Here is a 434,954-nt window from a genome sequence, read left to right on the forward strand (position 1 = left end):
TGCAATATTTACCTGATATCCACCCACATGACAGCACTTTTAATAAGCAATGACAGTCCAGGAATTTAACTACTAAAACGCATATCAATAGAAGACCATTCTATTGACTACTTTTTTGTTTTGGCTCCCACCTGATTGGTGCAAACAAAAGGGCCGTGGGCCGCAGGCAGCCCCTGGGCTGCGTGTTGAGTAGCCCTGCTTTAGGGATAATTCACTGTTAAAAACATTCCTATTAAAAACTAACCTTGAGGGGAAATATTCAAAGCAAAAGTTGAAAAAAGATAAACTTTCTAATAAAGACATGGCAAGTATAGAGTTTCTTCACAGATCAAAAATAACTGTTAATTGGTAAAACGGAAAGCCTCATTTTTTATTGTTTCTATGTTAAAATGTTTAAACTTGTCAAAGTAGGTCAAGACTCTGCAGGACACCAACCCATAATAAGTTTCCAGTAAAGTGCAGTCTTTTCCATCACTTATCTCCCTCCATTCTTTAAGTATCTCATCATCTTCCATTCCGGAAGAAGTGAAAATGAATTTGTAGCAACATCGATTGTATCTAATGTGCTTTTTCCCAGAAAATCTAGAACTCTGAATGGGTATGATGCCAGCATTCTTAGCACAGATTCCAACAAAGACATCAGGAGGAACCAAAAGTATTGTTTCCTTGGCAACAACATATATCTTCCGAACAACATCCTGGGAAATTACAAAAGCTGTTCCACTACAGTAATCGGGGTAATATTGTTCTTGATATTGACTGAGAGAAACAAAGCCTTTGCTTTGAGGGTCTCTGTCAGGCACCTCTTGATGAATGACCCTTCCAATGTAAATATCCTCAAGATGTGTTTTTAAATTAAGCAAGTAGTCAGCCAAACTTGCAATGTTGACAAATATTTCTTCATCGGTTTTGAGAAGAAATTTTGCATTGGAACAGAACGCTAGAGTCCACTCCATGCTCATCACAATCTTCAGTGTCTGATTCTCAGAAGAATCAAGGAAGTTTCCTTCAATGATGTCTCCATGGTTTTGAGACTCTTCACTGATATCTAACTGCATGGCTTCTGAAACTGGCTTTCCTAAAGCAAACAAAATAAGCACAGCATACCCCCTGATGCCTGTCACATTCCCCCATGTTTGTCTGATCAGGTTACGCCTTGTCCTGTTTGCTGGGCTGCTGGACACAATAGTAAGTAGAAATACCTCTTGATGTGAGCACACCTCTGAGCTGCTGATGATAAAAGACTTGGAGATATTGGTCTTTAGTGGATCCATGTCTAATTTTCTGGCCTTCTCCCTGATTTGGAGAATTTTCATGTCCGTGTAGGTAACAGGTAGTGAACGTAGAAAGTATTTCTCCAGTAAATCTCCTCCAAACAGCAGAGAATGGAAAAGCATGATGTTGAATATAATAAAACACCATTGGTGTGTCCGAAGCCTGCAGAACATCACCTGGCGAAGAGACAGACATTCAGTTCTATCTCTAACTGATGATAAAGGTAATCATTTCAAAAGATACTGGACTAGTGTGGAGTCAAGGCAGCCTGCTTCTGTTTCTCTGCTATTCTGGTCAAATTCCTTTTCCTCTTTGGTTTTTATTTTTGTGAAACCAGGCATGATGCCCACATTTTGTAAAGGGCTAATAATCCACATATGAAAAGTGATATAAGCAGCCTTTTAGTCAGGCCCATTCTATTCAACATATGGTAATGGTAGTAACATACATATATATATATATATATATATATATATATATATATATATATATATATATATATATATATATATATGCGCGTGCATGTTAATGTAATTCTAATTTATTGGTGTCCATTTTCCTAATTTCCCAAGAGATTACACAACATGCTCGGCATGTGTTTGATCATTTTAAAAGCTTTTAGCAGCGTCTGTGACATTTAAATGACCTGTAACTTGAAGAATTATTGTGAAATAAAGAGAAAAGGCTCTGCAACTTTTTAATTAGAGAGTCTTGTTTTCATTTAGAGTGCCAGGAATTGGAGTTGAAAGAAATTGATCATTTCATCAAGACTATCTCTCTACTAATTAGCACTGTGTCCTACTGTATATCTGTTAATGTTTCCCTTGGTCTCCTTTTCAATATCCCAAGTGATGGGGCTTTGGCCATTTACCTTGGGATAATCATTTATCATTTTAGAGTTGAATCTCTTAGTTTAACACAATCGTACAAGCGGTAGTTAGTAATACAGGCTTGCCTTTTGTAGTCATGGTTTCCAGCATGAATAATTACAATTAACCGACTCCTTGATTACTTTACTTTTGGCACATTCATTAGGACGGAGTCAGCGCATTCCATTTGCACAATTGTAGCTGACGACCCAGTGCAATGTTTGCAAGTCTAAGCTGTCTCCCTTCAGACTGTACTGTAGCTGAATGATAGAAAGCACTTACCTGCATGTTACCAGTGAATTCAGTGTGCTGTCAGGATCACAGGAGCCTTTTCAGATGTGATTCTATTTTACATTTATAAGCAATATTTCCACGTCTAAAACTGAAGAGGCAGTGTTGTACGTAGCTCTATCAGGCTAAGGTTACCTGCCTGTAACCAGATCCATCGTGCCTTTTACTTCTCCAGACTGTGAAATGAAATACAATCCAGAACAATCGGCATGTTGCAGCTGCATAAAACCCAAATTAATTAAATTCTAGCCATTCTCTTTATTAATTTTTTTGTTGGGGGGGGGGGGGAACCTGAATAGAAATATATTTACCCTCTAAAAGGTACCCCCTTCCTAAAAATAAAGCAACATTGGCATTTAATATTGTAAAGCAGATCAAGCTACACTGGCACTAACACAATAAAGTTGTGTTTATATTTGCCCAACTTGAGTGGCTTTTATGTTTAGAGGAAATCATTTGTACGTGATTACTCTGCTGCGGTGATCGATACTGGGTCTGTGGAGGATGAGTGGATGAAAGGCACATCGTGCTGTTGTGGAAATGCATTGTGAACATTCGGTCATATTGGTGCTTGCTTCTATAAACAAGCTGATGTGGTTGGTAAGATTTGCCCAGCTGGTTTGTAAGCTTTGTGTGGTTGTTGCTTTTCGTAGTGAAAAAAGCTCTCCATCTTCGTTATTACTGGACCTTGGAGCCCTTGACATAAATGTCCAAGTGTGGGAACAGCTTCTGTTCTTGTTTTATCACTGGGTTTTGTGAGCTTGGCTTCTCACACTGGGCGGGATCAGTGCTTGGAGAGTACCTCGAACACAAAGTGGAGCTGGTGACTAAGATGATGGTGAGTAACACCGAGCCAGAGTCCCGGAGTGGCGTTCAGGGGCCTCTGCTGCTGCTGTTTCTGTAAGACACAAATAAAATGTCAGCAGTAGGGATGTAAAATCCTGTTTAGCTGGTTAACCAATTAAAGAGGGGAGGCTGGGTGCGTCACAGGCGAGACTGCTCAGGTGGTCCACAGAAGTCACTGCTTCTGATGCGCCCGGTCCTGCCTGGGGGGCTGTAGCTGCCCCCCTGCCCATGGCAGCTGGGGAGTTGCTCCAGCCCCACCGGTTAATCCGAGCCAGTAAACATCACCCATTAACCCTTCACATCCCTACTCAGCAATTTGTGTTCGTGGCATGATGCTTCTCATAAGGGTAACAATAGCCAGCCTTCTGTCAGCCGTAGCCAACATAGGGTGTTGTCATGTCCTCTGCAAAGACTTGTTTTCTCACTCAGCTCTACGTATTGGGGATGTGCAACATGGCTATAACCTTTAGGTAGTTGGCATTGGCTGGGGCAGGCTTCCTACACCCTATAAAAGCCAGCAGTATCTGGGATGTAAAATCCCATTTAATTGTCTAACTGGCTAACCGGGGGCAGGAGAGTTGAGCTGGCCTCACTGCTGAATTGGAGTGGCCCTCAGCCTGGCTGGAGCAGCCTCTATCTGTGGCATGCCTCCTGTGGGGCTGGAGCAGTCCCCTGCCCATGGCAAGTGGGGAGCTGCTCCAGCCCCCACTGGTTAACCTTAACCAGTAAGCCTCACTTATTAACTCTGAGCCAAATTCTGTGCTCTGAGGCATGGAAGCAGTTCCTAGTGAAGACAATAGGAGATGCATCTGTGGGAGGAATTTGACTTTGAAATAATTAACTCTCCAACAATTTGGTACCATTTCTCATTAATACCATCTGAACAAAGCGAATGCTGATTTTTCCAGCTCAGGCTGCTCTTGAGAGAGCAGAAACCCAAAAGAACAAAAGTAAGCCATCCTATGTATTAACATCTTGACAGCTCTTAACTCTCCAACTCTCTTAAGTTGCTTCAAACCTTCCAGAAACTCGAATCCTTCCAGTGGCATTAAAGTTCCTTAAAGCATGAACTAGGTACCATGACCCTGTCTGGCCTGGTTCACTCCTATGTGTTAAGTCCCCAAAACTACTACTTTGAGCAGGGCTGACTTATCCATTAGGCACAGTAGGCACCGTGCTTGGGGCCCACAAAAATGTTTTAATTTCCTTTAAAATCGGAAGGGAAAAAATGAACTTTTAGGGTCGAAGAAAATGTGTTACTTGTTTTCTCACATCAGAAAAAAATGAAACTTTTAGGGCCTGTGAAAATCTATTAAATTTTGCCTAAAACGGAAAAAAATGGAAGTATTTAAAGTTATATCAAAAATAATTTTTAATATTGATATTATTATGGAGGAAGGCAAAAGTGTGTAGGGCCCATGAAAGTCATAATGCGGCTCTGACTTTGAGTACTGTTTGATGAAAGGCTTCTTTTGGTCAGGCTCTTCTGTGTGTTTCTCTAGCTCCATATGGCATGCCTACACACACGGAAAATGACTATGACATTTGGGGATGGATTGACTTGATTTTTTGGTAGAGGGCGAATTGAAGACTTCCTGGAACATTACTTGCATAGAAAATAGCATCTCTCGCTCATGAGCTCCACTTTCTGCAATCTAAATTAATTGCCTTCGTGAGCACCACCACTGTACATGACTTACTGCTCTCCTTGCAATTCACACTAATACCAACCCTGGTACCTTCCCTTGCAACAAACCCCGTTGCCAACTTTGTCCACATATTCATTCTGCTGATACCATTATTGGACCTAACCAAGTGAGTTATAAGATCAAGAACACATATTCCTGCGCATCCAGAAATATAATCTATGCTATCATGTGCCGAAAGTGTCCGTCTGCTATGTACATTGGACAAACATCTCAGACACTTCGCCAAAGGATTAATGCCCACAAAACAGATATCAGACAAGATCACAAAGAGAAAACAGTTTCTTGCCACTTTAACCAGAAAGGACACTGTCTAAATGACTTAGCCACCTGCATTCTGCTACAAAGACCTTTTACATCTGCACTTGAAAGGGAATCCTCTGAACTGTCATTCATGTTAAAATTCGACACTTGCCAACAAGGACTTAACAAGAATTTGAACTTTCTCACCCATTACCAAGACAGTTTCCCCAATTATCACCTGTAATACCATTAACTCACAAACATCCCACTCTCCCTACCTTTAATATCAGCAATTCACAGACACTTACCTTCCTTCCTCCCCCTTCCCACCCCCCCGCATCCCCCTTCTCTTCTGCAATGTGATTTGTCCTTTTCATATTTGTTCATTTTTTTTAATTGTATCCTTTGGTATATATGGTTGACTACTTTCTTCCACTATTTTATCTGAGGAAGTGGGTCTGGCCCACGAAAGCTCATCTAATAAACCATCTTGTTAGTCTTTAAACTGCTACATTGTCCTGCATTTTGCTTCAACTACCCCAGACTAACACGGCTACATTTCTATCACTTGCAATTCAGGCACCCAGGCGTCGGTAACTCAGAATACACCCTGGCCGTCTGCGTCTTGCTGAAAGGGCAGAAAAAGAATGGGCGTGTGATTTGAGACATGACCTGCAGAGGGCAGCACTTCATAATGAAAAGCAGAAAGGCTGTCAATGGAAAGCAAAGGTAAGACCCCAGAGATGTATGAGAGCAGATAGGGGGCTGGAGATAAAAGGAAAGCAAAGTGGTGCTTTGTTACGCTGGCCAGAGAATGGGAGAGCGCGTCAGGGTTTGGCTCATGTGACGATGAGGCTCTAAGGAGCCAAGTCCAGGAAGGATGGTTGGGATTGTTGCATAAGCAGCTGTAAAATACCTTAAAGCTATGTCTGTGCTGCAATTAAAAGCTTGCAACTGGTCCCTGTCAGCTCACTCAGGCTTGCAGGGCTCTGGCTAAGGGGCTGTTTATTTGCAGGGTAGATGTTCCGGCTGGGCCCGGAGTCCCGGCTGGAGGATGCTGTGAGTGAGGATCATTAAATCATCTAATCTGACCCCTGCTCTATAACACAGGCCATGACATTTCACCTGCTTACCCCAGTATTGAGCCCAGTAACTTGTGTTTGCCCAAAGCAAGCTTGTATGCGTTCCAAGTGAGTGTGCTCAAGCTGACCCTAGGGACAAAGCATCTTTTAGTGTGTAAAATCAAAGATTTAGGGAAAAGAAGAACCTGAAGGATTGAGAGTAGGAGGCAAAGTTGGGAATTTTTCCTTAATTAAATGAAAATCCTTCCAGACTGAAGTGTCCCCTTATAAAATTAAGGCTTCTCTTAGCAAGTGTACATGCTGCTTTGCTGTTGGTTTGTTTGAGCTCTGGGGCGTGTGCCCTGCTTTTTTATTGGAGGGTTGTTTGTGAGCATCTGGCTTCACAAATTGGCCAAAAACTGAACAAACCCAAAGACTTCATACGGCCGTTTGTCAGGTGGCCGGAAGCACGTAGTTACCCTAGTGCAGGAAGAAGGGTGTTCGCCCACCTAGGAATTTGGTGCCAATCAGAAGGCCTCTAGACCTTGTACGCCCACCTCCCTACCGTTCTGTCTTGTGCTTGCTTCTTTAATCCTCATGAGTCTTGTTTCTGTGCAGAACTTTTTGCCCCAGGCTTGGAAAAAGGATCACTGGGTTACGCAAACTCTTGTCGGAGGGTATATGAGAAAAAGTCCTGTAAAGGTGGATGACGCATCATGTTCTCCTTTTCAAGACCTTCCCTCCCACCCTGTCCCATTTTCATAGGCATTTGATGACCCTATTTCAGATGGGAGGGGCATGGGAGAAACACAGCCTAAGACGTTTGAAAACTGTTGCCCTAGGACATTCCCCATGCTGATATGACTATTGGTACTGCAATGGGGCATCACCCTGGCTGTTACGGTTCGTAGTGCTTTGCAAATGTTTACCTGCCCTAAAGTCCCCTGCAAAGTAGGCCAAAGAAGCATCTCTTGTGGTATAGATGGGGAAACTCAGCCTGTGACTGCACGGTAAATTGGTGTCAGAGCCGAGATTAGCCGTCGGTAATTCCTGGAGTCTAAGCCCTTGTTCAGTCCCACTAGATCACGACTCTGTAAATCCGGAGTGGCAAACTCCAGTGCAGTGGTAGGCTGCCTCCCTGCTCAGTCATCTCTGAGTCACGGTCAGGTTCCCCCCCCCCCCCGCCCGCTTTTGTGGGGTTTTGCGACAGTGTCCGAGAGGGGGAAGGGAAAACTGACTCCGGAAAAAGCTGGGATGCTTTGGCCAATGATCCCTCTCATTTTTTCCTTCCAGGTGCAGCATAAATGGGATGTGCACCCCCCCCCCAGTGGAAACGCGCGCTGCTGACTGTGGGCGCGTTGCCAATCCGCTGGTGGGCATTTACTACTCTCCTGCGTGGCTGCCCCGCTTACAGGCACCGCCGGCTCCGGCCTGTTTCTCTTCCTGCTGGTGCCCTGGTTTGCCATGGGCCATTAGACATGAGAGAGAATTGATGGGGTTCTCTCCCCCTTCTTAACCACCTCTTTTCCCCCCACCCCATTGGCTTTGATTTGACTGTAAAGTTCACCTGGGCTTCACTTGGCCCTCTTCAGTGCGTCTGTGCATAGACTTAATGTTTGGCCTATTAGCCAGATTCAACAGTAGCCCCTGGAAAGCCTGCAAGGAAGGACTGGCAAGATCTTAACTTCCTTTATGCTAATGCGGGGGCGAGGTGTGGATATCTAGTTGCTCAGGGCAACAAAGGTTAACTTTGCCCTCCATTCCCCCTGTTGCTAGCTGAGCCACCTGATGGCTCTCACCATCCCTCCCGATTGTTCCCATGCTCCTAGACATCCAGGAGAACGTCTGGGCCGGTGGAATTCCGAAGAGCTTTTCCCACAGGTGTATTTTTGGGGGGAGGGAGGAGGCAGTGTGGTCAGAAGCCTTGATGATTTGCACTTTCCAACAGCTGCCTGGTGTCCTGAGTCACTGACCACGGTACCCCTGCGTAAGGTTATGAGGCGCACAGGCGAACGGCGGTGGGGCAGGAACAACAAGCCCTGTGTTCAGAGTCTCAAAATACCGGTGTGTTGTGAAATGTGTTTTCACGTTGTAACAAGCTGCGCTGATGGATCTCCCCAAAAGTGCTGTAGCGAATGATTCCTTCATCATCACCCCCCCCCCCCCCCCCGGTGAATTGCTGTTTAATTAGGCCTATTATGTATTCTATCTCGGAGCAGAATGAGGCACGGTTTGCAGAGGAGGAGGGGAGTGGAAAATGGAAAGCATTTTAAATTAGGGGATGTCTTTCTGGTGCTTGTACGTGCAAGAAAGTAAACGGGAGGAAGGGACCATGGGAAAGGCTAAAGCTGTGTGCTTCCGAGTATTTTTGAGCACTTCCAGTCTTCAAAGCACTGTCCAACTATTAACTACTTAATCCCCAAAAAGCCTCTATCAGATGGATGCATCCCCTTTTGCTGTCCCCGTTTATAGGGAAACTGAGGCACAGAGGTCTAGTTATACTCCGAGTGAGTGTACCCAGGCCCCTTCTTACTCCTCAGATCTGTTTTCTGGGCACAGTCAGTCAGACCTGCTGATTTCAGCAAGTAAAAAAGTAAGGCAGTGAAGGGGGAAGGGGAGGTTATACCTGTTGATCCTGCCGGGCCACAAAGTATCAGGTGAGGGAGCTGGATTCTGTTCTGGCTCGTGCACCCTCAAGCGAGTGGTTACGCCAGTTGCCGCTGTAGAGCCCGAGTCTGCCTTCCGTTACCTGTGCTAACCTGTCGATGCCGGTGGGCTTTTCAGAAGAGGCGCTGATGGCAGGCCCTGTGTTACTTCTTCATACAGTCTCACCAGTAAGAACCCCCCAGCTTGACTTTCAGATCCCAGGGCTGGGTTACTGACAGCCATCGGTCAAAAGTGTAAACCCTGGATATGATGGAAACCACTTCCTAGCGCCAGGAGCGGGAACACCCATGTCCTTTTACTTTCAAAATGAGCAAAGGTCTCTGCTTCCACTGACGCACACAAAGGGGAGCCCATCTTCACTCTATTAGAGAGTTATTTTCCAATGGAGACGGCACTCTAAGGGTACGTCTAGACTACAGGGTTCTGTCGACAGAAACTGTTGACAAAGCTTCTGTCGACAAAGTGTCTAGACGACATCCAGTTCTGTTGACAAAGCAAGCTGCTTTGTCGACATAACAGTGTGGACGCAAAGGACAGTGTAGATGCAATAATGCCTTCTATCGACAGAACTCTGTCGACAAAAGGCGTTATTCCTCGTAGAACGAGGTTTACATATGTCAACAAAGCTGCTGAGTTTTGTCGACGTTACGTCGACAGAACACAGCAGCAGTGTGGACGCAGGTATAGTTTTGTCGAGACAAATCCACCTTTGTCGACAAAACCCTGTAGTCTAGACACACCCTAAGTCACTTGTCTGAGTCAGTGTCACAAGTGGGTTTGGCGCTCCGGGGGTGCCGGCTTCTAGCCCGAAGGTAACTATACTTTTGTGTCTGTCTCAAGATCTACGCATGCAAAGCACAGCATAAGGGTTAATAGCCTTATTTAATACTAAGACGACATTCTATAGCATGCCCAACTCTGTCTAGAGAATTCAAATGGCAATTAGGAAAAATAGTCATTATTTGGCTGTATAAGGCAGGCTCTTGACTTGCCCTCCTTGCAGATTATAGGGGTGGGTACTGCCATGCCCTGGCTCTTTGGGAGTCTCTTACTTTGCTGCGTGAATTTGGACTAAATTTGCCCCAGAACTGCGCCTGCTTGCACCAGGGACGAACCTCACCCAGCATGGGAGAAACACAATCTAATGAAAGGATTTCTCAAGGATCAGGGTAAGTTTAGGATTTCATGCCCCTCCGTATGGTTCTAGATTCCCTGCCGCAATTTTTTTTTCAGACTGGTGATGGTTTCTGGCATTCTGTCTCTGATCCTTTCAGTACGTTTTGACTGTCGCTGGCGGGGAGTTCAAGAACAGCAATAATACTCCCGTCGGCTCTTGCCAATCAGCTGCAGGAATGTGTCAGACAACCCAAGAATTAGTAAGGCCGGTGGTTAAAGATGGTGGTTTTCCTCCCAGTGAGACTTGAGTGCCTGCTTGACAAGGTCTGTAATGTGTCTTTGACAGATGCTTTTATTTCAGAGCGGAAGCACCTCGAGAGAGAGAGGTTTCTTTCGTCAGATTTGAATAAAGGGCATCAAGGATTATGGCCCATTCAGGTCACCTTCTGGCACTGAGAGTGGCCTAATGGATTCGGATTCTATTGCTGGTCCTTGTTCTTGGATAATCCCGTGGGAACGGTAGGGCAGCTGCCTCTGATGCGTGAGCTGGTGCTACGCCAAGAAGGAGGCAAGTGCCTTTGTAGGAAACGGATGATTAAACAATCTTTTCACAGGGAAAGGGACAAATCTCCCCTTTCTGCTTTCCACTGCGTGAGTTCTGAGTTGGCCAGGCCTGGATTTCTGCAGGTTCAACGATAGGGGTAAGACCTAGGGGTCGGGTGGCTTGGTGGATTCACCTTTGGCCTCTGCATAGCTGCTTTTGGATCTGGTGAGGGTTACAAGCCCTGGTGAGTTTTGTGGCTCACTGTCAATTGAACGTGTGAACCCCTTCGGAGGCAGGAGCCCCCCAGCAGCCTCCCCCAGTCACAGAGATAGGTGCCTTGTGCACTTGTTCAACATGCTCAGACTGGAGGAGACATTAAGAGCCAGCCAGGCAGCTTAGTCTGGGGCTGGCAAGTCAGGGAGCAGGACGAGCCCCGGGAGCTCCCAGGGCAGACGGGAGCAGAGCCAGTATAGGGTGAACAAAGGGACCCAGCACTTCACGGAGCAGACGGACCAGAAGCCGGAAGGTGATGTTCCCCAGGGCCGGGCAGTGGATCATGTGGGTAGCGGACTGGAGTAGGAAGTGACCAAGGAAGCTGAATACCACATGAAAACAGGTGAGCAGCCAAGACAACCTCATGGGGCCCTGAGTCGAAACCTGGTGGAGTAGAGAAGACTCACTCCAACCTGGTTCCCCTGCTCCTGCCAGGCAGCAACCACTAGGCAGGACTGCCACTATGTGGAACAGCCTCTATAGCGAACCATGATCATTAGACAGGAACCCCTTGCAACACCCCCCCCCCTCAACATAAGTGCCTTGTGGATCTGGGTCCATAGCACCAAACTGCCGTAGAACTAGATAAGAAAGGCCACTGTGAGCCTCCCAGTCCTGCCTGTGCTGCACTGGTATCCCTGCAAGCGGCGTTCCGTACTGCCAGTCCCTCACGGCAGCGCACTCACGCCCGCCCACGTTTCTTCCCCTCTTGACTCCTAGTGGGTGGTTTAATTACAATTTAAAGAATTCTTCAGAGAACAGTTTCTGACCCGGAGAGGGGCACTGCCTCCTAAAATGGCTCTGATCCAGGGCGTCAAGCTCCTAAAACTCTCCCAGCAAAGTTCTCTCTCCCTGACAGCAGAGGCGGTGGGGAGGGCGCATCGGTGCCATTCACACACAGCCTGGCACAGAGGAAGTGGCGGGAGAGACTCAAGTATCAGAGCTAAACCAGATGAGCCGTGCTACCCACCGAGCAGCTGCCAGGGACAAGCCCTGCATAGGAATGCGCTAACACGCCTGCCTGGCATGATTGTGTCCGCTTTAAGGTGTGTCTGTAGGATGCTGCCTCTTAATATGCAGATGCCCTGGGAGCAGCTGGGGTTAATGCAGCGCCACCAAGACAATTTCCTGCCTGAAGTGGTAAAGCTCTTCCAGCCCTATGGCTGTGTCTAGACTGGCCAGTTTTTCCGGAAAATCAGCCGCTTGTCCGGAAAAACTTGCCAGCTGTCTACACTGGCAGCTCAAATTTCCGCAGGCAAAAGTCCTTTTGCGCAGTGACAGTGACAGTGGGGACCATTAGCACGGGGTCCTCTTCTCTCAGCCTAGTGTGACATCACTTTAATACAATTTAGATGGGATGTGACTCCAGGCTTTACAGTTAATGGCTGCAGCTCTCCACTCTGGCTACAGACGAAGGCTTTGGTTTAGGCCTTCCAATCTGGCTACAGGCCTTCCAACATGGTTACAGAAAAACCATGTTGTGCTTTAAGGCTGTATCAGGACGGATGATGCAGCAGCAATTTTTAAGGTCTCCCAATGCTGTTTTAGCACTTCTGTTGCATGTTCTGTCCCAGCACTACAGTTTCCCTGTGCGGGCTGCTGATCTGTCCTGGGATAATGACTGGGTAATTTGCATTGCTTCAGGGAGCAGCTTGAATGGCAAAGGAAACTAGTCATCCAGGACACTCCAGCTATGTGGTGGGACAATGGTCACTCTGGCAATCAATCCTCTGGGGTTTGATTTAGCAGGTCTAGTAAAGACCCTCTAATCGAATGCTGAGGGTGTCTCAGTTTCTGCTGGTACTCCTCGCTGTCGTGAAGAATAAGGGAAGTCAATGGGAGTATATCTCTCGTTGACCTCCTGCCATGGGGCTGTCCCAGAAAATCAGTGTAAGCTACGTTGACTCCAGCTAAGCAATTGGCATAGCTGGAGGTGCATCTCTTGCATTGATTTTTTTCCTCCAGTGTGCACCTGGCCTCAATCTGGAGCTTACAAAACAAGCTGGCAAGTTGAGTTCATTTTTGCTGGTAAGCAGAAGTTTGTCCTGACTCTCTGTTGAGTTTGTCTGAGCTGTGTTGGATTGGCCACGGTATTCTGGGAAAGCATTAAACTGCAAGGCATCATTTGCATGCACTTAATGTGTCATTAGTTGGTTTGTCGGTGAGTTAGCTTATCTAGAAACTTTAGGAGTGGCCTTGTGATATTGCCTCCATTTGCCAGAACTGTTGGATTGTTCTTGATTCATGTAACCAATAAACCCCCAATAGGTGGGTAAATGCCCAGATCTGTGCACAGAGAGGAACTGTAACATTGCTAACAGCCCTTGGGGAGATATTTCAATCCTGAATGAAGGACTGTCATGAACAGGGTTTCAGGAAGATAATCTCTCCCCATCCAGCTAATTCTTCTGCTCTAAAGATTTGTCTGTTCCAAGTCCTAGAATTGGAGAGATGGCTCATAGAAGAAAAGAGTGTGAAAAGTTTATTAATGTAACATTTCCCCTTGGTTTTCTGGGAAAGGGGTAAAGCGTATGCAGCAACCTTATTGTTTTAATGAAAGTGAAGGTTTCCTAGTTTTAAATACTGTTTGGCTACGTCTACACTGGCATGATTTTCCGGAAATGCTTTTAATGGAAAAGTTTTCCGTTAAAAGCATTTTCGGTAAAGCGCGTCTAGATTGGCAGTACGCTTTTCCGCAAAAGCACTTTTTGTGGAAAAGCATCCGTGGCCAATCTAGATGCGCTTTTCCGCAAAAAAGCCCCGATCGCCATTTTCGCCATCGGGGCTTTTTTGCAGAAAACAAATCTCTGCTGTCTACACTGGCCCTTTTGCGTAAAAGCTTTTCGGAAAAAGACTTTTGCCCAACGGGAGCAGCATAGTATTTCTGCAAAAGCACTGACAATTTTACATGAGATCGTCAGTGCTTTTGCAGAAATTCAAGCGGCCAGTGTAGACAGCTGGCAAGTTTTTCCGCTAAAGCAGATGATTTTGCGGAAAAACTTGTCAGTCTAGACACAGCCTTTACGTTTGAATTGGCCTGGCTGCACCTAATAGCTCAGTCTTCAAAAAAAGAGAAATTCTACTTTGTATCTTGGCGAGCTGGTAGTCAGCACGAAAAGCAGTCATTGAATTCTGTCTCTGCAAATAAGCAGCTAATAAGAAAATCTTTTTTCCATTAAACCCCTCCCCCCATAATATATTTTGAAAACCTCTATTCCTCCTTCAAGTTCCAATGCCCTATAAACTATTTATCGAGCAAATGAATGCTAGCATTCGAAGCCATTTCCATGAAAACAGTATTGGCACTCTCATTTATGTATTTATAAAACATTAATAATCAAACCCATGACTGCACCATCGCAGTTGCAATTGGTTCCAATTATGCTCAATGTGGGGTTTGCAGTACTCGGGAGTGAAGTCATTTCTTTTACATTGTCTTATGATTGTCATAATCATTCCAAACAGGCACGGCAATTGTAATTGAATAGCCCAAGCGAAGATGCTTGTTTCAGGCCTGTCAATAAACAGCTGTTGATGGCCTCTCGGGAAATGCTGTAGATGTAAAAAGTCAATAAACTGATCGTGCTTCCTACCTGTCTTTAAGTGTCGCTGGCAGGAGAGATGAGAGCTGGCATAACACAATCAGCAAAACCCACCTCAAAGTGCTGGGTCAAAAGCAGTATTGTTCCCTCTCTGCTTTTACCCAGCAGTGGCATCCGTAATTGGTTTCATTGGGGAATGAGAATTTTAATGGTGTGGAGTTTTTATGTGAGGGTTTATTTCCCTGCCTGGTGATACCCTCATCGCCATGACAGCAAAGAACAATGGCGGCACATTTGGAAGCCAGAAAGGCCTCATGATGACTCCAGGTTTGAAAGCTGGGCATTTGGTGCCTAGCTCCCACGGGCTGGGTATGTTCTTCTGGGCAGCCCGTGACCACTTCAGAAATTTGTGAAGTGGCTCCCCTTCAAAAATGATTGCCCACCCCTGTCTTAGAGTGCTCAGCTGAGATTGGGGGCCCACATGTGCGAATTGCACACCTAGCAATAGACACTCCAAATGAACTGACCGTCAAAATAGACAAAGGGTAGAGGAACAGGGTTATTGCCGTTTATAGAGGAGGAGCTTTGCCACAGAGAAACTAAGCAACTATCCAAATTCGTACCGGGAGTCTAGATTAGTAAAAATCAATCCATCTTCCCCTGCTGTACTTGCAGCCCAGATGTTGTGGCCTGTTGGTAGCGGACAAGACCCAGTACGTGGAATGGAGGCGGAAGTGACACATCTGAAGCGAATTGCTTCTTTTAAAACAGTGGCGATAAGTCAACTGGACAGTGAAAAATGATTTTTCTTGTAAATTCCATGCTTAAAACAGCAACGCTTTCTCTCTCCACAGTTCTGAACACAGAGTGCTTTGGTGGGGTTAGGCATTGGAGGCAGGAGATGGCTTAATACAGTGTTTCTCAACCAGTGGTACGAGTACCCTAGGGGTACTGGAGAGACGTCTTGGGGGTAAGTCAACACAACTGAAATTTGGAGAGAACTGAAATTTTGTTTTAAGTTTTACAGTGTTTGATAATTTTTGTATTTTTTACACCCAAACATTTCATCACCCGCCTGGCTACGATTAAGTTGTTTAAACAAATGTATTGTAATGGTAGAAAAAATATTGTGTGTGTCTGAAAACTGGAAGTACTTACAATTTTTTTTTAAAGGGGTACTTTATTTAAAAAAAGGTTGCGAAACTCTGGCTTAATACGCTGAATTTCTTCCTCTTAATGCCTTTAGAATGATTTTTAATGCAAATGGAACACTTTTCAAAAAATATTTAATACAAAGCGCTGCCACGTGAAAGACAAGTAAATGTGACATTTGTACCATGCAAAGGAGACGTTTCTTCTGTTTAGTGCGTGGTTAGGGCTCAGCTAAAACCGTGTTTTTATAATCTCTATAGTAGGGATGTCAGTAGGGATGTCAGCATGTGGACGACCACATGATTAACCGATAAGCCTGGGCTTACAAGCATCCCCCTGCCTTGCTTAAAAGCTGTCTCCCCACGAGCACTGGATCCGCCTGCCTACATCCCACCCACGTGTTGCTGCCACCGGTCCGTGGGTTAGCATGGGGTTCCCGCCCCTACGGACTATCGAATAGTCGTGCAACCACTAAGATTCCATGCGGTTACACAGCTATTCAATTACACGACATCTTAACACCCCTACTCTATAGCATGCACTTTGCATACAGGGTTCATGAGACTAGAGAATCTCTCCTGTATCTTTGGTAGTGGTTGTGACTCCTTGGCTACGTCTACACTGGCATGATTTTCCGTAAATGCTTTTAACGGAAAAGTTTTCCGTTAAAAGTATTTTTGGAAAAACACGTCTAGATTGGCAGGATGCTTTTCCACAAAAGCACTTTTTGCGGAAAAGCATCCGTGGCCAATCTAGACGCGGTTTTCTGCAAAAAAGTCCTGATTGCAATTTTCGCGATCGGGGCTTTTTTGCGGAAAACAGTACTATGCTGTCTACGCAGGCCCTTTTGTGCAAAAGTCTTTCGGAAAAAGACTTTTGCCCGAACGGGAACAGCATAATATTTCCAGAAAAGCATTGATGATTTTACATGAGATTGTCAGTGTTTTTCCGGAAATTCAAGCGGCCAGTGTAGACAGCTGGCAAGTTTTTCCGCAAAAGCAGATGATTTTGTGGAAAAACTTGCAAGTCTACACACAGCCCTTGAGTTGAATGACAGCTTTGACAAGTAGTTACTGCTTGACAAAGGCTATTTCAGCCCTCTGCTCATTCAGCTTCGGAAATACATCGCTGAATATAATTTACACTGAAAGAGTGCTAGCACGGGAGAAATGTGCTGTCTTTCCAAGGCTGCCAAACTCTTAAGATGAGTTTTCCCTGATGGTCTGTCTCCTTTCCGAGAGATCCGTGTGCCAAAAAAGCAGCCCATCTAGCGATATGCAATGAGAGTTTTCTACTTCTTGTGTCAATTTCCACAATGTACCAAACATCCCCTTTGCATCCTCATTTCCCCCTCATTGCCATCCCATATGCTATGAAATCCATCTTCCTTATTTCAATACAGGATCATTTCTTTTATTAAGTTAAAAATATTAATTTAACTGAGTTTTGTTGATTAAAATAATACCACCTCGCTCTTTTATAAAGGGCGTTCCATCAACAGATCTCAAAGAACGTTACAGAGGAAACTGAGGCATGAAAAAGTTTAAGTAAAATGCCCATGGTCACAAACAGAGATGGTGTGAGACATTATACTTATCTAAATACTTGTCTGGATCTGACCACTAGGGCACACTGCCTGCATTATAGATGCACTAGTAATAGTGATGGTGATATACCCAGCATATGTTAAACTGAACATTACATTTCCTTTGGAAAACTTCAGAAGATTGTGTAGGGGAATTGTTGCAAGAGAAGAATGGTCTTGTTAGAATCATATGATCATAGAACACTAGAACTGGAAGGGACCTTGAGAAGGTATCGAGTCCAGTCCCCTGCCCTCACGGCAGGGCCAAGCATCGTCTAGATCAGTAGTTCCCAAACTTTTTTGGCATCGCACCACTTTTTTGATATTTGAGAAACCCTCGTGCCCCCACCCCTCCCCCCAAAAAAGTAGCAGTAAAACTACTGTAGTCTAGACGTACCCTGGTAGTTCGGAAGCACCACTATCAGAGGAGCATAACTTCTGGGGAGTTGCAGAGCTATACGAAGTCTGCCATTAGATTATTTCAAAAGAATCTGAAAAGTGAAGGATTGGATGGGAAGAGGTTCCTTAAATCAAGGGTCTTTACTGTGTGCTCGGAAGATAGGCTGGGCAGGTATTTGGTGATACTGTTTGGTGGTTTCTCATCAGCTTCTGCAGAGTGTAAGCATCCCTTTTCAAAACCAAGGGTTCCTACATACCTGTCTGCTTTCTAGAGTCTGCAAAAAGATATGGGAATGCCAAGAGACAAATGAAGTGCCCTACTCGGCTAATGGAGTTAATGGTGATGCCGAATACCAGTAGTTCTAAGGTTAACTCTTCCACTATTGATCATCTTAATAGAGATGTCAGACTACATCAACACTGGGAGCGGGTCTTGGTTTTTTCCTTCATCCCAGTCCCTGTCCCATCACTTCTGCCATGAGCTCTGTGGTTTGGGATGTTAAAGATTGTTCACTCCTAGCAAATGTCACACCCGTTCTGTTTTCCTTTTCAAATTGCCAAGCTTGCTTTTAGGAGACTTCTTTCTGGACAGAAAGGCCTGAAGATTCCAACAGAGCCGTCGTGCGTTGCTTCGCTGATCCTGGACCCAACACTGACCCATGGTAATGCAGAAGATCAACAGCTGTAAGACCCTTTAAGGATGGAAACGGCGTGGTTTTCAGGGTCTCAGCCCCTCCCTTACATTTATTTTTGCCCACAGTATGAAAATAGTCGAGAGTTCTTCAGCCCCATGAGACCACATTTAGTTTTAAGCCCTTCCTGCCTTGTTCCTTCATCCTTAGTTCTGAAACCTGGGAATGTGTGTGTAGGTGACAGCTGCTGCAGCCAATGGGTATCCACTGGGGGGTGGTTGTGGTGGAGGGAGGAGTTTCTATGGTGTCACACATGATCACTGTGGAAGCATTTGACCTGGATGCCAACAAGCGGAGGTAAATCGATGCCCCATTGATTATTTAAATGCGCAATTAACTTGCACACCATTCAATTGCATTTACTGCATTACTCTGAAAAGCTCTTGGGTTAATGGCCTGCTAACCCACAGATTAACTACAGCCTGAAGATGACCTAACATTAGCTCCAAACCAACCACTGGGAGCGGGACTGGATCCACAGATGATTTCAGAACAGAATCCTAGAACTGGAAGGGACCTCAAGAGCTCCAGTCTGGACCCCCAGCCCTCCTAGCAGAACCAAGCAACATCTAGACCATCCCTTACAGGTGTCTGTCCAACCTGCTCTTAAATCTCCAATGATGAAGATTCCACAACCTCCCTAGGCAATTTATTCCAGTGCTTAACCACCCTGACAGGAAGTTTTTCCTAATGTCCAAGCTAAACCTCCCTTACTGTAATTTAAACCCATTACTACTTGTCCTATCATTAGACGTTAAGGAGAACAATTTTTCTCCCTCTTTTTTGTACCACTTTTTAGGAACTTGAGAACTGTTATGTTCCCTCTGTCATATCTTTTCTAGACTAAAGAAACCCAATTTGTTCAATTTTCCCTCATTAGTCAATTTTGTTGCTCTTCTTTGGACCGTCTCCAATTTCACTACTTCTTTCCTGAAATGTGGCGCCCAGAACTGGATACAATACTCCAGATGAGGCATAATCAGCATGGAATAGTGTGGAAGAATGACTTCTTGTTTCTTTCTTACAGTACTTTTGCTAATGCATCGTGAAATGATGTTTGGTTTTTTTGCAACAGTGTTACACTGCTGGTTCATATTTAGCTTGTCCACTATGACCTTCAGATCTTTCTGCGGTGCTTCTTCCTAGGCAGTCACTTCCCATTCTGCATGTGTGCATCTGATCTGCCCTTTCTAAGTGGAGAACTTTGCATTTGTCCTTATTGAAGATCATCCTCAGACCATTTCTCCAGTTTGTCCAGATCATTTTGAATTTTCATCCTACCCTCTAAAGCACTTACAACCTGTCCCAGCTTAGTATCATCCACAGACTTTGTAAATGTACTTTTTATGCCATTATCTAAATCATTGATGGAAATAGCGCACTGAATCTGACCCAGAAACTGATTTTTGTGGAACTCTGCTCGTGCCCTTTCAGCATGACTGTGAACTACTGATAACTACCCTCTGGCAATGGTTATCCAACCAGTTACACGCCCACCTTTATAGTGGCTCCATCGTAGGTTGCATTTCTCTAGTTTGTTAATAAGAGGGTCACATGAGACTATATCAAAAGCCTTACTAAAGTCTAGACATATCATATCTACCACTTCCCTCCATATCCACAAGGCTTGCTACCTTGCCAAAGAAAACTCTTGGGTTGGTTTGAGAACATTAGTTCTTGACCAATCCATGTGGATTATTACTTGTCACCTTTATTATCTTCTAAATCAGTGTTTCTCAATCAGTGGTACAAGTACCCTTAGGGGTACATGAGAGAAATCTGGGGGATTACATCAACAGAACTGAAATTTTGGAGAAAACTGAATTTTTGTGTTACGTTTTACAGTGCTTTATTATTTTTGTACGTTTTACACGCAAAAATGTTATTGCCCACCCGGCTGTGATTGTTGTTTAAACCATTGTTGTTGCAATGGTAGAAAACAATTTTGTGTGTCTGAAAATGGTGGGTACTGGCAGTATATATACATTATTTTTGAAAAGGGGGTACTTTATTAAAAATAAGATTTAGAAACACTGTTCTAGATGTTTTCAAAAGGATTCCTTAATTATTTGCTCCATTATATTTCTTGGTGCCGATGTTAAGATGACTGGTTTATAATTCCCTGGATTGTCCTTATTTCCAGGGGATTATAAAAGAGCACTATATTTGCTCTTTTTCCAGTCTTCTGGAATCTCTCCCATCTTCCCCGGATTTTTCAAACATAATAGCTAATGGCTCAGAATTCTCTTCAGTCAGTTCCTTTGAGTATTCTAGGAAGCATTTAATCATGCCCTGGTAGCTTGAAGACATCTAACTTGTCTAAGTAAGTTTTAATTTTTTTCTTTCCCTATTTTGGCTTCTGATCTTACCCCATTTTCATTGGCAGTCACTGCTAGGCATCCAATCACCACCAACCTTCATGGTGAAAATGAAACCAACGAAGGCATTTAACACCTCTCCCTTTTCCATATTTTCTGTTATTGTTTTTCCCTCTTCATTGAATATCCGTCCTATCCAGTCCTTTGTCATCCTCTTGCTTCTAATGTTTAGAATATTTTCTTGTTTCTCTGTATGTCGCTAGCTAGTTTGATTTCATTTTGTGCCTTAGGCTTTCTAATTTTGTCCCTATATACTTGTATTATTTGTTTTATAGTCTTTCTTTGTAATGTGACCTAGTTTCCACTTTTTGTAGGACTCCTTTTTCATTTTTAGATTGTTTAATATTTTCTGGTTAAGCCAAGGTGGTCTCTTGCTGCATTTTGTATGTTTCCTCTGTAGTGTTTGTTCTTGTGCTCTTAAAGCCTCTGAAAAACTGCCAACTGTCTTCAATTACTTTTCCTCTCAGATTTTCTTCCCCTGGGATCTTATTTACTCAGTTCCCTGAGATTGCTAAAGTCTGCCTACTTGAAATCTATTGCCTTTATTTTGCTGTGCTCCTCTCTACCATTCCTTTGAATCGTGAATTCTACCATTTCAGGACCACTTTCACCCTAGCTGCCTTTCACTTTGAAAGTCTCAATCAATCCCTCCCTGTCAAAATCAAATCTTGTACAGTCTCTTCCCTAGTAGCTTTCTCCACCTCTTGAAATTAAAATCGTTTCCAGTATGTTCCAAGAACTTGGTGGATCATCTATGCCCCTGCTGTGTTGTTTTTCCCAACGGATGTCTGGATAGCTGAAATCCCTCATCACCACCAAGTCCTGTGCTTTGGATGATTTTGGGAGTTGTTTTTTAAAAAAAGCATCATCCACCTCTTCTCCCTGGTTTGGTGGTCTGTAGTAGCCACTTACCTTGCAGGGAAGGGATGGTTTGGAAATTCACGTTGTAAAGCATGGGCTTAGGGAAGCAGAAGAGAACTTGTTAGTGAGCTGAGACCCAAAGCGCCATTGTGCCCAGCTAAGGGACGTTCCACTGGTCTTTCCCTCCAGCAAAGCCTCAGAGATCATGCAACGCTTTGTACGGTCATTAGAGCCAAGCGCTCACGTGCCCTCCACCACTTTGCAAGATGGTGGTGTTGGAACAGACACCGTGTATGAAGCAAGCAGAAGGGTTTATTAACACACAGCGCTGGTGGAGTGTCACTTCGCTTGTTAGGCTTGGTGAACACTGCCAGACAATAGGTTACAATGGATTATAGAAGATGCTGATGGGCAGATGAAGTGATGGGGGGGGGGGGGGGGGGAAGATCCCAGACCCCTTGGATAGGTGCAAACAATGAGGCAAAATAAAAGCAATAATCAGGTTGCGTAGTGTTTTCCGCTTATAGCTTTCAGCAGGGGTCTCCAGCCTTTTTAAGCACAAGATCACTTTTTGAATTTGAGTGCAATCCAGGCGCTACCTCAGATCAAATGCCCTCGGCCCGCCTCCTTTGTGACCCTTTTCTGAGGCCCCGCCCCTGCTCACTCCTGTCCTCCCTCCCTCCCTTCCCCCATCCTCCCTCCCTTTCACCAGGCAGGGGCTCTGGTCTTGGGCTAAGGGACATGGGATGTATGAGAGGCTCTAAGTGGAGCCTGGGGCAGGGGGTTGGGATGCGGGGGGGGCGGTTCATGACTGGGGCAGGGGGTTGGCATGCGGGGGGGGGGTTCATGACTGGGGCGGGGGGTTAGGATGCGGGGGGGGGGTTCATGACTGGGGCGGGGGGTTGGCATGCGGGGGGGGGTTCATGACTGGGGCGGGGGGTTGGCATGCGGGGGGGGGTTCATGACTGGGGCGGGGGGTTGGCATGCGGGGGGGGGTTCATGACTGGGGCGGGGGGTTGGCATGCGGGGGGGGGTTCATGACTGGGGCGGGGGGTTGGCATGCGGGGGGGGGGTTCATGACTGGGGCGGGGGGTTGGCATGCGGGGGGGGGGGTTCATGACTGGGGCGGGGGGTTGGGATGCGGGGGGGGGGGGTTCATGACTGGGGCTGGGGTTCAGAGCTGGCTCCAGCTGGGCGCTGCTGACCTCAGGTAGCTCCTGGGGGGTGGTGCAGTGGGGGCTAAGCAGGCTCGCTCCTGCCCTGACGCTGCACCATTCCCAAAAGCAGCCAGCAAACTCCCTCCATCCCAAACCCTGTTGTGCCCCCCTCCATTCTGTGGAGACAGAATACAGGATGGGAGAGGGGCACCCTGACCTCAGTGCCCCCTCCTCTCCCTTCCCTGTTCTGCACGGCAAGCGGGAGGCTCTTGGGGGGACGCTCCAAGGCAAAGGGCAGGAGCTGCGCAGCAATGGAGGGGAGGGGCAGTTAAAGTGCTGGCACTTGACAGCCTCTTGGCCAAACCAGTCCGGATCCCCTGTCAGGGGCTCCAAGATCCACCAGTCAATCCCGATCTACTGGCTGGTGACCACTGGCTTCCAGGATACCATAGATCTAGTTAAATAAGTACGTAAACAAAGCAGACATCAGTTGTCAGTTGTGTTAAGTGGCGACGTGTCTGTTAGCTTCAGGAGGGATGTGATCCATTGGTGTTGCACCTGGAGATTAAAGCAGAGACAGTAAGCACCACTGAATGTGTTAAGTCCTGTCTCTCACCCATTATCTGGATCGTTAGCTCTATGATGACCTTCTTCCAATGGGCTGAGAGGGGGGGAGGTAACCTTCATGTACTGTGTCTTTGCCATAGACATAGATGTGTCTGTTCCAGACTTGAAATTTAGAATAGGGGTTCTTAACCGAATAGCATACCTTGTCTCCGAAATTCTTACCCTACAGTGGCATGTCCATCTCCTGTCAAACATGATGATCAAGCACCAGCTTTTCTCCTTCCACCGGCTCCTTCCTTGGGAGAGGAGAAAGGGCGAGAGGATATCTGGGTAAGCTTCGCCATAAACCCACATAGGAATTAATTACACCACAATTAGCGAGGTGACCGAAACCCGCCCTGTACAAATAGTTATTCAGTTCCGAAGAACCGAGGCAGGCTCGGAATTCATTAGCTCCCCAGAAAATTACTTTCACTCCTTTCTCACTGCCGCTGACTCAGCCTCGCCTTTGCCTCCCCCAGGTTTATTTATTTCTCTCTCCATCCAGAGCGATTAAAAAACCCCACCTCCCTGCCTGGCTGCCTGAGGTATCATCTAATTGGACAGCCAGGCTGAGAGAACTGACTTGTTTGTTTTGAACTTGAGGGAAGCAGTTGCTTTATTAACACAACAATGCTCTTCGCCTTCAAAGCCTTTTTACAAAACTAACTAAACCTTTCACCCGTCTCAGAAAGCTGCCGGCAAGCACCGCACAATTTGTTTCACAACCCTTCCACGCACAAGCAACGCCTCACGCTCCCCTTGAGACCTGGTGCACCTTCATATTTCAAATGTAAATAGAGCCGGGAAACTCATCTCTACGTCTTCCTGCTAAATCAGGGGCACCAGAGCTGTATTATGACTTTCGTGGGCCCTACGCACTTTTGCATTCGTGGGCCTCTTCCTCCATAAAAAAAATTAAAAATTCTTTTTATATAACTTTAAATACTTCAACATTTTATGTTTTTTCTGTTAGGCAAAATTTAATAAATTTGCGTGGGCCCTAAAGGGGTGATGGGGGGAGAGGGAAGGAGGCCTCAGTAGACAGTAAGACTACATTTAGACTACAAGTCTCTTTCGAAAGAGAGCGTCTAGACTGCAACCACTTCTTTCGAAAAAGCGAGCCAGGCAGGCTCAATGCTCTCTTTCAAAGAAGCCTTGTTTGCGTTCAAGAACACCTTTTTTTCAAAAGACCACTTAAAAAAAAGGTGTTCTTCCTCGTAAAACGAGGTTTACCGTGATCCAAAAAACTGCCGCGTTCTTTTGATTTACGTTCAAAAGAACGTGGCTACAGTCTAGATGCAGGTGCCATTTTTTTTGAAAAATCGCTACGTTTTCCAAGAGCAAGTATCATCTTCATGCCGCGACTCTAGTTGCTGTTTAGTTTTCCGTCTGGAAAATCCCACCAATCTATGCAGACTCAGGAGACTTTCTCTTGATTTCTCATCCGGACGAGTTGTGTGTCTCAGTTTGTACAGCTCTTAAGAACCATGCTGCTTTTGTTTTAGGCGAAGTGAAAATGTGTGGCTGTGCATTGTACTGTGGCTGCTCCCTGCTGATTGTTATGTAGCCACCATCGGGCGGATTTGAACCTGGGCCCTTTGGAGCTTAGTGTAGGAGGTCCCTTGGGGCTTCTGGAGCTGAGTGTAGGAGCCTCTATTGCTTGAGTGAAAAGCCAGCTGCCTCTCAGCGTAGGTTGTAGAGCTTCCTTGTTCATATCGCTCGCTGAAACTGGTCTGTGCCACTACATGGGTCAGTGAAGCACACTAGGGGTATGGGTTACATTAGGCTGCATCACAAGGGTCTGTATTCATAACTTGCATGTCATAAGGCTGTTAAATAGTGAGTAAATGACTAATCGTGTACTTGATACAACTGGACCGCTGCACCTCTGCCTCCTCTGTCCCCCCCCCCCCCCACCACAGTGGAGATGGTCCTGGGGGGGGAACCGGCTTTTAAACCGGCTCCTCCCACCATTGGCTCCTGCTCCCTCACCCCTGCCTCTGATACAGTTTAAGCAGCAACGGGGGTGGGGGAGGAAGGAGGAAGGGAATGCAAATAGTTGATTCAACCACCCGATAAGCATAGGCTTACGGGTAATTGACTAATGGACTACTCTTCTACATCCCAAACATGTCAGAGTGCTTTCCTTAGTGACGTGCACTGTTTCGAAAGGTAGTGAAAGTGTTAGACACCTGAAAGTGAATCAAAGTGAAACCGAAATACTTTAAATTGGCCATTCCGAATGGGATTGCCGATTCGTTTTACTATTTGAAGCCAGAAATGTGGCTTCAAATCCCATACACGTCCAGTATGATTGAGCAAAGTGGCTTTCTGCTAGTCCCTCGTGCAAGCCCACTAATCAATTTGGCAGAAGTTCTGTCTTAATGCGGTAGACACCTAGGACTAAAAATGATAGGTGCTTTTCAGAGCAACGTAGGTAACATCCTATCTATCTCTGGCTCTAGCTACTCCTGGGGCACTAACCTTATACAGTAATTATGCTTTATGTATAATTATAGTAAAAAGATTCTACTTGCTTCAGTTCTGATTGTAACAAAGGGCAGTGGCTTAATATTTAGTAGTACAAACAAGTGGATTTATTGCAAGGCTGTCAGTGTGAGGAAAGAGAAATTGCCATCCTTTTAATTAAAGAAAGAAAACTGCTGGTAATGTCATGACCTGCTCCAAAACAGCCTGCCACTTCCTGTTAAATGCATATTAGTTCTACCCAAGGACATCTGGTAGGGTGAACAAAATGTAGTTGTTAGAGCGGGAAAGATGTGACTTTGCTACTGCGCTCCAGCGATACTAACCTGTCTCACTATAAAGTTCTCTGAGTTTCATTGACAGATTCTCTGCACAGGGAGAGTATTGGTAAAACTGGCATGTAAGTATCACTTTGGGATGGAAGCAGAATGTGAGTTTAGCGAGGTCTGTTCCTAAGTAGCAAGAGAGCAGAAAAACTAAACTAATATACAGAAGGAGAAACCAGAAAGATCCTGCCTTGAAAATTTAACTGATCTAGGTCTGGAAACAGCTGATGTAGAGAACTTGTATCCGAAGCTTGCTCATTGACAACAGCCATTCATCTAACTGGGTCATTCTCTTTTAGCACTAAGACGATCCTTACCCAAGGCTAAAAATAAAACTATAGAGCCAGTTGGTTATTACATTAATAATGAGGAGCTGAAGGAGAGGGAAATGAGGTGAGTACAACAAATTATATTTAAAATAATTTTAAGAAACACTATCAAGTGACATCTGCGTCAAATTCATTTAGTTGAAGGTTCTTAAAAAGAAAAACTACATATTTCATTTGATATTTATACATCAGTTATACTGCTCTGGGCTTACTGTCTCCAGCAACCAAAAATAAATAGTGTCAATGTATCCAAAGCTTGCAACTTGGTAGAAGAAGCTGTTCTAGTTTCTTGAATGGCTCAACCAACAGTGTGCAGTTTAATCATAGAATACTAGGACTGGAAGGGACCTCGAGCGGTCATCAAGTCCAGTCCCCTGCCTTCATGGGAGGACCAAATACTGTCTAGAGTAGACCATCGCTGATAGACATTTATCTAACCTACTCTTAAATATCTCCAGAGATGGGGATTCCACAACTTCCCTGGGCAATTTATTCCAGTGTTTGACTACCCTCACAGTTAGGAACTTTTTCCTAATGTCCAACCTAAACCTCCCTTGCTGCAGTTTACCTACAAAGGGTCAGATGCTGTTAAGTCAAAGGATGAATTTGAAAAGCAGTGTGCAATTTGTGGGAAACAGGTGCAAAGCTTTCGAGACTAAGGCCCAATCTATACTAAAAAGAATGTCAAATCAAGATGCATAGCTCCAGCTATGTTAATTATGCAGCTAAGTTGACATACCTTGTTTTGAGAAGCAGGAGTTCTTGCACAAGCAGGAGTATTGGATACTGATGGGGGTACTCTCTGGGTTTGATTTAGTGAGTCTTAGCTAGACTCACTAAATCAAACTCCGGAAGATTGATATGATCAATCTTGCATTTAGTGAAGACGTGGCCTGAGGGGAACATATTGCACAACTGTGCGCTTACAGGGGCCTGTGTGAATAAGCCATAGGTTACAACTTTGTTGCATCTGGGTCATGTTAAAACAATGTTTGATCCTAACTGAGCAGATGGCACTAGCGGTGTCATCACCATGGTAACAACAATGTTCCTACTGTCTTTTCTACATTTGGACTAAGGCGTGGACAGGGGCCACCAAATGAAATTAATGGGCAGCAGGTTTAAAACAAATAAAAGGAAGTTCTTCTTCACACAGCACACAGTCGACTTGTGGAACTCCTTGCCTGAGGAGGTTGTGAAGGCTAGGACTATAACAGGGTTTAAAAGAGAACTAGATATGTTCATGGAGGTTAAGTCCATTAATGGCTATTAGCCAGGGTGGGTAAGGAATGGGGTCCCTGGCCTCTGTTTGTGTCAGAGGGTGGAGATGGATGGCAGAAGAGAGATGGCTTGATCATTACCTGCTCGATTCACTCCCCCTGGGGACCTGGCATTGGCCACTGTCCACAGACAGGACTCTGGGCTGGATGGACCTTTGGTCTGACCCAGACTGGCCGTTCTTATGTTCAACATTTCCAAGGTGGTGAAGAAATCAGATTTTGAAAAGTAACTGCACAAACCTCTCTCCACAGGGACTGTAAGGGTTTTGAAGGCTTCTGATACCAAGTCCTGCCCATGCATGGATAATCTACTCTTCATAGAAGTTACCAGGGTATGGTTTCTCCTCGACTTTTTCCTGGACGATAGCAATTGGCAGCAGGTAGGTACTATTTCAGACCAATTTTACCTGGGCTTCCCTCTGAGAATATTCCGTATGCTTTAAGGGCTTGGACTGCATCCTCCTGGATTCCCAAGCTCTGGAATTACAAGAGCTCACGTCACTCTTCAATCTACTTTGCAAAATTAAATAGCTCCAAAAGTGTGTCCAAAATTGTTATAATATTAGCTTGCCAAACTAAGTGCAATTTACCGTACCCTATAGATTTTTTATTGTACTTCCCAGCAATGTGGTTTGTAAGAAATTCATACCTGTTGCAACAAAATACAGGACTATGTAGCTCTTTAAAGACTAACAAGATGGTTTATTAGGGGATGAGCTTTCGTGGGCCAGACCCACTTCCTCCGATCAATTTGTGGAAGAGAATTGGCACGACCATATATACCAAAGTGATACAATCAAAAAAAGTGAACACACAAAATTGACAAATCAAATTTTAGAACAGAGTGCGGGTGAGGGGGGAAGATTAGTGTCTCTGAGGTAGTGACATTAGGGGTAATAATTGGGGAAGCTATCTTTGTAATGGGCGAGATATTTGGCATCTTTGTTGAGACCCATACTTTTTTGGATTGTATCACTTTGGTATATATGGTTGTGCCAATTTTCTTCCATAAATTGATCTGAGGAAGTGGGTCTGGTCCACGAAAGCTCATCACCTAATAAACCATCTTGTTAGTCTTTAAAGTGCTACATAGTCCTGTCTTTTGTTTTAGCTAGACCAGACTAACACGGCTGCATCTCTATCACTATACCTGTTACAGTATAGAAAAGTTGTACTCCTTATATATTTGTCTGGGTTTTCTTCCCTCGTCCTCTGGAACGGGTTCCCCAAGATTGTCTGCCAGCAGCGTCCTTTGCGATGTAGGACACATCTTGTCAGAGGGAGCTAAAATCTGTCATTTTAAAAATTCACAGCTCATAAAAGCGAGACCAAGGTGCTAACTCGGCGGTGGAGAACAGCAGTCCTTAGTGCTCACATTAGCAGGTGTCCCTGAAGCACTGTAAAAACGTTAATTGTACAAAGGTGTCCAAGTCCGAAGATTTCCCTTGCCCTAAGTAGAAGGTCGTCGTGCCTACTAGATAGTTTGTTGTCCACTGGTTTTCTGTGGCTGGGTGACTCCCTGTCCTGCTCCAGAGCCTAGAAGAGCCTTTGTGCACGCAGGCAGGCAGTTGTGTTACAGGCATGCGGAGCACCGAGTCCAAAGAGCGGAGGAAGCATTATAGCCGTTTGCTTCTGTAAGGGTTACCAACAAGCCACCTAGGTCTTGTCTGCTTTGGAAAAGTGGGACTAGAATTGCCTGGGAAATGGCTGTAGCGAAGTTGTAGGAGAGGGAACCAGCATGCACACGTGGGGTAACGGGGGGGGGAGAGGAGGAGTGGTGCGGTGTTGTTGCTAGAAAAGCTCTTGCTTTCACACCCACTGTTGAACATTGCTCTGTTGGGAAGGGCTTGGGAAGCAGCTGTAGGTATTTCATGGTCATCTCCAGTGCGGAGCCAGGTTGTTCTTTCATCCCTCAAACGGGAAGATATTTGCAGTGGTGTTCGCAGCCGGTAGCGATTCCTTTCCTAATGCAGACCAAGGGCAGGATGTACCCTAATTAGAGCACTGTGCGGATACCACATGTGTACCCACCTCCACGTTGGTGTCTGCAAAAACGAACGGCAGCGATCCGCATTGACATCTGCGGATGCGGATACCCGCGGCTGGAAAGCAGAAATCCACAAATGTGCAGGGTTCTAGAACCATCGTTTGTATCCGCATCCATATCTGCAAAAACTGAGCTGCAGATATTTGCGTCCACATCCATGGATATCAAGCAGATTGCCACGGATTTTCAGGGCTCTGCCTAAAATTACCGACCCTGATCCATGCTTCATGTACCATGGATTCCGGCCAGGAAAGTGTTACTTGGGGGTTTACAGCCTGCTCCTCAATCATCAAGCGATAACATGTTTATCCCTACTATACAGCATTTCATAACCTTAGCTGCATGGCTGCTAATTGTCATCCATGTCCAGCTAGGCTGGCTGTTTTTATGGCCTAGTGCAACAACCGGCCCTTCCTGAGGGCATTTTTCAAAGTCAGCAAAATAGCAGGACAAACCATTGTCAACAAGATAATGACTCCTGGCCCGCCGCCAGTAGGGCCAATGTGCTGTTAATCGCTTTGTTTTTTAATTAAAGACTTTGTATGTTTGTCAGAGGTGTGTTATTTTCAGAGAGAGACTCTGCTGGAGAGAATCTTTCCTGGGTGGTGCTGAGGTTATGACAGGGGCACTTTTCCTCAATACAGCACTGGCCGGACAGAGAAGCTGGCTCTTGACTAAACCCCTCGGGGGTACAGAGTCCCTCTCTCCTGCCCCCCCACCCTCACCAGTGAGCAGGTCTGAGTGGTGGGTGCGGGGGAGGGAAGAAAGTCTTGCCTCCTGTCAGGGCCATTCCTAACCAATTGGCGACCCCGGGCGACCGCCTGGATTGCCCGTAGGGTTGCCAGCTGGTTCAAAAATTTGTCAACCCCCCCCCCCCCAAAAGGGGTCAGGGAGTAACCAGGGAAACTGGGGGGGAGGATTCGGGAGGTCAGGCCGAAATGCAATCACAACCTGCCCCTAAGACCGGCTCTGTCGGCGGCCCCTTAAAAATGACGGCCCCCTGCGACCGCCCGCCTCGCCCGCCCCTAAGACCAGCTCTGCCTCCTGTATCTGTCCTTGACCTCACTTTGCTTGCTGCTTTGGTTTTGGCTCGCATCCAGGGATGCTTCCTTCTGAAACTGGTTTGGCAGAGAAAACAGGAGACCAGCTGCCAAGCAGCGGGTGGGGACATAACTGGGAGACATGCAAAGCAGAAGCTGAGGGGTGTTTCTCTGTCAGGATGGTAGGCAAACTGGAAAATACTTTTCTACTTCAGTCACTTTTCTGACATGACTCCCCCAATAAAATCCTGCAATAACCAAATCCCTGTCGGTTACATTAGGGTTACGATAGGGTTGTTTACTACTGGTGGAGCAGGTAGTGATGCCTATGGCTACAGTAACCTAACCACTTCTGTTCTCCCACACTTGAGTGGCTTATAATGTTGACAGGCTATAGCTGCTTGGGCTATAGTCTTCCCTAGGACAGGCCTGCCTCAGAATGAATGTTAAGTTTCAGCAAAAACCAATTCGGCCATTTCCGAAAACAAGAGTAGGAAAAATTACAAGGGTTTGCCCATGTTCAAATAGTGCTTGCAACTTGTGCAGACACTCTAGCTCAGGGGGAAAACCTGCTGCCCATTGGGGTTCTACGTGTGGCCCAGGAGGCGTGTTGTTTCCTGTTGCCCATGTGCAGGGTTGCTAGATTTTGCTGGTTTCCATCTGCGTAGCCTTGTTTCCCTGCTGGGATTACTGAAGTGACGTGTGCGTAAAGCCAGGGCGCACGAAGTGAGGTGCAGGCTGATTGGGCACAGCATGGCTTGTAAGAGCCAGGTGCTTCCTCGACATCCAATCCCAGCGCGGCTACGGTTCCATTGGTCCCTCCCCCCGGTGAATTCTAGGCATGCAAGCGTGGTGAGCAAACTACCCTCTTCCGGGGGAAGATTTTGGTCCCCACAATCTAGCGGCCAGAGGAGATGGAGGGCCACTCCCATGGCCCACTCACTAGCCTGACTTGCCCATCGCTGGTCTCGCTCCGTTCATCGGCGCAAGGACAGCGGACGGGAGGGATGTGCCCTGGGGTCAGGGATGTGCCCTATGAAAAGCCACCCAAAGGAGTCAAGCTAAAAGCCACGGCCTCATCTGTCTATCACCGGGCTGCGCTACCTTCAAACACATCCTGGGTAGAGTGACGTCTCCTGTGGATTTCCATGTTTTTAGGACACGCAGGTTTGCCCCGACCTTGCATCCTCATCGTCCTTTCTCGCTGCGTATTTGCGAAAATGCTTTTGATCTTTGCAAAAAGCCAGGTCGGTTGTGAGCAGCAACAAAGGATGAATTCCTGCCCCACAGCCGGGGAGGCAAAATGTACTTGGGAGGCAGCAAAGCAACCAGGCCTCGTGCTCCATCTTTCAAGGCGGGAGGGAGCAAATCTTTTCTGATGGAAAAGAAATGCACAGATATGGATATGGCAACACCTTGGAAAGAGGAGGCCCAGCGTGGAGTGGGCAAAGTAAATACGAGTGACCTAATTTTTTTGTTTTATTAAGGAGATGCCTATTGCTCAAAAATAAGGAGCCGTCCCATCATTAATGTTTCAAAGAGCTTTTCTAACGAGGCAGCTGAGTGCAGCCAATGTTATGCCTCAGCTGGAACAGTTTTTGTAAAGATTTTGAGCAGTGCTTTCACTACACGCATTTTGCCTGCTTGTCGAGGCTCTCTGAGTTTCCTAATTTAATAAAATGACTGAGCGTAAGACTTGGAATCTACAGGTGTAGGGATCATTACAGCCAGAGATGAAATGCATCCATAAGCCCAGAGGATCTTACATTATTTAAACAGGGTAATGATGGTAATGTGCACATGTAATAGTCACTTTCATCTTTTGCTTTCAGAGTGCTTTGCAAGTGTTAATTAAGTCTACTTGGGAAGTTGGGACATAAGAACATAAGAACGGCCATACTGGGTCAGACCAAAGGTCCTTCTAGCCCAGTATCCTGTCTACCAGCAGTGGCCAGCGCCACGTGCCCCGGAGAGGATGGACCGAAGACAATGATCAAGCGATTTGTCTCCTGCCATCTCTCTCCAGCCTCTGAAAAACAGAGGCCAAGGACACCATTTTATCCCCTGGCTAATAGCCTTTTATGGACCTAACCTCCATGAAATTATCTAGCTTCTCTTTAAACTCTATTATAGTCCTAGCCTTCACAGCCTCCTCTGGCAAGGAGTTCCACAGGTTGACTACATGCTGTGCGAAGAAGAACTTTCTTTTATTAGTTTTAAACCTGCTACCCATTAAATATTGTAATATGTAACAGGTAGTGGGAATGTAACCCACACACCTAGGCTATATCTACACTGGTGCGATCTTGCACCAGAGATATGCAAATGAGGCTAAGCATGGAATATCACCAAGCCTCATTTGCATATCTAATGAGCCGCCATTTTTGAAGAAGAGGCTCTTGTGCTAGAAGGAGCTGTCTACACTGCCCCTTCTTGCGCAAGAAAATCCCTCTTGCGCAATGCCGCTACACTGATTATTTTCAGGAAGAACGGCATTGCGCAAGAGGGTTTTTCTTGCACAAGAAGGGGCAGTGTAGACGCTCCTTCTAGCACAAGAGCCTCTTCTGCAAAATGGCGGCTCATTAGATATGCAAATGAGGCTTGGTGATATTCCATGCTTAGCCTCATTTGCATATATCTGGTGCAAAATTGCGCCAGTGTAGACATAGCCCTAGTGTGGGTCACTGTCCCATTTTGTGGCACTTAGACCACTTACAGCAAGAGAGGGAGCTCTACAGCCTAAGCTGAGAGCCAGCTGGCTTTATAGCTTAAGCTGTCGAAGCTCCTACGTTAAGCTCCGGAGGTCCCAGGTTCAAATCTGCCTGGTGGTGGTTACATGACCTGCTTTCCAGTCCATTAGTGATTTAGGAGGTGTTTAAAAAAAATCTTGTAGGGTTAAACTTTTTTTAAAATTGGCAGGCCCCGATAACTGGCATCTAAGAGTCATCAAAGAGCTGGCTCCGGAGACATCCACTCATATTAATTTTGAACAAATCTTGGAATACAAGGGAAATTCCAGAAGACTGGAGGAGTGATACCATTGTACCAATACTCAGAAAGAGCAGCGGTATGACCGGAATAATTCTCTGCCAGTTAGCCTTGGACAAAATAAATGGTAAAAATGATGCAGGAGTCAGCTGACAAAGAATGAACACATAGGCATGTAATTAATGCTGATTAGAAAAAGAGTACCATGTGATATCAGTAAAGCACATGTCAACTGGATTAAGAACTGGCTGACTAACAGGACTCAAAACGCAGTTTTTAGTGTGGAATCATTCAGTACTGTGGTTCCACAGGACCGGATGCTAGTCAGCCTTTTCATCAATGATCTGGATGCAATGAAAAGTCAACGATTGTTGATAAATAATCTGTACAAATGACACCAGGCTGGGTGGAATGGTAAATGATTGTGAAGACAGGGAAATCAGACTGAGTGGTCAGAGATTGCTTGGAAAGCTAGACCCTTGCAAACAAAATGTGTTTTAATGCAGCCAAATGCAAAATTCTGTATCTAACCACATGAAGTACAGACGGGGCCTGAAGACTGGAGGGATTGAATCCTGGAAAGCAGAGACTCTGAAAAGGATTTAGGGGGGATATAGTATGGCATGCGACTCACTTGAACTCCCAATGTGATGGTGCAGCAAAGAGGGCTGATGTGATCCTTGGACATCTCATGGGGGAAGTAGTGACAAGAAGCTGAGAGGTGATTATACCTCCGTGTACTGCATTGGTGAGACGAATATTCGAATATTCTTTCCAATGCAGTGTCCATGGCTTAAAAAAGGATGTTGAAAATTGAAGGGGTGCAGAAAAGAGCCACAAAAAAATTCGAGGTCTGACGAAAATGCTATGGAGTGAGTGATTAAATAACTCAATCCGTTTATCGAAAAAGATGAAATGACGGGATTGGTGGGCTTAAATACCTCCCGAGCAGGAAAAAGCCACATCCCGAAGCGTTCTTTAATCTAGTGGAGAAAGGCATGACGGGTACCAATGGCTGGAAGCCCAAGACGGACACATTCAAACGAGGAATGAGGCGAAACGGTGAAGGTAATTCACCACTGTAACCACTATTGAATGAATAGTTGGGTTTCCCAGCCCTTGATGTCTTGAGTTCAAGCTGGGTCGCCTTTCCGTAAGTGACGCTTTAGCCAAACACAAGTTATTGAACAGCCTGTGGCATACAAGAGCTCAGACCCAGTGATAAAAATGTCCCTCCTGACCTTAATTCTAGATTCATAGAGTTCATCTCCATTTGACAGAGAGGCAAACTGAGGCACAGAGAATTTTTATCTTGCCCCAAATCTGGAGTCAGTCCTGATTTCCAGTCCCTTTCCCAAATAACCACACTTCCCCATTAAACAAACCTCTGACGGATTGATTTCAGTCCATAATTTTATTTTAAAATAAAATCAAACTCCTGTGTATAGCCCCCTGCAGAAATAACAAGTGTCGGTAGGGGTATTAACTGAGGATACAACAGTAGTGGGCCAAACAATTAAACAGAGGTCCCCAGCCCCACTGCAGAGCAATGATAGGACCACTCACCAGTTGAAATCAGTTGGTTTGGGTGCAGGGGAGATCTGCCTGTGCAGAGCAGGTTGCAGGACCGGGGCTGTCCCTTGTGCTATATAGTGGGCCCGGGGCTTACAGAACAAATGGAAAGGTAGAGGATTGCCCAGAGGGGTCCGTAATCCTCTCACGTGGGTGCCTCGTTGGTGTGTCGTCCTGACTGCCGCATTTGAAGCTGGGAAGAAGTTTCCCTCCGGGTCAGGTTGGCAGGCGCAGGGTGTTTCTCACCCGGCTCCTCTGCTGGGATCGTCTGGGTGTCTTTCAGATACGCCGGTCCCCGCCCCTGTGGCACCCAATAATAATAAAGGGGTGTCTCCTGGTGTCTGCCTGTGGGCACGGAACAGTTTGGGTCGGACTCACTTTGGTCTCATTCGAGGGATTTGGCTCCGCGTAGGAGGGCCTGCGGTTGGGGGTGGCCAATGGGAACTCGGATTGGCACATCGGTGGGTCTCTATGGATACATCCCCACTTCCCAGAGGACTGATGCTCTGCCTCCCCTGTTGTTCCCTCATTGTGCCTGTGTTTGCAGACACTAACCGTCTCCCAATACGGGAGGGATTTGCAGCCTCCCCTCCCCAGTGCTCTGACCCCCAAGCCCTGCCGCTGGCTGGTTGGGGCATGTGGGGGTCGAAGGGGGGGATGGGGATTCCCCACCCCCAGGATGGGAAGGACCCACGGGACCTGCCATGGTGAGGGGAGCCAAGGCATCTCTGAAGCAGCCCTTCTGAAGTGCTGGGCTCATGCTGCAAAACAGGGGCTGGGATTTTGGAAGGGGTTTGGCTTTGGGGCCCTCTCGTGAGGCACTTCCAGCCCTGCATCTCTTGGGGCAAGAAAGGAGGGGTCCGAGGTGCCTCTCTGCCCGACCGACGCCCGACTCCCTCGCTGCCCTGGCAGAGCTAAAGCGGTTCCTGGACTGGAGCCGGGCTCTTTCGCCTCCTTGAGAGATGGGGACCGTTTTCATTGCTGTTTCCATTGCTTGAAATGCCACCTCCCGCCCATTGCCTCCGCTTCTTCCACCTTCGCGGGCGCCGGCCCGACTCTACCTTCATAGAATCCCAGAGCTGGAAGAGACCTCAGGAGTCAAGTCCAGCCCCCTGCCCAAGGCAGGACCAAGCCCAACTCAATCAACCCAGCCAGGGCTTTGTCAAGCCAGGACTTAAACACCTCTTGGGATGGAGATTCCACCCCCTCCCTAGGGAACCCATCCCAGTGCTTCCCCGCCCGCCTAGGGAAATAGTTTTTCCTAATCTCCAACCTAGACCTCTTCCACTGCAACTTGTGCCCGTTGCTCCTCATTCTGCCACCACTGAGAACAGCCTCTCTCCATCCTCTTTGGAACCCCCTTCACGGAGTTGAAGGCTGCTCTCAAATCCCCCCTCACTCCTCTCTTCTGCAGACTGAACAAACCCAACTCCCTCAGCCTCTCCTCGTAGGTCATGTGCTCCAGCCCCCGAATCATTTTGGTTGCCCTCTGCTGGACCCTCTCCAATGCGTCCACATCCTTTCTAAAGTGGGGGGCCCAGACCTGGACACAATACTCCAGGCATAGCCTCACCAGAGCCGAATAAAGGGGAATAATCACTTCCCTAGATCTGCTGGCAATGCTCCTTCTAATGCACCCTAACATGCCATTAGCCTTCTTGGCTACCAGGGCACACTGCTGACTCATATCCAGCTTCTCATCCACTGTAACCCCCAGGTCCTTTTCTGCAGAACTGCTGCTTAGCCCGTCGGTCTCCAGCCTGTAACAATGCCTGGGATTCTTCCATCCCAAGTGCAGGACTCTGCACTTGTCCTTGCTGAACCTCGTCCCTCTCCATCCTTTGCATCACAGACGTGCAGTTCCCTCCACACAGGCTGGACTGCTGAAACCTGGCACCGGGGCTCTTTAAGAACGTGGTACAGGGGCTGGTGCAGTCTGAGTCTGGTGGCCGAGTGACAGCCCTGCCCACAGGGAGGGTACACCCACGCACTACCAACACTCTGCTGCTGGCATTCAGAGCATTGCTAGCGCGGACTGCCTACACTGCCACCTCATTAGCCCTTCCCGTTGTCTAATCATCTTCTGTAGGTCACCGGGTGATTTCCCTTTGGATTCCTAATTAAATTCTGATAGAAATGTAGCCGTGTTAGTCTGGGGCAGCTGAAGCAAAATACAGGACAATGTAGCACTTTAAAGACTAACAAGATGGTTTATTAGGGGATGAGCTTTCATGGGCCAGACGAAAGTGGGAGTGGAAGTGGGTCTGGCCCACGAAAGCTCATCATCTAATAAACCATCTTGTTAGTCTTTAAAGTGCTACATTGTCCTGCATTTTGCTTTAATTAAATTCTGTCTCTTGAGGGCTGGGTGGCAGCCAGTTCTTCCTGCGAGATGAGACGTGAATGGAAAGACGTTGTGCCTAGCAACGGGGCATTACGTGGGAATTCGGGAAGGTGGGAGTGCAGTGGAGTCTGGGGGTGACCTTGTGACACACAACAAGAAGATGCCAGAAAACAAAAAGCTGGAAGGACGTTTGCTCTTTCCCCACAAAACGCCAGAGCCTACTCAGCTGGCGTGTCTGTCTCACAAGCCCTAACACTCTTTACGGACTGAAAGAAGAGCAGGGTGGGAGAGGTTAATGAAATGACAACAACAGATCCTTAGCGGGAGAACACAGCCTAGATTTGTATAGTGCTTGTTTCTCCATATTAAAGCATTTTACCAAGATCAGCATCTTTATCCCCATTTTACAGATGGGCAAATTGAGGCACAGAGCAGGGACTTGACTTGTCCAGCGATGTTTCCTCTCATTTTTTCCCCATCCCTGTGCTGAATAAATTTTATGTGCACTAGGGCATGTGCGGATGTGCACCACCTGCAGAAACACATGTTGCCGACTGTGGACGCTGTGCTAATCAGCTGGGTGGCATTTGACTCTCTCCTGGGTGGCTGCCTACGCACTCAGCTTACAGGGAACCGTGAGTCTTAGCAACTCAGTGGCAGAACTGGGCAGAGAGCCCGGAGTCGTCAGCTGGTGTCCTGTCCGCTGGATCAAGATTCCTCTCTGTGTAACGTGAGAGGAAAAAATTATCCTGGAGATAAACCACAGCACCCGGGTCGCCTAGTCTGTCTCCTGCAGCATAGACCTCTCACCTCCTACACACATGACCCAATCCAACTCCTGACGAAACCGCTGGGAGCTTTTGCATTGACATCAGCAGGAGTTGGATCGGATGCTAAATGCTTTAGTGGAACTCTCTCTAAATCCACGTAGAGCAGCTGGCCCCAGGATCTGTGTAAGGTTTCTCTGTAATACCTGCCACGGGAGGTCGCTTCACGGTGTAACTGACCAGATGACTTGAGAGTCAACATCAGAGGGCAAGAGTTTTCTGGCATTTCCTTGGTTTTTCCTTCCTAGTTTCCAGCCATTCTTGTTCACCTACCTGTCACTATTTGAAACAATTCCGCCTCCGCTTCTGTGTTATCAACCTGGCATGTTAATAAGCCGTTCTGTTACTCACCTCGTCTTGCAGATCCGCGTCGCCAGTTGGCCCTTGAGAGCGTGAGGCAGTTAGTGAATGAAGAACATTGGCGCTGTGAGCAAAGCACCAGGCAAGACGTGTAAAAGCCTGATGGGGCAGGAAGTGTCACGTGGGAGGACTGGCCATGGGGTATTAATCGCATCTCTCACTCTCTCCTTAGTCCTAAGCCAGGGAGCCGACACGGCGGGGGAGGAGGAAGAGGAGACACGGAGACGCCCTTTCCGTTCTGCCCCGGAGAGAGACCGTGTAAGCCTCAGAGACCCAAAGTGGGCGTTTTCCCCTGGACGGATGCATGCTGGGGACACGAGGAGGCAGCCTTACTACAAAACTAAGGACTGAAGATGGTGATTTATCTCCTGCTAGGAAGCAGGGCAGGATGGCTGTGAGTCCGGCATCCCAGAGCAGTGCCGGGAAGGCAATGCAGGTAGGTTGAGTGGGGGTGGCGGTTGCCTTAGACATCCTGTTGCCTTAGCTGGCTGTCTCCTGAAGCCGTGCGTCCTTGGTACCTGCCCAAATCGACAAGCAATGACGGGCCCTGTGTGCTTCGGGATCTCCCCAGGGCCTTTCCTGCGGGACAGTGGGTTGGCCGGCAGAGCGTCCGGCTTAGTGGGAGAGGCCTGGCCTGCAGGGCATGTGCCACGGCAGACCCACCGCGCCTGAGATCGCTGGCCTGCCTGTTCTGGGCAGAGCCTGGGGGGAGGCCTCAATCGGTCTCGGCCGCCTTCTCTTTGGGTGTAGCCATGTCGAGAGGCTGTTAGTTAAGCTGCTGTGGTAGGTTAGGGGGTGTCGGGCCACAAGACCATTGTGTGGCCTTTTTTTTTTTTTCTTCTAAACTAGCAGATGTACCCAGCATTACTTGGGTCCTTCACTCAATTCAGTGTGGGTTGTTTGGGGAAAAATAAAGTGGTGGGGCGGGGGAGGAGGGGTTCAGCTGCCCCTGGTGGGGGGAGAGCACTACTCCAGCCCCCTCTCGCCGCAGCAGCTCCGGGCCAGGTGAGAAGCACCTTTCCGTGGCCGCTGCAGCTCCAGCGGGTGCAGCCAGGAGACGAGCACACGTCCAGGGTCGTCTGCCCCCCCCATGCCTCCCAGCCAGAGTGAGCAGTGCAACCAATGGTGCACATTCCCGTGTGAGAATCGCCAGCAACGTTCCCGTGCAAGCGGGGGAAGGCGCGTCAGCCCCGCTGCCCTGCCTGGATGGGGAGAGGCTCTGGGCTGGGGTAGTTGGAGGGGGGACGCCCCCAGCCAGCCCCTTTCACCGGCGTGGTGATTCTGCACCACCCTCCTTCTAGCGCTGCATCTGAGATGGGCTTGCTCAGCCAGTTCTGCGTCTCCCTTCACGTGTCCCACCTCTCCCTTCGCTGGCTGCTTGTGTCTCTCCAGCTTCCCCCAACCCGGCTTTGGGACAGCAGCCATTCCCTGCAGCCGTCTGCCTCTGTGCACGGCCGTGTCCTTCCCTGAGGTCTGCCCGTGTCATTCCAAACGGCTCCCCACTCTTCGCTCTAACGCACCAGGGCCACGTCCTGGAGCAAGCAGCGGGCCGTGTTGAGAAGGGCCCCTGGCTTGCAGCTGTGGGAGGTTCGGAGCTCTGGATGGAAGGGGTGAGTCTCTGACGGCAGGCTCTCGGGGGCGAGGACCGGCTTCTTGACGTGTGCTTGTCCCAGGCCTCGCTCACAGGGCACTGATCTGCCACGGGGGCCCTTCAGTGCTACCTTAACACAAATCCTCTTTGTCCCACAGCTGGTCCTGCAGTTGGATCCCTTTTCACAAGGATGGAGCCGGCGTGATCCCATGTAACCTGCTGCGATTCCCGCGCTCAGGTCGATGTTCTTCAGATCCCAGGGCCAATGCCTGGCCCTCAGCTGCCACTGTGCCCTGCCGCTGCCCGCAGCTGCCGTGCCGCTTTCAGGACAGCCCCCCAGCCTGCATCTCCACTCCCATCAGGCGTGCCAGGACGTTAGATGGAGCTTTGCCACACGGTTCACGTTGGCCCGAATGTCGACTGGCAGAAAGGAACCCTTCCGCTGAAGCCTTTAACGCTCTCCCGGTAGGACGTAGCTGAGTTTCCAGGGTTTCGCTTTTCTTTTACGCCACGGAGACTGGGGGCTCACACAAGGCCCCGGATCCAAAAAAGGAATCCTCCGTCCATCGCCAGCAAGGCAGAGACATTCGGCAGGAATCTAGCCGCTTTTTGGAGGGGAGAAAAATCAAAATGCGAGGCGAGGGGCTCGATAAAAACATGCTTCTCCCAGGACCATGCAGGAGCATGGAGATGACATTGCTAGACGTCAATGCATGCTCTTCCCTAGGGAGAACCATTCTTCAGAGCCCAGGGACAGCTGCGCCATGCTCTCCAGAAAGGAGGAAAAAATGGAGCGGGTCCTTTTCCTTCCCTGTCCCTCAGCAACCTTCCCCCGAGAGGCAGGGGCCAGGGCTGCAACCGGACACTCTCCACCCTTTTAGGGAAGGCAGCAAGTAGGGTTGCCAGGTGTCCAGTTTTGAACCGGACAGTCCAGTATTGGAGCTTTCTGTTGGGGAAACAAATAGAGAAAATATGAGAAAATAGAACAGTCGGGTATTTTCTCAATCCGATGCAACGTAGATTGTGATGGAATGTCAAGCGCGTCCGGTATTTTTGTTGAAACATCTGGCAGCCCTAGCAAGTAAAACCCACCGGGGCGGGGGGATGGGTTCTCCGAAACATCTGGGCATCTGTTACAAAAGGATCCAGGTCCTGGCTGAGCTGGGGAAGGCCCAGGAACCGCACAGGGAGGCGGGCGGTGGGCCGGGCGATCCCCACAGTGGCCCGCAGATGGCGCCATTGCGCAAGCCAGCCCTGCCTTGGAGAACACTGTGAACACAGGAGGGGAGGGAGGAAAAAAAAATCAGCTGTTAAAAAAACCCACCAATGTTTTAGGGGGAAAGCAGCAAACTGGCATCTCCCGCCTCCTGTGCTGCTTTGTCTGGCGCGAGCTGCTGCGTGCGATGGACTTTCTCTCCTCGCAGCTCTGCCCAGGACTGCCGGGGGAAGAGGAGAGCGGGATCTCTTGCGTTTGAGGCAATGCAACCGACCTGATCCCTGCGGTGGGTTTTTCTTGTTGGGTCCATTTTTAAAACATTTCAATGAGGCTCAACTTTCTGCGACTTGTTGCTTCGCCAGGGGGAACCCAGGCAGGGCCCAGCCTGGGACAGTAACAGCTGCGGCCCTGGGCGCTGCCTGCACCATGACATCTCTCAGGCCAGAGGGCCCGGGGTGTGAGTGACCGGTGGCCATGGCTCTCCGGCAGCCGGACTCTCCTGGTGAACAGTAGCCCTGGGTGGCACTCCCATGCTTGGCTCTACGTTGCCTGGCCGGGCACGCTCGCCACTCTGCAGATGCCTTTCTCGGCTGAAGAGAGGAGCCTTCAGGGGGTCTACAAGCCGACCTCTCCGCAGCAGGATGGCAGAGCCCTGGCGGCCAGCGGGGGACCCGTGTGCGCTGAGTGCTACACTAACCAGACCTTCGTCTTCGATGACGGCAGCTCCCACAGGTAGCCTCTGGCACACATCCTGCACCATGGTGGGGGGGTCAGACTACATGTCCCCTGCGGCCCCTTCCAAGCCCATAGTTCTATGTGGGGGTCCCCCCTCTTCCCGCCTTCCTCCCACCCCATTTCCCTCCTGCTTTGGACCCTCGGGAGATGGGCAAGCAGTGAACCCGGGAAGCCACATCAGGACTCAGAGAGATCCTGCCAGCCCTAGAGCGAGCTCTCTGCTTCCCAGCCTCTTTGATACCAGGCACCGGCTTGCTGCCTGGCTACACGGCGGCGGGGAAATCCCTGGAGCGGTTGGGGAGTAACGCTGCCCGTAGCTCTCCGGCAGCACGGGGGACCGTCTTGGAGTGAGCCCCTCTCCAGCATAAGGGGTTGGAGCCGTGTTGTGTTTGTTTGGCTCGTTGTCTTTGAATCGGGGAGTTTTCTGAGCTAGACTCCTGCCTGTGGTCTTGCAAGAGGAGGCAGAAAAACCCTCTCCCCCAACCAGTAAGCATGTTGTGTGCAGCAACCTGCCCTAAGACATACGTGTCCAGGGGGATATGCTGGAAGCAGTAAGGGGTGTGTCTGTGTGTGTGTGTCTGTCTGTCTAACTGCTGCTTGGTTTCCAACCATTGCCCTGGGCTGTAAAAGTTGCCCCTATCCTCTTCCTCCTTTCTGCCTTAAGTGTTAATGTTGTGGAGGCATTGGTCACTGCCCCATGACTAGGGCTAGGTTGTTTTCCGCTTGTAACAGAGATTTGCCATTTTATGTTTATATATTAGACAAAAAGATGTGTGATTATATGTATCTAGCTGTCAGGTTCCGCTGCAGAAGTGATCCTTCCCAGAGAACAGTCCAGAAAACACTTAAGGGTGAAAGGAGCGAGAGGAATGGAAAGCTGCCGTTAGCGATGAAAACGAGCAGTCCTGTGGCACCTTAGAGACTCACAAAAACATAGAATCATGAGCTTTCGTGGGCAAACCCACTTCCTCCGTTGAGTCGGAGTGTTGGCTTTGGGCATCCCCGTACTCACACTGAGAATCAGGGTGAAAGATCGAGATGTCGCCCTTGGTTTATTCCTCCGAGCCTCAGAATCAGTTGATTTTTAGTTGGGATTTGGGGTCTGGTAGCCCTTCGAATGAACTGAGCACTGTCCACGCGCACACAAACCAAGGGAGGCTAGAAGTACAGGTGAACCTCTGTAGTCCGGCACACTCGGGTCTGGCAACATCTGTGGTCTGGCATGATTTGAGTTAGCTGGATGTGCACTTTGCATGGATGTGGCCAAGTTTCCTGCGGTCCCATAAAGTTTGTTTACAGCCCCCAGTCCTGGTGCTCAATGATCTGTGCTGTTCTTTAGCTCCAGTGTAACCCCAAATGCCCTCTAAGAGCCCAGCAAACAGTGGAAGTGTTGCTAGACAATATCAGCCTCCCGTAGTTTGGCAAATTCTCTGGTTCAGATCCCGAGGGTGCCAAATCCTGCCCTCCATTATGTTCATGAACCCTTTTTGAAATGGGGCGGGGGGAGGGGCAGAAAGCAGCAGCAGAGGCCTTTTGTGGGTTCAGCTGAGAGCAGGAATCGGTCCAGTGCTACGAAGGTCACAGATGATGTTACCAAAGGAATTGCCGCTGGTTACGTGGTGATCTCACCCTGTTCTAAGCCCTCGTGAAGAAGACCCCCACGAGCTGTAGATTTTGTGGGACACTGAGGCTGTGTCTAGACTACATGCCTCTGTCGGCAGAGGAATGTAGATTAGACAGATCAGCAAAGGCAAATGAAGCCGCGATGTAAATGATCGCGGCTTCATTTACATTTACATGGCTGCCGCGCTGAGCCGACAAACAGCTGATCAGCTGTTTGTCGGCTGGCCGCTAGTCTGGATGTTCCCCCTGTCAACATCAAAGCCCTTTGTCGGCAGCCCCGTTATTCCTCGTGGAATGAGGTTTACCGGGGCTGCCGACAAAGGGCTTTGATGTCGACAGGGGGAACGTCCAGACTAGCGGCGAGCCAACAAACAGCTGATCAGCTGTTTGTCGGCTCAGCGCGGCAGCCATGTAAATGTAAATGAAGCCGCGATCATTTACATCGCGGCTTCATTTACCTTTGCTGAACAAACAAATCTACATGCCTCTGCCGACAGAGGCATGTAGTGTAGACGTACCCATATTGTTTGTAGGGGGGTAGTGCGTAAGAGCACCACTCACAGATCAGCGGTACATACTCTGGGACAAATACGATCCTTCATTACACCTGTCACCGTCTTGCCTGCAGTTATCCCGCTGACCTCCAGGGGGCCGTGTACGTGTAAGCGGGGGCAGATTCGGGGCCAGTGCTACCAGTTAGCAACAGAGTTTCCGTCTTCGCTGTCAGCTCCGTGGCTTTTGTTGCCCTCAGAATGGGGGCATTGTTGGCCTCTGAATTCGATCTGGAAAGCAAACAAGAAAGGAAGGAGGGAGCTAGAACCCTCCGTAACACACACATTGCAACCTGCTTCTATTGACGGAAAGAGGGGTTATTTTTTAAGGCCAGAATCGAGTTCACTGAAGTTAGTGAGGTGACGCTTTTTAACCCCACCCACCTCAGGATTTTAGCCATCCTGCGAACAGGGCCGCATTATGACTTCCGTGGGCCCTAGGCACTTTTGCCTTCGTGGGTCCCTTCCTCCATAAAAAAAAAATATTAAAAATTGTTTTTGATATAACTTTAAATATTTCAACATTTTATTTGTTTTCTGTGTTAGGCAAAATGTAATAGATTTGCGTGGGCCCTGAAAGTTTCATTTTTTTCTGATGTGAGAAAACAAGTAACACATTTTCTTCGACCCTAAAAGTTCATTTTTTTTTCCTTCTGATTTTAAAAGAAATTAAAACATTTTCGTGGGCCCCTAAAAGTATCGTGGGCCCTAGGCACTGTGCCTACTGTGCCTAAGGGATAAGTCAGCCCTGCCTGCCAATGCCATGTAGGCAATTTGCATAACAAAGCATAGGAAACTCTTTTAGCTCCTTCCCGCAACATGCGCAGTGCGGTTTTATTCTTCTGGAGGTTCTTAGCTTAGATTCTAAGACTCTATGAACAGCCACCCAGTGCTGAGCCAAGCTATTCTGGCAGCTGGCTACGTACAGATGAAGGTGGAAAGAATATCTAGGGATCCTTTCATGCTAACTCTGACCTTGGAGTCGTTACGGAGAACGTTGCTATTACCCGTGTGTGTCAGTCAATAGTGAAAGCTTTGGTCCATATTTTGAGTTAATGGCCTGGAGTACTTTAAACAACGGAACTGTTTGAGCTATAATAGAGGAAGAACACAAGACCCACCGAGAAGCCGAAGGAACTTCCCTTTTGGGTTCATTCCCACAACTTAAGAGACAGGGCTGCCCTTAGGCTATATGGGGCCTTACGCCCCATGGCAGTAGGGTTGCCTGGTTTTGAACCGGACAGTCCAGTATTTGAGCATTTTGTTCGGGAAACAAATTGAGAAAATAGAACTGTCGGGTATTTTCTAACTCAGTTGTAATGTAGATTGTGATGTAATGTCAAGTGTGTCCGGTATTTTTGTTGAAACCATCCAGCAACCCTACATGGCAGACCAATGGGAGGGAAATGACAATTTTCTGGAGATGTGGGGGTATTTTTTAATAATCTTCAGCCACACACTCACAGGGCCGGCCCGAGCCATTCTTGTTCCCTGGGCAGCGGGAGCGTGGCGCCGCGTCCCCAGGTGCACAGCGCATGCGTGGCCGCACCCCGGGTGGCAACCTTTGGGGACATCATGTGTCCCTTACTACTTCAATCAGGCGCCCCCCATAGGTTGGTGCCCCCGGCAGCTGCCCGGCTAGTCCCCCCCTTAATCCGGCCCTGCACACTCATGACATTTTTACAGGAAATTTGGAATGAATGTCCTGTCGAATCACACAGGAAGTTCAGAAACAGACGGTGTAGACATAAGGCTGGCAAACACCTGCGAAATGGCTTCGTTACCCCTGGAACGGCCCTTTCCCAGGGTCAGGGTTTTGCTCATGGCTCTTGCGGGCTTTTTCAGGTTTAAGTTTCCCAGATCTTGTCTGGAGGAAGAAGAAGGGGGACAGGAAGAGGCGGCCATGCAGACCAGCTGGTGTCCCATATGCTGGGCGCCTTACGCAGCTGCAGTGTCTGCGTACGGGTAAGAGAACAGCAGCTGTTAAAATCCATGGAGGGAGGAAGAGGCAGCTTTTTTGCCAAAGATTTCACGTGCCAGGTTTCGGTGTGACGCAGTTTCTCTGTCAAGGTGTAAGGTGGTGGAAGGCGGGGGTGGAAGGAAAGGTAAATCCCATTTGACGTTGGCACCGTTAGAAGGGGTGACTCTGCGTGCGTAGTCGTAAATATGTTCGCTGGAATGGAGGCGTGTTCTAGGCGCATTTTACCGTTTCCTCTTAGATCCATTCTGGGCTCGTTGATACAGGTGGGACCTCCCTGGTCCAGCAGGGACCTGACTGGTCCTGAAACAAGGGAGTTTGCTGGACCAGGGGAGGTAAATTCCGTCCCCACCCCCCACCTTCCCGGCTCTGCTCCTGGCCCAGCTACCATCGCCCCCCTGGCTGCCACCCCCTGGACTAGCCACTGCTGCCTGCCCTGGACAGGATCCTGTCCCTGGTGCCCACCTGGCCAGGATCCCGGTCCCGGCAGGCCTTCCAGCTGCCGGTCTTCCAGCCAGCAGGGATCTATGGCCCTGGTACACTCATGGTCTGGCAGGACCACAGATATTGCTGGAGTCGAGTCCCAGTTTTTAGAGATTCAACCTGTACAAGTGTTTTCTAGCATTGCTATTCAAACTGTCACGTGCTCATCGGGTGACAGGTTAATTAGGCAGATTAAGCATGCATATAAAGCCATTCTAATTGGACAAGAAGTCTGGAGGTGGTGCGCCTCCCGGTTTATCAGAGAGTTCTTTATATCCACATCTGCTTCTAACAAAAGCCAGGAAGATTTTCTTTCATTCCGAAAAGGTTACATTGAGGAAGAAGAAGCAGAAAACATTTAAAATAAGAAGTGAATTCACTTGCCCATCTTCACCAAAAGCCGTGTTGATTCTTCCCCCATGTATTCTGTTCATCTAGGTATCGGATCATTTTAGTCTTTCCTGCAATTCCACCAGTTTGCCTGTTGCTAAAGTTAGGTGAACCAGCTGGTAATTGCCTCTGGAGAGTTTTTTAAAAAGAGCCTTATGTTAGCTGTCCTCCAGCCCCCTGGTATAGAGGAGGCTGACTCAGGCAATAGGTTACACACCACAGTTAATAGTTTGGCATTTTCATATTTCAATGCTTTCAGAACTCTTGGGTGAACGCCATCTGGTTCCGGAGACTTATGACTGCTTAATTCAGTGGTTTTCGGTCAGGGGCATGTGTACCCTTGGGGGTACTCGCTGATCTTTCAGGGGGGACATCAACTCCTCTAGGTAACCGTCTAGTTTTATAACCGATGACGTAAAAACCGCCCGCGAAGTCAGTGCCAACTAAAATTCCACACTGATTTGTTTATGCTGCTCGACATGCTACACACTGAGACGTCAGTCCAATGTTTATATTCCGAATGATTGATTTTATATGATGAAAATGAGAGCGCCAGCCATTTGTCAGGAATGGGGTTGCTGGGACACTTTGATTTTGCAAGTTTGTAAGTGCAGTGGCACTCAGGGATACGCAAGACAAACCAGCCTCTTGAAATCGGAGACCCCAGTCTGGGGAGTTTGAGAGTCACTGGTTTCACTGATCAGTTTGTTCCCAAACCGCCTCCCTGACACCCATTCCTCAGATGTGTCATCTGAAAAGAACGGTTCAGCTGAGAGACCCTCCTCCCCCATCCTGGGCAGTGAAGACGGATGCAGAAAAATGCATTTGCATCTCTGCAGCCGCCTTGCGTTCCTGGAGTGCTTGTTTTGCCCTGCTGTCGTCCTGGGGTCCCACAGATCGTTTGGCTGGCTTCCTGCTTCTGATGCATTTACGAAAACTAACAGCAGGGTTTTTCTTTCGGTTTGTTTTTTATTTTTGTTTATTGCTTCTTGCCCTTTAAATTCCTTTTTGCCGGCCTCGTTATACTTCAGCTCTCGGCATGCCTGCTTTTATGTTCCTTTGTTTTCCTTGCTAGGATTTCATTGCCAATGCCTGAAGAATGCCTTTTTGCCTCCGATTGCCTCTTTTAGCCTGCTATTTAGCCATGGTGGTGTTTATTTGGGGGGTTTATAGGGGGACTCCTTGTGTTTTCCCCTTGGGATACATATTGGCTGTGTCGAAACTGGCAAGTTTTTCCGCAAAAGCAGCTGCTTTTGCGGAAAAACTTGCCAGTTGTCTACACTGGCCGCTTGAATTTCCGCATGATTGATTTTGACGATCTCATGTAAGAAATCAAAAGACAGGACTATGTAGCACTTTAAAGACTAACAAGATGGTTTATTAGATGATGAGCTTTCGTGGGCCAGACCCAATTCCTCAGATCAAATAGTGGAAGAAAATAGTCACAACCATATATACCAAAGGATACAATTAAAAAAAATGAACACATATGAAAAGCACAAATCAAATTTCAGAACAGAAGGGGGATGGGCGGGGGGGGGGGGGGAGGTAAATGTCTGCCTAATAAACCATCTTGTTAGTCTTTAAAGTGCTACATAGTCCTGTTTTTTGTTCAGCTACACCAGACTAACACGGCTCCATCTCTATCACTATGTAAGAAATCAGTGCTTCTTGCGGAAATACGATGCTGCTCCCGTTTGGGCAAAAGTCCTTTTGGGCAAAAGCTTCTGCGCAAAAGGGCCAGTGTAGACGGCTCAGATTTGTTTTCCGCAAAAAATCCTTGATTGCGAAAATGGCGATCGGGGCTTTTTTGCGCAAAAGCGCGTCTAGATTGGCACGGACGCTTTTCCGCAAATGCTTTTAATGGACAACTTTTCCGTTAACAGCATTTGCGGAAAATCCTGCCAGTCTAGACGCAGCCATTGAGTTTGAGCCTCTATTCTGGCATTTTAAAATAGGCGCCATGCAGCTTATAGGAGCCCCTGTCATGGGCTAGGGCCACCTGGTGTTAGGTGCTGCGCAAACACACCATCCAAAGAGGGCCCTGCCTCCAGGGCTTACCTGGCTGCCTTTCAGAGGGCCTTTGGGTGCGCTGTCCCTGTCTCGCAATGAGCTTGTCTGCCGTGGTGGCCGGACTGCATACAGGGGAAGGGAAGACAGAAGATGTTTTAGGAGCAGACGGAAGCCCCCTGGCCTAGCATACCAGGGTTGTGGGTATCTCTTAAGTTCCCCTGTGTAAACACTCCTGGGTATTTGTGTACAGAGGTCAAACGCTAGCAGGGCTCTTCTCCCCCCCGCCTCCTTATTTACACCGGTGCCGGCACTAGGGATGTGGGGGTGCTGGCTGCTGCCCCTCACACTGGGGGCTCTGCTGCCTTCCTCATGCGTCAGGGCCCAGCTGCTGTCTCCGCGCCGGCTGGCTTTGCTGCTGCTTCTGTGCGCCAGGGGATTCAGCTGCTAGCCCTGCCCTGGGGTCCCGGTTGCCAGCTCTGTGTGCTGGGCTTTGCTCAGTCTCAGCTGGGGGGCAGGCCTGGATTTCAGCCCCCCCTCTTAAAAATGCCCCCTTCCCTGCTTATTTGCGGAACAGCAAGGAGATGCTGCTTTGTGCTCCCCTGGGCTCTCTAAATGACCTAGCTGCATGGCAGAGGGAGACCAGGAATGCTGTGTCTTCTCCCGCCCTTATCTAGCTAAGCCAGGTCATCCTGGGTCCACCGACATGGACTTTGGTTTTGCCAGCCCCATTGAGCTCCACAGCCGGTCTCAGCCCAAACTCTTCCCTGCTGCCTTGAAACGTGGGGGGAGGGGGGGGGGGACACGAGTGAGGGGATCAGTCAATCTTTCCCCCCACCCTGCCTGTCTCAGCTGCGGTCTTGCATGCCGCCTTGTGTGTCCTTCCCGCTGGTTTGGTTCCTGTTTGCGCCCCGGTAATGGGAGGAGACGCCCGTGGTGCTGCAATGCTTCCCAGGGGATTCCTTCGGTGAGAAACCGAGGCGTTCATCGTGAGCGTGCTTGTACATTGTCAATGCTGTCCTGCCCGTGAAACCCGGCTCCGCAGTTCTGGGCCCCCTGGGGGATACATAACCTACTTTTCGCCTTCCTGCCTCGTGGGAAACGTTTATACAGAGAGGCAGCCAGCCAGCCCTGCGCTCCTCGAGGCTGGAAACGCTCCTCTCTTTCTTGCCCATGTAAGGCACTCGGGGAAGCCGTGCCAAGGAGCGAGCTGCCCTAAGGAAGGGTTCGCCCAAAAATAACCTGCACCATTAGAGACCCAGGGAGCGTGGCCGACTCTCACCGCCGGAGAGCTGGCTTTCCTCTGTTCCATCTCCCGGTGCACAGGGGTTATTTCGGAAGCAAGAGGTGGAACAAGACGCTGCCGGTGACGGGTGGTGATGCCAAGGCGGTTTCAGCAGGAGGAGCTGTTGAGGAAAGTCGTCTCTTTGCATTAGACGTATGTGGGTTTTTTTCATGTCTCCTCCCATTTTTGTAGCCTCCCGTGCTGAAGATGCGTCCCGAAGAGTTGGCTGGGAACACTGGCTGTTCCTACTTACGCGTCGTGTAGAACGGCGCGTACAGGGCCGGCCTTACCAGGAGGCGAACTGAGGCGGCCACTTCAGGTGCCAGACTGTGCGGGGCAGGGGCACCACTAGGACCCAGAGTGCAGAAAATTGTGTCTGCTGCTGGTGCCTGTGTATTCTCTCTGCTCTAGGTGCACAGAGCTGGGGAGGAAGGAGGGCACAAGAGACATCACAGGCAGGCAGGAGAAAAGGGGACATGGGGGCGTCATTTGAGCTCCCCGCCTCAGGTGCCAAAATGTGGTGGGCTCTATACACCGGCCCTGGGTGTGTAGCCAAGCAGGATAGAACTGGGCTGGGTTAGAGACTGACAGTAGCTCGGAGAGCAGGAATTGCTGGCGGCCGTGCGGATTGAGTCCCAGCGGAGAGTTCGGTCCCAGAGCAGGCAGGAGAGAGGTGTCCCTGTCGGAATCCCTGCAGCGGGACCTCTGGGAACGGTGCGACCGGTGGCCACCGGCTTTGCTCCCCCAGAGGCACCGCCGAAGACGAGAGCCCCCAGGACTGCCGGCTGGAGGCGCCAGGGTGGCGATTCTGCCCCTGACAGTGCTGTGTCAAAGCCCTGAGCGTTAAGTGGGACGCGGCAGCGTTCGTGCAGGTTCATGCATGCGTGTAAGTGAAGGAGAGTTTTCAGTGTCCCTTGTCCCTCTGCAGTGGTGTCTGGGCTGTTCAGGGAGGTATAGGTATCCCTAGGAAGCCAGCCTGCTTCTGTGGAGGGGCTGCTGCTGGCGGTGGTGCTGCCTTCCGGGCTGGGCAGTGCCACCAGCCACTAGAGTGGGGTGGCTGCTGGTAGGGAGCCCAGCTCGGAAGGCAGATCCACCGCCAGCAGCAGCATGTCACAGCCTGGGAAATCCGGTCTTCGTTGTGCTTTTCCCCTAGAGGGGATCGTGTCTAGGGGGGAAACCAGCGTTTCTCAGAGCGGGTCCTGACCCAAAAGGGAGCTGTGCTGGCGTCGCGAGGTTATTGGGGGGGGGGGGGGCTTGGTGTTGTCACCCTTATCTCTGTGCTGCTTTCGGAGCTGGGCAGCTGGAGGCCAAACACCCAGCTCGGAAGGCAGCTCCCTGCCAGTACCATACCCTGCCACCCTTACATCTGCGTTGCTGCCTTCCGGGCTGGGTGGCAGGAGAGGGGCAGCAGCGGACTGAGGCCCAGCTCTGCCAGCAGCAGCACAGAAGTCAAGTCACACGTCCGGGGATGCGCTGCAGCTGGTCTTGCACGGACACCTGCGAATGGCGTATGGATAGTTTGGATCGAGGCCTGCTCAGTGGGGTTTGTGTTCCATGTTCAGGGTGGGACAAAGTTCTTTTGGCAGCACTTGCACTGAAGTAAACCCCGTTACGACGTAGTAACGACAGGTTGCACCTCTATAAACCGGAACACTCTTGTCCAGCTTCCAGACCTCAGATGTTCCAGGATCAGAGAATCCCAGTGCACTGCAGCAGGCGGGGGGCTATGAGCCTGCCATGCTGTGGGGTGTATAGGGGCAATATGTAGCCCAACTGGGCTATGGGGGGAGGAAGGGTGCCAGTGCTTGGCTCAGCTGGGGGGGAGCCAGGAAGCCTAGGGGGGCAGAAATTACCTCCCCGGCTCTGGCAAAATCCCTCATCTGGGACCAATCATGCCCCAAGGGTGCCAAAATTGGGAGGTCCATCCGGTAGCTATTCCAGGATGAACTACCTCCTTGCACCTTTAGTTAAAAAACAAAGGGCGATTTGTCAGCGTCTCTTCTCTCGGCTGGCAGTCCGGAGCTCAGTTCTTGGGATGAGATCTTGGCCTTTTCTTGCTTCAGAAATGGTTGCAACAGAGGGGATTATCAGTCAAGCACGCCATAAAATCCGAAGGCCAGCCATTGCCGAAGTGTGTTTGTAAAGCCGCGATAAAGAGGATTTGAGGGGCTTTCTGCCCGAGCTGGTTTTCAGCCAGGCCGGAGACCACTTGAGCTGTCTGAGGTTGATGTTGCCGTGAGCTCTCCAGGAGGTGGAGATGTTCAGGCTGAAAACAGAATCCATCCTAACCCCGTGGGTACCTCCCTGGAATGGAACTTCTGGGGGGATGTGAACCGCATGGGTTCCCTTTGACATCTTGGCTAGAACACGGGGCTCCGGTTTGCTCTTGCAGCCGCTTCAGCAGAAGAACAGCAAAGTAGGATGCTGCCCCTTCTAGCCATCACCACTCGGAGGGTCCTATCAAATTCCTGGTGTGAAAAAAGTATCCCGTGAAATCTGGTCTTTTCTGTGTTTTTACCCTCTACTGTACAGATTCCACAGGGGAGACCGGCGTTTCTCAACTTGGGGGGCCTGACCCAAAAGGAGGTTGCTGGGGGTCACAAGGTTATTGGGGGGGGGGATATGGTATTGCCACCTGTGCTGCCTTCAGAGCTGGGCAGCTGGACAGCAGCGACTACTGGCCAGACACCCAGCTCAGAAGGCAGCGCCCTGCCAGCAGCAGCGCAGGAGTAAGGGTAGCAATACTGCAACCTCCCTACAGGAACCTTGCTACCCTCAAGTCCTTTTCGGGACAGGACCCGACCGTTACAATGCAGTTTCAGATGTAAATTGCCAAAACAATGAAATTTACAATTGTCGATATCGTATGCCATGAAATTAATCAAAGTGGACTGTGACTTGGACAGTTATACCCATAATATTTTGCACTCTTCCAATTCGCCATGTCAGTGGCCTCTTCTGGCCTTTAAGGGTTACCTCTGGATTCTTCTTGGAGCCCAGCCGTGCTGCTTTTAAATCGGCTGCTGGAGCTCCGACTGACCCATTCGGGCTTCCCCTGCAACTCCCCGGCCTTGTGTGTAGGGTAGAAGCCAGCCTCCCGCCTCTTCCCAGCTTTGTTCCTTGCGGTAAATCTCGCACACACACCTGATCCGGGAAAACACAATTCCCCCGCCCGTTTCCCTCTATTGTTCAGCTGACTCTGTGAACTTTGCTTCCCAGAACAGATGTCGCTCTGGCTCTAAAACGGAGGCATTAACTTGGTTCTCCTTGTGCCCGCCCATCCGTACATGGTGATGGAGAGAGGAGAGTTTCGTCACAGGAACGGACACTTTATGGCTATGTCCGAGTAATCCTGTGCATTGGCAGGTAGAACGGGAACCAGGTACCCCACTTGGGAAAGCAAGGGGGGGGGGATGTCAAACGTACGCTTAGTCCCAATGGGAAAAAATGACCCAAGAGACCAGGGAACTGCTTTTGGAGACGTTAGTAAACACCAGGGCCGGTCAGAACGTGTGTAAAACGGAAGGGCCAGGGGAGCCCGGCGTGGTGAGAAACGGCTCCATCGCGAGCAGGATCTGCAGCCCCCCGATCCTCTTGTGCTGGGAGGGGCAGGATAAAGGCTGACGATTGAGCCAAGCCTCCATCCGCCGCGTCTGACGTGCAAATCGCTGTTGTCTTAGGCGACCCATCTCTTCGGGGGCCGTAAATTCACGCGCGCGTGATGGGCACGGAATGTAATCTGGTGAGAGCCGTGCCCCCTCTAACAAAAGGCCTGGCAGCATTTCAGTTCCGCGCCCTGGTGAGTTTCCAAAAGAGCCGGCCAGACATAAACCGCTTCTCCGGGGTTAAAGCGGCTCTGGAGAAGAGGCGAGTGGGCGAGGCAGGTGGCAAACAGCGGCCGGTCTCGGGTGCAGGATTGTGACTCTTTTAGCATTTGCCTGCCCGAGTTTCCTCGAGGACCTGCTCTTTCTTTGTAAAACGAGCCGGGGGAAGCCTGTTGGCTGCGGTACAAACCCGACGCCGTGCTGAGAACATGCAGGCGGGCTCCACGCACCCTCCGGATCTCAAGCAGCTGGGAGCGGCCGGGCCGAGAGCCCCAGCCCTGTGCCTGGGTCAGCCTGCATTTCAGCGACTAGGCTTTCGGCTCACACACAGCAGGTTTATTTTAACACTGCGGAGGCACTGGGAGCGCCTGTGTCAGGCATTTCCTACCTGAGTTAACAACCCTGCAGCTGTGCTCTGGGATCTGAATTCCTCCAGGTAGCTGTGAACTGCCCCAAACTGCCCCATTATGCTCTATTACCTGCCTGTCGTTCTGATCCACTGTATTAGGCGCTTGCTTTGCTCTGTCATTAGCTTTCCGGGGAGGCTGGGGGGTGGAGGGTTGGCTGGTAATGTAACCGTACACTCAGGAGGGCCGGGAGTCCAGGGGCTGCATCGGGCTGGGAGGCAGGAGGCCTGGGGTCTGTTCCTAGGGTTGCCGAATGATTTCAAAAAAATACCGGACACACTTGATCTCAGATGGTGGTGGGGACCGGCCGGGAGGGGAACGGGGCTGGCTGGGAGGAGGTCGGGGGGAGCGGGGCTGGCCAGGGGAGATGGGGGCGGGGGAATGGCTGGTGGGAAACAGGGCTGGCCAGGAGGGGCTTGGGGGGAGTGGGGCCGGCCAGGGGAGATGGGGGCGGGGGAATGGCTGGTGGGAAACAGGGCTGGCCAGGAGGGGTTTGGGGGGAGTGGGACTGGCCGGGGGAGAACTGGCGGGTGGGGAGTGGGGCTGGCTAGGAGGGGATGGGGGGGGGGAGTGGGGCTGGCTGGGGGGGGAACCAGTCAGTGGGGAGCAGGGCTGGCCGGGAGGGGGTCAGGAGGAGTGGGGCTGGCCAGGGGAGAGCGGGTTGGCCAGGAGGGAATCGGGGGAGTGGGGCTGACTGGGAGGAGGTCGGGGGGAGCGGGGCTGGCCAGGGGAGATGGGGGCGGGGGAATGGCTGGCGGGAAACAGGGCTGGCTGGGGGGGAACCAGTCGGTGCGGAACGGGGCTGGCCGGGAGGGGGTCAGGAGGAGTGGGGCTGGCTGGGGGAGATCGGGGGAAGGAACCGGCCAGCGGGAAGCAGGGCTGGCCAGGAGGGGGTCGGGGAGCGGTAGGGGGAACCGGCCCGTGGGAAGTGGGGCTGGCCCAGGTGCATGGTCCTGGCGGGGCGCACAGATGAGTCCAGCCCCAGGGATTCCATCCCGCCCCCGCCCCCCTCCTCTCTCCCGCATGGCTGTGTACTGCCTGGCTCACGCAGTGTGAGCGCGTCGACCAGCCAGGCAGGATGCAACTAGTACTGATACTCCTGATAATAATAAAACGTAATTAGAAAATACCCGACAATTCTATGTCCGGTATTTTCTCAATTTGTTTCCTGGACAGGAAGCTCAAATAGCGAACTGCCCAGTTCAAAACCGGACACCTGGCAACTGGAGCTATGTCCCGGGGGACTGCTCGTCCATTGGTTCCAGGATCTCGGGGAGGGGCGTGCTTTGTGCAGCGCTCGGCATGATGGGAGATCAGTCCTGATTGGTCCCTTTAGGCAAGTACAATCCGTATAACACCTGCTGGGTGGGAAAGTTCAGCTCCACATGGCTCAGGCATTTGGCGCCGTCTCGCTAATGGAGGAAACTCAGCACCGCTCCTGCCGCCCCGCCCCCGCTGTGTTCACATAACACCACGGGCCTGGACCACAAAAGCAAAGAGGCTGAGAAGGAAAAGCTGCCACCCCGCACAACCAGGACCCCGGAACCCCAGCGGCTGGTCCCCTGCGTTAACCATTAGGCCGCTCGGACCGAGAAATGCTTCCGGGCGCGGGATGAAACAGTCGTTTACTGTGCGGGAGGCTTTTCGTAATTGCGCGTCTCCTGTTGGCTAATTGCCAGGCCCTTGGGGAGAGCCCCTTGCGTGGCAGCAGGACGGCACCCGCAGCGCCCAGTGGGGAACCGGCGCTCGGCGTGTGCTCTCGAGTTTGGATTTTCCCCTCCCAGCTCCCGTAATAGCTGCTCCCGGGCCACCTAATGCACCAGCGCTCATGTCTTTTCCCCCAAAGCATCAGTCTGGGCCCGGGAAGGGGTTTGCGGTGGTTTCTCGGGGGTGGGGGGGCATGGGCGCGCCGCAGACCCTTTGCAGAGAGGGGTGGTGCGGGCGGTGCCAAGATCTGACCTGCAAACACCCGGGAACCCGGCCAGCCCAGCACCGTGGCAAGCGCGCCTTGGAGCGAGGCGCTGCCGGGCTGTCGACCTGCAGATCTCCCGTGGTGGCATTCCCGTGCTGGAGCACCCCTGGGGAGAAACTAGAGAGCGCAGACAACCCGCCGGCAGCCGGGATCCCCCCACACCTCCCCTCCCCCTCTAGGATCCCCCCCTCTCCTCCCCTCCTCCTACAGGATCCCTCCTCCCCTCCCCCTCCAGGATCCCCCTCCAGGATCCCCCCTCCCCTCCTCCTCCAGGGTCCCCCCTCACCTCTCCTCCCCCTCCATGATTGCCCCCTCACCTCCCTTTCCCCTCCAGGATCCCCCTTCAGGATCCCCTTCTCTTCCCTTCCCCTCCCCCTTCAGGATCCCCTTCTCTTCCCCTCCCCTCCCCCTTCAGGATCCCCCCTCACCTCTCCTCCCCCTCCAGGATCTCCCCCCTTTAGGATCCCCCCTCACCTCCCCTCACCCTCCAGGATCCCCACTCACCTCCCCTCCCCCTCCAGGAGCCCCCCCTCCATGATCCCCCCCCTCCCCTCCTCCTCCAGGGTCCCCCCTCACCTCTCCTCCCCCTCCATGATTGCCCCCTCACCTCCCTTTCCCCTCCAGGAACCCCCTTCAGGATCCCCTTCTCTTCCCCTCCCCTCCCCCTTCAGGATCCCCTTCTCTTCCCCTCCCCTCCCCCTTCAGAATCCCCCCTTTAGGATCCCCCCTCACCTCCCCTCCCCCTTCAGAATCCCCCCTCACCTCCCCTCCCCCTCCAGGATCCCCCCTTTAGGATCCCCCCTCACCTCCCCTCCTCCTCCAGGATCCCCGCACACCTCCCCTTCCCTCCCCCACCCACACCTCTTGCCTGCTGACCAACTCCTCCCCTGCCCTCCCAGAGCTTCCAGAACACTGCTAACAGCTGATTGGTGGCATTTGGGCAGCTGCAGCGGGGAGGGGATGAAGCGCACTCAGGGGAGCAGGCAGAGAAGAGGCGGGGAAGGGGATGGGGCGGAGCAGGGGTTGAGGAAAGGGTGGAGTGGAGGCGGGGTTTGAGGTGGGGGGGGTGTCGAGCACCCCTTGGCTAGAGGGGACATGGGCGTCTACACCTGACACTCTCCTTTCACTGGCTGGGAGACTTGATTCCTGTCTTTCTGAAGGGCTTTGAGCTCCGGCTCTCGTGCTGCTGCGGCACGGCTGCGTGCACCCCTAGATGAAAGGGGCTGTGGGAGGCCGTTTTGTCACCAGGCGTGATGGAGCGGTCAGTGGGGAGGAAGGAGGCTTTGGGGTTCACGCACTGGGCTGGGATCTAGGCGATTCCTAGCTTCAGCAAAGATTTCTTTGGACTTGTCTGGCGAAACCCCATCAGTGCAATGGCAGTGGTGTTTAAGTACTTAGCGTGACAGGGTCAGGCCAGAGGGGTACAAGAGCATGATGGAAGAGACTGAGCTCTATTAGCCTTAATGATGGAAGAGAGGTATATTAGATTAAGCCTAGTAAGTCTGAGTAAATATCTGTTCCCAGGGTAAACTGGCAGAGGCCAGTCCAGAACCAGTGCGACCTTGTCGGAGTCCATCAGAGCAATTAAGCTCCTGGAGCTAATTAAGTGGGCTTCCAGAGTCAAGTGAGCCAAGGGTAGTTGGAACACCTGGGGCAAGTAAAGAACCAGTTGAGACTGGTTGCAAAGAGCTTCTCTGCAGTTAGCGCGGGTGGGGAGCTGCCGAGACACAAGGATTGAAATGAAATGAATGGGCAGCAGGTTTAAAACAAATAAAAGGAAGTTCTTCTTCACACAGCGCATAGTCAACCTGTGGAACTCCTTGCCAGAGGAGGTTGTGAAGGCCAGGACTGTAACAGGGTTTAAAGGAGAACTAGATAAATTAATGGAGGTTAGCCAGGATGGGTAAGGAATGGTGTCCCTAGCCTCTGTTTGTCAGAGGGTGGAGATGGATGGGAGGAGAGAGATCGCTTGATCATTACGGGTGTGTCTAGACTACAGGGGTTTGTCGACAAAAGTGGACGTTTGTCGACAAAACTATCCCTGCGTCTACGCTGCCGCTGAGTTCTGTCGAAATAATGTCGACAGAACTCAACAGTTTTGTCGACGGCGGTAAACCTCATTCTGCGAGGAATAACGCCTTTTGTCGATGGAGTTCTGTCGACAGGAGGCGTTATTGCATCTACACTGTCCTTTGCGTCTACACTGTCATGCTGACAAAGCGGCTTGCTTTGTCGCCAGAACTGGATGTCGTCTAGACGCTCTTTGTCGACTGAACTGGATGTCGTCTAGATGTATCCTACCTGTTCAGTTCTCTCCCTCCAGGGCACCTGGCATATTGGCTACTGTGGGCAGACAGGGTACTGGGTTGGATGGACCTTTGGTCTGACCCAGTCTGGCTGTTCTTATGTTCTAAGGAGCTAGAGAGGAGGCAGGAGGAGCTAGTACAAGTGGGTACTAGGAGGAAGAGCCTGTGAGAAGGAAGGTGCCTGTAACTCTGGGGTTGTGTAGCCGTCTTGCAGTTGGGGTGGGAGATATTTACTGACAGCTGCTTTGACAGGGCCCTGGGCTAAAACAGGGCCCAAGTTCCCCCCAACACCCACTTCTCTATTTCCACTCAGGAAAAAGTCTGGCTAGGCAAAGAAAGGGGTTACCCAGACCTGTCTCGTTCGGGGGTCCACCAAGGCGGTGGAGTTTGGTTTCCCTCTGTACCTCATGCTGGCCAATGATGAGGAGCTCAACAAACAGCAAGCTAATGCCCTAGGCATGGTGCCTAAATCGAGGGCTGCTATGAGCCTCTGAGGCAACCAGTCTGCCCGAAAGCACAGACCCCACCAAGTTCCAGTAGGAGCTGTGTCACGCAAGGCATCTCCTAACGGCTGCAGCAGCGCAGTAAATTACTTGATCACTCAGCCAGCTGGCCTCCATGACAGAGGCCTGCATTACTTATCCTGAGGTGAGTAATGTGCTAGGCTCAGTAGCTTTTAATATTCCATCCTAATTATGGTTCCTTAAATATTTCAAGATCTCCTCTAACAGAGAGCTGGTGGCAGCGGTAGGATCAAGGCATTGGTGGATTTCTCCGCAGCAATAGTCGTCAGGCACCCCCCCTTTCAGTCAGTGCCTTTCCATTTTTCACCCTTTTTCGTAAAAGCAAGGTTTACTAATTGGGCCGGAGGCAGGAAAGCCGCAGTTGTTTTAATTGCCCGGTGGGCAAGAAAATGTTGCCTGAGCGGGTGTTGGAATTATTTTCCCCTGCCAGCATGTAATATGTCCACGTGGCTTGCAAAGCCCTGTGCTAGGTAGTTTCTTAGTACGATAACCTAGTCAAGATACAGGACAGAACCAGGCAGCAGACTTTTTCTTCCCTGTTAAGTCTTATTTTGATGGCCACCGGTATTGGCTGCTGATGGATTGCTGGAGTGGGCGTCTTAAGTTCTGCCGAGCTGGGCCGGCGGCTCTGGCCACGCTGCCTTCATCCGAGCAGCCCTTCCAAAGACACTCCGGCATCTGCGTGGGAGGCAGCCGGCCACGGTGTGGCTCCTGGAGCTGAGCCATGTGGATTTGAAGCTTTGCACCGGGCAAATGAATTCCATATGGCCGCTGGCAGCCGGGAGCGTTCCACACAGCCGTCCGGGCACCGGCTGCAGCAGCCAGCGCTGGGTTTGACTTCGCTGTGCACTCCAGATCTGAGAGCGGTCTGAGCCCAGGCTGTCTTGGATGCTGACACTTCTGCTCCAGCCTCTGTGTTCCCTTTTCGTCTGCGCTGCGTGTCATCGCGCGCTTGCTGGGTGAGGGGAGAAGAGGTGAACTCTGGATCTCCACGGGGAAACTGGCAGGGACGAATCAATTTCTTCCTCTCCCCCCCCCAAACAGCTGCACCTGTCGTGTAAGAAAGCCCTGCCTGGCACAGGAACCAGGCAGCGGTGCAAAGAGTATGGAATGAGTCCCAGTGCTCCGGTGTGTTGTGGGACCGCTCTAGGGGGCCAGTGTTGGGGGCCAGCTCCCAGAGAAACTCGGAGCCTCCCGCCGGCTTGCAGACAGTGACAGGAGTTGCTCAGCATGCATGGAGACTGGCGTTTGCATTCTGAGCCGTGAAAGGTGAGGTGGAAGGACATGTCCCGCCAAGACCAGGACGGAGGAGGCCTCTTTGCGCCCAAAAGGACAGTCCAGAATTGCCCGTTGCATCATGATCCCTGTGGAAACAGCAACCCCAGAAAGCTGCCAAGGTCAGTGTCTTTCTAGATAATGTGCAAGAGCAGCTAAGCGATAGCTGCCCAAAGGGCACGTCCAGCTTTTACACATGGCTCTTCCATTCATGAGTTTGGGGTGTGTGTGTGTGTGTGTGGGGGGGTGTTTCCTGAGCTTCTCTGCCCCCCCCACCCCTTTCTTGTTTGGGCTGCAGCCCCCCCCGCCCCCGTCTTCTGGCATGCCTGCCCATGGCTTCATTCAGTGCCCAGAGCCTGCATGGCTGGTTTTCGAAAATGTGCATCACTGGCACAGGAGGAGAGCACTGTCTCGTTCCCAGCCTCAATGGCGAAGGAGCGTGTTTCACCCTACGCACTTGGCCCCCGAGAGACCCCCCCCCCACAGGGCCGTCACGCAAAAGGAAGGGGGAAAGCAACTGTAACCAAGTAACCATACGAGCTGTGGGAGGAGAAGCCGGGAAGGATGCTGACTTATACGTATTGTTTCAGACCTATAGAACATGAAGGGGGGGGGGGTGGAATTTCCTGAGTAGTTCGTCGTTCAACAGAGAGGCCAGGGCCAATCACGACTTTTTGAGAGCCCAGCCCCTGGAGAGCGAGGGCTCGGTGGAAAGCGAGGGATGCTGCGGAGAAGAGAGACCGAGAAGGAAGCCGCTCCAGTAAGTCCCAGACTGGCCTGGCTTTAGTGCACCAAGGCGCGTCTCTAGTGACGTGAAGAGGCGCCGGCGTTGCTCGGATTCTTTGAAAAACCAGGCCACGCGTGTGAGGATTGGCGAGTCGGTGTGACTCTGGGAGGAGGCGCTCGCAGGTTGCTGGTCCCTTGGCTGCAACACAGGTGCGCCCCACAAACACCGCATAGGATAGAGCAGGAGCATGTTGGAGATGGGGGGGGGGATTGCGATCCAGGGAGAGAATTGATTTCCACCGCGCTCGCACTGGAGTCTGACCGCGAATCACTTGAGCTCAGGCCTGTGCATTGACCGCAAGACCCAGCCTTTCCGAACGAAAGAGGTTGGGAACAAAGACCAGGCGGGGAAAGGGGATGGAGAATCCATCAGAGCGGCCTGCGTGATCGCTGGTCCCGCTGGCTTGGCCGCTGTCGGCCGGAAAAGAAAAACCTGAGGGGCCGTTTGTCGAGGGAAGACGTTGGCTGAAACGGGGGCCAAGAGCAAACCACCAGGAGAAGTCCGAGTGTGGGGAGGGCCACCACAGCGGGGGGCAGTCGGAGAAGCCATCTGGAAAGGCCTTGGCTGTGAGGGGCGATGTGAGGCCAGCAACAGGGCATCCGAGCCTTGAAAGGAGGCCCTGCCTCAGAGGTCAGCCCAGCATTTCCTTCTGAGAAGACGAAGGTGGAAGATGGGCATCGGCACTGCAAATTCAACTTTCCATGGCCCATTGAGTGAAAATGGTGTGTGTGTGTGTGTGTGTGTGTGTGAAAGTGGGGTGTGTGTGTATGAAAACGGTGTGCGTGTGTGTCTGTGTGTGAAAGCGGTGTGAGTGTGTGTGCGTGTGCACGAAAACACGGTGTGTGCGTGTGTGAAAGCACTGTGTCTGTGTGAAAGCGGTGTGTGTGTGTGTGTGTGTGTGCGTGTGAAAGCGGTGTGTGTGTGTGTGTGTGCGTGTGAAAGCGGTGTGTGCGTGTGTGTGCGTGTGAAAGCGGTGCGTGCGTGTGTGAAAGCGGTGTGTGTGTGTGTGCGTGTGTGTGAAAGCGGTGCGTGCGTGTGTGAAAGCGGTGTGTGTGTGTGTGTGCGTGCGTGTGAAAGCGGTGCGTGCGTGTGTGAAAGCGGTGTGTGTGTGTGCGTGCGTGTGAAAGCGGTGCGTGCGTGTGTGAAAGCGGTGTGTGCGTGTGCATGCGGTGCTCCTAAGAGAAGTCGGTGTGTTCTAAAGCCCGGTTTGGCCACTTTGAGAGAGCCCCCCGGGATGGTGCCTCTCCCGTGAAGGCGATGCTCTGCGTGGGGCAAGGAGAGGGCCAGGTGCCGCTGAACCCCCGAGGGGGCTGCTCCGTGCTCTCAGTAGGGCTGAGGCCTGCGCAGGCCGCTTGCCACACGTGCCGGGCAGTCTGGAGAACATGCTCCTGCCGTCGGAGGGAATTTGGACACCTGGCCCTGGAGTTTCAGCAGCTCCTGGGACCTGGGACGCCACCGGAAGGGCACTTAGTGACTGGGAAGCGACCCCCTCACACCCTACCCCACGGGGCCGTCGTCTGAGGAAGGCGCCTGTTGTGCCGAGCAGGTAAGCGCCTCGCCTGGCCGCCCGGCAAATCCAACCACAGCCGCGCTGTGTGCCGCAGACACAGACACGCGTCTGCCGTCAGCAGGGAGAGAGGCCAAGCCGTCTGGCTCCAAGCACGGACACCTCAGCTGCTCTGCCATCACTCACGCTGACTCGCCCTGTCTCTGCAGGCTACAGCCGGACATTACAGGGTGACAACAGACCCCCTCCCCCGCGCCCCAGCTTGCTCTGGCTTTCTAGCCCGCAGGGTGGAAGGAAGCCAAAGGCAGCGGTGCTGCTTTGGCCAAGGAGGGCTGGGCTGGAGGATTGAGAGAGCGTTTGAGGGGGGGCTCCCTTTCTGTGGGATGCACCCAGACTTCTTGGATGGCAGCAGGGGGAGGGGAGACGGAGCAGAACCTCTCGCCCGTGGTACCTGCTGCCCCAGGGAGATCAGGCCGGTTCAGCCCCAGTGCTGGGCGCAACATGGGCACGGTTCCTCGACGTTCCCAATCTGAATAGGATCAGTGCAGCGGGTTAGCTAGGCAGCTGCCTTGGGGTGAAGCCCAGGGCGTTATTAGAAGGAGGCGACATCCTCTGCTCCATTTGCCCCCGGTTCTTGGGGAGAGGGCCAGTCCTATGAGGCGCTTTCTGCTCCACTCGGTGTCTTGCCGGGTGGAGCCCAGAAGTGAGCAGGGTAGCCGGCGAAACGATTCACTGATCAGCAGGTGCTTCTTGATTAATGCTGCTGGCTATGCGCAACCTTCTCCCTCTGCTCCCCAATGGTTCTGCCCGGTAAATTTGTTAGTGGGCTGGCCGGCAGACCTGGCTCTGTCCCAGCTTGCACCAGGTCCCGGGAATTACCGCCCGCTGCGACTCTGCAATAACATGCATGGAGCTCCCCGATTGAGCCAGGCTGCCTGCCTGCTGGCTCCTAAATTACTTGGCATGCAGAGCCGCAGCAGGGTCGCCCGGCGCGACCTGGGGCTGAGTGCTTGCAGCGCTATCCCTTATCGACGAATCGGGTGGGTGGCCAGTGCTTTGTCGACCCCCCGCAGAGCGAATCGTACGCTTCTTACCGTCCCTAGCGGAACCCCGTGGAATCTGGCAACCCTGCATGCGGGGCAGTAGAAAACAAAATGTCTTGTGAGCCAAACGCAGCACCCGCATGGGCTGCATGTGACCCCCAGGCTGCTGGTCACCCAGCCCTGACCTAGATCAAAAATCTCCCCTGTGCCGCCCTTCTCCCCCCACCGCCAAAGAATCAGTGGCTTTTAAAATGTATTTAAAACAGCTGTCTGAGCACAGACGGGTCCTGACAGGCTCTGTGCTGCTTTGACAATAGCACCCAGCTGCATCGGACCCATTCTGATAGTGTCAAATGTGCACGGGAATTGTTCCGCAGTATCACATGGCAGCCTGGTTTTGACATTTTTTTGCTTAAGAATGGCAGCTTTCAAGTCTGTAACTGTGTGTCCAGGGAGGTGGAAGTACAAACACGGGTGGGAGAGCATGTTTCCACCCTTGAGCTACGTCTAGACTACATCCCTTTTTTTCGTAAAAGGGATGTAAATTAGACCTATCGCAATTGCTAATGAAGCAGGGATTTAAATCTCCCCCTGCTTCATTAGCATAAAAATGGCTGCCGCTTTTTGTCCGCGTGGAGCTTTGTCAGAAAAAAGCGCCAGTCTAGACGTTGATCTTGCGGAAAATAAAGCCTTTTCCGAAAGATCCCTTATTTCATAGAGGGATAAGGGATCTTTCGGAGAAGGCTTTATTTTCCGCAAGATCAGCGTCTAGACTGGCAAAGCTCCGTGTGGGGAAAAAAAGCGGCAGCCATTTTTATGCTAATGAAGCGGGGGAGATTTAAATCCCCGCTTCATTAGCAATTGCAATAGGTCTAATTTACATCCCTTTCACGAAAAAGGGATGTAGTCTAGACATAGCCTTGATGTCTGATTTGTGCCCATTTATTCTTTTGCGTAGAGACAGTCGGGTTTGTCTGATGTCCATGGCAGAGGAGCATTGCTGGCACATGATGGCATATCACATTAAGAACATAAGAATGGCCATTTTGGGTCAGACCAAAGGTCCATCTAACCCAGTCTGCCTTCAGCAGCCAATACCAGATGCTCCAGAGGGAGGGATCACAACAGGTAATCCCCACGTGATCCCTCCCCTGTCACCCATTTCCAGAGAAACAGAGGCTAGGGACACCATTCCTACCCATCCTGGTTATTAGATTCATGGAGGTTAGGTCCATCAATGGCTATCTAGCTCTTTTTTGAATCCTGTTAAAATTCTAGCCTTTACCACATCCTCTGGCAAGGAGTTCCACAGGTCGACTGTGCACTGAGTGAAAACAACCTTCCTTTTCTTGGTTTTAAACCTGCTGCCTATTAATTTCATTTGGTGACTTCTAGTTCGTATATTGTGGGAATAACTAAATCACTTTTCCTTATTCACTTTTTCCACACCAGTCGTGATTTTATAGACCTCTCTCATCTCCCCCGTTAGCAGACGTGTGGGTGACCGCGCTTTTGTACGTCGGTCCCTGAGGATGGTGTAGTCAGCAGCCTCGCTGCTGTGTGTGTCCCAGTATTCACATGCAATAAGAGAAGAGCAGGATTCTGCCAGCCCACACATGAGACATTTTATTGAAGAAACCCAAGGCCAACGCAGTAGTCAGCTTCCTCGTAAATCAGACTCCAAAAGATCATCCTTGTTTACGAATACAAGAGCATGACTGACCGTGTCTAGCTCCAGCTCTCCAATAAAACAAATTAATTTCTCTCTGATCACATTAGCTTCAATCCAGCCATCTCCCTGCTCCCAAGACTTCAAGCTGCACGGTTTCCCCGCGTCTGTTCTGAGCACCGCGCTGCTGGGGAGTAAACAGACAGTGTAAGTTCAGAGCACAATTACAGTGTCTCATTAAGAGATGTTGTTATAGCTGGTTCCACTGCATGCCGCATGAATTCTAACTTGCACATGGCTCTGGAAGCAAGGATTGAAACTAAATAGCAATAAATCGTGTTAGGTTGTTTTCCACTGCTGTTTGTCTAGTAGGCTACACAATGTTCTTGTCTGTGGTACTTTGGGTTTACAATTCCTGTCACTGGGAATGTCGTCTGACTATTTCTGACATCCCAACTTCTTGAAATTGCTAACTTTGTGCTGCAACTGGCACTATACATTCCCTATTCTGATGAATGTTATGGAATGGGCTGTGACAGGGTTAATCTTGGGTCTAGAAAGCTCTTATGTTGTGTTACTAGCATGGTTTCCACGAGTGAGATGCACAAAGCTTGAAAGTCGCAACGTAGCGAGATTTTTCTCAATGCAGTGTGTGCAAGAGAGACACACAGAGAGCACCTTTTCCTGGCCTTCAAGTAAAACTAGAACAAATATGTAAGTCACGTGTAGGGGAAATATTAATCTTCCTTGTATTTTCACATGCAAGGATTGAAACGAAGGCATTCAAAATGTAGCTCCTCAGGTAGATTCTCTCTCTCTCACACGCACACGCACACACACACACACACACACACACACATCTGAGTTTCCGGAGGTATTTATACACCTGCATTGTCATTGCATTGGCTTACAGCTTTCCATGTAGGTCAGTGGTAAATATTTGCTTTGTTTTACAGTGTTGACGTAGGAAACCCCAGGCCAAGAGTGATTACAGGGGACAAAGGGAAGGTTTAAAAGAACTGATTTAAAAAAAGAAGTCAGCTTTTAAAGTAAAAGGTCTGTGTCTACACACTGCAGGTTTTGTACTTGTCAGTCAGCTCAAAACCATTTCGGCCAGCTCAGTGCTCCGTAGCCCTCTGTGTATCTGATCTCATGTGAGTTTAGGTCAGAGACAGAGTCTGCGTGCGACTGACCGGCAAAGCTGCTTCGGATCTCCAGAGATTTGAGGGTCATCCTGTAGTTGTGCACCCGCTGCTTTTCAGTGCAGGCGTTACAATTCTGCACCGGCTCAGAGTGGCAAACACACGCACGCCCCCCTGTGAGTAACCCCCTCGACCATATATCCCAGTTGAACTCCAGGGGAATGCTCAAGCGTGTGAAATATTGCAGGACTGGGGTTTGGGTCAGCCCACTGGAAATTCACTAGTGGAAAGCTCCCATTTGGCATGGCACTGTGTGTGTGTGTGTGTGTGTGTGTGTGTGTGTGTGTGTGGTCTTGGAGCCTTAACAATTTGCATGCCCTCTAGGGCAGGGGTGGAAACCTTTTTCGGGTTAGGGACCGCTGATGCACCAAAAAACCAGTCGGGGGATGCACAAGTGAGAACCCCCCCAAAAAACCCTGAGGCACCTCCCGATGGAGAAAGAGAAAGACATTCTCCACATTCCCCTTGCACACCCGAGTCTTGGGGGCGCCAGGCTAGTAGATTTTGTGTGCTCCAGCTCCATGGGGGGATGGCAGGAGGGCTGGAGCATCAGCATGGGCTTCCTAATACTGGGAGGAACCCCGAGCCTTGGGGAATGGATCCAGGCAAGCTGGGGGCCACATGTGGTCCCCGGGCCTTAGGTTCCTCACCCCTGCTCTAGGGAATGGAATGGAGCCGCCTTTTAAACAGGAACTTGTTCAATGGAATTCGAGGCAGGAAATTCTCTGCTGCTACGTTTAGACTGGCAAGATTTAGCGCAAATACTCTAAGGCGGTGTCTAGACTGGCCAGTTTTTCCGGAAAATCAGCCGCTTTTCTGGAAAAACTTGCCAACTGTCTACACTGGCCACTTGAATTTCTGCAAAAGCACTGACTTCCTACTGTAAGAAATCAGTGCTTCTTGCGGAAATACTATTCTGCTCCCGTTCAGGCAAAAGTCCCTTTTGCGCAAAAGGGCCAGTGTAGACAGCTGAGATTTGTTTTCCGCAAAAAAGCCCCGATCGTGAAAATGGAGATTGGGGCTTTTTTGCGGAAAAGCGTGTCTAGATTGGCACGGACGTTGTTTTTAAAGGACTCACTGTGGTTACTGCAGTGAGTAAGGTGCTGATCTAAAGTGCTGAGTCACGAGTTCAATTAACTTTTTGGGGGCTGCTTTCAGCCGAAATATATGCCTTCACAGCCTTAAGAACTGTAGCATAAAGTTCAACAACCGAGCAAACTGGCAAGTTATTGTAGAGGATTCTGAGTTACTACAGGTGTAAAACGAACCTGTGAGAGGGCATGAAGGGCTTTGGGGGCATTTCTGCAGCCTGGTAGCCATCCCTGCAGGAAATCAGCTGTCTTGTCGTAGATGCTAATTTGCAATCATGCTCTTGAGGTTCTGTCATTGCATTCCTACATGTTGTGGATGAAGGACCTGACCCAAAGCTGGTGGAGCAGCTTCTGTACATACTGGCTCAGGCCCTTATAAATCGAAGTAACAGGGCTTGTGTCATTTGGCCCTTGGTCCTTTTGAGCCACAAAACTGCATGTTGGATGAGAGGGAGAGGAATAAACTTCCTGCCGGGCTATTGCACTTCTTCCCTCCATAAAGCTCCAAAGATCTGCTGGTCCTCCAGGCCACCCTTCTGAGGCCAAACAAAGAATCCGAATGTCAAAAACAGACTGCAAGGAGAAACTGCTGAGCTGGAATTCATATGCACAATTGACACCCTGAAACAAGCATTACATAGAGGCATGGAATGGTTCTTGGATTACAATAGATCATTTCCCATGCAGGCAATCTCGCCTTCTCATCACTGTGGGAGATGAGCTCCGTCCACTCTCATTAAATTAGCACTGAATTAGCTCCCATCTCTGTATCCCCCCTTTTTCCCTTTCTTTTCTCTTCCGCATCTGAGAGAGTGAGTTGTAGCTCATGAAAACTTCTGCCCTAATATGCTAACAAATGTGCTAATCTTTAAATTGCCACCGGAGTCCTTGCTGTTTTTGCTGAAACAGACTAACCTGGCTACCCCTCTGAAACATGAAGCTTACAGAATCATAGAATACCAGGACTGGGAGGGACCTTAAGAGATCACTAAGTCCAGTCCCCTGTCCTCACATCAGGATCAAGCACTGTCGTCTATCATCCCTGACAGGTGTCTGTCTAACCTGCTCTTAAATATCTCCAGTGATGGAGATTCCATAAACTCCCTAGGCAATTTATTCCAATGTTCAACCAACCCGACTGTTAGGAAGTTTTTCCTAATATCCAAATTTCTTTTGCTGCAGTTTAAGCCCATTGCTGCTTGTCCTATCACCAGAGGCCAAGGAGAACAATTTTTCTTCCTCCTCCTTGTGACACCCTTTTAGATACATGAAAGCTACTGTTATGTCCCCTCTCGGTCTGCTCTTTTCTAAACTAAACAAGCCCAGTTCTTTCAGTCTTCCGTCATAGGTCATGTTCTCTAGACCTTTACTCCTTCTTGTTGCTCTTGTCTGGACCCTCTCCAATTTCTCCATCTTTTTTTGAAATGTGGTGCCCAGAACTGGACACAATACTCCAGTTAAGGCCTAACCAGCGCCGAGTAGAGTGAAAGAATGACTTCTTGTGTCTTCCTCACAACACTCCTGTGAATACCTCCCAGAATCATGTTTGCTTTTTTTGCAACAGTGTCACACTGTTGACTTATATTTAGCTTGTGGTCCACTCTGACCCCTAGATCCCTTTCTGCAGGACTCCTTCCCAGACAGTCACTTCCCATTTGGTATGTGCGACATGGATTGTTCCTTCCTACCTAAGCAGAGCACTTTGCATTTCTCCTTAAACTCCACCTCAGACCATTTCTCCAGTTTGTTCCTCTTGAGCAAGGAGTGATTCTCATGGCCGGCCTTACCATGAGGTGAACTGAGGTGGCTGCCTCAGGTGCCAGACTGGAGGGGGGGTATCACTAGGACCCCGAGTGTAGAAAATTGTGTCTGCTGCTGGTTCATGTGTGTTCTCTCTGCTCTAGATGCACAGAGATGGTGGAGTGCTGTGCTGGAGGATGCAGACTTTTCCAAGTTTTGGCCCACGCGAGCAGGCATGGGGGCATCATTTGAGCTCCCCTCTGCGGGTACCAAAGGGCCGGCCTTGATTCTGCTGAATGGAGTGACATTTGCAGGAGCTCTGTTTTATAGGGATGGTGTCCTGTAGCTTGGCCTCAGTGTAGACTGAGAGAGTCCAGATCCTAGAGATGATTTTAAGAAACCAACCAACCAACCAGGAACAGTTTTTGCTTGACTTAAACATTGTAGTGCCTGGGCCTGCTGGGTGTAGGTAAAAGCCATGTGAGGCGAGGAGTGGCTGGCAGCTGGGAGAGCGGTTGAATTCCCCTCAAATCATCCCTAAGGCTGTTTTAACAAAAATCGTGGTTGATTTTTTTCCCCTTTCACCTTGTGGAGGGCGAGGGGAAGAGCGGCTGCTCCGCACTGGCTAACCCCCGTGCCTGGAGTGCTGCACCTGCAACAGAACTCGGGCTGACCCCCCTAGCTTCCCCCCAGGGTCAGGCATGGCAGCGTCCTCCGCCCCCCCCCCCCTTCGCCTCCTTTCCTGGCGGGCCCGGGAGGGACCCAGCCGACCGGTTCCTGCGTGAGCCTTTCCCGCTGGAGCGATGGCAGGGCAGGCGGTGCCCGGTGGCCCCGCGCACCTGTGTGTGTCCGCGCCCCCCTCCCCCCGTCCCCACCTCCTGTCCCTCCCGGCGGCGCGCTGCCTGGATCTGCCGCCGATCGGTGCCGGGCTTGTCCTTCCGCGGCCCTGCTCCCGGTGCCGGCGGGCGAGGGGCGGGCTCGGCCCCCCAGACTTGAGCAGCGGGGAGCCGGTTCCCGGCTGGGGAGCCCCGCGCCCGCCCCCCCCCCCCCCCAGTCCAGTCCTACCCGCGGCTGCCCCGGGGAGGCGCGTGGCGCGGTCCCGGGCTGGAGCGACGGGGGGCGGCTCCAGCCCGGCTCCATCCCTCCCCTTCTCGCCCGCAGGCTCGCGTCGCCCGGCGGCTGCGGGGGCTGCGGCGGCGGCCGGAGCGGGGTCATCCTGGACATCGCCGCGCTGAAGATGAACGAGCTGGAGTCCGAGGTGCTGCCCCTGCCGCCCCGCTACCGGTTCCGGGACCTGCTGCTGGGGGACCAGGCCTTCCAGAACGACGACAGGTAGGGCCCGGGTCGGGGGGTGTCAGTCCCAGGGTCGGGGGGCAGGAGGTGTCAGCCCCGGGCTGTGGGGGGCGGAGGGTCAGTCCGAGGGCAGGAGGTGTCAGTCCCAGGGCATGCGGGAGCGGGGGGGGGGGTCATCCCCGGGGCCGGAGGAGAGGGGGTGAAAAGGTGTCAGCCCCCAGGGCCGGATGCAATAGGGGGGGTGTTAGCTCCAGGGCCCAGGAGTGGCACAAAGGGCACGGGGAGCCGGTCATGTTAGCCCCCGGGTGGGGGAGGAGGGTGAAGGGGGTGTTAGCCCCAGACCGGGGGTGTGTGAAGGGGGTGTTAGCTCCGGGAACGGGGAGGGGGTAAAGGGGGTGTTAGCCTCGGGGTCGGGAGGGTAAAGGGGGTGTTAGCCCCAGGCGTGGGGGGAGCTGTGAGCCCCGGGGTCGGGGAGGTAAAGGGGGTGTTAGCCCCAGGCGTGGGGGGGGGGGCTGTGAGCCCCGGGGTCGGGGAGGTAAAGGGGGTGTTAGCCCCAGGCGGGGGGAATGGGACTGGATGCTCCCGAGGGGGAGGAGGGGCGGGTGCTGCCGGCCCCTGGGGGGCAGAGGGAGCATGGACAAAGGTCAATGGGCTGGGGGTGCGGGGGGGTGTCTGTGTGTGCGGGAGGCCCTTAGGCGCTCTCCGAGGTGCTGCAGGCGAGCCGCTGAGCCCAGGGCGCTCTCCAGGGTGCTGACGGCCGCTCCTCTCATAGGGACTCTGGCGGGGCAGCCCCGCAGAGCGGCTGGCTGCGGCGGGGGGAGGCTCCTCTTTGCAGTGGCTTGCTGGGAGTGGGGTTCGGGGTGGGGGGGGGTCCACAGGGAGCAGCGCGAGGTTCCTGGAGCGAGCTCCCTCGGCCGCTCCCTGTCGGGGTGAGGATCCGGAGGCCACATGGTTCTTGACAAGCGGGAGGACGAGTTGCAATCCATGTAAGGTTACAGCGCTGGCCGAGGCTCTGGCCGCAGCCAGGATGCTCCCTGGAACCGAGCCGGGCAGAGAGCTGCTGGGGATGTTGCAGTCGTGTTTGTTTCTTGGCTTGGGCTGTGGCCTGTTGGGTTGGCTTTGAAAGCGCCTTTTCCCTCCCCTTTTGCCCTGATGTATTATCGGGTCTGCACAGCTAAATCAACACGAAGAAAAGCCACGAAGTGGCCGGGATCTGCTGCAGGAGACCACTTAAAATACATGAATGAGGAGTTGCCCTCCAGTGCAACGTGGACATGGGACAAGAATCAAGAAGCTATCATGCTGGGGGGAGGGGCTGATTGCTACCCACAAGTCAGTTGAAAATCTAAGCAGCTATTCCTGCCATGCTGAAGCAAATTTTACATTGTTGGGTGGTTAACTCTTGAATAATTATGTAGAACTGGGTGTAGCTAGAATTAAAATCTCTTTCTAACACTCTTTAAGCTTTCTTTCAAACCTGCAAATTATATATATAACACTATTGTTTGGTCACAAAGGAAATAGATATAATAGATATAATTCACAAATGGTATTTTAAATAACCAATTTGAACAATTTCCATCAGATAATGGCTGCATAAGAAGAACTGGCAATTCTCAAAATTGAATACTGCTTGATTTGCAGTGTTTTGAAACTCAAATCCCTTAAAAGTCACTACTTAAAACTGATACTGGTGTATCATATCCATTGAGTTGGCTTTATTCAGGAAAACAGGAACTGGATTGTAAATAGACTGTCACACACTAAAATAGTTGTATTTCAAAAGTATGACAGGGATTTTGTCATAAGGATGAGTATTGCAGTTCTCCTGTTTTTCCTCTGTAAATAATTGCAATGGATTTGAAATTCTTTCGTTTCTGAGTCACTGCAGATTTTGTGGTTATTCTTTTCTCTTGTCTGTCCCTGCTTTAGTATGGATTCAGAAGTGAGTTTGTGAGTAAGGTTTCTGTATTAACTTTGTTTCTCAAGACGTCTCTAATTCCTTGGCTTTTGGTTCTGTCTGGTTGTTTGGCTTCCCACCTCAACTGGGAAATACTGATCCATGCTGTATTTCAAAATGTGTAACTTCTCTGATAGCGCGCCATCCGGCCATCCTTACTCATGTGAACAATCCATGTTCACCAGGGGTCAAATCAATGCTCTCCTTGGCATCTGTGGCAGAATGCTTTTGAAAATTTTACTCTGCGGCACCAAATTCATTTCAAGGCACTGATGATCATAATATGTTGGAGATGAATCAAGCTCTCTAGGGTAACTTTGACTAGTAAATTAGCCAAACGAGGTTAATGTTTAGCTGAGTTAGAATAGCAGAGCAAAGTGGGAAAACATTTTTGGCATTTCTACACTTAGTCATAAATACCAAGCAGTGCAAATGTTTGCCTTGCAGTGCTTTGATATAATTGTGACAGGAATGTGGTGTTTTATAGCTGATGAAAAGTCCCTATGAGAACAGCACTTGGTACTGTGAACAATTTAAATAATGATGTATGGGGCCACATTCCCGGTCTTCGAGTTGGTGTGTGAATAGCAAACACTCGGTGAAAAAAATACCTAATTTATTTAAAAGAGCAAAGTAAAAGGATTAGCGTCGGAAGTATCTGCCGTTTTTGCAAGCTCCCCTAGAGTGTTAAGTTTTTTTTTTTTATTAAAAGACTTTTGCCTGTGAAGCAGCATCAACTTGAAAGGATTATGGATACTTTACCATAGAAAGGAAGCCAGTAATTATTTTTCTGCATTACTAGAAGCATTTCTTTTGGGTGGCGGCTTATTAAACCATCTTCACCACCAACTATGTTGGGGAGACCAGTGGATTAAGGTAAGAAAGAGGAGATGGAGGCACCAGAAGAGAAAGTGTCGGAGCAAATAATTAAGTAGCTCAATTAAAGAGCAGTAGGAGGAGAGATTTAATCTAACAATTTTGCAGGAACTTTCAAGTGAAATAACTAAGTTGATAACAAATATATGCAAATTCTCATTGAAATCAACTACCAGATGGGAAGGTAGCAAACGTTGCACCTATTTTTAAAATGAGTTTTTTTGGGGACAGGGAGTGAAGTTACAAACTCGACAATAAGCCTTCAAACAGGAATACTGGAACATTAATAGACTAGAATAGAGTTGTAATATGCCTTGATAGCAGAAGGGGATAAATCAAGCAGGAGACAAATAAGAAGAGACATTATGGAAGCAGAGAAAATAATGATCAGTACAGAGTTGGGTGCTCCTATGTATCCTTTCTTGTCCTGCATGAGCCAAGGGAATACTTAACCAAAAGCAACAGATTTAAAATGGAACAAAGGAAATACTTGTTCACATGACTCACAGTCAATTTGTGGAACTCATTGCCACAAGGTATTGCACTGGCATGATGTTAGTTAGCTGGATGTCCACTTATCATGGGTGTGGCCAAATTTCCCGCAGTCCCATAAAGTTTGTTTACAGCCACCAGTCCTGGCTCTCAGTGTCCTGTTGTTGTTGTTTAGCTCTAATCGACCTCAAAATGTCATCTAAGAGCCCAGTAAGCAGTGGAAGTGTTGGTAATTCTGCTAGATAATATTGACCTCCGTAGTTTGGCAAATTCTCTGTTTCAGTGCTGGTCAGGCCCTGAGGGTGCTGGACTGTAGAGGTTTAACCTGTGTATATATATTTATGTATGTATAAAATGCTACCTGGCTAAGGAAATCCACAATTACATAAAACAGGATTAAATTTCATTTAGAAAGGATACAATCTCCCTGCTTCTGGGTGTAAACTAACCACTAACAGGAACAGGGAAGAAATGTCCTTTTTGGGTTAGTTGCTGTATGAAGGCCCTTCCATTGACCTTATCAGGTTTTGGGTCAGTCCCCAACTCTGATCGGGTGGAGCCCTCTGTTTTAGGACACTGTGTTTGAGACTGTGTTGCCATGCAGGTGTTCAAAGCAATCAAAATATAATAACGCGGTGCAATAAAACACGTCAGTGAGTTTTGTTTGTATTTGAGCCGAACGATGTTGAAGTGAAATCGGGAGGGGGCTGTTCGTTGCTCAAGTTTTGCCACCTTCTAACTAACTTGGCACCGGGCTTCTGACTTCTCTGTACTGGGAATCCTGTGCTAGATGCTATTGCAAGACTGTGTGTGCAGGAGACGGCCGGTTGAGGTGTTGGAGGAGAGGAGCAGAGACTGAGCATAACAACCCTTTGTTGATGTAAGATGGGAATTTACAACGAAAGTTGCTGGTTCGAAAGTGAAGTTGATACTTACCGATGAAAGGTAGCTGAGAAAGCACATCTGCAGAATTGGTAAATACAGGCATCTGCTACAAGAGCTGCTTTGAGTATCTTTGTGCATTTGCCTCTCTCCGTGTTTGCCTGGTGACACTCCATGCTTTGTCGGTTTTATCCTGGGCAGCGCTGACAGCTGGGGGAGTGGGAAAAACCAAACATATCCGAATGGTGTCTAGAAAGCAGGTCCAGAAGGATCCCAATCTTTGCCCAAGTTAAACAGTCTGCAGATATTTTCAGAAAATCAATGCCGGGAGCCACACGGCCCGTTTTACTGTAACAAGAAGTAATGGATGTCACTTTGATTAAGTGTAGTTTCTTTCTGAATCTAATTATCAACCAAGAATCCTTTTGGTATGCAAGGGTTTTTGGAACAGCTCATATGTGGAAGGTATGCAATGTCATCTATATAAAACTTCAGCAGCTTCTGTTTTGAGTCTGAGATTCTCCTAACACTGTATAACCAAGAATTAGCTGTACTCAGAGAAACTGAACAACAAACAAACGCTTCTTATTCGTCCTTCCATGTTAATGGGCTAGTGATGCATTTTCCTCCTCCTTTCTTGGGATTATCCACGTTCCATCTTCTACATTTGTCACTGAGGGCACATCTACACTACATGAAAGATCGATGCTGTGATCGATCTTTCGGGGTTTGATTTAGCAGGTCTTTTGAAGAGGTGCTAAATCAAACTCAGAGGGTGCCCCTGTCAGCACCAATACTGCTGCTCCCCACAAGGAACAAGGGAAGCTAATGGGAGCATTTGCTCCTGTCGACCCCCTGATGTGTGGATGGCCATTTAAGGTATTTTGACTGCAGCAACGTAATTGACGTAGCTGGAATTGCGTATCTTAGGATGACCTTCCGCTCCAGTGTAGACCAGGTCTAAGTGTTAAACCGTGACATGCTCCAGGCAGCACTGAGGGCTGGTGGGGGTTGTAGCACTGAGGCCTGGCTGCCCCCCAGCCTGCTCCTTTTACCTGAGGCCCACCCCTTCTGGGAGAATGGAGCCAGGGCCCCTCCTACCTTATCTGTTGGCTCCCCTGGAATTAACAGTAAGATCATATTTTCTTGAACTTCAGCGTTAGGTCAAATCACACTGTGCCGCCTACCTCTTATGGAAAAATACTGTTGTAGAGTGGAGAGGTCGCGCAGGGTGAGATTAAAATGACTCTACTCCCTCTAAGCCAAAACTGGTCTGTTCTTTAGTAACTGGTCCCATGCTTTCAACTGCTGTCATGCAATGAAACATAAAGATGTTGAGAGCATTGCTTGTAACTATCCCTGCACTTAAGACTGAAGTTGACTTTCCAGCTGTTTCTGAGCACTGCATTTTATCAGCAATAACAGGCTGCACATATTAGAAGTTGGAACTGTAGGAGGTCACCTGGCAGAGAGGAAAATTAGAGGAAAGAAGGATGAGTGAGCGGGCATTGAGACACCGTTGCTTTTAATAATGTCAAGGGTAGCATTTCACAGGGAAACCCAGGGGGTTGGAAAAAAGCTAACAGTCGCAGTTTAAAGCCCTGGAAAGGAAAACTTGGAACATTTCTTAATGGGATTATATTTTCCTCAATCTTTACATTTTTGAGAAGGCCCTTAGGCTGACAGTAATCCAGCAAGGGACTAATACTGAAAAGAATTAAGCAAGTTTGATGAGCAGTAATAAACCGCCTGATATTTCCAGCTTAAGTGAAGTGGGAAGTGGCTCATATTTCTTAATGTTTTCAAAGTCTTCTGAACAAGCTTCCGAGAAATCCGGTAGTACAATGAAAACCACAAAGCAGTTAGGTATGTCTACACTACAGCGTTATTTTGAAATCTCTTATTTCGAAATAATGCGTATACACACAAAATGCATTTCGAAATAGCTTTTTGCTATTTCGAAATAGCACGTCTGCACTGATTGGATGCTGAATCACATTTAAGGCCAACCGGGACTGGTTCCAGCAGGGCATCAGGTCAGAAGTTACCTTGTGGCCAGGGCAGCCAGCAGGGCACCCTGGGAAGGGCTGGAGGCCCCCTATTTCAAAATAGGCACTTATTTTGTCTACACAGTGCGTATTTTGAAATAGCAATTTCAAAATTGGTGCTATTCCTTGTGGAATGAGGTTTACCAATTTCAAAATAAGCCCTCCGCTATTTCAAATTAATTTTGAAATAGCAGTTGGCTTGTGTAGACTCTAGGAAAGTTATTTCGAAATAACTTTGCTGTGTAGACATACTCTTAGAATTAGTCCAGCTGTAACTTTAGGTTTAATATCCTTTCAAAGATGCAAAGGGAATTTCTGATGGGATGGGATGAAGCCTTTACCGGATGAGCTTTGAATGGCAGCATTATGTTCTCTTCATGGGCCCTGCGGGATATCCGAGTGCAGGTGTGTTGTAACCGAATTCCTCGGCGGGGCTGTCACTGTAATGGTGACAGCAGCCACGTGGTCAGGGACCTTCTAAAATTTACCCATTGCCTGTTTCGGTGTAAGTAACACTAAGGGCACCCAAGGAGGAGTCAAAGTAACCGCGCTATTGTGGGTGCAGGGAGAAGGTGATGCCAGCAGCTGAATTGGTTTGGCACAGGGTGGCTCCGAGACACAATTTAAGACCCATTTTTAGAAAAATCTGTCTGTGGCTGGCATAGCAGAGTCTCCTCTGAGTTAGGGCCTGCAGATGCTACAATAACTGAGGCCATGTCTACACGAGGAAACTATTTCAAAATTACTAAATTTGACTTAACTCCCGATTTAACAAATTCAAACTAGCGTGTGCTCACTACAGGGAAGCATCGAAATTAGTCTGTGACAGGCTCCATTAATGTGGACACGCTATCTTGGACTTAGAGCCCTAGGAAGCACCAGAGAGTAATTAGTTTGAGTTATTCTGGGGAGTCGTTATTTTAAAATAGCAGCACCGGCGTGTCCACACCACCGCTATGTCAAAATAACTATTTCAGAATTAGCGTTATTCCTGAGGAAAGCAGGAGTACAGATTTCGAATTAAGCGGCCTGTTATTTCGAAATAACGGGCTTGGTCATGTGGATGCTCCATTTATAAAGTCGACCTGAGGGGGGTTATTTTGAAATAACGTCCTAGTGTAGACCAGGTTGAGACTTTAGGATACGGCAGGCAATGTTGCCGTGGGATCAGATAGATGCCCTGCCATGTTTCTGTGTGTCTCGGTTCTAGGTTCATATGGTAAACATTTTCCCATTGAGCCTTCTTCTACCCTCCTCTGTGTGCATATCAGAGATGCACATTTCATTGGATCAGGCATTGTTTTTCCTTTATTAAAGGATCTGTGTTCCCATCTGGGCGTGCCTCAGTTTCAGTCTTCAAAGGCTACTTTTTCCTGGTGGGGCTTAGTTTCCCAGAATTCCTAACTCTCTCATCGACACCCTGCTCCTATGTGTGATGGCTTGTGTTGCTCCTTATCCTGTTGCCACTGAGTTAACGCTTGAAGCTGAGATCTGAGCTTCCTGTTGGAAGGTGGGTATTATTATCCGTCTTTTGATAGTGTAGCGCCCACCTTTTGCCAGCTGCTTTGCAAACTCCGGCAATGTCGTTCTAAACGGGGCCTCGTTTCACATGCTGATCCTACACCCCTCACCGTTAAGTGCTTGGTAGTGACATGGGATAATTGTGCTGTTTCCCTGAACGAGTAGGAAGCTGTTAGTACATTTAATATGGGCGATGGGCTGTTCTTTCCAATGGCGTCATGAGTCATTTCAAGATCTCATACTGGGCACAGAATTGATGACGGCCACTGAAGTCAATAGGTTGTGTACACCCACCTGCTAAATGAGGCTGAAATTGCTCCATAAATCATTGTGATTCTCATCGGAGCAGGTGTGTAACGGTTTGGGACAGCTTCATAAAAAAGGGTATTTTTTGTTTGGCTTGTAGAACTTTAATGAATAAATGGCATTCTTAATTGCTAATTTACTTTGTAAATTGTTGGGAAAGGTTCAGGTGGCAATTACTGACTTGGCTTAATTGAAAATGCCATTTCAAAACCACATTAATTGATATTTTCTACAGACATACTGAATATGCCAGATTTCCCTTAGATTAGGAATCCAGTTGTTAGCGGTAGGACTATTAGTAAGATATATTAAGAGAAAGGGCAAAGAATAAAAGTGCCATTTCCTCGTAACAGTTTCAAAAACAAAATACCATAATTCTTTCACGAATATTGTTGGCATGTTTGTTACTAGCAGGGGCCAGTTGCTGAGAATAAGTGCAACACAGAGTCCAGTGGAGCGAGTGGAAATTGTCCTTTGCGTAATTCCATATATACAGCAAACATCATGAGAAAAAAGAAGATGGTTTTTATTTGCTTAGCATGACCTAATCCTCTTGGCTCAAATTTTCATCTTTCCTTGGTGTATGTTCCTTGTACATCTAGCTTTATTTTAGATGTAATAATTTATAATACATTTGTTTTTCCCAATGAAAATCTGATGTTACGTATCACTGAGAACTGTCTCAAATGGGCTAGATGTAGAAGACTGGAAGATAGAACGCTAGACCCCCAGCTGGGGCACATTGGCATCACTCTGTTGAACTTGTATCAGGCCATATCTTCCCCCCATGGAAGATTGATGCTGCTGAGATTGATCTCCTGGAGTTTGATTTTGAAGGTCTAGTTAAGACCCACTAAATCAAACTCGGAGCCTCCATCGGTGACCGGTACTCATACGAGGAGTAAGGGAAGCTGACGGGAGCATTTGCTTCTGTCAGCCTCCTGCTGTGAGAACAGCTGGGAAACTGAGGCAGTCAGGGAAACGCCCTCTCTCTCGTTTCCCTGAGCCTGCCCAGCTCTGCTTTCTCTAAGGTTCTTGCCTGAGAACCTCCCTGGTCAGGCCCCAACTGCCCACTGTTCTGCAGAGCAGCTTCTTATAACTAGAGCTGCCCTAGTGAGCCACCTTCTCATTGGCTCCTTCTAAGCCCCTTTCTGATTGGCCAGGGCTTTGTGCAGGCACCCTCCAGCCTGCATTAACCCCTTCTTGGCCAAATCAAAATGTGTCTTTTTTGTTCTGATTCAGAAGTGAAAACAAAATTTAAAGTTGCAGAATTTCCTACCCATTGGAAATTCCTTAATTCCCACACAGCTTTTAAGTTGCTTGCATGAAAGTGAGTGATCTTTGTTTTTCTTTTCATCGCCTTTTCTAGAAGTGGTTACTGGTCAAGCTGCTCACAGACATTGAGAACTAGTATCGTGAGAGCACCTACTGTTTCTAAGAATGGAGATGTATAGAACTGGAAGGGACCTTGCGAGGACATCAAGTCCAGTCCCCTGCCCTCACAGCAGGACCCAGCACCATCTAGACCATCCCGGACAGGTGTCTGTCCAACCTGCTCTTAAATATCTCCAGTGATGGAGATTCCACAACCTCCCTAGGCAATTTATTCCAGTGTTTAACCACCCTGACAGGCAGGAAGTTTTTCCTAATGTCCAACCTCAACTTCCTTTGCTCCAATTTAAGCCCGTTGCTTCATCAGAGGTCCAGGAGAACGAAGAGAATCTATTTCATTTACGGACCAGAGCATGATCAGGATTGTGGTATTTTCTCAAACAAATCCTTCAGGCTTGATATTCATGCTTGATTTTGCAGGTTTCCCAAAGTGTTTGGCTTCAATGTATGTATCAAAGTATTAGGAGCTATGATTTCCTCCTGTACAACACTATCATCCTTGCAGTCAGAGAGGGTTCGTTGTATCTATGTTATCGCACACACGTTTGGATGTGTGTGTTTCATACCAGAATTGTCCCGCTCTTATCAGCTAATCCCCTCTTGTGATTGGGAGGGATGGATGCTGGTCTCCCCCAGGTTCATGTGCCAAGTATATTTTCTGGGGATGTGGGTTCGTCTGCTTTTGTAGCTCCCCGTGGTCTTCTGAGGGTGCCACGTCTGGGGTGCACAGTGTCATGCCCGGCAGGCCTACAGTCCAGTTGGGTGCTTGTGCCAGGCCTGGCCTTACCATGATGTGAACTGAGGCAGCCACCTCAGGTGCCAGACTGTGGGAGGGTGCCACTAGGACCCAGAGAATTGAGACCTTTCAAAGTTTTGGCCCAAGCAAAGGGGCGTCATTTGAGCTCCCTGCCTCAGGTGCTAAAATGTTGTGGGCCGGCCCTGACTTGTGCCCTTTGGGGTGGGGAGCAAATAGCTCAACCTGCCTTCGGACCCCTCAGATGTTAATGACTTCACCAGAGAAAGCAGGTGGGTAATGAGACTGGGCGGGATAAGGAGCCAATTAGCCCACGGCTGATAAAGAGGCAGGAAGGAAGCGCCAAGGGATGAGAGAGAGGACCAGGGCTGGTAGAGCCGAGTTATGTGTAGGCCTCAGCGGAGGGAGATCAAAAGTTGGTTCCGTCACTGGGTTGCTGTGGAAATGGGGGAGGAAACGTAAAATTCAAAGATTCCGTGAAGCAGAGCTACTGCTCAGGGGGAGGGGCAAAGGGGGGAGGGGCAAAGGGGGAAGTTGCCCCAGGGGCTGGTGATTTAAAAGGGCTGTGGCTTTGGGCCACCATGGCAACTACCCCAGGCCCTTTAATTTTGCCGGAGTCCCACGTAACACTGAGGGCTGGCTGCCTCTAGCCCCGCCCCTTCTGCCTGAGACCCCGCCTCTTCCTGGGGCTTGGCACGGAGCTCCCCCCGATTACTCAGGGCCCAGCAAAATCTGTCGCCAGCCTTGCGGTGAAGGCGCCATGGCTGGGGAGTGTGCCCTTTGTGTGGGAAAGAAAGCAGGAAAGGAGCCACATCCCATTACACTACCTTCGCCGTCCTGCCGTGCAGGGTGGAAGGATCCCTCCCTCAGGGAGGTTCGCCTCGACTCTGAGACCTGCCACGCACGTGCAACAACACGCAGAGGCGGGGAAGGATGAGGGGTACAGGAATAAGCCCGGTTGGCCCCGTGGCGGTGCTGTGTGGAGGGCCTGCGGGTTCAGTTACGCAGTATAAATTCGGGCCTCCGCGGCCAGCCCCAGGGAGCCAATCTGCGGGTGAAATAAGGGCGGCGGCAGGAGAGCAGTCTTCGGAGGCCAAGGAGCAAAGAGCTACCTGGAGGGCAGATGCTGAGTCCGCAAGGTGGAACAGCTGTTACGGGTGTGTATGTTGTAATGAAGGTGATGGCAGGGCTCTGGCAGGTATGTGCTGGACTCCCGCTTTCTGATGGTCTGAGCCAAGAACAGTTTTGCCTGTTTGGTTTGAGACGTTGGTCTACGGGTTACAAATAGACCCAGACAAATTCTTGCACTTCCTTTCTGTAGAGCAGGGGTGGGTGATCATGTTGGGCGGGGGCCCACACCAAGATTTTGGAAAGTGGTCAAGGGCCGCACTTTGCTGTGGAGGGGGTGCAGGGTCTAGGGTGGAGGTTGGGTGCCGAAGGGCACATGGAGTAAGGGACTGGGGTGCAGGAGACAGTGTGGGGTCTGGGAGGGAGTATGGGTGAAGGAGGGGGTTATGACCGGGGTCAGCGGATTGGGGTGCAGGGTCAGGGAGGGTGTTTGGGTGCAGGAGAGGATTCTGGCCTGGGGGAGGAATATACGAGAGGATACAGGGTCTGGGGCAGGAGGATGCAGAGGGTTTGGATGGTGACTTGAGGAAAGGAGTTTAGGTGCAGGAAGGGCAGAGGTACCAGAGGCAGGCCCTGGCTGGGAGGTGCTTACCTAAGCATCTCCCAGCCAGCAGCCCTGCAGCACCCTCAAGGCAGGTTAGGATCCCTTCCAACTGTGGCCCCAGATGCTTAAAACTGCAGGCTGCTCCCTCCATGTGGCCCTCCGTTCTGGAAGGGGGAAGAAGCTTGCATGGGCTCCATCCCCCAGGCCAGTCTCTTAGCTCCTATTGGCTGATTGTTTCCGGCCAATAGGCGCTGAGAGATTGACTGGGGTCAGTTCCTATTGGCCATTTTTTTTGGCCAGTAGGAGCTGAGGCTTGAGCTTGGGGTGGGGAGATTACCCAAAGCCACCCCCTCCCTCCAGAGCAGAGAAGCACATGGAGCTGTGTACCTAGGGGTCCTGGCAGGGGGTCCGTGGGCTGGATCCGGTGGCTTGGAAGGCCGGATCCAGCCTGCGAGAGGTATCTTGCTCACCCCTGCTATATAGTAAGGATACCATTTAGAAAAAAAAATCTTTGCTGTTTTGTGTCCCGTGTCCTGGGTGAGGATATGGAAGGACTCCATGTTTCCAGAATGGAACTGACACTGTAGGAGAACTATTTGCACAGATGCTGGCATGGCAGCTCACTTTCCAGCCACGTGCACACAGACTAACGTCCTGATGCCTCCTCCAAACTCTTTGCCTTTTCCGTGTGGGCTCATCCCTTCACGTTCCATGCAGCTTCCTACATTGGTGGGGGGCACGGGGAAAAGCCTCTATTGTCATGTTGGGTGATTTTTTTTGGCAAAGTGTGCTCTCATTCCAGCTTCCCTACAAGCACTGCTCTTTCCCTAATGATTCTCTAGCTTACGACAATTTTTTTAAAACCTTGAAGAGACAGTGTGGTCTAGTGGAGAGAGTACTGGGAGTTAGATCACCTATGTTCTATGCATGGCTGCCAGTCTATGTGACCAAGAGCAAATCACTTCCTTTTCCTTTTACTCTCCTTTTTCTTATTTACTTAGTGTGCAATCGTTTTGGGGGCAGGGCACTCTCTCTTTTGTGAGTGTGCAGTGGCTAGCACAATGGGCATTGATCTCAGCTGCAACCTCTCTCTTCTCCTGTCACCTAAATGACAAACTTCTGGTACTCCAAAAGTTGCTGCTGATTCTTTTTCAGATGTTAAGGGTAAGCACTTCTGAAATCCAGGGCTCACTTCCCTGCAGTATTACTCCAACATGACAGAGGCCTGGTCTACACTGAAAGAAAGATCGCCACTGCTGTGATCAATCTTTCGGCGTTCGATTTAGCAAGTCTAGTGAAGACTCGCTAAATCGAACTCAGAGGGCCACCCCTGCTGGTGGCCATTGGTACTTTTTCTTCCCGTTGTGGGAACACCGTGAAGCTCGGCTTGAGGGAAGCTGACTCCAGGTACGTATTCTGCATGGCTGGAGTTGGATACGTTGAGCCAAGCTGCTGGATATAATGTAGACCTGGCCTACCACCCTTCACTGAAATGAAGTTCCACAAGGGTGAAACTGGGAACTCCCTTAAGATAAGTGGAGCTGCACCAATTTAACACTGGAGCAAAGCAGTGGTGAGTCAGCTCCACTGTCTTTCTATTGAGCTGCTACAGGGAGCCGTCAACGTCCTGTTGCGAGCAGCCAATATGCTTCCGAACGCCATTTATTTGTGAACAGGGCTGGCGCATGGCTTTTCCCCGCCCGCCGTCTGGTGTTCTCCCCGTCGTGCCTCATGCTCCTTCTATTACGACTCTTCGCCCCCTTGACGAGCTCCCAGAATAGGCTCCATTGTTCTGACACGCTCGGAGTAACCACAAGTGTCATTGTTTGCTGCGTCTGGAAGCAAATGCTTTTCTCTAGCAAGGCCACAGCTGTGAGCTGACTCAGGGTGTGGGCAGCTTACCTACCCTCCTCCGGTTCACACTGGTTCTGTGCCTCCTGCTTCCCGGGATAAATATTTACTCACTTGCCCTTGCACCTAGCATGGTGGATTGATTCTTTTTTTCATCTTCCAATTTTTCATCTTCCAATTTAGCCCTCATTGCCACTCAGTAGCTAAGCTACCGCTTGGCATTTTAGGACTCCTGATATTATATCCAGCCTCACCTGCTAGGCACTGCTGCTCTGGTCCAATGTAATTCCTCTATCTTAATAAGGTCATTTTACTTACCCATTTCATGTCTGCTACCGCAATCGTTGTTAGCGAGTCGTTCTCACTCGGGTCTTTCTTATGCTGGCAGAGCCCTCTTGAGGTTGGTGCGAACATGACAAGTCTGTCCAATTACACTCCCAAAGTTTGTAGTAAGATTGTGATTTTTCTTGTAGCATCCCTGCCTCACTGCTGTCTGGAACCATCTTTCTGTTGTTGACTGTAGCTTTCCATAACTGCGGTTGGAAGTGCACGCATTTAAACGTTAGGCCCTGGGAGATTGACAGTACCTCAGCTTCTCTCCTGCTACAGCAGACAGCTTTCTTCTATGTATTCCCTCAGGACTAAAACAGGTAGAATCTCTCTAATCCGGCACTCGCTGGTCCAGCAACATCTGTGGTGTGTCTTTGTTTTTGTCCACTTCTCATGGGTGTGGCCAAGTTTCCTGCCATCCTATAAAGTTTATTTACAGCCCCCAGTCCTGGCTCTCAGTGTTCTGGGCTGGTATTTAGCTCTACGTGACCCCTACGTGTCTTCTAAGAGCCTGTTGCTAGACGATACTGATCTCCTGTGGTTCGGCAAATTCTCTGGTTCGGTGCTGGTCAGGATGGAAGTGGCTCATTCACAGCAGTTGATGATATTGAATCTTAACTGGTTAACGCATTACAGAGGCAATTTCCCCTCTTGAGAGCCGCATTTCCACATCAACTGCTGGGAATGAGTCATTTCCACTGTGACAAAGTCCCTTGTTAGCTCCCTATGGGTTCTGCGCTTCTTGTCGGTTTCTTGTGTGCCTCAGAGACTCACAGTGACCCCTTTGTTGCCTTGGGACTTCCCCAGTGGGAAGGGTCCCTGCTTACCGAGTCATTCTCAAGTCCTGGGTGGGGAGGAAGACAAACCCCCTTTTCCTGGCCTTTGGTTTGTTCCCGTCTCCCCAGCGGGGTAATCCCCCAAGAGAAGGGGGGTGGGAGTCCAGGCCCACCCACTCCACTGGACTCCGTCCCACGGGCCCTACAGGAGGACCGGCTGGCAGGGCACCCTACTACAGCTACCTCTCTCCGGGACACTTCACCCATCGCTTCCTTCTATTATCTTCCGCCTTTTACCTTGGGGTTTGGCATCGCACCGCACCACATCCCTCAAACTCTCTCCCCCTGCTGCCTGGGAGGAAACCTTTTATAGGGACCCGGAGGCCTTAACTAGCAACAAGTGCTTAATTAACCCCTGTTGCAGGTTGACTCCTAATTAAGCCTCCATTGTCTACGCTGATTTCCAGGCTGTGTTCAGGTGAGACTAACTGGGAAACAGGAAGGCATTAACCCACCTCCCAATATAGCTGCCTTCTATAAGATATTTGCAGTTCACAGGCTGTGGTCTGCCACACCACTCTGACTTGATTAGCTTCATTTACAGAAGGACCTTCTTTCTTTTGTTGTCCATATAGATATACACACACACAAACACCCATGCCTCTGTAAACTCCACTCCAATTCATCTGATGAAGTGGGTTTTATCCATGAAAGTGTATGCCCTAATAAATCTCTCAGCCCTTGTCTACACTAGGACCTGAGTCCGAAATAAGCACCGCCCCCACTTCGAATTAGTAAGCGGCGCATCTAAACTACCAAGTCTGTTATTTCGGAATAACAGGCCGCGGAATTCGAACTGTGTGCTCCTGCTTTTCATGTGGAATAACTCTAATTCTGAACGTGTAAGTTCGAAATAAGGTTAGTGCGGATGCTCCGGTGCCACTAATTTGAACTAATTAGCCTCTGGGAAGCCTCCCGCAGCTCCCCAGTGCTTCCTGGGGCTCTTAGTCCGAGAGAGTGCATCCATATTACTTATTTCCTGGAGGGATAAGGGATCTTTCGGAAAAGGCTTTATTTTCCGCAAGATCAGCGTCTAGACTGGCGCTTTTTTCCGACAAAGCGGCAGCCATTTTTATGCTAATGATACGGGGGAGATTTGAATCCCCGCTTCATTAGCAATTGCGAGACGTCTAATTTACATCCCTTTAACGAAAAAGGAATGTACTACCTGTGTGTCTGTGTGCAGTGCCCAGCAGGGGATGGTCCCTGAGGGGAGGCACGTATGCATGGTCCTGACACCTGGACTAGGTGGAGAAATCTGAACAAAGCAAGGGGTGTTCAAGGGGCTGAGGGACCAGTTGCTGGGGGCTGGGGCAGTCTTAGCAGGGGGTAGCATGAAGAAAGGGGACTAAGTCCAGACGGGGTGTTCAAGGGCCTGTGAGCCCCTTTCCCCCAAGAGGACTAGGCTTTGCCCTGGCTTCTATGTCAACGTCGAGCCTATGCTGCGCTGTATCTCTGAGAAGCAAATAAACCTTCTATTCTGCGGCCTGACTGAGAGGCACATCTGGCTGAAGACGGGGGCGCAGGGCCGGGGGCTCCCTGACGCACCATCACAGCCTGTCGTAAACTTTTGTATCTGTAAAAGTTACCTGTGACGTTACGCGTGAGGGATCCTCTGCAAACTCCGAGGCTGGCTTCGCGAGTTTCCCCCAAGAAGTAAAATCAAGGGAATGACGGCCGCCTTTGGGACGGGAGAAGTCCAGAGGAAGAACTGCTGTTTGAGTCAATTGCACAGGTGGAAGCAAAGCAGGCTTCAGAGGGTATGACTTACAGAGACAGCCTGCGCCGGCGGGGTGTCCCCCCTTTTTTATCCAAAACCTGACATGCGATGGGTCTGACGGATGGGTCTGACGAAATGGAGCCTGCCAGGGTCCCCACGGGGAAGCTGCATGGCTAGCACTCACCAAAGCTATTGATTGGGCAGCGAGATGTTTCCTCCCAGTGCTTTTTTTGTTAAAAAAAAAAAAAAGTGCCGGTCCTCTAGGGGAAAAGTTGTTGAACTCTGACTGGAGGTGCCGGTACTGCGTATGGAGGCACCAGTACCGCGTACCGGGCAGTACCATCACAAAAAAAGGACTGGTTTCCTACCTGGTGCTTCTGCCCTGGAACAAATGTGCCGTTCTCTTCGAAAACCGGTTGGTCGTGGGTAAAAAGTGCTGTAAAAGCTCAATATCGTCATACAGTTTGGTTGTTTTTCACCCCACGGGTGTGGCTTAGCACTGCCTGGGCTCTGGTGTGGGGGTAGCTCTCCGGAGCTATTGTGCCAAAATTGAGAGGCCAGCGAATTTTGGCCTCATGCAGGAGATAGTTCTCTGTCAACGAGTGCTAGCGCAGGGGACGATGCTGCAAAAAGGACTCCCCTGACTAGCGATTTGGATTTGTAGATGTCCCCAGACAAGGGCCTGCTGATCCTGAGGCCCTTTGCCCGGGGGTTCCCAACCACATGCATGGAAAAAAATGGAGCAGGAAAACCAAACTGAATATAATTTTTAAAAAAGCACAGTGAACGCAGAGGGAGCGCTCGGGAAGGAATTCCAGATGGCGGGGCTGCTCGCCAGCCGGTTTCAATTTGGCTCGTGGAATTCACAGGAAAACCGGCGCTCAGAGCCAAATGGTGTTCCCGAAAGTGACGTGCGGCGCTGCATCTGCGCGAGATGCATTGCGTGTGCCTGTGCGTGGATGCAGAACATGGCCGCAAGGAAAGAAGGCATCTGGGTAGAGTTCTCAGTGTCCGGCACCTGTGTATTTCTTCCCGTTCCTCTCCTGCGAAACAGCTCTTGGCTGGCAGTCAGAAGTGCGCCTGACCTTTTCCCTGCTGGGGATGGCGTCTTACATCAATGACAGCCGGCCTGAAGGAGTGTGTGGAGGTAGCACATGGGCAGGACCTCCGGCAGACGCCGTGACGGTGACGCATGTCCTCCAAGCTGCCCGAGTCAGAACTGCCTTTTGTGCAAATGGCATTCGGCTCTGTTGAAAGGCAGAAAGCCATGGGAACAGATGGGCGAGGTGGGCTGTCTGCCAGCTGACCACACGTGGGCAGCAGGCGTTTGGTTTGCGGACAGGGACACTTCACGCGGGGCCTGTTCCAATGGCCCACGGCGGCTGAATCTGAAATGAAGAATTTTGTGAACCTTCGCGTCGGCGAATCGGCATTCGTGAACTGGGAAGAGCTCTCTGCTGAAAGTCCAAGCCTAGAGGGGATTTGGGTGGACTTCTTGGATGTGTTCTGGGCAAAACCTGCGGGGAAAAGAGGATTCGGGTAAAATGGCTGGATCGGTTAATCACGTGACTTCCAAGGCAGCTTTCTCGAGGACCAAACCATGGAGCGCTTCTGCTGCCAGATAACACCCGGGCATAGAAACCAGTTGTCAAATTTGTTTTGTCAAGTGCCGCTTCTCTCCTAGGGCTCTCGGAAAGACAAAATTCTTCCGAGTGCCTGCCAGCGTGGGGGTAGGGAGGGCAGCAAGCCTTTGAACTCACTGGCTGTGTCTAGACTGGCCAGTTTTTCCAGAAAATCAACTGCTTTTCCGGAAAAACTTGCCAGCTGTCTACACTGGCCACTTGAATTTCCGCAAAAGCACTGACTTCCTACTGTAAGAAATCAGTGCTTTTTGCGGAAATACTACGCTGCTCCCGTTCGGGCAAAAGTCCCTTTTGCGCAAAACTTTTGCGCAAAAGGGCCAGTGTAGACAGCACAGATTTGTTTTCTGCAAAAAAGCCCCGATCGCGAAAATGGCAATCGGGGCTTTTTTGCGGAAAAGCGCGTCTAGATTGGCCACGGATGCTTTTACGCAAAAAGTGTTTTTGCGGAAAAGTGTCCGAACCCATCTAGACACTCTTTTCCGCAAATGCTTTTAACGGAAAAGCATTTCCGGAACATCATACCAGTCTAGATGTAGCCACTGGGTGACATTTGATTCAAGGTGTAACGGCTACAATGCTACGCATTGGGCTTACTGAATCACATGGAAAGCTGCACTCGCCATGGATATATCTACAGTTTGGATGCAGGGGTGTGCTCACTCTGCAGCTAGAGGGATTTTATTTCATGAATATAAACAAAACAATCCATTGAAATCTTTCCAGGGAGAGTCCATTTTTCCGGGGGATGAATTGTAGGGCTTACGGGAAAAGCAAGCTCAGAACAGGTTCAGCTGGGTCCCAAACCCCCTTACCTTCGTGGGTGCAAGCCCTCATACATTTTCAGCATGTGTAAACCTGAATTTCTTTTTAAACTACTGTCACATTTCACGACGTGTGCACCACAGGTGGCCACATTTGGCTGCACGAGGGCATGAGCGTGTAAAAGCGAGAGCTTAGCCCAGCCTTAGCGACCCCTGGTTTTTTAAAAAACAAGCTTGTCAAGAAGTGGGGGCCAACTTTTCTATAGTTTTCTTCCACGTGCGCCCTCTTTTCCCACAGCCAGAGGTGGGGAGGAGACGAAGGGAGCGCAAAGAAATTTTGACGCGTCAGTAGAGCTCAGGTCTTGATCCTGTAAACAACTCTGCGCTCCCCGATCCTCGTGCCTCCATGGTGCCTCGTTAACGGTCCTACCCCACCTACACAACCTGATTGCAGGGTCAGAGCCTTGACAAATGTCTTTTATTACGACGTCTGCCCCCAAATGCTTCTCACTGTTTAGTATAATGGAAGGAAAGGGAGAGAGGGAGAGGTTAGTGGTGTTTGCAGCTGACGACGGTTTTGAAGTGAGCTGTTTTTTATTGGCGTTGGGATGTCTGAAAGCAGCCTGTAAAGGTTAAAAGTCTTCAAGAGCCGACAAAAGACGTGTGTGTGTCTAACAGTTGATGGATGGGTTTAACGGGCCCCTTGAAACTCACACTTTTTAACAGCAGTACATAAAGTTTTAAAGAGACCTAATGCTTATAAAAGTCCTCTGTGACTACCTATGTATTACAATGAAGGTCCATTATAGGTACATATATGTTGATGATTTGTGTGACTACAATAGTATAAAAAAATCCAGCAGTGTTTTTTGCCCTTTGATTCCTCTGGCTCCAGAGATTTTTTTTGCGAGGCATCCAGCAAATTACAGGCATTAAGCGACTTCGCGTTTCACAACCGGTAGCTGAAAATTGGGCCATCTCGTGCTGCTGATTTTCATGCTGAATTCCTCCAGCGAGGAAAAAAGGTGAGTTTGGCTTCAAAATCAGTCACACCGTATTGTGTGGCCCTGTCTTGGAAATCGGATTAACTGGTCAGTGTCCACACGTGCTAATAAAACCGTTGCAAACTTGCCAGGTTTCAGGGCCACATTGGCGGAATGCTGCCTTTTTTCTTTTGTGAGGGTTTGCTGTGTTTAGGGTTGCCAGGTGTCCGGTATTGACCCCGACAGTCCGGTATTTTCACCTCCTGTCCGGTGAAAATATTCAGAAAATACCGGACTCCTAAAATGTCCAGTATTTTCTGGGGTTTTTCCCCTGCCAAGAGGTGAAAATACTGGATACCTGGCAACTCTATGACACTCAGCAACCGGGCCCAGCCCCCAGACCTCCCCCGATCCCTCCGCCAGGCCCCCCGGACTTCCCTCCCCCCCACGCCCCTGCTTACCTGGTTCCACAGGGGCTTGCCTTGTGGCTGGAACAAAACCAAAATGGCTTCCGGCAAAAAAACCTCTTCTTAAAGGGGCCATGCTGATTTTTAATTTTTTAATTTCTTAATTTTTTTTTGCTTAATTTCTGTTGGGTCCTCTTTGTTTCTCAACAACTTTGGGCCCCCTTCCTCCCTTTTTTTCCCCTCAATGGAATTTTTTTCCCGGTGTTTTTTTTTTTGTGGGGGAGGGGAGGTGTTCAGTATTTTTGGTTAAACCATCTGGCAACCCTGAGTTCTGTGTCTTATATACTGTAATTTAAAAAGAAAGTTCTACAGAAATGGGGGGAAAAATTGCAGTTGGCAACTAGAACACTACCAGAGACTCTAGACTGTGAGAGCTGGGGGTGGGGGATGGGAAAGAAAGCTCAAGAGTCTGTGATCCACCGCACTTGTCTAACTCCCATTGCTAGGGCTGATTTACATTGTAATACAAAAAAGGGTTTTTCTTTGAAGCAGGGGTAGGGAACCTAAGGCCCTGGGGCTGGATTTGGCCCCTGGCTTGCCTGGATCCGGCCCCCAAGCCCCTGTTGGTGCTCCAGACTCTTTGCCATCCCACTAGAGCACACACACTCTACTAGCCTGGGTCTCTCTAGGCTCAGGGGAAGGTGGCGAGTGTCTTTTTCCTTCTGTCGGGGACCACGTCATTGAAGGGTTTTTTTGGTTTTGTTTTTTGCTTCTCACTTGTGTGCGGTCCCTGATGGATTTTTCTGTGGGTCATTGGCCTCCGACCCAAAAAAGATTCCCCGCCCCTGCTTTAAAGAGTGGCCTTGTTTCAAAAAAGCAACTTTTAAGCAAAGTTTTCAAGGTAAATTTTCCATTTCTTGCTATTCTTCCTCCCCTCTTCCCCCCCCTCGGCAAAAAACATTTACAAGTGTTTTCCTCAAAATCATAACTGAAAATCGGATTCTTAGTTGAATGTACAGCAAGCCCTCCAAAAAAACCTATTTTGATTAGTTATTTTTTTAAAAAGGGGGGTAACATGTTTGGTAAAAATCCCCGTAGAAGATTTAATTAAACAATGAAAAATGGGTCCTCTTCAAACTCTAAGCCCCTTGATCTTTTCAAATGCCTTGTGAAATTATTCTTTCCCATCCGCTCTGCTCTTTCACTTCAATGGGCTGGTGAGGGTCAGTCTGCCTGTGTCAATTGCCTACTTTTTGCACCTGATAATAAATCATCCCCCACTCCCACGGACTGATTAGCTTCCATTCATGTCCTGCTAAGCAGTCTCGGAGCTGGCGTCCTGGAAAGTGGAAAGCATTGGAAGGGTTAGTGAGAGAGGCTCTGTGCGAAGGCTTAATGCCTCAGTCCAATGTGCTAGAATAGCGACAGCACTTGGGGTACGTCTTGACTACAGGCTTTTGTCGACAGAAGTTTTGTTGACGGATACTGTCGACAAAGCTTCTGTTGACAAAGAGCGTCTAGACGACATCCAGTTCTGGCGACAAAGCAAGCCGCTTTGTCAACATGAGAGTGTAGACGCAAAGGACAGTGTAGATGCAATAACGCCTTCTGTCGACAGAACTCTGTCTACAAAAGGTGTTATTCCTCGTAGAATGAGGTTTACAGCCGTCGACAATACTGCTGAGTTCTGTCACCGTTATGTCGACAGAACTCGGTGGCAGTGTAGACGCAGGTATAGTTTTGTCGACAAAAGTCCACTTTTGTCAACAAAATCCTTTAATCTAGACACACCTTTCGAGACTAGCCAAAGTATAGAGAATCATGAGCTTTCGTGGATAAAACCCACTTCCTCAGATGAATTGGAGTGGAAATAACAGAACACGATATATATATCACAACAGAAGTAGTATCTGTCAATGGTAGGACTTGTGTTAATGACGCTAATTAAATGGGCTGAAAGTGGGTCCTACAATTGTTGACAGGTACTTCTTCTGCTGATATATACATACATAATTTGTTTTCTGTTATTTCTACTCCAATTCATCTGAGGAAGTAGATTTTACCCACAAAAGCTCATGATAATATATGAATATTTGTTACTCTCTAAGGCTATGTCTACACTGCAGTGCTCTGGTATCCCAAAATAGCTATTCTGCATCTTTTGAGCACAGCCGTTATTTCAAAATATAACAGGCTCGCTATTCCGACCCCCCTGTAAATATTCCATGAGGAGCAAGGGACATTTCAGAATAGCAATTTATTTTGAAATACTTGCTGTGCAGACAGCGACAAATTTTGAAATAAGCTGTTTCCAGATTGACTCGAAATAAGCTACGCGATTTGCCTTGCTCAAATTGAGTAGCTTATTTTGAGCTACGGGTGCAGCGTAGATGCACCTGAAGGTACCACAGGACTCCTTGTTGTTTTCACAGGGTATTTGTCATTCCCACCGGCGGCCCGTGAGCCTAGGCGAGCTAGGCAGCTGCCTAGGGCACTTCTAGTCCGGATGCCCGATGATGACATCACAGGGCGCTGGGGCGCCCCATGATGACGTCACGGCCATGCAGGCAGGGGCTCCGATTGCACCGCTCCTCCTAGGGCGCCAGCTGCTGCAACCGGTCTTGGGCCGCTCGTGGTCATTCCAAGTGATTATCGCGGGTCACGCATAGGGGTGATGTGAATATCACCACTTTCCCCAGAGCTGCCACTTAGGGTTGCCAGATGGTTTAACAAAAAATACCGAACACCCCCCCCCAAAAAAAACTCCACTATTTTCTGAAAGGACATGGGAGGTGCAGATGGCCTGGGGGGGATATGACTGCACACGCTCTGTATTGTATCCATGGTGCCTATGTTATTTCTGCAGAACTGTAGGTGCCATACACTGGAACCTCTGGGAGGATCAATATGCAAAGCTGGAGGAGTTTTCTCTTACATTACAGGAATCCCTTAGCAGCTGTAAAAATGAGAGGAGTCCTGTGGCAACATAAAGACTAACACATTTATTTGGGCATCAGCTTTCATGAGCTGGACCCCCTCGGTCCAGTCTGGTGAAGTTGGTTCCCTTCCAGGAAATATGCTAAGGAGGGACTCATTAGCATAAATTGCAATATCATTTGCATATTTTCTGCTGTTTCCCTCCCGGAGAGGGCTAAGGGATCTTGCGCAAAAAGATCTTATGACCACACTGCTTGTTTTTGCCCCAAAACGGCTCAAATTATGCAAACGAAGCACAAAAAATGCTAATCAGTGCTTCATTTGCATACTCTTGCCAGCAAAAGCCGGCAGTGTAGACAAAGCCTAAGGGTGCATCTACACTGCACCCATAGCTCGAAATATTTGGGGTCGGGAAGGTTCCCCGCCCCTCTTCCAACAGCTCTCTCTGTGGCCTAACATTCTGTCCACGCAATGCTTCATAGGGTGTGCAAAAGGGGGAGGAGTCTGCCTGCGTGAGAAGTTCCCACATGCCTTGGTGCACATAACAAATTATTCCACACATGGGTGGAAAAAAATCCATGCGTGGATGGAAAAGAGTAGAGGGGACATTGGTTATGCGATCTTAGTTCTACCACCGACTCTAAGTGGGATCTCTGGGGAAGTCACTTCTCCTCCCTGTGACTTTTTCCCTTCCAAACCTGTCTGTCTTATCTTTTAGGATCACAAACTCCTCCCGGCACAGACTGCCTGTTGTTTGTGTGTGGCCTCAAGGTGCTGCTCTAATACAGATAATAATAATAATTAATAATAATAATCAAAGTCCAATTTTAAATCTCTTATTCTCTGACTGATCCAATTGCTCGGTCCCATATATTTTTTTTTAAATCATTTTTAAAGGCCGCTTTTGAAGCTACAGAGGGGACTGGATGAGTGGAATATAATGGCATGCATTAAGGCGATTGTCATGGGAATTCATTTTGGAAGATTTCGTAGCGTCTCATGCTGCGGTGGTCGGAACCGCTTGAGCTAGTCCTGCAATGGTTTGTATTCACCCCGTAAGGCACCGAGCACAAATGAAGATTTATTGCACAGCTATGTTGGTTGCACTTGGAACCATTCTGACCGACTCCGTTTACATGTAAAGTTGCATTGACTGTCGGGTCTGGACGCTTCGGCAGGTTGGGTGGCGACTTTTACCTCAGAGGATCCAACCTGTTCCTCGGAAATGTGCCATCTGCCGTGAACTGACAAATTGCTTTCCGTTGTCTTGAGATGTAACGTGGGCTCCAGGGACGAGGGATACAAGCATGCAGATGTGGGCGGGGGAGGACCACACCCCTGGAAAAATGCATCTAAATTCCCTCAGAGGGAACTGAAAAACGGAGCCCGGTCACGGAGGGCGGGCACGTCACGCGTGGACCCAACAAAGCCGCTGTTCCCAGAGAACGGCAGACTCCTCCCCCTTTTGCGCGTCCCCATGGAGCACGGCGCTGACAGAATGTTTAGCCACAGAGAGAGCTGTCGGAGCAGAGGTGAGGAACCTTTTAAATCAGTCAGGGGGCCGCACACAAGTAAGAAGCAACCCCCCAACACACACATTCCCCTCACACATCCAAGCCTAGAGGGGCCCAGGCTTGTCGATTTTGTGAGGCCCCTGCATGCTGAGGTGGGGCCAAAAACGAGATGTTCAACCTCAATTCTGGGGGGGAGGCCCTGAGCCTGGGGGGCCAGATCCAGGCAAGCTAGGGGCCAGATCTGGCCCTCGGGCCATAGGTTCCCCACCCCTGTGTTAGATGATTCTCCGTCCATAGCCAGAGAGCGTCACAAGTCATTCAGAAGCCCTGAGAGCTAGCAGGCAGCGTTGTTCTTTGGGGGTGTATTCGCAACCAGCACAGAGGGCTTGTCCCCCACCTACGTCCCATGAAGCCCTGCGTAGGGGGCTACATTGCTACTTTGCTTTGGGGCATTTTGTCCTACAGATTTGTGACTCCTCCCCTTCCCCCATCTGCTGGGGTGGCTTTGTGCACATTCGGCGAGGAGGAGCCCCTGTGAAGGACCCTGCAGTCTGTTCCTGGCACCGTCACTGAGGGGAGGGCCTAGGGTTGCCAGGTGTCCGGTATTGACCCGGACAGTCTGGTATTTTTGCCGCCTGTCTGCTAAAACAAAAATCAGAAAATCCCGAATACCTAAAATGTGCCGTATTTTCTGATTTTTTTTTCCCGGCCAGGAGGTGAAAATACCGGACACCTGGCAACCCTACACACACTCAGCAACCAGCCCGCCCTTTCCCTTGCTTACCTGGTTCTGCAGGGGAGCCGTCTGGTCCAGAGCAGGGAGAGAAGATGGCTGTTGGCAGCCTGTTAGGAGAGGCAGAGCCCAGTCCCTGTTCTTAAAGGGGCCATGCTGGTTTTTTTTTTTTTTTGCTTAACTCTCGGAGTCCTCCTCCCTTTTTGTTGCTCAACAACTTTGGTCCCCCCCCCCCCTTTTTTTCCAACAGAATTTTTTCCCTGGTGTTTTTTTTGGGGGGGAGGGGTGTTCGGTATTTTCGGTTAAACCATCCACCAACCCTAGGAGGGCCAGTTGTTCAGGGATCTTCCACTGGAGGGAGGTGCCATCGCTGGCTCCGTTGGCTTCAACTCCTCAGCCAAATGTGGGCTTCCGTGGCATGATGGCAGTTTACGCCACATGAGCCCTCCCCCCGCCGCCCCGTGGCTCACCCTTCTCTCACTCTCGAGGCCAGAGGCCGGCAGGAGGGAGAAGTGCTGAGCAGAAGGCTGGTTGCCTATTCATTATTCATGCTTACAAAGTGCTCCGACAATGTAAAATCGAGAGTCGTGCACAGTCTCCCGATGATGGTCCTGTGGCCTGAGGCGAGGAAGGGGCTCGGGGAGAGAAATGGGAAGGCACCTTGGCGTGCATGTAGCTGGCTGCACGCCGTCTTCTGTATGGGCTAGGCCGGTGGTTTTCACAGGGTTGGGCCGTGGAATGTCGGGGGCTGAGTCTCGTTGCTGCAGGGGATCAGATGAGCAGTGGGGAGGCTCAGGCAGCTCCCTGCCTGTCCTGGCACCGCAGACTGCGCTGTGCCCCAAAAGCAGATGGCAGTAGGACAGCTCCTAGGTCGCGGGAGGGAGGGGCTCTGTGCACTGCCCCTGCCCCGAGCTCTAGCTCTGAGCTCTCGTTGGCTGGGGACCTGCTGCCGGCTGCTTCTGGGGCACAGCAGGGTCTGAGGGGCTAGGAGAGGCAGGAAGCTACCTTAGCTCCCCCGCTGCACCGCTGACCTCTTGAGGTCAGCCCCTCCTGCTCCAACCCTGCCCCCCCCCCCCGAAATGGAAGCTCCCTTCCTCAGCCCCACCCCAGAGCCCACACTATGTTGGGTCCCTGGCATCAACAGTTTTCGCCAACTGGGCCATGGGGAAAAAAGTTTGACTCCCCCCTCCCCCCGCGCCCCGCTCGAAAGCCAGATCCTAGACTGGAAGAGCTCCTTGGAGTTCAGGGCATCTTCAATGATTTACCCACCTGGAAAATCCAGTCTTAGGTGTTGACATATTTACAGCCCCTTCCATGAAACACGGTTAGTCCTTATAAAGGTGCTTTGGTTTTTTTTATCCTGCTTCTCACGCCTGAGGGCCAGTGCCTTTCTCCCCTAAGTTAATGCCGGTTCCACCCGTCAGTTCCAGGGCATCATTGAGACCGGAGGCGCTGTGCATACCCGCTCTACATAGCTGCCTGCAAAGATTCACCTCTCCTGCTTGATGGAGTCCGCCTCGCCACCTCATTAAATCCTTCTCATTTGTTCAGGAGACTTTTATTTACTCGCCTGTCACTGTGCTGACCCGGCAGTGTGTGACTGCTTTGCATTACGTGCGTGATGGCACCGAGAATATATATATATTTTGTATTTCCCTTGCAGATGTATATTCGTCTTAACCCAGCAGCTTTTTGGTTTCCCTTTGCAGTCAGATGTCTGGTCTGACTGTCGCCTAGATGTCCTTCCTTTTATTTATTCCCCCCCTCCCCAGCAACTTTAATCTGTCAGCAGCTTTGTTAAAAAAAAAAAAGTTGGAAGATCTTTGCTGACTCACTGCCCAGCTCTGAGATCCTAGTACTTTCCGAGGAATTATGTCACATGCATTAAAAAAGTAGGAAGCTGTCGGTTGGGTCACTGTGAGCTTGTCACGGATATTTGTCTAGCGCCTAAGCTGGGTCTTCTCTAAATCCCCTGCCCCCCATGATATTTTTTAAACCAGGGGAAGTCCTGTTGGTTTATTTCACAGAAGGCTCAAATGTGTTTTGTAACGGGTGGGATGACAGGTTTGTGTTCAGAATTCATTCAGGGCACTCACGACTCGGCAATATTACGGCGTCTCTAACTTTCCTGCTAGACGGGGAGCTGCTTTAGAGAGTGGAGCATGTACCCCACGCACTCTCTAAAGCAGCTCCCCATCTGCAGTGAGAGATAAAAAGACATCTTTTAAAATGTGGAAGTCAAATCCTAGTGAGGTAAATAGAAAGGAGCTTAAACACTGCCAAATTAAGTGTAAAAATGTAATAAGAAAAGCCAAAAAAGAGTTTGAAGAACAGCAAGCCAAAAACTCAAAAGGTAATAAAATGTTTTTTAAGTACATCTGAAGCAGGAAGCCTGCTAAACAGCCAGTAGGGCCCCTGGATAATTGAGATACAAAAGGAGCACTTAAAGACGATAAAGTAATTGCGGAGAAACTAAATGAATTCTTTGCTTCAGTCTTCACGGCTGAGGATGTTAAGAAAATTCCCAAACCTGACCCGCCTTTGTAGGTGACAAATCTGTGGCCTTGTCACAGATTGAAGTGTCATTAGAGGAGGTTTTGGAATTAATTGATAAACATAACAGTAACAAGTCACCGGGACCAGATGGCATTCACCCAAGAGCTCTGAAAGAACTCAAATGTGAAATTGCGGAACTATTAACTATGTTTTGTAACCTATCCTTTAAATCAGCTTCTGTACCCAGTGACTGGAAGATCGCTAATGTAACGCCAATATTTAAAAAGGGCTCTAGAGGCAATCGTGCAATTACAGACCGGTAAGTCTAACATCAGTACTGGGCAAATTGGTTGAAACAATAGTAAAAATAAAATTGTCAGACACATAGAAGAACATAATTTGTTGGGCAAAAGTCAACATGGTTTCTGTAAAGGGAAATCATGTCTTACTAATCTATTAGGGTGTGTCTAGACTACAGAGTTTTGTCGACAAAAGTGGACTTTTGTCGACAAAACTATACCTGCGTCCACACTACCGCTGAGTTCTGTCGACATAACGTCGACAGAACTCAGCAGTTTTGTCGACGTATGTAAACCTCATTTTACGAGGAATAACACCTTCTGTCGACAGAGTTTCTGTCGACAGAAGGTGTTATTGAATGGAAACTGTCCTTTGCGTCCAGACTACCATGTCGACAAAAGCAGCTTGCTTTGTCGACAGAACTCAATGTAGTCTGGACGCGCTTTGTCGACAGAAGCCTGTAGTCTAGACGTACCCTTAAGAGTTCTTTGAAGGGGTCAGCAAACATGTGGACAAGGGGGATCCAGTAGATATAGTATACTTAGATTTCCAGAAAGCCTTTGACAAGGTCTCTCACAAAAGGCTCTTACGTAAATTAAGTTGTCATGGGATAAGAGGGAAGATCCTTTCATAGACTGACAACTGGTTAAAAGACAGGAAACAAAGGGTAGGAATAAATGGTAAATTTTCAGGATGGAGGGGGGTAACTAGTGGTGTTCCCCAAGGGTCAGTCCTAGGACCAATCCTATTCAACTTATTCATAAATGATCTGGAGAAAGGGGTTAACAGGGAGGTGGCAAAGTTTGCAGACAATACTAAACTGCTCAAGATAGTTAAGACCAAAGCAGACTGTGAAGAGCTTCAAAAAGATCTCACCAAACTAAGTGACTGGGCAACAAAATGGCAAATGAAATTTAATGTGGATAAATGTAAAGTAATGCACATTGGAAAAAATAATCCCAACTATACATATAATATGATGGAGCCTAATTTAGCTACAACTAATCAGGAAAGAGATTTTGGAGTCATTGTGGATAGTTCTCTGAAGACGTCCACGCAGTGTGCAGCGGCAGTCAAAAAACCAAACAGGATGTTAGGAATCATTAAAAAAGGGATAGAGAATAAGACGGAGAATATCGTATTGCCCTTCTATAAATCCATGGTTCGCCCACATCTGGAATACTGTGTACAGATGTGGTCTCCTCATCTCAAAAAAGATGTATTGGCATTAGAAAAGGTTCAGAGAACGATGAGGGGTTTGGAATAGTTCCCATATGAGGAGAGATGAAAGAGACTGGGACTTTTCAGCTTAGAAAAGAGGAGACTAAGGGGGGATATGATCGAGGTCTATAAAATCATGAGTGGTGTGGAGAAAGTGAATAAGGAAAAGTTATTTCCTTGTTCCCATAATATAAGAACTAGCGGCCACCAAATGAAACTAATGGGTAGCAGGTTTAAAACTAATAAAAGGAAGTTCTTCTTCACACAGCGCATAGTCAATCTGTGGAACTCCTTGCCAGAGGAGGTTGTGAAGGCCAGGACTATAACAGAGTTTAAAAGAGAACTAGATACATTCTATGGAGGTTAAGTCCATAAATGGTGATTAGCCAGGATGGGTAAGGAAAGGTGTCCCTAGCCTCTGTTTGTCAGAGGCTGGACATTCACTCCCTCTGGGACACCTGGCATTGGCCACTGTCAGCAGACAGAGTACTGGGATGAATGGACCATTGGGCTGACCCAGTGTGGCCACTCTTATGTTCTCAATAGCTAAATTCATCCGTCTCTTAGCTGCTGCAGCACCAGGGCCTTTCAAGAGGTCCAGTCCTGGAATCCTAGAATTCTGCGCTGAGTTATCCCTAGGAAGAGTGGTGTGAATACATGTGGGGAGCCTCTCAGAACACCCTGCAGCGAGGACTGTCTGAGTTGTGAGCGAGCAGAGCTCAACCTGGATCCATCTGATGACCGTACACGGAGCCATGAGAATAAAAGTGACCCATCCATCCCCCGTCACCCATTCCCAGCTTCTGACAGACAGAGGCTGGGGGCACCATCCCTGCCCATCCTGGCTACTAGCCCTTGATGGATCTTACCTCAATGAATCCATCTAGGTCTTTTTTGAACCCTGTTAGTCTTGGAATTTACAACATCCTCTGGCAAGGAGTTCCACAGGTTGACTGTGTGTTGTGGGGAGAAATACTTCCTTTGGTTTGTTTTAAACCTGCTTCCCACTAACCACCTGCAATGGGCTTAGACTGCAGCAAGGGAGGTTTAGGTTGGACGTTAGGAAAAAACTTCCTGTCAGGGTGGTTAAACACTGGAATAAATTGTGTAGGGAGGTTGTAGGATCTCCATCACTGGAGATATTGAAGAGCAGGTTAGTCAGACATCTATCAGGGATGATCAAGAGTAGACGGTGCTTGGTCCTGCCGTGAGGGCAGAGGACAGGACTCGATGACCTCTCGAGGTCCCTTCCAGTCCTAGTGCTCTGTGATTCTATGATTCTATGCCTATTAATTTCATTTGGTGGCCCCTAGTTTTTACGTTATGGGAACAAGTAAATAACTCTTCCTTATCCACTTTCTCCACACCACTCATGATTTCATAGACCTCTTTCATATCCCCCCTTAGTCTCCTCTTTCCTAAAATGAAAAGTCCAAATCTTTTTAATCGCTCTTCATATGGCAGCTGTCCCAAACCTCGAATTATTTTGGTTGCCCTTTTCTGAACTTTTTTCAATGCTAAGATTTATTTTTTTTAGAAGACGCAATCACATCTGTACGCAGTATTCAAGATGCGGGCGCACCATGGATTTATATGGAGGCAATAAGATATTCTCTTATTCGCGATCCCTTTGTTATTGATTCCTCACATGTGGTTTGCTTTTGGACAGCGGCTGTTTTCAGAGAACTATCCACAATGACTCTCTTGAGCGGTGATAGCTAATTTAGTCCCCAGGTGTCAGGGAGATGCACGTGCCGACTTGCAGGGATGAGCCCTTGAGATTATTGTGATGAGCATTGCACCAGTGCTGGGAAGTTCTGGTCATGGTCCCTGTGTTAGGTGCTGTATAAAACTACCCCGGACTTCATCAGCACACTACTGTCCACCCGCTGAGACAGGAGAATTTGCAAGTTTACCCCAGTGTCCTACGTGTTTGGCCGGAAGCAGAATTCTTCGCTTATGCACACCTCACTGGAGCCGAGAAACTTGGAGAGCAACCCAAAGAGGTCGGGCAGAGGAAGTTGTTTTCCCTAATGCTTTTCAAGCGACATTTATTCAAAAGCATTCGGGGTGTGTGTGTGTGTGTGTGTGAAGGGACAGATTCTATTCACTGCAATAGCTATTTGATCTTGTATTGACATAATGCCTTTCTCAAGTTAATGCTGATGAAAAATATATAAGCTCTTGCCAGCTGGGTTCTGAACAGAGATTGCCTTTGGATCCCGGTCAGTTTGATTCCTCTTGCCTTGAAACCACCAGTTTTGACAGCTAGGCTGCTATTCTACTCGCAGCGGGAGCATCCTGGCCCCTCCTCCACAATTCATGTTCTGCACGGTCCGATCTTCCCCGAACAGTCCAGGGCTCCTGTTTCTAATCCTGGGGAGGAGAGCGGAAAAGATCCTGGGTGAAGCTGGTATGAGGAAGTTACTCCCCTTGTGCCGTGACGATGGTTCTTCGAGATGGGGGCTCCGCTGTAGGGGATTCCAAGCTGTACTCACCACTGGAGGCCGGGACTTTGGAGTGGAGTCTGCTACTCCAGAGAGTACTCTGGAGTCGAAGATGGCATAGGGACCGAATCTGAAGTATTAACATCAATGGGCGTCTGCCCCTCTGTAGCACTTCATGTACATCATTGAATTTACTGCTCCCAACACCCTTGGGAGGTTGATAAGTGTGGAGCCTGGGTTGAGTGGAACTGAAGCCTGGAAAGGCAAAGTGACTTGACAAAGGCCATCCACTGAGCTAGGAGCAGAGCTGGAAATAAAGGCTGGGGATTCCTGAACCCTGGAATCAAGCCCAGTTTGCTCTACTCTGCCTGGGGGGAGATCCAGCGAGGCTCATAAGGTCAGTCCTGTGTAAGCCTCACCCAGCCATTTTGGCTCTGATGTATCATTTTTGCCCCCTCTCTGCCACTGGTGCTTTGATTCACTCCCTCTATCATTCAGCAGCTGGAGGGACAGGCAAAGCTCTGAGCATACATACCCGTGGGTGGCTCGTTGGGCGTGAGGCTCCCAGCTTGGCTGCTCTACCTCCCAACGGCAAGAGGCCACCTGGGCAGCCGATGCGATGATTTTTTTGTAAGGGCCTGGTTGTTCATTCTCCTGCCGTTTCTGGCCATTACTTTTCAGTTGCGGCCAGCCCTTTGGCCGGGAGGTCGCCCTCTCAAATAACAGCGCTGCGGTATTCCTGTCGGTAATGTAAACCGTTATCCGCTGGCACATCGCTGACAGCTGTAACTGAACAGCCACTGAACGATGTTAATGAAAGCCGATGGAGTGCTGGAGCCACGGTGCTTGAGAGCCGGTGTCAGCGGGCAGCGCCCCATTACAATCAGTGCATGCCAGGGGCGCTCTGTTCATGCTGCTCTCGGAGGGCTTTGCAATTGTACTGCCACAATAAGTGGCAGGAAAGTACTCCAGGCAAGAACAACGGGCCGCTAGCCGTGAAGTTCCTGCTTGCGGCTAAATCTGTCCCGAATGCCTTACTGCCCATGTGGGGCTGTTCATCCAAAGACTTCCCAGTGCTTCAAGATGCTGGGAAGTGCTTATTAGCATCCAACATTACAGAGGCTGTTCCATGCAGTACCTTATCCCCCGCTCGTCTCCGACTGTGTTTCTAGACTAGCGGCTCCCCACCATTGCCCATGCGGCTGTGTTCCCTCCGCAAGGAGAATCGCCATGCCGACAGTAGAGCCAAATGGCTAGAGCGGATGGTTCTTCCCAGGGCACCTACCCACAGACCCTGGCTTTTACATGGGTGGTAAACAGAGCCATTGTCGGCAGCTAAGTGGAAAACTAGGTCTTGAATATGATTCATATTTTTAGTACCAGCCATTCAGGTTAATCGCTGCCTCCTAGGGTACTGTGCTTTCTCCTGAAATGTTTTTAATGGCAGCGGAATACTAATACTGCACACTTTGTACAGCATTTTCCACCCAGGGCTCTTGAAGTGCTCCACAGCGGTGGATGGGAACAATTATCCCCCATATTCACTGATGAGGAAACTGTAGGATATTATTTGAGAACATAATTATAACAGGTAAAAATCAATCAACCGTTGGTGGGGGCGGTGGGGATTTTTAGATGGCACGTGTAAGGGAAAAGGCCCAGCCCCAAAGGGCAAATCTCACTGGGCCAGGACCCCCCCGACTAGTGAATTTTTGGTGGCCTGCTGTGCAAAAGAAATGTACAGAGCCTCGGCAGCTTGTTGGGGGCAGGGAACCCCTTTATGGACACGTGCAACAGACAGCATCACCCTCGTTCTCCTGGGTCCAGAATGTTGAGCTGCAAAGCAGGGGGTGGGAGGCAGTGGTACCTTCAGCCATTAAAGTAAGTGTGTGTGTGTGTGTGTGTGTGTGTGTGTGTGTGTGTGTGTGTGTGTGTGTATTTGTGTACACAGAGATACACACAAGAAGATTCACCCGGTGTGGCTTAGGTCCTTAACTCAAACACGTTTTGTTTTTCTTCATTTAAAGCGTTGTTCTGGGGCAGGGCTGGGATGAGGGGACCGGTGTGCAGGCTGCCCTGGGGAGAGAGGACGAGCCCAGCTGTGTCTCACTGCTGCAGCTTGGGACCAGGTGAGATGCGCCTCTCCACGGCTGCTGCAGCTCCTGCAGGCACAGCCAGGAGAGGGGTGCATGCCCCCCAGCTGGAGGACAGACATACAAACAGACAAACTCTCCGATATACGTGTAGATTACTATCCCTTTCTCTACCCCTGCCCTCTGCTGTCCCTGTCTCTAGCCTCTTGCTGCCCCCTTGTGGTCATTCTGCAGTATGACTCCCTCCTACCAGACCCCTTCCTTTCCCTTTTTATGAGAAACAATCTCATTCCAGGCACATCCCATTGTGCTGGCACAACCAACCCCTGAAGCTGCTTTAAGTTATGACAAGAGGAAGCTGCAGTCCAAATGTGGACGCGCGTTCTTGTGCAAGTTAATTTACAGTATAGCGTTGAAAAACAGGGCTTCTTCCGGAAGAGTTATTTCTCTCCCCATGAGGAATAAGCCCTCTTCTGCAAGAGCTCTTCCACTAGAGGGCAGTGTAGACAGGCAACACGAATTTCTTGCGCAAGAAGCCCCTATGGTTAAAATGGCCATCAGAGCTTTCTTGCGCAAGAGAGCATCTACACTGCCATGGATGCTCTTGCATAAAAGCACATTTCTTGCACAAAAGCACATGGCAGTGTGGATGTGCTCTTGTGGAAGATTTTTTGCACAAGAACTCTGCCGCAAAACAGTTCTTCCGCAAGAAGCCGCCAGTGTAGCCGTAGCCCTGGTCTTCACAATATCAGAGATTTTAGTTTGGCCAGGAGGTGATAATTCTGGAATAGAGACCTAGATCTGTGATCATGATGTAGCTTGTGCTACCTGGCTGCAATTTCTTGATGCTCCCTTTGGAGGTGGAAAATTGCATGAAGGCTACGTCCAGTAGGATAACATATTTTTATTTCAAGTAGCAGAAAACTTCCTAGCGATCTTTCCTGCTACTACATGAGAGTACACCCTGAGGTGTGTACTTTGAAACACAAAACACCCTCATCTCCCCCAAATTGTCACACCTGAATGACAGATCTCGACACGAGAATGCTAACTCATTTCTGTCCCTCGCTGAGCTTCGCAATTTATAGATACCAACAAGAACTTGGCCACTGCTTCGGATGGTCTCTCCAAATGCAAACCACAATGTCCTTAAAGACCCTGCTTGGTATAATTTTGCGCGTGTATATTTTAAAGTACATGCTACAACACGTTGAACCTTTCTAATCCGGCATCCTTAGGACCTGACTGCAGACCCAGAGAATTTGCAGAACGACGGGAGGTCAATATTGTCTTGGAGCATCACCAACACTTCCTCGTCTTGCTGGGCTCTTCAAAGACATTTAGGGGCCAATTGGAGCTAAATAACAGCACAGAACACTGAACACCAGGACTGGTGACTTTAAACACACTTTATGGGGTGATGGGAAACCCTGCCAGATGCAGGAGAAGTGGGCACCAGCTAACTAAAATCATACCGGACTATGGATGTTGCCAGACCAGAAAGTGCCGCACTAGAGAGGTTTGACCTGTAGTAACAATAATATCCACTCAAATGGCACACCATGGACACTCAGTGTGAAGAAAGAGAGCACTGTAACAAAGAGGGGTGAAGTATCTTCCTATGCTGGACATTGCAGGGGCTGCTGTTTTTCCCGCTAAAAACACCATGGAGAGAAAATGATATTTCCACAGAAATCAAAGTTGCTCACTGGCGTGCTTTCTTCCCTTTATGAATGATATCCAGTGGAGGACAGATCCCTACCACGGTTTAAAAAAATAATTGCATGGATCCAGGCTTCTTACGCCAAATGGGTCAGATTCTGAGGAGACTTTGTGGGTCCTTAGCACATTTGATGACATTGTTTTTGAAACTACACTCTTCAGTGTGAGGTGAATACAAGGGCTCCACTTTATATGTTGCAGTAAGAGAGCTCTGCAGCTCTGTAAATTGTGCTTTTACCAGGTCAATCTTTTACAATGTGCTGCTGCTGAGTTGCATATTTCTGAGTACATTGTGCATGGATTTTTCCCCCTGTCAGTCACTTGGTGCTTCCTTTGTTGTAATCCTGAGGAAGAATGCCGTTACACTGAAGAATAATGCATGTGTAGTTATTTGATCATATGGATGATAAGCACCTAGAGTTCATGGGCTAGAGCGTAGGTGGTATTCAGAGGGGTAGCCGTGTTAGCCCGTAACTTTAAAAACAAGTGGTCGTATGGCACCTTAGAGACTAACAAAAATATATAGAATCATGAGCTTTTGTAGGACTTACCAATGAAACCTCATGAGCCTTTATATTTTTGTTAGTCTCTAAGGTACCAGAGGACTACTTGGTGTTTTTGTGGTACTTTAAGGCTTTGTCTTCACTTGCTGGAGGATAGATGCTCCAGCAATCAATTTTCCGGGGTTTGATTTAGCAGGTCTAGTAAAGACCTGCTAAATCGACTGTTGCGGTTGTTGCCATCGTCCGTGGTACTCCTCGTGACAGGAAGTTGGCAGGAAAGTTTCTCCCATCGACCTCCCACTGTGGGGCCACCCCAGAAAATCCATGCAAGGTATGTCAACTCCAGCTACGCAAGTCACGTAGCTGGAGTTGTGGATCTTGCATTGATTTTTCTCCACTAGCAAAGACCTGGCCTAAGTCGTCATTAGCCTGGGTGTGGAAAGCCAGAGAATGGTTGTGTTACTACTGTGATAGGCCTTGAGTTCTGTGGTCAGGATCTTGGAAAGAGCAAACAGCGACTGACAGGCTCCATCGTCCGGGTGTTGTTTTTCCAAGTAGTTCTGCCTAAAGTTGGGCTCTTCGTGTTCCACAGCTCCCGATGCCAGAGAACTTTCTTCCCTCACTATTAGAAACGTCTGGTTTTGGTAGTGGTTTTAGATAACCCCAGAGATGAGTGGGATGATGCCAGCTCTAGAGCTTAGTAAACTTTTCCCCCGTCTCCCCTCCCAAGCTTCACTCTGACTTTGGGGACAGGCCTTTGGCATAAGCACATTCGACAGAATGCTGGGATGCACCAGTTCAGAGCCTGGCCACTCGATTTGGAATTCGGGACGTAAATACCCATTTAAAAAGTTAACGAGGGAAATAATAAGGTTAACGGTGGAGGGCTGGGATCCCACGGTGGAGGATTCTCTTGGCAGAGGCCTCCACAGCTGGGGTCCTGCCAGCCAAGCCACCATAGGCAGGTGGTTCCTCCAACATGGTCCTCTGTGGGTGAAGCTGCTCCGGCCATGGGCAGAGGCTACTCTAGTCAGGCTGGGCTTGCCACACCATGCTGTGCCATGGGCGGGGAGCTGCTTGGGCCGGGCTGTGCTGCAGACAGGGGTGGCGGCTCTGGGCAGGCCGGGCCTGCTGGACCTTTGGCAGGGCAGGTTGGGGGGATGCTTTTGTTTGAAAGGAGTTTTTCCTGATGGGTGTGTTCATTGTTTCCTTTCCCACTCGCTCGCCTTGATAGCTGGGTCCTATACAGGTAGCTCCCAGGGCCTCCTCTCCTTTTCTTCACAAAAGGGGAAGAAATAGGTTCACCTGCTGAGATGTCCTTCCTTTCAGAACCTGAGCGTCAGCAAAATGGGGACTTTGGTAACCCAGGTGATGCATAGTAAAGGTGACCCACCTAACCTTAACTCTGCCCTTTCCCCAGCACGGCACACATGCTTTTACTTTGCTAGCACCACATGCACTCTTCACCTCTGGTTCTATTTTGTGGCCAATGCCTCCAAACCAGAGGTGTCACCCAGACTGGCCTCTGTCAGAGCCCATTTCTAGTTAGCCAGACACACGCCTCTGAGCAAAGCCGAAGGAGGGTTTGAGTGTCACAGTGTCCCTCAGGTGAAGGAAAGAATCCAATGCGCTGGCTGTTCAGTGGAGTTTGTTACAGCAGGTGTGAGGCCAGTTTTCAGTTTCAGGGGAGTTCTTGTAATGAGTCATAATTGCAGTATCTCTTTAAGTATTTGTAGCATCTATCTACTTTAGAGAAAGGACCCAACCAGCCTCCACGGAGAGGCTTTATAAAGATCCACCAGTTAAATACTAATGAATTCAGTAGCATAGAATCACAGAACACTAGAACTGGAAGGGACCTCGAGAGGTCGTCAAGTCCGGTCCCTTTCCCTCACAGCAGGACCAAGCACCATCTAGACCATCCCTAATAGAGGCCTATATAACCTGCTCTGAAATATCTCCAGTAATGGAGATTTCACAACCTCCTCAGGCAATTTATTCCCGTGTTTAACCACCCTGACAGGTAGGAAGTTTTTCCTAATGTCCAACCTAAACCTCCCTTGCTGCAATTTAAGCCCATTGCTTCCTGTCCTGTCATCAGAGGTCAAGGAGAACAATTTTTCTGCTTCCTCTTTGTAACACCCTTTCAGGTACTTGAAAAACGCTTTCATGTCCCCTCTCAGTCTTCTCTTTTCCAAACTAAACAAACCCAGTTCTTTCAGTCTTCCCTAATAGGTCATTCTAGACTTTTAATCATTTTCATTGCTGCCACTGTGGTTCTGGAGTGGGTTAGGCATAAAAGTTTTCTAGCAAAATGCACTGCTGGTAAATAAAGAAATGGTCTTTGTTATTGCTTCAAGGTTTGCTGTGCGATATATAGCTTACTGAGAGCTCCATATTTTTAAACGATGTAATTTGCAGTTGCTGTATTTGCTGATTTTCAGAGAAATTCTCCGCTCTCGGAGCTTTTGCCGATATCTCAAAATACCAAATGCTCTTGTCAAAGTAATTTTAAAGCCGCCTTGTTTCATTGAATAGCTCTACCGTGCATGATCACATCTATTATTAATGTGTTAGATGGCTACACAAAAGAAGTTTTGACAGCCAATATTGGAAACGACTCCAACGAAAGGAAAATATGAAATGATGCATTTGCCATGGAGCCTGTTGAATCAAATGAGAAATCTTTTCTTTTCAGCAACTGTTGTAGCCACTGGGACTTTTTCTGAACAATTTCACCCCCTTTATAAGAACATAAGAAGGGCCGTACTGGGTCAGACCAAAGGTCCATCCAACCAGTATCCTGTCTGCCGACAGTGGCCAGTGCCAGATGCCCCGGAGGGAATGAACAGAACAGGGAATCATCAAGGGATCCCTCCCCTGTCACCCTTTCTCCAGCCGGCAGCTCAGCAGTGGTCTCAGGCTAATGCAAATGTTGAAATGAGAAATCAGCAGTTCCTAGCAGGCTTGCAAAGTGCAATTAACCATTAGATCCCCGGTTTGCAGTAAATGTTCTGGGTCTCATTTAACAGTGGTACAAAGCGATTTTTCTTCAGGCTATGAAGTCACGCAGGTTTGGCTTCAGCCCACGTATCTCATTGGAGAAAGCTTTGTGTGATTTTTGGCAAATACGTTCTAGGGATTGAGAGTGGGCCCAATTGTCCATCCTTTACTCATGCTGGGCCCAGCATTTCCTCATGGACACGGTCCCCTGGGAGTCAGAACGCACCACATTGCTGAACTTCTTCCTGGTTATAGGCAAGTTGACGTATTTTGATTGTCTCTGTGATTAACTTCTGGCGGTGGATACAAAAAACCGCAGGCTGATGGGATATATAAATCGGTTGGGGAAGCGGAGAGGCGAACCCCTGACCTTCCACTCCATAAACACAGGCCTCCACATCTTGGGCTACATGGGACAGCTCTTGTTGCACTTCCTGCGCGATATCCCATTGTCACCAATATGCCCCGGTGTTTTTGCCAGATAGGACTTTGGTCTCTCCCTTATGTCTGAAAATGTCACTTGCCCTTCCCGCAGGTCCTCCTGCAGCCAGGTAGCGGAGAGGGTTCAGTTTACCTTTAGTCAGCGAGCTCTCTGTGGCTGGACTCCTCCTCCTATTACTACTGCTGATGAGGCACAGAAAGGGCAAGCGCCGTGTAGCTTGGGCCAGGTGCGTTCCTGGGGCAAGTTGGCCCACCGGCCGTCCCTTGCAGGCGGGGACTAGAACTTGACCGTGGTGTTTTAGAGAGACCTTTCCCCTGCAAGCCTGCAGCGCAGAAAGCAGCCAGCCCATCCAAAACCCCGGGGAGCCGTTTTCCCGGCATTTCAAGCAGTATCGTTTCACCTGAGGGAGTTGCCTCGACACTGGCTGACCTCTTTTCTCACCTGGAGTAGTTACTGCTATTCAGAGGAGCACAAAGATGGCCTGCGGGTAACTCAGGGTTTCCCTGGCTCCGCCTTGTGAGTGTTTACTGCTCTGCTGAAGCTTAGCAGTTCAAGAACATGCAGCGTGGCCTGAGAACCTGAAATCCTGCTCCCACTGGGCTCTATGGAATGCCACGTCTGGACCAATTGGGGCCGGGCCGTTGCATGCTTTCATGTATGAACATTTTGCAACACTCCCCATGCGCTCCGTCAGCTCAGCAAACCACCTCCCAAAAGGACACCGTGTCTTCCCGCCAAACCCTCCAGCTCGCCACAGAACCAAGAGAAGAAAGTCCTGGAAGGAAGAGAACTCCTCCTACTTTTAACCGAACGAAGCCAAGATCATTGTAGAGAGGCTGAGGTTAAAGAGAGAGATGAACTTTGGGCACATTCTTGGGGCCAGATCCTTAGCTCGTGCAAATCTTTGCTTTTCCATTGGCTGAAGTGGTCCTTTGCTGATTTACACCAACTGATATGGCCCAAGACTTGCTAATTCTGTTAGCAGTGTATCTGACCTGTCCTGTTCTCTTTGTGGGAGATGACTCGGGGATGAAAAGAAGAAACCCTGCTATGGCCACCGTGAGGGGGGAAAGAATTGGATGGGCAAGTATAATCATATAGGGTATGTCTACACTACCCCCCTAGTTCGAACTAGGAGGGTAATGTAGGCATACCGAACTTGCTAATGAAGCCCGGGATTTGAATTTCCCGGGCTTCATTAGCATAAAGCCGGCGCCGCCATTTTTAAAAGCCGGCTAGTGCGAACCCCGTGCCGCGCAGCTACACGCGGCACGGGGTTCGCACTAGCCGGCTTTTAAAAATGGCGGCGCCGGCTTTATGCTAATGAAGCCTGGGAAATTCAAATCCCGGGCTTCATTAGCAAGTTCGGTATGCATACATTACCCCCCTAGTTCGAACTAGGGGGGTAGTGTAGACATACCCATATATAGTAGCCCAGTGTCTGAGAGTCTGTAACGCTGAAATGCTGGCTGTTCCCACTGGGTGGCGCTGTTGCTGAAATGCTGGCTGTTCCCTCTGGGCGGTGCTGTTGCTGAAATGCTGGCGTTCCCTCTGGGCGGCGCTGTTGCTGAAATGCTGGCTGTTCCCTCTGGGCGGTGCTGTTGCTGAAATGCTGGCTGTTACCCATCTTGGCTAATAAGCATCGATGGATCTAACCTCCATGAATTTATTTAGTTCTTTTTTGAACCCTGTTCAAGTCCTGGCTTTCACAACATCCTCTGGCAAGGAGTTCCACAGGTTGACACTGTGCTGTGTGAAAAAAATACTTCCTTTTGCTTGTTTTAAACCTGCTATCTATTCATTTCATTTGGTGAGCTCCCTAGTGCTTATGGAATGGGAACAGGTAAATAATTCTTCCCTATTCACTTTCTCCATACCTGTCATGATTGTATAGATCTATACGAGGGTCCGCCCTTAGTCTCCCCTGGAGCTGGCTGGAAAATGTTGTACCCATACATTTTTGACTTTCCATTGGAAAACGGCAATCCAAATGTTCAGTCAAAACACCATAGCTCAGCTTGCGTCTAGACTGGCAAGATTCTGTGCAAAAGCAACTGCTTTTGCGCAAAATCTTGCCGCCTGTCTACACTGGCCACGAGTATTTGCGCAAGAACACTGACTTTGTACTGTACAAAATCAGTGCTTCTTGCGCAAATACTCTGATGCTCCGGCTAAGGGATAAGCCCTCTTGTGCAAGTATTCTTGTGCAAGAGGGCCAGTGTAGACAGCCACGTTAATTTCTTGCATAAGAAAGCCCAATGGCTAAAATGGCCATCGGAGCTTTCTTGTGCAAGAGAGCGTCCACACTGGCACGGATGCTTTTACACAAAAGATGTCTTTTGCGCAAAAGCATCCGTGCCAATGTAGACGCTCTCTTGTGCAAATACTTTTAACGGAAAAACTTTTCCATTCAAAGTATTTGCGCAAAATTTTGCCAGTCTAGACGCAGCCTCAGTGTTTGGGAGAGTTTAGATATCAGTTTTACTATGGAGTTTTCCCATGGAAAGCGGAGAGATTTTGTGAAAACTCTGGGATTAGCAGAGAGCCCGACTTTCTTTTGAACCGTTTCAACCAGCCCTGGAAATCCCCTGCAGTGACAAAAGAAATAGAATCCCCCACAGAGCTCTTCACTGCGGCTCTCCAGTCCGGCCCCTTCCTCCCGCCATTACGGGAGAGGGAGGAAAGATGGCTGCTGAATTCGGGTCCTCTCTCAAGCGCTCTCCTCATCTCCTCAGCTATGACCGGACTTGTTCTTGATGCTCCTGTGAAGGAGCCGTAATTTTGACTGCCGATGCAACCGGTCTGCCTTTTGGGTAGATCTCAATGGCTTCGGAACAAGGAGTTTCAAATAACTTGGTATAACATTAAAATGGCAAAAGGGATATCAGGTGGCCACAGTGGAATTGGATTGGGAGTTTGGCCAGGAGAGTGGATGAATGAAAAATTAAGTGGAATCTCTGATGACCACAAGTCGGTTTTATGTCGTCTCCACAAAAGCACCTCCGGTTGCACAATGTGCCCTGGCCTGGTGTCCCCGAGGGTGGGGGAGCCACCGGGCCCTGCACCCCCCTCCGCAGCTAGATAGGACCCTCAGCCGGCAGGTAGAACAAAGGGTTTCTTAGTTCCCAGGGACACAGCGTAGAACAGACTTGTTAGCAAAAGAACCAGGAGCAGCCATCTTGAGGAGAGGGAGGCCCAGAGCCAGCACCTTGGGCCCCCTCCTTCTATCCTAAGCCAGCCAGGACTCCCCCATACACTCATCCACCAGTTCCAACCCTGTAGGCAGCCCCACCTCTTCCTTTGTCCAGCTTCCCTGGCAAAGGGGTCACCTGATTGCACCCCTCTCCAGGCTCCTGTTCCAAAACGGCTGGGCCATTGTGTATGTGTTGGGACTGGAGCAGCCTACCTCAGTAAGAGTCACATGTGAAATTTCCATCCCCATCTAGATATTGATGCAGTGCCCAGGGAAACTGAGGCACAAACATGGGGTTACCACAGGACAGGAGAAACCACATGCCACAGAACCGGGCAAATACAGTCTCCACTTTGCCCCATGTGGTTATGTCGCCACGGCATAGCACCGCCTCAGAAGGTAAGCCAGCATCGTCTCTCGCGAGGACATGGCATGCGGCAACAGAGTCTTCCTCAGAGGTCTCCCATGCAGGTACTTAGCTCGCACTCGCCTGGCTCAGCGTATGGCAGCTTGATAGTGTCTCAGCACCACACAGGATACGCCTCGGCCTCGGTTTCCTTTTCACATCTCAGCCGGAATATTTGTTCCAAGCAAACAGCAAGTATGGGTGCGCTCAGCGCTGTCCTTGGTGCTGAAACCTTCCCACCCCCTTGGCTGGCCTAAATTCTGCAAGTATCGGGCCAGAGTTCTTTTAACCCAATCCTGGAGGGGAGGCCCTTGTGCCTCAGTTTGATGGATTATTTTAAAAGTCGCTGGTTTGAATCCAGCCTAAACCCGTAATCTCTGGAAGCTGTTAGCAACTGAGGGTCACTCCCGGGACAAGGCGCAGTGGGGGGGAGTGTGTGAAAATCCATGTTCCGTGGGGATACTGCCCACCTCACCAAAACCACCAGGATCGGTAGCCATCTCTGTAGTTCGCTCAAGGACTTAATGGCCCACATTGAGTGGCCTTACCCCTTCGCCCACAGGAGTGCTTCTTCCGAGTCTCAGAATCCTAGAACGGGAAGGGATCTCGAGAGGTCATCGAGTCCCGTCCCCTGCCCTCACGGCAGGACCAAGCACCATCTTCTAGATCATCCCTGTTAGATGTCTATCCAATCTGCTCTTAAATATCTCCGGTGATGGAGATTCCACAACCCCCCTAGGCAATTTGTTCTGGGATTGGGGTGTGGGGAAGCCCCTATCGATGCTTCCTGTGCAGTGTGAGGATTCAGCCTCTGAGATTCTCTTTTACCAGCATCAAATTCACACTCAGACGTCTTTACAGACAGAAATGAGGTGGGGGAGGGGGAACCGCATCTCTCGCCTGCAGGGGTGGAGGAGAATTTTGGTGATCCCTTGTCCCGCTGCTGTCTTGGGGGCAGCAATAAAATCAACCCAGTCATTTTAATAAGCAGCCAGCCAAGGCAAAGGCAATCCTGCTTTACCCCGATCAGTTTCTCATGTATGGAGTGAGGCCATTATGCCGGTGTCTGCATTATGAATCTCCTGTCGTCTCCGCTGCGTTGCTGCACAACGCTTGATTCATAACAGCAGCCCAACCACGGGCTTTTCCCTCGCTCCCAAGATACATCGACAGGGCAGGATTGTTCCACTGAGCCGCTGCAAGCAGGGAGAGCGACGAGAGGAGGGAGGTGGTACATGCCGGCAGCTCTGAACGGCAGGCAGTCTGGGGATTGCTATGCAGGAGAGAGTTCAGGGGGAAAAGAGGAGGAAGTAGGAGGCAGCCCAGGCTCTCAGAATGGCAAGAGCCAAGCTGAAGAAATCCCCCTCCGAGATCAATTCACGTGTAAAAACTGTCCCACCAGCAACGACAGAGGATGTCCATGGGGTCAGCCCCTTGTTACCAGCTCGGAGGATGGGCTCCTGGGGGAGTGATGTCGGACAAAGGTATTGCAGGACTGCAGTGGTGCATGAGGTTTAGGGGGTGGAGGCGGTGGCCTGTGGGTTTTTTTAAATATAAGGGCCAGATGAGTGTAATTAGTGGCTCTCGGGTGGTGACGTGCATTGCTGTTGGGAGACGTGGGAAGCGACCCCCCCCCCCAAGCCTTAATGTTCCCTGGTGCATTGGGCAGCAGGTGAAAGCCAGTTGCTTTTTTTTGACAATTGCACAGGCGCTCCGGTGGCTTTGAATAGCACAAAGCAGATGGGAAGAGGCAGCGCCGAGACCTCTGAGAGCTGCCCTGCATGGTGTCTGTGTGCTACCGAAAGGAAGCGTGTGTTACGGTGCTCACACGCTCCGGCGCACGGTGCCTATGCACCATAGTCTGAGCTAGAATCAGCGATGCACGATTCCCCCCGCCGAGGAATAATGCGTGTCTGCTCCCACTTGGAAATAATCAAAACACTTGCGTGCACAAATGCAGCAGCTTCTTGCTGTTAGCACCTAGCAGCTGTGTGCATGGCATGACGAGCCATTGTTTAGATATGCCAGCGTATTGTTCTATCTTGCCCTTGCATTAGTCAGTGTACAAAGAAAGAAACCAGGGAGGTTCCCAGTGATTGTAAAGCTGCTGGTATTGTCCCTCGCTTCTGCTTCTGTGTGTTCTGTTTTGCATCTCGTTTGTTTCCCCTTCATTTTCAACCTTTCACCCCACCAGCCCTCTCTTCCTTCTCGGGACAAATGGCTTGTCTCACCTATGATCATGTACTGTATTTCTCCCCCCGTGCAATGGGTGTTCTTTCTAGTTCATGCTTCCAACGCGAACAAATCACCGTGAGATAGCATCTGCCCGGGTCAGTTTTCCTGGCTTGGCATTTGCTGGGGCAGAATTAGCTATTTCAGAAGGAGCATCTCCCCACCTGTCCTTGGGCCAGGGGAAAAGTAGCAGAGGTGGTCGCAGCTGGAAGACAGGGAAACAGGCGCGTATCCTAGAAGCAAGGCGTTGGGATGGGGGTGCTCCTCCGGCCGGTGGCATGAGCGGGTGGTGGGTGCCAGAGGGTGCCTGGGTTCATGTCCTCCCAAGAGTGGGATTGAGCTAGAATCAGCACAGAATCTGTCTGTCTGACTCGCGAGCAAGACAGGGGAACAGGCACCTTCCAGCAGGTGATCTGGTGGGTCTTTGCCAAGTGACTTCACGTGCCCAGGAAGTTGCAGAGAGGCAGCATGCAGGTGGATTAGAGCCAACGCAGACCGACCCATGTGTCCTCGGCGCCTTGAACCAATCTGGCTCCACTGGGCTGTCCACCTGTTCCGGGGTATGATGAGGATCGTTTCCTCCCCCTCCACCAGCGTGCTCGCCTTATGGCCCCCGTGTGAATGGTGCTTTGAATGATGCCCAGGCCTGTGGGAAGCAGGGAGGTGCAGAAGCGTGTCGTGTCATTCCTTAGTCGTGCGGTCGACAAAGTTGCGGGTAACCAGTAGCGTTAACGGAGAAGCCTCTGCATATCGGTTAATCATTTCATCGACTACACTTTTCCATCCCTTGTGGGAAGTACACAGGGGCGTCTGGTGGAGGCAGGTTTGGGGGAGGCAAGCCCCCAGCCCCACCTCCAGCCCCGCCCCTTTTTCTGAGGCCCCGCCCCCACAGGGAAGCGGGACAGTGTGTAGTGAGCGCTCTCCCCCTCCCAACCGCTGGGAAAGGAGAGGAGCAGGCGGGCGCGAAGGAGGAGGTCAGAGGGTGGACGCTGTGTGGCAGGTCCCCAGCCTCTGTAGTCCCAGAGGGCATGCCGTGTGGCCTGGCCCAGCCCTGCCTCTCCAGGCCCAGAGCGTGGGGAGGGCGGGAGGCTGAGGGTAGCGGCACTCTGCCCCCAACGCCTACTGCAGGCATTCCAGGGGCGGAGTCTGGGCGGGGCTATGCCTGGTGGTTTGGGAAGGCAGCGCCTCCCCCTGCCTTACATACCGGACACCCATGGAGGTGCAGCTACACGCCTGGAAGGGCAGCTGCGCTCTCATTGTGTGGGCAGACCTGCCAACGTGGCTGGCTTCGCTCGCTGTGGCTGGTCTTGTGCTGCCAGCTCGTTCTTCCCAGCAGTGGGGGGACTCTCGGGCTCCCGCTGTCCTGTGGCCTTAAGCAGCCTCACACTGCCCGAGCCCATCTGCTGCCAAGCAGCCAGAAAGGTACCAACTGAGAGGTACAAGGGGCATCCTCCCTCTGCCAAGCCTTGGAGCTCAGTGCCCCTGCCCAGCACTCCTGGCCTGGGACTGGGAGCCAAGACCCACTAGCCAACCCTTCCTTCCTTGTATGACCCTTACACCAGACCCTCTCCGGGGCAAACCGATCCCGAAGAAGGAATTTTGGGAGGGAGTGTCCCACTGGGAGGGGTGGGGGCAGAACCACTGTGGAATTAATGACACGGCAGGGGCTTGAGAGGAGGCTGTGACACGTGCCAACGTCCCAGGGGGTCTCCACGAGGAGGGGGCTGCGTCTGGGTTAGCGGGGACAGTGACAGCAGCACAATAGGTCGGACTCAGTTTCTTTTATAGGGCTTTTAGCTGGGGAATAGCTGCAGGCCGCGAGTGTGGACATGGGGTTCTGCACTGCTGTGCGTCCCGGTGGCTGTAATCCCACCGCAAGCAAACGGCGCGGTGCAATGCCATGGATGTGCACTAAGAGGTGAATTTGACAGTCTATCGGTTAGATGCGGAGAGCAAAGCTGGAAACAAGAACAGCCGTGCTAGCTTAGACCAAAGGTCTATCCAGCTCAGTGTCCTGTCTGCTGACAGTGGCCAATGCCAGATGCCCCAAAGGGAGTGAACAGAACAGGGGATACTCACGTGATCCCTGCTCTGTCACCCATTTCCACCTTCTGACAAACAGAGGCTAGGGACACCATTCCGGATAATCAAGTATTGATGGACCTAACCTCCATGAATTTATTTAGTTCTTTTTTGAACCCTGTTAAAGTCCTGGTCTTCACAACATCCTCTGGCGAGGAGTTCCACAGGTTGACTGGGTGTTGTATGAAGAAAAATTCCTTTTGTTTGTTTTAAACCTGCTATCCACTATTAATTTTAACGAATTAACAGTTCATAGCCTGGGGAAAGAATGATACCAACCTCTTGAGGCCTGGTCTAGCTCTCAGCGCCAGTACTCACCGCGGCTCGCGCTCTCTTCCTGTGTTCTGTGACTGGTCTGTTTCCTTCCCGTGTGTGCCACTTCTGGTACCTGAGTTGTCGGTTTGAACCAAGGGTTTTGCCCGTCATGGTGGCTGCTTAGGGGTAAGCAAAGAGGGAAGCTTGCTTTGAAGCGGGGAATAGCTTATTTAAGATGTTCTAACTCCTCCAAAGCCAGACACTGCACAGTTCTTGGCAGCCCCACTACCTCGAGCTGCGAGAATTGTTCCTGGGAGTTCTGGCTGAAATAATAAAGTGGCGGCAGAAGTATAAAATAAATATATCACAGACTGTTCCCAGGGATGCAGATTAATTTGCTGGGAGACTACAGCCAGTAGCTTAGACTTGTAGTTTTATTTGGCTCTCAATATTTCACGTTTCAGTGATTTCTGCCGTAAGAATGTGGTGGGTCGAGGTCTGGTGCAGAAAAATGGAAGTGGGCTAGTTTCAAAATAATACATTCTACAGGGGCTTGAGCCTCTAAAAACGACTTGAAGTTCCTCCGGTGTGCAGAACAAAAAGCACTTTTCTTTGGGACATAGAAGCTTCTGAAGGATTCATTCTAGGCACACAGGAGCCGTTCCTCCTGGAATCTTTGGTGTTATTTCTATGCCTCAAAGGGCTGGTCAGGGCTGATTGTATTCCAACCTCCCTGAGCGCCGCAGAGGGGAACGCCGCACAGAATTTGCCTCTGCCTAGGACACGCATTTATAGAACGGGTCGTAGAAACAGGGCTTCCTCTGTGGTTTTGGGGAGCTTGGTTAGTGAATGTTCCAATATGGGGGGAACTTTAAACCGATTCTGCCGCAGCCTTTCATTCCTGAGTGGAGTTAATGGTGCAGGGAGGACTTCACAGGAGGGAACACATAATAAACAAATCCCACAGCGGGTGTGTCTAGACTACCTAGTTTTGTCGACAAAAGTGGACTTTTGTCGACAAAACAATACCAGCGTCTTGTTAACTTAACAGCTCAACTCCATCCCGTTAAAATAGTTTTAATTTCCCATTGTTAAATTAAGCTCTTGTGCAGGAGTTACTTCCTAACGGTGTCAGACTTTCACGGATCTGGTTCCTGTCAGGTTCCTTCCCTACCTCTTCCCTTGTGGGAAGCGGGAAATCTGGGCTCTTTTCCTGGCTCTGAAATGGAGTCATCATGTGGAGTAGGGCCAAGCTGCTATTCCGCTCTGCCGCTCAGTGTCTACCTCTGCAAAGTATTTCTCCACCTGCAGCGGTCCTTGCAAAGTTATGGTGGTCATCTGGGGTTTGGGATTTTCAAAATCAGGTTCCAGTTCTGCCCCAGACTTCCTACGAGACTTGAGCAAGCTGGGGAGTGGCTCTGTGCCTCAGTTTCCCATCTGTAAAAGGACTCTCAATGTCGTGAGGCTGAATATTGAGGCAATCGGACACCTAAGTGTTGCAAATGTGTATAACGCATTTAGCATCTGCTGCTGCAAAGGATTAAGTGCCGTTCTAGCGTTCACATGCATCCTTCTGTTTCCAGGATGATGTGAGTGCTCCCCTTACAGCTTTTCCGACAGTAAGCGGGGCTGCTCTTATACAATTCTGTTTGATTCTATTCCACTGGGAAAAGTGAAGCGAGCAGAATTTATTTTACTTGAGTCACCCTTAATGAATTCGCTGGCACATGCTTGCCCCCTAGAATCTTCGCCACGCAATGTCATTCCTGCCGGGGGGAGGCAGTTCGAATATGGGTGTGACCTCAGCAGACTGTGGCAATACCTGGAGCCCATCAGAACACATCTGTGACCAGGTAGAGCAGCCATCCAGGCGTGTGTGGGGAAAAGAGGCAGCCAAGTTCCAGGCTTTGTCAAGCTCCCAGGAGCTGGTGTTTCACAGCTTCTCCATGACTTGAGAATTCGGGGCAGATTAACCCGGGTGTCTGGGTGAGGAGCAGTCAGCCAGGTGTCTGGGAAGCGCAGTGTGGTGGGTTCGAGTCCCCTCTCCTCCTTTGCCCACAGAGGCAGCTGGTGGCGGGGCGGCCACTACCAGTTGCCCTAGAGATGGACTTAGTGGGGGTGTTGTCTACTTTAGTTCATGTGCTTAGTAAATAAGAGGAAGGATTTTGTCACCTCCTCGCGTTGACAAGCACATACAATGGCTTATGATCGCTATTAAATTATTGTTGGGTCTGGGCTTGGATTTTCCCTAACCGCCACCTCATCGCTGTGTAGTAATGGGCTCTATCTAGGGTTGCCAGGAGTCCGGTATTCACCCGGACAGTCCGGTATTTTCTGAATTTTTCCCTGGCCAGGAGGAGAAAATGCCGGGTACCTGGTAACCCTACAAACACTCAGTGCCCGGCTTCCCCCCCTCTGCCCCCGAGCTCCCCCTTGGCGCCCAACACCCCCAGACTCCTGACCTCAGCCCCCATGCTTACCTGGTTCTGGCACAAAATGGCTGCCGGCCAAAAGACCCAGGGAAGCCATGCTTTCCCCTGGGTCTTAGTGCTCAACCTCTCCCCTGTTCCTATCCCTGCACTCACTCTTAAAGGGGACATGCTGTTTTTTTGCTCAACAACTTTGGTCTCCCCCCCCCCCTTTTTTCCCCTTCAACAGAATTTTTCCCTGTTTTTTTGCTGGGGGGAGTTCGGTATTTTTGTTTCAACCATCTGGCAACCTTAGCTCTTTCCCGTGTAGCAGAGCCTGTACATCCTCTCCTTAGGTACTTCATTTGTTCTGCTCCAGACAGGACTCTCCCTGCTTGTGGGTCTCAGGCCCTGGCCTCCCACCTCCGCCCGAACAGCTGCACTTGCAATATAGCCCCATAGCCCAAGCTCTGGGAACCTGAGTCAACTGAGCTGGGCCAGCCGCAGCCGTGCTGGGAGTCTTTTATCACAGTGTAGACATGCCCATAGCCACAGAGAGAGGAGAGAATTACCTCAGCACTATGATAGTACAAGGCTTCCATATCCTGAGACACGGCTGTGCAGAGTGGGCGGAGGTGCAATCGCCTTTTCCTCATCCGTAAGTGAGGTTTTATTGTTCCCTTTGGTTCTAATAATCACCCTGCCCGTGTCTTTCCCCTTACCGCAAATCCCAGGCCTTGCGCACGGCTGCCATTTCGAGTGGCCGACAGCCATGGGTGGTGGGTGAAGGCCCAGCTGGGGAAGGCAAGGCCCAGCTCCGCCCCTTCTGCTCAGAGCCACACCCCTTTAGCAGCCTTACCCTCCCCGCCCAGAACCAAGCTCCGCCCTCCCCCAGCTCAACCCTTCCTGGCCACCTGGAGGGGCTGCCGTGTCATGGCCCAGCCTTCCTGTGCCACCAGGGAGCCAGGCTGCCATGCCGTAGCTCCAGCCCTCCCCAGTAGCTGGGCTGCCATGTTGTGGCCCCTGCCTTCCTAGGTGGCCAGGGAACTGAGTTGACGTACTTCGGTTCCAGCCTTCCCTTGTGGCTGGGAAGCCAGGCTGCCATGCTGCAGCCCTGGCCTTCCCCGGTGAACAAGGAGTGCCTACGTTACCCGCCGCTCATGCTGACAGCACGCTCTCTTTGCCAACGGCGTCCTCTCTCTGCGGGCGCCGCCCTAGTGGCCACATCTAGTAAATGGTTCTGGTGGCAGCCAGTGGCTCCAAATTAATCGTTTAATGTTTGTCAGCCCTGGCTTCCGACGTGATGAGGCCTGCTCCTTATTCCAGATGGCAGTGAGTTATCAGGCCTTCGGGTCCTTCCATTGTGTCCCGACGGGCAGGTATTGGTCTTGTGCATTCCAGTCAGATGTAGAGGCCTGAGCCTGGCCGACAGGGTGTCACCAATGGATCGGCGCTTCCAATTTGGCTTCCTCCCTGTGCTGAAAGGCTGACGTTATGGAAGGGGGGAGGTGGGTTGCACAGAAATTCAAACCGCACTCATGTTCTCCCACGATATCCTGGCAATTTGAGTGGTGCGGAGCTGGTGGTTTCATCCAGCAGCGCTAACTGATTTTGAAGTCTGGGGAGGAAAAATACCTAGTGTTACCTCCCCAAAGGTGGGGGGCGTCGGATGTAGAATGAACAGCTATTCGATATTCTAACAGGAGCCACAGTGGGGGAGGTAATATATTTTATTGGACCAACTTCGGTTGGTGGGAGAGACAAGCTGTTGAGTTTCTCAGAGCTCAGGTCTAATAAAAAATCATAGAATCATAGAATACTAGGACTGGAAGGGACCTCGAGAGGTCATCGAGTCCAGCCCCCTGCCCTCATGGTAGGACCCAGTGCTGTCTAGACCATCCCTGATAGACATTTATCTAACCTACTCTTAAATATCTCCAGAGATGGAGATTCCACAACCTCCCTGGGCAATTTATTCCAGTGTTTGACCACCCTCCTCACCCACCTCCTCTCTCTAATTTGGGGCCAACATGGCTACAACAACACGGCAAACAATACTTGACTTTGGGCCACTCAGGAACTGACAGACTTTGGGGGCCCTGGGCAGGGGGGAGAGGCTCCACTCCATGCTCCCAGAAGGGGCAGGGCCTCAGGTGGAAGGGGTGGGGTTGGGGCAGCCAGGCCTGCAAGTGCCCTCATCCCCTCCCCTCCCCCCCCGCTTCCAGTGCCACTTGGACTGTGCCACACCTCCCCCAGGCAACCTTCAGTGCTGCCTTGAGCGCACCATGTAAGGCTCCGGGGGTGATTTAAAAGGCCCGAGGCTCCAACTGCCACTGCCCTGGGCCCTTTTGAATCACCTGGCCCCAGAGCAGTTTCTCGCTTGGCCCCCCCCGGCCGTGGGCCTGGAGCCACTATGTGGAACGTGGCAGCTGTGGCAACAGCAAATAGCTTCATGAGGTTCCCTCGCCAACGCTAGAGAATGCTTCTTGCCTGAAATCCTTTGACAGAGCAGATGCATTCAAGCCAAAGGAAAGATCCTCTTTGGTTTCCCAGTAGCTTTCTCTGGTGATTCCAAGGCGGAACTTAATTTGCTCCACGGCGGGATTGTTTTCTGATTATTTTTGTGAGGCTTGCTATTGCGAATTCCAGCCTTGAATTCTACCGCTCGGGGCGTTTATCTGGAGGGCTTGTCTGGGCTTGGTCTGGATGCGGCTGATGATAGTTATGGGATCCCATGAACTAGAGAGGGAGAAGACCTCTTGGATCATCTTGCTGAATGACTTGAGCAAGTCTCTTGTGTCCTCCGTTTCCTCACCTGCAAAACAAGAATGATAACGTCATGCTTTCCTTTGCCGGGTGGCTGTGAGGATCAGTTGCAATTCCTTTCTGGGACAGCTGCAAGGGAGGAAAAGAGCCTTCCCGTTAGTCCAAACTGGAAAACTTCAGCTGAAAAATGGAAAAAAGAAGTAGCCACTTTTATATCCACATTTTATTTAGCTGAAAACTTAGGGTACGTCTAGACTACAGGCTTTTGTTGACAGAGGCTTTGTCGATAGATACTGTCGACAAAGCTTCTGTTGACTAAGAGCGTCTAGACTACATCCAGTTCTGTCAACAAAGCAAGCCGCTTTGTCGACATGAGAGTGTAGACGCAAAGGACAGTGTAGATGCAATAATGCCTTTTGTCGACAGAACTCTGTTGGCAGAAGGCGTTATTCCTCGTAGAATGAAGTTTACCGCCGTTGACAAAACTGCCGAGTTCTGTTGACGTTATGTTGACAGAACTCAAAGGTAGTGTAGACGCGGGTATAGTTTTGTCGCCAAAAGTCCACTTTTGTCAACAAAACCCTGTAGTCTAGACACACCCTTAATGTTCAGAGTGCGGGGCAAGTTTTGATGGAATTTTTTCAACCAACCGTAACATGTTTCCAGTATTTTTTTCCAGTTTGTTACATGTTTTTAAATGGAGAGGAGGGTCTTCCGTCTGTATTTTTCAACCTTCCTGTGGTCTCAAAATTTGCTCTAAGAGAAGTGACTAAAGCAATCCCAGAGTGAGAGGGGTTTTTTTTTCTGTCCCTTACATTGAGTCCCTGTTCTGAGGTACCATTTTGTAAACAAGACATTCCTTCGTTTTGTGGGCCCGTTCCAGTTGGCATTCTGTGAAGCTCACAGAAATGGGCCCCCACCCCAGGCCGTCACATACACGAAGCTGGAAGTAAAATTACCGATCTATAATGGATCACGTTTGCCTCTGCCTCCCCCGGGCACATGCCTCGGTGGCGCATGAGGGGACAACACAATTCAGCCTTCGCTTTCTGAGGTGAAGTGTCAGTTTTTCCTTGCAGTGCGTATAATGATTTCACTCCTGCTAGACTTTTTCTACTTGTTTAATTTTCATTCCTCTCCAGTAGGGATGGTAAAATCCTTTAAGTAAGTCATTGTGTAACCTTCAGCAGTTACATGCAAGACGGTGTACCCAGGGAGCTGGCTTTTAAACTCTCCATGTGTACTGGCTCCTGCCTGCCTCTCCCCCCCGCCCATGCTACTGCCTCTGATACAGAGGCAATGGGGAGAAGTTGGGGAGGTGGCTAGCACGTGTGGGAGAGCCAGCTTTTAAGCCAGCTTCCCATGTGTACCAGGAGCCTGTGTGTAACCATGTACACAATTACAGTTTCACATCCCTAATCTCTAGTTGTCTGGGATCTGGACAGCACCGGTCAGTAGCTTGTAATGCCGAGAAGAGGGGAGTAGTGCAAACAAGATGAATATTGGAAATAAAGCTGCATAGCAGCTAGATGAATGTGTGTTTGTGTCAAATCTAGTCATCTTGGCAGCTGTCGTGACTTATCCTGAAATTCTGTTGGATCTGCCTCAGGGTTGGGCATATGGGTTCTCAAGTTTTTTTTTATTATCTTTGCTTTATTACGAGCATTTTTCTTTCCTTGCGAAGCTGGGGCTGATTTAAGCATCTGGTTTTATAGCCTTCTTGCATATTAATCACCCAGGAATATATTTAGAAAAAAACAGATCATCTGCTGTTTTGTCCCCAGAAATGTGTCCCTGTCGCGTTTAGAAAAGTCAGTGGAAAAAGCAACACAAACGGGGGCCCAGGACTAGGCCTTGCTGCTAATGTCTATAATCGAATTTGCAAGAGGGTGGCTGAGCTAGTTGGACCATTTCATACATATTTATTTGTCTCTGTTTGCAGCTGGGGAAAATTCTATGGTGCTTGTCATTAACAAATTATGGTTCTCCTTTGAGTGCTCTAGTGAACCCCTACACACAGGTTTATTATCTCTGTGAGTAGTAGTGTGAAAGGCCAATTCTTGATCTGAACCAAAATACTTAGCGCATCACAAAAGCAAGGCGAGTGTTTCAGCTGCGTTGAGCAGAAACATGGTCCTGTTGGTCTTAGGGATGTGACTGTGTAACTGTGCACTTGGTTAATTGATGAGCCTGGGTTAACATTCATGGTTGCATGCAGGCTCCTGGTTTGACAGCTCCTTTTAAGCCAGCTTCCGTCTTGCAGGGAGCCGCCTGCCACCCTGCATATAACCACTGAAATTTTCAGTGGCTACACGATTACTTCATTACACTCTTTTTAACATCCCTACTCGATGTGACTGTATTTGCCAAAGACGCTGAATTGACAGGCCCGAGGACTGATGATCTATGAGCAAAAAGCAGCTCAGGTTTTCTTCGTCTGTCTTCACTGATGCGCCTCAGCCCTGTTTCACGGGAACTACCTCTAGAAACAACAGAGCAATCTGGGTTCCTTCCCTGTCCTCTTGTTCTGAGTATGGGGTAATTGGATGCTCTGTCTTTTGCCTTGTTTTTCTTGTCCATTGAAATCCATCAGAGGAAAGCTAGTAAAATCTCATTAATGGATCCATACTGCTCTCCTTGGTGAAGAATGTTTTACCTCTTCATTGCTTAGTTTTGTTACTGAGGCTAATGAAATGTCAGTCCCACGGTTGCTTTAAAGCATCTGCCCTGACACACTTACTAGCTGGAGTTCTCCATCAGTGCTAGCCGTAGTGGAGACAGAGTTTAAGCATTTACACAGTGCCCGGACCTTCCACCTACAGCTTCCACCATAGTTACTGATCACCAGTGGAGAAGTAAAACTAGTCTTTGGTCGTGTAGATACAGCCTTGAAGTTGGGAACTATGCACAGCAGGAAGGTAGGAGCTCTGGGGTTGATGAAGGAAGCTTTGTTTATCCGGGGGAAGAAAGGGCGGGGAAAGACATTGCCAGGTCTGTGCAAAGAGGTTCCAGTGGAAGTGAATCAGAGCATCCCATGAGCTTTGTCACATCAAAGAATAATGGGCCCAGTCTGCTTATTTCAGGGGAGAAGTGCGAGGAGGTGAAATTTCTGATCTGATGGATTCTACATCCTACAAAGACTCAAACCTTCCCACAACAAGCCAAGCAGTTCCCAGAAGAGATCCCCAAAAGTGCCAGTCCCCTGAACTCTCATTGACTTCAGCCGTCAGTACTTACTTCTAAAACAAAATGCAGGACTATGTAGCACTTTAAAGACTAACAAGATGGTTTATTAGGTGATGAGCTTTCGTGGGCCAGACCCACTTCCTCAGATCAAATAGTGGAAGAAAATTGTCACAACCATATATACCAAAGGATACAATCAAAAAAATGAACACATATGAAAAGGACAAATCACATTTCAGAACAGAGGGCGGATGGGGGGAGGGAGGTAAATGTCTGAGAGCTAAAGATATTAGAGGTGATAATTGGGGAAGCTATCTTTGTAATGGCTAAGGTAATTAGATTCCTTATTCAGACTCAGGCGTAAAGTGTCGAATTTAAGCATGAATGACAGTTCAGAGGATTCTCTTTCAAGTGCAGTCTTAAAAGGCTTTTGAAGCAGGATGCAGGTAATTAAGTCGTTGAGACAGTGTCCTTTCTGGTTGAAATGGCAAGAAACTGTTTTTTCTTTGTGATCCTGTCTGATATCTGTTTTGTGGCATTGATCCTTTGGAGAAGTGTCTGAGACGTTTGTCCAATGTACATAGCAGACGGACACTTACTTCTAAGGATTGGACCTGTAGTTTTTAGCTCAAGGCACGTGTGCTAATTGGTCTGACCGGGGAACCCTGTTCCACAGACACTGTTCCGTCAGGCTGGCTTCCTGATGGGCAGGATTCCAGCTGTGTCCCCAAATGCCCTTTCCTCAAGGACTCTGGTGCTCTTCTGTCTTTGCCAGGTTTTGCGGTCTGGAGTTCCCTGTTTATGAATTAACTTGTGCGTGTTTTAGTTTGACAGCGCCTTGTCTTCCTTGATAGATCGTTGGAAATGTGCACCCTGGGAGTCGTTTTGATTAGCATGGGGCCGACGTGTGTATGGGGCGTAATGATGAATGACTTTGCCAAGGCAGTAAATAGCACATTGAGGGAGGGGCCCATTGCACAGCCATTCAAATGCAGATTTGGGGTGGCTACTGCAATGGGGTGCAGATGATTTACGGAATGAGAAGTTAGAGCATCGTCCCCGTGCACCGGGAAGGAACAGCAGGCCTGGGAGGGGGTCTCGTTTTCCTCCTTGGCTAACAATTGCTGCAGCAGTTTTTTAGGAGGAAGCGTTTGCTGGACGGTTGTTGAGCTCCAACCTGGCCGTAGTTCGGAGGCAGCATGAGAAGCGTTGGGCCGCTCTATGGGATTTTGGTGCACTGTCCCAGAAAGGACAGAGCCTCTTGTAACACAGCCCTCAGCAGGAGCCCTGTGGCTTCATTTAAGTACAGATTGAACCTCTCTAGTTTGGCACCCTTGGGATCTGACTGGGGCCGAACCGGAGAATTTACCGAAACGCGGAAGGTCAATATTGTCTAGCAACGTTCCAGCACTTCCACTGCTTGCTGGGTTCTTTGAAGACCTATAGGGGTCAATTAGAACTAAATAACAACACAGAAAACAGAGCCAGGACTGGTGGCTGTAACCAAACTTTATGGGACTCTGGGAAACTTAGCAACACCCATGATAAGTTGAACAGCCGGCTAACTACAGTCGTGCTGGACCACGGATGTTGCTGGCCCAGAGAGTGCCAGATTAGAGAGGTTCAACATGTAGTCGTGTCATCTGTAAAGGGGCAGAAGTAATGACCCTCCGGTGAATAATAGTGCTCCCTTTTCTACCCCCTTTCCGCCCGCGCAAAGGGTGCAACTGTTTCAGTGAACTGTTTTCAGTAGCTTTTGATTATCTGAAATCAGCCCTGTAGATGCTACAGAGACCTAGCCACAGCAAATGCCTTTATGACGGGCACTTCTAGGTGCTGCTGCAGCACAAATAATAAAAGACAAGCACAATGTTAATTGCACTGAGACTAGACCAGGCAGAAAAGCACAAACGCCCCAGCTTGATGCCCCCCAACTTTCCAAAAACCAAGAATCAAATTAGCTTCGGCTAGAATTCCCTGCGATTTGTTCCCTGCGAAGAGCCCAGGAGGTGCTGAGAACTTGCAACCTTTAGCATTAAAATACAAATCACTTGTGAAAAGTGTGAGTGCATGAGTGAACATAAAAACAAGAATGGCCATCCTGGGTCAGACCAGAGGTCTGTCTCACCCAGTGTCTTGTCTTCTGTCAGTGGCCAATGCCAGATGCCCCAGAGAGAATGAATGGAAGATGCAAGTCTCAAGTGATCCATCCCATCGCCCATTCTCAGCTTCTGACAAACAGATAGAATCATAGGACTGGAAGGGACCTCGAGAGGTCATCGAGTCCAGCCCCTCGCCCTCAAGGCAGGACCAAGCTCCGTCTACACCATCCCTGACAGATGTCTATCTAACCTGTTCTTAAATATCTCCAGAGAGGGAGATTCCACCACCTCCCTTGGCAATTTATTCCAATATTTGACCACCCTGACAGTTAGGAATTTTTTCCTAATGTCCAATCTAAACCTCCCCTGCTGCACTTTAAGCCCATTACTCCTTGTCCTGTCCTCAGAAACCAAGAGGAACAAATTTCCTCCTTCCTCCTTGTGACACCCTTTTAGATATTTGAAAACCGCTATCATGTCCCCCCTTAATCTTCTTTTTTCCAAACTAAACAAGCCCAGTTCATGAAGCCTGGCTTCATAGGTCATGTTCTCTAGACCTTTAATCATTCTTGTCGCTCTTCTCTGTACCCTTTCCAATTTCTCCACATCTTTCTTGAAATGTGGCGCCCAGAACTGGACACAGTACTCCAGCTGAGGCCTAACTAGTGCAGAGTAGAGTGGCAGAACGACTTCACGAGTTTTGCTTACAACACACCTGTTGATACAACCTAGAATCATATTTGCTTTTTTTGCAACAGCATCACACTGTTGACTCATATTCAACTTGTGGTCCACTATGACCCCTAGATGCTAGGGGACACCATTCCTACCCATCTTAGCTAATAGCCATTGATGGACCTGTCCTCCATGAATTTATCTAGCTCTTTTTTGAACCCTGTTATAGTCTTGAACTTCACCACATCATCTGGCAAGGAGTTCCACAGGTTAACTGTTAATTTCATTTGGTGACCCTTAGTTCTTGTGTTCTGGGAAGGAGTAAATAACTCTTCTTTATTCCCTTTTTCCACACTAGTCATGATTTTATAGACCTCTATTATTTCCCTCCTTAGCCATCTCTTTTCCAGACTGAAATGTCTCAATCTTATTAATCTCTCCACATAGGCCAGCTAGTCCATCATTTCTGTTGCCCTTTGCTGAACTTTTTCCAATGCCAAGATAGCTTTTTTGCGATGAAGCAACAGCCTCTGCACACTAGGAAGAGAAATGCAATGGAGGTGTACATATTTACCATTGAGTTAGCTCTCTGATCTCCATCGCCTCTGCGCATTTTTCAGTTCTAGTCATGGCTCACGCTGCTACCCAGCTGTGAAACACGGAGCTGGGGCCTTGCATTCCTTTGTCATGTCAAGAAATGAATGGCTGTTGCCAGCGATTCTGGAAATAGGGGAATACGAGGCTGATGAATCATTCGCCTTGATGGCAGAGGGGTTCCAATCCGGCTGCCCATCACAGGCCTGAGAGTCTACGGACCACTGCCTGCTGTTATCCTGATAGGCCATCACGGCTTTTTCATGTTCTGCAAAGCATTGAAGCATGAGCTTGATTTCTGGTAAAGGCACTAGGGCTTATGCGCATATTTAAAGCCGGGCCCGAGCGTAAGCGCTTTTGTTATTCCCCAGCAAAGCGCGGACGTAGCGGCGCTCTGAGCCTGCAGAGCCGTTACCAATGGACATCGCACGGAACCCAAGCAGCTGAAAGGTCAGCTCAGCTCCACAAAGGTTTCAGTTCGGTGTCCATTCTTATTCCTGTCCCTGGTGGGAGAATAGGGGACCCGGCTTTCAGCAAGGTAAACAGCTTCCCTTTAGGGATGTGACTAGGTAACCAATTGCCCAGTGCCTGAGAACAGCCCCCCACTTGTGGCCTGCTGCACGTGGGGGGCTGTTCCAGCCCATGGCCATTCTGTGTGCAGGGGGCTGGGAGGGGGAGCTAGCAGCCCCGTGGGATCCTGCTTAACCAGTTAACTGATGAAGCCTAGGGCAGGAGGTAGGACTTGAACCCGCAACCCCAGGCTCTGGAGGTTGATATCTTATCAGGCCACTGGGACTCAGCCCCACCCCTTTTCCCCCAACTTCACTGATAGGGTTGCCAGATGGTCTCCCAAAAAATACCAGACACACTGTATTTTTTGGTCGAGAAAAAAAAAAGGAACACGGGATAATAAGCCCCTCCCCCCTTCTGTCGACAGAAGGCATTATTGCATCTACACTGTCCTTTGCGTCTACACTGTCATGTCGACAAAGCAGCTTGCTTTGTCGACAGAACTGGCTGTCGTCTAGACGCTCTTTGTCAACGGAAGCTTTGTCGACAGTATCTGTTGACAAAGCCTCTGTCGACAAAGCCCTGTAGTCTAGACGTACCCTTGCACAGTTAATGGGGCGTTGCGGTGATCAGAAAGCAGAACGGTGCAAGTTGACAGGACGTAGACTATAGACAGGAGAAGGAAAAATAAACCATCTGTTAAGGGAGGGGGGATGAAAAAATCCATCAGACCGTGACTGGCTGGCTGCTCTTTCCCAGATCTCTAAAGTATACAGAACTGGGGATCTGTACAGAGCTCCTTGGGTTCTTTATTCCTAAGAAGATCCCTTCGTGGAGGAAAAATCCTTTTCCCTCCTAACTAATGTAGCCTCCCAACGTATGACAGAGCAGCTGGGAAACAGAGTTAGAGCTGGCAAAATTTCATCTCTTCCCATACACGTCATACGACATGAACCCACATCTCTGGGGGCTTATGTTAATGCTGCATCTATAGGAACGGTATAACGACATTAAAAGAATTCCTTCAGAGAGATTCCAGGTTTGTATAGAGACATTATTGCCCTTAGCTCTGGAAATATCCCCTTGGGGATTAATTTAACCTGAATAAAGGCATGTCTATGCTAGGAAGCTATTTCGAAATAACTAAATTGGACCTGATAACTCCCGAAATAACAAAATTGAAATAGCTTGTCCACACTATGGGGAAGCCTCAAAATTAGTCTGGGCTCTGTTAATATGGACACGCTACCTTGACTTAGACCCCCAGGGAGCACTGGGAGTCATTACATCGAATGACTCTGGGGAGTCGTTTTTTCGAAATAGCCGCACCAGAGGAATATGTCGAAATAACTTTGGGTATGTCTACACTACCCCGCTAGTTCGAACTAGCGGGGTAATGTAGGCATACCGCACTTGCAAATGAAGCCCGGGATTTGAATTTCCCGGGCTTCATTTGCATAAGCGGGGAGCCGCCATTTTTAAATCCCTGCTGGTTCGAACCCCGTGCAGCGCGGCTACATGGGGCTCGAACTAGGTAGTTCGGACTAGGTTCCTATTCCGAACTACCGTTACTCCTCGTGAAATGAGGTGTACCGGTAGTTCGGAATAGGCACCCTAGTCCGAACTACCTAGTTCGAGCCCCGTGTAGCCGCGCTGCACAGGGTTCGAACCAGCGGGGATTTAAAAATGGCGGCTCCCCACTTATGCAAATGAAGCCCGGGAAATTCAAATCCCGGGCTTCATTTGCAAGTGCGGTATGCCTACATTACCCCGCTAGTTCGAACTAGCGGGGTAGTGTAGACATACCCTCTCAGAAGTAGCATTATTCCTCGAGGAAAGCAGGCATTCTGATTTTGAAATCAGCGGCCTGTTATTTCGAAATTACAGGCTCGGTCGTGTGGATGCTCCGCTTCTTAATTCAGCCTCATGGGGATTATTTTGAAATATAGCCCTGGTGTACATGAAGGTTCAGGGAGTTGCCATGATAAATAGGCCACTTGCGGAGTCTGGCAGCGGTCATCAGAGATGCTGGTCTTACTGAGTTGTATTCGGGACGTGTGCAGAAGGTATAGGTCTGTCTCTGAAGTTAGCCCGCCAGACTGAGGTGTGTCTGTCTCGTTGGTGTGTTTTACCTGGGAAATGTCCAGTGGTTTGGGTGTGCTTTGCTGGACGAAGCATCGGTACTATTAGGTGTGCATCTCTCCAATTCCTTTTCATGCAGTGCTGGTACGGGGCACATGCATCGTTTTGTATCCTCATTTAGGGGACGCAGGCTCTCGGCTTCATTCTCTTGTAAATGACTCTGACCCCTAATAATTGCATGCAGCAGGTGACTTCATCTGGTAGCTGTCTCGTGGTTGCGCTTGAAGGTAGCCTGTTGGATGCGGCATCTGCCTTTGAATGAGGTCTGAAAAATGAGTCCTTTCTGCCTGCCTCTGATTACCACCTGGAGGAGCTAGCCCCGGACTCCTGCTGAACCCTGAATCGGGAAGGCTTTTCTAGGAGGGAGGGGGAGCTACAGGAGGGGCACCGGCTTGGTCCCTTGCACACAGAGAGTCAGTAGCCAGGGGCCAGTCCTGCAGCTTGCTGGTCTTGCTGTGAGCCTTCATCTTTTCGTGGCGCTTTGGAAGGCCGGGGCAGTTGATGTTGGAGCCTTTTCACTTGCCTGCCCCCAGGACTCCAGATCACTGGTTTTCAAACTTTTTTTCTCATAACCGAGTTGAAGAAAATTGTTGGCGCCGCGACCCAACATCATTTGACTTGAGTGTGGGCTCTGGGACAGGGCGAAGGAGAGCTTTGGGGTGTAGGAGGAGCTCCGGCTTTGTGGGGGGAGGGTCAGGACTTGGGTAGGGGGGGTTGACCTCAAGCGGCTCTCAGTCAGCGGTGCAGAAGGGGGCTAAGGCAGCTTCCTGCCTCTCCTGGCCCTGCAGACCATGCTGGCCCCAGAAGCAGCCAGCAACAGGTTCCCAGCCAATGGGTGTGTGGGGCTTGCCTCAAGCCGGGGAAGTGCACTGAACCGTGTGCACTCCCCCCCCCTCCCCCACAAACACACAGGAGCTGGGGCTGCTGCCGGCTGCTTCTGGGGAGCAACACAGTCTGCGGTGCCAGGACAGGCAGGGAGCTGCCTTAGCGCCCTCACTGCTCACCTGATCCCCCAGCAACAACAAGACCCAGCCCCTGACATTCTGCACCCCAGCACTGGGTCATGACCCGCCGTGTGAAAACCCCTGATCTAGTGAGTTGCAGTCACATTGGGCTCAGTGGAACAGGAGCTGTTTGGGCATAAGATAAAAGGCTCCCGGTGGTCGAGTGAGCCTGTGATGCTGGAGGGAAGTGATGTAGAAGGTTTTCAGAAGCGGAGCAGAGGCCATAAATCACAGACGCCTAGAACACTAGAACTGGAAGGGATCATCAAGTCCAGTCCCCTGCCCTCACAGCAGGACCAAGCACCATCTAGAGCATCCCTGATCGATGTCCGTCCAAGCTGCTCTGAAATATCTCCCGTGACGGAGATTCCACAACCCCCCTGAACAATTGATTCCAGTGTTTAACCGTCCTGACAGGTAGGCAGTTTTTCCTAATGTCCAACCTCAGCCTCCCTCGCTGCAATTTAAGCCCACTGCTTCTTGTCCTGTCCTCAGAGGCCAAAGAGCCATTTTTCTCCCTCTTCCTTGTAACACCCTTTTAGATACTTGAAAGTCGCTATCCTGTCCCCTCTCTGTCTTCACTTTTTTAAACTAAACAAGCCCAGTTCTTTGTCTTCCCTCATAGCTCATGTTTCTTAGAGCTCTAGATGATAAATGGTTTATAATCTTCTTAGCTGGAATTGTAATCAGCGTCCTGTGTTACTGGGGGGAAGCGACAAGGTTAAGTTGGCAAGAATGGAAGAATGCAAAGATCAGAGACTAGGCTATGCAAATATCTTTTACTAGGCATCATCCTTGCATGTTCTTTGCACGGGTGACTTTCTCTTTGGCCTTTCGGAGCCAGTTTCTTGACCCGCCACGCTGAGTCCAATGGACTGTCCGTTCTTTTGCTGGCACAGCACACACACGAGGCTATCTGTAAAGTAACTTGAGTCCTTGCGAGACCTCATTTCTAACAGATGTGGCAGCTTGTGCACGGGCAGGAGAAATGCTGGCCCTTGCCGGCGACCGCACGTAAGTTATAAATAGTTCTCCTCTGTGGCGTTTTGCACGGCACTCGTCTTACAAAGCGGCAGGGTGCCAACCCACAAGCAGCTATTTCAAGCCCTCCACGAGAGTTGAGGTGAGGGAGGTTATCTCTTGAATTGGACCCATTTCTGTTGGCGAGAGAGAGACACTTTCCAGAGTTCCTCTCCGGGCTGGGACCAGGCTAGAGACCATGTCCAGCGCTTTGTATACGTGGTCACCTCAGAGCTGGTTGCCAGATCCAGCTGTCTGTTGTTTTGTGCCATTTTGCTCGTGTAAGCCTACAGGAAAAACCAGTTTCCATGCAAGGCAGCTGAGGGCTCGTGCGGTGTATCCTAAGGAAGGAACGAATCGACCAACAGATGGATCGTTCGACCAACAATGGCGTCTCTGCCTAAGAGAGGACTTGTCAGTGCGTACAGCTTTGCCGTGCTTAGTGACGACTCTACCTGCACTGATGGGAGAGCTTCTCCCATGGGTGTAGTTTATCTGCCTCCCCGCAGGGTGGCGGCTGTGTCTGTGAGAGAAGGCCTCCTGTCAGCATAGTTCTGTCTCCACTGGGGGTCAGGTGGGTTGAACTACAGCGCCAACCCACGCCCCTTAGCAACGCCGCTCTACCGACATGTGTCGGTAGGGTAGCCGAAGCCAGAGGCCCAGTGGCTTCTGGGAACATGCAGGCTCTGAGGTGCTGACTCCTTCATCCACAAACAATCCTCGTGTGATTTGAGTATCGATCCATGTGGGGTTTGGGCATTTGGCACGCGGACTCGCAGTCTCCTGAGGGGCGCTGGTCCATTTAAGACACAGGCTGGAGCTGAACAGAGCGATGCCGGTGCTCAAAGCGCCGTGTGCTACGTACCCCAATGTGACTGCGTCCACGACTCACACGGCGCTTCAGTGCAGTGTCTGGGTGTCGTGGGACGCTCCGGGCCCCTGTTGCATGACAGGAAGAGCTCGTTCTCACGGTGTGTTTGGAAATTTTATCCTGAGAAACGGTCATGAAAACAAACTGGCAGGTTTTTTGCCAGCATGCAGGGCAGCGGAAATACTTTGAAACTTCAGCAGAAATGTTGGTGTTTTTCTAGCCAGCTCCTGTGACTGGACTGGTAGCGCCAACCCAGTCGGGTCTGTAACCTCTGACAACAATCCCAGAGGTCTCAGCTCTGCTTACTCAAGACTTTCTTCATTCTCTCCCCCCGAGACTCATCCAGCCCCCCATTCGCGTGCGGAGCACCTCACAACCCTGAATGGATTGCTGTTCTCAGCTCCCCGGGGAGGGGTTGTTGTGTCCATTTCACAGATGGGGAACCGGAGCACAGAGAGGTGAAGGACTTGTCTCTAACAATGTGGGGCAAACTGAGGAGGTGTAAACCTACCTCACGCCAGCCTGCCAAACATTCATTCTTGGGGAGGTTCTGCTGCTTCTCACACACAGTCTCATAGGGCACTTAGAAATGGAGACCCTCCTGGTGCACTAGGGATCTGTGTGTGTGTGGCGGGCTGGCGTGAGGTAGACTTATACTCCAGCTGGCCCCACACTAACTGTTCATCCAGACACACCTAGCCCAGTCTCTAGCCTCTGTTTGTCTGCAAACGGGTGACGGAAGGGAGCACTGTGAGGGTTCCCTGTTCTATTCCTTCCCTCTGGGGCACCTGGCGTTGGCCCCTGTCGGCAGACCTTTGGTCTGACCCAGTCTGGCCATTCTTACGTTCACACCGAAAGTGACGGCTCTTGGAATTTGGACTCCCCTCCTGGAGGGAGTTTGCGTCGGTAGCAGGGATGTAATAGTGTAGTCAATGAACTGATTTACCGATACGCAAAAGCTTCTAAGTTAATGCTCTACACGCAGTAGCGTGTGTTCGGCGGGACCGTGGCCCACGGCTTCCGGGGAGCGGAATCTGGCCGGGGTTGTGTGGAAAACTAACGTCAGCCCCAGCTGCAGCAAGCGTGGTCTCTGCGACGCGGGGGAAAGGCTCCGCACCGTCGGACTGCGCGTCGGGGCTAAACGTCCTCAGCTTTTCCTGGGGGCTATTCATTAAACAAAGGCAGAGCGATGTTTAGGTCCTCGTGGGAACTGCTGGGTGTGACGTAGTGGGGGTACCTGGCTGGTTTCTATGCTGCTGGCTCTGGGGTAACCCCCACTGGCTGCCGTGGGTACCACGACCCAGCAAAACAGGATGAGTCACTATGCAAACCAGTGGCCAGACACCCCCCATGGAGAGGAACAAAGGAAGGTGGAATGCTGCCCTGGCTGGGGGGCAGGGCTGGAAGAGGGTTAGTGAGTTTCGGTCTGGAGCATGGAGGAGACAGCCTAGGGAAAGGGGCTGGAGTTTAGGGGCCCAGTCTCCCCCCACCTCAAGGGGGCCTGAGGCATCCTAGCCCAGCTCTGTGACCAGACTACATCTGTGCTGTGCTGTATCCTGGAGAGGCAATAAACTTCCTCTATTCCACCGGCTGCTGCAGTCTGTTTGTGCCATTTCGGGGTGCAGGAGACGGGAGACCCCCCATGCGCCGTCACACTGGGCCACAGCGTTTTGCTTCCCAAATGCTTTGGGAGGCTGGTCCGGTCTCACCCTTCCTGCCACAGGCGTGGGAAGGAGGCATGTGGAGAGGGGCAGGTTTTGCAGTCAGCGGCCCACCTGCCAGCCCTGTGCCCCTGCCACCGGAGATCCCTGCTGCTGGCCCCATGCCCCTACCGTGGGCTCCACTTCTGCCTGGAGCTTCCCTGCTTGGCCTGGGGGACCTCACTCTCGGCCCCAGGATCCCACCCAGCTGTTGGCTCCGTATGCGGCGTCCCACCCGGACACCATGCCGGGTCCTTGCTGCTGTCCGTAGGTCTAGGGAGCAGTGAGGGGAGTGGACAGGCGTAAGGAGGGGTGCAGCTTGGCACCCCCACTCCGAAAACTGTTCCAGCACCTCTTCCTGATCGTCCCAAGCAGAATCTTGATTAATGGCCAAGGGAGGGCAGCTCCGACAGCGTGGAGACAGCACTCTGGGCGGTGGGTCAGGCAGGCAAGGGAAGGCATTGCCTTCCCAAAATTGCCTCCACTGCCCAGCTGTCAAGGAGGGGGAACGTGGCAAGGGGCATGTTCTCAGGGGAGGGATGTGGCTTTGGGCAGAAGGGGCGGGGCTTCAGCCGTCTTCCCCAGCTGGCCTTCACCTGCCGCACAATGACCTGAATGCCAGCTGAGGTCAGATCCAGCTTGACTCTGGGTGTTGTGCAGGAACTGGGCTGGTGTGGCCGTAAAGGCGTCGGGGATGGCAGGGTCTGCAGGCCAGGGGAGTCTGCGGTATTGTAGCCTAAGTCATCTCACGAGTGGGCTGCTGGCTTTCCCGCTGAACACCAGGGATTGGCCTGGTATTTGCAGCCTCTGTCCGGTAAAAAGAACAGAAAATACCAGCCGTGAACGTGGGGATTTAAAGGCACAGTGTCTCTTTCTTTTGTGCCATTTTTTTTCTTCTTTTCCTCAACAACTTTGGTCCCGTTTGTTTTGCTCAACCAATTTTTCCCCGCCATGTTCGGTATTTTTTTTTTAAAGTACAGGCAGTCCCCGACTTAAGACAGGTTACACTCCGAACACCTGATCGTAACTCGATTTGGTCGCAAGTCGGAAATACCCTAAAACGTGCTACCCTCACTGTTCGAAAAACTTGGCGTACATGGTTCTCAACTCGAAAATATTATAATGGGGTTAATGGGAGGTTGGTCGTAAGTACGGATGGTCGTAAGTCGGTGTGTTCGTAAGTCGGGGAGTGGCTGTACCAGGCAACTGAAGAGGCAGTTGTGTGGATCTGATTACACCTTAAAAATAGTGTGAGCGTAGCAGAGTCTTCTGGTCTGTGACTCTGGTCCAGAGAAGAGCAACAAGAATGAAGAAAGGTCTAGAGATCATGACCTATGAGGGAAGGCTGAAGGAATTGGGTTTGTTTAGTTTAGAAAAGAGAAGAGTGAGGGGGGACATGATAGCCGTTTACAGGTATCTAAAAGGGTGTCATAAGGAGGAGGGAGAAAACTTGTTCATCTTGGCCTCTGAGGATAGGACAAGAAGCAATGGGCTTAAACTGCAGCAAGGGAGGTTTAGGTTGGACATTAGGAAAAAGTTCCTAACTGTCAGGGTAGTCAAACACTGGAATAAATTGCCCAGGGAGGTTGTGGAATCCCCATCTCTGGAGATATTTAAGAGCAGGTTAGATAAATGTCTATCAGGGATGGTCTAGACAGTATTTGGTCCTGCCATGAGGGCAGGGGACTGGACTCGATGACCTCTCGAAGTCCCTTCCAGTCCTAGTGCTCTATGATTCTATGATAGAGTCCTGCCGTGCTGAGGAAGAGGAGTTTGTGATGGAGCTGGCTTCGGAGCAGAATCAAGCCACTTAACAAACTAGGGGAAGACAGAGGGGTACCTGTCAGAGGTGTGATTTGCTAATACAGTACATGAGCATTCCAGGAGGGCTGTTTGGAACACAATGTTTCCTTTGCCTCCCACTCTCTCTTTTGTGCTCCTTGTGTTCTTACTCCATCGCCTCTTCCCATCATTAGTGCCATTAATGCCGCCCTCGGTGTGCTGCTTTGTTCGGCTTCTTATCTGTCTCCCTTTTGTCTAATGCACAGCAAGTGTCAAACAACAGCAGACGCGTTCAGGATAAACCCAGTGCGGAACCCAGGAGCAATGCCAAAAAGGGCAAAGTGATTTCCAACGGATAGGCCGTGGCGTTAAAATAGGGCAGCAATACACTTTGCAAAAAAACAAAACTTCTATTTTTTTTCATCTGTAGAGAAACAATATAGCGGAGCCTTAAAAAAAAATTAATCCCCCCGCCAAAATCTGTTACCTAATATTGTGCGGTGCCTAACATCCAGTCCACACTAGCTAGTATGTTAAAGAGCATAGCAACAGGCTCGTACCCAACTTCTGTCCCAGATAATTGCATGCAGTTCCGTTGATCCTGATGGCGCAGCATTGAATTTGGTTCATTGTAATGACTGGTTTTCTTTGTGTTATGTTAGTTTCCTTGAACAGGTCTGTCGCTCTCCGCCTGTCCTTTCCTGCCGCTAACTCTTACGGTGTAGTTGATGTTTGTCTCAGTGTTATGATGCTTTTGCTCTGTGTCTGTAGGCCCCCTGCAGAAGATTTCAGTGTGGATTCCTCACTTTCACAGTAAGTTTACAGCTGCACAAATTGCATGAATTTCTTGGCCATGCAGGAGTTGCGTTTAAGAAACCCAGGGGCTTTTCATATGTGTCCTTATGCCTATTTATATTACTAGGAATTTGACATGAATGTTGACAGGACACTAAATAAAATCCAAAATAAAACTTGTCTTAGTCCTCCGTTGCCAGTGCTTTTTGGTCCCACACAACTGAACCTGGGCCATTTCAGATCAAGAAAACGTACAAAGAGAAAAGAAACGGATGGTGTGGTTTTCCTTGTGACTCCTGGCTGCATATTCTTTGCTCAATCAAGTGCTTATGGTAATCAAGTGCAAGGCACAATGGTCAGTTTTAATTTTAACAGCTTGCAATGAATTATTCTGCTTTTAATTGAGTTGAAAGACTTAATTTATTCCTGATAATTACTCGGCAATAAAGAAATTGAAGTCAAAGTACTTCCCACGATGGTGGGTGGTGAGTCTTTGGGCCCAAGGATATTTTGAGTGTCGTCTTAGGGGCAAAAAAGTAGCATCTTTGGAACAAATTGGTGATTATCTGTAAGGGAATGGAGCAGCACTCAGACTTTAATTACACAATCTGGATTCATTTGCACTAGCAATTATAAGAGCAAGCTCCTAAGTGCCAATCTTTAATGTTTCAAAACAAATAATCAAAAAACCCCACAACATATTCTCCACTCATTTCTCTTCTTCCTGCTTTTTTATTGCAAATAAATTATTCAACTCCCGAGCAGTAAGTAAAATAAAATCAATATTGTGAATCACACTTACTGCTGCTTGCTCATAGGCATTGGAATTATTATTAATAATCATCATAGGACTGAAAGGGACCTCAAGATGTCATCCAATCCAATCCCTTGCCCTCATGGCAGGACTTTTTTTAGTCTAGACCATCTCTGGCAAATGTGTGTCTAACCTGTCTTAAAAAACTCCAGTGATGGAGATTCCACAAACTTTCTATGCAATTTTATTCCAGTCGTTAACCATGCTGACAGTTAGGATAGATTAATAAAATAATAATAAATAATAATGCAAGATACCACCATAGTACAAGTTTAACTGCAGGTTCCTTTTTTTGTTCAATCCAAAGGCGGGTATATATACAGCTGCTTCGACCCTGACATAAGCACCTAGGACATGTCTGTACTTACCAGATCGACACTCCAGAGGTTGATCTTATGGCATTCGATTTAGCAGGTCTAATATAGACCTGCTAAATCGAATGCTGAGGGCAGCCCCCGTTGGGGGCTGGTACTCCTCTTTTTGTGACGAGTAAGGGAAGCTGATGGTGTTTGCTCTGTCAGCCTCTGTCTGTGAAGATGGTGCCGAGTTCAGCATAAAGTAAGCCGACTTCAGCTATGAATTTTACATAGCTGGAGTTGCGTATGTTAAGCCAACCTTCCTGGTCTAGTTTAGACCAGGCTCTAAAGAATGATCATACCCATATAATACTATGCAACTGAGTATTTGCGCTTTACACACACTGCAAAACAGATTTGCTTTGTAGCCACGCTACTTTAACCCTTTATTGATTGTCATCCAATCCCACTTGGGTTTTTTTTGGTAAAAGTTGAAACTCTTACTTCAAAACTGATCCTGTGAAGTAACCACAGTTGGCCTTATCTTGGGTTTTATTGCTGTTTTGTAGTATATGAAGACTTTTTTTTCTCCATCTATAGACTAGTTTATTGTGCAGGACTACACAGGATGTATTCTGCAGGCACATCTTCACTCATCACGCTGGAGAACAACGTTTTGGCGTTCCATTTAGCGAGTCTAGTAAAGACCCACTAAATCGAATGCTGAGGGCAGCTCTGGCCAGCCGTGAGGAGGAAGGGAAGCTGATGGGAGCGTTTGCTCCCATGGGCCTCCCGCAGCGAGGGTGACACCAAGACTAAGATAAGTCAACTCCAGCTGCGTATTTGACGTCACCGGAGTTGTGTACCTTAAACCAACCTGCCAGGCCTACTGTAGACCTGGACTGAGTGGCAGCCATGATGCTATAATGTCAGTTCACGCACCCTAAGCACTGTCTGGCCAGATCAGTATTTTCAAGGGAGATCGGCCAGGGAAGAAATGCCCCGGTTGCCTCTTAAAATAAGGAATAAGGGATCTTTCGGAAAAGGCTTTATTTTCTGAAAGATCCGCGTCTAGACTGGCGCTTGTTTTGGCAAAGCTCCGAGCCGGAAAAAAGCGGCAGCCATGTTTATGCAAATGAAGCGGGGGGGGGATTTAAATCCCCGCTTCATTTGCAATTGCATTGTGTCTAATTTGCATCCTTTTTACGGAAAAGGGATGCAGTCTAGACACAGCCTTCCTGTCTGGAACTACTGTTATGTGTTGTAAAGTAGCTGGCCCAGGGAAGTGCTTCAAGAGAAATAGCACAATATTGGTGACCTGATATTAATGTACCGCTAAGGAAACGAATGTTCTGGCATAGAGGTGATTTTGATAAGAAATCGAGTCACTCTTTTTTCATGGAAGCTGCCTGTGAAATGCTTTGAAGGATGCAGAAATGTGATTGCATGATGTCCGGCTGATTTTTTTTTTTAAAGGGACTATAGCAGATAGTAAAACATGGCTGGAGCCGGTTAGTACAGTTGTCTAAATGTCTTCAATATTTAAATAGGTGGCAGTATTTTTTTAAGATCGGTGTGAGCTGTTTGGGAACAGAGGGCCTTGTGTTAATGGAACCATTTTGCCATTCTCATCAGAAGGAAAATTCATCTCCACTAACAGAAAATATCAAACACTCCAAATGTCATTTACCTTCCTTAAAAGCTGTTTCCTTTGTGAGCTGCTGCGCTCCCCCGAGTGAATCTGTTCAAGTATTTCAAGTGAGCTTAAAGAGACATTGTATGTAATAGAATCCTAGAATCCCAGGGCTGACTGAGACCTCAGGAGTCACCAAATCCAGCCCCCTGCCCAAAGCAGGATCAACCCCAACTCAATCAACACGAGGGGCCAGATCCTGCTTAGTGCTGAAACTTACCCATGGGCAAAAAGTCAACACACGATTGTAGTTTGGCTCAAGTCCTTTGCTGAGGATCCACAACTCGCAATGAAGTCAACGTCAGGTCACAAGAATTCTGTCTGGCTTCTGTGCCTTTTTACTGGGCAAAGGTGGGATTGCTGATGACTGTGGCTCTTTTGTTGAAACTCTGGTAAGGCGATCCAGGGACCATCAGACACACCTGTCTCCAAGTTCACTTCTAGGCTGCATTATTTATGGACCACCCCACACGATAAAATCCCGACTCTCTGCATTCCACACGTACCGATTCCACAGTGCCATTTGCATTTGGAGTGACATGGATTCCTTTACTATTAATTGTTGATATTGCAGGAATACCTAGGATCCAGCATCCTATTGTGCTAGGCACTGCACAAATTGGACAAAAAGATGGTCCCTAGACCCCAAAAGCTTACAATCTAAGCCTTTATCTTCATTATGCATCGGGTGTACTTTCAGAGTAACAAGTTCTATCCTCCACAAAGCCTAAATCCAAATCGATAGCTTTTCCTTTGCTCTAGGAAACAGGAAATGAATAGACAGTTGGTTATCACCGTCTATAGTGGGCGTTAACTGTGTAGGATTTCTCATTGTCAAACTTCCTCTCTGGATTTCATTAAATCGCTCTGGCCCATATGTTGTAATTTGTGCAGAAGATGCTCAGATTTCATGGTGGTAAGTGTCTTTATAAAAACGTAGATAGATGGGTTGTCGTGTGAGGGTCCAGTGAGACCTTGAAGTAAAGTCCCTTTTGCCTTTCTAGGTGGAAACAACACATCCCACCCCTTTGTGAGCGCCCCTCTGTGCCCGAGGGGGATCGGGTAAGCTCTTTGCCTGGCCGTCTGGTACTTCCTTGCTCCCTGGGTCACTTCCCCCAGATTCTGCCCTCTCTGGGGCCACAAGGTTCTGAGGCTAGGACAGGGCTGGGCAATAATTTTTGGCCGGGGGCCACTTCAAAAATGTTTGAAGTGGCCCCAAGCCACCCAAGAAGGGGTGGGGCCTAAACCAGAAGGGGCGGGGCCAGGATGCTTCTGGGCTACCCCACCCCCAGACCACTTTGCCCCCCCTTCCCACTAGGCACCCATTCCCCTGGCAGGGTGGGAAGAGGCTTTACACATTCCCCCACCTCCAGGCCAATCAAGGCCTGGGGGTGGGGGAGCACACAAAGCCTCCTCCCACCCAGCAAGGAGCTCGTGGCACTTTGAAGTGCCGTGCTCCTTGCAGGGCTGGGGCAGGGTGAAGGAAGCTTCATGCAGCTCCCCCACCCCCAGACTCTAATTGGCGGGGGGGGGGGCGGGGGGAGTGCACAAGCCTCCTCCCACCCTACGCCCGCCCTGCTTACACTCGGAGCTGTCTGCAGTGCTGCTGTTCTCCTGGGTCAAGCTCCTGTGAGGAAGTGCCAGGCCCGAGCCCAGCAGCTCCTTTTATACTGGTCTGCTGGGCCCTGATTGGCCACCGCAGAGACAGCCACTCTATCCTGCGTGGAGGACCTCTCTTCTGCTCCTCTCGCTGGGATGGAGTGGGGCAAGGCCTCTGCCTCTTATAGGGGGCACCGGGGCTTAATCCACTCCATCACACCCTCCTACGGGTTTTTTTTTTCTTCAAGAAAAGTAACCCTGAATGATGGCAAACGTTCTTTTCCCGTACTAAACCGTATGCAATAGCCAAAGTAATGTGTAATGCATTTGTGAATGTATTCGAATGTACGTATTCATGGCCCTCAGCCAGTGCGCATCCTATAAATGCCTTGCTACTTTGTAAACGCTTTGGGATACTGAGCACAGGTGCGTAAAAATCTTTTGCTTAGTACCCTGGTTTACATGTATTTGATTTGTGTAAGTAGCCTTTGATCTCTTGGTTCGCAGAGATTTGCTCTTTCCTCTGAAGTTCTACAGAACTCCCGGGCGTTTTCCAGAACCTAATTATGCCTCGTGCTGGATGGCTGGAGCTAGCGTTAGATCCCACCCCACCCCCCAAATCCAAAGGGAGTTAGCTGGGGAAATGAAAGGAACACTGCTTTCAAACTCTTCAAACAGAGCTGGACCAAAGCTGTCAGTTAGGAGGCTCAGGCAGTGTGAGACGGGTAGTGTTGTTTCTTTAAATGAACTGGATTTAATATTTGAAATCTTTTCGCTTGCGCAGAAGCAGAGCAAGTACCAATTGCAACTGATTAGTAAAGGGCGGCACTTTTGCCAACTATTAGCCTATGGGTGAAATCCTATTGAGGCCCATGGGCATTTTGATAGGTTTTCACCCTATAAAACTTAGGGATGGATTTATTATGTTTATTCATTTGTTTTGCACTAATACGTACGTCTAGACTATAAGCTTTTGTCGACAGCGTCTTTGTCGACAGATACTGTCAACAAAGCTTCTGTCGACAAAGAGCATCTAGACTGCATCAAGTTCTGTCGACAAAGCAAGCCGCTGTGTTGACATGAGAGTGTAGACGCAAAGGCGAGCGTAGATGCAATAATGCCTTCTGTCGACAGAACTCTGTCGACAAAAGGCATTATTCCTCGAAGAATGAGGTTCACTGCCGTCGACAAAACTGCCGAGTTCTGTTGACGTTATGTCGACAGAACTCGGCAGTAGTGTAGACGTAGGAATAGTTTTATCGACAAAAGTCCACTTTTGTCAACAAAACCCTGTAATCTAGACGTACCCTAGGAGCCGCCGTCGTAGACCAAAACTTCACTATGCTAAGTGCTGTACAAACACAAAATAAAAAAGAATGTCCCAACTCCATAAGAACTTACAATACAAATAACACTAGTGAGGGAAGAAAGCTGAGAATTAAGACCTGGCTGCAGATTGCAGACTCACAGCCCAGTTAGGGACTTTGGCTTAAGCCCGGTTTGGAACGGCAACGTTTGCCTCTATATTTGAACTTCTTGAGAAGTCAAGCTGTTGGGATTGTTTCTTTGATCTAGCCTGACTCCCGTGGCAAACTAAGCACTCCCCATGCTAATTTCTCCTTTGCTATGTGATGCCTGGGAGGTAGCTATAGGACTTCAATGGTTATTGGAGTGTCTGAGCGTCTCACCACCTTTAGTGTATTTCTCCTCACAAAGCCCTGTGGGGCAGGGAAGTGCTGTTAGCCCTCTTGTACGGAGAGGGAGAGGAGGCCCAGAGGGATTATGGGTAATGTTTTCAAAAGCACCTGAATGATTTATGAACCTCAGCCCTATTTCCACAAGGCACGGAGGGATTCAAGAGCCAAATGCCCATTGATTTCCAGTCAGACTTGGGCTCCTAAATGCCCGATGTCGCTTTTTAAAATGCGACTTAGGCTCATGGGTGTTTCTTAAGCTCAGTGACTTGCCTCAGGTCATAGATGGGGCAGGGAACGGAACCCACAGCCTAGAACAGGGGTGGGGCAATCATTTTTGAAGGGGGGTCACTTCACAAATTTCAGAAGTGGTCACGGGCTGCCCCAGAAGGGGTGAGGCCTCGGGTGGAAGAGGTGGGGCTAGGATGCTTCCCTGCCCACAGACCCTGATTGGCCTAGGGGCGCGAGAGTGGCAGGGAGGCCGCGGGTCAGATCAGCAAGCTTGGTGGGCTGGATCCGACCCGCAGAGGCTGTCTTGCCCACCCTGGGGTGAGTGTCTCGGGTGCAGGAGGCCCTGTGAGGTCTGGGAGGGAGTTTGGGTGAAGGAGGCGGTTGCGACCTGGGGCATGGGATTGGGGTGTAGGGGTTTGGGTTGTGACCTGGGGCAGGGTCTGGGTCTGGGAGGGGGCAGAGGGTTTTGTTTATGTGGGGTAGAGGGCAGGAGTGGGGGGAGGGGTGGCAATGGCTGGGGGGAGGGGGGACTGGTTGCCAGCGGCAGGCTCTGGCCAGGAGACTTACCAGTGAGACGTCCGGCCAGCAGCCCTGCAGGGTTCTCCACCAAGAGCCCGCCCCACCCCCCCACAAGCTGCAGGGCCATGTGCTCTGTGAATAAAAGCCAGAGGGGAGGGGGGACTGGTACTTTGCATGCTGCCTGGTTTTCAAACTGGCAGCTCCTGGCCAATGGGATTGTGCTGGGGGCGGGAGCAGCCATGAAGCACCACCCCCCTTTCCCCTGCTCACAATTTTGAAACACAACTGGCCTGGCTGCCGGTGTGTGGGGGCGGGGCAAGCAAAGGAGTCTTCCAGCGGCTCCTTGCTGCGTCCGCGGGCTGGATCCAGTGGCTTGCCGGGCCCGATCCAGCTCCCGAAGGGTGTTTTGCCCAGGCCTGGCCTAGAGCCCCAGGGGAACCACCACTGGGCTGCCAGCTTCTTAACACGGCAGACTTCCCCCCTCCCCCTCTAATTCTTTTCAATTCCACCCTCTTGTGTCTCTCACGTCCCTTTTGTTTCTTTATGCGAGGGGCATTTCCAGGCTGTTTTAAGGGATCCCCCGCGGCACTTGGCTATTTTCCACCCGAAGGTCTATAACCCTTCGTTGCTTCGCAGAGAGCTAGGTAGCAGCCACACAGAAGGACACGAGGGGTGGGGACTTCATGTGAGCAATGAACAATAGGCAGTGATTGCCGATAAACGATTACAAAACACGATCCAGCCTGTCTTTCATATAAAGAACAAGAGGCGTAATTGCAGCATTTTTTTCGACTAATATAGATTTTTAAAAAACAACCCTGAATTTAAATGGAACGGTTCTCTTATTCCTACCATCGCTAGCTTGTGCTAGTAATTTTGCCCAGTCCTTTCAGTATGAGAATCAGAGAATCATAGGACTGGAAAGAACACAGAGAGATCATCTACTCCAGGACAGGACACGCATGGCAGGACTAAGCATTAGTAGTAAGTATTGTAGCTTTGGAGCTGCCTAGCACCTGGAGACTCCACCCATGCCCTTCAGAAATTGCAGGGTGTCATGTGTGGCAAAAAGGGGAACCCCTTGAAAGTCTTTGAGTGGTATCACCAAAGCTGCCTCCGCTTGATCTTGAAGATCCAATGGGAAGCCAGGCGCCCTCACAACAATGTTCTGGAAGAGGCAAAGACCACCGGTATTGAGGCAAGGAGCACCCGTCAGCAACTTTGCTGGTCTGGTTACATTGTTCGGAGGCCAGACCATCGCCTCCGTCAGCAGGTCCTGTTTTCTCAGCTGGAAGAAGGACACCGTCCCATGGGAAGACAGCGGAGGCGTTCGAAGGACTTGCTGAAGGATCACTTGAAGTGCAACATGGATGCTAAGTATCAGAGGGGTAGCCTTGTTAGTCTGCATCTGCATAAACAACGAGAAGTCCTGTGGCACCTTATAGTCTAAGGGTACGTCTACACTAGCCCCCTAGATCGATCTAGGGATGCTAATGAGGGCGGCCGGAATTGCAAATCAAGCCCAGGATTTAAATATCCCACGCTTGATTTGCATGTTCCCGGCCGGTCGCCATTTTAGAAATTGACTAGCCCGAAGTAACTGCCCGCGTCTACATGCAGCAGTGAAACGGGCTTCCGATTTAAAGCCCTAACTCGAATTAGGTGGTATTCCTCCTGCAATGAGGTTTACCACCTAATTCGAATTAGGGGCTTTAAATCGGAATCCCGTTTCACTGCTGCATGTAGACGCGGGCAGTTACTTCGGGCTAGTCAATTTCTAAAATGGCGACCGGCCGGGAACATGCAAATCAAGCGTGGGATATTTAAATCCCGGGCTTGATTTGCAATTCCGGTCACCCTCATTAGCCTCTCTAGATCGATCTAGGGGGCTAGAGTAGATGTACCCAATCAGATTTATTGGAGCATACGCTTTCGTGGGCAAAGACCCACTTCGTCAGATGCATCTGGTAGGGATGTGAACAGATGCATCTGATGAAGTGGGTCTTTGCCCACGAAAGCGTATGCTCCAATAAATCATAGTCTATAAGGTGCCACAGAACTTCCCATTGTTTTAACATGGATGCTGACACTTGAGAGACGCTCACCAGGACGGCTTAAAATGGAGACAAGTCTTATGCGGCGGCTCCCTGCATTTTGAATAGACCCACCAACAAGCGGGGGAGGAGAAGAGGCAGGGGAGACTGGCTTCGAGTCATGGCCAGCAGCCTCTTGTTGAATCTGGAAACATCTGTCCTCACTGTGATAGAACTTGTGGTTCAAGGATCGGCCTTACCAGCCACCAGAGGGTCCACAGCCCCCACGGAAGATGATCCGACTCAGCAACGAGGGATCGCCCATCAGCATGCGAGAGTTCGGATGCTTTGAATTACTGCAAAGTGGCTGACAGTGGAACTCTTTCCTTAGATACAGAGAGATATTCCTGAGATATTCCTAGATAGATATTCGGTAAATTAGTGAACGATGGAAGGGGGTTATTGGTAGGAATGTGAACAGTTAACCGGTTCACCGGTGAGCATCACCTTTAATGGGTGATGCTTCCTGGCTCTGTTTAACTGGTAATTGGTGGGGGCTGGGAGCTAGGAGCCAGCAGCCACCTCTGGACCCATTTGGGGGCTGGGAGCCAGCAGCCAGCCCCAGTACAGGGCTAGGAGCAGGACTGGGGGCAGCTCCAGCAAGCTGGAGTGGTTACCCATCCGAGATCCCACATAATCGGTTAACCAGTTAAATGTTGGGTGTCAGTAGTCGTGGGGAGGTGCGATCTGTGGGCTGAGCAAGCTGGTTCCGGCTTGGATACTCGTATCAGCTTCAAAGTTGGGCTTGAATTCCAACAAGGGAGGTTGAGGTTGGACAGTAGGAAAAACTTCCTACCTGTCCGGGGGGGCTAAACACTGGAATAAGTTGCCTAAGGAGGTTGTGGAATCTCCATCACTGGAGATATGTACGAGCAGGTTGGACAGACTCCTGTCAGGATGATCTAGATGGTGTTTGGTCCTGCCGTGAGGGCAGGGAACTGGACTTGGTGACTTCGCAAGGTCCCTTCCAGTTCCAGTGTTCTGGTCTGTGATTCAAGTCTCCGTTCAGTTTGCACCGTGTGGGTCTGCTTCGGTGCACCCCAAAGATTCAATGGGGAGGCTGCTGCCGTGAGTAATGTTACAGCCTCTTCCTGGCAAGCATCTAGGTGTCACGACTTTCAGAGCTGACGCGAAGGGCTTTCGTCTTGGAAACGTCCATCAGTCCATTTGCTGGGTAAAATGGTTCCTTGAGAGACAGGAAACAGCTGGAGGTTCAGAGATCATCTCCAGACTATCTATCCTTGCCCTGGTGAGCAGAGAAATCCCGTGCACCCCAGCTGCTTTTCAGTATGATTCATTGATGCTCAGTATTAAGGGCTAGAAGATTTACCCGGCGTGGCTCGGGTCCTTAACGCGATTCATTTTTGGTTTTTTGGAAAATTACATGCGAATGGAGAGGCTTCATTGAAATCGTGGCTCTGGGAGGCGGGGTTCCGTCTGCAGGCTGGCCTGGGGAGCAAGGGCAACTCCAGCCCTCTGTCACTGAAGCAGCTTGGGGCCAGGTGAGACGTGTCTGTCCATGGCCGCTGCAGTTCCAGTGAGCACAGCTGGGGGAGGGGGTGCTTGTCCCTTAACTAGGGCAGGTCCAGGTTCGTCTACCCCCTGCATCCGCAGCCAGGTGGGAATGCAGCAAACGGGGCACTTTCCCCTGGCTCCCTGGTGAAGGGGAACAGCCAGCAGTGTCCCTGTACGAATGGGGTGGAGGGGAGGGGAAGCGCCTGGGAGGTGGAAGGCTCAGGGCTGGGGCAGTCCCGGAGGAGGGCACCTCCAGCCAGTCCCTTTCTCCTGCCTGGTGATTGTGTCTCTTTTCTGTGTGGCTTGATGGGAACCAGTCCCATTCCAGGCGCATCCCATTGTCCTGGCACAACCCAACCCTGGCCTTGCACCAAGGGACTGATCTAGCAGAGCAGCCGGCTCTGCCATACCTGAACCACCGCCGGTCCTGCGCTCCCTAGCTCTGCACTCTGCTGCCTTTGCTGAGGGGCTGCGTGCGGGTCCTGGCTAGAGGGCTGCAGCGTTTGGGAGACGTGGAGTAATTGCGAGCTCTTCCCGCATGCCCCCAAGCCCCACTGAATCTGTGGTCGCACAACTGGCCTTTCTGACTGCACCTGGGTGGGCCATTGGCAATGGCAATAGGCCTGATCTGCAAACCCTTCCTGGAAGTAAGCCCAGGGATTTCATTGCAGTGATGTCAGTGGGGCTGTTTGGGGGCTGGAGCAAGGGCTGCTCATGGGAATTAGTGTACAGGGCAGACCCCTGCATTTCTCCATGTTGGCTCCTATGACCTTCAAGGCAGGTAAGACAGCATTCTGGTGTCTCCGGACACCAAGGCTGAATGTATTCCTGGCATGGGCGAGGGGGAGAAGGCAGCTGTGTGGGGTGCAGGGCTGGGCTCAGAGATGGGTTCTATTCCCCACTTTGCCAGTGAGGTAACCCCTGCATGACAGCAAGGCCCCTTCTACACTTACTGGCATATCGACACGGTGGAGATCAATCTCCCAGGGGTTGATTTATCAGGTCTAGTCGAGACACACTAAATGGACTGCTGATTGCATTCCCATCCACTCCGGTACTCCTCCAGGTCAGGAGGAGTAAGGGGAGTCAACAGGAGAGTTACTGGGCATGCCCCAGTAAGTTGAAAGAAGGTACATCAACTCCAGCTGTGCTAGTTGTGTAGCTGGAGTTGCATACCTTAGTTTGACTTTGCTCCTTAGTGTAGACCTAAGCAAGTCGCTTCACCTCACTGGGAACCATTCCTCTCCCAACCCTTGGGTATTTAAACTGTAAACTTGTTGGGTTCAGAGGCTGTCTCTGATTACAGAACTGTACAGCTCCAAGCACAGAGGGACCCATAGGTCCGCTCGGTGCTTCTGTGAGACATCTAATAGAAACATCCCCTCCGTCCCTCGGCTGCTGTCAGTTTGTCCTTTTAAATATTTTTTTCTCACTGCCTCTCTCTCTCTAACGCTGTGCCAGAGCGAGCTGCTGTCATTTCATTGAAGCACATGGCCTCCTTTATTTGCATAATTGTTCAATTACTGCTTATTTAAAGTGTGGGCAGCCCGCAACAGGGTTTCAAGTTTTGACACGCTCCCAGCTTCGAAGGCGTTTTTTTTCTTCCTTTTAAGTTTTAACATGTGGATTTGGAAAGGGTTGCTTAACAAAAGACCCTGAAGGAGGGTTTGTGTGGGCTTGTGCGTCTGTCTGTCTGTCTTCCCCCTTTCGCTCCATTCCCTCTGTGTGAATGTCTCTTGTGCTCCATTTCTCAGCTTGTCCTCCTCCCACCGTAAATCTTGGCTTACAATTTGGCTTAGTTGGCTATGTCCCTGGTAGCCCCCTTGTGCAGGGCTGGGCAAGATGCGGCCCAGGGGCCAGAGCCGGCCCTCCTAACATTTTGATCCGGCCTGCAGACGGCATCTGGCTGCTTCCTATTTATATCCGGCTGCCCATGCGACCGAATTTCCAGGCGATGGCTCAGGCAGCAGGATCCTATTTAAATGGCTCCCGGTTCCTGGTTGCGGTGCTACCTGGCAGGCGCAGGAGCTGCAAGCCCTTTAAATAGCCACAGCAACTCTAGCCAGCTGCCAGGCAATGCAGTAGCGGCTGGGAGCTGGGAGCCCTTTGCTGTGTTTTAAATTCAAAGTCGATGCTGGAGGGAGGCTAGTTCCCAGCTCCGCCCCTTCCTTCTCTAGCCCCGCCCCTTCAGGGGGTAGAGCTAGCCTGTGCCCATGTTCTAAAATTCATTAAGGGCCCCCTGTGACAATTATTGCCCACCCCTGCCCTTGTGGGTTCTGAATGTTTCAGCTTGCGTCTGGTGTCTCACCTCCTGCTTTTTCTCCTTTCTCTCTCTCTCTATTTTTTTTCTCCCTTCACTCTCTGCTGCCCAGTCTGATCCGGCATGGTCTGGTGAGACTGCGTACGGTGGCAAATAGCTGCTTTGTGACGTAGCAGCAAATATCTCCAGTGGCTGGTGGTAGAGCGCTAGATGGGGAAGGCTCTGGTAGATGACAGAGGATTCCTTCCCAGGTGTTTGGCTGGTCGATCTTGACCACGTGCTCAGGGTTCAACTCAGCACCATGTGTAGGATCAGGAGGGATTTTCTCCCTGGGTCAGATTAGCAGAGAATCTGGGGGAAGGGTCCTGGGAGGACCAGGGTCATTTTCACATTTAAACTGTGTAAAAGATGGATTCTCCGTAACTTGACGTCTTTACGTCATCTGAACTTTACGTCCTTTACAAGCTCAATGCTAACAACTTAGGCTTGAATAAAGACCGTAACTGGTTAACGCACTACAAAGGCAATTTCCCTGCATTTGTTAGTCACATTTCCACATCAAACACTATGAATGGGACACATCCAGACTAAATGAATTAGCTTAATTAACACTGGTCCTACAATTGACAGGTACTTCTGCTGCTGTTGTATATACCCTGGATTCTGTAATTTCTACTCTAACTCATCTGATGAAATGAGCTTTACCCATGAAATCTCATGACCTAAAACACTTGTTGGTCTCTAAGGGTACATCGACACTGCGGAGCTATATCGGGATTCCTCTGGTGTCCCGAAATAGCTATTCTGTGTCTTTAAATGAGCCCGTTATTTCAAAATACGTTTTGAAATAACGGGCGTGCTATTCCGGCATCCCTGTAATCCTCATTCCACAAGGCTTAAGGGATTTGTCAGAATAGCGCGTCAGTTCGAAATTTGGTGTTGTGTGAACAGGGCCAAATTTTGAAATAAGCTATCTTGAAATAACCTTGAAATAAGCGATGCACGTGGCATAGCACAAACTGCGTAGCGTATTGCGAGCTAAGGGTGCAGTGCAGACACACCCCAAAGCACCACAGGGCTTCTTTACTCGGCCAGAGGTTGGGGGTCTGTGACAGGCGCGGGTCGGCGAGGCAGCTGTGTCCTGCTGCATGCAGAAGGGCAGACTGGATGATCACAGTGGTCACTTCTGGCCTTGGCCTCCACGAATCTATGCAGTCACCAAGTCGAAGCAATGGGGGTCCTGCATGGCTCGGGGGGGCCTTACCGGCCTTCCTGGAGTGTCTTCCTGGAATTAAAGATGAACCTTTCATTAATGATGATGTCATGTGATGAAACCTTGTGGCAGCCACCCGACCAAAATTAGCAACCCTTCTCCGGGAGAATGTATTTGTCTAGGGGCTGTATCATGAGGATAACTGTCTCCAGGGGTCTGGTTCGGGGTTTATGCAATATTAATTTTATTATTTATGTATTTATTTAAATATTTTTACCCCATTTTTCTATTTAAAATATTCGAGGTGGCTTACAAAATTTTGTAACCGAAATATAAATATGTATTAAAAAATTAAAATACAAGACCCCAGAGGGACATAAAACCTGCTAAAAAATATCGAGAAGAGGAACATCCACATATATATAATCTTGGCTTCACTTCGGTGTCATGGCCTGGTACCTGCACCCCACAACCCACGACTGTAGTTGACTCTCGTTCTCTGTGGCATTTTCCATGTCTGTCTCCATGGAAGCCAAATAATGACTAGGCATTGGAGACGATCGTCTCCCCTCAGAGAGGATCAAGGCAAGCGTCTCTGTAGACTGTTGTGGCGGGACAGGGCTGGATACTTGGAGGACCAGCGGACTTCAGGGGACAGGCCCCAACTTGAGAACCTTTCCCGAGCCAAAAGCCACGTGACAGTTCTCAGATTCTTTTGTGTTTCTCTCCTGTGAATTAGGCTGTCCGGGTGAGGGGAACACACCTGCTATGGTTGGAAGAATCTGATCCCAGTTGAGATGACTGAGGTTTCTATTTTTCGTTGCCCACCCCCCCCATGCCGCTTGTTGTTAAACTGAGATGACGAACCCACCGCTTAGCAGTGACAGGATCAGACGTCATGGAGCAGTGAGTCCGGGTATGTCTGCACTGCCAGATGTAAAATGCTGGTAGGTAGGTCATTGCTCCCGGAGCGCTGCAGACAAACGGCTATTGTGTGTCCACACGGCGCTCCTTGGGGCGATGGAGCTAGGGATGTAACAGTGTAGTCGATTAACTGATGAACTGACGAGAAAAAACTGATTGGTTAATGCTCTAAACCCCTGCCCCCTACCAGTATATTTTTTAGCAAGCCGGCCAGTCCTGGCTTGAAAAGGGTCCAGAACCTACCTCTGCTGCGGCTCTGCATTTAAAATGTATTCGGAGCCAGGCAGGCAGGCAGGCAGGCAGCCCAGTCCAGGAGCTCAGACCAGGAATATCAGAGGCAGCAGTGTGTGGTGACAGGCAGCTGGTCTGTGAGGGAAGCTGGTTTTTAACCTAGCTCCCCTCATAGACCAGCTCCTGCCTGGCACCCGGTGCTGCTGCCCCTGATACAAAGGCAGCAGCATGGAGTGGCAGGGAGTGGGGCTGGAGTGCACTGGCTGCCGACCCTGCCCACAGGTATTGTGAGATATCAGAAATGCTGGGTAATAGAGCTTTCCGGTTGGTAAAATGCTGGATAACTCAGCTTTTACTTAATGATTAAGCCTCACAAGGCCCCAGGGACAAATTCTGTCTGTAAAATGGGGATTAAGTGACATGCCCAAGGCACCACAGGGTTTAGTGGCAGAGCCAGCTCTCCTGAGTTCCAGTCCTGTGTTTTTACACTCAACACTCTCTTTCTTCCTCTGAGAGTACTATAAATATTGTAAACATCATAAACTAGTGATTAAATGAACCTCTTTACAGCCTTTACAGCTTCACTGGGCTTCCGGGGATGAATTTCCCCCGGTCCATTTAAAAAGCATCTGGATAGCAGCAGTATCCAAGGAGAAGTGGCATCATATTAACCCCACTCTTTTGATGCGTCAGGAGTTGGGGTTTTTTTTTTTTTTTTTTTTGGAGCCTTCTAGATTTTCAAAACATCCCCAGCTGTCACTATAGTACAGGCATCGGAGGAGGGTTGTGCTGGGCGGATCTGCCAGTCGGTCGTAGAGCAGGGCCTGAGGTGGGCCGAATTTGCAGGGAGATTTTTCCAGTCTGAGCTACCCATGTAAGTCTCACGGAAATAAAAAAAATTCCGGAGCCCATGTTTTTACCTGAACAGTGTGTCTCCTTTTTAACCCTCTCTCTCCTAGCTAGTCCATTTCTCCCCTGGGGGAGCACTGCTGTTTAGCTTTGTGTGCTGTGTTGTCCTATTGTTCGTGTTGCATATTCATTTGTGTTAACTTTTCAGCCCCGTTTTTGTTAAAAAGAGGGCTAGATTTTTTTGTTTTTTGTTTGTTTTTTGTTTTTGTTTCACCTGGTCCCAATGATACTGTTCTAACTCAGAGATATGCAACTGGTTATTCTTCCTGGCTATCCAAATACTTCCTTTTTTATTCCTGAGATAGGAGTTGGGCTCATTTTAATCTTCCATTCTGTACTGGTTAGGATAAGTAAAAGTCTTTGTTGGAAGCTCATCTTCTTGCAACAAATTGCCTGTAATCCTAGGTTACTAAAATACAAAAAAACAACCCCTCCCCAACAACCCTGTACTATGAAAATGAAATTGCTCAGGCATTATGAAGTGCATTATGGCTGTAATTACAGTACTTCCGCACAATCGGCTTTTAACTAGGCTTGTTTTGATGATTATTAGAATGGCACAAAACATCTCCAGCTAGGATAGATCTAGGCTGGAAAGACTGTGAGGGAAGAGCAGCCAGATTTTTCCTTGACCGTTTCAAACTCAAATTGGTCTAGACTGCCCGTGGCTTTCGAAAGAAGATATGCAAATTTGGCAATCCTGTTCACAGAAGAATTTTTTTAAAAAACAAAACAGGCTAGATGCGTTTCTTTTGGGGAAAAAACCCTTTTTCGAAAGACCCCTGTACACCTCATTTTTTTTAGGAAGAAGAGTTCTTTCGAAAAAGGGTTTTTTTTCTGAAAGAACTGCGTCTAGACTGCTTTTTTCTTTCGAAAAAACTCTTCCGAAAATGGGATCAGAAGCAGATATGCAAATTTGGCACAAATTTGCATATCTTCTTTCAAAAGCCACGGGCAGTCTAGACGTGCGTGTCCAGGGCTTTAGAGGCATCTACATCCAAAAGCCAGAGCATGGGTAGAACTCGGGGTGGCTAGTGCAGGGGAAGGTCTGGCTAGTTTGAGCTTCCTTGGTAGGTCTGTGGTGGGGGAGGGTGGTTTGGCCATGTGATGCTCAGCTCAAGTTGATGATGTCAGACCCTGATTTAAGTCCGAATTAAATGCCTGTCTACGAGCCTCTGATAAATAGCAAAGATGGATAGGCGAGTCCCAGGGTCAAACCCGATCCTGGTACAAGCGAGCACAATGCCACTGTACTGTGGAGTCTGGGGAGCCGAGAGCCTCCGCAGACCCCTGAGCAAGGTGCGGGGGGGAACCAACTCCGTGCCCCGGGGAAGGGGCGGAGCCTCGGGCAGAAAGGGCGGGGCCGGACCAGCCAGCATGGAGCACCACCCGGAGTGCACCACGCTGGTCCCTGGTGCTGCCCAGACCACAGTGTGTGTCCCCCCTAACCCTAAGAGCCAGACCCTTTGAATCACTGGGCCTCGGGGCAACTGCCTGCCCCCCATTGGCCGACCGGAATGGAGCCATGTCGCTGAATCCCTGCTCCAAGGGGCCAATATTGTCCCATAAGTACCCCAATGTCCTCTCCTTGCGTCCCAGGGCTTTTGTTTGCCAGGAGAACCTTTCAAAGCCCCGGCCATGGGCTTTAAAAAAGGCTGCAGCGATGGTTGCAGGGCTGAGGGTTTTTAGGGGGGGTTGGTGCCAAGTCCTGTGGCTAGCTCAGTGTAAGGAGACCTTTTTAGTCTTAAGGATCCAGCTGCCCTGTTGTTTAAATCACTGAGGGACGAGTCAGGGCACTTAATCCGCCTGGTTTGGTGGGGTACGTTCCTGAGGGCCTTTGTCGCTTCTCATTGCTCGCTGTTATACGTGGGACATGCTGAGGCAAGGCTGGGCCGGATGCAGCCCAGGGGCCGGGTGCGACTCACCTAACACTTTGATCGAGCCCATCGACAGCATCTGGCTGCTTTCTATTTATATCCTGCTGCCTGGGCCACCCCATTTCCAGGCCGTGGCTCAGGCAGCCGGATCCTATTTAAATGGCTCCTGGCTCCCAGTTGTGGTGCTATCCCGGCAGGGGCTGCAGCCGCCAACCCTTTAAATAGCAGGAATTTAAGGGGCTCACAGCCCTGCTGCTTCTGTACTGGCAGTCGTGCTTGTGATTCTGGGTCCTGCCGGGGTAGCGCCGTGACCGGTAGCCCTGTAAGTAGCCGCAGCAATCCTGGGCGGCTGCCAGGCAATGTGGTAGCGGTGGGGCCATGAGCCACAAGACCTTTGCTGTGTTTTTCATTCAAAGCCTCTGGCCCCAGACAACTCTGGGGGGAGGCTAGTTCCAAGCCCCGCCCCTTCCGCCCAGCCCCGCCCCTTTCCCTCTCATCAGCGGACAAGGAGAACAATTTTTCTGCTTCCTCTCTGTGACGCCCTTTTAGATACCTGCAAACCGCTAACCTGTCCCCTTTCAATCTTCTCCTTTCCAAACTGAACAAGCCCAATTCCTTCAGTCGTGCCTCATGTTCTCTGAACCTTTAATCGTTTTTATTGCTCTTCTCTGGACCCTCTCCAATTTCTCCACATCTTTCTTGAAATGCGGTGCCCAGAACTGGACACAATACTCCAACTGAGGCCTAGCCAGCGCAGAGTAGAGCGGAAGAATGACTTCTCCTGTCTTGCTCACAACACACCAGTTAATGCATCCTAGAATCAGGTTTGCTTTGTTTGCAACAGGTCACTCTGTTGACTCATATTTAGCTTGTGCTCCACTATGACCCCTAGATCCCTTTCTGCAGGACTCCTTCCGAGACCGTCACTTCCCATTCTGTATGTGTGACACGGATTGTTCCTTCCTAAGTGGAGTCCTTTGCATTTGTCCTTATTAAACTTCATCCTGTTTACCTGAGTCCATTTCTCCAGTTTGTCCAGATCATTTTGAATTATGACCCTCTCCTCCAGAGCAGTCGCAACCCCTCCCAGCTTGGTATCATCTGCAAACTTAATCATCATACTCTCGATGCCATCATCTAAATCATTGATGAAAATATTGAACAGAACCAGTCCCAAAACAGACCCCTGCAGAACCCCACTTGTTATGCCCTTCCAGCATGACTGTGAACCGTTAATAACTGCTCTCTGAGAACAGGGAAGACGAGGACAGAGGGCCCTTCCAAGTCGAGTGTTCTATGGTTCTGTGCTAATGACCAGTGTCGCCCAGTCTCCTGGCGTTGAGAGTTTCGCTCGTATTTTATTTTGGTAACTACTCTGACTTTTTCCTATTGCTTATACACTCTTATCACGCGTCTTTTGTTGCCAGTGAGCTCGCGTCCCTGCTGGTCTTCCCCAGTGAGTTTGTCTGAAGTGCCCGGTGAATTGCTCAGCTTTGCAAAGGCTGCTATAGAGCCCCTTTCTACTGGTGACGCGGTGAACCGGTTCAGCAATGCCACGCTGCTCCTCTTGAAGCCAGGAGAGTCCTGAGCACCGGTGCTGGAGGTTGGGGGAAGGGGGCTGATGCCTTTCTCTGTGCGATTCCTGAGCGCATGCGGGCAAACTACCTGGGGGCGGCTGTGGTGAGCGCTAGCGGCACCTGGAGGGGTTTGCTGCGTGTCACTAGCAAAGCACAGTGAGAGACAGCCAAGGGCAGAGTTAAGGGGACACAGTCTCAGGCAGCACCCCAGGTCTCCTGCCACAGGTCCTTTCACCTCATCCCTTTCATTCCACCTAATCTAGTCTAATAGGCTCGCTGCCGCCTGATTCCAGCACCCAGGTTTTGTGGGCTGCTGGAATGATCTCGTCCTCTTGGGGTGCTAGGCTTTCCGCCGCTGCTGTCAGCCCTGGCTTTGGGCAAGACGAGCGAGGCGATTGCCTTAGGCCCCATGCATTCAGGGCACCGCCCACCCGGCCGCTCACTCCCTGCCCTGACTGGGAGCCGTGCGGCCCAGCCAGACACCACGTGCTGCCTTGGGCCCCTGCAAACTCTTTGGCCGGGGCTGGCCGCTGCCTCTCATCCCCCATAACGTTCTGGTGATTAGCCCACTTCTAAATTCACCACTTCTAGTGCAGCCATAGAAGGGGAAGGGCAGCTGGGTGAGATTTCCAAATAATTCAGCAGTGGCATGAGACCGTTGAATGAGTCTCTTCATGTCAGAGTGGAGAGGCGCTTGAACTGTCCTTGCTGATTTCCCAGGGCACTTGGAGTTTTGATTCAGGCATTTTGGAGCGTTACAGAGCCAGCTGTGATATCTGGGCCAGACCCCAAAAATGAGACAATATAGACCTTGAGATTTCTGTCTAGACTCGTCTCTTTATTTATTTATCCTTTTATAAAGAGACAAAAGGAAGATCTTACGGAGACCTTGCCGTTTTAACTCGCCGTCAGCGCATTTCCTTGTAGGGTTGCAGTTATAACTGATGAACCCAGGCCGCCGCTTGTCACAAAGAGAAATAGCTTCTATAACCATTCCGTTCGTTCATCCATCGGCGTTTCTAGGAATAATTCTAAGTGACTAACGCGGCCATCGATCAGCTAGCCATCTGGTGGAACCCTAAGATTGATATTGCTGTTTGTTTCTTCATTACCAACGCAACTGTATTGGTAGGACAGGCCATGTTTTGGGAAAGTGTCATTTTTGTACCGATGTGCTTAATTCTCTGGGGCTCTGATGAATTAACATACACCGGTCGGTATCGTCGCTGGGGGGCTGTTGGCTTGCTGCGCTGTATGACACATTTAACAAAGACAGAGAGCTGTAGGCTCACACGGTGTAGCGAGCAGCTCCAGCTGTCTGATTTATTTGTAAAACAGGTGCTTGGAAACACAAGCCCATTGTTTTGTGGGGCTGGCGTTAGACATGCTTCATCGTCACATGCTGGTGCGTTCTTGGTTATTTCTGCTTGGAACCGAGAACCTCGTTTTGACAGTGCTGATGTCGAGACTTTCCAAAACTTTGCAGATATTTGTTCCCCGGCTGGTTTTCGGTGTGCACGTTGCTTACCGGCCTATGGTTTTCTGAGTGCTGCTCTGTTCATCATCTCAAAAACGCCATTCCATCGGGAGCCAGGTCACATTGTTTTGCTTTTCTTTTCTTTCCTTCCTGCCCTGGGTGTGCAAAGCCTTGAATGTTTGGCAAGAGATAACCTCATATGTCCAGGTGATTGCCTAGGTGCAAAGGAATGGGCTAGCGGAGGATTGTACGACAACTGCAGTGATCCGCTTTCATGCCCGGGTCAGTTCTTTCCTTAGCCCCAATCATATGTTGATGCTGTCCGGTAATTGGGTCTTTTTTTAAGAGTAGTCGCGGTGATGCATGGAGACAGTGGCCCTGTCTGCTTTGCTAGGTTTAATAGAAAGTAATGGGCTCTTGCTTGCTTGGAATCTAAATCACTGAGCCATCGGTCATTTTCGGAACCCTCTTCAGTGCTCTGATGAGCAAGTGGGGCTGTGATTTACACCCGTGGACGTGACAGGCCTGCCAAAGAGAGGTGTGTTGAGAGTGTCCCGAAAGGCCGGTTCATACTCTTGCTGCAGCTGCACTCGGCTTCGCACACACCTTGGGCATCTTAGGACATAAAACGGCCACGTGTGGCTCTTCTTCGTCTCAGTGGGCCCTGCGGCTCCTGTCTGCCCCCCGCCCCCATGCACCTCTCGTGCACTGGCAGGCCTGTCAAAAGAAAAAAAGGGGATTGAGAATAAAACAGAGAACATCTTATTGCCGCTGTATAAACCATGGTACGCCCACGTCTTGAATACTGCGTACCGATGTGGTTGCCTCATCTGAAAAAAGATATAATGGCATTGGAAAAGGTTCAGAAAAGGGCAACAAAAATGATGAGGGGTTTGGAACGAAAAAGAGAAATTAAAAAGACTGGACCTTTTCAGCTTAGAAAAGAGGAGACTACGGGGGGAGATGAGAGAGGTCTATAAAATCATGACTGGTGTGGAAAAAGTGAATAAGGAAAAGTTATTGACTTGGTCCCATAACACAAGAAATAAGGGGTCACCAAATGAAATGAATAGGCAGCAGATTTAAAGCAAACAAAAGGAAGTTTTTCGTCACTCAGCCAACCTGTGGAACTCCTTGCCAGAGGATATGGTGAAGGCTAGGTCTTTAACAGGGTTCAAAAAAGAGCTACATAGGTTCCTGGAGGATAGATCCCTCAATGGCTCTTAGCCAGGATGGGTAGGAATGGTGTCCCTAGCCTCTGTTTCTCTCGAAATAAGCGACAGGGGAAGGATCACATGAGGATTCCCTGTTTTGTTTCCTCCCTCTGGGGCAGCTGGTATTGGCCACTGTCAGCAGACAGGATACTGGGCTGGATGGACCATTGGTCTGACTTAGTCTGGCTGTTCTTATGCAGGAATTTCTGTCAGGTACGGGGGAGGGGGGTAAGCTGTGGGAGGAGCTGGTGGGGAAATCAGCCCGAGCCTTCCCTGGCCAGCCAGGGCATGGGGGAGGGAGGCTTCTGTAGCGAGCGCCTCTGCCTTCCCCCAGCCGGCTGGAGCACAGGGGAGAGAGGCTGGGGCAATACACCACCCCTGCCTTTCCCCGACGGCCAGAATCAGTCCCATGGTGGACCATGAAGGATCATATTTGCACCCGCCCTGTGTACAGGCCTGATGTGGTGCGGGAGCCCCACACTTCCTACTCCTCCCCCTTCCTCCCAGCACCTTCGGAGCGCCACGAATCACAGACAGAAAGGGAAACAGATGAAGCTGCCGTGCAGGCATTGCAGCGTGAGGGGGAACGAGGGAGGGGACTGCCCTTGGGTGCATATCCCGAGTACCAGAGAAGTGGATTCCCAAATGCAACAATCTCCAGGCAGTGGAATTGGGATAAAATTCAGACCTTGCTTGAGCCTTTGGCCATGTCTCCACTTGCCGCACAGAAGATCGATCTTCTGGTGTTTGATTGAGTAGGTCTAGTAAGGACCTGCTGAATCAAACGCCGAGCGCAGCTCTGGTTGGTGCCAGAACTCTGATTCCTCACAAGCAGTAAGGGAAGCCGATGGGAGTATTTACTCCCGTCGACCTTCTGCTGTGGAGCTAGCACCAAGCTCGGCTTAAGGTATGTCGACTCCAGTTACGTTATTCACATAGCTGGAGTTGTGTCCTTTAAGTCAGCCTTCCCCCCCACAATGTAGACATGGCCTTGGCTTTGGGTTAGACTTTGGCCTTATTCATTCTGAAATAATACGTGTAGCTGAAGAGAAACTTTCCTTCCCATGTCTTTTGGGCACTGAGCGATTGACCCGCCTGATTTTGATCTTGGCGTTTGATGCCCATAGGCTTCTATCTCTCTTGGTCATGAGGCAGACACATCCCCTGAGTTCCCTCCGTAAGACTTAGGAATTGAGGCTGTTGAGCCTGGCCCAAGTGAGCTGGGGTGAACCAGGTGAAAAAGAAGCGAGTCTGTAGGTGGGGGTGAGAGTTAAGATTTGGAGGAAGCGTCTGTCAGGGGCAGGAGAGAAGAAGGTGGCCTGAGAGGAAGAGAGTCCAAGGTTTTGTGGATAGAACAGTAGCAGTTGGGATGGATCTGGGCCTTATTTAACGTTACTTGCTTCTCCTTCCCCTGGGGAGCCTTGGAGCACCATTTTTTGCGTGATGGAAGGCCCTCCGGAACTCCCTGCCTGTCGAGCATTACTCCCGAGTCAACACACCCGAATGCCGAGTAAAACTCAGAGGCAATTGGCAGCAGTTGGAGGTTTGGCTGCCGTGGCCAAATAAGGTATCTTAGCAACAGAGGTAATGTATTCCTTTCTGTAGACAGGATTTGTTTTTTAATAGCTTCGGTCCTGCTGAACGTGGCTGCTGCCAGGGGCAAGCCCGGCCTTCCAGCTTACGAGGATGTTCCTTTGAATCTCCGATGCCTCACGGCCGCTCGTGTCCTGTGGCAACAGCCATAAGGCTAAGGACCCCTCAAATCATTCCAGTGTCGAGTGGACAGGAGAAGACTGCAGGGCGAGGCAGGGTGCTTAGGACCGAGGAGGTCTGGGTGGGGGAGGTTGTCATGGAATCGAAGCTGTTTGGGGGGCCGATTTGAATATTGCAGGATGTGGCGTGTCAGAGGGGTCGCCGTGTTAGTCTGAATCTGCAAAAGTGGCGAGGAGTCTTGTGGCACCTTATAGACTAACTGAAGCGTTGGAGCTCAGTATCCATCCAGCTCAGTATCCATCCAGCTCAGTATCCACCCAGCTCAGTATCCTGTCTTCTGACAGTGGCCAATACCAGATGCCCCAGAGGGAGGGAACAGAACAGGCAATCATTAAGTGATCCCTCCTCTGTCACCCATTCCCAGCTTCTGGCAAACAGAGGCTAGGGACACCATCCCTGCCTATCCTGGCTAATAGCCATTGAGGGATCTATCCTCCATGAATGTATCTAGCTCTTTTTTGAGTCCTATTAAAGTCCTGGCCTTCACAACATCCTCTGGCAAGGAGTTCCACAGGTTGACTGTGCGCTGCATGAAGAAAAACTTCCTTTTGTTTGTTTTAAATCTGCTACCTATTCATTTCGTGGGCAAAGACCCACTTCGTCAGATGCATCTTTGCCCACGAAAGCTTATGCTCCAGCACTTCAGTTAGTCTATAAGGTGCCCCAGGACTCCTCGCTGCTTTTGCAGGATGTGGAGGGAGTGAAAAGGAAGGCCCATCCAGTTTTACCCCGGTGAAAGTCATGACGCAAAAGCAGGCAGCACCCTCTCCCCAAAATAGAAAGACATTCATATTTTAGAGGGGATACTTTGGACATCAGTGGTATCAGTGCTCCAAATGTTTGGCGTGCGGTCTGGTATTTCTTGTAGACTCTCGCGTTCCGGGAAGCTCTTCAGATCCTGGCTGGCTATTGGCATAGCAGCCACTCAATTCCTAAACTCTTTTCCCAGCTTGTACTGGGCTCAATGTAAAACCCGGGGTGGATTCTCAAGAGAAGCAGTGTCTCGTTGGTTGCTCCAAAGCTCTGGTCAGGAATTTTGGAAGGATTTTCCCTGGAACATCACCCAGAAAACAATGATAGAAATGTAGCCGTGTTAGTCTGGTGTAGCTGAAACAAACGACAGGACTATGTAGCACTTTAAAGACTAACAAGATGGTTTATTAGATGATGAGCTTTCGTGGGCCAGACCCGCTTCCTCAGATCAAATAGTGGAAGAAAATAGTCACAGCCATATATACCAAAGGATACAATTAAAAAAAAATGAAAAAAATTAATTGTATCCTTTGGTATATATGGTTGTGACTATTTTCTTCCACTATTTGATCTGAGGAAGTGGGTCTGGCCCATGAAAGCTCATCATCTAATAAACCATCTTGTTAGTCTTTAAAGTGCTACATAGTCCTGTATTTTGTTACAGAAAACAAGTGATTGGTGGCTTTTAACTAATAGATCCACTGTAAAAACACAGCATACAGTGAGTTAATCACTTCCTAGTGGACTGAATAGTAGATAAAATAACCAATACAATGAACAAACAACAATTCAGGATCATAAGGACATATGAACGGCCAGACTGGGTCAGACCAAATGTCCATCCAGCCCAGTATCCTGTCTTCTGACAGTGGCCAATACCCGATGCCCCAGAGGGAGGGAACAGAACAGGGAATCATTAAGTGATCCCTCCTCTGTCACCTATTCCCAGCTTCTGGCAAACAGAGGCAAGAGACACCATCCCTGCCCATCCTGGCTAATAGCCACTAAGGGATCTATCCTCCATGAATGTATCTAGCTCTTTTTTGAGTCCTATTAAAGTCCTGGCCTTCACAACATCCTCAGGCAAGGAGTTCCACAGGTTGACTGTGCACTGCATGAAAAAAAACTTCCTTTTGTTTGTTTTAAACCTGCTACTTATTCATTTCATGTGGTGACCCCTAGTTCTTAAGTTATGGGACCAAATCAATAACTTTTCCTTATTCACTGTCTCTGCACCTGCCATGATTTTATAGACCTTTGTCATATCCTCCTTTGCCTCCTCTTTTCCGAGCTGAAAGTCCCAGTCTTTTTAATCTCGCTTCATAAAAGCTCCAGCAGTCTCATTGGCCATTTACATACCATTCGTGGGCTCAGCAATCTCATCAGGGTCAACATTAACTGTGGTTCCATAATGAAGTGAACGTGTAGCGAATGACCCTGAAAACGGCCAGCAAAAGTGGCGGCTACTCTACTTAGTTTGGGGAACGGTGCAATTTTCCGTAAAACGTTGTCCCTCGGAAGTCCCAAAGGATCGTGGGCAAGGGCCTTTTTAAACAGTTTCAGCTCTCGGGTGGGTATCTTCTTAGGAATTGGACGATGGCGAGCGTGTTTCTTTTTAGAACTCAAGGTGTGGGCAGCAGTCCTCCCGTAGGCAAGTCCTCCAGTGAAACCCGCAGGGCTGGGTCTGTAGCTTCTCCCTCACGTTCTTCTCACCCACTGATGCCGCGGCAGCTCCCTCGGTGGTGGGCCTGACTTCCCCGGGAGATTTATTGTGCCGGGCTGCAGATAAGAGTGTGGGAAGGGTCTGGTCAAGAGGAAGGCACTTGGCGTTTGCTCCAGAGAAGAGAGAGGCAGTGGGTGGGCCAGGCAGGAATGGGGGCGCCTCCTCTGAGTGGGACAATCTATCCTTTGCCCAAGAAGTTCAGCGTTTAGGGGAGTTTGTGTCTTCCCAGGTGGCTTGGTTCTGGATCCCCCGGTGGCTTGGATCTGGATCCCCAGGTGGCTTGATTCTGGATCCTGCGGTGTCTTGGATCTGGATCCAGAGGTGGCTTGGTTCTGGATCCCCAGGTGGCTTGGATCTGGATCCCCAGGTGGCTTGGATCTGGATCCCCCAGTGGCTTGATTCTGGATCCTGCGGTGTCTTGGATCTGGATCCTGCGGTGTCTTGGATCTGGATCCCCACGTGGCTTGGTTCTGGATCCGCCTATGGCTTGGTTCTGGATCCCCCAGTGGCTTGGTTCTGGATCCCCAGGTGGCTTGGTTCTGGATCCTGCGGTGTCTTGGATCTGGATCCAGAGGTGGCTTGGTTCTGGATCCCCACATGGCTTGGTTCTGGATCCCCCAGTGGCTTGGTTCTGGATCCCCAGGTGGCTTGGATCTGGATCCTGAGGTGGATTGATTCTGGATACCCAGGTGGCTTGGATCTGGATCCTGAGGTGGATTGATTCTGGATCCCCAGGTGGCTTGGATCTGGATCCCCAGATGGCTTGGTCCTGGATCCCCAGGTGGCTTGGGCTGACAATGGCATCCCTTTTGGTTACCTTTGCCCATTGTCAGGGCACCGCGGTTGTTTCTCTGTGCCGTGCCCAAGCCCTCTGGGACATGGTGCAGGTCCCGAAGGGGTTGCCAAGGAGTGAAGGATGCGGGGTCACTGCCTTTGCCAGGGGCGGTGGGAAAGGGCTGTGCCTTTGGGCCCGTCAGGCCCCAGCCACAGCAGAGAGCTCTGCCTTTGCTCTCCGGTTCCCTAAAGCCTTTGTCGTTATAAACACCGCGAGCCCGATCCTCAGCCACTGCGCATCGCCGAGACTGCTCCGACCTGCCCCCGCTGATCTCCCTGCTCAGGGACTCTCAGGCTGTGTCCCCCAGGGAGCATCTCCCACCTGGGCTAGCCACGTCTGTGTGACCGGCAGAATAGGCCATTGCAGCCTGGCCTCCGGAGCTCCCCTGGACCACACGGAAGCTGCCACCCAGTGCAGAACCTGCCGCTCGCTTGTTGTGACAGGAGGGCCGTAAGGAGCTGGCCGCTCCAATTTGCTGAACGTAGCAGCTTCCTAGGAACCGCGCCTGGTGTTAACGTGCAGCTTCCCGGTTTGATCCTGACTTGCTGAGACGCTTCCTTTCATCCCACGTCCTGCCCTCTAGATTGGGGCATGGGCGATGGATGAAGGTAGGGCTGGGAGAGGCAAGCCTCCCACCCCACCCCCAGCCCTGCCCCCTCTGCCTAGGCCACGCCCCCATCACGGGGATGGGAGGTGGCACGTGGCCCGAGCCTCCCTGGCCCGGGAGCGTGAGGAGGGCGGGAGCTCGTGGGCTGCAACACTCCGCCCCCAGAAACGCCTCCAGTGGGGGCGGAGCTTGGGTGGGGTCAGGTTGGCAGTTTGGGAAGGCAAAGCCTCCCCCTGCCTAGCGTACCCGCCGCCCGTGGATTGAGGGAGGGGAATCGGAGCGTTCTCGCCGGAGAACCGTGTCGATTTGGAATTTGCATAGAGGACCTGGACTCTGTCGGGCACGTGCCCATGCGGAGTGACCGGATTCACCGTCCCAGAGGCCTGTCTGTGACGACGCAGGTCCCTGCTTTTCTATGGCTTTGGGACGCCTGTGCACTCGGGTCGTGGTCACGGCCCCATTTTGTCTCGCCGAGGTCTCGTTTCCGGGAGCTGGTTGGAGCAGAAGGGCCGTCGCTGGCTTCCCGGTCCTGGGGCCTAGTTTAAGTAGCCAGGCCTTCCATCAGAACGGCCACACTGGGTCAGACCAAAGGTCCTGCTGACAGTGGCCAGGTCCAGGTGCCCCAGAGGGGAGGGGACACAACATGGAATCCTCACGTGATCCCTCCCCGGCTCCCACCTCCAGACAAACTGAAGCTAGGGACGCTGTTCCCACCCTGGCACACCTGGCTCCTCTTCTCGCTCTAGTCAGTCCATGTTAGCGGAGGAGGCTGGTCTGCCTCCCAGCCCCTTTGTGCTTTCGGAGCAGCACAACCTGATGAGAATCCAGCATTGGATTGAACTCCAGGGTCACGGCTGGGTACTGCTCCGTGCAGCCGTCTAACGGTTTCCTCTTCAAATCTTGTCTGCAGGCTGCATTGTTCAGAAAAGCCGGCGGAGAAATACACAAGCGGCGCCTGGTGGGGCTGGAGTGTACCTAGAGGTGGGAAGCTTTTGGGGATGAAAGCTTTCTTCCCGGCATCCCCGCGTAATCCAGTTCTCTTTCCTTTCTGCTCGCAGGGTGCAGGTGGAGTTCTACGTGAACGAAAACACCTTTAAAGAACGACTCAAGCTGTTCTTCATCAAAAACCAAAGATCAAGTAAGTCTTTGTGCCGAGATACTCGTGGCCGTTTGATTTGCCAGCTAATGACAATGATGACCGGGTTGTCTGCAATGAAAGCAATCGGGGAAGGAGGGGAAAGAGAGGAAGAAAAATCGCACTGGCTACAAAGTGTAAAGAATCTCTCTCGGTGGATCTATTACCCACAGCAAAGCTGTCGGAGCAATATTTTTACAAAGCTGATGGATAACAGTGGGAAGAACAATTCCGGTTTTCTGCACGCTTATTAAATCGAGCTGTAAATCGCTGTTCGCATTGGCCATTCCCTGTCAGCCCTGGAATGGGAAGCAGTTGCCACCTAGTGGCTGGAACGTTTCAGCGTGGCGGCATCATGCCCGGGGCAAGGCAGCCCTCAGGATGGTGCGTTCTGATGTGACGGTTCCAAGCGCTGTTCCCTGGCGGTGTGAACTCTCCTTGTGCCTGGGAGCCCGAGAGGGAGCAGAGGCTGGGTCCGTGTGTTTCCTCTGGGATGGCAGATTGGTGTGGGAGGGGGTTTCCTTTCTTTGGAAGAACATGCTTCCACCGGGAGGATGGGAAAGCAGGCTCATCTGTCTCTGTTGTCAGCACCCCAGGCGGTGACAGGATGTTCACCACCATGGCACCTGGCTGCACTTTGCAAAGGGGCCAAATCGCGTGGCGTAGCCGGCTAGTGCCAGCGATGCTCAGAGCATCCATGTACTAGCCAAATGACTGCCCCAGACAAGGGGGCTGGCAGGTTTGCCAGGCCCCTGAATGAGGTGGGGAGGGGCCCACTCTGTGCTCCTGGCAGGGGCGTGGCTTTGGGGGGAAAGGGCGGGGATTGGGCAGCCAGCCTGGAGTGCACCGTGCCAGCCTCCCACCCCCAGCCAGCCCTCACAGCCACTCTGACGGCGCCACGCAGGGCTCCAGCGGTGATTTTAAAGGGCCACGGGCTCCTGCCACCACTTCTCCTGGCCCTTTCGAGTCGCTGAGCCCTGGGGCCACTGCCCTTGACCCAAGTGGGATGCAGTATTGTTGTGGTCATCTTGGTCCCAGGATACTCGAGACCAGATGGGTGAGGTCGTATCTTTTACTGCCCCATCTTCTGCGGTGGAGGGAGAGACATTCTTAAGTTACACAACGTTCAGGCTCTTCTTCTTCTCTGATCTGAACAACCCGCCCCCCCCCCCCCCCAGCCTCTCCAAGCTCATCGGGAATAAACTCACAGGCAGGACACACCCATTCAAAGCGGCACCAGACTCTGTCCGAGCCACAGGTGCCAAACCCGCAGCGTCTCCCCGCTGCTACAATGAGCAACACCCCCCGCAACCCAACTTTCAAGGGCCTTGGCTCCTACCCATGCCTATCCCAACGTACGGCGGACCTTGCCCGGTGCCCGAAACGCCCCCATGGGATGAGTGAAACCAGGCGTTCAGTGCATGAACTCACAGGAAAATGGTAAAGACACAAACAGCCCATCACCTGGGGGTCTCGCGTCTCACGGAGCAGCATCACGCCCACTTTCATTTTTGAAAAACCCTCCCCCTCCCCCCAACAGCAAAACTTGTTGAGCAAAAAAAAGAAGGGAACTGACCGGAGCAGGAAAACTTGATGGGGGCGCTGGGTTGCCTCACACCCCACTGGAATTTCTTCACTCCCCCCAGGGAGGCATGCCCCCCCCCCCAGTTTGGGAACCCGTGATTCTAGCCGACCTGCCAGTCCTAATCCTCAAAGGAAGCCTGCGCAACACCTTTAGGGTGTATCTAGACTACAGGGTTTTGTTGACAAAAGTGGACTTTTGTTGACAAAACTATCCCTGCATCCACACTGCCTTTGAGTTCTGTCGACATAACGTCGACAAAACTCAGGAGTTTTGTCGACGTATGTAAACCTCATTCTGCGAGGAATAACGCCTTTTATCGATAGCGTTCTGTCGACAGAAGGCGTTATTGCATCTACACTGTCCTTTGCGTCCACACTGTTATGTCGACAAAGCAGCTTGCTTTGTCGACAGAACTGGCTGTCGTCTAGACGCTTTTTGTCGACAGAAGCTTTGTCGACAGTATCTGTCGACAAAACTTCTGTCGACAAAACCCTGTAGTCTAGACGTACCCTCAGAGGGTGACGTAGTGGGGATTATATTGACTCTTGTAGTCCCAGAAGTCACTGTTTTGTATTCACTCTGGGTGCTGTGTTGTGTTGTATGTGATTCTACTGTCCCGTGCTGTTCTGTGGCTGTGTGCGCATGCGCACGTGCAGTGCCCAACAAGGGCTGGGATCTTTGGGTGAGTATTCCTAAGGGAGGGCACGTGGGAAATGACCCAGGCCTCCTGTCACCCGAGTTAGGTGGAGGATTCAATCAGGTTGAATTTTGCAGGACAAAGAAGGCGGCGGGGCTGCTTCCAGGCTGAGGCCAGTGCCTGGGTGTATGAGTTAATTTTTCGGCTGGCTTAGGGAGAAGGGAGTCGAGCTAGCTTGGGGGGGGGCGGGCAGGGGCCCAGACCCCCAAGATGGATGGTGCTGGCTGCTCCTGGTTCCTAGAGCAACAAGTCTGTGCTATGCTGTGTCCCTGTGAACCAATAACCCTTCTGTTCTACTCACCGGCTGAGATCCACATCTGGCTGTGGATGCAGGTGCAGGACCCCGTGACGCCCGCACAGTCTGTGACAACGAGCCTGAGAGTTTAAATTCACAACAAGGAGTCCTGCAGCACCTTAGAGACTAGCCAAAATCTATAGGATCATGAGCTTTTGTGGGTGAGACCCACTTCTTTGGATGAGATGGAGAGGAAATAACAGAACACAAGATATATAGAACAGCAAAAGAAGTATCTGTCAATTGTAGGCTTTGTGTTGATGAAGCTAATTAAGTGGGCTGGCCGTGTCCCATTCAGAGCTTTTGATGTGAAAATGTGAATATCAAAGGCAGGGGAAACTGGCTTTGTAGTGCATTAACCAGTTAGGGTGTGTCTAAACTACACCCCTCTGCCGACAGAGGATGTAGATTAGGCACATCGCTATTGCAAATGAAGCGGGGATTTAAATATCCCGCCCTTCATTTGAATAGAAATGGCTGCCACGGCCCTTTGCCGACAAAAAGCAGTAGTCTAGACGGGGATCGGTGAACAAGGAAAGCCTTTTCCGACCGATCCTGTAAACCTCATTGCATAAGGCATAAAGGATCGATCGGAAAAGGTTTTCCTTGTTGACCGATCCCCGTCTAGACTGCCACTTTTTGCCTGCAAAGTGCCGCGGTAGCTATTTCTATTCAAACGAAGCGCGGGATATTTAAATCCCCGCTTCATTTGCAATAGAGATGTGCCTAATCTACATCCCTCTGTCGGCAGAGGGGTGTAGTTTAGACTCACCCTTCATGTCTTTATTCAAGCCCAGGGTATCAGTGTCATATTGCTCTCCAACTCATCGGATGAAGTGGGTCTTACCCACGAAAGCTCATGATTCCTTCTATATTTTTGGTACGCTGAATTTACGGCTTATTCCAACAGTCTGTAACCCATTAACCCTGTCTGTCCTATGTCTACCGGGTGTTAATTGTCCACATCACCTTGAATGGTCCCTTAGTTTACCTAAGTAGTCAGCAGATATTCTGTCTCTTTGAACTTGTATTTAGCCCTGACACTCTAATACCTTTCCTGGATCTAATGACAGATCTGGCTTCCTGTCAGCAGGCACAATATACATGGGAGCCGGTTTGTCAGTTCCATGGCACTGTCTCATCATAGACCTCCATACCCTCCTAGGGACAGCCGCATGTCCGCCATCTCTGTTTACTATTAGTAACTGCTTACTCCAGCTGTTTAGGGCAACCACATCTGCCCCATTATAACTGAAGCCTTCATGTGGGCAGCAAAGGAGGAGATTCACTGATAATTAGTTACTGTGAGAACTGACCACTTGTAGAAATCAGGTAGCAGGGATGAAGAGGGTGACGCGAGCAGCCAGATGTCCAAGAGCCTCATAATTACATCACTTAATAATCACTCATGATGAGAACCGCAAATCAATATGCAGCACCCGGGACACAGCCAAGTCCCAGTGCTGTGAAATGCATGTGCTGAGTGGATCATTACGATGGTGCAATACGTTTGCCTCCTTGAAAGCCATTATGAGGCTCTTAATTCTCCGGATTGTGTCTACCCTGCCCTTGTCATGGAGCGTTGCATAAAAATAAACAATGCGTCCACCAGAGGAGCCGGCAGCCACGCCAGGCCCCTGTGCAAGGGAGGCGGGGCTTGGTGCCTCACTCCTAGAAGGGGCGGGGCCTCTGGTGGAAGGGGGCCATGTGCCCTCTTTCACCCGGTCGTGAACTTGGCGCGAACAGTAAAGACGTCTCCCCTCACAAGAGACGAACAGTTATGGCTGCTGCTCGCCACGCCCCAGTGAGGTCTGGGCAAGGTTCCCCAACGGGACAAAGATAACGTAACGGATTGCTCCCGGGACGTTCTGGCAATGGACGTCTTGGGGGAAGAGAATGAGCGGACTTGCCGTAAATTCCCCTCGCATCCGGCGTGACGCTGGATTTCTTTTTGTTGCAAGCTGCGGCGTGTTTAGAGGGCTGGGGCCCCCTCACTGAACTTTCAGCAGTGGTGGAATTCTTCATGGCCGCCACCTCCTGAAATTTCTAGTCTAGGGCCAGGAACCTCCAGGCTGCTGCCCGGGCTGACGTTTCAGCCCCGTGGCCCCCTCCTGGCGAGGTTGAAATTCCAGCACCGGCTTCCCACTGCAGGGGGCGAGCCTCACGGGCCGGTTCCGGCTTGCAGGGGAAGGATGTGGCTCCGTGTGCTGCTACTCCCCCTCCGTCCCCCAGCTGGGGGAATGGCAGTACAGGAAACCGTTTTTTCCTCACTGCTCCCATTGGCTGGAATCACGGCCAATGGGAGCAGTGGGGGGCGGTGCCTGGGAGCGGTGGGAAGCACAGAGCCAGGTAAGCGCCTCCCATCCTCCTTTTGATCCAGACCCTGCACCCCATCCTCCTCCTGCTCCCTCCCTCCCTCCCATACCCCACAGCCCCACCCTGCTCCTGCAGCCTCCTTCCTTCACACACCCCCCACTCCCAGCCTGCCTCCTGCACCCTACCTCCCACCCAGCCCCCACCCCCACTGTGAAGATAATTCTTAACTGGAGGAGCAATCAGGGTCTACATCCTCCTTTCACCGTTAAAGGGGGCTTATCTGAACAATTCATTTGCAGCTCTGATCCCATCAGGGGAGGGGTTTCCCTGGGCCCCAAACTGCATTGTCCTCGGACCCTGGAGAGTTTCTGTGTCTGTATTGCTCCTCGGTCACAGTGATCTCAGCTCCGTGTCTTGCCTGCGGGAGACCAGACCATCTGGCCCAGCAGGACAGGGAGGCAAGAAGCCCCAGAGAGCAAAGCGGCCAGTTACCAGCACACCCGGAAGACTCTCAAGGAGGTCTGTTGTGACTGCCCCCGTCACATTTTCCTGCACTTGTTCTGCCATCATGACTGGTGGGCTGCGGAAAGATATTTGAGACCCACTGCTTTAGTCGGCCTCAAACCTATCCCCTCTTTCCTTGGACTCCCCCGATTCATTCCACTGGAAGAACGATGCCTTTTCGTTTTCCGTCCGAGGGAAATCTACGGGACTCTTGGAACTAATTTCTAATTCCACATTTTCTTTTTGTTCCTCGTGGGTCGTACACGTGCACGTAGCTGGTGCGTGGCATGAGAGCGGGGGCCTGGGGAGGAGAGGTTTAATGGAAATGTGCTTGTAATTTGAGTAATGGCCTGATAAACTGGCTGGGAAGAGGAGGGAGTGGCGAACGTGGCTCTTTTAATGTTCTCTGCCTCCTCCTCCAAGCCACCGAGCACCTGGGGAGCCAAGGCAGGAGCCCAGCTTAGCTGGACGAGTCTTGTGAAATGGATGCTGGCACGTTCTGAGGATAAACACCTCCACAGCCCCCCATCCCTCTCTTCCATACTGGGGGGAGGGAGGAGGGTTGTTCCAGCGAGCAGCCGGTTTTCATGTATTGATTTCATAGAATCATAGGACTGGAAGGGACCTCGAGAGGTCATCGAGTCCAGCCCCCCGCCCTCAAGGCAGGACCAAGCTCCGTCTACACCATCCCTGACAGATGTCTATCTAACCTGTTCTTAAATACTCCAGAGAGGGAGATTCCACCACCTCCCTTGGCAATTTATTCCAATATTTGACCACCCTGACAGTTAGGAATTTTTTCCTAATGTCCAATCTAAACCTCCCCTGCTGCACTTTAAGCCCATTACTCCTTGTCCTGTCCTCAGAAACCAAGAGGAACAAATTTTCTCCTTCCTCCCTGTGACACCCTTTTAGATATTTGAAAACCGCTATCATGTCCCCCCTTAATCTTCTTTTTTCCAAACTAAACAAGGCCGATTTATTTAGGGCCTTCCCTTTGACACGGCGTAGGAAGTGGCGTGCACCATCCAAGCCACGAGCGAAGTTCGTACAGCTTTCCCGGTCGCCTGCAAGCTGCACTAATAGCCGGAAAAGCAATCATTACCCGTCCTACCACCCGGGCTATAATCAGCCGCATAAATTGCTGTGTTCGTTCATTCTCCGGCTTAAAGGACAGTAGGTGTTGAAATACGATTGAAACAGCTGTTCCAAGAATGCAGTGGCAGTCACAGGATTTCTCCTTCTCCCCATTATGGGCAGCCTGTTTTCTAGAGATTGGGGGCCACCTGGTATCCTCTAATTTTGTGCCCATCACTGGTTCCTGGCGCAGTCACCTGGATGGAATGCAGGCGTCTGTTGAGCCAGCTGGAATGTGGCGCTATGCCGTCAACACAAGCAGAAAAGCCGCTGCCTTTCTGGAAGCGTGGTCTAGTGGTTAGAGGGTAGCTTGGGGCTCAGTAGAATCCTAGAATGGGAAGGAATCTCGAGAGATCATCGCATCCAGTCCCCTGCCCTCACGGCAGGACCCAGTACTGTCTACATCAGTGGTTCCTAAACTTTTCGGCATCACGCCCCCCTTTTTGATTTTTGAGAAACCCTCACGTCCCCCCCTCAAATAGCAACGAAACTTGTTGAGTAAAAAAAAAAGGAACTGACCAGGGACAAAAAACAAAAATAGCAGCACAACTGGGGGGGGGGGGGAATTAATGGGTGGGCTGGGTTGCCTCGTGCCCCCCCTGGAATTTCTTCATGCCCCCTATTTTGGGAACCCATGGTCTAGCTCATCCCTGACAGGTGTCTGTCTAACCCACTTTTCAATATCTCCGGTCATGGAGATGCCACAACGGTCGGGTGAGGGTAGGCACAGAGTCAAGTCTTTGTGTGATCGAGTCCCTTGGGCAACTGAAGTATTGTCCATATTACTGTGGGCCGTCAACCTAAGTTAGGGGTGGGGAAAACGGCTGGATCTGGCCCACCATGCAAGTTGAGGAGCATGACAGGAGTCGGCAGAAGCACTCCTCCAGTTCGCCATCATTTCGGCATTAGGTCGCCTTACTGGCGTGAGTGCAGACGCGCATTGCGGCATGTTGGCGTAACGGCCGTTATTCCGAACTAACGCTGCCGTGGAGACGCACCTTAAGGCGCCACAGGGCTGCTCGTTATATTGTGGGAGGGTTTCTTACTCTTCCCTCCGAGTCCAGCTTCCTTACGGCCCCTCCCCCTTTGCTCTGGCCAAGCGTACCTCTTGGTGTGTGCCTGCCGCCCGCCAGAAGCCGCTCTTTGACGCAGGCAGAAGGGGAGGGTTGTTTCAATTTGCTTCTCATCCCGTTGTCTTCTCTCTTGCAGGCCTAAGGATACGGCTCTTCAACTTCTCCCTGAAGCTCCTCACCTGCCTCCTCTATATTGTCCGTGTCCTGCTTGACAACCCCGCCAAGGGAATAGGCTGGTGAGTCTCTGTTGGGCACAGGAAGGCGGATTTGAGCGGTGGGTCTGATCCATCCCCGGGTACCCGTCTGGCTCCCGTTGTGATGGGCTCTCGGTGGTACTGCTCACCAGACAGCACTTCCTGGTGCCCAGAGCCGGCATGCAAGCTGTTAGGTGGCTGTGGGTGTGACGATGCCCGCGGAAACTCCGCCGCCGCCCACGCACCAGTGCCTGAGAACCTCTCCCAGATAAAGGGCTCCCTTGTTCTTTCCGCCTCACCACAGAGCTGCGTCTGGGTAGCTGGTGCGATGGGGTATGTCTGCACTGCATGCCTCCTTCGAGAGAGGAATGCAAATGCAGACACGTGAAATTGCAAATGAAGCACGGATTTGAATTTCCCACGCTTCATTTCCATAATCGCGGCCGGCCGCTTTTCCAAAATAGCGTATTTCGAGAAAACAAATGTGGTCCCTGCGGGGTTATTTCGAAAAGAAACCCTTCCTTCGAAAGAACCCTTAAACTTCATTTTCTAAGGAGTAAGGGTTATTTCAAAGGAAGGGCTTATTTTTTAAATAACCCCGCAGGGACCGCGTTTGTTTTCTCGAAATATGCTATTTCGGAAAAGTGGCCGGCTGCGATTTTGCAAATGAAGCACAGTAAATTCAAATCCACTCTTCATTTGCAATTTCACGTGTCTGAATTTGCATTCCTGTCTCGAAGGAGGAATGCAATGTAGACATACCCATGGGGAATAGTACAGAGCCAACCAACTACCCCACTTACAGAGTGGTTTGTGTCCAGAGGGGAGGAGATTTCTGAGGGCAGTGCTGCTTCTCCAGCGCGGTTGGGCGTTCTCCTCTGAGACTACGCCTAGACTACAAGCCTCTTTCGAAAAAGAGCGTCTAGACTACAAGCAGTACTTTCGAAAAAGCAAGCTGCCTTTTCCAAAGAGAGCACCCAGACAGTCTAGATGCTCTCTTCCGAAAAAGCACAGTTTGCATGACATAGCGCCTTTTTTCAAAAGCGCACTTTCGTAAAAAGGCGTTCTTCCTCGTAAAACGAGGTTTTCTGCGGTCGAAAAAACTGCCGCGTTCTTTCAATTTACTTTCGAAAGAACGCGGAGGCAGTCTAGACGCAGGGGACGTTTTTTCGGAAAAACCCTGTAATCTAGACACACCCTGAGTGGCTATTCCCCTTCTCCGATGACGTCGTTTGTGCCTTTCCCGTTTGGCTGTGTGCGCGCTACCTTCCGTGTGAGGCGCGGGGATAGTGGAGCGCAATCACCAGCTAGCGATGTGGGGAAACCTGAGCTTGTGCCCCACACCAAAATGACAGGCCTTCCGCGCTCCCCCGGCTTGTGGAGGAAAGGCAACCTGCGGGTCCTGTCAGTAAGCAAGTCACGCCGTGGCCGCAAGTGGGCAGGAGAGAACAGAAACGGAAACCTCTCCCCATTCCTCCACCCCGATTGAGCCCCACAGCGGCTCTGTCTCGCCTCTTGTGGTTTCCCTGCCTGTTGTCGGCGTTGGGACAGGTTGGACCTCGCTGGGCTGGCACCCTCGGGACGCTAGCGGATTTGCCGGACGGGGGACGGTCCCTCCTCTCGGGACCCATGCTGCCATCTGGCTGCTCCAGCCTGCCCCCGCTGCTGCCCTCGCTCCCCGGGGCTCTCTAGAGGCCGCCGGCCCTGCTGCTGCCAGGGCTGGAGTGCTACGGCTCCATAGAGTTCTGCAGCCGCCTGGCTCCATGCCTGGTGTGGAGGGCCGGGGTCCCATGGCCGGGGCCAGAGCTTCCAGCCCACCACTGGGGTCAGAGCTCCACAGCCGCTGGAGCCAGGGAGTTCTGCCGGGGCCGGAACTCCCCACTGTGCTGCCCGTCCACCCCCCTCAGCCCCCCACACTGGGCTCCCCACTGAGTTGCCAGTGCCCCCTACAGCGCTCCTGCCCCCCTGCCAGACCTCCCTGTTCCTGGGCTCTGTGGTCCAGGAGCATCCGTAGTCCTGCTGGATCACGGTTGTTGCCAGGCCAGGGAATCCCAGTTCAGGCAGATACAATCTATATTATACAACGTGGCTCATTCTCCATGCTCTGTTTTTGCTTTTTTTTTAATCCCTCAGTTGATTTAACACCTTTGATAGACCTGAGAATTCCTAGAACCAAAACAAATTACAGTCTACCAGTCTGGTATGTCTAGACTAGAGGTATCCCGGAAAAACTCCATCACGTCCAGGGAACGTATCTGCTCTTCCGACATTTTTTGCAGAAGAGTATACACGTTCTTTCGGAAGCCCCGTCTTCCTCGTGCCACATGGAATTGACCATTCATTATCAGTGGGAAATAGGTCACTGGAGGGATGATAGGAGTTACTATAGAGAACTTTCTGGGTGTCTGGCTGATGAGTCTTGCCCACACGCTCAGGGTTTAGCTGATCGCCATATTTGGGGTCGGGAAGGAATTTTCCTCCAGGGTAGATTGGCAGAGGCCCTGGAGGTTTTTCGCCTTCCTCTGTAGCATGGGGCACAGATCACAGCTGGAGGATTCTCTGCATCTTGGGGTCTTCAAAGTATTTGAAGGCTTCAATATCTGAGATCTAGGTGAGAGGATTATTCTAGGAGGGGTGGGTGAGATTTTGTGGCCTGCACTGTGCAGGGGGTCAGACTAGATGATCATAATGGTCCCTTCTGACCTTAAAGTCTATGAGTCTATGAGGAGGTTTTTCCAAAATTTGGCCCATTGTAGACGGGCCAAATTTTAGAAATGCCCCTTCCGACAAAACTAGCAGAAAAAGGCACACAAGTTGCAGAATGCAAGTTGTGTACCTTTTCGCAATAAAAAGCGGCAGTCTAGACATAGCCTATGCCTGCGCCTCCCAGCTCCAGAGTTTCTTCCGTCTTATTTATTCATCTGCTTACAGCTGTAAGGGGGCGCTGGAGATCTCATTGAGTTATTCTGCTCTGAATGCAGCCAGGATTATTATTGTTGTTATTAGCATAAGCTGCGGAGGCAACAAAGCAGGGTATTTTGTTTGTTAAACTGTCATTGGAAAAGTTTCAGAGAAGGGCAACAAAAATGATGAGGGGTTTGGAGCAGGTCCCAAATGAAGAGAGATTAAAAAGACTGGGGATTTTCAGCTTAGAAAAGAGAAGGCTAAGGGGGATATGAGAGAGGTCTATAAAATCATGACTGGTGTGGAAAAAGTGAATGAGGAAAACTTATTTACTTATTCTCACAATATAAGAACTAGGGGTCACCAAATGAAATGAATAGGCAGCAGGTTTAAAGCAAACAAAAGGAAGTTTTTCTTCGCTCAGCGCATAGTCAACCTGTGGAACTCCTCGCCAGAGGATGTGGTGAAGACCAGGACTTTAACAGGGTTCAAAAAAGAGCTGGATAGATTCCTGGAGGTTAGGTCCATCAATGGCTATTAGCCAGGATGGGTAGGAATGGTGTCCCTAGCCTCTGTTTGTCTGGAAATGGATGACAGGAGAGGGATCATGTGATAATTACCTGTTGTGTTCCCTCTCTCTGGGGCATCTGGTATTGGCCACTGTCGGCAGACAGAATACTGGACTAGATGGACCTTTGGTCTGACCCGGTCTGGCTGTTCTTATGTTTCGGCCTCTTGTGGGGTTACTTCTGCTGGCATTGAGATTGCTGGAACTCGCAGAAGTTGCGGCATTAATTTTTTTATGTACATTTGTTGTCCTTAAACAGCTGACAGTGATGGGTCCCAAAGACCTTTGGGGGGAGCAGAAGGTTTAGAGGGGGCTGGTGGGTGTTGTTTTGGAGGGCTAGGCTGGGCATGGGGGCTCTGGTTCGGAAGCTGATGTTAGTCTAAGTGAACTAACGCAGAACAATTAGCCTAAATGTTATTTTGCGCTGCTATTCCTCATCCCAGGGGCCTTTTTAGCAAGCCAACACTTCAAACAGCGTCTCAGATGCTCTGTTGATTTCCCACAGCCTCTAGAAGTTCTGGATTCCATTCAGACACTTTTGATGTAGGGGAAACAGCCCATCTCTTCTTCCTCTGATCCGACTTGCTGAAATGTCAAGTGATGCGCTATGATGAAAAAATAAAGCAGTGAGCTTTACAGCCAGAGCAAAATCCCTGCCTTCATCAGAGCTCTGTGCAGTGGGAAATAGCTCTTGTGCGTGTTGATGGATAGCTGTGTATTGTGTCACTTCATCAATTAGCTCTCAAGTCGCCATCCTGGCAAATGGGTCCTAGAAGACACATGAGTGAAAACTGTGTTTGTTCTACAGCAGAGATGCAGGGTGGATGCTTCCGGAGGTCTTTCCTTGCTTCCTTGTTTGAAACTCTGCAATATAATAATCTGTATATTCACTATCCCGGTATAACACGCTGGAAAATAAAACTGGATGGGGAAGTTTAGAAACTAGAATTTTCTCGCTAGAATTCGGCTGAATTGTCTCGTGCGACACGTTGAACAAAAGCTCCTGCCCGAGGGTCAGTGCGGTGTCAGGTAAGGATTACAGGTGTTGGCAGCTCGTCAACCTCAGGAGACATGCCAGGAACAATATTCTAACCTGAGTATGACCTTCATTGAACTGGCAAAACCACGGGATGCTGTCAGTCTGGGAGGATCCTGGCAAAATGTGGCTGCTTGGAGAAATTGATGGCAATAGTCTGGCAATTCCACGGCGGCGTGCTGGCTCACATTGTGGATGAGGATGAGTCATCCGAACCACTCGCTGTCCCCTATGGAGTCCAGCATGGCTGTGTGTGATGCTGACATGCTTACCAATGCCTTTTGTGACTGTGACATTGGGATAGGCCTTAGAAACCGGAATGATGGCGAGCCCTTCAATTTGAGGAGACTATCGGCTAAGACGGTACAGAAGGAGACTGTTCGTGATCGTCTGTTTGCAGATGACTGTTGCCTGAATGCTACATGTGAGTCTGACGTGCAACTGAGTGTGGACTATTTCTCTTCAGCTTGGGATGATGTTGGTCTTACAATTAACAGCAAGACGACAGAAGCGATGTACCAGCCCACACTAGGAAAATCTTGCCCTGTCACAGCGACTGGCCAAACCCTCCACCCAATGAACAAGTTCACTGACCTTGGCCACGGTCATGTGCCGTTCACACCGATGACGAAACCTACGCCGGAATGCCCCACCGCGAGTATGCCTGTGGCCGGGTCTCTTGGGCAGCAGGGTGGCCTAGTGGTTAGGTCCTGGAGTTAGCTGGCAGCAAAGGAATGTAGGCCCTAGCCACTGGGGCCCTGGGTGTAGGAATTCTGGCCTGTTATCTAAGTCTGGTTCTTACGTGTGGGGTATGGCCCCAAGAGTCCAATTTCTCCCTGCTTGGTGAGTGATCCTTGTAGGTTCTCCTACTTTGCAGCAAGAGGAGGGGTTGGAGGCTTACGTGCTCCTGCGGCTGACCCAGTAGATGGCTTAGGTCCTGCAGGCTGCAGAACCAGCTCCTGTAAGCCAGGCTCCTCCCTTATATCCTCCCTCCAGGCCTGGCATTGGCTGTAGGGAAAACATGGCGGGGCTAGTTGGGCAAAGAGGCTTTGTTTAACCCCTGCCCTGCCAGACCCTCCTCTCATTCCCTCACAGTGCCCTTTGGCAGACAACGGGCAAACCCGGGGGAGCGTAGAGGCATTAGACAAGAAACAAAACTGACGGGCTACAAAGCCATCGTGTTGCCAACTCTGATGTACGCACGGGCCACACTGTGAAGTTGGATCCGTTTCAGATGGGCTATGCGAGGAGCCGCATGAGGACAAGATGGTGGGACTTGGCTCCGGATACTGAGATTCTCATGCTGGCGGGCATGCCAAACATTCATGCTCTCCCGATGAAATCATGGATGAAATGGGCAGCCGTGGCACCAGAATGTCAGATGAGCGACTGCCAAAGATCTTTTACGTTGAGCTAAAGCAGGGAAAGTGGTCTCAGGGAGGCCAAAGGAAACGTTTTCAGGAGTTCCTTACATTATCCTGGGAATGATTCAATACTGACCCAGAGTTTGGGGAAGCTCTCGCTCATGAGCCTCATCCCCGCTGGAGCCACAGTCTGTGAGCAGAAGCGAACTGCTGGGGCAGAGCAGAAATACCAACAGCATAAATCTTGCCGCGGCAGCGATTGTTCAAAGTGTTGCACAAGACAATTCAGCAGAATTCTAGCGAGAATTCCAGCGATTGACAATGAGGATATGTCTAGACTACAGGGTTTTGTTGACAGAAGTTTTGTTGACAGATACTGTCGACAAAGCTTCTGTCGACAAAGAGCGTCTAGACTACATTCAGTTCTGTCGACAAAGCAAGCCACTTTGTCGACATAACAGTGTGGACGCAAAGGACAGTGTAGATGCAATAATGCCTTCTATCAACAGAACTCTGTCAACAAAAGGCGTTATTCCTCGTAGAATGAGGTTTACATACGTCGACAAAACTGCTGAGTTTTGTCTACATTATGTCGACATAACTCAAAGGCAGTGTGGACGCAGGTATAGTTTTGTCGACAAAAGTCCACTTTTGTCGACAAAACTCTGTAGTCTAGACACACCCTGTGAGGCCCTGACAGCTGTTCCGCTTATACAAATGGAGAAATGATGCATCCTGGCACTCAAGGGACATATTTCGTGGCGTCCACGTGGAGTGAAAAAAATCGGTTCGTTTCAGAGCCATGTCCAATGTTCATCAAGTAACGCATGATGACATCTCCCATTGAGTGTGCCACAGCAAACTCAAATTGGCCTCATCAGCCACTCATGTGTTCACAGAAACCAAACCAAGCAGTGATGGTCACCTTCGAATGTGAAGGACTTCCATGGCGCACTGTGTTCACATGACTCTTGTGATGCACTTTCTGCCCTCCCCAAAAGAGGAGACCATGGTGCATCATGGGAGAGATATGTTGACCAAGGAACCCAACTTAGAGAGGAGAGTGAGCTCCTACGGCTCCATACTGGCACCTCAGAATCAAAATAGTCTGATTTCCATTTATTCATGCACACCTCGGAATTTTCCAGGGGCTTCTCTCCATTTTCTGACCAGCTCTTGAGTGATGCTGCTTCATGTGTGGGAAGATGGCGTGGGCAGTGCTCTGTGACCGTTTCCTGGCCGGTTTAGTTTCTCAGTGCCGATGACAGTATTCTAAGTGTAGACTCCTTTCGTCTGTAGCTTGAAACGTTACTCTACCACCTGGCTGAAGACGCACCGATCCCATTGCCCTCAGACATGGGACAAATGCTCAGGCCTTCTGGGTAGCCTGTATGGTGACATCCTTCAAGGCTCTGACCCTAAATCCTGTTTAAGCCCATTGGGAGGAAACTGGCATTCTCGTTTCCAGAGCTGAACTGACCTATGATTAAATAGGTCTGAGTGTTTGCTCGGGATTTGAATATGTGTCTTATTGGTGAGTATCTTTTTTTTTCTTTTTTGCCTCTTTTATCCATGTGTGATTTCTCCCAACATAGAAAGCAACTCAGTTCCATTTTGATTCTTTTGTTTGCCACGGCTGCAGGCTACTTATTTGGGTGTGAAGGCAGGGAAAGGAGAAACATCTGTCACAGCACACAGAAGTGCAACAAAAATGACTAAAGGTCTAGAAAACCATGACCTATGAGGGAAAACTGAAAGAACGGGGCTTGTTTAGTTTGGAAAAGAGAAGACTGAGAGGGGACGGGTTAGCAGCTTTCAAGTATCTAAAAGGGTGTTACGACGAGGGGAAAATTGTTCTCCTTGGCCTCTGATGACAGGACAAGAAGCAATGGGCTTAAATTGCAGCAAGGGAGGTTTAGGTTGGACATTAGGAAAAACTTCCTTCCTGTCAAGGTGGTTAAACACTGGAATAATTGCTCAGAGAGGTTGTGGAATCTCCATCACTGGGGATATTTAAGAGCAGGATGGACAGACACCTGTCAGGGACTCTAGACAGTGCTTGGCCGTGCCATGAGGACGGGGACTGGACTCGATACCCTTTCGAGGTCCCTTCCAGTTCTAGGATTCTAATGCAGAACTTTCCCGTCTTCTGTCCCATCCCTCCCAAGCCGTGTGAAGGAGGTGAGTATAGAATCCTAGAACACGAGAGCTGGAAGGGACTTCGAGAGAGCGAGTCCAGTCCCTGCCCTGCTATCCATGCTATCTTTTAACCAAGGCAAACAGTGAAGTGACCACGGAGTCGGTGTCGGAGCCAGAACTAGAGCTCTGAAGCTTCCAGATTCACATCTTCTGTTTGAACCAGGCCTCTTATTTTTGACAGCATTTCACCATCTGGGTTGCTGAGGGAGGTTGATATCGGGCCAGTTCTCTTAGGAAGCTGGCAAATCAGCTGGCTCTTGGAAGGAGAAAGGCCAACCAGTTGGAGAGCTCCGTCTTGTTAAGACACTAGGTGGATGCAGTTCCTTCGAAATGTGATTTTTTTTAAGAGATATTTTCTTGTCGGGTGTATTTGCATTATCCAAGGGCATCGTCACACCGTTTTGTTGGCTCAAAGAGCGACACAATCGAAGTCTATTAACCGGGTGAGGCTTAACCAAGCAAAGCTCAGTGAAAGAGGCTGAATTCTTGTGTTCAATTGCCCAGACTGCTTGGAGCAAAACTCCCTTTCCTCTCTGGACATAGTCTTCAGCCTTGGGTAGGTGGGATGTGGTGTGTGGTCAGCATGGCTGCCTCCTCCCATGGTAACAGGGCATGATGAGGTCTGGACTTCAGTGTGCCTTTCGCTGCTGCTTACCTGGCTAATTGTTCTGGGGAGCAGCTGGTTTGTGCTAGAAATGAAAACTCAATTGCTTGGGTTCTAAGTTTGCAGATGATACCAAACTGGGTGGGGTTGCAACTTCTTTGGAGGATAGGGACATAATTCAAAATGACCTTAGCAAGTTAGAGAAATGGTCAGAGGTAAACAGGATGAGGTTTAATAAAGAGAAATGCAAAGTGCTCCACTTAGGAAGGAACAATCAGTTCCATACATACAAGATGGGAAGCGACTGTCTAGGAAGGAGCATGGCGGAAAGGGATCTAGGGGTCATAGTGGACCACAAGTTGAATATGAGTCAACAGTGTGATGCTAGGTTGTATCAACAGGTGTGTTGTAAGCAAAACTCGTGAAGTCATTCTGCCGCTCTACTCTGCACTAGTTAGGCCTCAGCTGGAGTACTGTGTCCAGTTCTGGGCACCACATTTCAAGAAAGATGTGGAGAAATTGGAAAGGGTACAGAGAAGAGCGACAAGAATGATTAAAGGTTTAGAGAACATGACCTATGAAGCCAGGCTTCATGAACTGGGCTTGTTTAGTTTGGAAAAAAGAAGATTAAGGGGGGACATGATAGCGGTTTTCAAATATCTAAAAGGGTGTCACAAGGAGGAAGGAGAAAATTTGTTCCTCTTGGTTTCTGAGGACAGGACAAGGAGTAATGGGCTTAAAGTGCAGCAGGGGAGGTTTAGATTGGACATTAGGAAAAAATTCCTAACTGTCAGGGTGGTCAAATATTGGAAAAAATTGCCAAGGGAGGTGGTGGAATCTCCCTCTCTGGAGATATTTAAGAACAGGTTAGATAGACATCTGTCAGGGATGGTGTAGACGGAGCTTGGTCCTGCCTTGAGGGCGGGGGGCTGGACTTGATGACCTCTCGAGGTCCCTTCCAGTCCTATGATTCTATGATTCTATTGCCGTCTCCTCTGCTTATGCATTCAGAGGCAGCTTCTGCTATGCTGCGTTTTACCGTGACAACAGCCATAATTTGGAAGCTGCTAGCTCTCCATTGCTCTGCCATCTGATTTGGGTTCAGTGCCAGTGGAGAATAGGTCTGTGAGTTTGTTTTCCAGGGTCCACACGAATGATTTTCTGATTCTTCCCTTAGTCATCCCAGGTAAAAATTCCAAAAATACTTTTGTGACTTGGACCCCAAAGTGCCTCTGACTTTCAGTGGAATTTAAGCATCAGTGTGACTTAGGCACTGCTGAAAGTTTTATCTCATGATGACATTCCTCGACTTCTACTATATATTTTAGAGCTTGGGTTCCCAAACTGGGGGTGTGAAAAAACTCCAGGGGGGGCACGAGGTGACTCAGCCCCCCCTCCCCATCAAGTTTTGCTGCCCTGCTCAGTTTTTTTTTTTTTTTTGCTCAACAAGTTTTTTTGGGGGGGGGGGAGGGTTTTTCAAAAATAAGAAAAGGGGGCGTGATGCTGAAAAGTTTGGGAACCTCTGTTTTAGAGAGTCTGTCAGTCTGCCTGACTGTTTGTCTGTTTGCTCCAGAACTCCTAAACGGAAACAACTGGGACCACCAAATTTGGTAGGCAGCTTCCCCCTATCTTAAGTTAAAAGCAAGATTGGGTTTGGCTGTGCCAGTAAAATGGGATGTGCCTGGAATGGGATTGGTTCTCTAAAACCCTACAGAAAAGAGACAGAATCACCAGGCATGTGATTAGAAAATAAGACCTAGAATATCTTACTGCCCCTGTATAAAACTATGGTTCGCCCACATCTTGAATACTGTGTACAGATGTGGTCTCCTCACCTTAAAAATATATTTTGGCCTTGGAAAGGGTTCAGAAAAGGGCAGCTAAAATGATTAGGGGTTTGGAATGGGTCCCATATGAAGAGAGGTTAAAGCGACTGGGACTTTTCAGTTTAGAAAAGAGGAGACTGAGGGGGGATATGATAGAGGTCTATACAATCATGAGTGGTGTGGAGAGGGCGGATAAAGAAAAGTTATTTATTAGTTCCCATAATAGAAGAACTAGAGGACACCAAATGAAATTAATGGGTAGCAAGTTTAAAACTAATAAAAGAAAGTTCTTCTTCACACAGCGTGTAGTCAACCTGTGGAACTCCTTGCCAGAGGAGGCTGTGAAGGCCAGGACTAGAACAGAATTTAAAGAGAAGCTAGATAATTTCATGGAGGTCAGGTCCATAAAAGGCTATTAGCCAGGGGATAAAATGGTGTCCCTGGCCTCTGTTTGTCAGAGGCTGGAGAAGGAGGGCAGGAGACAAATTGCTTGATCATGGTTTCGGTCCGCCCTCTCTGGGGTACCTGGTGCTGGCCACTGTGGGCAGACAGGCTACTGGGCTAGATGGACTTTTGGTCTGACCCAGTACGGCCGTTCTTATGTTCTTATGTTCTTATGTTCAGGTGAAAGGGGCTGGCTGGGGGCACCTCCCCTACCTGGGACTGCCCCAGCTCCAAGCCTGCCACCCCCAGGTTCCCGTTAGGGAGGGCAATGAGGCTGAAGCTCCCCCTCCCCAATTTGTATGGGGACATTGCTAGCTGTTCCCCTTCGTCAGGGAGCGAGGGGAACGTGCCCAGTTTGCTGCATTCCTCCCCCTGGCTGGGGAGCGCAGGGGGCAGACGAACCTCGACCTGCCCCAGCCAGGGACATGCACCCCTCCCCCAGCTCTGCTCGCTGGAGCTGCAGTGGCCACAGAAAAGTGCGTCTCAAGTGGCCCTAAGTTGCAATGGTGACAGCAGGCTGGGGCTGTCCTCTCTCCCTGGAGCAGCCTACAGACCGAACCCCTCCTCCCCGGCCCCACCCCAGAGCAATGACTACAATGAAGCCTGGTCATTTTCATTTTATTTTCCAACCCCTCCCCCCCTCCCAAAATTCATTGAGTTAAGCACCCGTGCAACGCTGGGTAAATCTTCTAATACGTGTATGTCATGGTCATGCGGGATGGCCAGCAGCCTGGGGATTAAGGGGTTAACGGTACCTAGCTAGGTAGCAGTTAGCCAATAGAAATGCAGGCAGGAATTTCAAACTGGGACAAAGGAAGTTTTGGTTTTTCCCTCCTTTGTCCCTGGCCAGTTTGCTCCAGATACCGAGGGGGACAGACAATATGTCCTTCTCCAAGAAAAGACTCTTCTCCATCGGTAAGTAGGGCAAATCCCTTTTATTGTTGTATGGTCTGGCAAATGGGAATCTGATGTCCGTGCATTTAGAAATGGGGCTTCCTCTCTTTTGGAACTAAGTTTTGTTCCCATGGGAAAATTCTCCATGAGTTTATTAATTGGTGGCTCTTACCAATCTAACTATGCCTGTAACAGAAGTGTTGTGATACTAAAAGTTCTTTCCTTTTTAAATAACCTGGTATTAATTCAGTTCTGTGTCCTGGGAAATCTGCCTGTGGGATCTGCAGGCCACTGACTAGGGGACAGCAACCACAAACTGCAGTTTGTATTTTCTCTTTTCTTTTTCAAGCTCTTTGGGGAGGGGGAAAGCTTGGGGTGCCCTGGGGTTGGTTTCAAGTGTCCACCCTTGTTTGTGGGTTCAAAAGCCCTTGATGGTGGCGGCGGATTTTTTTTATTCCCCAAAACTAGGTTTTTAGGATGGGGGGGGGGGAGTTTTATACCAAAGCCTGGAGAGAGCAGGTTTTGGGGTACTTTTGCGGGGCCCCACTTCTGCATTCATTGTGCCAGAGTGGGGAAGCAGCCTTGACCGTGTATATCAGAGACGATCGCACGAGTCCAGAGTTGATCCCACATGAGTCCAGATAGGAATTCACCCCTGCCACTCAATGATGATTCTAATGATGCCCTAGAACACACAAGACTACCGAATACCCCAGAGTCTCTTTTATTCTTGCAGAGTCAATCTGGACCCATCTACTGTATTATCAATCAAATGAATTCCTATAAAAGAGTCCCTGGCCCTTCATAATTCTTAGGACCCCCTAGAATGCATTCCACTGGCTAACAACTCTGTTCCTCTGCAACAGGGAGACGTTTAAAGAGCTTTGTATAGAGAGAGAGAGACAGCATTTCAGCTTGTGCTACTTGTAGCTTCGCTACTGCTCATAGAATTATGACCATTTACATCCACGGAGGATCCATCAAAATGTGTCTGTTTCAGAGGCCTTCAGCATAGCTGGTTGAAAATATTATTGTCTGGCTTTTAAGGCCAGGGGGAGGAATGTCCCAGGAAGGCGATGGTTGGTTTTAGATGAGGCACGACCAGCTATGAGGCATGACCAGAGGTAGAGGGTAATGATGGATCGATGCTGGCTTGATGTTTCTTTCGATGTAGTTGCTTCATCGTTGGTTTGATGTGTGTTTCCAGAGCTGAGGCCACGGCAGAGTTGGAGATGAAGGGCTTTTATATTCAGAGATGTGAACATGCCACAGGAGGCTACTGATCTAGATTCATTTCTATGGTGTTGCTAGACAATGGCATTTGGGCGGTGTTTTCTAGGGCTGGCTGGAGAGCAATGTTCCATTTTGCAAAAAAAAATGGAGGTTTAGAAATATGTTTTCATTTCTCATTGGAACAAAAATGAGGCCTTTTGAAATCTACTATTTATTTGAGAGAGTTTGTGAGTGAGTGAGTCTGTCTGTCCATCTGTTTGTTCAAACAGTAAGAGCAAGAACAACCAAATTGGGTGTGCATCTTCCTCTTAGAATAGCCGAAAGCAAGGCCAGGGTTTGGTTGTGACAGCACAATGGGATGTGCCTAGAATGTGATTGTTTTTCATAACATGGAAAGGGAGGGGGCTGCTAGCAGGGACAGTTATACTGCGTAATGACCAGAGGGGGCAGCAAAGGGCCAGAGATGGGGCCAGGCAGCTCTAATCCAATTGTGGAAGAAGAGGGCAGAGATGGTGGTAAGGGTCCCATGCTGGTGCTGGGCAAGGTTGGCCCATTCCTCACATTCTGGCCCCAATCTCCACAGATAGAGCAGGGACAAACTGGGTGGGTTGGCATTTTATTTTATTTTATTTTGCCAGAGTGGTGTAGCAAAATTGCCAGCGTTAGCCAGACTTGAGGCAGGGGTCGTTTTTATAGGTGTACAGTGTCTGGAACTCTAAGGTGTGGTCCACACTAGACCGGGAAGGTCAGGTTGAAGAACGCAGCTCCGGCTACATAAAATACATAACATACGTAGCTGGAGTCAGCTTACCTTAAGCCATGCTTGGTGCTATCTTCACAGAGGGAGGCAGATGGAAGCAAACGCTTCCCTTACGCCTCACGACTGCCAGCAGTACTGGTGCTGGGTTGGCTGGAGCCTCCCTAGCGCTTGATTTAGCGGGACTTAACTAGACCCTCTAAATCGAATGCCAGAAGATCGATCTCCAGCATGGTAAGTATAGACATGCCCTAAGTGAAGTCAATGGGTTCTGCTCCCCTGGATTAAAACCACTCTCACTCCTGGGTATTATAGTTATTATTAGCCAATGCTGCATTCATCAGATGTAATCATAGCTACACCCACCAGCCACGTTAGTTTCTGCAGCTTCCAGACTTTTTTTCCTTTTCAGAACAATGGGTTGGGAGCAGTTTCAAGAAGTTAAGCGTCAGGCTGTGACTTGCACTATCTTTATGTCTCCCTAACCCCTTGGGCTGGTCTGTTGTACCATACCGATTCTCTCTCTGTTTCTGTTTCTCTTGTCTTAGCTGGGGTTGCGAAAAGCAGAGTTACTCAACCTTCAACCAGTCATCCACAGAAATAAACTGGTAAGTTGCTATTAATGCTTAAATCCTGCTCCACTCAAACCCGGAGTTGGGGAAACCTGGAATGTAAATTTCTGATGCTTGTGACTGCCCGTAACCACAGGTTGTCCATTGAGATGCAGCTGTCAAAATAAGGGAGAGAATTTGAGGAATTGAGATGCACAGCTAGAAAAGCATCCACTGTTCTGCTTTTGGAAATGAGTCATTCTCCATGCAGAGAGCAGTCTCGATAATCTGTTAAACACACTCCAATACAGTTCAGCACACTTGCTCTTGCTTGCTGGGTAGGACTGGATGTGCATAGGAAATTAATTTCACCTCCAGTGGGTTTGTGTCGTCTAGGGTGAGATCCAGCCCATAGCCTGTGAGAGGTTTCGTAGGCAGATTTGAGGTTCAAATTCAGTCTAGTTTCTGCTACCCAAGTGTAATGGACAAAGTTGTCGTGGAGTGAGACCAATTGATGGTTCCAGCCAACGGTCAGTTTCTCCCACTGGCGCATGTAGCGTTTCAGGTGCCTGAGTTTAATTGTAGTTCCCCAGACATTCTGTTCGGGAGCTTTGCGACTGTCAAGACATCGTTGAGGGTTCGGAGCCCTCTCCAGTTTGATTCCTCCTGCGCCCTGAGAGTTGCTTGTTCAACTCATTCAGAACCTTGACTCCCTCCCAAACTGCTTAGTCCTCAGAGGTGTTCACCTGACTCTGTCTGTTGCTTCAGGTGTGCCAAAAGCTCATCCCAGATTCACACATCTGGCCCCAGTGTGGGATTTCAAATGGAGTTTCGTTAGGTTCACAGTTTTGTTCCCGACGTTTTGCAAAAGGGAACGACTCAGAATTATTTGGGCCTGAACCGAGCTCGAGGTCTTAAAGACTTTGAGGAAACTCAGGGTACGTCTAAACTACATGGCTCTGTCGACGGAGCCATGTAGATTTGTTTGTTCGGCAAACAAATAATCGCGGCTTCATTTACATTTAAATGGCTGCCCCGCTCTGCCGATCAGCTGTTTGTTGGCAGATCGGGGCAGTCTGGACGCTCCCCTGTCGACATGAAAGCCCTTTATCGACCTCCCCAGTAAACCTCATCCTACGAGGCATAACGGGGAGGTCGATAAAGGGCTTTCAGGTCGGTGCGGGAGCATCTAGACTAGTGCGCTGAGTTGACAAACAACTGATTAGCTGTTTGTCGGCTCAGCGCGGCAGCCATTTAAATTTAAATGAAGCTGCGATTATTTAAATCGCGGCTTCATTTCCCTTTGCCGATCAGCCTAATCTACATGGCTCCATCGATGGAGCCATTTAGTTTAGACACACCCTCAGATCTGGAGGCAGACTTAGCAGTTTTGAATAGTAATAATGAGTTTCAGGAAGATAAAGATCACTAAAGGGTACGTCCACACAGCAGTGTTATTCGGAAATAACATCGTGTGTGTCTACAGTGCAAGCAGCTATTACAACGTAATGTCGAAATAATGTCAAGCTGGAAGACGTCTTGCTCCGACTCTTGTAACCCTAATTTTACAAGGAATAAGGGAAGTCGGAGGAAGAGTGCTCTACCTCGGACTTCCAGCTGTGTAGATGGTGCCAAAAGTCAAACTAAGCTTTTTCCACTTATGCTACACAATTGACGTCGCTCGTGTTGCGAAGCTTATTTCAGCTTTCACTCTGTTGTGTAGACGTGCCCTAAACGTGGACATCACACTTGCCGGGTAAAACATCGAATGGCTTGTTGGAAACAGATTCCAATTCAGGATCATTTTGAATTTTCCTTACAGGGCTCCAATCTTATGGGTGGACAGGAAAATGCCATTATGGGCAATACAAGTAAGTAGCTGACCAGGAGGCATTGTCACACAAAGATCCATCAACCGTCGTTAGTTTGCATAAGGTTTGTTCTGTGTCGCCAGGGTTGCTCTGAGCACTTTTCTTCCTGGGACAAATCCTTGACAACAAAAGGACACAGATTTTCCTGGGCAATAGATGGTGAGGAGCAAGGAAACTTACCAATGCGGATGGGAAAGAGACCAGTCTGTTTATGCAAATACTTACGAAGATTAAGCTGTGTGGGTTTCCCACAGCTCTGTTCTTAATAGAGCCTGGGAGAATGGGGGTCTACAGTGGAGCCAAATAAGTTTAGGGGTCCAGGCTCTCTAGGAAGATTCATTCCCTCCCCCTCCCCTACAATACTACCCCCGTCTATTTTGTCTCTGATCTTTAGTTGTTCTCAGGGTGGGATGGAGTCTTGGATCCAACAGGTTTGGCCATTTTTATTCTCTGAATTCTTTTAGGGGTGAAACATTTCCCAGGAATGTTTTTTTTTTAAATCCCATCTCCATTCAACTCAGCAGTCCAACTCCTCTTGTCACCAGCAGAGCCAGGCTGCCCCCGAAAGATTTGTCTAACCCAAGTGTGGCACTGTTTAGCTGTACCAGTGTGGTTCAACGGCACGGGCCCTAGCATGGGGGCAGTCATATGAGCATAAAGCAGAGGTTCTCAAACTTTTTGGCTCAATTTAGGCCGTTCTGCGAACCACCAGCCAACCTCCCCTGATGATATGGGTGGGAGGATGGGTGCAGAAGCAGGCCGAGGGTGGGGGGATCTGGGTGGGAGGATGGGTGCAGAAGCGGGGTGTTGGTGAGGAGTATGGGGGGGTGCTTCCTGGCTCTGAGCCTCCTCTCAGTCCCAGGCACCGCCCCTGCTGCTCCCATTGGCCACAACTCCAGCCAATAGGAGCAGCAAGAAAGCCTCCAGGCGAGAGTTTTCTTGTGCTGCTGTTTCCCCAGCCAGGGGGAAGGGAAGCGGCAGCACACAGATCCACTTCCTACCCTCACGAGCTGGATCCGGCCCATGAGGCTCTCCCCTCCCACAGCAGGAAGCTGGTGCTGGCGCTCCATCCTCTTGGGGTGGCACAGGGCTCCCAGCAGCAGGGAGTGGGGTGAGCCCCAAGCTCGTGGTCCTATAAGATGGTCATAGACCACTAGTCATAGACCACTTGACATAAAGAGAATGAGCGATATCGGCATAAGGTACTTTCATTGCCTCCCTGCTCAGGAGTGTTTCAGCATAATCCTTATTTTTACATTAAAATCACCCCCCGCCCCCCGACTAGCATATCAGCACCAGTACAAGAACCATCTAGAACAGGCTGGCAGCTTGACAAAGGAACCGGGACGTGGACAGAGAGGGTTTCCCATGGTTGCCCCCAATCCATGCCACTCTGGTATCGTCCTGGGGTTCCATAAAGGTCCAGCCTCCGCCCTGGGCAGCTTTCTGGTCCGTTGTTTACAAGCCAGCGGGGATTGCGCCGTCCGAGCGGCTGGGGAGCCTCCGAGCTCGTCGATGATGCATCAACTCAAACCCAAGACGATTCAAATTCCTTGATGTGCGTGTGTTTGTTTCCCAGGTGAGCGTCGCTTTAATCAGCTTCCTCGAGACCATGCTTCTCATCTATCTCAGCTACAAGGTAAGAGCCCTCCGCGCACGGCGGACCTGGATGGAGAGCTGAAGGCCCCATCCGTGAAAGCAACAGCAGCCTCTCCCTTCTCCTTCCCGCTCCCGCTGGAGCAGCTACCCTGCTCAAATCACTCCCCACGCAGCTTCACGGCCAGCCCTCGAAACTCAAACCCGGCCAGGATGTTGCAAGCGGCCTGTCTCGTCGTCTCTTTTTTTTTAATAAGCCGAACCAATCACAGATTCCAGCAGCCCCTGGCTAGCCGCCTGTGAAAAGCCTGGATCTGAATCCTGCCGCATCACTCTCACCTCTAATGCGGAGGAAAGTCTCCCAGGTCTTGCTCATCCCCGAGCTCTCTGAGCTGAACCCAGAGCTCTTCCCTAAGGGGGTGGGGGAGCATGTTTCTGCAAGAGGAGAAAAGTCCATTTGTTTCATGCAGCAAATAAAATGTCGCTTACCGGCAGGTGGTTCCTGACTCCTCCGGACAGCGCTGGTGCTGAGTCCCGTCTGCACAGGATTGATCCTGCATGGGGCTGAGTGATGTGGATTTGATCTAGCATAAGAACATGAGAACGGCCACCCTGGGTCAGACCAAAGGTCCATCTAGCCCAGTGTCCCGTTTGCCCTCAGTGGCCAATACCAGATGCCCCAGAGGAAAGGAACAGTATTTAATTTGATGATTTTTGTCCCCATTCTGCAGGGAAACATCTGGGAGCAGATTTTTCGCATTTCATTCATCCTTGAAATGATCAACACGGTGCCCTTTATCATCACAGTAAGTGTGTGTTGCTCTGGATATTTTTTAACCAATCGACATTCAGCACATTTTCATTATGAAACCATGATTGGTGGGTGTCTCTCCAACGACGGGAAGTCTTCACGGAAGGTTCACTCCTCTCCCCCTCCCACAAAACTTTTTTTTTTCCCCCAGTAACAAATGACTTTGTGTGGGAAATTTTTCGTTTTTATTTAAATTGTCCAGTTTGTGGATGGGTTTAAAAATGCTTTTCATGGAAATCAGCTGGTTTCAGTTCCACCTCCGCACCTAAGGCAGACTGGCTGCATTTTGTCATGGTTCCATGGCAGGTTGTGAACGTTTTGCATTACTCTTGGATAGTATGGAAGATGCTCCGCAGCCTTGATTGTGACCCACTCAGACCAACATTGTAACCATAATTTCGCTCCAGCAGAGGCAGCAACTTTGGGAGACGTATCATGGGCAGGTTTCAGGGTGTTTTCATCTAACCTGGAGTGCAGTGGCGCTGAATTATAACCATGCAGTTGGCTAGTATAGTCTAAGGCCACCTCTTCACTCCGCAATTGATCTTCCGGAGTTCGATTTAGCGAGTCTAGTTAAGACTCGCTAAATCAAACTCAGAGGGTGTCCCCACTGGCAGCTGGGACTTTTGCTCTTGCCAGGAGTAAGGGAAGCCAATGGTTTCTAAGGAGCAGGGCTAATAATTAATTTTTTATAACTTATTAAATAAAGCATCATTGATCATTGTGGTTCTTCAAATAAACTTGCAAATAACTATTTTTTTCTAGATATTCTGGTCCCCTTTACGGAATCTGTTTATTCCAGTTTTTCTGAACTGCTGGCTGGCCAAGTACGCCCTGGAAAACATGATAGTGAGTAGCCAAAGGTCATTCGCTCCCTTCTCCCGTAGCTAGAAGAGCAGCCTGGCAGTCTCCTTCCCATTGCTTTCTGGATGCTTGTTTCACCCTAATATTGAGAGAGAATCTGAAAATATCAGATGTCCTTAACTATCAGACGTCCTTAACTCTGCCCCATTTGTGCTCTCCAATGCTCTCCAGTTTCCACCTTACGTCAAGAGGTAACAGGCTCTGATGTGCTCTATGACACAAGAGGGTTACTTACATGTAAACTTAGGACCAGGTTTTCAAGGCCCCACAATTGAGGCCAAATTCTTAAAAGCCCCCAGCTCCCAGCAGCTCGCATTCTGACCTGTCGTGCCAGATTTAGAAGCTTTTCTGAAAATCTGGCCAGGCCATTTACGTGGTGCCCAAATGCAGACTGAGTTCCATTGCCGATCTGAGTCCTGAAAGCTCTGCCCCTGAGGACGAATGCTTGAAGACCTGTGTTCCCAGAATGCTTCCAAGCTGCGTGCTGATTGGTCCTTTGCATCTGGCTCCGAGCCATGTGGCACAGTTCTTTGTGCTGTGTGTGTTATTCCTGGTTTCACCTCAGTCCTCCAGGCCTTCACTGCCTCCTTCTCACCTTCCACACACGGGATCTCTCCTGTCACTAGACCCACTTCCTCATCAGTCTCTTCCGCACTAATCCCTTGCACGACTGCCCTGGGGCGTGACTGGGCCCTCTCCTTCCACTCAGCTGCATTCGGAAGTGATGACCACGGTGGCTCCCGATGCCGTTTTCAGAGCTGCTCTCTGCAGGGTGGGAACAGAATAGGCAATGCTTATTCCTTAGGTCACTGGTCTTCAGACCATGACCCAGTTGAAGAAAATCAATACCGCGACCCAACAGAATGTGACAACAGAGTGTGGGCTGGGGGCGGAGGATGAGGGCTTTGGGGTGAAGGAGGGGGCTCCGGCTTTGGGGGTGTCAGAGCTAGGGCAGAAGCGGCTGACCTTGAGCGCCTCCTGGTCAGTGGTGCAGCGGGGGCGGGAGGAGCCTATGGCAGCTTCTTGCCTCTCCTGGCACCATGCTGCACCCCAGAAACAGCCGGCAGCAGGTTCCCAGCCAATAGGAGTGTGAGGCTAGTGCTCAGGGCAGGGGCAGTATACGGAGCCCTGTGTGCTCCCCTCCAGCTAGGAACCGGGCGGGCTGCCGACCGCTTCTGGGGCGCAGCGCAGTCTGCAGCACCAGGACAGGCAAGTAGTTGCTTTAACCCCCCACCACTGCTCACCTGATCCCCCTGCAGTAACGGGACCCAGTTCCTGACATTGCATGGCTCAGTCCTGGCCCATGAGCCCTCGTTTGAACCCCCCTGCCTTACAGAAATACATCTGTTTGAAAAGGCACAGGTTCTTGCCTGACTTGCTTCCTAGGCAACCCTTTGGAAATCAGCAAGCTTCCCCGTGCCTGCGTGCGGGCGCGCGTGTGTGTGTGTCGCGTCCATGTGCTTATCCTCATCGCCCACCCAGTGAGACGTCTCCTTTTTTCCAGAATGACCTGCACCGTGCGATCCAGAGGACGCAATCCGCCATGTTCAATCAGGTGCTGATTCTGATTTGTACCCTGCTGTGTCTTGTTTTCACAGGGTAAGGAGTTTTGCTTGGTGTTTCTAAACCCTTGACTAGGCTGCGGGGCACATTCGTTCCTGCAATAAACAATGTAAAATAATAAATAATCCGGTGGCACCTTAGAGATGTACAAAAATATATGCAGGATCATGAGCTTTTTGGGGCACAACCCAACTCTTCAGAGGAGCTGGAGTGAAAATAACAGGAACCCAGAATTTATAATAGAAAACGAAGCGGGGGAAGGTGCCTGCCAATTGTAGGATCGGTGCTAACGAGGCTAACGAGTGAGCTGGAAGTGTCCCATACTTTACTTTGGGTGTAAATGAGGTGTTCAGTGCAGGGAAGGGTAGGGTTGCCAGGTGTCCGGTTTTTGCCTGGACAGTCTGGTATTTGTGGCCTCTGACCGGTAAAAAAAAAAACCCCAGAGAATACCAGACATGTATAATGTATTTTCTGTTTTTCCTTGGATGGAAGGCCGGTGGAGACATTCTTCCCCTACCACATCCAGCGAAGCGTGGGGATTTAAAGGCGCAGCGCCCTTTTTTTTTTTTTTTTTTGACTGAACAACTTTGGTCCCCCAATTTTTTTCCCTGCCGTGTTTGGGATTTTTTGTGAAAGTGTCTGGTAACCCTCGGGAAGGCTGGCTTAATGTAAAATGAGGCAGTGGATGAAAGGAAAAGCTAAGGCCCCGTTCCTGCACGGGCTTAGCATTTTGCTCCGCAAGGAGTTGCGTGCATGCGCATGGCCTTTGCAAGGTTGGGCCCTAAAAGCGCGTGGTGGGCTGTACTGCTCTGAAATGCGACAGGCAGAGCTTACTTCTGCGGTGGGCCCCTGGGAGTGTCACTTACGTCTGTCCTGCTGAGGAAGACACAGGAGAGTCTGTTTTGGCTACAGCTTGCCCAGCTTTCTGGAGCAGAAAGCCAGGGAGGGAGGCGGCCTAGCAGACTGGGAGTGTCTCATTTATTGGATGTGACACTCTCCAGCCCAGAGCACAAGGAGACAAACTCCACCACAGCCTAGGCCGGAAGAGCACAGAGATCCTAGAACGGCTTTGGACCCCGGGCACCGATCCTCACCATCCTAGGGCCACAGACAACAGCTTTGGGTTGCTGCCCGATGCTGTGACTCTGGAAGGGCCCAAATCACAAGAGAGAGCAAAATTGCTAAGGAATTAGCTCAAATGAGCAGCGGAGAGACCCACCCGTTTATGACGGGCTTTAAAGAGCTGCCGCTTGCAGCGTTTCCATCTTGAATCTCATCGGTTCCTTTCATGTTCTTTCAAGATTTCCAGCCCAGAAACTCATCGAAGCCAGACTATTGTAGCTCCTCTGAATGTAAACTGGGCTCCCAACCTTTGGAAGTTCACCGGTAACTTGTGCTAGCATTTTTTCCCCCAGTTCCATGAACATTTTTAGCAGCAATCCCATGACTATTGCATTGAGTTAGTAGGCATGAGAGCACCATATACAAATATGTTGTTGGTTATATGTTGTTGGTTAGCAACACAGGTCAGAGCCCGATTTCCAGACTTGCGTGAGAAAATATCTGCATATAAATTGCACGCACAGTTTTGAGAATTGCACGCACAGTTTTGAGAATTGCACGCACAGTTTTGAGAATTGCACGCACAGTTTAGAGAATTGCACATGTAACCCACATACCTAGGCTATGTCTACATTCACGGCTTCTCGCGCGAGTTATATGCAAAGGAGGCTAAGCGTGGAATATCGCCGAGCCTCATTTGCATACCTAATAAGCCACCATTTTTTGAGAAGAGGCTCTTGCGCAAGAAGAAGCGTCTACACTGTCCCTTCTTGCGCAAGAAAAACCCTTTTGAGCAATGCCGTTCTTCCTGAAAAGTCATAGGTGTAACAGCATTGCGCAAGAGGGGTTTTCTTGCACAAGGGGCAGTGTAGATTCTTCTTCTTGCGCAAGAGCCTCTTCTGAAAAAAATGGTGGTTCATTAGATATGCAAATGAGGCTTGGTGATATTCCATGCTTCGCCTCATTTGCATATGACTTGCACAAGAAGCCACGAGTGTAGACACAGCCCTAGTGTGGCTACTGAACAATGCAAGTGGCACCTAGACCACAGCAACAGTTAAGACCAAGAGACCTCTACAGCATGGGCTGGGAGCCAGCTGGCTTTTAGCTCAGAGGGTAGACTCTCTTCTACTCTGCTTCAGAGGTCCCAGGTTCAAATTCGCCTGGTTACACATGCTCACTTAAGAGAATTGCACGCACGCATTAGACACTTCCTCCCATACTTGTTTCAAGTACAATGACTTTTCTATAGCTCCTTTTCTGAGCTTTTATTCCATATGTGACCGTGGCGAGGTGAGAGATGGGGCCATGCTACCTGCCCAAATTGGCATACCTCCTCCATCTATGTAGACAGAACATCAGCCCTTCAAGGTCCCATTCTTTCTCCTTCTGTAGAGAATGGAGTGAGCGTGTCTTTAAGAAAATAAAGAAAATCTGTGAGAGGCGTGATGTGTTGGGGTGGTTTGTTTTCACTGTTACACAACCAAGTCAGCCCAGGAGATTGAAAAACAATCGCTCTTTGAAGTACAGCCCTTCAGATGATTACTTGTGGCAAGATACAAGCTCGACCAATTACACCGCTCTTCCCTGCGGATATGATCGGAGGCCAAGAGCTCTTGTCAGTAGTTAGAGTATCATGCGGCTGCACTGCACAAAGTCAGATGGGATGATTTGTTGATTGTTTTTTCCTCTCTCCACGCAATAATATTGGTTTCCTCTTTAAACGGTTGGAGGAAATATCATTCGTGGGTGGGTGGCAAAGTCATCAAGGTCCAGATAACCTGTCACGTATTTGCTCCCTGGATTCAGTCCGGCTGTGGCTTCTCTTATGGGGGGGCCCAGAAGTTTGTTTACTAAAAGCATCAATGATTCAATGGCATTTCCACCCCATCTTGGTTATACCCCCCATGTGAGACCTGAACAATGGAGAATAGAGAGTGTGGGGCAGGGATGAATTCTCCTGCCCCTAAGTAGGGGCTGGGAGGTTTAACTGCCTGGCTCCCGTTGGTTTCCATTGGAGGGGTGCACCATCTGGTGATTTGGAAACTTGCGGGAGATTCTACCGGGGGCTGCAGCAGGAATTTTCCCGTCTGATTCCAGCTGGGGTTCTGGAGCGTTCTGGAGAGGACTAGATCCATGTGTCGCCCCTGAGCAAAGCTTTGTGGTGTAGGGCTGTTTACCCAAACCGTCCTGAGCTCCTAAGCCTGTGTATCTCCACCCAGCACTAATTAATTGTACAGGGCCCATCCTGGCTCCATTCAACTCCAGGGGAGCTTCACCTTGGTATCAATGGAGTTGGTATTTCATTGTAGGCAATTAAGGCTCAGATCGGGGGTAAATCTACCTCTGGCGTTGATGGAACGATGCCAGTTTCCACCAGCTGGCAGTGCCCCTAAATGTTGCGAACACTTTTTGGTAACCGTTTGGGGTCGGTTTGTTTTTAACTTTTATTGCTCTTCCGAGGTGCCGGTGGCTGATAAAAGACTCAGATGCTCTCCTCTGACTCACGGCTTCTCCTTGCCTTACTTGGTCTGCCTGAACATTCCCCTTCCAGCAGATCAGTTCCTATTTTGGGAGCCAACGATCGTCTCTAATTACACGATTTTAACAGACGGTTGTTAATTGGAGCATGCCAGGATCGTGGCTGACTTACGTAGGCGGGCAGGGCTCAGAGCAGCACATGAATTGCTCTAACATTCAGAGCGATCCTGGAGATTTTCCAAGGGGAGACATTTGTTCAGCTATGATGGCTGGTGCATTACGGCCTGTTCACTTCCGACATGGGCGGCTCATCCAAAGGAGGTTACCATGGTTGCTAGATTTCCATTTGTCTAATGGCTCACGGAGGCATCTGCTAATGAACAGAACCTTCACCCTGTGCATTTAAAAGAACATGGACTTTGTTCCGTGTTAGGTAGTCAGGGCCTAACAACTTCTGGCATTTTCTGACATGGCCGCAGATCTGGGCTTTGAATGTAACAGACCAGTCCAGTTGCCAGTGGACGCAAAGTAAAACTGATGCTCATGACAGGTCCAACCATCCTGACAGGTCTTTTGAAATGAAAACAAGCCACCATACCCTTTGCCTTTAGTAGCTCATGTCCTCAGTGGCTCCCTATGTATTTCCTGGCCAGTTCGAAAGCACTAGAGGTGAATCCCAAGACTACTTATAGGTTATTTCTGCTAGCTGGGATGACCTAAATGGCAGGCCTCTTAAATTAGATTGATTGTCTACTCAGGAGACAAGCAACTTGCTCCCAGAGGGTCTGTGTTTCCGAAGAGAGGTAGAAAAGTGGTGGGGTGAGGGTGAAAAGTTTTAGCAGCATCCTGCTTGCTGAAGATCCCTCCCTGGACGTGAGCAGTGAGGCGGGAAGCCCGGAATGTCCTGTGAGTCATGTCAAGGACTGACTGAGCTTCCTGTTCAGCTTTCTGCAACACTCGGTTGCAGAAACATGGGGCCTACACCAGTGGGGTGGGGTGGCTGGCGCGTGGTACCTGCGTTTAGCATTTGGGGTAATGTTCTGCTGAGCATGTGCATTTCGGGGGAAGGATTATATGACCCAAACTGAACCTCTCAACTATAAGTGCTGTCAGGCTGGACAGATTTATTCCACTGACAACACTGGTGAGAGACAAGGATGAATTTGGTCAGTTCCAGGCTTTTCCGAGGGCAGTCTCCCGCTAGCACCGTGGGGCCTTCCTTCCCCAGGGGCCTTAATGGGAGTGGAGGGCATTCCACGTTGCAGGATCAGAAACCTGATGTTCACGGAGCGCCCTGTGAATGCCTCTTTGATCCATGCTCCCTTTGTCCCCTCTTCTCCAGAACCTGCGGCATCCAGCATTTAGAAAGAGCCGGTGACAATCTCTCCCTTTTCAAGTCCTTCTACTTCTGTATCGTCACCTTCTCCACCGTGGGCTACGGCGACGTGACCCCAAAGATCTGGCCCTCGCAGCTCCTGGTGGTTATAATGATTTGCGTGGCCCTCGTGGTGCTACCCCTCCAGGTAAGGGTGACCCAGCGATGACGAAACATAGAACCCTTGAACTGGAAGAGACCTTGAGAGGCCATCGAGTCCAGTCCCCTGCCCTCACGGCAGGGCCAAGCACCATCCAGACCAGGGCTACTCAATTTTGGAAGCCCCAGGGGCCACAATAATACTCATAGCACATGCCAAAGGCCGCAATTTAAGTGTGGTCGCATGTACATGCAAATATAGATGGAAATATATGCAAATAGTTTCTTTCACACTGATGGGCATGAATACGAAGATTAAGGCAAGACTACACCACACGCAGACCCTTTTTAAGTCAGTTCTGCTGATATTAATAAAATGCAATATTGACCTGATTTCCCGATTTTTTTAATGAGCAATGACAATCCAGGAATTTAACTCCTAAAACGCATTTCAACAGAAGACCATTCTATTGACTTGCCGTTGTGGAGCATGTTCCCAGTGGAGGCCATGTTCAAAGGATCCCACCCGGGGGCTGCGTGTTACGTAGCCCTAATCTAGACCATCCCTGACAGGCGTCTGTCCAACCTGCTCTTAAATATCTCCAGTGATGGAGATTCTACAACCCCCCTAGGCAATTTATTCCAGTTTTTAAATTGGAAGAAAGAGATGGGCCGAGCGTCCAATAGAAATGCCAGCGTGGCTGACAGGTCGTGGTGCGTGAGAAGCACCCGAAGGAGGGCAATTTCCACCTGATGAGCCAGTTGAGCCGGAGCACGATTTGAGATTTCCAGAGGAGACAGAGGCATGCTCAACCCAAATACGGAGGGAGCTTGGTTTCTGCTCAGAAGCCCTGTCAACAAGCCACTGAACCGTGGTGTTTGATGTTTCACGTCTGGGAGCCAACAAGCCGATACTCCTTCTCCGCCAGCCGCCAGCCTGACAGCCCCTTGCCTGAAGTTGTCACTGTCAGTCGCTGTCAGCGTGGGGAGAAGGGGAGAGGGAAATGCGTTTAGAAAAGGTATTCTGCTGGGATCGAAGAGCAACCGTGCACTTCCTTCCCAGCTGTCCTTAAACGGAGCAAGCAGAATGTGTGTGTGTGTGTGTGTGTGTGTGTGTGTGTGTGTGTGTGTGTGTGTGTAAAACCCACACCCCTACTGGGTGTGGTTCACAGTCCATGTAGACCCCTTACAGAGAGAGAGAATAAGTTTACTCTGTGGCATGGGTGGGGAACGTAGGCCTGGGGAGCGGGGGGCGGCCCCTGGCTTGCCTGAATCTGTCCCTCGAGGCTTAGGGCCCCTCCCAGCATTGGGGAGCCCACACTGGCGCTCTGGCCCCCCGTTTCCCTCACCATAGGGCTGGAGCACACAAAACCTACTACACTGCATGCTACTGGGCTTGGTGTGTGAGGGGAATGTAAGGAGCATCTTTCTCCTCCTCAGTCGGGGGCCACGTCAGTGAGGGTTGGTTTTGGGGGGGGGTTGCTTCTCACTTGTGTGCGGCCCCCGACTGATTTCTCTGTGTCAGCGGCCCCCAGCCCAAAAAAGGTTTCCCCACCCCGATCTCCGGCCTTAGCCGAGAGCCAGCTGGCTTTTAGCTCACGCTGAGGGCCGTGGTGTCCAACCAGTTCAGTAGCAAACTAACCAGCCAAGTGGCTGGCGCGTTGGACGCCACGAAGCTCCCGAGGTCCCAGGTTCGGTTCCGCCTGTTGACATTACATGCGCGCGCACGCACACATGCTAACAGGAGAGCAAGAACCCCATGGTCACAGTGTGTAATTATCTGCTTAAATGAAGGGAAAAGACAGCATGACACATTTACTGAGAATGCAACAGTTGCAGATGCTTTTCAATCACACACACAAACAACATACACCCAAAGTCTCGCCAGACGATGTCATAGTTACCAGTCCAGAGTCTGTATCAATCTAGTGGCCAGCTAGATTGAACACAGACGGGAGCAGGGCCTTTGTTGGTCGATTGAGCCGATGCTCCTCTGGAGTTGGTGGCAAGACGAACCCAAAGTTCCATAGCAACGTACCCTGCTTTTATAATCCTTTTCTCTGTTGAAATCCATGTATTCCGCTCGTCAGGTTGTGACCGGAACATTATCTTTTTGATGTCAGTGTTCCCAAAACATTTTCCAAGGCCCATCCTGTAATCAATTGTCTTTTGGGGCTGCCCGCTTGCTTCAAGGCTCATCAGTCTGCCAATATCCAATCATCTTATGAGTCGGGGTACTCATCGATGGTTATAGATGGCTTACCTGCCGCCAGGTCGTCTCGTCTTCACCCATGCTTGCCCACCCTCCTTTTTGGCCATCTGGTTCTGAAAAATAGCTTTGCACCTTATCTCAACACATTCATTCCCCTTTCACACACACATAAGCAATGTTACAAGGACTTCCAAGGCTATGCGGCACATCAACTTCTGTATTGATAAGACAGAGGTGTCGTAAATCAAGCAATTAAGGTCTCAGCCTTTAACATTCTTACAATCTTCATTAACTCAGACACAATATGAGATCCTGTCTCTTTACTTACTAAAACTTTAGAACAAGGAAATATAGGAGATATATACTTAACTAAAGGATTTGACTTACTACCATCTTAAATATGATTATACATTACCTTACATGACTACATTACTAACCCTAAGATAAAATATAAAAAGAATAAAACTTTCAGTTCCAACACAATCCCCCCCTAGGAATGGTTCTGCTGGCATGCAACAGTGTGGAGTAATTTGGATATAAAAGGCCATAAGAAGAAGCAAATCTCAGCTTTCCTTTACCCAGAGCTCCCTTAACCTTGCCCATGTGTCTGTGGCTGTCATAGGACTTTATCACTATCGATGCGCAACGTGTAGCTGTTCAAACGTTCTGGCTCTTTGGGTGTGTCCAGCCTGCCCCACTGTCTGAGATGAGCTGTCTGCCTTTATTTGCAGTTCGAGGAGCTTGTGTACCTCTGGATGGAACGCCAGAAATCCGGGGGGAATTACAGCCGCCACCGAGCGCAGACAGAGAAACACGTTGTCCTTTGTGTCAGTTCCCTCAAGATCGACCTCCTCATGGACTTCCTGAATGAATTCTACGCTCATCCCCGGCTGCAGGTACGGACAGTGGCCTCCTCTTTCAGGGTGGCCACTGTTAGCAGTTGAATGAATGTCCTTGCTGAGCTCTTGGTGCTGTGAGACCCTGCCCAGCACTGAGCACACGGAAGAGGGAAGCCAAAGGATGTGTGACAGGAATACGTCTGAGGTAAAAAATATCAGTTCAACCAGATTAGTCTTCCGTATAATCTGGTAATTGGTTTCAATTTGCAATATAGAATACATGACTCGGTAATGCAAACAGCATGGAAGAAATACCTGTTATAGTAGTCCTGGTAGATTCAGTCGCCTGTGAGATATACCTACCTCTATACACAGCAATGGTCAATCCTCTCTACCAGGGTTCGTCTGGGGTTTTCCACAGTACTTGTTGGTGCAGGATCAAAGCACACTGAAAATCAGCTAAATAATTTCATGGAGGTTAGGTGCATAAAAGGCTATTAGCCAGGGGATATAATTGGTGTCCCTGGCCTCTGTTTGTCAGAGGCTGGAGAAGGATGGCAGGAGACAAATCACTTGATCATTGTCTTCGGTCCACCCTCTCTGGGGCACCTGGTGCTGGCCACTGTCGGCAGACAGGCCACTGGGCTAGATGGAACTTTGGTCTGACCCAGTACGACCGTTCTTATGTTATGTTGAAAATGCCTCTGCAGATGTCCTATTTCTTATGTTAGAAGGTGTTTCCCAAATCGAATGCCTTATACTATGTAAATAAATATTTGGTTGTTGAACCCAGATAGATTTACCCCGCTCCAAATAAAATCAGCCAGTCTAATCAGCCCTGTTTATCAATGACTGGGTGTAACTGTCGCCCCTCCCCCCCCACTATTAGGAGCAGCTCTCATGCCTCTTGCATTTAATTCAAGAATCCATTCCCTGTTGTCATTATCAGCCTTGGCTCAGTATAGATTTCATTTTTAAGTCTTAATTTCTCTAAATACACAGAGTCCCATTTTTCTGAGCCAAATGTTCGGCCCTTTAATAATTCAGGTGTCGGATGTGCCTACACTAGAGTTCTCGTGCAAGCATGATAGGGGTGTGTGTGTGTGTGTGTGTGTGTGTGTGTGTGTGTGTGTGTGTGTGTGTGTGTGTGCGCGTGCGCGCTTCCATATGCTTGTGACGGCCCAGAACCGGTACAAAGAGATGTCGCGCCGTTAGTAGCATCATGCCGAACTCTGCGTAGAGTTACACGCTCAGTCAGCGAGGGAACTGGTCTCCACCGAGCGGGCACTGTCAGGCTTCCAAGCAAACACGGGCCTTTCTCTTTCAGGATTACTACGTAGTGATCCTTTGTCCCACTGAGATGGATATCCAAGTGCGGCGGGTCCTTCAGATTCCTCTCTGGTCCCAGCGAGTGATCTATCTTCAGGGGTCTGCACTGAAAGATCAGGATCTCATGAGAGCAAAGTGAGTATAGAGCCAATCCTAGCAAGACCCACAGATGTGTGCTCAGGCCGTGTCTGGTGTTTCCTTGCTGTCTGTCTCTCCTTCCGTTTCCCGCATAGATGCCCTCCCCCCGCAGTACCTAACAATACGCAGAGAAAATCCCTCATCCCCACAGCGCTAGCTCTGAGGAGGCTCACATGTCCCTGCGACGGGGGAGGGGTGACTTGTGCCTCCATTTTGGTTCCAGGCCACCAATGTTTTTTTAAAAACAAGCAGTCCTGTGGCACCTTAGAGACTGAACAAGTGGGCGGTGCCCACGAAAGCTCACGATACCATCCACGTGTTTTCTTAGTCTATAAAGTGCTACCAGACTACTTACAGATAGGGTTGTGAGCTTTTGTGGGCAAAACCCTCTTCCTCAGATGAGCTGGAGTGGAAAAATGGGAACCCAGAATTTATAACAGAAAAAGGAAGTGGGGGGGAGGAAGAGAGGGAGGGAAAAAAGTCCTTGTCAATTGTAGGGCTGGTGCTAATGAGGCTAATTGAGTGAGCTGGAAGTGTCCCATACTTAGATTTGATGTAAATGAGATGTTCAATGTATGGAAGGCGGCTTTATTTTTTGTTGGTTTCTAAGGTGCCACAGGGCTACTCCTTGTTCTTAAAGTTACAGACTGACACCTGTATCATAGAATACTAGGACTGGAAGGGACCTCGAGAGGTCATCGAGGCCAGTCCCCTAATATAGACTCATAGGTTGTGTCTACATTGGCGCGATCTTGTGCCAAAGCAGCCGCTTTTGCGCAAAAACTTGCTGCCTGTCTACACTGGCGGGGAGTTCTTGCGCAAGAACACTGACGTTCGAATGTGTGAAATCAGTGCTTCTTGCGCAAGAACTAGGATGTGCACACTCAGGAATAAGCCCTCTTGTGCAGCTGTTCTTGTGCAAGAGGCCAGCGTAGACAAGGACCATGAATTTCTTGCGCAAGAAAGCCCGATGGCTAAAATAGCCTCAGAGCTTTCTTGCACAAGAGAGCGTCTACACTGGCACGGATGCTCTTGCGCAAAATCATGCCAATGTAGATGTAGCCGTAGATTTTAAGGTCAGAAGGGACCATTATGATCATCTAGTCTGACCCCCTGCACAATGGAAGCCACAGAATCTCACCCACCCACTCCTGGAATAATCCTCTCTCCTAGATCTCAGATATTGAAGCCTTCAAATAGTTTAAAGGCCCCAAGATGCAGAGACTCCTCCAGCTGTGATCTGTGCCCCATGCTACAGAGGAAGGCAAAAAACCTCTAGGGCCTCTTAGAGCTGGAAGGTACCTTGAGAGGACATGGAGTCCAGTCCCCTGCCCTCATGGCAAGAGCAAGTACCATCCCTGATAGATTTGCCCCAGATGGCCCCCTCAAGGAGCAAACTCACAACCCCGGGTTTAACAGGCCAATGCTCAAATCACTGAGCTACCCCTACCCCCTGTGGTGATTGTTTCGTGCATTTATCCGGCATGAAGGGATCCATTAACCTCACCCCATGTCAATTAGCGTCGTCGCAGCCGCCTCTGCGCTGGGCTTCGTCCTCAATCGATGGCCCCTCGGTGCCGCCCTCGGGAGCCAGATGCTGGGGTGTGAAGCAGTGTCATGGGGACGGGGCAAGGGGATGGCTGAGATGCCATGTCTGCCCTCGGCCGGCTCTGCTGACACCGTCTCTGTTGGGGACAGGGGGTTGTCCGAAGGGAAACATGTTGGAGGGGGCGGGAGTGTTCGGCTCGACAGCCTACACTCCTGCTGCCCGAGGCAGGTTCGGTTCCGCCTGTTGGCATGACACCTGCACGGGGCTGTCCCGGGGGAGGTGGCAATGAGAATACAGGCAATCAGGCAGCCGCCTTCTGTGGCAAAGCTTTCTCCTGCCCAGCACTTCAAGGTAACAGTCACGCGTCAGGAGCCGGGCAGGTGCGACGTAGCTGGGAGACGTTTCTTTTTTGGGCGATCGAAGGCAGCCGAGGGAGAGACTTGAGCGGCGAAGCCCCGTCGTTGGTCACTCATGGGAAGTGCGAAGACTCGGGGGAGGCTTGTGCGGCATCTTGAGGCTGAGACTGTTGCTGGAGCCTAGGGGAGTTAGGCACTTCTCGCTCGTTGAATGACATGGCCCCTTTTCAGGGTCAGGCCCCTTAAAAAATGTTCCACCCGCAAAGTGCTCCCTCTTCGCCAAGAATTGTTTCCACCTTGCACCCTTCTTCTTAACCCGAGTGAGATCGGATCTGTTTCTGGGGATGGGCTTTGACTCTTCCAGGATACTGTGTGTGCCGAGTGGCACCGGTGTGTCTATCCAGTGTGTTCATCCCCGCCTCAGTCCATGCAGTGCCTCACAGGGAGACTGCAGGTTTGCCCTGATGCGGGGGGCGGTGAGGAGGTTGCCCCAAAGGAGCTGCACTGGGGCAAGCAGCTAGCGTAGACATGCCAGAAATCAGAGGGAGCCACTCAGTCACTTTTTGCACCAGTGCGACATCTGTTGGAGAAGTTGCTCCAGTGCAGCACTATGGATAAAGTGACTTGGGCGCAAAAATCTGCAGAACTCCTTGCCAGATGATATTCTGAAGACCAGAACTTTGACCGGGTTCAAAAAAGAGCTAGATCAATTCATGGAGGTTAAGTCCATCGAGGGCTATTAGCCAGGATGGGCAGGGCTGTTTGCCAGAAGCTGGGATTGGGTGATAGAGGAGGGATCACGTGAGGATTCCCTGTTCTGTTCATTCTCTCTGGCGCACCTGGCATTGGCCACTGTCGGAAGACAGGATAGAGGGTGAGCTGGATCTTTGGTCTGACCCCGTCTCGCCGTTCTTATGTTACGGTTAACCAGTGGGTGCTCCAGCCCGGCCAGATAACCCCCACCCATGATGGAGCTGGGGAAGGTCACTCCAGCTCGCCCGCCCCCATTTAATCACTTAACTGGTTAAACATAACATGTAACCGGTTAACTCATTAAACAGCATGTTACAGCCCACTCCAGTCTGGCGGTTGCACCAAACCAGGGGCCTATGGCCCGAGTTAGCTCTGCCGTGAAGAGGTTGCCCTCTCCCTACATAAGACAGATGTGACCGTTGGCAAGAGAGCTGCTTTCCCCTGCTCACAAAGTGTTTTGTGTCTGTCGCCTGCCCGAGCCAGAAGCTCCCTCGTTTAACGGCCGGGGCCTGCCAGGTCTTCCCACGGCTGAAATGAGATGGCGGAGAAATACCGGCCGGCGTTCTGCGGCCCTCGCTACCGCCAGTGCAGAGAGCTAGCCATCTGCTCGCAGGCCTGTCGGCTCCCTCGCAGGGCAGGGACGGGTCACTCCCAGAGAGACTCAGGGCTGTGCGGCACCTCGCCGCTACCTGCCTCGGGGGTGCGCACGTGGCTCCGCTCCCCAACCCCACAGCCCCTCACGATGCGAGCCGCAGTCCACGGGGCCACCGTGCAGGCGAGTGACAGCCCCACACCGCCCCCTGCAGATGTTCCCCTGCCGTCTCCAGCCCTTCACCACAGGACGCACGGCAAAATGGCCCTTTATAACAGCCCCGCCCTTCCCGTTCTGCTGAATGGAATTTGCGGCGGAGGTGCAAACAGCAACCTTCTCACGGGTGGGGAAAAAAGCCCGGCGGCCTGACTGCCGGCCCCTTAGCAGGGCCCACGCGTGGCGTCTTGCACAAGCCCCCAGAAAGCAGGCCAGGAGATGCTCTTGCTGAGTGCATGTGGGACGAACCAGCTGCCTGTGACTCACAGACGCCTTTGTGTTTGCAGGATGGATAACGGAGAGGCCTGTTTCATTCTCAGCAGCCGAAACGAGGCGGACCGCACGGCCGCGGTAAGACAGGGCTGGGGTCGCTGGGGATTCAGAGCTGTTCAAGGGACCTTGATAATCGGGTCTGACGCGCACAACCCAGGCCAAAGACCCTCCCCGAGAAGGTGGCGGCAGCAGCGTCCAGTTTCAATCTGTGGACCTCCGGTTATGGCTGCTCGTTAACGTATTGCTCATTTACATGGCCGGTGGCAAATGATCCCATCCCGTCCTAGTACAGGGTTGCTTGTACTTTCCTTTGAAGTCAGGGCCGGCCCATAACATTTTGGCACCTGAGGCGGGGAGCTCCAATGACGCCCCCTCGCTTGGGCCCAAACTTTGAAAGGTCTCAATTCTGCCTCCTTCCTCCAGCCCAGCACTGCCCCAGCTCTGTGCATCTAGAGCAGAGAGAATACACAGGCACCAGCAGCAGACACAATTTTCTGCACTCTGGGTCCTAGTGGTGCCCGCGCCCCACACAGTCTGGCACCGGAGGCGGCCGCCTCAGTTCGCCTCACGGTAAGGCCGGCCCTGGTTGACGCCTCTGCTCCTGACTCAGAGCAACTAAACTTAAGGGAGGCCTCGGGTGAGCCGGCCGGATGGTTCCAATGTTTCCAGCCTAGGTGCCAAAGCCACCCCGGGCGTTCAGTGGCAGGCTGTCGGCCGCTCCCCAGCCAAGCCTGCCGTGCTGACGTTTTGCCGCCGCGTCGCTCGTTTGTGTTCACGGTCTGTACGCGGCGCGTGGGGGATTTGAGGGAGCCCCTTGAGCTTTGTGAGCTAAAAACATCACCGCTCCCCCCCCCCCCCACCTGCGGGGAGAAAATCCCCAAGAAGAGAGGCCTAAGGCTACGGTCGTGAGGCGGCTTTGGAATTCCCGTTCGGAGGCGGGGATCTCTGAGGAAGCGGTGGGAAGGACAGTCGGTGGGCAGTCAGAGTGGCGCGGGTGATGCCATAAGGAGGGTCAGGTGCCAAAGAGGTCAGGATCCGGCCACACAAGAGGCTGCCGTTGGGAAGATCAGTCTGAGGAGTGTGGCAGGAGGGAGCACTTTGGTGGGGTGAACAGAGAGGCCGAGGCCAGACCCACGCGCCCGTGGCCTGAGTGAGTCCGACCCACACTTCAAACAGGGCTGCATTAAAACAGGCTCTCGACGCAGGGGGTCGCAGCCTGCAGGGATGGCGTGGGGACAGCGCCCAGGGGGTCCCACCGCCCTCCGCACTCCCCTAGGGCTAAAGAAGAGCGGCACCCTGGCTGGACGGAAGGGATCGTCCTGAGGCGGGGGGTGCCCAGGTCTGCGATGGGGGCCGAGAACGCCGCATTGCGACAGGCTTTCTGAGACCTCGGTGGTTTTTCTTGCTCATGCATGAGCCGAGGGGCTTTGTCCGTGTGGCTGAAACCATTCCCGGGCTCCTATTTGCTCGGCTGGCCCCTTTCATGCCGGCTTGTGTGTCAGGTTCTTTCATCGCCGGGGCTAATTTACTGAGCTGCATAGAACTGGAACAAAGCCGCAGAGCTGCCAGATTCTCCAGACGGGCCGGGGAGCCAGCGGGTGGCTAACCCCAGCAGCCCCCGCTTTTCAATTACAGAGCGCGCCGCGAGGAGCGGGCACACGTGTCTCCTGTCTTACTGTAGGCTCTGACACTTTGCTCCCACTCTCGGCCTGCACGGGCGAGAACGCCCCCGTGGGGAGAGCAGGACGTCCGGGTCCAGCGGCAAACTCCCACCGGCTTCATGTTCCCCTGGGGCCAGAGAGAGGCTTTCGCTGGGATCTGCGGCCAAGTCGCAGGCCGGTTTGCAGTCATGCAAGTGTTGATGATGCCGTCAGTTCAGGACTGTGGCTTTGGTCCGGCCTCTCAGTGAGAGAGATTCCTGGAGGTTAGGCCCAGCAATGGCTATTAGGCAGATGGGTAGGGGTGGTGTCCCCAGCCTCTGTTTGTCTGGAAGTGGGTGACAGGAGAGGGATCACGTGAGGATTCCCTGTTGTGTTCCCTCCCTCTGGGCATCTGGTATTGGCCACTGTGGGCAGACAGGATACTGGGCTGGATGAACCGTTGGTCTGACCCAGTCTGGCCGTTCTTATCTTCTTAAAGTACATCCACTCACTTATTCAAGGCTGCTCGATTACTGGGTCAGTTCAAACCCTTGCCGGAAGAAAGTGGCACCACAGCTGACAGGCCGGCTGTTCGCAGAGCTGGCCGCAGAGGCTTGTGCTGGAAGAGCAAGAGGCCAATTGTCCAAGCCCTAATTCAAGAGCATCCTCCAAAAACCTCGGGAGGGAAATGCCGATCCTGTTTGAATACATCACGAGAACCAGCTAATCGAGAGGCATGGTGCCTGGGAGAATGAGCAGGGGTGCCGGGGAAGGACTCACTGGGGTACAGGGTGAAAATCAGGGTCTGTTTTCTTAGCCAGGGAGAAACCGGCCCTTGAATAGCGGCAACAGAGCGAGGTCAGCGTGGGGCGGCCCTTCCCCCCGTACCCAGGAGAGTTCAGTCTGAATTACGATTTACCAAGATTTCTGGCGTATTTTCTCATCCGATCCCATGGGGCGGGCGAGTAACCGGCCCAGCTGGCCGGGAGCGACGCAGATTCCAACACGGGGCCTTTAGCAAGTTCTGTGGATACAGCAGATCAGGGACAGCTGCTCTTCGTGCCCGCGACGCAGCTTAATTTGACTGGCGTGGGGTCGAGGAGGAGAGCTGTGTGTGCAGGAGGGGGGTCCGGCTTGCGGGGGGGGGGGGAGGGAATATCCTAGCCCAGGGGTGAGGAATCTCTTTTGGGTCAGGAGCCACTGAGCCACAGAAAAACCAGTCGGGAGCCGCACACCAGGGGGAAGCCAAAACCTCACTGCCGTGGCCCCCGACTGAGAAGCAGACAGACCCTCCCCACATTCCCCTCGTACCTCAGAGCCTGGGGGGCAGGGTGATTAGATTTTTGTAGGGCCCCAGGCTCTAGGGTGGTGCCGGAAATGAGGGGTTCAGTGTGTGGGAGGGGGGTTGCTGGGACGCAGGCTTGGGGTCTGGGCAGGAGGGAGGGTGCAGGAGCGGGATGGTGTGGGGGGGTGCCAGAGCAGGTTGGGCGTGCGGGTTTGGGCAGAAAGGGGTGCAGGAGCCACTTCCTTCCCCTGCCAGTGGGCTGGATCCGGACCCAACTTGCCGACTTTGGCCTGTGAGGTTTGGGGTTCCCCCGCCCCACAGCGGGGAGAAATTGCTGGTGCTCCAGCCCCATGGAGGAGACTGCGGGTGGGGGAGGGGGCTGCCCAATGCGAAGGGGAAGCCCCGAGCTTCAGGGTCCGGATCCAGGCAAGCCAGGGGTCATATCCGGCCTCTGGGCCTTAGGTTCCTCACCCCGTCCTTGCCCGAATTTTGTTTGTTTTTCCTCTTCCGCTTACAGATGCTACATGTGTTCTGGGGGGCAGCCTAGCAGGGTGGGGTGTTTCCCACTGAGCCAGCCTGCGCTTGTTTCCCTGGGGGCACAGGACACTGGTGCCCATGAGGGAAGCCCCCAACATGGAGGTGAGGGGACGTATCGAGCTGCCGGAGGGATGCTGATGCTGCTGCTTTTGCCGTTCTCTCCCCTCAGGACCATCAGACCATCCTGAGAGCCTGGGCTGTGAAGGATTTTGCTCCCAACTGCCCCCTCTACGTCCAGATTCTAAAGCCTGAAAACAAGTTTCATGTCAAGTTTGCGGGTGAGTTTGCTGTAAGCAGGTCTGGGTGCCCGGCTCACCCCCAGAATCCCGAGGGGAGGCGTAATGCTGAACGCAACCACCAGTCTCGGGATGTGCCTGAGTAGTCGCTGCTATTCACCACCCTGTTCCTCCCAGCCACCAGTCTGAACCTCACTTAAGATTGGCCAGACTGGGTCAGACCAGGTCCATTTAGCCCCGTGTCCTGTCTGATGACAGTGGCCAAAGCCAGATACCTCACAGGGAATGAACAGAGCAGGAAATTATCTTGTGATCCACCCCTCTTCGCCCATTCCCAGAGGCTGGGGACACCACCCCTACCCCTCCTGGCTAATAGCCATTGACGGACCTAACCTCCATGAATTCATCTGGTTCTTTTTTGAACCCTGTTAAAGTCCTGCTCTTCACAACATCCTGTGGCAAGGAGTTCCACAAGTGGGTTCTCTAAATTTATAAACCACAGAACAGTTTAGAATCTGTGACCAGGGGCATGGTAACAAAGTGAGAGGGCTTTTCTTATCTTCGGAGCATTTGTTTATCCCCGCGACGCATTTACAAAATGTGAATCGTGAATTCTGCCCTCTCTCTGTCCTCAAACGACCTTTGTGGGACCAGCGGCAGGACTGGGCCTACATTCAAGTAGGTTACCAGATTTGATTTTTTTTTTTCGAGCATGATGCATTTTTTCTATAGCGAACACTTGAGATTGAATACCGTTCATTAGGCTGTCAGTGGGATACCTCGCCCTTCATTGAACAAATCGGAACCAGGCACTGGGATGTGAAATTCATCCCTCTCCCCACACTGTGCCTTGGCAGATTTCCATTCTGTGAACCTATTTTCCCTCCCTGCATTCATTCCAGTTTTCATTGCTCCCCGTGTCTCCCCCAGGCTGGGCTTTGATTAATTGACAACCTCTGTGGCACACACAGGAAACAAGACGCTCTCCCCTGCAGCCCCCCTTCCGAGCTAAATCAATCTGCACTGACTTCACGGGAACGGGAACAGAAAACAAGCCGTCTCCCGTGTCCTCAAACAGCTGTGTGCACTGTGTACCCCCCTCCCCCCACCCCGATCCGCCAGTGCAGCTACTGGATCATCCATGGCCAGTTGTAGGAGGTGTGGGCATCAGAGAAATGCCAGCAGGGTTAGAGGGGGGTAACGGCCCTCTCCTCTTCATTTCAGATCACGTGGTCTGCGAAGAAGAATGCAAATACGCCATGCTGGCCTTGAACTGCGTCTGCCCAGCAACCTCCACGCTCATCACCCTGCTGGTTCACACCTCCCGGGGCCAGTGAGCGCTGTTGTTTTCCCTTCTGTTGCCTGCGGCGGGAACGGTTTTGCACATTCGGCGCTTCTTGACACTTGCGTGGGGTTAAAAATAGAGTGGGGGGGGGGAGGGGGAGCTGAGTTGCAAAGCTTAGCTCCAGAGCTAGCTGAACGTAAATCTGTCTGGAGAGAAAGCACGGTCTGATGTTCTTGTGTTAAAGAGGCTCAGAGAGGAGGAGGGAGGGTCATCTATTCAGGGCTCTGCCACTGCTTCCTCTGTGACCATGGTGCTGTCACTTAGCCCCACCCCATTTGTCAAATGGGGACGGCAATGCTGCCTTTCTTCCGCACTTTTCCATTCAGACAGCGGGACTGTCACTTATATGTTGCTACAGTGCTTCTCTGCTCGTGGCTGGGGTCTCAAAAAGGCTACCAGAATGCCAATGCTCAATAATAATTACAGTACCAGCTGTGGTAGCTGCTCACCTGCCCTCTGGAGTCTCCCCCATTGCTTTGCCGAGCGTGGGCCCTATGGCCTGGCGGCGTATTTCCGTACTCAAAGGCCCTTCTCAAAGGCTCAGGACGACACCAGAGCGCAGCGTGGGTCTTCCATCAGGCCGGGAGGCTGTGGTCAAAAGTCAGCACGGCACAGGGAGCGGTGGGGTGAGGGAGCAGAGATGTGCAGCTTAGTCCGCGGTGGCAAACACAGCGCCACCTCTCGCTGTGGAGGGCCTGGATTTTGAAGGCCTCAGCCCCTCACTTCCCCCCTCAGTCTCCTCCGTGGCTGCCAGCTTCCCCACTGACACGTCCTTGGAAGGGCCCACCTGGACTGGGCCCATCATTCCCACAAGAATAGCTTTCACCGGAATAAGGCTCCCCTGTTTGCGATGGGCCGGCCGGCCAGCGGGTGCCCAGACACCACGGGGATGGGCGAGAGCCCTAGTGAGGGAGCACTGTGGGGGTGGAGCTCAGCGAAGGCCCTTACCCCGCTGGCTCTGTTCCTCTGGTTGCAGAGAAGGCCAGGAGTCTCCGGAGCAGTGGCAAAGGATGTACGGGCGCTGCTCAGGCAACGAAGTGTACCACATCCGCATGGGGGACAGCAAGTTCTTCATGGAATACGAAGGGAAAAGCTTCACCTACGCTGCCTTCCATGCCCACAAAAAGTGAGAGCCCCTCCCCCGCTCTCCCCCCCGCCCTGATCGGTACCTTGAATCCCCGGCGTGCGGTTCCCTGGGGGCATTTGGTAACCGTGGTCGTTTCCTCTCTCTGGGTAAATAGCAGGGCCGTGGGGACTGGCGTCATTCCGTTGCCTCCCATCCGGGCGGGGCGCGTTGCAAAGTTTGCATTTGCTTCCATTTGCCACGGGCTGGGTCAGCCACGCTGGTGGGAAACGTTCACTGAGGCTCGTTCAAGGCCTTTCTGGAAGAAAGAGGATGCCCCTCTGCGGTGTTGTACAAGAAAACACAGTCTTTCCTAGCGCGTGGCCTTGAATGGCCCATTGCACCGGTTCAACCTCTCTAGTCCGGCAACATCCATAGTCCGGCATGATTTTAGTTAGCCGGGAGTCCACTTCCCACGGGTGCGGCCAAGTTTCCCGCAGTCCCATACAGTGAGTTTACAGCCACCAGTCCTGGCGCTCGATGCTCTGGGCTGTTATTTAGCCCTGATTGGCCCCTCCACATCTTCTCAGTGCCCAGGAACAGTGGAACAGCTAGACAATACTGACCCCCCATGGGTCTGCAGGTTCTCTAGTTCGGCTCCAGTCAGGACATGACGGTGCCGGACTACAGAGGTTCGACCTGTTCTCCTGCCGTAGGTATGGCGTCTGCTTGATCGGCATCAGGCGGGAAGAGAACAAAAGCATCCTGCTGAACCCTGGCCCGCGGCACATCATGACGGCGTCCGACACCTGCTTCTACATTAACATCACCAAGGAGGAGAACTCCGCCTTCATCTTCAAGCAGGAGGAGAAGCAGAAGAAGAAAGGCTTTGCAGGGAGAGGGCTGTACGATGGACCGTCCCGGCTGCCTGTTCACAGCATCATCGCGAGTATGGGTGAGTCCTCCGAGGAGGGGAGCAGCACCCCCTGCTGGAAGGAGCAGGCGGAGGTATTCGAACGCCTGCCGAGTCCCCTGGTGGCAAGCCTGGCGATGCTCAAAGGGGTTTGGTGAGGGCCACGGTCTCCCGGGACAGGGCAGGTTTGCTCACTGCGCTGGCGTCTCTAGAATTTGTGGGCGGAGCCGACGGAACCGTAGCAGCGCTGGGATTGGCTGCCAGAGGGAGCGTGCGGCTCTCCCAGCCAATGGCGTGTGCAAGCAGCCTGCACCTCACTTCATGTACCCTGGCTTTCCGTCGGGGTCGCTTCAGTAACACCCGTGGGGGAAAACCTATGCAGATAGAAGCCATCAGAATCTGGCAACCCTGGGCATGGACAACTGTAAATAAAATGTCTCGTGGGCCACACATAGGGGCTGCCGGTGGCCCCCTACTGCTGTAAGCTGTGTGCTTGTGCAGCTGCTCAAGAGAGATTTAGATGCTGCCCGCTGATTAGCAGAATGCCCGCATTTTTGTTTCTGCTGGTGGTGCACGTTGGCACGGCCTGGTGCACATAACAATTTATTCCGCACGCAGATAGGGAAAAGCCACACCTGGACGGGAAAGATTAGAGGGAACGTTGGATGTGAAACACCTGCACAGCTAAGCATGAGTGCTTTGTGATCCTTTTCCTGCTTAACCCCAATGACCCAGCTCCTCTGGGTTGGACGAAACCAGAAACTTCACCCGAGACTCAAACCTGGATCTGAATGGTTACGAAAGCGGAAAAGTCAGGCAACTTGCAGTGGTCCCAGGGAGTTCTGTCCAATGGTTAGAACACTGAATGGGAAGCCAGGATTCCTGGATTGGATTCCTGCTCTGCCACTGATGTGCTGGGCAACCTTAGCCAAGTCACTTAACCTCCCTGACCTAGCTGCATTGCTCGCTGACAAAGGCAGTCATTCACCTCTAGTACTGCTCTTCTCTATGGCTTATGGCCTGGAACCGCCCTGTTCATAATGCTGCTCAGAGACATGTGTACGCTGTTTCCTCCGCGGTTGCGATCACAGGTGGGAGCTGTACTGACCAAGACTTGTGGCCATGGCATTTGCAAGCATGCATGCAGTTTCACCATCTGTACAGTGAAATAATACCACCTGCTTCTGAGAGAGCTTGGGGCTTAGCTAATATTGGCCAAAAGCTCTCAGAGCTAGGACTGCCGGCTACCGAGCATTTCCTGGTTGTGCTAATGGCTAATCGTGTCTGACTAGTATGACAGAGCCAGGGAACTGCTTCTACTATAGTTTGCAGGAGTTGAAGTGCTACCCTCCGTTGATGTCACTGGCACAACTGGGCTTGGGAGCGAGTCGATCCCTTTGCCGATCCAAGCTGTCACGCTCTGTGCCGTTCCGTCACCCGTGGTCATGAAGGGCCCTCTCCCTTTTCCAAGTTACCAGTGTCTCTTTGCCACAGAGATGGCTGCTTTCCACGCTGTCCTGGATGACACCTCTCTGCCCCCTTTGCTGTCTTGTCAGTAGCCGAGGAGTCCCGGGGGAAATTAATTTTCTGCCGTGTCCCCTCTGCGAGGAACCCAGTGCCACCCCTTTTGGTCTCTTGCGAAAAGGAACACGTTTCTCATTGGCAAATTGGGTTCAATTGGAGCCGAAGGGTAGCCCATACTCTGCTGCGGTGCAGATGGAAAATAAATAAGCCAGTAGCACTGGGCACATTGGCTTATTACAAGGAAAACAGAGGCAAGGATGGGGGGAAAACAACAGCTGAAAATTAAGTCGGGGATGGAATCCCACATGGGCCGTCACCCAACAGATGTCTGCGGATTTCCCCTTTGGAAATAGCCCAGAGCAGGTGCTGGCAAGCAAAAGGGAACTCGTCTCTCACTTCCTTTTGCACAGATTATTCCTGGTTTTCAACTTCAGTCCCCAGACAGAGGCCAGATCTACACTAGACCCAGCAGCTCGGCTTAAGGTTCGCAACTCCGGCGACGTAGAATCCGTACAATATGCCACTGGAGTGGGCTTGTCTTACGCCGAGCTCTACGGTATCCCCACAGTGGGAGGTTGATGGGGGCAACGCTTCCATCAGCTTCCCTTATTCCTCGCAAGAGCAGGAGTCCTGGCCACTGGCGGGGGTGCTCTCTGAGTTTGACTTAGTGAGTCTTAACTAGACCCGCTACGTCAAACTCCAGAAGATTGATTGCGGCAGCGGCCATCCTCCGTGGAGCGAAAGCAAGCCCAAAGGGAATCCCTGAAGTTGCTTTATGGGCATGAATGTTCCTTCCTGAGGCTAATGCAAGCAGCGTAGTGTGGGAGATTTGGAGGGGAGGGGAGGATAGCTCTATAAAGGCACCTGCATCGTTTCCCTGCTGGGAAAGCAGCCAGTGCCCAGCAAACAGCGAAGTGAAATCACTAAGAAAATCTGGCCTTGCCTTCTGCTTTGACAGGGGGAGAAACGCCGCTGGGACAGAGCCATGGAATGCAGCTGTCCTGCAATTCCCCCGTGAACAATGCCCATTTGTTTTTAAATTGCTCTGAGCCGTGAAACGCCAGAAGCAGGTTCTTAACGGGTTTTATGGTTCTGCCACAGCCAGCCCCAGGCTCCCAGCTGTTTCCTACTCGTGCTGGGAGCGGAGGCTGGGAGAGAAGCCTCGAGGCATGGGGCTGGCTGCCTTCCCCATGCTGGAGAGGCAGCGAACCGGGAGGTGCGCCCCATGTTTCACCTTCCTCGCTCTAGAGGAGGATTTAGGGCCATGTTGCCTTCTCTGCCGCAGCGACCTGGGCTCTGCAAAGATCCCTTGGGGGGGGGGGCATGGTGGGAATTTGGAAGAGTCAAGGTATGCCAGGAGGGGGAAGGCACTGGCCCCACCCACACTCTGCCCCCAGAACGTCTAGTGGTGCTGGAGAGGCTGAGGCCATGTGCCACCCCCACCATGAGGCTGGGGGTGGGGCCTGAGCAGAAGGGGTGGAGCCGGGGGCAGGGTTGGACTTACCTTCACCCACCGCCCATGGGAAGGGTAGATCCAGGGATCGGCTTCTCTAGGCATGGTGATTAGGAGTTATTGCTGCCTCTCATGGCCTCTACTACTCTACTGCCAGGAAAGACTCCTCCGACGTGGTCTGGGGGCCCATGGATAGGGTCGCCAGGTGTCGGGTATTCACCTGGACAGGCCGGTATTTTCAGCTCCTGCCCGGTAAAAAAATTCAGAGAATACTGGACACCTGAGATGTCTGGTATTCTCTGAATTTTTCCCTGACTAGGAAGCAAAAATGCCAGGCACCTGGCAACCCTACAAACATTTAGTGCCCAGCCTTCCCCCGAGCTCTCCTCGGACCCCAAATTGCACTCCGCAATGTGCGTACCTTCCTCCAATAAAAAGCAGCAGTCTAGACATAACCTGGGTTGTGAGAAGGAAGGGAAGTTGATGGGAGAATTTCTCCTGTCGATCTCCTGCCGTGGGGACGCTGCAGAAATTCAACCTAAGGTACGTCGACGCCAGCTACGCTGCTCCTGTATCTGGAGTTGTGTAGCTTAGTTTGACTTTGTCTCCTGCCTGGTCTATATTTTGGCTACTCCCTTCCCTAAGCTGGCCAGGTGCTCTCCTGGCCTGCTGCTACTGCGGAAGGTGACAGACAGCAGCTTCTCAGCAGTACCCTGCTGGCTTGGGGCCGTCCCTCCATATTCCACTGATTAATTCTAGGGCTTCTGTAATGAGGCTCCAGTTGTTTTCTGCAGTAAGAAGGGAAGCTCGGTCGCTAATGGCTTTTTAACCTCACAGCAGGAGCGGGCTCAGCTGTATTGGCTGTAATTCATCCTCCCAGGTCTGTATGAGCTGTAAGCCTGCCAGCAAAATTCATCCCTGTGTGCGATATTGAATTATTCCCAGTGAAAAATGCCTGGCCCGGTTCCTCTCTCCTAGGTGGAACAAAATGATGGCAGGAGGAAGTATTTTTGTCCTGGTTGGATTCCGCCCTGAGCACAAGAGACTAGGGCTCGCAGGTGATCCGTACCGCTGTAAACCCGCAGCTCTCCGTACACGGCTGAACGTTCCCGCCTCGGATTCTGTTCCCGACCCAGCTGCTGTCTGGCTGCTTCCAGGGAGAGCCGGGGCTCTGCAGCTGACTGGCTTTCACGCCACATTGGGGATCATTCAGAGCGATACAGAATCAATCTGGCATGAATGGATTAAACACTGGCTACCTGACAGGTCTCAGACAGGAGCCAGGGAATCAGGAGCAGGGGGTCCCACAAGAGCAGTTCTTGGCTCTGTGCAAGGCTAGTGATTGGATTGCTCACCGGCAAGCCGGGAGTCCTGGGACAGACCCAGACCAGCTGGCTACGGTAGCGTGATGGGAGGTAAAAACTCAGGCAAATGGGGAAGTAGTTTTCTGTTCCCAGAGTGACCAGCGTTCGGTCTGCTGGAGAGCAATTAGGAGCCAGACACCTGAGCCAATTAGGAGCAGGCCAGAAGCAAAAGAGAGACCAGCTCATCAGGCAGCCTGTTGAGGACCTGCTGGGGCCGGGTGAAATGTCTTCCCCTCGGAGAGGGCAGAGGCGCTAAGGCGGGGGAGTGAGGAAGCACGCTGGGGAGGAGCAGGAAAGGCCTGCTTGGGTACCAGGCAGAAGACCCTGGGAGGGGTCGTTTGGGGAGGAGGCCCAGGGAGCGGAGGAAACGCTGCCTGTGGCCACTGCTTTAGGATCTCTGGGCTGGAACCCGGAGTGGTGGGTGGGCCCGGATTGCCCCCAGCCCTCCCCATGCCACTGCCCCCGAGAGGGGAGACTGGGACTAGGGGGGTTTCGCCCCAACCCACTGACTGGCCTGTGAGGAAGGGGGCTCAGGAGGCCATGGGCCTGGCCTCCAGTGAAGGTGGAGAGGCTACGTGGAGGGCCACAGTGAGTCTCTGAGGCAAACGTTAACCCCCGAGGCCAGGCCGAGGTCCTTTACGACAGCGCCAAGGCTGCCCTGGGCGGGCCAAGCCTGGCCATACAGGGGCATACAGGGCCCTGCAGCCGGGGGGGGGGGGGGGAAGGGCACTGCTGGCCGGCGCTGCGGGGGTTAACACGGCCTCTGCCTCTGCAGGGTGGCCTCTGCGAGCTGCTGCAGCCTGCAATCCGGGAGCCGGGCACGCGGTGCCGGATGGCAGCTGTAAGGGGCGCACCCATAGGTTGGCACCCTGAGCAGCTGCCCGGCTATCGCATGCCTTAATCCGGCCCTGAGCCCCGGTACAATAGGAGCCGGCAATTCAGACAACTCCTTTATCCTTTTACACTCGTGAAGTTGCGAAGATTCTCCCGGCAGCAAGACACAACGCTCCTCGCTGAACGGGACTGGCTGGTATTGTGGTTACTTGGCTTGTTCTCAGAGGGGGCTTTTTCAAAAGTCAGATGAGAGAAAGAGAGACATTATATTCTGCAAGTAGGTCACTCCGCATGCAGCTAGTTGGCTAGCAACGAGAGGGAGCGAGCTGCACTCCTGCGCTTCGTTCCCTGTGGCGTTCTCCACCCTGGTAGCGGTTCCAAAATATTTGCGTTTTGACAAAGATGGATGACAAGCCGATGGTCCCGACTTCCAAAAGGGACAGCTGAGTTTGAGTAGGTAGGACCTTAAAGGCGACCGATTTTCAGAAAGTGCTGGGGGTCTCCTCCCCCCCTCAGAAAATCGGGCCCTTGTATGGATTCTCAAGTTGGGCACCCAAAAAACCCCAGAGGCATCCAGCAGAATCTAGAATCGTGCCTGAACATCTTGGCCAAAGTACCTAGCAGAACAGGGTTAGAATTTCTGAAAGGAACTGAGGAAGAAAAGTGCCTGGGTCCTGCTGAAAGTCATTGCGTGCCTAACGCTCTTATGTGGGTCGAAATTCTCGCCCAAATGCTCCATGTGGAATAGTCAATGGAAGGCAGCATTCAAGAGCAACGTTCTGGCCTGGCATGGTTTGGTGCCAAACGATGAGCCACATTTATTTTTACAAAATGGATGTGGGTGCAAGGGGGGCTATTGGGGGGGGGGATGGAATTGGAGCAAGTTCTAGGCTTGCTGGAGGTACATGAGACACGATGAACCTCACTGATTCATGTCCCCGGATTAACAGCTCCCTGCTGCTAGGGATTTCAGCTGGGAGACTTGGCAAAGGTGAAGTTTTGAGAAGGTAAAGCGCAAAGCTCAAGGAACGTCACCCTTGATGTGGTTTTTCAGAGCCTTCAGCAGCGTGGAGCGGGGCGCGGGCTGGGCCTCATCCAGAGACGGTGTTAATAATTCCGCTCGGAGCATCCTTAGGCAGCTCCCTCAGCCGATGTCACCGTGTTTCACAAACGTGAACGGGGGTGAACTATAGGCTGCACTCACAGCCCACGATCCCGGAAAGAGGGCCATGTCGACAGCAGCACGTTCACCACCTCCGAGACACAGCTGCGTGTGGGCTGCCAGGCGATATAAATTGCCTCTCGTGTAGGAGGTTGGCCAGGATACCTAGATCAGTGTCGCAGTGCCACTGTATACCTTGTAGTTTAGGCCTAAATCTCCTTTCCAGACACTGGCGACACCCAACCCATCCAAGCTATTATTTGGATACGCCCCCAGGCTTTGAGTGGCCATTTGGAAAGATACAAAGTGTTCCACTTGAACATAAAAGGGTAAGGGACACATGAGTCTGGCATGGGTAGTTTGCCTGTGATGTCTCATTCAGCTTAGAAAAGAGGAGACTAAGTGGGGAGAGGGTAGAGGTCTATAAAATCATGATGGGTGTGGAAAAAGTGAATAAGGAAAAGTTATGGACTTGTTCCCATAACACAAGAACTAGGGGTCACTAACTGAAATGAGTAGGCAGCAGGTTTCAAATAAACAAAAGGAAGTTTTTCTTCACTCAGCACACAGTCAACCTGTGGAACTCCTTGCCAGAGGATGTGGTGATGAGTAGGACTTTAACAGGGTTCAAAAGAGAGTTAGATAGATTTGCGGAGGTTAGGCCCATCAGTGGCTATTAGTCAGGATGGGTAGGAATGGTGTCCCTAGCCTCTGTTTGTCTGGAAATGGGTGACAGGAGAAGTATCACGGGAGGATTTCCTGTTGTGTTCCCTCCCTCTGGGGCATCTGGCATTGGCCACTGTCAGCAGACCGGACACTAGGCTAGATGGACCTTTGGTCTGACCCAGGATGGCCGTTCTTATTCTTATTGTGTCTTTGAAATTCCCAGGTGTTAGACATTTTCCTGGAGCTATGACTCATCCGTTGGTTTAAAAAAAAATCCTCATTTTAGTCATTTTTGTAAGAATCACCTTGGCCCCTGGCTCTGGTGTTTGGAGTGGCCAAAGGTGTATCCACATTTCAACAACAAGACCATGGACGGTCTTCAGAGGGCTTGGAATGTGGGGTGTATTTATGAACGCAAGCGATTGTACACATCCGTCTTTTAATGGTTTGAGGATTTTTTGGTGAGGAACGCAGGTGGCAAGAGCGTCATTCATAAGTGTTTAAGGGATGTAGGAGGCTTGAAGGCCAGTGGGACTTCTGCTCCTAAATTCCTCGGTGTCTCCCCCCACGATAAACAAAATGGCGCCCAAAAGCTTGGTCGTTTGACAGCTCAGATTTTGCAGGGGGAAAAATAGAATATTTGTTAAAGCCCATAATGCCAGTGGCTGTTTTCTCCATTATGGAGTTACTACTGCAGCATCCAAAAGGGGACCAGTTCTGCTGAAGAGCTGCTTAGAAACCAGGCCACGCGAAGAGGGGAGCAGCTGCCGGGCGGTGATATTTTCCCATTGTATGTTAGGATGGGCTTTCGCTGAACCCAGCGTTTAGGGCTAGACTGTTCAGAAGCAGCGACCAGCAAGCAGGCAAGCAAGCGGAACTGTTCCCATGTTTGAAACTCTGGGAGACAGAGGTTGCCCTCAAATGTTCCAGTCAAACCGGGGTTATTTTGAGTTCAAATATTGTCAGAAAATGTGTTGTGCCAGCTGGGAAATTCAGCGAGTTGGAAAAACAGCGATTTGAATCAGCGGGTCAAATTGAGGGAGGAGGTTACCCCTCCTCACTCCACCTATAAATCCAGCCGTACCCCCGATATGTCAGACTGACACTCGACTCACGAGGGATCTCTAGGACGTGGTCTGTCCTGACTATCTTGTGAGCAGTGCCAAGTAGCGAAACGAGCCATTAATGTGTTGACATGTTTATTGTTCGACTACAAAGTCGATATCCCTTTGCCATCGAATCGGGTGAGCTCACGTGTAAGTGTTCTCCATGTAGTCAGGTGTTGGTTCAAGTTTTGGGGGATGCTGTCCCAGGACTGTTATAAATCAGACCGATTCGGCTTAGAGAGGCGGAGACGAAGGGGGGAGAGGAGAAAGGTCGATAAAACTATGACTGGTGTGGAAAAAGTGACTAAGGAAAAGTTATTGACTTGTTCCCATAACACAAGAACTAGGAGTCGCCAAATGAAATTAATAGGGGGGGGCTGGGCTGTCTGCCCCAGCTGCCAGTTCCCCCCAAGGGGGAAGTAGTGGTTCCTCCTGGGGCATGGGGGCTGCACAGCCCAGCCCCCCGGCCACTGGCTCCTGGTGGGGGGTAGGAGGGGAACTGTCTGCCTGTCCCCACCCCCAGCTTCTACTCACAGGGAGGAAAGACCAGGGCCTGGCCATGGTTCCCAGTCCCCCAGCCACTACTCGCAGGAGGACTGGACTGTGGTTCCCAGCATCTCTGGGGGGAAGGGGGTGGAGCTGTATTGCCTGGCCCCGGGGCTGGTCCTGGGGTTGGGGCTGCAGTGGTGGGGCCAGTGGCCAGCAGGATACCCCCACACCCAGCACTGCAGCCGAGGGCTGGGGGGAGGGATTAGGGGCAGGAGGACCACTCCCTCGGTCCAGTGGCTGGCAAGATGGCAGGCCTCAGCTGCCTCCTCACTTGCTGGTGTGGCCTCGCCCGCCCCCCAGTGGTCACTCTGCAGTATAGCTGTCCTCCACACTCGCAGCCCCTCCCTTTCGATGTGATGGAAAACCATCGGATTCCAGGTGCATCCCATTTTCCTGGCCCAACCAAACCTGAGCGTTGCTTTAAATTAGGATAAGAGGAAGCTGCCTACCAAATTCGTTGGTCCTCGCTGTGACGGTTTAGGAGGACAAACAGACTCACTGACAGACACACATTTCTAAACGCTATAGCTAGATAAATAGCTGACTTAATAAAGAGGTAACCAATTTTATACAGTCCAGTTGACCCTTCTTACAAAGTGTGACCAGATGTTCTTCCTGTTCTTTCTTCCCTGCAGTGCCATTGGGTAAGGCAGTGGAAGAATTGTTATTGGTCCGTTTATTTATTGCTATTTATATTGTTCGTCCTTCCTCTCCCTTTCCAGGTACAGTGGCCATGGACCTGCAGAACACAGAGTGCCGCCCTGCTAACAGCAGCAAACTAACCCTGCCAGCTGAAAATGGCTCAGGTAACCGACGGCCCAGCATCGCCCCGGTCTTAGAGTTAGCAGACAGCTCTTCTCTCCTGCCCTGTGATCTGCTCAGCGACCAGTCAGAAGACGAGATGACTCAGTCCGACGACGAAGGACTGACTATTGTAGAGTGAGTTATCATCTGAGAGCATCATCTCTTAATTTAGGGTCACTGCGTCAGCCTAAGCAATCCACGCTAGGTGGCTCGGGATTTTCAGAAGACTTGAAAGGGTTTATATGTCCAATTACCAGCGCACGTCTAGACTACGTTTTAATTTCAAAAGAGGATATGCAAATTCCTGCATATCTTCTTCCAATCACATTTTCGAAAGAGGATCTTCTGAAAGTGAAAGTAGTCTGGATGCACTTTTTTTCGGGAAACCCCCCTCCCCACCTTTTTCGAAAAACCACGTAAACCTCCCTTTTTTAGGAAAACGGTTTAAAAAAAAAAACGTGCCCAGACTACTTTCATTTTTGAAAGATCCTCTTTCGAAAATGCCGTCGGAAGAATCCCAAAATTAAAATGTAGTCTAGACATGCCCTCAGTGTCTTTCACTTAACTCCGTGGTTGTTTGATCTTGTTTATATGGTGGTAGTGATTAAAAAGTTCTCATCCTGGGCCAGGGTGTGAGGTGTGATGGAAACGCATGCCAAAAAATGCTCCAATAAATCTGTTAGTCTATAAGGTGCCACAGGACTCCTCGTCGCTTTTGCAGATTCAGACTAACATGCCTACCCTTCTGATAATTGGTTCTGACAGTTGCCTGCACCAGTTACTTCAGAGGAAGGTCACAGAAACCTGCCAAAGGCAGTTATTCAAATAATTAGAACAATTTAAAATACTTCTGGGGTTTGGAATGTTAGGAATCATTAAAAAGGGATAGAAAATAAGAAAGCGAATGTCTTATTTCCTCTATATAAAACCATGGTTCACCCACATCTTGAATACTGAGTGCAGATGTGGTCGCCTCATCGCAAAAAAGAGATATTGGCATGGGAAAAGATTCAGAAAAGGACAACACAAATGGTTAGGGGTTTGGAATGGGTCCCATATAAAGACAGATAAAAAAGACTTGGACTTTTCATCTTAGAAAAGAGAAGACTAAGGGGGAAGATTATAGAGGTCTATAAAATCATACCTGGTGTGGAAAAAGTGAATAAGGAAAAGTTATTTACTTATTCCCACAATATAAGAACTAGGGGTCACCCAATGAAATTAATAGGCAGCAGGTTTAAAACAAATAAGAAGTGTTTCTTCATTCAGCACACAGTTAACCTGTGGAACTCCTTGCCAGAAGATGTGGTGAAGACTAGGACGTTAGCAGGGTTCAAAAAAGAGTTAGATAGATTCATGGAAGTTAGGTCCAGCAATGGCTGTTAGCCAGGATGGGTAGGGGTGGTGTCCCTAGCCTCTGTTTGTCTGGAAATGGGTGACAGGAGAGGGATCACATGAGGATTCTCTGTTGTGTTCCCTCCCTCTGGGGCATCTGGTATTGGCCACTGTGGGCAGACAGGATACTGGGCTAGATGGACGTTTGGTCTGACCCAGTCTGACCGTTCTTATGTTCTGATGGTGCATAGACTATATTTGAGCTATAAAAGCACCAAGCTGCAATGTTTGAGCGTGTGTCTTAAAACTAAAGATCCTGTGCTATAAAAATATATCAAAACAGGCATACTGGGTCAGACCAAAAGTCCATCTAGCCCAGTTCTCTGTGTTCTCATTGTGGCCAATGCCAGGTGCCCCGGATGGAATGAACAGAACAGGGAATCCTCAAGTGATCTCATCCCTGTTGCCCATTCTCAGCGTTGGACAAAATGAGGCTAGTGACACCATTCCAACCCATCCTGGCTAATTGCCTTTGATGGACCTAACCTCCACACACAAAGAAACACACAAAGAAAGTGTCCAGGGTAGGAAAGAGGCTGCCAGCAGGCCAGGTCTGGCCCACCTAACCCCCAGATCTGGCCCACGTCTGCCTCACTAGTACCCTTAGCCAGAGAACAGTTCAAGCTTTAAAAAGCCAGCTGTTCTCTGTTCCAGAGAGCTGGAGTGGGAGGAGGGAGACTTCTCATGCTGTTCCCGCCCCTCAGCAAAATCTCTTAGCTCCCGTTGGCCAGTCTGTCAGTTTCCAGCCAATAGGAGCTGTGCATTTTTGCTGGAAGCAGGAGCAGTGTAGGAAGCCTTCTCCCTCCCTCCTCAACCGCCTCCCTCTCATACCCGGAGTGGAGTTATGTGGAGCAGCCTGCAGCAGATAGTCTGCCTCAGGTTTCTGCTGGTAAGTGCCTCCCCGCCAAAGCCTGCCTCTGCCTCCCGCTCTGGCCATTCAGAAGATCTCTGCCCCCTCCTGCACCCATACCCCCTCCCAGATCTGGCACCCCAATCTCCTGCCCGGATCACAATCCCCTCCTACCTTAGGTCACATCCCAAAATCCTGCATCTAGGGTTGCCAGGTGTCCAGTTTTCGCCCGGAGAGCCAGTTATTTCAGGCCCCATCCAGTAAAAACAAACAAGCAGAAAATATCATCTGGAAAGGGTGCTGGGAACGAGGCACATGGGGATTTTTAAAGACACAGCAACCTTTTTTTTTTTTTTTTTTTCCTCAACCAAGTTTTTTTCCTGCCATGTTCGGGATTTTTGATGAAAGCACCTGGCAAGCCTACCTGCATCCCAGTCCCCTGCCCTGGGTCACAACTGCCTCCTTCACCCAAATTCCCTCCCAGACCCCATTTTCCATCCTGTACCCCAATCCCGTACCCCATAAGAACACAAGAACGACCGTACTGGGTCAGACCAAAGGTCCATCTAGCCCAGTATCCTGTCTGCCGACAGTGGCCAGCACCAGATGCCCCAGAGAGGGTGGACCGAAGACAATGATCAAGCGATTTGTCTCCTGCCATCTCTCTCCAGCCTCTGACAAACAGAGGCCAAGGACGCCATTTTATCCCCTGCACCCAAGTTCCCTTCTGCACCCAACCTCCATCCCGGACCCCGGAACTCCTCCATTAATATCCTGGAAGAGTGTGGCCCTCAACCTCTTTCCAAAATCTTGGAGTGGCCCCCACATCAAAAATTATCACCCACCCCTGGTCTACCCAGACGTGAGCCAAGGCAGATTAGTGGTTCTGCTCATCTTAGAATCAGGGACTTTTCCAGTCGAGGCAAACCTGTTTCAGATGAGCATCTCTGTCTTTTGTTTATTACACACCAGTTACAGGCATGAGAGTTCAACAGTGAATTGGCATTTTGTATGTTTAGCTGCTGGTCCCAGGGGGCTTTGTTCCTGGTTGAGGCTACTACGCATTACAGTCATGTAAACATTAGCAAAATGCAGGACTATATAGCACTTTAAAGACTAACAAGATGGTTTATTAGGTGATGAGCTTTCGTGGGCCAGACCCACTCCCTCAGATCAAATAGTGGAAGAAAATAGTCACAACCATATATACCAAAGGATACAATTAAAAAAATGAACAAATATGAAAAGGACAAATCACATTTCAGAACAGGAGGGGGATGCAGGGGGGGGAAGGAAAGAAGGTAAGTGTCTGTGAATTGATATTAGAGGTGGGGAGAGTGGGATGTCTGTGAGCTAATGGTATTAGAGGTGATAATTGGGGAAGCTATCTTGGTAATGGGTAAGATAGTTTGAGTATTTGTTCATTCCTTCCCGGAGAGTGTCGAATTTTAACATGAATGACAGTTCAGAGGATTCCCTTTCAAGTGCAGATGTAAAAGGTCTTTGTAGCAGAATGCAGGTGGTTAAGTCATTGAGAGAGTGTCCTTGCTGGTTCAAATGGCAAGAAACTGTTTTCTCTTTGTGATCTTGTCTGATATCTGTTTTGTGGGCATTAATCCTTTGGCGAAGTGTCTGAGATGTTTGTCTAATGTACATAGCAGACGGACACTTTCGGCACATGTTAGCATAAATTATATCTCTGGATGCGCAGGAATATGTGTTCTTGATCTTATAACTCACTTGGTTAGGTCCAATAATGGTATCAGCAGAATGAATATGTGGACAAAGCTGGCAACGGGGTTTGTTGCAAGGGAAGGTACCAGGGTTGGTATTAGTGTGGTATGTCCTGTGGTTGTTGGTAAGAATCATCTTGAGGTTAGGTGGTTGTCTATAGGAGACTATGGGTCTGTCTCCCAGAGCCTCTTGGAGTATGGTATCCTGTTCCAGTATAGGCTGTAGTTTATTGATAATGTGTTGGACAGGTTTAAGTTGGGGGTTGTAGGTGATGACAAGTGGTGTTCTATTGTTGGTTTTCTTGGGTCTGTCTTGAAGTAGATGGTTTCTAGGTATTCGTCTGGCTCTTTCAATTTGCTTTTTTATTTCTCCGGGTGGGTAGTTGAGGTTTAAAATACTAATGTTGAGAGCACCATTAAAATCGCTGGGACTTTTGACTTTGAGGCACTCAAGACCAGTTTTGAAGGGAGATGGAAACAACACCATTGAGATCTTGAAAAATCTGTGCTATTACAGCTCATCTTGGTATTTTGCATTTTCCAGTGGAGCAGAAGAACAAACACATGAAATGATTTTACTCTTCACTCACATGCCATTTGCCTAAATTAACTCCTGTTAATAGTTTTTTTTACTTTGCTTCCACTGTCTGGCTGCAGAAATGGTGATTGAATGTTACCAGCCGAAACCTCATCTAATGTGCTTATAAAACGGTGTTAGAGCAACACCGTGTGGTCAGTTTGGGACATTCACACCAGTAACTTGTCAGACCCTGAGTGTGAAGCAGTTTTGCCTCAAGCACAGCTTCTTGCTTGGCTTTTGGAAACACAGCCCTTGGCCTCTGAATAAGCAGAGCCTTGCAAATGCTTGGACATCTGCTTTATATCCTTTGGGTGTCCGTGTCCCCAGATATGGCTGGACGCAACTCTTTTTTGTGGCTATGGATGCGGGCACAGATACAAATTTTGTAGCTACACCTGTGCAAATGTGAGGATTTCTGCTTTACAGGCAGTCCCCGACGTACGAACAGGTTACATTCCAAACACCTGGTCGTAACTCAGTTTGGTTGTAAGTCAGAAATACCCTTAAACGCGCTGCCCGCGCAGTTCGAAAAACTTAATGTACATGGTTCTCAGCTTGAAAATATTCTAATGGGGTTAATGGGAGGTTGGTCGTAAGTACGGCTGGTCGTAAGTCGGTGTGTTCATAAGTCGGGGAGTGGCTGTATCTCCTCCGGTATCCGCAGCCACGGATGTCAATGCAGGTATCTGCGGCTCGGTTTTGTGGATACAGATACAAATTTTGTATCTGTGCAGGACTCCCTGAATAAGTCAGGCTGAGCTAGAAGCGCTTTGTGGGCTTTGTCCCATCAACTTTTTTTCCTCTGCTACGTCGGGGCGAGGAAGGGATTGTATCTTGCATTCTCCATTGTTCGGGAAATAAAATGTTGATTCCAACTGTAAAAAGATTCATTTGAAGTAGCATCATTTGTGATGTTGCTTTCCTAGGTCATTTGCTTGTGTGTGTATGTTTTTGTGTGTGTGTGGTGTGTGTGTGTGTGTGTGTGTGTGTGTGTGTGTGTGTGTGTGTGTGTGTGTGTGTGTGTTGGCTCTTACAGGATAAACAATTTATGCCGATGCATGTGTCCACACTCTCACAAATGTGTTTGACTTATAATTTGATGTATGCTTTTAATTACTTTGTAAGCGAAAAGCTTTCTATGCCTTCAGTTAGCTCAGAAACACAAATTACAGCAGGCCTGGTGTGTTTCTTTGTTTTTTTAACTCCTACAACTGCGCTGTGAAATTGCGTGTCTGAATTGAGCTTGGAATGTCCGTGCCGTTCTACAATATTTCGATTTTTAAGATGGGGGGTTCAAACCTGTAGCTGTTAAGAGCTGCTAGATGCCTTTAGCTTCCATGTTGTGCTTTCATCTCTGGTTGTCTGTGAGAACCAAGTCCTAAAAAGTGATTCCCTGAGGGTTAGCCCGGTAAAAGGGTTTTCAAATAAACTTCTCGTGTAAAATGCCCATGCTGTTTTGGGGGTTGAGCCCACTCTGAGCTGAGGTTCTGCACAGCCTGGGTGTGGACAGCTGTGTTGGCAAGGGCAGATAAGTGTTCCCTGGGTGTGTGACAAATATACACGTGCCCTGGTGCTAATGGTGGGTGTTATCTCCTCTGCAGGTATGTGAAAGGCTACCCCCCTAACTCGCCCTATATCGGGAGCTCTCCCACGCTCTGCCACCTTCTCCCTGTGAAAGCCCCGTTCTGCTGCCTGAGGTTGGACAAGGTAAGAGGCTGCTGTGACAGTATTTAAAGGTTCTGAGTCGGGGTGGGCAGTAATTTTAGATGGGGGGGCCACTTCCGAAATTTTTGAAGTAGCCCTGGGCTGCCCCAGAAGGGGTGGGGCCTCGGGTGGAAGGGGCGGGGCTAGGACACTTCCGTGCTTTCCCACCCTCGGACCCTGATTGGCGCCCCCCACCCCCGGCCTCTAACGGGGGAGGGGACTTTGTGTGTTCCCCCGTCCTCGAGCCCTGATTGGCCTGGAGGCGGAGGAGTGGCAGGGCGTCCATGGGCCGGATCAACCCGCTTGGTGGGCTGGATCCGGCCCACAGAGACCCTGTTGCCCAAGCGATAGTGTTTGCACTTGCATTCCTGGCTGGGGTTTGAAGCACGGGGCAACAGTATTACCTCCAGTAGTGAGAATACAAGCCTGGGATTTAGAAAACCAAGGTTCATTCCCAGCTCCGCCCCAGATTTTGTATGTGATCTTGGGCAAGGCGCTAAGTCTCTGTGTATCAGCTCCCCATCTGTAAAATGGGCACAGTAGTACTGACCCTACTCCTGGGGGTGGAATGCGGATAAACACATTAAAGATTGTGAGGAGATCCGTACAGCTGTGGGGGGTATATATGCCCTGTGGCTAGTTAGCAGGAGAGTTACACCAGGTCAGGGATGAGAACGGACCCTGCACCTGTACGTGTCCCAGTTTTCTAGGGTTAGCGTTGTGTGGAGCACACAGTATGTCTCGTCGGTGGCTGTCGGGGGAATAGACATCCTGCTAACTTGGGAAAACGAGAATGTGAAGCCCCCTGCTTTTGGGCAGCAGCTCAAGAGCGGCTGAAGAGTGCCAGGCCGGAACCACACAGGCCCCGCTGTGCCACGGAACGAGTCACTCGGGAGCCACCATCTGACTTTTCGCCTTGTGGCAGATGGTTACTTTGGGGCTGCCTAGAGGGTGTTTGCTTTCCTCGCGCTGTGATCGGCGGGTGGGCTGGAAGCGTTGCACTGAAGAAAGGCAGGCGCTTCACTCGTTTTCTGGGATCAACGTTCCCTTCGGAGCCGTAATTACGGGCCTTTGTGCTGATAACCTGCTTGTCTTCCGTGTAGGGCACCTTGACGTTCCCAGGAGATCGCTGTTTGAGGAGGCAGCTGGCATTTTGCGAAGCAGGAGGCAGCATGTTGGGCTTGCTCCCAATGGCGCTTTACTTTTGTTCTTTCTTTGCTTGTTTTGCCTTAATATGAGCGGACGCATTCCAAGGAGGGGCCAGACTGGCTGGTGCACTGCAGCTGTTTTTCAGTGCCCTGCCTACAGGCCTTCCAACGGGGGGCGGTCAGAGGGGGCACTTGCCCTGGGGCCCGGTGATTTAAAAGGGCCCAAGGCTCCAGCCTCCACCTTTGCTGCAGTCGCAACTGGAGCCCAGGGCCCCTTTAAATTGCTGCTGGAGCGCCGCTCCACACGGCTGAGGGCGGGGGCAGTGCTGCCTCCAGCCCCGCCCCTCCCGCCTGAGGCCCCGCCCCTTCCAGGGCTGAGCGCCAACAATCCCCTCCTTGCCCCAGGACCTGCCGTGGTGGTAGGCCCCACTGCCTGCCTGTGAAATTGAGTCTGACGGCTGGATTGACTGGGTGACCCCCATTTTACCATGATCTTCCAGCCTCACGGAGCCAGCGTACGCGCTCGCACGCTACTCGCCGGGACTCCTTCCTGCTGCATGAGAGGGGTGGCCAGCTGGATCTTTTGCAGGCAGCATAAATTAGAACAACAAGGTCAGGGGAGTGCAGCAGTCAGGTGGAAGACACCCGGGAGACACTCCATCTCGGTGATGGGTTAGCGGCTTGTCTGTCTCTGGGTGCGGATGCACAAGGGAAACACCTGCACTTCATGCTAAAAGGCACCTTCCTGTTGCTGGTGCAGATCGCTTGTTCAAATAACCCAGTCGCGGAACGTTGTTACTCTCTGACAGCCCAGGGGGCTACGAAACAAGTCACTGGTCTGCTGGAGGGTCTTGTCCCTCCTGGACGGGAGTCCTTAGCACTAGTGTTCCCTGTCAGCTGATGTGGCCACCCAGGAGGGATTCGGGTGCTACCCAGGGCTATGTCTAGACTGCAGGCGGATCTTTCGAAAGAGAAATCCGCTTTTTCGAAAGAGAGCACCCAGCGAGTCTGGATGCTCTCTTTCGAAGACGGCCTCTTTACATTGAAGAACGCCTTCTTTCGAAAGAGGAACTTTCGAAAGAAGGCGTTCTTCCTCGTAAATTGAGGTTTACCGCCATTGAAAGAAAAGCCGCGTTCTTTCGAAATAATTTCGAAAGAACGCGGCTTGAGTCTGGACGCAGGGGAAGTTCTTTCGAAAAAAGGCTACTTTTTTCGAAAGAACCCCTGAGTCTGGACACGGCCCAGGAGTGTTGTAAGCAAGACACAGAGTCCTTCTTCTGCTCTACTCCATACTGATTGGGCCTCAGTTGGGCTTTGGCTACACTTGCAGCTTCTCGCGCGAAAAATATGCAAATGAGGCGAAGCGTGGAATATCGCCGAGCCTCATTTGCATACCTAATGAGTCACCATGTTTGCAGAAGAGGCTCTTGCGCCAGAAGGAGCTGTCACCACTGCCCCTTCTTGCACAAGAAAAACCCTCTTGCGTAAGGCCATTACGCTGATTATTTTCAGTGCTCCCTCCATGCCCCCCCCATGCAGGCTGGCCCAGGCCCAGGCCCCACTGCACCCCCCCTCAAATGCTCCTCCACGCCCCCAGAGGGGACCGTGCCCCACAGTTTGGGGGCCACTTTGCAGGATTATTTGCTCCCTCAGGGCGCTCCGGTGCATCTGCACTGCTCACAGCCCCAGCCGGCTCTGTGCTTTTGCCACCTCGGAAACCGTGAGACGGTTCCACTGCCCTGGCGATTTGCTCTTTGCTTTCCCACGGCTTGGTGTCAGGACAGACGGGCCGCTCCCGCGCCTGAGCCCCGGTGCTTTTCTCTCCGCGCAGGGCTGCAAACACAACAGTTACGAAGACGCCAAGGCCTACGGGTTTAAGAACAAACTGATCATCGTTTCGGCAGAGACCGCGGGGAACGGCCTGTATAATTTCATCGTCCCCCTCCGTGCATACTACAGATCCCGGAAAGAGTTAAACCCAATTGTGTTGCTCCTGGACAACAAGCAAGTACTCTTCCAAACCCGTTTTGTATTGAATCCGGTCTCTCCTTGCATTTCCTACTGGGGGGGGGGGGGTGTCAATTAAATGGGTGATTTTAACTTTTCTAATAGAATACCTAAAATCTATTGGGCCTGATGGGACAGGAGAATCAAGCCATCAGGTTTACACCATTGATTTCTGTGCATGTCACTCCTGATATATAAAGCAAGAGGGCAAGAAAATGCTCCCAGTAACCTTCTTGTCATTTGCTGCTCTTCTTCCAGGCCTGAGAACCACTTCTTGGAAGCCATCTGTTGTTTCCCCATGGTTTACTACATGGAAGGCACCATCGATAAGTAGGTGTCTTGTTTACGGCTATCACTCTTTCCACTGTGTTGCCAATCAAGGGAGAAAATAGCCCCGATTCTGCCGAGGAAAAATGAAATAAGCCAGGGATGCTGTAGTAGCCACCGGCAACAAGGGCCAGTATTTCCCATAGGGACCGTTTGCTGCATAGAAAAGCTGGGTCCTATGCAGCCTAATCAATGGTGTTTAGCTGCTCCCATTCTGCTCAGTGGATCTCCATGTTCCAGACATGGACAGCAGCAGTGTTGTTTGGATTCACAGCTGAACTTCACCAAGGCTGTGGGGAATTAGGGGATGGTCGTCTCCTTTGGACCCATCTCTACCTCCAAGATTAGCACACTACTTCCCTGTCTGGCCGTGTGGGTAGTTATATGGACCCCCCCCCCCCCTGTAATGTTGGAGCACAACCACCCTGAATTAGGTTAGGCTAGGGTGGGCCAACAATTTTTGATGAGGGGGGGAGCACGCCAAGATTTTGGTAAGTGGTCAAGGGCTGCCCTTTTCTATGGAGAGCATGTGGGGTCTGGGATGGGGTTGGGTGCAGAAGGGCGCTCGGGATAGGGGATTGGGATGTGGGCTCTGAGAGGCTGTTTGGGTGAAGGAGGGGATCGTGCCCTGAGGCAGGAGAGGGGGCAGGGGGCAGGAGGGGGAATGGGTGCAGGAGAGGATTCTGACCTAGGTGAGGGGTGTAGGAAGGGGTGCAGGGTTTGGGAGGGAGTTGTGACCTGGGGAGGGGGGTGCAGAGAGTTTGGGTGGTAATCTGGGGCAGGGGGTTGGGATATGGATGTTTGGGGGAAGGAGTCTAGCCTGGGGGAGGAATGTAAGAGGGGGGGCAGAGTCAGGGAGGCAGCTGTGACCTGGGGGGGGGCGCAGAGGGTTTGGGTGATGACCTGGGGCAGGAAGTTGGGGTGTGGGAGTGGTGTCAGATGTAGGCCCAGGCCGGCAGGCACTTACCCAAGGTGGCTCCCAGCCAGCAGCCCAGCAGGACTCTCAAGACGGATCCTACGGCTTGGCAGCAGGCTGTATCCTTGCCTGCCCCTGGGTTAGCTTCTTTCTCGCCTAGCAGACACATCGCGCGTTTGGTTGCTTGGGTTCTCCACCCGGCCAAGCTCCCCTGAGGAGATGGTCATCTTTTAGGAGCCTGCCACTGTAGAGAGGTTTAGGCTTCATCTCAAGGTTCCCCCTCAGGACGCGTTAGTCTGTGCTGGGCCTGGTTACTGTATTTCAGAAGAATTGTGCCCGGGCATTGATTGGGTGCTCGTCCGGGGGTATGTTTGCAAACTGTAATTCGGCATTTTGTTTTCCAATGGATTAACCCCCCCACACACATCGACCTTTCGTCTTTGCGAATTGTTCCAGCCTAGACAGTTTGCTGCAGTGTGGGATTATTTACGCTGACAACTTGGTGGTGGTGGATAAGGAAAGCACCATGAGTGCGGAGGAGGATTACATGGCAGATGCAAAAACAATCGTCAACGTCCAGACCATGTTCCGGTAAGAAGCAGAGGGGGGCTCGGCTCTGTTGGGTGCGCCTGCCTCTCGCCTTCCAGTACTGTGTTGGTTGCTATGGAAACGAGGCTCAGCATGGCCCCCGGCATTTGGGAGCATGTGGGGGGCTGGAGCAGAACCCGACCCCCCCCCCCCCGCCTCCGACCATGTGGCAGATCCTGTTCCCGGCCACTAGAGAAGAACTCCGCCCCCCCCCCCCCAACCATGTGGTAGGTCCCATTCCCGGCCGCCGGAGCAGACCCCCCCCCCCCACCTCAACCTTGTGGCAGGTCCCGTTCCCAGTCACCGGAGCAGATCTCCCCTCCCCCCCCCACTGACCATGTGGCAGGTCCCATTCCTGGCCACCGGAGGAGACGCTGCACACCTCTCACCCCTCCCCAACCATGTGGCAGGTCCCGTTCCTGGCCCCAGGCACCAGAACAGGCAGCCGCAGCCATCGAAACAGTCCTCCACCCTCCGCCACGTGGCCGCGGCAGGTCCCGACCCTCCACCCCAGTGGCTCCCTCACCACGCCGTCGCAGCTGGCCCCGCCTGCCGGAGCAGCCGCCTGCCGTGGGCGTGCTGCTGTGCGGCTCTCCAAACGAGGTGGGCAGGGGAAGAATTTTCTGTGCACGGCCGCGCAGGCGCACCCCTTAGCGGGAACTATGGGCCCAAGGCCGTGTCCTGCACTGGGCCCTATTGCGAAGCTGAACGTTCCCTCCCGCCAAGGAGCGCGGCCACCGGACAGTGACGGGTCTGCCTTCCCTTCCAGGCTGTTCCCAAGCCTCAGCATCATCACTGAGCTGACCCACCCGTCCAACATGAGGTTCATGCAGTTCAGAGCCAAGGACAGTTATTCCTTGGCCCTCTCCAAACTGGAAAAGGTAAGGACGCCCCTTGGCACACGGGAGGGCTCTGCTTTCCCTCCTGGCCGGGTGCGCGAACCGCCCACCTGACGCGTTTTCCCTGCATGCCTGTGTTCGATGAAAGGGTCCTGCAACGGGTAATTAACTCACAGACCGTCACAGCCTTGCGCCCTCCTGCTGCGTGCTGCAGGCACCATGGTTCATGAACATCCCTCCGGGATAATTCGAGACAGGCAATTGACCTTTGGGCTCGTCGTGTTTTCTTAAGCGCTGCCTGGCTGTAGTTACTCAATACACGGCCCCCGCCTCAGCGGTGGATTACACAATTCTGCGAGAATGGAAGGCTGTATCCTATCGCAGGCGGTGTTCCCATTGCATGCTGCTGAGGCATTTTTGTGGGGGTAGAAATAACAGCGGATGGGGAGGGGAAACATCCGCAGAACCAGCCCGGGCGAGGGGATGAGATACGGGCTGGGCCTCTTCAGATGGCTGTAACAAAGGAAAGAAATATGAGTTTGTCACGGGTTCGGCTGGTACGTGCCACTCAAAACCAGGAGAGCTCACACACACTTGCATCTCTGGTACCGCCTGTGTGGCGGTGTATAGTAAGGATGGTTGAACCAATTCAGAGAGAATCAAAGCCACCATGAACTCAATGCTGAACTGTAACCCCCGCCATAAGTCCATCTCTCTCCTGACTTCCTCATCATGGCCATTGTCTGAGGGCAGTCTCTGTCTCTGTTCGTAAAGATCTGTTGTACATAAGCTGGCCTGCTGCCTTGTGGCTGATAGAACACCCGTCCAGTACCTCGTGGGCAGATACCTTGTCAGAGAAGAGACCTAACTCGCTGCAAATGAATCTCAGAGCAGGAGCACCTTAGAAACTAACCAACATTTAGAGAATTGTGAGCTTTTGTGGGCAAAACCCACTTCCTCAGATGGGTTGGAGTGGAAAGAACAGAAACCAAGAGCTATATAGAACAGCAGAAGAGGTACCTGCCAATTGTAGGACCCATGTTAATGAGGCTAATTAAGTGGACTGGATGTCTCCCATTCATAGCTTTGGATGTGGAAATGCGGATATTAAAGGCAGGAAAAATTGCCTTTGTAATGCACCAATCAGTTAATGCCTTTGTTTAAGCCCAGGGTAATGGTGTCAAATCTGCAGATAATTTCCAGCTCTGCAGACACTCCGCAAAGGAACACTGCATTATCAATAAGGCATGGGGATCAGAGAGGGTGGGACAAGTGGGTTGATAGGAAATATACCATGCCAAGAAGCAGGATATTCTTGTGGCTAGGATGCTAGAGACCAGCATTCACGTCCCCGATCTATTGCAAGTGCTCCATGTGATCTTAATCAAGTCACTTAGCCTTCCTGTGCCTCGGTTTCCCAGCTCTCTATTGTCTGTTAGACCAGGGGCTTCCAAACTCTGAGTTGTGGCTTGTAAGGGCAAGTCGCTAGCTGACCACAAGACGCTTTGTTTACCTGCGTCCCCGCTGGTACAGGCGACTGCAGCTCCTGTTGGCCGCGGATCGCCGTTCCCAGCCAATGGGAGCAGCGAGGACTGGGACATCACTTCCCGCAGCTGCCATTGGCCGGGAACAGTGATCTGTGGCCAACGTGAGCTGTGATCACCCCTACCTGCGGGGGCGTAGGTGAACAAAGTATCATGCAGCCCGGCTTGGCCTTACAAGCCGCGACCAGAGTTTGAACCCCCCGGATTAGACTGTAAGTTCTTCGAGGCTGACACCATCTCTTACTCTGTCTCCGTGGGCCGCTGGGGTCTAGCAACATCCCAGCAGTGCAACTAAGAAGTGTCAGGAACTTACGCTGACTCGTCTTTTAAAATGACAACTGGAGATAAAGGCCCTTCTATTAGTTTCATGGCAGGCAGGCAGCCCCAGGCTACAGGGTCATCGAGGTCTCTCCGGGAAGCTCTTAAGTACATGAGCGCTTTGATCCCCAGCGTTCCCTGGGATGAAATGAGATGCTCGATTCATTCCCATCCATGGCCTCGCCTGGCCCCCGTTACCCTCTCCCTGCAGAGTTCCCTCTTTGATCCTGGGAGGACAGCTGAGGTTCGATAGCGGCGCAGATTCATTCTGAGCCGCGCTCAGAGCCCTGTTGCCAGGGGATCCAGGAGTATCCTAAGATCTGAGGTTTGGTGTTAATTATTATCTGAATGGCCCCTGGGTTGCGAGGGAGAAATTTGTCACCCAAGACTAGAATTTGCCACCCAGGGACTAAAAGGTAATTATTAAGTTAAGACAGTTTCAGGCTAGCCACGTCTGCCAATGCCAAGACTAGGCCCTTGTCTCTACTGCGGTATCCAGCCGGGTGTGTGTGTGTGTTGGCTGTTGTGTTAGAATACACAGCACCTGGTGCCTTGGAAGGGAAACGTGATCTGAGATGCTGAATGCGCTGGAGCTAGAAAAGCAAGTCTGGGGCCTGCATTGGTACAGATTGCAAACCTGTGTTGCTTAAGGGGAAAATCTTTCTCCCACCCCTCTGTGGCACCCCAAGTTTCCTTGGGCATGGAGAGGAGACTAACTCGCACACAGAACCCAAACCCATGTGTTCCATGCTGGGACGATGACCCAGGCAGGAGCTGACCAGTGAAGCGGTGCTCATAGATTTGCTATCGGTTGAACCTCTCTAGTCCGGCACTGTCAGGGCCTGACTGGGGTCAAACCAGAGAATGTGCCGAACTACAGGAGGTCGACATTGTCTAGCAGCATGACCAAACTTTCCACTGCTTGCTGGGCTCTTCTCATTGCGAGGGGCAATTAGAGCTAAATACCAGCCCAGAACACTGCGAGCCAGGACTGGTGACTGTAAACAAACTTTATGGGACCATGGGAAACTTGGCCACACCCATGATCAGTGGACATCCGGGTAACTAACATCATGCCGGACCACGGATGTTGCCGGACCAGAGAGGTTCAACCTGTAGCAGCCACACTAGGGCTGTGTCTACACTGGGCCACTTATTCCGGAAAAGCAGCCGCTTTTCCAGAATAACTTGCCAGCTGTCTACACTGGCCGCTTGCTTTTCCGGAAAAGCAATGAGGATCTACTGTAAAATTGTCAGTGTTTTTCCGGAAAAACTATGCTGCTCCCGTTCGGGCAAAAGTCCTTTTCCGGAAAAACTGTTCCGGAAAAGGGCCAGTGTAGACAGCACAGTAGTTTTTTCCGCAAAAAAGCCCCGATCGCGAAAATGACAATCGGGGCTTTTTTCCGGAAAAGCGCGTCTACATTGGCCATGGACGCTTTTCTGGAAAAAGCGCTTTTCCAGAAAAGCATCCTGCCAATGTAGATGCGCTTTTTCCGGAAATACTTATAACGGAAAACTGTTCCGTTTTAAGCATTTCCGGAAAAGGGTGCCAGTGTAGACGTAGCCTAGAAGTGGCTGCAGGAGCACCCAAGACAGGCCCACCAATAAGTTGGGGGCGGGGAAGAAAAAAGAGCAACGCTTTTCCCAACCACCACTACTGTAAAAGTGGCAGTGCCCAGACCCTCCCCTCCCCCGCCTCCTCCCTTCGAAACCACCATGGTTTTCAAAAACCGGGGTTGGGTGAAAGCAGGACTTTTGGAAACTGCACGTTTCAACTTTTTTCCAAAAACTTGTATCAACCATTTCCCAAGAGTCATTTTGTGGGTTTTTTTGGAGGGGGGAGGGGGAGAGAATACCTACGTTGAAGAACAATGTTCATTTTGATCTAAGTGCCATTTTTCATCCAAAAAGTGAATTGATGAGAAAACGTCAGCCGTCTTTCTACTAAAGACGTTAATTACAAGAAGGAGGAGCCTTTGCTGGTATCCCCATGGGTTGGAGTTGTTTGGCTTGTTACGCCGAGCTCCAAGCAAGCAGGTCCTCTTGGTTTTCAGGGGCTCTTGGCCCTCGTTTGACCAGAACAGCAGCGGGCAGCAGACTGAGTTCTTAAATGATCTTTTCCCTGACAAAAAAACACCCGGGGCTTGTACACGTGGTGAACACCCCGGTACAGCCCATCCCACGGTGTTCCTCTGCCCGTAGAAAGAGCGAGAGAACGGCTCCAACCTGGCGTTCATGTTCCGGCTCCCGTTTGCGGCCGGCCGAGTGTTCAGCATCAGCATGTTGGATACGTTGCTCTATCAGGTGAGAACCGGCGAACGGGTGATGCGGTTTTGCCGGGTGTGCTTCCGCTGCTGGGGCACAAGGGTGAGGGAGGTGAACAGGCATTCCGGCACCATAGTCCGCTCTTTCCAAGATGGCGTCCTCCTCCAGAGAAAGGTCCTAGCCGAGTGAAGGAGGAAAAGGCCTAGGGGATCCAGCCGGGGTCCCTTCCTTTCAGTCTTCTCTGTTAGAGGATTCACATCAACCCCACCTCACCCCCAGTGTTTCCCTAGGCATCCATTGCTTGGGCCCTGTTCAGTAGCCAGCTAGAGCCTGCGTGAGGTAAATTAGGACATGGCAGCTGCTCCCATCAGCTTCCTCTCAGGAACATCTGCCTCACACACCCTAAGGACAGGGCCCTTCCATGCCTGCAGCCTCTGTGCTCTGCTCACCCTTTCTCCGCGCCGCTAGTACCCTTCCTTAGAACTGAGTGGCACCCCCCTATTCTGCATGGTCACAGTCTAGCTCAGGGACCCTCAATCCATTTGGCTGCATCCATTTCATATTTTAGCGAATACACCCCGCACCCAAATATACCCCGCACCCAAATATACCCCGCAATTTTTGCTATTTGATTAAAAAAAACCCCTGTATATGCCACGCACGAGTATAGCCCGCAGGAGAGACTCTGTGCATAACGGTAGTACAAAGCACCTGTAATCACCTGTTAATGAGCCGCAGCTGATGATGCAACGGTCTCTATTATTAAATTAAAATATGCTGCTTTCTTCAAGGAAGCGTCAGCATTGTCTTCCTTTCAGTAAAAAAACCCTGTATACCCCACGCACGAGTATAGCCCGCGGGGGAGGGGGGAACCAGGGTTTGTAAAAACGATTATAACCCACAGGTTATATTCTCTAAAATACGGTACTCCACATGGGGCCCACACGCTAGCACTCTGTAGGGCATGTTTTACTTTTCTCTTGTTAATGCTGCTGGCATCCTCTCTCATAAAATCCTAGAATCCTAGGGCAGGAAGAGACCTCAGGAGGTCGAGTCCAGCCCCCTGCCCATTCTATATGTTAGAGAATCATTTAAAAAGCAAAGGCGGCATGCGTTAAACCAACTCCAACTGAAATCCACGGGCCATGTCCTCCCGGAGGAGAGGAAGAGAGAGCAGGAAAGAGCCACGCAGAACCGCTCTTAGTCATATCAGTGAATTCGCTTTTGGAAAGTGCCCAGGTCCCGCGGTTGTGGGCATCATATAAGAAGCAAATAGAAGAGAGCATGACCTCAGCTTCTTTCCAATTTACCATTATAATGAAGAGATGAGTTAGCGAAATCTTTTCTCCGACCTGGTCTCTCTCTGAATGTCTCCTGCCAGTCATTCGTGAAGGACTACATGATCACCATTACGAGACTGCTGCTGGGCCTGGACACCACGCCGGGTTCCGGCTACCTCTGTGCTGTAAGCGCTCTTGTTTCTGTCCCTTTCAAGCTGGGGTGGGATCCCACATGCATGGAGTTCCGCAGGTGAACGGTCACCCAACTGTCATGGGCAGGGACTGAACCTGGGACGTTCAGCCCCCAAACACAGGCCTCTTGAGCCATAGCTAAGAACTTCTCGTCACTGAGTAGCTGATTGTTGTACTCGCTGGGGCTGGCCTCTAGAGGAAGACAAAATCACACCAACGAGGCCAGCGGTTTGGTCCCTCCATGCAATAAGAGTTAACGGTAACTCCTTTCCCAAGAGAGTTAGATGGGAACCCCATAGACCAGGGTTTTCCAACCTGTGGGTCGCGACCCAAATATGGGTCACCCTTACACTTCAAAAGGGTCGCCAAGTGTCTCCCCAGGAGGCTCTGCCCCTCTTCTTCCCCCCGTATTTGAATTGCCCCGGGTCACCAAGTCTTCCTGAATTGTCAAATTGGGTCTCCATCTGGAAAAGGTTGGGAACCGCTGCTCTAGACCATCCCTCCCCTTCTTGTGGGATCGCTTCAAAGCTCTGAGTCTCAACATCCCTGAGCCTTGGAGAAGTTCATCAGAGGATCCAAGCTCTGCAGCTTTGGGCCTTCTCGGGGCAGGATTTCCCTGTTGCCCCAGGGCCCCAGCAAAGAGACTTTTTCCCCCCTGTTGGTCAGATGAAAATCACGGAGGATGACCTGTGGATCCGGACCTACGGCCGTCTCTTCCAGAAGCTTTGCTCTTCCAGCGCAGAAATTCCCATTGGGATCTACAGAACCGAATCGCACATGTTCTCAACCTCCGAGGTAAGAAACCTGGGGGATCAGAAAACCTGACAGGCTGCAACCTTGATAGGAAAGATCCCTGCAGGGATCAGTCACTGGTGAACATGTAGAAATACGCCCAACATGTGTGCTCTGGTGTCAGTCACTCTGAGCTTGTAGCTGATAGGGAACGGCTTTGTAGCCAGGCACAATCACGTCTAGTCAGGCGAGGAGAAATCCCATCAGAGCAGCTGATGAAGGAACATTTCCGCTAACAAAGGACCAGCTGGGCCAGGCTGCTAGTATTGCTACCCAAGCAGTGGAATTGAATGGGGAGGGAATAATAAACTGGGATGCACTAGCCCAGTGTGAAACTAGCTATTGGAAAGGTGGCTGGCTCGCAGGTCCCTTGATCATCTCTTCTAACATCTACATAGCCCAAGAGGATGTGGGGATACTCCTTTTGTTAAAAGACAAATAGGCCCCGGTGGCAGAGGTGTTTGTGTTTGTCCACCGCCTGGCACAAGGGGATCCTTGTGCCGAGAGGGCAGAATTAAGCACTACCAAAGACCCATGAAAAATCCTTTCATCGTCATTACTTAGGCCAGATCTACACTAGATCCAGCTGCTCGGCTTAAGGTCCACAATTCCAGCTGTGTAGAATACGTAGCTAGAGTCGGCTTACCTCAAGCTGAGCTTGGTGGTGTCCCTGCAGCAGGAGGCTGATTGGAGCAGACACTCCCATTGGCTTCCCTTGTAACAGCCACTGGCGGGGGTGCCCTCTGAGTTTGATTTAGCGAGTCTTCACTAGACTTGCTAAGTCAAATTCCGGAAGATCAATTGCGACAGGGGCCATCTTCATTTTAGTGTAGACAAGGTCTAAGTATTGGCACAGAAATAGGGCAGTCGGGGCTCCTCCACCAAGGCAGGCAGCCATCTAGGAGAAGGAAAATTCCAAGTTTAAACCAAGACCATCAGGCCAGGCCAACTAGTTTGTAAAAGTTGTGCCAATCACACGTGCTGTGTGGTCTGCACTGGGTAACTGAGTAAGGCGTCGGGGAAGCAAGAACTGGTGTGGAAAGTAATGATTGGTGTTTGGAGCTGAGCAATCCTGGGTCCCTAGCCTTGTCCGTGGCTCACTGTGAGACCACGGACAGGCTAACGACCTTCCCTGCAGTGCTTTGAACTGGGGACGTGCTGGAGACGCCATGATTAATTATTATTGTTTGTTAGCTCTGGACGAGCTCACAGATCTTAAATAGTGGCTCCGAGCCGGGGGACTACAAAAAGGGAATCAGGCAGGGATGGAAACTCGGTGATCCACAGTCACGACTAACACATACTGCATCTTTACTTTCTTTTCTTTCCAATGCAGCCTCATGACATCCGAACTCAGGTGAGTGACCTTGTATTGAGCTTGGTCAGGGGGTTGGTTTTCTTTAGCATTCGCTGCCCTACTTCATGTTCAGCAAGGGGACGATCCAAATCCCTCTCGCGGTGCGGTGAGCAATTCGGTAGCAGCCAATGTGAGCAGATCGGGTTAGCTGGTTAGTGGCTCTGTCTGAATTTTGAAACGTGTGTGATCTAAAATAGGAATGGAAAGCACACAGCTGAAGGTTGGCAATTAATTAAATCCAGGGCACTATACATGAACACAGGGGTTACATTTTACGTTAGACATATGCTGTTATATCTGTCGTGAGGATGAAAGGGAAACCATGGAAGTTCAGCTCTTTGTCTTAGGGATGCAAAATTGGTTAACTGGTTAAATGGGGCGGGATTGCCAGGTGGAGCAACCCCCACCCTGCCACAGCAGTTAACTGTAACCAGTAAGCCTCATTCGTTAACCATTAACATCCCTAGTTTGGCCATCTACATAGCCAAACATCCACAGGTGTGTTGTAAGCAAAACTCGTGAAGTCATTCTGCCGCTCTACTCTGCACTAGTTAGGCCTCAGCTGGAGTACTGTGTCCAGTTCTGGGCGCCACATTTCAAGAAAGATGTGGAGAAATTGGAAAGGGTACAGAGAAGAGCGACAAGAATGATTAAAGGTTTAGAGAACATGACCTATGAAGCCAGGCTTCATGAACTGGGCTTGTTTAGTTTGGAAAAAAGAAGATTAAGGGGGGACATGATAGCGGTTTTCAAATATCTAAAAGGGTGTCACAAGGAGGAAGGAGAAAATTTGTTCCTCTTGGTTTCTGAGGACAGGACAAGGAGTAATGGGCTTAAAGTGCAGCAAGGGAGGTTTAGATTGGACATTAGGAAAAAATTCCTAACTGTCAGGGTGGTCAAATATTGGAAAAAATTGCCAAGGGAGGTGGTGGAATCTCCCTCTCTGGAGATATTTAAGAACAGGGTAGATAGACATCTGTCAGGGATGGTGTAGACGGAGCTTGGTCCTGCCTTGAGGGCGGGGGGCTGGACTCGATGACCTCTTGAGGTCCCTTCCAGTCCTATGATTCTATGATAGCCTCCAGGATTAGAGGTGTTTTGGGGAGAGGCGGGATTCAGCATTAGAGAAACGGTCCCTTGGTGGGAATGTTGGAACATTCGCAGAGAGCAGGCAAATGAAATCTCACCATGGAACTGTGAGGCTCCGCCCAGGATCATGCAGGTTCCAGGAGGTAGCACTTTCAACATGCATGTTTCATAACGTTGGGGAATGCTGATTGGTTGGCCGTTGGCAGAAAGATATCCACCAAGGCGGGGTAGAACGGGGAGCTGATCACAACAGAGCCTTGTTCAAGCGAGTACCGGGTCCCACAAGGAGTTGGGTGCAGCTAACGCCAGTGGCGTCAGGCTCTGGCAACGGAAACGGAAAGGTGTTTTGTGCATCCCCTTATGTACTGCTGGGACTTCCAGTCGCAGATCTCAATCAATATCGAGGACTGTGAGGATACAAAAGACGTCAAGGAGCACTGGCACATCAAGACGAGCCATCACAGGAACTCCTGCTCGAGCGACCAGTCCGAGCACCCTTTGCTCCGGCGTAAAAGCATGCAGTGGGCACGCAGGCTGAGTCGGAAAGGCAATAAGCACACGAGCAAGACGGCGGAGTGGATCAGCCAGCAGCGACTGAGCCTGTACAGAAGGTCGGAGAGGCAAGAGCTCTCAGAGCTTGTCAAAAATCGAATGAAGCATCTGGGTTTACCGACCACTGGGTATGGTAAGTAGGATTCGTTCTTGCTGACGCTTAATGGCTTTTCCAGCGATGGGCCCCGTTCACAAGCTGATTATGTATCCGTATCTACTCGATCATAAGCCCATTCATTCATAAGCCCCCCTCAAGTTATAGGGGAAAAAAAATTAAAAACACAATGACCCGTTCATAAGCCAACTCTATCTCTGCTGTTTGCAAACTTCTGGTCCCAGCACAGCAGCGTAAGCTGCTGGCACTTCGGAATATTTTGTTACACGAAGCATCTTCAGGCTGCTAGTGTCTTTGAGTCTCCGTTTCCGGCCAACAGAAGTGGCAGGAAGGGGCAGTCAGCATGTTGCTCAGCCCACACTGCTTCCTGCAGCTCCCATTGGCTGGGAACAGCAAACAGCAGCCAATGGCAGCTGACCCGATCGTAAGCCAACCCCCGTTCTTTACTGTGTGATTTTTTACCAAAAAAATTGGCTTATGATGGAGTATATCAAGTAAAGTAGCATCTAGCCAAACCAGACTCATTCGGGGTATAAAAAAAATCCAAAATGAAGCCTCCAACTTGTTCACAGCTCTGCATAGTACATTCAAATCAGCACCCCCATCAATCAGCAGACCTCTTACCTTGTAAATCCCAGAGGACGGAGGCGTGAAGGGGCTTGCTTTCAGACACTGGCCTTTGTGTCAGCTGGAACAAATAGTGGTGGACACATCTGTAATTATTTGCGGGTGCAATGGATGTGTAAGCACCTAACAAGGGAAATAGGGGTCTAAATGATCTAAATGATGGGTGCAATATTTCACTCACTAATTATTTGTGTCTGTAAAATTGTTGACCAGCCAAGGATAGACTGAAAATATAGGCCCTAACTCTCTCAGGAAGCTGACCTCAGTATCTATTTGTAATCGTTTTTAATGCGAGTATCTGAGACGTCTATCCCCCCCAGCAAAGCATGGAAGAAACGAACTCATAGGCTGATGCAAGATCCTGTTATGTTTTTTTAAACCATCAGCAAATTCTCTCCTAGAATTTTTTTTTCAGTAGCTGAAGAGCTGATGAGTGTAGGACTTAATAGCTACGTCTACACTGGCATGATTTTCCAAAAATGCTTTTAACGGAAAAGTTTTCCGTTAAAAGCATTTTCGGAAAAATCGCATCTAGATTGGCAGGATGCTTTTCCACAAAAGCACTTTTTGCAGAAAAGCGTCCGTGGCCAATCTAAACACGGTTTTCCGCAAAAAAGCCCCGATTGCAATTTTCGCGATCTGGGCTTTTTTGCGGAAAACAGTACTGTGCTGTCTACACTGGCCCTTTTGCGCAAAAGTCTTTCGGAAAAAGACTTTTGCCTGAACAGGAGCAGAATAGTATTTCCGGAAAAGCACTGATGATTTTACATGAGATCGTCAGTGCTTTTCTGGAAATTCAAGCGGCCAGTGTAGACAGCTGGCAAGTTTTCCCGCAAAATCAGATGATTTTGCAGAAAAACTTGCCAGTCTAGACACAGCCAATAAATCTTCAATTATCTCACAAATCTGTCAGTAAAGCAAGTAATCTACAATATAATGAATTTGCATAATGTATGAATCTCTCAGTGCAATTATTATCTTTTTGAAAGGATTTTAAATGGATGTTAACCCAAGTGTGTGTGTCACCCTTTTTGGACAGTAATCTATCCCCTGGTTATGATGAAATCTGTAGCCCCATGAGCTCTTGCTTGTTTGTTTGTTTTGAAGCCATCCCATGCAGCCTGTTTGCCTCCATGCTAGGAAACCCCTCCCTTTCACGGTCGGGAGCTGGCTCCCTACACACGCTCCAAAGGGGCTCTAGCCTCGTAAACAATAACACAAGCCAAGAGCATTATTATCCTTCAGGCTACGATCGTTTTGCTCAGTGGGATTTCTGGAACTGGCCTGACCCTTGCAATCCGCTCCGGGAGGGATTTTAGAGTCCTGAGCTCCATGTTGATTGCGTTGTTGTGACTTTTCAGACATGGGGAACAGAAGGGCAAGAACTTAGAAATACATTTCGGGAGGGTGCGGAAGAATTGGGAAGGAAACAAAGATTTGCCCAGTGCCTGCGCCAGTGCTGCAAGCTTAGTGAAGGAAGACCGGATTGTTCTGACGGAAGAGACGGGACGTTCTGTGGATGAATGGGGACCCATGGAGCATTTCTCCCATCTGTCCTTCTGCTCCCTGTTCTTGGGCAATGTTCCAATGGTACCGCGAGAGCGTTTCACTTCCCCAGTAGCTAATTGGAGCAAGACGAGGAGTAGGGCTGGATCCGTCGTCTCCAGTCCTGGAACTGACCACACTTTGGCACACTCTGAGCCTGTGCAGAGCCTCGTTCTAATCACCAGTCGGAGCAGAGCCTTACACAGTAAAGGCTGAGGGATGAGAATGGACAACCCCAAGCGCTATAGGGGTGTGTCTCCACAGCAAAGTGATTTCAGAATAACTATGCAGGCATCTACGCAGCCATTGTGCTATTCCAAAATTATTTTGAAATAACGGGCGTCTTATTCCAACTTTTGTAAACCTCATTCCACGAGGAATAACGCCTCTTCCGACACAGCTATTTCAAAATAAGGCCAGTATAGACGCTCCACTGCATCTATTTCAAAATAGCCCCTTCCCAGGGCCCTGCTAAGTTATTCCAACTGGGGCTCGAAATCGAGACAGCACATCTACATTAGGGGAGCCGGCCTCGGACTAGTTTTGAGGCTTCCCTGCAGTGTAGATGTGCTATTTCGGAATAAGCTATTTCAGAATAACTATTCTGGACTAGCTTATTCCGAAATAACTGTGCATTGTAGACGTACCCCAGCTGTGCTCTGAATCGGAGGGCTATTAGAAACCCAGAGACAAATAGTGAAGCCTGCTTCACTATGTGATAGAGGGGGAGCCAGGTTAGTCTGTAACTTTAAAACCAATGCACAGTACTGTGGCACCTTAGAAACTAACAATAGAATAGAATAGAATAGAATAGAATAGAATAGAATAGAATAGAATAGAATAGAAATCTAAGATGCCGCAGGACTGTTCACCATGGAATGACATTGTGTTGAACAAGCTGCGTGGCTCCAGAGATGATAGCATTGCACTCTTCAAGCCCTATCACCAAGAATGTTTCCATAACTGCAGCTAGAGCAGAGGTGGGAGACCTAAGGCCCAAGGGCCAGAGGTGGTCCCCAGCTTGCCTGGATTGGGCCCCCAGGGCTCAGGAACAGTGTTCCCGCTAAGATTTTCCATCCGTGAGCGGAGTGAGTTTTAGCTTGTGCACCAATATTGATGTCATGTGCGCAGGGGCCGCAGCTCTACTGCGGCCCGGCTCCAGTTGCGGCACATGGGGTAGTCCCCCATCACGTCGCCCCAGCCGCCAGAGCTTCGCCCCTGCCATGCTGACCCCCGTTGCCGCCAGGGATTCTCCCCAGCAGACCTGCTGCAGGCTGGGACTCCCACGTGCCGCCTGGGGCTGTGTGATGGCTGCACCCAAGCAGGGCCGTGGTGCTATTTTTAGCACCACCACCCTGGCCCAGTAGCAGCTGCGCCATGGCCCCAGCAGCAGTCCCAGAACATGGGGCAGCCACCCGCCATATGGCCCCACCCACAGGAGCAGCTGGGGCCATGGCTGCATGGCGGCTGCTAGGGCCGGGACTCCAGGTGGGTCTGGGGTGCTATTTTAGTATCACAGTCCAGGCTCAAGCTTCCAGCTGCTGTGTGCTGGCTGCCTCTCTGTTCCTGGGGTGGGGCAGACACCTGCCGCATGGCTCCGTGCAGGCAGGCACCTTAAAGGAAACCGCGATCAGGGCTCCTCCTCCTCCCTCCTGCCCCTCCCCCTGCACACTGGGGAGCCTGTGATAGTGCTCCACCCCCTGCCCAACTAATTTTTCTGTGGGTCTGCCACCCCCTGACCCAAAAAAGGTTCCCTGCGCCTACTCTAGTCTACTAGCACGAGCATCACCAAGCCAGCTGGTTTGCCTACGGATAAAATCTCACAGCAGGTCATCTGCTGGTGGGCCATGGTGTTCATGGGAGAGGGGAGTTGGCAGTAAGAGAGGTTAATGATGTCCAAGTTAGTCGCTCACGGACAACATGTCACTAACATGCATCACCACTAAGCCTCCAGAGCCCAGAATTAGACCTAGGAGCAATCTACCTTCTCCAGCACGGTTGTTTCCTGTAAGAACGGCAGAAAGAAGGATCCAATCCCGTAGCCAGCAAAGGCAGTTCATGGATTCCCGTTTTTGCCTGGAGTAAGTGTGAAGGATTACCTCACCACATTCTTCTCAGTCTGCTCCTCCCTCTCTCCCCTCCCCTCCATTAATATCCCAAGAGTTTCTGCTGCTTGTTCTGTTCAACTTGCCGCCTTTCTTTAGCCAGGGCTCCACGTCTGTAGCACAGCTGATGACACTGCCTCCTCGTCTTCGAGCAAATGCTCAAAGAATTACTGTCCTAGATTATGGTTGGCTGCTCTTCTAGAGCCTTCAAGGCAGATACAGAAGAACTTGCATGGATTTGCGATAACGATGCCCCCAGATGTTATCTGAGGGACCACGAGAGCATTTATCAAATAATGGAACAAGCAAACCAAAAGAACGTGTTTTCTCTTAATATTGGGCAAGTAGGGAATGTATCTCTCATACTGAAAGGAACGTTCCCGTAAAGCTACCGACGGGAAGACTGCCTTTTGGAGAGACACTATCCACGAGCAGACCCCATAGGCTCACGTGCCTGATGGTAGTTGTCCCTTGCACTCACGTTGGCCTTTTCTTAGCAAACGTCTAAGTTTTTGTGTGCTTGTATAGCTTACGCAACCCCTCTCCTCTTTGCTGGACATCCTGAATGTCCAGTTGGGTGAATATTTGTACACTTGGAAGAGGAAAATAGATCTCCTCACACAATCGGCACCATGAAACTCATGCCAGTTCACAGTGGGATGCTGCCTACTGCCCAGAATGTGGCTGAAATCCAAATAACGGGATGTGATATTTTTGGTGATGGAGACAAGGGCAAGCCCCTGAAGCTCGATACCCCACTTACGTATAGTGTACAACTACACCAACGCTTCAGTATCATAAGATGTAGGAGGGGCCCATGGTCAGTGCCCTCAGCAAAACCTAGGCCCAGCTGGACGCTAGGCCTCGTACTGCTGGAATGTTACATTTCCCGGCGGGGGGCGTTTGGGCAGCTATTACATTAGATGTTTAGAAAACGTGGAGTGGGATAAAAGAGGGTGAGGAAATAAGCCACAGCCGGGCTGTGAAGCCTAAGGCCCCTTTGGACCCAGTGATGTGTCAGTCAACCAGTCCGGTTTGGTACATTACCACTGCTTATCACCTGTTGGCGTCCAACTACCCATGCCTTCCTGGAGAGAAAGCGTGAGTCTGTCTGTCTTTACCCTCTCCTATTTTTTTTCGCTCCCATTTTATCATGAAAGCTCAGGCGCTCGTCTCTAGTACTTGCCAAATCACTGCTTGCTGATCTCTCTCTCTCTCTCTCTCTCTTTCTCTTTGTTTATGTCTGTACCTTTTTCTCTGTATGTTCTGTAGAGGATGTAGCAAATTTAACAGCCAGTGATGTGATGAATCGGGTAAACCTTGGATATTTGCAAGGTAATTCTTTTCCCCTGGGAGTCAAGAGTGACTTGCTGCACCCAGGATAACAAGACCATGCCAATTAAGTCTAACCTCTCCTACACACTCTTCCTTGCCTGTTTTCACCTTTGAGCCTTTGAAGCACTTATTTGTGGGAGCGGGTTGGGAAAGGACCATCTGTAATTTGCTAGTAAAGTTGCAGAGAGACACAATCCCGGTGACTGTCTGCGAGTTGAAAGTGTTTGCGGAAATTACAGACGTTAATTGCTTCTTTAAAAATCCCTCCTTGCAACTCGATTTAGGTCTGTTGAAACCAGTGGGTACTTGAGACCCAGGTTTTTTTTTCTTGGCAGACTAGATTGAGGATAAATTGTGTCCTCTTTGGGGCCTTCCAATGAATGGAACCGTAGAAATACAAGGATTTCATTATCTTCTTTTAAAATACGTGTCCTGTGATCAAAGTTTAGTAGCCTCGTATCATTTCTTTAAAGAATTTTCTATGGGGTTTTGTTGCTGTTTTATTTCCAAACTCCTCTGGGCGAACCCAGAGTGGAACAAAAACATTTATGTGTTCTTCCAGGTTAGCCCCACATCATCTATAAGTATCTGCCTTGATGCAAAGGAGCAAGGACCAGATTCTGTTACTGTCCACATTTTACCTAGTCATCTGAGCACCGTGTTTAGTCTCTAAGGCCCGGTCTACACTGTTAATTGTTAATTACATCGCTGGAGTCGATGTATCTTAATTCCCCGTCCACACAGCAGGAAGTCAACGGGAGCAAACACTCCGGTCAGCTTCCTTACTCCTCGCAAGGAGCTGGAATACCCACCCTATGAGTTTGCTTTAGCGTGTCTTCACTAGACCCGCTAAATGGAACCCCCGAAGATCGACCGCAACAGCGTCAATCTTCCCCGTGGCATAGACGTGCCTTACAACGACAGTTGCATTCCAGCTCAATGTGATTTATTTGCAATTATCCCTAAGTCAAAAAGCTCTTAGAATGAAGCTGAATTTCATACTGAGTTAAACATCAACTCAGGCCCTGCCTGGAGAGTGCTCATGCTGTATAGCTTTGTAGAAAACAGGTGAAAGACATTTAAAGAGAGGAAACTGTGGGAAGGGCTTTTAACTACAGATTATTGTCATCAAAGTCCATGTGATTTTGATGGCTATCACAAACCAAAATCTAAAGCAACTCGTTATATAGTACTCTTCTGCCTAGACCCTTTAAAATCAAACCCAAAACTGATAAAAAAAATTATTTGAAGTCAGGCCTTCTTTAGCCAACACGCAAGGTGAAAAGTTGGCATTTTCCTGTATAATATGTGCTTCATAAGAGGAATGGCCCCAACTGTGGCTTCATGGGAATCCCACTCAGTTACAGTATATTGCCAGCTAATCAGCTCACATTTGTTAATCCGTGTGTCGGTGATTTTTTTTTTTTTTTTTTTTGTGGCTTGGAGCTCCTTTGATTTATTATCCTATAAAGGGGTAGATTCCACAGCAGGGAGAGCGTTGCACATTCATACGTGCAACCTGATAAGCCAGGAGAAATAACAAAAAATACCCACAGAACATTGGTTACTACTATTTTTGAGCTCTTCCACCACTCTGAATTCCAGATTTATCTACGAGCTCATAGGTTACTAGCCAGAAGGCCAAGTTTAAATCTGGACACACTCTAAATTGGGCTAGCAAGCATACACCTGCAAGGTGAGCAGGCTAGAATCTCTGATCTACAGATGATGCTATGGCAATATGCTGGGCGGGTTAGCAGTGCTTTGGTGTAATGCATGGGTTTGTGTCCCCGGAGCAGGAAAACCTCCCTGTCCCGAAGGTAACCCCGCTCCTTCCCCAGTCATCCGGCAAACTGTGCATTTGTAACGGCCAAGCTGTCAGAAGTTTGAAATGGCTCTCGCCCTGCGCTCATAGCATTCCTGTTCTTCTGCTCCCTTGTCACTGTAAGGCTAAGCATTGGGATGTGACCAGCTAAGGCCAAACAGTCTGTAAAAATTGATCAGTGGCTCATGGCTCTGGTAATCGGGACGTGAATCAGGATGGCACAAAAAAGCATCTTCCCCAACAGGAGTGCCCGATTCCTGACCTTTCTTCCTTCATCGCCATGGAGATGGTCAGGAGGCCCTGAGGCCAGCAGGTAGCGGGAAGCCCGGCGAGGAAAGGCTGTCTCTCAGCATGCTCCGAAAGGGGCCAGGTGTGGGCACCGATGTGGGATCGAATCCCAGAGGTGGGGCCCCGCTCCGGAGAATGCGCTTTGGCTTCCACTGATTCTGCCCTCTGGAAAGATAGCTGAAGAGCGCCTTCTGAGGGTGGACATGCTGAGGCAGAGGGGCGCAGAGCGCTGGAGACCAGCCGAGTCTAAGAGGCTAGGTTTCATCCGGGAGCAAAGCGAATGGGCCACCACAGCAGAAACCGAAACTGAGGTGTAATCACGACAAGGAGCCTGGTGCCACTGCAAAGACTAAGACATTTCTGAGGGGATTCGAGAGGGAGCTTTCATGGGTTACAACTCACTTCCTCAGCTGCTGAAGAGAAAAAGAAAGACGGGGGAGGGGGGGGATACAGAGATGGGCGTGTGCCATGCGTGCTAATTAAAGTGGGGCCTTCCAGGTTGGGCCTAGCTCAGGGGCTTTGCCCCAGCCGTGAGCTAAAGGGCATAGGCAGCTGGGAGGCCCCTGAATGGAATGGAAGCTGCAGGCTCCTGCTGCCCGGATGAGGCCCTGCGTCGACGGCCATTTTAAGTAACGCCCCACGTGCAGGTCTCAGCTCTCTTCGGCTCCTCAGAGCCGCCTCTCTTGACGAGCCGAGGCAATAAAAGTGCAACCGTTTCCTGCTCCTGGGGGCAAGAGCAGGCATCGCCCAGGCTGGTGGTTTCTCTCAGCTCGCCGGGAGTGCGTGGGGTCAAAAAGACGACGCAGTCCCAGGGCCTGCAGGGACATGGCGCTCCAGCGTGTTCCGGGAGCGTCATTGCAAGGAGTTGCTGAACGAGATGGGGGGATAGGCAGGTTGCCTGGGTCTGTTTCTGACAGGGGGAAAGACCGAGAAGGGTCAGGAAGGAGGGATTTGGTGTATATGACTGCAGTCCGGGGCCCCATTCGACCCCTCCGGCTTTGAGCTTTCATTAGCTCCATCTCCAATGTAGAGAGCGTGAAAGGGCCGTTCTTTGCCTATAGCACAGTATTTATGTGGCTTCGGGCTCTACCAAAAGCTACGAGCGACGGGACAGAAATTGCTACCGTGTTTAAGCACTGAAACCAGTGTATAGATGAATCTCTGCGCTAGCGCCTGAGTTTTCACAGAGCTCTGGACACTAGCAGCTAATGCAGAGCTGGGCCGGATCCGGCCCACCAACCCACCAGATCCCCCCAGACCCCGCTGGCATGCAGCTGCCGCGGTTTAAAACACAGTCCCTGTGGCACACTGGGAAAAGGGGGAGGCCCAATCCTCAGCTCCTTTAGCCGGGAAAGAACTGGCCAATAGGAATTGACCCCAGCCAATCTCTCAGCTCCTATTGTCTGCAAACAACCAGCCAATAGGAGCTGAGTGATTGGCCTGGGGGATGGGGGCAGCACAAGCCTCTTTCCCATCCCAGAGCTGAGAGCCATGTGGAAGGAACAAGCCTGCAGTGATGTGGTGCTGTAGCAGGCAGGGAGCCCCATCTGCCTTGAGGGTGCTGCAGGGCTGCTGGCTTAGGAAACCCTGCCCCTCCCGCACCCCAACTCCCTCCCCGGGTCCCATGCAAACCCTCTGCACCCCGCTGCCCCGGGTCACAACTCCCTCCCAGACCCTGTACCCCCTCCTATACTCCTCCCCCAAGCCAGAATCCTATCCGGCACCCAAACACCCTCCCAGGCCCTGCACCCCAATCCCCCACTCCAGGTCACCACTCAAACCCTCTGCAGTCTGCATCCTCTTTCCCCTTCTCCCAGGTCACCAACTGCCTCCCAGACTTTGCACCTCCTCCTACAGCCCCCCACCCCTGGCCACAATCCTCTCCTGCACCCCCGCGCCCATCCCTGAGCCTACACCCCCATCTCCTGATCCAGGTCACAGCCCCCTCCCTCATCCAAACTCCCTCCCAGACCGTACACTGTCTCCTGCACCCCAGTCCCTTACTCCGTGCACCCAACCTCCACCCTAGACCCCGTACCCTCTCCAAAGTGCGGCCCTTGACCACTTTCCAAAATCTTGGAGTGGGCCCCCCACCAAAAATTACTGCCCACCCCTGAGCTAACGCATGACTGGCGCGACCTAGCTGGTTTTCCAGACGCCATTGGAACGATGTGTTTTGCCCCCATATTGATTTGGAAGCCACTGATGCCTGTCACCACATCCACGCCCAGGGCATCAGCGGGCGCCAGACCTAGACTCTGCAACCCCCCTTTTCCCCGCGTCCCAGGAGGGGCCAAGTGTGCGCCAGTTGCACACGCAGGTCCAAGCCGTGCTTCCGAGCAGAATAGCCGAGCCCAGGCCACTGAGAGCAGATGTGTGAGGAGATTAGCTCACCTGCACTTAAAGTCAAACATGAGCTGTCCGGTGGGGTTACGCCTCTTAGCACACACAGTTGGCCACTTGCGCAGGCCAATCAGTTTCGTATTTTGCTTGACTTGCTTGTGCCCAGCGCTTGGCCTGTTACGTTATAAACCAGTTTTTCGGGACTCTTTCGGGGCACGGCTACACTACGCGGAACATGATGCGATCGATCTCCTTGGGGGTTGATTTAGTGGGATAGACCCATTAGAGCGAACTCAGAGGGCACCCCCATTGGTGCCGGTACTCCTGCTCCTCGTGCCACATAAGGGAAGCTGACAGGAGTGTTTCCTCCAATCGGCTTCCTGCTGTATGGACGGCGCAGAAATGCGATGTAAGACACCTGGACCCCCAGCTGCGTAATTTACATAGCTGGAGCTGCATATCTTACTTCGCCCTTCCGATGTAGAGTAGACCAGGCCCACTGGAGAACACATTTTAAAGACACAATTAATTATATCATACTAATCAAAACCAGGGGAGCCGCAACAAGAATCGAAGACTTTACGGGGGATTCAGGCATCGAAGAAGAACCAGTAAAGCAAAGGAGACAAATGGATGAGATAACAGCTGGCTGTGGCACCACCGAACACGCTAAGATAAAAACCTTGACTGGGATTTCCAAACGTGGGCAAAAAATCAGCACAATCGATGATGATTTCTGGGCTGATGGAGGATTTCAGATTAAGATTAGAGACCAAGTCCCAGTGAAAAGCCTTATAGTGATTTCATGTACCTGTCGTCATGCTGCCCTGGACTTACTGCTTTACTAACCCGTCGTCACATTTTTTCCATCCTGTACATAATGCGTCTTGTCCGTGAATGTCTGAAAACCATTAATTGTTTGACAGCTCTTATTCCCATTTACGCTGGCGGTGCTACACGCTTGTGAATAGGATTTCCTTGACAGCTGAGCAGATGCTCTTGCATCCCTTTCTCTCGTGGTCTTGTTGCTCAGTTGTAACAACAAAAGGCAGAGCTACCCTTTGGCACGCTGCTGTTTATTCTGTGCAACACAAACATGCTGTAAATAGACCCTGCAAATAAATAGACCCCCTCCAGTTATCTTGCCGTCACCATCCATAAGGTTAGTCCCAGGGAATGGGTTTCCAATTTATGCGATGCATGTGTTGATGGTCATGACTATTTCCTGATGAATTTGCTAGTAACGCGGAGCCTTGCTACTGAATTCTGGCAGTGCGAGTCCCTAACCGTCCTACGGTTCTGAAACGACGCTGAGTTGTCTTTGGGTAGACTGACAAATAAACCCTGTAAATAAATCCTGCTGCAGGGCTAAGAGTAAAGGGGCAAAACTGAGCATGTGGCAAAAACGCAACCCCCTGAGGAGTGTTCTAGAGGCACCGAACAGGGTTTTGGAGCATGGACGGTGCCCATAGTCATGTCACGTTTCTCTGGGCATTAAAACAAGGTAAGAGCAGTTAGCGTCGCAGAATCCTAGGGCTGAGAGAGACCTCAGGCGTCAGCGAGTCCAGCCCCCTGCCCAAAGCAGGACCAACCCAACTAAATCATTCCAGCTAGGGTTTGTCAAGCCACTTAACCGCCTCTAGGGATGGAGATTCCCCCCAAGGGAACCCAGCCCGGTGCTTCCCCACCCTCCTAGGGAAATAGTTTTTCCTAATCTCCAACCTAGACCTCCCCCACTTCAACTTGAGCCCATTGCTCCTTGTTCTGCCATCTTCCCCCACTGAGAACAGCCTCTCTCCATCCTCTTTGGAATCTCCCTTCAGGTAGTTGAAGGCTGATACCAAATCCCCCCCTCACTCTTCTCCTCTGCGGACTGAACAAGCCCAACTCCCTCAGCCTCTCCTCATAGGTCATGTGCTCCAGCCCCCTCATCATTTTGGTTGCCCTCCGCTGGACCCGCTCCAATCCCTTCTAGAATGGGGGAGGGGTCAGAACGGGTCTTTCCTTAAAGCCGCCACATGGCCTGAGAGGGGCATTAAACACTGTCCAGCATGGCAGGCCCTGAGCTGCGTTGGCTGCCAGCCATCGGGTTCAGAGCCGCACATGCGCTCAAGTTGCCTGAGGCTTTGAAAAAGCGACGGCGGAATGTTCCGGCACCAGCCTCACCGTTGCAGAAGGAGCCCAGCGTAGGGCTTCATGCGGGGCTCTCTAATAGACCTGAAAGAGCTCGGCAGGGTCGCTGTGTTAGGCTGTCAACAGGAGGTTCGTGGCATGCCTGGGACAGCAGCCGACGGCTCCCTGACAGTAGGCAGCTGGGGGCGTGCATGGAGGCAGCATGCTCCGGAGTGGAGCCCAGGGAAAAGGTGGCCCCAGACAGGCTGTGTGGCAGGTTGCTGAGAAGCTCTACAAGAGCGACAATGGGGGGGGGGGGGTAATAACTTTTACTGGGCCAACTTCCATTGGTGGAAGAGGCTCTCTGGCTTCAGATCTGTGTGGCTGGCAGCTTGGACTAACTGTCCGTGTAGATACCCAAGGGTTCCGGTGCTTGGACGAGGGATGCTGAAGTACATGGATTTTTGTAAACAGGAAACCGCTGAAATGTTCAGTGCCTGCACATTAGCTGTGGGTGGGGCAGGCAGGAGTCCGTGCTGGCAGGGAGCCGGCTCTTCAGGAGCACTGGCTCCCGGCTCCTTCCCCAGCGCTGTTGCCTCTAATACAGAGGCAGCAGCGCTTGGAGGCAGGTGGTTCTATGGGGGCCGGATTTTAAGCCAGCTCCCTTCAAGCACCAGCTCCCGCCTGCCCCCCGTCTCGGCGGGAGGCGCCTCGGTAAAAACCCGTGCGGCAGCGTGGGGGGTGGGGAGTCAGACTGGCAGGAGACGCCTTTCAAGCTGGCGCCCCACGAGCACCCGCTCCCCCCCCCCCAACCTAAGTCTGCTACGGAGGCAGCAAGGCTGGGTGTGAGTGTAACGGTGCGGGGTCACCGATGAGCCCGCGGTTAATCGTGTTCACGAGCACCCGTTAACAGCCCTACCTTGGGCAGCTAGCAGCACGCTCCACCCCCTTGTGCCAGCCCTGGTGTGAGCATGCACGGTCAAGCAGCGCTAGCAGGGGTGTGGCGAAGAGAGGGGGCCAGGACACCGCACTGTGAGTGCTCAGCGGGGGGGGGCATAACCCAGCCCCATCCAGTAGCAAGCCCCGAGTGAGAGGCCTTCAGCGATCAGCTTGGGGCCAATTCTGAGGTAAATCCAGGCTCTACGGGCAGGACCTTGATTGTCTCGGGAGAGAACCAGTGCTCTGAGGAGTCAGTGAGGGCCGGGCGCACCCCTTGTAAACCAGCCAGGGCACCCTCCGGCCTCCCCCGTTAACCTCCTGCCTCAGCAGAGGGAAGGGAAGCGTTTCACCTCCCGCTGCCCCTTGCCAGCTACCCCACAGTGGGGTTCAACTGCTCTTCCCAACGAATGCCTTATGGACGGCACATGCAGCATGATGTGCCTCCCTTCTCCCCCCCCCCCACACACACTTTCGTGGGGCCATGTCTGAGTGAGTCCGGGACTTGGCCAGCAGGAGGGGAAAAGCAAACTCAGCTGAGCCCGTCCGGCCGCTGGTTTTTTGGGGCTGCGTTCGTGTGGAGAGCTAGTGTCAGGTGCGACTGACCCACGAAGGCCAGGGAGCACGTACAGTCGCCCACGCCAGAGAGAGCCACGAGCCCCCACGCCCTGCAGCAGGATGTGTCATAGGGCTTCAGGCACTAACCGGGCCGTGTGGGTTTTCGAGCGCCCATTTGCACATAGTCCTTAGCACATCTGCTGCTGGCCTTGTAATGCCGCGAGGCCAGTAGCCCCCTGCGTTGGGATTGAGTCTACCGCGTGGTCACTGACTAGCCAGCCGCGCAGTCCCTGCGCGCGCGCCAGCCACCTGCGTGACGGCTCCCTTTCCCCCTTGCAGATGAAATGAATGACCATCAGAACACCTTGTCCTATGTGCTGATTAACCCACCTCCAGACACGCGCTTGGAACTCAACGACATAGTGTACGTATGACCGTTACCCGGCACGTTGGCAGGGCAACACCAAACCGGGGGAGAAAAATGGCCCTGAATAGTGATGGTGTGAGATTTTTGATTGACACCTGTGCTGGGGACCCTGCCTGGCAATTTAGCCTAATGAAGCTCTGAGGGATTAAATTTCCTTGGAAGAGCTGAGGATGGTCCCTGGCACACCTCGACTTTGTAATAACCTGGCTCTGTACCTACCCCGGTCTCTCTCCACACGCCCCACCCCCAGCCAACGGGCTGTAGTCACCGGTTTCCTATTCAGGGTGAAAAAAACCCGAACATAATGATCTTAAAGGCTGTTACACTGGCATGAACAATCCAACAACGCAAAACACCCTGGCTCCGGGCCGCTGACTTTAAAAAGGGACGTGGTTTTCTCCTGGGCTAATGGCTGTCAAATTACCACAGGACTCATGGGCAGTGGGTGACGGTTCCCTTGTCTGCCCCGGCTCCACCACATGCCTCCCCAGCACACCCACCCCCCCATCCGCTTCTCACAATGTCCCTCCTCAGCTGGACACACACCCGCCCTGCTCACCACAAGACCCCTCCCCCCCTCGCAGCCAGCTAATGGCTCACCACATCCCTCCCCTTCCCCCCCACTGCCTGATTCCCCCAACCCCGGCCTAAGGCTCGCGTCTTCACCCCCCACCAGCCTGCCACTCGCCTCTTCAACCCTCTACCAAGGGACCTGTAAGACACGCCCCCACCCCACCCATCTCCTCCCGCGTGCACCTGCCCGCTCACTTCCTGACCCCCCCCCGAATGCTACTGGCTCGACAGGTTCCTACGCCCTCCTGTGACTCTGCAGAGGCGGGATGTGGGGCGCAGCAGGGACCTGGCGGGGAGGGGGAAGGGGAAGTTAGACCTACCCAGCAGCTGGTGGTGAGGGGGCTCAGGGAAGGAGCGGCACAGGGAGGGGAAGACGTGGGGCTACCACCCGGCTCCACTGTCCAGAGGTAGGTCGGTGGCCTGTTCTGTCAGCCCCCCCCCCCACCGCCCATGAGCGCTCCCCCCAAGAACGCCCAGGGGCTTTGGCACCCTAGTGATGTGAGCGAGGTGCCTTTGCCACCCTTGTCACACTAAGGCGTGTGTTTGCTTTCTTCCTAGGTATTTAATACGCTCAGACCCCCTCGCGCACGTCGCCAATGACGCCCACAGTCGAAAAAGCAGCTGCAGCCACAAGCTGGACCCGTGCAACCCTGAGACGAGAGATGAAACCCAGCTCTGAAGGCCCGTGCTGCTGACCAGGTCGGCTTCTCTGAGTGCTGCCGCATGGAGGTGCAAGAGAACGTACTGACCCCTTTCCCCAAGGGGGCTGGTTATTTGGGGACACAACATGGATTCCAGGTGGAATACTCCCAAGAACGCCCGCGGCCTCACATTGTCCGTGGGTGCCGCTGCCTTGGCAGAGGACTCCACGTTGCACTAAGAAAATGTCACCCACACACTCACCCCGGATTCAAGCGGCTTAGCGATGCCTTGAAGGGACGCGCTTCGCGTCTCGGCATTACCAGGACAGCTGGCCCCGCTGGCGGCTTCACACACGTTGTCGTTTTTAAACTTTTTTTAAAACTCGGTCCCGCCACTAGTGACCCGGTGGTGAGTAGGTCGGGCCGATGTGTCGGACGGGAATGGAGACGCCAGCGGAAACTCAAGGGATGAGAAGGCGCGAGCTGAAAACCACCCCCCGGGCCCTGTGTGTCCAGGGGAACAGGGACATGTCAGGGCAAGAGCGAAAATGATCACGTAACCCCCCCCCCATCTCTTCCCTCCCCCCTACCTTCTCCCACACATTCTTCAGCAGGCGTTGGCATGTGGGGAAGGAGATGACGTGATGATCTGGCTCCAGGGGCAGTTCGATAGCACCTTGGGCCCCTGGAAGCTCCAACAAGCTGCTGGGGGGGGGGTCCAAGAAAACCCCCTTCCTGCCACAGGCGCCCCCATTGTCCCCTCTCTGAGCTGGGCACTGTATCACGGTGTCAAAAGGTGGGGCCCAAGCCAGCCTCGCTCAGAAACTCCCCCCGCGATGCCTGACCGTGAGGCCGTCCTCCCCATACCGCTTGGCTGCGTTCATAGCGCCGCGGGAACCTGGTTCAACTGGCTAAATGCTGCTGTGCGCCTGTTCCTCCACCCCAGCCGCAGCTTCTCTCCCCCCCCCTCCCCCCCATCATTCAATCCCAGCTCGGGCAGGCCCCGGAAACTGGCACCAGTCCCAGCTGAGCCAAAGGTAGCGGAGGCGCCCAGCCTGCATTTTTGCAAAGGGTGCTGAATTCACACCTAGGCTAGGCTAAGTGGGGCGGGCGGGGAACTAGCTCGAGGAGCTCAGCACGGCCCAACGGAACGAAGGTGAGGAAGGAGCTGCAAAGGTTTAAGTTCTTGGTCCCAAATGGCCATAGCGGGCTAAAACCCCCATAACCCCCCTCTCCCACCAGGTCCCTAAACTCCTGTGTAGCTGGTGCCTCAGGCAAGGAGGGACTTTCATGGTGGAAACTAAGTGGCTGTCTCTAGGCACTAGCCCAACATGGGGAAGGTAAGTGTTCCCTCCCCAGCTCACACGCAAGATGCTGCTGGAGAGCAACATCCTCTCTTCCCCCCCTTCTTTTATTGCTGCCTTGGGATTGCTCCGTCCCGTTTCTCCCCGGGTGAAGTCTGGCACAGGGCCTGCCCGTTGCCTGGCTTTGCTAAACCGTTCCCAGTACGGGCCATGGCCCTCTGTAGCAACAGCTCCTAGCAGCTATGGGGGGGTTAGGCACCTCACTCTCTCACCCCTCTCACTGCCAGGGCTAGGGGATGTGGTGTGTAAAAACACCCGCTGCTACTTGCTCTCTGCAGCCACAGTGGCCAGGTAGCAGCAACAGGGAGAAACGAGGTGTACAAAGAGCAGCCGCTGCTGCTGGCGTGCACACAGCGTAGGCTGGCCCGGGGGCATGAGGCAGCTGGCTCAGAAACAAACGGCAGATCACTGTCACCTCCCTGAGGTTTAAGGGTTATTTCGAAGAGTTTAACCCCGCGGGGACCGCGTTTGTGGTTTCAAAAGACGCTATCCCAGAAAAGCAGCAATCTGCAATTATGCAAATGAAGCATGGGAAATTCAAATCTGCACTTCATTTGCAATTTCCGGTCTCTCCATTTGCATTCCTCTCTTGGAAGAGGAATGCAATGTAGACATACCCTTTCTAACTGCCTGTTCAACCTTGGACAGTACTAGACTTTATTCAAACTACCTAAAGGTTTGAGGCACCAAAAATTTGAATATCTTTGTTACGAGCCTTAGAGACAAAATTCTTATATAGAGTTTTATAATTGGGTAAAACTACAGCAAAGATGTGAATGTGCAGAATAACCTTGAAATTCTAGTCAGCATAGTCCAAGCTGGGTAAGAGCTAATGTAACGGTTACATTGACGCCATAAATGGTAGAGAACTTTTGAGAGCAGAAAAACAATGTATTTTTCACCTGTTTTTGCACACTTTAAACCTGTTGCCATGTAAATGGTTTATCTGAATGCCAAGTGACTAACAAAGTTGACTTGTAACAGACAAAATTTTAAAGTATATAAACAGAAGCGATTTTTGTGAAAATCCTGTAACGCACAACACCACTGTCATGAAGTTCTACTGGACATCTCTGATTGGTTGACCAGGCCTTGAACGATGAACGCAGCAGCTTTGTTTCTTTTCACAGACACCTGCCATTCATTTTCAACCTCTCCCCCCACCCCACTCCACACACTTCTCCAATAAAAGTTGTTTGCTAAACGTGTTGTTTAAAATTGCAGTTCTAAGCAGCCAATAAAACGAGAACGTAGTGCTTAGCTAGTTGGGCAAAAGTCCAAAATCTGGGCCAAAGTCCAAAATCATCAGGAAGGTGGCAACCTAGGATTCACGTTACTGAAAAATCCTAATATCAGACATTTGCAATCATGTGGCAATCAGTATAAAAATCTCTCCCCCTTAGAGATGAGAATTCCTCCAGCTCTGCGCTTTCCCTGCTTGATGCTGACAATTTCGTAGCATTGTCTGTAAACCATTTTATACAGGTATTCCAATGGGACCTAGGCGTCTGTGGTAGAGTCACTCAGCTTTTAAGGTCATTCTCAAGTGATGATTGACACATGCACATTATGAAAAGACAATCCTGAAATTTAGTATCATGGGGGAAAATATCATGGTGCCAATTCTCTCTCTTGCTTATTGATGCATCCTAGAACCATGTCATCGGGCTTTTTCAGGCCCGCCTGCCACAGAGCTCAGTTTTGCAGGGCAACAATGGCTCCAAAGCGTGTAGACTTAAGCAGCTATGAAGGGAAAAGCATGGGCTGCTGTACATAACATCGCCTTCAATTCCAATTTGCATACTGCACCGCCCCCTACAGCGTCCTGGTGGGAAGGAACACTTGCAGAGTTGCGCATTTGCTGTAACATTTTACCCATCTCTGTGGTCTTGTGGTTAAACTGACTTGTACTAGACAGAACCATTGCTTCCCTCACTCCAGTCCCACACCAGTTGTGGGGTGTATTCCCTGCACTTACATGCGTGAGTTAAGCCCCTTCCTCCAGAAAAGGAAATCTTCCCCCTTTCACAGTCATAGAACCATAAAGCCGGAAGAGACCTTACATGGCCATCAAGTCCAGCCCCCTGCCCAAGGCAGGACCAATCCCAATTAAATCAACCCAGCCAGGGCTTTGTCAAGCCGAGACTTAAAGATTGTTGATGCTTAAAATAAGAGGAGAGAAACAGATAGATCAAGAGGTACCATGCAGGAAGTTTTTAAACCTTGGACTAGGTACTGTGAATTGGGGCTGCCAATCAAACCAGCTTTTGATATTTGTTTCCTCATTATTAGACCAAGGTCCATCTAGCTCAGTGTCCTGTCTGCCAGCAGTGACAAATGCCAGATACCCCAGAGGGAGGGAACACAACTGGTAATCCTCATGTGATCCCTCCCCTGTCACTTCTTGCCACACAAACAGAGGCCAGGGACACCGATCCTACCCATCATAGCTAATAGCCATTGATGTATCTAACCACCATGAATCTCTCTCGCTCTTTTTTGAGACTTGTTCAAGTCCTAGATTCAATTAAGTGGTCATATCAACATTGGAATGGCACAGACTTATAAATGGAAATAGCACAGCAATTGTGTTGCCCAAACATAGTGAATGAAATAATGAACTGTCTTCTGGTTGGTGTTCTCGCAGTACAACGTTGTGTGTCTTTGGAGAAAACCAAACCTACCAATAATACGTTGGGCCAGAGTTGGGCAATTCTGGTGGTTTTGTTCATGAAGTATCTGGATACATATGGCCAGAGATATGCTCTGGTTCTTTTTCAATTGCTTCAGCCACACAGTGGTGAAGAGAGGTAATTTTCAGCGTTGGCAGGAAGATAATGTAGGATTTAAAGCAGGTAAAGGAAACAGCATTAAGTTTTCCCCTGAACTTTAACCCTGCCTCAAACAGAACCATTTTTGAAGTTTTGAAATGTTTGGATAAAAAAAGGCTTTTTCGTCTTCTCATTTATTTTCTTATGCATCATGAGAAAGGATGATGTTACTTCCTCTCAGATATCCTGCAAGAAGTCTCTCACACACACACACACACCTTCTCTCCTGAGATGTACAAGTCATTTTGCAGACTCACTTTTGGTAATCCTTTAAAATTGTGACTATATTTAACCAAGTCTAAATTACAAACTTCTGGAAGGTTGCCAGTCCCTGTTTTTCACTCAGGTTATAGTGAAACAAAGCCATAATTAGACACAGAAATCGCTATTTGTAAAAGTAGCATTACATCAGTACACTCTTGACTGTATGTCTTTGTAGGCTTGGCAGAATTGTTTTTAAATAATTTTGATAGAAAATGTTTGTTTTCAAGCCGTTTTATCGATTTAAATGTTCAGCTGCAGGAAACTGGGAAGCAGGCAATGATGTAACAATAGACATTCAGGTTTAAAAAGTTACATCTTTCCTGCTGTCACAATGCAAGTTATTAATGTCACATCACTCCACGTAAAGCAAACCTGCTTTTGTCAAACTCTAGTCAGTTCTCAAGCAAGACTTCGTATTTTGCCTACCTGCACATTTCTGTAACCACCGATGGAAATATTTTTTCGTCTGTGCAACTGATGTTTACTGACATTTACTGATAAAAATCAAATCCTTCCAAGCTGAGGCTTGTTACCTGCATGTGTTCTGGTTATTATTGTACACACAAGATGAACACACTTTTTCATTGGACAGGCTCCCTAGCCTGACGTGGTGTGTAAACAGGAAATTATTCTACAGTTACAGAGAATATACAGTTTATGAGGACCGTGCAACAAAATGCACTTCCTGCAGGCATGCATGTTTTTAACGCTAGATCTAGTTGGAAGTGCCAAATAGCCATTACAAATCAGATACTTAGTACTACTGGTTATGTACTGCTGTCATAAAGTAAGGGTGTACTATACTGTAAGTTTTCAGAATGATCAATTAATTGCACAGGAACACATGACGCACACTGAAAAAAGATGTACTGTACTTGGTGTGATCACATCCAAATCAAAGATCACATTTTAAGGGTGCTAAAAGACAAAGTGTTAAGGCCGGCCCTGCTGTGTATGGAAACAGTAAGTTAGACTGGCAAAAATTATACTATACTAAATAATAATGGTAAGAAAAAAACGCAAACCAACACACACAGAATATGCATGATTTATTATAATGCCAAAAACTTTAACAGTGTTCTGTGGTACTTGACAATGCTTCTTTTTGTTTAATATATAAAATGTATTTTAAAAAAGAATGATGTTTTTGCAAATTAAAATCTTACAAATTTCTATGGTGTAAATGTATGGTAAAAATTGTAATGAGATCTTTAAAAAAAATCTCTTGTAGAGATATTGAGGAACAGCTGATGAGATTCTAAGATCAAATGTTTAATTTTCTATATCTTTAGAATTGATTACAAGACGAATGTAAAACTCAACATATTTTATTTTTGTAATGCTCCTGAAAACATTAAGGCATCAAAGGGAAAATTATGTGGTCACTTGTAAAAGGGCTGTTTTAGAAGGGGATCATGGACAAAGTCCCACCTTCCCATGTGGCTTTAATGCTCAAAAAACAGCGATAGAGTCTATGGTATATAATAAATATAAAACTGACACGCCCACTGTTTGAGGCACGAAACAACACAGCTACAAAGAATTGCTTCAAATGTTCATTTTCATTCTTATTTGGAAGACAAAACTAAGCAGTGTATTCAGGGAAGAAAAAAAAGCTTTTCTAACGGCCAGTAAGTTCAAAATTGACCACTGTGGTTGGTAGCCATAGGCACAATTTTATATAAAGGCTATCTCTTTAAAAATACCATACAATAGGGCAAGGTGCCCACATAATTAACGAGGAATTAAGTAACCTTATGTATTTAGAAAGCAGTTATGAATTTTCTTACACATAATGTATACTCTAGAACACTGGTACAGCAGTACTGTAAAATTTAAAGTATAAACTCTCATCGGCTCTATAGCACTATCATTCTTATTAAGTAAAGTACAGGAGATTATCTCTCAATACTACTATCTTTGTTTTTAGATAAGAGCTATTCTACATTTCAAATGATTACCAAGTAATGGAATGTTTGAAAACAGCGATATTGTTGAGGGGGGGGAGGGGTTGTCCCATAAAATTTTATTAGATTGTAAAGGGGTCCGTCCGTATGCCAGAAAAGGTTGGGAGCCACTGCTCAATAATGAAGACTGTCCTAGGGTACGTCTAGACTACAGAGTTTTGTCGACAGAAGTTTTGTCAACAGATACTGTCGACAAAGCTTCTGTCGACAAAGAGCGTCTACACTACATTCAGTTCTGTCGACAAAGCAAGCTGCTTTGTCGACATGGTAGTGTAGACGCAAAGGACAGTTTACATGCAATAACACCTTCTGTCGACAGAAACTCTGTCGACAGAAGGCGTTATGCCTCGTAAAATGAGGTTTACCAGCGTCGACAAAACTGCTGAGTTCTGTCGGCGTTATGTCGACAGAACTCAGTGGTAGTGTGGACGCAGGTATAGTTTTGTCGACAAAACCCTGTAGTCTAGACACACCCCTATTGTCGGTCTTTAGGACAGTACAACTGGCTTCCAAAGATAGCTTGTTCATTTTATTTTCTTCACTAGCTCAGGTCTAAGAAACATACCAGGAGTCATAAGGAACAATTGCATGAGTAGAGCAAGGCTAGTTGATATTTCAGAAAAGTCATCAGAAAAGAGTCAGATGGTACAGATGAGAAGTCTCAATGTGTTACATGCAATGAACGTCAGTAGACAGACCCTTCAGGAGATAGTATAATTGCAGTGCTAACCACACCTATCTAAAATAGCGCCCGACATACCGACACTGCAGGATATGAGTTTTATGCATTTTTGGTTGTCCATCAGTTGTCCAAAAGTTTCTGAAATGGAAGGAAAGAGTCTCTGAAGTAGATTGAACTAGCTTGGCTAGTCTCTAGCAAACCACCACCACCACACACTTTCTGAAGAGTATATCTACGATTTGTGCGTAATAACCATAACCAGCGAGTCTGGAGGAAATGCAGAAATAAGTGAGATTCTCTGAGAAATTAATGTCTTGCATGTTCTATGTCCATTTACTGTTTATATCACTATTATAGGCCAAATTTCTAGATCAAAATTTAAAGGGAAATTTGAATAGCCAAGAATTGTTACAGTGCACATGCACGTCCTAATAAAAATCCCTTGCACACGACATGCGTAAAATATTTATGGAAAATCTGTCATCTTCACAGCTCTCCAGGTCAGCAAGTGCATGCTTTTTTATTAGCAATTAAACATTACAATTCCAGGTTTTTCCCACATATGGGACTCTCTTTTGTGCAATGTTCTGAAATACACTGTGGACAGCCAGTTAGAGGTGGGTTGGGTTTTTTTGTTTGTTTTTTGGTACAAATATATATGAAAATATTTCACACCGGTATGTAAAAAATAAAGTTACAATAAAATAGCTGCATGCAGCATTAATATACACTTTTGCAAACGTTTTTGAAGGGGTTGGACAAGGGAAGTGAGCTGAAATTTTGAAATCAATTGGAAATCTCCTTCTAAAATCCCAACATTTGGATAGGCTATCAAGTCCATTTTTCAGTGTTCTAAAATTGTGAAAAGCATTTTGTGCTGTTTTAAAAAAATATTGGGATCTTTTCAAAGCTCCTCACCTTAAGTTGGAGCTGTTCTTTAGGAATATTGTGGATCCAAATGTTTGCCAATTTTAGCCCAAGTCAATCTAACACCAACAATATTAAAAACCTTAAAATTAGCATTTCAAGGATAATATCTTTTGCTGTAAAAAGATTTTACCATGGTTATTTGATGAAGTGATGCTTCTATGAGCTATCAATGTTAGATGATCCAACCCTGTTTGACCTATTTCCGCCACCTTCCACATACAATATGCAAAGTCTCTTTTTGTCTCACAAAGAAAGCACACAAGCCGTCCTTCAAGAACATCCAAAACATTGCCTAACCACAAAAGAAGCAAGGGAAAAAACTAGGTAAAATCATTTACAATTACAGGCTTCCAAAAAGGATGCATTTTTCTTAATTTTTAAATATCTTTAACCATTACCCTTTCCTTCTTTGAAACAGGCAACCTTTGTTAATTCCAAAACATCCATGAACTTGCATGCTACTGAGGTTTATCATGGGATTTTTAGCACTTTGTATTAGTTCAAGATCAAAAATTATATCTTGAAACTAAATCAAAGACAACAGACTCAACACATAATGATACGTACAAGGTCATTAACAGAAAACCATACATGCATCTCTACAGCATAGGAATGGTATTTGTTGAGTCATTCTTAGCTGCCTTCATTTATCTACACAAACCCATCCATTTTACAACTTCATTATATTTTAGCTGTGTGAAATTCTACCAATGTCTAATAGTAGAACATCATAAATTCATAGTATACTTACATCACAGTAATATATATTTTTAGCAAGAGGTTTATATTGATGGTCACTCATTTACTGGTTGGGTCATTCTCTTTTTTCTGCCACTTGGACCTCCTTTCCTCCTCTTCCACACTAAGCGATACGTTTGCTGAAATTTTACAATAGCGGAGATTGGAAAGTACACTTAGTTCATTTGTTTGTTTCCTCGGCGTCTTTGGATTATAAAGGCAATTTAAATATGTGGCTTTATCCCTCAGTTGAGGGTCTTGTCCCAATGAACATGGAGTTGGTGTCACTGGAGTGGTGGGGGAGGACCTCTTGTTCAGCTCCGGAAGATCCAGGGTGCAGTCTAAATTCTGGCGAAGTTTCCCAAGAGATAAGCCATCAGTAGGTAGTCTGAAAACGGAATGATACGTATTCTTGGGTTGTTTTACTGATGGACTTTCATTCCAGTTTTGCTGTAGGTCATTCTTCCATGGGTTGGAAAGTGCAGATTCTTGTTGCAGAAAAGACCTGTCTGACTGCTCCGGCAGACAAATTATCTTAGAATGCAGTCCAGTCTCCCGGGGCTGTCTGCTTCCTAAATATGGACTGGCAAAGGAGTTGTCTCCTGCCTCACAAAGTTCAGTGTCTGTGTTAACAGCCACTAACATGTGGTTTTTAGAGTCGGAACGTTTCATATCTGCTTCGGTCTCTGGTTTTAGGTTTACCAATATATTCTGGAACTGAAACGAGGCCTTATTACAAGCTACTTGCTGAATTCCTGCACTACTAGAGACCTGGCACGATGGAGAAACAGTCCCATTGTAGCCAGGAACACTGATTTCTTCTGCTTGACTTTCATAAATAGCAAGAGCAGGATCTGCAGAGGACTTGCAGCTTTTTGATGCAGCAGGTTGTCCGAAATGCTCCTGGCCAGTGTCCTTTTTACATGCAACACCATCGCATTCATAATGATTAGCTGCTATAGGACAGGCATTTTCCAAGCTGCTTCTACAAGGACTGGTGTCTATATTATGCCAGGTATCGCAGTCAACCCTCAAACTTTCACTCGGGCCCAACAGTTCCCTAAAATTCTTTTGGTCGTCTGTGTTGTTTGAGCTAATAGCTTTCTCTACCTCATACGAGTTGTGCTCAGTGTAGTCTGATTGAACCGTCTTTGTTTTCTCAACATCAATATTAACCTGAGCTCCCTTGTCTTCATTAAGCAAGCATTCTGCATTGGCACTTGCCTCTCTCAGTCTGCCTGCATGTTTCTCTTCACTGGGAGAAACGTGCATTTGCTGCGCCGAAATAACCTCATTTGGCAAATAACAGTTGGAGACCCTATCGGCTGCTCCTTTACATCCAACTTCGTGAACATCCATTAAAGAGCCTTTACGACTATTCGGACTGGAAGTTCTAGAGCCAGGAGCCGGGGTGAGAGGGAGGTAAGTAACGGCAGATGCTATAGCACTGAGTTGTTGCGATTTTACAAGGCAGAGTTCTCGATGTAAAATAGTTGGAGAGGCAGTGACCCAACCTTTTTCACCACCAGCCAAATGCCCACTGATGGTATTTGTCTGCGCCAGTTTATCCAAATCGGTTTCTGCATCCAAAGACTTCCAGTCTTGGACAAGGTGCTCACTACCTGCATTCTCAGATCTTCTGGCTGGAGGATTAGCACCAATGGAGGCATTTCCTAGATCCGCCATCCTGGTCTGATCTGTTATAGTGCATTTTTCAGTGCTCTCTTGAAATTCAGCGACGGGGTCAACAGTTGCCTGTCTTAGAGAGCAGCAATCAGCTCCAACTTCTTGGTGAGCTATATCAGTTGGTTGGGCCCGCTGCAGAGTTCTTGTCTGAGGAAGTCCACAAGAAATGCTATTGTCCTCTTCAGGCAACTCTTGATGGCAAATCCAATCAGGAGCAAAGGAAGCGTGTACGTCCAGCAAAGTGCTGTCGTTTCCCTTTTCCCGTTCAGTTGTTAGTGGCTCGTCACTGTTTACATACCGGGCAAGGAAAGTTGTAGTCACATCTTGTTCTGTAAGATTTAGTATAAATACAAAACACCATGACACATTATAAAAAATCCTTATCACCGTTTCTACAGTGTGTGAATTCATGACCCCAATTCATGTCCATCCACCAATGAACTGCACATGGATATTGGGGTAGTGGATATACTGAGATGCTTCAGGAGACGTAAAACCCCTTCACGTTGTGTGTTACAGTGCTCTGTCTGCCTGAGTCTCGCAGACAATAATTGAAACTGAAATACAGCGATGATTACAATCGATCACTACAGAAGCTATTCCTGTCTGCACACTTGATAGTTAAGTTTTACAAAGCTGTTGGCTGCACATTATCATGCGGCAGTTATTTCCAAAAATTAATGAAATCCCGAATATTTGAAAATATATTGCCTTTTATTAAAAACAGGTGAAATCCTTCTAAATTCCCTAGGCGGTGGTGAGTTACATTTTAAAAGTGCTGAAACAAACGTTAATTCTTTTTATACATCATGAAGAGATCTAAGGAGAAGGGAAAGGAGGAAACAGCTGTTATATGGCATGAACATTTTTAAAAAATCTCGTACAGTGAAACCTTTGTTGTCCAGCACTCTGTTAACCAGAAAACTTTGTTAACCAGCATTGCCCCCAGCCACAATACTGTCACATCTTCAGGCGCACAGGTCTGGATTGGTTTCCCATGATTGGCTTAATTTTTTATTTAAGAAGTACTAACTCAAAATAGAAATGTTAGACCAACTGCCTCACACTACAAAACTACCAATATTAAAAACCTGAGTTTTACTATTATTGTCCATTGGGTTTTCCTAGGTTGATGGGACCCTCAGATAACCGGAACGCCCTAATCCCCGGGCGTGCCAGATAACAGGTTTTACTGTACTTTGAAATTGCTTTCTGCTGCTGCCCTTATTATATATGGCAAGTAGAATCTAAGCACCTGCTGGCCTGCAGCACTCTCTGCTGCCCGGGGTGAGTTTAAGCATAATGCTAAGCAGAGAATGCCTGCATGGCCTTGTTTTCACAGCTGCCTGGGACTTTGTTACGCAATGTAGTTCATTTATCAGCCACCACAAGCATGAGCACAGGACTCAGACTATTTCTTAGCATTAGCTCACACCTCCCCCGGCCACAGACGGATGTTCGTTAGCTGTGGAACACAAAACCTCCTCTTGAAATTAGGTGTCAATTTAATTCAAAGCAGCGGCGCGTAGAATACACGGAGCTGCAGCCTTGCTACACTCCGTGGCTAATCTCCAGTCATTTCCAGGGCTGCTGCTTGGGCCTCCGCTTTTCCCTTCTCTGGGAGAGTTTAACGAAAAGGTTAATGGTGAGTCTCTCGTTACCTCTCAGAAGATCCAGATCGGAGGGGGGAGCCTGTGGAGACAGGTCTAATTGCTCTCTTGAATTCACACGTGCAGTCTTCAGCTCCTTCAAAACTTTCTGGGCAGCTGGGCAGGGCTGGTATTCATTGCAACAATTTGTATGGGATTTCCAAAATCTCTCTCTAGATAATTTATTATTCTTTAAGGAGGATTCTTCGCCAGGTGTCTCGCTCCTCGGTATCCTATCGTAGGGCCTCTCTTCTCCCGATCTATCGTTATCACAGAAAGAGCGAGACGGGAGAGCCTCTTTCTCAGAAAAGGTGGTAATTAATTTGTCCTCTGCTGCAGGCTTGATGCCTTTATTATCTGGGTTGCTGGCACTAGCGTGTTCTCCAGAGTTGGTGAAATCTGAAAGCAGGGAGTCGGCTGGTGCTTCGGGTTCTGGCGCGAGGTTGCTATTCCCTGTGTTCATAGACTCTCTCGGATGGTCGCTTACACTCTGTGCAATGCGGCAGTTCTCAAGACAGATGTTTTTCTGAAAGGCTGGTTCTTCCCTTCCTCGATCTGTGCATCCATCTTCAGTGGTAGCGGTGGACTCACCTTTTATAAAATGTCGTTGGCATAAAGTCTCGCAGTCGGGGCCTCTTCTCGAATGCACCGAATGGGCCTCAAATCCAGTCTCACCGTTTTCTTTGGAGGCTCTCTCTCCAGCAGCCTCTGCTAACTGGCTGGAGATGCTGAAGTGTAAAGAGCTCCAGGATTTGCTTCTCTTGCTAGAGGCAGTGTGACCTCCCTCTCTGCCGGTTTGTGTCTGGGTAGCGCTTTCTGCTGGAGAAACTACATTTACCAAAGTCCTGAAACATTGAGAACCTCCCAAGCAGGCAAAGGGACTCAACGCCTGCTCTTCCCAGTGGGTTTCAAAATATTTCACCAAGGCTGTGAAACAGAGAGAAGCAAGTTGAAGTTAACGACATTGGAAATACGTATTTTTGCCACGCGTGCCAATCTCACTTCTCTCACCTGAGCATAGAACTACACCCCCCCCCCCGCACACAGGCGAAAAGGCATTTCCCCCCCAAGTGTGTGCCCCTACTTGGGCTGGAAACGGGGCTCAAACACTAAATGCAGGAAGCACATGAGGATTTGCTATAGGGATTTAAGGACATGTCTGCCATGCAGCATTTTAATTACAGGAAGACCCTTGTGATTGGTGGAATCGCTATTCCTGGTTCTGAGTATTTGCGGGTGACTCGTGTCCCAGCATAGGGAGGATAGCAGGGGTTGAAAGCTGCAAGGAACTCACTGTCACTTCTGGTCTCTGCTGTGAGTTCCCTGCAGCTCCTGGGGCCCCCCACCATGAGTTCCCTGCAGCTCCTGGGGCCCCCCACCGTGAGTTCCCTGCAGCTCCTGGGGCCCCCCACCGTGAGTTCCCTGCAGCTCCTGGGGCCCCCCACCGTGAGTTCCCTGCAGCTCCTGGGGCCCCCCACCGTGAGTTCCCTGCAGCTCCTGGGGCCCCCCACCGTGAGTTCCCTGCAGCTCCTGGGGCCCCCCACCGTGAGTTCCCTGCAGCTCCTGGGGCCCCCCACCGTGAGTTCCCTGCAGCTCCTGGGGCCCCCCACCGTGAGTTCCCTGCAGCTCCTGGGGCCCCCCACCATGAGTTCCCTGCAGCTCCTGGGGCCCCCCACCGTGAGTTCCCTGCAGCTCCTGGGGCCCTCCACCGTGAGTTTCCTGCAGCTCCTGGGCCCCCAATGAGTTTGGGAGTCTTGGGCAGCTCACCGCCGGGGCCACGGCCCCCAGCATTTGCGGATTTTGCCATTTGCGGTGGTGAACACAAGCACTGCGACTGGCAAGAGCGTCCTGCGTTGATTTCTACAGTCACGTTCTTTGAAATAAGACCACCATTCTAAACGTGAAACATCTTCTTCTCGCAATGCCTCGCCAATGGAGCTGACAGCTCGGTACCCTAAGACTGAGTAGGGAACGATGCAAATTCCGGATGAGGGATGAAGATGTTCAGTGGATCAAGATGCCCCATTGGACAGTAGCCCCTACTGAGAATTCGTGCTGGTTCTGCGGATTCGTGGCAGCAGCCTCCATTATAACGGGCCACCTCATTCAGCAGCAAGCCCCTTGAAAGTGGGCAGAGCACAGGGCCACCACGGCAAAATACAGAAATGAAAGTCGGAGTTATTATTTTCTGTTTCACGACCTCTCCTAGTCCTGTTGTAAAGCAACCAACACCCAACCTCCCCCTCCGACAACCCCGCCGCCACCTTTTCGGAGTAATCATTTTTCCGCTTTAACGGAACTTACCAGGTTCGCCAATCTCCAACTGTTCCCTCTTCTGGACAGTTTTTTCGTGGTTGAATGATGGGCAATACAAGCCATGGTCCCTCTTTAGAGAAGGCTGTAGCTCCACATTAGGAAGTAAACCGGGGGCACTGACACATCTGGGGATTTCAGCTGCTGTCTCCACACTTTGGCTGCCCACGAGGCGGAGAGCTGGGCTTGCTTTGTCTGGACTTTCAATTTCCATTCCTTCTGGATAGATCGTCAGGATCTTTTTACCTGCGTGACGGGGAGCCGGCAGCAGGACCATTCCAGGCAACTTCACTGGAGTGCCTGTTTCTGCTGCATATTCTCTGCTGGCTTGGGGCGTGTTGTTGAAAACGTCACCGGGTGTGTCTTCTTTTGTATCTGCTTTGCTTTCTTTCTGAAAGCCTCTTGTCCTACTGGTTTTTATCACACCGCTATGGGGAAGTGGGGATACGGAAGGGACACTGGTCACGCTCCGTGGGAACTCTTCCACAGAGTCCTTCTGTGAGCTGTGTCCATCCTCTGCCTGATTAGTGACTCTGCTGTATTTCCAGTGTTTGGTGACGAAGCAGGCAATCAGGCACACGATAAAACTGAAGAAAAGTCCTCCTGCAAGAGAGAGGATGAGAGTCAGACCACGTTCATTACTTCATTGTTTAAGTGTATAGCATGAACTTGGCACTGGATCGTCATAGCAGTATCTACAACTGTCAGGCATGGTGCAGTTGTAACCTACACACTGTTTGAATGTAGTGGATTGTCCCATCTAATGGCACCAAGACCACTTGCAGAGAGAACAATGAGTCTGCTCTACAGCCTCAGGCCAGGTCTATACCAGAGAAGAAAAATCGATGCAAGATATGCAACTTCAGTTTTGTGAAGTCAACATACCTTGCCTCGATTTTCTGGGGCAGCCCCATATTGGGAGGTCGAGGAGAAAAACTCTCGTCAACTTTTCCGTTTCTCCCCTTGACCTCCTGCTGTGAGGCTGCCCCAGAAAGATCGATGCAAGGTACGTCAACTCCAGCTACACAATTCAAGTAATTTGAGTTGTGTATCTTGGACTGCAACTGTTGTGTATCCTGGTGAATTCAAGGAGTTCTGGGGTTAACAGGGGCACCCTCAGCGTTCAATTTAGCAGGTCCTTACCAGACCCACTAAATCAAACACCGGAAGATTGACCTCTGGAGCGTCGGTCTTCCTGGAAGTGTAGATGTACCCTCTGCTAATAGCCAGTTGGCTTGTAGCTCATGCGGTAGAGGCTCATGCACTAATCTCCAGAGGTCCCAGGTTTGAGTCCATCCACAGATGACCAGTGTCTGTCGGCATTACAGAGGCCCGTTTCATGCAAGTTTTTCACCACACAGGTCTGTCAAAACACCTCAACCCTGCTCTGAAGCACCATCTGATAGGATCTGCATTATCTCCTTCCAGGTTCCTTCATCCCTTTACTGACTTGGGGGTCGTCTTGCCCAAAGACTGCCCTCTGGATGCTAATGAATAAGGCCCCACAAAGCCAGTAAGGCAAAATAAAACTCTGAAGATCCTTTATACTCTACACCTTTAATGTGACGTATGAACATAGCTAACAATTCAGACAGCAGCTCCCAAACACATGCTGTTGGAGTTTACCTGTGAAGCCATACAGCAAGTCAAATTTGGAAGTGGTTTCTTGGGGTAGAAAGGCACAGACTTCCGGCCCTACGCTCAACACTTGGCATCCTCGCAGGCTTGGTGGATTGTTGCACACGAAGCCACCAGGTGTCTGCACTTTCTCCTTCAGTAGCTGCATGGAGCTCACCAGATGGCAGTCACAAAACCAAGGGTTTTCATTAAGAAACAAGGCGGCAAGAGAATCTGGGATGCTGGCCAGTGCAGTCAGCTTATTATTAAACAACTGTAAATGCGTCAATGCATGCAAAGGCTGGAAAACCTCGTTATTAATAAACAGGATTTCATTGCTTGACAAGTCCAGTTTGGTCAATGACGCCAGCCCATAAAAAGTGTCCCTGGAAAGATATCGAATAAAGTTGGAAGACATGACAAGTTCGTTCAGCTTAGCCAAACTCTCCAAAGTCCGTGGTGGAAGGTAAGTTATTTTGTTGCCAGAAAGGAGAAGCTTGGCGAGCAACGGCATCTCCAAGAACCAAGAACTTTTCACCGTGTCCAAGGCATTATCTGTAAGAATCAACTCCTCGAGGATTCCGAGGCCAGCGAAAGCCGAAGGCTGGATCCCACAGCTCACCAGGGAGTTACTGCTGAGATCCAAACTCCTCAGGCTGCTGGAGTCCTTTGCCACAAAGGTCATGTTTGCAAGGGAAGAGAACGGAAATCCAGTGACGGAGAGCAAGTGAAGCCGGGGGAAGTTCTGGAAAGATAGCGGGGGTATCTTGCTGAGGTTTCCATGCCGCAACAGTATTTTCTCTGTGGAGTTTGGCAAACCTGGTAAAACTGAGGAAGAAAAAAAAAAGATGTTAGGACCTAAACCACAGGAAGAGAATAGACTGATCTAATACACATTGGGAATCAGCCCTGGGATGTGGCTGCATTGGGCAAGTACAAAGAGCTACAGCTGAAGACCACACCACAATGACTGAAAGCAATTTACTCAAAGATAGGAGGGGCACTGACAGCCTCCATGGGCCAGTGGGCTAGGTGTGGGTGGCCAGCTCTAGGTTCCTGGAAGGGGTGGGGCTTCAGGTGGAAGGGGTGGGGCTAGGAGCAGGTAGCTCTCAGTGCTGCCCAGAGAGCACCACACCATCTCCCACTCCCTGCCCTCCACCCTTTTGATCAGGGCAACTCAACTTTGGAAGCTCCGAGGGCCACAATGATACTTACAGCACATGCCGAGGGCCGCAACTTAAGTGTGGTTACATATACATGCAAACATACATGCAAATATATGCAAATAGCTTCTTTCACACTGACAGGCATGACTACAAAGGTTAAGGCAAGACTACACAACACGCAGGCCCCATTTAAGTCAGTTCTGCTGATGTTAATAAAATGCAGTATGGACCCGATTTCCACCCACATGACAGCACTTTTAATGAGCAGTGACAGTCCAGAAATTTAACTACTAAAACGCATCTCAACAGAAGACCATTCTATTGACTTCTTTTTTGTTTCGGCTCTCACCCCCGGGCCGCATGTTGAGCCCCACGTAAACACAAACTGCACCACAGCCTGCAAATATGAGTAGCCCTGTCTTAAAGCCACCCAGAGTGCCACAATTAAAAGGGCTTAGGGCTGCTGCCACAGTAGCAGTGGTATTGGCCAGGAGTCCCAGGTCCCTTTGAATCACCCGGCCTTGCCTCTTTCCTTCCCCCATCGGCAGGGCTGAAGACAGACCTTGTCATGTTCTCCTAAATATAGTCCCTTTTATTCTTGGCTTATGGCCTACTAGTGTTCATAAGCCCCATCACAACCTTGACTAGATAACATGACTTTTATATATGGCCATGGCTTTTGGCTTTTTCCTCTTTATAGTTTTTCAAGTGAATACATTGTTACTTCTAGACACTTAACTACAAAGCACAAACCCTGGCTCAAAAGCAACATGTGATTTAAGAATTCCACTCACTACTTGTCTCCTCTATGAATTGGCAGCAACAGGAACGCAGGAGAGGAACAAAGGTTTTACCTTCCTGAAGTGATGAGACCTGCTCACACTCCGCTAGCCCTGTGGAGCAGTATTTACAGAGCGGGGGACAAGGCCGGCCTACTTCCAGGCAAATCAGCAGAAGAAAACTAGCAAGCGCCAAAGGACCTGTTTACACATAAAATCCAGTTATACACACACACACATTTTTGAAAAGTTCTTTTTGAGGATTGTCTTAAACTTGCAGGATTCTGACTTACTATACTGATTCCATGTCCACTGGGATACTATAGATTAAGAGGTTATGCATCAAGAGGAGTATTTATGATCTTTTCATTCCACTGTAACAGTGTTTTAGTCTCGCAGTAGCATTTGCTGCTTATAAAAGCTATTTCGTTCAAAAGGGCCCTTGGCTACGGAAAGCTTCAAACCACCGTTTTTAGCATTGCTCTGAAATCTCTTCAACGTTAAGATGCCGTACACACTAGTGACAGACACGCTGTGATCACGAGTTAGAAGGTGATTGTTACTAGGCAAGTTTCTACGTTCCTATTGTGGTGTTTATTAATTAGTAAATATCCCCACTCTTCATAGGCAGGTTATTAACTGATGCGCTGACGGCACGGGGATTTGCAAATTATTTTATATGGTGCACCATATCTTTAAAAGAACAATCGCCTTGTTAATCCCCCACTTCTCACCATTTACGATCCCATTCACCATCTCTCAACATCCACCTGGAAAGTACAGTAATGGCTTACCTAGAAAATCAATAGTAAGGAAATATTTCATGTATTTTTAGCTGTCTCGAAGTAATGTAAGCACTAGTAAGAAGGAAAAGAGCACTAGGTAACTGGTCATTTCTGTGTAGACCGCTGCTGCCATGTATTTTATATGGGATTGAATATACTGTAAAATTAGGTGTTTTACCCCAAGAAAAAAAGATGGATTCTCATTTGTTGTAGAAAATATTTAGATACCATATCGTTAACCATGAGACTATTTAGATGATGGACCTCTAAGCTTGTTATTTTGTTAACTTATTTCCTGAATTGTTTTCTGTATCACCAACTGTATCCTGTTTCAGCACATATCTTGGACTATATACATTCTACCTTTTTATGTTCCTCCCAAAGCATACATCTGGCATTTTCTCAGTGTCTGTGAATATAAGCATTTACATTTGCGTTGTGTTGTGTAACTGACAACATATTGGCTTAATTCTAGGCAAGGGATACATGTGCACTGGTTATAAACTCATTTAACTTGCTCAAAAATATTACACGTTCTTTATGTTACATTATATGTTCCTATTAGTAGCAAAACCAAAAATACTCTAAGCAGGTTTAACATTTTCCCAAACAGCTAGTCAGATGCACACTTTAGAAAAATCCTATGAAGGTTAGAAATATTTTCAAAGAAAGGTGGATTCTGAAATTTACTTTACTGAACTAATTTTGGGTGATTATCAAAGAAGAGGCAAAATTGTCCCATGGAAAGTAGATTTCAATTTCAGGCAGCTGCAAATGTTTGTATACTTTCATTTAAAAAAATAATTATAGTTTCTCAGCCTAACTTTTAAAAAGTTTGGCAGGCAATTGAATGTTAAATTTTAAGACAGTTACTACAATTCTGCATCTAAAAGGATATGCTGTTTTATATACACAACTACTCAGATTACAAGCATTAGCACAATAATTGTATATTGAATTGTACGCCCTGCTTTAAAAAAAATACTGTATGACTAATAGGAATACCTTTCCCAAATGAGTGAAGAGGCTTTTCCTACCTAGAATACTTGGGAAACTCAAAAATTGATTCATTACAATAGCAATATTTCTATAAATGACAGGCACCCTTTAGGATTACTTCTGAGTTCACATTTTACAGAAATATGTCAATGTTATTTTTTCTTAATAATTTCAGTTCATATGGCAGACATTCATTTATATGCAAGAGCATTGCTTTCTCATTTCATATTTTATTACTTTACAGAAAGTGTGTGCCTGAATACATTTTGACCACGCTTAGAAAATATTTATGCACTATTTGATTTCTAACCAGTATAATTTCCCACTGAATATATAGCACAATTTAAATACAAATGTTTGTTGCTAGAATTAAAAAAAGTTGGAACAACTTACAGTTCATCCTCAGAAATGCATGGACTTTTCTGTTAAAAACTTCAGCTTCCCTTGAGTACTATAAGATGTCACTGGTCAGAGTATTTATGCTTCAAGAAAACATGGTTCGCTAATTGGACCAGTCATCCATGTTAAGATTCATTACAGATTAACAACAAATGAGGCAGGCTCAAACAGGAAATCTCCGGAATTAGTAAAACCGTGACAAAACTAACATTAAAAAGCTGAGTGGTAACATTTTAAAAGAATTATAAAAACACAAGAGAAAAACGCAGATGATACTCTGCGATTCATGCATAACCAACATCACAGGAAAAATCCTGTCCTGGGAAAGAGATATTTACAGCTAGAGAGAATCCATATTTAATAAGAGCTAGTGGAAGATAATGCTTTTTCATTATGAATAAATTGTTTGTACAAGTATGCATTTTACACTTGGGCTATATCTACACTACAAGCCTACGTCTACACTGGCGCGTTCTCACACAAAAACTCTTTTGCGGAAGAGTTCTTCTGCAAACACTCTTCCAGAAGAGAGCGTCAACACTGGCATGTGCTTTTGCGCAAGAACATCCATGCCAGTGTAGACCCTCTCTTGCGCAAGAAAGCTCTGATAGCCATTTTAACCATAGGGCATTCTTGCGCAAGAAATTCATGTCAGTTTACTTGCGCAAGAACACGCAGCCAGTGTAGACAAGCAGCAAGTTTTTGCACAAGAATGGCTGCTTTTGTGCAAGATCGCACCAGTGTAGACACAGCCCAAGGTTTCTGTGCAAAAAGCGGCGGAGCGTCCACACCTCAAGTGCGTTTTTGCACAAGAAAATCGACAGAACAGAGGGCTTTTGCTGGTAGAGTTATTTCTCTCCCCACAAGGAATAACTCCTTTTTGCACTACAGCTCTTGCGTAAAGGCAGGTGTGGATGCTCTGGTGGGGTTTTTGCACAAGAAACCCCTATCGGCAAAAGCACAGGTGCTCTGATGGCCGTTCTGTGAATGGCAATCAGCTTTCTTGCACAAGCGTGTCCATGTAGCGTGGATGCTGTCTTGCACAAAAGCACGTCACTTTTGCGATGTGCTTTGAGGTCTGGATGCACTTTTGCGCAAGATGTTTTTGCACAAGAATTCTTCTGCAAAAGGCTTCTTGAGCAAAAACCCTGCAGTGTAGACAAAGCCTTGGAGTCATGTAAGAAGTATGCAAATGATGGTTCCTACTTTTCTGCATTAAATCTCAGTTCAGGAGATTATAAACAATTAAATTTGCATGAATTAAAATTTAAGGTATGACAGCAATAAATAATGAAAAGAGACTGATAAATTTAAGGGAGTGAATGGTACTTGTGACCCTAACAGCAAAATATCCTAACTTTCAATCTTTCCCCATCAAAATCCTTACTCCACACAAAAAAGGAGGATGGAAGAGGATAGGGGAGAGACAAGGGCCAGCTATCTAGCGAGAAGAAATTACAATATTTCTAAACAAATCCAAAATATACAAAACAAATTCTTTGTGATTTGCACCAGCCCTAAATCTGAACAAATATAAGCATTAAAAAGAAGGTGTTATTTGGATGGAATTGCAAACAGACTAACAATTAGCTGTTCTCACTTGCATGGAAATTCATGAGGGATAGTGGAACAAGATCTAACGTTACAGAAGATCAGACAGAGTTAATAGCTCACTGTAGACAAACATTTCTAGTTACATGGTTTATTAGCCATTTTATAAATTATTACTTGAAAATAGTGTGTAAAACCCATAAAGCCTACCAAAAAGACGGTGTTGTACATATAAAATAGCCCTATTGCTCAATAGATAGCTTTGCATTATTACTAATATTCTGCAGAAACAGAGAGAGAGTGCACAATTAGCAATCCATGTAAGAAGGTATAACCCATTAGCATTTCTTGTGCAAGTAAATTCATTTTTAGTGCTCATGAATAGGCCAGATTGACATCTCTGGATACTAATGGTGTCTGCCAATAAATAGAGCAGGTCGAGGCTCCGTACCCCATGAACTATCAATTTCTAAGCTGCTGATATGACAGTAATGATATGGGTGATTTCGGGAGGGTGGGGTGAATAATGGAATTTGGCTTCTTCTACATATCTGGAGCAAAACCAGCCTACATAAAATTTTCAAGAGTGCTAAGTCAACATATGTAAGTCATATGTACTTTATATGGGACTTTAGTATGGAAATCATATGGGCATTTTTGGAAAATTTACCCTAGATGATTACTGACCAAAACTCATTAGTCGTCTGATGTCTATCTGGTTGCCTAAATCAAATGAGTTTGGTAAGTCTCAGTCTAGCTTCCTGTAAATAAATGATCACATCACAAAAACTGTCACATTAATCACCCTTTTTTGGCACAAAGAATCAACTGAAGCAGGAACAAATTCTCCTCTTGTTCTTAGAAGTGGCTTTTCCAAAATAGGGTTCATGCAGCAATCAGAAGAAACAGTTTGCATTGTTCTGGACGTATGTGTACCACAGGGTTTCAACTTCCAGTACTGTCAAATCAGGTACATTTCACCAGTCTGCAATGTTATAACAACAATTTCGGTTGAGCAGATGGTCTACTGTCCACTGAACTTTTTTTTTTTTTTTTTTTTTTGGAGTAGTGCAATGAGTTTACTTTGACTTCCCTGGGGGATGAATAGCAAGTTGCACTTGATGGGTCTGTTTCCACCTCTCCCTAGTCCGCCTTCCACGATTTTCCACGACTTCATGCAAAAGATCAATGAAGGTGTATTCATTATTTCCGAGCAATGTGTTATCACATGGGGAGGAGCTGTGACCAGAGTTGTCTGAGGATGCTGGCGAGCGAATAGGGTCATTGCCAAATCCAGTCAGGGAAGGCGTCTTTTTGTTATTCTTTTTTACAGCCTCGGGGCCTCTGAATCCTTTTCCAGGCACTGAGTTATATGCATTCTCCATTGTGGCTATTTGCTTAGCTCCTTTCTGAAGTGGAGATACCAATTTCCTTGCTGGTTTTGCTTCTCTGTTTAAGTTAGGTTCATTACTGCAGTAATCACGAATTGACTTTTGTTCCCTTCCAGTACTTAGATGGGGATCAGACAGATTTTGTTCATCTTTGGATTCTGTTTTCCTGACTGCTGCTGGAACACCTGGAGCACTAGTGGGCATATAGGAACATGCCTGGAAAAAATCCTCACAACATAAAGTGTCTTGGCTTTGATCCCTTTTGCATTTTTCATACGGCCACGTAAAAACTCTCCTCAAAGAACACAGTCTCATATTCACATTTCTGTTCACAGCACCTTTGTGTCCAGTGCCAGATACACTGGGTGATTCTTCAGTTGTACTAGCAACACTTAAATACAAAAAAGGTTCAACCTTCTCTATTTTATCACTTCCCTTAACTCCATCATTCCAGCACACTTCTGAAACACCATCGTCCTGCAATGACTGCTTTAACAATACTGAACTATCCTTGTTTTGGGTTTCTATGCTTAGCTCAGTGGGTGAAGTGTTTGCATTGTGACTAAGCATAACCTTCTTATTGCAATCTTGCAAGCTATTGAAATACCACAGTTCCATAACATTGTTGCAGTCTTCATTTTTCATGCAGGGTTGTTCATTTATTACTATACTAGAGATTTTGGGTTGCTCCTGGTTCTCATCTGTTGGTCTGGGGTGTTGAGAACTACTGTGTTGAAACTCTGTTCTCAACATAATTGGTGAGGCAGATTTTGCCCGACTTCTCTGCGTTCTATTTTGTTGGGTTTTGCCAATTTCTACTATTGTCTGTAGCTTTTCATGTAATAGTCCTTGGCACGTTAGTCTCTCTGTCATCGTGTTAATGTGACCTGTTAATTTTTCATGGCTATTTTCAACAGTAACTTCTTTACCTGGCTGCACTTGCTTTTTCTCTTGTTTCATTTTCCAAAGCAGGAGAAGCAGCAAAAGAAATGAAAGCAACCCTGCAAAAATAGTTCAAACAAATAATTTTAAAATTCACCAAAACTATGTCACTAAAAAAAAAAAAAATCAAATAAAAATTAGATGGAATCTTGTACAAAAGATAAAAATACCCTAGACAGAGCTAAATTGTATAACCACTTCATTCCTGTTCGAAAAAGGTATTGACGTGGTTTATAAATGAACACGTTCATTTAAAGGCAAAACTTTGAAAAATTTCCTGAGAATGTTTTTATATTTTTTGTACATCCACTTGTATTAATAAAAATGGAACTTTCACCAAAGCTAATGCTCTAAAAGCAGAGAAAAAATATTTCTTTTGCAAGTTTCTGCCACCAAAATCTGTATTTCTTAAACTTTATTTTAAACATCAAATTGTGCTTTTATGCACAGCCTCTACAGAATCAATCTTCCAGGTGCTTTATTTGCATGTTCTTTTCAATTTATGCAATATATTAAATATTAAGATGCACCCACAGCAGGTCTCAATTTAAAAACTTCCCTTAGCCTCTTTGTATCTGAAATAATAAAAATGCTTTATTCGGGATCTCCTTGGACAACATGGCAAATGGCTTAGAATTAATTACCCGAGCTACCAGTTTCTGGAACAGTAAATTGCTCTCTTGATGAGTAACCTTATTCTACATTATGAAGTATACTAACGATATGCATTTTACAGAATTAAGTACTGAAAAACATTCAAAATACAACTTGAAAGTAATTTTTTTTCTGGACAAGGAAATTAAAAAAAACTCAGCAGCCTGTCATTTCTGCAGTGGAATTGTGACTGTTTTCTGGGTTTGCCTTGCATATTATCGTTCTATTGAACACGGCAACTCTATCTTGAAAAGAGGTGTACGGGACCTGGGTGTAACTTTTCCTGCAAGGCGGTGGGACATGCTTTCAAAAGCCTGAGTTTGAAATTAATTTCACAGTATGAAATAAGATACTGAAAATTGCACTGTCACACACCTACACACAGAAGCATCGCTGGCAATCCAACTTTATAAAAGTCATTCTCAAGTGATGGTGCTATGAGAATAGGTGGGCAGTTAAAGTCAGAGATGTTCCAAACTGGAATTCCCTTCAAGGCTGGTGGGCTCTGACACACCACAGATGAAGCATCTTCCAATACAGAAGCATTCATCAGCTCTGTAAAAACAAATAGTGCAAGACTCACTTGTGACTCCTTAAGATCCTGGGCTCTCACCATCGCTTGTTAAAGTACCCACAGATTGCACTACCATCAGAGAGCGAGCTGCAGGGACCTAACTTTATGCACTTTAGTTGTAACATTTTGGCCTCTGATTGTGAGCTCAAATGTATCATAAGGAAATAATCCTTCACTGACAGAGGGGGGTGGTTCAGATCAACTACATCTTTCCCATCTCCAATTGTTTGATAAAATGCATCTTTCCATTTTTGTCCATTGCACTGTTTCTACCTGCATTAGACATAATTCAGAGTACCCGGGTGCTGAGGTCCATCCAAACATTTTAATAATTTTCTGCCTAAGAGTGCGTCTACACAGCAGGGCTTAACTCAAAATAAACTACACGCATTGAGCTACGTCAATTGCCTAGCTTATTTTGAAATAGGGAGTGTCTACACAGCACTTATTTCAAAATAGAGCACTCTTCCTCCGACTTCCCTTATTTCTCATACAATGAGGGTCCCTAGAGTCGGTGTAAGTTGTCCTCCAGCTCAACAGTATTTTGACGCTATTTCAAAATAACTGCATGCCGCGTAGACGCAGACTAAGTTATTTCAGAATAGTGCTAGTTATTTCGAAATAGTGTAGACGCACCCTAAGTTATTGGTCAAGAAGAACCCCAGGATTCAGAAGGTCTGGAATAGTGTACAATACAACTGAAAGGTGGTTATATTTTAACAGCCTGCAATATTTTTGCAATTGATTCAACTTCCATTGAAAATGCCACCTTCTACCTCCCCACACTGACCCAACATTGTACTCCCAAAATTTCTCATTGTTCCCTTTTTACATTCTTCTGACACTGTAAAACAAATCATCACCAACACGCTATTCAGATCTTTCGCTCTCCGTTGCGCTATGTTTTCACAGTATGATCTTGAAGCATGGACTAATTCCTCCTACTCTTTAAAAATAAATCGTTACTGTAGGTGACATGCTTATCTAAGGAAACCGATTTACCACACAGTGCCCAACAGAATGTAGCCCCAACTTTGAGACTTCATACTATAAATACTACTACAGTAAGGAAGTAATTTACAGTAACATTCTGTAAGGTAAAAATACCGAGACATCCTGTGGCACTTTGAACTCTTAAATTTATTTGGGCATAAGCTTTTGTGAGTTGGGGACCACGGTGTCATCTGACAAAATGGGCTCCAGCCCATGAAAGCTTATGGCCAAATAAATCTGTTAGCCTTTAAGGTTCCACAGGGCTCCTGGTTGTTTTTGCTAAAACAAACTAGCACTACTACCCCTCTGATACGTTAAGGTGTATCAAATTATTACAAATACAGCAAAATCCTGAACCACCACATCTCTACTCACCAGGCCATTCTCAAGTACTTCCAAAAAGTTTCACATTTCTATTAGATTTCGGGCTACAGACGCCTAGTTATCTGAATAGAATTGGAGTTGCCCAAGGGTTTGGAATGATTGCAATTATGTGTTATGTTACCTTGCAAAAATAATCCAAAATCTTGAAGTTCACAGGAACAGTTCCATGGATTGTCACCCAGTTTCATTATTGGGGACATCAGCCCACTGAACACATTTCTTGTTAAGGTAGATAAGTTATTACCAGATAGATCAATAAAAGTTAGCTTTGACAAATTCTTCAAACTTCCACCTTCAATCATATGAATTCTATTGCTTGCGAAATTAAGGGTTGTCAGGTTAGAGAAACTGGACAACATATTGGGGCCAATTTCCTGAATGATATTCAGGGACATTGTAAGGTTTTCTAAGTGCTCTGGTTTGGAAAGCCAAGAAGCCATAACTGTAGTCAGATTATTTTGATATAAACTAAGTTTGGTGAGACTATGGAAAGAGTAAAAGGCTCCAGGTTCAATTTTTACGATGCCACTGTTCGCTAAAGCTAGACTGGTGACAGATTTCAAGTTTGGGCTGGTGAAGACACTTGAGTTGATAACTCCAATCTTCGTGACAACGAATAGAACAGAGGTCAGACCTTCAGGAAAATCTAGAGAATCAAACAGAAAAATGTGCTTGAATATGAGTGATTAACACCAGTTCTGTTCATATATCAGCTTTTTCTCCCTCTTCAAGAGCTGAAATTGAGATGAGTGAAATAATAACCCTAATTTGATCTCAATGTGTCCTCCTAAAAGTGGTAGATATTTGAAAAATTAAACCTGTTTGTTTGACATTAAGAATAAAATGTTATTTATTTTAGGTCTATCTATAAATAAAGGGAAGTTTTTGTTCACAGGACAAAAACTTCAGGAATTGGAAAATGAAGACTAGATGTTGCTCAATATTTATAGTAAAATATCAAAGATATCTATGTGTTAAATTGCGAAGCCATGTAATGAACTATATTTATTTTTCTCTGACCAACTCATCTGTGAAACTTATTCTAACATTCCAAACCTCTTAGGAGCTTCAGTCACTTTTTCCCCCACTCCCACTAGCTAAACCAAAACTATACTGTTTTGTGATTCGGACTGGTAATATTCAGTTCACAACGAACAACTAATTTAAAGTCTGATATTGCAACAGAGATGTTAATGGAGATTTAGACTGCTGGAAAGAAGAATTTCATAGCTTTTTCTAGCAGGACACAGTACTTGCTATTAATGCTAGACCTTGAGATTGGTCTCTCAAAGTCATCTCATTTTTATGTACAGAAAAATCATTCTGGGTTATTTGTATTAGCATTTTAGGTTTGTAATGATTTTTTCTGCATATTCTGCAATTACATACTTAGTAATTAAAAGAGAGTAGCAAAAGAGACAGTGCCAATGAAATTACTGGAAAGAGTCTCATTCACCTTAATGGTCATTGTATCAGGTCCTAAAATGTAAAATATTTTCCATAAAATGAAGATATGCGCTTACATTCTGTACCAACTTTTTAATCACTGATTTGTTAACTGTGCATCTTTCCTTACCTTGTTAACTGTGCACCTTACCTTTCCTTAAGTAGCAGTAACAAGTTCTAAAGTAAGTTAAATAGAATATATGGTGATTAGTGGGTTTCTTTTGAAATATTTTGAAGATATAGTAGTGTGAATTAATATGGAAGAAAAAGAAAGAATTAAATACATACTAAAGACACAAACTATTAATTTTTTAGAAGTACTATTATTCATATTTCTTTCAAAAGATTCTTGAACAACAAATTTAATCCAAAACTATGGACAATTATTCTGCAATCAGACGTGTAATAAGGCTAAGCCACATAACCCACCTCATCAATATTAAATGAATCACAAACTTATTCAAAATATCAACTTTTGAATCCAGAACATAAATTAGAACTAACATCTTCCTACCCTGGAAATCTTAAGCAATAAACCCTGCAGCATAAGTAGAATTTTTGGAGTGATTTTCACCTTCACAGTAATCAAAATACATATCTCTAGCTTACCTTTTGGAATGGAAGAGCAGAAATACCCATTTTCGAACACACACTGGAATCTTAAACTCTTCATCAGTCCCCAAATCAACATAAGCATAAATATCACTGCAAAGACACACATGCTTAAATAAAATCACAAAGGAAATGTTTTTATTTAAGGCTCACCTATATAACTGAATATTGATTTACATAATGCCCCAGGAAATGAAAGATGATACTTCTGCTTCATTTTAAAGTGTTTGCAGACTTAATGGATTAAGAAATTCAGCAGAAACTAGTTCAAATTTTTTTAAAATACTTTGATAATAAAGAAGGATTACTTAAAAATATCTTTGCTTATATTTAAAGCAAACTCCAAACCCTCCACCCTGCAGAATCAAAAGCTTGGTTTCATCAAATGATACCAAGAAAGCTCAACACTATTGAGTTCACTAGGCACTTCTTGCTGAGTTTGACTCAAGTCAGCTACTCCAATATTTTACCAGTAAGTACATCTAGTATGAAAGTTTCTTATTTGAATAATGCTTTAAGTTTATAGAGCAAAATTTGACATGCAGGAGAAGAAATTTACTTACATTTCATGATGAACAATGGTCAACTTTTGCTTGTTGGAACTCTAATGCCTGAGAGCTTGGCATGTGATTAAAAGAGCACAAGAATGCATGCAGTGTTTTTCTGTCAAAAAGACAAGCCAAGACCTGTTAAATTAACCTCATTTCTTACTTTCCCTCAGTTACCACAGTGGTGGGCTAAAAGTGCAGTCATATGGATGACCGGTAGAGTGTATCTGCATGGCATTTCCATGGATCTGTCACACTGGCAATAATATTTAACCACTTCATGGTATAATATAGTAAACATATCTATTCTTCTATCTAAAGATGCTTTAAACAGACCATTAGAAAGGTGTAGCATGAAAAGAATCCATTTGGCATCAATAGTTTGTTAACCATTATTCATTTAAGAAAGATTATTTGTATATAGTTAACCAAAATTCACTGTAGCTTGTGAATACAAGCAAACGTTCTGAGGTAGCTAAGTTTCAGAGGGGTAGTTGTGTTAGTCTGTAACTGAAAACATTTAAAAAACAACTAATAGTCCTGTGGCACCTTAGAGACGAACAAAAAATGTAGATGGTACTATGAGCTTTTGTGGGCACAACCCACTTCTTCAGATGAATGCACGAGATGCGTAACATAAGAAAGAGTAACTCATTTTGGGATTAACAGAGAAGAAATTAATTTTTATACCTTAATTACTCAAATAACTTAAATCGTTTCAAACAGTTCTCATGAACAAGTGCATATAAAAGTCTTTTCAGAACAAGCAAAGAAAGCAACTTTCAATTAAAGTCTTTCAAGCTTTCTATGTACAGGCAGTCCCCGGGTTACGTACAAGATAGGGACTGTAGGTTTGTTCTTAAGTTGAATTTGTATGTAAGTCAGAACTGGCGTCCAGATTCAGCCACTGTTGAAACTGACCAGCGGCTGACTACAGGAAGCCCAAGTCAGAGATGCACTGCCCCGGGCTTCCTAGAATCAGCCGCTGATCAGTTTCAACAGCGGCTGAATCTGGACGCATGGGACAGAGCAGCTCGGGCGCTGCCGGGTAGGTCCCCGCAGCGCCACACCTTGGCACTATGGGGACCAACCTGGCAGCACCCCAGCTGCTCTACCCCAGGTATTCCCAAGTCAGCCGCTGCAGAAACTGATCAGAGGCTGATTCCAGTAAGCCTGGGGCGCGGGTCCCAGAAGGCAGGAGCAGGTCCGAAGCAAGTTGCAGGAGCAGGTCCAGAGCAGGTCTCAGGAGGTAGGAGCAGGTCTCAGAAGGCAGGAGCAGGACCCAGGAAGCAGGAGCAGGAGGCAGGGGCAGGTCCAAAGAAGAGCCTCCGCCAATAGGCAGTCTCAAAAGACGTGCCTGGGCAGGGCCTAAACAGCTGACTGCAGATCAGCTGTAGAGCAGCCAGCAGAAAAACCATGGTAGGGGTTTAAATCCCTTCCAGGCTAAAAAAAAGAAACCGCTCACAACTGGAGGCTTTTACGCTCCGGAGCGGTTTCCGAGGTGCCTAGAAATAAGGCTGTTGATTGCAGAGTCTTGGTGTCAGAAGCCAAGCTGCCTCCCCCCCCCACGCTGGGGGACATCTTGGGAGGGGGAGAGTACGTCTGTGTGCGCCGTGAGGCGAGGTAAGATCGAGTGTAGTATCCAGACTCGGTTCCTGTTTGCAGATCGCCTGATTAAGCAACCGCCCTGGGATGGAATGTTCTGCTCCGTGGGACCCGATCGGATCCAGCCCTTTTTAGGGCTTCTGACAACAAGACTCTGCAATCAACAGTTTGCGGCGAGAAAAGCCCCGTTTGTATGTAGTGATCCAACGTAAGTCGGATCTACGTAAGTCGGGGACTGCCTGTATTATAACAAAGAATAATAGGGCACAAGCCAATCTTTTAAAAAAATCATTCATAGGTCACCTTAACATTCGTTTTATACATCTGATGACAAAGTCATAATGTTAGTAGGGAAAACATTTCAGCTTTTTTAAAAAATTTGTATCCCTCCTTTTCAGTCTTGTAATTTACCTATTCATTGTTGTCTTAGCCATACAATGCCAAAATTAGTTGCAGGTACGGGACATTCACACTGCAATTTCTCTCTTTCATCTTCAACCAGACCATGAACCATATTTGTGTTTCATAAGACTGCTCAAGTATGCATTAAAAACTATTTTAAATTGTTGGAGGTGGCTGAACTGAAGGGCTGGCTGTCAAATCGGGTAGAAGTCTGAGATGCACATATGTGCTTGGTCCTATGGCAAGGAAGTACCATGGATGCTATATTCTCAGGGTAGTAGCTGGGATGAAGGAAGGTTCATTTTTTTTGCGTTAAACAGCTTTTGGGTACTGGCCATAGACGATTATAGTTTCAAAATGGCTGCTTAGATCGAGAGGCAAAGATGGGATTTTGAAGATGAAAAGCATTGCAAATGGAGAAGGAATAGATCATTTAAATCCCAGGAAGTTGTTCAGCGCATTCTTGGATTACTATATTTTCAGGATCATCATCCCTGGATAGCAGGGTGGGGAACCTAAGGCCAGCGGGCCAGATGCGACCCCTGGCTTGCCTGAATCTGGCCCCCAAGACTCAGAGCTCCCAGTCCAGTATTGGGCAGGCCGTGCTTGCACTCCATACCCCTGATGCTTCCCTGCAGGGTTGGAGCACACAAAAATCTACTAGCCTGGGTCTCACTAGGCTCTGGTGTATGAGGGGGAATGTGGGGAGTGTCTTTCTCCTTCTCAGCTGGGGGCCGCATCAGTGACGATTTGGGGTTTTTTGCTTCTCACATCTGTGTAGCCCCCAACTAATTTTTCTGTGGGTCAGCGGCCCCTGACCCAAAAAAGGTTCCCCACCCTTGTTGTATGGTGAAAGCTCACAATGTATTTATGGACCACACACCCTGGGTTACATGATGTCAACGTTTTAAAAATAAAGGGTACATGCTGGAAGATCAGGTTATCGCGCTGATGTCTAGTAGACTACATTCCATGTTAAATTTCTCAAAATTATATGCCAATATTTTCATTGATCATTATTCTGCAGAAAACCCTTATGGTCCTGGAAATGGGGTCAGTCCAACAAACGTGACAGTATATGTAAATGCACAATGTTAAAGTTTGAAAAATAAATCATGGCATGAAAAGACTTTAAAGATGTACATTCCTCTTGTTTACAAAACTTCAAGACTATATATATGTATGTATTGTCAAAGGATTATAATCCTGTACTGCATTATATTAGCCAAAAATACAAGTGGACTGTACTTTTAAATTATTTCATAGTACCTACTCTCCTCTTCACCCAACCCAGACCCAATACAAATTGGCAAGTGTGGCTTTGAAATTGGCAAGTGTGGCTATTAAACTGGAAGTTGGAGATCCAATTAGAAGCTATTTAAAATTGTTTTAGGGCGAAGATTGAAGCATAAATCGTTTATAAATAGGTGGCCACTTTTTTCATTTCAGTAATGCTTCTTTCTGTGATTTATTAGAGTGTAGTACATATTTTTAGTGAGTCATTTAAGGTATTTTAAGGGTCCATACTTTTACCAGCACATTTTAACAAAAATAGTAAGATGTAAAGATTAAGTCTTCAGGATGTTCTGCAACTCTATGATGCAGCAAAGCCAACAAACAAAAAGAAGACGACAGGCTAGAGCACTGCATCTCTAATCTTTCCTGCCTCAGTGCAAATATGAAAAATTAGGAGAGGTGCAACCTAAAAATAGGCACTAAATGTTGTTCTATTTAGGTGTCAGTATTTTTGAAAATTTGGTGAAAAACAGAGTCAGTTTTTCAGGACAATTATTGCATACTTTACCAGCCACTGGAGGAAAAATACCTAAACTGAACACACCACAACTAGGTCTTAAAGCTCTAAAAGGATGTCCAAGGCTTTTCTTTTTAGCAGGGGTGAATTCTACTTCGTTACATTGGTAAGAATAGCTTTATTGACTTTAGTTGCCATTGGTGTAACAGCAGAATATAGCCACAAGTACAGAAGAGCTAGTCATTGGACATAGCAATTGAATGGTAGGACTTACAAAGATGCACAGGGTAAGGGCAAATCTTGACCCTGCAAAGTCCATGACAAAACTTCAAATGAACTGCACAAGCCAGGTGATGATTTGGTGGGTAGGTGGGTCAATGGAAGACTTTAGTACAATTTTTTACAAGCTGCTCGATAGGAATGGCATATACAAAAAATTGGGATTTTAATCATTCATTTTTATCTAACAGAGTCATGGAAAAAGTCAGTCAAGTGTATGTTCCCAGACAAAAGACTGTTGAAAATAGAGTTGGAGAGTAAAATTAAATAATTTAAGGTGTTGCACACATTCTAAGGCTATTGTAATTAAACACAAAATGTTAGAAACCTAGGAAATTCTGGATTAAAGAAATCCATACCTCTGAAGTACAGAAACATAGCCAGGGCATACAAGCATCCTCTACTGTAACTGTGTGGCACCATGCAAAAGCCACATGATTTGGGGCAGGGAGGTTGTTTTGATTTTTAAAATTTAAAAAACAAAAAAACGTGATTTTCTTTGCGCACACACACACGACATTCATGTTCCCTTGTACATTTCTCACCAGGCTTTTCTTACCTCCTATGCCTCTGCACATGTCCCTTAAATTCCTACCTGCATCCCTTATAGTGCCCGAAAAACACGCAAACTAGTTTTTCCTTCCTTCCTGCTCAATCTCTATTGAGTGGATCTGATGCAATAGAAAAGCCTTGGAAAATATTCAGGATTAATTTTTTTTCATAATGGAAAGCTTGACAGAGGCGGACAACATTTCTGAGAGGTTCATGAAGAACACTCATTTAAAAAGGGCCACCTTTTCCTGTTAATAGCACTGAAGTTACATGCCACTTTTAGTTAAAATAAAACTTCTCCAAAATGGTGATTGCCTTTCATTATTCCCAATGGAAAGCAAAGCCAAACTGCCCTGAGTGAAAATGGTGGCCATATAAACTGCCATGAAGCAACATGGAATATTAGGAGAATCAGGTGAATGAAGGCAGTGATGGTCTTTACTACTGGCAAGGAAATCTCAGTCTCAGTGAGAATAATAGGAGATTACAGCCATTCTGAAGAAGGGCGGTTCTTAATGGAATTTTCTGAGGATGATTCTTTTATCTCTGCTGAAGAAGGAAGTTTGAGGTATGACCAAGAGGGAAAATTTCCATTAATCCTAAAAAGAATTTCTTCAAACAGCAGCAATTTGCATTATTCTGTTAAGATTATGAGGAACAAAAAAGGTGTGACATTGGATGCTAAATTTCTGAAAGAACCCAGTTATACATTAATTTCAACCCCTAAATTAATTAAAGGATTTACTGTACAGTCTCAGAAAATTCATTCTATGTCCAAATTATCAAGGTTGTGGTTTGGGTGGGAGGGAGGATATGCTTTGCTTTTCATACAAAATAGAGGGTGAATCTATCCTTACCTAAGGAGCTATTGCTGGCACCTCAAAATAAAATTCACAGATTAACACCGATGCCCAGTTGAAAAAAAATGTTAGTGCTTTTGAAATTCTATATGTGATCTAAAACAATGACTTAGGGAAGGACCAAGGTCCAAATAACAGGAGACAAGACTCAGGGGACCTGGGGTTTCATTTTTAGCTCTATCGCTGACTCGCTGTATAACTTTGGAATCCATGCCTCAGTTCTTCTGTATGTAAACTGGTGAAAAGATACTTAAACTAATTTACAACATGCTTTGAAGGAAACACTTTGCTGGTAGCCCCTAATATGATTACGGTCAAATGTTGAAGCTTAGAAAAAAGTTCAAGAGGATGATACTCTGCCAATAACTATAGCAACTTTTGCGTTATTAGAATCTTCATCTATTTGTAAACATAGAATAGCACATCTTTAAAGCTTATGATTAGTTCTTTGACAGGACGTTGCAACAAAAGGGTACACATGAAATAAAGGAAATCAGTTAATGATTTTTATTAAATTTCAGTGCTTCATAAAATAAATATGGTATATAATATCAAACAGTGAGAAATAAAGCACAAGCATGAAAAGCATGGTAACAGAAAAGTTACATGCATAATGGTATTTAATACTTAGCACTTTAGAAATCATAAAGCCTTTAGTTATTTACACTCAACCAGCTATCTAACAAAATTTACAACATTGCAGCAGCCTATTTTAAAAGTATTGGGGGTGGGAAGAGGGAGGGAAAATTGAGAAGACTGCAATGGAAGACCTTCACTTTGCTCTAACTAGCATATCACGTACCCTATTTTCCCCCTTATGTACATGACTCAGTTTGTCACTCCCATTATTTGTAAGGTTTATTTAATAATTACAATGTATTTTAGAGCTTCATTTTTATATCTAGAATTGGAATCGTGCCCTCTGCATTACAAGATATATTCAAGTAACACCTCAAATAAAAGTAAACATGTGCAAAGTTACAAACCTATAAAATCCTCAGGTAGTAGTGTCAAAATAAGACGTAATAGGAACATGCTAATGGATAAGTTATGTTGTAGCTACAGCACTCTGGTTACTTTAAAGTATGGGCATTAAACGGAAATGAGAGCCTCAACAAATAAAACTGCAGATATACCCCATTGCCCACCAAACACAAAATTGATCTGCTGAACACCAGACAGATTTTTAAGGTCATAACTCAAGATTTAATATTTCAACATGAAAAGAAATCAAAGCCATTTGACGCATTTGGGCTTTTGAAACAAATGCAAAATTTCTGTTCAAAAATTGCTTTTAAATGAGAAAACAAACCAATTTAATATATATTAATATATCACCCCAAATAAAAAAAAATTGTACACACTCTTCATTGTAGAGCATGCTGCTCATTCAGAATAAAGACAGGGCAAAGAAAGTAGAATTACATTTCATGACATAATAAAAACATTAAAATTTGTGATCTTTAAGTGCACCATCATACAGAAGTAACGTGCTCTGTGGAAATGTTCTACATCTACCAGAATCTGTTTGTATGAAAGCAAACAAATCTTTAGGACACTACCTGAAACTGAAATAATGATAACTGTGCTCCATTCAGCTTGCCTCAAGTTTCAATCAGGCATATTCCAGCTAGTAGCACCGGTATACCTCCTCATGATTGTGTTCCAGAAATATTCCATCTTTAAATTTGCAAACATTTTTTTAAAAAGACAGACTTTGCAATCTTTCAGTGCTTATAGTGAACGGATACTGTACGTAAACTTTGTTCTGAGCAGCATGGGCTGGGGCTTTCAGAAATCTGAGCACTGAACTTGTCAGCTGCAGATACAGTACAACAATCTGATATACAGTTCCTCAAAAAAATTCTCAACGGTTGCTCTTCCCTAAAGAACATGTTTCAAAAATCTCATCACCCAAAATCTGTTCTTAATTCTCCTATTGAAGTTCAGAGCTTGCCAACTTTAAGAATGATGGGAAAAAGAGGAAATGAGGTGGAGAGAAAAACTAAATTATTCCCAATCTGTACCGACAAAGAGCTTCAAGTAAAAGGAAATCCACTGATTAAAGATCTTGCTACATGCAGTCTCTCATTTGAAAGCCTCAGTAGTTAGCATTGGGCATAACAGCAGATTTATCATTCATAAAAAACACTGGCGTTGTTCCTTCATTCTTGTATACTTGCATCCATGGTTTTTGTTTAGAAGCCTCTTAAAAAAATGTTTATGATTCTGCAGATTTCATACCCAACTGGAGGAAAATGGTAAACATTTCTTCTTTCAATGTAATCCCAATTCAGCAATCTTGTCCCCCAAAAATTCAATGTCATTTACGAGTCTGAGTCTTCTTTGGCACTGCAGGTCGCTTGGCTTGCCACAAATAGTTATGAATAGTAAGAGCATCCACGCTCACAGACATGGTTTTAGCTGGAATTAAGTTAAACTGTTTTCTGTCTGAGCTGTATTTATAAAGCTTGTCAATCATTTTCTTGTTGATGCTCTTTGGCCCTGTTCCAGTCAGCTTGTAGATTTCTTCCGTGTCAGGGTAGTAGCAGTAAAGTGCTCTAAACTGGCAGCCAGCATCACGGAACAAAATAATGTAGTGGTTGGCATCACACTTCTCTAGTTCCTACATTTTAAAAAAGGAAAAATGCTTAGATTGTTCATAATGAAGACTATAAACAATACTGGATACTCACTAAATTAAAAGAGGGAGAAGATTAAAGAATTTTTCAAAATTTAAACATTTAAAATAGCGTATTCTGTCATCTTTCACTATGCCCTCAGATGTTGGGATTTCCAGATATAACCCTAGCAGAGAACACAGAAGATGCTATGTAACAATGTAATTTAATATTGGAGAGGACTCTCCAAGCTGAAAATAACGTGATGTAAAAACTTCATCAGATTGGGGACAGAATGACACTTTCTTGTCAACAATTTTCACTACAATTCTATTTTAATTTTAACTTGATATTAAACTTAGAATATATGTCTGAAAAAAAGCTTATACAGAAATGGGGACAAAATGGAAAAAGCAGTGCCAACCAATACACAAACAGCAATCTGATTAACTGAATTTCTTCTATATTTGTCATTAAGTAGCATAGAAACAGACATGCTCTTACTATATGAGCACTTTCTAGTGACTAATCCATAGGCGGAGGACTATGCTTTTACCTAGGAGAATGCCACTGCCAGTTTAATATAGAAAGAACATAAAAAGTGGTTTTTTTAAATTAAAAAACCCCTAAGGCTCACATCTAGACAAATTCAGTCCATCACAAGATCCACAAGAGGGGAAAACCCATTTAAACGAAGCAATTACAGATTACCGTTGTGAACACTGGTGTTTAAATACTTGAGTACACCTTGCAGAAGTTAATTATGACTATGTACAAATTACTGAGAGAAAAGGGATACTATTTTCCTTATCTGCACTGCTAGTAAAAATAAAAATTGTATTGTAGTATGTTTAGCTATACTGGTTACTTCAAAGAGATGGATAAACAACTCCTGTGAAAGCAGTATCTGCCCAAGAAAGTGAAAGTACTAACCAAAACAGAAACACTGAAGAAATTCAAGATCTCAAAATACTGTCCGAATTATTTTACTGTTCAGAGACTTGGAGGAAGAGAAATACCGGTAAGTCAGAAGACACTTATTTGTTTCCTATTCTTCCACTGTCTCCATTATAATATCTTGCTTTGCAATTAAATATCACAGGAAGAATTTCACAGTAGAAGTTTGCATACATTTTTCTTTTGAATTAATGTGCGGAGTTTTGTTTTACCCCTTTTCATTTATCTAGCTCTACTTTGGGGGTGAGGGCTTATTGAATTCAGACTTTAAGGTCATGATCATGTATCAAGTCTGATCTGCATACTGTAAGTGACAAACTCATCCGCCCACTCCTACACCAGACCGACAACTCCTGGCTGAGTTACTGAAATCCTCAAATCATGATTTAAAGACTTCCAAGTTAGAGAATCCACCATTTATACTAGTTTAAACCCGGTGCCTCATGCTGCAGAGGATGGTGACAAACCCCAAGTTCTCTGCCAATCTGACTGGGGAAGTGGCGGGATTATTCCTGCCAAACCCATAGTATGTTGATGAGTTAAACCCTGAGCATGTGGGCAAGACCCATTAGCCAGACACAATACAATTCTCATAAATACACATCACATCATGACGTCTTTGGGCATTTATATTTACTTGCTTCACACAAAAGTTTATTTTTAATTTTTGCAAGCTATTCGTTGTAATGGGCAAGACAGCGTACCTATGTCTGAAACAAAAATGAGTTTAGTCGAGAAATCTCAGAACTTGCAAATCTCTTTCTGATGCAAGTGAACCAAGCTCATAACAGTATTTTAGAACACTTTCACAACCTGGGGAAGCGCCTTTTTTCTTAGTGATTAAAAGAAATTGCCTCATAATTTCTAATCATTATCCTTTTGCCTCATTTTTCAAGTTTACCTAGTTTAAGTTTTTCTTTAACACATCATTGTCGTATTTAAACACTGAAATTCATTTTCCCTTAGGTAAAAACTACCATTGCCTAACTTTGCATCATTGACCACCTCCAAGAAAAGGAATGTGTTTTACACACAACGCACCAAATGAAATTAATGGGTAGCAGGTTTAAAACTAATAAAAGAAAGTTCTTCTTCACACAGCGTGTAGTCAACCTGTGGAACTCCTTGCCAGAGGAGGCTGTGAAGGCTAGGACTATAATAGAGTTTAAAGAGAAGCTAGATAATTTCATGGAGGGTAGGTCTATAAAAGGCTATTAGCCAGGAGATAAAATGGTGTCCTTGGCCTCTGTTTGTCAGAGGCTGGAGAGGGATGGCAGGAGACAAATCACTTGATCATTGTCTTCGGTCCACGCTCTCTGGGGCACCTGGTGCTGGCCACTGTCGGTAGACAGGATACTGGGCTAGATGGACCTTTGGTCTGACCCAGTACGGCCATTCTTATGTTCTTATGTGTTGCCAAAGGAAGCATCCACATTTTCACAAATAAAACTGAACTTTCCTAACAGTTTAAATAGCATGTAGAAAATTCTTCCAAATGAAGATTTGGGGGGGGGGGGGGGGGAGGAAATAAGGAGGAGGAAGCGAGACAATCTCAATCTGCTAACGAAAACATGCTGGACTTCATAGGCATGTTATGAGAAAAGCATTCAAGATAACATACTATTCATGGAATTAGGCAATATGCATTACAGATGAGTTTACTGCAGGTGCATTCATAGCACTGCAGTTTTAATAAATATCTACTTGCCTCTAATATTGAATTCTTATGTGGTTCGTTCACTTTTCCAGCAAGACAGCAATGAGATATAGCATTGTGAATAATTGGTTTGTTAGATTTGCTGCTGGGTTCTTTAAATAATTTTGGACCTAAAAAAGGTAAGAAACAAATTATTTACTAAATATCATAACTAGGTAAATGTAATAATAGTTCTTAATCTTATTTCTATTAAACATATTTGTAAAGATAAAAGCTGTAGTTTCAAACGGATAGAAACATACACGTTCAGGATGCAAAAATGTCAATTTATTAAGGAAGCAGGAATTTAAAAATATCAAGGGTATAACAGCAGTGTTATACTGGAATAACTGACGTTATCCCGAAATAATAAAGAGCATGTCTACACTACAAGCCTTTATTTTGAAATAACGGTGAGCTGGATGACTTCTTACTCCGACTCCTGTAACCCTCGTTTTACGAGGAATAAGGGAAGTCAAAGGAAGAGTGTTCTTCCTTCGACTTCCTGCTGTGTAGACAGCACCAAAAGCTGAATTAGGGTATCTTAAGTCAAAATAGTTTATGTAGACATATCCAAAGTGAAAAGTGACTTTAAATAAAAGCACAGTTTATTCTGCACATAATAAGAGGCTCAACATGCATGGATTCTCTTTCCAGTGCATAAACCCAGAGGGACTCCTCATTTTTACATATGCACATGAATCTGTGTAGTAGAAGCTGGCAGAGTTCTAATGGGAATTTTAGGATCCTGGGATATCCTCTCTTTCTAAGAAACCATTTTCTACTTTAAAATCCTTTCCATTCCCTCAGCAATCAGAGAACTAACATTCTGGCTCAGCAGCTAACAATTATGATGCTCACAAGTAGCCACCAATACTATAAGCATTGTATTTATGGAACAAATGAGCAAAAAGTTTCTCGCAAACTTACACCATGCTGACTTTACCCACCTATATGCTTAAAATGAAACATCTGAAGTATTTTCTGTATTTAATATTCACTATTTAAATTAGATCACTGGCATTTTTTAAACATTCAAGCATTCTGACACACCAGAGCTTCCAGAAATAAGAACTCATCACAGCACAATGCACTCTTAACATTTGTTATTTGACTGGCATTATTTAGTATTTCAGAGTTAGAAATGATTAACCTAAAATGGAAGCATTTACCTGTGTACTCTGCCACTGAAGCAATTGAAGATGCTGTTGAAGCATTTTCCCAGTCTCTCTCTGTGTTTCTGCTAGGATTCCTGCTCAATATTGGTAAGAATTCCATTGACTCTACTCTGTTGGAATAAAGCAGGGATCCCCAATATGAGGATTTTTTTTTTTTGGTTAAATAAGTTTAACATTCACCATGCTTTTAACTATAAGTAATTCTCCTCCTATATAATTGGTCCTTCCAAAAGAAGGCGAGTTTCTATCATCCCTACTTAAACTTTTAATACAAGGTAATCTGTACTATTAACAATTTAGATGCAAGTAAAACTGATGAAGAACACCGGCCATATGCCATTTTATGCCTCAACTTTATAGACTAAATTAAAAAGTATTCATTACATCGTTAATATTTAATCCAAGTCCTAGCTCATAAATAAGATTTATTTTTAATTGTCTTTACCGTTGGGAAGGAGTGCCACCAGAGTGTATGCTTTCAGGTTCAGTGGTTGCTGCTGAGGCCAAAGACAGGCTGGAACCAGACTGAGCACTACTTAAATTATCAGCTATAGGGGGAGAAAAAGAATACATGAAATCTGATTTTGCTAAAAACTGATTGCAGACTCAAGTTGGAATGAAAAACACTTACGTGTAGAAGAACACTTTGTTCCTGAATCGCTGTATGACTCTTCTCGGTGGACAGACTTTGGCCTAGGTTTCTTGGGTTTTGATTTGGGTTTTCCTAGTCCTTGCTCTTCCAAAATTTGCTGCTGTTTTTTCCTCAAGTATTCTTGTTTGATGAGTTCTCTTCGGGCCTTCTCTTCCTCTTTTCGTATTCGGTCCTCTTCAGCTTTGCGACTGAAAAGCAAACAGTTTTCAGACTCTAGTAACCATTTTTTCAAGGAAAAGGGTAGGTTGTAAAATTATTCCTTTCTAAAGTACAGCGTGTTAGTTTTACCGGGCTTCGTCTCTCTTTTGTTCAACTTCTGCCTCAAGCTGCTGTTTTCGGATCCGAGCCTCTTCAGCTTTCCGCTGTTGTTTCAAAAGGAATGCTGCACGCTTTTTTGCTAGTTCATCTTCTGCTTTATGTTCATCCTGCAGAATTGAAATTCCATATAAGATATAGCACTTCAGAAATAGGAGAGGGGAACTGAAAGTAAACATCAACAAATCCTTGAGGTCACAAATTAAAACTTTTAAAAGCTCGTTTCTATCAGTACTTCAAATAAATGTATAAGCCACATTCCAATACCTTCTTTACTGGTGTAAAATAGTTTCCAAATATCTTGGAGTCTACATTTTTCCAGGCTTCACAATGTAAGTTATGAGGCTGTGCACTACATAAATAGTTTTCAGTGTCTTTGCTCAGTAAGAAAATCTTGTGAAAAACAGACATCTAGTGTTCATGGAGAGCCAGAGGAGGTGGGAAATCAGCCTCGTAGTCCAATGAAGTTTCATTATCAAATATACGTAATGCAGGAAATATATAAAACTGCAAAGTACACTGTGAAGTGTCTCACATTGTCCAGGATCTCCTGTATCAGTAAATCGTATTTATGAGTCAATTCTTACCAAACTGTACTATACCTAAAGCAAAGTGGGTTGTGCTCATGATATCATCTACATGTTTTGTTAGTCTCTAAGTTGCTGCAAGGCTGTTGCTGCAAAAGCTTCTTTCAAACTAATTTAATCAGCAGGTTTAAAACAATCAAAAGGAAGTTTTTCTTCACTCAGCGCACAATCTGTGGAACTCTTTGCCAGAGGATGTGGTGAAGACCAGGACTTTAAAAGGGTTCAAAAAAGAGCTAGATAGATTCATGGAGATTAGGTGCATCAATGGCTATTAGCCAGCATGGGTAGAAATAGTGTCCCTAGTCCCTGTTTGTCCGGAAATGGATGACTGGAGAGGGATCACGTGAGGATTACCTGTTGTGATACCTCCCTCTGGGGTATCTGGTATTGGCCAAGGTCAGCAGACAGGATACTGGGCAAGATGGACCTTTGGTCTGACGCATTAAGGCAGTTTTAATGTGCTAACTACAGTTTAAAATGTATTGTGAAATGGGCCATGCTTGTGACACTCACTATAAAAGATACTATACAGAAAAGCAAGCCCACAAAATAACTTAGCAGCTTCTTTAAATTTTAGCATATTACATTTGAAAAATATTTAGTGCTTCTGTAAATATCGCAATAGTATAATTCAGCTCTAATAACTTGCACATCTGCATTTCAGAGCTAGTGATGAATCAAAGAAGAACATTAGTTTTAATATCTTTGGAGCAAGTACCATCTTTTTGTTATGTTTGTATGGTGGTTTGCACAATGGGCCCCTGGTCAGGACTGTAGCTCCGACGTAGTACCACAACACAAACAATCACAGCTGCCTAGAAAACTAATTCCCTTCAGCAGAGGATTTCCATATATATGAAACTGAAAATGTCCTGTGCTTACCTTGAAGAAAAACCCTACCCCAGACTTCTGATCCCCTTCATTAATTAGGTCTGTAGAGCTGTCCTGGCTTTCAATTTCTCCTTCTTCATCTGGGGCTTTTAAGTCGGACAGGTCAACTTCTATGAGATTAACCTTGTTTTTCAGTGGTTCATCCACTGGAACATTTTCTTTTCCTGAGCCATCTGAAGAGTTTAGCCCTTCTTCTTTTAAGCTGCTATTCATATCTTTGCTCATTTCAGAGATAATATTTGCATCTTTGGAAGTGGAAAGAACAAATGCCCGTTGATTACTCTCATCGTGGCGTCTATAGCTATCAAAGAAAAACTTATCTTGAGAGCCGCTTCCATGATCTGGACTATTTTCAAAACTAGCTTCTGTTGGTGTCCTACATGGATTATTAGCTGGAAATGGTCTTAAATGTGGTAAGGTTTCTACACTTTGTGTTGGGGTTTTAATACGTGTTGAGTTTTGATGTCTGTCTTTAGCAACTCTCAGTTCAGCTGGTCTTCCAGAGCGAGGACCCCGCCCTTGACCAAGTCTAGGTGGTTTACGAAGACTGCTCATTCCAGTTGGAGAGAGGGGCTCAACAAAATGAATGGATGGTTTTACCTTTTGGTCCTGTGAGTTATTTCTTATACTTGGTGATGGTACCGTTGGAGATTTCATAAGAAGTTCTTGCTGGTGAGAAATCTTTAATATAGCCTGCTGAAGTGTACTGATTGTTTCATTTAGTTTTTCAATGGAAAGATCACATTCATTAATATCCACCACCTCAGCACCATTATCTTCTAGAAGGGCAGCAGAAATAATCTTGCTTTTTTCTATTTCATGCATAGCAGCACATTCTTTTGGTTTGTGTAGCTCAACAAGAGCTAGGTTTTCTTGCATTTTCATTTTTGATACTTCTTGTGAATCATAAAACATTTCCTCCCTCTCTTCCTCTTTTACAAGAAATTCCTCAGATTTTGAGCTTAAAGAAACGTCATCTAAATCTTCACCACTATTCCTAGAGTATTCTTTTGCAAAGTGTTCTGGTTTAAGTGGCTGTGGAACATCAACAGCTTTCCCCTTTTTAACAACATGCAAGAAAGCTGCCTTTCCAAGCTTTAGCCGCTGTCTAGCGGAGAGGGCCTCCATTTTTTTCTTTTGTGCCTCTATTGCTCTTCGCTTCTCCTCCAACTGCATGTGGAGCTGTACCAGTTCAGAAGCCAAGAGAGTGACATTATCTTTATTTTGTCTGGTGGGGCTTTGCTCTCGCTTTTGTTTCCATGTTGTTAATGGGGCAGGGCAGCTCTCTGACCCATCAGGTGTGGTCTTTTGGGAACTACTTGTACTGGACTTTGTTTCATAGCTATTAAGTCTCTGGAGCTTCCTTTCTGCAAAATTAGTCATTCTGACACTCCCACTAGTCATGGACACACTGCTAACTTGAGAAATTGTACTCAAGCACGGACTTGAACGTCCACTGGCATCATCTTTATCTTCATGTTCCTTTACCTTCATATCCTCTTGTAACTTCGCTGATTCCTCCTCACCTATGTATTTAGAGACTACTGGACGATCATCTACCACCACCAAATCTTGTTCAGCCACATCGGTGTCCAGATCTGAATCAGAATCTTGTCTCACCACTGTCCATGTTGGACTGGGTATATGAGAATTAGTACTTTTCACATAGCTGACACTGACTTTCCTTGTTACATCTTCAACTTTGGCAGTATGAAGAAAGAATCCACCAGTGGACTGCTCCTGAGATGAAGGCTCTAAACTGCTACTAGCTGATGGTCTAGGAGCTTCAAATCCTGCCTCAGACAATGTCACTGAATCTGCAGTACAGGGATCCGCAACTGCAGTGAAATCAGAACTAGAAATCGGGGTAAAAGTCCTATTGATATCATGATCAGCATGACTGCTATTTGCTTTTTTACGGACCATAGGGAGGTGGCCTTCATTTAGCCTTTTTGTTATGAAGCCCCTTTGTTTCCCCTCGCCACATTCATCCTCTTTATTGGTTATTTGTTTTTCCTTTGCTGGTTTTAGGACTGCGGGCATTAAAGGTTCTAAGTAAAAACTATCTGCTTTGCTTTCTATGGCCTCACTTTGTGGTTTTGAAGACCATGCAGCTGCAACTAGGCTAGGTGCCCTGGATGACACACTCTGCAGTTCAAGGTCATCGTGGTCTGGTATTTCATCAGATCTGATTATTGCAATAAGTTCTTCATCTTCATCCTCAATTTCAACATTGTTCAGCAAGGTTTTCCCATTTGTTTTCATTGATGAAGGATGAGACGGGTGTTTTGGAGTCAGAGTGACAATATTCGAAGCTAGGCTGTCTTTGCTGATCGATCTAGCCAGGCTAATGCTATCACCAGATCCGGGGTCCACATCACTACTTGTGGCATGATGAAGAGCAAATGGTGTTGGCTGAGACAGAGGCCTAGAAGAGACAGAGCCATTAAAAAGAGTAAAAAATTTGCAATGATAAAACATATGAAGTCAAAATGTGTTTTGAGAGAAATGGCCTGTATCAGGTGTGACAGGTGATACCAGGTAGCAATTTGAGATGCCCTGACCTTGAGAGGGTGAGCAGTGTTTGGCAAATTCTTTAAAAAAAAATAAAAAAAAAGTCACAGCCCTTTAAGGCATCTCCAATTGTCACCCAGAGATTGAGGGATCACTTCTAAACATATAGGCCAGTGTATTTACATGAAGTTAAACTGCTACGCATGCCTGGCTCTAAACCATTCGGACACCGCACCACTCCAGTCTACCTGGCATATAATCTAACCACCCTATCTCCCTGCCTTCTGAACAAAGGAAGTTCTTACAGCAAACAGAGCAGTTACCTGGGTTTTTTCTCTGGCCATGCAAGAACCGAACCTCGTGGCTGCCCATCAACTCGTGTCAAAGAATTAGAGCGATGTCGATGACCTAAAATATTTTTAATTAGGTTTAAAATATTTTACATGTTTATTGAAAGTTTTGGACATAGTGTTTTATATTATCATTTAAAAACATTAAATACAACAAACTACATCACCAACAGATGGCAACAAAGAACAGGTTAACTTTAGCATATTAAAGCAGGAAAAATGAAATAAAGGAAATTCAATATTTAAAATATATGAAGAGTCAAATCTAACCTGCAATAAATGTGTATTTTAGGACTGTAGACAATATAAATGTACAAAGAAATCCTTGATATCTGAGATTATAAAAAGTCATCTCGCAATTGTTTTAATTATCAATGCTAAACTTGAATATGATCCTTCCATAAAGCCAGTTTTTAAATAATTCTCAATATACATTCAGACATACAAAACACACTGGAACTTTGAGTAAATTTGTTTTTACTGATTGCCATTTTATTTCCTAACCCTTTCGTAAAAGTTCACCAAACCTCAGAAAAACTGCTGCTTTTTTGCCTCAAAATTGTTTGTTTTCATTTCTTGTATATGAAGGACCACATTCATATTTGAAACAAATGATTTTGATAATACTTTGCACTCTTAAAATATATTTCCTGAAGTGATCTTAAAAATCCCTTTAAGGCCAAAAAATTTATATTGTCAATATTAAATTCTGAAGCAATATATAACCTTACCACAAAGTGACTGCATACTGGCTGTTTCTGAATTCAATTTTAGATAATTCACTTATGATCCATATACAGCAACAAAGGAAACTCATCTCCCCAGTTTTCCCTAGAATTTGCTTATAAGAGGGTACAGAACATCTCCACTGTAAGTCGCACCAGTATACATCCGTTCCACACTAAAGTCATTGACACTTGTAGGAATTGATGCGTTTAAGTCCTCCCATTCCCCGCTCTTAGGCTGAGCAAAAAACCCCACCCAATTTGCGCAAATGGAAGTCAGCCACAGGGAAAAAATTCCCTGTTTTAAGTTGTTGCACTCTCAGTCCACGTTTTTCGGAACATATCTTGGACATACAGTAATGATGGCCTGCAGTTTTAATCATTAAACTTCCTCTGATTTAGAATGTTAAAAGTTAAATCCACAGGCAAAATGGAGATTTCTAGATTACCTAAATAACTGATGATATATCTGAGACCTCATTCAGAACGTAATAAAGCTTACAGTGACATCATATTTGTAAATATACTTGCAGATTTACCTGACACTGCCAGGTCTATAAGTCACATATACAGGTTGAAGCCCTCTAGTCCAGCACTCTATGGTCCAGCAATATCCGTGGTCCAGCATGATTTTAGTTATCTGGATGTCCACTTATGGGTGTGGCCAAGTTTCCCACAGTCCCATAAAGCATTTACAGCCACCAGACCTGGCTCTCAGTGTTTTGTGCTTCTATTTAGCTCTAATTGACCCCTGAATGTCCTCTAAGAGCCCAGTAAGCGATGGAAGTGTTAGTAACGCTGCTAGACAATATTGACATCCCACATTTTGGCAAATTCTCTGGTTCAGCACTGGACAAGTCCTGAGGGTGCCAGACTAGAACGGTTCAACCTGTAGTAGATGAGTTCATTTATCCGTATTTAAGGTGAATACCACAGTACACAAAGGACTTTATCAACTTTAAAAATATAAATGTTCATAAAAAGGTTTAACTTAGATTTTCTACATCACAAAAAATAATTTTCAGATTGTCCCATGGAAAGAATCAGGGTAGAAAGCTCATTATATGCAGTCATACAAATTTGGGATGAAAGACTTACTGGAACAATCCTCCTCTTGCAATGATTTCTGTTGCTTCTGTCTCAGAGGCAATAATGGATGGGATGGGCTAAAGGCAGGGCTTCCTTTGCCACTAAGAAAACAAAACAAAACTTAATCACTATGATGAGTAAAACTTCTAGAAAGGTAGAAGGAAAGTGACATACTAGGGAAGTTATCTGATAGCAGAAAACCCCACCACTCTTGCCAAAGAAAAATGTATCACTAAATAAAAAGCATTTATTTACGAAAATTATGATGAAAATTTTAAGCCAAATATGGAAAATTAAATTCAAGATTTCAGATACTGTATTATGGATTTCAGTCTACTATTGAAAATCAAATTTATATTTTAATCATTCACATGCAGAGATCTTAATATGTAACTTATTTAACAGTACACTGTAGACAAATACACACAAATAATAGAAAAAGAGGATAGAGCGAAGATCGAGTAATTTAATATTCTTAACATACCTCTTCAAATGTAAACCAGAGTTAAGATTTTAGTTTAATTTTATGATTAAATCAGAAAGAGAACAGATTACCAGAAATGAATCTCAGAGTTTTAACCCAGACAGATTTTACATCTCCACAATAGCTTGATAAAACTGCACCAAGTATCTGCAATATGTTCTGTGCCAAACTCTTAACACATTGACATGAATATGTGAAAATAATATATATGCTGTCATGAGAACTACAGGGTTACAAGGCAAAAAAAAAATGCCATGCTATAGCTGATTTTTGTAGTTACATCAAAAGACCAAATGAACTAACAGAATAGCTCATGAAGTACTACCAGCTCAATTTCTAAATGGATAGTTTTCATAATGTTTAGTGGGTTTAAAGTTAATTTACAACTCAGGGGAAAACTTGCTTGTCATTGTGAACAGTTCAATTATTGCCTTTGCTTTACAATGGGGATGGGCAATAATTTTTAATGGGGGAGCCACTCCAAGATTTTGACTAGTGGTCAAGGGCCACACTTCTATGCAGGCGGTTCAGGGCCTGGTATGGAGGTTGGGTGTAGAAGGGAGCTTGGGGTAGGGAACTGGGGTGCAGAAGGGAGTGTGGGGTCTGAGATGGAGTTTGGGTAAAGGAGGGGTTTGCGAGCTGGGAAGGAGTTGTGACTGGGTGAAGAGGATACAGAGGTTTTGGGTGATGACTTGGAGCAGGAGGAGTGGGGTACAGGGTCAGGGGGTAGGGGTGCAGGAGAGGATTCTGACCTTGGGGTGGGGTGCAGGGTCTCGGAGGGAGTTGTGACCTGGGAGAAGGGGGCAAAGGGTGCATACGGTCTGAGTGGTGGCCTTGGGCAGGTAGAGGGGAGACAAGGGCTGAGGTGCTAGAGGCAGGCTCTGGCTGGGATGCACTTACCTAAGTGGCTCCCAGTCAGGAGCCCTGCAGAAACCTGAGGCAGAATGTTTGCTGCAGTCTGAGGCTGCTGCCCCTATCACCCAGGAACATTTCTCAGTTCCTACTGGCCAGAAACTAGACATTTTGCTGGGAGGGGGCAGCGTTTGAAGCCTTCCTCCTCTCTCCTCTGCCATCCAGAGCAGAGAGCAGCCAACTATTTAAAGCGTGAGCTGCTCTGCCTAAGGGTTTGGGCAAGGCAGCTGCGGGCTGGATCTGGCCTGCTGGCAGCCTCTTGCCCACCCCTGCTTTACATGCAGCAGTTGTGAAAAATGTTTAAAATGTTAGGCTGCATAGGGATTACAAGGGAAAGTAATACTGAAAATAACATACCACTGGTATGTCCTCACCTTTCAGATTCCCTTAAAAGAGAGACAGGAGTAATAAATAAGGTTCAGAGACAATAAAGTTTATTAGAAGCAGGAAAAGAAAGTGTCGATATGAAGGGACATTGGAAAAACTGGGACTAGTTAGTGGGAAACAAACAAGTGAGGACAATGTATACGTTAAAGAGAAGATAGGGTCACTTAGTTTATTCATTGCCTTTCATAATATATGAAAACAGAGATGCTGACAAATGGGAAAGGCTATAACTTTAAAATTGAAAAGGAAACACTTATGCAGCAGTTAATCTGCTGGATTCATTGCCACAATATATCTTTGACACCAAAAACGTAATAGAATTCATAAAAGGATTGGACATTTATACAAATATGCCATGACTGCAATAGACAGGATTAAAAAAAAACCCATGAAGACATATAAACACCCTTACTTCAGGGCACAAGCCAACTTCTGAAGAGGTTAGGAAGGAGAGTCCCACAGGGACTTGCATCTTTTTCTCTGGCAGCTTGTATGGCCATTGATTCATTTGTACATTATGGTACTTCTCAAGGTCTGATGCAGTAAGCAATTTGTACACCCTATTTGTATCCTGAACAATCGTGAACAGATATTAGTATATGACTTTGCCTGGACTAACAGCTACCATTCCTAGGCTTCAGCTTAGATAACTGCCTTCTCAAGTCTTTTCTCCTTCATTCTGAATAATGCTACTACTTCACATAAAAGAGGTCCACCAGAAGCAATCACTTGAATAGCACGGTATGCTGTCATTTTTAGGGGAAAAACCTTCTCCACAAGAGAGTTACCAATGACCATTAGAATACTTCCAGTTCTTATCAGCATGGAAAGCAAGAGTCAGAACTGAGATCCAAACTCATCTGTTTTCCCTCCAAACATTTCTCTTGCTTACTGTTCTCTTTTTCTTCTTCTGTCCATACAGTGGACCAGTTTCAGTTTGGATTTTTATTTTGTTTTCTATTTGGTCATTTATAGGAAATTACCATTCCAGAATAGTTTTCATTTTTAAAATTCTGCTTAACAATTAGCTGAGCTTCTAATAGAATGATATTGCTGTCACAATTTTCACTCAAGCTATGAAGAGCACATATCACTGCTATATTTCATTAAACTTGAGAATTATGCACATTTTGGAAATTAGGTTCAAAGACCTTAAATGAATAACAAAATGAGATAATTTTGCAGGAATAGAAATTCCTAGATTACCCAGATGGAAATAGAAGCAAGATGGTGAATATAGAGACAGAAAGACAGACTTACAGATAGTCAGATTCTTCAGGGTGCAGGTAATACCTGTTGCAAGCTTCTTGGGGTAGTTGAATTGAAGGCTGCAGGTCTGCTGGACTTGTACTAGCTGGACTAGCCATGAAACTTCGTTTAGTTGCATTGGAAATAGGAACAGGTGGACGACTGCTCTTCTGCTGCAGCACTGTTTTAGCTGCATATATTTTTGTAAATGTTAGCATTACTTTAAATTACAATAACAATACTAGAAAGCAGTACACAAACATCTAGTAGCCTCACTGCAGAAGCTCAGAATTTAAACATCAACAAGTTATGAGACTCAGAAGCAGCATTTTATAACAATGTGCTTCTAGAGCACTCCAGGTAATGATCCAAAAAATAAAAAAAACAAAGATGGAGCCCTATTTCCTGAGCCCTACCTCGTTGCTGGATGCGGATGTTACACATTAAATGAATCTCACAAACTTTCTACATTTGTTTTAAAACAGAACTTCTGAGAACAAGGTTTTGTGCTAAAAGCTGCATTACAAAAGAACTGTAGTGGCTTTCAACAAACATGTGATCCAAGTCAGCACTGTATCATGGCATGGATAGGAACATGACTGACAATTTTAAATTAAATACATTCAATTTACATAGTACATTTCATCCCAAAAGATCTAAAAATGCTTTAAAACTTTAAAAATCCAAATACTAGGGGTTTCAAACTCACATGGAAGAGAGGGTCAAATTCCACACTTTAATTACAATTCATGGGCTGTTACATACACCATACAATGCACAGCAAAATGCTCTCTCAAAGGGAGAATATGGCTTTTACGTAGTAAAATAATTTCAGTTATTTGTTTAGATCCTCTTGCCAGATTGACTCATTCAGAAAGTACACTCTTCTTTTCAGGCCTAACGTTATTCCTACTTTTGTTTCTTTAGGCTCTTTTGTATTTCTTTGCCCCTGCCCTGTCTTTGAGTCTCCTCTGTTCTCTTCTCTGCATTTCCTTCCCTGCAGCAACTCCCAGTTCCCAGTCCCCAGAACTGCAATTCCATCTCTCCTTCCCCAGTGCTTCTGCTGAAGTTACCAGCAATGACATGGGTATGCTGGTAATTAAATATCAGCAGTGAGCTGTATAGATGACACTTCAACCAGATTACTAGAGGATGGGGAATTCAATTCTGAGACACTGTTTCAGGCTGCCTTCAGTTCACCATGACTACTTCAGTTACATTCTGTTCATATCTGGAAGACACTGAAGCCACAAGTACCAAGAATTAATGTATTTGTTTTAAAATGAAAGCTGAGGTTCTGCAGAATGTCTTGTGGACTGGATCTTGCCTGTGGGTCATGTGTTTGAGATTTCTTGTATACATCAATAATTCCACCTCAATGAAATGTAGCCATTTCCAAGAATAAGAGTAGTATTTATTCAAGAGTACACATGAACAATGCACAACAAATAAAACAGATGTAAATACTGTACCCAACAAACTGCAAGGGGAATGAAAGTACAGTCCCTATCATTGAGAGCTATACTACATAGCAGTGGATTATGATGCAAATAATACACCCGGTATGGAAGGCAAAAGTGGGTTACATTAAAGTTTTCTGTTAGAACCCAACTTAAAAAAAAGCCACAATTGCTATTGCAGTACTTTAAAATAGTTTAACAATTTCAAGTATTTTGAATTACTACATGTGTTTTTTTAAAAGGCTGTATCACCTGAAAATTCAAGCAAGATTTTACCAGGTGTTTTAATGGAAAAAGATTCCAATGGTGAAAAAATGACAGCAAGTAGGGATGTAAATGGCTAACTAGTAAGTTTTAGCCTTAATGGGTGAGGCATACTGGTTTGGGTTAATCAGCAGGGACTGGAGCTGCTCCCCACCCACCCTGGGCAGGGGCTGATCCAGCCCTGCAAGGCCCTCTGAAGACAGGAGCTACTCCAGCCAGCTGGTCAGAGCAGCCCCTATCTGTGGCAGGCCCAGCATGTCCCCCCTGCAGCAGGTTACATACTAAAACATAATAGCAGATGATACTAGTATGTATCATTCAATTCACAACTGGGTCTTGAAGCAATTTTTTTCTGAAAATTTAAACCTTTTAAAGGAACTTCAAAGACCAAAATCTTTTGGTGGAAATCAAACAATGAGGAGACTAAAGCAGTAAAAACAAACAATGTCATTACTTTATAATTTGTTTAAACAAATAAAAATACAGACTTAATATTTACCAAAAAGTCAAAATATCTCACCATCTTTTATTTCTTGAATGTCCCTGGGCTGTACAAAGTCTGGCTTGACATTCTCAAACCACCAGAATAGTTCCGCAATGAAAACCATAACATTAGGCTTTAAAAAATAAAAATAAAAAAGTTTAGCTTAATGACTTACACATTTCTTATCAAATTGTAGGTATTCCATTATATACCTTACCTTTAGAACTAAGGGAGCATACAACATATCCTCCAATGTAAGGTAAAAGCATTTGTTTAGATACTCATTTGAGAATTCTCTCAGAAGTTGAATATTATAGAGACTGTCTGCAATTGAGGTTACCTCCTTCAAACAGATATCTGGTGGGGAAAGAAAAAAAGTCAAGTATTATTGAAACTATCTGGTAAACTGAATACGGGTTCACTGTAAACAATACATGTAGAAAAAATGAAGCCCTAGCTTCACCACAGGGATACAGGAGACTCCAATTCAGAAGACTGCTTGAACCCATTGACAGGATACCAACGGACCAATAGTGACATTTATCTACTGAGTAGATGGATTTTAATCACCCTTGTAGCAGAGCTATGACAGTTACAATCATCTCTGGAGGCAGATTTAACAAGAAGAAAATAGTTTCCAGAATGAAAAGTTGAGGAATCCTTAGTGGCACATCTGAACTGGTCCTAAATTGAAATCAACCAACATAATGAAGAAGTCAGACATACTTGGAAGGATGAAAGTATTGCACAGGCATAAGAAATGGTTTTATTTAATTTGGAACACCCATCCCAACAAGGGCTTCAAAACATCCGTGATAGGTATGGTAGTATAACATTAGCAGAACAAACAACCATGCCAACTGAATAAAAAGAAGTTCTGAAGCAGCAAACTTCATTGCAAATTAAAAAATTGCTTTCATTAGAAAGCTATATAATCCTTGATATTGTATTAAAGCTATAGAACGTTTAACACTAAATATTCTTGAGTGTCAGACTTTATCAATTGTTATTTATGTAACTGTATGCTCGACAATTACCAAACAAAATATAGGCTGAACCTCTGTGGTCAGATCACAGATGTTGCAGGACTAGAGAGAGCCCCAGCAGCAGAAGTTGCTGGCAGCTTGGAGCACAGCCCTCCAGTGGGGCCAGCAAGGCAATAGAGCCTGTGGGACACCAAAGCCCCCAACGGGCAGGGCAGGGAAGCTGTGGGATAGTGGGGTGGGCAGAACTCACGGGGCAGTAGAGCCAGCAGCTGGTGGGACACAGGAATTCCCACAAGGCCAGTGGAGCTACCAAAACTGCAGCGGGATGGCAGAGCTGCCACGAGGCCATCACGAGCTCCAGCAGAATGGTGGGGTTGCCGTAAGGCTGCTGCAGCATGTGAGCCCGGGATCTCCAGCGTGGCTGCTACAGCTTGTGGGGACAGGAAGTTGGTAAGGGGAGCCCAGGTGGCTGGGGAAAGGAGGCCAGTGGGGACGATGGCACCCTTCATCCTAGACCTTGTCTGGGACCAGTCAGGTCTCCAGGGTGCTAGACCAACCAGTAGCTACTATCACTTCATCTTTATTTTATTTCTTCTTTCCAAATCCTATTCAGAGTTTAAAGAAATGGAACACATTCTACTCTCTGGCTTTTAAATCTTGTTTTAAAATACTTGATATTCATATAGTATTATCTATTGAGATTTTACTCTTTACTTTGAACTAATAAAAAAAACCACACCCCCTATGGGATTCTCCAATGCCTTGCACTTTGTAAAATAATTTAGGATTGTAGAAAGAGTGCAAAATGCTTCCAAATCAAAATATTTTATTTAAAATGGCTGTAGCATTTTAAATCTTTCTGCACATATGTAAATAATGCCACAAGTTGGAAACAGAGAAAATGTAATAAAGGTGTTAACTTAGAAATATGTACATTTCAACGAAGAAAATAAATCAAACAAGAAAACAATACCCACCCCCCCCCCCAAAAAAAATCTCATGATAGGTATGCAAGAAGGTTATGATTTGTATATTCTGAAACATTTTTAAAAGTTTATATTTCCACGTATACAAATTAAAAATTATGAAATGATGCATGAATAGCAAAAATATTAGACAGTTGTACACTTATTCCTTTTCCTGAAGCTAAGTTTGAAATCAAATTACTAAAATAATTCCTAAACAAAAACATTGTCAGATGTTCCTAGATTTATAGAGCCTTGCACAGATACAAAATTGGTATCTGTAAAAATGATACAGAGATCCACATCCACAGATGCAGATACTAGTGGATGCAAAGTGGATATCCGCAAATTTGCACGGGTTTAGATCAAAATTTGTATCTGCATCCATAAAAATGAGCCACGAATATTAGCATCCACAGATGTAGATATCTGGAGATTTGCAGCGCTCTACACATCTTTACTTTGTTTTACAAATGTAAAGATATACTGCTGAATTTATTAGATATGGAACTACAGTAGTAATATTCTTCAGAATGTCTTTGGATGCTAAGTCATGAATGAAAAGGACGTTTTATGAAAAAATTGTTTGACTTGAAGTTAATTTTAGATAACAGAGTTTGTTATATTTTGCTTATACGATAATATGTAGGTTGAACCTCTCTAGTCTGAGAACAGCTGTGATCTGGCATGATTTTAGTTAGCCAGCTGTCCACTTATGGGTGTGGCCATGTTTCCCATGGTCCCATGAAGTTTGTTTACAGCCACCAGTTCTGGTTCTCGGTGTTTTGTGTTGTTGTTTAGCTCTAATTGACCCCTAAATGTCTTCTAAGAGCCCAGTAAGCAGGGGAAGTATTGGTAATGCTGCTAGACAACATTAACCGCCCGTGGTTTAACAAATTCTCTGGCTTGGAACTGGTCAGCTCCCGAGGGTGCCAGACTAGAGAGGTTCAACCTGTATTAACAAAGTCTATAACAGCACAAAAAGGTGACCCACTGTACATATCAATAATATATTTTTATATTGGACCATGTTTCTAGCTGAATGTTTTAAATTAAAGTAAGTTTTCCTCACATACCATCTAGCTTCATTTGTTCTGGGCAATAATAGTGTATCACAGCTAGAAGAGCAGCACCATCGCTGCCATCCTTCATCAGGTCTTCAAGTAATGGGAAATAAGGTAACTGCCTGCTTGAAAGATGGTCTCGTCGATAACGCACCTAAATGAAAAACAGATAGTCACATTTTGCTAATAATTATTGAAATGAATAATTATTGAAATACCTTATGAGGCATCTTTAGTTTTAATGTATCTATCTACTGTGATAATTTAGATTAACAACTTTCATTGATGGAAAAGGCTAAATTTGAATACTATTATACTTACTTTTCCCATAATATTTGGAAGCACTCCCCAACACCAAACCTAAACTATACATTTTTAGAACCTAAAAAACAAATTAAGCCACACTCCAGCCACTTAGAAGTGTGAGTGCAACAGATCAAATCCAAAAGACAACGGCAACTAGCCCAAACCCATTGAAAACTTGAAAAGCCAATACAAAAACTTAATCCTGGCCAAGTTGTCAGCTTCTCATATCCCCAACGAATATCAACCCAGACCTCACAGGAAATGAGTTATTGAAGTCAAACTTCTCTTGAATGGAGATTGAATACCACAGGCATTTTTACCAACATATAGTTCTGTGCAGCAGAAAAACAAATTGGGATGAGATTTTCAAAGGTTCTCAGCAATGACAGCAAAGTAAGAGGCCACAGAAGTCAATGACAAAACTTCCAAGGATTTCAGTATGAGCAATGATTCTGAACTCTTCTAAAAACCCCATCCTAAAGGTTTTGGAGAAGTAGAAGCTGACTATTAAAAGTAATCTAACTACAGAAAGTAAAATCATTGGAAACCGTTGCTAGGCAATTTTCCAAAATAAAAAATAATTAAAATGTTAATAAGTCAAAAGCTGGTTAGTAAGTACCTCAGCAGTTTAAGAGTGTGCTGTTTACATTCTAACTGATGGAATGACATCACAAATGAATACACACTATAAACTTCAGTAGAAATCCTTTGATTTTTTTCATTCTAAAACATGAAGTGCGTGAAAAAAAATCTACATTTGAGAAACTATTTTGACTACTATAATCTGGTCTAGAATGGAACTATACTTTAAATATATACATAACACACATTTATTTTTAAAAGCCATTTTCCTGAATGATACTATACATTCTCAAAGACAGCTCAGAAAAGGTGTGTACTGGTCTACATAAAATATTATTTTATATATACACATATAAAATAATATGTAGATATATGTAGAGAGAGAGATATTGAAGATGGCACCGGCTGAGAAAAATTCTGTTCAATGGAACAAAGGTCACCCAAATTAAAAAATAACTAGGTGACAGCATGTGTCAAGTTTTGTTATATAATACATAAAGTTTAGTTTTCAATTTCCTGTGCTAACTATACATAGCTCTTTAAGTCTGTTAATATTGATATTATATGAAGAGAGGTATACAATCAATATTTGATATAAAGCCTTTTTTTAATAGATTTATTTTCTTTAACAGGTGCAGATTTTTTCCCCCAGCCTGGAGCTCTCCATACATCTATAATGTAATGTTAATCATACTGTACCACACGTGCATACTCCACTGGTTCCAGCATGCAGTGCGATAGGGCATGCATCAGATCAGGCTTACACAAAAAGAAATAGTAAGATATATGATGATGATTAATCAGAATCATGAAACAATCAAATAGGTCATCAACATCCAATATGCACTGGAAATGTGGTTGCTAAATCAAATAAAATGAGAACCTATACTAAGGTGATCTGGTTAGTTTAAAAAGTGTAGCTACATATTATTCAGTGGAGTTAAGCAGTTTAAAGGTTAACTTCAAAGATTTATCTTTAAACCTAAGATTACTAAAATGGAGAACTATTTATATCGATTTTAAATATAGTGCCAATTCATTTTTTAATTAAATTTGAGCCTGACATTAGCAATCCCAACACTACCAACCATAGGCTTCCTTATTTCATTTGAAATAAAGGCATTATACCCACAATAAAAAAAAAAATCCGAACAACCCACTTCATTCTAAATAATTATTTTCAATTCATTATTCTCTTAAACCTATATCTTCTGTGCTGAAATGACTGCTTAGTTTCAGTACAAAGTGACATTTCCCTGTTATAAAATTAAAGCTTTGAAACAGACGTTATGGGGGGTACATAAGTCCAGGGTAATTGAGGGTGGTCTATATGGCATGGGACTCTGAGTCAAGGGTCTTCCAATGATTTGCTTTGAAACTTTAGTCCCTTCCATTTTCGGTGCTTGTGTTTCCTCTCATACCTTTTGCTGGTGTTTTGGCCATTTAAACTAAGTTATCTGGGCTAGGACTGTTCCTTACTATGTTTTGTACAATGCCTTGCACAAAAGGGCCCCAATCTCAGTTGGTGCTTTTAGTTTTTAATGGAATGCAAATAGTTATTTTGACGGCTCTCAAAGCAGCATAGAGCATGGATCTCAGGTAAGCGCATGCAAATACACATTTGGATTCATATTAAGCATAAATTAATATATACCAAAACAAAAACATTTATAAAATTAATAGAATTTTTTTCAATCTATTTTTGGTGACTGCAACATTATTACGGCAGAAAAAAAAAAGGAGGCCTAACTCTCCTATGCACTCCACCTGTTTTATGAAAACTGCTAGTATAAAGCAATGCTAAAAAGCAGCATATCCAAGCATTGGAGACTTCCCACAGTGTATGGGAATTCCTAAGTGAAACAGGGTTGCCATTACAGCATCTATGCCACCTATCCCTACATCCAGCTGACCCTAAAGACCATTTAGTTTGTCAGCAACTAACCTTGCAGACGACTGGGATGGAGTAAAGACAACTTACAGCCAACTTTGTGCAATCCTCTAGGCTCATCAAATACTTCTGGTCCAGAGGAGGACCAGCATGAGCTTATTAGTTTCCCTAAATAGTTACATGCTGATTCTCAGCCCCGCTTTCGGGGAGTAGTTTTCCATCTCATGCTGCTGGTTCTATATCAGAGCCAGCAGTACAGGGGCAGGAGTCAGTACATGCCATGAGCCGGCTTCTGGCACACACTGCTCCCGGGAAGCCAGCTGCTGCCCCATGCAACTGGCTCTGCAGTATAAACTTTATACTGCAGAGCCTGCAGTATGCAACTGTTAAGAAATGTAACGGTTACATTGACTATTTTTTAACATCCCTAGTCCAGACTGGAGAATTTAGCTCAGAAAGGACACATTTCTTAGGTTCATGGTTAGCAAAGGATTACCTATAGCAGGAGTAGGCAAACTTTTTGGCCTGAGGGCCACAGCAGATATGGAAATTGTTTGGAAGGGCGGGGAGAGAAGGTTGGGGGAGACACTGCCTTCCCATACAGCCAAGTGAGGCCTGATCCTACTCCCTATTCAACCCTTCCCACCACTCTTAGTCTCCACCCTGACACCCCACAATGCTCCCCATTCCGACCAACCCCTGAAATCCCCCACCTCGCTCCATCCAACCCCTTGTGCCCTTTCCCCTGACTGCTCCCCTGTTCTCTGCCCAACCCTCCCCTTTTTCTCCCTCCCTCCCTCCCCCACCTCCCATTCCCCACACAGTGGGCTGATGGCACTGCATTGGGGCCCTGCTATCCAGGCAGTGGGAAGGCGCTGATGCTGTGAGGGTGGGAGGGACTAAAGGGCTACCACACAGCCCAGGAGTTGGGCTGGCTCCTTCCACTAAGGTTGTCCTGATCCTTCTCCCTGGCAGGAAATCGAGGAGCAGGCTGAAGGACTCAGATGTGGCCCACAGGTTGTAGTTTGCACCACTCTGGTATATAGACATGATCAACACTATGTTTTAAAAGTTTCATACTTTTTCCTGTTTTAGGATCTTTCAAATTATTTTATTTTTCAGGCCATTTCAAACAAGAGAGCCATTAGTGTGTAGTATTATTGTTTTAGTCTGGGTATGAACACCTGGCTACAGTGTCACTTGTGGCACAGACAGACAAGTCAGGTGTGGAATAAAAATACAGATCTGATAACCTTATGACATGCTCCTTTATTTCATATATTTAAAGAACTTAATTTGGACCATATACTTGCTTCAAAAAAAAAAAAAAAAAAAAAAAAAAAAAAGAAGAAGGGTTATGTGTGTGGGACTGAGCAAACCAGCAGTTCTTTGCAGAAACATGAAGGAGTGAGGGATGAGCAACTGCATTTATGGTGCCCTACCCTCCCAAATTTGGTGCTCTTTCCAGTTTACAGCCAAGATGATGGCTCCCATCTTCCCAGCTAGAAAACGATGAACAAAGCACATACTGTAAGAGACAGGGAAGGGGCATCAAAACCAAAGAGGAACTGAGGAAAAGGAGAACACAAAAGTTCATATAACTTGCTACCCCAGTCAAAAGCAATAATATAAGTTCAATTCCATTAAAAACTCATTTTTCATGTAGGTACTTCTGCCAATAGGTAGAAAGAAATATTCCCTGGATTTGGCCAAAAATGTTAATTACATCTCTCCAAGTATGTTGCCTCTATTTTCATTAAATCACCAAGGATACAGTTCTACCAGCTGCAGTAATTTAGTGATCAAGTGTTTGTACCATCATGTCTTCTACTAACCCACCTCACTGGAGAACTGTGTCCTACATTTGCTGGGTTACCAATAGAGTAAACACCAGCAAGGAAAGGCTCAATGCTTCTATTAACTAGGTTAGGATTCTAAGGTAGTTATTGTTAAATAAATTCAAGGTCAATAGTTTGAATTATTTTAGCAAAGCATATTATGAGGGAGTGCAAGAAATGCATCTAATGAATTATTACAAAACTTAAATATCTAGTAAATTTAAACTGACCAGCTTTTATATCACCTTAGTGCTGTAATAAATAATTGTCTGCCTTGAGCAAAAAAAGCACAATTCCTACAACTTCTCATTTTCTCTTACTGTAATCTTATTTCACCTCATCCCTCCCTTTTGCATTTTAAACACAACTCTGAAGTTCTGAAATGCTGTACAGTGATGATTATGCTGTATGTACAGTATGTAAAATCATGTTATGGTAACTAAACTTTATTTCCAAAAACCTTAAGCAGAAAGGTGTTTAACTTTTTTGTCTAAGCTGCATTTTAATGGAAGCAGATGCTTTGCAAAAGTTTAAAAGCAATGGTTTTGTGGATGACAACTGGTGTAAAAGTAATTCACTTACAGGTACTAATTTCCAATACCATTTGGAAGGAGACTGCTCAGGAAGCAAGGGAAGGAATGTAGGAATAGGAGAGGAACATCAGCAGAGCAAGTTATACACAGTAATACTTAAATGCACATAAGCAATAAACACTTTCATATTTTAGACGGATTTTAGTCTAAAAGATCAGTTTTAAAGTACTGTATTAAACTGAAATCCAAGATGTTCAACTGATAGCCAAATTGTTAACAGGATCCTCAAGAACACTTGTAAATTAAAAACAAGACATAAACCTTTAAAACTGAAGCATGTTATTCTGTATCAAAGGATCTGAAAAAATAACAGTACTTCCTCAATATGTAAAATATTTTTGTATCATTTATGCATATTACAATTGTATCCCTTTAACTCAAAAGTGCCAATTTGAGGAATAAACTTTGGAAAGCTATTTTAGGCTTCATTAAGACATAAATTGAGATTTACCAATATTATATTTATTTATTTATTTATTTATGTGAGAAAAAATCCATTTTATATTCTCCAGTAATGAAAGTGTACTATATCTTTGCAACATTAGTGCATTGACACATAAGATAAGGGAAAACAGGGTAAAAATTGCTCACACACACACACAAATACGCCATTTGAATGCTTAGAAGATACTTATCAGATTAACCTCCTGAATTTCCTTGCTATAGTCATCTAATGCACAATTAATCTGTGCCTGAAAGCATTTAAACATATACACTGTATGTTTTGTGGTACTGAAATTGAACTTTACACACCAAAATCATTGCATTCAAACTTTGAACAAACTATTTCAATACTAACCAAAACTTAAAAAGTCAAAAGGTTCTAACAGGATTTAAGGGAGTAAAGGCATTACAGATAAATAGAAAACAAATTGCACACACAAAATCTTAAATGAGTTTCACTGGGGAGGATGCCTCATATCAATTTTATTTAAAAACTCATTTATATCTGAATCCACAGCATGACTTCAGTTTTAACTGATCATAATTCAGCTATTAAGAACATTAAATATATTTTACCTTTTGGTGACCTGGGCTTTCCAGTAATTGCTGTTTTAATTTGACCTCTTTCTCCGTTATCTCTCTCATTTTAAGGTTCACCTAAATATCAGGGGAAAGATAATAATATGCAATTGCATACTAATTTCCAGAAGTTATCACTTAACAGAATGACCAAGTCTTCATTTCCAACCATTCTAGAAATACCATGACTCATAATATCCATGATTTTGGTGTTTTGTTTTCCACTCTAACATGAACTGATATTCCGCTGATATAGGTAGGTTTTGCAGCTACTTTGCAAATTGAGCTATTTTATTAGTAATATAGCCAAAACATAGTAATTTCTTCAAAAAAAAAAAAGTACAAATAAATACTTAGAAATTAAAGTGCTCTCAGTGCAAATTTCAAAATACAATTGTCTTATCTTACTATATATAAACTTTTAGAACTGTGCATCTGTCTGTCCATCCATGAGTTAGTTTGTTAGAGAACTCAGTAAAGAGTAAAAGCTACGAACACTATATTTGGTATGCAGCTTCCTCTTATTGTAACTTAAAGCAAGGTCAGGGTTTGGTAGTGCCATGACAATGTGATGTGTGGAACAGGGATGTAAAAATTTTAATTATTTGGCTAATCGGATAGTTGATGCAATTTGCATCAACTATTAGATTAGTCAATTAAAACAGCCGTTGCTACACTTCAAAGGTGAAAGTGCTGCAGGGAGCATGAAGCCAGCAGGGGACTCCAGTAGTCGCCCCTTGGCCCTGTGCTCCCTGCGGCATTTCAAAGCAGCAGCATTGAATGGAGCCGGGGTCAGCTGGGGACTCCCCCGTTGACCGCAGGTTCCATGTAGCACTGCCACTTAGAAATTCCGTGGGGAACCCGTCCTTCAGCTTCAAGCAACGCAGGGAGCCAGGAGTCAGTGGGGAGTCCCATGCTGACCCCAGGCTCCACATGGCGCTGCCACTTTGAAAGCTGCATGCAACCTGGGACCAGCTGGGAACCCCAGGCTGCATGCAGGGTTTCAAAGTGACAGCATCTGTGGAGCCCAGGGTCAGCTGGGAACTCCATGCAGCACTGCCGCTTTGAAGCGCCTCCTCTTCCCCCTGCTGGCTCTCTCTCATAGAGGCAGCAAGGAGGGTGGGAGGGAGGGGAGGGACTAGTCAACTAACCCATTGACTATCTGATAAGCATTTGCTTACTGGATAGTTGACTAGTCCTTCGCATCCCTAGTATGGAATGCAATTGTTTTTTATCAAATGAAAAGGAGGGGTAAGAAAGCAAGGACAGTTATATGCATGAATGATCACAAATCCCTGGGGAGCAATTCCCACCACCCTGGCAGCTGCTCCTTGGGGCAGGCCAGCTGCTGTGCAGCCTCTGCCACCCTGGGCACTGTGACACACAGCCTCTGCTGCCTTGGGCTGCCGACCAAGACTTGTAGCCCTTGCCACACCAGGTCAGCCTCAAGGAGAAACTGGCGGGTGTCCTGTGTGGTGACTCCTTTCCAGGCCACCTGCAGAAAAGCCGAGAGTTCCCCCACCCATGTGGGGAGAAGCCTCCAGGTGGGCCACAAGGCCCTCCGATATCCTGGGACAGTCCTGGCCGAAGGCAACACCAGGTAAGTCTTCTAGTAGAAACTAAAATAATTTAGTCTAGCCCCAAAGAACTCATGGATGCCACACCTCGGATGCTGCTAGACGAGGGATATCCATATTATAGAGGTTCAACCTGTATCTACAATCAATTTTATTTCCAACTCCCATTTGGTGGATTCTAACCTGATAATACATTTTGATTCAATCTCCATTTATAATTTTAAAATACTAGGGTTTTTTTTATATATAATTTTCACAGTGAGCCTTGAAAAAACACAAATAGCTGTACACATTCACTAACCAGACAGATTTGACAACCATTGTTAAGTAGCTTAGGTGGAAACAAACCAATTTTGTAATTTGAGCAGTAAACATTCTATGGATTTTAAATTTATACAGAAAAGATAACAAAATTTACCATTGTGCCAGTAAGGGAAAAAATGGAAAATATTTCCCCTACTGGTTTTGTCGTCCTCCTCTTGGCAAATACTAATTTGCATTTGGAAAGGTAGAAGGAAACCAAAAACAAAGAAATCTAAAAAAGCTGCAAGTGTACAAAAAGGAAGCAATAATGACTCTCCGTGTAACAGGAGAATACAGGTACTGGCTCACTGCTGCTGTGCAAAGCCAACATATTATAAAGTAATTAAAAATAATTTTTCTCCACATCTGGAAAAGGAATGGAATCCTAACAAAACATGAAGAGAAAGCACTGATGAAACCCTTTTTAATAATCAGTTTTAGTAGTTACAATTAGAAGCAAGCAATCCTTTCAAGTATCAGTTTTACCTTATTAATCCAGAAAACCATTGCATCTTCCAGATCATAGGGTAGTTCTTTTGAGGCACTGAATGTAGAAAAACGTTTGACACTGGCCACCACCTTTTCAATGCTGATCATTTCTACAGTGTATGCCATCATTAGTGAATCAATCATTGCCATATGAGAACTCTTAAGGGGCAAACAAAAAGTAATTGCAGTCAAATATATCAAGAAATAAACACCTTTACATATTGTAACTGTATTTATAATACATTTGCATGAAAAAGTACTGAGACTAGTGACCTAGAGGTGAAAAGCTCTTTACTCAATTCTCTATCTACAAAATCAAGGGTGAGATTTAATAAATAAATCCATCTCTGAACTTTCAGCTAACCATTTTGATTGGTGCACAGGCAAGATCAGATTCAGACACAGGTGTATCATCACTCTCCATGACGTAAATTCCTTTCCGAGACAGAGCCTGAATCACTGACTGGTGTCCCTGGAGAGCAGCCACCTGATCGCCTTTTAGAATGAGGCTACAAACACGACAGTATAGCTCGCTGGACAGCAACAGCTTGATGACAGGTGGTTTAATATGTTCCTGCTCATACTGGTCAATATAAAATGGGTCCTTCAGCTCTTCTGGGATATTATCTGAAACAAAAAGGAGGAATCTTAAACAAGTGGAATTAGATGTAAGCAAAAGTGAAATCTTTGTACCTGAATTCAAAGCTAACATGAAAGAGAAAATACACAATACTATACATTAAAAACAAACATGCGGGTTCATTTTGCAATATAAAAAAATATAATTATTGAATGGAAAAATAAATCTCTCTCCGATTACAAGAGGTTCAATTCAGGAAAGCACCAAAGCATATATTTAAGTCCCACTGATTTAATTTAGACTTAAATATAAACTTAAGCGCTTCCCTGAATAGGGAGGTTCTCCTATATCAAAGGCTATGTATGTGGTACATAGTGCATGAGAGATTTCCAATTAAGAGTAACATTGTTAATTGCTTGGATTCTCTGAAGAAACTACAGATGCAGTTTATCGCAGATGTACAAAATAGTTTCAAAACAAAAAAAACATAGGTTAATCTAGCAGCTTCCTCTTCATTCAAAATAATAAGAGGTGTTGGATGAACACAAACATATAAAGGAGGATCAACATGTTTACTGCAGGATTAAGGATTATGTGATTGGAAATATAAGTAAATCTTAAATAACAACAGTTACCAAGAAAGCCCAAAATCTGATTTAAAAACCTCTGTTATTCTATATGTTGTTCATAAAACTGATTAGTTCCAGTTCCATCTCAAAGTGCTTTTTTACTTCAGTGCATATATATGAAAGAAAAGCTAGAATGTCCAATAGTCACTTCACTGCCTTCAGCATGAAGTAACATTGTTTCCACAGCTGACATCTTAACATTTTTATAAACTTCAACATGGGACCTTGAGCACAGTAATTTATATACATTTTAAAAATATCAATAAAGACGACTTCTGCCTTTTCTACGGTAGGGTTTTTCCCCTTAAAACTTCCTACATTTGCTACTATTGGTGCAGCTCCACAGTAGCTGTGCCTGGACAAACACAGCACCAACAACCACCAATATTTTTATATCTGTGTGTATGCAGGGTTAGATGACAGTGTTCCAAATCCTTGCAGCCACCTGGAACCCTGTCTACTCTAATACTCTTGGTGAGTGTTGCTACCAATTATAGATCTGAATCAGTCACACCAACAGTAAAATAAATTAGGGGATAAACATTCTGAAGTGCACATAGCCTTAGCTATGTTATTGTAACAGCATCAAACAGATTATTTTTCAATATATATGCAATTTTAAGTCATGCTGCTTAAATTTGGCACTTTCTGAACCAGATGCTAACAACTTTTAAATAGTCAATCAGTAACAAGAATTGTCTCTGGCCCTACAGAAGATAATTTCTAACCTCGAAAGATTTTTGGCTTTTTTTTTTTTCTTTAAACAAAGTCAGGCATTCCAGTACTTTAAATATAGATTGTATTGCATGTTATTTCTAACTCACTCTGAGACTGGTCCCTATATTCACTTCAACAGTTAATTTTACAAATGTATACCCTCAAAGTTTCTAGAATTTCTGTATGTTGTTCACATACATTTACATATACTCTACTCTTCCATTTCTTTAGAAGTAACTCGCCCCTTCCTCCAATGCCATCTATAATTTTTATTTTTATTAAATATTGCACTATGAACCATTTTGATTTCACAAATTATCTTTGTTCCATAATACATACTGTTTTTAAAAATCTGAATATTTGTGTGGTGTGTAAATAACTATACAAACATAACTGCACTTGGTATCCAGTGCCAAAATAAAAATATGCAGTAACTCAGCAGTTCACAAACTGTGGTCTACAGACCACGTTTGCTGATCATATAGTGCTGGCTCTCCTTGTTTCTAGTTAAGTTGCATTCAGACAGCTGAAATATATTCAAATACCTTCCTAATATTATTTTAAGCAGTTTCCACTGTGACACTACATAGTGAGTGGGAAAGGAGGAGGCCTGTGCTATCTGGAATGGGAAATGAATACTTTGTGAACTTAAATTGTATGAAAAAATATTTAGAATAGCTGCAGTAATGTATTTGCAGGTGGTTTAATAACTATCCCGTTAAAAAGTCTCTAGGTTTCTCATATCTTAAATAGCCTCTGAAAAGAGTCGTAAAAAACTGGATAATTCTTATACTAAAAGGGCTTGTCTTCACTATTGAGAAGATTGACCCTCTAGAGGCTGATGATCTAGCATTCAATTTAGTGGATCTAGTGTAGACCCCCACATTCAACGCTAAAGGCAGCTCCCACTGGAGTCCTGTACTCTTCCGTCAACTTTCCTTGCTCTTCACAGAATGGAGTGCATGCTCCCATCAACCTCCCACAGTGTAGACACCGTGGTTGCTCGGTTTAAGCTAACATAAATGCAACTACGCATTTTGGATAGTTGGATGGCGTATCTTAAGCTGACCTGCCTAGTCTAGTATAAACCATGCCAAAGTGACCAGTGGCTCATTCACTTATTCTCTGACTGAAGTCAAGTTCTGTTTTTTTTAAAAATAGCTCAAATGTATTTGCTCACAAGTTAGTAACAGCATACTAACATTAAGATTTTGTTTCAAGCTACCTGACAGCGTCCTTTTAACATTCATCTTTAAAAACTCTTCCTACTGTAAATATGTAAATTAAAACTTTCAGGTTCAAGACTTATTTTACCCTATTTGAGATGTGACACAGTCTCATCTATAGTCTCATGGGGGCGACAAATCAATGCGAGTAAGGGAAAACGGCTGAGAATAATCAGACATAACTTGCACCATAGCTTAACCACTGTGTGGTAAGTTCATGGATGTAATAACTTAGGTTTTAAAACTCTAGTTAAAACCATTTCAGCTCTGTCTACACTTATCAGGCTAGTGTTATATTATAGTGGAGACATCATTTAAAAAAAAGGATTACTAGCTTTAGGATAAACCCAGAGCTGCAGTTCCAGGGAAAGGAAGAAAGATCAGAAACTGTGGTAGTACAGGCAGTCCCCTACTTACGCGGATCCAACTTATGTCGGATCCGCACTTACGAACGGGGCTCTCTCGCCCCGGAGGTCGAGGTAGCGGATTGCTACCTGCGAGCTCCGGGGCGAGAAAGCCCCGTTCATAAGCTGCTCCGGTGCCCCTGGTCTGCTGGAGACCGTCTCCAGCAGACCAGGGGCACCGGGCGGGTTCCCGCGCTTCTGAGGCTTTGCCAGAGCAAAGCCTCAGAAGCGCGGGAACCCACCGCTGCTGCCGCTTCAGTCGCGGTGCCTGTGGTCTGCTGGGGACGGTCCCCAGCAGACCACAGACACCGCGACTGAAGCTGCAGCCGCGGGGGGTCCCGCGCCTCTGAGGCTTTGCCAGAGCAAAGCCTCAGAGGCGCGGCACCCCGCTGCCGCTGCGGCTCTGCTCCCGTGTCCCTGGTCCGCTGGGGAGGGGGGGGGCGTGGCTAGTGTGCCCCCTCCCCCCCCAGCAGACCAGGCTTTTGTTTTGGACCCTGGAGCAGAGCAGCTGGGGCGCTGCAGATTGGTCCTGCAGCTCCCGCTCTGGGCACTACTGGACCAACCCAGCAGCACCCCAGCTGCTCTGCCCCAGGCGTCCCCAAGTCAGCCGCTGCTGAAACTGACCAGCGCTGATTACAGGAAGCCCCAGGCAGAGTTGCTCTGTCCCAGGCTTCCGGGAATCAGCTGCTGATCAGTTTCAGCAGCAGCTGACTTGGGGAAGCTTGGGGTTCTTAAGTTGAATCTGTATGTAAGTCAGAACTGGCGGTCAGTTTCAGCAGCGGCTGAATCTGGACGCCAGTTGCGACTTACATACAGATTCAACTTAAGAACAAACCTATAGTCCCTATCTTGTACGTAACCCGGGGACTGCCTGTATGTGTTATTTCAGCATTTGTGTACAAGAACAAATATCTAACTTTTTACTTCAGTGATTTGTGGATGGAAACAATAGGATAGTATTCACCTTAGCCCTCTTGATTTCACATTAATTTTACCAGGTGTATTACTTTTAAAAAGGGTCACTGTCAACAAAAAACCTTTCAGTCTAAAACATGTTTTAATGTTATTTAATATTTACATTTCAAACACACTTAAAAGTACCCAAATTTGGGTGAGGCCAACTGTACTAGGCCCCATTTGGGATGTAAAAATCCCATTTAATCCTAATGTTTAACCAGTTAACCGATTAAGCAGGGCCCTGGGTGAGGAACTGACAGTGATGCTTACTGGGTAACCAATTCTCCGTTCACATCCCTAAGCCTAATACCTGCTATCATTAAAAATAACATCCAAAATTACTATAAAAGATTACAAAAAATTGTTTGTTTTTTCTTTATGCATTTGAATATACTCTGTGTATAGCTCTTTTCACTCACCAGTCTGTATAGCTTCACACTTTTGTGAGGTTTGACAGGGCAATAGAAGAGAAAATTTACATTTCAAAGATACAAAAATGTGATTGTACAACCATAAAGATTGGCAAAAAAGCCCAGAGTAAATGTAGTACCTGAATCTACTTGTTACTTTGCTTTTGTACTAATTAATTTTCAATTTGATGGTATCCCTTCAAGTCTGAATAAAGCAGCTACATATTCAGTAAATATACAGTACCATTTTCTTAACTTTCTATAATGTCATCTTAAGATTTTTGGTTTGAGTTTTAAGAAAAAATATTTCAAAGCTGAACTGAAAATTTCTTTCCCCAGTTTATGATGGGCAGTCTAGCATGCAGTCCACAAGACATCCAAAGCCATCACCATCTGCTGTTCTGAACAGTTAACATGAAAGTAAAATCTACAAATAATTTCAATGTGCCCATCATAATCAAAAATCTTTGAGGTGTACTGCTGCTCTTTAATATCAAATAATCCTGTGCAGGGATGTTAAATTTAGATTTATTGGCTAACTGAGTAGTCGATGGAATTTCCATTGACTACTTGATTAGTCGGTAAAGGAGGTGCTAGCTATCCCGCTGCACCTCTGCCTTTGACATGCACAAGAGGTGCGGGCGGCTCTTGTATATTTTAAAGGCAGAGGTGCAGTGGGGAACCCGTGTGAGTGGAGATCGAAATCGTCCCTGCTCACGCTGGGTCCCTACTGCTGCACCTCTCCCTTTGAAATGGCATGAGCAGGGACTGAAGCTCTTGTACATTTCCTTCACTGCACCTCTACCTACACTGCCCCCGGCAAAGACGCTACTGGTAGGGAACATCTTTTAAATTAGCTGATACAGAGGCAGCAAGGGTGGGATGGAAGCCACTAGTGACTCGACTATCTGATAATCTTAGACTTTTCGGGTAGTCGACTAGTCGTTGACATCCCTAGTCCAGTGGCACCTTAGAGACTAACAAAAAAAATTATATTATATACACACACACACACACACACACACACACACACGAGTTTTTGTAGGGAAAAACAGGACTACTCATTGTTTTTAAAGTTACAAACTAACACAGCTACCCCCTCAGACATTTAGACGTGCTGTTCTTTAATATTACATATAAATTCCATAGCAATGTTTGTCCAGACTAGTTTTCTAGGATTTGTTTGTACCATGTATCTCAAGAAAGAATATTCCCTCAGAAAAAAAATACACAAGGAAGTTTAATCAACTTAATGCCTCAATGCTAAGGCCTATTAAACTTTTAACAAATTACAAAGAGAAACATACAACATATAATCGCAATAAACAGCATTAACTACAGATGGCCTTGATATTACACCCATTTGCAGTTCAACAGGATTTTTAACCACTGATTCTAGTAATAACAGATTTGGAAGTAAAGTCTCTCAAGCTACTTTATAAATGTAAACCAATTTTACAGGATTTATTTGGTGACTCTTATAGTTGGATTTGCATTCGAATCTACACTGCAACATTCAATATATACTGAAGTGATCTTCATAAATTGTATCAAATGAAAAAACTTCTGAATGGTATAATGTTGAATGCTCAAAAACATAGCATGAGTCAATTCTTAAGAATTTTAACTATTTAAGCTCTTGTATTTATAATACAGATTTATTATATATCAGTGATGGCAACCTATGCTAGTGTGTCAGCTGCATAAGTGACCCTCCATCTTAGTGGGCCATAAGACTGTAATAACCAAGGCAATCTCCTGGGACAGACTAGTTTTGCTAACTTCGTTGGCATACCTAGAATTTGCGGGGTATGCTGATTGAATCACAGCAGTGCTCTGACTGCATGATTCTCACAGCCAATGTTGTATGCAATCAGCACACACCTCGTTTCACATGCTCTTGCTTTATGTATGTGTCATTTTTTTCTTCCTGTATTATTACTAAAGTAACTATGTGGACGGCAACCAGCTGAATCTGGCAACAGGTTGCTCACCCCTGCTTTTTATTGTTGTGGAGATCATTAAAATAAACCCATAAGAAGAATATTGAAACCTTGGTAACTAGTTTGATTAATGAAGCAGCAAATTTGGAAACTAAAAAAAACCCTTAATGGGACAAAATGAATGAATGGTATAAGGTTTACTACCATGAGCTCTGGAAAACTCAAATACCACTCCTATGGCTCTGAAACATGTCAAGTATTAATCTCAAACATGTGGCAATAAAGTATTTCTAACCACATCACACTATTACACATTTAGGTTATTTCTTGATCTAAAAGACTATCTTCCACAGGAAACATTGCATCTAAAGTTCTAAATGCATTTTAAGATGAGACAGATTATTTAACAAGTCTCACATTTCTAGTTCTCTATACATATCACACAGCCATCTAGAACAAACATCTCTTGGCCTCCCCCCAGTCCCTCCACACACAGTATTTATGGATTCCAAAATTCATACACCTACCGAATGTGGGGAATATGCTAACAATTAGATCTATTCAATTAACCTACTAGTACAATCTTAAATACAAAACAAATCTAAAATTGTAATATACCTTTCCCCATCATATGCCCTCATTTATTGGCATAAACCTTGAAATTCCATATATATATATATATATATATATATATATATATATATATATATTTACCCTGCCTCCATATTAAAAAATTCAATGCTTTTATAAAAAGTGTGTTCCAGTGTTCATAAGCAGCTTTGCAACACCACACAATGGCCAAATACAAGTCAAGTAACAAAACAGTCCAGCTCACCTTTTCTAAGTGTCCTTTTACACATTAGCATTTTTAAACTGTGAATGCATTCAGGACACATCTATACTAGCAATCTCAAGCATATAAGAATGGCCATACTGTGTCAGAACAAAGGTCCATCTAGCGCAGTATTCTGTCTTCTGACAATGGTCAATGCCAGATGCCCCAGGAAGAATGAACAGAACAGATAATCATCAGGTGATCCACCACCTGTAACCCATTCCTAGCTTCTGACAGAGGCTAGAGACCCCATCCCTACCCATCATGGCTAGTAGTTATTGATGGATCTATCCTCAGTCTCAGAGGGATAGCTGTGTTAGTCTGTAACTTTAACGAATAATCTCTTAGGTGCCACAGGACGGACGGACGGACACGGACACGGACACGGACACGGACACACACACACACACACACGGTATTATGAGCTTTTGAGCGCAAAACCCACTTCTTCAGAGGAGGTTTATCTAGCTCTTTTTTTAACCTCGCTATAGTCTTGGTCTTTACATCCTCTAGCAGAGAAAATATGAAGTACAGGCAGTCCCCGGGTTATGTACAAGATAGGGACTGTAGGTTTGTTCTTAAGTTAAATCTGTATGTAAGTCGGAACTGGCATCCAGATTCAGCCGCTGCTGAAACTGACCAGCGGCTGACTACAGGAAGCCCGAGGCAGAGTTGCTCTGCCCCGGGCTTCCTGGAATCAGCCGCTGATCAGTTTCAACAGGCTGAATCTGGACGCCAGTTCTTACATACAGATTCGGCTTAAGAACCCCAGGCGTCCCCAAGTCAGCTGCCTCAGGCTTCCTGTAGTCAGCGCTGGTCAGTTTCAGCAGCGGCTGACTTGGGGATGCCTGGGGCAGAGCAGCTTGGGTGCTGCTGGGTTGCTCCAGTAGCACCCAGAGCGGTGCTATGGGACCAACCGGCAGCGCTGCAGCTGCTGTACCACAGGCGTCCGGAGAAAAGCCGTGGAGCACGGGGGCAGCAGACCAGGGAGACGGGGAGCAAAGCCGCGGAACATGCTGGCAGCGGGACAGCCACGGCGCATCTGGGCTGTCCGCTGCCCACGTGCTCCCCGGCTTTGCTCCCCGTCTCCCTGGTCTGTGGAGACGTGGAGCAAAGCCGCGGAGCACGCGGGCAACGGACAGCCCAGACGCGCCGCGGCTGTCCTGCTGCCGGCGTCCTCAGAGGCTTTGCTTCCTGTCTCCCTGGTCTGCTGGTCTGCAGACCAGGGAGACGGGCAGCAAACCCCGTTCGTAACTGCGGATCCGACGTAAGTCGGAACCACGTAACTCGGGGACTGCCTGTACTTCCTTTGGTTGGTTTTAAACCTAATGCTACCTATTAATTTTATTTTGTGGCCTCACTCTACAGTTCTTGTGTTATGGAAAACATACATCTCATTCACATTTTCCACACTAGTCATGATTTTATGGACCTATCATATCGCTCATTGATTGTCTCTTCTCCAAAGTGAGAAGTCCCCGTCTTATTAATCTCTCCTTATATGGAAACTATTCCACCCCCACCCCAACCACTTTTGTTGCCCTTTTCTGAACCTTTCCCAATGCTAATTTATCTTCTTTGAGAAGAATCTACCACATTTGCACACAGTATTCAACATGTGGCTACATCCTCTTACTATATATTTTAGGGTTATTTGTGCATGTCTGTCCATCTGTAACTGTTTGTTCAAGAACTCCTCCTAAACTATAAGAGCTAGGACCACCAAATTTAGCATGAAGCTTCCATTTATCTAACTTAAAACAAGGTAAGCATTTGGTTGGGTCAGGACAATGGGATGTACCTGGATTCTGATTTTATTCCACAACAAGAAAAGGGACAGTTATGCTCTGGAATGACTCCAGGGAGCAGCTGCCAGTCAGGGCTGGACAGCACAGCCCTGGCTGGCCCAGGAAGCAGTCATCAGTTGAGGCCAGACTTCATAGCCTCTACTGCCACGACCACCATGGGGAACATCTGTTGGCTGGGACCAGGCAGGGCACCCCCCAGCTGTCATGGCACCCCCAGACACCACTGCTGGCTAGGCAGCACAGTCCTGATCAGCCTCAGGGCTGCCCTGAGCCTTCCCCTCCAACAACTGCCCTTAACCCCACTCCCCCCACCACACACATTCAGACACAGACACACCTCCTTTCCTCCTGCCCTCACTCTTGCACACCCCCCCATACCTCTCAAACCCTTAAGCCAACTCTTTCATTCCCCACAAACCCACCCCCAGCTAAGCCCTCCCAACTTCCTTCCCTGACTCCTGCATCCCTACATTCTCTGCCGAGATCCCCAAAAGATCCAAGCAATGCCTGGTAAATCCTCTCATGTTTTATACAGAGGCAATAAAATAGTTTATTCTCTATTCCTTTCTTAATGATTGCTAACATTCCATCTGCTTTTTTGACTGCTGCTGCACATTGAGTGGGCGTTTTCAGACAACTGCCACAATGACTCCAAGATCTCGAGTGGCAACATTAATTTAGCCCCCCTCATTTTCTATGTGGGATTACGTTTTCCAATATGCATTACTTTGTATTCATCAACATTGAATTTAATCTGCCATTTTGTTTCTCAGTCAGTCATCTGGTTTTGTGAGAAGCAGCATGGCTGCACTGATTAGAGATGTGAATGTTTAACCAGTTAACTGGTAAACCTCACCCTTAACAGATGCTCATGCTTCCCGCAACTCCCATTTGCCAGCAATGGTGAACTGCGGTCATTGACTGGAGGTCCCAATATAAACTGAATGTCTACCAGTGTTTCCTGTAAGCTATGCACTTATGCAGCTGCTCAGAAAATTCAAATGTCACCCAGGTGATTAGCAGAGTAGTCACAGCGAGGATTTTTCTTTCTACTAATGGTACACAATCACACTTGCCTTGGTGCACATACATTTATTCCACACATGGATGGACAAAATCTGCATATGGATGAAAGTCTAGAGGGAACACTACTTGTGGCCTGCCAGTAGATTACTCTGATGGGCCATGTGCTGTAGGTTGCTAACCCCTGATTTAGAGAGAGATGCATAACTATTGAGTGCAATCTGTAAAATCAGATGGGGTTCAGGGAAGTAACTTTCGTAGCATGTTCAGTGAATACTGGTTTTGTGTGAAAATCCAATGTGCTACATTAAAAAGAGATGGATGGATCTCCCTCATACATTGATTTTATGCAAATTTCACAAAAGTATACCTGGCTGCATAACTACATAGACAAGATGTTAGACAAGCCACTAGAGAGAGAAGATCCTCATCATTGATATCTCTCAATTTATCCAGTGTGCCAGCAGGAGTTATAATGATGTAATAACCTATTTCAACATTCAAGGCTCAGCAGCATAGAATCTTAAGTGCTCTTGTTCCAATGATTATATCAGAAAGATAATCTGGTGAGCTATTTTCATGGAAGAAAAATTTTGACAAATTGGAATTATTCTTGATGCGAAAGTGTTTATTCTAACATGCTGATTAATTCTGTTTTTCCAAACGTGTGCAGTATTAAGAGTAAATCAATCATTGGTATACAACAGATTTTTTTTTAAGTTAGTTAAGTAACAAACTTTTAAGTTTAACAGCAGTCAGTTACACATTTTTCAGATTCTTCTTCCTTCTTCCCCCCAGATACAATTTCTTTAACACCTCTCTCTGTCACACATACACACAGGGGATGGCGAAGGAATGCAGCCATTTAAAACATTTGACTTGTCACCTAAACTACAAAATCAAACAGTAAAATTCCAACACATGGTACAGTAAACTTCCGATAATCCGGCACCTTTAGGACCCGGGGGTGCCGGATTATCAGATATGCCGGACTATCAGAAGGGGGGGCTATGAGGGGTCTGGAGTGGGGTGGGAGGGGATGCCACCCCAGACCCCTCATAGCCCCCCCTTACGATAGTCCGGCTCAGCCCCAGGCATCCCTGATTCAGCCGCTGCTGGTCAGTTTCAGCAGCAGCTGAATCAGGGATGCCTGCAATAGAGCAGCTGGGGTGCTGCCGGGTTGGTCCCGCAGCGCCGAGGGGCGGCGCTACAGCACCAACCCAGCAGCACTCCAGCTGCTCTTGGGGACGCCTGGGACAGAGCAGCTGGGGTACTGCCCGGTTGGTCCCGTAGCGCTGCCCCTCAGGGCTGCGGGACCAACCCGGCAGCACCCCAGCTGCTCTTGGCGACGCCTGGGGCAGAGCAGCTGGAGTGCTGCCGGGTTGGTCCTGCAGCGCCAAAGGACGGCGCTGCGGGACCAACCCGGCAGGACCCCAGCTGCTCTGCCCCATGGGGTCCCCGATTCAGCCGCTGCTGAAACAGATCAGCTGCTGATTCCAGGAAGCCCAGGGCAGAGCTGCTCTGCCCCGGGCTTCCTGGAATCAGCTGCTGATCTGTTTCAGCAGCAGCTGAATGGGGGAAGCCTGTCCGGCTGCCCCAGCACTTCCGGGTTCCTGATGGTGCCGGACCATCAGGAGTCCCGGAGCATTGGATGCCGGATTAATGGAGTTTTACTGTACAATGAAAAACTGGCATACTAGAAAACCAAGATCCAAGCAAGCATTTCATTTTATATCAAATATTAATTGATTGGTTAAGTCTACACAATCAAAATAGGTCCTGAATGTCTATAAACTTCACTGAAAGGCAATCAAGCATTAATCACTCCTGCCCTGCAATTAAGATCTTGTCCACATTATGGTCTGAAGTCATTCCAGCTTATTTCCCTGACCAATTAGATGAGATGTTTGTCCTTATAATCATGTTACAGAACTGTATTATAGACTCCTATAAGTTGTTTATAATAATGCTATATGGGAGGAAAATACCCTACACACATCAGCCAGGAAAACCAGGCTAGAAACCTCATACACAGATCTCACTATTACTGTCTCAAGAGTGATGTGGACTGGACTATTACATTTTGACAGTAAAATTGGTTATTTTGATAGCATTTTGTGCTCAAGCTAAAACGATCAATACCATAAATGTAGATAGAAGCAGCACGGGTAAAATATGAATTGTGGACTTTCTTCCCAGATGAAATATGCTATGTTTTAAAACTGTGAATCTTCAATGAAATTGCAATGATTTTACAAATGTTCAGAAAAATATATTTTGTAATTTAGAATCTTTACAAAACAACAAAAAGCTACTTTGAAAAATTTATATTTATCAATCTGGCAACAGCTTCCAAAAGAGAAGACGTCACCTCTGAAACCTAATGATCAAATGGATTTAGTATAGGGTTGGGCACAAGAAATGCCATTCTGTGTCTGCCAGTAATACCTGCCCCTTTACTGCAGTATAAAATATTAATGAGTAAGTAAATGCTGATGCCATTTCATAGATGAGAGGAAAAAAGGCTCAGAGATTATTTGATTGCCTAAATTCACGGCAACTAGCACCAGAAGCAAAATTATAATCCAGGTCTGATTCTTCCAAGTCCTCTGACGAAGCCATCTAAACAATAGTGTTCCAAAGTCCTCTTTAAAAAAAAAAATCAGCTTCTCCCTCTGCCAAAAAGATGCAGTGGCATTTTTATAGGCCAGAGGGATTTTTTTTTTAAATGAATTTGGTCCTAGTAGTAGGCACTCACCCAGGCAAGTTTCCATTTATTTTGTAGATTCAGAGTTTTCATTTAAGAATTAAAATTTTTCATCTTGAGGGTTTATATTTACATTTGGAAAGTGTTGTCTTACTAAACCCGCAGAGCTGCAATACCTTTATTGCTGCTCATTCTTTTTCCAATACTCAGCAAAATGAAAACTGACCACTTTTGCTAGTTTTGACTGCTGCTATTGAGAACCCTGAGAAACAGTAAAACTGACAAAAATCAGGTCCATTTCACTTTCCTGTCTGACAAATATTTTTCAGCATGTGGCCCTATTCCTTAAATCTAACAATGAGTCTGCAAAAATAGCACCCTTAGACTACCTACTTTCTCTAAAACTTCTTTCAATTGCTTTTGAAGGTTAGGGTGGGATCTTCAAAAGCACCTGAGTGGTTTAGGTTGAACACACAAACATCTAAGTTTATGACAACTGCAAATTTGACTTCCTCTGAGTTAAACAGCAAGGGTCCCCTTATTATTATACAGGTTGCACCTCCCAAAACAGGCACTCTCTGGTCCGGCAACATGTTCCTGGATCAGAGAGCCCCAGTAGCCTAGCAGCAGGAGAGCCATCTAGGAAGCAGGTCTGGGCTGAAGCCAATGGCAGACCCTGTCAGTGGGACAGGGGCCTGCAAGCAGCCCTGGCAGCCTAGGGATAGGGCCCAAACTTTCAGCAGCCCCCAGCAGATACTGGCAGTAGGGCCGGGGCCACAGCCAGCCCACAGCAGCATGGGGACCAAGCCAAAGCCTGCAGCAGCTCAGCAGACAGTCTGGCCAGGGTGCGGGGAGGCAGCAGCGGAACCAGCATTGGGCTGAGACAGTGGGGGCCCCTGTTGCTGGCAGCACTGAGGATCAGCGAACTGTGGTAAGGAACCTCCTCTAGTCCGACAAATTCCTGGTTTGGGATAGGTCAGGTTCCCAGGGTACCAGACCAGGAAGGTCCAACCTGTACTCTACATTTATGATACCTACAGGAACAGAACCACAGTATCTACAAGTTTCTTATCATATGAAGACTAGAAGATTTACCCGGCATTGCTCGGGTCCTTAACTCAAATCGGTTCTCTTTTTTCTTCATTTAAATCATTCTGGGCTAGGGATGAGAGGCTCAGTATGCAGTCCCAGCCTCCTCTCATCTCAACAGCTTGGGGCTAGATGAGAAGTGCTTCTCTATGGATGCTGCAACTGCAGCAGGCACAGCCAGGGGAAGGTAGCATTTTCCTGAACCAGGAGACAGAAACTCTCTGAAGTATATAGTAGCTGGCTGTCCCTTTCTCCATCCCTGTCCCCTCCTGGACCAATGGGGTCATAGATGTCCCAGCCACCATCTCTGGCACCTTCCTGTCCCCCCCAGTGGACGTTCTGCACTATAACTGCCATTCCTACCAGACCCCTCCTTTTCCATTTTATGAGAAACAATGGAATTTCTCTCACATACCATTATCCTGGCACAACCAAACCCTGACCTTGCTTATGATAAGAAATTGCTGGATAGCAAATTTAGTGGTCCCAGCTCTTATCGTTTAGGAGGAGTTATTGAACAGACAGACTCATGGATGACCAAATGCATATTCCTAAAATATATAGTAAACTCAAGTGTGTTACAGTCTTATAATATGGAAATAAAAGCGAAAAATATAAAAAGCAACTTATTCTTATCAATACATATAGCAAGTATTGTGTTCTTCCTCATTCTGCAACGAATGTAATTAGTTTTTTCTTCTGTTTTTCCTGTTTCTTATTTTAGCAGTGGTCCAGAAAGTTTAAGTCAGTCTGGAGGAGCATAAGAGCAGCAACGTACACCACTATTTTCTTTAAAACGTACCTATCATCACAAAGGTTGAAAATTTCTTATCAAGTTCAAGGTTTGTCCATCAGTTTGAGGCATAATCACAAATTGATCTTTGTTATATTTTCGGTACCAAAGACCATCACAGATTGTTCTACAAGTGAGATCTCTTTATGCTGTTGTCTTTAAAACATAACTCTGGTAATTTAAGCCTCTATCTTGGGCTTACGATCATAATCATTCAGAAGAAATCTCATGAACTTTCTGCTCTTCCACTTTCAATGGAAAAAGTTTCATTCCACAGCCCAATTGATCTTGAAATATATTTAAAAAGTTTTCCTGCACTTTCAGATGAGCAAAGAAATCTTTGTTAGCCGGCTAACTCTTGAAGGTGAGTAAATTTTACTGAAGATGATGTAGAAAAAGATGTATCATGATTAGGAAAGAAAAAGCAAAGTAATGGAAAAAAGATTAAATGCTGGATTTTTGTATTTAACATATGAAGACAAAGTTCCACTGCAGGCTTAACCCCCCTCCCTCCTACAGTTTTGTGCATAGTATCTAGTTCAGTGGTCCCCAACGTTGCGTGGCTGCCGGGCGCCCGGGGGCAGAGCCACTCACGTTCCGGGCACACGGGGGCGGGGCCACACATGCGCCGCGCACCCGTCGGCGGGGCCACCCACGAGCCATGCGCCTGGGGTCGGCACTGCACATGTGCCGCGCGCCCGGGGCAGGGGCCGGCAACGCACCCCGGGCCGGCACCGCGCATGGGCCGTGCGCCCAGGGCCACCCACGAGCCACACGCCCCAAGCTGGCACCGCACATGTGCCCTGGGACCGGGGCTGGAGCCGCCCATGCGCCCCGGACCGACCCTGCGCATGTGCCGCGCGCCCAGGGGAGAGGCCGCCCATGCGTCCCGCGCCTGGAGCCGGCACCATGCATGTGCCGCGCGCCGGGGGCGGGGCAAGCCCAGATGTTTCAGTGGGCGCACAGAAATCCCCCGGCGGGCGCCATGGCGCCCGCGGGCACCACATTGGGGACCACTGATCTAGTTAGAAGCATAGGGGAAAAAATAGGTTAAAAAAAGAAAGCCTTTTTCAACCTGTACTCTCTAGGTTGTTTCAAAGTATTTTCAGATAAGCAGACCCATAAAGATTTTATATTCTAATCCTGAAATGTTAAAGTACCTGTGTCAATCAAATCATTGGCATGGTGCACAAAATACAACTTAGTTTTAATGTTTGGACTGGGCTAAGAAAAAGGATGCTCAGTTCAGGTCAAAGTTGATCCTTGATTCACTGAATTACACCTAGGCAAGGCATCCTTTAGTACTATTGCCAGAAAGCATCTACACATTCATTCACAGACATTTGAATTTATGCAGAAAAATCCTGAACTGCTGAACCAACATCCTGGCTTTTTTCAAGTCATGAGGAAGACAGAGAGAATAAGGACAACAGGAAAAATGCTACTCTCCACAGACCAATTCCATGCTCTGTTTCCAAATTTCACTCTTGGAATACAGCTAGGAGACATGCTGTCAGAGACAGAAATGCAGAAACAATATACAAAGGTCAACTCCTTCCTCTGCAGAAAGGAGAATCTTTTTCCCACAAATATTTCAGATGTATTTAGCTATAATCACTTGAGAGATATCTTGGAGTCACTGTGGATAGTTCTCTGAAAACATCCACTCAAATGTGCAGCAGCAGTCAAAAAACTAAACAGAACGTTAGGAATTATTTAAAAAGGGAGAGAGAATAAGAGATAATATCTTATTGCCTCTCTATAAAACCATAGTACGCCCACATCTTGAATACTGCAGAGAGATGTGGTCACCTCATCTCAAAAAAGATATACTAGCATAAGAAAAGTTTCAGAAAAGGGCAACAAAAATTATTCGGGGTTTGGAACGGCTGCTATATGAAGAGATTAAAAAGACAAGAACTTTTCAGATTAGAAAAGAGGAGACGAAAGGGGATATGATAGAGGTCTATAAAATCAAGGCAGGTATGGAGAAAGTGAATAACTTTTCCTTATTCACTTGTTCCCATAACATAAGAACTAGGGGTCACCAAATGAAATTAATAGGTAACAGGTTTAAAACAAACAAAAGGAAATTTTTCTTCATTCAATGCATAGTCAACCCATGGAACTCCTTGTCAGAGGATGTCGTGAAGGCCAGGACTTTAATAGGGTTCAAAAAAGAACTATATAAATTCATGGAGGTTAGGTCCATCAATACTTATTAGCCAGAATGGGTAGGAATAGTATCCCTAGGCCAGGGGTTAGCAATAATTTTTGGTGGGGGGCCACTCCAAGATTTTGGAAAGTGGTGAAAGGCCACATTTTTCTATGGCGGATGTGTGGGGTGCGGGAGGGGCAAGGGTGCCAGAGACAAGCTTTGGCTGGCAGGCGCTTACCTAAATGTGTCTCAGCCAGCAGCTCTGCAGCATCTGCAAGGCAGGCTGGGCTCTCTGCCTGCTGCAGCCCCAGACCCTTTGAAAATATAGGCTGTTCCCTCCACGTGGTTCTCAGCTTCAGAGAGGGAACGGGCATACGCTGCCCCCGTTCCCCAAGTCAATCTCTCAGCTTCTATCAGCTGGTTGTTTCCGGCCAATAGGAGCTGAGGATTCGGCAGAGGGTGGGAGATTACATGAAGTCTCCCCTTCCCTCCAGAGCAGAGAGGCATATGGAGCAGCCCTGTGTTTAAGACAGTGGCAGCTGTGTGCCAGAGGGTCCTAGCAGGGTGTCCGCAGCCCAGATCTGGTGGGTTGACGAGCCACATCCGGACAGTGAGACATATCTTGCCCACCCCTGCCTTAGCCTATATTTGCAGGGGCTAGAATGGATAACAGGAGAAGGATCACTTGATGATTACCTGTTTCTGTTCACTCCCTCTGGGGCATCTCTCATTGGCCAGTGTCGGAAGACAGGACACTGGACTAGATGGACCTTTGGTCTTGCTCAGTATGGCAGTTCTTATGTGCATGAAGTTGGGGAGCAGGAGGCTCTTATTGGAAGTAGTAATGTAGCAATTAGGATGCTATGATTTACTATGGCCACCAGAATCCCTTCATTTAAGGAGAACAATGAAAACAAAACTCCAGAAAGGGTAGGTCATGAAATGACATCCCTTTTTTATGAGAGGGCATAATCTAGGACCCATCTGTACTTCAGTGCTAAGCCACAAAGGTGCAGTTGAACTCCAAATTTCTGTCATGATCCCAAAGTTATTTTCTTCTTTTATAAGTACAATGTTTGACAAGTACCATAAAATGAGATGAGGAGAAGCACTTCAAACACACACTGTGCAACATATATAGGAAAATTAAAATTAACATTTGTGAGGATACTGCTGACAATACCATGATCAGTACTGGAATCCGCAATTCTCAATCCAGCAAAGATTTAAGCATGTGTTTAAATTTTGCTCATGTGAGCAAAATTCAACATCTGCATAAGCATTTGTGAGATCAGAAGAAGTCAGAAAAAGCCTTCTCCTTAATATTCGTTTTAAAAAACCGAAGGAAGTCTACTCAGTGATTGCAGGACCATAAAAGGTTGTTAATCTACAACTGAAAACTATTTATTTCTTCCATCACATTGGTCAAAACTGCCCCGAATGATATAAAATATACTGAATATACAAATACGGTCGGCATAATACAAATCCCAATTAAATTATCTTGACATCTCTATGACTCCCCTCAGAAATGCATTAAATAATAGGGGTATCCAAAAGACACCAATCTATTATAGTGGGGTAGCCTGCAAAGACTCAGTTTTAAAGGATATTGAGACATCTGAAACTACTAATCTTAATAATCCTCCCATAGAAGTGTTGTAAAAACACTTTTGTCCCTGGATCGAAGATTCTGCATGATGCATTTAAGACTATTAAGCTTTAATTTAAATGCTAATTATAATGCTGCGAAAAATCATCAGTGTGGAGTGACAACAACAAAACCTAACTAAAATTCACTCTGGTCCAGATCCTACAAATATTTTTGCATGTGCTTAACTTTACACACTGCAACTAGACCAACTGAAGCCAACCACCAGTAGCAACAAGGAAAGTCCCTACATTTAACACTATTTACACTTGATCCAAGCAAGTCTAAATGATGGTGGAGAAAAAACACATCAGCAGCCACAAGCATCTTCTCCATATATACAAGTGTTACTTCCATATTTATCATTGGCAATGATGTATAATTTTTAATAAAAGTAAGAATTTTTGGCAAAGTTCTATTGTAGAAAAGGACAGATAATGATTTAACAATAGCTAGTTCTCTAACCGGTATGCACTACAAATTTAGCAAACTGATGCAGGATTAAAGCATAAGCACAGATCCCTGAGCCAATGGAATCCTACAGAGGTTAATGCCAATGATAAACATAAGGCAGTCAGCCACCCCTTGTCCGCACCACAGGATCCATGCTAGTGGATCCTAATGCAGGACTAGGTCCCACTTCTGAAACAAAGCCAAAATATAAACAATGAACCTTTATAATTTGCAAAGCATGTGTTATTTATACTCAATAAAAATGTCTTTAATGAGGTATTACAAACAACTGAAGCACTTTAAGTATATTCATACAAGACAATGCTTGTCTAGTTTTCATGAGTATCCAATTATTAGTAGTGGTAGTGGTAGTCAACATTTATGTCACATCAACATCCCCAAAGGCTGCATCAGAGGTTTTTTGTTTAGATAGTCATCCTACTGTTATTTTATTCTTTACTCTTCTAATAAATGCAATAATGTCACTGTGTAGAAAGGAAAATACATTTGAAACTAATAAGATTGCAATCCCCTTTCTACTGGGCTCTGTAGAAAAATGCAATAGTGACAGAAAATATTGACAGTTCTGAAAACATTATAAGAAACAATATTCTTGTTGAAGACATAAAATATTTAATTACAGGAATGTATTGTTTTGCCCATCCCTGTCACAAAATAGGCTAGAGTTAATCCAGTAAGCATATTAGAGTTTGGCAAATTAGAGTTAGATTAACAGGGCTATCTAATTTTCCAAAACAAGATTTTGCATGTTTGTATTATGTTTTGTTTAAAGACAAGTATTTTCTCATGTTTATATCGTGCATAGTTATTTATGCTCAAATGGTAACAAGCAAAAATTTACAAGCAGGTCTACTGCCAAGCAAACAAATAAAACAAAATCAGTAGATACAGCTAGCCAGTGCAAGATTTCAACATAGTTTTACTATGGCAATAGTGCAGATTATTTGGATTGCAATGGTTTCTGACAAACAGTTTAGAGAAGACTCTTTCTTCTTTTATCCCATGCTACCTCCTCCCTGGTACTCTAGAATGTAGATAAATGCTTTTGTAACTCATATATTAGATATGTTCACATTTTTTTAATAATTGCAAGCAGATTAATAAATAATAGAACTTAAAAAATAAAATAAAAGACACTAACACCACAAACTGGTGCTAGAACCTTCATGCTGGTTTTTAACAACCTGCCAAAATGACTAGACAAGGAATCATGATAAAGCCTTCAAGGCCTACAAGAGCAAAAGGGTTTGAGGAGTAACAAACAGCTCTGTTTAGGAAAATCCTATTAATTAAAAACTAAGATTTTATACATTTGGGAGTATAAATCATGCACAGTGACAACATTCACATGCCTGATAATCAGAATAAACTAGTGTTTTTGCTTTATTCCTATTAGATACATCAGGAAACACTGGATTATTACAAGGGAGTAGGTTTGACACATTACTGATACTGAAAACAAAGGTGATTTAAGCCTGATTTAGTTACTTGTGGGATGGCAGGGGAGATAAAAAAATGCAAGAATAGAGACAAGAATGACTACCAGATTAAAGTGATTTTACCTATTCCATAGGCTTTAGCACAGATCCACTGTAGATTAGCAGCTATTTTCGCTCTGGCTGAATCATAGAGCTCCAAAGGGACAATCTCGACTGCACTATCTGTCAGGGCATCCATTTTTCTTCTGGTGCTATCTCCACCAGCACAAACATCAACATCCACCATCTACAACAAAAGCAATGCCATGGTTTCCATTACCTTTCCGCCTCCACCGCCACATAATAGACCGGCGGCCTGAACGGATCCTTCAAACGCATCCCACCAGGCAGGATACTGCGAATGGGAATGTCACAGGCCTGGCTTCCCCCCCTTCTTCACTCCGCCAATGATTTGCACTGGCTCGACCCCCCCCCCCCCCAAAAAAAAAATCACCCACCTCTCCAAGCCAGGTAAGGGCTTTTTTCCATTCACACCCCCACCCCCCTTGCATTTCAGTTTGGGGCTAAAAAATAAAGAGCCCCCCCCCCCCTTGGCAGTTGTGACCGGCCCCTGCCCACCAGACACACGCACAAATCCCATCAAGTAGAGCGAAGACTCAGCCTCCGGCCCTCCCAAGGTAGCCTTCATCGCCCCCCCCACAATGCCAGCGGGGACCACGCCGCTGCTGGAGGCTGCTCAGCGGCCCCCAAGGGGTCCCTGATGGGCGGGGGGGGGGGCGGCTGGAAGATGGGGGGGGCGGCTGGAGAATGGGGGGGGGCAACACCTCAGGCTCCAAATAAGGGGCTGAGATTTCTCCCCCGCGCTGAGGAGATGCCGCCTCCATCCCGACGCCCGCAGGCAGAGGATGCGGGGGAAGGCCCCCCCCCCCCTGCGACCCACCTGGCTGCTCCCCCCCACAGGGAGCCCGCCCCGCCCCGCGGCCTGTAGGCTCGCTCGCCCCCACCCACCTCGCAGGGCTACGGCTGCTGCATGCCCCGGCCGCGCCCGGGCCCAGGCGGAGCGCGCGGGCTGAGGGGGGAGGCGAAGAGGCCGGCTCCCGCCGCGCCGCGCCGCGCCGCTCCACACGGACGCAAGGAGCCGCCGTCGGCCCGGGGGCTGACTGACTGACTGACTGGCGCGCGCAAGAGCGCGCCCGCGCGCGCTCAGCCCCCTCCCCTCAGACAGCGCGCGCGGCCGGCCGCCGGCTCTGGAGGAGAGGGCGGGACCGGCTCGCGCTCGCGCTCGTGGAGGGTGGGAGGGGAGAGGAGCCGCACCGCCGCTCGCGCTCTAGCTCTCGCGTGGGCTGCCGCCCCGCCTTTCGTGCACTGCGCAAGCGCCAGGAGGAGAGCCTGTCATTGGCTGCCTCGTCTTCCCCAGCAACCGTCCCCTGGCGACCAGAGGCGTGGGGGCGGGCAGAGGTATATAAAGCCCTGGCCAGGCCCGGCCTGGGTGATCTATTAGGCAGCCAAGGGGCAGATTTCGTGGAGACAGGCTAAATTTCAGAAAAGCTTCTTCTGGAAGAAAGAAAAAAAAGGCTGAAAAAGATGTGCAAATTGCAATTTGCGGCTCTCAAGGGCTGTGTCTACACTGGCATGAATTTCCGGAAATGCTTAAAACGGAATACTATTCTGTTTTAAGCATTTCCGGAAAAGGAGCGTCTACATTGGCAGGCTGCTTTTCCGGAAAAGCCCTTTTTCCGGAAAAGCGTCTGTGGCCAATGTAGACGTGCTTTTCCGGAAAAGCGCCCCGATTGCCATTTTCGCGATCGGGGCTTTTTTCCGGAAAAGACTACTGGGCTGTCTACACTGGCCCTTTTCCGGAACACTGTTCCGGAATAAGGACTTATGCCCGAGCGGGAGCAGAATTGTTTTTCTGGAATAGCAGCTGATTTTGTACAGTAGAGCGTCGTTGCTTTTCCGGAAATTCAAGGGCCAGTGTAGACAGCTCGCAGCTTATTCCGGAAAAGCGGCTGATTTTCCGGAATAAGTGGCCCAGTGTAGACACAGCCAAAGTTGTTTATCGTTTTCCGACTTTTCTTTGCAGTCTAGAAACAGCCCGAGATTCCTACCAGAGCTGCTCACTCTTCCCCGGCCGCGAGAGCAAAGCACTTTCCCCTCACGCCCTGATACAGGGGAACAGCCAGCATGTCCCCATATGAATCTTGGGGGGAGGGGGTTCAGCCCCCTCATCCTAGGGGGTGACAAGCTTAAGAATGGGACAGTCCTGGTTTGGAGGAGGTGCCCCCATTCAGCTCTTTCCATCTGCCTGGTGATTCTGTCTCTTTTCTCTATGGTTTTATGAGACGCAGTCCCATTCCGGGCACATCCCATGTGCCTGGCACAACCCACCCTGGCATTGTTTTAAGTTATGGTATGAGCAAGCTGCATATCAAATTTGGTGGTCCGAGCTCTTAGGGTTTAGGAAGAGTTCTTAGGCAGACTTGCTCAAATAGTACATTATTTTACAGGACTGTTAAGTTTTTAGGCAGCGTAGACAGGTAAAAAGGTACCATTGCCTTTTTTAAGATCTTAGGCTACATCTACACTGCAGGCTTCTTGCACAAGAACTGTTTTGCACCTTTGGGGTTTTTGTTTGTTTGTTTGCCAGCAGCCATATTGTTTTCTTCCTCTGTGCCAGAAGACAGCTTCCCAAATATTGGACTGGGCCCTAAATGTGTTCCGGGTCCAAAGAGAGTGTCTTGCGGGTGGGATTAGGGGATGTTTTTGCAAGAGAAGTTTGAACTGCTGTAGTATTCAATGTTGAAAAATGGAGGGCTCTCGTGCCCAGATCTGTCAGTCAGGCACAAAAATCGCTCATGCTTTACAAAGCCTATTTTAAAAACTTGACAGATTATCTAGAAGCAGCAAAGTGTATTTGAGCCAAATCCCAGGCACCTAGGGGGACAAAGCGCTGGAAACATTTGACTCAAGACTACAAAAGCTGAGAAGAAAAACTGAAGCTATAGAAAGATCTAACAATGAGAAGAAGACGTGTGTCCAGTGGTACAGACATGACCAAAATTTTATGCTGTATCATGGGGCATAACTTGTTGGAAACTTCCACAACATTACTTTGCACTCCACTACAATTTTTACCCTTGTTGTCTTCCATTCCTGATGCAAAATGTCCGAAAACTTCTTCCTGCATAGTAGTGTCTTGAACTGCCTTGCCTAAGGGATGTGTGTTCTAACAAGGAAACAAAAAGTGATGCTTGCAGAAACAAGCTCTGGAGCTGATGAGTAAGTGGCCTGTCAAACACTCAACACTGCCTGATGCTCTGGTAACATTGGCATCTTCAAAACCACGTAAGTGATGAAAAACCTGTATTTAAAATGGGAGGGATATCGGGGAGTTGCTAAACGTGTTTCCTTTTGCCATGAGACTATCAATTCCGCCCATGTTCTGCAGCATTCAATAGTAGCAAACTGATTATTCACATATTGCTCCTAGGCCTTTCCTGCATTATAATATTTGGCTCAAGACTTTGCTGCTGAAAAGTGTTAATTTATTGCTTTTTCATATGAAATCATTGTTCTGTTACGATACTCTCCTTGATTTCTTTAGCACTTGCCAGAGTGGGTGTATGTACACACCCAAGACTGTTGAGCAACTCATTTTTTTCTGGAGCTCTCTGATAATTAGCTAGACTATGCTAACTTGTATCAAGACATGGCACCTTTCCCCAGTGGTATTCTAGATGGCAAGACTAGAACAATGCTCTTCATTTCCTTGTCTTTTGGGAAAACTGTTGGAATCTTACTTTCTAGAGCTTCTTTTTTTTTTTTTTTTTAAATACATGCCAATTTGGCTCTCTCACAAGGCAAAACTATCAACCTGTACCAGCCCAAATGTGATAAATTCACAATGCAACACATGGGTATTTCTGCCATGCCGTGACTATCTTCAATATTGGGTCATATAAGTCATGCATCTGCAGAGACAGAAGGAACTGACCCCACTTACTAGCGGCACTAATTGGTAGTCTCATTCTAGAGGCCAAGAACTGAATATGCATTGGGGTACTGAAATGCACTCAGCGGTACAAGAGATCCTTTCAGAACAGAGATGAGACATGATATTGGTATGAGATGATATAGAAAGTTTACACTGCCACTGTCTGTCCAGCATCTGCTGTATGGATAAGTCAAAGAGTCCAGTGTCTTAAGATAGCAATCATGCGTCTTTCACCCACACTACATTCACAAAAATGGGCAGGGAGGATTTGGGACTTGGCAGTTTTCTCACACTGGATAACTCTCGCTAGTAAACTTAGCAGCTCCACCACACCCAGTCCACCGCTTCATAAGCACACCCTGCTCTCATTCAGGTTGCTTTCTTAATAAAGCTGTATTGAAGCCATGTTCTCTGCAGCAGTGGTGCACAACCTTTTTTCAACCACGACCCCCATATTTTATTGTATTCGTGTCACGACTCCCAAGGTAATTTGAGCAACACGGCGCAGCACTTAGATCCGGGCGGCCGGGGGCTGGGCCCGGCCATTGGCAGCCCCACGGTGCTTATATCCGGCTGGCCGGGGCTTATGCCCACTGCTAATGGCAACCCCCCAGGAAGACATCCACAACCCCCTTGGGGGTCGCAACCCATGGGTTGCACACCACTGCTCTATAGGAACAGAAGGGTAGTCTGGGACTCAGAAGACCTGGATTCTACTCCTGGTTCTGCCACTCGATCTAGTCAATGCCATTGCACAAGTTGTCGTCTGGGTACGTCTACACTGCAACACTATTTCGAAATAACTTTATCCATGTCTACATAGCAGGCAGTTATTTCAAAATAGTGTCAAAATAATGTCAAGCTGGGGGACTTCTTACTCTGACTCCTGTAACCCCCATTGTATGAGGAATAAGGGAAGTTGGAAGAAGAGTGTCCTATTTCAAAATAAGTGCTATGGAGACATTCCCTATTTCAAAATAAGCTATTTTGAAAGAAGTGATGTAATTGACATAGCTCAATTTGCTAATCTTATTTTGAGTTAAGCCCTGCAGTGTAGACGCACCCTCTGTGCCCATTTTCCCAAATGGGATGATAGTATTGACCATTTTAAAGTGCTTTAACAGCTACTGCTATAAAGTGATATAAGAGTTGGGGGTGGTTATCATATGACTCTCTCAAAGCACTCCCTCCTCCCCCATTTTAGGGATTAGGAATGATAAAGAATCCAGAATAAGAGCCAGACACTGGATGAGTAGGAACGTTTTTCGTCTTCCATCCCCCTCAAAAGTGGTCCATCAAGATTTTCCAGATCTAATATATAAATGCATAAAGGTTGGTTTGCTTCTAGTACCTTGGCCCCAAAGCAAACAAGAAGAAAGCACCTTGGTCTCTCATAATCCAGCCCTCCTTTCCTTCCGGCTGGTTTATAGCCCACATCCTTCAGGGAGTCTGCTGCCTGCCGCTGGTGTGGTTCATTAGCATTTCTGTAGGAGCACCTGCCAATCCACCTATCTCCTTTCTCCAGGGGTGGTTAGCTTTATCTGGCAAGTTGTTTTACCTGTATCCCTGCCTTCATCTCTGCACAACTATTTTCACCTGTCTGCTGGGGTCGGGGTGATATAGGGGAGTGTCAGTCTCTAAGGTGCTACAGGACTATTCATTGTGTGTTCTGTTTTGTTTTTTTAAGTTGCAGACTAACAGGGCTACCTCTCCAAGCCAGTAAAGCAAGAGATTTTTCCATCATCATGCCATTAGATTTTAATATAATCCTAGAACATACTCTAGATCAAGTTAGAAAATAGCTGTTAAAATTAAATTATACTGTACAGTTGTCTTACTGGACATTTTAAATAAATAAAAGATGGTATTTAAGCCCCCACATTGGCAAACGGGACTTGATAATCCCCTATGACATGAATATGAAATAAGGAATTAGGCAGGGCCTTAATTCAGCTGTTGCCTTGACAATTTTTAAATCCCCCCCCCCCCTTTTACAAAATCATATTTCATGGCAGTTCATTATGTATCCATCCTTTAGGAAGACAGATCAGAATAATATTCTTAGTAATTCAGGAACAGTCAGAGTGCAATTATCAATAAACCAGGAACAGCTCCTCAGTATAATGCAGTTACCAGTTATTACTTAGCTTCAGTTCCGAAACACATAAGAAATGTCCGAATATTTTCTTTATGTATGAGGAAAATAAGAACAGGTCACATGCAACAAACAGATTATTTTGCAAGAAAAAAAGTGAAGATGTTCTAACAGCGCAGACAAATACAGGCAGTCCCCGGGTTACATGGATCCGACTTACATCAGATCCCTACTTACAAACGGGGTGAGGCAATCCCGCACTAGCTGCTTCCCCCCAGCAGACCAGGGAGACACGGAGCGGCTTTTCTCAGCAGACACCTCAGCTTGAGAATAAAGGACTGAGGGAAGTGAGGTGTGGGAGAATAAAACTGAGCTGTGGAGAAATGTTTGGCTAGAGTTTCCCCTACAATATGTACCAATTCCGACTTACATACAAATTCAACTTAAGAACAAACCTACAGTCCCTATCTTGTACGTAACCCGGGGACTGCCTGTAGTATCCTAATCCATTTAATAATTATTTAGGATATACAATGTAAACAAAGTCCAGAAACTACACGGCTGGGACCCAGATAGTTATCTAGACATGGTCTATTCCCCCCTCACTTTAAATGTGTTATATTTCAGACTGTCACCATAGTAATACTGATATTTAAAAACTATTTTTTGACCATTTTTAAGATTGGAGGAACTTCCCACCAACAGTCTGTGGGCCCACTTTAGTATTCCACTTGTACGCTAACTCTAACTAGTTGGGATTGGTCCTGCCTTGGGCAGGCGGCTGGACTTTATGACCTCCTGAGGTCTCTTCCAGCCCTAGGATTGTATGATTCTAACTGAAATCAATTGAGTTGACTTCACTGGAAAGTGAAAAAGGGGTGTAGTGGTGAAAGTGTTGACTAACAACATCATTCGGAAAGGTCAGGGCATCTTATCCATTTCTTGTTCATTGCACCATCATGAGTAACATCCTCAAAGTGTTAAAAACACGGATGAATCTGTTATTGGCAGAGAGGCTGACCTTGTTCCTATTTTTCCTCTAATTCTTTTCGTACACCTTCCCCCATTCTTCCACCTTTCTCTTTTGAAGAATTTGTGATTTCTCTCCCACTCAAATTCTGATAGCACTAAATTAGAACTTTAACGAAGAAGCCAGTGGGTTTAAAATGATATTGAAATGGGGCAGTATTAAATAAAAAAATACCTTGCATACTCTCCATTTATGTGTTTCTTACAGTGGCAGTATTACATCACATTGTTTTTCAGGAGTTTTATGGGGCAACAGTACTTACAAACCAATCTGATTTTCCATAAAAGGCCTTTTTAGCATCCTATCTTTGCCTTTGTTCTTGTTTTTCCAGTCCTGCCCCACCAGAGCTACTGAGTCGGGGCTATATTTCCCTGTGTGTTTGGAAGTTTTTTGGGTGTTGCCACATTCTAATAAAAAACATTAAATCAAGTACAGTCAGACAATTCTCAGATGGACAAAACAAAACCCACCTACTTCAACCACTTTTTGGTGGAAACTGCTTTATATTAACTATGTATTTAAAAACTGGGCTATCAAGTGATTAAAAAAATTAATCGCAATTGATTGTGCTGTTAAACAATCATAAGAATACTATCTATTTAAATATTTTTGGGTATTTTCTACATCTTCAAATATATTGATTTCAATTACACCATAGAATACAAAGTGTATAGTGCTGATTCCGGTCTCCGCACGGCGCTGCCCCTTTGAAACGCCGCCGCAGAACAATGAATAATAAATATCTAATTGAAGTGCTGCAACCCCACATACTCAGGCCTGTTCCACTCGAGGTGGCATCTTAACAGTTGGCATGTTTTAGATACACAGCAGTATCTTCATGCCAATTCCTGCGTAACCTGTTTGTGGACAGAGGCGTACAAGTCTCGGGATATTGGCACATTTCCATTCCAGTAAAACGACACACCCCACTCATCCATCAAATATCTATTCAGGGTATTCTCCACAATAACAGATCTCCACGGCCCTAAAATGTTACCTTTCAAAATTAAACAGACTCCTCCCAACTTCTTTCTAAGGCTTGTACAACATTCTTATTTTCACTTAAATATTTTGCATTCACTGAAGAATACTGCATCAAGGTGGGTGTTAGCGTGGGAACACAACCGGGGCCACTCCGTTCCATTCTCACTGCGGGATGCATGAAGGCAGAATTTTCCAGCCATGTCTTGGAAAGGCGCATGCTCTGCAAAATAGGTGGATAATTTATTCGACCAAGATATATGTTGCATTTGTAATCCGTTTCCATAGTGGACTCCTGGGATACGTATTGCTAGGAATTGGGTTCCATCACTATATTATATCATTAGTCTCTGAGCAAAAGAATAAGGAGTAGCTGACAAATGACCCTGGAGCAAGAACATAAGAGCAGCGCTCACTCCAGGGGGACAATAGACTTTGTAACGTGTGCGAGCTCAGCTCAAGTGGTTTATAAAAAGAAGCAAAACCCTCGGAATGAATTTCAGTCTTCTCTTGCACTGAGGCCATTTATTCATATAATAGAGATTTATGTAGTACATAAAAAGGGAGACCGCCCTCAGGGCCAACAGCAGCTGCCCTAACCGCTGCCACATCTCTAATACGAGCTGCCGTGTTTCAGATCACGTTGTAATATTCGATAACGTCTTTTCCACTGACGGGCAGGCGTGGCTCCAGAGAGGGTCACTGGATAGAACCTTCCATCTTCACCGGAGGGGTCTGAAGTGAGCCCTGGCTAGCACCGATTGGCTGTAGCCCTCTGACGATGGTTCGAGAGACCCTGAGGGAACGGAGTTCGGCGGGCAGCCTGAGCCCAAAGGATTGAGTACGTCCTGGAGAATGAACCGCGCCTGGTGGAATCTTCCAACACAAAGTTCAGGCTCAAATGGCAGCCTGGCATGGAGAAGTTGACAAGTCCCAGTGGAACCGCACTGTATCTTGTCACACTGTCACCCGAGGCCAAAGGATCCTCTGAGGCCATCTCGACACTGCAGTCATTCACTAAGGCATCACCTCCTCGTGTACTGGATATCAGTCCACACTCAACCCCCACTCCCAACCCCCTCCAGCCGGGGCAGTGCCTGGATACTAACACTAGGACTGGGGAACAGCTTGTGTTGAAACCAGGGGTGGGGAACATTTTTGGGGTCAGGGGCTGCTGACCCACAGAAAAATCAGTCAGGGGCTGTGGGGAGGCAGCGGGGTAAGGGTCTGGAGTGCCAGTGGGGGCTCGCAAAGCTGGGGGGCCCTCAGCCTCGGGGGCCAGATCCAGGTAACACAGGGGCTGCATGCAGCTCCTAAACCTTTGGGTTCCCCACCCCTGGTTTAAACCGATCCAGGATTTGTGGTCGAGTTTCCAAAAACCGATCCCAGCGCTGCAGCCACTGAAGTCAACGGGAGTCACTCGCACACAAGGCATTCAACAGGCCCTGGACAGCGAGGCGCTCGTCTGGGACTCGCCTTTTTCAATAGGCACATACCGTCAGCATGAACGTTGAAACAAAACCCAAGCCCTACCAAAGCAAACTGCCGCACAGCACACGCAATGCTCTTCCCACGGGAGTGGGGAAAGTAGCCACATAACAATGCACTCCGGGAAGGTGCTCACATGCTATGGGGAGAAGGTGGCATACGAACCTATGTATCACAAATCCTCACGTACCGTAGACACAGCTCGGGGTGTGAAATCCCATTTAATTGGTTAACGGGTTAAACATGAAGTTTAACCCAATTAAAGGGGGAGGGAGCCCTCCAGACTAGCCCCCCAATCTTTGCCCCAGCCAGGGTGGAGCAGCCCCTTCCTGTGACTGTCCCCTCTGGATGCCCAGAGCAGCCCCTTCCTGCGACATGCCCGGGGTGCCATGGACAGGGGCTGCTGCAAGTGTTCAGAGCAACCCCTGGCTGTGACAGGCCCCACAGGGCTAGAACAGCCCCCTACCCATGGGGCTAACTTAATAGCCTCACCCATTAAGGTTAACCGGTTAACCTCGTTCCTCCTTAGACACAACAATAGGCTCTTTCAACGCAGTGATTGTAGTGACTTGCCATTGCATGCAGACTCTGTCTTTTTCACTATGTTTAGCTCTCCTTGTGTTCGGCAGAATGGTCATCCTTTTTTATTAAGCGCCTGCAGATTCCTTTACTGCAATAAACAGCTTGCTGCTGGCCGAGTCCGTCAGTGACTACTCCTGTCCCATCTCATCCTGCTATTAGAGCGTGCAAAATAAATACTTGCATGAATCAATCTGTTGACATTCTGCCAAACTTCACACGAGCTCTTTCCATGCTGTTACATCTGTTGCCACATACAGAATTAGTCACTGCATGACTCATACATATCCAGCTTACCTAGTTATGTCCAGAGTAGTACAAGAGCCTTCTTAGCTATAGGACACTTACGTCTACAATGCAGCACTATTTCGGGATACCAGAGTATCCTGAAATAGCTATCCCATGTCTTCACAGCAAGTCCGTTATTTCAAAATTTAACAGGCTCGCTATTCCGACATCCCTGTAAACCTCATTACATGAGGGCTGCGTCTAGACTGGCAAGTTTTCCCGCAAAAGCAGTTGCTTTTGCAGAAAAACTTGCCAGCTGTCTACACTGGCCGCTTGAATTTCTGCAAGAACACTGACGATCTCATGTAAGATTGTCAGCGTTCCTGCGGAAATGCTATGCTGCTCCCATTCCTTTTTGCACAAGCTCCCATGGGCTTTTGCACAAGAGGGCCAGTGTAGACAACGTGGTATTGTTTTGCGCAAAAAAAGCCCCAATCGCGAAAATGGTGATCGGGGCTTTCTTGCACAAAACCACATCTAGATTGGCACGGACGCTTTTTCGCAAAAAGTGCTTTTGCGGAAAAGCGTCCGTGCCAATCTAGACGCTCTTTTCCGCAAATGTTTTTAACGGAAAAACTTTTCAGTTAAAAGCATTTGCGGAAAATCATGCCAGTCTAGACGTAGTCGAGGAGTAAGGGATGTTTTGGAATAGCAGGTTATTTCAAATCTGGTGCTGTGTAGACAGCTCCAAAGCATGAAATGAGCTATTTGAAATTGACTCGAAATAAGCTATGCACTTTGCCTAGCTCATATTGCATAGCTAGTTTCGAGCTACGGGTGCAGTGCAGACGCACCCTTAGAGATTGCTTTCTGCTTAAAACATTCCACTGGCGAGCTGAAACCACCCAATACAATTCTGCCACTAAACCTTTTAACTAAAATGTCTCTTCCATCCCCCAGATTATATACTAGGGACGCAAAGGTTTAACCAGTTAACTATTAAGCCTCACCCTTAACAGATGAGGCTTACCAGTTAAGGTTAATCAGTGGAGCTGAAGCAGCTCCCTGCCTGCTATGGGCAGGAGACTGTTCCAGCCTGGGGAAGAGGGGTGCATTATGGACAGGGCTGCTCCAGCACAGTCCCTCCCAATGCACCCCGCAGTTAGGGGCTGCTCTAGCATCCTGATTGAAGCATCCTCTATCCACGTTGGGCCCCTCCTCGTCCCCTTTAATTGGTTAGCCAATTTAATGGGATTTTACATCCCTACACTACATAAAGAGGTGGAGGGAAAGGTCCATGAAAAGTTTTAAACAGGTTAAACCCCCATGGAAAGGATTGAGAATTGTGCCTGCCCTGGGATAAAAGATCTGGACCTGATGCTTTTGGTTTCCCCGCCGCTCGGTTTTCATTTTCAGCCCACACAGGGTTGCAGAAATATGAGAGAGCTGCAGAAGAGCTTTGCATTGCTCAAAAGCATCTGTTTCACTGACAGAAGTTGGTCCACTAAAAAATACCTCCCTCCCCCACCTTGTTTCTGTAAACAAGTATGGTGCTATCCAATGGCAGGTCTGTGCCAAACAGAAAACAAGTCAATATCTTTTAGTAGGACAGAAAGTGTTATGCATCTACGTGCGTCTGTGAATGCGCTTTGGTTATTTCCTGTAACAAGGCCAAATATGGAGTAGTCCAAGGTCTTTTTTAACTGACTTCTCCTGTTTCTACACACTTAGTCTGAGTGGCTGGGTCCTGCTTGTGAATTTTTTTTTTAATTGTATCTTTTTTATACAGCAAAAGGGAGGGTGCTCATGTATACATGGATGGCTACAGTTTCTCCTTTAAGGCAGAACTTAGCCTGGCACATCTGATTGACTTTTTGGCATGTTCATAGCCCTGGTCTACGCTAGGGAGTTATTTCAGAATAACCCCCCTTATTTTGAAACAATAAACAGAGCATCTGCACTACCATGTCCATTGTTTCAAAATAATAGGCTGATTATTTCAAAAAATGTACTCCTGTTTCATCAGGGAACAAGCTTATTTTGAAATAACTAAACTCGAAATAACTCCCGAAATAACTATTTCGAACTAATTTCCTAGTGTAGACGTGCCCTAAAGGGGTGGGGGAATCCGCCCTTTACAGGTGATGCGCTTTGGGAAGGGATTTTACATTGCCCTGGGAAGCACCATGAACATCACAGGGTCTGCTGAAACAATCATTTCAAGGAAACTCATTCATGTGCCACAGTCTACCCTGCTGAAAACACAGGTTGGACCTTTCTAGTCTGGCACCCTCGGGACCTCTGGTTCAGCACCAATCAGAATTTGCCAAACCACGGGAGGTCGATATTGTCTAGCAGCGTCGCCAACACTTCCACTGCTTCCTGGGCTCTTCGAAGACATTGAGGGATCAATTTGAGCTAAATAACAGCACAGAATACTGAGCGCCAGGACTGTAACAAACTTTATGGGACCGTGGGAAACTTGACCACACCCATGGTAAGTGGACACTGGCTACCTACAATCATGCAGGATCATGGATGTTGCTGGACTAGAGGGGTTCAGTCTGTACACGCGAGCAACCAGAGGGGCACTTGCAGAGCTAGCTGAAGGAACACAAAGTGGCATATACTCGTGATGCACTGCGGCAGAGTGTATCAACCTCGCACTGAGAATCGGGGTTGCCTGGGTCCATCTGGCTGAAAGGGCTCCACCCCCACAGCCCTGCTGGGCATGCTCCCGGGAGAGACAGAATATAAAAGCCTCTGGAGCCACTCAGTCAGAGCGGACTGCAGAAGGAGGCAGCAGCACGGCGGGAGCTCCAGACCCGGGGGAGCAGAGCTGGCTGGAACCTCCAGCAGCAGCCGTGGCCAGGGAGGCCCTCTGAAGGGACACAACCCCCAAGCCGCACAACGACAGAGAAGCAGCGTGCTGGGAACGGTAGGAAGTAGCCCAGAGTGGGGAATTGTTCCTTGGGAGCTCAGTGTGTTGCTGTAGGAATCCTCGCTGAGCAGGCAGTGGATTGCTCCACCGCCAACAGGCCCTGGGGCTGCGACCTGGTGGAGCGGGAGGGCCCGGGGCCCCTTACCTCCCCACGCCACAGCAAGCCAGTGCCCTAGGAGTTTAGAGGCTTTTCTCTGAACTAGGCCTCTGGCCCATATTGCCCCCAGTAGAGAGGACTTATCTCTGGACTAGGCCTCGGGGCCATATTGCCCCCAGTAGAGGGGACTTATCTCTGGACTAGACCTCGGGGCCATATTGCCCCTAGTAGAGGGGACTTATCTCTGGACTAGACCTCGGGGCCATATTGCCCCTAGTAGAGGGGACTTATCTCTGGACTAGGCCTCGGGGCCATATAGCCTCTAACCAAGGGGACCCACCGCAATACGAGGCTGCAGAGTCGCATAGTCTTTAACAGATGCGTATATGGACGCAGGCTGCCTGGCCTGGTTAGCACCAAGTGTGGGGAACGGGTACAGCCTTGGGAGAAGGCCCAGCCATTTCCTTAAAAGAGCTAGACTCGAGGGGTAGCGCGGGATCAGCCACACACACCCCGACCATGCCCTTCCCACATTATTAACTCCCACATTCTCATGAGCCTCAAGTTAAATCAATTTGAGAACCAGAACGGTGTTTCTTTTAAGCCAGTCAGACTAGCCCCTCCTCCCCCATTGAGATATTTGTCTTAAACTATAGGACAGGGACAGATTAGAGAAGAGAAGTCAAGATTTGAAGGCAAATCGGGCCACATCACCACCTCACCCTGCACTGAGAACCAGGCAGTCAGACCAGAGTATCCATACAGAGGCTCCTGGACTTCTCAAGTCTTCCACCTGCCTGACTCTCCCGGCAGGATCAGGGCCGTTTCCTGTTCTTTCAGCAGGGATGCTGTACGCTGTAGCCTTGTGGCTGAGGGGCAGCACAAGGCATGACGAGGGCTGTACGGTCCATGCCAGGCCGTGCCACAGAGCGTCGGTGAGACACGGGGCGTGCCCCAACTTCTCTGGTCCTGTTTTGCCATCTGCAGAAAGCGAGAAATATTCCCTTCCGGGGCACCGCCGGGTGAAAGTTTTAAGACCCGCGGGCAGAAAGCGCTGATGCGGGTCCATTCCCTGCACTGTTAACTTACCAGCAGCCACTGCACTTTTGGCCTTTTCCGCCTGACTCTGAATCACTTTGTGCTCAAGGGACTCCCTGCAGAAGCAAACCCGGCCGCTGCCTGTGATGCTTCACACAGCCGCACACCAACACCGGCTTTGGCCTCCAACCCACATTCTCTGAATCATTCCCAGGGAACGGCGCACATGAGCATAACGAGCATCCCCATGGCAACCGCTACATGAATCATAATCATTTTATAAGGTGACATCACAAAAAATGGGGGGGGGGGAAGGGAAGCAGAGGGTGAAGTTTTTCCAGGCAGAACAATCTGTGCTACACACATAATAGCGACAGCGAAGAACTGAAGCACAGAGACGTGCCCTCTGCCCCTACTTACGGTAGAGAGAGAATGAAAACAAAGTGGCTAGGTGGGATTCCCACCCCACCCCACCCCACCTTGTTCAACAAAGTAAGAACGTTACGTCTGCAGAAGACATTTCCATTCTGTTTTTCTCCCCCAGGGTAACATTTTTGGTTGCCAGCCAGTTCCTGGAGCATGGAGGGTATTTCTGTTTTCTGTGTGCATCTGCATAATTAGAATGATTCGCGGCCCATTCAATCCATTTAAATTTGTGCTTTGTTCCTTGACAAAAGCTGACCTCGGGATGATATTTTCCATCTGCTATAAAAAGTCCACGTCCATGGCTGAATTTACGACGCGGGAGCCAAATAGTACAGCCAGTTCCACAGAGGAGATGGGATATGAGCCTCGCTGACATAACAGCTCTTCCGTTCAAGGCCCCCGACTGAAACTGGTCTGATTTAACTATAATTGGAAGGAAGCTCCATAAAACACCAACCCAAATACATCTCTCGCTTACATGTGCTCTGAGGTCTCAGCTGTAGTCATTTGGAGCAATTAAATCAGTTTAAAAAATCAGTCCTGGTTTAAAAACAGGTGCTAACCCCTAATGTAGATGCACTTAAATCAGCTTAACCCTTGTCTTACCTTGCTACCTCGACATTACAAATGTTTTTGATGTAATGAACACAAGTAATGTATCAAACCTTTTAATTTACGTGCGATTTTCAAAAAAAAAAGATAAATTGAAACAAAAAATCAAGTAGAAAGAGAACTTGAATAAAATAGGAAAATCAATCAAAGTCAGGGGGAAATGCATGGACAAGCTGGTGTCTTCCCATCACAGTAGAAAGCACTGAGACAAAATCAACATTTTGATGGCCACACAAAAACGACTTTTTAGTAGAGGCCAAATCAGTAGACTCGTATAACGTGTACAACTGCTGGTGGAGATTAGCAAGAGAAAACAGGCTTGGCACAGTCAGGCTCTCTTATATTCAATCTATGTTCAGAGCACCTCCCCTTATCGACCAATTGTATTGTCATACAACTTATAATTGCATCCACGACACCATTAGTCAATTGCCCGCCTCTTAACATCCTTAAGTCAGTTTTGCTTTCTGGTTCCTGTGCGCTAGCACAATGCTGCAATGTGTGGCTACCGGGGCACAGCAGACCCGTAAGTCTAGTCGTAAGATTCTCTTCTGACATTTAAAAAGAAAAAGCGAGTTAACACTTTCCCTACATCTACACTACGAGTTTTCTCAGCAAAAAATACGCAAATGAGGGACACAAGATCTTTATGTCCCAAAAAAGGAGGTATACCGATGTTGCAGAAAAAGGGGTTTTTGCAGAAAAAGAAAATGTCCACACTGCTTGTTTTTGTGCAAAAATCCTAGTGCAAAAATGGATCGGCATAAAATATGCAAATGAGATAGTGACTCATGCAAATGAGTCCCTCATTTGCATATTTTTTGCTGAGAAAACTCGTAGTATGGACTTAGCCTTTTTAAAAACATGAAACTGACACTTGGCGCCCGGTTTTCTGAATGTTGCTTTAAGAGTTTTTGCTATTATGGGCAAGTGCTTATCCCTGGCTCCTTGCTGATACCAACACCTCGTATTATTGTCCTTTTATTTGTACACTCTTCCCTCCTCTGACTTGCTAGTGGTGGTATCATAGCAACCCCTACTGATGGCTTCCCAACAGTTCCACAACGCCAGTCACTGAGGAATGGATAAACTGGCTCATTGCAGGAGGTTACTCCTCTCCCTTTGCGTAGGCCAGGCCTGGGCAAAATGTGGACTGGGGGCCGGATCCGGCCCACCTCACACTTCGATCCAGCCCGCCGATGGCATCTGGCCACTTTCTACTTATATCCTGCTGCCCGGCCACTGAATTTCCAGGCGGAGGCTCGGGCAGCCAGATCCTATTTAAATAACTCATGGCTCCCAGATGTGGTGTTACCCTGGCAGGGGCCAGAGCCATGAGCCCTTGAAATAGCGGCAGCAACCCTGAGCGACTGTCAGGCAATATGACAGTAGCAGAGCCGTGAGCCCTTTGCTGGGTTTTTAATTCAGAGAGCCTCCAGCCCCAGGTAACTCTGTTGAGGAGGCTAGTCCCCAGCTCCGCCCCTTCCACCTCAGACCCCGCCCCTTCTGGGGGGATGGAACCTACCCATGACCATGTACCAAAATTCATTAAGTGGCCCCTCTTCGAAAATTATTGCCCGCCCCTGGCTTAGACTATCTCCAAGAGGTGAGAAATGGCCAAAAGAGAAGAGAGATTTGTTCGCCTATAAAACCTGCCCCTTTCTTTTTTTGTGGCTTGAGACCTGACTGGCAACGCCGACTGCCAACCCACTGCATGTGCAGAGCTCAGGGTAGCAGGTCTTGCATGTGAAATCATGAAATCCTGGTCCTCCATCTCCTTAGAGGAAAGAAAAATAAAATGCAAATAACATCAGATGAATGGACGGAAAGCCTGCTCATACGGGGAGTTGGGTTATATCACCTCCCCTCTCAAACTGAGTGGAGACAAGCAGCCATCTGTTCAGGACAGGTTCCATCAATCTCACATTTCTGCCCCCAGGGGTGCGAAATAACTAAGTCATCTATTGTGCCCCCGTCACCTAATTTGTGAATTTCACCATCAAATATTTATTAGCGGTTATAATGAATGTAAAGATTCAGCATTAACAATGGCAGCTTTAGGTAAACCCTGCCATGGATAAATCACTCCTTAAGCAGACATTAAAATGAAGGAGGATTAAAACATTTTTTTTTTTCATGAGACACGACCCGGCGGATCATTTTGCACATGAGAAGCTGTGAAATCCTTTTGATCTCAGATGAAGATGTGACATCACGTGACATATTTTTACCATTTTGTTCCTGGCCTTCTCCTAGGCATGACATAGCGACAGCCCTGCGTGGAGACAAAACTGGATTCCGCATCTTTATCTGTAAAAATGATCCATGGAGAGCCACATCCCTGGATGCGGATGTCCACGGATCTATAGGACTCTACTTACATTCCCAAATCCTGCAGTTCATTTACAGTCAAAACTCACAATGAAACACTGGAAAATTTAGCCCATAATGCACATCCAGAATTACAAGTCAAGATGAGAGTAATAATATAAACCTACTTTGAGTAATATCTGCTTGTTCACCAATATACAAGCATCTATAATATACCAACCCTTTATCGTGAACTTTTAAGGGTTATTGATAGCATCTTACTTACTTTTCTACGGCAAGTCTTTTATCAAAGCCAGATCTAGGCGTGTTTATTGTGTGTGTTGCATGTAAGCATGTGTTGTACAATGATGAATACCACTGCAATGCTTATTTTGTAATTGAATTATAATTAGAGGGGCAAGGACATTTTAACTGAATCGGGTCCCATAAGCAAATGGATAATGAAGAATTGGTGGGTATCGGAGATGGATGAGGCGCGGTCCTGTAACAATCTAAGCATACTGGGATGTCTTTCACCTGGTCAGGTAAGTTACTATAAGAACGGCTGGGCTGGATCACACCAAAGGTCCATCCAGCCCAGTATCCTGTCTGCCGACAGTGGCCAATTCCAGATGCCCCAGAGGGAGTGAATCGAACAGGTACTGATCAAGCCATCTCTCTCCTGCCATCCATCTCCACCCTCTGACAAACAGAGGCGAGGGGCACCATTTCTTACCCATACTGGCTACTAGCCACTTATAGACTTAACCTCCATGAATTTATCTAGTTCTCTTTTAAACCTTGTTATAGTCCTAGCCTTCCCCACCTCCTCTGGCAAGGAGTTCCACAGATTGACTATGCGCTGTGTGAAGAAGAACTTCCTTTTATTTGTTTTAAACCTGCTGCCCATTAGTTTCATTTGGTGGCCCCTAGTTCTTATATTATGGGAACAAGTAAATAGCTTTTCCTTATTCACTTTCTCTACACCACGCATGATTTTATAGACCTCTATCCTATCCCCCCTTTCTTCTCTTTTCCAAGCTGTAAAGTCCCAGTCTCTTTAATCTCTCCTATATAGTAGGTAATACGAGTTGCCTGTATAAAATGCACTGATCTCACTTAATAGATGGCTCTGGGAAGAACAAACAGGAAGGCGAGGAAATGGCTCCTCCTATGAGACCACTCCAGCACACACTTGAAAGATGATGGCTCACTGCCAGGCCCCAGGCCAAAGTGACACAGCTGTTTTGCCAGGCTGGGAGACTGGAGATCAAAAGAACAAGAAACGGTTTTAAAAAAAAGCCTTCCTCAGGACAAGTGGGGTCAATTGTCAAGTGCTGCATAGGGAGAGATCAACTGACAGAAGAGAAATTCTGGATGAGTTGGATCATTCGCTAGATCCGTGGTGTCCAACACACTAGCCACGTGTGGCTATTTGGCTGGTTGAGTGTGGCTAGTTCGCAGAACTGGTTGGACACTATGGCCCTAGATCCAGGGAAGCACAACTCTTACAGCAAGGCAGTCACGCATATAGCCTGGTTGATTGTTTTTTAAGGTCTGATTTCTCTGAAATGCTTTTGTTCTAGATAAATACGTTGCTCTAGAATGGATATTTAGTTTCTGGATACTATCATAGCTCTAGAGGGAACACAGCAGCAGGGGCTGAACCGAAACCAGACCTTCTGAGACAAACATCTGTCAGGGATGGCCTAGATGGTGCTTGGTCCTGCCGTGAGGGCAGGGGACGGGACTTGACCTCTCCAGATGTCTTCCAGTTCTAGTGTCCCAGGAAAAGCCACTGCTGATATGCTGCATCCCAGGGGCCATTCTGAGCACGAGAGAATTGCGATTCCAGATGGCTAAAGGCCCATCCTTGGGCGGGAAGCAGGGTGTTTCAAGGGACCAGAAGTGGTCAGAGACATAGTGTAGTAACTGGGGCGTATGTGAAGGCAGCAGTGAGATGGCGACAGTGGTGAAGTGCCCAGAGCAGTGAAAGCAAATACTGCTGGGGGGGGGGAGCAAAGAGTGGGTGAGAGGGATCTCCAGTCCAGCTCCGGTGGGGCTGTATTATCCCGATCGGGTTGGAGCAGCCCCCTCACATGCCCCCCCCCCCTTAATTGCTTAACCTGTTAAACAGCACGTTTAACAGGTTAACCAATTGCATGGGATTTTACATCCCTACTATATTGCCCTGTTTGTTTTAATACCTTTTCTTGGGTGGCACTGATACAAGACACATCCTCCAGACGCTTCATGCAATCCTTTGTTTCGCTGGCAAACCTGGGCTAGCTTAAGGACTGGGGTTTTCATAGCATTCTGGGTTTTTTGGCCTGTGCACACAGAGAAACACACGTGTCTAAAGGGCTGCATTTGTTACGAGCTCGACTCATGTGATTCAGCTCATTAGCCATTTACACAGTCTAGAGCCATTTGTCCTGTCTTTCCTGTTGGACTAGAGTAAACTGCCCTGTGTCCTTTGTGTGTTTTGGTTTATTCCCCAGGCTAACTACGCTTCGCTACCAAACCCCTTGGCTCACCCTTGCTCCGTTCGTTGCCTGCTGCGGCCCTCCCTGGCCTCAGCACCACTTCCTCTGCTAGCACTTAGCAGACAGGGGCAACATGTGTTATTTTGCCCCCTGCTTTGCTCTCATCTAGCACATCCCCCCCTGCTGGGCCCGTCCTGTCAAGACACCCCCAGCATTTCCCTTTACTCTCAAGACCCTGCCAGCTTGAAAGGGGACCGCAAGGGTGGGACGTTGGGCTTACATCCCTTGCTTATGCTTCCTTCTGGGGGGCTAAAGGCAGCCTGACAGGGAGGCGTCCCCCCATTTCCAATGGGGTTTTGATCCTAGAAACCAGGGCCCTGATTGAATGACGGAGAAATGAGCACCCCACACCGGCGGAGCGGGCAAGGGATTGTCCGTCCGACCGTTTAACGCGCCAGTTTGCTCGTCTTCATCCATGCCGGGTTTACTTCAGTGACTGACAAACATTTTGGAGCGAGTGTCTCTGACAGACCGAGCAGCCCCACCCTTCCGGTGCGAGAAATCACTGTGCCAGCCCACACCCACACCCCTCCTCCAGAGGTCTGCCAGCAACACAAGGGACGAGCCGCCTCGAGAGCCCCAATATTTCTAAGGCTACAGCGACATTATGAGGGAGGGGAGCGAAGCCCCAGCTCACGTACTCACTAGGGTTGCCAGATGGACTCCCAAAAAATAACGAACACGCGGGCTAAAAATTTGTCGAGCAAAAAAAAAAAACCATTGCCACGAACACACATACTATGTTTAATACTTAACTTTATTATAAACAGTCTTCATCCTACACCAGCTCTATGTAAAGAGGCTTAGAAGTAATTGTGCAAATGTGCGTGCTATTTTCATTGTTTTCTATTCCTCTAAAACGAAGGCTATAGAAGAATTTAGAAGAACTCCTTTTTATCCTGCAGCTGAAATGATCGTAGAGAACTCCCAGCGCTGATCGCACCCCACCTCCCAGCCATGCCCCCGCCCCTGCTAGGCTTCTGACGCGCCCAGAGCGGCGATCGCGGCCCCGCCTCCCAGCTGGGACTCCCAGGCTGGAAGGCGGGACCACAATCAGCGCTGGGAGCCTGTGATTGCGCAGGAGCCTGGCGGGGGCGGAAGGATGTTTGTGAGTCCCAGCCACTCCCCCCACCCCCGCCAGGCTTCTGTGCAATCACAGGCTCCCAGTGCTGATTGTGGCCCCGCCTTCCAGCCGCTCCCCCCGCCCACGCCAGGCTTCCGTCCGGTGCGCAGCCGGAAAAATCAGAAAATACCGGACATTGCACATGCCGCATATTTTCTGATTTTTTTTTACCAGACAGAAAGGGCAAATACCGGACTGTCCGGTAGAATACCGGACACCTGGCAACCCTAGAACTCGCTCACATCAGCTCTTACAGCACCAGCCCCAGGCTAGATAGCAGCGGGAGACACTAGCAGGTGCCCCTATAGACGGCTCAGCCGTGGTTCTGACGCTGCTACCCTCACAACTGTGGCTTCACTACTATGTAGCCTCATGCTAGTTCAGTGAGAGCCAGCACACGCAGACACACGCAAGGGACGCAGACCCCCGGCGCATAGTCCCAACAGCCTGAAAGTAAAAACAAAACTTACCCAAGACAGTCCCACCCTAAACACAACCCTGCCAAGCCTCTTTCAGACACTGTACAGCAGTGGGCAGGGGTGGACTGGCAATCAAAATAGGCCCGGGAAATGGGTCTTTCACATCAAAGATTTTTTTTTAAATTTACTTTTTGACCCCCATTAGCCAGGCCTCTGGAGGGAACACTCTCGGGGCAAGATGGACACATGACCAGAAGTAAAAGTTGTCATGTGACCCCCTCTAAGTACTTTTCCCACCATCCTCCTACAATAGGGATTAGTTTGGCCCCCACCGAACCCCCCTCATGTAACTATCCTGCAATTGCATTAACCCAGTGTATGTGACATTTACTCAGGGGCGGAGAAGCTGGGGGAAGTGTTCCCTCTAAGAGTTTCCTCCCATGAGCAGAATGAATGTTGTGTTGTGCACCAGTACTGAGTTCACGTGGCTTGTTTGGACGTGCCACTGTGGCACCCAAGTTATTAATAAATATCTTATAAACCTCTCCCGTTTCCCTCTGCTGCCCTGTCTCCTCCCCTTACTCCATCAGCTCCCCTGGTGCCTGCTGCCCCTCAACCCCTCACCCTCCTCTGCTGTCCTGACTCCTGCCCTTCTCACTGCCCTCAGCCCTCCTGTGACCTGCCCCCCTCCACTAGCCCTTCCCTCCCCTGTGCCCACTCCTCCAGTAGCCCCACTCTGATCATGTGAGCTACCCCTCCTCATCCCCTCTCCTAACACCTCCCTCTACACACCTGCCCTGCCTCTCTCCACTAGTGCTGGTCCCTCCCCTGCAGGTGTCTGCCCTTCTGCTTCACCCCAGAATCCCCTGCTTGTGTGACGAGCGGGCAAGCTCTGTTCCGAGGTTGGGAAACACTCTGAGAGTCGTGGCCAAAATATGCTAGAGAAGTATTAAAACGCGCACACACGTGCAACTCTAAAGCAAAGGTATTAGATGCCTTTCAAATACTTTTTGCTTGGAGCATGGCCGTGAATGCATTTCTTATATAAGAGCAGATAAACAAATTGAGAAATCCTGATGCTTCATTACCGCTCAGTCACAGGGTTTGTTTATTTGATCTCCTAGCCTGAGACAACAGCAGGAAATACTTGTAGTTGAATAAAAATTCTGTGTTAGGCTCTGCATTTAGCATTGAGCAATGGGAGGAAATTAATTAAGATGCAGTGAAACTTAATTCCCACCTCATGTTGAAATCTGCTATCTATTTGAAAGGGTTTGTGTGTCTGTCTGTGTGACCGTCCGTCTGTGAGTCTGTTTAAGAACGCCTCCTAAATGGTAAAAGCTAGAACCACCAAATTTAGGATGCAGCTTCTTATCATAACTTAAAGAAGGGTCAGGGTTTGGTTGTACCAGGGCAATGGGATGAGCGTGGAAAAAAAAATTGGTTCACATCCAACAGAATGGGAGGGCAGTGATAGCACACACTGTTATACTCCCGAATGACCACATGGGGCAGCCGACACCCAGCCCCGTGGAGCAGCTGGCGGGCAAACTGCACGGCCTTTGCCATCCTGAGCTGGCTCAGAGCTGCTAGCAGGTGGGCGGGGTGGGGCTGCACAGCCCCCCGCAACCCCAAAGAGCAGCTGCTGGCCACCCCCTTCCCTGAGCCCCTGTCCTGCACCAATCCCCTGTCCTGAGCCCTCCCATCCTAAAGCCCCCACATCCCCAAGACCCTGCCCAGACTCCTGCCCCCCCTACATTCTCAGCCCCAAGCAATGCTGGGTAAATCTTATAGTTAAGAAATATGGTAATTTCAACTACCTTTATTTCTTAGAAAGCCATTTGCACGAGGAGTTGAAACACGACTAACTCGTCACTAGTGCCTACACGCATGACACCCCTCTCCACTGGCAATTTTTCCTATGTACCTTTTCACATGAAGCCAGCCATCACGGGACAGAACGCTCCTCAAGTACCACAAGCTTTGATGTATAGAAGGGAAGCTAGCTACAGATACAGTAGGAACAGACAAAAACCTGATAAACATACTCACTGCGGGAATTGAACACAGATGAATGCCAGAGTTATAAAGGATCTCACTTTGGGGCCGTTTCACCCAAGCAAAGGGGAAACATAATTCACACTTCATCCTACAAAGAGCTAAGCAGGGGCATATGGATCCAATAGTATGGGATTCCTTAGTGGCAGATCAGTTTAGGCCCTGATTCACAGTGTCCTTCACCGGGCCTTTCTTTCTCTCCCCTCTTCCCCAATATGCGGGTGGCGCTAACATCAACATTCCTTGCCCGCCAAGATAGCAGGACACAGCTGGGAAGAAATGCAACCTGCAGGACTAAGATGTTGCAATGTTTCCCATCACTTATGGATTTCTGCTGTCCTTTCAGAGCTCTGTACAGATAGACTGTACAAATCGAAGAGATACAGATACTCTGTACAGCAACTGACCTGTACAGGTCGAAGAGATACAAATATTCTGTACAAATACAGAACTGTACAGGTCAGACTTCATGGAGCATTTCGCGGGCGTTTTCTTCTTCCCCAAAATTTGTTCAAAATCCATACGGTTTTGTGATTTACTAAGGTAAATATGCATTTAGAATATTTGAGAGAGAAGAGAACCTCAGTAAAGCCCAGCAGTCACCATGAGCAACGTAGCAACAAGCTTGTCAGACAAACACAGAGGACTGTTGCAAAGAGCAGTGGGCAATATGACATTACTACCGCAGTGTCAGAATTTAGAAGGGCCAAACTAAGTATTTCTCTTGCCTTCTGGGCAGCTCAGCGAAATGCCACATTTCTACACACTGACTGCAAGGAGTCAGTCACGTGGTTATGAATTGGCAGTGAGCAATTTCTGGCTACTGCGGTATTATTGTTCCTTTTCGTGTGGAGTAAGGGAATGCACCGGAAGAGGGGGAAAAATAAAAACATCCTGTTCCTGAAAAATCCAGAAATTGTCTTAATCACTCTCCCCTCCCCCCCATACACACGGTCCTTGACAGAGCACAACTTGGAGATCTAGTGTGTTCCACACTGGCATTATTCAGGTTAGTCAATTAATTGAAATAGCTCCATTTCTGAAAAAAAGGCTATTCTACCGGCAACAGCATTGATGGATGTCAAAAAAGAGCCAAAATAAATAATTCACTACAGAAAGCTGCATAGGGGATTGGTGAAGAGGAGAAGATAAGACTTAAACTCAAGACTCACTCGGGGAAAGAGACAAGTCAGCTATTTTTAAGATCAGTAGTTCAGCCATAGTTTCGTGGATTTTGTCAGTCACCTCTTGCATAACAGAAGGAAAATCTCTGATGAAACAATTATCTTTAGGAGGACGCCACACTTGGCTATCGAGAGCAGAGACCTACAGCTCTCTCCACACATTTAAAGCATTTTAAATGGCATTTGTCCAGAATAAATCTTAACTATCATCTGGGCATAAGCTGGTTTCAACAGGGCACACATGCTGGCAAGTGATCAGAAGTTCCGCCAGGGAAGCAAGCTCACAGCTTGACAGACGTGACTTTTCCAGACAAAAGGAGAGAGCACCCTTTGTGCAATAGCTTGTGTCATCTTGAGATTATTCAGCTAGGGCTCCTAAACCAGGTTGGAGAACTGGAATTGTCTGACTAATTACAACCATGCTGTAGAGACGGTTAAATAACTGATATGGTTAATTCTGTACCTTATGAACAAGGTGCATGAGCAGAGCCTAAATCCAGATGGCCTCATCCCAGGCCAGCAATTGCAAAATTCAGTTGCCTGAAGTTAAGCACCTTGTTCCATAATGAGGTATCAAAATAAGCAGGCAGATTTTCCAGGGCTCAGTGCCTGTGATCTCTAGGGAAGCAAAGGGTTCCCAGAACCTTTGAAAATTAGGCCACTTATTAGGCACCTGTGTCTGTATTTTGGCATCAAAGTTTAGACAGAGTTTGAGAACATTAGTCCCACCTTCCACTTGTATTCTGGTAGAGCACAGACTAGTTCACATCTCAAAGGTCACGTTGCCTCTGGCGTGCTCATATAAAATGGCACAGGGCTGTTCGTGACAAGATACACGAGGGTTCGACCAACGGGAGGCTGTTCTTGGGTCACGCTGTACTTATGTGCCAGTCCTTCCACCTGTGTTCCCGCTGTCACTCTGCAGATATTTTCCAGCTGAAAGCCACCTTCCAAGCAAAAGATATTTGAGGGACGGTCAGGTTCAATCCCATTTCAAAGTTTTATTTGGCATTAGGAATTTTTGGCTGGGGTGGATGGGGGAGGTGTTAATACCATTTATTCTGGCCTGAGACAATCAAGCCTCCTTCCCCACCCCAGGTACTGCAATCCTATCTTAAACAACCACTGAAGTAACCTCATCTCAGAGCAGTTTTCTTTTGGCTGACTCTTTCCTGTCCTCTGGATGTTTCTTATCTCACATTTGCTGTATTTAACAATATGATGAAGTTTAGTATGAGCTATTAGATGGATATATGCCCTCTTGAGGAGACTGTATCCATGACCTATGATTGACTTCCAGATTATAGGATGTCACGAGGACAGTATCTGCTGACTCATTCTGCTCTAACCTCGAACCCCCTCCAGATGGCATATATTAGCTAAGTTGTCAATTTTATGCTGGACGCTATCCCTTATTTTTAGAGCGTCTCTACTCATTAGCTCCAATTCAGAAGAAAAGTAGGGCACAGTGTTTCCTGTAAGCTGTGTTCTTGTGCAGCCACCCAGAAGAGATTCAAATGCCGCCCAGCTGAGTGCCCACAGTTAGGCTTTGTTTCTACCAGTGGTGCACATTCACTCATGCCCTGGTGCACATAAAATTATTCTGCATATGGGATTGAAAAATTCCACACTTGGATGGAAGAGACTAGAGGGAACAATGGTGGGGAGCATTCTCTTCCCCTTTCAGAGGGGCAAATGAGAGCAGCAAGGACAGAAAGAGCTTGCAGGGAGTAACACTAGGATGAAATAATCTAGGGTGAAGGCTTGTTACCATTTGAATTTTGCTGGTGTTGATAAGGCCCAAGAGAAGGGCTAGGATCTCACTGCTCAATGAGTCATGGCATGTACTTACCTTTCCCATCTCTTTTCAGGGCAAAACACAGGTTTTGACCATAAGGACTCAGTCAAGAAAGTGCACTGCGCCTTTGGGACCAGAAGGATCACTTTTCCAGGCAGCACAGCTGAAAAACGTCACTGGTAATAATCATACTTAGCCATTTTCAGCCCTTACATGCTTTATGAACATTGACGAAGTACATGTCTAAAGTATGGTTACTGAAATGCCAGCTGCTTTTTTATTTTCAAGTCACGGAAATGTGAGAAAACCCACTGTGCCTGTTTAGACAGTTTGAAGTACTACTCCCTCATCTCTAAGGCAATCAAAACATTCTTGAAAATTTTTTAAAAATGTGACTATTGGAGAACATGTGGTTTGCAGGTTCCAAGGCTAGAAGTGAGCATTGTGATCATCCAGTCTGATCTAACACAGGCCAGAGAACTTTTCCAAAATAATTCCTAGAGCATGTGTTTTGGAAAAACGTCCTATCTGGTTTTTAAAATGGTCAGCGATGTAGAATCCACCATGAGCATTGGTGAATTTTCCAATAATTAATTGCCCTCCTTTTTAAAAGCATGCATTTTAGTTCCAGTCAGAGTTTGTCTACGTTCAACTACCAGCCATTGAATCGTGTTCCACTTTTCTCTGCTAGATTGAAGAGTCCATTGTTCCGCATGCAGGTACTTACAGACTAATCAAGTCATCCCTTAATTGTCTCTTTGTGAGTTAGATCAATTGAGCTCTATAAGTTTATCACTATACAGTATATTTTCTAATCCACTAATCACACTCAATATTTTTCTGAACTCTGCAATTTACAATCAACATACTTCTTGAACTATGGGATCAGTACTCCAGCACTGGTCAAGTGAGTGCCAAAGACTGAGGTAAAAGCCTATCTAACTCCTTCTCAAGAGTCTCCTGTTTATGCATCCCAAGTTCACGAGAGTCCTTTTGGCCACAGCATCACATAATTTCATGTTCAGCTGATTATCCACAGGCACCCACCAATCTTTTTCAGTCACCACTTCCCAGGGATAGAGTTCCCCATTCTGTATGTATGGAGTCTTTGTTCCTAGATATATGCATAGTACTAGAACACATTGTTTGCTTGTGCCCAGAATTTACCAAGTGATCTGGATTGTCCTCTTTTTTTATTTATCCCTTCCCCACTTTTTTCTCATCTGCAAACTCAAAACAGTACTCAAGATTACTCTCTTGAGTCCAGCTGACGTAGGATAATTGTAAACTTCCTAATGGAAACCTTTCCAAATTCCGAATCAGATGCTTACTGGAGCCTCACCAAAGTATCTAACCAGCCCTGTGCCACATGATATAGGCAGAGGAGAAGGAGAGTTTGAAGGAATACCCGATAGGAATTGGGAGCCAGGTCATCTTCTGCAAAGGATGTATGGGAGATCATGGCAGGCTCCTTAAATACATGCTGCAGTGTCCAATTCTTCTTTGCAAATATTCTTCATTGCACTTCTTTGAATATTTCATACAGATGCTCTCCAGACTAACCTCTGATGGGCCGAATCACAGCAATGCCCTTGGACTTGTCCTCCAATGTGCTGATCATGCCACTGATGCCTGCCTTCCTGCCATCTGGAGCTCGCCACCCCTGCCCTAGTGGGCCAGAAATTCTGATCTCCCCCTAGTCAAGGGGCAGAGTTGGGGTTACCGCCCCCCCTGCAAAACAACACAGATGCTGAACCAGCTTTGGGTGGGCTCAGCCTTAAGGATGTAGCACCCAGGAAACCAACCCCCCAAAAGAACCACAAATAAATCCATCATACTCTGTGTAAAAGTTTTACACAGAGAAAGCTCGTAAGATCCGCCCTCTTTGTCAGTGAAAGAGAGATATGCACAGTGGTTACCTCCCTTTCCCCCACCGTAACAAATTATTTACACTGGTCTTTATAATAAATAAAAGTGTTTTATTAAGTATAAAGAGTAGGACTGAAGTGGTTGCAAGGGAAAACAGTCAGGTCATAGATATTAAATTAACACAAACAAAAAACCCCAACAGCTAATCCTAATCCACTAAGAAACTTGTTACATGCAAATTCTTATTCTAAACAGTTGCTCTACACATCTTTCACAAGCTAAGCAGCCTCCTAACTTGGCCCCGATCCTTCCCCCGTTCAGATTTAGATGTTTCCAGCAGGCATGTCAGGTGCTAAGTGCAGGGGGGGGGGGAGCGTCTCCTGGTGTCTGGCAACTGCCCTTATTGTTTGGTTCCCCCCCACCCCACCCCCATAGCCATTTGGTCAACACAGGAATTCTTTGTACTCAGTTCAAACTTTTTTCACCTCGAGTGGAAAAATCCAAAATGGGTTTCAGCATCAGGAGGCCTGGCCTCATGTCTTTCTAGGGCCAACAACAGTTTGGGCTTTCAGGAAGAATAAAACCATTCACAGGTCATTGGCTTGATCACTGAGCCATTAAGTTGCTGGAACATCATCAATGGCCCTCATTAGCACATTTAGAATTAGAAACAGATCCACACTTCATATTTCTAATGTCACATGCAAGAAAGACACATGCACAAAAATAGGATACACACATTCAGCAGATTGTAACATCAAAACTGGTATGTTACAGGAGGTATTTTATCGAAAGCATCTTTGAGTTATGCATATTCATAAGTCAATTTCCATAAAGCACAGGGGGCCTGTGACTCCTCCCCGTGAGAGCACTGCTAGAGAGGTGGACGTGTCCAGTGTGGAGGAAGTGTGTCCAGGAATTCTCTTTGGCTTTGATTTCACAATCACCCAGTGTCACCAAACCCTGTGCTGTCATTCATAGGAGTTTTTCTAAAGTTCTGGGTTCCCATCCCGATGGCCTGAAAACATGTCGGGTTGTTAGTGGTGTCTCAGGAACGCAGATACCAACGTCTTTTAAAGTGTAGATGTCTTGGCATTTAACATAAAGGGGGCTTACACAGAGTAAGATGCATCTATTTGGGAGTTTGGTCCCTTTTGGGGTGGTTTCCTGGGTGCTGAGCCCTCCCAGACCTGAAGTGGTTCAGTGTCTATTTTGCTCTGCAGGGGGGTCGTAACCCTAATTCTGTGCCTCATCTGGGAGAGACCAGAGCTTCTGGCCCAGCAGGACAAGGTGACAGGGAGCCCTAAGGCTAGGAATGCAGGCATCAGGGGCATGATTACTACACCAGGGGATCCAACCCACCACAAAACCATCTCGCATGTATGTTTCTTGCTCAGCTGGCCTCCAAGGGAATCACACACAGGCAAATGTAGGAAGAAAGCCTTCCAGTATGTTCCCAAATAGCTGCTGGAGCACTGGTATCATATGAGTAGGAGCAGCATTTTAGGTAATTCTCATTCAAGTGATGGTTCTGATGCATCCTGCCTTGCTTCCAAACTATCCCTATTTATTCTAGCTCCATTTCTTTCTAGGCCACAATTTGCCAGTCAGTCTGTTGCTCCAGTGGAGCACGTGGGATAAGACTTTTTTCAGCTCAAACAAACAATTAAGATTCAGGATAATACTCGTTAAGCAAATATTCACCCTTAGGCAGAAAGCCAGCATAAGATCTATGCTCCATTTTAGCTCTTAGGGTGAATTTCACCCTGAAGGAGGCAAGTGGATAGGAAGGAGGAATGGATTATTGGACTCAGACTGTGTTATTCACTGTTTGTCAGTAGTAGAACTGGTCAGTAAGTCTGTCAATGAACCACTTACCAGTAGGCACACAGTTCTAGAATCCTTCTGATACAGACTGGTCAGTAAACTGGTTTTGTCAGCCCCATAATACTTTTCAAAAGGTTTAGAAACACCTTGTAATAAATCAAAAAACTTTATTATTCGAAGATGTTATAAATTTACAACACACATTACGAGATCATTCTCAGAGTGCGCGCGTTGTAGGTTTAAAGACTCAGCGTTCATTCTAGTCACACTTATGAGTCCAACTTTGCCATACTAACAGTTACCAGCAAAGCCACGCTAAATGAACACTCATGATAGCCTCTTAAAATACATGTCTACTGGTAACAGCCTGGCTGTTTTAAAGGGACCAGATTAGTAAGAATACAGCATTGATTTTCTTTTCGTCAGACCATCATATTAAAGCAAAAATGGGTGACAAATGTTTAGTATTAGCATTAATTGATGCTCAATCTTTCTGTCGATGTGTAGCAGATCACTGATCCATGCTCTTAAGTTTCAGAATGAACCCTGAATTCTAAGGTTTGTTGACATTCACCCAAGTTAATCTTCATAAAAGTAATATCACATCTTAAAAACAACTGTGCATGCTACACATCAGTGTCACTTCTATATAAAAACAATGTATTGTACCCAATTATTTTATACACAGATTAAATGAAAAATGTTAAGTCTGAGTACCTTACAGTGTAACTTCACTAGTGCTACTTTGTGGTCAGTGCTTTATGGCAAATCACATTCTTGTACAGTTCATTCAATTAGAATAAAAACAAACTTGCAAATTAAAAAAGGGCTTACCAGCTGCAAAAAAGACAACAAACATTTCATTGGTAGGTTTTTAGTTTAAAAATGTTAGCACAACCTTCCTCACCCCCACATTGAGAAAATGATATTAAAAAAATTATAACATTAAATTCTGATTGAATTGGGCTTTTACATTTATTAATGTTTGTATGCTTCAAAGAGGGATCTGCATTTAAGCCTGGGGCAAAAGGTATACCACATGTTAAACACATGCCGTCTGTAATGACAAACAGTTGGGATGCAAGTTTGTCACTGACTTTTTAAACCATGTACATGTAAACTTAATATGCACTGCTTGCTTTACTTGCAAGGATCATAGGATTTGCCACTCTGGCTCAGACTAGTGGCAGGCTAGTCTGCTAATTAGTCTAGCGATGGCCAGCACCAAATGCTTCAGAGGAATAATCTGCCCATAAATGATGATACATTTAGAGACTGGGTCATGCCCCGAACAATGAGAATTTATTTCCTTTTTAAACTATCTTATCCAATATATCTGTGAATGAAAATATCCAGCTGTGGATGCAATTATTCCAGCAGCCCTTTATAAAGTCCTAGGAGTAAATATTAGCAACTGACAAAAATGCCACTCTAATGGGCAGAAGAATGAGGTATTTTCTTTGGACACCATTCTCACTATCGTATAATCCAACTTCTGAAACTCAGACTACTGGGAACAACGTGTGTGCCTGCTCAATAGGCAAGTTATGCTGACACAGTGATCGAAACAATCATGTGGTCTGGTATCGAGCTGCACAGCTTCTTCCAATGCACTAATTCAAAAGATTCTCAGCCCCTGGATCACGGGGAACATCTGTGACAGGCTGCTAGTGGCCAAATGCGGGGCGATTGTCCAGAAACTTCAGAGCTCTTGCAGACATGAGTTCTTCCACTCCTAGCAGAGAACAAGTGTACTGACCACTGTACTACAATCTGCGTGAATTAGCTTTCCACTTCCATTGATACACACAAAGCATAAGTGTTCTCAGAATTGTGTAAAGGTCACTAATGTGCAAAGCGGCTGTGGATTCTTGTGTGACCATTTCACCACCCTGAAGAGATTGAAGAGGAAACAATGGTGGGATTCTTTGGACTTGCCTACTGCAGTGGCTCAAATTCTCATGCTAGCTTTGGCTCCCAGGTCAAGACCAGCCAATGTCTAAGTTACAAAGTGGCATCGGGCTTTCCCTCCCAGCCCTAATACATCCCTTTAAATGCATCGCACTATAAAGATAGTATAAATAGGGAGCCCTGAGAACAAACTTCTATATAGAACATTTCTATTAAAAATATCAAAGCTTTGTGATGACAAAATTATAAGTTATAAATATATATATGTTTAAATAAATAGCTAGCTAGCTTTCAAGAGTCAGACATATCAAAAGGTAAGCGATTGTCTATGTCAACTAATGGGGCAAGTACAGACCTAGTATAAGAACAATTATAAGCCATCAATATTGCAGCAAATAATCCAGCTACCTGGCCCATTTCCTCATTTGTCCTTGGTTTTATCGATCTTCCACCTTCTCCCTTGGCCTAGTTCTGATGATGCAACAAGACACTTTGTCAGCACCACTGCTAATCTCTTTGCTAGCGTTAACGGGGACTTTAGAGATTCAAGCACATGGCTCAAACCTGCAAATCTTTATTCACACAAATACTACTTACTCACACAAGTAATCACATTTTTTTAAAGTGTCTACTCACATGACTCTCATGGTTTTGCAGGTTTGAACTCACAATCCTTTCATTGTTACACTACCTGGAGACCAGCCCCTGCAAATGCTGAATCCCAGCCTGCTAGTCAATACAGTGATAATTAGGCTTTCAGAATCCTAGAAAGCACAGGAGAATTGCCACAACTGCAACCACAATAGACAAAAAAGCAACAATAACCTTGTTGGAGTAGCAACCCATCCAGCTCATAGCATGTGCCACTGGACATGTATTAGTGTCAAACATTCATATTAATGAGTTCAATCAAGTGATTCTTTAAGTGGCATTCCAAGTTACATTTGAATTGACATAGTTAAGAAAGTCTTTATTCATGCCTAAATCTCACTGAAAAACATTAAATCCATATAACCTTCTACTAATCCCAGATATTGGCCACTGGAAATTTTCTCAAAAGACAAAAAACATTTTTAAAAAAGCCATATCAAAAAACCAAGGCTGGAGGACACTTTATAATGACAACCAGCCTCTCTCCTTCTACACATATAGCGAAGCTTTGAAATAACAGGGTCTAAAACTGCAAATCCTCACACTTTTTAGGTTTTTTTTTTTAAGAGACACAGTATTCCTTTAATCATAAGGTTTCTTATACCATAGTTGCCATATTAGTTTTATTAGGAAAGCAGGAAAAACAGGGCATTCTTGCCTGCAATTACATTGAAAGCTATTTTAAAAGATGTGTTGAACCTGTTCTGACGTGCCAAGGGGTACAGTTTTGATTTAGTTGTGTCACCTAGATAAACCTGACATAGAAACAAATGCATCCTGTTCAGTAAACAGAGATGAAACCATACAATCTAACTCAAGTCTACTACCATGGGGATAATGCAGAGGTGCACAAGCAGCCGCACTTAGAAGGCTGAAGGATATGTAGATAAAAACAGTATCTAACCTCTTTGTAGAATCACTGTTTATGAATTACTTTAAAGTGTCTGATCTTATGGCATGGAAGTCAATGAGAACTTGGACTTGACAATGGGAACATAATCAGACCCTAAGTTCTTACAGGACATGTTGCTATCTCAACTTATGTCTAATACATTCAGAACCACAGTCTGGAACAATTTTTGTTCAGGATATAATCACATGATGGTGATTCCTGTGGAAATAAGCACTGATTATTTACAAAAACTTGAAGAGAAGAGGGAATTCCATACATATCAGTGCCTCAAATGCTCAGAACTTCAAACACCACCCTCAGGTAATATTTCAAGAAAACCACGACAAAAGAGACTGATTGAATGAACTGAAATCCTTCAGCATCAGGAAACTTGTTTAAATGTTATTCTTAATATTATATCTTACTTATATGAGTAGCTGCACTGAAATCAAATAGGACTGTTTTGAGTAATTATTGAGACGAAGGATCCAGCACCTAGTTTTTAAGACTAAAACTGCAATTAAATTTAGAGGCTGTCAGGAAGAGGTAGAAAGCAAAAAAGGGGGTGCTGAAATGGTTACTTCTGAATGTGGAGATCTAAGCACCTTACAGTAATTTGTTTAAGTGCAATAGACAGTCACTGGGATATTACAAAAGCCAGAAATGAAACTGGGATAGTAAGGAAAGATAAGATCTGAGTGACTGATCTCCCCACCCATCAAATTAATTATGTGAAATTGGCAACTTGTGTGTCTCAGCTGCATATTATTACAGTTCAGGTGCCAACTTCAGGCCAAAACTTGTTGTGTGGTTTACGTCCCAATCTAGCTGCCCTACGTAAAATCACTCTTAAAAGGTGGCCTGCAAAGTTACGCAGAATATCCTCTCACAACACACATACATACCTTTGCGGTCTGTACTGAAGGAGTAAAAGGTTTATTTTCTCAGCGCACTTTTTATAGTACATCCTGGGCTTCCCTGTCTTTCCTGGCAGATTCTATAGACTACTGGAGGACTTGTTTACTGCACTGAAGATACCACGCAGGTGAAACTTAATTGAAAAGGGAAGTGATTTTTAGTCCAACTATTTAAGAATTATCAGCTGTGTAACAAGTGCAGTATGAACAGCTGGAAGAAGAGATCTATATGTGAAATCCAGCCCTTTGTACTCCTTTAGTTCGCAGGCTGACAGAACTCACAATACCCATCTGAGACCTCCAGTGAATCTTCCAATGACAGACAAGAGAAGACAAGACCTGACATACCGGATATTTCTAAGGTAAAAAAGAAGCAGAGGAAAATTCCTTATTCAATGTGTTGTACACAAGCAAGCAAAATCAGGACAAAAACCTAAATATTTGTGTGGATGATGGTTTCATTTTGCAGATGACCTTCCAATTAAAACCCAAGCAAGTTAGCAGCTTTTGGCATTGTCAGTGGAGTTTGAAAAGGACTTATTTTAAAAAACAGAATTTCTTTCCTAAAATATACATTCAGAAATAGACAACGACAGAGAAACATTGTCACCTTTCAAACTAAGATATGTTAAAACAGGATATTCCTATGAACTGTAGCACTTGACAGTCTAAGTGCTGGAATGGCAAGTTACATTTTTGTGAAGAGATACTGCATCTTTAATCTATTTGAGTGAGCTCTCCTGCAGGATTGGAAAACACTAACGCAGAAAATAAATAAGAAAAAGTAATGCTATTTATTAAAGAAATTCCATCTCTGAATTATTCTGTTTAAATTAGAATGCAAGACGGACAAGCCTGGATAACAACATGTTCTCTCGACATTTGGACTTATTTTAAAAAATGAATTCCTAAGTGTCAATTTTAAAAGTATTTTGTGATATAGATATAAATTAACACTGAATAGAGATGAACAATATGATTACTATCCTATGATAGTGGTCAATGACCTTTTGTAAACACTAGCCAGACGCTTCAACCGCTAGCTAGTAAAACTGAAGTCACAGGCCTTTTGAGTAAGAAGACCGAAACATGAGGCAACGTCACCTATCACTTTCTCTGCCGATCACACGCTAAGTTGAGTTCACAAAGCCTTTTCCTGTATTTGGATATATATTTCATTTTCAACCTACCACCTGAAAGCAAAAAAACAAAAAACAAAAAAACCCACCCAGACAAGTCTTCAAACCTCTCCACTAAAACTAAATCCACAAGGCTACTAACTTCAGGATGGCCATAACTACACACTCTTATTTGAGATGTGCCTATCCAAACAACAACAAGCTATTTTGCTTCCTCTGCTACCTTCTTCCATCAGCTCCCCCTCCCCCTTTTATTCTCCCTCCTCCCAAAAAATGTATGTTCCCTCTTGTTCAGGAAACGTGAAGCTAGAGACAGCAAGAAGTGGCACAGTGGATCGGCATTCCCCTCTATGTGCGGTTCAGCGTCTGGAAGATTCGAGAGATCTGTAGCATGACAGGTCCCGTCTCTGGATCGTTCATCCACTGAGTGCTGTTTAAGGGGTTTTCAAGCATATCTTCAAAGGCTGTCAAGAGGAGGAGGTGTCAAAACTCAGTTAATGATATTTTATTTGGCCAATATTGAGTCGTTTGGATTTTTGCAAAATAAAGTTAGCTTAAAATTGCAGACTAAATCATGACTTGCTTTGATCACCACAACTCGGTCAGGACAGAAGGTCTAGAGAGGCCAGAGCCACCCTCAGATAGACCTCTGTCTCATTTCCCCCTCTCTCCCTGGCAACACAGCTCCACTGGAGAGGCACTGCCAGTGACATCTCCTGGCTGTGCCTATTGGGGGTGGAAGGAAGGAAGTAGAACAACAGCCGGCTGTGTCATGTTCTGCCTAGATACTCCTAGGGCATCCATCTCCGTGCCTCCACCAATCACTTTACCTCACAAGGCTTTGGGAGAGTAATCAAGCTACGGCACAGAGGCATGCAGTTCCGTTGCACAGGGAGCCCACGGCGGAGCCAAGAAGTGAACCGTAATCTCCTGAGTCCCAGGCCTGCTGCTGACAGGGGAGGGTTGGAGGGAACTGCCCTGGGGCCTGGCTACAGGGCTCCCAGCCACAGTCACTGTGGCAGCGACACCATCTAGAGCCCTTTAAACTGCTGCTGGAGTGCCACGCTCCGGGCCGTTCTGAGGGCTCGGCAGGGAGGAGCACCATAGCCTGGGAGGCACTGAAGGCTGGTTGCCCAGGCCCGGCCCTCACCTTGCCCAGGGTCCGGTGAGGCTATTAGCTCCCCTGCCTTGGCCACAAGATGATCTTACTCTCTGGGGCTAGAGGAGGAACAACACACGTTCTCCCACCAGTCACCAAGCTCCTTCCTTCATCAGTCTAATCACTGCCCTCTCATGGAGTCAAGGGCATGCAAGCTGCCATGGAGACAGCAGACACCAGCTCTCATGGTATGTGTGTGTCAGGGGAGGGGGGAAGAGATGGTCCCTTTTCTTTGGAGATTTGACTGATGTTCTAGGCCCAAATGGCTAAAAATAGTTTGCTTCACCTGTGTCAAATAACCCCTCCACCAAGATTACTCCACTCATTCACTTCTCAATGTTTATGTTCACTTAAAAAACTCTTACAAAACAAATAGTCTGGTAGCACCTTAAAGACTAACAAAACATGAGGATGGTATTGTGAGCTTTCGTGGGCACCACCCACGTCTTCAGATGACCGGAGTGTAATTAGTTTGCATTTCGCTCTGTCTGGATGATGAACAGACAAGTCCGTGACACTGTGGTTCTTGTGCATTAGCACATTGCTGCAACATTTGGGTTGCAAATGCAGCAGGAAACAAGAACATTTGATCCAATAGTTACAGAGGCTTGGGACAGTGTGGCCCGGACAAACATTTAGTTTCCCACAGAGTTGAAAAGAAGAAGTTACTCACCTTCGTGCAGTAACGATGGTTCTTCGAGATGGGTCCCCGTGGGTGCCCCACTCATGGTGTCGGGCTCGTCCCAGTGCCGCAGCTGCGGCGCCCGGACAAGCCCGACACCATGAGCGGAGCACCCCCAGGGACCACTCGAAGAAGAAGCTGAAGTTTGGAACACTTACTCATCGTGGGCCACACACAAATCACAAATCTGACCTTTTCAGCAGTCTCCTAAAGGTCAGTGTAACAAGTTACACAACAGTCTGGCAAACAAGCAGAAAGTTCAATGATCCAATTCTCTAAAGGTGATAAGTGCCCACAGCTCTCAATAAAATCAACGAGAGCTGTAGGTACTCATCACCTCTGAAAGGCAGACTATAAATACTTCCCCAAGGTCACAACGCAGGTTTCTGGAAGAACTGAGAATAAAATAGAGCTCTCATGCTTCAAGCACCAGACCATGCTTCCTCCCATTTTGAGGAGAAGTTAGAGATTCAAAATATATTGCACTAAAGGAGGACTAAGTATTTTTTAATTAAATGCAAATATTGGTGCCAGTATGCATGACACTGCCAATATGCAGAGGTATCATTAGCAACAGTATGCACTCTGATGTTCATCCAAGCTGTACAATGACATTTTCTATTTTTATATCCTGAGCTGCAGCATGGAACCCTCCTTCTGAAACGAAGATGCCACTTGTTTCGAAATCAGAGTGGGCGGGTTCAACTCCTACATTATTTAAAACCCACAAAACTTCACAGTACATGTAAGTGTTCAAGAGACCCACTGCAAGGGGATTCATATGCACCCTAGGTTTAAAAGCATGCCTTTAAATAAAAAGTCTAGGCAACCCTGAGACTAAATATGAAGCATGTTTATGTTGCAGAAAGGCCAAATTTCTCCCTACTAAATATCTCCACTAAATATCGACTGTGCAGACTTTCCTCAGAGTAACCCAACCACCACAATTTGCATTCCAGTCACTTTTGGGTGCATTAATCATGTGACTTTCCCAGCTACAGATGCTCTCTGACTGAGGGGAGGGAGGGAAACAGATGCTCTATAGGGCAAAACTCCAAAAAGGGTGAAGCATGTGTCCACAGCTGTTATTTCAGCCTTGGCAGGACAGACACAGAAGTCCTTAGCTGGCAGCTTTCAGTTCAGTTAAACTCAGCCAACTACTGCCCTCTGAGTAATGAGCAGACTTTAATCTATAGTAAGCTGCAATACAGTGCGCATTTGCTGCCACGTTTTTTGTAGCTAAGGCCCCCCACGATACCAAGCAAAACTCTAAATTTTCCCTGACAAACTCTGGTCAAGTTTGGTGCAACTGATCGCCTAGATCTGCAGGGATGCTCTAGCCAATAGCCATGACATTCTGGATAGCACAGGTTGAACTCATTCACCTAGATTCATTTGGGCATAAGCTTTCATAGGTAAAAACCACGTCATCAGATGCATGGAGTGCCCCCAAGCTCTGTGATTCCCACTCCATGCATCTGACGACGCGGTTTTTACCCATGAAAGCTTATGCCCAAATAAATGTTAGTCTTTAAGGTGCCACAGGACTCTTTGCTGTTTTCACAGATATGGACTAAGACTTGTCATTTCCTAGACACTGTGTTATTTCTGACACAGCCCCATGATTATTCCCAAGCCCACACTGCTTGCATGGCATTATACACAGCATGTTATTACACTGCATAAGGGGGAAAATGTGAAGAGCTGCCCCTTCCCCATATATTCACTTGGCTTTATTTAAATAGAGTATTTTCTGATTGTCAGCAATTGTAGAAGCAATGCATATTTGTCAAAAGCCAGGACAGTACTTACCTAACAGCGTTTTAGGGTTTGTCAGCCCTAATTGTACCACTGGGTTTTCTAGGATGGCTTGAAAGAGAGGGCTAGCGGTGTCAATCCCCTTATCTAAATCTTCTGGAGATGGCTTTCTGTCTCCCAGCAGCCATTCACACTGTAAAAGTCAGCAGGCATGACAAGTTTATAATTAGCTCCATTGAAACGCAAACTCCAGAGACTTCAATCCCTCATGTAAATAAGGCACAAGCTAGAACATCTTAGACAAAGTTATATCTATTAACACATTAACTACTCCTCAGTTAGGTCCTGTTCCGGGTGAAGTCAACTCCAAGGCTCCCATTACTCCAGTGGGAGCTGGACTAGCCCCTCATACAGCAAGAAAAGTGATTTCTGGCTCTCAAACCCACATGAAGAGACACTCTGTAGGTCACACTGGAAACGTCCAGCTTGCCCCAGCACTGTCATCCTCCTCTACGATAACTTTCTAGGAGGCCCCCAAAGCGAAAGCTGGAGAGGAAGCTGACTAATCTCGCTGCCAGGAGAACATCTCGAAATCCAGCAAGGGCAACTCAACCCTCCTTCTTTCAGAAGAGGATAAAATGAAAGAGAGTGAGTGAGAGTATATTGTGGATGAGGTGATCTTCCTTCAAATGAGAACCTCAAAAACCAATTCCCATGTCTCCGGCCAAAGTTTTCCATCTCAACATTTCCCCTCTGGAAGCAGTTCTTTGCGGAGAAGGCTTGTTTACTGCCACTCTCTAGCCCATTAGTGACTGCTTTCCAATGATGCATGATATTTCATCATGTTTGCTTCAATTCCAATAAATGCTAGGCTGGACTGCGAAAAGCCAAGCCGTGTTACATGAGGCTAGTTTGAATTAAAGTACGACCAAGTGCCATCCAGTTCAGTGATCAAGAATTCTCAATTGACCAAATGATCATGATAGTAATTAGGAATAAAAATAACAGAGCGTACTCACTGCTGCATTTTGCTGGTTGTTGTTTACTCTGAGTGCATCTATCACTTCTTTTTCATCAAAGCCCATCTCCATCAAGGCAATGACAGCCTAAATTAGAATACATCGCTTATTACACACAGCATTTAGCATGGTCCATGGCAGCTATAACACTCACAAGGAATTAATCGTATCTCCGCTTCTGCAGAAAAGCTTTTCCATGTACAAAGGGGCAGAAGGTGATGTCTCTGCTTTAAGAATCCCCACTGGATTTATCAAGTCAGAATCTCCTCACTAGAAGAGCCAAAGGAATTTTCTGGAAACAGAGGAAAATATAGCACAGTATACAGGCAGTCCCCGGGTTACGTACAAGATAGGGACTGTAGGTTTCTTCTTAAGTTGAATCTGTATGTAAGTCGGAACTGGCGTTCAGATTCAGCCGCTGCTGAAACTGACCAGCGGCTGACTACAGGAAGCCCGAGGCAGAGTTGCTCTGCCCCGGGCTTCCTGGAATCAGCCTCTGATCAGTTTCAACAGGCTGAATCTGGACGCCAGTTCCGACTTACATACAGATTCAACTTAAGAACCCCAGGCGTCCCCAAGTCAGCTGCTGCTGAAACTGATCAGCGGCTGATTCCAGGAAGCCCAGGGCAGAGCAACTCTGCCTCGGGCTTCCTGTAGTCGGCGCTGGTCAGTTTCAGCAGCAGCTGATTTGGGGACGCCTGGGGCAGAGCAGCTGGGGTGCTGCTGGGTTGCTCCAGTAGCGCCGCTCCTCGGCGCTACTGGACCAATCCACCAGCACCCCAGCTGCTCTGCCCCAGGCGTCCTGATTCAGCCGCTGCTGAAACTGACAAGCAGTGGCTGAATCAGGACGCCTGGGGCAGAGCAGCCGGGGTGCTGCCGGGTTGGTCCAGTAGCGCCCAGAGCGGCGCTGCGGGACCAACCGGCAGCGCCCCAGCTGCTCTACCACAGGTGTCTGGAGGAAAGCCTGGACTGCTGGGAGGGGGGGAGGGGGGGCGTACTAGCTGCTCCCCCAGCAGACCAGGAAGACACGGGCGGGGGACCGAGACGCACCGCAGTCCCACTGCCCGGGTCCTCCGCGGCTTTGCTCCCCGTCTCCCTGGTCTGCTGGTCTCCAGCAGACCAGGGAGACGGGGAGCAAAGCCGCGGAGCACGCCGGCAGCTGGACAGCCGCGGCGCGTCTGGGCTGTCCGCTACTCGCGTGCTCCCCGACTTTGCTCCCCGTCTCCCTGGTCTGTTGGTCTCCAGCAGACCAGGGAGACGGGGAGCAAAGCCTCTGAGGAAGCCTCTGGGGAGACGTGGAGCAAAGCCGCAGAGCACGCGGGCAGCGGACAGCCCAGCCGCACCGCGGCTGTCCCGCTGCTGGCGTCCTCAGAGGCTTTGCTTCCCGTCTCCCTGGTCTGCTGGTCTCCAGCAGACCAGGGAGACGGGCAGCAAACCCCGTTCGTAACTGCAGATCCGACATAAGTCGGATCCGCGTAACTCGGGGACTGCCTGTATTCCCTTTCGACTATTTTTTTCCTGGGTGCCAACTGTTGGCTAGCAGAGGTTCAAGAGATTTTAAAAGTCTATCAGCTAATAATACTAATACTAATAAAACTGCAGCAGCCACATCCTGCTTCTATTAAAGTAACTGTCAAAATTCCCAGTAGAGCTAGGGTTGCCAGGTGTTCGGTATTGGCTTGGACAGTCCGGTATCTGCGGTTTCTGTTCGGTAAAAAGAAAAACAGAAAATACCGGACATGTAAAATATCGGACGGAAGGCCACTTGGGACATTCTTCCCCTGCCACACCTGGGGGGGGGGGGGGGGGGGGGAGTGTGGGATTTAAAGGTGCTGTGACTTTTTTTTTTTGACCAACAACTTTGGTCCCCATTTTTTCCCCCACCATGTTCGGTATTTTTTGTGAAACTATCTGGCAACCAACCCTACGCAGAGCTGTTTGAAAATTAAGACCACTAAGCATTACTACACTGTTCCAAAGCACAGGTGTAAGAGAAATGACTGAGTGACCCCTCATTATTATAGTGTTCCATGTCAGCATCCTTGGGGCTTAAAGAAGAAAACAGATTCCTTTCACTACAACCCTCTCTTTTTCCTGGTACTGTAATTTGGAAGTAGACTCCACCCTGCACCTACTGCTTACACGGGACATCTGAGCAAACTCAGCAGCACCAACACAAAATTATCTACAAAGAAATGCAACCTCTAACACTCAAGGGGTGCACGTCCCCATTCCTAGTTCCCACACACCAAACAAGCACTGGAAGGACTCCTTTTTCTTTCCCCTTTCTTGTTTCTCTCTGGTCACATACCTTAATTGTGTCTATAACGGATATATTACAAGGAGAATGCGCTGTTTTTAAACGAGGTTTTACAATGTTAGGAGTTCAGTTATAGTACATGTACCATTTGCAGGCTGTGGCACTAATTTTAGATTTAGCAATATGACATTTAGGAAAGGACTGTGATGGGGAGGAAGCCAGGATAGAGAGTCTCTTAAGAAGTAGGTTAAAGTTTACACCACATTTTAAATGGGACCGTACTTTAACTCACATAATGAAACTAGCTTATTTTGTACTGCCACTCCCCCTTTACCACTATAGATTTGTAGGGGTAGATTTTGATCTCAATTACAAAGGGTCAGATCAGGTTGACTTCAGAGAGAGTTGCAGCTGTGTAACTAAGCAATATTGGCTGTAGCATGCAGCTTCCTTCAGGAATTAACCTGGAATTAGGACAAGACAAGCTGCTGTTTCCATCAATCATTCCTAGTATCTCATCGTACTCCTCTTCAGATGTTTCGGTTTCCACTTCTGTTTCAAGCTATGGGATAGTTTTATTCCTGTTTCCTATTTTATGTACTCACAAAAGCAGAAAGGTATTTGCATCTTCTGAGAACAGTTCTCTTGGGAAAACTCAGCCATCATCTAGTCTGCCTAGGCAAAAGGAACCAAGGATTCTATCCCAGAGTAAAAACCTAGCTCTATTAAAGAGAAAAACTCCCATTAACTTCAGCTGGTCTAGGATTTCACTCCTGTGTTTAAGGGGCTTCTCTTTATTAACTGTTCTCATAATTTCAAAAATTCCAGATGTTTATGGTGCTACACAAATGATTTCTAAACACTGATACGAAACTAATCCACTTTGCACTCCTACATTATTTCATTGCAATGTTGGAAAACTGAGATTTCATATATTGGTGAGCTTCCTCATGGAAGAAAACAATTTACAGACAAATTTAATCCCCAGGTTAGTTAGTGATAAGACTGTTAAATGGTGGGCACATCTGAAAGATGGACTGGCAAAACAAGTTTAGCAAAAGTAGATTGGCAGCAATCAAGTGTATTTAGCTTGGTCTTTTAAAGAAGGTTAATTGTCTGTAATATTCATGATTTAGATTGGACTACTAAATAGCAGAATAAAAAAGGTAAGAAAAGAGCAAGCATAATCTGAAATGTATTATGAAATATTAGAGAGGAGGCAAGACCAAAGGGAACAACTACTGACTTAAAGGGAAGCAGGCAGCAGAGTTTATAAGCCAAATTCTGTTGTTAGTTACACTGGTGTAAATCTAGAATTCACTGGAATTGCTCTGGATTTCTACTGGTGCAAGAGAATAGAATTAGTGCTGCATTTCCAAAACATGCAAGTAATGAGAACACAGCCATCGTCTGGTATGTAGTCAGATAATTGGGATGCTGGAGATGGGGTTTTAGAACTTGTACTTTATGCTCCATAGCCAAGGCTTATGGTTATCTGGCAATAAAACACACAATATCACATCCATATGCTAGTTCTAGTCAGACTAGAATGGAGTACATTCAATATTTAGAACTGTGTATCTGAAGTATCTGATATTCACAGTATCTGATTATTTTAAAAGGTCTTTTTCAGATAAGTAATTTTACTCATGTGTTAATATTAGCTATTAAGTCGTTGATGAATCTTGCCAAAGTCTCAGGAAACCTTGCATGGTGAAAGCAGACCTTGAATTCTAAACAGCATCTCCTGGTGAGTTTAAGGGAAAATAAGCACCTAAGTTGTTCTGAATAGGGATTGTCTCTGCATATTTATAACAGATCAGATAAACAGTTTGAAAAGACGTTTCACTGTAATTTCTGCAAACTCAAGAGCTTAAATGCTCTTTGGTATCTTTCTACAATAAGAGTCTCCAGGGCACCATAATAAATACCCTATGGGTACTTCTTCCCCAATACACACAACTGCTTATTTCCTCAGGCTTTAATGGTGGGACCAACTTGTGATTACAAACGGCTTTGCCAAGAGGTTAGTCCCAACACTGGGGCAGACCTAACGATGCTGGTAATTTAGGTGCACCTGTGTTCGAGATTATGGGGTCTATGTACTGGGCAGTAACCCTTTAGCTACTGGGAGAGACTTCTAAAGGTCCTGATTGTCTTGTATTTCAAAAACCTCCAGAATCCTCTCAGCGCAGCAGTATACACAAGTATCCATACGTTGCATATAGTCAGTAAACAGTTATTTGGAGCCCACTGTGTCCCCACAACGATTCCTTCGCATTCCATTTAGTGAAGAGTAAGACAGACAACACATACTCGTGGATCAGGACGAAATTCTCTTTTCCTGCGGATCTTCTTGAATATTTCTGTCAGCTCATCCTTGGGCTCTTCACCACCAGCTTCCAAACTAGGACCAGCAATTGCCTCAGCAGAGGAGGCACCCGCATCAGAGGCAGCTTCTAATGAGCTTTGACCTGGAAGTGGTGCATCAACTGTGGGGTCATCTGCATGTTCTATCAACCACTCCATGGCCTGCGTCACTGACATACTGGGACAAAAAGTTAATGGAAACCATTATGGGGAGTCAAAGCTACGCTGCAGCTAAAAGCGAGCCTCCCAGTCCAGGGAGACAGACTCCCACCAGCTTAACAGCATGGATGCTGCAGCTCCCACAGAGACCGGCTAGCCACCTGAGCTCAGAACAAAGGGCCAGCTGGGCTTCAGAGCCCGAGCTGCAAGGTCTATACTCTAGCCAATGGTGATGGGAGGCTCATTCCCAGCTGCAGAGTAGACAGACCCAAGTAAAACATCCTGCACATGTTCAGCTTTTGTTTCTAGGACTTTCAGTTTCACCAGCTAGCTTAAACAGAGGTCACAAAACACAAATTTGCTTCCTTTAAGCTTTCATTGTGTGTGGTTACAAAACAGCTTTGGTGCAACATCACATACTTGTTCTTAAGTTATCATGGGCACCATAAACTGATTTCTCCTGAGCTGACAGTGAAAGGAGAGGAGAGGTGGAGATAGAGGAAAGCAAGTGTTGAAGATCAGCTGAAGCAGCAATCTATGGAACATTTTAAAATATGCTTTTGAGGGTGTCGCCTGCGCTCCAGAACCTCAGTTTCATTTCAGCATAGTAAGTCACTCTTTCCCTAAGAGTTCAGAAGAAACTCTCAGTTTGCAATTTTTGGATGAGTTAAAGTGATGTGTCCCCCAAGTTTGCACAGGACCTGAAACAACAGCCCACAGCAATGAACTGCCCTTGTTCATCTATATGGAGTGTGAATTCAGATACTCTGTCACTAGGGCATTGTGTACACTGCAGGGTTTTTGCACAAGAAGCTTTTTGCAGAAGAGATCTTGCACAAAAACTTCTTGCGCAAAAGCACGTCCACACCTCAAAAGCACATCACAAAAGTGATGTGCTTTTGCGCAAGAGTGTGTCCACACTGCATGGACACTCTTGTGCAAGATCATTCTGATTGCAACTCACAGAATGGCCATCAGAGCACCTGTGCTTTTTGTGATAGGCTCTTTTTGCACAAGAAACCCCTGTGGAGTGTCCACACACACCTTTTTGCGCAAGAACGCTTGCGCAAAAAGGAGTTATGCCCCATAGAAGGAGATATACCATCACCGCAAAACACCCTCTGTTATCGACTGACTGTAGATTTTCTTGTGCAAAAACGCGCTTGAGGTGTGGACGCTCCATGGGTTTTTGTGCAAAAACCCTGTAGTGCAGACATAGCCTAGCATTTAAAATACCAACACTGGTAACTATTTCACTGCCAGTCAAAGCATTATGTAAGGAGAGAAGCAAGCACGTTACACTTACACAATTTACCATGAGTGACAGCTCGTTTTGGTACCTGGAATGGATAGTGCTTAGGTGAGTATCACCCCTTTCCCCCTTGCTTATCTCTGGAGCCCAAAAGAGCATTTGCGCCCCACCAAGCAGAGCCTCTGAGCATCTGAACTAGGGAAGTAAGTGACGAGACGTATGCTTGTCGGATAGTTAACTAGTGAGTTGACTAGTTGCTTTCTCCCCCCTCCCCACCTTTACTGCCTCTATCAGAAAGCTAGGTCCCCCCCTGCACCATCTCCATGGGGAAGAGGGCGGAGCGGGGAACTGGTGGCACTCCTTGCTTTTGAAATGTACAAGGCCACAAACCTCCATTTATTCTCAGAACAAGTCTAGCACGGACAACACCACAGTATGGTTCCCTCACGTGACCTCTTCCCCCATGTGGACCTCCATCCCGTGTAGGATGGAGTGCCTGTGCTATGCTTTGTCCTGTCATGGATGAGGTGATCCAGGAGGCTGTTTACAGCAAATGCATTATTATTCAAAGAATAACATGCACAAGTTCTCTCAGTAATTAGCAATCCCGTATGCTGGGTGCTGTGAATACTCACTGGTTTAACCGAAGGGCTTTGACAGCTCGGCTCTCTGGAAACCCCATTTCTGTAAGCTGTCGCAGGGCTATTTCATCCACTCGGTCTTCCTCGTCCTCATCCAACATAGCTACAAAAAACAGATTCACATTATGACTTCAAGCCAACGTCTATCCCTGCTCCATCTGGGAAAATATCTGGTAAGCTGGAATCCTTCAGTCTTCCCTTTCTAATCCTAGCAAATGAGAAGGTGAGAGAAAAACCTATTAAGTCTTCTAGTTCAACCCCCTTAGCTCAGCTAATGCTGGACTGTGCCCTGAACTTTGTCAAGAAGAGTGTTCTATGTCTCACACGAAGGGAGTGGGTTTCCTCCCTGCCTCCAGCATTCTACTCCACTCTGGACTGAGCTTTCAAGCCTTTAGAATGAGCAGTCCTCATGCTCACAAGCAGAGCTACTGACTTCTATGAGACTATGTAAAGAATTATTTGACAAAACATGTGGAGGGATCAGGCCCCAATAAATCCCAGTGTCAGGAAGCTCTCTCATTATATTCAGCCTAAATTTTCCCTTTTCTCCATTTAATCCTAATTCGAACGATAGGTCTATGCTAAAAAAAAAAAAATGCGCCTTCTTAAAATTTGGGTTAAATTACCTAAATTGCTATGACTTCAGGGCTATCAGTTTGAGTTCAACTCTATAGACTTTACCTCTAGCTGCTAACCCAAGTTAAAAGACGAGTCGCTGAATCTTCACTGCTATTTAGCCCCCATAAATTAACACAGGTCAGCTAACTAAAATTAAGACTATACTTTTGTTTTTTGCACAGTAGAAATTCCCTTTGTGCCCTTGTACTAACCCATTCCTCATCACCCCCAAGAGCTGAAGTTTGAGTGAAGTTTTCCAGTAGTTACACTGAGAATAATTTTACATTGGGACCTCTCATCCTAAAGTGACTTACCAATGAAAACCAAAACACCAGGAATGAAATCCTGCCCAATTCAATTCAATGAGAATTCTGCTATTAATTTTAGTGGGATCTAGATTTCAGCCCAGAATGCTTCCCCTGACACTACACACACCAGGAGCAGAACTTAACATTTTTTTTGCATTGCAGCACTACGCACTCTATGACAGATATTAGACTCAACTGAAACCAAACAGAGTGTTAAAAAGGCTAAATATTATTTAAGTTGGAATCTGGCAAGACATCAAAGGCTATGACCCTGGCTCGTGTGAAAAATGCCAGAAGATCTCTAGTAACCATGAGGTGTCAAGATCTTGGTTATGGTTTTGTCTCATTGAAAAGATGCCACATCCTGCTGCTCTGTGCCTCCTGGAGTATAAGTAAGGCCCTACCAAATTCACAGTCTATTTTGTTCAATTCCATGGTCATAGAGTTTTAAAAACTGTAAATTTCAGTTTCAGATATTTAAATCTGAAATGTCAGTGTTGTAACCAAGGGCCACAGACGGCTCAGGTGGCGCTTGCCTGGTGACAGCATTGCCTTCGGAGTTGAGCTTCCAGCTAGTAGCCATGAAGTTTACCCGCAGCTGGGAGATATTCCCACAGATGGGTCTGACCCGGTCTTGTGGACAACCCATGCAGCGGAAGAGAAATCTCATCTGTCCCCAGCATCTGGAGGGAACCCCTGTCCCTACACTAGCCAGATTTTATGACAGAGATCAGATTTCAGTCCATGATTTGTTTTTCACAGTCATGAAGCTGGTAGGGTCCCAAATATAGGACCAGCATATTTTTAAAAATAAGCCATCAAACTGCAACTGCTGAGTGAGAGGGAAGAGTGTTACCTACTGAACTTTCAACACCGCTTCCTTCCTCTGCAAGTGGTATTCCTCAGAAGAGTCCCACTGATGTCTGGACCTATCCCCACCCTCTGTGTAGGGAGCTATGAAGGTTGTTATGGCCGCCTACAGGCCTTTTGTAATAGGATGAATCAATATTTTGGGTATTTCTTGACAAGGCTAATCGAATCCTGGCTCCACAAAACACATTTAAGGATACGTGCTTACCATTTGCCTTCTTAAATAGTTCAACTGCATCTGGGTTCAGTGCAAGCAATTTCTGCGCAACTTCAATAAGTGAAACTAAGATCTTCCGGAGTTCTGTCTGGAACTGCAAGAAAAGAAACTGTCAAAACACTTAGATGGAAAGCTACCAAGAGCTATCATCACTTAACCCATCTCTTGTTAGCGTCTGTGCACTATGCCCTTGCCAGAAAGTTGCTTTATTATGGCTTTGCTTTCACTGTGTTTAGCATATCAAAAATAAGTTAGAGTGTTTCCCGTGGAGTGCTATATAGCACAAGAATTGCCATGCAGGAAGGGTTGTTTATTTCTTCCATTGCTTTTGGTCCCATAATGAACTAGCTGAGAAAGCTTTATTATTTCTTAATGGAAACAGGGGCCCAAAATCTCTGGTGAGATGCTGTGAATTTGCTTTCAGGACTGGGGACCTGTTTCTACAAAGGGATGAGCCTTCTTGGCTAGTGGCATTTTCTCAGCTTCTTCTGAGACTTGCCATTCCAGTATGTCATGGCTATCCTTCCTTCACCTAGAAACATGTTTAACATATCCCATATACAACAGGGCAAGCCGCTAACTAAATTGGTCCAATTTTTCCACGCTTCACTTAATTAAGTGCTAGAGACGTGTATGATTTTTAAAGAAAAAAATTCACTATTTTGTTTATTATTTAACAGCATGTACTATGCACATAGGGCTTTGTTACTCTCTTGTGCATGAAGTATCAAACCTAAAGAAGCAACTCTCACTGTGTTTTCTGAACACACATTTTACACATACTCACAAAGTCCTTCAGCATTCTGAAAGCTGCGCAGTGCTAGGGCATTTTTAAATTTTTAAAACAGAGATAAGAGGGAAACTAAAGTGTCTCAAACTCCATGTATAATAAAAAATTTTAAGCAAAAAAGAATGCAGTCACACTTTATGCTAAGGTTCCCTATATGAATAGCATATAAAGAGTTAATAAACGATCAATAGATTAATAAGTATGTTAGATATTATAAGCATATCATCATGAGTCATTATAGATGGCAACCCACTGACCCATCAGATTAACCTCTGATTAACTCATTTATTAAAATGTCTATTAATTATTCCTTTATAAACAGAAACTTAATATCAAGTGTAACCCAGAATGCAGTAGAAACTTGGAATTAAAAAGAGCTTCCTTTCTGCAGGGAATACAGTTTATAATCACATTGGTCTTTTAGTTAAGATCTTTATTAAGTAGCCACTAAGACAAAAATCAGTACTTTAAAAAAAAAATTCCTTTGGGAAAAACATGGAACAAGATAGGTAAATATTTTGTACAGGCACAGGACAGTTTCACTATAATTGCCATGTATGAGAGAATACCCTAAAACAAGGGAACAAAGATCACACTTCTCTTCAAAAGCAAAACTAAAAACAAAAACATTCCCAGACATGATTTCCAACCAAACTTTGCAATGCTGTGCTTGAACATTAGAACCAGGAAGTGACTAAGTTTTTATCAGTCAGTGAGAAGTGCAAGTAGTAAAACATAGCATGAACAGGGAAAACCTTAATTTGACTCTTAAAGTTCAGTTTTAAATTACCTATGATGCTGGTATATTAGGTACGTTTCTTCCCCAATGTATTACTTTGGACCTGAAATATGGACCATATATTTTCACTTCTTTCAAAAGAAGTAAGCAATAGGCTCAAGTTTCAGTGAAGTCTTCAAGACTAGATGAACTACTTTTGGATGTCACAGAGAAGGGTTAAATCAAGGAGGAAATCTAGATTCAGCATATAAACAAAGTAGATAAAAGGCATCATACTGTAAAACTCCAATTGTCCAGCATCCAGGGTCCGGCACTCCTGATAGTCCGGCACCAACTGGAACCCAGAAGTGCTCCGGCCAGCTGGACAATTGGAGCTGCTCTGCCCCCGGCTTCCTCAAGTCCACTGCTGCTGAAACTGACCAGTGGCAGACTTGGGGAAGTCGGGGCAGAGCAGCTGGGGTACTGCCGGGTTGGTCCTGCAGCACCGCCCTCTCCCACACTGCACAGTTCCCCGCCGACCTCTCCCTCCCTCCCCAGACCCCTCATAGTCCCCCTTCCGGTACTCCGGCAGTCCTAAAGGTGTAGTCCTTTAGTCCCCCGGGTCCTAAAGGTGCCAGATTATCGGAAATTTACTGTACTTACATCTCTCATGTTGTGGTGGGCCACAGTGCGATCTGCATTGCGAGAGGGCAGATTCGCTGTAGCTTTGAGAATAGCATCCTTATCTGGAGCTTTCTGTTCTTGCTTCCTCTAAACAAGAAAAGAAAACATGCTCAGATTTTGTGATTTATCATCCACGGAACTACAGTAATAAAAATGCTATAGCTGACATTCTCCACAGGCCCATATAGTGTTTTTCATTTAAATATCCCCATTTTACAAATGGGGAAACTGAGGCACAAAGAGGAGGAACTGACTTGTCAAAGGTAACAGAATCCAGAAATCTCAGAAATCTCCATTCCCTGGCCTGTGCTCTAATCACTATGATGTGTTCCTTCCCTGTAGAGAAATCCTCAAATGTGTCTGTGTTCTATTCAGAATTAGTGGGGAGATGTGTGAACACTTCAGATGCTATTTAATACTGAACCCTCCAAGACAAACACACAGAGGACGTAATGAGAGGAAGACAGTGTGACACGCAGCACAGCAAGATCCCAGAGAAACAGTGCACAGGTAAATACAGATACCTGCAGGAAGCAAATCATGGAAGAGAAAAAACAGGTTTGCAGCACATACAAGCAGAGACCTCCAGCAATTCACAAGGACAAGCAGAGGCATAGCTCAGTGCATTTGCAAATGACGGGCAGGTACAGCACTACCACGGCCACCTTTTGGAGAATGCTGACCCCCTGAAATAACAGTTACACCCAGAATGGGGGGAAAGCAACCCACATTATCTAGCTGAGGATACAGTTAAGGGCCTAACAAGGCCAATGCTTGTGCCCCAGGATGAATCTACACTGGAGCTGGGAGCCAGACCCCCAGCTCAGTCAGACTTGTGTTAGCAGTTCTTGCTCTAAGGCATTAAAAATAGCCGTGTGCATGTTGCAGAACTGAGGGTTCAAGTTAGCCAGCCCCACCTCATGGACCTGAGCTCCCTGCTGGTGCTGCAGTGTCCCCACCCCTAACACAAGTCTGCTTGCTCGAGCTGGGGGGGCTATTTTGGTCATGCTAGCACAGGTCAGCCTAGCAAGTCTCTCTACCCAGTCTGGGCAGCTTGCTCCCAGCGCCAGTGTAGACATGGTTAGAAGGCCCAAGTCGAGATGCAGCTAAAGACAGAAATCAGAGCTGTTAGACACAGCTTTCTAAAGGGCACATTACGTGAAGGTGCAACAGGGCACAACCTCTAATGATTTATTCTATTATTGAACATTCAAAGATCAGCCTCACAGCATTTCCACAGAGTGCATCTATCCTGTTTGAGGCAAACATTATTGTTAATTTACAGATTCTCTGGCAAGTTTCAAAGGAATGTGAATCCTTCTGAAATTCATTTATTTCATCTTTAATTAAATGGATGCATTTGCCTCCATACATAAATATGGAACACCCACAGCTTTGCTTCTCCAAGTTGTTAATACAGAGAGGGAAAAGGCAGCCTAGAAAAAGCACCCACAAAGTGTCTGAACTCACTTTTTCCTCTGCTGACACTTCTGCCATTTTAGGAGGGGGAGGGGGAGCTCGCTTCTTTACCAACAGCAAGACATCTAAAAAGAGAAGATTCTGGAATATGTTAGAAGTAACATGCAATGGACTGTCAGGCAGATTAGAAGCCAACATACACAAATGGCAAAATGAAGGCTGTTCACCATTCTGGGGGTGACTGTTCCTGTATTCCCCCTGCACAGACCCTTGAGAACACCCGGTAAGAGTGTTTCCAGTTCCCAGACACAGCTCTCTTGACTAGAGATCTGTGTTTCGATTCTTCCCAACTGGGATTTTAAGATTGCAAAGGCCCCCCCCACTCCATCCACTATGATATCCCCCAGCAAGCCAATGCCAACAACCCCTATGCATTGCTTTTCCCCCCCAGAGATTTATGAACAGCACAAAGTCAGTAATTACTTGTTCCTGCTCATCTCTTAGGGTACGTCTACACTACAGCGTTATTTCGAAATATCTAATTTCGAAATAGTTATTTCAAAATAACTCGTCTACACACAAAATGCATTTCGAAATAGCGCGTCCACACTGATTGGACACTGAATCGCATTTAAAGCCAGATGAAACCAGTTCCAGCAGGACATCAGGTCAGGAGTTACTTTGTGTGGCTGCTGCCTGAGGCTATCTGAGGCCTGTGCTTAAAGGGACCCCCCTGAACAGCCGGTTCTCAGGTCTTGCCTACCTCGCTGAGGGACAGCAAAGCATTTTTTTCTCTGCGTACTCTGGTTGCCCTTACTCGGGACACCACAGCACTCTGCACCGTGAAGCCAGAGCTGCTCCTGGGCACTCTAGTGCTTCTCTTGGATGTGTTGCTGCAAGCCTGGCTGCGCTTTCTGCAGCCCGCCTCGCAGCATTTGTTGCAGCCCAACCCCCATGCCATCATTTGGATCTTCCTGGGGTACGTGGAGGAGCAGCTGCAGCTCCTGGATGCCAGCATGCCCCACCGCATCTGGACACCAGCAGCAACTGGTGGGACCACATCATCCTGGAGCGCTGGGGAGACCAATAATGGACCCAGAACTTCAGGATGAAGGAGGACACCTTCCTCGAGCTCTGTGAGTGGCTCGCCCCTACTCTGCAGCAATGAGACATGCACGTGAGGCCCGCCATTCCCCTCCAGAAGCGTGTGGCCATCACCCTCTGGAAGCTCTCTATGCCGGATAGCTACCGATCTGTGGGGAACCAGTTCGGCGTGGGGAGAGCCACCACCAGAGTGGTGCTCATGCACAGGGCTCGACAAACTATACAATCTACTCGCCCGTGGCAAGTAGATTTCAGCTGCTCGTCCCGTTCATTTGCGGCTCTTCCGCATGCGCAGTATGGGGCTGGTGAGAAGTTTTCGCTGCCGTTTGTCAAGCCCTGCTCATGCCGGTATGGCAATCTCCGGCCACTGTGCCAGGAGGGGGGAGGGGTGCAAGGAGGGGATGGGCTGCCCTAGGGAAAGGGGGGGAGGTGGTGCAAGTCCCCCTCCCCAGGAGGGTTTGTTCTGTCCCAGCCGCACTACGAACTGCCCGCGGTAGCTAGGATTGCAGGGGGGTTGCTCCTGCGGTGTGGGGGGCGCGGGGCAGTGGCGGGGAAGGAGCACTCTCAGCCACCCTGGCACCCCAATGACTCTCAGTTTTGTGTGTCCCTCTGCAGGTGGTCAAGGCCATCAATAGAGTGCTGCTCTGCAGAGTCATCCACCTCACTGATGTGGACACGGTGATGGAGGTGTTTGGCGCCCTGGGCTTCCCCAACTGCGGGGGGAGGGGCAATCAACAGGATACACATCCCCATCCGTGCCCCGGAACACCAGGACTCCCTGTACATAAAGCGGAAGGGATATTTCTCCATCATCCTACAGGCTGTGTCTGACCACCAGGGCCACTTCGTGGACATTAACGTGAGCCGCTCTGGCAAAGCACACGACGCATAGGTTTACCGCAACTCCTCTGTGCGCCAAAGGATGCACACCAGGACTTTCTTCCCCAACTGCCACATCAGGGTCGGGGACGTGGACATACCTGTGTGCCTGGTGGGGGATGCAGCCTATCCCCTACAATCCTGGCTCACAAAGCCCTACACGGGACACCTCACCCCTCCCTACAGGCCTTTAATGCCAAGCTCAGCAGGGCCCGCATCATGGTGGAGAGGGCATTCGGCTGGCTTAAGGCCCGTTTTAGATGCCTTCTCACCCGCCTGGACCTCTCCAAGCGGAATATTCTGCACGTGGAGGCAGTGTGTTGTGTGCTGCACAATTTGTGTGAGCGGAAGAGGAGGCATTCCTGCCAGGCTGGATGGCAGAGGCCGACTGCTTGGCTGGCCTGTACATGCAGCCCCGCACAGCTGCTAGCCGGGAGGCCCATTGGGGGGCTGTCCATATCCGGGAGAGCCCCGGGGGGAGAGCTTCCACCCAGAGGAGGACTAAAGTCTCCCTGGCGTGCCCCACTCGGGGCTTGTGCCTCATTGCACCCTCACGCCCTTTCACTGATCCCTCTGTAACCCCCCTTCCTCATGTAAATAAAGACACGTGTTGACGAAAAACTCTCTTAATTGAACAAAACTGGGGTGGGGGGGGGGGGGGAGAACGAGGGTGGAAGAGGGGAGGGGTAAACCTGGGAGGAAAGAGCTGGAAGGAGGAGGCAAGGGGAGGAGAAGCTCAGGTTTGGGGGTCATAGAATCATAGAATCATAGGACTGGAAGGGACCTCAAGAGGTCATCGAGTCCAGCCCCCCGCCCTCAAGGCGGGACCAAGCTCCGTCTACACCATCCCTGACAGATGTCTATCTGTCAACATGTCTTGCTAGCCCACCTGTCTCCCAGCACTGTGGGTGTGGGGGCCTCGACGTGCCCGGGGGGGGGGAGGAAGGTATGGAGGATAGAAGGGGGAAGAGGAAGAAGGGGGAGGGGGAGCAGGAGTGGGAGGAGGAGTGGTAGCTGGGGAGACAGCAGGGGCTGGAGCAGCAGGAGGCAGCAATCTCTGCACCGAGGTCTGCAGGTAGTCGCAGATGGCACGGCCCTATTCAAGCAGTTCCCGCCCGCTCCCCCGCCAGAGCTGCAGGTCTTCATGCACCCAGTAGTCCAGGGTGCGGTGCTGGCCTCACAGGATCCCCAGGTGTTACCGCTGGTACTCCTCCTGGTTACGGGAGGCCCTGTTTCGAAATAAGCGTCTACACCGTGCTTATTTCGAAATAGCAATTTTGAAATTGGCGCTATTCCTCGTGGAAAGAGGTTTACCAATTTTGAAATGAGCCCTACGCTATTTCTAATTAATTTTGAAATAGTGGTTGGCTCGTGTAGACGCTAGTGAAGTTATTTCGAAATAACTTTGCTGTGTCGACATACCCTTTCTGAGCAAGCACCTTCATTCTTGAGTTAAAAGCATTACCCAGTAAACAAACACCTGGCATTTCCTATATGTATGCAAAATGCTTATCAGAGGTCACCCATCAGTCTTAGAGGAACAAAATCTTCCCAACCGTTCCACAAGGGTTGGGGCTAATGGATAGAAAGTCCTGCCCATTTGCTGAATTAGAAAAAAACCCAACTCTTGATGTTTTTAGCTCCTGGAAGAGCTGTGATAACTGTCCCCATGGCTGCTGCATACAATCCCTGCCCCACAGTGACACATAACCTTAGTATAATACAGACCCCACAGATATTGCCTGGGGTTGCAATATCTGTCACAGAACTTGTAAAATGATGTTTTTCATAGAAAGGGGGATTTGTTTGCATTCTTTGCACAGTTTCAGGGAATTTCCAGATGTAAACATTTTTGGATCTAAAAACATTCCCTTCCTTTGTTTGCAACTCATTCACCCACGCATTATGCCAGCGCAAGCTATCCAAATGCTACATCTCTGTACAAGGGCAAAAAAGTCAAAAAACTAAAGTTGACCACAAAACACCTGACAAATTGGTTGGTCTCTGGGACAGGCAGAGTAAATAAAATGCTGAAAAGTTAGATTTAAAAAATATTTTCTGTTTTAATAATCTGAGATATTGCTGGGAAATGGTTTATTTTTAATACTTTAAGTTAAAAAGTTACACCTTTGCAGCCAAATTCTGATATCCTTTAAACATGAAGTTATCCCGGATTTACAGACAATTCACAGCATAGTTCATCATTAGTTACATTCCACCCACATGTTAAACCCGCTTATCCCAAGTTTTGCTCCCCACTTCCCCTCTTCCCCAGGAAAGGAGTTCTTTGTTGGCCCCAACTCCCCTACAATGGATTGTACTGTTGGTGAAAGTGACAACTGCTTCCCCACAGTAAGAATGCAGTAGCAATGTGGTCCTTGTCACACCAGAGGCTGGAAAGGAAGCCTACAGTCAAACCGCAGATGGTGTTCTCCATCCTGGAGATTTGCCCTAATTATAGCCATGAGTAGCCAGCCACCTGCATAGCTGCACCAGTGCAGACCCCTAGTAGATGCAAGGAAGGCCACTTACTGCAGTGGTGGAGCTTACCCCTATCTGAAACTGAGGTGCGAAGGGCAGCTTAGAGCAGGGCACTCTGCTTAGACTGGGTAACTGCACTGGTGACTGTGCACCTATGACTAGAACTGAAGCAAATCTTCTGGGCAGATAAGAGTAAACCTGAAAGATCTCAGGTCACATCGCACGCTTTCCCTTTAGGTTTTTCATTAGGGATGTGAATGGTAACTGGTGAGCATCACCCTTAACAGTTAACCGTTACCTTGGGAACAGCCCCTCACCCAAGGCCAGTTGCAGGTGGAGGGCAGCTTCAGCCCTGCGGGGTTGCCAGCTCCCAGCCTGTGCGGGCTCACAAGCTAGGAGGGGGCAGAAGCAGCAGCAGGGGTGAGTGAAGGCGGGGAAAGCCTCCCAGCACAAGGCTGCTGACTCCTAGCACACAAAGGCTGGGACCAGCCGCCCTGAAGAGATGGAGCAGTGCCTGGTGCAGAGGCCGCTCCAGCCCCTCCCCCAGTTAACCAGTTACAATTAACATTTAACTGATTAACTAATTAAATGGGATTTTACATCCCTACTTTTCATACAAATATTTTGCACTAAAGCACCTTTCTTCTGACGGTCTCCAAGCATTTTATAGCCACAAGCTTAATTAAGTCTCCAGTACCCCTGCAATGTAGGTCAATAATATACCAATTTACAGGAGGGGGGATGGAGACACAGGGAAGTTAAAAACTAAATTAAAGGGCATTTGTGAAAATATAAGTGCCCCATATAAACAGAACCCAGTTATCTGAGTGCTCTAAGCTTCAGACCTTTCTGTTTCATATTAAGCCTTTTTGCATTTTAATTCAACAGGCTAAATACACACCTGGCACAATTCCACTGCAGCTACCGAAGTTAAACCAGGGATCCACTCTGACCTACGTCTGCAAAGCACAGCATAAGCATACAGCACTATAAAACTGAAAAACTGAAGAAAAAAAAACCTTCAGAAAGCAACAGAAACGCCACTATTTGACTCGGAGGCCTTATCTGATAAAGGTAATTTCTTTTTTTAATCTATTATTTTTTATTTACTTAGACCCAAATATCCAAAAAGCCAACTTAAAGTTATGCATGGGGTGGTATTCAGAATAAAGATGTCTATTTAATTTGTGTTTACCAACCACAAACACAACTGCAAGAGGGAAAAGCTGTGCACAGTTTGAACCTATTAGACTTATCAGATTACAATTGTAGTTTGCTCTTTTGTGTGTGTTAAAACAGACTTACAAAATAAAGAAAAAAATCATTTAATCTACTGGCTCAACTACTGCATGTATATGTTTTTATTTCTTTTAAAAAAATCACTGTTGAGCAAATAACGAAACTATGGGATAGTCCATATACTTTCTATTTCCTGTACCTTTTAGCTATTTTATCAGTGCTCGTCTTAGAACCCAGAAGGTCACAGTTTGGCATTCATCCCACAACTAAATACAGAGTCATGCTTCTAAGCTGACAGGCGACAACTGCATGAATGAGATTTAACCATAAAGCTCTCCTACCTTTATCTTGAATGTTTTCCTCCAAAACTGTTTTTGTATCTGTCAGCACCTTCTCTGAAGTAGCATGGATCAATTTATGATGAGTTATGCTTTTTGGATCCTCTAAGCTCCCAGGTACACACTAGAGAAAATGATAAATGCTGAGCATCAGAGGACAGGAATAATAAACCTACTACATAAATCACTGCACCTCATATTGAAGGGAGTCTCCACATTTGAACTGTGCCTGCATTTACCAGTCTTTTAATAGCGTAAGTAATAGGACAATTTTCCAGAGGCTAATATACAGAGTATAACATACTAAAGAAACAGAGTTGAGTCATACTGTAACACTACTCACTGGTAACGAACAGGCAAACGGGTTTCTTTTCATATAAACAGGAGCCCTGGTTGGAAGGAGCAAACATTCAAAAGCAGGATTTCAGACCTATCATAGTGATGCTTTAAAAAATTAAAACTGGTAAAAAGCAGGATGTTGGTTCCTGCTGAGAGCATAAGTCAGTCAACAACTTTTTGAAAGAACTAATTTCATAGACTAAACTCTGCAGCCCTTTCGCATACGAATGGCCCTTTGGAAGCCAGTAGGCTACAGGATCAGGCCTTAAAAACCAAAGAAATGGGAGTGTACTGAGCCCAGGGCAGCAACATGGCCACACTCTGACACAGAAGAGGAAGTGCCCTCTAAGACCCCCCCCCCCCCCCCCTTGGTGGGTGAGTGCACCCTCCCCTAGCCCCAGCCACAGGAAGCCAGTGGGTGGGACTAGCAGTATAAGAGCTGGGAGCTCAGTCAGAGCCAGGCAGCTGATCAGGGCAGATGCTTGACTCCAGCTCATGGCTCAGCTGTACTACCCCGATGGAGGACTGGGTTGGACAGCCATGACCTCTGCTGACTTCTGATCTCTGGCCTGGGCTTCTGAGGTTCCGGCCACTGCCAAGAGGCCGCACCAAACCTGCAGGGACCCTCATCAGGCCCAGATGATTGGTCTGGCCCACCTGGACCCCTGCTAGAGCCCAAACCGATGGATACTCTGCCAGCTCCTCCGTCACCAGCAGACCTGCCGGAGCCTGGTAGCCCCACAGGGAGAACTGGGAAGAGGCCCAGGGATAGCCGACCCTGGGATGGCCGAGGAGATGGAGGTTGGGTGGGCAGCGCATTGCGGCCTGGAACCCCGCTGACCCCTCAACATAGTTAGCATGTAAGGGCCCAGACCCCTGCCGACTTAGTGGCTACAAGGCCATTACTATCAGGGCCCTGGGCCGGGAGGCAGTGATGCAGGCGGGCCTGTGTCCCCCCTGCCACTCCTCCACTGGGAGTGGCGGGTTCCCCCTGTAAGGGAAAAACCCCTGAGCTTGTCGGCTCTCCAGCAGTGAGGAGACCCGACCCCAACCCAGCTGGGACTCCGCCGGGGCTGTAAACTGCTACACTGCTCGTGATGGACACTTGTCGCCCTAACTCAGGGCTGTGTCTTAAGCCGTGAACTACTGACCAGTTTATGTTAATCCCTTGTCTGCCTGCCCATCCTGACGAAGGGTTGGGCCCTATAAACTGTCCCTCAGCCAAAGGCTAGGCTGAGGCCTGAGGCCTGAACTTGTGGGCCCTGGAGGAAGTCAGTGCAGCTGCTTGCTGACAGTGGACCCTGTACACGGAGGTAGAAATATTTGGGAAGATATATTTTATGAGAATTTATTTCATCAAGTGGCCAGGAAACCATGAGACTGAGTGAGCATTCATTTAACATTATTGGAGAGGGTTAATTTTGTTCATCTCTTTAAAAAGTGGCAAATTAGTCCAAAAATCCTTAAGACCTTTCATATGAAATATATAAGACCAATGCTGAAATAGCAATTTAAAGTGGTAGGCCACTCAACTGGAATTGCTAGAATGTATTAGCAGCCCACTGCCATGTACATACCCAGAGCTTCTATGGATTTAAAAAAAATACACATTGCAGAGAAATATAGCTTTGCACCATAAATAACATTGTGTTCATTTCAGTCTGAGCACCCCAGAAGCAGTCACAGTTCGAAAGCAAACCTCTTGCTACTGAATATTCTTCCATTCTACTCTGTGCTGATTAGACCTCAAGTGGAGAACTTACAGTTCTGGGCACCACATTTCATGAAAGATTTGGACAAACTGGAGAAAGTCTAGAGACTAGCAACAAACATTATTCAAGGTCTAGAAAACAGCACCTATGAGAGAAAGTTGAAAAAACTGGGCTTGTTTAGTCTGGAGAAAAGAAGACTAAGATGGGACATAAGTTTACAAAGTACATAAAAGATTGCTACATGGAAGCAATTCTGTTCTCCTTCACTTCAGAGGATAAGAACTTAAATTGCAGCAAGGGTGGCTTAGGTTGGACATTAGGAAAACCTTCCTATCAGGGTGGATAAGCACTTTTCTAGGCAATTTATTCGAGTCTCCATCTGAGATTTTTAAGAGCAAGTTAGATAAACACCTGTCAGGGATTCTAGATAATATTTAGTCTTGCCATGAGTGTAGGGAACTGGACTAAATGATCACTTAAGGTCCCATCCAGTCCTTTGAGTCTATGGATTGGTGTGATATAGATGATTTGTAACTTTTCTAACATTAATAAAAGCAAACATGTTTCCTAATCCCACAGATTTGCCAAGAAAATTGCTTTAAAGCCAAACAAACCATTTCAGTTTTAGTAGAAGACATTTTTGAGCAGCTGTCTCCAGAAGAATTAGAGGTGAGGATGGTAAAAGTTAATGAAGATTTGCATTCAGTGAGCCAGCTTCTGATCTCAAGTACATCAGTATAACTCCACAGGAACTGGATTTATACTGGGGTAAGAGCAGATTCTATCCTACTGTGCTCAGGGATGAAATCTCTGGGCACTAGGGGCAATATACTAACAAAAAGGGGAGACTTGGGTGAAAAGACTGACAGTTCAGAGGGTAGTAATTAAGGTCTTCAAATTGAAAGGCTGAAAAAAAATTTCACTAAGCTTTTAAAACATTCTTGAAATACTGAAGGCTGCAATGCCCCTAGCAAGCAATTCCTTCACCAGGAGTGTAAAATGTACAAGCCTTTTGCCTAATCTAGCAATCACTATTTGCTCACACACTGTCATTAAAAAGGGGGGGGGGCTGTGTAAATCTAACTTTAAAAACAGGTAGCCCTACGGCACCCGAGGTTAACCAATATATGGAGAGAATTGTGAGCTTTCATGAGCAAAACCCAGTTCATCCGATGAACTGAAGTGGAAACAACAGATATATAGGCTGTGTCTAGATTTACATCCCTGTCGAAAGAGGGATGTAATTAGGGACTTTGAAATAACAAATGAAGCCAGGATTTGAATTTCCCGCACTTCATTTGCATAATCACATAATGGCGCTATTTTGAAAGTTTATTATAATTACATGATTATGCAAATGAAGCATGGGAAATTCAAATCCCGGCTTCATTTGCAATTTCAAAGTGCCTAATTTACTTCCCTCTGTGGAAAGAGGGATGTAATCTAGACGTACATATATATACACACATGTGCAGATCGCCCGAACCCGGCTCTTCCGGGTTGTAATCTACTCACCATGGGCGAGTAGATTACAGAGATTGTTGAGCCCTGTACGTACGCACGCACACACACAGAGTAGAAGTATGTGTCATTTATAGGACCCGTGTTAATGGGGCTACCGTCATATGTGGTGATACTTTGCATTTCTATTGCACCTGTCAGAGGATCTCACAGCAACTTCAAACATTAAGCACCACAAGAATTCCTTGCCTTACATTTGTGTGTTCTTTGGTTCAAGAAGTTTCTGTGCCTTGTCCTAGGTCACTCAGAGTAGCCTCAATAACAGAGCCTCAAGGCTCCCTTTTGTCTGGGTATTGGCTGTAAACCACTAGCCAAAACAGTGTTTTCTTCTGGATCTGAGATATATTCACAGTACATCTAGTTTCTCTTAGTATTCCATATCTAGAAATGCACCAACTGTTAAAAGCAGAAGTAGAGTACTGGATCACTTGAAGATTTTTTCCAGCATGTGTGGGCTGCATTCTCATGATGAAACCAGAATCTCAAAGCCTCTGGACTTGCCACAGAAGTGCTGTCAAAAGTTAGATTATAACAGTGCCCAGCAATGCCATAATATCTGCAAAGTCTGATGCAAAACCAGGGATTCTCCCCTCTTTCTCAGGAGAAAATCTGATTGGAATACGGTAAACCATTTCCTGGCACCAACTGTGTAAGCTAAGATAGTGTTTCAGGTCCACAGCAAGTGTAAATTGGCAAAATTCTACTGAAGTCAATGGAGCTATGGTGATCGACCCCAGCAGATGACCTGGACCTTTTTGCCCGGGTAACAAAAAAAGACTGTGCAGGATTAAGCTTGGCAAAAGCAAGCAGCTAGCCTCCAAATGTACATACCACAGATGGAGCTTAAGAAAGGAGCTTGGCGTTTTACCCTGGCTGTTAGCACTGCAACACCAAATACAACTCCATCCCCAGTTTGAACTGGCTCATTTTCATGCTAGAATGGTTCACTGACCCAGAGTGAGAGACTTCCAGAACATTACATCAGTGCATCCAGAGGCTTCTCGTTTGTTCCCAGGGAAGTAGAAAACGTAGCAGTCGAAACATTAAAAAGGGAGAAACTAAAATCACTGAAGCCCCAGGATTGATGAAGTCACTCCTCTCTCCCAGGCAGCTCACTGAGGCCAAGTAAAACACTTATTAATGACAACCTTGAGCAAGACCTTGTACAGTTGCTTACAAAAATGAAAACAAGGCTTTCCGAATGAGAGTCTTTTCAATATACAGTAAACTTCCGATAATCCAGCACCTTTGGGACCCAGGAGGTGCCGGATTATTGGATATGCCAGAGTATCAAGAGGTACTCCAGAAGGGGGGCTGTGAGGTGTCTGGGTGGGGATGGGGTCAGCGGGGAATGGTGCAGCGTGGGGTGCACCCTGCACCATTATGCAGGGAGGCAAGGGAAGCCCCGCGCAACCACTGGTGACAAGCAAGCTGGGGCTGCAAGCAGCAGCGGTGACTTGGGGAAGCAGCGGGCAGAGCAGCTGGGGTGCTGCCCAGTTGGTCCCTCAGTGCCGCCCCTCATCCCCCTGCTCGGCGCCCGGCAGCACCTCAGCTGATCTGCTCTGCAGCTTCCCCAAGTCCACTGCTCATCAGTTTCAGCAGCGGCAGAGGCAGCGGAGCAGAGCAGCTGGGGTGCTGCCGGGCGCTGAGCAGGGGAGTGAGGGGCGGCACTACGGCAGCACCCAGCTACTGTGCTCTGCGCCACTTCCAAGACTGCCACTGGTCAATGTCAGCAGCGGCAGCAGCGGACTTGGGGAAGTGGCGCGGAGCAGCTCCAATTGTCCGGCTGGCCGGAGCACTTCCGGGTTCCAGTTGGTGCCGGACAATTGGAGTTTTACTGTACATTTTTATCTAAGCATATTTACTGTTTCCTGCAAGTGAAGGCATTCATTGCCTTCAAAAGAAGGCATTTACCATCAACTTCAGCAGGTTGATGCTTTGTAAACATTTGTATTACTTTGGGTTTTCAGAGAGCTTTTAGAATCCATGATCTGATCATAAGAGAGCTCAACGTTTTTTTCCCCCCTTTACTTATACATCGAAAAATACCAGTTTTCATCTCAGGACTTCAGCTCTTGATTTAAATTATTTCTGAGCATCTCTAACACATCAGTGGAACTACAGGCAGTCCCCGAGTTACGCGGATCCGACTTACATCGGATCCGCAGTTACGAACGGGGCCGTCTCCCTGGTCTCCAGCAGACTAGGGAGAGGAAGCAAAGCGGCGGAGCACGCGGGCAGCGGACAGCCCAGACGCGTCTGGGCTGTCCGCGTGCTCTGCCGCTTTGCTCCCCGACCCCCTGGTCTGCAGACCAGGGAGAGGGGGAGCAAAGCAGAGCAAAGCCGTGGAGCTCGAGGGCAGCAGGACAGCCACGGCGAGTCTGGGCTGTCCTGCTGCCCCCATGCTCCACGGCTTTGCTCCAGATGCCTGTGGTACAGCAGCTGGGGTGCTGCTGGTTGGTCCCGTAGCGCCGCTCTGGGCGCTACTGGACCAACCCGGCAGCACCCCAGCTGCTCTGCCCCAGGCGTCCCCAAGTCAGCCACTGCTGAAACTGACCAGTGGCTGACTACAGAAAGCCCCTGCCCCAAGCTTCCTGGAATCAGCCGCTGATCAGTTTCAGCAGCAGCTGACTTGGGGATGCCTGGGGTTCTTAAGTTGAATCTGTATGTAAGTCAGAACTGGCGTCCAGATTCAGCCGCTGTTGAAACTGATCAGTTTCAGCAGCGGCTGAATCTAGACACCAGTTCCGACTTACATACAGATTCAACTTAAGAACAAACCTACAGTCCCTATCTTGTACGTAACCCGGGGACTGCCTGTATAGTGAGATTGTTTTAGTTGTGTTTTACTGGCCAGTGACTTACAACTAGTCCTGCCACATGTTAACTGCTGATCTTACAGCAAAGACTGCATTATAGTCTCTGAGATGATTCAGAAATTCCTAAAACAGATGTACTTTTTGAATACCTCATTATAAGATGAGACTACCTGTAGTGTGTTAGACCACTGGACAAGATAAGGATGCTATAAATCTTTGGATTAAAGCATCTTTAGTGAAAGAACACGGGACCGATGACTCTAGGGAAATAGCTTAAATTAAACTACAGAACTTTGCAACTATTAGTGTCACACTGGTATCTTCTAAGAATCTGAGAGCTACAGCTAATCGTTAAGTTGCTGTTTATAGCATGCAAAATTGTGTGTTTGCAACCTTAATATTTATTTGTACTGCTGTCTTCCTTGGCCGACAAGGATATATTGCAGGGAGTTTGTATATTTTTACTTTCAATAAATTTTTCTTTGAAATGCCATTGTTTTGCTTTTCTACTTACAACAACTGAGTGGGTTATTAAAATTTGCTTTACGCTCTTACAGTCTGATTCTAAGGCCATCTGGTTACACTGTCTTTTATCATCATGCCACTGAACATATGGTGGACACAGACTGAACAACCAGCCAGACCACCTTAAGGATTTAGCTGACTGATCTGGGAGGCACTTGACCTACAAGTAGGCTACAACCCTTTGGGATCTGTGTCAATGATATAAGGATATTGTATTTTGTGTGCAGTCACCTTGTCAGAGTGACAAATCCAGGTTAAATTCATATACCCTACTCTTTGCTTAACATTTGCTCATAGGAATAACTTTAAAATTCCTTCCCCTCTTTGCAGTGTCATTTCCTGAACTGCCAACTTACCAACTGCTAAAGTGCAATATAATTATGCCCATATATAATTGTGTGTGGTTGATCTGACTTTTCTAAAAACCTCTATAAACACTGCCAGTTTCACAGTCAGAACTAGGCAAATTTGGGTCCTGATCCTGCAAGGTGTCATATGCAGATAGGCCATAGATCCAAGTTCCACTAAAGTCCATGGGGCGCCACACAATGGCAGGCATGTTCCCACCCTGAAAAACTTATATGTGACTCAAGGCCCTAGTCCTACAACTGGGAAAAATGCTTCCCTTTTGTAGGCGGAGACAAACACTTGCAGCAGAATCCCTACCAAGAATAAAAATAATTAGGGATAAAGAACTGGCCATACGATCAGAGTGCAGAATTAGTTAAGAAAAGACATGAGGATATTTAATAACTTTGGAGCACAGTGATGTTTTGGAAGCTATGGGGGGAAGGGGGAAAAGGGGGGGAGAGGGAGGGAGAGAAATGACACACCTCCTTTCTTTATCCAAAGTAGAACCTTGTGATGAATGTTACTTTCTACAACTCACAGTAATAGTGACTGCAGAGGCGCTTTAGGGAATAGATTAATTAGCATCACATTAGAGATGACTGCATTAGTTATCTGAAGGTACTACCAAGGTTCATTACAATATGCCTGTGATCACTAGTCAAGATTTTTCCATTTCCATTTTTCCTCTTCATAAGGTTATATATTATCCATAATGGTTATGCAAATCAACACCATTACCACTAAGAGCAGACAGAATGCGATCAAACACCACTGCCAAGTTATCAATTGTCTTCTGCCCCAACTCACATTACTTGCAAGCACTTCTTCAATTAGGCTTCCTGAAAATTAAAGCTCTTTCAGATCGACACATATGCATGCAATCATTGTACTACCCTGCCTTGACAATCCTCACATCACTCATGTGCTTAATCTCTCAAGAGTGAATAAAGACAGCAACGTGATAATTCTCCAGGAGCTCTGTAGGATATGGTAGTCCCACACCTATTCTATAATGCACATGGTAGTCCCACACCCTAATTTTGCTCAAAGGCTGCACTGGTAGCTTACCGACAGCCACACCTATCTTGGATAAAATGAAGCTGTTCTCCAAATACAAGTATGGCTATGGAGACTACCTGTGGCATGAGGGCCACTCCAGCCTGGCGGGGAAAGGTGAGGGGAGGGGCACTCCAGCCAATGGGCTGGAGCAGCCCTTCCCATCCCTGTGTAATCAGTTAACCAGTTAAACTTAATGTTTACCTGGTTAACTCATTAAACAAGATTTTCTGTGTCTCTATATAAAATACCCTTTCCCTGCAGGATCCCCTCCCCCCCTACTCCGGGGAGCCGTGAGCCATGCAACCTTCCCCTTTTCCCGTGCTCATGGGGGCAGGGAAAGCAGGAGCTGTGGGGCCCCCAGCCGGGCCTTCCCCAGCCGCTGGTGGCAGGGCCTGGCCTGGCATTACGCAAGAGAGAGATCTTGGAGTCATTGTGGATAGTTCTCTGAAAACATCCACTCAGGGTACGTCTAAACTACATGCCTCTGTCGGCAGAGGTATGTAGATTTGTTTGTTCAGCAAAGGTAAATGAAGCTGCGATTTAAATGATCGCGGCTTCATTTACATTTACATGGCTACCGTGCTGAGCCGACAAACAGCTGATCAGCTGTTTGTCGGCTCGCCGCTAGTCTGGACGTTCCCCCTGTCGACATCAAAGCCCTTTGTCGGCAGCCCCGGTAAACTTCATTCCACGAGGAATAACGGGGCTGCCGACAAAGGGCTTTGATGTCGACAGGGGGAACGTCCAGACTAGCCGCGAGCCGACAAACAGCTGATCAGCTGTTTGTCGGCTCAGCGCGGCAGCCATGTAAATGTAAATGAAGCCGCGATCATTTAAATCGCGGCTTCATTTACCTTTGCTGATCTGTCTAATCTACATGCCTCTGCCAACAGAGGCATGTAGTCTAGACACAGCCTCAGTGTGCAGCAGCAGCAGTCAAAAAAGCAAACAGAATGTTAGGAGTCTTTAAAAAAGGGTTAGAGAATAAGACAGAGGATATCTTATTGACTCTATATAAAGCCATGGTGCACCCACCTCTTGAATACTGTGTACCGATGTGGTTGCCTCATCTCAAAAAAGATATTTTGGCATATGAAAAGGTTCAGAAAAGGGCAACAAAAATGATGAGAGGCTTAGAACAAGTCCTATATGAAGAGAGATTAAAAAGGCTTGCACTTTTCAGCTTAGAAAAGAGGAAATTAAGGGGGGAGATGATCGAGGTCTATAAAACCATGACTGGTGTGGAAAAAGTGAATAAGGAAAAGTTATTTACTTAGTCCCACAATATAAGAACTAGGAGTCACCAAATGAAATTAATAGGCAGCCAGTTTTAAACAAACAAAATGACATTTTTCTTCACTCAGTGCACAGTCAACCTGTGGAACTCCTTGCCAGAGGATGCAGTGGAGGCTAGAACTTTAACAGGGTTCAAAAAAGAGCTAGATTGATTCATGGAGGTTAGGTCCATCAATGGCTATTAGCCAGGATAAGTAGGAATAGTATCCCTAGCCTGTTTCTCTGGAGGTGGGTGACAGGGGAGGGATTATGTGAGGACTGCCTGCTGTGATTCCTCCCTCTGGGTTATCTCGTATTGGCCACTGTCAGCACACAGGATACTGGGCTAGATGGACCTTTGGTCTGACCCAGTGTGGCTGTTCTTACGTTCACAGCCCAGCCTTCCCCAGCAGCAGAGCCAGGCCCGGCACATCGTGGCCCAGCCTTCCCCAGTCGCTAGGGACAGAGCCAGCCCTAGTGCACCATCGACTAGGAGGGGAAGGTTAGGCCATGGCCAGGGTGTGTGTGTGGAGGGAGGGGAAGGAGGGCGAGGGGGAGGAGGGTTAATTTGTTTCAGCCAAATTTCTACAATGGTGCCTATACATATTCTCTCTTCAGTGTAATCAGCTTCGTAAAGGGCAAAAGGACTGTGAGATGTGTGAAAGTCTTAATGGACTGAAGGTAATGAGAACATACAGAGACTTCTCGTGTCCCAAATGAAACCCTCAGCATTACAGCAGTGATGTAGTAATCCTCCGACACAGAAATTTGCCCCACTGCCAACTTCAAAGAACTTGTAGTGATTACCCCCGTTCTTTATATTTGTTCTGATAGTACAGAAAACCAACATACATAGAACTATTGCAGTTACTTAAAAGGAACCATTGTAAACCACCTCAGCTGATTCGCACAAGGTGAATCTGCCAACCCGCACAAGGTGAATCTGCCAACCCGCACAAGGTGAATCTGCCAACCCGCACAATACTTTTGGTATAAAATAAGAGCTAAAAATATGGCGTTTAGGGGTCCTGTGAATCCTAAATTCTGTAATTAAAGGCTGCGGAGCAATTTTTGGATTAACCCTGATTTCCCTCCTCCCCATCAACGCATAGCTTCTGAAGCAGGCGGAAACACACCCTCCCTCAATTGTGGGGGGGGGGGGGACAGTTATAACAAAGCAGGGAGCAGGAACGGAAAACACCCCTAGGGATGGAGGACATGGGGGAGGGGCGCGGAGGGAAGGATGCAAAACCTGGACTATTTACCCCAAACCACCCCATTGGCCAGGCCCCGCAGGCGGAGAGTTGGGACAGCGCCGTGCACTTAAGAGTGCCACGTCCCCCGCCACGCGGGTCATGATTACACCCCCCCCCCCCCCGTAGGACAACCTGCAGCAATTGGCTACGGCCCGAGCGCGCTGAAGGCAGGACCCCCCCCCCCCCCACTGACCAGAGTCACGGGAGCTTGGGGGGGGAGGGCTCAGGGTACTATGAGGGGCCCCTCCCCCACAGTGGGGGTGGGGGATGGTACCACGGCCGCTGCCTGCCCCCAGCTCTGCGGGCCCCCCAGTGGGGGAGGGGCGGGGGCTATAAATACCCATCGGGGGGGGGGAGCGCCGGCCGCGGGGGGAGGGGCGGGGGCGATAAATACCCATCGGGGGGGGGGAGCGCCGGCCGCGGGGGGAGGGGCGGGGGCTCTAAATACCCAGCGGGGGGAGGGGCGGGGCGGGGGCTATAAATACCCAGCGGGGGGGGGGGGGGGAAGCGCCGGCCGCGGGGGGAGGGGCGGGGGCTCTAAATACCCGGGGGGGGGGGGGGGAAGCGCCGGCCGCGGGGGGAGGGGCGGCTCCCTTACGTGCTTCAGGCACCGCTCCTTGAGCTTCTCCACCGTCGTGTCCTCGGGCACCTCCTCCAGCCACTCGGCGCCCTCCGTGGAGCAGACGTGGAGCCGCAGCACCCGGCCGGCGAAGATCTTCTCCTCCTGCACGAACATCGCGCCCGGCCGCCCCTCACCGGCCCGAGGGCATCGCGGCTGCGGCCCCCGCCTCACACACGCGCGCGCGCGCGCGCTCCCGCCCCTCCCCCACCCACTCCCGGGCTCCTGTCAGAGCCGCCTTGCGCGCGCGCGCTCGGCCTCCCGGCGATGGGCTCTCCCCGGCACGGCACCGGAAGTGGAGGAGGGTCGCACAGCATGCTGGGAGCTGTAGTTTTCTCCCCCGCGCCTCAGAAGAGGGGGAGAGACGCATGGCACGCCGGGAGTTGTCGCTTTGGAGCTTTACGCAAGTGCGAGCCCAGGTGCCTGTCGGGAGCTGTAGTTCCCCCTCTGCCCCCCCTTCCCATCACGGGGCTGCCAACCCCGGAGGAATGAAAAGATCATTTTAATTCAAGAGGATGTCATGGGAGGAAAGCTCCCGGAATGTGTCCATTTACAATTGACACCTCTCCGCCTGGAAGGGAGCCCATTGCACTCTGGGAGCTGTAGTTTTTTAACTGGACTAGGGAGGCGAGAAGCCGCCTGGTGGCTGCTGGGAATTGAAGTTTTCACCGGGAGATGGTCACGGTGCCCTGTAAAGAGTTGCAGGCTCAGGGCATTGTGGGGGGGGGGGTTCTGCCTCATTGTGGGACTGGCAACCCTCTCTCTGATGCAAGAGCCTTCAAAGTGAATTGCAAGTGCATGATGGGATTTATAGTCCCTGATGGGAAAATAAACAGGCCAAGTGCATTATGGGAATAATAGGTGTGTGGTGGTGGTGGTGAGGGGGAATACTCCTTAGTGCATTATGGGAATTGTAGGTCTGGTCAGGCAGTGACTCCCACACTGCAGTAGCAGTCTGTTAGGCTACGTCTACACTGGCCCCTTTTCCGGAAGGGGCATGTTAATTTCAGCGATCGTAATAGGGAAATCCGCGGGGGATTTAAATAACCCCCGCGGCATTTAAATAAAAATGTCCGCCACTTTTTTCCGGCTTTTAGAAAAGCCGGAAAAGAGCGTCTACACTGGCCCCGATCCTCCGGAAAAAGCGCCCTTTTCCGGAGGATCTTATTCCTACCTTGAAGGAGTAGGAACAATACTCCTTGAAGGTAGGAATAAGATCCTCCGGAAAAAGGCGCTTTTTCCGGAGGATCGGGGCCAGTGTAGACGCTCTTTTCCGGCTTTTCTAAAAGCCGGAAAAAAGCGGCGGACATTTTTATTTAAATGCCGTGGGGGACATTTAAATCCCCCGCGGATTTCCCTATTACGATCGCTGAAATTAACATGCCCCTTCCGGAAAAGGGGCCAGTGTAGACGTAGCCTTAGGGAAAAACTACAAGTGCATTGTAGAAGCTGTAGTCCTGGTTAGGAAATAAGCTACCGTGATCTGTCTGTCCAAGCACTCTTAGGGCACGTCTACACAGCAGCAATAAAGCCAAAATAAGCTACACAACATTACAATTGCATAGCTTAAGTCGAAATAGTTTATTTTGGCTTTTGGCGCTGTCTACACAGCAGGAAGTTTGAGAGAATGCACTCTTCCTCCGACTTCTCTTACTTCTTGTAAAATGAGGGTTACAGTAGTCGCAGTAAGAAATCTTCCAGCTCGACATTATGTTGAAATAACTGCTTGTAGTGTAGATATGGACGATGTTATTTTGAAATAGCATCGCTTTAAACACATCTGAACACTTTAGGGGAAATACATGGCTAAAAACATAAAGTCAAACATAAAGCTTGAAAAAGTGTTACCTTAAATCAATTGACATCAGACCAATTTAAGAAGAAAAGACCATTATCATAGAATCATAGACTACTAGAACTGGAAGGGAAATCGAGAGGTCATCGAGTCCAGTCCCCTGCACTCATGGCAGGATCAAATACTGGCTAGCTCATCCCTGATAGACATTTATCTAACCAACTCTTAAATATCTCCAGAGATGGGGATTTCACAACCTCCCTGGGCAATTTATTCTAGTGTTCGACTACCCTGACAGTTAGGCACTTTTTCCTAATGTCCAACCTAAACCTCCCTTGCTGCAGTTTAAGCCCATTGCTTCTTGTCCTATCCTCAGAGGCCAAGATGAACAAGTTTTCTCCCTCCTCCTCATGACACTCTTTTAGATATCTGAAAATGGCTATCATGTCCCCCCTCAATCTTCTCTTTTCTAAACTAAACAAACCCAATTCTTTCAGCCTTCCCTCATAGGTCATGTTCTCTAGACCTTTCATCATTCTTGTTGCTCTTCTCTGGACCCTCTCCAATTTCTCCACATCTTTCTTGAAATGCGGTGCCCAGAACTGGACACAATACTCCAATTGAGGCCTAACCAGCGCAGAGTAGAGCGGAAGAATGACTTCTCGTGTCTTGCTCACAACACACCTGTTAATGCATCCCAGAATCATGTTTGCTTTCTTTGCAACGGCATCACACTGCTGACTCATATTCAACTTGTGGTCCATTATAACCCCTAGATCTCTTTCTGCCGTACTCCTTCCCAGACAGTCGCTTCCCATTCTGTATGTATGAAACTGATTGTTCCTTCCTAAGTGGAGCACTTTGCATTTGTCTTTATTAAACTTCATCCTATTTATCTCAGACCTTGAAGTGACCCCCCTTCAAAAATGATTGCCCCACCCCTGCTCTAGGCTGTGGGTTCAGTTCCCTGCCCCATCTATGACCTGAGGCAAGTCATTGAGCGTAAGAAACACCCATGAGCCTAAGTCGCATTTTAAAAAGTGACATAGACCATTTAGGAGCCCAAGTCTGACTGGAAATCAATGGATTGTTCTTATTTCCCTTTTTTATAAATGGGCACTATATTTGCCCTTTTCCGGTCTTCTGGAATCTCACCTGTTTCCCAAACTAGAAACACATCTAGTTTATTAAAAGAAAAAAAATATCAGGAGTTTGAGACAAACACAGGAAAAGTACATTCAATTATTTTCTTTTGAAATTATTGTTAATGATATCTTACATTGTAGTGTGGCAATCCCAGAGATGAGCAAAAGGCTGAAAATAGTAGCTTTGGAATACTAGGCAATAATGGATATTATTTTTGTGCTCTTCCATTTCTGTAGGCACACTGATTTCCTGTTTTAAAAAAGCCCAATTCTAGATAACTTGATCTTTTATCAGCATTTAGGAACCTACTTCTAGATTGTGGGACTTTTTAGAAAGTTTTCAATTTGGCCAGTGGGGGGAGACAATATACTGTACTTAGGTACCTTTTAGAAAAGGAAAGATTACTGGAAATATAAAGTCTCAGAGGGGTAGATGTGTTAGTCTGTATCTGCAAAAAACAAAAACAAAACCAAAAAAATCCCACAACAAAACACGGAGACATTACCTTAGAGACTAACAAATTTATTAGGGCATAAGCTTTTCTGGGTACAACACATTTCATCAGATGAATTGGGTAGAAATTACAGAAGCAGGGGTGTGTGTATATATAATGTGAAAAAAAGGGTGTTACAGTTTCTTATCAAGTGTAGGACGGGTGTTAATGAGGCCTATTAAGGTCAGGGGGATGGGGCTCATGCACAGCAGTTGACGGGGAGGTGTGAATACTAAGGGAGAAGAAACTGCCTTTGTAGGTGCATCTTCACTGCACCGTAGGTTAAAATAAGATACACAATTTGAGTGACACAAATTATGTATCTTATTTCAAAGTTAATTCAAAATAGCTTATTTTGAATTTTGGCGCTGTCTACACAGCACTTATTTCTAAATAAATCACTACTCCGAAATGTCCCTTACTAATCATGGAACGAGGTTTACAGGGACGTTGGAATAGCGAGCCCGTTATATTTCAGAATAACAGGCATGCTCAAAAGACGCGGAGTAGCTATTTTGGGATATCTCTAGTATCTCGAAATAGCGGTGCAGTGTAGCCATAGCAAGATAACCAATTTAAATTCTTATTCAGTCTTCATTTGATTGTATTGAATTTGCAAATGAATTGCAGCTCTTCTGTTTCCCTTTGTGATGTGGTTTAAAACATCTGATTTTTTTTAGAAGGATGACTACTTTCAAATCCATTACTGAATGTCCAGGGAAGTTAAAATGTTCTCCTACAGCAGGGGTCCACAGCTTTTTCAAAGCAAAGAGCCAAACTACATCAAAATACAGAACAAATGGTCCACAAAGAGCCATATAAGAATGCCCACTTGCATGACTGAAAATATATAACGTAATATTCTTGATAATTGACATGATGATTAATAACAACACAAATGAAACGTGCTCAGAGACTTTATTTAATGGGACTTCTACTGCTGCATCTTTTTGCACATTTCTTTAAAGTTTACATCATAACTGGTCAAATTCAGGATCCTGAACGTATTCAAGCTACATGATTAATTACATGCTTTTAAAATGTTGAATTTTTCATTTCATGTTAGTTTCATGTTAGCGGTGGCTTATGTGGTTAGGTCCTTTGCTGTTGTCACTTGTATAGCTATGGGGGCAGAATTGGTCATGGGGTTTGTTGCAGGACTAGGTTCCTGGATTAGTGTTTCTGTGGTGTGGTGCGTGGTTGTGATGAGCATTTGCTTCAGGTGCGAGGAGGCTGACTGTAGGCAAAGACTGGCCTATCTCCAAGGTCTTGAGAGTAAGGGATTGTTTTCCAGGATTGTAGATTGGGCATGGGCAATAATTTTTGATGGGGGGCCACTCCAAGATTTCGGCAAGTGGTCAAGGGCCACAGATGCAGAAAGGATGCGGAATTTGGGCCCAAACTGGGGCCTGCGGGGCCCCCTTAGGCTGCATCTAGCCCTCCTGAGATAACAGGTCTGGCTCTGCACCCCTCTAGGCTGGACTCAGAGGGGCTGAGATGACCTCAGTAACAGGGCCTGGGGTTAGAAGCAACCTGAGCGGACCAATGGGGAGCCTGGCTGTGCCAAACCTGTCTGAGTCAGACAGCCCTCCTGGGACCAGTGGAAGCTTGCTCAGATTTACCAACCCCAAACCCAGCAATCAGCCTCTGAGAGGCTGGGAAAGACACGTTTTAATAGGCATGAACGTCAGGGCTATGACAACTCCATGAGGAGATAGACAAATCCCACATATTGAATTGCACAGGGTTACACCGGCACTTCCAAATTCTGCTTCCTTGATAAATGACAATCTCCCACAGGCGGTTTCCCTTGTCCCTCATTTCCTGTGAAATCACCTCAGTTCTGTGGCCAGTCGCCGTTATGGTGTCTGCTTCCACAGAGGTTCATGATTAGGCCTGGGCCCGCTAATGGTACGACCTTGCTTTTGTTTTTTGTATGAATTTAAGACACCACACACCCCTAAATAAATGTGAAAATCAGGCAGGCTGCGTTTTGCCTTCTCTTGCTAATCCCCATCAGCAGTTGTACATCTTACAAGATTCTACTAATTTGGCCTCTACTAAAATGTCATTTTTAGCCATCAAAATGTTGATTGTGTCTCAGTGCTTTGTACTGTGATGGGAACACACCAGCCATAGCCTGTCCATGCGTTTCCCCTGGCTTTTAATGATTTTCCTATTTTATTCAAGTTCTCTTTCTACTTGATATTTTGCTTCGATCCATCGTTTTCTGAAAATAGCACTTCATTTAAAAGATTTGATACATTACTGGTGTTCATTAAATCAAAGCCATTTGTAATGTCTGACCATTCCCTGCCACCTACCATCAACTGCAGGAGTCGTCCAGCTGATGACTATGTCGTCTTCCCCTATAAAACCCCATCAGCCAGCTGAATGGGCTGCCTCGTTTTCCCTTCCCATCTCGATAGGGATCCCCTCAATTATTAATGGAATAACAAAAGAGACCTACAATCAGAAGAAAGAAAGGGCCATGACATTGCGTTATTATATCCCTCTGTCCCATACCCAGGCTAAGCACCCTTCATTCATGATGCCCTTGGCTGACAGTGCCAGAAATCCTCTCTCGTTAGCGTTTGGCTCCGCTCATCGATACAAGTCAAATAACCAAATAATAATAGACACAAAAGCACTTTGTGGTTTTCCTTGTGGTTCAGCCTGGTGCTTTTACCTGGGCAGCTCTGAGCAGAAAGGGCCCATTTACATTTTCTTTTAAGGACAGGGAGGAGGAGGCGGGGGAGATTTAAAGTTGTGTGTACCTCTCATTGCCCCTCTCCATGGTGCTGAACCCCACAGCACCACCCCTTTCAGCGATTTACTCCTCACCGCACAGTTGAGCCCTGATCCAGTTCATACTCAACTCAGGCTCCGGTCTCCCATTGATTTCAGTGGGAGGTAGATTAGGCCCTTGATTCCCACACAACGTTCCCTCCTTTTTTTCCATCCGTGTGCAGAATAAATTTTATTATATGCACCAAGCCAAGTGCAGATGTGCACCACCAATAGAAACAGCTGAGGGTACTCTGATAGGTGGCTGCCCACACACTTAGCTTACAGCGAACACTTTTCCCACGGCTTCTCACTTGATGTTCTCCATTAGGCTGGGACTCCGTCACACCAACTTTCTAGTAATGTCAAGCTTTCCTGCAATTACACATCTGTGCACAGCTGTCACTGGGCCACAGTCTTTGGCAGGCCTATGGTGGCTGCCAGTCAATCTCCCTCCTGAAAAGACCCGGTGGATATTTTTGTGGCGGTTTCCACAATGGACTAAATTCAGCAGGGGGCTTTAAGCCAAGCTAAGCTGTGAAGACCTTCACATGACCATAGGTTGTCCACAGCCCTGGGTGCTGGACTGTGATGACCCGCCCATTCCTTGGCACACACCTTGTTTAAACCTGATGTGTCTGGATCACTAGTACAGCCATTTACCCTTCTAATCTTCCTCTCCGGATGTTTCCTTGTGGCTAACAGGTGAGTCTGGCTGCCTTTCCTAACTCTATGACTATGTCTACACTCCCGGCTTCTTGCGCAAGAAATATGCAAATGAAGCAAAGCGCGGAATAGCGCCGAGCCTCATTTGCATACCTAATGAGCCGCCATTTTTGCAGAAGAGGCTCTTGCACCAGAAGGAGCTGTCTACACTGCCCCTTCTTGCGCAAGAAAAACCCTCTTGCGCAATTCCACTATGCTGATGGTTTTCAGAGATAACGGCCTTGCGCAAGAGGGTTTTTCTTGCACAAGAAGGGGCAGTGTAGACGCTCCTTCTGGTGCAAGAGCCTCTTCTGCAAAAATGGTGGCTCATTAGGTATGCAAATGAGGCTCAGCGATATTCCACACTTAGCCTCACTTGCATATTTCTTGCGCAAGAAGCCGCGAGTGCAGACATAGCCTATTTCCAGGGGCGAGAAGCTGGGAATGAATGACAGGGGAGGGATCACGTGATGATCCCGTTCTGTGCATTTCCTCTGGGGCACCTGGCGTTGGCTACTATCAGAAGACAGAACACAGAGCTGGATGGACCATTGATCTGACCCAGTCTGGCCGTTCTTATGTGACTCTTCCACACCCCGCTCATTTACTGTGCCTCTGACTTCTGGGTTTAAAAGCTGCTCAACTTTTAATTAATCAGATTAAAATTAATAATAGTGGGCAGCGACCAGCCAACAGGGGGAGGGGAGGGAGACTAAAGGAACAGCTGTCTGTGATTCAAAAGGGCACGGGGATACTTGTTGCTGCTGCTACTGCAGCTGTGGTGGCCGGAGCCCTGGGCCCCTTGAAATCAATTCCTGGAGAGTCGCAGGGCATGCTCTGGGTGGCATGGAGGGCTGGCTGCGCCTGGCCCCACCCCTTCTGCCTGAGGCCACACCCCTTCTGGGAGTGCAGAGCCAGGCTCCCCCTCACCATGGCCAGGGGCCCACAGAAGCCATCAGCACCCCTCGAAGTAACCCTTCTACTTCCTCCTCCTAGAGGGAAAGCCCAATTTTAGAGGAGCCCAGCAGGGCTTTCGCTCCCAGTCTGGCTCCCGAGCCCCCACTCTGCTCAGAAGCCAGGCAATCACCCATCCCCAACGCTCCAAACAGGAACTGGGATGGAGTTCCCTGACCCACGCCCGCCCCTCACCCAGCAGGAAGCGGCCTCGCTCCTTCCCCACAAGGGCCAAGGGGCACTTGGAGGGGTGCGGGGCGCCACAGGAGAGAAACACACTTTGCGCAGGAGCATCATGTGCCCAACCTAAGCGGAGCGGTTTTATTATCATGCTCGGCGTGCAGCCCCCATTTGCTTGATAAAAGGTGCCCATAAAGCTGCAAATACAGGGCAATTTGGCGACTGATGGATAGTGCGGCATAAAGGCAAAAGAACGGTGAGCATTTAAAAAGCGCCTAAAGGAGGGACATTACCTGCTGTAGCAGAATAAATAAATAATAGATGTTTAGTATGTTAATAGCATCCAAAGCCGAACACCGCGCCACGTGTTTGCTGCGTTTTATGACGGATACGCCAGGCTTAAAGACCAAGTGTGTGAATGACACAAAGTGGAAACCAAAGTCTTTTTTCCCCCCCTTTGAGCGCCTACATCTGCCGTTTGATGCCTCCGGCTCAGTTATTTTAGGTGATTTGCTCTTAGCAGGATCTCCTTGATTTTAGAGACTGGGCCAAATATTAGTCTGACTGAAAAAAGCTGCATGGCTCCCGTTGATTTGGCCTGGGGGCAGTTCTCAAGTTCCTCAAGGGACCAGGTGTGTACAGAGGGGAGAGCAAAGACCACGCACCTCGCAAGCCTGTCTTGAGCAGGGTCCTGTGCTTCGCAGTGGGTATCCAGGCCATAACGGCTACGCAGCCGGGGGCAGATTCTCCGATGTTGCCATCCGACGGTCCCAGCAGCGAGGAGCGGAGCTGTCCTGGAGCTGGTGATGCCTCCCTTGTTCTCCTCATGGCGCTAAGCGCAAGGCAGAGCAGTGTTTCGGGGCTGCTCTAGCCTCTGCCAATGGTTTGTGGTCCCCTAGCGACCAAGCACTGGCTGAGGACACAGAGTGCATTTTGCAACGGCTGCTCCTTTTCCCTGGTGTAGCCTCTGTTCTGGGGGCTTCAAGAAGGCAGTTGGGGACTCCTCCCCCCCCGGAGAGACTTTCCCAGAAAGGGCTCAGAGTGAGACTGGCTGTGGGTGAGAATTGGCCCCCTTCTTGTGACCCCCCCCTTGCTTTCTCTCTCCCCTCCAGGAAAAGGGAGTGTTGCTTGTGGCCAGTCTCAGATCCCTGGTACTGCCAGCAGGGGAGCTGACAGCTTCCACGGGCTCTGGGCAAGGTTGGGTGCCCCAGCTCTGTGCAAGGGGGTAGGGCTTAGCCAGAAGGGACGGTGCTGAGGCAGCCAGCCCATCCCGAGCACGGCACCCTCAGAGCCACACGGAGCGCACGGCGATTTAAAGGGCCTCGAGCTCCAGCTGCTGCCACCGCCACAGTAGCAGCAGCAGCAGGGAGCCCCAAGCCCCTCTGAATCGCCAGGCCCTGGGGCAACTACCCCCTTTGCCTCCCGTCGTCGGGCCTGACTGCTGTCCCTTCAGCCACTCATGCACACTCCTCTGGGCCAGGCTGGCCTGGCCTTGTCAGGTTAATAATAGGCGCACCCCCTTCCTTGAACCCCTCCGAATCACTCTCTGGTGATTTCCCGCCCCTGTCACTGGCTACTCACAGAATTTCCAGCTCCTCCCTCCCAGAAGTGCAGCGTGCCTCAGTTTACCCCGTGTCGCCAGTACGCCCTTGCTCCTGTGAACCGCACACCACTTGTGAGCATCTAAAGCAAGAGCAGATGTACTTAAGAAAGAGGCGAGAAAGGTAGAAACTCGCGGCTACCACGCAACATAAAACCTCAAGAGTGAGTCTGGGTTTACACCTGCCAGTGTGATACAGCTGGTTTTCCCTCGACAAGCTAGTCTTTGCGGAGCTGGCTGGGTGCAGATAACCCAGGATCCATGCACACGTTCTTTCCCAAGGAGGGTTTCCTCAGTGAATGGCTCCAGAGCATCCTACCCCTCACTCGGTGACAATGAACTAGTCTGGCATTTCTATTCACAGACAGGGGAAACCCAGGCTCGTGGCAAAAAAAGTGTCTATTTTACCTTTCTCTGGCTTCAGAGCTTTGGCGAGATCCCTGTTCAGTGTCTTTGTATTACGTGAGGCTGAGCACTTGTCCCCAGCATTGCATCATGGGCCAGAAGGCCGACTCCCTGGGACGCCCCGAAGACAGCCTGGTGACTAATCTGTTGGTTTTTTACCAGTGTTGTCTTCAAGTTGTCATTGTCAAGTCTAAGTCAAGTCTCAAGTCGAGTCTCAAAAGTCACTTTCGAGTCAAGTCCCATGTCGAGTCTCAAGTCAATTGAAAAAACGTCAAGCCACTTTTGTACAAGCCATCAATATCAGCATTTTCAGACAATTTTTTCACCAAGTCGATTTAACAAAATTAGCAAGTCTCAAGTCGAGTCTCAAGTCACAATGAACCCAAGTCAAGTCTCGAGTCGAGTCACCTAGGCGACTTAAGTTGGACTCGAGTTCAAGTCGTGAGACTCGAGTCAACAACTCTGTTTTTTGGTCCAAGTTTAGAAAACATACCTTGAATCGAAACACACTGTTCCTGAAATATTACCCGTCCATACAGCTGGCTATGACTCTGAGCCTTGACAAGTTACGAGCTTTCTGTAGACACCTTACATGATACAGGTTGAACTTCCCTAGTCTGGCACCTTTAGGACCTGACCGGTGCTGAACCAGAGAATTTGCCAGACCACAGGAGTTCAGTATTTTCTAGCAGCATTACCAACACTTCCACTGCTTCCTGGGCTCTTAGAAAACATTTAGGGATCAATTACAGCTAAACAATAGCACAAAACACTGAGCACCAGGACTGGTGGCTGCAAACAACGTGGCCGCACCCATGCTAAGTAGACATCTGACCAACTACAATCATGCCGGACCCGGGATGTTGCCCGACCAGACAGTGCCAGACTAGAGAGGTTCAAGCTGTATCCCTTATGGATAAATACCATGTTTGGTGTAATGAGTTTGGCAGGTCTGAGGTGAGAGCTGTTTGCATGGAACAGAGGACCCATTGGTAAAGGTCTCTTCAGCATCCCCACCAACCACAGGAAGAGCATCAGGGATGAGTTAGATGGTGCTTGGTCTTGCCGCGAGGGCAGGGGACTGGACTTGATGATCTCTTGAGGTCCCTTCCAGTTCTAGTGTTCTATGATTTCAAGACCAGCCCTGAGTATTTTTCCTGATGGCTCTGAATGAAGAAATATGCTAGGGGAAAGGAGAATGAAGCTGATATGTCTTCCTCGGATCAAACAGATCCACTCCTCTGATGGGATAAAGCGGTAATGAACTTTCCCTTCACGATATTTTTCTCCGTAATGTGTTTTGACAATTTAATTTAGAAGTCACAGAGCAGCGAGGACACAGTCACCTGGAGGGTGGACATCAGAGGGTTCTGTTGCCTTTGTGATGAATTGGTGATAGTACAGAAATGACAAAATAACGCAGGGGGCATGGAGGAGGCTGGCAGGAGGATAAATTGAACCCTACACTCCCTACACTTCCTTCAGGGCTCCACAATTGGCATGGGCAGCCCACGATAATTTATGAATGGCAATTAGCATTTTATTACGGACAGTGCTGAAACCGCTTCCGTATCGCTTCCCTTCCGATTCTGCCACCGATGCAGAGTAAAGGTTTGGAAACATGAAATACCGATTCGTTGAAATTAAAGCAATAAATATCCTTGGGACGGTGATCGCTTGCAATTGCACCGCACCGAGGATGAATTCCCTGCCGAGGAATTCATCGGGGCAAAGCAGGGTTGCTCTGACCGTGCGGTTTTTGGATCCTGTTCTTTCCCCGTTGCTACACTGGATCCGCGCAGCATCCTTCTACGCGGCTGTCATGTAGTCGGCAGTCTCTTGCGTGACTTCTCCTTGACCCTGGGTTGACATCAAAGAAACCAGAGAACCATGGGGTTCTCAAGAAGGAATCTACAGATGAGTCCTGTCTGCTTCCAGTCATGAAAGAGACTCTACCCACTTCCAGGGGGCAGCAATTTCCTTTGGTTGCTCGTGAACTGTATTTATACCTTAATCCGTCCTGCATCCTTCAGGACCCGCCCCCTCCTTTGGCTGTGGGGTTAGTATGTTAAAGACACGTGAGTGGAAAGAGCCCAGGTCAATGTCTCTATTTTTGCTTTACATTTCAAGCCCTCTGGAAAAGTCTTTTTTGTCGCCTTCCTCAACAGCAGGGACGTGAACGTCATTTGCTTTTCACTTTGCACCTCGTCCTGGGAAGCAGGACCTGTTTCCGCTAGCAGGCGATCTCCTTCATTTGCTAGTATCAAGAGGGTGGCTTCCCCAATGCATTCCTTCTGTGTGATTTTCAGCCAGGGACCTCCTGTCGTTTGCATGCCTCTGTCTGCTGCTCTTCTATGCGCTAAAGCCTAAAGAGTAAGTTCCTCAGCCCTATAAGTCCTCTCTTGCTCCCCTTCTTCCTCTGCTTTTCCACCTCACCTTAACCTAGGGCTCTGGACTGCAGCCACTAAAGCCAGAGCCCTAGGTTAAGGCGGCCCCGGGCTGCAGCCTCTAAAGCCTCTTTCATAATCCAGCCCTGCCACCAGGCATCGTAGGGTATGTCTAGACTACATGCCTCTGCTGACAGAGGCATGTAAAATTGACTTCCCGACATAGTCAATGAAGCGGGGATTTAAATATCCCCGGCTTCATTAAAATAAAAATGGCCACCGCGCTGTGCCGGCTCAGCTGATCGTCGGCACAGTGCACGAGTCAAGAAGCAAATTGGTCAACAGGGGAAGCCTTTGTCAACCTCTCCCTATGCCTCATGAAACGAGGTTTACAGGAGCGGTCGACAAAGGCTTCCCCTGTCGACTGATCCGCATCTTGACTCGCGCACTGTGCCGATGATCAGCTGAGCCGGC

At 47.8% G+C, this 434,954-nt stretch overlaps 6 protein-coding genes and 2 long non-coding RNA genes across 23 annotated transcripts; 3 read left to right on the top strand and 5 right to left on the bottom strand.

Moving 5' to 3' along the window:
- Positions 1-341: 341 nt before the first annotated feature.
- B3GALT9 (beta-1,3-galactosyltransferase 9) lies at positions 342-1,448 on the bottom strand. The gene has a single exon (XM_014572355.3). It carries the CDS (start codon positions 1,446-1,448, stop codon positions 342-344), a length of 1,107 nt encoding a protein of 368 aa, XP_014427841.3.
- An 8,337-nt stretch (positions 1,449-9,785) lies between these two features.
- Positions 9,786-38,948, top strand: LOC112545419 (uncharacterized). Of its 2 annotated transcripts, XR_012897224.1 has the most exons (8): positions 9,786-10,127; positions 10,233-11,937; positions 15,288-15,403; positions 18,143-18,231; positions 23,454-23,554; positions 26,379-26,472; positions 27,941-28,068; positions 38,870-38,948. It is a non-coding gene; the product is annotated as an uncharacterized LOC112545419 (long non-coding RNA). The 2 variants fall into 2 exon arrangements; XR_012897223.1 differs by having other exon boundaries at positions 9,786-11,937.
- Positions 38,949-41,553: 2,605 nt separating this feature from the next.
- On the top strand, positions 41,554-273,247 carry KCNT1 (potassium sodium-activated channel subfamily T member 1). Of its 9 annotated transcripts, none has more exons than XM_075905511.1 (34): positions 60,588-61,158; positions 65,332-65,501; positions 66,153-66,249; positions 71,237-71,407; positions 169,822-169,901; positions 177,642-177,741; positions 192,077-192,136; positions 193,902-193,950; positions 195,530-195,589; positions 196,278-196,352; positions 197,123-197,206; positions 198,726-198,820; positions 203,670-203,850; positions 206,745-206,909; positions 208,180-208,316; positions 212,073-212,136; positions 215,690-215,798; positions 216,981-217,089; positions 218,078-218,227; positions 218,881-219,119; positions 228,458-228,674; positions 234,699-234,804; positions 237,781-237,953; positions 238,215-238,286; positions 239,656-239,790; positions 240,557-240,668; positions 244,691-244,792; positions 246,135-246,218; positions 246,892-247,020; positions 248,354-248,374; positions 249,845-250,148; positions 255,680-255,742; positions 264,144-264,228; positions 265,363-273,247. In XM_075905511.1, exons 1-34 carry the CDS (start codon positions 61,046-61,048, stop codon positions 265,481-265,483), a joined length of 4,032 nt encoding a protein of 1,343 aa, XP_075761626.1. In that variant the 5' UTR covers positions 60,588-61,045; the 3' UTR covers positions 265,484-273,247. The 9 variants fall into 9 exon arrangements, with proteins under 9 accessions (XP_075761630.1, XP_075761629.1, XP_075761632.1 ...); XM_075905512.1 differs by having other exon boundaries at positions 249,851-250,148; XM_075905514.1 differs by lacking the exons at positions 60,588-61,158; positions 65,332-65,501 and adding an exon at positions 42,272-42,405.
- LOC102443492 (uncharacterized) lies at positions 271,215-288,197 on the bottom strand. Of its 6 annotated transcripts, none has more exons than XR_012897181.1 (8): positions 285,609-288,197; positions 284,166-284,225; positions 283,507-283,632; positions 281,496-282,314; positions 279,861-280,472; positions 277,569-278,483; positions 273,614-276,236; positions 271,215-272,691 (listed from the first exon to the last, which is right to left on the bottom strand). XR_012897181.1 is itself a non-coding variant. In XM_075905508.1 (8 exons), exons 2-7 carry the CDS (start codon positions 284,185-284,187, stop codon positions 274,282-274,284), a joined length of 4,449 nt encoding a protein of 1,482 aa, XP_075761623.1. In that variant the 5' UTR covers positions 284,188-284,225; positions 285,609-288,197; the 3' UTR covers positions 271,215-272,691; positions 274,235-274,281. The 6 variants fall into 6 exon arrangements, 5 of the variants coding, with proteins under 5 accessions (XP_075761623.1, XP_075761622.1, XP_006120842.2 ...); XM_075905508.1 differs by having other exon boundaries at positions 274,235-276,236; XM_075905507.1 differs by lacking the exon at positions 271,215-272,691 and having other exon boundaries at positions 273,049-273,775; positions 274,235-276,236.
- Positions 287,958-295,595, bottom strand: LOC102444366 (uncharacterized). Its single transcript, XM_006120785.3, has 5 exons — positions 294,725-295,595; positions 294,159-294,254; positions 292,225-292,749; positions 290,528-290,707; positions 287,958-289,557 (listed from the first exon to the last, which is right to left on the bottom strand). The coding sequence occupies exons 1-5, from the start codon at positions 294,729-294,731 to the stop codon at positions 288,245-288,247; spliced, it is 2,121 nt and encodes a 706-aa protein (XP_006120847.2). The 5' UTR covers positions 294,732-295,595; the 3' UTR covers positions 287,958-288,244.
- Positions 295,596-300,653: 5,058 nt separating this feature from the next.
- On the bottom strand, positions 300,654-352,742 carry CAMSAP1 (calmodulin regulated spectrin associated protein 1). Of its 2 annotated transcripts, none has more exons than XM_075905521.1 (18): positions 352,443-352,742; positions 351,558-351,720; positions 330,956-331,218; positions 330,589-330,750; positions 328,220-328,300; positions 322,002-322,143; positions 319,192-319,331; positions 319,011-319,107; positions 316,812-316,956; positions 313,745-313,836; positions 311,895-311,979; positions 309,049-311,485; positions 307,553-307,689; positions 307,244-307,452; positions 307,058-307,160; positions 306,607-306,722; positions 305,447-305,565; positions 300,654-302,786 (listed from the first exon to the last, which is right to left on the bottom strand). In XM_075905521.1, exons 2-18 carry the CDS (start codon positions 351,718-351,720, stop codon positions 302,484-302,486), a joined length of 4,794 nt encoding a protein of 1,597 aa, XP_075761636.1. In that variant the 5' UTR covers positions 352,443-352,742; the 3' UTR covers positions 300,654-302,483. The 2 variants fall into 2 exon arrangements, with proteins under 2 accessions (XP_075761636.1, XP_075761635.1); XM_075905520.1 differs by having other exon boundaries at positions 316,779-316,956.
- Positions 352,743-364,624: 11,882 nt separating this feature from the next.
- On the top strand, positions 364,625-366,815 carry LOC142819326 (uncharacterized). The gene is made up of 2 exons (XR_012897182.1): positions 364,625-364,767; positions 365,524-366,815. It is a non-coding gene; the product is annotated as an uncharacterized LOC142819326 (long non-coding RNA).
- A 15,409-nt stretch (positions 366,816-382,224) lies between these two features.
- On the bottom strand, positions 382,225-422,245 carry UBAC1 (UBA domain containing 1). Its single transcript, XM_075905522.1, has 10 exons — positions 422,008-422,245; positions 410,556-410,676; positions 404,563-404,636; positions 403,072-403,179; positions 400,892-400,994; positions 398,882-398,990; positions 396,782-397,013; positions 392,206-392,292; positions 391,241-391,379; positions 382,225-388,051 (listed from the first exon to the last, which is right to left on the bottom strand). The coding sequence occupies exons 1-10, from the start codon at positions 422,143-422,145 to the stop codon at positions 387,936-387,938; spliced, it is 1,227 nt and encodes a 408-aa protein (XP_075761637.1). The 5' UTR covers positions 422,146-422,245; the 3' UTR covers positions 382,225-387,935.
- Positions 422,246-434,954: the final 12,709 nt, after the last annotated feature.

The sequence above is a fragment of the Pelodiscus sinensis genome, chromosome 22, assembly GCF_049634645.1.
Source record: "Pelodiscus sinensis isolate JC-2024 chromosome 22, ASM4963464v1, whole genome shotgun sequence".
In the NCBI taxonomy this organism is placed as follows: domain Eukaryota; kingdom Metazoa; phylum Chordata; order Testudines; family Trionychidae; genus Pelodiscus; species Pelodiscus sinensis.

What these genes read in the sequence shown, in the direction of transcription:
- LOC102443492 (XM_075905508.1), bottom strand. Translation starts at nt 284,187, where the DNA reads ATGGTGAATGGGATCGTAAATG. An exon ending in GGTCTCATCACTTCAGGAAG is followed by an intron (nt 282,315 to 283,506) that starts GTAAAACCTTTG and finishes TTTCTTCCTCAG; the next exon opens with TTTTACCAGGTTTGCCAAAC. An exon ending in CGATCTGGATCTTCTGAGAG is followed by an intron (nt 276,237 to 277,568) that starts GTAACGAGAGAC and finishes TAAATCTTACAG; the next exon opens with AACAAGATGTGACTACAACT.
- LOC102444366 (XM_006120785.3), bottom strand. An exon ending in TTTTGGATTATTTTTGCAAG is followed by an intron (nt 290,708 to 292,224) that starts GTAACATAACAC and finishes TTGTTTTTACAG; the next exon opens with AGCTGATGAATGCTTCTGTA. An exon ending in AGCGATGCTTCTGTGTGTAG is followed by an intron (nt 289,558 to 290,527) that starts GTGTGTGACAGT and finishes CTATTTTTGCAG; the next exon opens with GGTTGCTTTCATTTCTTTTG.
- CAMSAP1 (XM_075905520.1), bottom strand. Translation starts at nt 351,720, where the DNA reads ATGGTGGATGTTGATGTTTGTGCTGGTGGAGATAGCACCAGAAGAAAA. An exon ending in CATTCAAGAAATAAAAGATG is followed by an intron (nt 316,957 to 319,010) that starts GTGAGATATTTT and finishes AAATATATGCAG; the next exon opens with CTAAAACAGTGCTGCAGCAG. An exon ending in AACAAAGTGTTCTTCTACAC is followed by an intron (nt 307,161 to 307,243) that starts GTAAGTGTTTTT and finishes CTCCCCCTATAG; the next exon opens with CTGATAATTTAAGTAGTGCT.
- B3GALT9 (XM_014572355.3), bottom strand. Translation starts at nt 1,448, where the DNA reads ATGTTCTGCAGGCTTCGGACACACCAATGGTGTTTTATTATATTCAAC.
- UBAC1 (XM_075905522.1), bottom strand. Translation starts at nt 422,145, where the DNA reads ATGTTCGTGCAGGAGGAGAAGATCTTCGCCGGCCGGGTGCTGCGGCTC. An exon ending in GGAAAACATTCAAGATAAAG is followed by an intron (nt 404,637 to 410,555) that starts GTAGGAGAGCTT and finishes TTCTCTTTTTAG; the next exon opens with ATGTCTTGCTGTTGGTAAAG. An exon ending in AAACCCTAAAACGCTGTTAG is followed by an intron (nt 388,052 to 391,240) that starts GTAAGTACTGTC and finishes TCCTCTTGACAG; the next exon opens with CCTTTGAAGATATGCTTGAA.
- KCNT1 (XM_075905511.1), top strand. Translation starts at nt 61,046, where the DNA reads ATGTCCCGCCAAGACCAGGACGGAGGAGGCCTCTTTGCGCCCAAAAGG. An exon ending in CTGGGGAGTAAACAGACAGT is followed by an intron (nt 66,250 to 71,236) that starts GTAAGTTCAGAG and finishes TCTCGCCCGCAG; the next exon opens with GCTCGCGTCGCCCGGCGGCT. An exon ending in TTGGAACTCAACGACATAGT is followed by an intron (nt 264,229 to 265,362) that starts GTACGTATGACC and finishes CTTTCTTCCTAG; the next exon opens with GTATTTAATACGCTCAGACC.